At 47.6% G+C, this 494,965-nt stretch overlaps 5 protein-coding genes and 1 pseudogene across 20 annotated transcripts; 3 read left to right on the top strand and 3 right to left on the bottom strand.

The window, feature by feature from the left end:
- Window positions 1-129,046: 129,046 nt before the first annotated feature.
- On the bottom strand, window positions 129,047-230,357 carry ZZEF1 (zinc finger ZZ-type and EF-hand domain containing 1). Of its 4 annotated transcripts, none has more exons than XM_025461944.3 (55): window positions 229,881-230,357; window positions 213,595-213,739; window positions 210,030-210,224; window positions 208,392-208,563; window positions 207,027-207,226; window positions 205,479-205,689; window positions 201,675-201,791; window positions 200,381-200,559; window positions 198,853-198,951; window positions 194,338-194,429; window positions 193,823-193,971; window positions 190,314-190,425; window positions 189,057-189,272; window positions 187,723-187,823; window positions 187,044-187,213; window positions 186,372-186,505; window positions 183,262-183,329; window positions 182,250-182,364; window positions 179,802-179,961; window positions 178,633-178,754; window positions 178,408-178,530; window positions 177,513-177,679; window positions 177,351-177,432; window positions 176,350-176,551; window positions 175,229-175,377; window positions 173,467-173,707; window positions 171,137-171,216; window positions 168,782-168,875; window positions 166,822-167,290; window positions 166,101-166,265; window positions 163,442-163,561; window positions 162,669-162,830; window positions 161,236-161,365; window positions 159,551-159,689; window positions 158,028-158,193; window positions 157,187-157,449; window positions 156,145-156,305; window positions 153,981-154,134; window positions 152,657-152,796; window positions 152,062-152,339; window positions 151,037-151,211; window positions 150,372-150,504; window positions 146,337-146,530; window positions 144,690-144,809; window positions 143,185-143,376; window positions 142,120-142,220; window positions 140,557-140,692; window positions 140,109-140,468; window positions 138,703-138,846; window positions 138,125-138,293; window positions 137,865-137,963; window positions 137,103-137,268; window positions 133,022-133,175; window positions 132,472-132,543; window positions 129,047-131,164 (listed from the first exon to the last, which is right to left on the bottom strand). In XM_025461944.3, exons 1-55 carry the CDS (start codon window positions 230,232-230,234, stop codon window positions 131,084-131,086), a joined length of 8,892 nt encoding a protein of 2,963 aa, XP_025317729.1. In that variant the 5' UTR covers window positions 230,235-230,357; the 3' UTR covers window positions 129,047-131,083. The 4 variants fall into 4 exon arrangements, with proteins under 4 accessions (XP_025317729.1, XP_025317728.1, XP_048966014.1 ...); XM_025461943.3 differs by having other exon boundaries at window positions 183,262-183,332; XM_049110057.1 differs by lacking the exon at window positions 229,881-230,357 and adding an exon at window positions 229,684-229,701 and having other exon boundaries at window positions 183,262-183,332.
- A 48-nt stretch (window positions 230,358-230,405) lies between these two features.
- LOC112669110 (neuferricin) lies at window positions 230,406-240,904 on the top strand. Its single transcript, XM_025461954.3, has 4 exons — window positions 230,406-231,013; window positions 234,278-234,418; window positions 237,250-237,436; window positions 238,691-240,904. The coding sequence occupies exons 1-4, from the start codon at window positions 230,767-230,769 to the stop codon at window positions 238,905-238,907; spliced, it is 792 nt and encodes a 263-aa protein (XP_025317739.1). The 5' UTR covers window positions 230,406-230,766; the 3' UTR covers window positions 238,908-240,904.
- Window positions 240,809-323,128, bottom strand: ANKFY1 (ankyrin repeat and FYVE domain containing 1). 9 transcript variants are annotated; one of them, XM_049110058.1, is made up of 26 exons: window positions 323,031-323,066; window positions 319,426-319,454; window positions 307,315-307,507; window positions 302,356-302,474; window positions 281,440-281,575; window positions 276,564-276,687; window positions 275,537-275,686; window positions 274,101-274,266; window positions 267,346-267,550; window positions 266,110-266,178; window positions 265,703-265,902; window positions 260,567-260,664; window positions 257,583-257,811; window positions 256,556-256,654; window positions 256,129-256,282; window positions 255,377-255,545; window positions 254,553-254,671; window positions 253,776-253,932; window positions 253,322-253,522; window positions 251,760-251,936; window positions 247,532-247,679; window positions 247,030-247,120; window positions 246,612-246,736; window positions 245,378-245,524; window positions 244,579-244,669; window positions 240,809-244,227 (listed from the first exon to the last, which is right to left on the bottom strand). In XM_049110058.1, the coding sequence occupies exons 3-26, from the start codon at window positions 307,476-307,478 to the stop codon at window positions 244,095-244,097; spliced, it is 3,471 nt and encodes a 1,156-aa protein (XP_048966015.1). In that variant the 5' UTR covers window positions 307,479-307,507; window positions 319,426-319,454; window positions 323,031-323,066; the 3' UTR covers window positions 240,809-244,094. The 9 variants fall into 9 exon arrangements, with proteins under 9 accessions (XP_048966015.1, XP_025317732.3, XP_035572153.2 ...); XM_025461947.3 differs by lacking the exon at window positions 319,426-319,454 and having other exon boundaries at window positions 323,031-323,128; XM_035716260.2 differs by lacking the exons at window positions 319,426-319,454; window positions 323,031-323,066 and adding an exon at window positions 322,337-322,466.
- Window positions 323,129-326,763: 3,635 nt separating this feature from the next.
- On the bottom strand, window positions 326,764-428,423 carry UBE2G1 (ubiquitin conjugating enzyme E2 G1). Its single transcript, XM_035716268.2, has 7 exons — window positions 428,301-428,423; window positions 427,884-428,109; window positions 357,563-357,665; window positions 348,207-348,304; window positions 343,063-343,241; window positions 337,992-338,113; window positions 326,764-329,799 (listed from the first exon to the last, which is right to left on the bottom strand). Exons 1-6 carry the CDS (start codon window positions 428,421-428,423, stop codon window positions 338,027-338,029), a joined length of 816 nt encoding a protein of 271 aa, XP_035572161.2. The 3' UTR covers window positions 326,764-329,799; window positions 337,992-338,026.
- LOC112669151 (U4 spliceosomal RNA) lies at window positions 364,470-364,639 on the top strand (annotated as a pseudogene).
- Window positions 428,424-460,253: 31,830 nt separating the features above from the next.
- SPNS3 (sphingolipid transporter 3 (putative)) lies at window positions 460,254-489,501 on the top strand. 5 transcript variants are annotated; one of them, XM_025461956.3, is made up of 13 exons: window positions 460,254-460,544; window positions 460,668-460,881; window positions 463,425-463,490; window positions 468,171-468,307; window positions 468,802-468,953; window positions 469,533-469,599; window positions 470,175-470,323; window positions 471,051-471,203; window positions 474,820-475,009; window positions 485,261-485,326; window positions 488,081-488,179; window positions 488,264-488,435; window positions 489,225-489,501. In XM_025461956.3, the coding sequence occupies exons 1-13, from the start codon at window positions 460,422-460,424 to the stop codon at window positions 489,296-489,298; spliced, it is 1,662 nt and encodes a 553-aa protein (XP_025317741.3). In that variant the 5' UTR covers window positions 460,254-460,421; the 3' UTR covers window positions 489,299-489,501. The 5 variants fall into 5 exon arrangements, with proteins under 5 accessions (XP_025317741.3, XP_035572163.2, XP_035572165.2 ...); XM_035716270.2 differs by having other exon boundaries at window positions 470,175-470,308; XM_025461958.3 differs by lacking the exon at window positions 460,668-460,881 and having other exon boundaries at window positions 460,274-460,667.
- The last annotated feature ends 5,464 nt before the right edge of the window (window positions 489,502-494,965 follow it).

Consider the following 494,965-nt stretch of genomic DNA (forward strand, 5'->3'; position numbering starts at 1 on the left):
AAGAATCGAATAGAATAGAATAAAAAACAATATAGAAAAGAATTGAAACGAATCAAATCATATAGAAAGAATATAGTAGAAAAGAATCTAATTGAATCGAATAGAATCAAATAGAAAAGAATCGAATTGAAAGGAAGAGAATAGAAAAGAATCGAATCGAATTGGGTAGAATAGAATAGAATGCAATAGAATCGAATAGAAGTGAATAGAAAAGAATCGAATAGAAAAGAATAGAATAGAATAAAATAGAATAGAAAAGAATCGAATCAAATTGAAAAGAATAGAATTGAATTGAAATGAATCAAATCGAAGCTTATCGAATGTAGTCGAATCGAAGAGAATTGAAAAGAATAGAATAGAAAATAGAATTGTAATGAATCGAATAGTATAGAATCTAATCGAAATGAATAGAATACAATAGAAAAGATTAGAATCGAATAGAATACAATAAATAGATTCAAAACGAATCTAACAGAATAGGATCGAATAGAAAAAATCGAGTCGAAACGAATCAAATAGAAAAAATAGAATAGAATAGAATAGAGAAAAATTGAATCGAATCAAATAGAATAGAATGTAATACAATAGAATAAAATAGAAAACAATCGAATAGAAACGAATCGAATAGAAATGAATCGAGTAGAATAGAATACAATACAATACAATACAATAGAATCGAATTGAATGTAATCGAATAGAATAGAATAGAATAGAATAGAAAAGAATCGGATTCCATTCCAAGAAAAGAATAGATTAGAAAGATTACTAGAAAATAATCAAATCGAATCGAATCGATTGAATAGAAAAAAATAGAAGAGAATAGAAAAGAATACAATAGAATAGAAAAGAATTGAATTGAATAGAATCGAATAGAATATAAAATAATAGAATAGAATAGAACCGAATTGAATAGAATAGAAAGATATCGAATCAAATAGAATACAATAGAATTGAATCGAATCGAATTAAATAAAATAAAAAAGAAAAGAATTTAAATGGATTGTATAGAATAGAATAGATAGTAGATGAGAATCGAAATGAAGAAAATAGAAAAGAATAAAATAGAATAGAATAGATTAGAATAGGACAGAGGAGAATAGAATAGAATCGAAAAGAATAGAATAGAAAAGAATAGAATTGAATAGAATGGAATAGAAATGAATCAAATCGAATCGAATCGAATCGAATCGAATAGAATAGAATAGAATAGAAAATAAATGAATCAAATAGAATAAAACAGAATAGAATAGAAAAGAATAGTATAGAATACAATAGAATTGAAAAGAATCGAATAGAATAGAATAGAAAATAATCAAATAGAAAAAGATAGAATAGAAAAGAATCGAATTAAAATGAATCAAATAAAACAGAAAAGAAAGGAATTGAATAGAAGAATAGAATAGAATAGAATAGAATCGATTCGAATCGAATAGATAGAATAGAATAGAAAAGAATTGAATAGAATCAAACTGAATCGAATCAAATAGAATAGAAGAATAGAATAGATTAGAATAGAATAGAATAGAATAGAATAGAAAAGATCCAATGAAATCGAATAGATAGAATAGAAGAGAATAGAAAAGAAACGAATAGAATCGAATAGAATAGAATAGAAAAGAAACTAATCGATTCGAATCGAATCGAATTGAATAGAATAGAATACAATAGAAAAGAATCTAATCGAATCAAATCAATTAGAAGGGAAAAGAAAACAATCGAATCGACTAGAATTGTATTGAATAGAATCGAATAGAAGAGAATAAAAGAATCGAATCGAATAGAAAAGAATAGAATAGAATAGAAAATAATCGAATCAAATCGAATAAAAAATAATAGAATAGAAAAGAATCGAATAGAATAGAGTAGAAAGGAATAGAATAGAATAGAATAGAATAGAATAGAATAGAATAGAATAGGAAAATCGAGTAGAATCAAATAAAATAGAAAAGAATAGAATAGAATAGAAAAGAATCGAACTGAATCGAAATGAATAGAATAGAATAGAACAGAATAAAATAGAATCGAATAAAATAGAATAGAATAGAATAGAAAATAAAAGAATTGAACCGAATCGAATAGAATAGAATAGAAAAGAATCGAAATGAATCGAATCGGATACAATAGCATAGAAAATAATCGAAAGGAATCAAATGAATAGAATAGAATCTCACAGAATAGAATAGAATAGAATCTAATAGAATAGACTAGAATAGAATACAATAGAATAGAATAGAATAAAAAAGGATCGAATAGAATAGAATAGAATAGAAACGAATAGAATTGAATCCATGCGAATAGAAAAGAATAGAATTGAATTGAATTGAATATAATAGAAAATAATCAAATAGAATCGAATTGAATAGAAAAGAATAGAATAGAATAGAATAGAATAGAATAGAATAGAATAGAATAGAAAAGAATAGAATTGAATCGAATCAAATCTAATATAATAGAATAGAATAGAAATGAATTGAATCGAATAGAACAGAATAGAATAAAAAGGAATCAAATAGAATCAAATCGAAGAAGAGAACAGAATAGAATTTAAAGAGTCGAATCGAATCAAATCGAAGAGAATAGAAGAGAAAAGAAAAGAATTGAATAAAATAGAATAGAATAGAATAGAATAGAATAGAATAGAATAGAATGGAATAGATGAGAATGGAATACAAAAAATCGAATCGAATCGAATCGAATAAAATAGAAAAGAATCAAATCGAAAAGAACAGAAAGAATAGAAAAGAATAGAATAGAATCAACTAGAAGAGAATAGAATACAAGAGTCGAATCAAACCAAATTGAATACAAAAGAAAAGAATAGAATAGAATAGAATAGAAAAAAATCGAATAGAATAGAATACAAAAGAATCGAATCAAATAGAATAGAAAGGAATAGAATACAAAAGAATAGAATAGAATTGAATCGAATCGAATAGAATAGAATAGAATAGAATCAAATCAAAGAGAATAGAATAGAAAAGAATTGAATAAAAAAGATAGAAAAGAATCGAATACAATAGAATAGAATAAAATAAAATGGAATAGATGAGAATAGAATACAAAAAATCGAATCGAATCGAATCGAATAAAATAGAAAAGAATCGAATCGAATAGAATAGAAAAGAATAGAATCGAATCGACTAGAAGAGAATAGAATACAAAAGAGTCGAATCAAATCAAATCGAATACAAAAGAAAAGAAAAGAATAGAATAGAATTGAATAGAATAGAATACAAAAGAATCAAATCAGAATAGAAAGGAATAGATTACAAAAGAATCGAATAGTTTAGAATAGAAAAAGAAAAGAATAGAATAGAATAGAATAGAATAGAATAGAATAGAATTGAAAAGAATTGAATCGAATAAAATAGAAAAGAATCGAATCAAATCGAATTGAATTGAATCAAATCGAATAGAATAGAAAAGAATCGAATCAAATAAACAGAAAAGAAAAGAAAGAATAGAATAGATAGAATAGAATATTAAAGAATAGAATAGAATAGAATAGAATAGAATAGAATAGAATAGAAAAAAATTGAAAAATAGAATAGAATAGAAAAGAATCGAATTGAATAGAAAGAATAGAATTGAATAAATAGAATAGTAAAGAATCGAAAGAAATAGAATTGAATAGAAACGAATAGAATCGAATCAAAACGAATTGAGTAGAAGAGAAAAAAAGAATAGAATAGAAAAGAATCGAATCGAATTGAATAGAATAGAATAGTAAAGAATCGAATAGAAGAGAAGAGAATCAATTAGAGTAGAATAGAAAAGAAGAATAGAATAGAATAGAATAGAATAGAATAGAATAGAATAGAATAGAAAAGAATTGAATGGAATAGAATCAAATCGAATAGAATACAATAGAAAAGAATTAAATCGAATAGAACAGAATAGAAAAGAATCAAATACATTAGAATAGAATAGAAAAGAATCGAATGGATCGAATAGAATAGAAAAGAATAGAATTGAGAAGAAATGAATCGAATCAAATAGAATAGAATAGAAAAGAATAGAATCGAATCTAATTGAATATAATAGAGAATAAGCGAATCGAATCGAATCGAATCGAATAGATTAGAATAGAAGAGAATAGAAAAGAATCGAATAGAATCGAAATGAATAGAATAAAATAGAAAACAGTCGAATCGAAACGAATCGAATAGAATAGAAAGAATATAATAGAATCAATTTGAATATAATAGAAATTAATCATATCCAATTGAATCGAATAGATTAGAAGAGAATCGAAGAAAATAGAGTAGAATAGAATAGAAAAGTATCAAACCGAATCGAATACAATAGAGTAGAATAGAAAACAAAAGAATCGAATCGAATCGAATCGAATAGAATAGAATAGAATAGAAATGAATAGAATAGAATAGAAAAGAATCGAATCGAATAGAATAGAATAGAAAAGAATCGAAAAGAATCGAATCGAATCAAATAGAATACAATCGAATCGATTCGAATAGAATAGAAAGGAAAAGAATTGAATCGAATAAATAGAATAGAAAAGAATAGAACAGAATAGGATCGAATCGAATTGAATAGAATAGATTGGAAAAAATACAATAGAATTGAATAGAATAGAAAAGAATCAAATCGTATCCAATAAAATCGAATCGTAGAGAATAGAATAAAAAAGAATAGAATAGAATACAAAATATTCGAATACAATAGAATAGAATAGAATAAAAAAGAATCAAATAGAATAGAATAGAATAGAATAGAATAGAATAGAATAGAATAGAATAGAATACAAAGGATCGTATCGATTCGAATAGAATAGCATAGAATAGAATAGAATAGAATAGAATAGAATAGAATAGAATAGAATAGAATAGAATAGAATAAACGATCTATTTGAATCAAATCGAATGGAATAGAATACAATCGAATCGATTCGAATAGAATAGAAAAGAATCGAATCGAATTTAGTAGAATAGAATAGAACATCCACATGCAGAAGAATGAAACTAAACCACACTCTTGCACCATACACAAAGATAAACTCAAAATGGATGAAAGATCTAAATGTGAGGCAAGATTCCATCAAATCCTAGAGGAGAACACAGGCAACACCCTTTTTGAACTCGGCCACAGTAACTTCTTGCAAGATACATCCACGAAGGCAAAAGAAACAAAAGCAAAAATGAACTTTTGGGACTTCAAGATGAGAAATTTTTGCACAGCAAAGGATACAGTCAACAAAACTAAAAGACAACCTACAGAATGGGAGAAGATATTTGCAAATGATATATCAGATAAAGGGCTAGTTTCCAAGATTTATAAAGAACTTATTAAACTCAGCAGCAAAGAAACAAACAATCCAAACAGGAAATGGGCAAAAGACATGAACAGAAATCTCATAGAGGAAGACATAGACATGGCCAACAAGCGCATGAGAAAATGCTCCGCATCCCTGGCCAAAAGGGAAATACAAATCAAAATCACAATGAGATACCACCTCACACATGTGAGAATGGGGAAAATTAACAAGGCAGGAAACCACAAATGTTGGAGAGGATGTGGAGAAAGGGGAACCATCCTGCACTGTTGGTGGGAATGTGAACTGGTGCAGCCACTCTGGAAAACTGTGTGGAGGTTCCTCAAAGAATTAAAAATAGACCTGCCCTACAACCCAGCAATTGCACTGCTGGCAATTTACCCCAAAGATACAGATGCAATGAAATGCCAGGACACCTGCACCCCGATGTTTCTAGCAGCAATGTCCACAATAGCCACACTGTGGAAGGAGCCTCGGTGTCCATCGAAAGATGAATGGATAAGGAAGATGTGGTTTATGTATACAATGGAATACTACTCAGCCATTAAAAACAACAAATGCCCACCAATTCCTTCGATGTGGATGGAATTGGAGGGTGTTATGCCGAGTGAGTAAGGCAATCGGAGAAGGCAGACATTATATGGTCTCCTTCATTTGGGGAATAGAAAAAATAGTGAAAGGGAATGCTCTGTTGGATCCTACTGGCTAGAATCTTGTTGAGAATTTTTACATCCATTTTCATGAGGGATATTGGTCTGTAATTCTCCTTTTTGGTGGGGTCTTTGGTTTTGGAATTTAAGTGATGTTGGCCTCATAGAAGGAGTTTGCAAGTACTACATCTCGTTTTATCTTTCAGAACAGCTTTAGTAGAAGTATGGTTTCTTCTTTAAACGTTTGATAGAATTCCCCTGGGAAGGCATCTTGTCCTGGATTTTGTGTCTTGGTAGGATTTGGGGACTGCTTCAATTTCTTCCCTGGTTATCAGCCTGTTCAGTTTTCTATTTCTTCCAGTTTTGGTTGTTTGTGGTTTTCCAGAAATGTGTCCATTTCTCCAAGATTGCCTAATTTATTGGCATATAGCTGCTCATAATAACCTTTAAAAATCGTTTGTATTTTTTGGTGTTGGTGGTGTTCTCTCATTTATCATTCATTATTAATTTGAGTCCTTTCCCTCTTCTTTTTAATAAGACTGCCTAATGATTTATCTACGTTATTAATTCTTTCAAAAACCAACTCCTGGATTTGTTCATCCATTCCACATTTCTTCTGGTCTCTCTTTCATTGAGTTCTGCCCGAATCTTTCTTAACTCTCTTCTTCTGCTGTGTGTAGGATCTATTTGCTGTTTTTTTCCTCCAGCTCCTTTATATGCAATGTTTGCTTTTGTATTTGAGTTCTTTCCAGTTTTTTGATGGATGCTCATATTGCGATAAATTTCCCCTTCAGGACTGCTTTTGTTGTATCCCAAAGATTTTTAATGGTTGTATCTTTATTTTCATTAGTTTCCATGAATGTTTTCATTCTTCTCTAATTTCCTGCTTTACGCTTTCATCTTTTTTTAATTAATTATTTATTTATGATAGTCACACAGAGAGAGAGAGAGAGAGAGGCAGAGACATAGGCAGAGGGAGAAGCAGGCTCCATGCACCGGGAGCCCAACGTGGGATTCGATCCCGGGTGTCCAGGATCGTGTCCTGGGCCAAAGGCAGGTGCTAAACCGCTGCGCCACCCAGGGATCCCCGCTTTCATCTTTTAGCAGGATGGCCCTTAAGCTCTATATATTTGAAATCCTTCCAAACTTCTTGTGATTTAGTTCTAATTTCAAAGCATTATGGTGTGAAAAGATGCAGGGGACGATCCTGATCTTTTGGTATCAGTTAAGTCCTGTTTTTTGCCCCAGTATGTGGTCTACTCTGGAGAAAGGTCCATGTGCACTTTAGAAGAATGTGTATTCAATTGTATTTGGATGGAAAGATCTGTAAATATCTGTGAAATCCATCTGGTCTAGTGTACCACTTAAAACTCTTGTTTTTAGAGATGTGTTTAGAAAACCTGTTGATTGTAGAAAGTGCTTCATTCAAGGCACCAAGTATAAGTGTATTATTATCTAAGTAGGCCTTAACTTTGGTTATTAATTGATTGATATACTTGGCAGCTCCCAAATTGCGGGCATAAATTCTGGGCATAAATATTGGTGACTGTTAGGTCTTCTTGTTGGATGGATCCTTTAAGTATGATATAGTGTCCCTCTTCATCACTTACTACAGTCTTTGGGATAAACTTTAGTTTATCTGATCTGAGGATGGCTACCCCTGCTTTCTTTTGAGGACCTTTGGAATGATACATTGCTTTCCAACCTTTCATTTACAGGCTGTAGGTGTCCTTATGTCGAAAATGGGTCTCTTGTACACAGCAAAGAGATGGGTTTTGCTTATTCATCCAGTCTGAATCGGCAGCTGCGCCTTTTGCTGAGGTCACTAAACCCATTCATGTCCAGAGTTACTATTGAAAGATATGTATTCAGTGTCATCATGATACCTATTCAGTCCCTGTTTTTGTGGATTGTTCCCTTGGACTTCCTCTATTACAGATTCCCCCTTAGTATTTGTTGCAGAGCTGGCTTCATGATCACATATTCTTTCAGTTTCTGCCTATCTTGGAAACTCTTTATCTCTCCTTCTATTATGAATGAGAGCCTTGCTGGATACAGTATTCTTGGCTGTATGTTCTTCTCATTTAAGACCCTGACTATATCCTGCCAGCCCTCTCTGGCCTGCCAAGTCTCTGTGGAAGGGTCTGCTGTTATGCTAATCCTTCTCCCCATGAAATTTAGAGATTATTTTTCTCTTGCTTCTTTAAGGATTTTCTCTTTATCTTTGGAATTTGCAAGTTTCACTATTAAATGTCCAGGTGTAGAGTGGTTTTTATTGATTTCAGGGGGGGAATCTATCCATTTCCTGATCTGAATGCCTGTTTCCCACCACAAATTAGGGAAGTTTTCAGCTCTGATTTGTTCAAATACATATTCTGGGCCTGTGTCCCTTTGGCACCCTCGGGACCCCAGGTAAACGTAGATTTTCCTTCTGAGGTTGTCATTTATTTCCATTAGCCTATCCTCATGATCTTTTAGTCATTTTTCTCTTTGTTTCCTCAGTTTCCCTCCTTGACATCAACTTGTCTTCTATGTCACTCGCTCATTCTACAACATTAACTCTCATCATTTGGACCTCTACTTTGGATTGCATCTCATTTAATTGATTTTCAATTTTGTCCTGATTAGATCTAAATTCTGCAGTCATGAAGTGTCTTGAATCCTTTAGGGTTTTTTCTAGATCCACCAGTAGCTTTATAATTATGCTTGTGATTCGGCTTTCTAATCCTGAGTTGTAATACAAATTTTGTAAGTCTTTGGGAGAGAGAGCTGTTTCTGATTCTTTGTTTTGAGGAGAGTTTTTCCTACTAGTCATTTTGCTCAGTGCAGAGTGGTCAAAAAGAAGTTGTATTTCATAGAAGTGTGAACTCTTCTCTCACTGTAGCATTACAGCTGTTCTCTCCTTAAATCTCAGGCCGAATTCCTAGGTTTTCAAGATGATATAAAAGTTATGTAGGTAATTGGGTAGGGACAGATGAGTTGGAGACCCTACTCTTCTACCATCTTGCCCCCACCTCCTCTGTTTTCCATTTAAACATGGTTTCTAGGCAACGATATCAGGAGAGTCACTGAGAAAGACGTCTGACATTGGCCACCTAAGCTCTATGGTGATTGGCCACCTGAATCAGGCCACACTGAGAGCCTGCCTGATTGGCCGTGGCATGGCGGTGACATCACAGAAGGGCACTCTGATGCACCTGGGATGATATAAAAGCATGGCAATCATGCAGGCTCCCGTGACGACAGATATGGCACTTCATCCACAGATCCCTGCTCACCCTCTAGTTTGCTTCCCTGTTTTCTGCCCCTGCCCATGGCAAGCCCCCTGTCCCATCACCTGCCCCTGGCCTCTCGTCAAAACTTTGGGCTCCACCTGCATGTTTGCACCTCTCTTCATCCCCCTCTGTGGTCCTGAGAGTCCTCGAACCCACAGCAGGCAACTCCTGTTCCCTTCTCCCACTGTGAGTTTGTCCTGGCTGCTCACGGACATATTCCATGTGGCCTGTGGGAGTGGGACACTGGGAATCGGTACCATGGATACTCAAGCAGATGAGAAAAGCCTCTCCCACACCTCTGGGGACAACACCGGGATCATCACAGGAAAGCTGTGAGTCTATGTCCTGAAGGAGCCCAGGGCACTAACTGCTTCTCTTGGGCTCTCCAACCCAGATCAGCACAGGGCTCATGAATGCCCTAATATTCCAGTCCACTCCCATGTGTACAATGTCTGAAGTGCCTCCAGGCACCTGGCAGAGAAGGGTATTATGAAACAAGTAAGTCCTGGGACAAAGAGTCACCACATCACTGGACACAGTGGGGGTCATTGGAACATGGGCCCTCAGACCACGAGCTGCCTGCCCAGCTCAGTAGTGGACAAACGGATCGTCCAGATCCCTGGCTGACCAGGAGCCCGCAAACGACAAATCCTCGAACACAGCAGGACATGGAGAAATGCAGTCCCCAGAACAGAGCACCTACCAGGAGCCCTCAGATTGGGAACCCGCTGAACCCAGGTGCCCCAGGGCATGTGGGTCACCCAAACACTGAAGGAACCAGGAACCCTCATACCACCAGTCTCCAGCTGAGCCCAGAAGAAGGCAAGGGGGTCCAGGGAACACTGGGTTTGCAGAGTGTCTCCAAATCATGAGCCCTGCATCCCAGCTCATCATTGGGAAAACGAGGCACCTGCACAGTGGTGTCAGCATGTTGCTTGGACCTGGAGACCAACATCACAGCTCAGCTGTACTCACTTAGGCCACTGGTAAGTGGGCTCACCTTGTGATTTTGGACTTGCGGTTACACAACCCAGACATGGCTAGGCCAAGCAGGCCCCTGGATAGCAGGCTCACCATGTGCCATTGGACCCCTAGACTCACAGCATATCTCAGCACTAGGGCAAGCTGGCCTCTACTTAGGAAGAATTCATGAGATTGAGAAAGCTCTCAAAGGACTTATCAAAGAAAAGATAAAGAATCCAAACAAATAAAATCATAAATGAAATTGGTGGATCACAACCAACTCCAAATAAATACAAACAATTATAAAGGCATTAAAACTGGCAAGGAAGAAGTCAACATCTCACTTTTCTCAGATGACATGATACTTTATTTGGAAAACACAAGAGTTTGCAACTCTGCTAGGACTCATGTTGTATTTCAGCAATGTGGCAGGATAAAAAAAATCAATGTAGAGAAATCTGCTTTATTTCTAGATGCAAAAATGATATAGAAGAAAGAGAAATTAAGGGCTGATCCTATTTACAATTGCACCAGAAACCATAAAATACCTAGGAATAAACGTAATGAAAGAGGTAAAGGATCTGTAACTAAAAACTACAGAACACCTAAAAAGAAATTGTGGAAGGGCAAAGAGATTCATTAACATTCCATATTCATGGATTTGAAGTATCAATATTGTGAAAATGTCTATGCAACCCAGGGCAATGTACACTTTCGAAGTAGTCCCTATCAAAATACCATCGACATTTTTCACAGATCAGAAACAAATATTTCTAAGTTTTGCATGGATCCAGAAAAGACCCCAATTTGCCATAGGAATGTCGAAAAAAATCAAAAGCTGGTTATATCACAATGTCTGGACTTCAGGCTGTATTTTGCCTAAGGATTTTTCTGCATGTCATAGACAAAGGTGTCATCATCAAAATGTTATTGTACTGGCACAAAAACAGACATATTGATCAAGGAACGGAATAGAGAACCCAGAAATGGACCCTCAACTCTATGGTCAAGTAATCTTCGACAAAGCAGAAAAGAATATCTGCTGGAAAAAGGATAGTGTCTTCAACAAATTGGACAGCCACATGCAGAAGAGTGCAACTGGACCATTCTCTTACACCACACACAAAGATAAACTCAAAATGGATGAAAGACCTAAAGGTGAAATAGAAATCCATCACAATCCTAGAGGAAAACCCAGGCAACAACCTCTTTGACCTTGGCCATAGCAACTTATGCAAGACATGTCTGTAAAGGCAAGGGAAACAAAAGCAAAACTGAACTATTGGGACTTCATCAAGATAAAAAGCAAAGGAAACAGTCCATAAAACTAAGAAGCAACCTACAAAATGGGAGAAGACATTTGCAAATGACATAGGAGATAAAAGGCTAATATCCAAGATCTATAAAACACTTATGGAACTCAACACTCAAAACAAGTAATCCAGTGAAGAAATGGGCAGAAGAGACAAACAGACATTTCTCCAAAGAAGACAACACGTGGCCAACAGACACATGAAAAAAATGCTCCACATCACTCATTATCAGGAAATTACAAAACAAAACAAAACAAAACCTACAATGAGATACCACCTCACATCTGGCAGAATGGCTAAAATGAACAAGACAGAAAAACAACAAACTTTGGCCGGGTTGTGGAGAAAAGGGTACCGTCTTGCACTGTTGGTGAGAATGCAAAGTGGAGCAGCCACTCTGGAAAAGGGTGCAGGATCCTCAAGAACTTAAAAACAGAGCTACCCTATGACCTAGCAAATGTGCTACCACGTATTTAGCACAAAGATACAGAGGTAGTGAAAAGAAGGGGCACCTGCACCCCAATGTTCACAGCAGCAATGTCCACAATGATCAAAATGTGGAACAAGTCCACATATCCATCGCCAGATGAATGGATAAAGAAGATGTGGGCTATAGTTACAATGGGATATTACTCAGCCTTTAGAAAGAACGAATCTTTGCCACTTCTATTGACATGGGTGGAACTGGAGGATATTAGTCAGAGAATGAAATAAGTCAGTCAGTGAAAGACAATTATCATACCATTTCATTCATATGTGAAATATAAGAAACATTGCATAGAATCATAGGGGAAGGGAGGGAAAACTGAATGGGAGGTCATCAGAGAGAGAGAAAAACCATGACAGACTCTAACTCTGTGAAATAAACTGAGGGTCGCTAGAGGGGAGGTAGGTGGGGGATCAGGACCTGGGTAAGGGCATCAAGGAGGGCACGTGGTGTGAGGAGCATTGGATGTTACACACAAATGATAATTTATGGATTGCTACATCTGAAACTAATGGTTTATGATATGCTGGCAAATTGAATTCAAATTTTTAACAAGTAAAACAAAAATAAGATAAAATAACATATTTGTGTAAATAGAATGGGAAAATAGGAAATCAAGATAATGAGAGCCAAGGCTGTCAGCAAGATGGCGGAAGAGTAGGACTCCAAAATCCCCTATCCCCAACAAATTACTTAGATAACTTTCAAATCATCCTGAAAACCTACTAATTTGGCCTGGGATTTAAAGAGAGAACAGCTGGCAGGTTACAGTGAGAAGAGTTTGGCTTCTATCAAGGTAGGAAGACGAAAAAATAAATGACAAGACTCCAGAGTGGGAGGGGAGAACCGCCACGAAGAGCCGGGCTAAGGCCAGGCAGGAGACACTCCAGGACAGGGAAGCCCAGACCGGGAGAATCAGGAACTTTACCAATCTTCCTGGATGGAAAGGCGCTCACAGGGAACTCGGGCAGGATCCCAGGAGGGGCAGTGGAGCCCCCAGGGTCCCGGGTCACTAACAGAGGAAGTGGGGACAGCGCGCCACACACCATGGGCCGAGCTCTGAAAAGGTCTGGAGCGCGCACCCATCGGATCCTGGGAGCAGCTCAGGTGGTGGCTCTGGCAGCGGCTCAGCGAGGAGGGGAATGCGCAGCCCTGGGAGAGCGATTCCAGCGGCCCAGGCCCCGGAGCCCAGGGCCCTGGGTGACAAAACCCAGGATCGGGTGATCCCCTTGGGCAATCGGGGGCGGGAGGACACAGGACAGCGAGGACGCTCCTGCCACCGGGCACACCCGAGCTGTGCAGGTCAGTGCCGCCGACACCCGGGGCTGCAGGCTCCCGCGGACTGGGAGCTGCAGGACTTAATGTGGGAGCTGACTTTCGGGCTGGAGAGCTGGCCGCCACCAGTGTTGCTGTTCCTCCCTATGTCACCTTGCGCCTGGGTCGGAGTGGGGCGGCCAAGGAACATGGGCCTCACAGGATAAACAGCTCCCAGGGAGCGGGGCAGCTCCCCTGGTGCTCACACCTGGCTATCAGCAGAGCAGGACCCTCCCTTACAAGACCAGTTGGAAGGAAAGGGGAAGAGCAAATTCTTGACCAAGCGGCGCTGGAAAGCTCCAGGGGAAGTTGAGGGACTTACAGTATATAGAATCAGAGGAGACCCCTCCTTATTATATTTTTTAAACTTTGAAACTTTTCTTGTTTTTTTTTTGTTGGTTTGTTTGTTTTTGTTTTCCTTTCCCCCCTTTTTTCTTTATTTCCTTCCTTTTTCCAGTACAACTTGTTTTTAGCCACACTGCACTGAGCAAAATGACTAGAAGGAAGAACTCACCACAAAAGAAACAATCACTAACAGTCCTCTCTCCCACAGAGTTACAGAATTTGGGTGACAATTCGATGTCAGAATGCCAATACAGAAGCACAATTACAAAGCTACTGATGAGGGATCCCTAGGTGGTGCAGCGGTTTGGCGCCTGCCTTTGGCCCAGGGTGCGATCCTGGAGACCCGGGATCGAATCCCATATCGGGCTCCTGGTGCATGGAGCCTGCTTCTCCCTCTGCCTATGTCTCTACGCCTCTGTGTGTGTGTGTGTGTGTGTGTGTGTGTGTGACTATCATAAATAAATAAAAATTTTAAAAAAAAGAGGTCTATTCCATATGTTTAAAAAAAAAACAAAGCTACTGATGGCTCTGGAAAAAAGAATGAAGGATTCAAGAGACGTCATGACTGCAGAATTTAGATCTAATCAAGCCAAAATTAAAATCAATTAAATGAGATGCAATCCACACTGGAGGTCCTAACGATGAGATTAATGAGGTAGAAGAACGAAGAGTGACATAGAAGACATGTTGATGGCAAGGAAGGATGCTGAGGAAAAAAGAGAAATAAAAAGACCATGAAGAAACGTTAAGGGAAATAAATGACAGCCTCAGAAGGAAAAATCTACGTTGAAAGGGGGTTCCAGAGGCTGCCGAAAGGAACAGAGGACCAGAAATTGTATTTGAACAAATCTTAGCCGAGAACTTCCCTAACTTGGGGAAGGAAAAAGGCATGCGCATCCTCGAGATAGAGAGATCCCCACACACACAAAATCAATAAAAAACGTTCAACACGGTGAAACTTGCAAATTCCAAAGATAATGAGAAGATCCTCAAAAAGCACTAAGAGACAAGTGATCCCTAACATTTATGGGGAGAAGTATTAGGTTAACAGCAGATCTCTCCACAGAGCCCTGGAAGACCAGAAAGGGCTGGAAGGATATATTCAGGGTCCTAAATGAGAAGAGTTCAATTTGCCAACATATAGCATATCACCCAGGTCTCATCCCTTCACGTGCCCCCCTCAGTGCCCATCATCCAGTCACCCCAATGCCCCAAGCACCTCCCTTCCCACTACCCATTGTTCCTTTCCCAGAGTTAGGAGTCTCTCAGATTCTGTCATCCTCAATCTTTTCACTCATTTTCTCTCCTTTTCCTTTTATTCCCTTTCACTATTTTTTTATACTCCCCAAATGATTGAGACCATATAATGATTGCCTGTCTCAGATTGACTTATTTCCCTCAGCATAATACCCTACAGTCCAATCCATGTCGAAGCAAATGGTGGGTATTTGTTGTTTCTAATGGATGAATACAATATTCTATTGTATACATAAACCACATCTTCTTTACCTCATCTTTTTTTCCATCTCTTCGATGGACACCAAGACTCCTTCCACAGTTTCGCTGTTGTGCACTTTGCTGCTACAAACATCAGTGTGCAGGTGTCTCAGCGTGTCATTGCATCTGTATCTTTGGGGTAAAACCCAAGCAGTGCAATTGCTGGGTCATAGGGCAGGTCTATTTTTAACTCTTTGAGGTACCTCCACACAGTTATCCACAGTGGCTGCACCAGTTCACATTCCACCAGCAGTTTAGGATTGTTCCCCTTTATCCACATCCTCTCCAACATTTGTGGTTTCCTGCTTTGCTAATTTTCCCCATTCTCACTGGTGTGAGGTGGTATCTCATTGTGGTTTTGATTTGTATTTCCCTGATGGCAAGTGATGCTGAGCATTTCCTCATTTGCTTGTTGGCCATGTCTATGTATTCCTCTGTGAGATTTCTGTTCATGTCTTTTCTCCATTTCATGATTGTATTGTTTATTTCTTTGCTGTTGAGTTGAAAAAGTTCTTTATAGATCTTGGATAATAGCCCTTTATCTGATACGTCATTTGCAAATATCTTCTCCCATTCTGTAGGTTGTCTTTGAGTTTTGTTGACGGAATCTTTTGCTTTGCAAAAGCTTCTTATCTTGATGAAGACACAATAGTTCATTCTTGCTTTGGTTTCTCTTGCTTTCATGGATGAATCTTGCAAGACATTACTGTGGCCAGGTTGAAAAAGGGTGTTGCCTGTGTTCTCCTCTAAGACTTTGATGGAATCTTGTCTCACTTAAGATCTTTCATCCATTTTCAGGTATCTTTGTGTATGGTACAGGAGAGTGGTCTACTTTCATTCTTCTGAATCTGGATGTCCAATTTTCCCAGCATCATTTATTGAAGAGACTATCTTTTTTCCAGTGGATAGTCTTTCATCCTTTGTCGAATATTCGTTGACCATAAAGTTGAGGGTCCACTTATGGATTCTCTATTCGGTTCCATTAATCCATGTGTCTGTTTTTGTGCCAGTACCACACTGTCTTGATGACCACAGCTTTGTAGTACAACCTGAAATCTGGCATTGTGATGCCCCCCGCTATGGTTTTCTTTTTTAAAATTCCCCTGGCTATTCAGGGTCTTTTCTGATCCTACAGAAATCTTAAAATAATTTGTTCCAAGTCTCTAAAGAAAGTCCATCATATTTTGATCAGGGTTGCATTAAACATAAATTGCCCTGGGTATCATTGATATGTTCACAAAATGAATTCTTCCAATCCATGAGCATGAAATATTTTTCCATCTCTTTGTGTCTTCCTCAATTGCCGTCAGAAGTGTTCTGTAGTTTTTAGGGTATAGATCCTTTACCTCTTTGGTTAGGTTTATTCCTAGGTATCTTATGCTTTTGGATGCAATGGTAAATGGATTGACTCCTTAATTTCTCTTTCCTCAGTCTCATTGTTAGTGTATAGAAATGCCAGTGACTTCTGGGCATTGATTTTGTATCCTGCCATGAGACCAAATTGCTGTATGAGTTCTAGCAATCTTGGGGTGGAGTCTTTGGGTTTTCTACCTAGAGTATCATGTCATCGGCAAAGAGAGAGAGTTTGATTTCTTCTTTGCCAATTTGAATACATTTATTTATTTTTGTTGTCTGACTGGGGAGGCTAGGACTTCTGGTACGATGTTGAATAGCTGTGGTGAGAGTGGACATCCCTGTCTTGTTCCTGATCTTAGGGGAAAGGCTCCCAGTATTTCCCCATTGAGAATGATATTTGCTGTGGGCTTTTCGTAGATGGCTTTTAAGATGTTGAGGAATGATCCCTCTATCCCTACACTCTGGAGAGTTTTGATCAGGAATGGATGCTGCCTTTTGTCAAATGCTTTCTCTGTATCTATTGAGAGGATCATATGGTTCTTGTTTTTCTCTTGCTTATGTGATGAATGACATTGATTATTTTACGAGTGTTGAACCAGCCTTGCATCCCAGGGATAAATCCTACTTGGTCATGGTGAATAATCTTCTTAATGTATTTTAGTACCCTATTGGATAATATCTTGTTAAGAATTTTTGCATCCATGTTCATCAGGGATATTGGTCTATAATTCTCCTTTTTGGTGGGGTCTTTGTCTGGTTTTGGAATTAAGGTGATGCTGGCCTCATAGAACGGGTTTGAAATTACTCCGTCTCTTTCTATCCTTCCAAACAGCTTTAGTTGAATAGGAATGGTTTCTACTTTAAACGTTTGATAGAATTCCCCAGGGAAGCCATCTGGCCCTGGACTTTTGTGCCTTTGGAGGTTTTTGATGACTGCTTCAATTTATTTTCTGGTTATTGGCCTGTTCAGGTTTTGTATTTCTTCCAGTTCCAGTTTTGATAGTTTGTGGCTTTCTAGAAATGAGTCAATTTCTTCTAGATTGCCTAATTTATTGACATTTAGCTGTTCGTAATATGTTTTTAAAATCGTTTGTATTTCCTTGTTGTTGGTAGTGATCTCTCCTTTCTCATTCATGATTTTATTAATTTGAGTCTACTGTGTTTTCTTTTGAATAAGGCCGGCTAATGGTTTATCTATCTTATTAATTCTTTCAAAGAATCAACTCCTGGCTTTGTTCATCTGTTCCACATTTCTTCTGGTCTCTATTTCATTGAGTTCTGCTTGAATCTTTATTAACTCTCTTCTTATGCTGTGTTTAGGATCTATTTGCTGTTTTTTCTCCAGCTCCTTTAGGTGCAAGGTTCGCTTTTGTATTTGAGTCCTTTCCAGTATTTGGATGGATCCTCATAATGCGATGTATTTCTCCCTCAGGACTGCTTGTGCTGTATCCCAAAGATTTTGAACCATTGTATATTCATTCTCATTAGTGCCCATGAAACTTTATAATTCTTCTCTAATTTCCTACTTGACCCTTTCATCTTTTAGCAGGATGTTCCATAACCTCCATGTGTTTGAAATCCTTCCAAACTTCTTGTGATTTAGTTCTTATTTCAAAGCATCATGGTCTGAAAATATGCAGGGGACGATCCCAATCTTTGGGTGTCTTTTAAGACCTGATTTGTGACCCAGTATGTTGTCTAATCTGGAGAAAGTTCCATGTACACTTGAGAAGAATGTGGATTCAATTGTGTTTGGATGGAAAGTTCTGTAAATGTCTGTTAAATCCATCTGGTTCAGTGTATCATTTAAAGCTCTTGTTTCTTTGGAGATGTTGTGCTTAAAAAACTTGTCGATTGTAGGAAGCGCTACATTAAAGTCACCAGGTATAAGTGTAATATTATCTAAGAATGTCTTAACTTTGGTTATTAATTGATTGATATACTTGGCAGCTCCCACATTCGGGGCATAAAAATTGATGCTTATTAGGTCCTGTTGTTGGATAGATCCTTTAAGTAGGTTATAGTGTCCCTCTTCATCTCTTACTACAGAGTTTGGGATAAAGTTTAGTTTATCTGACCTAAGGATGGCTACCCCTGTTTCTTTTGAGGACCGTTGGAATGGTACATGGTTCTCCAACCGTTTATTTTCAGGCTGTAGGTGTCCTTATGTCTAAAATGAGTCTCTTGGAGACAGAAAATAGATGGGTTTTGCTCTTTTATCCAGTCTGAAACTGCAGCTGCGCCTTTTGCTGAGGTCGTTAAGCCCATTCACGTGCAGAGCTACAATTTAAAGATATGGATTTTGTGTCATCATGATACCTATTCAGTCCCTGGTTTTGTGGATTGTTCCCCTGGACTTCCTCTATTACAGAATCCCCCTTTGTATTTCTTGCAAAGCTGGCTTCGTGGTCACATATTCTTTCGGTTTCTGTCTATCTTGGAAGCTCTTTATCTCTCCTTCTGTTCTGAATGAGAGCATTGCTGGATACAGTATTCTTGGCTGCATGTTATTCTCATTTAGTACCCTGAATATATCCTGCCAGCCGTTCATAGCCTGCCAGGTCTCTGTGGAGAGGTCTGCTGTTGTGCTAATACTTCTCCCCATAAAAGTTACAGGTTTCTTGTCTCTTGCTGCTTTAAGGATCTTCTCTTTATCTTTGGAATTTGCAAGTTTCACTATTAAAAGTCGAGGTGTTGAGTGGTTTTTATTGATTTTAAGGGGTGTCTCTCTATTTCCGGATCTGAATTCCTGTTTCCCTCCCCAAATTAGGGATGTTTTCAGCTCTGATTTGTTGAAATACGTATTCTGGATCTCTGTCCCTTTCGTCACCCTCGGGAACCCCAGGTAAATGTAGATTTTTCCTTCTGAGCCTGTCATTTATTTCCCTTAGCCTATGCTCAGGATCTTTCAGTCGTCTTTTCTCTTTTTTCCTAAGTTTCCCCCTTTGCCATCAACTTGTCTTCTTATTTCACTCACTCGTTCTTCCACCTCCTTAACCATTGTCGTTAGGACCTCTAGTTTGGATTGCATCTCATTTAATTGATTTTTAATTTCTGCCTGATTGTATCTAAATTTTGCACTCATGAAGTCTCTTGAGTCCTTCATGCTTTTTTCTAGAGCCACTAGTAGCTTTGTAATAGTGCTTCTGAATTGGCTTTCTAACATTAAATTGTAATCCAGATTTTGTAAGCTCTGTGGGTGAGCAGAGTATTTCTGATTCTTTCTTTTCAGGTGAGGTTTTCCTTCTAGTCATTTTGCTCATTGCTGAGTGGCCAAAAAATGTTGTATTGGGAAAAGGAGAAAAAGATAGAAGAAAGAAGAAAGAAAATAGAAAAATGATAAAAAAGAAAGGAGAAAAAGAGGAATAAGAAGAAAGAAAAAATGGGGGAAGCAAACAGAAAACAAACAAAAAAAAGAAAAACAAGGGGGAGTAACCTCTGATTCTGATTCTGTAAATTATAAAGCCCTCGAATTCCCCTGGAACTTTCCAGTGCTTCTTGGTCAATAATTTGTTTTTCCTCTGTCAGTCTAGCTGGTCTTCTGGGAGAGGGGCCTGCTGTGCTGATTTTCAGGTGTTAGAACTTGGGAGAGCTGTTCAGCCCTCTGCCTGGTGCTGGGATCAGTGAAAGATGTTTAAACTGTTTATCTGTTGAGGCCACTGTGAGGCTCAGTGGCGGTTGTTTATCCTGTGAGGCCCCAGGAGGAACAACCACAGTGGCGGCGGCCAGTCTGGAGCCCTGGGGTAAGCGCCCGCAGTAGCTATGGAGCTCTCAGTCTACAAAAGCCTGGATGCTCCAGGGGCAGGGGCCGTTGATCTGATCAGCTCGAGGCTGCCTGGTGGCAGGAGTGCCCTTGCTGTCCTGGGCCCTCCCGGCCTCTGCCTGTCCCGGGGGGAGCGCCAGATCTTGGGCTGTGTCCCCAGCGGCCTGCACTCCCGGGCCTGTGCTGTTGGAATAGCGCTCCCGTCCGCGCAGCTCCCTCTGCACGCAGCCTCTGCCCAAGCCGCGTCCAAGTGCTCCCGGGGACCTACAGCCCCCTCTGTGCCGAGCCAATGCCTGAGCCGCCTCCGAACTGCTCCCGTGGCCACGGAGCCCCCTCTGCGAAGAGCCCCCACCTGAGCCGCTTCCAAGCTGCTCCCCCCGGTCCAGCCGTGGGTGCGCTTCAGCCCTTTAGGGAGCTTGCCCGCGGGGTATGGCATGCTTTCCCTGGGGCACAGGTGCTCTGATAGTGCCCTAGGAGCCTGAGGGCATCCCCGCCCCTCCTGGGATCCCACTCTAATTCCCTAGGAGTGCCTTTCTGTCCGGGAAGATTGGTGAAACTCCTACTTCTCCAGGACGGGGCTTTCATGTCCTGGAGATACTCGCGCTGGGCTTAGCCCAGCCCCTTGTGGGGCCCCTCCCCCCTTAGATGCCTTTTGTTTCTTTATTTCTTTTGTCCCCATCTTCCTGCCTTGATAGAAGCATGAACTCTTCTCACTGTAGCATTCCAGCTGTTCTCTCTTTAAATCTCAGGCCAAATTCGTAGGTTTTTAGGATGATTTGAAGGTTATCTAGGTAGTTTGGTGGGGACAGGTGACTTGGGGAACCTACTCTTCTGCCATCTTGTCCCACCTCAGATATGTATTACTTCTTATTCAAATGTTTGGTTGAATTCTCTGGGAGGCATTCAGCTCTGGACTGTTGTTTTCTGGGAAGTTATTGATGAGTACTTCAATTACTTTACTAGTTATGGATCTGTTCCGGTTTTCAATTTCTTCCTGTTTCAGTTCTCATAGTTTATAAACTTCCAGAAAAGCATCTATTCTTTTTCCAGATTCCTAATTTGGGGGCATATAATTGCTCATAATATTCTTTATAATTAATTGCATTTATTTGGAGTTGGTTGTGATCCGCCTCTTTCATTTATGATTTTATTTGTTGGGATTCTTTATCTTTTCTTTGATAAGTCCTATGAGAGTTTTCTCAATCTCATGAATTCTTCCTAAGCAGAGGCTGGCTTGCCCTAGTGCTGACATATGCTGTTAGTCTAGGGGTCCAATGGCACATGGTGATCCTGCATTCCAGGGGTCTGCTTGGCCTAGCCATGTCCGGGATGTGTAACCCCAAGTCCAAATCACAAGGGGAGCACACTTACCAGGGGCCTAAGTGAGTACAGCTGAGCTGTGATGTTGGTCTCCAGGTCCAAGGCACATGCTGATCCCACTATGCAGGTGCCTCATTTTCCCAATGATGAGCTGGGATGCAGGGCTCATGATTTTCAGGCACTCAGCAAACCCAGTGTTTCCTGGCCCCACTTGCCTTATTCTGGGCTCAGCTGGAGTGCTGGTGCTATGAGGGTTCCTGGTCCATCCAGTGTCTGGGTGACTCACATACCCAGGGGCACATGGGTTCAGAGGGTTCCCAGTCTGTGGTCTCCTACTAGGTGCTCTGTTCTGAGGACTGAATTTCTCAGTGTCCTGCTGTGTTCGAGGGTTTGTGGTCTGTGGGCTCCTGGTCAGCCAGGTATCTGGAGGATCCGTTTTTCTGCTATTGAGCTAAGGCAGGCAGCTCGTGCCTGAGGGCCTGTGTTCCAATGACCCCCACCGTGTCCAGTGATGTGTTGATTCTTTCACCCAGGACTTACTTGTTTCATACAGTCCCCTCTCTTCCGGGTGCCTGGAGGTACTGCAGGCATTGTACACATACTGGTGGACTGCAGGTTTAAGGCATTCATGTGCCCTGTGCTGAGCTGGGTTGGAGAGCTCCAGAGAAACAGTGAGTGCCCTGGGCTCCCTCAGGACGTGGACTCACAGCTTTCCCGTGTTGAGGACGGTGGTGAGCCCAGAGGTGTGGGAAAGGTTTTCCCTCTGCTTGAGAAAACATGGTACCGATTCCCAGGGTCCTGCTCTCAGAGGCCACATGGGAATATATCTGTGAGCAGCCAGGCCAACCTCAATGTGGGAAATGGGACCAGGAGTCACCTGCTGTGGGTTCTTGGACTCTCAGGAAGACAGAAGATGATGAAAGGAGGTGCAAACATGCTGGTGGAGCCCAAAGTGTTTGCCAGAGGCCTGGGAGAGGAGAGGGTGACAGTGGGCTTGCCATGGACAGGGGCAGAAAACAGGGCTTTTATATCAGCCCAGGTGCATCAGAATGCCTTTCTGTGATGTCACCGCCATGTACTGGCCAATCATGCAGGCTCTCAGGGTGGCCTGTTTCACGTGGCCAATCACCATGCAGCTCAGGTTGCCAATGTCAGAGGGCATTCTGAGTGAGCGTCCTGATATCGTTGCCTAGAAACCATGTTTAAATGGAAAACAGGAGGAGGGGGCAAGATGGCAGAAGAGTAGCAACCCCAAGTCACCTGTCCCCGCCAAATTACCTAGATAACTTTCAAATCATCCTGAAAACATAGGTATTTGGCCTGATATTTAAAGAGAGATCAGCTGGAATTCTACAGTGTGAGATGAGTTCACGCTTCTATCCAGTACACCTTGTTTTTGGCCACATTGCACTGAGCAAAATGACTAGAAGGAAAACCTCACCTCAAAAGAAAGAATCAGAAACAGTCCTCTCTCCCACACATTGACAAAATTTGGATTACAATTCAATGTCAGAAAGCCAAGTCAGAAGCACAATGTTAAAGCTACTGGTGGCTCTCAAAAAAAGCATGAAGGATTCAAGAGACTTCATGACTGCAAATTTAGATCTAATCAGGCCGAAATTAAAAATCAATTAAATGAGATGCAATCCATATTAGAGGTCCTAACGATGAGTGTTAACGAGGTAGAAGAACGAGTGAGTGACTCAGAAGACAAGTTGTTGGCAAGGAGAGAAACTGAGGAAAAGAGAAAAACGACTTAAAGCTCATGAGGCAAGTTTAAAGGAAACAAATGACAGCCTCAGAAGGAAAAACCTACATTTTCTGGGGTTTCCCAAGGGTGCCGAATGGGACAGAGGCCCAGAATATGTATTTGAACAAATCATAGCTGAAAACTTCCCTAATTTGGGGAGGGAAACGGGCATTCAGATCCAGGAAATAGAGAGATTGTCCCCCCTAAAATCAATAAAAAATGCTCAACACCTCGACATTTAATAGTGTAACTTGAAAATTCCAAAGATAAAGAGAAGATCCTTAAAGTAGCAAGAGACAAGAAATATCTAACTTTTATGGGGAGAAGGATTAGCATAACAGCACAACTGTGCACAGAGCCTTGGCAGGCCAGAAAGGGCTGGTAGGATAGACTCGGGATCCTAAATGAGAAGAACATGCAGCCAAGAATACTGTATCCAGCAAGGCTCTCATTCAGAAATAAAGGAGAGAAAAGGAGCTTCCAAGATAAGCAGGAAATGAAAGAATATGTGATCACCAAAGCAGCTCTGCAAGAAATACTAAGGGGAATTCTGTCTAGAGGAAGTCCAGCGAACAATCCACATAAACAGTGACTGAATAGGTATCAAGATGACACTAAGTACATATCTTTCATTAGTAACTCTGAACATGAATGGTCTTAATGACCCCATCAAAAGGCGCAGCTGCGGTTTGAGACTGGATAAAAAATCACCCCATCTATTTGCTGTCTACAAGAGTCTCAACTTAGACATAAGGACACCTACAGCCTGAAAATAAAAAATGGGAGAATCACGTACCATTCCAATGGTCCTCAAAAGAAAGCAGTAATACCCATCTTTAGATCAGATAAACTAAAGTTTATCCCAAAGACTGTAGTAAGAGATGAAGAGGGAAACTATATCGTACTTAAAGATCTATCCAACAAGAGGCCCTAACAATCATCAATATTCATACCCCGAATGTGGGAGTTGTCAAGTGTATCAATCAATTAATAACCAAAGTTAAGACATGCTTAGATAATTATACACTTATATGTGGTGACTTGAATGTAGCGCTTTCTACAATTGACAGGATTTCTAAACACAACATCTCCAAAGAAACAAGAGCTTTAAAGGATACACTGGACCAGAGGGATTTCACAGATATCTGCAGAACTTTCCATCCAAACACAATTGAATACACATTCTAGTCAAGTGCACATGGATCTTTCTCCAGATTAGAGAACATACTGGGTCACTAATCAAGTCTCAAATTATACCAAAAGATTGGGATCGTCCTCTGCATATTTTCAGACCATAATGCTTTGAAATTAGAACTAAATAACAGGAACAAGTTTGGAAGGATCTCAAACACGTGGAGCTTAAGAACCATCCAGCGAAAAGATGAAAGAGTCAAGAAGGAAATTAGAGAATATTTAAAAAGATTCATGGAAACTAATGAGAATGAAGATAAAACCGTTCAAAATCCTTGAGATACAGGAAAAGCACTCCTGAGGGGGAAATACATCGCAACACGAGCATCCATCCAAAAACAGGAAAAAACTCAAACTCAAAAGCTAACCTTACACCTAAAGAGCTAGAGAAAAATCAGCAAACAGATCCTACACCCAGCAGAAGAAGAGAGTTAATAAAGATTCAGGCAGAACTCAATGAAATAGAGACCAGAAGAAATGTGGAACAGATGAACAAAGCCAGGAGTTGGTTCTTTGAAAGAATTAATAAGATAGATAAATCATTAGCCAGCCTTATTACAATGAAGAGGGAAAAGATTCAAATTAACAAAATTATGAATGAGAAAGGAGTGATCATCATCAACACCAAAAAATACAAATGATTTAAAAACTTATTAGGAGCAGGTATATATCAATAAATTAGGCAATCTAGAAGAAATGGACACATTTCTGGAAAACCACAAACTACCAAAACTGGAACAGGAAGAAACAGAAAACCTGAACAGGCCGATAACCAGGGAGGAAATTGAAGCAGTCCTCAAAAACTTCCGATGCACAAAAGTCCAGGGCCAAAAGCTTCCCAGGGGAATGCTATCAAACGTTTCAAGGAGAAACCATACCTATTCTACTAAAGCTGCTCCAAAAGATAAACAGAGAAGGAGTACTTCCAAAATTCTTCTATGAGGCCAACATCACTTTACTTCCAAAACCAAACCGAGACCCCACCAAAAAGTAGAATAACAGACCAACATCCCTGATGAACATGGATGTAAAAATTCTCAACACGATACGAGCCAGTACGAACCAACAGTGCATTAAGAAGATTATTCACATGACCACGTGGGATTTATCCACAGAATGGAAAGCTGGTTCAACACTCATAAAGCAATCAATGTAATTGATCATATCATCAAGAGAAAAAACGAGAACCATAGGATCCTCTCAATAGTTGCAGAGAAAGCATTAGACAAAATACAGCATCCATTCCTGATCAAAACCCTTGAGAGTGTAGGGATAGAGGGAACATGCCTCAGCATCTTAAAAGCCATCATGAAAAGCCCACAGCAAATATCATTCAGAATGGGGAAACACTGGGAGCCTTTCCCCGAAGATCAGGAACAAGAGAGAGATGACCACCATCACCACTGCTATTCAACACAGTACTAGAAGTCCTAGCCACAGCAATCAGGCAACATAAAGAAATAAATGGCATTCAAATTGGCAAAGAAGAAGTCAAACTCTCCCTCTTGGCAGATGACATGATACTGTACCTAAAAAACCCAAAAGATTCCTGCCCAAGATGCAAGAACTAATGCAGCCAATCGGCAGTGTGGCATGATATAAAATCAATGCCCAGAAATCAGTTGTATTTCTATACCCTAACAGTGAGACTGAAGAAAGGGAAATTAAGGAGTCAATCCCATTTACAATTGCACCCAAAATCATGAGACAGATAGGAATAAACCTAACCAAAGAGGTAAAGGATCTACAACCTAAAAACTACAGGACACTTCTGAAAGAAATTGAGGAAGACACAAAGAGATGGAAAATATTCCATGCTCACGGATTGGAACAATTAATATTGTGAAAATGTCAATGCTACCCAGGGAAATTTACAAATTTAATGCAATCCTTACCTAAATACCATGGACTTTCTTCAGAGACTTGGCACAAAGCATCTTACGATTTGTGTGGAATCAGAAAAGACTCCGAATAGCCAGGGGAATATTACAAAAGAAAACCAGAGCCAGGGGCATCACAACGCCAGATATCACATTGTACTACAAAGCTGTCATCATCAAGACAGTATGGTATCGGCACAAAAACAGACACATAGATTAATGGAGCAGAACAGAGAATCCAGAAATGGACCCTCAACTCTATGTTCAACTAATATTTGACAAAGCAGTAAAGGCTATCCACTGGAAAAAAGACAGTGTTTTAAAAAAAATAGTGCTGGGAAAATTGGACAGCCACATAAAGACAAAGGAAATTAGAACCTTGTCTTACACCATACATAAAGAAAAACTCAAAATTGATGAAAGATCTAAATGTGAGACAAGATTCCATCAAAATCCTAGAGGAGAACACAGGCAACACCTTTGTGAACTTGGCCACAGTAACTTCTTGCAAGATTCATCCACCAAGGGAAGAGAAACAAAAGCAAAAATGAACTATTGGGACTTCCTCAAGATAAGGAGCTTTTACAAAGCAAAAGATACCATCAACAAAACTCAAAGACAACCTACAGAATGGGAGAATATATTTGAGAATGACGTATTAGATAAGGGGCTAGTTTCCAAGATCCATAAGGAACTTATTAAACTCAAAAGCAAAGAAAGAAACAACTCAATCATGAAATGGGCAAAAACATGAACAGAAATCTCACAGAGGAAGACATAGACATGACCAACAAGCATATGAGCAAATGCTCCCCATCACTTGTCATCATGGAAATACAAATCAAAACCACAATGAGACACCACCTCACATCAGTGAGAATGGGGAAAATTAACAAAGCAGGAAACCACAAATGTTGGAGAGGATGTGGAAAAGGCAAACCCTCCTGCACTGTTGGTGGGAATGTGAACTGGTGGAGCCACTCTGGAAAACTGTGTGGAGGTTCCTCAAAGAGTTAAAAAAATAGACCTGCCCTACGACCCAGCAATTGCACTGCTGGGGATTTACCCCAAAGATACAGATGCTCAAGGGCTGCAGCGTACCTGGCTGGACTCGGGAGCAGCTCAGAGGCGGCTCGGGTGGAGGCTCCGGGGGGAGGACGCTGCACGGCCACGGGAGCAGCAGGGAGGCAGCTCGGGCGTCTGCAGCCCACGGAGGGTCTGAGCGGCCCCGGGAGCAGCTCAGAAGTGGCTCAGGCAGAGACTCCGAGCAGAAGGGGCTGCATAGCCCGGAGCGCGAATCCGACAGCGCAGGCCCGGGAACACAGGGCGCCGCGGATCCAGCGGAGGATACGGCACTCCCCTAGGCACAGGCAGAGGCCGGGAGGGCACAGGACAGCAAGGACATTCCTGCCCCAAGTTGAGCAGATCAGCGGCCCACCCCCAGGGCATCCAGACCTCTGGAGACTGAGAGCTCCGTTGTTACTGCAGGAGCTGATTCCAGGGCTCCAGAGCTGGCCGCCGCCACTGTTGTTCCGCCTGGGGCCTCATAGGATAAACAACCCCCAATGAGCCTCACAGTGGCCTTACTGTATAAACAGCTTAAACATCTTTCACTGAGCCCTGAACCAGGCCCCCAAGTGCTAATAACTGAAAATCAGCACAGCAGGCCCCTCCCTCAAAAGACCAGCTAGACAGACAGGGGAAAAACAAATTATTGACCAACCAGCACTAGAAAGTCCCAAGGGAAGTCAAGGGATTTACCATTTACAGAATCAGAGGATACTCCCCCTTCCCTTTTTTTTTTTTTTTTTGTCTTTTGGTTTTTGATTTCTGTTTGCTCCTCCGCCCCATTTTTTTCTTTTTTTCTTTTCTTCTCTTTTTTTTCTTTTTTCTCTTCTTTGTTTTTTATTTTTTTCTTTTTATTTCCTTCTTTCTCTTCTCTCTTTTTCTCCTTTTCCCAATACAAATTGTTTTTGGCACTGCACTGAGCAAAATGACTAGAAGGAAAACCTCACCTCAAAAGAAAGAACCAGAAACAGTCCTCACTCCCACAGAGTTACAAAATTTAGATTATAATTCAATGTCAAAAAGGCAATTCAGAAGCACTATTATAAAGCTACTGGTGGCTCCAGAAAAAAGCATAAGGACTCAAGAGACTTCAGGACTGCAGCATATCGATCTAATCAGGCCGAAATGAAAAATCAGTTGAATAAGATGCAATCCAAACTGGAGGTCCTAACGATGAGATTAATGAGGTAGAAGAACAAGTGAGTGACATAGAAGACAGGTTGATGGCAAGGAAGGAAGCAGAGGAAAGGAGAGAAAAACAAAAGACCATGAGAAAAGGTTAGGGGAAATAAATGATAACCTCAGAAGGAAAAATCTATGTTTAAAGGGGGTTCCAAAAAAAAAAAAAAAAAAAATAAAGGGGGTTCCAGAGGGTCCCGAAAGGAACAGAGGACCAGAAAGTGTATTTGAAGAAATCATAGCTGAGAACTTCCCTAACTTGGGGAAGGAACCAGGCCTGCAAATCCTGGAGACAGAGGGATCCACCCCTATACTCAGTGAAAACCTTTCAACACCCTGATGTTTCATGGTGAAACTTCCAAATTCCGAAGATAAAGAGAAGATCCTCAAAGCAGCAAGATACAAGGGATCCCTAAACTTTATGGGAGAAGTATTAGGTTAACAGCAGACCTCTCCCCAGCGACCTGGAAGGCCAGAAAGGGCTGGCACAATACATTCAGGGTCCTAAATGAGAAGAGTTCAATTTGCCAACATATAGCATATCACCCATGGCTCATCACGTCAAGTGCCCCCCTGAGCACACATCATCCAGTCACTCCAACCAACCTGGCAACAACCTTTCCAGTACCCCTTCTTTGTTTCCCAGAGTTAGGAGTCTCTCATATTCTGTCATCGTCAACTGATATTTTCACTCATTTTCTCTCCGTTTCCCTTTATTCCCTTTCACTATTTTTTATTATCCCAAATGAATGAGACCATATAATCATTGCCCTTCTGCGATTCAGTATTTTCCCTCAGCATTACACCGTCCGGTTCCATCCACAACGAAGCATGCAGTAGGTCTTTGTTGTTTCTATTCTTTTCTTTTCTTTTTTTTTTTTGTACTTAACAAATATATTCAGAACATTTCATCCTAAAACAGCAGAAGACACAATCCTTTTTTTTTTTTTTTTTATTGGTGTTCAATTTACTAACATACAGAATAACACCCAGTGCCCGTCACCCATTCACTCCCACCCCCCGCCCTCCTCCCCTTCTACCACCCCTAGTTCGTTTCCCAGAGTTAGCAGTCTTTACGTTCTGTCTCCCTTTCTGATATTTCCCACACATTTCTTCTCCCTTCCCTTATTTTCCCTTTCACTATTATTTATATTCCCCAAATGAATGAGAACGTATAATGTTTGTCCTTCTCCGACTGACTTACTTCACTCAGCATAATACCCTCCAGTTCCATCCACGTTGAAGCAAATGGTGGGTATTTGTCATTTCTAATAGCTGAGTAATATTCCATTGTATACATAAACCACATCTTCTTTATCCATTCATCTTTCGTTGGACACCGAGGCTCCTTCCACAGTTTGGCTATAGTGGCCATTGCTGCTAGAAACATCGGGGTGCAGGTGTCCCGGCGTTTCATTGCATTTGTATCTTTGGGGTAAATCCCCAACAGTGCAATTGCTGGGTCGTAGGGCAGGTATATTTTTAACTCTTTGAGGAACCTCCACACAGTTTTCCAGAGTGGCTGCACCAGTTCACATTCCCACCAAAAGTGTATTCCCTTTTCTCCGCATCCTCTCCAACATTTGTTGTTTCCTGCCTTGTTAATTTTCCCCATTCTCACTGGTGTGAGGTGGTATCTCATTGTAGTTTTGATTTGTATTTCCCTGATGGCAAGTGATGCAGAGCATTTTCTCATATGCATGTTGGCCATGTCTATGTCTTCCTCTGTGAGATTTCTGTTCATGTCTTTTGCCCATTTCATGATTGGATTGTTTGTTTCTTTGGTGTTGAGTTTAATAAGTTCTTTATAGATCTTGGAAACTAGCCCTTTATCTGATATGTCATTTGCAAATATCTTCTCCCATTCTGTAGGTTGTCTTTGAGTTTTGTTGACTGTATCCTTTGCTGTGCAAAAGCTTCTTATCTTGATGAAGTCCCAATAGTTCATTTTTGCTTTTGTTTCTTTTGCCTTTGTGGATGTATCTTGCAAGAAGTTACTATGGCCGAGTTCAAAAAGGGTGTTGCCTGTGTTCTTCTCTAGGATTTTGATGGAATCTTGTCTCACATTTAGATCTTTCATCCATTTTGAGTTTATCTTTGTGTATGGTGAAAGAGAGTGGTCTAGTTTCATTCTTCTGCATGTGGATGTCCAATTTTCCCAGCACCATTTATTGAAGAGACTGTCTTTCTTCCAATGGATAGTCTTTCCTCCTTTATCGAATATTAGTTGCCCATAAAGTTCAGGGTCCACTTCTGGATTCTCTATTCTGTTCCACTGATCTATGTGTCTGTTTTTGTGCCAGTACCACACTGTCTTGATGACCACAGCTTTGTAGTACAACCTGAAATCTGGCATTGTGATGCCCCCAGATATGGTTTTCTTTTTTAAAATTCCCCTGGCTATTCGGGGTCTTTTCTGATTCCACACAAATCTTAAAATAATTTGTTCTAACTCTCTGAAGAAAGTCCATGGTATTTTGATAGGGATTGCATTAAACGTGTATATTGCCCTGGGTAACATTGACATTTTCACAATATTAATTCTGCCAATCCATGAGCATGGAATATTTTTCCATCTCTTTGTGTCTTCCTCAATTTCTTTCAGAAGTGTTCTATAGTTTTGAGGGTATAGATCCTTTACATCTTTGGTGAGGTTTATTCCTAGGTATCTTATGCTTTTGGGTGCAATTGTAAATGGGATTGACTCCTTAATTTCTCTTTCTTCAGTCTCATTGTTAGTGTATAGAAATGCCACTGACTTCTGGGCATTGATTTTGTATCCTGCCACGCTACCGAATTGCTGTATGAGTTCTAGCAATCTTGGGGTGGAGACTTTTGGGTTTTCTATGTAGAGTATCATGTCATCGGCGAAGAGAGAGAGTTTGACTTCTTCTTTGCCAATTTGAATGCCTTTAATGTCTTTTTGTTGTCTGATTGCTGAGGCTAGGACTTCCAGTACTATGTTGAATAGCAGTGGTGAGAGTGGACATCCCTGTCTTGTTCCTGATCTTAGGGGAAAGGCTCCCAGTGCTTCCCCATTGAGAATGATATTTGCTGTGGGCTTTTCATAGATGGCTTTTAAGATGTCGAGGAATGTTCCCTCTATCCCTACACTCTGAAGAGTTTTAATCAGGAATGGATGCTGTATTTTGTCAAATGCTTTCTCTGCATCCAATGAGAGGATCATATGGTTCTTGGTTTTTCTCTTGCTGATATGATGAATCACATTGATTGTTTTACGGGTGTTGAACCAGCCTTGTGTCCCAGGGATAAATCCTACTTGGTCATGGTGAATAATTTTCTTAATGTACTGTTGGATCCTATTGGCCAGTATCTTGTTGAGAATTTTTGCATCCATGTTCATCAGGGATATTGGTCTGTAATTCTCCTTTTTGGCGGGGTCTTTGTCTGGCTTTGGAATTAAGGTGATGCTGGCTTCATAGAACGAATTTGGAAGTACTCCATCTCTTTCTATCTTTCCAAACAGCTTTAGGAGAATAGGTATGATTTCTTCTTTAAACGTTTGATAAAATTCTCCTGGGAAGCCATCTGGCCCTGGACTCTTGTGTCTTGGGAGGTTTTTGATGACTGCTTCAATTTCCTCCCTGGTTATTGGCCTGTTCAGGTTTTCTATTTCTTCCTGTTCCAGTTTTGGTAGTTTGTGGCTTTCCAGGAATGCGTCCATTTCTTCTAGATTGCCTAATTTATTGGCATATAGCTGTTCATAATATGTTTTTAAAATCGTTTGTATTTCCTTGGTGTTGGTAGTGATCTCTCCTTTCTCATTCATGATTTTATTAATTTGAGTCTTCTCTCTCTTCTTTTTAATAAGGCTGGCTAATGGTTTATCTATCTTATTAATTCTTTCAAAGAACCAACTCCTGGTTCTGTTGATCTGTTCCACAGTTCTTCTGGTCTCGATTTCGTTGAGTTCTGCTCGAATCTTTATTAACTCCCTTCTTCTCTTGGGTGTAGGATCTATTTGCTGTTTTTTCTCTAGCTCCTTTATGTGTAAGGTTAGCTTTTGTATTTGAGTTCTTTCCAGTTTTTGAATGGATGCTTGTATTGCGATGTATTTCCCCCTTAGGACTGCTTTTGCTGCATCCCAAAGATTTTGAACGGTTGTATCTTCATTCTCATTAGTTTCCATGAATCTTTTTAATTCTTCCTTAATTTCCTGGTTGACCCTTTTATCTTTTAGCAGGATGGTCCTTAACCTCCATGTGTTTGAGGTCCTTCCAAACTTCTTGTTGTGATTTAGTTCTAATTTCAAGGCATTATGGTCCGAGAATATGCAGGGGACAATCCCAATCTTTTGGTATCGGTTCAGACCCGATTTGTGACCCAATATGTGGTCTATTCTGGAGAAAGTTCCATGTGCGCTTGAGAAGAATGTGTATTCAGTTGAGTTTGGATGTAAAGTTCTGTAGATATCTGTGAAATCCATCTGGTCCAGTGTATTATTTAAAGCTCTCGTTTCTTTGGAGATGTTTTGCTTAGAAGACCTATCGAGTATAGAAAGAGCTAGATTGAAGTCACCAAGTATAAGTGTATTATTATCTAAGTATTTCTTCACTTTGGTTAATAATTGATTTATATATTTGGCAGCTCCCACATTCGGAGCATATATATTGAGGATTGTTAAGTCCTCTTGTTGAATAGATCCTTTAAGTATGATATAGTGTCCCTCTTCATCTCTCACTACAGTCTTTGGGGTAAATTTTAGTTTATCTGATACAAGGATGGCTACCCCTGCTTTCTTTTGAGGACCATTCGAATGGTAAATGGTTCTCCAACCTTTTATTTTCAGGCTGTAGGTGTCCTTCTGTCTAAAATGAGTCTCTTGTAGACAGCAAATAGATGGGTCCTGCTTTTTTATCCAGTCAGACACCCTGCGCCTTTTGATGGGGTCATTAAGCCCGTTCACATTCAGAGTTACTATTGAGAGATATGAGTTTAGTGTCATCATGATATCTATTCAGTCTTTGTTTTTGTGGACTGTTCCACTGAACTTCTTCTTAAAGGGGAATTTTAAGAGGCCCCCTTAAAATTTCTTGCAGAGCTGGTTTGGAGGTCACATATTCTTTTAGTTGCTGCCTGTCTTGGAAGCTCTTTATCTCTCCTTCCATTTTGAATGAGAGCCTTGCTGGATAAAGTATTCTTGGTTGCATGTTCTTCTCATTTAGGACCCTGAATATATCCTGCCAGCCCTTTCTGGCCTGCCAGGTCTCTGTGGAGAGGTCTGCTGTTACCCTAATACTCCTCCCCATAAAAGTCAGGGATTTCTTGTCTCTTGCTGCTTTAAGGATCTTCTCCTTATCTTTGGAATTTGCAAGCTTCACAATTAAATGTCGAGGTGTTGAACGGTTTTTATTGATTTTAGGGGGGGATCTCTCTATTTCCTGGATCTGAATGCCTGTTTCCCTTCCCAGATTAGGAAAGTTTTCAGCTAGAATTTGTTCAAATACATATTCTGGCCCTCTGTCCCTTTCGGCGCCCTCGGGAACCCCAATTAAACGTAGGTTTTTCTTCCTCAGGCTGTCGTTTATTTCCCTTAATCTATCTTCATGGTCTTTTAATTGTTTGTCTCTTTTTTCCTCAGTTTCCCTCTTTGCTATCAACTTGTCTTCTAGGTCACTCACTCGTTCTTCCACCTCGTTAACCCTCGTCGTTAGGACTTCTAGTTTGGATTGCATCTCATTCAATTGATTTTTAATTTCTGCCTGATTAGCTCTAAATTCTGCAGTCATGAAGTCTCTTGAGTCCTTTATACTTTTTTCTAGAGCCACCAGTAGCTGTATAATAGTGCTTCTGAACTGGCTTTCTGACATTGAATTGTAATCCAGATTTTGTAACTCTGTGGGAGAGAGGACTGTTTCTGATTCTTTCTTTTGAGGTGAGGTTTTCCTTCTAGTCATTTTGCTCAGTGCAGAGTGGCCAAAAGCAAGTTGTATTGGGAAAAAGAGAAAAAGAGAGGAGAGAAAGAAGGAAAGAAAAGAGAAAGAGAAAAAAAAAGGGAAGAAAAAGAAAAAAAAAAACGAAAAAAAAAAAGAGAGAAAAAGAGAAAGAAAAAGAAAGGAGAAAAAAAGGGGGTGGGGGAAGGAAACAAATCAAAAAGCAAAACAAAATAAAAACAAAAACAAAAACAAAAACAAACAAACAAAAAAGAACCACCGGGGAGTATCTTCTGATTCTGTGTACTTTAAGTCCCTTGGCTTCTCCTGGAAGTTGTCCGTCTAGCTGGTGTTCTGGGGGAGGGGCCTGTTGTGCTGATTTTCAGGTGTTAGCAGTTGGGGGAGCTGCTGTGCCCCTGCCTGGTGCAGGGCTCGGTGGGGGTTGTTTACCCCGTCAGGCCGCAGGAGGAACAGCCCCAGTGGCGGGGCAGCTCTGGAAACCTGGATTCAGCTCCGGCAGGAACTCCGTCTGCAGGGCCTGGAGGCTCCGGGGCGGGGCCGCTGATCTGCTCAACTCGGGGCAGGAGCGTCCTTGCTGTCCTGGGCCCTCCCGGCCTCTGCCTGTCCCAGGGGAGGCGGGATCCTGGGCTGTGTCCCGGCGCCCTGTGCTCCGGAGCCTGCGCTGTTGGATTCGCGCTCCCGGGCCGCGCAGCCCCCTCCGCGGAGCTGCCGCCCGAGCCCCTCCGAGCTGCTCCTGGAACCGCGCAGCCCCCTCCGCACGGAGCCTCTTCCTCTGCCCGAGCCCCTCCGAGCTGCTCCTGGGGCCGCGCAGCCCCCTCCGCGGAGCCGCCGCCCGAGCCCCCCCGAGCTGCTCCGGTCCCGCCGGGTCCCGCCGTGCGCGCTGCAGCCCTTAGGGAGCTCGGCGCACTCTCCTGGGCGCGCAGTTGCTGTTACTGTCCCGGGGAGCCCGAGGGCATCCCCGCCCTCCTGGGTCCTGCTCCAACTCCCCGAGAGCCCCTTTCCGCCCGGGAAGGTCGGTGCAGCTCCTGCTCCTCCGGGACGGGGCTCTCCTGTCCTGGGGACACTCGCCCCGGCCTCAGCCCGGCTCCTCGCGGGGGCCCCTCCCCCTTGGAGGCCTTTGTTTCTTTATTTCTTTTTCCCCCGTCTTCCTACCTTGATAGAAGCGCGAACTCTTCTCACTGTAGCATTCCAGCTGGTCTCTCTTTAAATCTCAGGCCGAATTCATAGATTTTCAGGATAATTTGAAGGTTTTCTAGGTAGTTTGGTGGAGACAGGTGATTTGGAGACCCTACTCTTCCGCCATCTTGCTCCCTACCCAAGACACAATCTTTTTGAATGCATATGAAACATTCTCCAGAATACATCACATGCCAGGTCACAAATCAGACCTTAACAAGTACAAGAAGATGAAGACTATACCATGCATATTTTCCAACCACAATGACATGAAACTTAAGGTCAACCACAGAAAAAAATTGGAAATACCACTAATACCTGGGGGTTAAAAAATATCCTACTGCTCATAATGAATGGGTTAGTCAGGAAATTAAAGTGTAAATTAAAAAAATACATTGAAGGAAATGAAAATGAAAACATGAAGGTAATATTAAAAGATGTCTTTAGTGATCCTCTGATTTTCACATATGCTCTTCTTAACCTCCATTATGTAGTTCATCCAATTTCTCCCAGGTATTTGGGATTAATTACCCAGCCAGCATAATAACTTCTTTCCTTGCCTATTGATTCAGAGGCATGAAGAGCTCAAAGTGTCCATGCACGAGTTTCAATTTCCAGTTCAGTGGGATTGTTTTTGTGTCTCTCTTTGAACCTGAGACCTCTAGTCCAGCAGAATATAAAATAGTGAGAACAGAAAGTAAACATTTTGCAAGTAGATCATGACGGGTTATTGTGAGTAATACCACTCCCAGTTCTATTCCTCGATTCCTGCACCTGTGAATGTGAGCTATGGGAGAAACGACGTCATACATTAGAAGCTGATTTGGAACATATATGGCCCTCTGGAGGACCTTGTCCTACCCTGCAAGGAATTGCCTCCTAGATGGCACTACAGCTGAATCTTTTATTTTTAATTTTTTCTTAAATTTATTTTTTATTGGTGTTCAATTTGCCAACACATAGAGTAACACTCAGTGCTCATCTCATCAAGTGCCCTCTCAGTGCCCATCACTCAGTGACCCCCACCCCATGTCCACCTCACTTTCTACCACCCCTAGTTTGTTTCCCAGTGTTTGGAGTCTCTCATGTTCTGTTTCCCTTTCTGATTTTCCTAACTGACTTTTTCTCATTTCCCCTTTATTCCCTTTTACTATGTTTTATATTCCCCAAATGAAGGAGACCATATAATGTTGGTCCTCCTCTGATTGACTTAATTCACTCAGCATAATACCCTCCAGTTACATCCACATCGAAGCAAACGCTTCTTTCCTGGTGCAGGGCTCAGTGAAAGATATTTAACCTCTTTATCCGTTGAGGGCACTGTGAGGTTCAGTGGGGGCTGTTTATCCTGTGAGGCCCCAGGAGGAACAACAACAGTAGAGGTGGCCCACTCTGGAGCCCTGGAGTAAGCTCCCACAGTAGGTATGGAGCTCTCAGTCTGCAGAAGCCTGGATGCTCTGGGGGCAGGGGCCGCTGATCTGCACAGCCTGGGGCCACCCAGTGACAAGAGTGTCCTTGCGGTCCTGTGCCTTCCTGGCTTCTGCCTGTCCCGGGGGAGGTGCCGGATCTTGGGTTGAGTCCCAGGCGCACTGTGCTCCCAGGCCTGAGCTGTTGGAATCGTGCTCCTGGCAACCCAGCCCCCTCCATGTGGAGCCTCTGCCTGAGCGCATTCTGAGCAATTCCCAGGGCCAGGCAGCCTTCTGCACAGAGCCTCTACCTGAGGCACTTCCAAGCTGTGTCCAGGGCCACGCAGCTCCCTCCCAGTGGAGCCACTGCATGAGGGGCCTCGAAGCTGCTCCAGGGCCCCGCCAAATGCACGCTGCAGCCCTTTAGGGAGCTTGGCCATGAGTGGGGTGCGCTCTCCCTGGGGGCTGGTGCTCTCTTAGTGGTCAGGGAGGCTGAGGGCATCCCCACCCCTCCTGGGATCCTACTCCAACTCCCGGGAAGATTGGTGAAAGCCCTGCTTCTCCAGGATGGGGCTTTCCTGTCCTGGGGACACTCGCCATAGCCTTAGCCAAGGTACTCGCGGGACCCCTCCCACTTGGATGCCTTTTGTTTCATTCTTTCTTCCCCCGCCCCGTCTTCTTACCATGACTCAAACCTGAACTCTTCTCACTGTAGCATTCCAACAGTTCTCTCTTTAAATCTCAGGCCGAATTCGTAGGTTTTCAGGTGGATTTGAAACTTAGGTAATTTTGTAGGGACAGATGACTTGGGGACCCTACTCTTCCGCCATCTTGTCCCCTCCTACACTGCTTTCCATTTAAAATTGTTTCTAGGCAACGGTATCAGGAGGGTCAAGGAGAAAGCCATCTGACATTGCCAACCTGAGCTGCATGGTGATTGGCCACCTGAACCAGGCCCCTCCGAGAGCGTGCATGATTGGCCGGGGAATGGCGTGACATCACAGAGGGGCACTCTGATGCACCTGGGTTGATATAAAAGCATGACAACCACACAGGTGCCCTTAATGACAGAGATGGGACTTCAGCCACAGATCTCCCTGCTCTCCCTCAGGTTGTCTGCCCTCTTTTCTGCCCATGCCCATGGCAAGAACCCGGACCACCCTTCTGCCCCAGTCCTCTCGCCAAGACTTTGGGCTCCACCTGCATGTTTGCACATCCATTCATCCCCCTCTGTGGTCCTGAGAGTCCACGAACCCACAGCAGGCCACTCCTGCTCCCATTTCCCACTGAGAGGTTGGCCTGGCTGCTCACGGACATATTCCCATGTGGACTGTGGGAGTGGGACACCGGGAATCGGTACCATGGATACTCAGGCAGAGAGGAAATGCCTCTCCAACACCCCGGGGGTCAACCCAGGGATCAACAAAGGAAAGCTGTGAGTCCCCATCCTGAGGAAACCCAGGGCACTCACTGCTTCTCTGGAGCTCTCCAAACCAGCTCAGTACAGGGCACATGAATGCCCTAAACCTCCACTCCACTCCCATGTGTGCAGTGTCTGCAGTGCCTCCAGGCACCCGGCAGAGAAGGCATTGTATGAAACAAGTAAGTCCTGGGACAAGGAGTCACCACATCACTGGACATGGTGGGGGTCATTGGAACACGTGCCCTCAGACCATGAGCTGTCTGCCCCAGCTCAGTAGTGGACAAATGGATGCTCCAGATCCCTGGCTGACCAGGCGCCCATACACCACAAACCCTTGAACACAGCAAGACATGGAGAAATTCAGTCCCCAGAACAGAGCACCTACCAGGATCCCTCAGACTGGGAACCCTCTTAACCCTCGTGCCCCAGGGCATGTGAGTCACCCAGACACTGGATCCCTATCAAAATTCCATGGACTTTCTTCAGAGAGTTGGAACTATTTTAAGATTTGTGTGGAAAAAAAAAAGATTTGTGTGGAATCAGAGAAGACTCCGAATAGCCAAGGGAATATTAAAAAGATATCCATAGCTGGAGGCATCACAATGCCAGATTTCAGGTTGTATTACAAAGCTGTGGTCATCAAGACAGTGTGGTACTGGCACAAAAACAGACACATAGATCAATGGAACAGAATAGAGAATCCAGAAGTGGACCCTCAACTTTATGGTCAACTAATAATATTCGATAAAGGAGGAAAAACTATCCACTGAAAAAAAACAGTCTCTTCAATAAATGGTGCTGGGAAAATTGGACATCCACACGCAGAAGAATGAAACTAGACCATTCTCTTGCACCATACACAAAGATAAAATCAAAATGGATGAAAGCTCTCAATGGGAGACAAGAGTCCCTCAAAATCCTAGAGGAGAACACAGGCAACACCCTTTTTGAACTTGACCACAGTAACTTCTTGCAAGATACATCCATGAAGGCAAGAGAAAGAAAAACAAAAATGATCTATCAGGACTTCATCAAGATAGGAATCTTTTGCACAGCAAAAGATACAGTCAACAAAACGAAAAGATAACCTACAGAATGGAAGAAGACATTTGCAAATGATGTATCACATAAAGGGCTAATATCCAAGATCTATAAAGAACTTATTAAACTCAACAGCAAAGAAACAAACAATCCAAACAGGAAATGGGCAAAAGACGAACAGAAATCTCACAGAGGAAGACATAGACATGACCAACAAGCACATGAGAATATGCTCCGCATCCCTGGCCATGAGGGAAGTACAAATCGAAATCACAATGAGATACCACCTCACACGTGTGAGAATAGGGAAAATAACAAGGCAGGAAACCAAAAATGTTGGAGAGGAAGGGGAACCCTCCTGCACTGTTGGTGGGAATGTGAACTGGTGCAGCCACTCTTGACAACTGTGTGGAGGTTCCTCAAAGAATTAAAAATAGATCTGCCCTATGACCCAGCAATTGCACTGCTGGCGATTTACCCCAAAGATACAGATGCAGAAATGCCGGGACGCGTGCACCCTGATGTTTATAGCAGCAATGTCCACAATAGCTAAGCTGTGGAAGGAGCCTCGGTGTCCATCGAAAGATGAATGGATAAAAAGATGTGGTCTATGTATACAATGGAATATTACTCAGCCATTAGAAACGACAAATACTCACCGTTTCCTTTGACGTGGATGAAATGGAGGGTGTTTTTCGAGTGAAATAAGTCAATAGGAGAAGGACAAACATTAATGGTCTCATTCATTTGGGGAATAGAAAAAATAGTGACAGAGAATAAAGGGGAAAGGAGAAAAAAATGAGTGGGAAATACCAGAAAAGGAGACAGAACATGAGAGACTCCTAACTCTGGGAAAGTAACTAAGGGTGGGGGATGGGGAGGTGGGCGGGGGGGGGTGGACAGTGAGACGGGCACGTAGGGGTGCGCATGAAGGGATGAGCAATGGAGGTTATTCTATATGTTGGCAAGTTGAACACCAATAAAAAATACATTTAAAAAAATTTTATGAGACTGATATAAATAATAGTGAAATATAAATAATAGTGAAAGGGAATATAAAGGAAGGGAGAAGAAATGTGTGGGAAATATCAGAAAGGGAGACAGAACATAAAGACTCCTAACTCTGGGAAACGAACTAGGGGTGGTGGAGGGGTGGAGGGCAGGGGGTGGGGGTGAATGGGTGACGGGCACTGTGGGGGGGACTTGACAGGATGAGCACTGGGTGTTATTCTGTATGTTGGTAAATTGAACACTAATAAAAAATAAATTTATTTAAAAAAATAATTTAAAAAATAAAAAATAAATTTTTTTAAAAAATAAAATGCACATGTTGTGCCAGCTGGGTGGCAATTCCTTGCAGGCTGGGACAAGGTTCTCCAGAGGGCTATATATGTTTCAAATCTGCTTGTAACATATGATGCTGTTACTCCCATAGCACACATTCACAAGGTGCAGAAATAAGGCCTGGAACTGGAAGTGGTACCACTTACTATAACTCTTCATGATCTACTTGCAAAATGTTTAATTTCTGTTTCCACGATTTTAATTTCTGCTGGCCTAGAGGCCTCAGTTACAAAGAGAGACACAAAAACAATCCCACTGATCTGGCAATTCAAACTGCTGCCTGGCCACTTTGAGCTCTTCGTGCCTCTGAATCAATAGGCAAGGAAGGAAGTTACTATGCTGGCTGGGTGATTAATCCCAAATTCCTGGGAGAAATTGGATGAGCTCCACAATAGAGGTTAAGAAGAGCATGTGTGAAAATCAGAGGATCACTTAAGACATCTTTTAGTATTACCTTCATGTTTTCATTTTCATTTCCTTCCATGTATTTTTAAGTTTATACTTTAATTTCCTGGTTAACCCATGTGTTATTAGCAGGAGGATATTCTTTCACCCCCATGTATTTGTGGTATTTCCAATGTTTTTCTTGTGGTTGACTTTAAGATTTAAGTCATTGTGGTTGGAAAGTATGCATGGTATAATCTTAATCTTTTTGTACTTGTTAAGGGCTGATTTGTGACGGGGTATGTGGTCTATTCTGGAGAATGTTCGATATGCACTCAAAAGACGGTGCATTCTGCTGTTTTAGGAAGAAATGTTCTAAATATATTTGTTAAGTTAAAAAAGAAAAAAGAAAAGAACAGAAATGACAAATACCCCCCATTTGCTTCGATGTGGATGGAATCCCTTTTGGTTTTGATTTCTATCTCCCTGGTGGCCAGGGATGCGGAGCATTTTCTCATGTGCTTGTTGGCCATGTCTATATCTTCCTCTGTGAGATTTCTGTTCATATCTTTTGCCCAGTTCATGATCGGATTGTTTGTTTCTTTGCTGTTGAGTTTAATATGTTCTTTATAGATCTTGGAAACTAGCCCTTTATCTCATACATCATTTGCAAATATATAGTCTCCCATTCTGAAGTTTGTCTTTGAATTTTGTTGACTGTATCTTTTGCTGTGCAAATGCTTCTTATCTTTTTTTTTTAAATGCTTCTTATCTTGATGAAGTCCCAGTAGTTCATTTTTGCTTTTGTTTCTCTTGCCTTCATGGATGTATCTTGCAAGAAGGTACTGTGGCTAGGATCAAAATGGGTTTTTCTTGTATTCTCCTCTTGGATTTGGATGGAATCTTGTCTCCCATTAAGATCTTTCATCCAATTTGGGTTGATCTTTGTGTTTGTTGCAAGAGAGTGGTCTAGCTTCATTCTTCTGCATGTGGATGTCCAATTTTCCCAGCACCATTTATTGAAGAGACTGTCTTTTTGCCAGTGGATAGTCTTTCCTATTTGTGGAATATTAGTTGACCATCAAGTTGTGGGTCCATTTATGCATTCTCAGTTCTGTCCCATTGATCTATGTGTCTGTTTTTGTGCCAGTACCACACTGTCTTGATGACAACATCTTTGAAGTACAGCCTGAAACCTGGCATTGTGATACTCCCAGCTATAGTTTTCTTTTTTAATATTCCCCTGGGTATTCGGCGTCTTTTCTGATTCCACACAAATCTTAAAATAATTTGTTCCACCTATCTGGAGAAAGTCCATAGTATTCTGATAGGGGTTGCATTAAACGTGTAAATTGCCCTGTGTAACATTGACATTTTCACAATATTAATTCTTCCAATCCAAGAGCATCGAGTATTTTTCCATCTCGTTGTGTCTTCCACATTGTCTTTCAGAATTTGTTCTGTCATTTTTATGGTATAGATCCTTTACTGCTTTGGTTAGGTTTAGTCCTAGATATCTTATGCTTTTGGGTGCAATTGAAATGGGATTGACTCCTTAATTCCTTGCTTTCAGGCTCACTGTTCATGTATAGAAATGCCACTGACTTCTGGGCATTGATTTTGTATCCTGCCACACTGCCAAATGGCTGTATGAGTTCTAGCAATCTTGGGGTGGAGTCTTTGGGGTTTTCTAGGTACAGTATAATGTCATCTGCCAAGAGGGAGAGTTTGACTTCTACTTTGCCAGTTTGAATGCCCTTTATTTCTTTTTGTTGCCTGATTGCTGAGGCAAGGACTTCTACTACTCTGTAGAATAGCAGTAGTGAGAGTGCTCATCCCTGTCCTGTTCCCGATCTTCGGGGAAAGGCTCCCATGTTTCCCCACTCAGATTGATATTTGCTGTGGGCTTTTCGTAGATGGCTTTTAAGATGCTGCGGATTGTTCCCTCTATATCTACACTCTGAAGAGTTTTGATCAGGAATGGATGCTGTATTTTGTCAAATGGTTTCTCTGCATCTATTGAGAGGATCCGATGGTTCTCGTTTTTTCTCTTGCTGATATGATCAACCACATTGATTGCTTCACAAGTGTTGGACCAGCTTTGCGTCCGCGGATAAATCCCACTTGGTCATGGTGAATAATCTTCTTAATGTTCTGTTGGATCCTCTTGGCTAGTCTCCTGTTGAGAATTTTTGCATCCATGTTCATCGGGGATATTGTTCTGTAATTCTCCTTTTTGGTGGATTCTTTGTTTGGTTTTAGAAATAAAGTGACGTTGGGTTCATAGAATGAGTTTGGAACTACTCCATCTCTTTTTACCATTTGGAACAGCTTTAGTAGAATAGGTTGATAGAATTCCCCTGGGAAGCCATCTGGCCCTGGACTTATGTGCCTTGGGATGTTTTGAGGACTGCTTCAATTTCCACCCTCGTAAGTGGCTTGTTCAGGTTTTCTATTTCTCCTTGTTCCAGTTTTGGTAGTTTGTGGTGTTCCAGAAATGTGCCCATTTCTTCTAGATTGCCTAATTTATTGGCATACAGCTGCTCTTAATAAGTTTTTAAAATTGTTTGTATTTTTTGGTGTTGGTGGTCATCTCTCCTTTCTCATTCATGCTTTTATCAATTTGAGTCCTTTCCCTCTTCTTTTTAGTAATGCTGGCTAATGATTTACCTATCTTATTAATTGTTTCAAAGAACCAACTCCTGGCTTTGTTCATCTTTTCCACATTTCTTCTGGTCTGCATTTCATGGAGTTTTGCCCGAATCTTTATTAACTCTCTTTCCTCTGCTGTGTTTAGGATCTATTTGCTGTTTTGTTCTCCAGCTGCCTTAGGTGCAAGTTTCGCTTTTGTATTTGAGTTCTTTCCACTTTTTGGATGGATGCTCGTATTGCGATATATTTCCCCTCAGGATTGCTTTTGCTGTTTCTCAAAGATTTCCAATGGTTGTATCTGCATTCTCATTAGTTTCCATGAATCTTCTTAATTCTTCTCTAATTTCCTGCTTGATCCTTTCATCTTTTAGCGGAATGGTCCTTAAGCTCCACGTGTTTGAAATCCTTCTAAGAGTTGTTCTTGTGATTTAGTTCTAATTTCAAAGCATTATGGTCTGAAAATATGCAGGGGACGATCCCAATGTTTTGCTATCAGTTAAGACCTGATTTGTGACCCAGTATGTTGTCTAATCCGGAGAAAGTTCCATGTGCACTTGAGTAGAATGTGTATTCAATTGTGTTTGCATGGAAAGTTCTGTCAATATCTGCGAAATCCATCTAGTCCAGTGTATCATTTAAAGATCTTGTTTCTTTCCAGATGTTGAGATGTTGTGCTTAGAAAACCTGTCAATTGCAGAAAGCGCTACATTCAAGTCACCACGTATAAGTGTATCATTATCTAAGTATCTTTTAACTTTGGTGACTAATTGATTGATATAATTGGCAGCTCCCACATTTGGGACATAAAGATTGATGATTGTTAGGTCTTCTTGTTGGATAGATCCTTTAAGTATGATATAGTGTCCCTCTTGATAACTTAATACAGTCTTTGTGAAGAAATGTAGTTTATCTGATCTAAGGATGGCTACCCCTGCTTTCTTTGGAGGACCATTGGAATGGCTTGTTTTTCTGCCACCTTTTATTTCCAGGCTGTAGGTGTCCTTATATCTAAAAATGAGTCTCTTGTAGACAGAAAATAGATGGGTTTTGCATTTTTATCCAGTCTGAAACCGCAGCTGGCCTTTAATCGGTTCATGACGCCCATTCACATCCAGAGTTACTATTGAAAGATCTGTATTTCGTGTCATCATGATCCCTATTTAGTTCCTGTTTTTGTGGATTGTTCCCTTGAACTTCCTTTATTACAGAATCCCCCTTAGTATTTCTTGCACAGCAGGCTTCGTGGTCACATATTCTTTCGGTTTCTGCCTATCTTGGAAGGTCTTTATCTCTCCTATTCTGAATGAGAGGCTTGCTAGATACAGTATTCTTGGCTGCATGTTCTTCTCATGTAGGACCCTGAATATATCCTGCCAGCCCTTTCTGGCCTGCCAGGTCTCTGTGGAGGGGTCCGCTGTTATGCTAATACTTCTCCCCATAAAATTTAGGGAACACTTGTCTCTTGCTGCTTTAAGGAAATTCTCTTTATCTTTCGAATTTGCAAGTTTCACTATTAAATATCCAGGTGTAGAGCGGTTTTTATTGATATTGGGGTGGGATCTATCTATTTCCTGAATCTGAATGCCTGTTTCCCTCCCCCAATTTAGGGAAGTTTTCAGCTATGATTTGTTCGAACACATATTCTAGACCTCTGTCCCTTTTGGTACCCTCAGTAACACCAGATAAATGTAGATTTTTGTTTCTGAGGCTGCTATTTTCCCCCCAGAACCTATCCTCATGATCTTTCAGTCGTTTTCTCTTTGTTCCTCAGTCTCCCTCCTTGCCATCAACTTGTCTTCTATGTCGTCACTCACTCGTTTAATTGATTTTTAATTTTGGCCGAATTAGATCTAAATTCTGCAGTCATGAAATTTAGTGCAGTCATGCACTAAATTCTGCAGTGAATTCGAGATCCACCAGTAGCTTTATAGTTGTGCTTCAGAATTGGCTTTGTGCCATTAAATTGTAATTCAAATTTTGTAACTCTGTGGGAGAGAGCTGTTTCTGATTCTTTTTGTGAGGTGAGTTTTTCCTTCTAGTTATTTTACTCAGTACAAAATGGCCAAAAACAAGAAGCACTGGGAAAATGAGAAAAAGAGAGAAGAGAAAGAAGAAAAGAAAAAGAAAGAAGAAAAAAGACTTAAAAGCAAAAAGCAAGTGAGGGAAAAAGGAGAATAGAATAAAAGAAGGGGGGGGGAGAAGCAAACCGAAATCAAAAAACAAAAAACAAGGGGGAGCATTCTCTCATTTTGTATATTGTAATCCCTCGGCTTCCCCTGGAACTTTCCAGTGCTTCTTGGTCAATAATTTCTTTTTGCCCTGTCCCTCTAGCTGGTCTTCTGTGGGAGGGGCCTGCTGTGCTGATTTTCGGGTTATACCACTTGGGGGAGCAGATCAACCCCCTCCCTGGTGCAGTGCTCAGTGAAAGATGTTTAACCTCTTTATCCGTTGAGGCCACTGTGAGGTTCAGTGGGGGTTGTTTAACCTGTGAGGCCCCAGGAGGAACAACAACAGTAGATGTGGCCAGCTCTGGAGCCCTGGACTAAGCTCCCGCAGTAGCTATGGAGCTCTCAGTCTGCAGAAGCCTGGATGCTCTGGGGTCAGGGGCCACTGATCTGCACAGTTCGGGGCCAACGGGGGCAAAAGTGTCTTTACTGTCCTGCGCCTTCCTGGCTTCTGCCTGTCCCGGGGGAGGCACCGGATCTTGGGCTGAGTCCCGGGCGCACTGTGCTTCCAGACCTGAGCTGTTGGAATCATGCTCCTGGCCGCCCAGCCCCCTTCATGTGGAGCCTCTGCCCGACCGCATTGTGAGCGGTTCCCAGGGCCGCACAGCCCCCTGGACAGAGCCTCTGCGTGAGCCGCCTCCAAGCTGCCCCGGGGCCCCACCGAATGCACGCCGCAGCCCTTTAGGGAGCTCGGCCTGGGTGTGGTGCCCGCTCTCCCTGGGGGCTGGTGCTCTCTTAGTGTCCCAGGGAGGCTGAGGGCATCCCCGCCCCTCCTGGGATCCTGCTCCAAATCCCAGGAAGATTGGGGAAACCCCTGCGTCTCCAGGATGGGGCTTTGCTTTCCTGGGGACACTCGCCATGGCCTTAGCCCGGGACCTCGCGGGACCCCTCCCACTTGGATGCCTTTTGTTTCATTCTTTCTTCCCCCGCCCCGTCTTCTTACCATGACTCAAACCTGAACTCTTCTCACCGTAGATTTCCAACAGTTCTCTCTTTAAATCTCAGGCTGAATTCGTAGGTTTTCAGGAGGATTTGAAACTTAGGTAACTTTGTAAGGACAGATGACTTGGGGACCCTACTCTTCCGCCATCTTGTCCCCTCCTACACTGCTTTCCATTTAAAATTATTTCTAGGCAACAGTATCAGGAGGGTCAAGGAGAAAGCCATCTGACATTGCCGACCTGAGCTGCATGGTGATTGGCCACCTGAACCAGGCCCCTCCGAGAGCATGCGTGATTGGCTGGGGAATGGCATGACATCACAGAGGGGCACTCTGATGCACCTGGGTTGATATAAAAGCATGACAACCACACAGGTGCCCTTAATGACAGAGATGGGACTTCAGCCACAGATCTCCCTGCTCTCCCTCAGGTTGTCTGCCCTCTTTTCTGCCCATGCCCATGGCAAGCCCCCGGACCACCCTCCTGCCCCAGTCCTCTCGCCAAGACTTTGGGCTCCACCTGCATGTTTGCACATCCATTCATCCCCCTCTGTGGTCCTGAGAGTCCACGAACCCACAGCAGGCCACTCCTGCTCCCATTTCCCACTGAGAGGTTGGCCTGGCTGCTCACGGACATATTCCCATGTGAACTGTGGGAGTGGGACACCGGGAATCGGTACCATGGGTACTCAGGCAGAGGGGAAATGCCTCTCCAACACCCCGGGGGTCAACCCAGGGATCAACAAAGGAAAGCTGTGAGTCCCCATCCTGAGGGAACCCAGGGCACTCGCTGCTTCTCTGGAGCTCTCCAAACCAGCTCAGTACAGGGCACACGAATGCCTTAAACCTCCACTCCACCCCCATGTGTACAGTGTCTGCAGTGCCTCCAGGCACCCGGCAGAGAAGGCATTGTATGAAACAAGTAAGTCCTGAACAAGGAATCATCACATCACTGGACACGATGGGGTTCATGGAACACGTGCCCTCAGACCACGAGCTGCCTGCCCCAGCTCAGTAGTGGACAAATGGATGCTCCAGATCCCTGGCTGACCAGGCGCCCATACACCACAAACCCTCGAACACAGCAGGACATGGAGAAATTCAGTCCCCAGAACAGAGCACCTACCAGGATCCCTCAGACTGGGAACCCTCTTAACTCTTGTCCCCCTGGGTATGTGAGTCACCCAGACACTGGATCCCTATCAAAATACCATGTACATTCTTCAGAGAGTTGGAACTAATTATTTTAAGATTTGTGTGGAATCAGAAAGACCCTGAATAGCCAGAGAAATATTGAAAAGCAAAACCACAGCTGGGGGCATCAAAATGCCAGATTTCAGGCTTTACTACAAAGCTGTGGTCATAAAGACACTGTGGTCCTGGCCCAAAAATAGACACATAGATCAATGGAACAGAATAGAAAATCCAGAAGTGGACCCTCAATTTATGGTCAACTAATATTTGATAAAGGAGGAAAAACTATCCACTGGACAAAACAGTCTCTTCAATAAATGGTGCTGGGAAAATTTGACATACACATGCAGAAGAATGAAACTAGACCACTCTCTTGCACCATACACAAAGATCAAGTCAAAATGGATGAAAGATCTAAATGTGAGGTGAGAGTCCATCAATATCCTAGAGGAGAATACAGGCAACACCCTTTTTGAACTTGGCCACGGTAACTTCTTGCAAGATACATCCATGAAGGCAAGAAAAACAAGAGCAAAAATGATCTATTGGGACTTTGTCAATATAAGAAGCTTTGCACAACAAAAGATACAGTCAACAGGATGGGAGAAGAGATTTGCAAATGACATATCATGTAAAGGGCTAGTATCCAAGATCTATAAAGACTTATTAAACTCAACAGCAAAGAAACAAACAATCCAAACAGGAAATGGGCTAAAGACAGGAACAGAAATCTCACAGAGGAAGACATAGACATGGCCAACAAGCACATGAGAAAATGCTCCGCATCACTGTCAATGAGGAAAATATAAATCAAAATCACAATGAGATACCATCTCCTACAAGTGAGAATGGGGAAAATTAACAAGGCAGGAAACCACAAATGTTGGAGATTTTGTGGAGAATGTGGAACCCTCCTGCACTGTTGGTGGGAATGTGAACTGATGCAGCCACTCTGGAAAACTGTGTGAAGGTTCCTCAAAGAAGTAAAAATAGATATGCCCTACGACCCAGCAATTGCACTTCTGGAGATTTACTCCAAAGATACAGATGCAATGAAATGCCGGGACACCTACACCCCGATGTTTCTAGCAGCAATGTCCACAATAGCCAAACTGTGGAAGGAGCCTCGGTGTCCTTCGAAAGATGAATGGATAAAGAGATGTGGTTTATGTATACAATGGAATATTCCTCAGCCATTAGAAACGACAAATGCCCACCATTTCCTTCAATATGGATGGAACTGGAGGGTGTTATGCTGAGTGAATAAGGTAATCAGAGAAGGATAGACATTATATGGTCCATCATTTGGGGAATAGAAAAAATAGTGAAAGGGAATAAAGGGGAAAGGAGAAGAAATGAGTGGGAAATATCAGAAAGGGAGACAGAACATTAGAGACTCCTAACTCTGGGAAACGAACTGGGGGTGGGGCATGGTGAGTTGGGAGGGGGGTGGTGGTGACTGGGTGACAGGCACTGTGTGGGGCACTTGATGGGATGAGCACTGGGTGTTTTTCTATATGTTGGCAAATTGAACTCCAATAGAAAATAAATTTAAAAATCCCCAGCAGTGCAATTGCTGGGTCACGGGGCAGTTCCATTTTTAATTGTTTGACAAACCTCCACACAGTTTTCCAGAGTGGCTGTACCAGTTCACATTCCCTCCCACAGTGCAAGAGGGTTCCCCTTTCTCCACATCCTCTGCAACATTTGTTTCCTGTCTTGTTAATTTTCACCATTCTCACTGGGGTGAAGAGGTATCTCACTGTGGTTTTGATGTGTAAATCCCTACACATAGCAATCATATAGCATATCACCCAGAGCTCATCCCGTCAAGTGCCCCCCTCAGAGCCCACCATCCAGTCACTGCAACCGCCAAAGTACCTCCCATTCCACTACACCTTGATCCTTTCCGAGTTAGGCATCTCTCATATTCTGTCATCGTCAACTGATATTTTCACTCATTTTCTCTCCTTTTTCATTTATTCCTTTTCACTATTTTTTATATTCTTCAAATGAATGAGACCATATAATGATTGCCCTTCTCCAATTGACTTATTTCCTCAGCATAATACCCTCCAGTTCCATCCACATTGAAGCAAATGGAGGGTTTTTTCGGTTTCTTTTCTTTTTCTTTTTTGATCTTAACAAATATATTCAGAACATTTCTTCCTAAAACAGCAGGATACACAGTCTTTTTGAGTGCATATCGAACATTCTCCAGAATAGACCACATACCCCGTCACAAAACAGCCCTTAACATGTACAGAAAGATGAAGATTATACCATGCATATTTTCCAACCACAATGATATGAATCTTAAGGTCAACCACAAGAAAAAAATTGGAAATACCACAAATGCATGGGGGTTAAAGAATTTCCTCCTGCTAATAATGCATGTGTTAAAGAGGAAATAAAAGTATAAACTTAAAATACATGGAGGGAAATGAAAATGAAAACATGAAGGTAATATTAAAAGATGTTTTAAGTGATCCTCTGATTTTCACACATACTCTTCTTAGCCTCCATTGTGGAGTTCATCCAATTTCTCCCAGGTATTTGGGATTAATCCCCCAGTCAGCATAGCAACTTCCTTCCTTGCCTATTGATTCAGAGGCATGAAGAGCTCAAAGTGGCCAGGCAGCAGTTTCAATTTCCAGAGTAGTGGGATTGTTTTTGCGTCTCTCTTTGAAACTAGACCTCTAGGCCAGCAGAATATAAAGTCGTGGGAACAGAAAATAAACATTTTGCAAGTAGATCATGAAGGGTTATAGTGAGTAGTACCACGCCTTGATTTCTGCACCTGTGAATGTGCACTATGGAAGAAACAGCATCATATATTAAAAGCAGATTTGAAACATATATAGCCCTCTGGAGAACCTTGTCCTAGCCTGCAAGAAATAGGCAGCGAGGTGGCACTGCAAGTGCATCTTCTTTTTTTAAAATGTGCCAACATATAAAATAACATCCAGTGCTCATCCCATCCTGTGCACCCCTATGTGCCTGTCTCCCTGTCACCTCCCCTGCCCACCTCCCTCTCTACCACCCCTAGTTCGATTCCCAGAGTTAGGAGTCTCTCATGTCTGTCTCCCTTACTGATATTTCCCACTCATTTTTTCTCCTTTCCTCTTTATTCCCTTTCACTATTTTTATTTTCCCCAAATGAATTAGACCATATAATGTTTGTCCTTCTCCCATTGACCTATTTCCCTCCGCATACTACCCTCCAGTTTCATCCACGTCGAAGCAAATGGTGGGTATTTTTCAGCAGATAAAGGGCTAGTTTCCAAGATCTATAAAGAACTTATTTAACTCAACAGCAAGGAAATAAACAATCCAATCCTGAAATGGGCATAAGACATGAACAGAAATCTCACAGAAGAAGACATAGACATGGCCAACAACATATGAGAAAATATTCCACATCAATTGCCATCAGGGAAATACAAATCAAAACCACAATGAGAAACCGTCTCACACCAGTGAGAATGGGGAAAACATTGGCCAACCTGAGCTGCATGGTGATTGGCCACCTGAACCAGGCCCCTCCGAGAGCGTGCATGATTGGCCGGGAATGGCGTGACATCACAGAGGGCACTCTGATGCACCTGGGTTGATATAAAAGCATGACAACCACACAGGTGCCCTTAATGACAGAGATGACTTCAGCCACAGATCTCCCTGCTCTCCCTCAGGTTGTCTGCCCTCTTTTCTGCCCATGCCCATGGCAAGAACCCGACCACCCTTCTGCCCCCAGTCCTCTCGCCAAGACTTTGGGCTCCACCTGCATGTTTGCACATCCATTCATCCCCTCTGTGGTCCTGAGAGTCCACGAACCCACAGCACCACTCCTGCTCCCTTCCCACTGAGAGGTTGGCCTGGCTGCTCACGGACATATTCCCATGTGAACTGTGGGAGTGGGACACCGGGAATGGTACCATGGTACTCAGGCAGAGGGAAATGCCTCTCCAACACCCCGGGGGTCAACCCGGGTCAACAAAGAAAGCTGTGAGTCCCCATCCTGAGGAACCCGGGCACTCACTGCTTCTCTGGAGCTCTCCAAACCACTCAGTACAGGGCACACGAATGCCTTAAACCTCCACTCCACCCCCTTGTTCATGTCTGCAGTGCCTCCAGGCACCCGCAGAGAAGGCATTGTATGAAACAAGTAAGTCCTGAACAAGGAATCATCACATCACTGGACACGATGGGGTTCATGGAACACGGGCCCTCAGACCACGAGCTGCCTGCCCCAGCTCAGTAGTGGACAAATGGATGCTCCAATCCCTGGCTGACCAGGCGCCCATACACCACAAAACCTCGAACACAGCAGGACATGGAGAATTCAGTCCCCAGAACAGAGCACCTACCAGGATCCCTCAACGGGAACCCTCTTAACTCTTGTCCCCCTGGTATGTGAGTCACCCAGACACTGATCCCTATCAAAATACCATGTACATTCTTCAGAGAGTTGGAACTAATTATTTTAAAATTTGTGTGGATCAGAAAACCCTGAATAGCCAGAGAAATATGAAAAGCAAAACCACAGCTGGGGCATCAAAATGCCAGATTTCAGGCTTTACTACAAAGCTGTGGTCATAAAGACACTGTGTCCTGGCCCAAAAATAGACACATAATAATGGAACAGAATAGAAAATCCAGAAGTGGACCCTCAACTTTATGGTCAACTAATATTCGATAAAGGAGGAAAAACTATCCACTGGACAAAACAGTCTCTTCAATAAATGGTGCTGGGAAAATTTGACATACACATGCAGAAGAATGAAACTAGACCACTCTCTTGCACCATACACAAAGATCAAATCAAAATGGATGAAGTCTATAATTGAGGTGAGAGTCCATCAATATCCTAGAGGAGAACACAGGCAACACCCTTTTTGAACTTGGCCACGGTAACTTCTTGCAAGATACATCTATGAAGGCAAGAAAAACAAGAGCAAAATGATCTATTGGGACTTCGTCAATATAAGAAGCTTTGCACAACAAAAGATACAGTCACAGGATGGGAGAAGAGATTTGCAAATGACATATCATGTAAAGGGCTAGTATCCAAATCTATAAAGACTTTATAAACTCAACACAAAGAAACAAACAATCCAAACAGGAAATGGGCTAAAGACAGGAACAGAAATCTCACAGAGGAAGACATAGACATGGCCAACAAGCACATGAAAATGCTCCGCATCACTGTCAATGAGGAAAATATAAATCAAAATCACAATGAGATACCATCTCCTACAAGTGAGAATGGGGAAAATTAACAAGGCAGGAACCCACAAATGTTGGAGATTTTGTGGAGAATGTGGAACCCTCCTGCACTGTTGGTGGAATGTGAACTGTGCAGCCACTCTGGAAAACTGTTGTGAAGGTTCCCTTTATCTGATCTAAGGATGGCTACCCCTGCTTTCTTTGGAGGACCATTGGAATGGCTTGTTTTTCTCTCACCTTTTATTTCCAGGCTGTAGGTGTCCTTATATCTAAAAATGAGTCTCTTGTAGACAGAAAATAGATGGGTTTTGCATTTTTATCCAGTCTGAAACCGCAGCTGGCCTTTAATCAGTTCATGACGCCCATTCACATCCAGAGTTACTATTGAAAGATCTGTATTTCGTGTCATCATGATCCCTATTTAGTTCCTGTTTTTGTGGATTGTTCCCTTGAACTTCCTTTATTACAGAATCCCCCTTAGTATTTCTTGCACAGCAGCCTTCGTGGTCACATATTCTTTCGGTTTCTGCCTATCTTGGAAGGTCTTTATCTCTCCTATTCTGAATGAGAGCCTTGCTAGATACAGTATTCTTGGCTGCATGTTCTTCTCATGTAGGACCCTGAATATATCCTGCCAGCCCTTTCTGGCCTGCCAGGTCTCTGTGGAGGGGTCTGCTGTTATGCTAATACTTCTCCCCATAAAATTTAGAGAACACTTGTCTCTTGCTGCTTTAAGGAAATTCTCTTTATCTTTCGAATTTGCAAGTTTCACTATTAAATATCCAGGTGTAGAGCGGTTTTTATTGATATTGGGGTGGGATCTATCTATTTCCTGAATCTGAATGCCTGTTTCCCTCCCCCAATTTAGGGAAGTTTTCAGCTATGATTTGTTCGAACACATATTCTAGACCTCTGTCCCTTTTGGTACCCTCAGTAACACCAGATAAATGTAGATTTTTGTTTCTGAGGCTGCTATTTTCCCCCCAGAACCTATCCTCATGATCTTTCAGTCGTTTTCTCTTTGTTCCTCAGTCTCCCTCCTTGCCATCAACTTGTCTTCTATGTCGTCACTCACTCATTTAATTGATTTTTAATTTTGGCCTGATTAGATCTAAATTCTGCAGTCATGAAATTTAGTGCAGTCATGCACTAAATTCTGCAGTGAATTCGAGATCCACCAGTAGCTTTATAGTTGTGCTTCAGAATTGGCTTTGTGCCATTAAATTGTAATTCAAATTTTGTAACTCTGTGGGAGAGAGAGCTGTTTCTGATTCTTTTTGTGAGGTGAGTTTTTCCTTCTAGTTATTTTACTCAGTACAAAATGGCCAGAAACAAGAAGCACTGGGAAAATGAGAAAAAGAGAGAAGAGAAAGAAGAAAAGAAAAAGAAAGAAGAAAAAAGACTTAAAAGCAAAAAGCAAGTGAGGGAAAAAGGAGAATAGAATAAAAGAAAGGGGGGGGAGAAGCAAACCGAAATCAAAAAACAAAAAACAAGGGGGAGCATTCTCTCATTTTGTATATTGTAATCCCTCGGCTTCCCCTGGAACTTTCCAGTGCTTCTTGGTCAATAATTTCTTTTTGCCCTGTCCCTCTAGCTGGTCTTCTGTGGGAGGGGCCTGCTGTGCTGATTTTCGGGTTATACCACTTGGGGGAGCAGATCAACCCCCTCCCTGGTGCAGTGCTCAGTGAAAGATGTTTAACCTCTTTATCCATTGAGGCCACTGTGAGGTTCAGTGGGGGTTGTTTAACCTGTGAGGCCCCAGGAGGAACAACAACAGTAGAGGTGGCCAGCTCTGGAGCCCTGGACTAAGCTCCCGCAGTAGCTATGGAGCTCTCAGTCTGCAGAAGCCTGGATGCTCTGGGGTCAGGGGCCACTGATCTGCACAGTTCGGGGCCAACGGGGGCAAAAGTGTCTTTACTGTACTGCGCCTTCCTGGCTTCTGCCTGTCCCGGGGGAGGCACCGGATCTTGGGCTGAGTCCCAGGCGCACTGTGCTTCCAGACCTGAGCTGTTGGAATCGTGCTCCTGGCCGCCCAGCCCCCTTCATGTGGAGCCTCTGCCCGACCGAATTGTGAGCGGTTCCCAGAGCCGCACAGCCCCCTGGACAGAGCCTCTGCGTGAGCCACCTCCAAGCTGCCCCGGGGCCCCACTGAATGCACGCCGCAGCCCTTTAGGGAGCTCGGCCCCGGTGTGGTGCGCGCTCTCCCTGGGGGCTGGTGCTCTCTTAGTGTCCCAGGGAGGCTGAGGGCATCCCCGCCCCTCCTGGGATCCTGCTCCAAATCCCAGGAAGATTGGGGAAACCCCTGCGTCTCCAGGATGGGGCTTTGCTTTCCTGGGGACACTCGCCATGGCCTTTGCCCGGGACCTCGCGGGACCCCTCCCACTTGGATGCCTTTTGTTTCATTCTTTCTTCCCCTGCCCCGTCTTCTTACCATGACTCAAACCTGAACTCTTCTCACTGTAGCATTTCCAACAGTTCTCTCTTTAAATCTCAGGCCGAATTCGTAGGTTTTCAGGAGGATTTGAAACTTAGGTAACTTTGTAAGGACAGGTGACTTGGGGACCCTACTCTTCCGCCATCTTGTCCCCTCCTACACTGCTTTCCATTTAAAATTGTTTCTAGGCAACGGTATCAGGAGGGTCAAGGAGAAAGCCATCTGACATTGCCAACCTGAGCTGCATGGTGATTGGCCACCTGAACCAGGCCCCTCCGAGAGCGTGCAGTGATTGGCCGGGGAATGGCGTGACATCACAGAGGGGCACTCTGATGCACCTGGGTTGATATAAAAGCATGACAACCACACAGGTGCCCTTAATGACAGAGATGGGACTTCAGCCACAGATCTCCCTGCTCTCCCTCAGGTTGTCTGCCCTCTTTTCTGCCCATGCCCATGGCAAGAACCCGGACCACCCTTCTGCCCCAGTCCTCTCGCCAAGACTTTGGGCTCCACCTGCATGTTTGCACATCCATTCATCCCCCTCTGTGGTCCTGAGAGTCCACGAACCCACAGCAGGCCACTCCTGCTCCCATTTCCCACTGAGAGGTTGGCCTGGCTGCTCACGGACATATTCCCATGTGAACTGTGGGAGTGGGACACCGGGAATTGGTACCATGGGTACTCAGGCAGAGGGGAAATGCCTCTCCAACACCCCGGGGGTCAACCCGGGGCTCAACAAAGGAAAGCTGTGAGTCCCCATCCTGAGGGAACCCAGGGCACTCACTGCTTCTCTGGAGCTCTCCAAACCAGCTCAGTACAGGGCACACGAATGCCTTAAACCTCCACTCCACCCCCTTGTGTACAGTGTCTGCAGTGCCTCCAGGCACCCGGCAGAGAAGGCATTGTATGAAACAAGTAAGTCCTGAACAAGGAATCATCACATCACTGGACACGATGGGGTTCATGGAACACGGGCCCTCAGACCACGAGCTGCCTGCCCCAGCTCAGTAGTGGACAAATGGATGCTCCAGATCCCTGGCTGACCAGGCGCCCATACACCACAAAACCTCGAACACAGCAGGACATGGAGAAATTCAGTCCCCAGAACAGAGCACCTACCAGGATCCCTCAGACTGGGAACCCTCTTAACTCTTGTCCCCCTGGGTATGTGAGTCACCCAGACACTGGATCCCTATCAAAATACCATGTACATTCTTCAGAGAGTTGGAACTAATTATTTTAAAATTTGTGTGGAATCAGAAATACCCTGAATAGCCAGAGAAATATTGAAAAGCAAAACCACAGCTGGGGGCATCAAAATGCCAGATTTCAGGCTTTACTACAAAGCTGTGGTCATAAAGACACTGTGGTCCTGGCCCAAAAATAGACACATAGATTAATGGAACAGAATAGAAAATCCAGAAGTGGACCCTCAACTTTATGGTCAACTAATATTCGATAAAGGAGGAAAAACTATCCACTGGACAAAACAGTCTCTTCAATAAATGGTGCTGGGAAAATTTGACATACACATGCAGAAGAATGAAACTAGACCACTCTCTTGCACCATACACAAAGATCAAATCAAAATGGATGAAAGATGTAAATGTGAGGTGAGAGTCCATCAATATCCTAGAGGAGAACACAGGCAACACCCTTTTTGAACTTGGCCACGGTAACTTCTTGCAAGATACATCTATGAAGGCAAGAGAAACAAGAGCAAAAATGATCTATTGGGACTTCGTCAATATAAGAAGCTTTGCACAACAAAAGATACAGTCAACAGGATGGGAGAAGAGATTTGCAAATGACATATCATGTAAAGGGCTAGTATCCAAGATCTATAAAGACTTATTAAACTCAACAGCAAAGAAACAAACAATCCAAACAGGAAATGGGCTAAAGACAGGAACAGAAATCTCACAGAGGAAGACATAGACATGGCCAACAAGCACATGAGAAAATGCTCCGCATCACTGTCAATGAGGAAAATATAAATCAAAATCACAATGAGATACCATCTCCTACAAGTGAGAATGGGGAAAATTAACAAGGCAGGAAACCACAAATGTTGGAGATTTTGTGGAGAATGTGGAACCCTCCTGCACTGTTGGTGGGAATGTGAACTGGTGCAGCCACTCTGGAAAACTGTTGAAGGTTCCTCAAAGAAGTAAAAATAGATATGCCCTACGACCCAGCAATTGCACTTCTGGAGATTTACTCCAAAGATACAGATGCAATGAAATGCCGGGACACCTACACCCCGATGTTTCTAGCAGCAATGTCCACAATAGCCAAACTGTGGAAGGAGCCTCGGTGTCCTTCGAAAGATGAATGGATAAAGAGATGTGGTTTATGTATACAATGGAATATTCCTCAGCCATTAGAAACGACAAATGCCCACCATTTCCTTCAATATGGATGGAACTGGAGGGTGTTATGCTGAGTGAATAAGGTAATCAGAGAAGGATAGACATTATATGGTCCATCATTTGGGGAATAGAAAAAATAGTGAAAGGGAATAAAGGGAAAGGAGAAGAAATGAGTGGGAAATATCAGAAAGGGAGACAGAACATTAGAGACTCCTAACTCTGGGAAACGAACTGGGGGTGGGGCATGGTGAGTTGGGAGGGTGGGTGGTGGTGACTGGGTGACAGGCACTGTGTGGGGCACTTGATGGGATGAGCACTGGGTGTTTTTCTATATGTTGGCAAATTGAACACCAATAGAAAATAAATTTAAAAATCCCCAGCAGTGCAATTGCTGGGTCACGGGGCAGTTCCATTTTTAATTGTTTGACAAACCTCCACACAGTTTTCCAGAGTGGCTGTACCAGTTCACATTCCCTCCCACAGTGCAAGAGGGTTCCCCTTTCTCCACATCCTCTGCAACATTTGTTTCCTGTCTTGTTAATTTTCACCATTCTCACTGGGGTGAAGAGGTATCTCACTGTGGTTTTGATGTGTAAATCCCTACACATAGCAATCATATAGCATATCACCCAGAGCTCATCCCGTCAAGTGCCCCCCTCAGAGCCCACCATCCAGTCACTGCAACCGCCAAAGTACCTCCCATTCCACTACACCTTGATCCTTTCCGAGTTAGGCATCTCTCATATTCTGTCATCGTCAACTGATATTTTCACTCATTTTCTCTCCTTTTTCATTTATTCCTTTTCACTATTTTTTATATTCTTCAAATGAATGAGACCATATAATGATTGCCCTTCTCCAATTGACTTATTCCTTAGCATAATACCCTCCAGTTCCATCCACATTGAAGCAAATGGAGGGTTTTTTCGGTTTCTTTTCTTTTTCTTTTTTGATCTTAACAAATATTTTCAGAACATTTCTTCCTAAAACAGCAGGATACACAGTCTTTTTGAGTGCATATCGAACATTCTCCAGAATAGACCACATACCCCGTCACAAAACAGCCCTTAACATGTACAGAAAGATGAAGATTATACCATGCATATTTTCCAACCACAATGATATGAATCTTAAGGTCAACCACAAGAAAAAAATTGGAAATACCACAAATGCATGGGGGTTAAAGAATTTCCTCCTGCTAATAATGCATGTGTTAAAGAGGAAATAAAAGTATAAACTTAAAAATACATGGAGGGAAATGAAAATGAAAACATGTAGGTAATATTAAAAGATGTCTTAAGTGATCCTCTGATTTTCACACATGCTCTTCTTAGCCTCCATTGTGGAGTTCATCCAATTTCTCCCAGGTATTTGGGATTAATCCCCCAGTCAGCATAGCAACTTCCTTCCTTGCCTATTGATTCAGAGGCATGAAGAGCTCAAAGTGGCCAGGCAGCAGTTTCAATTTCCAGAGTAGTGGGATTGTTTTTGCGTCTCTCTTTGAAACTAGACCTCTAGGCCAGCAGAATATAAAGTCGTGGGAACAGAAAATAAACATTTTGCAAGTAGATCATGAAGGGTTATAGTGAGTAGTACCACGCCTTGATTTCTGCACCTGTGAATGTGCACTATGGAAGAAACAGCATCATATATTAAAAGCAGATTTGAAACATATATAGCCCTCTGGAGAACCTTGTCGTAGCCTGCAAGAAATAGGCAGCGAGGTGGCACTGCAAGTGCATCTTCTTTTTTTAAAATGTGCCAACATATAAAATAACATCCAGTGCTCATCCCATCCTGTGCACCCCTATGTGCCTGTCTCCCTGTCACCTCCCCTGCCCACCTCCCTCTCTACCACCCCTAGTTCGATTCCCAGAGTTAGGAGTCTCTCATGTTCTGTCTCCCTTACTGATATTTCCCACTCATTTTTTCTCCTTTCCTCTTTATTCCCTTTCACTATTTTTATTTTCCCCAAATGAATTAGACCATATAATGTTTGTCCTTCTCCCATTGACCTATTTCCCTCCGCATACTACCCTCCAGTTTCATCCACGTTGAAGCAAATGGTGGGTATTTTTCAGCAGATAAAGGGCTAGTTTCCAAGATCTATAAAGAACTTATTTAACTCAACAGCAAGGAAATAAACAATCCAATCCTGAAATGGGCATAAGACATGAACAGAAATCTCACAGAAGAAGACATAGACATGGCCAACAACACATGAGAAAATATTCCACATCAATTGCCATCAGGGAAATACAAATCAAAACCACAATGAGAAACCGTCTCACACCAGTGAGAATGGGGAAAATTAACAAATCAGGAAACCACAAATGTTGGAGAGGATGTGGAGAAAGGGGAACCCTCCTGCACTGTTGGTGGGAATGTGAACTGGTGCAGCCACTCTGGAAAACAGTGTGGAGGTTCCTCAAAGAATTAAAAATAGATCTGCCCTATGACCCAGTAATTGCACTACTGGCGACATAACCCAAAGATACCGATGCAATGAAATGCCAGGACACCTGCACCCTGATGTTTTTAGCAGCAATGTCCACAATAGATAAGCTGTGGAAGGAGCCTCGGTGTCCATCGAAAGATGAATGGATAAAGAAGATGTGGTTTATGTATACAATGGAATATTACTCAGCCATTAAGAATGACAAATACCCACCATTTGCTCCAACGTGGAAGGAACTGGAAGGTATTATGCTGAGTGAAATAAGTCAATCAGAAAAGGACAAACATTGTATGTTCTCATTTATTTGGGGAATATAAATAATAGTGAAAGAGAATAGAAGGGAAGGGAGAAGAAATGGGTAGGAAATATCAGAAAAGGAGACAGAATATAAAGACTCCTACCTCTGGGAAACGACTAGGGGTGGTGGAAGGGGGGAGGGCGGGGTGTGTGGGTGAATGGGTGACTTGCACTGAGGTGGGCACTTGACGGGATGAGCACTGGGTGTTATTCTGTAAGTTGGCAAATGGAACACCAATAAAAAATAAATGTATGACTTAAAAAAAAGAAAACTGTGTGGAGGTTCCTCAAAGAGTTAAAAATAGATCTGCCCTATGACCCAGCAATTGCAGTGTTGAGTATTTACCCCAAAATTACAGATTCAATGAAACGCCAGGACACCTGCACCCCGATGTTGATAACAGCAATGTCCACAAAAGCGAAACTGTGGAAGGAGCCTCAGTGTCCATTGAAAGATGAATGGATAAAGATGTGGTTTATGTATACAATGGAATATTACTCAGCCATACGAAACGACAAATACCCACCATTTGCTTCGACATGGATGAAATGGAGGGTATTATGCTGAGTGAAATAAGTCAATCGGAGGAGGACAAACATATGGTCTCATTCATTTGGGGAATATAAATAATAGTGGAAGGGAATGAAGGGGAAAGGGGAAAAATAAGTGGGAAACATAAGAAATGGAGACAGAATATGGAAGACTCTTAATGCTGGGAAACAAACTAGGGGTGGTGGAAGGGGAGGTGGGCAGGGGGTGGGGGTAACTGGGTGGCAGGCACTGAAATGGGCACTTGACGGGATGAGCACTGGGTGTATTCTGTATGTTGGCCAATTGAACACCAATAAAAAATAAATTTATTAATAAAAAAAAATTTTTAAGTAAAAAAAATTAGATAAAATAAAATATTTGTATAAATAGAATGGGAAAATGGGAAACCAAAATAATGAGACACAAGGCTGTCAGCAAGATGGTGGAAGAGTACGAACCCGAAATCACCTGTCCCCACCAACCTACCTAGATAACTTTCAAACCATCCTGAAAACCTACGAATTTGCCCTGATATTTAAATGGAGAACAGCTGGAAGGCTACAGTGAGAAGAGTTTGTGCTTCTATCAAGGTAGGAACAGGGAAAAATAAATAAATACACTCCAGTGGGGGAGAGCCCACATGGGCACCTGGGCTAAGGCCGGGCAGGAGAGACTCCAGGACAGAAAAGCACAGAGCAGGAGAATCAGGAACTTTACCAACATTTCCGGATGAAAAGGCGCTCACAGGGAACTCGGGCAGGATCCCACGAGGGGCAGTGGAGACCCCAGGTTTCCGGGGTCACTAATGGAGGAAGTGGGGACAGCGCGCCACACACCATTGGCTGAGCTCTGAGAAGGGCTGGATCGCATGCCCAGTGGGCTCCGGGAGTAGCTCAGGTGGCAGCTCCGGCAGGTGCATGGAGAGGAGGGGGATGCTTGGCCCTGGGAGAGCGATTCCAGTGGCGCAGGCCCCAGACCCCAGGGCGCCGGGGGCACAGCCCAGGATCTCACAATCCCCTTGGGACATGCGGGTGCCAGGAGGACACAGGGCAGTGAGGACACTCCGGTCCCCGGCACCCCCGAACTGTGCAGGTCAGTGCCCCCCACATCCGTAGGATTTAGTCTCTGGTGGACTGGGATATGCAGTAGTTACTGCTTGAGCTGACTCCAGGGGTTAAGAGCTGCCCGCTGCCAGTGTTGTTGTTCCCCCCCTAAGTCACATTGCACATGGGACAGAGCCGGGCCGCCAGGGAGCGTGGGTCTCACACGATAAACAACTCCCACTGAGCCGAGCCCCTGACAGGGAGCGGGGTAGCACCCCCGGGGCACACACCTGACAATATGAAAAGAAGGCCCGTCCCCCAGAAGATCACCTGGAAGGAAACTAGAAGAGCAAGTTCTTGACCAACAGTGCTGGAAAACTCCAGGGGAAGTCAAGGGACTTACAGTATATAGAATCAGAGGATACCCCTCCTTGTTATTTTTTTTTTTTAATTTTGAAATGTTTTTTTATTTTTTTCCTTCCTTTTTCAAGTACAACTTGTTTTAGCCACTCTGCACTGAGCATAGTTACTTGAAGGAAGAAAAAATCAGAAATAGTCCTGTCTCCCACAGAATTACAGAAATTGGATTACATTCAATGTCAGAAAGCCAATTCAGAAGCACTATTATAAAGCTACTGGTGGCTCTAGAAAAAAGCATAAAGGATGCAAGAGACTTCATGACTGCAGAATATAGATCTAATCAGGCCAAAATTAAAAATCAATTGAATGAGATGCAATCCAAACCCGAGGTCCTAACGATGAGGTTAATGAGGTAGAAGAACAAGTGAGTGACATAGAAGACAGGTTGATGGGAAGGAAGGAAGCAGAGGAAATAAAGAAAATCAAAAGACCCTGAGGAAAGGTTAAGGGAAATAAATGATAAACTCCGAAGGAAAAATCTATGTTTAAGGGGGTTCCAGAGGGTGCCAAAAGGAACAGAGGACCAGAAAGTGTATTTGAACAAATCATAGCTGAGAACTTCCCTAACTTGGGGAAGGAATCAGGCATGCATATCCTGGAGATAGATGGATCCCCCCCTATAATCAACGAAAACCATTCAACACCCTGATGTTTCATGGTGAAACTTCCAAATTCCGAAGATAAAGAGAAGATCCTCAAAGCAGCAAGATAGAAGAGATCCCTAAACTTTATGGGGAGAAGTAGTAGGTAAAGAGCAGACCTCTGCACAGGGACCTGGATGGCCAGAAAGGGTTGGCAGGATATATTCAGGGTCCTAAATGAGAAGAGTTCAATTTGCCAACATATAGCATATCACCCATGGCTCATCCCATCGAGTGCCCCCCTCAGCCCATGTCATCCAGTCACCCAACCAGCCAACCAACTCCCTTTCCAGTACCCCTTGTTCGTTTCCCAGAGTTAGGAGTCTCTCATATTCTGTCATCGTCAACTGATATTTTCACTCATTTTCTCTCCGTTTCCCTTTATTTCCTTTCACTATTTTTTTATTAACCCAAATGAATGAGACCATATAATGATTGCCCTTCTCCGATTGACTATTTTCCCTCAGCATTATACCCTCCGGTTCCATCCACATCGAAGCAAGTAGTAGGTCTTTGTCGTTTCTATTCTTTTCTCCTTTTTTGTAGTTAACAAATATATTCAGAACATTTCATCCTAAAACGGCAGAAGACACAATCTTTTTATGTGCACATGAAACATTCTCCAGAATAGATCACATACCAGGTCACAAATCAGACCTTAACAAGTACAAAAAGATGAAGACTGTACCATGCAGTTTCCAACCACAATGCCATGAAACTTAAGGTCAAGCACAAGAAAAAAATTGGAAAATCCAGAATTACGTGGGGGTTAAAGAATATCCTCCTGTTCATAATGAATGGGTGAACAGGGAAATTAAAGTATAAATTTAAAAATACATGGAAGGAAATGAAAATGAAAATATGAAGTTAATAATAAAAGATGTCTTAAGTGATCCTATGATTTTCACACATGCTCTTCCTAACCTTCATTGTGGAGTTCAACCAATTTCTTTGAGGTATTTGAGATTAATCACCCAGCCAGGTGGTAACTTCCTTCCTTGCCTATTGACTCAGAGGCATGAAGAGCTCAAAGTGGCCAGGCACCAGTTTCAATTTCCAGTTCAGAAGGATTGTTTTTGTGCCTCTCTTTGAAAATGAGACCTCTAGGCCAGCAGAGTTTAAAATCGTGGAAACACAAATTAAACACTTTGCAAGTAGACCTTGAAGGGATATAGTGAGCAGTACCCCTCCCTGTTCCAATCCTTGATTCCTGCACCTGTGAATGTGAGCTATGGGAGAAACAGCATCATATATTAGATGCGGATTTGGAACATATATAGCCGTCTGGAGAACCTTGTCCTAGCCTGCAAGGAATTGCCACCGAGCTGGCACTACAGCTGCAGCTTCATTTTTTTTAATTTATTTTTTATTGGTGTTCAATTTGCCAACATATCGAGTAACCGCCAGTGCTCATCCCAGCAAGTGCCGCCCTCAGAGCCCATCTCCCATTCCCCCCCACTTCCCGCCCACCTCCGTTTCTACCACCCCTAATTCATTTCCCAGAGTAAGGAGTCTCTCATGTTCTGTCTCCCTTTCTGATATTTCCCTCTCATTTCTCTCCTTTCCCCTTTATTCCCTTTCACCATCTTTTATATTCCCCAAATGAATGAGACCATATAAGGTTTGACTTCTCCAATTGAGTTATTTCACTCAGCATAATACCCTCCGGTTCCTATCCACGTCGAAGCAAATAATGGGTATTTGTCGTTTCTAATGGCTGAGGAATATTCCATTGTGTACATAGACCACAGCCTCTTTATCCATTTATCCTTCGATGGACACCGAGGCTCCTTCCACAGTTTGGCAACTGTGGACATTGCTGCTATAAACATTGGGGTGCAGGTGTTCCGGTGTTTCACTGCATCTGTATCTTTGGGGTAAATCCCCAGCAGTGCAATTGATGCGTCATAGGGCAGTTCTATTTTTACCTTCCTTTGACAAACCTCCACACGGTTTTCCAGAGTGGCTGCACCAGTTCACATTCCCACCAACAGTGTAAGAGGGTTCCCCTTTCTCCGCATCCTCTCCAACATTTGTGGTTTCCTGCCTTGTTAATGTTCCCCATTCTCACGGGGGTGAGGTGGTATCTCATTGTGGTTTTGATTTGTATTTCCCTGATGGCAAGTGATGCAGAGCATTTTCTCATGTTCTTGTTGGCCATGTCTATGTCTTCCTCTGTGAGATTTCTCTTCATGTCTTATGCCCATTTCATGATTGGATTGTTTGTTTCTTTGGTGTTGAGTTTAAGAAGTTCTTTATAGATCTTGGAAACTAGCCCTTTATCTGATACATCATTTGCAAATATCTTCTCTCATTCTGTAGACTCATTCAAAACTGAGTTTTGTTGACTGTATCCTTTACTGTGCAAAAGCTTCTTATCTTGATGAAGTCCCAATAGTTCATTTTTGCTTTTGTTTCTTTAGCCTTCGTGGATGTATCTTGCAAGAAGCTACTGTGGCCAAGTTCAAAAAGGGTGTTGCCTGTGTTCTCTAGGATTTGGATGGAATCTTGCCTCAAATTTAGATCTTTCATCCATTTTGAGTTTATCTTTGTGTATGGTGAGAGAGTGGTCTAGTTTCATTTTTCTGCACGTGGCTGTCCAATATTCCCAGCACCATTTATTGAAGAGACTGTCTTTCTTCCAGTGGATAGTCTTTCCTCCTTTATCGAAAATTAGTCGATCATAAAGTTGAGGGTCCACTTCTGGATTCTCTATTCTGTTCCATTGATCTATGTGTCTGTTTTTGTCTGGTTTCTCTTCAGATCGTATAAATCTTTCACCTTTAACTTATCCTTCATTACAAATAAAACTCATAAGCCATTATACAGGTTAAAGAAAAACTCAAAGTATAAACAGTGAAACGACAGAGGAGGGCAAGCCTCCATTGGGCTACAGCCATCACGAGCCCCGCGGTAGGAGCTGGGGCAGACTCTTGAGGTCATTCACGGTGTTGCTCAGAGGTCAAAGCCAGTTGCTCCGGAGGCAGGTGGTGGCTCTGGCACTTTGGAGACACCGATTGTAGGCACTGGGGCCGCCTACTCCTGCAGGGTGGCCGAGGGTGCAGGTGGTTTCTCCAGGGTGGAGCAGTGAACTAGACCAGTGACCACTATGTGCAGGGGCTTCGACTCAGCAGCCAGTATCTCAGTTCGGGCCAAGCCCTCAGCTCCAGCAGCCAGGATGGACTCGATCACCTCAGGCCCTGAAGGTGCAGCAGGCCCCACAGTTGCAGCTGGGGCGGGCTCTTGAGGTGGTTCAGGGTGTTGTTCTTGGGCCGAAGCTGTAGCTCCAAGAAGACAAAGTATCATCACCAGGATGGACTTTCCACGTCCCTCACTAATCAAGGACACTCTTCCCTCCGCTCAACGTGTGTGAGTGCAAGAGCCCTGGGAGGTCTCCCCAGACTGCAGCCCATGGGAATGGGGATATGAGCCTACCCACTGCTCCCGGCCCAGCTGCATGGAGGCTTGATCTGTGGGGCTCACCCTGCCCCCAACTTGGCCGCCCCCAGTCCTCCTCACCCCCAGCCTCTGGCTCCGCTGCATGGAGGCGTCTGAATTGTTTGAGGTAATGCCAGGCATGGTGTTCCAGGTCTGAGCCTGGCATACGCTGCCTCATGAATTCCAGCAGCTTTGTCAGGGAGGGAAATTCTGGGAGCTGACGAAAATCCTCCCGATTGTAGTCCAACCAAATGTCCAGGATACAGGAGATGGCCCTGGGGAGGGACAGGTGGGCATAGGCGTCAGAAGACAGGGCTCCCTCACACACAGGTGTCCCGGGGAAGCCATGCAGGAACCAGGGCCCCCGGCCTCCTGCTCAGGTCTGTCAGAGGCCAGTCCTGCTCTTTGTCCACCTGCCACCTGGCAGTCCTGCCTGCCACAGGCCTGCTCACTGAGGAGGGACTGGCACGAAGCTTCTGTGCATGGGAGCCCATGACCAGCAGTGTGACTATCACTGTCTTTCCTGGGGAAGTGGGACTCCCTCCTCAGCCTGGCCCCCTGCTCACTTGCCCCTTGAATCCACCTGCAGGTGTCCAGGGAGGGGGGCTCAGGCCTGTCATTGTCCTCACTGCACACACTGTCACTCTGGGAATATCCAAGTGAGGAGGGCTTGGGTTCTGTGTCTTGCCAGGCCTTGCCAGGAGCCGCCTGGTACCGCCACCTTTCCTCCTGTTGCTCTGCACTGCCTCACTCACGAGGGGCCTCAGGGGGTGTCTTTCCACTGACTCTAATCTCCCATCTCCCATGGGGTGAAGGCTGTCTGGTCCGTGAGCCCTCACTGGCCCTCCTGAGCATCTGCTGTGCACCCAGGTCCAGGTGCCACCAGATTGGTGAGTGCGATGCTCCCCACACCCTCTTCTCTGGGCCCCAGGTGTGGTAGACAGAGGGTTGGGAGGGAGCGGGCATGGAGAAGGTCTCCCTTATGGGTCCCAGTGGTCTCCCACAAAGCCCTCACTCCATCCACGGCTCTCCTTTGCTCTTTTCCTGAAGGGCCCTTAGACGTTTACCCTGTCACAGGAATTGCAGATGTGTGGGGTGAGGGTCCAGCAACCCCTCTGACCCACAGCCCCCTCGCTGCCCTCCTGGAGAGGGAAGGCCCTCCTGCAGGAGCCAGAGCTCATTCACATTTTCCACCACTGCAGGACAGCGTCGTTGTCACCATAGGCAGCTACAATGCATCTATATCTAGAAGAGGGTGGGGGGCATCACATGAATTGTCCTGTGGACGCGACCTCTCATCATGGGGACTGTCACCCTCTGACCCCTGACTAGTCCGGAGCCCTGGGAGGCCATCAGCTCTGTGCTTGGGGCCACGGGCAGCTCCCAGAGAAGTGCCTGCACCTGCTGGGGCTTCCTGAATGCTTGAGGAATGAAAGGGCTCCAGCCAGGCCCATGGCCAATATCCGAGTGGGCCTGGGGCACCCCGGCATCCCCAGATTCCCCCAGTCTGGTTGCCCCATGACACAGACCCCCATGGACTCTCAAACCTCCCTTTCAATGGGAAAACAGGCCAGCTCAAGACCCTGGTGATTGTGGGGGAGGAGGCACAGGCTTCGTCATGGGGAGAGAACGACGGCTGATGAGCACAAGCATAGCCCCTCTAGCCGACCTGGCACAGGCCAGGCCCTGGGGGCGTCCCTAGAGGACCCCACTAGGCCCTGTGTGACTCTATTCCAGTCAGAGGAGCAGCCCAAGGGGCCGGGAAGCTCAGAAACATTCCCCAGACTCCCAACCAAGAGGTGACCCATCCCACTGGGCTGTGGAGGGTCAGGGTGCTCACTTGGTAAACAGCAGGTCCAGCACCTCTTCGGTGCTGGCAAATTCATTTTAGTTTTCTCAGAAACTGAAAATAGAGATGATGTCCCTGCGCAGCAAGGCGGGAAGCAGTTGTACTTCGTGCTCCAGCAGCTCTGTCCAGCTGGGCTTCATTGGGGAGATCAGATTCCACTTCACGGCTGAGACCCTTTCACCCTGAGGTGGGACAGAGGGGACGTGCAGCCTGCACTGTAGCTGCCAGGAGCCCTGGGAGTTGGAGCGCAGACCAAAGCCCGAGCTCAGTGGCTGCGGGGGCGGGGGGCAGGAGTCCCCACAGCAGGAACACGGGGCTTGACGCCTGCAGCTCATTCACTTAGCATCTGACTCTTGGTTGTGGCTCAGGTCATGGCCTCAGCATCCTGAGATCCCGCCCCCGGCAGTCTCTGTGCTTGGGGCAAAGTCAGCTTCAGGAGCCTGTGTGTCTCTCTCTCCTACTCCCTGCTCTCTGCCTGTCTCTTAAATAACACAAACTATCCAATAAAGAAATAATCTTAGAGGATAAATGTTCAAAAAAAATTTGGATCAATACAAGGACCTCAAGTGGGAGAGGTTGGTATCCCAGGTCCGATTGTCAGCTGAGTTTTGACAGCACCTCCCTGCATTAATGGCTTCACCCATTGAATTTGACCATACGTCCCTCTCGAGGTGCCAACACGGAGACCTTTCCTTGGGTGTGAGGCTCAGGGTGTGAGGGCTGCAGGATGTTCAGCGCCGCCCTGTGATTTGGCAACAGAAGGGAATTGCATCGAATCCTGCATCAGTGAAGGGCTCAGTGGCTGTGGGAACCAACTGGCCTTCTGACATGTTGTGCAGCACATGAGGCCCCTGTGCCTGATCCCGGAAGGGGGGGGCAGGGATGCGCTCCTTCAAAACCTAACTGCAGAGCAATAGACATAGTAGAGTGAGCCCCGTGTCCCTTTGGGAAAAAGTCTCCCAACTCACCAGGACCATGCTCAAGCCTTGAAGAAGGTGGGGACGGACCTCAGGCCAATGAGGTCTCCTGGGAGCACCAGTTAGGAGAAAGCATAGCACAGTGCAAACTACTGGAGACCCCGTGTGATGAGACATGGTATCTCTTTTTTAAATGTTTTTATTATTTATTCATGAGAGACAGAGACAGAGGCAGACACACAGACAGAGGTAGAAGCAGCCCCCATGCAGAGAGCTGAGGCGGGACTCAATCCCGGGACTCCAGGATCAGGGCCTGGGCAGAAGGCAGGTGCTAAACCACAGGGCGACCAGGCATCCCCTGAAGGCTCTATTCTGATATTCCCACAAATCTGTGCACAGGGACTCTGCATCTGGCCCAGGCAGGGGCAGGGCCATGGGGGCAAGTTTGGGGAGAAGGGGAATCCAGACTCATGTGGGAGCAGGAGTCTAGGGGAGTAGAAGGATGGCTTCTGGGACCCGGGGCCCTTCGTGCCGCATCGGGGCCCTGGGTGTCGGGTGGCCCCAGCCCCTGCACTCACCTTGAGCCTGCGCTGGCCTCTGTTAGCTGTGCAGGGCAATTCCTAGTTCCTTGACACTTTGGGGCAGACAACCTCTTCCTCCCGCTCCCGCCCCCAGTCCTGTGTGGAGCTCTGTAAAGACAGTGCCCAGCAGCCAGGCAGGAGGTCTCAGCACCTGGTCTGGCTGCCTCGGCTGGGCCGCACACCCAGCTGACTCCATTCCAGACACACCACAGCACAGTCAGCACACACCTCCCCCAAGGAGAGAAAAGGGATGCAGCTGCAGAGCCTTGGGCTAACTCTAGGTCGGGTAAGAGGCACCTCAGGGAAAAAAAATAAAAAAGAGGCACCTCAGGAATCTTCTTTCCACCCTGCCCACCATGACATCAGGGTGACCCTGAAGGGATCACTGGGGAACCTGCTGCCCTGCAATGTCCTCCAGCCTGGATGCGACCTGCCCACACATCCCTGTTTCCCTGAACCTGAAGAGGAGGGGATGGGGCTGCCCAGGATGGCTGGCACAGGTGGGCTGGCCTGGCTTGCTCTGCTATTACCTTATGGCACCTCCTGATAAACGCCCTGAGGCGTTGGCTTTTATAGTGGAGCCAAAGCCTACAGCATTTGAACAAGTGGCATCCCTGGGGTTCCTGGAAGCCAGAGTCCCCAGAGGTGGGCAAGCAGCAAGAGAACATCTTCCAGTAGCGGATGTCTCCAGCCAAGTGAGCCTGAGGTGGGACTGCACTAGAATGCGGGTGCCTGGTTACAGGGGTTCCAAGTTCTGTTGGGTTCTGCTGTCAAGGAAGTGACCTCACTGCCTGGGACCCCCTACCTGAGTCCACTCCTGGAGGAAGCTTCAGGAGCAGCGCTCGGGGCTGCTGACAGTTCCCCCTCCCTGCAGGCAATGGCCTGTGCACACAGTGACACAACCACACCCCTCTCCACAGGCCCCAGGGAAGGACTGTGTGCAGCAGGGCCCCAGCCTGGAAACACACCTGGGTTCTGATACAACTTTCCATTCTTCCCTGGTTTTGACCTTGGAGAAGCCATTGTGCCTGTTGGGAATGGTCTGCATCTTGCCTGTGGGATAGGGATTTTCCTAGTGAGTGTTTCCTCCAGACATCCCCAGGCCACTGTGGCATCATATCTATGACATTAGAGGCAGGTGTCACATGCAGGAAATACCTCCAACCACATGTTCTTCCTTGGTGTGTACATGCATCCAGGCCCACAAGGTCCTGTGTGCAAACACGTGGGCACCAGTACTCTCATTCTGGAGGCCCAGAAGATGACAGTCCCACTGGGGCAGGGATGGGCAATAGCTGCCCACAATCCTAAGCTCCTGAATATAAGGCAAACACTACTGAAGGTGTCAGAGTCTTGGCCTCGAAGGTGTGAGGCTGTCCTTATCCTGAAACCCTGCCTGTCATGTGATAAGGGCCATTCCCTGGTTTCCACTGGGTGAGCTGTGGACACCCAGTGAGTCGCCCTGACCTGGGCTCTAGGAAACCTGCTGTCAGTCACAGAACTGTAAGTAGACAGTAGGCACTGAATCTCCAGCTTGACCACCAACTGAACTGATATCATGTTCTGTATCCATGCACACTGACAGAGAAACAAAGAAACGGATATAAATGTAGACACATATGCAGAACTAGGGAGTTAGCAGAGGAGAAGTAACATCATTGAAGATCATTAAATTAAAAAAAAGAAATACAGCTGAATCTTGAATGGAGAAAATGGAGTAATTAAAATAGAACCATGAAAAATAATTCATCAAACCAAAAAGCAGAAAGAGGGATAAAGAAGCAGGAGCAGATTGGTGACACAAAGAAAGCTGCAAGCCTCGAATGTAAGTATGATCGTGCCTCACGGATTCCATGGAACAGAAGTCGAGCAACAAGCAGCACCTTCCAGCAAAGGCCTAAGAGAATTATTTTGTTTTGTTTGTTTTTATTTAAAGATTTTTATTTCTTTATTCATGAAAGTGACAGAGAGTGAGAGAGGCAGAGACATAGGCAGAAGGAGAAGCAGGCTCCATGCAGGGAGCCCGATGGGGGACTCGATCCCGGATCCCAGGATCAGGCCCTGGGCCGAAGGTGGATGCTCAATCCCGGAGTCATCTGGGGGTCTTAGACTAAGCTAACTATTGAATAGACCTTTTTTCCAGTGGTATACTGCTGTTTTTGTTTCTTTATCATTTATTTTTGCTCAATCATGATTATTTCTCTCCTTCTTATGCCTTTAGGCATTAATTACTGTTCCTTTCCTAGCTTCCTTAGTGGTAAGGCTAGGTTGTGTATTTGCACCTCTTCTTGCATCTTGAGGTAGGCCTGTATTGCAGTATACTTTCCTCTTAGGACCACTTATAGACAAGTAGAACTTTTCCTCCAAGGTCAGCAAAAGTTTGATACTGTCCTGTTTTCATTTTCATTTGCTTCCATGTATTTTTTATTTCACTTTTAATTTTCTTATTAACCCTTTTATTCTTTAGTATGGTATTCTCTTTTTTAATTTTTCATTACTTTTATTTTTATTTTTTTAGTATACTTCATAATTAACATTTATTTTTTTAATAATAAATTTATTTTTTATTGGTGTTCAATTTGCCAACATACATAATAACACCCAGTGCTCATCCCATCAGGTGCCCCCCTCAGTGCCCATCACCCATTCACCCCCACCCCCTGCCCTCCTCCCCTTCCACCACCCCTAGTTCATTTCCCAGAGTTAGGAGTCTTTATGTTCTGTCTCCCTTTCTGATATTTCCTACACATTTCTTCTCCCTTCCCTTCTATTGCCTTTCACTATTATTTATATTCCCCAAATGAATGAAAACATACACTGTTTGTCCTTCTCCAATTGACTTATTCACTCAGCTAATACCCTCCAGTTCCATCCATGTCGAAGCAAATGGTGGGTATTTGTCATTTCTTTTTTTTTTTTGATTTTTAAAAGTTTTTATTAAAAGTCCAGTTAGTTAACATACAGTGTAAAATTAATTTTAGGTATACAGTATAGCGATTCACCACTTCCATACATCACCCAGTGGGTATTTGTCATTTCTAATGGCTGAGGAATATTCCATTGTATACATAAACCACATCTTCTTTATCCATTCATCTTTCGGTGGACAGCAATGTCCACAATAGCCAAACTGTGGAAGGAGCCTCGGTGTCCATCTATAGTATGGTATTCTTTAACCTCCATGCATTTGTGGTTTTTCCAACTTTTTCCTTGTGATTGACTTTAGTTTTCATAGCATTGTGGTGAGACATTATGCATTATATGATCTCAGTCTTTTTGTATTTGTTGTGGCCCAATATGCGACCCGATGTGTGATCAATTCTGGAGAATATTCCATGTGCGTTCAAGATGAACGTGTATTCTGGTGCTTTCAGACACAATGTTCTGAATATATCTGTTAAGACCACCTGGTCCAGTTTGTTATTTAAACAATTTTTTCCTTGTTGATTTTCAGGTAGATGATCTGCCTGTTGCTCTAATTGGGGTGTTAAAGTCTCCTAATATTGTTTTATTTCAGTGACTAAGTATTAGTTGATTTTTTAGGTTTGGGTGCTCTAGTTTGGGGGGCATAAATATGTACAACTGTTAGATGTTCTTGTTGGATAGATCCCTTTATTATATTATAGTGCCCCTTTTCATCTCTTTTTACAGTCTTTAGTTTAAAATCTAGTTTGTCTGATATAAGTGTGGCTGCTGACTTTCTCTTAATGTCCATTTGCATGGTACATGGTTCTCCATCCACTCACTTTGAATCTCTAAGTGTCTTTAAGTCTAAAATGAGTTTCTTGTAGGCAGCATAGAGTTGAGTCTTGTTTTTTATCCACTCTGATATCCTATGTCTGTTGGTGGGAGCAGTTAGTCTGTTTCCCTTCAGAATGAGTGTTGATAGATATGAATTTAGTGCCATTGTGTTACTTGTGAGGTTGCTGTTCCTGTAGATTTTCTCTCCTCCTTTGTAGTCTTTGTGGCTTGTGATCTATCCATCTTTCCCTCTTGAAAAGTTCCCTTTAATATTTCTTGCAGGGGTAATGTAGTGGTCATGAACTCCTATTGTTTTGTCTGTCTGGGAAACTCTTTTTCTCCCCTTCTATTCTGAATGACAGCCTTGCTGGAAAAGGATCTTTGGCTGCATATTACTCCCATTCAGCACGTTGAGTATATCATGCTTCTCCCTTCTGATCTATTAGGTTTCTGTGGAGAAATCTGCTGCTAACCTTATTTCTCTTCTACTATAATACCCAATCTTTTGGTATTGGTTAAGACCTGATTTGTGACCCAGTAATTTAATTTAGGGATTTCTTTTCCATTGCTGCTCTCAGGATGTTTTCCTCATCTCTATATTTTGCAAATTCTACTTTGATATGCCTTGGTGTTGGCCTGCTTTTGTTGATTCTGGCCAGAGATCTCTGTGCCCCCTGGATTTGGATGTCACTTTCCTTCAGCAGATTAGGTAGGTCTTCAGTATAACTTCCTAGGGTAAGCTGTCTGCCCCATTTCCCTGGGACACCTATGCTCTGCCTGTTATTATTCTTTATGAGGTCACCAGTTCTTTAAGTCTATATTTGTGATTTTTTTCTTTCCTTTGACTTTTCAGCTTCATTATTCCCCATAATTTAATTTTTTAAATCACTTATTCATTCTTCTGCTTCTTCTATCATTGTGCTCATTGTATCTGGTGGATTTTGCATCTCGATTACAGGATTTTTTTTTTCAGACTGACAAATATTTAGATCTTTTATCTCTGTGGTAAGGGACTTTCTGGTGTCTCTATGCTTTTCTTAAGCCCATAGAGTATCCTTAGATGCTGTTTTAAATTCTGGGTCAGGCATATTATTTATATCTGTTGGAACAGATCCCTGGCTATGACCTTTTTTTGTTCTTTCTTTTGAGATGAAGTCTTCCCTCTTGGCATTTTGCCCAAGTCTCTGTCTTCTAGGTGTTAGGAAAGCCTTTATGTTTCCTTGTCATGGGGGTGATGACTGTATTAAGGAGAGGTTGTATGCTGACCAGGCAGGGCCTGGGCTTCAGGAAGTGTCTGGAGGATGCTGTGTACTCTGCTGCTGTGTTTTGGCAGCTCTTTCCCTCAGGTCACCTGTGCAGTGTTTCCACAGTGAGGCCCTTATCCAGTGTGTGGTGAGTTTTACCTAGGTGTGCTGTGGTCATCTTGGTAGAAAGGCTAGATCCAGTATCCTTTAGAGCTGGTGTTCTATCACTCCATGGTCTATAGACTTAGGTGTGGGGAGTGGGTGCTGGTTGTCTGGCGGGGAGAGGCCCAGCTGCCATTCTGGGTCTCAGGTACACTTGCCCTCATAAGAAAGCACCTGTAGAGCATAAGGGGATGGGGATTGGTGTAAGTTTCTCAAGCTCCCACTATGTTCTCTATACTGCTGCCTGAAGTCCTCAGTGTTGACTAGGAGCAGAAAAAAAAATGGCATCATGCGTTCAGTGTTCACACCCACAGCTATTCAGGAAGCCATCATAGAAGAGGGAACCATGTCACCTCATTGGCCCCAGGCTTCCCTCAGATTCCTGGCTTCCCCTTGTCTGTGGCTCAGTGCTCCTATTTTATCTCATGCATGCAGGCTGGGTTTCAAAACTCCAAATATTAGGGACCCAGTGTGGCATGGAGCCACACTAATCCTCTGGGGGAGGGTCTGGCCCATTGTGGCCTGTGCCACTATGTCCCTAAAGGGCAGTCATGCGAACACACTGGGGCTTGGAGTTTATGGTGAAGCACAGCGAAAAAAAGTGTCCAGGTTAGCTGCCCTCAGCAGCTGCCTCTGTTCCTATGGTAATGCGTGGGGCAGTTCAGTGCTGTCTGCTGCCTGTTTAGTCCCTGAGCGGCAGTGCCACCTCTCCCAGATGCACTGCAGTGGGCCCCAAGGGGATCCTCAGACATGCTGTCTGCTGCTGGACCTCTGCCCCCACTCCACCAGGAGCACTTCAGAGCTGGCCAGGCTCCACTCATGGAGACAGCGTGGAGTTCTGAGACTCCAGACTCTGAGCTCCACTGCTTCCAAGAACTTTCTATAATCAGCCCCTTTCGCTTTCTCCACTCGATGGCTTTGGAGAAATGTTTCTCTTGTGCAGTGCCCTGCGCATGTCCTCTCCCACACGCACTCTCCTCTCCATGATTTTTACTATGTTTTTTATACTTTTGTATATTTAAAATTTTTTCTTTGAGAATTTATTTCATTTTAATTAGTGAAAACATTATTAATGATATAAAACTAATGTATTACTTGTGGAGGAAGCACGGAGCTCTCTAGAACCCCCATCCTGTATAAGCAAAACTCTCCCTCCATCTTAAGCCTCTTGCAGGCTCACTCCATTTTCTGTCTGTCACTGGAACCTTGAGCTGACCTTGAGTTCCTATGTACAAGGGGACTAAGGCCACTCCAGACCATCACTGTCCCCTCCCTGAGACTCATGGCGGCTGTTGGCATTACTCTCTCCTCCACTGTTTGCTGTCATTAGCAAAGCTGGTCTCTTTCCCTCGTGTGTCTTCCCCCTATCCTCGGTCCTCATCATCTTTCTTGACAGCTTCAATATCTACATGGATGACCCGCCGAATGCCCTGGCTCCTCGCTTCCTTGGCTTCCTATGGCCAAAGAATGACCTTTACTTCCACTCCAGTACTGTCATCCTCTCCCATTTTGTATACACATCACCAAAACTTGTATCACCTTCAAAATATTACACACACTAACCCCAACTCATCTTCTATGACACTTCCACCATATTTTACATTTATCATGACATAAAATCCATTGACTTCTCCATTTCCATCTGCCTTTTCCTTTGTTCACATTTCTTCTCCTCATTAGGCTCCATGGCCCATCACTGTGATGACCTAGCACCTCTCTCTCTCTCCACCACCTGTCTGAACCGGGATGCCTACAGCCCCAAGTCTGCACCTAGATGTTGAACTTTGCCAGATACACACAACAGGGCAAGTCGGCTTTACAATTCGTGATCCCACAGTCAGATGACCCCTCATTGTAACCTACCACCCCAGTGTTTTTATTGCTGGTAAGATTACTGTCCCTGTTTCCAGGAGAAACATTTTTTTCTCTCCTCTTATACCTTCTACTCTTCCCAGGTGCTCACTCCAATCTTTCATCACCTTAGCTTATACTTGGTTGAGAAAACAGGAGCTATCAGATGCTTACTTCCTTACTTTCCACCACCAGATTTACAAACTTACTTGCATCCATTCTGTTGTTTATCTTTCCCTTTCCTCATCAACTGAGGGAATGCTTCCTTTCTTATCAAAGTCTAATCCTTCCACATGTTTTCTGGCTCCCATCCCATCTCAAGGAATTTGCTCCTTAGTAATCTCTTCTTTTTTCTGCAATAACTATTTTTCCTTAGCTCATTTCCTATGTCATACTAACACAGGATCTTCCATCTTTTAGCATTTCAGCATGTGCTAGGCAAGGCCAAGAGTTAAGGCTCTAGTTATGTCATTGGGTAGACATCCCATAAAACCAACACACTCACATGCACATATATGTGAACCCAACATCTAACAAGTAATTTTCTGAGTTTCAACTAACTTGTCTTTTCACCCACCCTTAAAAACCTGTATCCCAGATTTAGATTCAGCATCCTTTCTGAGGTTATTATAAGCTGTGGTAAACTTAACTTATGGAATAAACCTTTTTAAATGGATTTTTTTCCTCATTCAATTATTTAGGTTCAATGTTTATGTGACAGTATTTTAAATAAGTTTAAGTGTAATTAATGGCTGCTAACATTGCACAGTTTGTCAAGTTTGCCACATGGGATGCCACGGAAGAAATATTACATATTCTGGTTTTAAGGCATTAAAAATTAAATGTTACTTGGTTCTGTTTGAATATTTTCTTTTTTTAAGATTTTATTTATTCATTAATGAGAGAGACAGCGAGAGAGGCAAAGACACAGGCAGAGAGAGAGGCAGAGAGAGAAAAGCAGACTCCATGCAGGGAGGCCAACGTGGGACTAAATCCCATGTCTCCAGGATCACACCCTGGGCCAAAGGCAGGCGCCAAACTACTGAGCCACCTGGGCATCCCTGTGTTTGAATATTTTCAAACAAATCACTAGTGTACATGGGAGTATGTTGAAATATTTAAATGCTGTGAAGTTTCTTTTTCAAGATTAAATTTTATTAACAGACATGAGCTAATGTTTATAAATTATAGAAATGTTTTTCAGTAATTTTGACACGGTAACTTTTGAGAGTTGGTCAGTTTTTTCATTGTTCCTAAATTTTAAATTTGTCTCAAAAGGTCTTTCTTCTATACAGAGTCAAATCTTTGATGATGATTTCTGTATATGTTTGGGCAGCAATTATAAGAAAAGGATGTGAAGTCTTTTGATACTGAAGACATCATTATTTGAGTATATCCTTCTTACCATCAAAAATTATACAGGACAGATTCATTGTGAAATCAGCTGATGTATCATTGTTGCATTTTATTGATTAAAAACCATTAAACACAACTAAAGAATTTTCTGCTTAAAATAGTTCAAACTGATACAAAGAAGAGTTTGATTGCACTTCAGTTTTTATCCCTTTTTACTTGAAAAGCAAAAGAAGAAAAATTGTCCCTATGGCTTTCAATCTATAGAAGATGAAAAGAATTTTAATTTTGTGGCAGCAATTGTAAAAAATACCTGAGGTTTCCTCTAATAACATGTACCATTAACACCTTCCTTATGGCTGTATCCTAGGGTCTTTACAGCACGGGGAGGGCACGGAGCAGAGGCCGGGCTCCAGGCCTGGGCTCTGTGACTTCAGGCGTGCAGTGAAGCTGGAGGTGAGCTGGGTGCACAGGCCCTGCTCTGTTTGGGGCACACGCTCCGCGTCCCCCTCCAGGCGGCAGGTGGCAGCACCCTGGGCCTAAGTCCCACTCCCAGCCTGGTGGGGCGACCTGGGAGGCCTCAGCCATGCGGCAGTGCTGCCCCAAGGCCGTGGCATCCCCCTGGGGACCTCAGGGGGCACCAGGCCCTGTCTGTGCTGGGTGCCCGGTCAGGAGGGAGAGGGCGTCCTGCCTCCACCACCGGCGTCTGCGGCCCGGGCCGGGGGTCCTCCAAGCAGGGCGCGGGGCCCAGTGGGCTGCAAATGAGGCCTGGGGCCGCTTCTGTCTGCGCGGGGGTCCTGGCCCAGGGCCCATGGGTGGGCACCGCGACGAGTGCTCTGGAAGGGCCCGCCCTGGGACAGTTGGTCATCCCAGACGCTGGTCCCTTCCTCAGACCGTCAGAGTGTTCCGAAGTGGCTTCCCCGGAGGACCCAGGGTGAGCAGCAGCCATTGGGGAAGCGGGGAGACTGAGAGACAGGGAGGGAAAGACTGAGAGACAGAGAGGCAGAGACCAAGAGACAGGGAGGGAGAGATCCAGAGATAGGGTGGGAGAGACTGAGATACAGGGAAAGACAGAGACAGGGAGGGAGAGACCGAGACAAGGAGGGGAAAACAGGGAGGGAGACACCCAGAGACAGGGAGAATGACACCCTCATGTTTTTCCTCACTATCTCTCTCTCGTTCTCACAAATAAATAAATTCTTTGGATGCCTGGGTGGCTCAGTGGTTGAGCTCTGCCTTCAGCTCAGGGCGTGACTCAGGGTCCTGGGATCAAGTCCTTCATTGGGCTCCCCTCACAGGGAGCCTGCTTCTCCCTCCGCCTGTGTCTCTCCCTCTCTCTGTGTGTCTCTCATGAAGAAATAAATAAAGTCACTCAGCATAATACCTTCCAGTTCCATCCACGTTGAAGCAAATGGTGGGTGAAATAAGTCAATCAGAGAAGGACAAACATTATATGTTCTCATTCATTTGGGGAATATAAATAATAGTGAAGGGGAATGTAAGGGAAGGGAGAAGAGGTGTGTGGGAAATGTCAGAAAGGGAGACAGAACATGAAGACTCCTAACTCTGGGAAACGAAATGGGGGTGGTGGGGGGGGAGGGGGCGGGGGGTGAGGGTGAATTGGTGACGGGCGCTGAAGGGGGCACTTGATGGGATGAGCACTGGGTGTTGTTCTGTATGTTGGCAAATTGAACACCAATAAAAAATAAATTTATTATAAAAAAAGAAATAAAGTCTTTAAAAATAAAAATGAATAAAAGAGAGAGAAAGAGAAACCAAGTGCAATCCAGGATGTGTGGTATGCAAACCCCCAGATAATTGCGTGGAGTTGCAGGAATTCACTCATGTGTTTGTTTGAGGAGGTTACAGAAGGTCCATGAGAAACTGACAACAGGGCAGCCTAGGGCCCGGGGTGCTCTGAATATTGTCATGTAATTACACACCCCAAAACTTAGTGGCTTAAAGCAACCACCATTTGGTTTGCTCACAATCCTGTGAGACAGAAATCTGGGCGACTTGTCTGTGCTCCAGTGCTGGCTGCTGGCTGGAGGGTTCACGGCTTTAACTCTCATGTGTCACACCTTGGCCGGGATGGCCCAGGTGGCTGCTGGCTGGCTGGAGCCTAAGTCATCCAGTATAGTCCTCGGGGCCTCGGTTCATCATTCTGTACTTTTTTCCTCCCCATGCGGTCTTCCCAGCACTGTCACCACACCGCTTACACAGCAGCTGGCTGCTCCCAGAGCACCAAAATGAAAGATGCTAGGCCTCCTTTTGGCCTAAATCCAAAACTGGAACCACCATTCCTGTCACATCCTGTTGGTGGGACTACACAGAGGCATGCTTGCACCAGGAGGCAGGTTCACTGGGAGCTGCTTGCATTAAATCTTCCAGAGGAAGAGGGCTGGGGGCTGAGGTGGGGAAGACCTACGTTTTCTTTTACTAACTTTAAAACATTGACAATGGCTATGTGTTACCTTATCATTTGTTTGAGTTTTAGAAATTCATACATTGCATGGGCCTGCCTCCACAACTTTACCCTTGCTGTTCCCTTGGTCTCAACGCACTTCCCTTCCATCTGCAGCTGACACATGCCTGGAGAAACTTTCCCTGTGTGCCCAAGTCAAATGACTCCCTGTGTCCTCTACAACTCCCCACTGTTTGTGCATCTCTGATCTTATTCTTCCCCTACTGGAGTTAGTTAGGCAGTGGGAAAGACAAGGAAGGCCGGCACGAGCCACGCTCAGCATCTGCCAGCCCCACAGCCACCTCTATCCAGGTCCGGGCCCTCCTCCCTGGGGCCAGGGTTCAGGTCCCCTCATTCCATGCACAGATCACAGCGCAAGAGGTGGTGGGCAGCGATGGGCAGCTTGCCAGGCAGACGCTGGTGCCCTGAAGGTGCAGGCTTCACGAGCAGCGGGGCCGGGTTTCAACTAGGATTTATACCTTGGATGCAAGGGGTTTGAACACTTGTAAAATAATCAAGGTGATCACATCAACAAGAGAAAAAACAAGAACCATAGGATCCTCTCAATAGATGCAGGAAAGCATTTGACAAAGTACAGCATCCATTCCTGATCAGTACTCTTCAGAGTTATGCACAGGGAACATTCCTCAATATCTGTAAAGCCATCTCTGAAAAGCCCACAGCAAACATCATTGTCAATGGGGAAAATGGGAGAGCCTTTCCCCTAAGATCAGGAACACGACAGGGATGTCCACTCTCACCACTGCTATTCAACACATTATCATAAGTCCTAGCCAAAAGGCATTCAAATTGGAAAAGGAGTCAAACTCTCCCTTTTCGCAGATGACAAGATACTGTACTTTGAAAACCCAAAGAATCCACCCCAAGATTGCTAGAACTCATCCAGCAATTCAGCAATGTGGCAGGATACAAAAATCAATGCCCAGAAATCAGTGGCATTTCTCTACACTGACAATGAGTGTGAAGAAAGAGAAATACCCTAAAAACTACAGAACCCTTCTGAAAGAAATTGAGGAAGAGTCAAAGAGATGGAAAAACTTTCCATGCTCATGTATTGGAAGAATAAATATTATGAAAATGTCTATGCTACCCAGGGCCTTTTACAGGTTCAATGAAATCCCTTTCAAAATACCATGGACTTTCTTCACAGACTTGGAATAAATAATCTTAAGTTTTGTGTGGAATCAGAAAAGACCCTGAATTGCCAAGGGAATTTTAAAAACGAAAACCATAGTAGGGCATCACAATGCCAGATTTCAGGTTGTACTACGAAGCTGTGGTCATCAAGACAGTGTGGTACTGGCACAGAAACAGACACATAGATCAATGGAACAGAATAGAGAACCCAGAAGTGGACCCTGAACTTTATGGTCAACTAATATTCAATAAAGGAGGAAAGACTATCCACTGGAAGAAAAACAGTCTCTTCAATAAATGGTGCTGGGAAAATTGGACATCCACATGCAGAAGAATGAAACTAGACCACTCTCTTGCACCAGACACAAAGATCAACTCAAAATGGATGAAAGATCTAAATGTGAGACAAGATTCCATCAAAATCCTAGAGGAGAACACAGGCAACACCCTTTTTGAACTCGGCCACAGTAACTTCTTGCAAGATACATCCACGAAGGCAAAAGAAACAAAAGCAAAAATGAACTATTGGGACTTCATCAAGATGAGAAGCTTTTGCACAACAAAGGATACAGTCAACAAAACTAAAAGACAACCTACAGAATGGGAGAAGATATTTGCAAATGACTTATCAGATAAAGGTATCGGTTCCAAGATCTATAAAGAACTTCTTAAACTCAACACCAAAGAAACAAACAACCCAATCATGAACTGGGCAAAAGACATGAACAGAAATCTCACAGAGGAAGACATAGACATGGCCAACACGCACATGAGAAAATGCTCTGCATCACTTGCCATCAGGGAAATACAAATCAAAACCACAATGAGATACCACCTCACACCAGTGAGAATGGGGAACATTAACAAGGCAGGAAACCACAAATGTTGGAGAGGATGCGGAGAAAAGGGAACCCTCTTACACTGGTGGTGGGAATGTGAACTGGTGCAGCCACTCTGGAAAATTGTGTGGAGGTTCCTGAAAGTGTTAAAAATAGACCTGCCCTACGACCCAGCAATTGCACTGCTGGGGATTTACCCCAAAGATACAGATGCAGTGAAACGCCGGGACACCTGCACCCCGATGTTTCTAGCAGCAATGTCCACAATAGCCAAACTGTGGAAGGAGCCTCAGTGTCCATCGAAAGATGAATGGATAAAGATGATGTGGTTTATGTATACAATGGAATATTCCTCAGCCATTAGAAACGACAAATACCCACCATTTGCTTCAACGTGGATGGAACTGGAGGGTATTATGCTGAGTGAAGTAAGTCAATCGGAGAAGGACAGTGTATGTTCTCATTCATTTGGGGATATAAATAATAGTGAAAGGCAATAAAAGGGAAGGGAGAAGAAATGTGTGGGAAATATCAGAAAGGGAGACAGAACATAAAGACTCCTAACTCTGGGAAATGAACTAGGGGTGATGGAAGGGGAGGAGGGTGGGCGGTGGGGGTGAATGGGTGCTGGGCACTGAAGGGGGCACTTGACGGGATGAGCACTGGGTGTTGTTCTGTATGTTGGCAAATTGAACACCAATAAAAAATAAATTTATTATATATATTAAAAAAAAAGAAAACCCAAAAGCCTCCACCCCAAGATTGCTAGAACTCATACAGCAATTTGGTAGCATGGCAGGATACAAAATCAATGCTCAGAAATCAATGGCATTTCTATACACTAACAATGAGACTGAAGAAAGAGAAATTAAGGAGTCAATCCCATTTACAATTGCACCCAAAAGCATAGGATACCTAGGAATAAACCTAACCAAAGAGGTGAAGGATCTATTTCCTAAAAACTACAGAACACTTCTGAAAGAAATTGAGGAAGACACAAAGAGATGGAAAAAAATCCATGCTCTTGGATTGGAAGAATTAATATTATGAAAATGTCAATGTTACCAAGGGCAATTTACACGTTTAATGCAATCCTTATCAAAATACCATGGACTTTCTTTGGAGAGTTGTAACAAATTATCTTAAGATTTGTGTGGAATCAGAAAAGACTCCGAATAGCCAGGGGAATTTTAAAAAAGAAAACCTTATCTGGGGGCATCACAATGCCAGATTTCAGGTTGTACTACAAAGCTGTGGTCATCAAGACAGTGTGGTGCTGGCACAGAAACAGACACATAGATCAATGGAACAGAATAGAGAACCCAGAAGTGGACCCTGAACTTTATGGTCAACTAATATTCAATAAAGGAGGAAAGACTATCCACTGGAAGAAAAACAGTCTCTTCAATAAATGGTGCTGGGAAAATTGGACATCCACATGCAGAAGAATGAAACTAGACCACTCTCTTGCACCAGACACAAAGATCAACTCAAAATGGATGAAAGATCTAAATGTGAGACAAGATTCCATCAAAATCCTAGAGGAGAACACAGGCAACACCCTTTTTGAACTCGGCCACAGTAACTTCTTGCAAGATACATCCACGAAGGCAAAAGAAACAAGCAAAAATGAACTATTGGGACTTCATCAAGATGAGAAGCTTTTGCACAACAAAGGATACAGTCAACAAAACTAAAAGACAACCTACAGAATGGGGAGAAGATATTTGCAAATGACTTATCAGATAAAGGTATCGGTTCCAAGATCTATAAAGAACTTCTTAAACTCAACACCAAAGAAACAAACAACCCAATCATGAAATGGGCAAAAGACATGGACAGAAATCTCACAGAGGAAGACATAGACATGGCCAACACGCACATGAGAAAATGCTCTGCATCACTTGCCATCAGGGAAATACAAATCAAAACCACAATGAGATATCACCTCACACCAGTGAGAATGGGGAACATTAACAAGGCAGGAAACCACAAATGTTGGAGAGGATGCGGAGAAAAGGGAACCCTCTTACACTGGTGGTGGGAATGTGAACTGGTGCAGCCACTCTGGAAAATTGTGTGGAGGTTCCTGAAAGTGTTAAAAATAGACCTGCCCTACGACCCAGTAATTGCACTGCTGGGGATTTACCCCAAAGATACAGATGCAATGAAACACCGGGACACCTGCACCCCGATGTTTCTAGCAGCAATGTCCACAATGGCTAAGCTGTGGAAGGAGCCTCAGTGTCCATCGAGAGATAAATGGATAAAGAAGTTGTGGTCTATGTATACAATGGAATATTGCTCAGCCGTTAGAAATGACAAATTTGCTTCGACATGGATGGAACTGGAGGGTATTATGCTGAGTGAAATAAGTCAATCGGAGAAGGACAAACATTATGTGGTCTCCTTCATTTGGGAAATATAAAAAATCGTGAAAAGGGAATGAAGGGAAAAGGAGAAAAAAATGAGTGGGAAATATCAGAAAGGGAGACAGAAAATGAGAGACTCCTAACTCTTGGTAATGAATAAGGGGTGGTAGAAAGGGAGGTGAGTAGCAGATGGGGGTGACTGGGTGATGGGCACTGAGAGGGGCACTTGATGTGATGAACACTCGGTTTTATTCTATATGTTAGCACATTGAACACCAATAAAAAATTAAAAGGAAAGAAAAAAAAAGGAAAAGAAGAAAAAGAATGTGGAACACAGCCTTCCTGGTCTTCAGCCTGCCACTTGCCCCCACACGGCTCCTGACAAGCATCTATCATAAGGGAATTAGATGCCATTTCCACAGGCAGGGTGAAGCCTCAAGGGATAGGCCTTTTGCTCAACTCTCAGAAATAAGTATGCTTTGTAGCCACGTTCCAACTAGTGTCTGACATATGAAAATTTGAAGAATTTCCAAAGTAGGTAAGGAGATTCCATGGAAAGCACTGTATTGTACCTGGAGACAGAAGCTTTCTTGGTCTGCAGCATGCCAATCACCCCTTACACAAATTCTGACAAGTATCAACATAAAGAGTTAGAAGCTAAGTGCACAGGCAGTGTGGAGCTTCGAGTGACTGGCCTTTTGCTCAACTCTCAGAAAAAATATGCCTAGTAGCCAGCTTTCAATTAGCCATTCTCCTAAAGGAGTGAGAAGCTGTTCCACTCTAGTTGAGGAGGTTCCATGCAAAGTGCACTATTCAAATCAGAAACCCCAGCCTTCCTGGTGTGCAGCTTGCCACTTACCCTTCACACAGCTTCTAACGAGCACCTAACATAAGGAGTTAGAAGCTAAGTCACAGAGAGTATGGAACCTCAAGGGACAGGCTGTTTTCTCAACTCTCAGAAATAAGTATCCATTGTAGACAGCTTACAACACCCCTCTCTTATATGGAAGTTAGAAACTAACTGCACTCTAGGTGAGGATATTCTATGGAAAGCACTGTGTTGTACTCAGAGACACAAGCCTTTTTGGACTATAGCTTACCCCTGACTCCCACAGAGATTCTGACAAGCACCAAAAATATGGGAGTTAGAAACTACATACACGGGCACTGTGGAGCCCATAAAGACAGGACCTTAGCTCAACTCTCACAAAAAAATTCTGCTTGAAACCATCTTTCAACTAGCCTCACTCCTAGAGGATTTAGAAGTTAGCTCTCCTCCAGGTGAGGAGTTTGCATGGAAAGTGCTATATTGAACTCAGAGACGAGATTTCCTACCCTGCAGCTTGCAACTTGCCTCTCACACAGCTTCTGTCTAGAGGCTAACATATGGGAGTTAGAGCTAAATAAACAGAAAATGTGAAGCTGTGAGGGACAGGCCATTTGCTCAAAAATCAGAAATAAGCATCCCTTGAAGCCACTTTCAGCTACACTATCTTTTATGGGATTTAGAAGCTAGCTCCAATCTGGTGAGAAGGTTACATGGAAAGCACTGTATTAAATTTGGAGACACAAGCCTCCTGGCCTGCAGCTTGCCAGTAGCCTCTCACAAAGCTTCTGACAAGCATCTAACATAAGGGAGTTAGAAGCTAAGTCCACAGGCAGTGTGTAGGTTTGAGGGACAGGTCTTTTGCTCAACTCTCAGAAATCAGTATGTCTTGTTGTCAGCTTTCTTTTTTTAAGATTTATTTATTTGTTCATGATAGATAGAAAGAGAGAGGCAGAGACACAGGCAGAGGGAGAAGCAGGGTCCATGCTGGGAGCTCCATGCGGGACTCGATCCTGGAACTCCAGGATTGCACCCTGGGCCAAAGGCAGGCGCTAAACCGCTGAGCCACCCAGGGATTCCCTTGTTGTCAGCTTTCAACTAGCCTCTCTACTATGGGAGTGAGAAGCTAGCTCCGATCTAGGTGAGGAGGTTTCAAGGAAAGCACTGAATTGAATGTGGAGACACAAGACTTCCTGGTCTGCAGCTTGCCACTTCCCCTCACACAGCTTCTGAGAAGCATCAAACATAGGGTGTTGGAAGCTAAGTCACTCCACAGGCACTGTGGAGCTTCGAGGGACAGGCCTTTTGCTAAAGTCTCAGAAAAAAGTATGCCTTGTAGCCAGGTTCCAGCTAGCATCTCTCCTATGGGAGTTAGAAGCTAGCTGCTCTCTAGGTGAGGAGGTTTCATGGAATTCACTATATTCAACTCAGAGACACAAGCTTTCCTGGTCTGCACATTGGCACTTGCCCCTCACACACCTTCTGACAAGCATCTAATATAAGGAGTTTGAAGATGAGTCCACAGGCATTTTGGAGCTTCGAGGGACAGGTCTTTTGCTCAACTCTCAGAAATAAGTAGGCCTTGTAGCCAGCTTTCATTTAGTCTCTCTCCTATGGGAGTTAGAAACTAGCTCAACTCTAGGTGAGGAGGTTCCATGGAAAGCCCTAATTGTACCCAGAGACACAAGCATTCTTGGTCTGCACCCTGTCACTTGCCCCTCACACAGCTACGGACAATCATCTAACATAAGGGGGTTAAACGCTAAGTCCACAGGCAGTGTGGAGCTTCAAAGGATAGTCCTTTTGCTTAACCTTCAGAAATAAGTACCCCTTGTATCCAGTTTTCAATTAGCCTCGCTCCTATGGGTGTTAGCAGCTAGGACCATTTTAGGTGAGGAGGTTCCATGGAAAAGCTGTATTAAACTCAGATATACAAGCCTTCCTGGCCTACAACTTGCTTATTCCCCAACACCCCCCCCCCCCCCCCGCCCACACACACACAGCTTCTGAAAAGCATCTAACATAGAGAGTTAGAAGATAATTCCACAGGCAGTGTGAAGCTTCGAGGGACAGGCCTTTTGCTCAGCTCTCATAAAGAAGTATGCTTGTAGCCAGGTTCCAATTAGCCTTTCTCTTATAGGACTGAGAAGCTAGTTCCACTCTTGTTGAGGAGGTTCCATAGAAAATGTTTTATTCAACTCAAAGACACAAGGCTTCTTTGTCTGCAGCTTGCCACTTACCTCTCACAGTCCTTCTGACAACCATCTAACATGTGGGTGTTAGAAGCTAATTCTACTCACAGTGGGTCATTGAGGGAAGGCCTTTTGCTCAACTATCAGAAATAAATAAGCCTTGTAGCCAGCTTTCTTTTTTTCCTGTTTTTATTTTTTTAATAATAAATTTTTTATTGGTGTTCAATTTGCCAACATACAGAATAACACCCAGTGCTCATCCCGTCAAGTGCCCCCCTCAGTGCCCGTCACCCATTCACCCCCACCCCCCGCCCTCCTCCCCTTCCACCACCCCTAGTTCGTTTCCCAGAGTTAGGAGTCTTTATGTTCTGTCTCCCTTTCTGATATTTCCTACCCATTTCTTCTCCCTTCCCTTCTATTCCCTTTCACTATTATTTATATTCCCCAAATGAATGAGAACATATAATGTTTGTCCTTCTCCGACTGACTTACTTCACTCAGCATAATGCCCTCCAGTTCCATCCACGTTGAAGCAAATGGTGGGTATTTGTCGTTTCTAATGTGTAGCCGGCTTTCAATTAGCCTCTTTTCTATGGGAGTTAGAAGCTAGATCCATTCCAGGTGAGGAGGTTCCATGGAAAGCACTGTGTTGAACTCGGAGACCCAGCGTTTCTGGCCTGCAGCTTGCCACGTGCCTCTCAGACAGCCTCTGACAAGCATCTAACATAAGGGAGTTAGACACTAAGTCCATAGGCAGTGTGGAGTCTCGAGGAACAAGTCCCTTGCTCCTCTTTCAGAAATAAGTATGCCTTCTAGCCAACTTTCAAATAGCCTCTCTCCTATGGGAGTGAGAATCTAGTCCACTCCAGCTGAGGAGAATCCAAGGAAAGTGCTGTATTAAACGCAGAAACACAATCCAGGCTGGTCTGCACCTTGCCACTTGCCCCTCATACTGCTTCTGACAAGTAACTAACATAAGGGAAATATAAGCTAAGTCCACAGAGTGGAGCCTCAAGGGACAGACCATCTCTTAACTCCCAGAAAGAAGTATGCCTTGTAGCCAGCTTTCAATTAGCTTCTCCCCTATGAGGATTGGAAACTAGATCCACTCCAGGTGAGGAGGAACCATGGAAAGCCCTGAATTGAAATTGCAGACACAAAGCCTTCCTGGTCTGCAGCTTGCCACTTGCCTCTCAAACAGCTTCTGACAAGAATTGACATGGGGAGTTAGAAGCTAAGTCCATAAGGCAGTGTGTAGTCTTGAGGGACAGGCTGATGGCTCAATTTCAGAAATAAGTATGTGTTATAGCCAGCATACAACTACCCCCTATATTATGGAAGTTAGAAGCTAGCTCTACTCTAGGTGACAAGATTCCATGGAAAGTGCTGTGTTGAACTCAGAGACACAAGCCTTTCTGGCGTGCAGCATACAACTTGCCACTCACACAAATTCTAACATATGGGAAGATATATACACAGACTGTCTGGAGCAGTGATGGACAGGCCCTTTGCTCAAATCTAAGATAAGTACACCTTGAAGCCATCTTTGAACTAGTCTCACTCCTATAGGAATTAGAATATAGCTGCTCTAGGTGAGGACTTTGCATGAAAACCACTGTTTTGTGCCCAGAGACACAAGCCTTCCTGGCCTGCATATTGCCACGGGCCTCTCACACAGCTTCTGACAAGCACATAACATAAGGGAGTTGGAAGCTAGGTCCACAGGCAGTGTGGAGCTGTGAGGGACATGCCCTTTGCTCAACTCTCAGAAATAAGTATGCCTTGAAACCAGCTTTCAACTACACTCTCTTTTAACAGAGTTTTAAATTAGCTCCACTCTAGGCGAGGAACTTCCATGGAAAGCACCATATTAAATTCAGAGACACAAGCCTCCTGGCCTGCAGCTTGTCATTTTCCTCTCACACAGCTTCTGACAACCATCTAACATAAGGAAAATAGGAGCGAAGTCCATAGGCAGTGTGGAGCTTCGAGGAACAAGCCTTTTGATCATCTCTCAGAAATAAGTTGCCTTGTTAGCCAGCTTTCAACTGGCCTCTCTCCTATGGGAGTGAGAAGCTAGCCCTATGTAGGTGAGGAGGTTCCATGGAAAGCGGAGTATTCAACTCAGAAACACAATCCTTCCTGGTCTGCAGCTTGCCACTTGCCTCTCACACAGATAAGGAGTTAGAAGATATGTCCACAGGCAGTGTGGTGCCTCAGGACAAACCATTTCTCATCTCTCAGAAAGAAGTATGACTTGTAGCCAGCTTTCACTTAGCCTCTCTCCTGTTTTTTTTTTTCTTTTTAAAATTTTTTATTGGAATTCAATTTGCCAACATGTAGCATAACACCCAGTCGTCATCCCACCACCTGCCCACCTCCCCTACAACTACTCCTTGTTTCTTTTCCAGAGTTAGGTGTGTCTCATGTTTTGTCACCCTCACTGACATTTTCTCTCCTTTCCCTTTATTACCTTTCACTAATTTTTATATTCCCCAAATGAATGAGACTATATAATGTTTGTCCTTTTCCGGTTGACTTACTTCACTCAGCATAATACCCTTCAGTTCCATCCACGTCGAAGCAAATGGTGGGTATTTGTCGTTTCTAATGGCTGAGGAATATTCTATTGTATATATACCACATCTTCTTTATCCATTCATCTTTTGTTTTGTTTTGTTTTTTAATAAATTTATTGTTTATTGCTGTTCAATTTGTCAATACAGAATAACAGCCAGTGCTCATCCGGTCAAGTGCCCACCTCAATGCCGTCACCCAGTCACCCCCAGAAATGTGTGGGAAATATCAGAAAGGGAGACAGAACATAAAGACTCCTAACTCTGGGTAATGAATAAGGGGTGGTGGAAGGGGAGGAGGGCGGGGGGTGGGGATGAATGGTGACGGGCTCTGAGAGGGGCACTTGATGGGATGAGCACTGGGTGTTATTCTGTAAGTTGGCAAATTGAACACCAATAAAAAATAAATTTATTATTTAAAAAAAAAAAGCTGCAGAAATACACTAAGCAAAGACCAGAGTATCTCTCCAAGGGGACCAAGCATCGGTTCCTCCCCATAAGTAAGGGCATTCGTGAGAGAACCCTGTGTCAGAGGCTAGTTGAAAGCTGCATTCAAGGAATGTTTGTATCTGAGAGTTAAGCACGGTGCATTTCCTTTGCGTCCCCATACCTACTCTTCAGATAGGTATGTAACGAGTATGTGAGAGGCTAGTGGAAATCGCATATAAGGAAGGACCCATTCTCAGAGTTAAGACAGGGCCTTTCCATTGTGCCTCCTGGTAAGATACTTCTTAGCTCCCTTATGAGAGAACCTAGTTGAAAGCTCCATTCAGAGTATTCCTCAGCCATTAGAAACGACAAATACCCACCATTTGCGATGTGGATGGACCTGGAGGCTATTATGCTGAGTGAAATAAGTCAATAGGAAAAGGACAAACATTTTATGGTCTCATTCATTTGGGGAATATAAAAAGTAGTGAAAGGGAATAAAGGGAAAGGAGAGAAAATGAGTGAAAATATCAGTGAGGGAGACAAAACATGAGAGACTCCTAACTGAGAAATGAACAAGGGGTGGTAGAAGGGGAGGTGGGCGGGGGGGTGGGGTGACTGGATGATGGGCACTGAGGAGGGCACTTGACGGGATGAGCACTGGGTGCTCATGCTATATGTTGGCAAACTGAACTCCAATAAAAAAAATTTTTTAAAAAAGAAAGCTCCATTCAGAAAACACTACTTTCTCAGACTTAAGTACAGATCACTTCTAGTGCTCCTGCGCCTTCTACTGTCAAGATAGAGTTAGGCTTCTTTTTATTTTCTCAGGGTTTTTTATACATTTTTTAAGATTTATTTTTTTATTTATGAGAGCCAGAGAGAGAGAGAGAGAGAGAGAGAGAGAGAGAGAGGCATAGACGTAGGCAGAGAGAGAAGCAGGCTTTTCATGGGAGCCAGATGCAGGACTCGATCCCACGTCCAAGGATCACAAGCTTAGCTGAAATTAGCCGCCCAACGGTTGAACCACCCAGGCATCCCCAGGCTTCTTTTTCTTAGAGGCAAGTTGACAGCTGCATTCAAGGAACCCTTGTTTCTTGGAGTTATGTACAGTGCATTTCCACTGGCCTCCACACCAACTGTTGACATAGATCCTAACTCTCTTATGTTAAAGGCTTGTCAGAAGCTGCCTGCAAGGAATGCTTGTTTCTCAGAGTGCAGTAGGCTGCATTTCTGGCCAGCCTCTACACATGCTTTTGATCCAGCTAATAAGGCCAGTAGGTGAGAGGGTAGTGCAAAGCTGCTCTCCAGGAACGCTGATTGTTCACAGTTCAGTACATAGCATTTCCATGGGCCCTCCACTCCTCTGCAGCTAGCTTGTACCTCCCGTGGGTAAGAGGCTAGTGGCAAGCTGCAGGCCCAGAATGCTTTGTCTCTGCGTTCAGTACAGCGTCTTTCCCAAGCACCCCTTCACTTAGTGTGGAACTAGCTTCTAATTCCCATAGGAGAGATGCTAGTTGAAAACTGGGATCAAGGAATGCTTCTTTCTGGGATCCCTGGGTGGCGCAGCGGTTTAGCGCCTGCCTTTGGCCCAGGGCGCGATCTTGGAGACCCGGGATCGAATCCCACGTCGGGCTCCCGGTGCATGGAGCCTGCTTCTCCCTCTGCCTGTGTCTCTGCCTCTCTCTCTCTCTCTCTCTGTGTGTGTGACTATCATAAATAAAGAAAAAAAATTTAAAAAAAAAAAAAAAAAGGAATGCTTCTTTCTGAGAGTTCAGCAGAGGGACTGTCCCTTTCCGGAAATGCAGCCTACTACATTGTGTTCCTGGAGAGCAGCTTTGCACTACCTTGTCACCTACCATTCTTAGAACCTAGATCAAAAGCACGTGTGGAGGCTCTCGGGAAATGCAGCCTACTATGAGAACAAGCATTCCTTCCAGGTAGCTTCTGGCAGCCTCTAACATAAGGGAGTTAGAAGCTAAGTCCACAGTAGTTGTGGAGCTGTGAGGGATAGTCCCAGTGCTCCACTCTCAGAAAGCAGCATTCCTTGATCCATGGAGGTTCCATGGAAGGTGCTTTATTGAACTGGGAGATGCAAGCCTTCGGGGCCAGCAGCTTGCCACCTGCCACTCACCCACAGGCGGTACAAGCTAGCTGTACAGGAGTGGAGGGCCCGTGGAAATGCTATGTACTCGAACGGTGAGCACCCAGCGTTCCTGGGGAGCGGCTTTGCACTACCCTCTCACTTAGCAGCCTTAGAACCCAAATCAAAAGCAAATGTGGTGGCTCACGGGAATTGCGGCCTTTTGCACTCTGCAGGACGTCAGAGCCGAACCCAACCGGGGTCCCGGGAGTGGTAGGAAGGTCGTGGCTATCACCGCCTGGGGTCCCTGAGAAGGAAGGAACGTCGCGGCCGACACCACCCGGGGGCCAGGAAGGGGACCAGACTTCGCGGCTGACCTCGACTGAGGTCCTGGTAGGGGACGGTTCGTTTCATTGCGGCCGACCCAGACCTGGGTCCTGTAAGTTGTGGGGACATCGCATCAGACTTCAACCAGGGTCCCGATAGGGGACGGGTTGTCAGGGCCAACCCCACCTTGGGTCCCCCGGGAGGAGAGGAAATCACAGCCGATGAAAACGGGGGTCCTGGGAGGGGATAGTCGTGGCCGTCCCCACCCGGGATCCCTCTGGAGGAGGGTACTTCGTGGCCAAACCTGACCAAGATCCCAGGAGGGGACGGGATGTTGTGAATGACCCCGACCTGGGTCCCAGGAGGGGATGGGACGTCACAGCCTACCCTGACCTGGGTCCCAGGAGGGGACGGTATGTCCCAACCGAACCCAGTCAGGGTCCCAGGAGGGGACAGTATGTCCCCAGGCGACCCAGACCAGGGTCCTGGGAGGGGACAGGACATTGCGGTCGACCTGCCCAGGGTCCCCAGAGGTGTCGGGATGGCACAGCCGACACCAAGCCAGGTCCCAGGATGGGTAGGAAGGTCGTGGCCGACTGTGCCTGGGGTCCTGGGGTGGAGGGGACATCACTGCAACTCCGACTGGGGTCCTGGGAGGGGATGGGATGGGATGTTGCGGCTGACCCAGATAGGGGTCTCTGGTGGGTTTGGGGTGTCATGGCTGACCCCTTCCAGGGTTCCTGGAGGTGAAGAGACGTCGCATCCAACACCAGCCGTGATCCCCAGAGGGTCGGGATGTCACAGCCAACTGTGACCAGGGTCCCAGGAGGGGACAGAACATTGTGTCTGACCCCAATCGCAGGTCCCAGAGAGAAGGGGAAGACATAGCTGACCCTGACCAGGGTCCCAGGAGGACATAGTACATCATGTCTGACCCAACCCAGGTCCCCAGGGAAGAGGGGACGATGAGGCCAACCCCGACCAGTGCCCAGGGAGGTGTTGGGACATCGTAGCTGACCCCACCAGGTTCCCAGGAGGGAACCATACGTCGCAGCCAACCTCGACCAGGGTCCCTGGAGAGGAGGGGATGTCGTGGCCAACCACCACCAGGGTCCCGGGAGGGGAAGTGACGTCACATCTGACACTGACTGGGGACCCAGGAGGGGAAGGCACATTGTGGCCGACCTTGACTAAGGTCCTGTGAGGGGTCGAGTCATCGTGGCCGACCCCACCAGGGGTCCTGGGAATGGACGGGACATCCTGGCTGACCCAGATCAGGGTCCCAGAAGGGGACAGAACCTCGTGCCTGACCCTCCCCAGGGTCCCCAGAGGGGTTGGGACATTGTGGTCGACCCTGCCCAGGGTGCCCAGGGAAGAAGGTATGTCATGGCTGACCCCCGACTGGGAACCCAGGATGGATCGTGATGTTGTGGTCGACCCTGTCCCGTATCACGGAAAGGGACTGGATGTTGCAGCCAACCACGACCAGGGTCACAGGAGGGGATGGGACATCACGTCCGACCCAGACTGGGGACCTGAGAGGGGACAGGACATCTCGGCTGACCCTGCATGTGGCCCCCAGAGATGAGGGGACATCGCGGCTGACCCCTCCCGGTGTCCCCAGAGAGGATAGGATGTCATAGCTGACCCCGACTGGGGTCCTGGGAGGGGATGGGACATCGTGTCTGACCCGGACAGATGATGCAGGAGGGGACGGGGTGACATGGTTGACCCTGAAGAGTGACCTGGGAGGGACAAGATGTCACATCCAATCCTGACTGGGGCCGCGGGAGGGGATGGGATGTCATGACCAACACTGTCCGTGGTCAGCCGAGAGGAGGGACATCACTGCCGAACCTGACCGGGGTCCCGGGTGGGATCGATCCCACGGGGGGACATTACATTGTGGCTGATCCCCACTGAAGTCCCAGGAGAAGACGGGACATCACATCTGACCCTGACCGGGCACGCGGGAGGGGAGGGAACATCATGGCTGACCCCAACCAGGATCCCAGGAGGGGATGGGAGGTCATGTCCAACCCCAGCCAGGGACCAGGGAGGAGACAGGACATCGCAGACACCTCCCCAACATGGTCCCCAGAGAGGAGGGGGCATCCCAGCCAACCCCACACATGGGGTCCGGTGACATCCTGGTACTCGGTGGGCGGGGACGCAACATCATGCCGACCCCTCACATGGTCCCTGGAGATGAGAGGACATCATGCCGAACCTACCAGGGGTACCCAGAGAGGAAAGGACATCATGGCCAACCCCGACTGGGGACTCGGAATGGGTTGTGACGTCGCGGCTGACACTGACCAGGGTCCCGTGAGTGGATGGGAGGTTGTGTCCAACCCCAACCAGGGACCAGGAGAGGAGAGAACATCGTTGCCCACCCCACATGTGGCCCACGGAGAGGAGGGGACATCATGGCTGTACCTGGATGTGGTCCCAGGTGTGGTGGGTACGTCACGGCTGACTTTGACCAGGGTACCAGGTGGGGTCAGGATGTCACAGCTGACACTGACTGGGGACCCAGGAGGGGACGGGTAGTCGCATCTGACCCCAACCGGGTACTGGGGCTGGACGAGATGTCGTGGCCAACCCCGCACATGGTCCCCGGAGAGGAGGGGATGTCACAGCTAACCCTACCTAGGTTCGACGGAGAGCAGGCGACGTTGTGGCCAACCCTGACAGGGGTCCTGGGTGAGATCGATGTCACAGCCGACCCCGACTTGGGTCCTGTGGGGGACATGATGTCATGGCCAACCCTGATCGGTGCCCCAGGAGGGGATGGGAGGTCACGTTCGATCCCAACCAGTGTTCCGGGAGGGGATGGGACATCGCGGCTGATCCCGCATGTGTTTCCCGGAGAGGAGGGGATGTACAGGCCAACTCTGCCTGGGATCCCCGGAAAGGAGGGGACATCACAGCTGACCCGGACCCAGGTCCCAGGAGCAGACGGGACGTCACGGCTGACCCCGACTGGGGACCCAGGAGGAGACAGGACAATGTGGGCGACCCTGACCGGTAACCTGGTAGGGGTGGGATGTCACATCTGACAGCATCTGTGGTCCCCCGAGTGGAGTGACGCCGCAGCCAACTCTGACGGGGTCCCAGTTGGGGTCGGGTCCTCATGTCTGACTCCGACCGGGGACCTGCAAGGGGACAGGACTTCACATATGACCTAGAATGAGGACCCGGGGGTGGACGGGACGTTGTGTCCGACCCCGACCAGTGACACATGAGAGAACAGGAAATCACTGACCGGGGACCTGGGAAGGGTCATGACAACGACATTGACCCTGACTAGGGACCCAGGAGGGGATGGGACATCGCGGTGAACCTGCATGTGGTCCATTAAAGGAGGGGATGTCATGGCTGATCCCACTCGTGGTCCCCGGAGAAGAGGCAATGTCACGGCCGACCCCACACGTGGTTCCCAGAGAAGGGCACATCCCCGCAGAACCCACCCAGGGTCCCCAGAGAGGAGGAGACGTAGTAGCAGACCCGTCTGGTGTCCCTGGAGAGGAGGGTACATCACGGCAGACCCAGATCGGAGTCCCGGGGTGTGGGAAGAAACGTTGCATCCGACCCCGATCGGGGACACAGGAGGGGATGGGCTGTCACGTCTAACACCAACCAGGGACCAGGAACAGATGTGATGTCGCAGCCCACCCCACAAGTGGCTCCCCAGGAAGAGGGAACATCATGGCCGATCCCACCTGGGGTCAACAGAGAGGAGGGGATGTCCAGGCCAACCCGGACTGGGGTCCAGGTGGGGTCGGGACCTCATGGCCGACCCCGACCTGAGTCCAGATGGGGGACATGACGTCACAGCCTGCCCTGATCGGGGACATGGGATCGGTCATGACTTTGTGGCTGACCCCAAAAGGGGTCCCAGGAGAGGATGGCATGTCATGGCCGACCCCAACAGGGGACCAGGGAAGGGATGGGACATCACAGGTGACCCCAGACGTGGTCCCCAGAGAGGAGGCAACATTGCGGCCGTCCCCACCTGGGGTCCCAGAGAGGAGGGGATATTGCAGCCAACCCTGCAGGGGACCTGGGAGAGGTCATGACATTGCAGCTGACCCCAACCAGGGTCCCAGGAGGGGATGGGACTTCAAATCTGACTCCGACTGGAGCCCAAGGAGGGGACAGGATGCTGCGGCCAACAACCTCCATGGTTCCCCAAGAGGAGAGGACTTTGTGGCCGACCCTAACCAGTGTCCCTGGAGAGGAGGGGAGGTCGCAGCCGACCCCAAGCGGGGACCCGAGAGGGGATGCGACATCTCGGCTGACACCGACCAGTGACCCAGGAGGATACAGGGATGTCGTGGCCGACCATGACCAGTATCCCGGGAGGCGACAGGACGTCGTGGCCAAATCCACCTGGGGTCCCTGGAGAGGAGGTGACATCATGGCCAAACCCAATGGAGAACAAGGGGGAGTTCAGGACAGAGTGACCGACCCTGTACATGGTTCCCGGAGAGAAGGGCACATCTTGCACAACCTGCCCAGGATCCCCGGAGAGGAGGACACATCGCAGCAGACCCCACCTGGTGTCCCACAGTCTCTGGTCCCCAGAGAGGAGGGGACCTGGCAGCAGAGCCCAACTGGGTCCTAGGAGTTGATGTCACATCACAGCCTACCCTGACCAGTGACCTGGGAGGGGACAGGACGTTGCATCTGACAGTGACCAGTGTCCCAAGAGAGGAGGGAACATCGTATCCGATCCCAACTGGGAACCAGGGAGGGAATGGGACATCGTGGCTGACTCCACACATGTTCTCAAGAGGGTAGGAGACAGTGTGTCCAACCCCAACTGGAGACCCAGGAGGACGTCGCGCTGACACTGCCCATGGTCCCCCCAAGAGGAGGGGATGGCGTATGCAAACCCAACCAGGGCCCCAGGAGGGGATGGATGTTGAGGCTGTCCCCACACGTGGTCCCTAGAGAGAAGAGCACATCACCACTGAACCCAGCTGGGGTCCCCGGAGAGGAGGGGACATCACATCTGACCCTGGCTGGGGACCTGGGGGGGAGGTGATATCATGGCCGACTCCTGGAGAGAAGGGCACATTGCCGCAGAATCCATCCAGGGTCCCCGGAGAGAAGATTTCACCACAGACCCCACCTGGTGTCCCCAGATAGGAGAGGATGTTGCAGCAGACCTCAACCAGGGACCTGGGAGGGGTCATGACATCATGGCCAACCCGATCTATAGTCATGGGAGAGGACGGGACATCACATTTGACCCGACTGGTTACTCGGGAGGGGACCAGATATCATGTCCAATCTCGACCCGGGCCCCGGGAGGGGACGGAACATCACGGCTGACCCTGACTGGGGACCCAAGAGGGGACAGGACGTTGTGGCTGACACCACCCATGGTCCCCCGAGAGGAGGGAACAGCATTTCTGACCATGACTGGGGACCCAGGAGAGGATAGGATGTTGCAGTGAACCTGCATATGGTCCCCAGAGAGGAGGGGATGTCGTGGCCGACTCTGCCCGAGGTCCCCAGAGAGGAGGGGACGTTGTGGCAGACCCCACATGGTGTCCCCAGAGAAGAGGGGAACATTGCCGTTGAACCTAAATGGGGACCCAGGGGGAATGGGACATCATGGCTGAACCTGCACAAGGTCCCCAAAGAGGAGGAAACATCATGGCAGATCCTACCTGGTGTCCCCAGAGAGGAGGGGATGTCACAGCCAACCCTGAAGGGGTCCCAATCCGGCTCGCAGTCCTGGGTTAGATTGAGACGTTGCATCCAAACCCAACTGGGGACCCAGGAGGGGACGGGACATTGCAGCCAACCCAAACCAAGGGCTGGGAGGGAACGGGACGTCACAGCCTATCCCACATGTAGTCCCCAGACAGGAGGGGACATCACAGCAGATCCTACCTGGGGTCACCAGAGAGGTAGGGATGTCGTGGCCGACCATGACTGGGGATCCCAGGAGTGGATGGAACATCTTGTCTGACCCCGCACATGGTCCCCAGAGAGGAGAGGACATCACCACCAACCCTGCCCAGGGTCCCAGGACAGGATGTTGTGGCTGGCTCCAATTGGGGACCAAGGAAGGGACAGAACATCGCGGCCGACCCCACCCCAGGTCCCCAGAGAGGAGGAGAGGTTGCAGGTGACCCTGATCTGTGTCCCAGAGGTGGGGTGTGACATCATGGCAGACGATAACCGAGGGTCCCAGTTGGGGTTGGGACATGGCGGCCAAACTGACCATGGTCCTGGGTGGGATTGGGACAATGCGGATGACCCCAACTGTGAACCTGGGAGGAGATGGGACATCATGGCCGACCCTGCATGTAGTCCCCAGAGAGAAGGGCACGTAGCCGCCAAATCCACCTAGGGTCCCCAGAGAGGAGGGGACATCACAGCTGACCCTGACTGGGGTCCCAGGAAAGGAGGGGATGTCATGGGCAACCAAGCCCAGGGTCCCCGGAGAGGAGGGGATGTCACATCCTACCCCGACTGGGGTATGGGAAGGGGATGGGACGTCATGGCCAACCCCAATTGAGGACCCAGGAGGGGATGGGATTTCGTGGATGACCTCGCACATGGTCCCCAGAAAGGAGGGCACATCGCTGCCAACCTTACCATGGTCTCTGGAGAGGAGGGGACATCGCGGCCGACCCCACCCGGGATCCCCAGAGAGGAAGGGATTTCACATCCGACCCTGTCTGGAGTCCCCGATGATGAGGGGACATCGTGACCAACCCTGACCAGGGTCCCAGGAGGGGACGGGATGTCACGTCTGACCTTAACCAGGGTCTCCGAGAGGAGTAGATGTCGTGGCTGACACCGACTGGGGTCCCAGGGGAGGAGGGGAAATTGTGCCCGACCCCGACCAGGTTCTTGGGAAAGCAGGGGACTTCACAGATGATCCCAACTGGGGAACCAGGAGAGGAGGGGATGGTGCGGCCTACACTGACCACAGTCCCTGGAGGGGACTGGATGGTGCAGCCAACCCCGACCGGGGTTACAGGAAGGGAAGGGAAGGCCTTTTCATGGCATCACCTCACCTAGAGTAGAGTTAGCTACCAACTAGCATAGGTGAATGGCTAGTTGAAAGCTGCATTCAAGGAATGCTTCTTTCTGAGAGTGGAGCACAGGGCCTGTCCCTTGCGACTCCACATCTACTGTGGACTTAGCTTCTAACTCCCTTATGCTAGAGGCTTGTCAGAAGCTGTCTGCAACATTAAAGGCATTCAAATTGGCAAAGAAGAAGTCAAACTCTCCCTCTTCGCCGATGACATGATACTCTACATAGAAAACCCAAAAGTCTCCACCCCAAGATTGCTAGAACTCATACAGCAATTTGGCAGCGTGGCAGGATACAAAATCAATGCCCAGAAGCCAGTGGCATTTCTATACACTAACAATGAGACTGAAGAAAGAGAAATTAAGGAGTCAATCCCATTTACAATTGCACCCAAAAGCATAAGATACCTAGGAATAAACCTAACCAAAGAGGTAAAGGATCTATTTCTAAAAACTATAGAACACTTCTGAAAGAAATTGAGGAAGACACAAAGAGATGGAAAAATATTCCATGCTCATGGATTGGCAGAATTAATATTGTGAAAATGTCAATGTTACCCAGGGCAATTTACACATTTAATGCAATCCCTGTCAAAATACCATGGACTTTCTTCAGAGAGTTGGAACAAATTATTTTAAGATTTGTGTGGAATCAGAAAAGACCCCGAATAGCCAGGGGAATTTTAAAAAAGAAAACCATAGCTGGGGGCATCACAATGCCAGATTTCAGGTTGTACTACAAAGCTGTAGTCATCAAGACAGTGTGGTGCTGGCACAAAAACAGACACATAGATCAATGGAACAGAATAGAGAACCCAGAAGTGGACCCTGAACTTTATGGTCAACTAATATTCGATAAAGGAGGAAAGACTATCCACTGGAAGAAAGACAGTCTCTTCAATAAATGGTGCTGGGAAAATTGGACATCCACATGCAGAAGAATGAAACTAGACCACTCTCTTGCACCAGACACAAAGATAAACTCAAAATGGATGAAAGATCTAAATGTGAGACAGGATTCCATCAAAATCCTAGAGGAGAACACAGGCAACACCCTTTTTGAACTTGGCCACAGTAACTTCTTGCAAGATACATCCACGAAGGCAAAAGAAACAAAAGCAAAAATGAACTATTGGGACTTCATCAAGATGAGAAGCTTTTGCACAGCAAAGGATACAGTCAACAAAACTAAGACAACCTACAGAATGGGAGAAGATATTTGCAAACGACATATCAGATAAAGGGCTAGTTTCCAAGATCTATAAAGAACTTCTTAAACTCAACACCAAAGAAACAAACAATCCAATCACGAAATGGGCAAAAGACATGAAGAGAAATCTCACAGAGGAAGACATAGACATGGCCAACACGCACATGAGAAAATGCTCTGCATCACTTGCCATCAGGGAAATACAAATCAAAACCACAATGAGATACCACCTCACACCAGTGAGAATGGGGAAAATTAACAAGGCAGGAAACCACAAATGTTGGAGAGGATCTGGAGAAAAGGGAACCCTCTTGCACTGTTGGTGGGAATGTGAACTGGTGCAGCCACTCTGGAAAACTGTGTGGAGGTTCCTCAAAGAGTTAAAAATAGGCCTGCCCTATGACCCAGCAATTGCACTGCTGGGGATTTACCCCAAAGATGCAGATGCAATGAAACGCCGGGACACCTGCACCCCGATGTTTCTAGCAGCAATGTCCACAATAGCCAAACTGTGGAAGGAGCCTCGGTGTCCATCGAAAGATGAATGGATAAAGAAGATGTGGTCTATGTATACAATGGAATATTCCTCAGCCATTAGAAACGACAAATACCCACCATTTGCTTCAACGTGGATGGAACTGGAAGGTATTATGCTGAGTGAAGTAAGTCAATCGGAGAAGGACAGTGTATGTTCTCATTCATTTGGGGAATATAAATAATAGTGAAAGGGAATATAAGGGAAGGGAGAATAAATGTGTGGGAAATATCAGAAAGGGAGACAGAACATAAAGACTCCTAACCCTGGGAAATGAACTAGAGGTGATGGAAGGGGAGGAGGGTGGGGGGTGGGGGTGAGTGGGTGACGGGCACTGAGGGGGACACTTGACGGGATGAGCACTGGGTGTTATTCTGTATGTTGGTAAATTGAACACCAATAAAAAATTAATTTATTAAATAAAGAAACTGTCTGCAAGGAACGCTTGCTTCTCGGAGTGCAGTAAGCCACATTTCCCGGGAGGCCACCATGTGTGCTCTTGATTTCCAAGGGCAGTACTAAGATCGGTAGGTGAGAGGGTAGTGCAAAGCTGCTCTCCAGGAATGCTGGGTGCTCACAGTTCACTGCATAGCATTTTCATGAACCCTCCACTCCTGTGTAGCTAGCTTGTATGTCCCGTGAGTCAGTGGCATGTGGCAAGCTACAGGCCCAAAAGGCTTCGTCTCTGAGATCAATACAGCGCTTTCTCAGGGCACTGCAACACCCAGAGTGGAGCAAGCTTCTAACTCTAACCCTAACCCTAACCCCTAACCCCAACCCTAACTCTAAACCCCAAACCCCTAACTCCTAACCCTAACCCTAAACCCTAACCCCCAGCCCCTAACCCCTAAGCCTAACCCTAACCCTAGACCCTAAACCCTAACCCTAAACCCTAATCCCTAACCCCAACCCTAACCCTAACCCCTATACCCAAACCCTAAACCTTAACCCTAACCCTTACCATAACCATAACTCATAACTATAACCTGTAATCCTAATCCTAAACAGTAACCCTACCCATACCAGTAACCTCTATTCTAAACTCTAACCCCCTGAGCAAGCTCCATTTCAGTGTCCCCCTGTACACGAATCATGAGCCTGACCTTCACTCTAACCCTCACCAAACCTGCCCTATACTGTAATCCTATCCTCTAACTCCTATGTCCTAAACCACACCCTAACTACATTAGAAAATTGGATCAGAATGGTCAGACACTTTAGATAGTGAGCAGGTAGACACAGTTGAAAAGTACTTCAGGTCGAATGTGTCATCTGTGATATTTCCTCGCACAGGGTTATGTGGTTCGTCCTTGGGAGAGGGTCCTTGGTTTGGCTGAAACACGCTGAATTTTTCCTTGTGCAGGGGCAGATGAGGTAAAGAGCTGATGGCTGGGGAATCTGAGGATTGGGATACAGGGTGTTTGTGCTGCTGGGACAGGTTTACTGCAGGTCTGAAATTTCCGCAGAGTAAGTGACTCCTCCACCCACATCAGCACCTCACCAGAGAACCAGAGAGGACATCCAGCTCTGTGACAGGGGCCAAGCCCTACCCAGGCCCAGCTCACCCACAGTGGAAAGGCCACTCACCCCCCGGGAGGCCGCATGTGAGCCAGAGGCATGTGGGAGGCTTACAACGGAGGTCCCTGTGTCTGGGGTGCAGAGGCAGGGGGATTTGGAATTCGAATTTTCTACAAAACTCCACCAAAACATGGTCAGAAGTGTGACAATGAATGAAGGGAACCCTCAGTAAGTGCACTGAGGAGTCTAGGAGGGAGGTTGGAAGGGGGAGCCCAGCACCTGGTGTCAAGTACAGGCTCCAACATGAGGACCCGCCCACAGGAGAGATGCCCCAGGGACAGACCCCAACAGGGGATCTCCTACAAGATCCTGCCCCCCTGCAGCCTGGCTAGTGAGGAACCTCCATCACCAAACCTGCTTTTCTCCAGGGGACGTTCCTTCAAAACAACAGCCCAACTTCCTCCTTCCCCATGAAATAATGTCCCTGTCCTTTGTTTGTTGCACCTGCCTGTGGCTTTGCCGGAGCATGCTTCTCCTGGATTGCAAGTCTCCACTATTCCTGAACAACCCACTTTTTTGCTGGTAAAATAACTGATAGTGTTATTTGTAAGGTTAACAGAAATAATAAATTCAGTAAACTCATAAGATATGAAATCGATACACAGAAATCAATTGCATTTCCACACACTGATCATGAGCCATCAGAGAGAGAAACTTGGAGAACAGTCTCATTTACAACTGCATCCAGAAGAACAAAGTACCTCCGAGTAACTTCAAGCAAGCAGGTGACAGGCCTGTCCTCTCAAACCTGCAGACACTGATGATATAAATCCAGGGAGACGCACAGACATGGAAGATCCTCTGTGCTCAACGACTGGAAGAACCGATGCTGTGAAAATACCCACTCTCCCCGGAGCTGTCTACCCAGTGCATTCCTTCCAAACTCTCAGCGGAGTTTCCACACATACAGAACCAACAACCCCAAAGCTGGTGTGGACTCGAGAAGAACCCCACAGGGTGGAGGCGGCAAGAGCTCCATGATTGCAGACTGCCTGAGGAGCTGCATGAAAGAATCCATGTGACGCATAAACAGGGACACACAGACCTGCTCAGTGGATCCTCAGCCCAGAAAGGGGAGACCCCGCAGCCCCATGCGCAGCCCCATGCACAACCCCACGCAGGACACCACGTCACCAGACATGCAGTCATGGACCCCAGCGTCGACGCAGCACACCTTCCTCCACGGGGTCGTGTGAGCACGAAGCCCCCAACAGCCCCTGCTCAGGCAGCTTCTCCTCACCTGCTACTCCCACGGTGGGTCCTGAGGGGGCTCCTCTTCGCGTGTATGCAGACCCACGTCCTCCACAGCGGGTCCTGAGAAGGCTGGGTCCTGTCGCCATGGACATGGCATCACCTCCTCCACAGCAGGTATGGAGGCCGGTCTGACGTCTGCATGGATGCAGACCCACGTTCTCCACTGCAGGTCCTGAGGAGGTGTGGTCACTGTCAGTGTGGATGTGGACCCATGTGCTCCACAACCATTCCTGTGGAGGCCAGGCTGTCGGCAGGTACATGGCATTACCTTCTCCACAGTGGGTCCTGAGGAGGCAAGATCATGTCTGCGTGGACACAGACCCACATCCTCCACAGCTGGTTCTGAGGAGGCTCCACAGAGAGTCCGAGGAGGCCAGGATCCTGTCAGTTAGGACACCCTGCAAGTCCTCTAGAAGCCTCCACAGCAGGTCCTCAGGAAGCCAGGCTCCTATCAATGTAGACACTACCCCACCTCCTTCTGAAGTCTCCACAGAAGGTCTGAAGAGGGTGGGCTCTTGTCAGTATGGACACAGGCCCATGTTCTCAACGGCAAGAGCTGAGGAGGCTCCACAGAAAGCCCTAGGAGGCCACGCTCCTGTCAGATAGGACATCCCCCAACTCCTCTAGAGCCTCCACAGCAGGTTCTCAGGAGGACAGGCTCCTGTAAATGTGAACACCACCCCACTTCCTTCTGAAGTCTCCACAGCAGGTCTTAGGAGACTAGGCTCTTGTCAGTGAGGACACCGCCCCATGTCACCTGCAAACCTCATAAAGTGGACCCTGAGGAGGCCAGGCTCTTGTCGGTGTGGACACAGACCCTCCTCAGAAGCACCAATGCCTTGTCCAGAAGAAACAAGGCTCCTGTCAGTAAGGATACCACTCCACGTCCTCTACAAGTATCCACTGCATGTTCTGAGGAGGCCAGGATCCTGTCAGTGTGGACACAGCCACATGTCCTTCTGAAGCCTCCACAGGCAGGTCCTGATGAGGGCCGGCTCCTGTAAGTGGGGACCCAGCCTCACCTCCTCCACAGTGGGTACTGTGAGGAGGTGGAGGGTCTGTCAGTGTGAATGTGTCCTCACTTCCTCTACAGAGGGGTCTGAGGAGCTGGGCTCCTCTCAATGTAAACACCACCCCTCCTCCTTCTGAATTCTCCACAGCAGGTCTGAGGAGGCTGGGCTCTTGTCAGTGAGGACACAAGCAATGTCTTCCGAAAACCTCCATGGTGGACCCTGAGGAGGCCAGGCTCCTGTTGGTGTGGCCATGGACCCTCCTCAGAAGTCACGATGGCCAGTCCAGAAGACACAGGGCTCCTGTCAGTGAGAATACCACTGCATGTCCTCTAGAAGTCTCCACTGTGTTCCCTGAGGAGGCCAGGATTCTGTCAGTGTGGACACTGCCCCACATCCTTCTGAAGCCTACACAGCAGGTTCTGAAGAGGCCTGGCTCCTGTCGGTGAGAACATGGCCTCACTTCTCCCTTAATGGGTTCTGAGGAGACAGGGGTCCTGTCGGCATGGACGTGTTCTCACCTCAACAGTGGATGCAGAGGCTGGGCTCCTGTCAGCCTGGATGTGGCCTCGCCTCTTCCACAGCAGGACCTGAGGAGCCAGGCTCCTCTCAATGTAGACACCACCCCACCTCCTTCTGAGGTCTCCATAGCAGGTATGATAAGGCTGGGCTCTTGTCGGTGTGGAGAGAGACCCTCATCTTCAGAAGCCACCATGGCCAGTCAGGAAGACACAGAGATCCTGTCAGTGAGGATGCCACCCCATGTTCTCCAGAAGTCTCCACTGCCTGTCCTGAGGAGGCCAGGATCCTATCAGCGTGGACACTGCTACACGTCCTGCTGAAGCGTCTACAGCAGGTCCTGAGGAGGCCTAGATCCTATAGGTAAGTACGCGGCCTCACCTCCTGCTCAAAAAGTCCTGAGAAGTCAGGGATCTGGTCGGCATAGTCGTGGTCTCACCTCCTCCACAGTGGGCATGTATGTGGCCTCGCCTCCTCCACAGCAGGTCCTAAGGAACCAGGCTCCTTGGTGTGGACACAGGCCATGTCCTCCACAGCAGGAGATGAGGCTCCACAGAAAGTCCGAGGAGGCCAGGCTCCTAGCAGGTAGGACAAACCACAAGTCCTCTAGAAGCCTCCACAGTAAGCCTGAGGAGGCTGGGCTCTTGTCAGTGATGACACCACCCCATGTCCTTTAAAAGTCCCCATGGTGGATCCTGAGGAGGCCAGGATCCTGTCGGTGTGGACAGACCCTTGTCTCTGGAAGCCACCATGGCCTGCCCAGAAGAGACAGGGCTCCTGTCAGTGAGGATACCACCCCATGTCCTCTATAAGTATCCATTGCATGTTCTGAGGAGGCCAAGATCCTGTCAGTGTGGACACTGTCACACGTCCTTCTGAAGCCTCCACAGTAGGTCCTGAGGAGGCCTGGCTCTTGTCTGGGAGGATGCGGCCTCACCTTACCCTCAGCGGGTCTGAGGAGACGGGAATCCTGTCGGCATGGATATGTCCTCACCTCTTCCACAATGGGTGCGGAGGCCGGACTCCTGTCAGTGTGGATGTGGCCTCACCTCCTCTACAGCGAGTCCTGAAGAGCCAGGCTCCTCTCAATGTAGACACTACCTCACCTCCTACTAAAGTCTCCACAGCAGATCTGAGGAGGCTGGACTTTTGTCAGTGTGGACACAGGCTCATGATCTCCACAACAGGAGCTGAGGAGACTCCACAGAGAGTCCTAGGAGGCCAGGCTCCTGTCAGGTAGGACACCACCCCCCAAGTCCTCTAGAAGCCTCCTCTGCAGGTGCTCAGGAGGACAGGCTCCTATCAATGTAGACACCACCTCATCTCTTTTTTTTTTTTTTTAATTATTTTTTTTTTATTGGTGTTCAATTTACTAACATACAGAATAACACCCAGTGCCCGTCACCCATTCACTCCCACCCCCCGCCCTCCTCCCCTTCTACCACCCCTAGTTCGTTTCCCAGAGTTAGCAGTCTTTACGTTCTGTCTCCCTTTCTGATATTTCCCACACATTTCTTCTCCCTTCCCTTATTTTCCCTTTCACTATTATTTATATTCCCCAAATGAATGAGAACATATAATGTTTGTCCTTCTCCGACTGACTTACTTCACTCAGCATAATACCCTCCAGTTCCATCCACGTTGAAGCAAATGGTGGGTATTTGTCATTTCTAATAGCTGAGTAATATTCCATTGTATACATAAACCACATCTTCTTTATCCATTCATCTTTCGTTGGACACCGAGGCTCCTTCCACAGTTTGGCTATAGTGGCCATTGCTGCTAGAAACATCGGGGTGCAGGTGTCCCGGCGTTTCATTGCATTTGTATCTTTGGGGTAAATCCCCAACAGTGCAATTGCTGGGTCATAGGGCAGGTATATTTTTAACTGTTTGAGGAACCTCCACACAGTTTTCCAGAGTGGCTGCACCAGTTCACATTCCCACCAACAGTGTAGGAGGGTTCCCTTTTCTCCGCATCCTCTCCAACATTTGTTGTTTCCTGCCTTGTTAATTTTCCCCATTCTCACTGGACACCACCTCATCTCATTCTGAAGTCTCCACAGCAGGTCTGAGGAGGCCAGGCTCCTGTTGGTGTGGACAGACCCTTGTCTCTGAAAACCACCATGATCCACCCAGAAGAGACAGGGCTCCTATCAGTAAGGATACTACCCCTTGTCCTCTAGAAGTCTCCACAGCAAGTCCTGAGGGGTCCCGGCTCCTGTAAGTGAGGACATGGCCTCACCTCCCCCTCAGTAGGTCCTGAGGAGACAGGAGTCCTGTCCACGTGGACATGTCCTCACCTCCTCCACAGCGGGTGCAGAGGCCAGACTCCTGTCAGCATGGATGTGGCCTCACCTCCTCCACAGGGTCCTGAGAAGCCAGGTTCCTCTCAATGTAGACACCACCCCACCTCCCTCTGAAGTCTCCATAGCAAGTCTGAGGAGGCTGTGGTCTTGCCAGTGTGGAGACAGACCCTCATCTCTGGAGCCCACCATGGCCAGTCAGATAGACACAAGGCTCCTGTCCATGAGGATACCACCCCAAGTCCTCCAGAAGCTTCCAGTGCCTGTTCTGAGGAGTCCAGGATCCTGTCAGTGTGGACACTGCTACACATCCTGCTGAAGTCTCCACATCAGGTCCTGAGGTGGCCCAGCTCCTGTCAGTGTGGACACGGACACCCTTGTCTCTGGAAACCACCATGGCCTATCCAGAAGAGACAGGGCTCCTGTCAGTGAGGATAAAACCACATGCCCTCTAGAAGTCTCCACTGTGTGCCCTGAGGAGGCCAGGATCCTGTGTGTGGACACTGCCACATGTCCTGCCGAAGTCTCCACAGCAGGTCCTGAGGAGGCCTGGCTCCTGTCGGTGAGGACACGGTCTCACCTCCCCCTAACCAGGTCCTGAGGAGACAGGGGTTCTATTGGCATGGACATGTCCTCACCTCCTCCACAGTGGGTGTGGAGGCCAGACTCCTGCAGTAGGGATGTGGCCTGACCTCCTCCAAAGCAGGTTCTGGTGAGGTGGGGGTCCTGTCAGTGTGGACACAGGCCCATGTTCTCAACAGCAAGAGCTGAGGAGGCTCCACAGAGAGCCCTAGGAGGCCCGGCTACTGTCAGGTAGGACACCCCCCAAGTCCTCTAGAGCTTCCACAGCAGATCCTCAGGAGGACAGGCTCCCATCAATGTAGACACCACCTCACCACCTTCTGAAGTCTTCACAGCACATCTGAGGAGGCTGGGCTCTTGTCAGTGAAGACAATACTCTTGTCTCCAGAAGCCCCCATGATGGATCCTGAGGAGGCTGGGCTCCTGTTGGTATTGATACGGACCCTCATCTCTGGAAGCCACCATGGCCAGTCCAGAAGACACAGGGGTCCTGTCACTGAGGATACCACTGCCTGTCTTCCAGAAGTCTCCACTGTGTGTCCTGAGGAGGCCGAATCCTGTCAAGACATGGACACTGCCCCATGTCCCTCTGAAGTCTCCACATCAGGTCCTGAGGAAGTCCAGCTCCAGTCAGCAGGAACATGGCCTCAGCTCCTCCATAGAGGGTCCTGAAGAGGACAGGCTCCTGTCCACATAAATGCAGGCCACTGGCACAGGTCCTTCTGAAGTCTCCACTGCAGGTCCTGAAGAAGCGGGGCTCCTGTGGGCATGGACACAGCCTCACCTTCTCCACAGTGGATCCTGTAGAGGCCAGGCTCCTGTCAGCAGTGGACACCAACCCACATCCTCCACAGTGGATCCTGAGATGTCATGGCTCCTGTCAGTGTGGACATGGGCCTACATCATCCACAGTGGGTCCTGAGAAGGCATGAATTATGTTGGCGTGCATATGGACCCACATCCTCCATAGTGGGTCCTGAGATGCCCGGCTTCCCCTCAGAGCAGACATGGACACATGTCTTCCACAGAAGGTGCTAAGGAGGCCGAGCTCCTGTCAGTGTGTCTGCAGACTCATCTCCTCCATAGCGGGTCCTGAGGAGGCAAGCTCCTGTCAATGTGGACAAGGGTCCTCCACAGTGGGTCCTGAAGAGGCTGGGTGCCTGTGGTCATGGTAACTGACCCTTATCCTCCACAAAGAGTCCTAGGAGGCCAAGATTCTGTCAGGTAGGACACCACCACACCTCCTTCTGCAGTCTCCACAGTGAGTCCTGAGGAGGCTAGGGCACCTTTCAATGTGGATGAGGACTCACGTCCTCCACAGCAAGTCTGAGGAGGCTGGGCTCTCATCAGTGAGGACACTGCCCCTTTTTCTACAACCCACTACATGGTTCCTGAGGAAGCTGAGCTCCTGTCCCCATGGACACAGACTCCCCTCTTCCACATGGATCCAGAGGACCCAGGGGTCCTATTGGCATGGACACAGACCCATGTCCTCCACAATCTGAAGAGGCCAGGACTCTTGTCAGCAAGTACACTAGCCCGCATCTTCCTAGTGGGTCCTGAGGAGGTCAGGCTTCCTTTTGGTGAGGATGCAGGACCATGTTCTCCACAGTGGGTCCTGAGGAGGCCAGGGTGGGGGGTGCTCTTGTTGGTGTGGATGTGGGCCCATGACCTCCACAGAGGGTCCTGTGGAGGCTCTGGCTCCTGTCAGTGTGGACACAGACCCACCTTCTCCACAGTGAGTTCTGAGGAGGCCGGGTTCCTGTCAGCATGCACAAACACAACATCCTCTGGAAACCCCCGCAGCAGGTCATGAGGAGACCAGACTTCTCTCAGGAAGGACAATACCCCATGTGCTCTAGAAGCCTCCACAGTGGGTCCTGAGGAGCCATGCTCCTGTAGGCATGGATGTGGACCCACATTCTCCACAGTGGGTCCTGAAGAGGCCAAGACTCCTGTTGACGGGGATGTAGGCCTTCGTCTTCCACAACAGATCCTGAGGAGGCAGGGGCTCCTGATGTTTAGGACCAGACTCTCATCCTCCAGAGTGGGTCCTGAGGAGGCAGAGGCTCCTGCTTGTATAGACACAGACCCATGTCCTCCTCAGCAGGTCCTGAGGAGACCAAGCTCCTGTCAGTGAGGGCACCACTCCATGTCCTTTAGAAGCCCCCAGAGTGGGTCCTAAGGAGACCAGGGATCCTATTGGTGGGGATGAGGACCCACATTGTCCACAGAAGGTCCTGAGGAGAGCAGGCTCCTGTCAGGTAAGACACTGTCCCATGTCCTCTAGAAGCCTCCACAACAGATCCTGAGGAGGACAGGTTCCTGTCAGTATAAACAACACCCCACCTCCTTCTGAAGTCTCCACAGTGGGTCCTGAGGAGGCCAGGGCACCTTTTGATGTGGGCACACAGATTCATCCTCCATAGAAGGTCCTGAGAAGGCTGGGCTCTTGTCAGTGAAGACACTGCCCCATGTCCTCTACATTCCCCCACAGTGGATCTTGAGGATGCTGGGCTCCTATCAGTGTAGACACAGCTCCTGTTAGTGATGGCACTGCCCCATGTCCTCTAGAAGTCCCCATAGCAGTTCCTAAGGGTATTGGGCTCCTGTCAGCATGGATATGGACCCAGGTCCTCCACAGCAGCTCTTAAAGAGGCTGGGGCTCCTGCCTGTGTAGACATGGACCCACCTCTTTCACCACAGGTCCTGAGGAGGCTGGGGCTCTTGCCTATGTGGTTGGGGACCCACATCTTCCACAGCAAGTTCTGAGAGGCCGGGCTCCTGTCAGCGTGGATATAGACACACATCCTCCACTGTAGTCCTGAGGAGGGAGGCTCTTGTTGGTGTGGACACAGACCCATGTCCCTGGAATCCCCCAAGGCTGGTCCAGAAGAGACAGGGCTCCTGGCAGTGGGGATACCACCCTATATCTCCCAGAAGTCACTATAGAAAGTCCTGAGGAGGAGAGGCTCCTGTAAGTATGGACGTAGACCCATACGCTCCAAATTGGATCCTGAGGAGGCCAGGCTCCTATCAGTGTAGACATGGACTCACATTCTTCTGAACCCTCCACAGTGGGTCCTGAAGAAGCTGGGCTCCTGTTGGCATGGATGCAGACCCTCATCCTCCACAGACCCCCCTCCTGAGGACTTAGGGCTTCTGTCCGTGTGGATGCAGATCCACGTCCTCCATAGCAGGTCTGAGGAGGCGGACTCTTATCAGTAAGGACACTACCCCATGTCCTCCACAAACCCCCACAGAGAGTCCTGAGGAGTCCAGGCTCCTGTTTGTGTGGACACACAAACCCATGTCTCCATAGCCCCCATGGCCTGTCCTGAAGAGACAGGGCTCTTGTTAGTGAAGATACCATCCCATGCCCCTCCTGAAGTCTCCATAGTGAGTCTTAAGGAGGCCAGGACCTATCAGGATGGACACATACTGGGGCCTAAAGAGGCCAGGTTCCTGTCAGTGTGGACACTGCCCCACATCCTTCTGAAGTCTCCACAGCAGGTCCTGAGGAAGCCGGGCTCCTGTCAGTGTGGACACAGACCCACAGACCACATCCTCCACAGTGGATTCTGAGAATGCAGAGCTTCTGTTGTCGTGGATGTGGACCCTTGTCCTCTACAGCATGTCCTGAGGAGGCTGTGCTCCTGTCCATGAGGACACCTCCCCATGTCCTCTAGAAGCCTTCACAGTGAGTCTTGAAGATGCCAGGCTTTGTCAGTGTGGATGCAGATCCATGTTCTCCCAATTTGGTCCTAAGGAGATGGGGCTCTTGTCATCATGGACACTGCCCTACATCCTTCTGAAGTCTCCACAGCACTTCCTGAGGAGGCAGGGCTCCTGTCACAGGAGCTGCTCATGCCTAGCTCTGGAGGGGAGCTGGGGTCCTGCCCCCTCTGCAGGTGATGGAGGCAGTGCTGGACAAGGTGAGCTCACCGTTCAATGGAAGCACCTGCTCCCTCCCTGGTTCCAGTTGAATTCATTTAATTTTGGAACTTCAAGCTGAATGGAGCCCAATATCCCCCAACTTCTCCAGAAATAGCTAAGGAACAATTAATCAGAAACAATATGGAATGACAACAGTCCTTGACCCAAACCTTGGCACCAAAAATAACCATGACCCTGATCCTGACTCTGACACAGACCCACACTCTGACCTGAACTTTATCTCAAGCCTGGTCCTGACCCCAGTCCAAAATCCTAACCCAGACCCCCAACCCTGACACCATCTACAAAATCAAAAGTAGAAACTATACAAATGTCCATCAATAGGGAATGCATAAACAAATTGTGGTTAAGGGTTTGGGTTTGGGTTCAGTTTCAGGTTTGGGTCAGGGTTCTAGATCAAGGTTTGGGTTTAAAATCAGGGGGAGGGATTAGGTAGGGGGGAGGGGACTGATTACAGTTAGGGTTTAGGGCTTTAGGCTTATAATTTAGGGTTTAGGATTTAGGAGGGCTTAGAGGATAAAGTTCTGGGTCACATTTGAGGTTTGGGTTTTGACAGGGGTTGGGGTTCAGGGCTCATGACTCAGAGTTCTGGTTCAGAGTTTGGGTTCATGGTTCAGGGTTTGGTTCAGGGCTCAGGTTCAGAACTCTGGCTTAGGGTTCAATTTAAGGTTTGGGTTTGGGGTTCCAGTTTGGGGCTTACGGGTAAGTTAGGTTTTAAGGTTAAATTTAGGGGTTAGGGTGAAGGATTACACATTTTCTTCAGTTGTCATCATGGACACAAAATTTCTATCTGAAATCTAGTCTGGGTGTCAAGAGCTGATTCAGAATTTAGGGTCACAGTAACTACTTCTGACAACATTCTCATCCCAGAGTCTTCCAGTGACCCAGAAGCTGATTTTTTCTTGGCTCAAAATACCCCTTGCAGAGAAGGGTGAGCTGGTGCTAAATTTAGGATGATTTCACAACAGAAGTGTGAAACCAAATATTGTGGAAATATTCATGGAAAATGAAACAGGCGACAAATAATTTGTTGACTCCTGATTCTTCCACAATAACAAAGACCAAGTTCCCAATAGAATCTGATAATGCTCCCTAGGAAGAACTATGGGCCCTGGTTTAAACTGAGAATCACAGGAACATAATTCCTATTTTGTTGTCAAAAATAAAATTTTATTAATAATTTTTTGATGTGCCAGTATACAATTTGTGGGGGCATTACCAACACTTTCCATTCTCAAATCCTAATCAATACAAGGATAAAATGCAGGCAACATAGTAATGCACTGATCATTGGAATACCAAGTACAAGGAGGGTTACTAGAAGTAATAAAAATATATCTACTATTAAAATCAGAAGAATCACTCTTTATGAGCACTTAATGAGGATATCTAGCCATAAGATCTAATATCTCATCATATGGAATCTCCGTAAAAATCATCAATCACAATAGCCTCCTGACCACTGTAACCACCCCACCACTAACCAATAGGCTTGTAATACACACTCCAGCAGCTGGAGACACTCTTCTCAGCAGCAGAACGGGACTTGCCCACTCCCGGGACACCAACTATTACAGTGACATAAAAATCCCACTCCTTGGAAATTCCAGGCATTAGGACAAAGTCACAGAAACCACACTCACAACTTAATACAAAGGACAAGCATCTCATCAGCCACAGGCTGCAGATCACCACCAGTCTCACGAAGAACTCCACAGTGGACTCCAGATTTGTCCCCTTCCCCAGATTACAGGCACACCACATTCTTCCTATTCTCCATCCTTAGAACAGTATCTTTAATTGTCCTCATCAGTCTACGTGCAGGCTCAAAGTGAGCCCTGCGAAAGCCAGACACGTTCTTGAGAGCACTCATCCTCTCGCATCTATCCTAGCAGATGGAGGGTGTCACTCTCTCAGACTTCGGTACCAAATAGAAAATATTTGCAAGTCTTGCCAGACTCCATGCAGAAGGCATATTCTTCACCTGCAATATTATTGGCGGTGACCTTCTTGAACCTAGGCAAATGGGAGACACAGGTTGGCCCGGGCTATTATCCCCAATTCCCATACCGCCTGCCCCCTCCGCCCCACTCCCCACACACACCCTTATGGTGTACAGTCCAGACCAGCTTCCATCAGCTTTGCTCATTCTCGGCCATTGTCTCCGGTAGTACAGTAATGCCGAGGTGCCAGGACTGAGGCGCTAGGTACTAAGCCAGTACCTTGGACCCACTCACTGCCAGAAATTAACATTCGTTTTATCAACAAATGTTTCACAGAAGACGTTGCCACCATGACGTGTGGGAAAGTCACTATGAACAGAGGACCTAACCACCTGTGCCAGTCTCCACAGCCCCACTCCCTGGCTCCAGGGATTGCTCTTCCACAGGCATTTGACCTGGTCCCAGCCAACAAGGTGGCAGGAACCTCAGGTCTCTGCCTGCAGAACAAACCCTGGGGAGGACCTCTGAGGCCAGGAGCCTTTCCATCACTGCAGAAATGGCCTAGGTCAGGCCAGTGCCACAGAGGGTCCTGGAAATGAGGTGCTCGATAACATTGCTGAGGGCTGAATCAAACTCGTCCTGAAACCCACACATGCTAGGTCCTCTCCCTAACTCACGAGAACCATAAATGTCCTCTGGGTCTTGTCCCAAACAAGATGACCATCTGTGTGGCATATAACCCATCAGATATGCCTGCCAGTCAGTGGGCACATAATCAGCAAAACAATACCTGTAATTCAACCACAGACGAACATCTCATGGGAAGCTCGAGGCATATAGATAAATTCCTAAGGCCTTAATTGTTGGCCAATATCTCTATCATCCCTTTTTCCTTCAAGTTTAAGGGCCGGGGTCAGGCAGGATAGATCCCGGTGCACACTCACTCTGCCATTTTAAAATAAAAGCCCTCTCACCCATCGTCCATTGTGTTGCAAAGCTGGGGTGTGGGAAACTACCACCCCTGGGCCAAATGTAACCTCCCTCTGTTTCAGGTAAATAAAGTGCAGTTGGAACAGAGCCACACGTATTAGTTACATACGATCTGTGCTGCTGTCACTGTCAGAGAGACCACGTGGATTGCAACATGTAACAGAAAGACTTTACAGAAAGTCTGTGCAGATCCCTGTCCTAAAAGATAATATTATCATGCCACTCCTTTGAGTACAACATAGCGCCTTCTGGGTAAAATCTAATTTCTTTACCCTCAGAGCAAGGACTTCCATCGTTTTAGCCAGAACCCCATATCCATCCTCCTCTATTTATACTTTTAGTGACCTGTCTACATGTCTGCAACTCAAAGGGAATTCACTGAAGTTTGCATGGTGGTGATGCTCAGAAATGGAGGTCTAAGTGTGAACGTGTGAGTGCAAACACATGTTTACTCTTTGTTAGCCACAGTGTGCAAGTAGAATACAACACAGTAGCATGCTTCCTGTCCCACAGTAGCGGCCACGTTGTATGGTTATGACATCAGAAGGAATCCACCTTCATAGAACAAACTTCATCTGGGAGGACTCCCAAATCTCTGGTGCTGGGCGCCATGCTCCACCGAGGCTGGTGGCACACAGAGGGGCAGAGACTCACCCTGCCCATCAGGGTTTTGATGGATGCCTGCAGTTCCAGGACAAAAGGTCCAGAATCCATTCATCTACCTGTCATCCAGCCAGGCAGCTGTGGGAGAAATCTCTCCTAGCAGAAAGGACAGACCGAGAGACAACAAATGACAGCATGGTGTGCCAAGTGCTACTACAGGAGATGATCAGACGGCCTGGGGGTGTGCAGCGTTGGCCAGACCAGGGGGGTAAGGGGACTGGGAATGCCCCAGAAGGATGACCACAGCTGTGTCCTTGTGTGGCCACTGTGGAGGCCGAGAAAATTAAGGCCATTCCACTTTAAGTTCAGCGTTAGCACACGTCCAGCCATCCCAGGCCCCTGTGAATAAGAGCTGAACTTTACCTTACTTCAGTTACAGGAAGAAAATAGCTTGCAGCTTAACGTCCTAGAAAGCCCCATATTAGAATAAAAACAGAGCCCAAGCCAGTGGCAGGAAGCCCCTATTAGAATAAGAACAGAGCTCAATGCCCTTGAAGGCCCCATATCAAAATGTAGACAGAACTTGAGGAATTGCTCCAGCCCTTCTGGAGGTCCCGGAGACCAGCCCATAAAACTAAGCTGAAACCCACCTCGGGGTCCAAGTCCCTGCTCCGCTGTGTCGGGTGCACTTGGACCCAAGCTCGAGCTTGTAAATAAACCCTCGTGTGTTTGCATCCGTGTCGGCTCCTTGGTGGTTTCTCGGATTTGCGATCTTGGGCACAACAGCCACATGTGTCACTGTGACCAGGCATTGGCCAGAACAGAAAATGACAGGGCTAGGGTCGGTGGGGGGAAGTTGACTCTGAACAGTTAACAGGCACCAGGTAAAAGCAACTGCAGTCCTGCCCAAGACATTCAACCAGCACCTCCGGATCACCCAGGTCTGCTCTGGCCCTCTGTTCCCTGTGTGCCACTATCTACCATGACAGCTCTGGGCAAAACTGTGTCACCAACCTCCCCACCACCCCTATTCTCTGCCTCACCCACCTCAGGCGTTGGCAGACCCAGGCCACCAGGGAGGCCCACTATCCTTGCATTGATAGCCTATAAGTCCCTTCCAGCTGGCCAGGCCTCTGGTGATGCACACCCCCTGATGGTAGTGATGGAAATGCAGCTGGAATCTGAGCGATCTGCTCATCTCACCTCCACTGAGAAGTACAGGATTCCACCCAGAACAGGTACCTTACATTTACATTTACACTCTCTTAAAAACAAATTTTCTTTTTTTTTTTTAATTTTTATTTATTTATGATAGTCACAGAGAGAGAGAGAGAGAGAGGCAGAGACACAGGCAGAGGGAGAAGCAGGCTCCATGCACCGGGAGCCTGACGTGGGATTCGATCCCGGGTCTCCAGGATCGCGCCCTGGGCCAAAGGCAGGCGCTAAACCACTGCGCCACCCAGGGATCCCAAAAACAAATTTTCTTAGGGAATTTTACACCAACTGTCCTCTGCAAGGTAGAGGTTCAGTAATGAGATTTCTTCCAGTACGATTTTGTGGAGGCCGAGAAAATTAAGGCCATTCCACCTTAAGTTCAGCGTTAGCACACGTCCAGCCATCCCAGGCCCCTGTGAATAAGAGCTGAACTTTACCTTACTTCAGTTACAGGAAGAAAACAAAAGTTTACAGCTTAACGTCCTAGAAAGCCCCATATTAGAATAAAAACTGAGCCCAAGCCAAGGGCAGGAAGCCCCTAATAGAATGAGAACAGAGCTCAATGCCCTTGAAGGCCCATATCAAAATGTAAACAGAACTTGAGGAATTACAATAGCCAAACTGTGGAAGGAGCCTCGGTGTCCATCGAAAGATGAATGGATAAAGAAGCTGTGGTCTATGTATACAATGGAATATTCCTCAGCCATTAGAAACGACAAATACCCACCATTTGCTTCGACATGGATGGAACTGGAGGGTATTAGCTGAGTGAAGTAAGTCAATCGGAGAAGGACAAACATTATGTGTTCTCATTCATTTGGGGAATATAAATAATAGTGAAAGGGAATAGAAGGGAAGGGAGAAGAAATGGGTAGGAAATATCAGAAAGGGAGACAGAACATGGAAAACTCCTAACTCTGGGAAACGAACTAGGGGTGGTGGAAGGGGAGGAGGGCGGGGGGTGGGGGTGAATGGGTGACGGGCACTGAGGGGGACACTTGACGGGATGAGCACTGGGTGTTATTCCTGTATGTTGGTAAATTGAACACCAATAAAAGATTATTTTATTAAAAAAAAAAAAAAAAAGAACTTGAGGAATTGCTCCAGCCCTTCTGGAGGTCCCCGAGACCAGCCCTTAAAACTAAGCTAAAACCCACCTCGGGGTCCAAGTCCCTGCTCCGCAGTGTCGGTAAACTTGGACCCAGCTCGAGCTTGTAAATAAACCCTCGTGTGTTTGCACTGGTGTCGGCTCCTCAGTGGTTTCTTGGATTCACGATCTTGGGCACAACAGATTTCGCTTTACGAACTTCAATGAGTCCCTGAAGCTTTGTGTATAACATGAGGTGTGTAGTTTGCGTACCTTTCAAGTCTGAGGTACCAAGGGAAGAGCACACTGGATATTTATTTTTGTTGCCTTTACAGTAAGATGACTTGTCCCACCTTTATCTCCAGACCCAAGGACACAGAACAAAGGAATCACAGATCCACACACTCTGCAATGTCAACAGGAATCTGCCACTCTGGTTCTCACAGGAGCTAAAGGTTAAGGGCCAGGGTGACAGAAAGTGGAGGCACACAGCAAGTAACCAATATAAAATGTCATGTGTCTGTGAAGCCACCTTCTCTACCTGTCAGACCAAGCTGCGGCTAGTCTTCACCTAGACCAGGCCCCTCTGCCTGGGGTGTCCTTGAGCATAGCAGAGGAGGTGCTGAGCTGGGTGTGCGTGCAGGGGGAGATGGGCAACCGAGCCGGGTGTGGGCGCCGGGTGGAGATGGGCAGCTGATCTGGGTGTGGATGCCAGAGGGAGATGGGCAGCTAGCTGGGTGTGGATGCAGGGGGCTGATGGCCAGCTGAGCTGGGTGTGGATGCAGGGGGCTGATGGCCAGCTGAGCTGGGTATGGGTGCCGGAGGGAGATGGGCAGCTAGCTGGGTGTGGTTGTCAGGGGCTGATGGGCAGTAGGCCATCGAGGCTACTCGCCAAGTACCTGTAAGACCAGCTCCCAGTCCTCAGCAGGGGTTAAACAAGATTTATGTTTATTTACATATTTACTGTGACAGGTAAGGTGCTCAGTGCTTTGAGTGACTATATTCCCTCCTATTTTAAGTTTTTATTTATTTTTATTTTAAAGATTTTATTTATTTATTGAAGAGAGATACACAGAGAGAGAGAGGCAGAGACACAGGCAGAGGGAGAAGCAGCCTCCATGCAGGACCCGATGCGGGACTCAATCCCAAACCCCAGGTTCATGACCTGAGCCGAAGGCAGATGCCCAATGGCTGAGCCTCCTAGGCATCCCGTATATTATATTTTTAAAACACTTTATGGAGGTATGTTTGACATACAGAAAGCTGTACGTGATTAATGTATGCAAGTTGACCCTGGTCCTAACCTGAATATCTAGTTAAGGTATTCTCTGATGTCGAATATGGCTCATGGAGGCACCTGGGTGCCTCTTACAGATTATTAAAAGTGTGACTTTGTTGAATTTTTTAAGAACCAAATTAATTCTTTGAAACTGTTAAAAGTATAATGTTTTCTAAAATTCTCAGAGTTGGTCCTGGGGTGAGCAGATGAAGATGCAGGGGCCCGGGAAAAACAGTCATTGTTGAATAGGTAACAAGTATGATTTATATTCCATTTGTTTTAGAAAGAGTAAGTGTCAACCAACACCATTGAGCCCAAACACAACAGTGCAGTTCGGAGGAAAACAAAAGAAGAATCCACAGCTTCCAGAAGCTGAGAAAAGCCACACCCAGGAAGGAAGAGCGCATCCCCAGAGGCTGCGCTCAGGCCAGTGTGCCGTCTGAAGGTCCTTTGTGGCCAGAACGCCCCGGGGGCCGGACAGAGCTGGAACCCTGATGCTGCCTGTTGTGACCAGCAGTGAGTCTCTTGGTCCTTCCTCCATTAGGCACCACCGCCCCTGATTCCTCCAGCCTGCACCTCGGAACCCCCATTCCTCTGTTTGGCCCCATCGTTTACGTCTCCCTTCACTTACATAGTGTACATGTATGTTTAATTACATACTACTCTGTCATTTAAATGTTTTTGTCATCTTCTCGGTGAAACTATGCTTTGCATCATCCATCCTGATTTACAACCTCTGGTTGCATTGCATGACCTGACTGGGGGCTCGGAACACCCTCAGAGGATCCTGGCAAGGTCCTCGCTAAGTGGCCATCCTGCAGCTAATGCAGTGAAGGCCTAATCCAGGCACGGCTATTTTTGTGCAAATAAGATAGCACTAGGCAAATTAGCCAAAATCTTGGGGTTTGGGTCAGAATTGCTCATGGCCCCTCATCAAATGGCGTGTAGACTCACCCTGAAGACACTTGCTAGTCCAATGTTTCCCTAGGGAATGTCCTTGCAACAGCCACTGTGTCAAATGGGAACTCACTATGAGAGGGGCGGATGAGAGTCAGAATTCCTGAGAGAGAATCCATCTTGGAGACTGCCTAGAACTTCATAGGAGTTCATCACATCGTTCTTGAATGAATAAATTCAAGAAATTTATTCATTTCTAAAAATGAACATTTCCTAATTTTTTAAATGATGAGCCTGAAGTTCAGATTGACTCACCTAAGTCGTAATGGAAATCAGTGACAGAGCCAGACCAAGATCGAATATCACCTCCAGTGTGATCCCCCAGAGTGGCTTTCACCAGAGCCACAGTCATCCACTTAACTTTTCTGGACTGACAGTTTCTCATGTGACTCTTTGTGTGATATATTCTGGACACAAAGGCCATGTCAGTGTCACAGAAACCTCTTACACTGGTTATAACGAGACTTTATAATGTCAATGGAGTCCCAAGCCATAGTCCATCTCAGAGTTTGTCTGCAAAGATATGGTTGGTGGGAAACCCCCATGCTGACAGAGGGTGGAAGGAAGACAGAAAACGCAGAGTGAAAGACGTGGGTGCTCACTTTGCTTCTAGCCCCAGACGACATGGTGGTGTCCAGTAGGACAAGCACTCCTAGTGCCCCCTAGAACCTCCACAGAACTCACCCCTAAGCTTTGAAGCTGGGCTCCATACATGGGTCATGAGCACTCCTGGCGGCTCAGGTAGGATGACACAAGACATAACAAAGCCACAGCATTGACAGATGTGTATTTATAGAGCAATGGATTTCTCAAAATATTTTCTGAAAAAGGTAAAAAATTCACTGATACATCATTGATATACCTTTTAAAGATTTTATTTGTTCATTCATGAGAGACACAGAGAGAGGCAGAGACACAGGCAGAGGGAGAAGCAGGCTCCCTGCGGGGAGCCTGCGATGCAGGACTCAATCCCAGGATGCCGGGGTCACGCCCTAAGCTGAAGGCAGACACTAAACCACTAAGCCATCCAGGTGTCCCCCAACATTGATATTTTTAATTAAAAAGAAAGCCATACATATCACAGAGTATAACTCGTTCAATTAATAAATATTTAGTGAGTAACTACTTTGTGCAAATGTATAGACAGCTCTAGTCCTACCTGGGAGCTTGCAGACAGGAGGGACATAATAACTGGATCAATGGTAGGAAGGAATGCTGGCTAAAAAGAGAACCGTGAGGGCTAAGGGGGCCATCGTATTCAGAGAGGCCCATGAGAAGCCCCTCTGAGAAGGTGGTATTTGAGCCAAGACCAGAATGAAAGGGGGAGCAAATCCATCTGTGAGAAGAGAAACAGAGCAAGTACATTTTTTATTCACTTTAAAGATAAAACATAAATGTCAAGAGATTTTGACTTAGGTGTTGCTTTGGGACCTTTGGTTCTTCTCCCTAACATTTTTGGGATATGTGCTTACCTTTCTTCACTGTAAAATGCTCTAAAACCCATGTCTTATTTAAGCATTGACATCTTTTCTTAAAAGCCAAATAAATTAACCCTAGCTTATGATAGTCTTCAGAGAAGGTACGTGGGACAGTTAAACTTTAATGGTTAAGGAAGTCTGGTCCTAAAAGGCAGGATACATGGGAGCCTCGGGTGCCAGGAATCTCCTCGTTCCCCTGAGTGGGAGCAAGACACCCTAAAGCAGAGGCCTCTCTGGGGAGGTGTGTGCTGTGTATTTGCTTAGAATGCTGCCTTCCCACCCCTACCACCCATTTCCAGGACTCCTTGCCCAGTTATTCCAGCCTGTCTTGATGCTTTCTTGCCTGAACTTTCAGATCTGAGAGTTTCAGCATGTAGTGATTCTCCAGGTATTTCATATTCATTTCCTTGGCATTCCCAAAGGCGGGGGAAGTCACCCATACTACTTACACATGTATTTTTTGCTTGTTGTGAAAAAAGGAGGAAGTGTTGATGACCACACAGGAAGAATTCCAATGACAGGCCCAAACCAGGGCAGGGGACAAGGATGGTAAAGGGGAATAGGGAGAGACTGGAAAGCTGCTGGGCACTAGTTTCAGAAAGAGTGGGACGGTAAGTCTTAAGACCCTTGGGGCTCAGATCCAAAATGTGGGACATCTTGATGCCATATGCACAACCATTTCTACCTTTCAGTCCAAGTCAGGAAATGCAAATAGTAGAGCAAATGTTGGTGAGGAGCAGCTTATGGGAGACTCCATCTCTGGTTAATAGCTTCAAAAAAAAAAATTGGGGCCTGCCAAAGGGAGGAAACCAAAAAAGTCACATTACAGGTGAAGAGGCAGTGTTGTGCAATCTTTGGCTAGTATAGACACAACTGAGACAGAGGGTTTCAGTAAAGGGAGCACGCTTTGTGCTTTTTTTTTTTAATTTAAAGATTTATTTATTATTATTTATTTATTTATTTATTTATTTATTTATTTATTTATTTATGATAGACACAGAGAGAGAGAGAGAGAGAGAGGAGGAGGAGGAGGAGGAGGAGGAGGAGGGAGAAGCAGGCTCCATGCCGGGAGCCGGACGTGAGACTTGATCCCGGGACTCCAGGATCGCACCCTGGGCCAAAGGCAGGCGCCAAACCGCTGAGCCACCCAGGGATCCCCTCAACGTGTGCTACTTAATCACAGGAAGAGAGTGAGTGATGTCCAGCACAAACTCCACATTTTAGTCTTTTACTGCATATAGGATAGTAATATTCAGATACAAAGACCCAGCTCTAAAATCTTCTGATCCTGGGTGTCATATAAATTCAATATTTGAGATATACTTTTTCTTACCTATATTGTAAATTCCTTGAGATGAGGCACTTCTTTAAGTCAATCGGAGAAGGACAATCATCACATAGGTTTCATTCATATGGGGAATATAAAAAGTAGTGAAAGGGAATAAAGGGGAAAGGAGAGAAAATGAGTGGGAAATATCAGTGAGCGTGACAGAACATGAGAAACCCCTAACTCTGGGAAAAGAACAAGGGGTGGTGGAAGGGGAGGAGGGCGGAGGGGTGGGGGTGACTGGGTGACGGGCACTGAGGACGGCACTTGATGGGATGAGCACTGGGTGTTATGCTATATGTTGGCAAATCGAACTCCAATAAAAAAATATACGAAAAAATAAAGAGATTGGGCACTTCTTTTTTATTGGGTGTGTAGCAAAAGATTGGAGATGATCATTCCACATTCTTAAAATGTCATTATAGGCTGAGGAGTCTTTGATCTTTTCTCTAAGGGAGGTGAAAAGGAGGGAAAATGGCTTAACTTTCTTAAAATCATGTTTTTTTTTTTTCCTGTTGAATGTAGATGATAAAATATACCAAAACAAGTCAGACAAATCATGAGCACAAGTTTAATAAGATAGTCTTTTAAAAAAAAACCATTTTGGAGGTCGTTATCTTCTTCTGCTTGTATTTATTACGAAGCTCCAGGCTTCCCCATTGCAATTTCATGCTTCCTGGAATATGTAATATTTCTTCCCCATCAGCTGACACAAGCATTACATGAGCTACAGAAAAGTGACTTCCTGAGAAGCTGTGTATCCAAGGTATAAGAGCTGGAGTGGGTGACTCTATTGCTGTAGCTTGAGGAGCGATGCATTCCCTCTGTCTCCTCAGAGGAGCAGCCACTCATCTTGACCAAAGAGCTCTGGAGAAGTTTCTTGGCACCTTCTCAGCTGCCTCCATATCTAGATGACATGTTCATCAGCTACACTCTGGACTTGTATGACTCAGATTCCACAAGGCCAGTTATAGTGGCAGAGTTTCACCTTGGCCTGCCTCCCAGTCCCTAGTAGAGTAGAAAGTGTAGACCAGTAGTCCAAAAATGGGCATGCTCATCAGAATCCCATGGGAGGCTGAATCACAATCTCTGGGGTGCAGCCTAGAAATCTGGATTTTAATAAACTCCATAGCTTATTCTCATGGGGTCAAAGAGACAGTTCCCACATCAGGATTGGGACTATTGGTGTATACTATGCAATATCCAAGACAGGTCTTAGTCTTCACAACTACATTTGAAAAGAAACAATCCAGACAAAAGGTGTCATCCCATAAATAATAGACCGAATATAAAGTTATATTTAGAAATAGGGGGGAGTAGATCTTTTTGGCCAATAATTTCCAGCAATCTGTTTCAAGGCATTGTCTGCATTTTGAATGGTGTTTTTTGTCTATGCAAGTCATGATGCGCTGAACTGCTGGCAGCTCTCATAAACGTCCTGCCCACAAAAATTCCTTACATATTCCATGGTAAATGAAGATTCCCGGTCTGGATTTTTTTTTAAACCTAATGTTAACCTATTATTGTCATATCCAGAGATTGGAGATGGAAATAGCTGTGCTCAGAATCATTTTGAAGAGGCAAGATTTACCAAAAAATTATTTTCCTTGGGAAATTCTTCAAAACTGATTTAAATTCTTGCCTATGGTTACTTTTAATGTACCCCTGGGACCAGGACCCACTTAAGAACCTTTTTTTTTTTTTTAATTGTCACAGCACCTACCCCAGTGACTCTAAAAAAGAATTGTATTTTAATGATAATAACTGTTATTAAACTAAGATTATGGTAATATTTCTATGAAAGAAAAACAGAACGATTAAGAAAACATAGGGAAATAGGTTGAGAGGCAGCCTCATCAGATTAGACAAATCCTTTTTGTGTGGGATAGAAACATTGTAAACTGATTTTTTTTTGTCTCTTTATATTCAGACTACTTGATACATTTAATCTTGATTTTTCAAGTTTCTTTCTTTTTTTTTTTTTAAAGATTTTATTTATTCATGAGAGACCCTGAAAGAGAGGCAGAGACACAGGCAGAGGGAGAAGCAGGCTCCATGCAGGGAACCTGATGTGGGACTTGATCCTGGGTCTCCAGGATCACATCCTGGGCTGAACCGCTGAGCCACCAGGGCTGCCCTCAAATTTATTTTTTATTGATCCCATGATCCAGACGTTTTCAAAAGATGGTGCTGTTGAAATACTAGTACTGAGGGTGTTCTTCAAACACTGGAATAATTCAAAAGCAACATAAGTTCTAAACAGAAATAACTTGACCTGGAATGTTTTCTTTCATTTATTCAAAAGTGTTATTTACAATATTCCAGATGTTTGATGGGTCCTGGATATTATCTATCCTTTAACAGGAACCGGATGAGTCTTTGCTGCAGTTGCTCAAGTTCAGGCAAGGTAATCAGGTAATACAAATGCTTTTCCTCAGGAAAGACCTTAGAAGCTGACCAAGTGCCAGGTGTGGAGTGTGAATCCCCCCACTGCTAGGCGGGACCACTCCGGTCCCATGGATGATCAAGCCTTGGAGCGCCCGGCAGCATGGACAAGGCTGACCTGAAATGGCTTCTTTGAAAAATATCCTGGGAACTGGTTTTGCTGATGACTAATGACAAACACAATCTAAACCGTGGTTGAGGAGTTAGCTTCTTGAGACCACTTGCTCTGGATACTCTGAGATGGTAGAAACCTTGGGCTTTATGCTCAGGAAAATAACAAAGATAACACAACTTGCTACCGAATTCCTAGGTTTTGTTCTGGAGGATTTTTTTTTTAAAGATTTATTTATTTACGATAGAGGAGAGAGAGAGAGAGAGACAGGCAGAGGGAGAAGCAGGCTCCATGCCAGGAGCCCTATGGGGGACTTGATCCTGGGACTCGAAGATTGCGCCCTGGGCCAAAGGCAGGCGCTAAACCCCTGAGCCACCCAGGGATCCCCTGTTCTGGAGGATTTCAAGTGTAGAGTCACGCGAGCTGCCTCCCCCCACCCCAACGCTGGTCCAGCACATATGAGTCCCTACTTAGACCTGAGGGGGGCCGGGCGGGGAACACGTCCTCCGCTCCCCAAGTCCTCCCGCTCTCCGTGTCCTCCTGCTCTGTGCTCCCGCTCCCTGTATCCTCCCTCTCCGTGTCCCCCTCCTCGAGTCCTCTCACTCCCGCTCCCCGTATCCTCCGTGTCCTCCTGCTCTCTAGTCCTCCCACTCCCCGAGTCCTCTCGCTCCCGTGTGCTCCTGCTCTCGATGTTCCCACTCCCCGAGTCCTCCCGCTCTCCATGTCTTCATGCTCCCTGAGTCCTCCTGCTCCCTGTTCTCTGCTCTCCGTCCCCCACAGCGCATGGCTCAGATGGCCTCTGGTCCGAGTACTCAGGGCAGAGGGACTCGGTGAGTAAGAAGCGTGCAGAGGGATGCCACGGAGACTCATCCTGGCCTGAGAGATGGTGAGGGTGGAGTCTGGGTCTCAGCCGCTGCCCCCAGTCCCTGGAAGGCTGTCCCGGGCTCCGGGGTGATGTGTTGGATGCTCCCAGCTGGAGGCAAGGTGTCTTGATGGTCAGATGGCCAGCCAGAAGGATGAGGAAGCCAAGACCCAAAGACAGGCAGATGTTAGTCCCGCACTGAGAGGCAGGAGCACCGCAGCCCTGAGAGCTGTGCGAGGCACTGGGGGGGGGAGGCGTGTCTGGCTGGAGGGGCTGACCCGCGGACACCAGGACACCAGCGTGGGTGCAAACCTCCAAGCAGCCGCTGTGCAGGCATGACGCGGAGGTGAGCATGGACTTTGACTGCCGTGCGGCACCAGTCCTGGCTCAGCCTTGTAGAGTAGCTGCCGCCTGGAGCTAAGACCCTTCTGGTCCCGCCTACCCCGAGGCCCAGAGATTCCAGCAATTCCATCCTTCTGGGCCTTGCAGATGCTCCAAGCAGGGTCCTCATAGAGGCAGAGGAACAGGACAGGAAAGGAGGGGGAAAAAACACACACGCAGTTGTATTTTTATATATAGAATTTGTACAATATATTTCTCTTCATTTGTATATTTTACCCACAACTTAACATCTTTTTTACAGGCTGAACGTGCTCAGCTTGATATAATCAAAATTCTTTCTTTCAAACAAATAAGAAAAATTCAAAATCGTAAACCCGTAAGAAAACAAATTAAAAACGATGATGAAAATAAGTCACCCCTCCCACTGGGAGCAGTGTCCATGTTACAATATACAGGATTGGGGTCAGAATCGCTTTATCAGGCACATGTTTCCACGACACCGCTGTCTCCTACCTGGCGGCTTGGCCTCGACCAGTCTTGGCGTCCACTGCTCTAGACACTGTGGGCCCGCGGATGCGGGGAGCAGAGGTGGGGGCGGGGTGCAGGGTAGAGCAGCAGCTGAGCAAAGTGGATGCTGGGGGGCTCTGAGCAAAGTGGGGCCAGAGTGGCCAGAAGGACAGGGGTGAGAGCAGAGAGCAGCTCTGCGGAGGCCGGCCTCTCTGTAATTCAGCCTCCTGATGGGAAGACAGTGGGCAAAGGCGGTAGTGACAGCCCCAAGAGCTGTGACCCTGCCGCCCGCCTGTCCTGGCTCAGTCAGCCAGCCTGGTCATGAGCGCGGACGGCAGGAGGCCAGGTGGGGAATGTACTGTCTTGTCTCCCAGGCCCCCTGTGTTGGAGCCGGGGCCCCCAGAGGACATGGGGTTTCCCCAGGGGTACAGCAGGGTGAAAGCACCCAACACCACAGGCCCAGGCCTCGGGCCTCTGCACAGCGTTTCAGGGCCTGCCCTCTGCTCCTCCCCTGGGCCCCTCACAGGACAGGTGGGCTGGGAGCCAAACTCCAGGGCTAGGGGACCGCCCCTCAGACTCCTGACCCAGAAAGCACTTCTGCAGGGAAGCCTTCCCACCCAGACCCTGCAAAGGGAGTTTTGGAGGCCACGGTGGTGCTAACCTGCTCAGCGTGGCCCTGGCTACAAGAGGCCTTCCCCGGGGCCCAGACGCCATCCTGCACTGGCTGCTGGCTCAGGTGCTATCCACGCCAAGTGCCACTAAGGCGCGGCCATGGCCCACCTTGCTCCCCAAAACACGGCTTTGGAAAGAGAGTCATCATTCTGCGATCATTAGGAGAACGGGAAACAGCATTCACTAGAACTAATGCAGTTACTGCCTCGTCACAGCCAATCAAGCAAGCGCTCCCAGAGGCGATGCGGTGTGTGACTATGACCATGGAGAAGAAATAAAATCATATATTTTTTGTGTGTTTTTTGTTTTTTTTCACTTCTAAAATAAGTTCTCATCGGATAACACTTCAAGTCTTTACGTATAGAAGCTTTCACATGAACAGTGTGTCCTCTGAATGACCATTCCTTTGGGCACCCCTTGAGGCCTCGCAAGGCAGTTGTACAGTTGTTCTAAAAACATCAGGTGGAAATTGAAATATGTTAAAACAGCTAAATGCAGGCATGCTGGGAGCCGGTGTGTGAGCAATGCACGTGGGCGGCCTGCTGGCCTGTCCACGGGTTCTCGATCTCACCGAGGACATTGCGCGACAGCCAGGTGCATGCTTGGGGACCAGGGGGAGGCCAGGACAAGCTCGCAGCAGCTTTGGTCTGGACGCCCAGTCTCAAGAAAGCGCAGAAGAGCTCCCAGGCCAAGCAGGGGCCACTGGGGTCCTGGCGAGAAGGCAGCTCTGGGCAGACTGTGCTGACGTGAGGGCAGGGCCAGCAGCTCCAGCTCATGGATGTACAACCCCATCCACACAGGCTTCTTTCAGATCCTTCTGGGCTGTGGCTTCCACTGGAACCAACTCTGGCGAAGGTTGGTCTCCTTTCTCAAGGGCTCTGGCTGGCTGGCCGTCCTCACGCGCTGTGCCGTATGCAGGAGGCTAGCTCATGATGCGGTGCATTCTTGGAGGTGGAGTGCAAGTGGGAACTGAGGGGAAGCCGGGCACGGACGCCACAGCCTCTTCCTGAAGGAGTTCAGATGTCTGCTCTCAAGTCCTGGGGCTGAGCAGCTACTTGCATGTGCACCGTTCCAGGGCTAACACTCAACGTTCCAGAGGCGGGTTGCCTTGTTTGGGTAGTTGATGGCCAGGCTGATAGCAGCGACATTCTGCAGGGCCTGTGGAGGGACAAAGGGTCACTGCCAACGTCAAGAACCACGTGTCTGCTCACTCATGAGGTGTGGCCTGGACAGGACCCTCAGCGGAGCACTCATGTCTGGGGAGCAAGGCAAACACGAGCCCCAAGTGGTTCCCCTCACCCAGAGCAGCAGCCCAGAGACAGAGACAAATTCTCTCTCTGTGAACATAGGGTGGAAATATTATCACTGCTCCGAGGGGGGAGGGCAACGCTGGGGCCTCAGTGGGCCTGAAGGACCAGCCCAGCACGGCAGGAGCAGAGGGCGGCAGGGAGACAGGCAGAGCACGTCCAGCACCGCGGACAGGCTGGGGGTTAGAGTGAGGGCCGGAGGCCAGCCAGGGGCCAGGTGGGTGGGAGGGGCCCACAGGCTTGTGTGGCACAGGCTCCCCGTGCCATATGGTTGAACCTCAAACTCTGGCTGCGCATCCTGAGCCCTGAAACGAGGGGTCGGGGGCACTGTGGGGAGGAGGGAGACCTTCCTCTGCCCACGGGGCTCAGGACCTCCTAGTTGATGCGGATTCCTGCTTCCAAGCAGGCACCCAGAGCCTCCCCCAGATGGGTCTGCTCCCGCGTGACCCTGGGCAAACTCCTGTTGGAGCCTCAGTGTCCCCACAGGTGCCCAGGAGAGTGGGACCACAGGCTCTCTGACAGTCAAGGGGTGTCTGTGTGGTGGCAACCGTCACAGCGATGCTGAGACCTGATTCTGCCCTTGCCACCTGCACGCTCTCAAGCATGTGGGGACATTCCCAGAGGCCTGTGCACGCCGGGACAACGGCAAGGCACCAGTTGGAGGCCTTCTGCCAGGACGGATGGAACAACCACTACCCTCCTCAGGAACGATTTTATTTTGAAAAATATAGCTGTTTTCTCACAGAATGTTACTATTAACATGGAATGAGTACACTATTTCTTACAATGAACTAATGAATGTTTCAGTTTTAATTTCTAAACTTAAAGTCTAGTTTAATGTCTAGCGGCATGTGATCAATACGTAAAACACACATAAGCAAAAGCTTTTTAGGATGCTCAGTAATTCAGCAGAGAGGGGAACCTGACCCCGAACCCTGAGGGAACCTCAGCACGCTGTTAATTTAAGGCACTGGTTGTTTCGGTTTCAAAGACACCAATCCTTGCTAGCATCCTCCAAGCCACGACCCCACATGAACAATGCTGATAAATGGGCCAAGTGCTCTCGGACACCAGGAGGCAACCGGGTGGGGACAGAGCCCCATGCAGACCCCGGGGGATGTGGTGATGGGGTGGCCAGCTCTGGCGGAGAGACAGTACCTGTGCCGCGCAGCGGAGAAGGTGGTCGTCCGTGGTCAAGGCCAGCAGATACTCCTGCAGCAAGCCGAGCTCCTGGGGAGGGGCACAGGGGCAGAGGCAGCGAGCAGCACCCAGGGGACACCAACCCAAAAGCACACAGTCTCGCCTGGTGATGCCAGGCACCTCACTCGAGGGCTGCAGAAGGGGCTGGACCAAGAGGAGCCCGAGGCCTGGTTCTGGGGACTCTGCCCTGACTCACGCACGGGAGGACCAGGTAGGGGCTCCTTCCTCATGTGGACACCGGGGGGTAAGCCAGAGAACTCTGAAAGGCCTCTCGTGTCTCACATTTAGTGAGCCGCCTATGATCGGGGAGGGAGAACCAGGAGAGCCCCTCATTTCATTTTCTAGAACACACTCCTGGTAAGGACTGAGCCAAGGCAGTTCTTCCCCCATGGGCTTTAGGCCTGACCAAGCAGGCAGCGTTCCTGGGGGTCGGGCAGAGTGGGGATCTGGGGCTGCAGGCGACACCTGCCCAGCCGGGTGGCGGAGGTGGCACCCGCGGAACCCTCACCTGGGCGCGGTTCTCGGTGACGAAGAAGAGCTCAGTGAGGGCACGGTGCAGGGGGAGGAGGATGCCGGGTGAGGTCACATCCTCGAACAGGCTATACTCCATGTGAGTGAAGAGCTGCCACAGGGGCTTTAGCAGCGCAAGGTCACAGAGGTCGCTGTGGGGAGCGGGGCCAGACGTGAGACAGACGCCAGGGATGGGCTCCCCCCACATCTAGTAAAGTCATGACCTTCCCCCAAAATGGCTAAAAATATTCACTAGCAGCAGAGAGGAAAGGAGCAGAACCCCCACGGGGGCTCCAGGAAGCAGGGACCCTGCAGTAGGCACAGAAACCATCTCAACGGTTGCTGTGAAGAGCTTCCACTGATGGTGGGAAAATCCTGAGAATAATGTTAATGGGGAAAAAAGCAACACATAAAACTACACATACAAAATAACACTAAAAAATGAAAACCCAGCTGTACACACAGTGCTGTGACCGTGATAAATGCAATCCACCCAATACATTCTCCACGCTTGTCCCAGTCGATTTCCTAGACTTTCTGCAATGCTCACTGCCTCAACAATCAGACCACAAGACATTCACATGGCAGTGACAACCGTTATCACAATCTTAGGCTCACAAACTCAAGAAATGTGCTAAAGAGGTTGCCTGGGCCAGAGCCCTTCACCATTCCCTGGGTCTCTGCTGAGACTCGCTGACACGTTCGGCTCAGAACGTGCTTTTAATTCCACTTCAACACCCTTCAGAGAAGAAAAGTTATGATGCAAATAATACCCTGGGCCTCGCTACATGACTTTACGCATATATCACCTTAAATTTTGCCTTTTCTGTGGTGTGTGACCTTTTGTACACCTACTCTCGGAGCCAATCCCTTCCTCCTGGAGAAGCCAGTCTTCCAAAAGCAGAGCAATGGGAAAACCTGGCCTGATGCAAAGGGACAGCTCAACAGCTGTAGGAAAGTGCTCAGGGAGCAAGGTCGATGCAACTGTGCAGCCCACCCCGCTTCCATCCGTCCATCCGTCCGTCCGTCTGTCTATCCGCCCACCTCAGGGGCTGAGGAAGGTCTGCATGTAGCAGGAGTGCACCTACAATGCAGCCAGGAAGGGCCCAGCGCCTGATGACAGTTTCCAATCCATCACTCAACCAGACAGTTCTCACTGCAGGACATGGCAGCACCAACAGCCACCCCGCTGGCTCTCTCCCTCCCCCTGCCAGCCTGCACACACACAGACAGCGCCTCCTGACTTGCTTATGGCCCCATCCTATCCCTAAAGACGACCTGTTACTCAGACATCACTCCACTGACTGGCACCCTGTGTCTGTGTGTCTTAAAAATGCTGGGGGGAGAGCGCCTGGGGGGGCCCAGTCATTTAAGCATCTGACTCTTGATTTCGGCTCAGTTCATGATCTTGAGGTCGTGAAGTCAAGGCCCCCCCCCCCACACACACACACATTGGACTCTGTGCTGGGCATCTGCTTAACACTCTCTCTCCTCTGCTCCCCACCTCACCCCACATTCTCTATTAAGAAAAGAAATGCTCACATTCTCTATTAAGAAAAGAAATGCTAGAGAGAAAGACTGACCCCTGACAGGCCAGGATGCGAGTGTGGACAACGCATGTGGCACAGCTGCCAACACCGCTGTCTGCAATGAAGAACAATGTCTTTAATACCCACATCTACACAACACTCTATGGGAGACCCTAGCTGGTGCAAACAGGCCAAAAAAAAAAAAAAAAAAAAAAAGGTTTCCAAGGACCAAGAGGAAAACCTAAAACCCGTTATGATTTGTGGGGTCTGAGACAACAGGATTGTGCTCTGAACATTCTATACAAACCCTCTTAGAGTCAACAAACAGAGCATGGTCATTGCACACAAAGGAAATACACAAAATTATATATAGCAAAAACAAAAATAAGAATTCTAAAAAAAAAAGAAAAAGAATTCTAAAACACTAACTGCAATGGCATCAAAACCATTAACTACCTAGAAATAACTCTCACGGAATGTTGTGTGGGCCTCTCCACAGAAACCTGTGGAACATCATCAGACCCGAGCAGTGGAGGCCTGCAGAGGAGCTGACACATAATGGCTGTGGAGCAGGGGACTCAGTCTTCTCAAGAATCAAACAAAATCCCATCAGGTGAAGAGGTGTGTGCGTATGTCATGCACAGACAACAACACATGCATTAGGAACAATACAAAGTCCCAGAGGCTCTAACCAGAGCAATCGAGCCAGAAAGAGAAACAAAAGGTATCTACATTGGAAAGAAGATGTGCAACTGTCTGTTTGCAGACGACATTCTATACAGAAAACACCAAAGATGCCACAGAAACACTGTTAAAACTACTAAACTCAGTAAAGTTACAGGACAAAAAAATCAATACAGAACATCAGTTGCATTTCTATACACTAACGAGCCATCAGAAAGAGAAAGCAAGGAAACAAACCAACTTACAGTAAGATAAAAAAGAATAAAATACTTAGAAATAAATTTTAACACAGATGGTAAACAATCTGTACAATGAACACTGTAAACATTGATGAAAGAAACTGAAGACACAAATAAGTGTAGGGGACAATTTGTATTCCAGGACCCCAGGAATACTGTTAAAATGTTCATGCTAGCCCAAAGCAATGTACAGATTCCATGCAGTCCCTATCAAAATCTCAATGGCACTTCCACAAAAATAGGAAAAACAATCCTAAATTCATATCAAACTACAGAAGACCTTGAATAAACAAATCAAAATTGAAAAAGAACAAAGCTGGAGGCATTGCACTTACCGATCTTAAACCATAATACAGAGCAATAGTAATGAGAATAGGATGGTATTGGAATAAAAACAGGCATAAAGACTGATGTACAGGACAGAGAGCTAAGAAATAACCCAAGCATATACAATTAATATTTGACAAAAGTGCCAAAAATGTGCAATGGGGAAAGGACAGTCTCGTCAACAAATGTGTTGGAAACATGGGACTGGCCACATGCACAAGCACGAGGCTGGCCCCGTCTCTTACACCACACACAAAACCAACTCAAAGCAGACTAAAGAGTTGAATGTGAGAACTCCAGCTGTACAACACCTACAAGAAAACATAAGGAGTAAGCTCCTTGATGTTGGTCTTGGCAATGATTTTCTGAATTTGACACCGAAAGCAGTAATAAAAAAGTGGGACCATATCAAACAAAAAAGCTGCCCAGCAAAGGAGACCAGCGACACATGAAAAGGCAGCCTATGGAATGGAGGAGCTACATAAACCACAAACCAGGCGAGGGGTTAATATCCAAAATATACAAGGAATTTGTACAACTCAATTTCAAAAGAACCCAAATAACCTAATTGGAAAATGGCCACACAGGACCTGAGCAGACATCTTGTCACAGAAGACATGTAGATGACCAACAGACTCACGGAAAGACAGATGCTGTACATGTCTCATCAAGGATATGCAAATCAAAACCCCGAGATCTCGCTGTGCCCATGGGAGCACAAGTAACTCTCCTTCCGTGGGTATGTACATGCACCACATTTGTGTTCTCCACTCTTGCACCGATGGGCACTCCGTCTGTTTCCACACATCGGCTACTGTGAACATCTGAGTGTAGGAGACCCTGCCATTTGTGATACCGATGGACCATGAGGGCATTGTGCCCAGTGGAATAAACCAGAGAAAGACAAACCCTGTGACCTCACATATATGTGGAAACCAGAACCAACCAGATAAACAAACCCATAGACACGGGTGGTTGGTAGGGGCTGGGGGCGAGGAGAGGAGGAGGGGCTGGGGTGAGGAACAGATGGGGAGGGGCAGGGATGTGAAAGAAAAAGCAATTACGCTTCAAGAACTCAGGAAATATCTTCATGACCCCAAGATGGAAAACGGCAAAAATTTCCTAAGCACAACACAACAAAAGCACTACGATGTAAGAGAAAAGACTGATGAACTGCAAGATATTAAAATTAGAAATGTCTTTTCATCAGACTCCACTGAGAGAGAAATGCAAGTCCCGGTGTGGGAGGAGGGGCTTACGGTGCAAACTCCCCGCAAAGGACCCATGCACATCGGCTCACCTGTGGGTGCAGCATTGCACAATCCTCAGAAGCAGGTGGATGGCTTTCAATCGCTGATGACCAGTCTGGCGACAAGCCACCCCCACCAGCCACTCCCAAATTTTGGCCAGTGGGAGGTGTGGCACAACTCTTTCTTCTGACAACATCTGCTTCAAAATCTCGAAGCCTGGCCCACACCCACAAAACACAGTTATTTTTAAAATATTAGCTGCTTAAGTTTTAATAAATATAAAAATATAATAAAACCATGATCATTTAAATTTTGCCTAAAATTATGCCTTTTATAAAAGCAACACAGGAACACCATTTTCAGTTTTCCCTTTTTGCAAAATGCCCTGCAAATTCTTTTTCTTTTTTTTTTTTTTAAAGATTTTATTTATTTATTCATGATAGACACACAGAGAGAAAGAGAGAGAGAGGCAGAGACACAGGCAGAGGGAGAAGCAGGCTCCATGCCAGAAGCCCGACGTGGGACTTGATCCCAGGACTCCAGGATTGCGCCCTGGGCCAAAGGCAGGCGGCTAAACCACTGAGCCACCCAGGGATCCCTGTGCCCTGCGAATTCTAAGAGAAAAAGCATGTCTGTAGGACCCCGGGAACAGGTGGCTCTTGTATCCATTTATGTTTATGAGTGCAGGACATGTGTGCAAGTCTCGGAGGAAAGCACCTGCTGTGACACTAAGACCAGGGACATTGCAGCACCTGCACACATGGAGGGTCCCTGGCGCGAAGGCCACACAAAGGAGAGAACAGAGCACACACCTGTCTGGAATCGGCCCAGGTGTCCAGCTGTCACAGTGAACTTGTAACCCCACTCCGTGTTGCTCATGTCAGAGGTGAAGCGGTAGTATAGAGTATCCCCTGGGTCACAAAGAAACAGAAACAGCTCAGGACACTGCAGCAACAGGGAATGCAAGTGACGTGCTCCTGATGAAAAGGGCTGACCCTGTGTGACCCCCCACAACACCCCTCTCCTTGGTACTGATACTAAGAGCCCAGAAGACCGAGTGCTCCTTTACTACCTGGAAGCTCAAAATCCTTCCATTTCTGCTGAGACCCACTGAAAGTGTGTCGATCCTGCTGGAAGTCGCTACTGCTGGACATGGCTAGCTCGTCACAGCCCTCCTCTGTGCTACACTGCGAGTCAAATTTGATCGAGAGGTAGATTGCACCAGGGATGTGGACTTTATCCTGGGGAGGGGACACAAGAACACTGTCAATCCTGACGGCCTGTCTCCGGCCGCATCCTGTAACTGTAAGTGAAGGGGGACGGGGAATGCACTGGCCATGAGACGGAGGGCAAGGGACCCCGAGGTGCAGCCAGCCAGGTTCCCAGGCCCACACTCAGTCTCCCTGTTGAAGGTGCCAAGGGTTCCCTGCAAGGACACTGCTGCAGGAAAAGTGACCTCCCCCAGGCCCAGAGGCCCTTGTTTCCTATGAAAACAGGGTCGGAAGACCGGGCTGGGGAGGCAGACTGCAGCTCACACTATGGGAGCCCCTTCTCGGCCAGGGCTGCCCAAGGGGAACGGCCACTGTGGACGATGATGAATCCCTGGCGACCCTCACGGTCGGGCCTGCCAGCCACGTGTGCAGGCCATACCTCAAAGCTGGTGTTGTTGTTATACGGGTGCTTTGACTCTCTCACTTGCACCTCCATCCCCGGCTCCTCCATGAACTGGCAGGCGGCCAGAGCCATGGTCCCCAGCATGCTCCCTCGGCAGCCCTGAAGCACCTTCCGCAGGATCTGGGGGACAGGAGGCAGGAAGGAAGAGGCGTCCATTTCAACCCAAGGCCCATCCAGAGGGGCTGGCTTCACCCTGGGCCCTGGTCCCACCCCTGGGCCAGCTCCCTCAGTTGCCCCTCACTGGGGACCAGGACACTCCGTGCCTCCTGGAAACACTCTGTGGGATCTCTGAGGGAACCAACAGGGCCGCTCAGAAGGGGTCCCGGGTCTGTAAGAGTCCTGAGCCAAGCACGGGGATGCACGGAGAAATAATCACAGTCCAAGGGCACACATGCTGCAGCATGTGGAAGTGGGGACTCCGGGGGGAGGCCATGCTGCTCTCCGGCACCTCCAATGAGAGACGCTGCTGCCAGGACCCCAGGGACTGCGATCTCCGCTCAGAGACTGAGACACTGAGTCTCTGGGTTCTGAGATGGGCAAGTCAGGGAAGACAAGGAACGCTCACTTCCTGAGGAACCTTCCCATAGGCCATGCTTGAGCCCGTGTGAGACAGGGGGAGGGCGTGTGGCATGTGCGGATGCCACGACGAGGGGGATGATGGGGTGGCAGTGATGTGATACAGGTTTTCTGTGCTCAGAAGCTGGGAAGGTGCTGACAAAACTTCCCAGCTCAGCTGGAGGTGGTGCCCACGGAGTCCCCTGTCCAGACCAGGCCATGTGGTTCTACGTGGCCCCTCTGGGTGTTCACCCCAGGAAGCCTCGCTAGCCCTGGGACTGCTCTCAAAGACGACACTGAAGATTTGACGTTAAGAACGAGACCAGAACCAGAGGCCTAGATGCTGAGACCTGGAGTGTGGGGTTAGACTACGGACCACACTTGCCTTCCAGAGGCTGGGGGCCTCTGACAGCTTACAGTACAACAGGTGAAAGTGCCCTGGGGCAGACGGCCCTGGTGGCTTCCTGGACCATGGGAATAGGCCCTCAGCCATAACTCACCCCGTGGCCTGGGCTTGGCATGGTATGACAAGAGATGGGCTAGGAAGGGTGCAAAGCCAGGCTCCATGGGACCGCGATGGAAGGTTCTCTCCACACACCTAGTCTGCATCAGGCTGTGAACTCAGCTCTGGGCCAGGACTTGCAAGAGCCCAGCCATGAGCCCCCTGCCCCCGACCCCGCATCTGCTGCACCACAGCTGTCACACAGCCACACAGGTCACCTTCCTCCAGGAGGGTCCTCACCAGGGGGACCTGTTCAAGTGTGGGGAGTGGGGGCAGAGGGTGAGCGGAGAGGGCAAGGGCCTAGCCCAGCCTGCTTCACAATCACCTTCTCCCACTGGTGCTTCTCCTCCAGCTGCATGAACATGTCCAAGATGTAGGTCATGTGGGCAGGGCCGCTGAGGTCCAGGGTGTCCTCGCTCACTGGTACGTGCCCCGGCCACTCGGCGAGCAAGGATGCCAGCACATGGCGGGCATACAGGACAGCTGTTGCTTCGTTCACGCGGAACAGGTACTCCCGGATGGCCCGCTTGCTCTTGCCATTCAGCTCCTTGTGCAGGAGGGCGGTGCTCTTGCTGCGCCGCTGTTTGGCGTAGCTATGCTGCAATTCACTCTCAGTGCTGGAGATCAGCTTCTGGGTCACGGGGTTGGATTCGGCCGTGGCCTGGTCACAGCGGGCAGGCCGGGACTGCAAACCCAAAGACCCCCGTTACCATGGCCTGCACCCTCACCACCAGGCAAGGCAGGGGCAGACACCAAAGGCAGAGGCAACGTACCAAACACGGTAAGATGATCATGTCTGTATCCACGGCTTTGGTGCTCTGTTCCTCCAGTCTCAGGCCCCTACTGGGCTGCCATCTCTGAGCCAGGGTGCGAATCCTCTCATCTGTGGTGAGTTCATCCCCATCAAACCTGGAGAGAAGGGGGCGGGGGGTGGGAGTGAATGGGTGACGGGCACTGGGTATTATTCTGTACGTTAGTAAACTGAACGCCAATAAAAAAAAAAAAAAAAAAAAAAAAAAAAAAAAGTCTGCTTTGCTAAAATGTTTTCTTAGAAAAATTTTATATGGCTTGGTGCTAGGGAAAATGTAGAATCTATATGTGAAATATATTCAAGGAAAAAATGTGGAGAATTGAAGTGGATAATTTGATAGAAAAAAATAAAACTTATTGAAGGTAATAAAAGTTTAAAAAAAAAAAAAAAAAAAACCTGGAGAGAAGGGCACAGGGCTGGGTTCATACACACAGGACACCAGGAGTTCAGGCCGCAGCAGTCAGAGCTGCTCTCCTGGTATTCTGCAATCACAGCACTGTCCCCACGTTCTGCCATCTAGATTCAGGCACTCACTGCCTCTCACATGCAGACGTCCTTATACATCTTGCTGGCAGGAGACATGAACCATCCCTCAGGATCCATGCTCCCTTATCTTGGAAACAAAGTCCCCAGAACTTTTAGCAAGACACACAACCGCCCAGCTGTGACAGGGTCCTCAGCCCCTCTTCAACTACCCAGGGTAATGCCAGTAGGTTCTTGCCACAAGAGGAGCCTACCCTCAAGCAGCTGGGTGGGGGGTGCACCCTTCTACCTGCCCTCCTTCCTCTGGGCTGGAATGCAGGTGGGTATACGTGAGCCATGTGATGACGCACAGGAGAGCAACACCCCTGGGGCACAGGGCCACTGCACGGGGCACATCCGCCTACCCACCCTGGATGCCACGAGAGGGAAAACCAGTTCTATCTTCCCGGACCCCATATCTGTGGGTTGCTTAGTTACAGCAGCTTAGACTGGACCCTGTCTCATTTTGTAGGGGACTTGAGGCAACATTTAAGAAATACAAGAAAATAGAAATATAAAATAAAACAAAAGAAAAACTAAATTGGAATTGAATGTAAGAATAAGAAGTCAAAAGTAGGATGTGACAGGACAGAGGGGGAAATTGTTGCAGACAGGTAAAGTTCCACACACATTTGGGAGCAGAGCCCAAGCAGCAGTTCCAAGCTTCCTGACCAAGAGAAAGGCAGCATTACTAACTTTACAATAAGCCTTAGGGAAAACCCACGGAAACACCGTGCAGGGGTAAACACACAGCACCCTGCCCGGGGCAACAATGCAGGGAGCCTGGCATCAGCCTGCACCCAGGAGGGACACACAGCATAGCACAGAGAGAACGCAGCCAACACGGCGGGATGGGCTTCCACGGCACTTCATGAAGCCATGAACCAGTTCCACGTGTTGGCCTCGCAGGGGATGTGGCCCAGAGCTTGCTGGCAGGAAGCCATCACGGCCCTGCCCTCTGTGTCCTTCCATCCCTGTGTCAGCTGCACCGCGGCTCCCTCACCTCTTCTGAACCTCCAGGAAGAAAGAATCCGTCCTTTTCATCTGCAGCTCGTAGATGGCCCGGAGGATGTGCAGAGGAGCATTGAGCGCATCGTGCGCCATCTGAAGGCCATGGGAGGAAGCACAAGAGATGATTTAAAACTGCTTCAGGTGGGACACCTGGGTGGCTCAGCGGTTTGGCACCTGTCTTCGGCCCAGGGCATGATCCTGGAGTCCCGGGATCGAGTCCCACATCGGGCTCCCTGCATGGGGCCTGCCTCTCCCTCTGCCTGTGTCTCTGCCTCTCTCTCTCTCTCTCTCTCTCTCTGTGTCTCTCATGGATAAATAAAAAATCTTTAAAAAAAAAAACAAAAAACTGCTTCAGGGCATCCTTATCCTCTGAACTCAAAACGGATAAAACGGTTTTCCAAAGTTACCACGGGCTATAATTACTGAGTATCATGTGGTCACTTAAAGCAAATAAAATTATAAGCTCTAAAACTTGGACTGTAGGATCTGCTCTGCTACTAGAAATTCACAGGAAAACGTAAAGCATGGAAATACGAGGCCATCACGTGCAACAGCTGCCACCCACCGCAATGGGCCCACTGCTCGCTGCTTCGCAATTGCCACGTACTGAACTTTGACAACTGGCACCTGAGTCCAAAGAGGTGCTTCCTTCTGGTTTCTGAGTAACTATACTTGCTTTTCCCATCGCCACCCCACACTCTCTGACTCTCCCGGCAGTCACTGAATGTGCAGGGAAGAGTGTATCCCCAGGGAACATAAATAAGAAAATGCAATTCAGAAGCCACGAGGGGACGCCATGCCTGGAAGGGCTGCAAAGTATGAGCAAAACTGCATGTGCTTATTTCATGGGACAGATATTTAAAGCTTTTAGACCCATAAAGCCCAAAAACTACTGTTGCAAGAGCTTCTTTCTTCTGGATCAATTCTGCAAAATTCAGACTGAGTCTTCAGGAAGTGACCTCTCAGCACATCAGACTGAGGCATTTTCACACAAAGGGAGCAAAGAATCCATCCCTCGGAGTCCCCTCTCCGTCCACACCTCAGCCCCAGAACTCACCAAGAAACATATTCTGGTAGGCTCGTCCAGGCTCTCCAGAGGGTCTAGCTTCTTTTGGTCTGGCTCACCAGGGCTGCTGACTGTGCCATCCACCTCCTCCTCTTGGTCTCCTCTCTCATCTCGCTCCAGGGCTGTGTGCTCAGCCGAGGTATGGCTCTCCTTCTTGGAGGAGTACAGCATGATGGACAGGATCTGCAGATGGGAAACGGGTAGGGCAGGGGTGTGGTGGTGCCATGAGTGAGGAGGTCATGCAGATCTCTAACCCTCAGATGGTACAAAATATTTGCCCTAACTTTGTAAAAGATACAGCAATTCCCAAGACAATGTAAAATTAATAAAACAAAACAAAACAAAACATGTTCAATTTACCTGAAATCAAAAAAATACCTACTGAAACCACGAAGGATCGTTTACTAACTTTGCTGCTGACAACGTCAATTGGGCTCACTTTTAGAACGCACTTTGTTAATGAAATATAAGGAACTATGACAATGTCTCCTGCCTCTGACCTAGCCAGTAACTCACCTTTTAGGAATTACGTAAAACGTGCTATGGTCGATGAAGCTGAAATCCACCTTCATGTATCACTTGCAGCCATTACCCTGGTGATTCAGGGAAGTGGCCACCACACGCGCTCACTGCGTCTCAATGCCATGCACTGTTTAACCTGAGTCTATGCGTGTGACAGGGACGCAGATGGAAACAACCAGAATAAGGCAATACATAAAATATTAACAAAGGCTGTGTTTGTGGGGCAGAATTTGAAATTTTCCTTTCTTTTCCAGATTTCAAATTTTCTGCACTGTAGTTCTATTACTTGAGTCATAAAAAAATTTCGTTTTAAAATGTTTCCTCTGATGCTCTCCAGGTTTTGCATTATAACACTTCAGCAGTTTCCTGAGACCTAAGCAAACCTTCTCGTGGCGCCAGAGTGCAGGCTCTTGGCACTCAGCCTGTGTGTGATGGAGCGTGGCTGGTGGACCTCTGCCCGCACAGCAGCCATTCTTGGACCTGCGGCTGCCCCGCAGTGCACAGAACCACACAGAACCTCAGTAATGCCACAGAGAAAAATCTGAGGCCCAGGAGGAACTGTGAGAAGGTAAAAATTATTGACTTAAATCCTTCATAAAATAAACATGACCAAGGACAAATTCAGAGTTAGGGACAAAGGGAAATGATAATTCAAGGACACATTTCATCACTGTAGCGCCATGAGTGGCCGTGCGCTTCCGTAACATACTTCCCCTCCGGTGCTCTCTCTTTTTTTTTTTTTTCCCTCCGGTGCTCTCTAAACAAACATCAGATTCATTCTCCCCCGACAGGGAGGGCAGGGGTCGGAATCCCTGTTTCCAAGAGGGGACACAAATCTAGGCTCGGCTCTGGGACTGCACAGCATGGCATGCACAGGGCAGTGCTGGCCATGGCCACCCCCCTACTCAGTCCACACAGGGACCTACCCGCCAGCAGCAGGCAGTGCAGCAGCAGGACCCACACCCACTGCTTACCTCCAGATCCCGGAGGAGCCACGTTTTACTGAAACCAGTCCCTTTGCTGCACTTTTTCACCAGCAGCTTCAGCAAATCCGTCTGAAGGAAGGTGGTGTGGGTCTCTTCAAAACTGTGAGCCTGCCAAACACAAGGGACACACCTGCCGCTGCCTCAAGGGAAGTAGCACGAGCCAGATGGGAGGAGCCCAGTCCCATTGAGTGGCCCAGGTCAAGGCATGCAGAAATCCCAGAGTTGGCAGGAGGATGAAACGGCGAGCCTCAGCCCTCACCTGAGTCCATCTGCTCGGTACGTCCCCGTCAGCAAGCCGAGGATACCCTGGGCTTGAGCCACGTCCTGCACCAGCGGCCCCCTCCGGGCTCTGCCTTCCCAAAGGCTTCCCTGTGTTCTTTGGACCAAAGCCTAAATTCTGACTCATGGCAGATGGGGTGCTGCAGACCCCCTGCCTGCTCCCCTGCTCTCTGTCCTGAAGGCCTGGGGGTATCCTCCTGCTGCTGACAACCGCTCTCCCTGCACATGTCGCTCTGCCCAGATTCCTCATCCACCACTTCACGTGTCACCACCTTGCAGGGCCCGTGCTGTGTCCCTGGCAGGTTAGACTGTCAGCCCACCTTCTCTTGAGGTCAGTGCCACACAGCTCCACTTGGCTCTTGTTGCTCAACAAATATGTATCAAAACAGATTCAAAGAAATAGTTTGTGCCCTCAGGGCATTTATTTTCTCTTTCCTACCATAATCAAACAACTAAAACAAGGGGTGCCTGGGTGGCTCAATCGGTTGAGCATCTGCCTTCAGCTCAGGTCATGATCTCACGGTCCTGGGATCGAGACCCGCATTGGGCTCCCTGCTCAGTGGGGAGTCTGCTTCTCCCTCTGCCTCTCCCTCTCTCTAATAAATAAGATCTTAAACAAACTAACTAAAACAAAGCAGGTTGTGATAAATGCCGTGTAGGCAACAAATAGCAGCTGCAGAGCCTCAGAGCCCTCAACACGTGCTCAGAGCTGGGCCAGAGCCAGACCCCATCCATGCTGACTTTGTGTTGCCAAGCCCTTCTGTGGCCTCCTGGGCAGTTCTGCCCAAGTCCAGGGACCCACAGGCTGTTAAAATGAAACTCTTCTCTCACGGCAACTTCTGAGGGGAAGATCCTCCTAAAGGTGATCCCTTCCTTTGTCAGGCCCCTCAGGTACCAGAAGACCCACGTTCCCACAAGCAGGGGCTTCTTGTCTGACACCAGCTACCCCCCACCCCTGGCTCCTGACATATCTGCTCCTTCCACCCCAACCACCAAGCCTATGGCTACGGGTTCCACGGGAGGCTGGTCCCCTGGTTCTCTTCTCCTTGCCCTATGATGGCCCCAAGGGAAGTGGGAAACTATTCTCTCCGGTTTCTGCCCATCTGCCATGGTGCCATGCCCATCAGGCAAATACTTGGTTCCATGAAACAGTACTAAAAAAATATAAAGAACTGATACTGGGAAAATTATGTTTCTTCCCTAAAATTATCCTTGTGCAAGACCCCAAGCATTCCCAAAAATAATCATGATTCTTTGGCTAACCACCCACCAAAATTAGATGGCACTTCCTTGCAGTAAATGCCCCACAGACACTAAATCACAGCAATTCACTAGCAACTGGAAAGTCACCATTACCTTTAGTGTTTTATACAGTCCTTTCAGGGCCAGAGACAGGACCCATGTTGCTTCTACTGCCTCAGGACATTGGCTGTCCATACTGGTCTGTAGAAGGTGACTGGCGATAAAGGCAAAGTGCCGGGAGTACTGGCTCAGCTGGGCCTGAGAGCTGCTGCATTCCTGTCCTTTCTGGACCAGCTGGTAGTCCTTCACTGGAGGATGATGTCAGGCAGGAAGAGAAAGGCATGAAAGTACAGTGAATGCTTCCTGCAGCTAAGGCTCTTCCCCAGTAACGTGCCTTACCAAAGCAAGAACTGCAGGTCCCAAAATACAAATTACCCTGGCTGGCTTGCAGGTGAGCAAAGAAATGGCACTGGGCCACCAAGAGAGACAATTTACATGCCTATTGTGCACAAACAGGCTGTCTCCAAGTGTTAAAGGGACTTCTTAATAGAGCATGGAGGTGGAACTTCTACTTCCAAACAAAACTAAGACAGACTGGATGGACTCTCCTATCCTAAACAAACAGAGCATTAAAAAATATATAAGAAACAATGGTTTGCAGACATGAGGCAAAAAGTAGTACAGGACTATGATCCCTGATAGAAGAGACATAAACCAGAGTAGCTCTCCCACCACCTGGCTTTCAGGAGACAATTTCCAGGCTCTAGAACAGGGACCAGAAAGCTAAGCAGAGTCCTATAGGTCTCAGTGAACTGATGATAAAGAGGTGAGCTTTCAGGGAAGTCAAGGCAGCAAGAATTTATGGGGCAGATGATCACAAAGAAGGGAGATGCACAGATACAGAGAGGGTTTGGGAGACCTCTGTGCAAAGCCACAGAAGCTTCCTCTTGGCTGAGTATGACCCGCACAAACATGTGGCAAGAAACCACCTAGTTCTAGGAAAGCAGTAGGATGAACGATTCTTGGAGCTCACAGAGCTGGGACTATTGTCTCTCCCCCCGTGAGAGTAGATGTTTCTTTGAGGGGGAGAGGGAGGACAAAACTATTTGAAGACAGGGACGCCTGGGTGGCTCAGCGGTTGAGCTTCTGCCTTTGGCTCAGGGCCTGATCCCAGATTCCCTGGATGGAGTCCCACACCGGGCTCCCCAGAGGGAGCCTGCTTCTCCCTCTGCCTGTGTCTCTGCCTCTCTTTCTGTGTCTCTCAGTAATAAATATATAAAATCTTAAAAAAAAAAAAAAAAACTATTTTGAAGACATAATAGCTCAAAATTTTCTGAATTTAATAGAAACTGTAAATCTACAGATCAATAAGCCCCCAAGAAGAAACAAATAAAATCACGTCCAGGTATATCCTAATTAAAATGCTAAAAAACAATGACTAAGAAAAAAAATCTTTAAAGTAGCCAAAGGAAAAGAGACACATTTGAAGAGTAATAGAGAATGAGAGCAAACCTCGTGGTAGAAACTAGGTATGCCATAAGTAAATGGATCAAAACCTTTTAAGTATTCAAAGAAAAACTCTTGGCCTAGAATTTCATATGCAACAAAATTATCTTTTGAAGATAAAATCAAAATAAATATAAATATTTGGTAGGACAAATCAAAACAAAAGCTCTGTAGCAGCAGACCTGTGATACAAGAAATGTTAAGGGAGGTTTTTCAGCTTGAAGAATGATACCAGGTAGATACCTGAGTTTACCCAAAGGAATGAAATGTACCAGAAATGATAAATATGTCAGTAAGTAAATATAAAATATACTGTTTTTTCATTTTAAAATCTTTCTTAAAGTACCTTTTATTTTTTTTATTCATTTAAATGAGAACTCTTTTTCTAAAAGATATATTTATTTACTTGAGAGAAAATGTGTGTGCATGTGAACAAGCTGGGGGCAGGGCACAGAGGAAGATGGAGAGAGAGAGAATCTTAAGCAGACTCATCCCAGTGTGGGGCTCAATCCCACTACCTGAGCTGAAACCAAGACTGGATGTTTTACTAACTGTGCCACCCAGGTGCTCCAAAACATCTGACTTTTTTTAAAGAAAAATAATGTTTTATTCTGAGGTTTATAATGTATAGAAGTAAAATGTGTGACAATTAGAGCACCAAGGAATGGGGGTTAGAAATACAAAATCCATGCTTCCTCACTACATGTTAAGAGGTAGAATATTATTTGAAGGTAGTCCCAGCCCACCCGGCTGGAAGGCAAGCGCTCCATCAGGTGGCAGGGCACGGCTCAAAACTCCACTCAGCAGAGCTCACTCACTATGCCCTGAGGCACACGCAGGAGCGTGCCCAAGAAATCCACTTTAAATGGAAAGACAGGGCAGCCTGGGTGGCTCAGCGGTTTAGCACCACCTTCAGGGCATGATCCCGGAGACCCGAGATCGAGTCCTGCGTTGGGCTCCCTGCATGGAGCCTGCTTCTCCCTCTCTCTCTGTGTGTCTCTCATGGATAAATAAATAAAACCTTTTAAATAGATAGATAGATAGACAGACAGACAGACACAGATAGGTCACAGTGAGCATACACACCACATGAATGTCAGTAATAAAACAAACGCTAGAGAAGCTACATAAATAGTAAAGTCAATTTCAGCCAAGGAATATTATCAGACATAAAAAGGATATATTTTGTACTGAGTTTAGAAACAGTTATGGTTAGAGTCCTCAACACTCCTCTCTCAGTAATCATTAGGACAGACAGAAAACCAGTAAGAGCATGGAAGACTTAACACTATCCACTGATTTGACCTGAATGACATCTACAGCCAACAACCCAATATATGAATCTTTTTTTTTTATTAAGGATTTTTTATTTATTCATGAGAGACACAGAGAGAGAGAGAGAGAGAGAGGCAGAGACACAGGCAGAGGGAGAAGCAGGATCCATGCAGGGAGCCCGACGTGGGACTCTATCCCGGGTCTCCAGGATCACACCCTGGGCTGCAGGCGGTGCTAAACCGCTGAGCCACCCCGGCTGCCATATGAATCTCTTCAAGTGCATATGGAACCTTACTCAAAACAGATCAAATTCTGGACCATAAAACAAGTTTCAATAATTGTAACAGGACTAAAATAATTCAAAGTATGTTCTTTGACCCCAAGGGAATTAAACTTGAAATCAGTAATACAAAGATATCTGGAATATCCCCCAAATATTTGTAAATTAAACAATAAACTCAGGTGCCCGGGGGGCTGAGTCGGTTAGGCATCTGCCTTCAGCTCAAGTTGTAATCCTGGGGTCCTGAGATCAAGTCCCGCATTGGGTTCCCCTCAGGTAGCCTGCTTCTCCCCTTGCCTGTATCTCTGCCTCTGTGTGTCTGTCGTGAATAAATAAATAAAATCTTAAAAAAAAAAAAAAAGATTTAGTATAAATATACAACAGTTGAGAGAATGCAGTATTTGAGATAATGGTGTGTAACAGAACCCTAAATAGACACACACCCATGGCGGTCAACTAATCTCCAACAGAGATGCCAGGATAATTCAGTGGAGAACTAGTTTGTTCAACAAGTGGTCCTGAAACAACTGGAAGTTAATATGCAAAAAAGAAAAAGGAAAAGGAAAAGAACAAGAACCCTGGTCTTTATCTCACACCACACACAAAAGTAGCACAGACAATGCTAATGCTGAAGCTGAATGTTTCAGAAGCAAAACTACACACATATACTGACATACTCCAAGGTGTTTCATGTTCGGCAAATTAAGTCAAAGGTCTTATATTTTCACTGTTCTACTGATCAAGCAAAATGGAAAGGGATACAAACGTCAACACAATTATTCAGTTATTTTACATTCATGTAGCTTCTGATTCCACGATATGCTTAAATTACCCTAGAAAACAAATCATCAGCCAATGACAGTATTAGACGTTCAGACCCTAAACCAGAACCCCAAAGCTGTGTGTACAAAATGATGGCATGGCAAGACCTTTCCAATCTACCCTCATTTAACCACATCACTTCACAGATGAGGAAAAAGCAGCTCAGGGAGTTATAACTTAAGCAAGAACCACAGTATCTTCACTGACTTCAGGGTATGCAGTCATTTGACAGCTCCCTTCTAAGAAAAAATAATTAGGCTTGGGACCTGTTTTCCTTTTCCGGGTTTTGACATCAACGATCACAGCCCTGTTCTTCTCCGTGAAGTGCTTCAAGATGATGACATTATGTGGCTCATTGGCATGATCCACATACACACAGCGGGTCCCCACGCAGAGGACCTAGAATGTGACAGAGACCAAGAAGGCAACTCAGAAGGCAGCAGACACAGGGACCGACCCATAACGGGACACGGGACACAAGCCCATCCTCTGTTTGTGCCACAGCTTCTACAAGGGCTCCAGGATGGGCTCTCCTGAGTCCAGCACCCCACCCCCCCATACAGATGTGGTTTACATGCCCACAGGATGAAGCCATGTTTTCACAGCCCTCTCTGTTCCAACCAATTGTGAGACATGAGGACTAAAATGAGATCAAGATGAATGCCAAGTGAGAAACAACCATACTCAGAAGTTCTCTGTAATTTAATAGATTAGTTACCTATTATTCAAAGTACTGGCTAATAAAATGAGTCAAATAGCTAAAATGTTAAAAATGCAGTTGAACAAACCATCCCATAATCCTGAAAGTATACCAATACCGTAAATGCAAATCATGTAACTGAAGGAAAGAAACTCCCAAAAATATATGCTATAGAGAGCCTGCTGTATGCAACAAGGACAGGAAGGTACGCTGGGCCTTGCAGTGCTATACCTGTGGGAAGCCGACCAGCACGAGCAGGGTGAAGATGTTGGTGTGCTTCAGCTGGAAAGGCAGCTGCCTGATACAGTGGTCTGTGAAGGCGGCGATGACGTCACGCCACAGTGGGGCACTGTTGAGGGACCGCAGGATCTCTGCCATGGAGCATGCCCAGTCCAAGCCCACCCGGCTGGAAGGCAAGCACTCCGTTAGGTGGCAGGGCACGGCTCAAAACTCCACTCACAGCATGCCCAACAGCCACTCACCCAATGGTTCAAGAACTTCAGAACAAAGCCTCTGTCACCTATACACTCAGTATACGGTTAGATTTTTTTAAAAAAATCTGTAAAAAGTCACACACCCACGTGCACTTGTGCACAATCACGTTTACACACAGATAAAACCTAAGGAGGAAATATATTAACACAGCACCAGGTGCATTAAGATGGCACTTGTGGGGGATGCCTGGCAGATGCCTGGTGGGCTGAACATCTGACTCTTGATTTTGGCTCAGGTTATGATCTTGGGATCATGGGATCAAGCCCTAGGACAGGCTCTGTGCTCAGTGGGACATCTGATGTCACTTTGCCACCCTACTCCCTATTCGAACACTCTTGCTCTCTCAAATAATAAAATCATAAAAAAAAAAAAAAAGAAAAAAGAAAGAAAGAAAAGAAAAGAAAAGAAAAGAAAAAAAAAAGAAAAAAAGATGGTGCAGCTGGGTGATTTTTTCCTCCATTTTTATTTTCCATATTTGATATTGTGATTATGTTGCTTTATAACAAAGATAGACCTATTTTCTTGAACCCCAAAGCCTGTACTTCTTGCTGCCAGGAAAAAAACCCACCAGAATATATACCATCAGAAAGTTTAACCAGCAGATAGCGCCCAGATGTGAGTTTTAAGTACAATTTTAACGTCAGTTGACACCTTTTCTACTAAATCTCATCCTAATCTCACCAGAGATGCCTAGACACCAGCACACTGGATTCAATCCACAGCCAAATCATGGACCTAAAGGGCGGAGTGTGGGGGGCTACCTGTCCAGACACACGGCTCCCAGGCTAAAGAGCAGGTGGGTGGTCTTCCAGCCATCTGGCACCACAGAACTGTCCCCTGTTGCAAACAAGGTATGCTTGGCGGAGAGGACTTTCACCACCGCAGCATCTACCTCCGCTGGTAAGAGGCGGGTGATGAGCTGGCCGAGAAGACCCAGCGTGAGGTGGTAGGTCTCATTCAGGTGGCCTACGTTTGAGATGACAACCTGAAACATGAGTGGGAGGACGTGCTCCAGGTCTATCACGGGGACTGTGGGGTCCTGCCGAGAGAGGGAGAGATGCCTGTTTACCATGGAATCCACGTTAATCACAAATGAACCCTGAGCCTGTTCACATCTTATTCATAGCTGGCCAGCTGCCGAAGGGACTATGCGGTGTCTTCACCAACAGCTGCATACGATCACGTGTGAACATTCTCCGGCATCATCCTGTGACACTACATCTAACTATACAGCTCTCAGGGACACACAGATGGTTCTTAACAGGTGGTTTCAGTACACGGCTTTCCAAAAAAATGTATTTTTCCACATATACCACCACCCCTCTTCCAGAGAGGAAAATACCATTTGTCTCTTACCAACTTTAAGGGAGGTAACATGGCTGCTAGTAATCCTAAAATCCTCTTCTGGGAGCACTCAGCAAACACCTGCTCAGGACTTGGAGTAACCGCCTTTTCCTCGATGGACTCCTGAGACAACATGACTGTATTCTCAGCATCTGAGTTATAAAACATCAAATGTTCAGATTTTGCCAGGTTGTGAACACGTACAAATAGGCAAACAAACATGCTGCTAGACCACAGAGACCGTCCTGCTCCAGGAGGCCTTCCCTGACCACCCCACGAAAACGCAGAGCGCCCCCAAGTCTGCTCTCTGGGGCTCAGGCCACTTTCACCTGTAACGCATCAAACCACTGATATGGGTTATCTGTCTGTCTCCCCTGAGGTGTATGCTCACCACAAGCACCCAGAGCTGGACCTGGAGCACAGCAGGTGCCCGGTGAGCACCTGAGGAAGGAGTGAACCACATGTGGACCAGGACTGACCAGGAGAGCTGGCCTGTTATCTGGAAGGTGGAATTACGTGCACTGCACAGATGAGCACACCCCACAGATGGGGCAGGATGCCAGGAGCTCACCTCTGCCTCCGTCAGGAAGCAGGCAGGTGAACAGATGCTGCTGCCGTGGTTGCCCCAAGAGGAGGCTCTTCAACCCATGGCACCTCCATTGACCTTGAAATGCAGCTCTGAGTTTGCCGCAGCCGTCCCCAGGCAGGCAGCTCAGGCCCCCACAGTGGAGCGACACTATCCCTCCAGGGCTCCAGCTCCATGCACCTGTCCATGGGACTCCCCGTGTATTAGCCTGGGGGCTTCCCACTCTGGGGTTTTTGCTCCTGTTGCCCAGAAACCCCTTCCCCACAGGGGAGGGTAGCACAGCTAAAGTTCCTCACAGCCCAACCTTTACGAGGCTTCCTGTGGATACTGTCTATTCCAGTTAAACACCAGTAGGTGCCAGCACCCACTCATCACTCTCTCCTGGACAGAGTCGCATTCCTACTCAGATTACACTGACCTTAGTCTCCACCTTCCCAGACTGCAAGCTCCATGAGAGCAGGAGCTATATGTGTGTGTGTGTGTGTGTCTGCCTGCCTGTTTTCTCTGCTGTACCCCCCACACTCTAGCAGACTGCTTGGCACACAGAAGACACAGTAAATTCGGGAATCACAAGGGAGGAAAGCAGACAAAGTGAAGGGAAGTGGACTTTCAAAGTGTTATCAGTACCACCGATGCAAAACTGAGAAACCAGGAGCCCCTGGTCACTAGCCAGTGCAATACATCACTCAGGGATAGGTCTGTGAGCATTTAAGATAGAAGAGATGAAGGTAACGATCACAGAGCCTTTACCTGGAAGCCTTGCAGGGGTGCTACCATCTGCAGGTGTGTCTGAGATTGGAGTCTGGCATGAAGGACCATTCATTAAGGATGCACCTTCTTCATCTGCCTTACTTCTCTGCCTGCTATCTAAAGGTCTGACTTCCTTAGGACCATCTTCCTTTCCCTGAAAACAAAATGTAAAGGAGTTTGTTCATTAATGCTGTCATACAATTTTTAAAATCATTAGCCAGTCTTTAGAGACTGAATTACTTTTGAATTCCATAAGAAAATGTCCCTCATTCCTGATGACAAATCTATGCTCTAATTAAGACAGTAATCACTGCACTCCATCCCCCAAACATCTCCCATATGCCCCTGTGCCAGCTGCAGTCTCACAAGCAATGACTCCACTATAAACCTCTAATACGTTCTACTGAGCTTTGAGAAGCCATGTATGGAAGGTTCTTCCCTTGGGAAGAAGAAAAAAACAAAGACATTATCTTTGGAGTTCCTTCTACCACACAGAGCTGGTCTATACCTCTGGGAATTCTACTTTAGCAAGGAAGTAACAAGGAGCCTTGTTACAGGGGCTCTCACTGGAGTGGGAGGGTTTCCTGGGTTCAAGAGTCGGGCAGTGAGCCGCTCAGACTGGCAAGAGGACAGCTCTTGGCTTGCATTTCCTGAGACCTTTTTCCTTGAACTAGGGAAAGCCTCTGTGGATGAGCCTGAAACATCTTTCTGCAACAAAAATTAAGGAAGCACTCAAAGACAAGGGCATGGACAGACTCAGAGGCCAGTTGGAAGGAGCTTCCACTCACTCACTAAACATGGGACAATTTCAGCATCAAAATATGTAATGAAAAATAGATTTTAAAGATTTTGGTTTTAAGTAAGCTTTCTGCCCAACGTGGGGCTGAACTTACAACCCTGAGATTAAGAGTTGCACACTTTAAGGACTGAGCCAGCCAAGTGCCCCGAACAGTCATCGATTTTAATCTATGGAATAAAAAGAAATCCATCCAGGTCATTCTGACAGATTAATGGACAAGAGGAAACACAGGGAGCGGAGTGCTCATGGGTGGCATGTGTTAAGATGCTAGAGGCTCAAAGGAAGACACAACTATTTCCAGGCTCAGAAGTGAAGACTGTTGCTACTGACAACGTCCTCTCTGCCTCATCACCATCTCTGGGTGGTTAAAATGCTGCCTGGAGAAGCTGTTTTGTGGTCAAAAGTATTGACCACTCTGAAGCTCAGACCGCCTGTCTTATGCTGTCTCTCTGCCGAATGAAGGGGATGGTTTTCACCAGCCATCATCGTTTCTGTGTTCCTCTAAAGGACAATGGGATCAAATCCCACCAAACGGGGGATCCCTGAACCAGGAAACACCAGCTGCTCCTCAGGTAAAGTCAGGGGGACTCACAGCACCAGCTCAAGTTTCAGAGGCAGCATTGCAGAACATATGCTGTGCTCTTCCACAAAACGAACCTTAGGATTGCGATCACAGGCTCCACCTGGATCCAAAAGGCTTTCCTTCTACTCACACAGGAACACGCAAACCACTATATCCATTCAGAAAGCAGAGCGCTTAGTATTACTGGTCTACTGGCTCACTATAAAAATAGCTTCAAGGGCCGCTGGGCGGCTCAGCTGGTTAAGCATCTGGTTCTTGGTTTCTGCTCAGGTCATGATCTCAGAGTCGGGAGATGAAGTGTGGGTATGGAGTCTGAGATCCTGTCTCCCTCTCCCTCTGCCCCACAGCCACGCACGTACCCTATCTCTCTCTAAAATACTAACAGCTTCACATATGAGGTGTTCACCATGGGCCAGGAACTCACCTCCTTAGATGCATAGTCTTCCTTCCTTATACTCCCACCAGAAGGCAGGTAACAGGTAGCACTGACATGGAATTTACTACAGACACTGTTTTAAGCATTGTACACACATTAGCTGGCGATGTGATATGTGTAAATCCTCAGAATAACCCTATGGGATGGGTACTACTATTCTCACCCCATTTCGCAGACAGGAAAGTGAAGCAGATTGTGGTAATGTGCCCAGGACCTGGAAGAGCAGTGGCTGGAACCCAGGGTCTGGGTCAAGAGTCTGTGCCTCAACCTCTCTGCTCTGCCCCCACCCCTAAGTGGCTCCTCGTTTCGGCCTGAGATTTCTGTGTAGTAATACACTGTGACGTACACTGTAGCACATAGAAAGGCCTGTATGTGGCAGGTCCTCAGGGCCCCAGACAGCTCTCTCCTCCTCTGCCGTGTGGGTGGGCACAGTGACGGGTGGGGCCCGACTTTCTGGACTAGGTTCACCATCTGGCAATATACCAAGGAGAGCTAGAGCTTTCAGACCTGCATGGGGAGCAAATGAGGGAATGGTTAGAAGTTTTACAGTGAGGTCATTTCCTGCAAATGCCATACATCATTCTACACTGCATGGAGAAAGATGGCTGGGTTCCCCACAAACCAAATCGAAGCGCACCAACACCAACCTCCCTGGCTATCCACATCTAATTGGCTCCTGACATCAAGCACCTAAAGCCTGAGGAGGCATGCCTAGACTTGATTAACAGCAGAAGACCAAAACAAGACAGGACTGCCTTCACAGAAGTCATTAACATGACAATGCACAGTAGCCCCACACAATCAGATGTCTACACTCCCACTGACAAGCTCTGAAGCACTGTGCACGTGCTGCCCAACCAGGTGTCCCTACCTCACACCAGAACAGGGAACCTCGAACTCCCAACACCTCAGAAGTGGAACACGCACATTAGGTTCTCCTCAATGCCCCTCAGTAAAGTCAAAGTCAGCCAGGTATTTTACTAATCAAGCAACTATAACTACAAACGGCCCTCATCCAGAATGCAGTTACGTGGAGATCTGCACACCTGGGTCAAAACAATACTCCTTTGGCAAAGCTAAGCCAAGCAGGCTCAAACACCAAATGTTTCATCCACAGACATTAAGAGTCTTAATTACTACTTTTTTTTACATCTTCACATGAATATTTTAGAGAAATTAAATGCATTTTTAATGTCATTTTTCTCAAATGCACATAGGAATGTGGACTGAACTCAGAAGCAGGTGAACTCGGAACTGCTTTCTCCCTTGCCTGGGGTAGAAAGTGGGTCGGGCTGCCTCTCACCAAGCACAGAATTCCACTTCTGCAAAGGCTCTTCCCACCCAAGCAGCTGAGAGTTGTCCTGGTCCTATGCACGAGGAACAATTACCTTTTCCCTGGTGAGCCTTCATCAGACAGTCCCCGACAAGCTGCATGCACTGGCTCCGCAGCAGGCTGGCACTGCCACGGTCCTGGGGATTCAGCTTCTCACCATCCACGTCCTCTGCACTGGCCAGGTGGGCGCTGTAGAGAGCCAGGGCAGCAAAGAGCAGCCAGGCGTAGTTGTGGATGTACGGCTGGATAAGCCTCTGCCGGTCGCTGATCCGGATGGTCACCATCGGGTGGGCTGTGACGCCGTGGGTGGGCAAGTGGCTGCAAAGGCAAGACATGCTCATGGCGTACAAGCCTTTGTAAGGGCTCGAAAAGAAGGCAGCGCTCAGGGTCAGCACTGGGCACTGTGACCTCTAAGGCTGTGGTAACTGAAGTTTAAATACCCTTTGCCTAGAACAACGAAGCAACACAAACACTGTACAAGCCACTTCAGGATCTCATGCCCCCTTCCCTACCCAGGCAAAACAATGGAGAGCAGGAGCCAAGGAGCCCTCACTGTGAAATGCTTAGAATGTGATAATATCATTTTGGTAATGTGAGAAAACACTCATAATTTTCAGAGATGGATATGGAATGGAATGCATATGAAGGAAATGATCTAATGTCTGTGAATTGCTTTAAAATACTGTAATAAAGGAAAAAAGGAATAGGCTAAGCACATACAGCAAGCTCTGCCTAGCTGTGGAATCTGCGTAGGGGATTCAGAGTACAAGCATCTTTACTTGTGGGTGTGTTTTAAATCTGTTATAGTAAAAAGGTTTTTATCACTGAGGAAAAAAAAAAAGGCGAAGGAGTACACAAAGAAGGCACTCTGTGGCCAGAGGTCATCGCAGGCATACCCGTAAGAGTATCTCTTTGCCGCGTAGCACCCGTAGCAAAGATCGAAGTCATCACACACGTTGCAGTTCATCCTCCGGCCGATGATCAAACCCTGGCAGTGGTCACAGGTAAACTCCATGCTGACCATCTCATGATCATCTCCATGGCCCTCGGGCTTCACCCCACCTGAGGAAAGAACATCAGCATGAGGTCATCGGGCTAAGGGCTTCCAGAAGTGCTAGTTTCCAAACACTAACTATCCAGAAGCAGGACTCTGCCAAGTTCCTGCTCAGGATGTGAGGGGCCACAGGCATGTTCTGGATCCGGGCTGTCCTGCCCAGGGCTCCCAGGACGGAACTTCTCAGCCATGTACCAGGGATAGACTCCTAACAGCCCCACACAGCCCCACCAGTTCCCATCATGACCACCACCTGACAGAGAATACCTGTGTACCCACCGTGAGCCGTCTCCTGTGTGACCCCTCCTCTGACAAATACGAAGTGTCTGCTGTGTATTCCTGTTAACAAGCACTGAGGAGTGACCAGGTTTTTGCTCTCACTTTTTCATTCCAGAACCACAGACTCCACAACCTCAAACCCAGTGAGTGAGAAACTGTCCATGTCCTGTGTGGTCCAAGCAAGCTCCACCACATCCTGCTCACCACTCCGGGCAGCTAACCCACTTCTGCTCCTACTGCCGAGGACCTGGTCCAGGCACTAAGTCCCTTGTCGCTGCTGTGACTGCCTCCCTAAAGGACACTCCCATAAGGCCAGAGCACCTTCCTCCAGCAGAAGTCTGCTGATGTCAACACCCCACTGCCCCAGGGTCCAGGTCTGGGAGCCCCCGTCTCAGCCCATCACTCAGCCGGAAAGACACTGACACACCACAGATGCTCACTCCTGGGCCTGGACTCACGCTGTGTCTTCACATCACACAGCTCTGACTTTCTTCAGAGACCGAGTCACATTGTACCTCCCGCTGCCTCCCGAGCCGTCCCTGCAACAGGGATTGTGGCTACTTCTGAACTTGTGTGGCCTGAACTCTGTACCCCCCACCTGTACCCCAGCATGCACACCCTTGTCCTGGGACGTACACTGTGCGAGGACATCCAGGCCCCTGCTAAGACTGTAAGTGCTCCCAGGACAGGGCGGTAGCTTGCACAATGGGGCTAGGCACACGGCTGCTCAGACTGTCAATTTGCTGTACATCAGGTATAGTCAAGAATTTCTGAGAGCTGCTTTCGTGTGTATATCTACTTGTAAACCCTGCATGATTCAGAGAGAAAAACTGTTCCGGAAACTTAGCTGAATGTACATTCAGTGGTGCTGTGTGTTCACCGAGTACCTACACCCAGCAGGAGGGAAGACAGAAGCACCTCAGGTAATAGCTATGGAGCTTCTCGTTCACTCAGGGAGATAAGGCTCCTATCTGCCCATGGGTCAGGTTATACCACCAGCAGTATTTCTATCTCGCACAAGAGGTGTTACACAAATGATAAGGTCACAGAAAATAGAGCAATGACTGGCTCGGGGGTGGCACATACCTAGGAAGCAAGTTTTGCAGAGATCCATGTCACTGCACTGCAGACACCGGTAGCGGTGCCAGGGGGCAATCTCATCACAGCCATCACAGGAGATGTCCACGTTTAGCAGGTCGCAGTAGCGAGCAATGAACATGTGCATCTGTAGGGAGAGATACACACAATTAGCCCACAGACTTTCCGATGGGGCCAAGACTCATCAATCAAGCCGTCCTCCAACAGGTACTTAAGATCCACCACGCAGCCAGGGGCGAGGGTGAGGAGAGGGAGGAGCCTGGAGTCTACTGGGGAATCCCTTTGAGGACCGCACAGGGTGACAACAGCTCTGATGTATGAAGTCAGGGGCCAAGGAAACCCTGCAGAGGGCACCAGAGACTGTCAGGAAAGGTCATGGGGCAAGACCTGGTTGAGACCCGAGAGATAGACAGGTATCTGCTGCGGGGAGGCAGGTGGCAGGCATGCCAAACAAAATTTGAGTTCTACAGGAAGCATCAAGAGGCCAGATAGCAGTTCCAAAGACTGGCCGCCTCTCAGCACCGGGCTGCAGAATGCAGGAGACCAAGAGACAGGTGTGGTACATGATCACTCGGAGTGTTCTCAAAGTTCCTCTGCTGAGTGGAGGATGGACTGAAGGAGTCCAGGCCACAGCCCCGGAGACCGGTCACGGGAGCAGCTGTCAGAGTACCCTGTGACGGGGCAGGGGCCGCACGGCGCCAGGGGAGACACAGCGGTGCAGGGGGCAGGCCCAAATGGTGTGGCACCTCGGGCACGGACCAGACGCAGGGTCAAGAAAGGTGAGGTCAAGAACATCCAGACTTCTGGCTTGGGGACTGGGTGGGACAGAGCAGTGTTCGGAGAGCAAGCAAGCTGTTTGTACTGGAGAGTGGCCATAGGCCTCGGTACAATTTCTCTTTACAGCCCAGAGTGATGGGACATTAGTCACTAAGTCATAGAGGCCACATCAGCGTGCCCCATGCAAGCCCCAGAAAGGTGCTACGTGAGCCCCGTAATGGCACACAGCAGGCATGCACCACCACAAACACGAAGGACTCTGAGGCAGGAGCCACTTGGTATCACATATTCTGACACACCAACATCTCACATGAAGATAGATGCGGCAGGTTGGTGCACATCAGAACAACAGAATTCCAATTCCGAGTGCACATGGCTGCTTCTGCGCCCGGCAGTCAGCCCGTGATGAAGATCTGGCTCCCGCTCCTACGCCCGCAGGAAGGGAGCATGCTACCCGAGGACGCAAGAACCCAGACCCTTGGGCAATCCTCTCTCTCATTGTAAATTAATAAGCTGGTACTTTATGTCATGCTCAGGCTGCACAAGCCCACGCTCTGAGTCCAGTTCTATCGGAAGGAGCTGTGCTCTGAATGTGGTCAACCCCAGGCCACAGAGCAGAGTTGTCTCCCTAGGATCCACTCAATCCAGGGTTCAGGGACCCCCTCCCTCCCCTCCCAGGCCACAGAGCAGAGTCGTCTCCCTAGGATCTGGTCAATCCAGGGTTGGGAACCCCTCTCACCCCCAGGCCACAGAGCAGAGTCAGTGACAGCATCTCCTGAGGGTGTGAACTAACACTGGGAGCCCTCTGGGACATGGTCTGCTGACATTCCCCTGGGCAGTCTCCTCTCCAAACTCCCAGCCAATCACTTCAGAAAACTCTGGTGAAGAGGTCTTACTTTCCTCTGCTTCTCTGGATCTTCCTGGGCTATTTTTTCATACCAGGCCTCAAACATGCCATCCTGACACTCATCCATCCATTCTGAATTCTGCTTGGCATCCGCGAGCTCATCTTCTTCACTGCACTGGCTGAAAGGACACAAGCAGTAAACAGGATGCCTCTCCCAATAACCCACAGGTGCTGGGTGGCACACTGTCCCACAGGTCTAATGACGGAGCATTTTCAGACTTCCGAGCGAAAGGCACGCACCTCTGGTTTTTAAAAGCCCCCTGATGTCCAGGCTGCTGACGGCCCAGGGCAGTAAGGGAAATGCCCTTTCCGGAGCAGACGACCCTGAATGAGGACTCAGACCCTGCCAGCCTCATGTGGTGAAGCTACCATGTGCTGGCGCTGCAGCCCAAGTGGCTCTGGTGGATCAGCAGGAGAGAGGCAGGCACCCCAGGGAATGGCGCTCCTATCAGCTGCCTGGCCCTCACATGGCACTCAGCCCTGGTTCAGGGCTCCTCATTGCAAACAAGGAGTTTCATACAGGTAATCTCACAGGCTCCTTTTAGATGCAAAGTCATGAATTTCTGTAATTTCGGTTTCTAGTTTGTTTTAGCAACCAGAACCTCAAATATAAAAGGATCTGCTGAACCACAAATGCAAACCATTTACCAACAGACACATTGCTGATTCTGGTGTGTGAACAGACTGCGGTCAGGCCTGCTCACACTCCAGCTGGGTGCTGGGGGACCAGGGCGCAGGGGGTGGGCAGGACTCTGGGCACACCCGTGGGCTCATATGCCACCCCAGCTACGTCCACTCACAGAGGGCGATGCCAGTCTCTGGGACAAGGAATCAGGGTAGTTCTGGCTCCTCTTCCCAGAATGTCTGAGAAAGTGGAGCCTGTACCAAGGCTGACTCACTAACTTCCCCTCCCCATGCTGTCCTTCTCCTGTTCTGTTCTCACTTCTATGTACACGAGTGGCTGATGGGAAGTAGACTCAGGCAGGGTGGAGAGACACAAAGAGTGGGAAGGAAAGAAAATCCGCATACTGTTGTTTCTCACATCCTAAGTCCTTACGATGTGCAAGAGGTTACAAAGGATAAAATCCCACATGCATGTAATCAAAAAATAAAAAGATTCTCCAATTCAATAAGCTCCAAAACCACAGAGGGTCCAGGTCCTCTTGACCCACCTCCACCAGCTTCCAGACCCTTCCATGCAGCTGACACTGCTGTCAACTGAGAAGCATCGCCATCTACCCTCCACCATCACCTCCAGGTGTAAGGAGAGGGAACTGAGGCACAGCGGGGTCAAACGAGTGGCCCAGGGCTACCCAACTCGGTGTCAGCAGAGCCAGGACATGCTCCGGGGAGTATCACGCCAGCAGCTACACTCTGAGCCCTCTGCCTCAGGAACTGCAGGCTGCAGTTCTGGCTTCTTACCTGATCACGCTGTCGTGGACGCTTATATTCTCTTGTGACAGTTTCATGAGGAGGTGTGGTAACCCAATGTCCACAAAGAAAGCGAGATCGCCGGGTTCCCAGCCCATATCCAGAAGGTGGAGCAGGGCTGTCTGCACACAGGACAAGGCAGGCAGCAGCGACCTAGGGGACCCATGAAACAGGGCATTACCCAGGCTGCCCATCACAGGACGCCAGTCAGAACCTGGGGTGTCTGTGAGCAGAGAGCACAGGGGCCAGCCGTCCTTTCAAATTCCCGCATCCCACACAAGCCCCCTTCAAAGGACAGTTTGGCAAGGGTCCTGCAAGTGCGCTGTGAGGCTTCCGCCCAGCCACGCCTGTCTCAGGGTACCCTTTGGACAAGGCCGGGGAGGAAGAATCACATCCTGACAAGGAGCCAGCCCCAAACGAGCACAGGTCATTCATTCAGTGCAGATTGATGAGGGACGAGACTGGGGGATGGCTTCACATTCCTGTCTTAAAACTGCACTGAAACATGAGCAACTACACAGGTCAGGCCACACATTCTCACGGAAACCAAGGGCTGGCCCCTTGAAAAACAACACAGCACATGGGAAAGGCTCGAACAAATGTACCAGTGCCTCCAAGCGACCAACTGGCTCTAGACGGTAACACCAGGGGGTGTCTTTTTTACTTTGTATTTTCCACATTTTCAACACCGAACGTGTATTTCTTTTAAAGTCAGCAAGAATAGAAATGATGTTTTCTGTAGAAATGATAAAGTTATACCATACCTGTCGTTCATGCTGCTAAATTCTTTAACTGCTTTAACCAAAAACAGAACAAACTGGTAGTAAGTGTCTCGAATCTCTTTGCGCAGACGTGCACCACAGCCCTCCATGTGTGCGAAATAACTGGAAGCAGAGGGAAGCACCGATCACTCCGGGGCCGTCACTGAGCTGACGATCATTACTCCTTACGTGAAGCCAGACCGAGCAGCAGCGAGCTGACCATGCGGCGCAGAGGCAGGAGCACAAGGACCAAACTTCAGGGAGTGATAGCTCGAGGCCACCAGTAGTATGGGAAGGCAAGGATTCCTGTTACTCTACGCCCACCCACCCCGTTGGCTCACTCAGCCAGGCCCCTCAGGCCTGCCACTCTCCCCTCACCTGTGACCTTGGCACCCGGGAGACTTAGACATCCATGGTTACCTCCAGGGACCTCCTCCATTCCAAAGGCTGTCCCATCCTTGACCTTGTCCCCACAGTGATGGCAGGACTTCTGAAATCCCAACTTGAGTGTAGCCAGTGGAGGTCTCCTGGCCCTAACAGGTGCCCACTCCCCACTGCTTCTTCCCTCCAAGGCTGGCCTGAGAAACCCTGCCGTTGTATGCAACGTCATGCTGCTGGAGGAGGCCGAGAGGCTGACGGGCACCGCTATACACCACGGGGCGCAGGGCAGCACTCAAACTGCCAGGCCCATGGGCTGGCTTTCCCGCTGTGCATCCCTGTTGGCAGCCTTCCTGCCTCTCCATAAACCGCCACTACTTTTCCCAACCCTTCCTTTTTAACTGACGACTATGTTATTTTATTTTTAAAAAACAGAAGGACCACACAGGCCCCATCTCTGCGCCATTGAACCCACCAACCGGCCTGCTTCTCCGTGCGCCGCACCGCTCCTGCCACCAGATGGTCGCCCTGGCCCTGTCCACACTGACCCTCTGCATCTGCAACCAGCCGTGTCCTCTTCCTGCACTCTGTGAGTCTGGGACTTTCCCACCAGTGTGTGGACACGTGCTAACACCTCTCAAAAACCCTCAGCGGCGCCCCTGCAATTCTGCCTTTCCCTCTGCTTCCACCTAAGGCCAGAGTCCTTGAAGTGGTTGTTTGCCCCTCCACCCCCCCCCCAACCCATCTTCCACTCAAGCCAGTCCAGCTGGGCTCTCGGCCCTGTGGCTCCCAGAGGACCGCAGACAAACCCAGTGTGCCCTTATCTGGCACAAGCTCCTACATCAGCATTTGATACGCTGGCATGTCCTTGTCTTGGCCTTGGCCCCACCTCCAGCCCCTGGTTTTGGATCTTGATGGCCTCTTCCTCTGCCTGAGCTCTGCACACAGAAGTGTCCCTCAGCTCAGTCCTGGGCCCATTCCTGGCCACCTCTGTGCTCTGTCCTGATCATCCAGTCTCGTGGCTGCAAAGACCAGCTACACGCAGACAGTGTGCAAACTCTATCCCTACCCTGGCTTCTCTCCAGAACCTCAGACCCTTAACTCTGTCCTCTGGAACCTTGATTTGGATGTGAAAGAAGCAGCTCAAACTTAACACGCCAAGCTGTTCCTTCCATTCTCTTGCCCTCAGTAAGATGCATCACCATCCAACAACCACTGCAGCCAAGACCCAGCTGCTCCTTTGTCCCGGTTCCTTCCATCTCCACTCTATGCCCAACCCTTCGTGCATCCTGGCAACTCTACCTCCAAAGCAGATCCTGCGTGCCCCTGTTTCTCTCCATCTCCAGGACTATTACAGGGTCCAGAGCCCCCCCACCTCCTGCCTGGCCGGCTGAGCCATTTCCCGACTGTGTGCTTCCATCCACACTTTCCCAGAGTAGCCAGAAACATCTTTCATAAACGTAAAATGCAGCGTGTTCCTTGTGAGCTTAGGATTCCCCAGGGATCTCCCATCTACAACTCAGGACAAAATCCAAACACCTAAAATCCTGTCCTACAAAGACTTACATCATCTGAGCCCCAACTCATTTCCTGAGCTGGTCTCCTGCTGTCCCCCCTCACACAGGCACACTGGCTTTAGTTCACTTCCTGGGGACAAGCCCCCACCTTGGGGGCACGGTTCCTTCTGCCTCCAGTGCTCTACCCTCTAAGCTCATTGGTCATTCATCTCTTTGTTCACAGGGGGACTTCCCAGCCTGCTCCCTGACCACCCAGACTAAGTCACCACATGTCTGGGATGGGCACATTATATGGATGGATGGATTTCTTTGACCATCTGTCTCTCCTCAACAGAACAAGCCCCTTAGAAAAAGAATTTCGTCTGCCTTGTCCACCGCTGCACCTGCATCACCTAGAACAGTGCCGGGCAGTCAATGCTCAGGAAATAGAGTTGCTATTAGAACAATCTTGTGAGGTACTCAGATTAATATCCTTACTGTAAAAGAAAATTCTACATAGCTCACGGCTTTCAGAAGTGTGGGCACCCAGGGAACACAATCCTTGCTGTCTGGTAAAATAAAGCTGAAAAACTCACCAGGAGAAATAAACAGATTTCTGGTATTTATTTACTAAAAGGATAGAACCCATTTCTCCTTAGGATGAAAGAATTGGCCAAAAACATAAATTTGTATCCTATGTGGAAATAATAGTCACTAATTAAAGACAATCGTCAGGATTTCTCTGAAATGAGCCCTGTTTTCCTGGCAGATCTGTAATTGATCCTTACTTGGTAAACTCTTTCTGGCAGGTGAGAAGCTCCATCAGGAAAAGTATACACGGCGGGTGGAAGCAATGAGGCCGTCCCAGAGACTCCGTGCAGTACTGAATGATCCTCAGGACCTCCAGGATGCTCTGAGCTTGAGCTTTCCTCAAGGCAAGAACCTTTACGACACTGAAGACAGAAGACAGTCAGGGCCTCCGAGAGAACCCACGATTGCAGCACGGAAACGCGGAGCTGCTCCTGGGAGGGCGGTCCAGCACCCGTCTGTTACGTTCAGCGCTCAGCAGCAACAGGGACAGCTCATATCAACAGCCCAAACTAATTCATTAGTTAAAAAAGAACTGTGATATTTTTACTGCCCCACAGAGACAAAGTTTTAATTCTTAAGGCAGGAAATTAAAACATGCAATACTTCTGGAGATGCAAGCCCGCTGACAGATATTTTGTCAGAAAATCTCAAATCCTAAATTTATCCCAGGATTAAAATAAGACACATTTGTAAATGGCATCCTCCAAAACAAAATTTTTTTTTTATCCTAGTAGTACCTTACTGAGATACAATTTACGTACAGTATAAGGTACAAACCTTCAGTGAAAAAATACTTCTTTACAAGAAAGAATCACCCAACTTCATCTTGAAGGTTCTAAAACAAATCCTGACCCCTCCCTCAGCATGAACGTGAAGCCCCTGACTGGCCCAGGGAGGGGAGGGCACTGCCCGGCTCACCTCTCATGAGAGAGGGACTGGTCCTTAATGAAGTCCAGGACATCCTTCAGCACGGGGTATTTCTCCTTCACGGTGGGCACGGGTCTGGCCTCCTCCACTGACCGGAAGGAGAGCAGTCGAAGTCGCCCTCGGGTGAAGGGAGGCCGCCGGGCAGGAGCGGAAGGTGAAGAGGGCTCTTCAGCAGTGGCAAAGGACACCTCAGTGGCAGGGGGGCCACCGCTGGGCAGCAGCTTCAGCGGCACATCTGAGCTAGGACCCCCACTGCTTGCGGCAAGGGTGCCTGTGTCCATGGGAGACTCCGAGGCCTGGAAATGCTCCTCCACCACAGAGCTCGTCCTTGGGCACCTGTCGCAGGGCTGCAGGTGATCTGTTTCTACTGCAGCCACCAGCTTGTCACAGCTTTCTTTTGAACTTACTCCCATGGGCAAAAATCGTAGTAACAGAAGACTCTTCTGAATACACTCTTTTGCTAAATGCAGAAAGCAAAGAAAGCATGGAAAAAAGTCAAAATTCAACTTACTTTTTTTTTTTTAAGACCTTATTATTTATTTATCCATGAGAGACACAGAGAGAGGCAGAGACCCAGACAGAGGGAGAAGCAGGCTCCCTGCGGGGAGCCTGATGCGGGACTTGATCCCAGGACCTGGGGATCATGCCCTGAGCCGAAGGCAGATGCTCAACCACTGAGCTGCCCAGATGTCCCAAAACTCTACAATTTAGGACAAGAAATACTTCCATTAAAAAAGTGGCATATGCATCTTCTGAGGAAAACAAACTTCTATGTCATATACAAATCAAAACTTTCCCAGCTCTGTTTTCTTCCCTTTTTTAAAAAAATATTTTATTTATTTATTTGAGAGAAAAGGAAGGAGAGAGTATACGTGAGTGAGGGGAGGAGTGGGGGGTGGGGGGTGGTATGAGAATCTCCAGACTTCCTGCTGAGCAGCGAGCCCAACACAGGGTTTGGTCCTATGACCCTGGGATCACGACCTGAGCTAAAATCAAGAGTTGGCTGCTCAACTGACTGAGCTACCCAGGTGCCTCTGTTGTGGACATTTTCTAACATACAGAGAGAAAAGACTATAAGGACCCATCATGCACACCTGACCCTGTCTCCTTTCACCAGCCACCCTCTCCCTGGTTTATTGCCATGCAGATTGCAGGCACCATACTTTCATCTAAAAACTTTAGCATTTTTCTAAAATAGTAATAGTTTCTAACAGAACTATGATATCACTAAGACATTAACCGTAATTCCTTAATCTCACTGAATATTCAGTGAGAGCACACTTTAAAAACGTAACAAGAGGGGTTCCTGGGTGGTTCAGTCGGTGAAGCGTCTGCCTTTGGCTCAGGTCATCATCCCAGGGTCCTGGGATCAAGTCCCTCATTGGGCTGCCTGCTGAGCAGGGAGCCTGCTTCTCCCTCTCCTTCTGCCTGCCACTCCCCCTGCTTGTGGTTGAGCACTTTCTCTGTCAAATAAAATCTTTTTATTTTTTTATTTTAGTTTTTTTTAAAGATTTTATTTATTTATTCATGAAAGACACAGAGAGAAAGAGAGGCAGAGACACAGGCAGAGGGAGAAGCAGGCTCCATGCAGGGAGCCTGACGTGGGACTCGATCCCGGGTCTCTAGGATCATGCCCCGAGCCAAAGGCAGCGCTAAACTGCTAAGCCACTGGGGCTTCCCTTTAAAAACAATTTTTAAAATATAAAAAACAAAAACACAATAAGATGTAGGTCAAAAGCACTTGATGCCTCTCACTTGTGAGACAAGTGCTCTGTCTGGATCATGTTAGAAAACAGTGACTCTCTGGCATTTTCTATTTGTGACCCATCCGTAGAAACCACATCTAGCTCCTGCAGTACTTTCCATAGGTCAACACACCTTCAACTAAAATCACCCCCAAGACAGGCCTCCGGTTTCCCAGGACATGTAACAGAAGGCTCAGCACACTCACCCAGGCTCTCAGGGTTTGCCTCGGCAGCTTCCGGGCCATGCTTTTCTTCTGCCTCATTCCCCAGGTTCATCAATGACTTCTGCTTCATCTCCAGCTGGGGGGCAAAGTTGGAGCCACACGATTACACTGTGGAGGGCGGACTGCATGAGCAGCCACACAAGGACTTCAAAGCACAGAAAACTGTACAATTACTATCCCGCTGCTGAGGACATGGGGTGGAGCTGTGTGGTTTTTCCTAGAAGGAATCCAGGCTTTGAAGCAGTCTTCTTTTCAACTATGCATTGTCGGAGGCGGGGGGTGGGGGTACCCCAGATCCTATTACTTAAAAAATCATGGGGCATCTGGGAGGCTTAGTCGGTTATGCGATCAACTCTTGATTTCAACTCCGGTCATGATCTCAGGGTCGTGAGATTAAGTACCCCATCAGGCTCCGGGCTCAGCAGGGAGTTTGCTTCCTCACCCTGCTCATACTCTCCCACTCTCTCAAATAAATAAATAAATAAAATCTTAAAAAAAAAAAAAAAAAAAGTAGAACACTGGGGCTGGAGGGGCCCTTATCTAAAGCCGACCTGGTACAGACAGAGCAGAGGAGCTCTAGAGCAGTGCAGGGACTGACTGGGGTTCCCCACCCAGGTTGGTACACACTGGACCACAATCTGATCTCCATTCTACCCTGTGTGAGGGGACCTGTGTAAGTGAGGCTGGGCCTGCCGGGCAGTGAGCAGTGCTCCTGGTAGCAGCACAGGTGATGGTCATGCTGTGCGCCACAGTGCTCATAGCCCAAGCACAAGCCATGTGTGACGTCTGGGAGGCCAAGGTCTGAGAGAGAAGGCTGGCATCGCATTTAGCCATCAGCAGTCTGTCCTACCCTAAAGCAGAGGCACAATCTATGCTGTGCCTCGTCAACTGCCAAATTCTTCTGCTTCAAGCATCTGTGGTAGGCGGCTTTATCAGAATCTCTTTTTCTTAAACTGCTACTATTACCTTAGTGTCTCATCAACACTGCCCTGACCCTCCTTTTACCATTCTGACAACACCTTTTAGTTTCTCTCGGGAGACTCTGTCCATCTCAGGTCTCCACCTACCTATCCTGTACATACTGAGCACCAACTACGTTCTCATCATTGTGGTCCCTGGTCAAGCCTCTCTGGTTCCTGGGTAAACTCATACATTAAGAAACCCCACTGCCAGTGATCTGAAGCTACCTGTACCTCTGTTTTGACATTTCTGTGAAGCACCAGCCAGTTAGATTCTTCCAGGTTCACTGACTTCTCCAGCCTGGTGTCTCAGATCACCTGTGTGGCCCCAGAACAAATTCACCCCACTCTACTCCCAGATCAAAGGCCATTTCCCCAGTCTGGTCAACGCTTCCACCAAATGGGACAAGTCACCAAACCGGGAATATGGGAAGGGTCTTGGGACACACCACCGTGCACGACTCACTCCAGCCACAGAATCTGACCATCCTACACCCAGGAGCAGCCGCTGTGCTCATCTAAGAACTGCAGCTGGTCTCCTGCTCTCAAGTTCATTGCCCATCCTCTCCATTACTTCATGACTCCTCCCCATTCCTACACAGCACTCAAGATGATTGTGAATACCGGGACCATAATGAAAATACGTAGGGATTCTTCTCCACGCTCAAGAAAAAAAATGATTCTCCTGAGTTTGATGTTCATCATTTCCATGACTTTGTACACTTTTACTACCTACTTATATACCTAACATGACACAGATTTGGGCTGTGTGTAAACTTCACACAAGATAAAACGTATTCATGGGTTCCTCTAAGACTGGCTTCTGCTCATCTTGTGTGAGCTGACACACACACTTCACCTCTTTCACTCTCACTACAGGACAGCATCATACAAATCACCTCACATGGTAGAGTCGTATTGCACAGTAACACAACTTACTGTTTCTCTGCTCATCCTACTCATGGACATGTTCCTCCATGGCATGGCTGCCATAAGCAACGCTACAGAACTACATTTCTACAATGTAGGAAGGCCTCTCCTTGGAGACCAGCCTCACACCCGCCTAAAGCCATCAGCGCCTGCCCAGTACCTACAGCAAAATTTTCCCTCCCGATTGAAGAGGTCCCGCAGAGTGGCCTTGGGGTTGCTAACGGGTGTTAGGGGGCTCCAGGCATGCGCCCTGTTTTCTCTGAACATTCTCAGCACTCATACCACGATTTCAAGCATCCTAAGTTATTTTAGAGCTTTTCATGTCACTGAACTTTAGTTAAAAAAAATTCCTAAAGTTATATTCTTGAGAAGAGAGCTACTTACCTTAACTGCATGAAACCATGGTGGGACAACTCAAAAAACATAAAAATCGCAAAGCACATCTTACCATCCATACTCGGATCCCATCTGCCAAGCAATACACCTGTGCAAAGTCCTCGCTCAGGGCTGTGTTGCCTCCACTGTTTACTGGGGAAAGGAGAGACGATGAGATCATACTCAGTTAATTCGGTTCAGTAGTGCAACCTACACACAAAGTAGCTTCTAAATCTCCCAACACAGAGAAATAGTCTTTCCCCTGAGGCTCATACACCACGGGTGGTACGAGGCTTGGGGGGGGGGGGCGGGGGGGGGATCAATTAAGTCACAAGTACCTGGCACAGGTTCTTTGTGTCACTGCAAACTAACTCTTTTCAAGTGAACATCTGAAATGGACATACTATTAAATGGAGTAAAATATTTAAAGTAAAAATATGAAAGTGAAAAATATTAAAAGTAAAACAGATTATGTGCAGGTAAAAAATAATTACTGACATGAAGAAAGTTCATAGTATAAAGTAAAAAAGACTGTTTTTGAAACCATATAAACACAAAGTTACCTATTTAAAAAGAACATACATATTAAAAACATGATGTGTGTGTGTAAATATATGTATATGTATATACACACACATCTACGATGCATATACAGCTATATATACCACACAAATATGCCCAGGTAAAAAGGCCAGGTAGATACACAGAAAAATGTTAACAGATGCACCCTTCAAATGGTCAGATTATAACTGATAATTATATTAAGCTTTCCTATACTTTATAAGTTTCTACATGAATGGGTAATTTTTTCATGATCAGAAAAATAACAAAGTTGTCTGTTTAATAGAAAGACCTCTGAGGCCCACTCCTTACTTGGCTTGTAAAAACCAGAGGATGATACACCAGAAAAGCGTGAAGCTCTCTGCAGACCCAAGGCACAGTGCGAGGGCTGCTTTCTGTGCAGGTGTGAGGTGCGGGGCTGCACCCCAGGCACTCAAACATAGCACTGAGAAGCTCAAGCAGCTCCGCCCGGCAGGACTCACAAACAGCCCTGGAACACGCAGACCAGCTGTGCTTCCAAAGCCCCAGTGGCAGGTTATTCTGGAAACAACCTGTATTCAGCCAAGTGTTTCTAGTTTCCACATCAGACTGTGAGTTTCGCCCCTGAAATTAGGGATGTGATACAGGAACATAATCTGAAAAGAAGCTGGGAGCTCGCCACCAGCCAGAAACTTTCTCAGCTTTAACTCACAAGGTTTTCATCTATCTCCTGAGAGTTCCCACAGGTAAACAACAAAGACTGCACAGGTCTCTTGCTATAATTTGATCATGAAAACATATATTGGATTTCTTTAAAAACCTGGCAGGTCAAAAAACAAAACAAAACAAAAAACCTGGCAGATCCTCCACTCCCTGGCAGAGACACACTCTTCCATAGAACACTTGTTTTCATAAACCACTCATGCCTCAATATAGGTTTTATCTGAGCAGCTTCTTCAAGGAAATAGTAAAGCTTGGGAAGCAGGATTAATGGAGATGTTTTAGAAATCAGGAAATAAACTCTGCAATGTGAGACCTAAAGACCTCAGTGGCACAGGGCAGCAATGGTCGTCACTGTAATAATTACCATCTGCTCCTCACATCTGCATCATGGAAAGAACACACACCCCGCCAAAGTGCTTGGGAAAAGCCCTATCTCATCCCTAAGTAGGGTCTATAATGTTTCCCCATGAGAGATGATGAAGAGAGAGAGGCCATCCCTCCTGTGGTTCCTGCAGCCTGCTGGCGACACACACACACACGCGCAGCGCGCGCGCGCGCGCGCGCGCGCACGTGAGTAGCAGAAGCATCTCTCTGGGGGGGATGGGAGGAACAGATGGTGGGGAGCTGGCTACCAACCAGGAAGCCTATAAAAGCTACAAGGCTTTAAAGCTAAGAGTGAAGATGTTTCCTTCCTTGGCTATCAGCATACTGAATCACCTAAACAACTCAGAGTTTAACCGGCATCTGTGAGAAGGGTAGAGCTTCCAACTCCCAAGTTTACAGACATAGGTACGAAGGTGCAGAGAGCTCGTTTGATCAACCCGAAGCTGCACAACTTCTAGTTTTTGCCTGAGACTATAACCCAAGTTACAGTCTCCTTCTGTTAAACTTCTGGGCAGTTTTCCACATGAATTTTGGAGAAAGAAGTGACCTGGTTAGGAAACTCAAGGCTACTTGCCATAGAGGACGATCCACTAACTATAAACTAGTCACGAATCTTCTGACTGGCAGAGTAGGACTTAACCAGATGAGGTCTACAGTTGTAGAAATGTTTGTTTTAAAATGTTCACAAAAGATAGGCTTTCTTAAAACTTAGCAACTGGCCTTCAGATCAGAAATATTCCCTGTAGTATAAGTTACCATATTTTTGCAGCTTCTCATATAAGCCTGGAGTACGACACACCAGAGCAGCAAAGGTGGCGTTCACAGCTTGATCAATAGTGGAACCAGCAACTATATCTGTCTTTGGGGCCTGTTTTCTACATGCCTGTATGAATCCTTTGAAAAGTTCTGAAAATGGCCCACAGAAGTTCTGGGCAGGGTCTGACTGTGCAAACTCAAGAAGAAAGTGGTGGCAGGGATCATCGGGGATGTTCTTGACCTGGAAAAAAACAACACATACGTTTAACACAGTCATTCTAACAACAAAGCTCATGGGACACCGACTAAGCCTAAGCAGAAGGACAGTAACCAGACAGATACGTGGGTTTAAAGACAAGGCAAACCTAAATAAAGCACCTAAGAGCATGAACAATAGCGCCACTGCGGAACAGAAGGTACCCGAGGGCCAAGTGCCAGGAGGCATCGGCCCGTGCTGGGAGCTGGTGGGAGAGAGCTCCTAACAGGCTCTGGTGGTAAAGAGAAGCCTCCTGGAGGGTGTGGGCTTTGGGCTGGACCCTGAACACTGAGCAGCTCTGCCCACTGAGGAACAAAATCGTGAGCAGAAATTAGGATTTGGTGGAGATGCTGACCCAGCCTGAGGTGTAGCTGGGGAGTGGTGGGAACTAGAGGCAGAGAGGTAAGGCGAAAGGACACTGGACAGAGCTCAGCCACCACCCTGAGGAGCCCAGACTTCACCCTGTGGGCAACGGGAGCCATGAATGGTTCTTGGCGGCAGGTTAACAAGGTATTCGGTGGTTAAAAACCCCTAGTAGGTCCCAAGGTAACCTTGCACACTGCAAGTGCAGGAAGAGGGCCTGGAGGAAGATGCAGTCAGGGGAGACGGGAGGAGCTGGATGCACCCTGGGAAAGTCCATGGAGTGGCGGCCAACTGGGCAGGAGAAATGAGAACAAGATGGGGAGCCATGGTTCAGCACCAAGGAACACAGGATGCACAGTGACAGCAGCGAGTGGCCAGGGAAGGGACACGTCCTGGCTTGCCACTCCTGACACAGACTACCTAATGGGAGGACAGAGGCACGGGAGTGGAGCCCAAGAAGCACCGGGGCTCCAGACAGAGGTGCAGGGAGGTTCTACACAGGTGTAACAGCACAAGAGAAGGGACAGGATAAAGTGTCGGCAGCTGTGGGACAGGGGAGAGAGCCCGAGGAAAGCCTACTTTCCAGGGAGGAAGGGGATGAGGCCCAGCAAGGAGGCCAGGGTGCAGCTGGAGAAGACAGCGGGCCACAGGGAGCCAGAGCAAGGCAGGGTGTGAGGGAGCCAAACATAACAGAGCCCATGGAAGAGCCCCTGATTCTTGGCTGCCCGAGTGACGTGGCCAAGGGAAGGAGCCAGATCAGAGTGCAGGGCAGAGACGGAGACAGGGGGTACGGAACAGAGACCATAGGCAGACCTGTCCAGCCCAGGCAGGGTGCTGCTGTTCCATGGGGAACAGAAGGTGCAGCATGAACCGTTAACTCAGCAGGTGCTGGGAACACACTCACTGGACCCATCCAGCGACCTAGCCAGATTTCCTGAGCACTTACTGCTCGCTGGGTCTGAACACCACTGCCAACCGGAACGTGCCACATGTGATGCAGATACCACATGAACAAGGGATGGCATGTGCCATCAGAGCACCAACAGCTGAGGGGGGTGAAGATGACGCAAACACAAGGGTTCGTCACTGGGAGCAGGAGCCATCAGCAAACAGACTGCGCTCCAAGGAGAAAGACATAAATACCTCCTTACTATCCTGGTGCAGGTGCGTGGGCCAGCTCACTGCTAATCCCAACTCTGGACTCAACTGATGCCTGAAAACAGGTTTCCACAGCGGAGAGTTCAGGACCAACGCCATTTTTGCTGGAGCCACTGCCATGTCGCCTCCAAACTCTGGAAAGAGAAGGCGGCTGGTGAGAGCCCCATGCTTTCCCTGGGACACTAAGGTTGGTGGGCCAACCAAAAGAAGGTCTCGACTATGTGGGCATCCTGCGGACGTGCAGGGTATCCACCCCCACCTGCCAGCACAGAGCTAGCTGTGCTGCTTCATGGACATGCACCCCAAACGCACCCCCACCAAGAGGGTGCCCGGAAGCGCGGCCCTACTGTGGGACAGCCTGTCACAGGCACCCCTGCAATCCCGGTCAGGTAGATGAAGGGATGTGAGGGCCACCACCAGGGAGTAACTGCAGGCTGGGCACACGTGCTCAATGATGGAGAAGTTTTTGCAATTCATAAACTTACATTTGTTCAAAAAAAAAAAAAAAGAAGAAGAATTAAACACCCACCCACACGTGTTTATGACTAGATAGCAAAGACTATATGGGAATATGTGAAAATGTTAAGTGTTAGCACCAGGAATGGCTCTTCTCCTTGATCTTTCTCCATTATGCAATTTCTGTATTTTCCTTTTACAGACAAAAAATCTCCAGAAATGAAATAAAACATACTAGAAAGTTTCATTCTATAGTTCTTGCTTCTTGGATGTACTTAATAACTAAGTTGAAAAAAATCACTTTAAGACAAAATCCAAAAAAAAACCAAAAAAGACAAAATCCACGTTTCCGTATTTAACATAAGTATTCATGTGATTAAAGGATATACGGTTTATTCTATTTCTGCCTTCTAAATGTCACTAACAAAAAGAGATGACCGTGCTGCTAAAAACCAGCCCCTGCCCAGGCTGCGCTCCAGACAGGGGAGCCTAAGCACCCTCAGGGGTACGTGCCCAAGTGTGCGTCAAGACGCTTCAGGGCAACAGCGCTGAGCAGACGCAGTGCAGGGTCTGGTGCACAGGGCCTGCAAGGGCGCCCTGTACACGCCTCCACCCTGCCCTTGTGTGGAGCCAACGCGCCTGAGACTCACGGTGCGCAGACTTGAGCGCCATGCACTGGGCAGCGAGGCGTCCCATCAGCCGGCAAACGAGCAGCTGTAAATCCAGGGCCCAGGACACGGCCACATCGGGCAGGCCATAGGCGGTGACGGTGAATTTGTAACCCCACTCATTGTTACTGCTGTCAGAGTGAAAGAGGAACTGCAGCCGGGGGCCAGCCTTGAAGATCACTTTCTAGAGACAAGCACAAAAGCCATGAAGTGGAACGCACCGGAGAGGCGCACCCGCAGCAGCAAGCACATCCTTCAAGATTCAATCATTCTATGTTTACACCCGGTCTGCCTTCCAGCCGCACTGTCTCAGCTTGCCCACCCTGCTGAGAGAAGGAGGGATGGACGAAGGAGCAGCTGAAACAGTCCACGATGGCACCGCGTGAAGCAGCAGTTGTGGCAGTTCTGTCACCTGTGGACACCCACCTGTCCACTCCCGCTCATCCAGGAACAGGGCTTGTGTCCCCCTGCTGCTCCCCGCCAAGATCACCAATGGCAGAGTGCACCAACAGCAGGGAGTGGCACTTGGCTCCGTGTCCTGGAGACCTGGCAGGCCTCAAGTGGGCACTGCTGGCCCCCCCACATACTGGGGGCCCCCTGGGCCCGGCCCTTCCACACTAAGGGCCACTACTCCCCCATTCACACTGGGCACTGCAACACAAACCAGGGATTGGTCAATGTTCCTGTAAACAACCAGACAGGAAGTCATTAGACCCCTGGGGCCATCTGGTCTCTGCAGTGACCATTCAAGTTGGCCCCAGAGTGCCCGAGCAGCGAGATGACACATCAAGGGAATGGAGATAAGTAACTGTATCTACGAGACAAGTGGCCGGCAGTCCTGTACGAACCGACATCAGCTCTTCCTTTTACCAAAGTGCGACAGAAATGGTTCCCTCGTGGACCATGCCCCACCCCCGGGGACCAACGGCGAGGAGAGCCAGTGCAGAGGGGCAGGCATCACTGGTGCTGGGCGCACCACTCACCCTGGGCCACTTCTCAGTGCCAACTTTGGTGTCATAGCGTGTTTTCCCGCCTCTAGCGTCAGTGAACTCCAAATAATCGTACCTGGGGAGGCATAATGTCTGTCACTGTCCTCCTCTCGCTTTCACCCACTGTGGCTCAGGGAGAGAACACGTGAGTCTTACCTCTTCTCAGTCTCACAGCGCTCATCAAATTCTACCTCAAAGTAGGTTGCCCCAGGGCTGATGAAGACAGACACCTCATGGCAATTGTTCTCATAGTTGTGGGCAGACTCCTTGGTCCAGGTGTGTAATACCACAGGACACTCCTGCTGCCAAGTGTCTTCATCGAGCTACACACACAAATGAGTCAAGAAGGCAAGCTCCCGTCACTCTGTGTGGGCCACAGAGAAAACCGTGCTTGCATCAGCACTATGGACAGGCAGCCCAGACATGGGACGCAGACGGTCACACGGGCTAGCAGCCGCCCCACTGCTCCGTCTGCATACACAGCTCAATGCACACTGAACCCTTGGCAGGGGACACTGGGCTCCGCAGCACACGACAGGATCCCCAGAGTGAGCTCCTGGTTCTGGCCATGACTGAGCTATTTCTTTAAATCACCACAGTCATGAATTTCCAAATTTCAGTGGAAAAAACACTGAATTTTGGACCCTGGCAAATCTGACCCCATCATCTCCCCTGTCCACTTTGAGTCCTTGCTCTTATACCTTTACAACAACAGGCTTTACAGCTTATGCCCTTTCTATTCCCACACAGTTGTCTGAGACTCAAAGATAGCAAAGAATCTCTGTACCCTGGATCCTTTTAGTTTGTCTTTCGCCATATATTCTCTTTTCTGGACTTCAATCTGGTCATTCGCTACATGGTTTCACACACATTCATGCACCGTAAGAGAAGACAGACCTCCACATGGCTTCCATCCTAACGCTGACCACGCCGGTCAGCTCGGGCTGTCGCTGCCCGGTGCCAGCAAACCCCTGCTAGAACTCGGGGGCTCCCAAGCCAACCTCTCTGGGTCTGCACTGCGCTGTACAGGTCACTCAGACACCCGGGTTACCTTGTCTGGCGCTCCTGTGGGGTCCGCGCAGATCTGCTTTAACAGTTCTGTCAGTGTACTGAACTCTCTCAGGAGTGCACAGTGTGAAATGTCTAAAGTGCAAAAGTCCAGCAGGAAGATCACCTGGGGGGAGATTGACAAGGCACTCAGCATCTGCCTCAGGCTCTGCCTGGGGCCAGAGGTCACCACTTCTCCTCCCGCACAAAGGCTGTCGCCGCATCTTACCAGTTGACGAGCTGCCATCGAAAACACTGAATTACACAGTTTCTCTACAATGGTTTGTCCACTATACTGTGACAAAAGGGATTCCAGAATCACTCTCGTGCTTGCCACAAACTGTCCCACATCTATCAAGACATAAAGACAGTAATTAACATGATAGGTGGTGAAAAACACCACTGGCTTGGTCATCCTCGAGGACAAAACTGGAGAGGGTCCCAGACCAAGGACCATGTGAGAAAGACCTTGGGACCACGAAGGGTCACAGATCGGTTTTCCTCTGGGAGGAAAGGAGTGCAAATCTCTTGGTCTTTGCTACTTTGGGATGAGGCAGAGAGCACAGCCCTTGTGTAGGTGAAGCTGTCGGCTGAGCGGCCCGGTGGCCAGGCTGGGGGCTCCCTGTGCTCACAGGGGCCCGTGTTCAGCGGGCAGCCCACAGGCCGAGCCACAGGAGCCAGGGCTCGGCGCCGTCAGCCGGTGTCACACTACTGAGACTAAATGTGATGGGATTTCCCACCTGTGCAGCTCTCAGAACCTGAGAAAGGTCACAGAACTTTCTGTGGCTTTACCGGACATGAGTATGAGGATTTTCCGGCTCTGAAAAGACCAAAGCAGTGCTCACCTATACTTTAGATTTTATTTTTTTATTTTTTTAAAGATTTTATTTCTTTATTCATAAAAGATACAGAAGAAGAGACAGAAAAGCAGAGACACAGGCAGAGAAGATAAGCAGGCTCCATGCAGGGAGCCCGACATGGGACTCGATCCCGGGTCTCCAGGATTACACCCTGGGCTGAAGGCAGCACTAAACCGCTAAGCCACCTGGGCTGCCCTACCTTAGATTTTAAAAGAAAAGACTTTCTTTTTTTGGATAAGTCGATAGAGCTGGGATGACAGGCTCTAGTGAAGAGTGTGGCATTCCCCTCCACGTGCTGCATCCCCTCGGGCTATGAAGTGACCCGACCTCATGATGAAACTCCTAGGCTGATCACAGTCAGCAGAACACTCTGGGCAAAAACACATGTACAGCTTCCCATTTTAGGAAGAAAAAACATCCCAGAGACATAGAAAAGCAAACCCCATGTGCACCGCATGCACGAGGCATTAAAGGAGAAAGCCACGCCCATACACCTCTCTGTGCTGGTGGGTTCATGACGCCAGGTGCTGACACTCACACTGGTCAATGAGGTGGGCGGCGAGACCCCGGGCTCCCGCGTCGGTGCTCTTCAGCTGCAGGTAGCACCAGGAGAGCAGGCTGCCCTGGACGGCCCAGAACAGGGAGAAGAGCACGGAGCCGGGCTGTCCCTGGGCCCTGGTAAGCAGCAGGAGCTCACACTACGAGGAAGGAGACAGAGAGAGAGCATTTACAGCAAGGCCTTCACAGGATGCAGGCACGGGCTCCTGACCCACAGCCATCCAAGGGAGCGGGGATGGGACGAAGGGATGGAGAGGGCGTGCAGGAGCCCTGTCACCCCCCATGCCCTGGAGGCCTCCCAGATGGCCTGCGCTGCCTGCGTCCTCCTCTTCCACCCCTTGGGGGCTCGTCCCACAGTTACCTCCTCCCTCTTCCACCTGCAAGCCCCCTTTCTCTCTGGCTCCAGCCACAACCACCCCACCTTTAAAGTCCTTCCACATCCTCCGTGACTCTCCCACTATCAGCTTCTCTCTCCTGAAGCTCTCTCCAGAGCCACCTGACCTCGGTGGGAAATTCTTACACAAAAGAACCACGGAATACGTTCCTACCACAATTTCCGCTTAACCGCCCCCACCTGGAAACAATCTAATTACCCCTCCAAAGTAAACCAGGTTCGCCATGGCAGGTGTAGGGAGCCCTGAGTGCCAGCGACAGGTCAGCACGAACAAGCCTCAAAAAGCACCGTGGAGTGCAAACAGCACGTCCCCAAAGACTGTGTACCCTGTGACCCCGTGGACCTGACACCAGGCAAAATCAGCCTGCAATGCAGGAAACACTCGAGAGAACAGGTCCAGATAAATTGGAGGGGTGGCTGCCGCCGGGAGGAAGGAGGGTGAGCTGCAGGCAGGCATGTAGCTAGCCAGGTGGTTCCCTGCACCGTCTGTAGGTCCTACTCTCCTGTACATGAGCTCCATCCCACCAAGACACCTGCGGCTGCTGTGCATTAGCCCTTCCCTCCTGGCCACCCCCCTGCTGCCAGCTTGCTGACCGGTTCCCCAAGGCCACCGCTCCCACCCAGAGCACACAACCTCAGTACCTGACCATGAGATCAGTGGCTCTCCCATCACTGTGCTTCCCGAAACTCCTTTTTCCTGAGACTTGCGGCTCCCAGGAAGCCTTGCTGCCCTCCTGCCTTTCCAGTGAGATGGTCCTCGGATGCCCACAGGTGAGGAGGGGCCCCAGCTGTGGCTTCGAATCTTAGCCGGTGGTCAGTAGCTGCCAGACGCGTAGCACTGAGTCCACTCTTGAGCACCCAGAGCTCCCGCCACCTGGAGGCCCCCAGAGCCGCCAAGTCAGCCTATCTCAAGTTGGCCCACAGTCATCCTCCTCTGCAAACACCCGGCTCTCCCCGTCTTGTCACTGGCCTTATGCACACGTGCAAGTACGGGAGGTGGCCTAAATACAGATGGGGCTAATGGGACATAGAGTTTCAAAGAAGATAGAGATGGAACAGTATGGAGACAAGACCGGATGCAAAGTCACTAGAGCCCTGAGTGACAGCAGCCATAGAGCACTCCGCACAAGTGAAGCTGATGCAGCACGGCACCCTAAAGGACGCGGGTGTTACGGTGGGACAGAGACCACCCTGGACTGAAAGCCATATGAAGTGGCCAGCCTGTAGGGTGACCCTGGCAAACGACACGCTGGTGCACTCAAAGATGTCTCTCCAAGAGCAAAGTAGCCAGAATGAATGAAACTGTGTCTCTGGTGGCACCTGAAAGCAGGAAAGCACTAAAACCAAGACCAAGACTCAAATAAAGTTCAGCCACAGGAAAAGTTCTGTCCTCCAAAGCCTCAAGGGTGTCGTCTGTCCCCATGTCACACATCCCCTGGCCACGGGGGTCCTGTCCTGTCAGAGTCCCGGGCATGTGCGCTAGAACACAGACCCCTAATCCCATCTCCAGAAGTTCTACACCAGGAGCCCGGGCCGGGCCCTTGAAACCCAAATTTCTGTCCAAATACACCAGCTGATTTGGATCCAGATGACACATGGACTACATCTTGAGAAACAATCCTTCATGTTAAAAAGAATAAAGTAACAATTTGGAAATCTCATTACCACAGAAGAAAAGACACCATCTCTCCAGACTTGATTTACCTGAGGATTTACTAAGCAATCTTACACTTTCCTCAGAACTCATACCACAGACACACGCCCAAACGTCGGGCTCCGTAGCCATACCACAGACCCCCTCGTCTTCCGCACAGAAGTCTCCACGAGCGTCCACACATCTACTGCTCACTGGTGACCACAGAACAGGCCAGCGTGCCTCACTCGCCACCAGAGCGGGAGAGGAGCCGCGGTAGGCTGAGGAGCATCAGTGCCCATCCGTCACGGCTGTGGGGACAAAGCTACATCCACACTGTGACTGATCACCAGACCACGAGGTGAAGGAGGAAGGACGGAAGCAGAGCTGCCCCCAGTTACCTCTCGAGCAGCAACGGACAGGAGGGTGCTCATGACGGCCAGAACTTCGCTGCTGTTCATGTCAGCCAGGTCACCTTTCTCAGGCAAGAGCAGAAGACCACCTGGATCCTTGTCACTGCAAGTACACACATCTGTCAGGACACCTTGTTCAGGGAGGCGTTTTCACACTTTTACCTCAAAAAAAGTTATTTTTTATTCCAAAAAAGAACCTAGAGCAGGATTTCAGTGCCAGTTCTCAGGAAGGTGAGGGGTCTGGGTCAGGAAAAGGCCACATCCCAGCAGGGTCTATGCCACCCTCTGTCCCCATGTCCCTAATAAGCAAAGCCCGTAAACCCTCAAGTCCTAGGAGGAGATTCTGAGAAGTCAATCTGATGAACCTTGACTGCCAGCAAGACGTCATGCTGGCTAACATGACAACCCAGGCTGAACCTCCTCTGTCTCCAAACGCCCTCCACAAGAGCTCCGCAGCTCTCTCTCAGCCGTCAACCCACAAGTCCAAGCACCCTTCAACAGCCCTCACATGGCCCTCCAGTCTGCTCTTGCACCAGCTACAGGCAGAGGTGCAGACAGTAGCCTGGGCAATTAGTTCCCTCCTTCTTCAAGAACCTATTCCTGCGGTACCACAGCCTACATGCCCATTGGCTGCTTTGCTAGCCAGAGCTCGTACAAATCTCCAAGTCAGCCCCTTTCCTTCCTTTGCTCGACTACCCTTCTGTGCATCTGGGTTTTCAGACCTGGGTAGAGGACTGCAACTCCTCTGGCTTCAGTTTGTGTCTTCAGACATCACTTAGAATCTGAAGTGCTCAGAGATCCTCAGCGAGTTCTATTCCAAACGGTCTCATGAGGACTGGGACTTGAATTAAACTCCTGACAAGATTATTTTAGTTCTAGTCATCGCTGTGACTGGTGGTAGCTCACTCTAGAAACCTGGCTGAGCAAACAGGAGGGACAGCTAAAGAAAACTCTGCAAAGATCTGAGCTATTACACAACCTAAAACAACGATGAACTTACCTAAAATAGGTGCATAGTGACTGGAAAGTGAGCTGCTGGGACTGCTTGTGTTCCTGCTCGGTGACATTCTTCTAGAAAACAAGGAAGAGCATGATCAGGGGATCTGCTCCACAACACTCCAGAGAGTGGGGCAGCACGCACTGGCCACTGTTCCCAAGTGAGAGGAAAGCTGGAGTGGGCACATGCTTCATGGCGCTAGCTAAGAGCAGCCTGGTGCTCGGTGGGAGCACCCGTCTAAACAAGGCATCAGGTTGACTTCTGTTCACTGCCAAAGCTAACATTTCCAAGCTTTCCTGCTGGAAATCTTGATGCCAACGCTAAGATGTGTGCTTTCCGTCACTGGGTATGGTGTCGCAAGAGGAAAGGGCAGGGGTGTTTCTTGTGAGTTTTCTCTTGGTTTTTAAATAGATCAAAGCTTTCCCTCCACAAGCCAGAGCAGCCTGTGAGGACAGTTAACAGGAATCACATTCTGACAAGGCTACTGGGCTACTAGAGGGCACTTTCTGAATTCCATGAATGCACTGAACATGAACTGTTAGGTAAGGTGGTGGATTTCCAGAGACCTGAGCCCCGGGGCCCATCTGCATAGCTGTTCAGTCATCAGCATGAATCGGGAGGACCCTGACCACTGCCATCAGCAGGGAGAGGCCAGGGAAAGTGACAGGGCTTCTCCACTAACAGAAGCGTCACATGAGAGGCTATATGTCCATTCCTTTTCTGTGTGGAACACATGCTAGCCAAACCTATCATAGCTCAGCAGCCTGGTAAACAAGTCCGATGGAGTCCCACCCATAGTCCAGGGCACGGGCAGGCCACTGATGCTGTCCAACATCATGGCTCCATGTGAAAACTGATCCTCCAGGCTGATGTACAAACCCTGCAGAGCACTGAAAACCCCCCAAGATCCTTCCTCCTCTCAGGAACCACCTGCAATCACTTGCCCCATCATGATTCTCCTCTAAAAGTGGAATGCATCTTGGGCAGCCCTGGTGGCTCAGCAGTTTAGTGCTGCCTTCAGCCCTGGAGACCTGGGATCGAGTCCCACGTTGGGCTCCCTGCTCAGTGAGGAGTCTGCTTCTCCCTCTGCCTGTGTCTCTGCCTGTCTCTCTCTCTCTGTGTGTGTCTCTCATGAATAAATAAAATCTTAAAAAAAAAAAAAGTGGAACACATCTGCGTTTTTTTCCTTGTGGCAGGTGTCCCCAGCTGGGCTGTAGGCCTCGGGCACCAGAGGCCACATTTTATGCTATTGATCCCTCCTTTATTTCTTTCTACACATCCCACAGATCACTTTATTACACTTGTTAATTAGCTGTTGCATTTAGAAATGATTTTTCTTTTTTTTTTAGAAATGCTTTTTAAAAATGCTGTATCTAGTTTTCTTCATCAAACTCTTACCAGTAATTCAACTGCTGGCTTGTCTACAGACAATAAAAAATAATCTATAACTGTATCACCTATAAAGAATTATTTCTTTTATCATTTCCAACTGGTATGTTTAAAATTTCTCTTCCTTGAGGCGCCTGGGTAGCCCAGTTGGTTGAGCCTGCTTTCAACTCAGGTTCATGATCTCAGGGTCCTGGGCAGCCCTGGTGGCTCAGCAGTTTAGTGCCGCCTTCAGCCCAGGGTCTGGTCCTAGAGAACCGGGATCAAGTCCCACGTCAGGCTCCCTGCTCAGTGGGGAGTCTGCTTCTCCCTCTCCTCCCCACTTGTGCTTTCTCCTACCATCTGTTTTTTTAAAAATTTCTTTTCCTTGTCCTACCGCACTGGCCAGACCCTCTAATATGACATCATGGAGAAGCAGCGGCCAGTAAAAATCCTGTCTGCTTCCTCATTTTGAAAGAGATGCTTCTAGTGGCCCACTCACCCAGTATATAATTTATTAAAGTTCTGGGGTTCATGTCCTCTACCGGTTGAGGGAGTCCCTTTCTTTCTGTTTTGGGTTTGCTAATGGTTTTACAGTTCTAATCACCCACAGAATTTAATCTTATTTAAATGTTTTATTTACTGACATAACTTCTTCCTCTGACTTCATTTACTAATTTTTAACCTTAAACCACCCTTGTGTTCCTAGGGTAAATTCAACTCTGTCAGGACTTTGTATTTTACTGAAGTGGTTTACTAATATTTTGTTAGTTTTTTCTAACTATGTTTACAAGTAAGACTGGCCTGTAATTCTGCTTCCTTGCTACTCTTTATGTTTCCCTGTGTTGCACCATCACTGGAACGCCGGGAACTCTGAATCTCCCTGACCTAGAAGTTTTCAGTGTGGTTTAGTGAGAGAAATTTTTAAGTTTTTATTTTTATTTTATTTTTTTAAATAATTTGAGAGATAAAGAGAAACAGAGAACACACGTACCCAAATGCATGGAGGGGGAGGGCAGGGAGAGGCACAACCAGACTCCAGGCTGAGCACAGAGCCCAACCGCAGAGAAAATTCTCCTTGTCTTACATTATCATTAATTATCTTTTTCCATGTATCCCACTCATTTTTCACACAGAAATACTGCCTTCCGAATGAAAACCCTGGATCTTTGTTCAGGCTAATCCACTTGGTAACATAATGCTTATAAATACTGAAAGCATATTTTACCGCCACTACTAATGTCTGAGTGATGAGGAGACGGTGTCTGCAAGGGCTGCATTTCATGACAGATATAATCTGAAATATTTATGAAAAGGTCAGGGATGGACTCTGAAATAATATTGGGGGAAGGGCAGGGAGAGCGTGGAAGACCCAGATCACAGATGAACAAGATTAGCCCAAGTTTACAATCTAAGTGATGGGTACACATAGGGCAGGAGGTATTGTATTTACTCTAGTTTTGTATTTTAGATTTCCCCACAATAAAAGATGAAAATGTTAAAAAGAATGCTTGTTGCAGGCAAATCACTAAAAGGGTGGAGACTGCACCCCGCTGTGGGAGCACAGGCTCTGACCTGCCGTCCCCTCCTGCAGGGTGGTACTAGGTCCTCAGGGGTCTGTGTCCCACACTGCTCCACACATAGTGAGTATTACATACACACTGGAAAACTGAAACTGAGGAGATACTTAGAGAAAATGAAGATGACTAATACATGTCATCCCCCAGACTTGTGATGCAAATGGTTACCATCATGGTGAAGAGATGGCTCCTCCGGCTCTGTCGATCAGGAAAAAAGACGGCAGCCCCACTGAGAAGGGTGTTCCTGACTTCTTGTTTTAATGTTTCCATGGGCACAGAGTCTCCGTCCACCCTATCCACCACTGAGGAAAATGAATAATGGACTCAGCTTTAATATTTCCCATCTACTCACTTTCAACACACACACGTGCTTTAAGTTGCCCACAAACTCCCTACTCCCTGTCGTGCAGAGAATGGTACCTCTGCACGGCAAGGCGGTATCAGGAAACCACACTCAACTAACACAGCAACCACACGTGCCAGGTTTCCTCTCATTATTTCCCTGTCCCTTTGAGACATGACCCAGCACAGCCCTGAAAGTGCTGTCACGTGGCCAGGTGTGTGATCCCTGCTCATCCTTACCCTCTGCCCTCCACCCAGCCCAGTGTCTTCACAACAGTCAATACTCTCTGGGTGACACACCCGTGTGTCAGAACCCAGGAGATAGAGTCATTAACGAGTGAATTCTCGGACAACTCAAAACAAGATTCAAAAAGACACTCATTTCCCAAACCAGGGATCCCTCTCCTGGGTCTGTGTGATCACAGGACCTCTGTTCTCACAGCAAGAGGCCTGGAAGGCTGCCAGCACACAGTCTCATTCAAGAAGCCCAGTCCCTACCGTCGCATAAGTGTGCGTGGAGTTCCTTGGCAGCCCCCGCCCCTCCAGGGCTCTGCCGGGGAGCCTTGGCCTCCTCGGGGGTGGCTGGCCCGTCTCTCTGCAGCACTGACAAGCAGCTCTGCAGGAGCCGCAGAAGCAGGGTCTGGGCACAGATGCATTCTTCCCTCGGGCTACAAAGACAAAGGGTATCAGAGGGCAAAGAGGCAGGCTGCTTTTACCCTCCCAAGCCAGCAGCTAAGAGGGCTCTCCTCCACATGTCAGCACCGTACAAACAATGCCAACAAGAGGAAGAGAGGCAGGATGCAAAAAAGGACATCTTGGTAGGTAGAGTCTGAACACACAGACCTGACGGCCTCTGTCCACAGTGGGGCAGAGACACGCATTTCTGACCCTATGTCCTCATCTATAAAATGAGGGTACTATCACAATCCCTGACCTGCTTTCCCCACCAGGTTGTGATGGGAATCAGATGACAAAATGTTTGCAGAAACACTGCCCAAAGTACATTACAGAAACGTGAGCTGTTACCTTTAATAATAACCAATTCTTTCAAATGAAAACAATATAAACTAGTGAGAAGTCTAAAAATCTTGGAAGAAAAAACTACCTATGTAGAATGTAAAACAGTATTTTCACTTTTGTTTATATGATTATCACCTTATAACAAATTCTGACCTACTTTTGCTTTAATTTACTATAAAAATTCCAGAAGATCTGCAAATCAAGACCCGCGAAGTCCAGAAAAGATTTATATTTTAAGCCACTTTCCTTCTGCTGCACCTAAAAAATTAGAAAAAACAGAAAAAATACAATGAAAAATGCACTCAGAGAAATACTGTAATGGCTCATCTACTCCTCGATGTGACCGGGTGAGGCAGCGCCACACATGCAGAATTCCCATTAGCCAGTACTAACGCTTCCCAACTCAGGAGCACCTGAACAACTACTCCTGGTGTGAAACTTTCCACAAGACCTGTGTGTGTGTGTGTGCACGCGCGCACGCACGCGCACACATATATGTAAGAACACATGTGTAAATGTATGCACACACACACATACCCAGGAAGGCTCCCTGACCACCATACCCAGAGTGCCAGTGAGATTACACAGCATGCACTCTGACCCCTGGCTGCATGAGTCCTGCTCCAGCGTACCCGCAGCTCCAAACATCCCCACCACTAGCTCATTTATGTGTTCTGCTGCCACCGGAGAACTTGAATAACCGACCAAGCACACCAAAGGTAAACTGAGTCACAGCCCCCAAACACACCCTGACGAGTGCCAGAGGTTAAGTCGTGTTCTTCACGGTGACAATGGCAAGAAGCTTCCCTGGAGCAATTGATCACTGTGTTTTCATGAGTGACTCTACAAGTCAGCATCAGAAACAACTGGTTTTAAATCCTGACATTTTGGTACCTTTATTGAACAAACCATTCACCTGCATTTCAGAAATAATTCTCCTAGTACTTAAAGGAGACAGGAATCCCATAAACTTGCTTTGTGGGATCCCTGGGTGGCGCAGCGGTTTGGCGCCTGCCTTTGGCCCAGGGCGCAATCCTGGAGACCCGGGATCGAATCCCACATCGGGCTCCCGGGGCATGGAGCCTGCTTTTCCCTCTGCCTGTGTCTCTGCCTCTCTCTCTCTCTGTAACTATCATAAATAAATAAAAATTAAAAAAAAATAAAAATAAAAAAATAAACTTGCTTTGTGTCCCTAGTCTACCTCTGGCAATCACAGCTGGGGTCTCTATGGTTGTCTGTAGTCTATTGTAGGAAGCCTCCCAGGGACACCATATGCCTTCATTGGTCCTTGATTCACTGACCCCCTTGGTGGCCAGCACCTCACTCCCCTGCTCTTCCAACATCATCACAGCAGCACGACGTTCACACCGCATGCTTCAAAAGGCCAGCTTTCACCGGTGGCTGTTTATTCCCTCAATGCCACCATTAGTTTTCCCCAAAGAACAAGGTTCAATAACTGAGGAAAAAAATAAATAACTGAGGAAACACTACCAGGTCATGGGCAAGCTGCTGAGTGAACTGAAGCGTCCTGAGGAGTAGCGTGGTCCCGCAGACACTCTCCTCCCCATCCTTTCTGCAGTGGGCACAGACAATGTGCTGCTCCGCTTCCACTCGCATTGGCCGGACATACCCGCTGATGCTGAGACCTTGCACTCCCAAGCGCTCTGCCGACTCCTGACGGGTGCAGAGGAACTTCACCATCAAATACTAGGGAGGACAGAGAGATTTAAGGAGGACTCAGAAGCTGGAATACGAATGGAAGAGAGATAAACGCCCTCTGGGAAGGTCCCCTGAGGACTTTAATAATTAGGTTCCACTCTCCCTAGCAGGGGGCACAAAACAGAAACCCAACATCTCAACAAACAGAAAAAAAAAGTCGTGCTGAATCATGTCAGGCTTTGGGAAAGATCACAACAGGAAAAACAGCATTACTCCCTCTTCACGGCATAGGGTAAGACAGGATGAATCAGAGACATACATCTGCTCTGTGGCCCAGTCATTTTGAAACAGAAACCAGGTATGTGGTAAAAACAGTCGACAAATGCCCTAAGGAAGCCCCCAACTAATATACAATACAACAATACAGTAATACAACCATAGCCCAGGACACAGACTTGTCCGCTCAAAGCCAAAACCATTTTAAAGCCCGACTTCCGTGCAAACTCTCTGCGTCTTGCAGTAGAAGCTCCTTTGTCAAGAGCCATTCAGACTCCACTACTCGAAGGTATAAATATTTACTGAACACCTACTACATATGAGCCCTAAAGATAGTTCTTATTTCTCTTATACTGAAGCTTCTAAGATTTACACTAAGGGTTAAAAAAATGAAGTAGCCGGATAATCACTGCTCCTTTCACAACCATGGAGACAATCTCTCGTGCGCTTAGGCCAGTGTGCTTTCTGCTTCCCAGCTGCAGACACCCTACCCCACACTCTCAGCCTGGCTGTGGGTGGGGACTTCATCGACTTTCAACACTTGGGAGCACACCACCTTTCCCAGGAAGCCTCCCCTAGTAAGCTCTGGGTGCAGTAAGACTCTCCTCCTCTGGGCCGTGACAGCCCCGTACATCCCTGTATGTGGCGTCTCATCCATCTGTGTCCCCGTGAGGGGCACAGTCATGGCCAATTTGGCTCTAGGGCTCTGGGGCTGGCACGGGGCTGGCACATGCTAACCACTCCATAAACACGGACAGAAATAAAAGCAGGGAGTGGGCAAATGAGTGAAGGCCAAAACTCACTAATGCTTACTTTGGCAACTCTGCACTGCTGCAACTTGACATCTGCTTCATCCCATTCTTCTTCTAGCTCAAACCAGCCAATAGGGTCATCCTCGCCAAGGTCATCAGCTGAGCAACCAACCCTGTAAACACAATGGTAATCACAAAACATTTTCCTATTTCTATACTTCTCAAGGGTTTAACAAATAAAGCAGCATCTGAGTGGCACTGAACTGTATGTGTGGCCTACAGTTAACAACCAGGGACGGGTTGTGGCACCTGGTGCCTCTAAGTGTGTGAAGTAGTTGGTGGTGATCCCCTCCCCATCCCTCAGCCTCCTTATCCGTGACATGGGAACCAGCACCAGTGCCAAATATAATCTAGGAACTAAAGAGGAAGTCTGTTTCTCTAGATAGCTGGCATATTTGAAGAATGAGACACGAAACCAAGGTATCGGAGATGAGCAACTCAGGAGGAAGGAACAATGCAACAACCACTGTGTGCTTCTAGAAGTATCCAAAGGAGAGGCAGGTTCTGTCGTTTTCTTTCCCTAGGTCTGGCTACTATATGGACAATGAGCCTGAGGTTCGGTACACTTGCAACAACTGGAGGGTAAAAGCCAGGGAGCGTTCAGATCCTATAACTCCAAAAAAGGAAACTGTCAGCCTCCAATTTTTTTCCTGTTCCTTAAAAGGTCCTTCCAGGGAAGCTAAAGGGAGCACAACTCCAGCCACTTCTGTTTACAAACCAGACATTTGAATTGTACTCCCTTTTCAGGAATTAAGTAACCAAAGGAGAAAAAGGCAGTCTTTTCAAGTCACATCTCTAAAACTTTCCAGTACTTAGCCTGTAATATAGCTAGCAAGCTAGCTACACGTGTGTGTTCTGTGAGGACGAGCTAACACGGGCATGAATGGCAAGAAGAGGTAAAGATTAAGGTCCTGAGTAGGTTCTGTAGCAGGGAGAAAAAAATGTTCTCCTCTTACCATAAAAATTTCATGACATAATTAATCCTAAAAACCAATAGCACAGGTAGTATTCTGTTCTAACCCAAAACCATTTCATCAATATCACATTGGAAGATTTTTAAATTTGCTCTGTGGCAGCCATTAAGAAACTCTTTCAGAGAGAGAGACAGCTGGCTAGAGTCAGAGAGCACAGAGAAGCATCCTTGTTCACTACACCACACAGCAGGCAGAGGGCAGAAAAGAGAACTTCACCCTCCTAAGTATGCACATTGCCAGTGGGCACAGGGGCAAGCTGACTTACCCACATCTGGCCAGAAGAACAGAAAAGAAAAGAAAAAGGAAGAAGATAGGTACATGTACATTAACATTTTGATCTGCAAACTGGAGAGAGATTGATACCATGCAGGCCAACCAGACTAAGATTTCAGAGCAGTGCAGGCTGGAGCCAGAAGCTAAAATCAGCAAGGGAGTAGTGAATAGGCCTACATCTAGGGTAAAAGAAAGACCTACATAAGGGGTGAAAGATCTTATTTAACAGCAGGTTTAGGGAAAAAAAAAACTTATTTTAATATGTTCCAAGAATAGGACAGAGCTGCTTAAAAACAAGTGTAATTTCTAGTTATCATCATCAAAAAAAGGGGGGGTACCTTTTGAAAAATCATATACATATATGGTGGGGAGGAAGATTTTAGGAGGAAGGGGACTTGTTCAAGTTCAGTTAGAGGCCTAGAATTAACAGTAGTGATCAACTGAACATAATGTAACCGCTGAAGGGCAGTGAGTTCTCCAGCAGGAAGGGGATTCCAGAGGCTGAGCAACCATCTGTCAGGAATGCCACCAAACCAAGTCCAGCAGACAGAGAGAGTTGTTCTAGATCCATGCTATTCAAAGTGTGGTCCACGGGTGGGGAACGCCATCACCCAAGAGCTTCTTACCAGAGTCTCCACCCAGAACTACCAATCAGGATCCATGTTGAACACAGTCCTTGGGGACGCGTACACACACCCAAGCTTGGCAACACAGTTCTGGATGACAGTTAAGGGCCTCTGGTAGTTTAGCACCCCATCACCCAAGACAAGTCTAGGGCTCAGCTCTGTTAACTCACTGCTAGGAATGAGGGGGGCAAGGCTGCCCGAGGCTCACCAATGACCTCTGGGCTGAACTGGGCAGGTCCACTTGCAGACTTTATCCACCTGAGCCTGGGTAGCATGTGATACTGCTGCCCACTCTCTTCCTTTAGCATCACTGCCCTTGGCTTTGCGATGACACACAGGGGCCTCCCTGCTGCCTGTCAGCATGCTGAGCTATAGGGTCTCTCTTCTCTCCCAGGCCACATACTCTTCCAGAATCATCTAACTCACTTAAATCATCCTTTAAATGTCTCTCCTGTTGGTACCTTTCATACCTCTTCCCAGCTCCAACGCACATGTCCAATGAGCTGCCAAGTACCTCAAAGTCTGCTGAGACCTCAAGTTCAACAGAACCAACACAGAGCTCATCAGCTTCCCCAAAGACTGTTTTCCCAAGTCATTTTCTATAGAGAAGAACACTCCCAGTGGCCTCACCTGCCTAGTCCTAAGTCCCTGGCTCTCCCGGTGCCTGCGGCATCCTTACTCCTCTGCTCTACACTCAGTCACCTTCTGGTGGTCTCTCACTGGGCCACCACCTCCCCATCACTGACAGTGCTGCTCTGGTGAGGTGACCCCTGCCTCTGGCTGCCCCCTCCTACTCCATCCAGCTTCCATGCTGGCTCTCCCCTGGCCACACACTACATGCAGTGTGACCCAGAACAGTACTGGTAAGGCACACATCTGGTCTCCTTATTCTTCCCCCCATGCTAGCCCCCTATCCTTGCTTAGAGGATCAAGCCCAAGCCTTGACCCAGGCTGCCTTCTGGCCCTCTAGCTCCTGTCCCGCCACTCTCCACCTCACAGTACACTTCTGATATTTGCAAGTCCCTGAGCTCACCGTACTTCACCCGAGTTCTCAAGTCTGCTCTGCTCTTTGCTCAGGATCTCTCCTTTCACTTCTTCCTGTGGCGGTTCCACGGTACATCGTCCTTTGTAGCTCTTTCTACAAACAACACTCCCTCCAGGGTCTTTCCTCCCAGAGCCCCCACCCCTCCTGCCCAGTGCTGACACTGTGAGCTGACAGTGAGCAACACAGAGCAGGGACTGTGCCGACGTGTTCACTGCATCTCTTTTGCACCCAGCATCAGGCTCAGGGCAGAGTCGGTGATTAAAAGTATCTCCAATAAAAGCATGATTAGGAGGGGGATGGTTGGAGTATCAGTAAGCTTCCCAGTGACTAGGTAACACTCATGACAGTGTAGGCACGCATCAGTACCCAGCCATTCTGGAGATGCATATGCCTGGTTATAGAAGGGACCAAGTTAAGAATCTACAAGCAAATTACAACATGTTTTCACAGATACTGCTAGAAAGCAATGAATGTTCATGACCACTGGGGATATCCAGGAGCAGCTCTTCCACAAAGACATGAAAGCATATTTTGCCAATAAGAAAACACATATGGCCTTATTAACTACAAAGATTTTTATTCTGTTCCTTACCTGCTCTTTACAAATTGCCTGAATTCCTGAAGCTTCCACTTGTCATATTTTTCAAACCTTTTGAAGTGTTCTTCGGCATGAAATTTTTCAGAAGATGAGTTATAGGCAAACACCAACCCACATTGGGCACCGATGCCACCACGTCGAACCTAGAAACAGAGATCTAGCTCAAATACATGGAAGGTACAAAAATCCTGTGGCTGTTTGTTTCCAAATAACATGGTTAAATTCAAATGGCTTAAAGGGAAACTCAAAATGATATTTTGAATACATTAAGTCCTGGAAAAAATTAAAAAGCTGCTTCCTAAGAAGAGAGCCCTTATCTTTCTCAATCCTCATACTCACACATTCCCAGACAAAAATCTACTCATCTCTGTGCCCGGTGCTCCGCTACAGTCCTGGCACGGGATAATCACTCAGTGAGAGGTGAAAATCCAGTGACAGGGACTTGGAAACGTGACTCTATGTTTAAAAATAGCAGTAACATTGCTTAAAAAGGATAGCGTGAGAATTACCATAATCCTGATCTGTGTAACTTGGAAGGCAGATTCAGTTCCTGCAGAAAAAATGGTACTTGCTCTGGTCTTTCCCGTCTCTGTAAGAAACCCTGCAAAAGGAAGACACTGAAGTGAGGACGACTGACTCGCTTGTCATGACCCTAAGAACTAACGGGAGAATACACACCGGGGGGTAGTGGGTGGGGGGTAAAACTAGTCTACCTGGTATTTTCATAAAACTCAGGAAGAGAGCTCCCCTCTATATAGGTGCGAGCTCACTGCCAACCCCACCTAACAGCCTGTGGCCAGGCACGGCCTCCTCAGCACACAAGCTTCCCAACCACACTGGCAGCCCTGCTCTGAGGTAGCAATAAAGAGATATCAACTTTATACAGATTGTGACTTGAATTCAAACACGCAAAAGATAGGACCACCAGTCGTCTTTCCATGCCATTCCTAAACCTGCCTGATGCTTGACCAGGTTAAAGGCACGTGGGTCTAGAGGACAACGCAGGGATGACGGAACTTCAGGAACACTCTGGCAAGGAAAGACTGTGCAAGACTTTGACACAGGCAGAAACGCTGGCCAGGGGTTCTGTTGAGCACACTCTTTGCACTCCCTCCACCGTTCATGGTTTGTGAGCTACTCAACTCCATAAACCGTAGAATAAAGACAGTTGTGCTGACGGTTCTGTCTGCAGAAATAAAGACGATGTTCTGTGGAAAGGTACCTGCTGCTGCTTCATGAAGACTGATCAATGCTGCACCTACTTGCAGGTCCCTGTGGCTTCTTACTGTCTGTACGTGTTTTACGAATTCTCCTTTGAACTGTGCATAACACCTCCCTGGTCTCTCACTCATTAATGAGATAAACAGTGTAACCATCCACTTTAGATTTGTATGAGTCATGGTTTACCTCTTTTGTTGCTATTATCCTTTAATAATCCACAAAAAGGTCTGTTACCAGACCCAAGGCTGTCTTTCTCTTTCAAACATCTGTAAATGATAAAATGCACACACATGCCCACATCAGCACCAACCACTCAATCAGGAACCATGAACTCACCGTCAACCACTCTGCCTGCTCAAGACCCAAAGATTAAACCCACCTCATGCTGCTTCCTTCATTACACTAAATTCAATAGACAAAAATGTTTGAAGTTGAATCGCCATGAGACAATATGCAAAAGTGTCACCAAAACTAAGAAAGTTAAACCCAAAGGAGCACAGTCTCATTCAGAGAGAGAAGCAGCTAGGGCAGGACCTAGTTCTGTGGAACAGTAACTACGTGGTAAGTGAGGAAGCCACACAGTAAGAAACCCACACAACTCACTTCCAGTAACCCTAATCTGTGAGCTGCTCTGCTGTGTGTTCAAAGCCTCCATTAACTGACCACCCGCACTGGCCATCTGTCTCAAAGGAGCTGAAGCGGTAACTACATTGAAAGAATCAGACACTTTTTAAATGGCATTGCCACCAAACACACATCGAAAGGTTTCTTCCAAAGCCTAAAACAAATACATCAGTAAAGCCTAAAAGGTGAATAAATAAAACTTTGTTCTTCCTTTCCTTGGTTAAAAAAAAACAAAACAAAACAAAAAAAAAACAGCTCATGTGATGTCCTACGGCTCCGTTTTTTTAAAAGACTTTATTATTTATTCATGGGAGACACAGAGAGAGGCAGAGAACACAGGCAGAGGGAGAAGCAGGTTCCCTGTGGGGAGCCTAATGTGGGACTCAATCCCAGGACCCCGAGATCACGCCCTGAGCTGAAGGCAGATGCTCAATCCCTGAGACAGCTCCCTCTGTTTTGATACCATTCCCCTACTCACCCAATTTCTTTTCTTAAAATGACAGTAAATAAATAACAAATCACAGATTTAAAATATTTCACAAATCTACCCCTTCGTTCCGTCGATAACACCTGGTAGTCCTTTAGAATACGGGACAGGAAAGTAGGCCGTTCGGAGGGTCAGTGTGGGGGTTCTGGCACTCTGGGCGGCAAAAGGCACTTGTCCAGAGTGGCACTTTGTGTATTTGGGAAGCCTAAAGTGTACCAGGGAAAAGAGCCTCTTTCCCCATAAAGGAAGAAAGAAATCACTCAAGACTCAGCTGTTCTGGCCGCAAGGACCTTCCCCTACCTGACCTATCTCCCCAGACTCACTTTCTGTAGTAAGCAACAGAGACCCAAACCTAGAGTTACAAGACACAGACCGTGATGGCATGGAGTGAGCGACCAGGGGAAACCAAGGCTCACACACATCCCACCTGTGTACTTGTAAGAAACATAACCAAAATTACCAGCCCACCAACTACAACTATTTTACAAGATCCATCCACAGGAGGGAAGTGGAAAGGAGGGAGGGGTGGTGGGCAGAAGAGTCACAGGGAGAGTAACACAGTACTCAACTCTCATTCTACAAAAAAACGTGCAGTCCTTTTGGACTTTGACTAGTGTTATAAATCCATATACCGTTTTTTAAGATGCTGAAAATACTGTGTGGTATTATAATGATGGCTACATGTCACTATACATTTGTTTAACCTCCCAGAACATACAACATCAAGAGTGGACCCTAAAGGGGGTGCCTGGTGGGCACAATCATTTGGGCATCGACCTTGGATTTGGCTCAAGTCGTGATCTCAGGGTTGTGAGATCAAGCCCTGAGTCAGGCTCTCTGCTCAGTGCAGAGTTGGCTTCTCCCTCTCTGCCCCTCCACCTAACATCCTCTCTCTCAAATACATAAATAAATAAATCTTAAAAAAAAGAATAAAAAGAAAAAGAAAGAAAAGTGGATCCTAAGGTTACCTATGGACTTTGAGTGATTATAACATGTTGACATAAGCCCATCCTCAGTAAGAAAATGCCTCCCTCTGGAGTGACGCTCCTCATGGGGGAGGCGGTGCATGGGGGAAGGGGTTATACAGGAATGCTATGTGCCTTCCTCCAATTTTGCTATAAACTAAAACTGCTCTAAAGAAAAGTCTTAAATAAAAGAAGAATAGATGGGACATGATTTGAAATGGTAATAAAAGGGACGCCTGGGTGGCTCAGTGGTTGAGCACCTGCCCCTGGCTCAGGGTGTGATCCATGGTCTCAGGGTCAAGTCCCACATCGGGCTCCCTGCCTGGAGCCTGCTTCTCCCTCTGCCTACATCTCTGCCTTTCTCTCTCTGTGTCTTTCATGAATAAGTAAATAAAATCTTTTAAAAAAAGAAAAAAAATAGTAATAAAAGTAAAATAAAAAGATAAAATAAAACAGAGACTTTTCAGTGGATAATGATGAGAGTACAAGACAAATCCACCTATAGGTTATGAGAAGGTTCTGTCTTCTATGCTCTGGAGACAAAACTCCTGACTCTCCAGAGAGTGAAGAAAAATGCAGAGCCTTTGGCAGAGTGGTCTTGCCTGTCCTGGGTCGGGGAGGGAGGACAAGAGCCCACTGTGGTGGTGGGAGAGTGAGCAGCCTGTGTGGCCCTTAGCAAGTGAAGGAAATGTCCTTGCAGAGGCTGCGCAGCACAGAGAGGACCGCAGCAAGGGTCTGTGGCCTGTAAAGTCCACCAGGGAGAGGAGGTGCCTTAGCAGAAGCACACAGGGGACAGGACAGAGGAGAGGTGACCGCCAAGAATGCAGGTGGCCATGAGGAAGGCTCAGGAGAAAGCAAATTCAAAGCAGGAGGGCAATTCGTGCCAGTGTTTGATGGCTGCCAGCACATTCCCCTTCCTGGGCTGAATTAGCCATGTTCCCAACAATCCACTGACTCTACGGGGGCTCACGCAGGAAGTGAGCCAGTTGGCCAACAAGACGGATGAGGAGAGCCTCACCGACACCCTGGGACAAGGCAAAGGGCCCACACCACGTGAGAGAGAGCCTCCGCAGCTCTGTGTTGGTACCAAGTGAGGACGGAGGCTTTCTTCCAGACATTCCAGATCCAGGTGAGCCATACTGAGATAGACCCTTCCCCTTAACTATCTTTTCAGCAATATGCTTCGGACCTGCTGAGGTTTTTAATGCTTTAGGACAACACAATATAAAAATCATCTGAATTTAAAAATGGTGACTTTGGGATGTCTGGGGGGCTCAGCAGTTGAGCGTCTGCCTTCAGCTCAGGGCATGACCCTGAGGTCCTGGGATCAAGTCCCTCACTGGGCTCCCCACAGGGAGCCTGCTTCTCCCTCTGCCTGTGTCTCTGCCCCTCTCTCTGTGCCTCTCATGAATAAAAAAAATAAAATCTTTAAAAACAATCAATTTTTAAAAATGGTGACTTTTTAGATTCCAAAAGGAAGAGTCCTCGCTTTTCAAAAACGGAGGGCTCAAGTATATGCAAGCCATTACAAGTGACTGACACCAAGCGGGATAGCCGGCTGCCCTACAGAAGGCACAGATGGTTATAGAACCACTGCCTCATGAAGGCCAACCTGGTGCGCAGCCTACATGTCTTGAGCAGCCCAAGGCCCAGCCCACGGTCCCCACAGCCAGAGGACACACTGCGGCCTCTCCTGCTCACCAAACATGGACAGACCCACCACTCACCATCTCTTGTCCACGGCTCGACAAGGAGGTTTTCGGGCCCTGATTTCTCTTCTTTCCCTTTAACATCACAGGCCTGAAGGGTCAGCTGAAGAGGTTTACCTGATCGAAGAAAATAGAGGTTGAAACGAGAGGTTGAAGGTGGTGCTAGTTTGTAAAAAAATAAAAGCTAGCAGGCATGCCAGTGGAAGTGGAGCACAGGTGGCCCCCACACTGCTGACTGCAAATGCACTCATGTAACAGCTAAAACAGAGAAGCTATACTAGACAAAAGCTGGCACCGTTTTTCCATGCCTTCCTCAAACAGACCACGCAGAGCTCTACATCCCTATGTAATTCCAAGAAGAGGTCTCTAGAATAACTACTATTCTGAAACAAAGCACATCATAAGATACAGATTCATACCACAGATTCACAGTTTGGGAGAGGGATTCCTAAAATGGTGTTTTGGAGACAATAATTAATTTTATTATAATTGCATTTAAATATATAAATAATATCTTAGGGTCTTGGGTGTTGTTCCTTTAATATACCTGCAGGCAAATTTTGAAAGTTTTAAGAATTTTTAAAAGTACCATTTGCTACGATGACCTGAAAGCTTTTCTTCCTTTCCCTTTTGTGTTAAGACTATGATGAATACCCATTAACCTAGAACCCAATCCAGAACTAGGACACTGCCAATAACAAACATTCCTGCATGCATCACTCCCCTATCCAGTGCTCCCAGCCCAAGTAACTGCTCATCTGAATCGATAACTTTCCTGGAGAGTATTTTCCAAACACTACATACCCTTGCCATCCAGCTGTGCTTGCTACAGGCCCCTTAACCCCACAATAAAATGACCTCTTCAAATTTAGGGGGAAAATTGGATTTACCAGACATCAACAGTATGACCGTAATTATTAAACATAAAATAAATTATTAAGTTGTACTAAGGCAAAGGTACAAATATCATGGCAGAGACAGCACTGTCTGCCGCTCTAACTGAACAGGATGGGATCCGATACTGGACTTTGTGGACAGAATCTTTAGCACTAGAGGCCGAGACAGTGAATAAGCTGTTCCTCCCACATTCACTGAGAAAGGTTAGGAAGGCCCATCCTGGTCAGCAGGAAAGCACTAAGGTGGACTCTTTGCTGAGCCCTGGTGGGCAAAGCGGTGGCAGGCAGGCAGCTCTCAGAGGGATGGCAGAGGGGTGCAAGTCTAAGACCAGGATCCCTCCCTCCCTGAGATGGAAGGTACTCCAGCTTCCCAAACCTATTGGTCTACACAGAGACACACCTGCACCTCCTCCAGGATGGCTGTGATCAAACGGCCACTAAGCCTAAGTGATCAGGCCAGTAAATCCCAAGAGTACAACCCCGGGGACACTCAGGCCCTCTTCTGATGCTGCCATCAATGAGCCCATACCCTCTTCTTCTTGCCCTCCCCATGTAGGAGAGGCTATGTCATCCCGGAATCATGGAGGATATAAGAGGATGCCAGGTTAGTGATGGGTTTGCAGCTGGTCCAGCACGCCTTACTCGTTTACCGTATTTAAGGAGCAGGGTCTGCCTGACTGATGCCATGGAGGAGATGAGGGACGAGGCATCATAGCGTGTGTCCAGGTGGTCAGCAATGGTACACAGACAGCTCAGCACTTTGGCAACACTTCCTCTTGCTAGTGCAAAGGCCAGAAGAGTCAGCTCCACCTCTGGAGTTGAACAGCAGCTATAAACAAAGAGCAAAAAACTTTTCACTTCTTAAAATCATGAGAAAATCCAGGCAGCCCAAATCCCACATCACTGACCAGCATCAGTAAAATCACATAAGACATGCTTTCTCTGTGTTCATCAGACATACTTTCTCAAAATCCACAAGATAACCTAAAGAAAAACTAAATCAACCCATAGGACAAGGAAATTCAATCCTTACCTCTGTGCCCTTACTCTATAACTATTAAATAATACTAACAATATCAATTTTAACAAGTCAGACTGTATCAACCAAACAACAAATAAACCACAATAAAAAAGCTGCTACAGGGATCCCTGGGTGGCGCAGCGGTTTGGCACCTGCCTTTGGCCCAGGGCGTGATCCTGGAGACCCGGGATCGAATCCCACGTCAGGCTGCCGGTGCATGGAGCCTGCTTCTCCCTCTGCCTATGTCTCTGCCTCTCTCTCTCTCTCTCTATGTGACTATCATAAATAAATAAAATAAATTAAAAAAAAAAAAAGCTGCTACATAAAAAGCCTCTGCTACAAAGAACGATTACTAGCCAGACTACTAGCCAGATGTCAAGAGCTCATTCCCCCAAGTACCAACAACTTACCTCAGGTGTGCTCCAACACATGCCTGTCTTTTTAAACCCGTTACACTGCAACTTTTCAAACTGTCGGCACTCTGACACAGTTTCCTCAGGGCCAGGTGGAAACAGGACAGAGGACAGCAAGCACTGCCTGTCAAGCCACTAAGGAGCCTTGCCTGGGCCCACAGATGAGCGGTGTGAGCACCTACGCAGAGGCAGCAGGTGCCGGGTGAGGCCATGGGCTGGGGCTCCAAGCAGGTGGAGAGCCTCTGCTCTGGGGACTCTGAGACACCTGTTCTGGCTGCATCAGAGGCACCCCCACCTCCATCCCCACCCCCTGAGATCAGGTGGTGTCGCTAGATCATGGAGCTTAGAGGGCTAAACTATGATTTCACTTTCTCTTCAGTCACTAAAAATGAGCCATTTTTAGCATTGATATTTAAAGCACTAAAAAATAAAAAAAAATAAAAAAAAGACTTAACAAGCATACAGACCATCTACCCTTATAAGCCTCAGTCCCATCTACCTGGACTTTACCTAGTTATCCTTATGAGGAAGCTGTCCACCTCTTCTAGAACGTTGGGAGACAGGAAAGTTGAGACATCTGTAGATCCTGGTGAGAGGGAAAGTGGAGGCATGTGCTGTAGTGCCTTCCTGCAATTGTGAGATGGAAAATCAGAACAAATCCAGGCAAAAAGGTAATTTCATAATATTTGATGAAAACCAAATTGTTAGGCACCTGTTGGGATTAATCCCTCACAAAGTGTTCCCACAGAGAACTTGGCACACAACATCAAGCCAGCTTTTCCCCTAGGAGTCATGGTGCCAAGTAACTTCATGGAGCTTCCTTCTTTCTTATTTATTCTTTCTTTTAAGAGTTCCATTTCCCTCCACGAAGACTCATCCCACTCTTTGAGAACAAGTCCTCATTTCATGTAGGGTGGGCAAAGACACACAAACTCTACAGAAAACCCCAAAGTTCTTCAGATATGTGACCCCGCAGGGGCAGAGCAGGTTGTGGCCCAGTAAGAAGATTATTTATACATAAGATTGTAAGATCGATAGCATCTAAAGACATGCCAGGAATTTTCTTTCCCCCTAAACATATGAGCACCTGTCACAGTTTCTATTCTTGCCTGTGTTTCTTGGCCTTTCTGCCTTTTTTTTTTTTTTTTAAGATTTTATTTATTTATTCACAACACAGAGAGAGAGAAAGAGACAGAGAGACAGAGACACAGACAGAGGGAGAAGCAGGCTCCATGCAGGAAGCCTGATGTGGAACTCGATCCTGGGTCTCCAGGATCACACCCCAGGCTGAAGGCGGCGCTAAACTGCTGGGCCACCGGGGCTGCCCACCTTTCTGCTTTAATGTCTGCTTCAGTGTTTCTCTTCTTTCGTCTCCTCTTACGTTAATCTTTCTGAAGTTTTACCTCCTCCAGACTAGCAGCCATCAAACAGATTTATGCAACCAAAAATCACAGGGTCCTCCTTTATGCCAGCAAGTGTGCTGGGTGAGTGAGTCCACTGTGAACAACTTAAAGGCATACAAAAAATAACTCAAAGTTCTACAACTGACAGTCAATTATATGGTAACAATAATGAGAATCCCTCGAACAATTTATTTCTATTTCAAGACAGAGACACTAAGATAAAGCCAATACTGTGTCAGCCTCCCTCTGCTCTCATTCTTCCCTTGCCCTACAAGGAGCCATGCAGGACAGCAGCCACACCAAATGCAGCTGCTCTGCGAGTTCAGCACTGCACATGAGCATGCAGTGATTGACCAGATCTATTTCTACTAAGACAAGTAAACAATTTTGTTTCATAATTTTTTTATTTTTCCTCACTGAAAATTTTTCAAAAAATTCTACAGTAGCTTTAGATCACCGATACTTAAACATGAGGAGTAAAAACATAATTGCAGATTAACAATTACAACTGTTTAGATATACAAACTTTATATATATCCATTCCTCAACAACCTATCTTCACAAAAATAAGGTAGAGAGCTCTCCTTCTTCCCCTTCCTGAAAGCTCAGTCCATAAGGCAGGCACTTGTGTGTTTGGGTGGGAGGGCATGGCAGCATGGTGGCCCCTGATGGGGTGCTGAGCACCGTGAGAGAGGATCTGCACACGGGATGGCCCACCAGGGCCACTGCAAACCCAGAAGAGCGGCCTGGTGCCAGGCCAGGGGATCCAGGGGATTCAGCAGAGCATGTGCACAAGGACAGCCCTGCAGAAGCCCTGCCAATGGTGCTGGAGCAGGAGTCGGGTGAGGAGAGTGTCCAGGTGAGGGCATGGGAGATGGAACACTGCTTACGTTGATTAGGACTAATTAAATAAGTAAATGTGGTAAGGGGGGTGGGCAGCAGTTTTCTCATCATCAGAGAAGGGAGGTGCAATTACAGAGAGAAAACTAGAATGAACACTGGTGCTGGATCAGGACCGAGTATCGCTGCAAACTCCAGCACCAAAGACACAGAAATGAATATGGCTGTAAATGTATGTAACGTACACAATGTGCATATTACACACATGTGCATATTACGTATGTACAACACGTACTTCCTCATGGGGTCCACTGAGAGGGCCTGAGATATGCAATACCCCACCTGCAATGAGCTCCATGTGTTTCATTCCTAAATATCATTCTCCACTAAAAGGGATAATGACTCCTCAGAAACAATGGTTGATTCCGGGACTAACACAGGGAGCATTCAAGACAGGCCTGCGATACTCTATTGTTGTAGAAAGTAAGGAAGCGTTCCAAGCTGCTGAGGACATGTCAAAAGGACACGTGAACCAGGCTAATGGGGTTCCCACTGGCCAAATCTGGGCCACTCTAGACATCAACACTGTGATGTAACCCACAGGAAACCATGAGTCCACACCCATATAAAGTTTGAGGAAGAATGGGACATTTACAGTCTCAAAGCACATCCTCACAAAATACTTACTATACCAAGACAAAAAAAAATCCCTTTACAATGGAAAAATCTGGCAGACTCCACTTCCTTCAAGGTGTCAAAGTTAATATGAGCAGAACTAGCAGAGGACACTCTAACGTTGTGGGTCACCTGACGGGACATGCAATGAGAACACATCCTCTTTCTGTGATACTCCTGCTAATGACATAAAACCTAAATTTAATCATTATGAAACATCAGATAAACCAAAACTGAACAACACTCCTAGAAATAATTTTCATTAACCTCAAAGTCTTAACATAGAGGAAAGACTGAGGAACTGGTCCACACGGAAGGAGACTAAGGAGACATGACAACGAAACACAAAGTGTGGCCTGGGTCCTTTTGCTACACAGGTCATTCCTGGGACAATGTGAGAGACCCAAAGGGGACCTGAGGCCTAGATGACAGCACTGTGCATCCCATGAACTTCCTGAGCTAGACAGGGGCAGAGAACATTCCCTGCTGGCAGGAAACACACACTTGTATACTCAGGGACGACTGGGCACCAGGTTTGCAGACCATTCTCAAGTGGCTCAGAAGGAAATAAAAGCTGTTTGTACTGTACTGGCAATATTTCTCCAAGTTTCTAATCGATGTGTTTAAAACAATTTTAAACAGGAAGCATGACAGAGGAGTATGGACAAATATGGGTCTCCATATGTGGCCTGCCCACAGGAAAAGGTTCACTTAACAGCAACCACAAACATTCTCACAGGACATCCAGGGAACCCTATCAGCAATCTCTCTCTCAGGGACTGAACTTAAATATAACACGAGTACTTCCTTGCTTTTAAGGTTACATGTCACTACTTTTTGTCTTGGCTGTTACCACTGTGGCTTTTTGCCCTAAAAGGTTTTGGGGGGTTTCTTTAGATTTTTAATGTTTAATTTTTTTAAATTTAAATTTAATGAAGTTTTAATTTTTTACTTCATTTTAACTTACTTTTACTTTCTTAATTTTTATTTTCAAAAGTGCTCTCTACATTTAAAAATAAATTGTTTAGTATCTTTGAGAAGATCTCCCTCATTAGTGAAAAGATTCTCACTCAACCTTGAGTTCCAAGGCGTGATTCCCAGGAGTGCAACCCTGCCCGGTGACACGCCTTGGGGAGCGTCACAGGACCCTCATCGGTGACACAGGAGTAAGTTTTACATGTTTCACAATGTGAGTAGGTAAATAATGCACAGCATCTGAAGGTGCTGTATCTGATACAAAGTGCTCCATGAATGTGAGCAACCTGCCCCATGGGTGAGGAACAGAACGGCGCCTGTGACCCCCATCCCAAAACGGGAGCTGAAAGCAGACAAGACACACCCAGGTGCCCAGGGCTAAGCCACAGAGTCTCAGGGTCAGGCGCAGAGGGGGACTTACTGCGTGTTGTGCAGCACTGTCTGGACGAAGGCAGGGTTGGTCTCCATGGACGCCGTCACCAGAGAGGTCAGCAGAGACCAGTACCAGATTGCAGAAGCATCTGACACGGAGACCCCAGACTTCTTAACTCTCTGAAAGCCAACAGCCCTCAGACCATGAATTCTAGTGTCACATCCATCGCTAAGACAACGTTTTATGTTAATCTGGACATCTGTCAAGCGCAAACGACAAATTCAGTGTTGGATTAACTTCTTCAGTTCAGCAAAGGCTAGGCTCCCAACTAAAAGCAAAATAGTAATTCACATTTTGAAAAGAAAATTCTGAAATATACTTTGAAGCAAGAAATAAATAATGTGTACAATGGAGCTAGCATATAAGTTTGTCAGATAAGCATCACCAAAATTAGGAGTCCTAAGAATAACATGTAAGTGTAAGGGTGGCTTAAACCTTTCCATCACAAAGTTTCTTAGGAATTGATGCATCTTGAAAATTAACACAAAGATCACTTTTTAAATCCCAATTAAATACACAGGAAGAAAATGTCTAGAATTTTTGATAGTGTTCTGAAATTTTGATTTAAACAATAGCTGGCTCACAGCAGTTGTGAGAATTTATTTTTAATAATCAAGTCCAAATAGATGACACAGGCATGACTCACTTTTAAGAGCTGTCACAATTTCTTATTTGGGTTGGAGAGGAGGAGGTGACAAGTTCAAAAGCACACAACTGAGAGAAGGGAGCAGCACAGTGTGAGACAGCAAGCGTCTACTCCAGGAGTTTAACTACTGCTTTGCCCAGGGATGAGACACAAAGACTCTACCTCCCTAGGCCTCAGTTCCTCTGAGCAAAGTAAGAACACTTCTTTTGGCCCAGGAAAGCTTAGGAGAAATGAGACAAAACATGAAGCATCCCGGCTCCCTGAATGCAAAAAGCCTGGAAAGAAATCACAGAATTGTGATTATTTCCAAAATGCCAGGTGTGAAGCAAAGTTATAATTGTATAAAAATGGAAACAAACTGAATGTCCCAGAATAAAGGGCTGGTTAAAATAAAGACAAATTCTTACATCACTAAATAAAGGTGTGCAAGAACACATGGTCTGACAATGTGCTAAAAAAATTAAACGACAGCACAGAAAGAATATCACCATTCTTGTAAATTCATGTACTTAACCCTATGTTTTATCCTAAAACATGTGCATGTGTGTAAACCACACACACATAAGAAAGGTTCTGGAAGGATCCATACTAACATATTCACAGTGACAATCCCTAGGTAATGAGATTTTGAATAATTTCTGTTAATCCATATTTTTTTAATAAGGAAACAAGAATAAAATACTTTTAATTAAAAAAGGCTTCTATAACCCTCTACAACACCATAAAAGTGAAATAATGGCTACTCCCATGTGCATCACGAGAAGCAAATCAACCTCCCAAGGAAATCTGACGGTTTCTCCACTTTAGAGGTCTTCCCACTGATCAACCTCCTCCCCACCACCTGCCATCCAGTCCCCTTAATAGAAGGACAAGCATCTGGGCTGACTCACACAGCTGACTAATGTTGGCGTTCTCCAGAAGTGTCACATAGCCAGTGACATTGCTGGGAATGTGCACATCGCGGACATCCTGAAGATCGCTGGCACTTCTGCCCACAGCGACCGTCACCTGCTGCGGCATGTAGCTCTGGTCAGTGGCAGCCACAGCAATGGACAAGTGCCTAAGCACAACATCTGGCTTCATCTTTAAGCTGGAAAACATAGGGAGCACAGACTACAAATGTTTATACAGGTTGTCATGGGCCACATTCACAGGTCCCATCTCCATGATCCTAAAACCAACCAACCTGAAATGTTATGAGTTTCAAAGTCCTTATGAGCTTCTGCTTATGTCATGTCTGTAAAATTTCTTTCCATTCAAGATTAACCTCACATTCCCTTTTAAGCTATCAGTACAGGCAAGCAAGTACAATATGAACATCCTAAAAAAATCACTTTACCTGGCAAAAAGTAAATTCTAAACCTCGAGAACTGAATATATTCCCTCATCTATAAATTAGATGGCCAAAGGTCATATATACTCTCTATGAGAAAACAAGATAATTATTTCTATTTTCACCAACCGAAATTAGCCCATTCTCCGAAGAGACAGGTGACAATTTAGATGGCAGCTTCAAAACTTCTATAAATACCAGTTTACTGCCATCAATTCTACCCCAGGGTTCCTGGTCATCCCATTCCCTACTCATCTGCCAAACTGGCCAAGACAGCTGCATACAGATTTTTTAAAAGCATGGAAAGGATCTTAAAAGGTAAAATCACATCTGAGATAAGAAAAGTATTTGCCCCTTGTGATATTAATTTTTCTGAAAAAGTAGTGAAAAAGATTTGAAATCAGTATTATAAAATACTAGTCAAACACTATTTTCTACCTTAAAATACCAAGTAGAGGAATTATCCATGTTTATGAATACATGAACCAGGTAGCATGATTTCATATAATTCCCTTTATTCTTGTTTTTTTTTTAAGATTTTATTTATTTATTCATAAGAGACACAGAGAGAGAGAGAGAGAGAGAGGCAGAGACACAGGCAGAGGGAGAAGCAGACTCCCCACAAGGAGCCTGATGTGGGACTCCATCCTGGACCCTGGGTCACGCCCTGAGCCAAAGGCAGATGCTCAACCACCGGTCCGGCAGTGCTCAGACTGTTGAGCCATCCAGGCGTCTCTCCCTTTATTTTTTTTTCCTTTACTTTATTCTTAATGCATTTTCACAAATAGTCACAATAAGAAAAAAATCAAGCAGTTAAGTAGAAAGTATTCTAAAATTTAGAAAATAATTTAATGCATTAATGAGACAAGAGAAAGCAAGAGGGTAATTTTCTTGGACTCTCAACTGGTGTTACACCACCCACCGAATCCAGTGTGAGCGAGCACTGCCATCTGATTGCCAGTATGATGATGTTTCTCCATTTGTCATCTTGTCGATGTCTGCAGGGTTGGAGGATGTTTCTATGTAAGCGTAGCACTTTGCTACTGACTTGAGTTTATCCATCTCTGGGCTTCTGGTTAGATCTCCAGGACTTTCTACAGGGAAAATCAAATTCTATCACATGACATCTCTTTCACAAAGGGGAAAAAAAGGATCATTTAAAATATCTAACATAAATATGCTTGGTATTTTGGCCCTGGAAAAATAAGTATTCCTTAAAAATCGCCTTCCCAAGAACCCATATAAAGCAGATATTGGCCAAGGGTTGCTCCAGGACCTCTGTGGTAAAATACTTAATGATGTATTTGCAAAACCACAACAGGGAAGAAAATGGTATCTTTCAGTTTAAATTTATATTTCTTTAATTACGTGTGAGATTTTATAAACCTTTTGTGTTTCTGAGAGCAGTTCAGTCCTATCCTCATCTACATTCTGCTGGGTCACAAGCTTTCTTACCAGTTTGTATGCTATAGGACGCATATACACATGTACATACAGGGGATGTTTACTGTGAGCCAGGCACTTTTCCATATTTTTTCTAGGTACTAATTCAGTTCAGAGATGAGGAAACGAAGGCACAGAGAGTTAAGTAAGTGTCCAAGATCAGAGTTAGTAAAAAATCCAGGCTGTTGCAACATGTTACAAAATGTATTTTTGTTCCCTAGAATATCATTCAGCTTTTGACTCTGCTTATGATATTTTCTGCTGTACTTTCAGTTGCATCAAGTCTTAGTCTCCTGTAGTTTCCGGCTCTCTAAGTCTTGCTTACCAAGGTCTCCCATCAAGAGTTGTGCACTAGGACTACTCTCTTCTGGTACTTTACAGTTTCTTTGCCGTTGAACATTTTAATCCACCTGAAATTGGTTTCAGTGAATGGAACTGAGGTAAAGAATCTGTTTTATTTTTTTCTCCAAAGGCTGGCCAGTTACTCTAATTCCACTCGCTGACTAATTTGCCTTTCCATCCATTTGCAAAGCTGACTATATCTGGTCCTGTATTCCACGGGTCTGTTTCTGGACTCTATTATGTTCCATGGACCTGTCTATCCACACTATCAACTTCTGAGTGAGTCCAGACTGAGTGTAGTGGCTTTCCTCATTGATTCTACTACCACTTACAGAGTACCTTCTACGTGGCATGTACAGTTCTGGGTGCTAAGGATAATAACATGAACAAGGCAGACAAAATGCAAAGAAATAATAATGTCACAACTTCAAATAATAAGTGCCACTGAGACCATGAAACCTACAAAGGTGATAGTGACCAGAAGATGAGAAATGGTGGGGTAGGGGCGTTAATTAGATAGGGTAATGAGGTAGGGTAATGAGAGGTAGGGTAATGAGGAAGACCTCCCTGAAGTCACATCTGAGCAAAATGTGAAGGGGGGAGGGGGGCAGGGGGAGAGACGAAAACAAGTAAGCAGATCACATTCTTAAGCTACAAACTGGTTACTGTTCCAGTTTTCAGAAAGGAAGGCAGGGAGAAGACCTCATTTATACTGCATTTGGAAGAAACAATGACAGAACATGTGCAGGAGCCCCCAGCACACACTTACACTTACCCTTTTCTCTCTGTACCAGCTGGTCCAAAGACTCCTTCAGAACAGAAGCCCTCATGGAGCACATGTTACTGCAGTGGTCCAGCATGGGGCAGGGGATGGCCATGCCGGAGAGCCGATTGCGGTGCAGGAAACGCAGGATCAAGGATGCGTGCACACCCAGACCCTCCTTGGACTCTGAGAATATGTCTATGAAACCTGGGCAGACAAAACCCATATTTGGTGTTTTTAGGAACCCACCACAATAGTATTCCCACACTCTCTGCCTAGTGGCCTATCAGAATTGGCTGAATTAAAAGCAACCATTAAGAATCTTCATTGATATTCTCAGCTTTCATCATGTAAAAATCTAAACAAGTTTTAAGAAATGAACCAGTGGCGGGGGCACCTGGGTGACTCAGTCAGTTAAGTGTCCAACTCTTAGCAATCTCAGCTCAGGTCTTGACTTCAGGGTCATGAGTTCAAGCCCCACACTGGGCTCCAGGCTGGGCATGGAGCCTACTTTAAAAAAAAGAAAAGAAATGAAATGAAATGAACCAGTGGTAATCTCAATTTAAAAATTAATTTTGTGGCGGCTGGCTTAGTCATGGAACGTGAGGCTCTTGATCTCAGGGCTGTGGGTTTGAGCCCCACATTGGCCTGGTGAGATTACTTCAAAATAAAATCTGTAAAAATTTTAATTTCATAGAATTTTAGAAGACTTACAATAAATTATTTCAATCCAAGCTTTAAAATGTATAAGCTCTGAAATACTGACTAGAAGGGTTTTTTTGTTTTTGTTTTTAAAGATTTCATTTATTCATGAGAGACAGACATAGGCAGAGAGAAAAGCAGGCTCCCTGCGGGAAGCCCGATGTGGGACTCGATCCCTGGGGTCAAGACGTGAGCCAAAGGCAGATGCTCACCCACTGAGCCATCCGGGTGTCCCTCAACTAGAAGTTTTTAAACAAGCTTTGCATATAGCATGTCGACTAGGATACAGTTTATCGCATTAGAGAGTTTTTACACTACACTATGTAAGATGTGATTATGATAACGCAGCCACTGCCTTGCCCAGGATTCCTGGTGGCAATGCATAGCAGATAAGGCTCTGCCCTCAAGTGCTCCTCCACTATCCCACCTTCCCCTCCAGCATGGCTCTGTGGAGTCAGCCGGTTCTGTGTGTCTCTCTGGCCTCAACATCACCTGTTCATACTGACTGCCCCCGACATCCTGAGTGGCCCTCCTGGCTCCCCTTTGTCTGGCATTAACATGAGTAATCTTATGGAGACACAAAACACAGGATGTCTACCCTGGGCTAAAACCCTTTCACAGTCCATCATAACGTACCATGTATATACAGGAACCATAGTGCCTGTAACCCCATGTGAAGGGAGAAGAGGATAAACCCAGCAGCTTCTCCTGGGGCTTAGATATACTTGCAGATTTGGGGGGAATTTCTTTTCTGTTGCTAGAACTTCTAATGATCATATCAGACATAACAAAAAGTGCCTACATTATAAGTGTATGGCTCAATGAACTTTCACAAAATGAACACCCCATGTAAGCAGCACCTCAAGCAAGACTCCAGAAGCCTCAGGAGAAATTATTTTAAGTGTAAAACAAACAGGTTATATCCAAGACTAAAATTTCACATTGATTTTTTTTTTTTAAGATTTTTATTTAAAAAAAAAAAAAAGATTTTTATTTATTTATTCACAAGAGACACACAGAGAGAAGCAGAGACACAGGCAGAGGGAGAAGCAGGCTCCACGCAGGGAGCCTGATGTGGGACTCAATCTCAGGACTCCAGGATCAGGCCCTGGGCCGAAGGCAGGCACTCAACCGCTGAGCCACCCAGGCATCCTTTCACATTGATTTTTAAGATAGAACACAAGGATGAGGAGAACTGTGCGCTGGAAGCACCCCATCACCCCATCCTGATGACACCCCCCAGACAAACCCTGGAGACACAAGTTTGATTCCCCAGGACTCAAAAATGCGTGCCACCTGTTGCCATCCGTGTATAAGTTTTCCTCCATGGCAGACCCCATGGCAGCAGTGAGGTGATGACACTGCTGATGGCACACCCATGTGCTCAGGACCCAGGTGGAAGCACAGACTTTTCTAACGGAAACATTTCTTTATAGGCTGACGCGAGCAGCAAGTCTGGCAAACACTACGCACCAGAGCGATGATGTAAGAAAGGGACAAGCTCTGATCTTGCTTAGGAAGAGGGACAAGGAAACAATCCCAGGAGACAGGCCAGCCCAGCTCACCAAGGTTCAAGCTAAGACCATGATAAAGCAATTTCTTTAAGCTGAGTGATGAAAGAAAATGTTGACTAGATGGTCCTAGTCACAACTCTGGTATACAACCATTCGGGATCCAAACCCCGAGTTCTTCTAACCTAACTCACCTCCCCCAGCCACCCAGAGCAGCCGTGCAGTAAGTATTCTCTCAGGTGGGTCCCCTGGTCTCCCTGCTTCCTCTCCTTCCAAACATGAGTCTGAAGTGTCCACATAAAGCTCCAGAAGCTACCCATGTGCTGGTAACACAAAAGTGGGAGTAATACATAAATGCCAAGATGTAATTTAGCTAACATAATTCAAAGCATAATTTTAACTGCCATGAGAGTAGGAAAAAAGTTCACATGTATGGACCACCTACAATGCTCTATAAAGATTACATAATTAAAGACATTTTGAGGAAGGATGGAAATCTGCATTCTTCATTAATATACAAACGTCATCCTTCCCTAGCTCAGCATGGCCTCCGCAGCAAGCCACAGCGGTCAAGGGCAAACACGTACATTTATGCATCTAGCAAGTCTACCTGCCTCCACTGCTGCTTTGCCAGGCTCTGCGCTAAGCATTACAACACCAACTGCGGAGTAGGAAAAGTTCTGAGATAAGCTGAGGCTAAAAGGATGATATGCAAAGTTTTTCCTTTCAAAAACTCAACTGTTTTCTCACTGGAAAAAAAAGAGAGTAATTTAATTTCGATTCTGTCTTCTGAGTCCCCAGAAGAAACCATTACATAAACACAAAGTTTTTTCATAGGTACCATGTAAAAGAAGTATTACTTAATTTTATATTACTTTTATTATGACTTAAATTTCAGAGTGATAGCTTTCTAATAAACAAAAAACCCACTGGATGTCTACCACATACCAAAAATGTGTTAAATGTGAGGACACAGCAGAAATAAAAGCTCACTACCCTCATGGAGTTCACAGTGTTAAGACTAAAGACAAACACAGAGAAGAGGATAATTAATGACAGTGGTGACATGAGGCAAAAGACAAATGCAGGATGCTGAGAGAACATACGGTTCAGGCCAGGACCAGCTTCCTGAGAGGGTGAAATTAAGAGGTCCACTGAGGAAGGTAGAGCTGTTCAAGCGTCACTCTACTGGGAACACAAGAAGGTGACTACCTGGAACAATGACTCAGTTTGTGTGCTTTATGGAGACTCGTGGAGAAGCACATCTATTTCCCGCTGGCCTCGCCTCACCTGTGGGATAGCAGCATTCACGTCGGCCCTATGAGAGCACTCTGTGGTCCTCGACACTCAGATGAGAGCCTTACCTGGGACAAGAGAACAGGCCTGCAGCTGTCTGATGATGTGGCTCAGCTCCCCCTGGAGATTGGCTCCACTGGAATTCTTCAGGGTCTCCAGCATGTTCTCAGCATCAACAGTACCATCGCCCTCAGCATCAAACTGGGCAAAGGCCTACAACATAAGTGATATAATAAAATCACGTCTGTTCCAAATCCAGATACTTTGTTGCTGCCAGTGCCCTGGTGGTGGTTGGGGAAGGAGTCCATTTACATCACTCAGAGAATAAACAAGCTCAGGACAGTAAGTCACTGCACTCTACAGAGAATATATATAAGTGTCACTACAGAGACACACAGTGTTATAACCTCCCTTTCCAGAGATTAATCTCCTTCTCCAAATAATTACAGAAAGCAACCAGGGCAACATTTTCCAGCCAGTTACAAAGTGTCATACATAAAGCTACCACCAGAGACTTGACTTAAAGTAGCACCTCAGGTTCCTGGGGCTTTTCCTTTCAAACCCACCTTGGACACAAGACCGAACTGGGTATTCACAGAGCTCTTTCCACTAACCTTTATAATTGAACTTGCTCCCTGCAGGTATCGGGCAGTCTGGGGAACTGGGTATAGTATGGGATTCAGTTTGAAGCCTGCTCTGTCACTAATAGGCTCTGTGACTTCCCACACATTCTGTTACCTCCCAAAGCCCAAGTTCCTTGATCTGAAAGACGGAACAAATATTATCAGCCCCCGATGCTGTCTGGATGAGGACACATCTGAAGAGAGCCCAATACAGTGAAAGCACATCAGAGCACAAAGTGCCCTGTCTCCTGTCTAACCTGCACTGCTACCCTCTCTTGTGTCCCTGGCACCAGCCCCTCCCACATTCAGGAGATTTTCCTTGCCTGGCAACAGCCTGATCTCCCTGGATCGCAATCCCTCCCCGATCAGTGGCTTCTTTCTCCCTGCTGATCCAATCACTCACAGACATCCCCCACCATGAAGTACCTCAGGAGTCTCCCACCTTCTTTTTTAAGTAATCCTCACTCTTCATTAAAACTCCTGCCTTGGGACACCTGGGTGGCTCAGTGGTTGGGCACCTGCCTTCAGCTCAGGTTGTGATCCTGGGATTTGGGATTGGGTCTGGCATTGGCCTCCCCACAGGGAGCCTGCTTCTCCCTCGGCCTATGTCTCTGCCTCTCTCTCTCAGTCTGTGTCTCTCATGAATAAATAAAAAATAAATAAATAAATAAATAAATAAATAAATAAATAAATAAATAAATACTGCTGTCTTTTCCTTATTTCTCTCCCTCATGGAATATGGGGAGGTCCCACTGAGGTTTCAGGACCGACCCTATTTCCACCACAGACCTCCAAACACGATGTTGAATAGGAACAGAGCAAATTCCTACACTCGGCTCCAAAAACCATGGGCATGAACACAGGATGGGGGGCAGAGTTCAGGCAACGGAAAGACGCAGCATTCTATTTGCCCTTCCTTAACCTGACAAGATTATCGAAAAATTAATAGGATCCAAGGCTACACCGCTCAAAGAACAATGTTCAGAAGGAGAGAGAATTGATCAGCCTGTTCTTTTCTGATTAGACCCAGTCTGGAAGCTCCACACCTAAAGGAAATGAAATGGAAGGGATCAGAGGAAAGAGATGGTGGTGGCAAGAAGACCCTGCCTGTGAGAACGGATCCTGGGGTGCAGGCATTCAGGGTGAGGAGCAGGTGCCTGCGATGGGCTGTCACGAGAAGGAAGCTGGACAAGCAGCCACAAAGAGTGTGCAAACCAATGCATATACCTCTACTTCCTCAAGTCCCCCTAAGACAGTATTAGGAAGGGATCTTTTTCTAAGAGCCAAGACAAAGACAACATTGTATCACGCAACAGCAACAATAGTTTGAAAGTTGGAGAACAGATGGAGGAACAGTGCAGGTCACTCACCCACAAGAGAGTGGGACATTGGGCTGGCACTGGGCACAGCAAAGACACAGGCTGCTCTGAGTGCAGGACCCCAACAGCTTTCACAGGACGTGGCAGCCACAGGTGCCATGGAGAGGGGACATAATCAGTGAGCGGCCTATTTTAAAAAGCAGTTAAAATTGGCTGTAATGATGATCTTTAGGAATCACTGGGGTTTGTGTTCTTGTTTTGAAGGGAAAGGGTAGTAGCGGGATTGTGTATTTTTTTAAAAGAGTTCTTGTCTATTAAAGATATTTAAGGAAACATTTATAAATGAAATAAAATACTTCTGGATGGAAAAGATTTGCTTCAAAATAATTTGGAGGAGAAAACAGGTGGGGTTTAGATGAAATAAAATTGGCCTTGAGTTGGTGGCTGTTGGAAAATGGCAAACAAGAACATTCTATGCTTATCTTTACTTTCTTATGTTTATTTTTTTTAAGATTTTATTTATTTATTCATAAAAGATACAGAGAGATAGGCAGAGACACAAGCAGAGGGAGAAGCAGGCTCCCTGCAGGGAGCCTGATGTGGGACTCAATCCCGAGACCCCAGGATCACGCCCTGAGCTAAGGCAGACGCTCAACTGCTGAGCCACCCAGGCGTCTCTCTATTTTCTTATATTTAAAAATTTCCATTAAAATAAACAAATATAGACAACCCCCAGATCTCTCTCTAATCAGAAGCCTGAGGGGTTGACTCCCTTGAGAGGGTGGTAGAGTCTCTGGACGATAAGTACCAAGCACGAGTGCTTACAGGGTAAAGGTTTATGAGACTCATCCTTCTGCTAGGGCTCCTAGAATGCTAGCAGCCAGTCTCACCCTCCAGGCAGGAGATAGGAGAGGTCTCCTCTGGGGAACCAGACAAGCCACAAGGACAGGCCTGGAGACACTAGTACTGGAGGGCTCCCCATCAAAGGGACCAACAAGTTCACCTTTCAGGGAGGCTCAGCCATCACCAAGCAGAGGCACAAGAGCATCCACCTCTTGAGTCCCCCAGTCTTTAGTATGAGTGGCTAGCCCAGGACCACTGGACATTTAAGGAAAGGCTTCATGTGAAACAGAAAAAGCAAGGAAAGGAGAAGAAAATGTCAAAAAGATTATTGTTAATATCTTCAGAGAAATACTTTAAAAGACATTTTTAATACCGGCCTTACTGAAGTGTAATTCACATACCATAAAATTCACCCTTTTAAAGTGTATGACCTAGTGTTTTAGTACATTTGGAGTAGAGGAGTCGGCAGCACTGCCACCTAATAAAAAAGGACCCTGAGATGTCATGAAAAACCAGGGGCCTAAAAACAATCTCTTCAGATGCTTTTATAAGCTCTTGAAAGTTAAAAATATCACAGCAAAATGAAAATCTCAACAGATCTGGGAAGATAAATCTCAAAAGGTTGGAAGGTAAATTGACTAAAGTGCCCAGATAGTAGAGCAAAAAGACACACTGATGGACACAAGAGGAAAACATCCAGAAGACCACCAGTCCAGGAGCCTGAGATCCAGACACGGTGAGCTCCAGAGAAGGAAACAGAAAAGGGAGGGAGAGAAATGACAATTCTTAGGATCCAAGATAATGAAGGATGTGAGCCTTGAAACTGAAGATGCTGAATACCATCGACGGTGGACAAAAGCCCATCATAATGAGATTTCATCACAGCTAGAGGCAAGAGAGGGCAAGAGAGGTTTCTACTCCCAGGAAGAAGATAGTGTCCATGTCGGAGGTCAGGAGGCAGGGCCTGTTCGGCAGCTACACAGGAGCTGGAATAGCAGCGGGCCTCCCACATTCATGGGGACTCTCTCTAACTCGGAGGTTAATACACACTCACAACACCACCAACTGCAACAGAGGCGGAGAGGCATTCTCATATACACAGGGCTCTATGAACCAGTTAGTGTTCTCTTAATCAGAAAGCTCCTAGAGGGTGCAGTCATCGGGATAGAGAACAGGCCAAGAAAGGGGAAGAATTTGGTCAAAGCAAGATAGAAAATGCATCCCCCATGGCTGCAGATTCCAAGGCAGCATGTGCACAGCACACCTCAAGAACTCCCAAGCGCAGAGGGCAGTGGATCAGAGGCTCTTGAGGAGACGAGTGAGGGACTGTGTGCCTGAACACAGTGCATGTGTTAGAAGAGATTCAGGCAAGTGGCACAGAGTCTGGGGTTAAACTAATGCTAGAAGACCAGAAAATTAAGCACAAGAAAAGTACCAATTCCATCGTTAACCTCAGAAAAAATAAAAAGATGCATAGAAAGGGAACGCAGTCCTGGAGTACTGCACGGCTCAGCTGTGTACATCCCCACAAGAACATACGCACCAGGGGGGTCTAAACAACTGTGACACAAATCTGCCAGTATAGGACACGTATGGATGTGGAAAGGACAAGAAGGTGTCAGACCACAATGGACTCTTTCTGCAGTGGGAACAGCATGGATAAAGTCTAAAGCTGAAAACTAAGAGTAAGGTAAGCACGCTGTCTGGTGACACGCAGGTACACCATGAATGAGCCGGCTGCAGGAGGTGATCAGTGAGGGCTCCTGTAGAGCACGACCCTGGGTGGGACTGCAGATGACCAGGGCCTTTAGCACCAGCAGCCTCGTGGGCTTGGTACCATGTGAGAAACAAATATATGAAAATAAACAATTCTGAGTGTCCACTTCAAGCATGGGATATACTGGATGGGTAGCTTTACAACTTTTGTAAGTAGCCTAATACTTCCTCCTCTCTAAGTAAACATTTCACACAGTGAATACATCAACCATAAAAGATTTCTGGGACAACTGGAAAAATATGAACATGGACTGGGTATTAGATGACACAGAAGGGAACCGACAGAAAGGGGAGGACCACGGACTGAGAAAAGTAGGCTGCAAAAGGGTACCTTTTGCAGAGAGGCTGGTCTCACGTAGCTTTGTGCTGGTTTTTTAAGATCTATTTATTTTAGGGGGGCCTGGGTGGCTCAGTCTGTGAAGCATTTACCTTTGGCTCAGGTTGATCTCAGGGTCCTAGGATCAAGTCCTGCATCGGGCTCCCTGCTCATTGGGGAGTATGCTTCTTCCTCTGCCCCTCCCCCTGCTGGTGCTCTCTCAATCTCTCTCTCTCTCTCTCAAATATGTAAAATCTCCTAAAAAAGAAGTTTATTTATTTTATTTGAGAGAGGGAGAGAGGGCAACAAGAGGAAGAGAGAGGGAGCATCCCAAGGAGACTCCCCATGGCGCAGGGAGCCCAATGCAAGGCTCAATCCCACTATCCAAGCCAAAACCCAAGAGTCTGATACCCAACCAACTGAGCCACCCAGGTGCCCCTCATGTCAGTTTTAAACAAAGCAAATATGCAGTTCCCACATTAGTACAAAACATCTCAGGCACAGAAACGTGAAAATATTATATGAATGTAGACAAAATAAGACTTGAAAGAAGAAACACCTGTTTAACAGTGCTTAACATGTCAATCTGCACATTGCTTTTGTAATAACGAAGGGGAATCTTAAAGATGAAGAAATCTTAAGCACAAGCTTCATATAAAAGTGGAGGCAGGGATGCCTGGGTGGCTCGGCGGTTGAGCATCTGCCTTTGGCTCAGGACGTGATCCCGGGATCCGGGACAAAGTCCCACATCGGGCTCCCTGCATGGAGCCTGCTTCTCCCTCTGCCTGTGTCTCTGTCTCTGTCTCTCTCTCTCCATGTCTCTCATAAATAAATAAAATAAAATCTTAAAAAAAAAAAGTGGAAGCAGTGGGAGGAGACAGAAGGGAAGCAGAGCCTCTGTCTGCCCGTCTGTCTGTCTCAAGGCGTGAGTACCACAGGACGAGAAAACAGCCCCTTCCCCCATTTGTCCACAGGCCAGCTCAGTAAGTGATGTATGTACAGCCCCAGGTCTGAGGGGAGGGGGGCAGCTGTCGCCCACTGAGCTGGGATGACACATGGTGTGGGAAGCTCTGAACTAATATTCGAGCCCTGCGCAAAATACCATTTATCCTTCCTCACAGCAGTAGTACTTCCTACCGACCTCCCCATTTTCTAGAAGCACAGAGGGCTCAGGTAACTTGTCTGAAGTCACACAGCTAGGACTGGAATCCAAGGCTCCAGAGCTAATAAGCTCTTCACAACTCCTCTGTGTGCTCCGAGAAGCCCCAGGGCTCCGAGCGATCTGGAGACCCCCGGCACAGAATCTGTCTCCAAGCTCCTCATTCTCTAACAGCACCTCCTGCCCATGTTCCCACAGAACTAGCCTTACACCTGAGACTCAGTTTCTCTAAACCTCAAGGTGGCCCTCAAGTCCTGTGTCCACCAAAACTCCTGCAAACTTCCTACTTGCTTCCCGAGTTTTCAGAGCTCTCTGCTTCCCAACTCCTGCATTGACTGCTGATAAAAATTCCATAGAAACAAGGCTATAAAAATAGTGACGTTTCTGCTATTATAAAAAGATTCCAAGGGCACCTGGGTGGCTCACTGGGTTAAGCACCCAACTCTTGATTTTGGCTCAGGTCATGATCTCAGTGTTTTTAGACTAAGCCTCACACTGGGCTTTGTGCTCACCATGGAGTCTGCTGGAGAATCTCTCTCTCCTTCTACCTCTGCTCCTTCCCTCCCCTCACCACACTCATATTGTCTCTCTCAAAAAAATTTAATTTAATTTAGGGGGTGCCTGGGGGGCAGAGTCGGTTGGGCATCTGACTTTGCCTTGGGTCATGATCTCAGGGTCCTGGAATTGAGGCCCTTAGGCTCCCTAAGTGGGGGAGTCTTAGGGAGAGGGAGTCTGCTTCTCCCTCTGCCCCTCCTCCCACTCATACTCTCTCAAATAAATTGGTAAAATCTTTATGAAGTAAAAATTATATTAAAAATTACTTTTAAAAAGATTCTGTTCATTTGTCAATAGTTAATGAATACAATAAAAAGAATTTTCCAACAAACAAAAACAAAGACATTTTAGGTGGAAAAAAAAAATCAGCATTGCTAACAGCTTCACTAAATAAATATGTAACCTCCCAACACTTGGAAATTGTCCTTAAAGAAATGTACAGATTTTTACAGTAACACTTAACACATAGTTTGTTTCATAGGACTTCATGGAATCCAGTTTGCTCGTGCACTCACTCAACACTCTCTAATAAGCAGCCACTATATACCTGAACCCAAGCTTGGCTCTGCGCGTATTAAAATAAACAGGGCGGGGTAGCCCGGGTAGCTCAGTGGTTTAGCGCCGCCTTCAGCCCAGGGCCTGATCCTGGAGACCTGGGATTGAGTCCCACGTTGGGCTCCCTGCATGGAGCCTGCTTTTGTGTGTGTGTGTGTGTGTGTGTGTGTGTGTGTGTGTCTAATGAATAAATAAAATCTTTAAAAAAATAAAATAAAATAAACAGGGCATGGTCCTTACCCTCCCAAATCCTCACCGCCTGGGAGAAGACAGATCTGTAAACAAACAGCACCAATGTGATACATCATAATTATAACAACAGAACTACAGCATAAACAACTACAGTACCTAACGTTTTCTGAGTATTTACTAAGTTCCAGGCAGAGCTCAAGGACCTCACTTGACCGACTCCTAGCTTCCACAGCAACCCTAAAGGAGGGTACTACTGCCCTTTTACTAGTGAGGTGCAGAGAGGTCAAGTATTTTGTTCAAGGTCACAAGATTCATACCAGTAAATAACGGTGCTTGGATTTGAATCCTGGTATGATGCGGGATCCTGCACTACGTGCCAGCATGCTTCGAGCTAACAAACTCCAGATGCCAGAAGCCCAAAGGGACTGGGACGGACGTTCAGCGAACCCGGGCCTGACAAAACAACCCTCATGCTAAGCTTTAATGAATAACCAGGAATTCATGGGCAAAGGAAGATGGGACAGCCATCCTCAGGAGGGGCCAGAACGCAGGTATAGACACGAGTGTGTGAAAGACCACATGGACGCCTACTGGCTCAGCGTGGCGGGCGCGGGGGCAGAACAGTCAATGGAGAGACAGACATCAGGATAGAAAGCCTGGCCCATCAGGCTGAGGAGCTCCTTCGCACAGTAACAGCACCACAGGCCCACTGGAGAATATCAAGGGTGGAGAAGGCTGATTTTTTCATATCTACATAAACCTTGAAACTGGAATGGACCTACCAGTCTCTTAACATACGTGCCTTCCCGTAGCTTTGAACCCCTTCTGCAGTGTCTCTGTGACACTGTAGTGATGGGAAGCTCATGTCTTCTGGCCAGTTCTGACAGCAACAACTCTCTTCTCTGTATGATGAATGGCAATGTACCTCCCTAATGTCATCACTGTGGGCCATTCAGAACACATCCAGACCCCTCTGCCCCAAGACAGCCCCCCAATCACTGACACCAGTGATCACCAGGCCCTGGTCTCCCTCAACCAGATCTCTAATGGCAATGGCTCTAGTCTCATTCCCATGCTGGCTGCCCTCTCTGGGACCCTCCAGACACAACCTCAGAGCAGTGCCTCTCAAGTCTCACTGGCTGAGCCACTATAAGAAATACATTTCCAGGGAATCCCTGGGTGGCTCAGCAGTTTGGCACCTGCCTTTGGCCCAGGGCGTGATCCTGGAGACCCGGAATCAAGTCCCGCGTTGGGCTCCCTGCACGGAGCCTGCTTCTCCCTCTGCCTGTGTCTCTGCCTCTCTCTTTCTCTCCCCCTCTCTCTCTCTATCATGAATGAATAAAATCTTAAAAAAAAAAAACACACATTTCCATGATGCCTGTGTAATGCTGATATAAAAGTTTCAAGAAATAATACTTTCTTTCATCAGATACAATATATCCTGATATTTTCTATTCCACTCTATTCTGCTTCATGTTTTACATGCAAGTTAACACTCACTAAATAGATCCCCAACAGTTTAAAACTCTACAGCCTGGAATGTGGGGCCCTAAACCCAACTGAATACAGTGGGTCTGGCTCTAACTGTGCAAAATGAAGGAAGTCGATCTTCCTCTCTAAAAATAGAGCAATGCCCCCTATGTCCATGGAGCTAACGTCCATTTCCATGCAGACAGTAACATGGCCTACTGTATCTTCCTCCTCCTCTCCTGATTCAGGCTTCTTCCTACCTCACCCACTCATGTGCTCTGCCATCCACGCCCTAACTCTTCGAGTGAGTGCAGGCCCTCTGCCGTGCAGCATGGGAGAGAAAAAGTGTCACCCAGTCAGGCTGACGGGAAGTCTGGATTCAAGGATGGTGCCAGATTCACCACTTCCCTGTGAAGCCTGGAACAAGACCCTGGGCCCTTAAGTCTCAACCCCTCTTCCTGCACAAACCCCCTCTCCTGGCTTGTTGTGAAGATCCAAAGGTCTCGCGAACAAGAATGTACCTAGTAAACTTGCAAAGAACTGTTACTATAATCTCATTAGAGGCTGTTATGGTCCACCCTGCAGACAAGAGGCAGAGAAGTGGACTGGCTGACTCCAGACTTCCACCCATTTGCTCCAGCCCAAGGGCAATACATGACAGCACTCAGACCATTCCTGCTTAACCTCCTTAGTCACCAGTGAGATCAAGACCATGGTACACACGAGAATGTACCAAAATCATCACACGCCAGAACAGGGGCACAAACCAGCAGAACACACACATCAGGCTTCACACGAAGGCTGTACACTGGTTCAACCTGGGAGAAACAAGATGCATATGAGATCTGGATCTGGTCCCAGTTCTGCCACTTGCTGGCTGAGAGACTCATCTCTCCACTTAACGCCTCAGTTTACTTGTTTGTGAGACTGTGTTGCATTTATGTCTACGTGAAGTACTGAAAGGGCTGTGACACAGAAGATGACATAAACCATCCTAGTGCAGAGCTCAAACAGAGAGAATAGGGTGTGCCAGGTACTGCTCTAAATGCTCAACATGAACTAATTCATTTACTCCTCATGCTAACTATAAAAGGTAGACACCACTATCATGCTCATCTTTTAGGAGACAGGGAGACACACAGAGGGGTTGTGTGAGTTAATCACATGGCTTGAGGATGGTGGAACCATGATTTTCCCACATGCAGTTTGACCCCACGGCCCAGGTCTTAAGCTCAGGCTAAAGAAGAACAGTGGAACAGGAAGACTTACAAAACAACAAGCTCACAGATACCATTAACAGACTCACTACACAGCTGTCCAGGATATTACAAGAGGGACTCCTTTTTGGGGCAAGGGGCAGGGACAGATTGCATGCAATGGTTACTAAGGTCCCTCCAATTCAGACTCTAGACTGACAAAGGAGTACCATTCTCAAACTGTGACACTCTTTCACCCCAACTTGCACATGCTGTATCTTTTTCTTAGAGAGAGTGAGCGAGCGAGAGAGAACACACACGTGTGTGCATGCAGGGGGGGAGGTGAGGCAGAGGTAAAGAGTCCCAAGCAGGCTGCACATGGAGCACGGAGCCCCACACAGGGCATAATCTCACGACCCTGCTGCAATCATGACCTGAGTCAAAATCAAGAGTTGGATGCTCAACCAGCTGAGCCATCGAGGCGCCCCCATGCTACACCTTTCAGCTGTATCCCTTCTTTCCTTCGCCTGGCAATTCTTCTAATCTCTCAAGCCTTGGTCTGGTGAAGCTTTTCCCAAATTCCACGCTACTATGAAATGCTCCTCTGTGGTCCCTGAAAGTGAAGAGGGGTTAGGATGGAGCAAAGAGCCACAGGGGGGTAAGGAAGCCAAGGACAAAATCCCCATGCGTATGAGAAACTGTGCATGGGCTTGGCTGGCTAAAAAGCACCAGGAGGTAAGAATGGAAAGGTATGAAGACTTAAAGGTTAGTCTAACATTTGATTCTAAAAGCAATGGGGAGCCACTGAAGCTTCTACAGTAAGACAGTACATGATGAAGTAGTGTTCAGGAAATCAAGGAAATGTAAAACGGAGCTGTGGCCTTTCCTCTACAGCTCTTCATCTCCAGAAGCCAGTACCATCATCCCCGACATAGCAAAGCACACAGGGTCAAAATAACCTCCAATTCTCCCAGCATCTTTCTCTCCTATGCTGTCTCATCACCACTAACGGCCATCACTTACTGAATGCTTCTTTGTGCTGGGCCAGTGCAGGCAGGTGGGTGGGGGCCTCAAAGCCTACCTGCAGAACAAGAGCAGACAGTGCACTCTAAATGCCAAATAATGGGTACAGAACAGGAAACAAGAACCTCAAGTGTGGGGCTGAAACAGAATTATACAGAAGACACCTGAATCATGTCACAAGAAAGGTGTGGTCCTGCCCAAGCGATGGTGCTAAGGTGGGCAACGCTGAAAAGCTGAGAGAAACAAGGTCCACGTGTGGGACCAGGCAGGTGTCCCACTGGCTAGGGAGCAGGGCTTGAGCAGAGGAGTGGAGGTCGATGAGGTCAGGCAGGGAGACAGGCCAGCCTGCGGGCTCTAGCCCATTCTGAGGAATACATAGGGAGTCTCTGCAGGCTCCAAGTAGAGGGCAAGTGATGCTGGTGGCCTGCTTGGTCTTTCCAGCACAGACACGAGTCTCTCATACTCTGTCTTCAAAGAGTAGAAAACACTTATGCAGAATTCTATTTGCATAGTTCTTGGACTCAGAGCTATTCTAAACTAGCTAATTAATACTTTTGACATAAAGACAAATCTTATTTTTCTCTAAATTTCCTCTAAACCACACACTGACCAAGAACCTTTTTAAAGTTTTCTCTAAACTATTTTTAACTATTTCCTCAAACATCAAAAAATACCTTACTATATGACAAGGTTACAGACTGAATATCAAGTACAAAGCTGGAGAAGGAGGCCAACACCATAATCAATCTGCTAACTCAACCTGAGAGGCCCTGTGGGGAAGAACCTTAGTGAGCACTGGCTGTGAGCCACAACTGTGCCCAAACAGTAAGCAAATACATAATAATGTCCTGCCATCAGGCTTTACAAACCCCATGAATTTCACAAAGCAAGACCCAGAGCTAGTATGGCAAATTAATAAAGTAAGACCTGTTCCTCTCCAATTCTCTCCTGAAAGCCATCTCCATCATCCTCTGTTCAGCACCTTTTCCTGCCTGAGATTCTACATAATTTTCTAGAAGCATGTTGTACTATGAGCACAAACACGGAATCTCTAATCTCTGATATCAAAAAGGGATTTAAATCTATTCCTCTTCTGCATAAAAGTCAATTAGATATCGCTCCCTAGGACCAAATCAGAGTCCATCCGCATGGACCACACCTACCACAAGAAAAGGTATACCACACTATAAAATAATAAATCTTCAGACTTTGATCAATATTACGATTCCAGCAACTTCTTTAGGATACCATCTCAAGCAACTAAGGTCACGGGAATGTGAAGGCAAGACACCTGGGTGGACAGACGGAAATGCACAGCTGGAGCGCAAGGGCAAGAACACGAAGCCCAGAACCATTTAGCGTTTTGATGATAACGGTAAGTAACCTGCTTTACTGTGCTACGTCTCATCAAATGAAGGAAGGGAATTAACTCATCATTTTAGTGGCTACTATAAAGACATTTTATTATCACTTCACAAAAACCCTTAAACTTGAAGAATCATGATACATCTTCACAAGCTTACATGTAAAATTAACTAAGACCACAAAAGTGTCTACTTACTCATATCAAAGGACAGACTTACCTTAGAGCACGGAGACACATACTGGGCTAATTTTTATCTTCTTGGCCACTTCACTGTATAATGACTCCATGCTTATGGACAGGACAACCACTATGCGCTTATCCCCATCAGCTGTTTAAACCCTAGCTAAGCTTTCACATAGAGACAGGCCTGCTCTCTTCAACTAACCAGTGCTAAACAAGCAGGAAGGGCAAGTCACCAGATTTTAGCACGACACCGAGCACCAACTGTCCCCGCACCAAATCCAATAAAGGTGAAAGGCTTCAAGAAAAATACATGATGCTTTTTCTCAAATTTGAATTATTCTTGCCAGGCCTCCCTTAGTATGTAGGGGAAAATTAAAGAATTAAAACTAAAAAAAAAAAGATGAGACTAAAGAGAAATAATCCCAAAGAACCAACCAGGTCCTTAAACCAGGAAGGGTCCAGAACGTGGAGTCAGAAGACACACTGCAGTGTTAACACCAGAACTCACTTCCCCATCTTACTGAAGTTGAGTCCCTAAACCTTACAGGGTCTTCAGTGTCATCCTCGGTGTGGTGGCTGGCGTCACCCATCGGCCTAAATCACTAGACGCTCAGTATTTGAACACACCCTAGAGAGTGAGGGGAGATAGTTATACAGATGTGAAAGAAGACTTCCATGTGTGTATCCATGAGTTTGGTGCATGGATACTTCACACCCTATGGCACAGCTCTACATGGCCCCGGGATTTTTGCAAAAATAAAACACAAACTTGAAACATTTTACAAGTCACCAGTTCTTACTGCTGCTCTTACAGTTCCTAAATATTTATTTTTGCCACATGTGTGACCACTGTGATCTTGTGATACCAGGAAGGTACAACCACTCAGGTTTTTCTCCCCATATATTTCCTCAGTTACAGTGGCTGAATGACCTGAATGACTATGCTCAACAGTCTACAAACACCCTGCAAGGGATTTAAGTTCTCACAGAGCATGTGTGCACATGCACGCACACACACACACATCGTAGTAGGAAGAAACAATGTGGATATTTCTCAGGAAACCCCAATGAACAAACAGACCACTGTTATCTCAAGCAGTCTTCTCTCCTAGGATTCTACAGGCCCATACACCCGACAGTCTGAGAGATCCCTTCACTTAGCTGCCCCATGGACACCTTAGGCTCAGCATGGCCAAACCAAACTCATCTTCCCTCTCCAGATCATCACTTCCTGAAAGGGTTTCTGTTCTCAATAAACAGCCCTGTCATCTTTCCAATTGCTTAAGACAGTAATGCTGGAGTCATCCTTCATCCCTTTCTGCTTCTAATCCTCTACTCACATGTTAGTCTCAAGGACTGCTTATTCTACATCCTAAATAGCTCTCACAACTATTCATGCCATTTTGGCTGCGACCACCGCAGCACAAGCCACCTAGTGTCTTACCTGAACTGTCATAATTGCTTCCTAACCGATCTGCTTGGATCCACTGTAGCCTCCTACCACCAGTTCCCCATAAGGTAGCCAGAGCATTTGTACCTTGCTTAAAACTCCAGTTTAAGAGTTTTAAGCAAGGTAGACTCCTACATAACAGAGGCTGCAAAGGACTCCTCATGACCTGATTCCTGCCGACTTCTCTAGCTTGCTCTCCTCCTTCTGCATTCGGGGACCTAGCCATGTGTTTCACACTAACTGTAACCCGGTATCTATTCTCCTCTTTCTCAGTAATCATATCCTGATTTTTCAGCTAAATACATGGCCGTGGAATAAAAATCTTTCCTAGCCCCCCTTGCAGCTAAGTGTCACCATGTCCCTGGGCTTGAGCCAATGGGAGGTGAGCCTGGCCCTTTCCTTCCCTTTGCCCTTTCCTACTGTTGTAATGCACAAAGTGAAAGCTGAAGAAATCATCTGGGTCACTAGGTAGAAGGTGTCTGTAGAGGATGACAGCACAAGATGGATGGAGCCAGGTCCCCAATGACTGAAACTGCCATGTCAACCTAGATCACCCACCTGGACTTTTCCCTAAGAAGCTTGTTTACTATTTAACCACTGATGCACTGGCCTCTCTGTCCCTTGAAGCAGTTTTGCCTAACCCTAACACAACACACTGTTCTTACAGATTCTCCACTCTCTGAACTCCGACTTGTGCATGTGATTCCTTCTCCCCGAAACACTGCTAACTCTTCTGCTCCTTATGTGTTATCCCTCTTTGAGCTGAAATGTTACTTGACTTCCTAGGTGAGGTTAGATATTGGCATATTTTTCCTTACACTTTCCTTAGGGTAATACATCTATAACCGCTGAGTTCACTTGAGTCTCCTTCAGTGCTACACACTCTTTAAGAGCAAGTATCTACTTTGTTTACTGTCATCCAAGTGCCTGGCACTCAGTATATGTCCAACAAATATTTGCTCAATGAACAATATCACAGCCCTTGAGTGATTTCTGGGCCACACCTTAAGGACTTCTTGGCCTTACATTATAGGACTCCATCAACTCTGCCTGTAGCTCTTTTCCTGTCAGACACTCTCAAGTTAAATACTGTTTCTCTCCATTCCCTTCTGGACAATTTTGAAATGTCCCAACTCCTTCAACGGATCGACACAGCTCTTTCTGGAACCACTTCATTTTCTCTTAATACACCTAGACCTAAAGACTAAAGTATTATGTGGACTCTTGGAATTAAGAAAAAATATATATGGAGACCCTTCACTGTGTCGTACAACCACATTTTCAAGAACTGGGATGTCTTACAGGTATTTTTTTAAGGAAAATGTAAGAAACATACAAACCATATTATCTGAATTCTGACCACATACAGGGAAACATTCTTAAGAAATTTTAAAAGCCTTCTCTGGTTGTGAAGTGGACATCACTTTTTAATGGCATTACAAGCATCTGTCAGTTTACTGCTTTATATACTCATCCTTCACTGACAGTGAGGATTCTACATGGCTTACTCATTTTCAAAAACGAAGTATCTTTTTTATTATAACTCTGTGGAGTTAAAGAAATAGGGTCCCAAGAAGCAGGCAGTGGGACATTAAGACAAATAAATCAAAAAGATCTGAGTACTAGGTCTTAGGTTGCCAACGAGCCATCGGGAACCCTGGATCAGGCCTCTATTTAACTGTAAAGTGAAACGTACAATTCCTAACAACCCTTCTGAGAAAAAGAAAAAAATATATGTTGTTGAGGTATCAACTTGCTGTTCATGATTCAATAATACGATGTTGGGGACTATGCCAAAAGCTGTATAAGTGCAAGTACTGGCAGGAAACCTGACATATGCCTATCAGTCCCAGGTTACACGCAGATTTCCACGAGTCTAAAACATGGGCCTTCAACTAACTGAAAACAAATGTGTATTTGGAAAAGATAATGTTTGTGTGATGAGAATGGCTGCTAGAATGGAAGCTCTTCCGGGACGTGCCATCTCCCGCCACATCTGTCAGGCGCCCACACTGGATCCAGAAGGGCATCCATAAAATCCCTCCAGTCGGTGAAACAGGATGGCTTTCGCTGCCACCACCCCACCCCCACCCCCACCCCCCCATCCCTAGGCCTGCGGGCCGCCGCCGACCTGGCGTCAGGCAGCAGCACAGACGCCGGTACTCCAGCAGGATGCGAACACAGCAGAGCCTGCCAAGGTCCTCCAACCAAGGGCGGCCGAGGCCGGGCTTTCCATACGGTCCCAGGAGCGCTCTGCGCTGCCCTCCCCCTCCCGGACCTGCGAGCCGGTCTGCAGCCCTCGCCCCGCCCCCGCCAGCCCGGCCTGACCTCCTCGAACTGCTCGCCCGAGCAGCCGGCGCCGCGAGCCTCCAGCAGCTCGCGGAACTGCTCCAGGGTGACGGCCTCTTCGCCGCGGCCCAGCCGCTCCTCCAGCCAGCGCAACAGCGCGCCGTGGTGCCGGGACACCAGAGACTCGCAAGGCGGCGCGGGCCGCAGCGCCGCCGCCGCCTCTCGCAGTCGGGCCGGCTCCAGCAGCGCGGCGGCGGGGGGCAGCGCTGGGGCCGCGGGGCCCGAGCCGGGGATGGCGCTCGCGTCCGCAGCCCAGTCCTGGTGCGGGCCCCAGCCCTCTCCCCCGGCGGCACCCGCTTCGTCTTCACTGCTGTGACTCGGAGCGTTCCCCATGGGGTCTCCGTGTCGGGCGTCCGGCTGTGCCGCCGCCGCCTCCCCGCCTCGACCTGTCAACCTCCGGCGGCGCCCGGCGGGCGGGACGGGGAGGGTACGACGGCGGCGGCGGCTTCCGGCTTCCTCGCCGTCAAGCGAGAACTGCCGTCGCAAAGACGCCGTCAAGCGGACCCAAGCGAAAGCTGTGAGACAGCAAGCGGAGGACGGCTTCCGGAGAGGATGGAAGCCTCGATTTCCCAGAAGGTCCCGCCGTCTACGTCATCCCGCAGCCTCCTTTGCCGCCATCTTTGTGGGGGGCGGGCGCCGGCGCGGCGGAGCCTTCGCCGCTGACACTGGCAGTATCGCTCCACGTTCGCCAGCTACGCTGAAAAACGGCGAAGCCAGGGAGGGGTCTCTCGCAAGCCTTTTTCCCTTCAGTCCTCCGCTGTCCCCGTGGTGACGGGGGCGGGGGCGAGAGGGCGTCGCGCCGGTGACGTCACGCGTGCGCCACCGCCTTTGGCCGTGGGTGGCGGGGCGGCCGCCTGTGGGCTGAATGCGGCGGCTCGGCGGCCGCGGACTCCTGCTGGGCCTGGCGGCGGCGGCGGCGGCGGCGGCGGCACGGTGGCTGGGCTGGTGGAGCGACCGCGCTGGGCTTCGCCTGTTCGTGCCCGAGGAGCTGGCCCGCTACCGCGGCGGCCCCGGGGCCCCGGGTCTCTACTTGGCGTTGCTTGGCCGCGTGTACGATGTGTCCCCCGGCCGGAGGCATTACGAGCCCGGGGCCCACTATAGCGGCTTCGCAGGTACTGGCGAGGCGTCCGTCTGTCCGTCCGTCCGCGCGCGCGCTCTTTCACTCACTCACGCCCCCGCTCGTCCGTGCGTCCCTCGGCCCTTCTCCCGCAGGCCCCGGCTGGTGGGCGGCCGTCCCCCGCCCTCAGGACGACGGCCGTCCCCCGCGACGTGGGCCCGAGAAGCAGGCCCGGTCACCCGCCAGGTGTGTCCTTTCCACGCCCCCCGGCGGAGCGCGTGTGCGGGGTCCCTGGTCCGCGGCGGCCGTCCTACAGCTGGGGGGATGGGCCGACCGGCTTCGGGCCAGGACCCTCCCCCTCAGAGATGGGCTCACCAGCCCCAGGGGAAAGAGGAACAAGCCGACGGCGAGAGGAAAGAGGCGTTTTCTATTTGCCACGGCCGTAGCATTGGGAAGCTGCCCCTGGTACCTCAACACGAGTCCCCTCCCCTCCTTGTCTTTAGGGAGGGCTGCAGAAGCGGGAGGATTGACGGGGGGAGTGGGGGCGGTAGTTGCCGAGCTCCTCAGTCAGCCCAGCAAGGGAAGGAACCTGCCCGGAGCACTTGGCGATGCAGAAGCCGAGCTGGGACCGCAGTCAGGGTTCCTGGGTGCCCAGCCCGCCGCTCCCTGCTGTGGCTGCCGCGGCAGGATACACACGCTTCGACATAAAGCCTCTGACATAAAGTCTCTGGGTCGTTGTTGTTGGGCTCTGGCTTCAGCTGAGTTCCTCTGTGCCTGCTGTTGATTGAGCGTCCAGTCACTGACCACTGCTCTGCAGCGGCCTTGAGCCAGGGGCTGCGCACCCCCACGCACACAGCCTAGCAGGGGAAGCAGAGACGAGCACTCATTCAATATCAGTAGTATTGTCAATTAAGGTATAATCACGTGGTATAAAATCCTGACCTTTTTAAAGCATACAGTTCAGTAGTTTTTAACATTCAGAAAGCCCGCAAGCATCACCACTGGCTAACTCCAGGCATTTTTATCACCCCCAAAAGAAACCCCACATCTGTTAGGAGTCCTGTCACTCCCCAGTCCCTCCATCTCCAGCCGGTGGCAGCCACTGTTCACTTTCGCCTGAGGATTTGCCTATTTGGACTTTTCCTGGAAGCGGAATCATGCATGTGGCTGGCCTTTTGTGCCTGGTTTCTTTTACTTAGCACAGTGTTTTCAAAGTTCATCCAGACTCTATCTTCACGTATCAGTACCATGTTCCTCTTTGTGGAGTAGTAGTATTCCGTTGAGTGTGTATACTAGATTTTGTGTATTTAATCATTATTTGTCGGATGTCTGTGTTTCCGTATTTTGCCTGTTCCGAAAACACTATGAACACACACATGCATGTTTTTGTTTGGACATATGTTTTCTGTTCCCTAGGGTGAATGTCTGAGCATGAGATTGCTGAGTCATGTAGTTACTCTTGTGTTTTGCTTTTTGAGAAGCTGCCAGATTATTTTCTAAAGTGGGTGCACCCCTGGGGATGCCTGGGTGGCTCGTGGTTGAGTGTCTGCCTTTGGCTCACAGTGTGACCCCCAGGTCCCAGGATCAAGTCCCACAATGGGCTCCCCGCAGGGAGCCTGCCTCTCCCTCTGCCTGTGTCTCTGCCTCTGTCTGTCTCTCATGAATAAATAAATACAGTCTTTAAACAAATAAAGTGGCTGTACTCCACCATCAACGAAGAGTTCCAGTTTCTCCAGATTCTTGCCAAACTGGTCTTTTTCATCATAGTCATTTTAGCAGGTTTGATTTTTTGCATATCCCTAATAACTACTGATGTTGAGCATCTTCTCCTGTGCTCGTTGATCATTTGTATATCTTCTGTGAAGAAATGCCTGCTCAAATCCTTTGTCCCTTTTTTTAATTGAGTTGTCTTTTTATTATTGAGTTGTGAGAGTTCTTTGTATACTCTGGATACTAGACTCTCATCAGATCCATGATTCGCAAATTTTCCCCCCATGCCATAGGTTGTCTTCATTTTCTTAATAGTGTGCTTTAATGCACAAAATTTTTAAAATTTGATCAAGTCCAGTTTATTTTTTCATTTTACCTTGTGCTTTGGGTGTCCTAAGAAACCATCACCTAATCCAAGGGCATGAACGTTTACACCTATGTTTTCTTTTAAGACTTATACAGTTTGAGTTCATACACTCATGTCATTGATCTTTTTTGAGTTAATTTTATATGTGAGGTAGGGGTCCATTTTCATTGCTTTGCGTGTTGCTATCCACTTGTCCAAGCACCATTTGTTGAAAAGACTATTCTTTCCCCCTTTGAATTATTGAAACATGACTCACTGAAAATTGACCGTAAATCCATGGGGTTCATTCAGCCAATACTGGTCATCACTAAAAGATTAGGCACGACCAGATACTGAGGAACCAATACTGGGTTTGGTGTGTTCTCTGCCCCGATAAAACTTGCAAACTAGTAAAAAAGATAGACGTGAAGTAGGTCTTATGTCAACAATTAGTGAACTATTTTTGTGACGAGTGTTAAAGGCATACTTGTGTTACCAGAGGTCCTAAGCTCGTTGGGGAGGAGAGCGAAGGAGCAGAGGGACAAGGTGAAGTTGGTGGCCACTCTGTAGGGCCCTGAGAAGCATGTTAAGGAAATCTGGACAGTATTCTAGCACAAAGGGAAGGCACTGAAGATTTTTAAGCAAGAGAATGACATCAATTAATGTTTAAAATACCAGTCTATGTTTTATGGAAAGAATTTAGGTAGAGCTGCTGGGGGTTTACTGTAGTGGTTAGGATGAGAGACAATGGCAGCCTGGGCCTGCTTTGTGGCAGATGGAGAAAGGCAGACAGATGGGAAGACGGAGGAGGAAATGGGAGGACTTGGTTGAGCAGCTGGTTGCTACTTGGTGAGCTAGGAAGTACTAGGTTAGATGCAGGTGTCCTAGGGCAGGGGTGCTGATTTGTGTCCTGTGGACCTTTTGACCTTGTGATATTTGTAAAACATCTAAGTGATGTTGAGTCGACAACTGGATATACGGGTCTGGAGTTTGGGTTGAGGGTGCAGATAGAGCAGAGGGGGTGGGCACGAATAGTGCCTGAGGGCTGGTGGAAAATAAACTGGCAACGGAGGGGGGAAGGCCAGGAACATGGTGTCGGGGAGCTACAGGGCACAGAATGCCACACCCTGTGTCCCAGGTCCAGGAGCATGTGTCAGGAGATGGGGGAAGGGGTTTCCAGATGTTTGTCAGACCACAGGTTCTTGAGTCAGTGCAGCGCCGGAGGGGCACAAGTTAATCTCCTTGGACCTCTGTCTCCTGCAGGCCGAGATGCGTCCCGGGCATTTGTGACTGGGGACTACTCTGAAGCAGGCCTGGTGGACGATGTGTCTGATTTGTCATTTTCGGAGGTGCTGACACTTCAGAATTGGCTTTCATTCTATGAGAAGAATTATGAATTGGTTGGTAGGTATTCCACAGGTCTCTTCCATAGATTCCATTCGGTTGTCTTGCAGGTTTTTTAAAGGGTTAGAGTTCTTTGGGGATTGGACTCAGTGTTAAAAATCTGTAAAGTACCCATGGAGTGTTTCCGTCACGCTCGGGCTGGGCCTTGTCTCCCTCACTCTTCATCTTGGGAGAAGATTGCCCAGGTGTTGGGCTTCCACACCCAATCAGGTGGGCTTGAGGCTGAGGTGTGTGGGGGGGGGGCCCTTTAAGGAGACAAACAGTAGTTGGCATCCATCCTGAGGGAGCCATCTCCCAGGGGGAAGTCCGTGAATCAGACATGTGGAAAAGTGGGTTGTGCAGGGCACGGCACTTGGTACTTCCTGGTGACACAGGAGGGAATCACCTTTTACACAGAAAGACGCTAATGGTGTCCTAAGGAAATGTTAGACTCTAAACGCTGAAGTGCTCTGTAAACACAGAATCGGGGTGGTTGGGGCCTGTGCTGTCTCCTGGACATGGCTGGCTTCCTGGGGAACACTGGTGCCTCTCACCCCCGGAACAGGTCTCACTTGGAAGCGTTCTCTCTCTGCCCCTAATGCCCCCGACTGTCGGCTCCATCTTGACCACTTGGGTTGCCTTCTCTGGGAACCTTGGCATGCGTATGAACCCCTTTGCTCCCCTCACATCCAATTGACCAGGGCTTTTTTCATAACATCTGAAGCTCTCTCTGTGTCCAGCGCCCAATGCACACCTTGGCTCCTGTACTTCCAGCCTGTGCAACCCCTCCTTGGTTTTCATCTGGTCTGTCCGGGGTCATTCCTGACAACACAATCGTGTCTGCGACTGGAGCGGCCAAGGGGTCTCTGCAGGGTGTTGGTTGAAATATTACCAGATTAATAAGGAAAAGAAATCCTTACATGAAAGAATAAGAATGGAGCCCTGAGAGTGGGCAGGGGGTGCCAGAGCACACACATCCTCCTGACCACTGGGGAACACACTGAGGTGTCTGCGGGGACGCGTGAGCCAGCCTTGGTTGGACAGTGTTGGTGTGTGCACATCAGGGTTGCAGAGGCCTATAGTCAGCAACACTGCAGACAGATTTTATAGTCGCATGTACTTGAATTCCCACGACGGGTAAGTCACAGCTCTGGTGGTGATGGGGGACACGAGCGGGGATGCATCAGGTGCAATTCCTGCCCTCTGCAAGCTCATTCTCCAGGGGCTGGGCTGTGTCACTTTCTGGGCTTGTTGGGCACCAGAAGGGCCACACTGGGGAGGAAGGCTTATTACAGGTACACACAGAAGTGAAGACGGGAAGCCATCTCAGCAGCCAATGGCCAAGGCTCCAGTGAATGAGAGGCCTTCTCTTTGTGCTGGTGGGGACCTGCGTTCTCTGTTGTCTCCTACTCCTGCCCTCTCTCTGGGTCTCATGTGCAGAGCCCACACGACAGGCTTGTCACAACGCACACGGAGACACGTAGGAGGAAGTGTTCTGCAAGACTGGCTCAGAGGCCGCAGGCCTGGGACTAGCAGCCTGATCCCTTCATTTAGTCTAATGAGCATGTAAAACAGATGCTCTGTCCTCAGCTGTTCTGGGTGCCAGGGCCTCACCGGTGGGGCAGAAAGACCATCAGCAATAAACTGACCACATGCTGTGGGGCATGTGTGCACATAGATGGGGGTGGGTGTCACCACAGGGCAAGTGCTGGGGTGGCCTGGAGAGGACAATAGGTAAGCCAGTTGGGCTGAGGGGATGGTATCAGCGTGGGACACGGGTGGCAGATAGGAAGGAAGGAATGCTGCGGAAGGATGCGAAGAAGCAAAGCGGTCAGATGGTGAGTCTTGGAGGCCTTGACAGGAAGTCTTTTATCCATAAGCTTTCAGAGGCTGCGGGAGGTTAGAGCAGGCGCGGAGGTGATACCCGGTGGCTTGTGTCTTCCAAAAGTCGCTCAGCTGCTTTGTGCAGAAAGAATAGTAGGGAGGCTAGGTTGTTGGGAGGCCGCAGCCGCAGGCCCGAGTTGGGTTAGGGCTGGAGTGGCAGAAAATAGAAAAGATGGGCAGAACCGTGGTGTCTTCAGAGACGGGACTGGCGACATTTGCTGTTGGGTGATACACACACACAGGGAAGCATATGTTATGTGTAACGGAAGTGGTGGCTCCTAATCCCCATCACAAAAGTGACACAAACAGAATTGGAAAGTCTGGAGGGCCCAAGTCCTGAACACACGGGACTCAACTGTCCCTGGTGTCCAGGCAGGGCTCAGGCTCATGGTTGCATGGCTGCTGGCTCCTGTCGCCCAGCCCCTGGAGGACATGCCACTCCGGGACCGCTTGCTGGCAGTGCTAGAAGAATTAAAAGTTTGTCGTCAGTCCCTGCACGGAAGGATGGAGCAAGAAGACAGCGGTGGGAGGAGCGAGCTCTGGTCCCAGAGGCCCCCAACTATTCCCCTCCCCGTCTCTCCCCTTGGGCGCCCTGAGGACTTGCAGGATGTGGGTCAAGTGCACCTGTAGTGCCTGACCTTGAGTAAATGCTCCATAAGTTACTTCCTTGTAGTTATACAAGACAAAATCATTTAACTTGGGGAAGAATTGAACCACAGAAACGTTACCAGATACGCCAGTTCTTGGTACGTTCATGGAACATTCCTGGTGCCTCGGGCGCATGGGGCAGCTCTGCTCTTTGGGAAGGCCCGTGGGCTCCACACTGGAGGCCTCCACAGCCAGAGCTGGGCGGCTGCCTCAGGAGTCTTCAGGTGTACCCGGGGGCGGCACCCTGGGAACCTGGACCTCACCACAGAGGTCTGTAAGTCCCCTGCCCCGGGACCCTGACGGCTCTCCTGTCACCACAGGCAGGGTGATAGGAAGGTTCTATGGAGAGGACGGCCTCCCGACCCCAACCCTGACCCGGGTGGAAGCCGTGATGGCCCGGGGCGCAGAGGCAGGCCAGCGGGCGCTGCAGGAGAAGCAAAAGTTCCCCCCGTGCAACGCGGAGTGGAGCTCGGGCAGGGGCAGCCGGCTCTGGTGCTCCACGGAGAGGTAAACAGGCTCCCCTCGTCCCGGGTCACAGTTGGGGCAGCTGCGTGCTCTGGTAGCCCCGGGTTCAAGTCCCGGGCCGGATCTGGTGGGTGGTGTCTGCTTGAACTCCCGGGAGGCCTGGCCTGGGGATGAGATGTGGCAGGACACCCTGCGACGCCGGCTCAGAGGTCCACACGCTTGAGGCTCCTGGGAAGAACCGGCTGGTCCCAGGAGCCTTTCCCATAGAAACCAAGAGAGGTGAACCCAGTTGGGTGGACGCCCAGGGATGATCCTAGGGTGCTTGGGGGATGCTGGGCCCCCACACCCACCCAGACCCAGCTCCCCCGAGAACAGGAAGACTCCTTCCTGAGCGCGAAACAGGGGTGATCCACCTTCCTCTGTGTCCCCGTCGCTCTCTTTGAGGTGGATCTCGTGCGAGGAGAGAGCCAGGGCTCAAAGCCGTCCACCTCTGTGTCCATGTCTCCTCCACCTCAATTCTGGGCATGGGGCAGGAAGAGACGGGGCTTCTCCAGGGTGACCAGGTCTTCAGAAGGAGGGGCCCCAGGAGCCAGGACCCGGCCCATGATGCTGCCCACTCTGGCTTCACAGCTTCCCCGACCCCAATGGGGCCTGAGATCAGAGAGGGCCTGGGTGTGGACGGAAGGGGGGCAAAGGTTCCCACCCCTGCAGCTGTGCTGGTATCTGGGGGGCAGAGCTGCTCCGACAGGCAGGGGACACCCATGGGCACCGGTCTACAGGCACTCTGCCCCTCGGTGGGAGGAGGGACAGGACAGTCCTTCCCCTGGGTGGGAGGACTGACGCGGATGCCCCGCCCCTCGGTGGGAGGAAGGACGTGGACACCCTGCCCCCTCGCTGGGAGGCCCCTCTGCCTGGGGACAGAGGTTGCTCTGGCAGTGTTAGGAGGGAGACCCATCCTCCGCCTCTGGAGCTCAGGGACAGCGAGGACGGGCCCTGACGAGGGGCAGGACCGCCTGCAGCTGTGCTCTGTGCCGGGGCCTCACGGGTGACCACTGCCTCGCTTGAGCGCCCGCACCTTAGGGCCTCCAACCCTAAGATGAAGACCCAGCTGGGCAGCACTCCTGTGGAGCTCACGGGGAGCCCAGGGAGTGGGTGGCGGGCTCCACCCTCGCGGGGGGGCTGGAAGGATCAGGGAAGCAATGCTGCAGACCGGAGCCTGGGGAAGCCAGGCGGCCTCCCCGCGGCCTTCCCCCGACTCAGTTCCCGTTGGTAAGAAGCCCTCTCCTCTGTCCCCAGCGGAGGCGTGAGCAGAGATTGGGTCGGTGTTCCCAGGAAGCTGTACAGGCCAGGTGCCAAGGAGCCGCACTGTGTGTGCGTAAGAACAACTGGACCTCCGAGTGACCAGGCGCCGGGCCTCACTGCACACGCAAATCGTGGGGACCTGGACAACCCTGGCCTGGGGGAGTATGCAGGCTGCCCACCCCTGGCCGTCGCATGCTCCTTCCCGCTGTGAGCCGGTGTCCTGGGGGTGATCCCTCCCAGAGAGCCCAGCCTGAGCCCCTAGTCCTGTTGGTGCCCCTGTACCCGGACCCGCTCATGTCTGACCCTGTAGACCCATGGGACTGACTCCCGGGTATCAGGCTTGGGCTCCAACCACGTCTTTCCCACAGGCAGGTGGTGGGCCAGCCCGCCCCCCCATACCTCCCAGGCCGGTGGAGGCCCTGGAGGCACCAGCAAACCCATCCCCTTTCAGCTCAGACTGAGGCAGACACGTCGACCTAAGTTAACCGCGTCCGGGTCCCCCCTCCAGGTTCTGAACGCTTGCAACCCTGACATCCAGCACCTTCCTGACAACTGAGTCCTGCCTGAGCCGGACCCAGGCCCGTACCATGAGCGCAGATGGTAAAACATGGAAGCTTCTGCTTACGGAGGCAGCCAGTGTAGATGCCTCTGAACAAAGCAGCAGTTGGAAGCGAGGCTGTTTCGTTTGCAAACACGCAGAATGAAGTGCGGGAGTGTCTGTGTCTGATGAAGCGGTGGTTCTGGTGCTGCAACACCTCTGCGGGGGTGTGTCCAGAGGGCCCCCCCCCCCCCCCCCGATGAAAACTCCCGGAGCACTACACACAAACACACTTTCTCGCTCTCTCCCCCCTCAGCCTAGTTCCCTGTGCCCCCACACCTGTCCCCTGGAGCACCTCCTGGGCACCTGGACTGCACGTTGCACGTCTCCCTGCGAGGTCCCCACGGCCAGGGCTCCTCACCCACCCCACCTCAGGCCCCCAGTTTTCCCCACCCATTCCCACAGCCACTTTAGAGATGTCTCGCTTGTCCCAACCCCCCCACCACAGCCACCAAGCCCTGCACGCTGCTGTGCACGGTCACCCAGGATGACCAGGTCACGGGATCTGTGACGTCTCGTGTCCATGCACCAGTGTGAATGCTTTTGCCCCCCAGCTGCTGGAGCCGTCCAGCCCCCTCCCTGCTGCCCCCATGCCTGCCCCCAGGGCCTCCTCCAGGCTGTCCCTGCCTGCACCAACCCAGAAATCCCGGGCACCTCTCCCTGAGCAGGGGCCAAGGGCTCCCCAACCGGGGGCAAGTGCGTGGACTTGGCTCTTAGCTGGCAGGTGAGGAGCCCAGGCCTCGGCGGCAGGGCTGAGCCTTGGGTACCAGGCTCCTCCCCATCCGGCTCCCCTGCGCCCCTCCCCGGCTCTACACACCATGCCAGGGGTAGATAGGAGCCCCAGGTATCCCTCTGTGGTCACATGGGGAACGGTGGAAGGAGGGCAGTACAGGCGAGGCCGACCCACAGGTCACAGAGGGGACGGTGTGGGGCCAGGTGCAGACGTCAGGCTCTGCCCAGACTGAAAACAGGAAGGACACCCTGCTGTCTCCCGGCCAAGCGTCCCCTGGGCACGCACTTCCTCGTCAACACCTGCCTCATACCTTGGCAAGAGGAGCTGACAGAGCCGGGGAGGCCCCCCAGGACGGACATAGGATTTGCTGAGATAGAACCAGTGTTGGGCGTGGCCGCCTCAACAGCATCCAAAAGGGGCACCCGAACAAGCTGCAGCCCACCCCCACCCCAGTGTGGAGAGCCTGCAGCCAGAGGGAGCCCCCCGGACCGCAGCCACACCCCTGCTTGTTTGGCTCTTGGACAGCTGTTGTGAAGGACCCCACGCACGGGGTGCGGCTGCATCCAGAAATCCAGAGTCCCCTCAAGGATGCCCCCCCCATGACCGCAGACCTGGCTCCCGTCAGCCCTCATTGGAGGGGCCTCACTATGTATTGCACACACCCCGTCTTTCCTGAGAGGAGGTCACAGTGAGCGGGCGTTACAGGCACAGCATATACTGGCAGGTGAAGCCTTCGGGAATTCAAACGGAGGGCGGGCGATTACAGAAAGGGACTCACATGTCAGGAGTTAAAAATCTGTTTTTAATGTGTCTTGGTGCTTCTGCGTTAAAAAGTAACTACAAAGGTCTTATTAAAGTTTCCACTTTAAGTGCACAATGTTACCTCATTGTATCATAAGGAGTTGTTACAGAAAATGGAGAAATACATTCCAGACATGGACTCCCCATGTCCTGGGCCCACCCACGAGGCCGCTGCCCATCCTGCGGGCCCAGGGGTAGTCCTAGTTGTGGCCTCCAAGTCCTGCCTCACCACCGCCCTCCCCCACTCACAAAGCTGTCACGGGGACAGCCAGCGGCACACCTCAGCCAAAACAGGATGTGTTTTGATGTCCAGGGGCCACCTGGAGACTCGTCACTACAGAAAAGCAATGCTGTCGTGTGTGACAGGTGAGCATGTCACTTAGCCACAAAGGGAACTGCGCAAGCGGGGATGGTTCCTCCGAAGAGTCCTTAAGGCATCTCTGCCGGCTCCCAGGGCTTCAGTGTTGTTTGTATCCCATCAAGCGCTACTCACTGGCTCCTCCTGAGTTCCCGCATTAAACTACACTGAGCCTGTGGCTTCCTGCGCCTCCTCTCCACCGCTGGGGTGCCTCAGGTTAGGGCCGGGGCTTGTCCTGAGGCAGCCATCCCAGTTCCAGACAGACGCTCGTGTCAGGAGCTCCTTCAGCAGCTGTCGTGACCGCATCACACTCGGCTGTGCGCGCTCCTGTCCAGGGGTCAGGGTGCCCGGAGGTCTAAGCACTGCATGGTCCTCCAGGCCTCCCTGCACTTCAGCCCGCAGACAAGGTCAGCTCAGGATAAGGTCAGTGGGATAGGCGGGGGGCAGAGGGCTCCACGCGGGGGCGGCCACAGTGACCTGGGGCTGAGGTAGACGGTAAGTGGCACGGGGACCCCACTCTGGAGAGTGGGTGGCAAGCAAGCTATGCGGTCCAGTCTGGCCTGGACCACGTGGCGGCTGGATGGGCGGCGCACAGGCAGCAAACGCCCCGTGCAACGCTCCGTCTGACACATTGCTCAACGAGACAGCACTAAAAATCAGAACTAAAAAGTCCTAGTGTAGGCACTTAAGTTGGGTGGGAATTCCCGCATTAGAGGATCGAAGCAGGGGTGGTCAGCCACCTGACATGCACGGGTGTGTGGAAGAGGCCACAGGAGCGCGCTGTGCAGTCAGCCTGGCGATGAGCAGGAGGCAGTGAGCACAGACTTGGCGTCAGCGGCATTCTTCCCACTGGACTCACAACTGGCAACTTTGAATCAAACTGAGATTCTGCTCCTTGGACTCAAGCTACGATTCACCTGTCTCAAGAACAGCGGCAGTTCTCTAGTGTCAGGTCCCAGCAGGGCAGTGATGGGGGCCACGGCGATGGCCACAGAACCTGCTGCATGCACGTATGCAGACACACCTGACGCTGGCACAGAACTCACATAAGGCGCTCCCCGCCCCGCGGCTACTCGGCTCCACAGCCGCCTGGACTCTGAGGAAACAGAAGCTGGACTCGACTATCAGAAGCAGGACCATAGACGTGAAGGGCAGGGAGGCATGACTGTTACTTAACAACGGTAACGGCAAGGTGGACAGCACAATCAGCCTCGTCCCCGACTGACCCGCCATCCTCTGCTCTCCACCACAAACGTGACAAGAGCAAGTACAAAAGTACTGGCTGCCTTGAACCTCATCTGGAACATAATGACTGTCCTTTCCAACTGAAGAAGAGCCCGACTACCTCCCTGTGGCCCTGCTCGGCACCAGAGGCCTTGCCTGGGCAACCGCCAAGACTGGTCATTTCTCTATAAAAATTCTATAGAAACATATCACAGATTTAGGGGACGGGAACAGTTCTAATTTTTCTTTTAAACACTGTGCACAAGTTCATATTAACATAGAAAGCATATATATCTCATAGATCACAGAAATATTAAAAAGTAGCACTCTGGTTTATCAGCTCATCTTACACACATTTAAGCAGCAGGATTATAAATCTACGGCAACAGAGGGGACACACCGCTACCCAGAAAAAAAAAAACCTAAAAACAGGCTGTTGCACAAAAATATTGAGTCCCTTGACAGATACCCACACCGATTAATGCAAAACAATGAATGTAGTGGTTGTTAAAGGTTTGCATGGTTGACTTTGTTAGGCTCTGAGAACACACGTCAACGCAAATGCTCGTCTCAGAGTTCTTTCCTTAAAGCAGTGGTACGAGTTTCTCTGTAATGTACACTTGTAAAAAACTGGCCAAACCTTCGGAAGAGGTTTGGTGCCACAGGGTGAGCATACGCAGTAGCAGTGACGAAGGCCCAGGAAGCTCTGCAGCCACATTCCGCCATGAGCCTGCGTGTTCCAGGCAGGCTGCGCACGACTGGGGGGACCTGCACCTGCCAGCCTGAGGCCGGGCGACGCCATCCCCGCTGTGGGGCCCAGGTCACCCTCTTGGTCACAGGGACGCCTGCAGGACGGTTTCCCACAGACTCTGTGTGCACTAAGGTCGGATCAGCGCTGATCGTTAGTCCCTAATGCGTGGATGTGCAAGGCTATTTCTGAACATGGATTTGTAAATTGTAATCACCCACAACGCGGCTACATAAAAAGTGCAGCGCGATCAAAGTGCATCCCGGCCAGCACACCTCGTGACCAAGGCCTCAGCGGACAGGACACGACCAGACGAGAGAACGAGACCACGCTCCCAACACCCAAGAGCGTGAGTACTGGTAAAGCTTTCGGTTGTTAAGGCCACGATTTTTCAGCTCTCATCTTTGAACCCTGTTTAGAAAGATTTCACCGTTTTTAAAGGGATAACTCACTAAAAATATCAGCTTAGGTTTAAAAAAAAGACTTCGGGTAAGAGGATCCTGTATTGTTTATGAAAACACTGTGCACGCAAGTCCAGAGCCACTTACCCTAGAGTGACGGCAGCTCTTACCCTGTGGGGGCCCTGCCAGCCCACTGTCCATGCAGGAGGTGCAGGGGTGCTCCACATGGACACTAAGCTACTGGGAGGGAATGGTTTTCCGAGTGTCTTCGTATGTTCCAAACAGAATGGGGTACAATTCCTGTGACAGGTGCCACTGGGGCCACTCGGCCTGGTCCTCGGCGTCATCCAGTGACCTCGATCACGGACACATGGACAACCCAACAGAATCCTCGAAATGGGGTCGATGACAGCTGGGTCCTTCATTGTGCAGTCTGTTCTGCAGGAAGACCAGAAGGCCAGGCCCTGCTCTGGGTGGTCAGGCTGGTGAGCAGAGCAGCTGCCAGGGAGGTGAGCGGGTATGGCCTGGGGTCTCCCTAGGAGACACCCCCCAGAGTCAGGACATCAAAGCAAATGTTGCAGACGCGCACAGGCTTGTTGAGATCAAACTTTATGATAGGAATCTCCTTGGTTGAGCATTTATGGCACAGGAGGCGTCCACAGTGGCGGCTGTGGAAATAAGCAGGGGGCGTGAGGAAGGGGCCAGAGAAGCGTGGCTGGTGGTGCCCACCCCCCACCAGCACCACACACCCTAGGGAGTCCATGCAAACACGGCCCTAGCCCATGGGGACCATACATGCTGGCGGACGAGCCTCTTTAAGGTCAAGGGCGGCTCAGCCGCAGCCAGAGAACAGGTTCTCCCGCCCACTCCCCCACCCTACTCCTGCCCTTCTCCAGGTGCACCCCCCCAGCGCCCCCATCCCTGCTCAGGGCCTGGCTTCCTGGCGTCAGGGTGTAAGGCAGAAGCGGGGACATGGGCAGAAGAGCTGTTGCCCCGTGGCCACAACCTCGCAGGCTTACCAGTGATGTTTGCGAGTTGTGACTCCAAACTTGGCGGCGCACTCGTAGCAGGTAGACCCGTCGCACCACGGAGGCTCCTTGGACAGCATATCTGCAAGGACCCACCCCTGTCAGAGCCATGGAGCCAATGGAGGGATGGCTTCTCAGTGACCCAGGGGTGAAGGAGTAAGGCGCTCTGGATGGTCGGGGGAGTGCCCTGGGGCAGCACTTGCAGGTGGCCTGGGGCAGAAGGGGCCAGGCCCCAGGTGGTGAGACAGCGTGGCATGGGCGGGGGGGGGGGGGGGGGGGGCACAGTGGGCAAGCCAGCGAAGGAGGGGCAGATCTGTGAGCCCTGGTGGCTGTACGGAGTGGGCAAAGCTGGCTGGGTGGTGGTGGCGCGGGCACCAGAGGAGGTGGCAGGAGAGGCAGAGTGAGGGGGCAAGGCCTGGTGTGAGCTGTGGAAGCTGCGACCAGAGCTCACAGGGAAGGCACAGCATGAGGAGTCAGCGCCTGGCACCTTCAGCAGGGTGGCAGCTCCCAGGGTTCCTGGCAGTCGGTGAGCTCAAGCCTCTGCCCCTCACCGCAAAGAGGCAGGGCAGGGGTGAGTGGGGGCTGGAGGAGGCGGTGGCCCGTGTCAGCGAGGGGACAAGGGGTATGTAGAGAAGCTGCCGGGGCCATGCAAGGGAGTCCTGCCCACAGGATGGGGTCGGGGAGCGCAGGACTGCTGGGACCCTCACGGAGATCCACACGGCATTTGGGTTCAGAGGTCACCAGAACAGGGTCTGCGTCCACCCTGCAGGGGCAGGAAAGGGCCACTCACCTAACAATCTAAACAGAAGCTGCTTGGTGGCCACCTGGTAGTTGAAAATGTTGACTCCTTGGTTATTGTTGACCCCGAGGCGAGCCCCAGCGCGGACGACGGCGCGGCACAAGTTGGCGTTCCCTTTCATGTAGGCCAATAGCAGCACTGGAAAACAGACCCACAGGCCGGGCTCCTTCTAGTCTGGCCCAGCCTAGTGGCAGGGCACAGAGCGCAGTCCCCACAGACACCCTGGGGAGGCCTCTAGGGGATGCAGCCTTGTCTGGTCACAGAGCTGCCCTGGAGCCCGCCAGGCATGCAGCTCCGGACAAGTAAGCAAAGCCCCACCAAGGGACATGTGGTCTCAGCTGCCCACTGCTGCCATGGCCCCACCCAGCCCCGTCACGCACCTGCCCCACACCCTTCATTGACATTTTCACCTAATTCTCTACACGGTACAATCCAACGGGAGAAGCCCAGAGAGGCTACAATGACCCACATCACCACCCAGAACAGGACCGAGCCAGTCCTGGGAACCAGGCCTATGTCACTGGGAGCCCAGACATGAAGTGCCTGCCTGCCCATTTCCCGGGTCCTGGACAGTGGCACCGGCTGCGGGGTGTGTGGGTCCCTCAGCCTCAGGCCCATCACCGCCGGCCTCATAGGACAGAGGCCAAGAGCTGATGAGAAAATATTTGGTCCCATGCTAAGGTTTGGGACACCCCTTGGTGACACTTCTGCTGAAGGCCAACGATGTCAGTGTGGTGGGATGGAGGGTGAATGGGAACATGGCAGAAGTGAGGCTCGGCAAGGAGGATCTGGGTTCCAGCTGTTTCCCTATTTGGAAAATGGGGACACTCTCCCTGTGCTACTTAACATACGTGGGGTAGCGGGTTTTCCACGAGAATATAAATACAAGACTACGTCAAAAACGTGGTGACAGCTACACAAATGAGCAGGGACTGCAGCAGCGAGAGCAGCATGGGGGGGCCCAGGGAGGGTGAGCACACCGTGGCACAAGGGGCAGATGGGGACAATGACAGCAGGCGGGCAGGCTGTCTGGACACGAGGATGCTCTGGGGCTGCAGACACTGCAGACGTGCATGTGCCCATGTCAGACACTGCCTACCCCAGCGGGCATCAGTGACAGATGCTCCAGGAGCCCAGCCCAAACACACCAGGCAGAGGGTCCTTCGGGAATGGCACGTGTGCCTGGGCTCCCATTCTTCCACGAAGCAGGAGCCTCCCAACATACCTGTGTTTCCTTCTGCATCCGGTTTGTCCAGAGGGTACTCAGGCATGCACTCCAGGAACAGCTCGAAGATGGTGGCCGCGTTCTCTTTGCCATACTGTCCAAGGATGTGCAGCGGCGACTGGCCTCTGATAAAGCAAGATGGGAAAGTTGGGTACAGATGAGCCATGGTCATCGTACACAAAAGATGTCATTTTCTGAACTCTGTGACACCGGATAAATTTAAGGACACACAGGAGGTCATGAAAGTTTTTCTACAAAATATTTTTCGAAAAGAAACTTCCAAGGTACCAATGTTGGTCAAGTGCCCCAAGGGCCAGTTCTACAGTGCACTGAGGCTCCAGCAGGACAGTGACTGCCAGCTGGGAGGGGCAGGCAGGGTGGGGAGCCCAGGCCTCCTCCCAGGAGCCCACACACTCACCGCAGGTTGAAGGCCTCAGCGTCCACGGTGCACTCAGTCAGGAGGACCCTGATGTTGCTGAGCCGACCATGCATGACAGCAAGATGAAGAGCTGGAGAGCAAACCTTTTACCGTGAGCGCCCGGGTGCCATGCAGAAAACCCCCTCTACAGGGGACACACCAGAGTACCCATGCCCACTCACAGCCCCTCCAGGCTCCACCACCCCATGCCAGAGTCACTCCTGCAGCCTCCTAAGACTGTGCTATCTGCTTCCACCACAGCCCAGAGGCAAGACTAAATGGTTTTGTGGGAAACCACGTTAGGGGCCCAGGGTTACCATGCCAATGGGAAGCTGCCCAGGGATGAGCCTCGCAGCCCAGAGCCTCGCTGTCCCAACTCTGCTGCTATAAAACCAGCCTCCCTGGAGGGTAGCACACGGGGCACGGGGGCACCTCCACCTCCAGACCAGGGGGACCGCTCGGGGCACTGAGCATGGGGCACAGGGGAATGACTGGCAACTACCATTATTTCCATTCTCATCCAGAGCAGCAAAGTCCACTGCATTCTCCAGGAGGACAGAGCAGATGGTGGGCAGGTCCTGCTGGGCGGCGAGATGGAGGGCGGTTTGGCGATGCTTGGTTAATTCGTTCACTTTGGCTCCTGCAAGAAGCTGTTGAAGCTGATTACATGAACAGTCTCTACACCACAGCCAGCGAAGGTCCCCCTGACGGGGACCAAGCCCACCTGTCTCCTGACACCCGCGGAAGGCCTGGCCGGCAAAGCTGGGAGCACGGGGGCTTCACACCCACTCCCCAGCAGGCATAAGCCAGCAGGATGCATCCTAGGCAACTCTCAGGGTATGAGAAAGCCATTCCTTAGGACACAGAAACTCTACTTCGGACTTGCTGATCTAACCATGCAGGACTGCAGGGATGTCCGCTGTTCTACATAAGGACGTGCACTGCTTATGGGAGCAAAACCATGTCACAGAAAGGATTCAGTCAGGAAAATTACAGTACATTCAAATGATATAATGAATAGTCAATAAGACAATAAAGATTTGGGACATAACATGAAAAGAGGTCTAGGATATTCTAGTCAAAAAGGGCCAGTTAGAAGACAGTACGACCCTATCTGCAGTGAGAGAGAGACGGGGGAAGGGAGGGAGGATGCGTGCACACACACCATGAGGGTTTGTAAAAGCAGAGACACCAAACTCAGAGAAATGGGGGGCAAAAGGGAGACAAGACCTGCTTCCTATCCTCACATGCTTCATGTTTTCCCACAATAAGCATGTACTATTTTTACACTATTTTTTGTTGTTATTGTTAAGATTTTATCTTTAAGTAACTTCCATGCCAAACATGGGGCTTGAACTCACGACAGTGAGATCAAGCATCACCTGTACCACCTACTAAGCCAGCCAGGTTTCCCTCCTACATTAATTTTTAAAAGAAAGAAATAAACACAAAAAATTATAGAATCAAAAGCAGGAAGGACCCTTTGACAATACCTGTCCACATGTTCCTTTTGTGACAGGGTTCCGGGCTGCAACCACAGCCCACCATGCCCACCCTGCAGCCTGAGGCCACCCTGGCCTCTCCCCCATGCAGCACTCTGCCTCTGGGAGACCAAGGCCCTGCTCAGCTCTGCTGCAGACCCCGACTTCCAAGTCCCAGCCTGTCCAGAGCTCCGGGCGCCCAGTGAAAGCACCCACGGGTCCAGGAGGACATCGGCTGCAAGTACTGTGTGCACTGGGAGTCATAGCTAACCCAGAGGAGCTTAGCCGGGAGACGGGAAGAGGTTTGGGCAAAAACATTCTTCCAACGTGAACAGGCTCCAGCATCAGCTGTGAGGTCAGGCCTTACAGAGGCAGTGGTGCAACCCTGGTGAAGGGGCCCATGACTTTCTCACCTCCCGAGTCTCTCTGATCGATGGACACATGGCCGGACTCTGAGGCCCACCTCTGCCTCCCTGGCCAGTCCCCACACCCACCAGATCCCCCACCAATCGCTCTCCAGCCCACTCCCAGGAACTGGTTCCCCTTGGGCTCTTCACACGTGACCCTGCCCCACACCCTCACACCCCACCACAGAGGTCAAAACTCTCTCAGCTCTAACATGTAATAAGGCACGAAGGTTTTCAAAAAAGTATCTTTCAAAAACAAAAATGGGACATGGGCACCCAGCTGGTGCAGCTGGTAGAGCTCATTTAGGGCTGTGAGCTCAAGCCCCACTTTGGGCATACAGATTATTTAATTTTAAAAAAAGAAGAAAAAGAAGGCAGGACACCACCCAAGGGTCAAGTGCCCACTGGCTACTCATGCACCAGGTGCTGGGGCTGGTGGGACACAGCAGCAACCACAGCATCCAGGGTCGGGGAATGGATATGCCCCGGGCTCACCTGCTTGGCTTCTCCACCCAACAGATAAAGGCTGCTTGCGGTTCTTGGTGTGAAGTGTCACATGCATAATTTGGTCCCTACCCGCCCCTCCTCTCCACCTCTCCCTCCCCCAAATTTCAACCACACCTTTCTAGGGAAAGCACATAGACTTCCCAGTCTCTGCTTCCTTGCTCAGACTGCTCCATGGCGGGTGGCACTCTGTGGTACTGGAAAAGGCAGCCTTCGGAGCCAAACAGAAAAGGCTAAAATCCCAGCCACACTCCTGACTACCCCATTATCTTGGGGGAAAGTTGTTCCTGAGCTTACATTCTCTCCTTTGTAAGAGGTAAAACCTTCCCTACACCTCTCTGGGTAGCTTTGAGAATGAGGAGGTGGTAAGCTCCTTGACAAACAGTGCTCTGAAAAGCTGTCTGCACCCTGTGCTTGCTGCAGCATGATTTACAAGTAAAACCAAGACACGGAAGCAGCCCAAGCGTCCGCTGACTGATGAACGGACGGAATGTACATGACGGAACATTACCCAGCCATCAAAAGAAAGAAATCAGTGGTAAAATCAGTCTTGGTGCTGATTTTTCGATCTGACTCCCAAAAGCAAAAATAAACAAGTCAGGCCAGAAACTAAAAAACTTCTGCACAGAAAAGGAAATTGAAGTCGTCAACAAAGTGAAAAGGCACAACCTACTGAACCAATGAAAATATCTGCAAATCCTACATAGGATAAGCAACTGATATCCAAAGTGCACACAGAACTCAGTACCACTCAATAGCAAATTAAAAAAAAAAAATTTTACAACAGGCAGAAGAACTGCATAGATGTTTCTCCAAAGGAGACATCAAGATGGCCAACAGGCACATGAAAAGATGTTCAATACTACTTGGCATCAGGGAAGTGCAGATCAAAACCACCTTGAGGTATCCCCTCACACTTGTCAGGATGGCTAAAATCAACAACATAGAAAACAACATGTTGGCAAGGATGTGGAGAAGGGGAGCCTTGTGCACTGCTGGTGGGAGTGCAAGCTGGTGCAGCCACTCTGGAGAACAGTGTGGAGGCTCCTCAAAATATTAGACTAAAAATACCATATGATCCAGTAATTCCACTACTGGGTATTTATCCAAAGGAAAAACACTTTTTTTTTAATACATAAAGAAGTACGTTTATTGCACACATTGTAAGAAAGCTTTAAAATGCCTTTACTATCACACAAACCCAATGAACCAGCACAACCAGCACCTCAACTCTGATAATCTAGACCGGCTTCTGGCCTCCCGAGAGTTAGTTCTCCACAAAGGAGAGGGAGCCCTCTCCCGAGTCTGGGACACCACCTTCCCTAACACATACTGCACGTTGCACAGCGCGGTGAAGACCCTCACAGACACACAGGCACCCATCCCTTGGGAGGGCTCCAGGCTTGTACAGATCCTGCATCACTGGACAAACACTGCTCTGAAAAGCTGTCTGCACCCTGTGTTCGCTGCAGCATGATTTACAAGTAAAGCCAAGACACTGAAGCAGCCCAAGCGTACACTGACTGATGAACGAACAGAAGGTACACAACGGAATATTACCCAGCCATCAAAAAGAATGAAACCTTGCCATTGTAACAAAATGGATGGAACTTGAGGGTGTTACAGTAAGTCAGAAAAAGACATATACCATATGATCTCACTTACAGAATCTAAAACATAAACAAAAAACCATAACTTGTAGATACAGAAAACAGATTAATGGTTTCTAGAGGTGGGGTGGGGGTTGGGAGTTGAAATGGCTGAAGGGGGTCAAAGGCACAAACGTCCAGTTGCAGAACACAGAAGTCCCAGGGCTATAACGTGGGAACCCACTTAATAATACCATATTACGTATCTGAAGGTTGCTAAGAGTGCATCTTAGAAGTCCTTATCACAAGAAAAAAACTTGTATAATTGTGTGAGAGGCATTTACTAAACATATTGTAGGGATGACTCTGCACTACATACAAACACTGAACCACTATGATGTACAAAAAAACTAACATAACGTTATACAGTGGTTACACCCCAATTTAAAAAAGACTATTAAAAAAGAGGTAGCGAGTGCGTGTGCACACAGGCGAGCCGAGCCGCCCTGAGCAAGCCGCCTGCTGCATGCCTCCCTCCCTTGCACCTGGCCCGCCTTACCCCCCAAATCCTGCTTCTTCGCAAGGCCTCACTGGGGCACCTACCTGCACAAGCTGCCCATCTGTTGGGCTCTCAGGACTCTCTGCACCCCCAGCACTGGCTTACTTCCCCAGATTCACACCAGGCACTCACAAACCCCAGCAAACACCCGGGTGAGAGCTTCTGCATGCAACATTTCAGTGACACTTACCAAGTTGCGGACAATGATCTCTGAGCCCGCCTGGACGGCAAGGTGCAAAGGGGTCAGCTTGGAGGCATCTTGGACTCTGGAATTCACGTTAGCCTGGACGCTAATCAGGAACAGGACACTCTCGATATCAGAGTTCTGAACCGCCACGTGAAGGAAATTTCGGCCCTTGTTATCCACCTACAGCAACAGGAGAAGCCAAAACATCTGTGGTCCCCCTTCCAAGAGTGCCCCCTGAGCACTGGCCAGCCGTGCTGGCCACAAGAGAGCATATGATGGGGCAGCCAAGGCCCTCGGTCCAGGGGGCCCCTCCCAAGAACCCAATCTGCACGTGCCTCCTGCCACGCACACCACAGACCCTCCCTGCACATGCACAGAGCCACAGAGCACACCCTCCCACAGCAGACGTTGGGTTAGGACGCTAACAGATAGTCTGCAGGATGGGAAAAGGCAGAGGCAGTGCTTAGCCACGTGCATCCCCATGGGTATCCCCTCCTCTGGCTCCCTCACGCCACAGCTGCTGTGACCGCCAGACCCTGCATGGTGTTGGGAAGTCTGCTCTCTCATCAAGCTATAGCATAACACCACCCTCCAGGCAAGCAGCCCCCACGTGCCACAGACTGCTCTGCTGACACAGAGCAGGTGAAAGCTCACTTGGACCAAAGCACAAACTGTCCTTATGAGGGCGGTCATGTCGGTGAGAAGTAGGCACAGCAACATGCCACAATCACAGCCCCCACGCGCATGAGCACAGACACACTGCTGTTTCTGCAAAGGACTCTGGTCCACTGTGCCCACGTCACACTGCATGTGAGGACAGGTGAGGGGCTCCCCTTCATGAACACACAACAGCAGCTGAGTGGGGCAGAGGCCAGCACCCACACCGCTCGCTCACGCACAAACACTGAAACACCAAGTGACAGTCCCCAACTGTGTCAGGATGGCACTGTGTTCAGATGCCAAGTCTCCAGGTCACAGTCATCAGTGGCTACTCCTGGACCTTGACAGGGCTCTAGGGGTGGGAAGGGGACCCCAGTCCCCCTGGGAGTGGCTGTGGCTGGTACTTCCCACCCCCTCTGTCCCACAGGGCAGTGCCTCCCAGCCATGCTGAGCAACTGCTCAAGATCCAGAGGACAGGCCTGAGCCTGCTACACTGGATGATGACAGCTCCTCACAAACTGTCCCCCAGAGAGCGGCTCCAACATCACACCACAAGCCCCTCCAGCTCAAATCACATCTCTTCAGGACCCTCATAACCAGGGCAGTTAGACCAAGCAAAAGCACACAGAGACACCAGTGATACCACGTATGCAGGCCACAGGATTCCTCCTCAAAGGGCCCCCCGGTTGGCACCACTGTGGGCTGATGCAGGACAGGGGAGCCAGATCTCAGCTGGTACCCACAGTTCACCTGAATGGCCAGACTTCAAGAAAGGGGAGTCTAATTTCCACAAAGACATCATCATGTCCAAGAGATCTGTTTGGTGATGGCCACCTTTTTAATCTCCACATAATGGGCTCCACCAAGCATGGGCAGGTGCAGGAAGCTGGGTGCGGGTCCCTCACCTGCTCAGCAGCCCCAGACTCCCGCTGGAGGATGGCCTCCGCTGCTCGGTTGTTCTTGTATGTCATGGCACAGGCAAAAGGGGTCAGGCCCTGTCTGTCGCGGACACTCAAGTGGATTCCAGGGTGGGAGATCAACAACTGAATGATGACGCTGTGCTGGTTGCTGATGGCCACGTGGACCGGTGCTCTTCCTTCTGCATCCTGCAGGGACAAGACATGATTTCCATGTCCAGATGAAAGAACAAACTCAGGAAAAATATGAAGGGGATCGCTTTCAAACCAAATTTGGTTCTGAGAACCAGTATTGCCACCCTGTGTTTGAAATCAGCTCTTAAAGAGGCCAAGCCCAGAGAAGAAAAGAGCAGCTGCCATCACCCCAAGCTCCAGTGACCCCGAAACACAAACACACCTGGTTTATTACCATCTCTCTCCTGGAAAGAGAAACTCTCCGTACCTGCGTGTTGACATTGGCACCAAATTCCAGAAGACACTGTACCGTCTCTTCCAGCCCCCAGGAGGCTGCCAAATGCAAGGGGGTCTGCCCATCTCTGGCCTCCTCCTCCCCTTCTCCATTAGCACCAGGTTGCCTGGGACTGTTCACGTCGCAGCCACTGAAATCAAGGGGGAAACGAAAGGTGTGCTCTAAGAGCCAGGCTTCCAACCCAGCCAGAGGCATGCAGATGAACGCATAGTAGCAGTCTCATCCAACACAGAAACTGCTGCCACCTTGGTGTCAAATACTGATGTCTGGGCCCCACTCCCATTGCTTCTTCTTGGTCTTGGGGGCGACCTGGGCATCAGAACTCTTCAAGGTCCCCCAAGGGATCTGTATGCATTTATCACTTGAGAACCACTGCTCTAAAGGCTCCTCCCATGTATCTGTCCCTGAGTGTGACGTGGGCCTGCTGGGGAGACGGTGGGGGGCGGGGGGGGACCCGCACAGGGACCACCTGGCTTCCTCCACCACAACCTCCTGGCTGCACGGGGTGAACTGGTCTGACTGGACTACCGGAGCCTCTACGGCCCCCAGGGCAGGAAACTGGCTCAGCTTCTGGACTCTGACGTTTGGGCACCCAAGCCTTTCTCCTCAGAATTGGGTGAAGTGCCTTAAGTGGTGACTTCATAGAACAGTGACCCTCCAACAACTGTAACTGGGGACCCCTCTGACCAGCCGAGCCATGCCAGGCCTATCGCTGAAGAAGACACGAAGAGACACGTAGGGTTCTCAGACCTGCGAATAAGAAAGCAGGCGGTAGACTCATTGTTTTCATCAATGGCCCTGTGCAGGAGCGTCTGCAGACACCCACTGGGCCCTGGGCCCCAGAACGTGGCATCACAACCATGTCGGACCTGTGGAAAACAGGTTACTCACAACACTGCACAGCAAAGTCACACATTTTATTACCACCTCTGAGCTCTACGTGACACCATTAGGTTCATTCTTTCAGGTGAGATACAGTTGATAATCAACTGCTAATTCCTGTGATTGGTACATACACTGATTAGAATGTGCTCTGTGCCAGATGCTGTGGGGTTGCTTTGAGAAATACAAGAATACGCTAATCATCACCCTGGGAGCCGTGTTCCAGGAGGGACAGAAAACACACACACTCCTCTGGCCTCAGCGACACACCTGAAACTCACAGTTCATCTCAATGCCCCCTGGGTAAGACCCCCAGCTGCATAGCACTTCTCGTCCCATTCCAGGCATTTCAGAAAGCTGAATGAGGACCCCCTGGGTAAGAAAGACAAACCAGGGATCGGGGGACTTATCACCATGTTAATGGTGAGGGCAGCCTTTACCCGAGCACACCCTCAGGAGAGGACTCCCGAGGAGGTACCTTGGCTCTTCCGCTTCTTGACAGTGTTGATAAAAACAGCCTAAAACAAAGTGTTGGCCAAGGTTATGTTGAACTGCAAGTTTCTTGAACAAGACTTTCAACAGCTCATCCTGGCCCCAACTTGCTGCTCAGTGGATCTCTTGTCCTGGTGGTTACTCTGTAGGTGACAATCTATCCCCACGTGTAAACAGAGGCTGAGGCTGAGCTTGCTCACCAGGGTGGATGCAATGTCCTCCAGGTTGTTTGCCAAGGCGAGCCACAGCGGGGGGTTCCCCTTCTCATCCGGCACAGACATGTCTGCTCCTCGGGTGCATATGGCATCTACTACGAGCGGAAGCTGGTTCCTGATGGCCAGCTGAAGAGCTGTCTCCCCATCCTGAGTCCTGTGAGGACATTCACCCCAAAACCAACATTTGTAACTGGAGCCAAATGGTAATGCGTCCACCCCAGGCATTCAAGGCCAGAACCCACTGTATCCTTCAAACACACTTCACGCACACTGATCAATATTCTTTCGGAGCAGTTTAACCTGTCAGTAGAATCTATCCCTTCTGCCTTTTTGGGAACTATCGCCGAGCCATCCTACTGCACCCAGAAGATAATGGACCAACACCCCAGCGTGTGGGAACCCCTCAGGCACAACTGCTTCCGACAGCACCTCAATAAAGGCCATCACGCTGCCTCCTTGACCAAACACTCCTCCTCCTCTCACTCCCCAGTCATTCAGGGTCACCTGACGATGCAGATAAATTCCTTGAAAATACAGAAACAATAGAAACTTAACCCTATATTTTTCCCCCAAGAATGTTCTTCATTATGTACGAAATCCTTTTCTAAACAAGTGCTTCTGGACAGGTCCTGCACTGACCTCCGTGCAGTACTGAGCCCGGGTCCTGAGGATTCCCTTTCACCATCCCACAAGTCCACCATCATGCTTTCCATCAGATGGGAGCTGCTCCCGCCTACCTCACATTGATATCTGCCTGGTGCTCCAGGAGGAAGAGCGCGCTCTTGCTGTCCTGCCGCTGCATGGCCATGTGCAGCAGGGTCTGCCCGTCCGACATGGTGTCGTTGATGCAAGCCCCAGAGCCCAGCAGCTGTGCTGCGATTGTGTGCATGCCTGGGACACAAACAGGCCCTGACCAACGCATGCTCCATATTTCCCCCGTTGTTCAACATCTCACTGCAACAAACACACCCCCTCGACTTCTCAAAGCCAGCAGTTTTCCACCAGGTATCACAGGCTTAACCCAAACCCAACGATGAGCCCCGCCCCTGCACGCTTCCCTCCCTCTCTGCTCCCCTACCCTCTGGACGGAGGCGGGTCTGCAGACCCCAGCAGCCTCTGGACAACACCTTCCCTGCCCCCCGGCAGCCTCTGGCACCACCTCACCAGTCCATAATGCCAGGCCCAGCACGGTCTGATCTCGGGAGTCCTTGAGGCTGAAGTCCGGAATGATTTGCAAGTTGTTGGTGGCATGAAGAGCATTAGCTAAAATTTTTAAAGGAAACAAACACTTGATTTCCCCACCCCCTGGACCACATTTAAAGGACTCCAGAGCTAAGAGCTAGTTGGTTTCCAACTCACTGACTGGCTACAATACAATCCCCTCTGTACAGAGAGAGTTCATAAATCTTCTCATGCAGAGTGGAAGCCCAGAAACCTGGCATTTTGGAGCACAGCTTATGGGAATAATAAAAGTTTTTAAAGCTTAAAATACTGAGTCTTCACAAAAGGAAAACAAACCCACTATGGAAACACATAATAATTATCTGAGTGCAGACAAACGGAGTCAAAACCATGGCCTGGCAGGGCTCTCCTAATATGTAATTCCTACCTTATCTCTCCAGGAAGGACCCAGAGAAAGATGCATTCTACCTGAAATCCTGCTTCCTTCCGTAAGAACAGGGAGGAAATATGCTGGCATTCCTCAGGACAGAGGCAAGAGGAGGACAGGTTCCAAGACAGGCAAGAGAAGAACCTGGGGAGGACTCTCTGAGGGAAGTGGGCCTCCCCATGGCAGGGGCTCCCTGGGCCCCCCTGCTCCTCCCACGGTTCCCCAGCCACCAGCGTGCCAGGGAGACTGAGGCTGCTGAGAGAACCGCCCACTCAAGTGGGGTCTGAGGCTGCAGGGTCCTTGGGTACTGTTCACGCTGAGGCAGAGCTTTGGGAAACACCCAACATGAGAGAGAAGTCGTCTACGGTTCTAACCCCATCACCTGACAGGTGCGGTAGGCAGGCTTTGCCCTCAGCATGTACACAGGGAATAGTGGTCAGGAGCCAGACTACATGCTGACCTAGTATGACCTGAAAGGATCTGGGGGCAAGATAACTCATCAATGGAAGGAACGTGAACTCTGTAACTAACTCCTCAGAATGACCGTTCACAGGTCAGGGTGGGGAGGCCCCAGCTACCCACCTTTCTGCTCCAAGATGACAGACACCACATCTGGGTGATCATAGGCGATGGCCATGTGCAGCGGCGTCTGTAGGTAGACACCATCCACTGAGCTGGCAGAGGATACGGCCTCCCGTGGCAAAGGCGGGGCCTCCTCGGTCTGCAGGTTCGGGTTGGCGCCTTGCTGCAGGAGCTCTGCACTGAGGTTGGCCAGGCCGTGCCGACAGGCTGTGTGCAACGGGGTTTCTCCCTAAACGGAAGCAAACAGCCCACCTCAGAGCACCGTCAGGATGGGAGTGCCCGTCACAGAGGGCTGACGCCTGTATTCTCAAGCCCGGGTCTCCAGGGGCAGTCACGGCCCTCAGCCCATCCTGTCACCAGCTGACCACGACTTGTCCAACTCCTGCAAGTCCATTCCTGCCTTCCCTATGCTATCAGCCCGGTTTCTTCAATGTTGGCCCAAGTGCCCTCCCAGCACCCTGGCTCCTCATCTACATGTCCCATCATCTTCTTAAACATCTTCAACGATTAAACCGCAGACAACCTCCAAGTGCCACAGAAATATGCCCCGGGGAGGCTGGCAGAGCCTGGACCGTGGCCCCGTGGGGATGGGGCTACGAGTTGGCCCCCACCCCCACGGGTCTCTCTGCCTGGCCCACATCAACCTCATCAGGGTCTCTGATCAAGTCCTCTTTCCTCCACTCTCAAAATTAAAAACATTTTAAACTGGTACTCTACATATTTGATTCAATGTTCAAAAGGCACAAGAACAGACAATGACAATGTCCTCTCCTGCTCCCCCACCCGAGGAAACCCCAGTGCCAGCTTCCTGCATCCTTCCAAGGGCGGAACAGTCAGAAGAGGACATGGACACAGATGCACACACAGCATCTTTCCACCCAAACAGATGGAAACAGAACACACTGCTCTGCTCCTTATTCTTATGGAAGCTAGACCTCATCCATTTAAAGAGTCAAAGACCCTACAAGGCTCCTTGTGAAACTCAGCAAGATCCCACGTCCTTTTCCCTAAAAAAAAAATTTCCCTTTCCTGGAGGGAACCTTGAACTGTCTCAGCTGGGTTCTAACTAACATGTTTACATTGTCACCTCTCAGTTTTCTGGGCTCAGGTACTGTATGTCTGTGGACGCCTCACGGCTAGTCACCATGTCACAGGACTCAGACTCCCACTGACCCCCCACTGCACCCTTCCCCACCAACACATGTCATGCTGTGGAGGGCTGAGAGTGTCCTCCTCTGTGGGATCATCTTCTGCTCCAGACCCCCACACCCACATTCACACAAAGCATGCTCCCCGGCCCCCATGGCCCGCACCAGAGCCTACAAGTATGCGACTATCTCAGCTGACGTCCCCGCCACCTGTTCCTGCTCAACAGTCACAAACTCGAATTCACTGCCCAGCAGTTCTTCCTGCAGGCAATTCTCTTTCTCTTCATGGGTGCACCCAACAGCCTCACACTCCCTCCTGCCCCTGCTTCTAAGAGCCTAAGCTGCTGCAAGTATAATTCTGCAAACCCTTTGAAGCCTGTCCCCATGGGTCCACGTTCAGTAACAGGTCAGCACAGCTTCTGCCGACCTAGAGAACACCCACCAGCTCCAGGCTCCACCCCAACAGTGCACCCATATGGCAGCTTCCCGGTATGCTTTCTCAATTCAGAAGGTCATACCACCTGTCTACTCAAAACCCTTCACACAGATCTTCTCTTGCCATAGGAGAAGTCCAAAGAACTCAACCAGCACTCCAGACCCTTCTCCAAAATCAACCACTTGCCTTCAAAATTGGTCTCTTCTCACACATCTCAGAGTCCTCCCAGTTTTGCTATAAAGGGCATCAGAGAAGGAACAGCTGGTAAACAACATGAGCTCCATGAAGGGTACTTTATTTATTTGAGAGAGAGACAGAGAGAGAACAAGTGGAGGGAGGGGCAGAGGGAGAAGCAGGCTCTCCTGAGCAGGAAGCCCAACATGAGGCTCAATCCCAGGACCCTGAGATCATGACCAGAGCTGAAAGCAGAGGCTTCACTGGCTGACTCCCCCACCCCCAGGCGCCCTCCATGAAGGATTTTTCTAAAGTTGGAGACAAGGTGTGTCTGTATAGTATCAGAAACGAACAGTGGGCAAAACTGGCAACGCAAGAGACAGACAGACACAGAGACACAAAACGATCAAAGTCAAGAAAGCCAGCAGTGCATTTAGGGACACGCCGTTGTTTGGTGGGAGAGCAGGCTGCATCCCTGGCGAGCCACCTCACCTCTCGGAGCCTCAACGTTCTGTGCCCCGAAAGGCAGGATCTGGAGATGTCAAGAATGCCCCTTCCAGGCCCACTCTGAGAATTAAGAGCCAACATCCTCAAAGCTCTTAGCACAAAGGCTCAAAGTAAACATGACCTTAAAGACACGCACAGCCTCTCTCCATGAAAACAGCGGTAAGACAACTTCACACGGCACCAGACGGCCTGGCCATACATATGTTCACAAGCACTCACACGTGCCCTTTCCTTTTCCTGAAGCCACACCCTGTGAACCCCATCTTGCAAAGAAGGAAACTGAAGCTCACAAAGGATCAGTAACTTGCTTACAATCACAAAGGGCAGATGAGAATGAGAAGCCTCGCCCCAAGGCCACACTTCGACCTGAACACTGCAGCGACCTTGAGGCTGAACAAGCACTCACACAGGAAAGATTCAGCAAACACCAAGCGTCATAGAAGATGGAGATCCTAGTGCAGTAAGTTCTGTGTACGAGACTGGCAGACCCCAGCATCTAGGTGAGGAGCCGATATGCCATACATGTTTAGGGAACGCTTGCTGAATCAACCAACCAACCAGTATTTGGGAACAAAACATCCATTTCAGCCTGGTTTTTTAACCAAGTACATGCATCATCCGGACAAAAATTGAAAACAGAAGCTATTTTTTCCTACATATGCACCATTGCCTTTCCCCATAGAGCTACTCCGCTTCCTCAGCCGCCCTGGCACACTTACCCACTTGTTCCTGTGATTGACGTGGGCACCGCTGGTTGCCAGGAAAAGAGCAGCTGCCTCGTTCCCCGCCTCAGCTGCCCGCTGCAGTAGGCAATTCCCTGGAGACAGTGAGCACACTCGGTTCCCACGTGCACAACGACAAACCTCCTTGCCCACCTATCCCAACAGACAGCCCACACCCCACACCGAGTCCTGTGTGTGGACGCAGACACTGGACAGGCCCAGGTGGAACAAGAGATTTGGTCTGGGAGTCAGAGGACATTCGTTCTCCTAGAGTTCACCACTGGATGCCACCCGAGACTGGAGGTGAGTTCTGTCTGCTGCCGAGGATGGGTCAGAGCGTGCTTTCTCAGCAGCGGTGCTCCTGACCTTCCGGGCCAAGTGACTCTGTTGTGAGGGGGCTGTTCTGCACCCTGTAAAACAACTAGATGCAAACAGCACCCCAGCCTTGCTGTAACAAATATGTATACAGATGCTGCCAAAAGTCCGGGGGACAGGACAACTGTCTGAGAACCTCTGGACCTAGAAGGGATGTTCGACCAGCAAATGCCCTTTACATTTTATCCCTAAGACCCTAAATGTTTGTTCTTGGTGCAGAAATGTTTTGCTTACCACTATTTTCTAAATAAAAAGCTTAGGAAAAAAACATTTCTTCTTTCCCTCATGGAATGGTTTTAGCCCCAAAGCAGTGTTTCCCTTCCTATTAACATCCATTTCCTGTTTGGATCAACACAAAATCTCATGTGCTGCAGCTATGCTATTTGAAAACTCACATTAAATACCAGGACTAAAAATAGGTGAAGAAATGGGACATGGTTAAAACCAACAGTACAGGAAACAGCAGGTGTTGGCGAGGACATGGAGAAAGGGGAGACCTTGTGAGCTGTTGGTGGGAATGAAAGGCGGTGCAGCCACTGTGGAGAACAGTGTGCAGGTTCCTCAGAAAGTTACAAATAGAACTACCCTACGACCCAGCCATTGCACTTTTGGGAATTTACCCCAAAGGCACAGATGTAGTGAAACGCTGGGACACCTGCACCTCAATGTTCACAGCAACAATGTCCACAGTAGCCAGACTGTGGGAGGAGCCTCAATGTCCTTCGACAGATGAATGACTAAGAAGATGTGGGATACACACACACACACACACACACACACACACACACACACACACAATGTAATATTACTCAGCCATTAGAAAGGATGAAGTCTTATCATTTGCAATGACTTGGATGGGCTACAGTGTATTGTGCTGAGTGAGGTAAGTCAGTTAGAGGAAGACAAATACCATAAGACTTCACTCATATGGAATTAAGAAAACATGAACACAGAGGAAGGAGGGGAAAAAGGAGAGAGGGAAACAAACCATTTAAGACTCTTAACAGCACATTGAGGGTGGCTGGAGGGAGATGCGTGGGAGATGGGCGAGGTAGGGGATGAGCATGAAGCGGGCACTTGTGATGAGCACTGGGTGCTGCATGTAAGTGATGAATCCCTGAATTCTACTCTAGAAACCGATACTGCACAGTATGGTAACACCCTAAAATTTAGATTTAAAAAAAAAAAGAAAAAAAGAAATGGGACAAATGCTTTATTTTCATGCTGTTTTTCCTTTTCCCTCAAAGACCAGGATTCCACCTGGGGCCGAGAGCCACCATAACTTAGAAACCCCTAATGAGGGTCCCATCTTCACTCCTGCAGTCCTCCTGGGACACACAAGACGTGCACATGGGCCTCCGAATCAAACAAAGGTAACCTTCAACTGCTAAGACGTGACAGAAAGGCTGAGACAGTGGACAAAGGCCATTCCATGTAAAAGGAGAATTGGAACAAGGAAAAAATAATAATCCTGAACTTGTACCTAATCTCAAAGTATATAAAGGAAAACTGACAGAACTAGCAAGACAGTGGACAAATCTTCAGACTCACAATGAAAAATGTTAATATACGCCCCCAAATTGACAAATCAAGCAGTCCAGACATTAGTAAGTTACCTTATAAGATGTATACAGCATGACGAATACACCTGATGCATGGACGTAAGCAGAGAATAGTGGTGCATGCTGGGGATTTACCCCAAAGATACAGATGCAATGAAATGCCAGGACACCTGCACCCCGATGTTTCTAGCAGCAGTGTCCACAATAGCCAAACTGTGGAAGGAGCCTCGGTGTCCATTGAAAGATGAATGGATAAAGAAGACGTGGTTTACGTATACAATGGAATATTCCTCAGCCATTAGAAACGACAAATACCCACCATTTGCTTCGACGTGGATGGAACTGGAGGGTATTATACTGAGTGAAGTCAGTCAATCGGAGAAGGACAAACATTATATGGTCTCATTCATTCGGGGAATACAAAAAATAGTGAAAGGGAATAAAGGGGAAAGGAGAAAAAATAAGTAGAAAATATCAGAAAGGGAGACAGAACATGAAAGACTCCTAACTCTGGGAAAAGAACTAGGGGTGGTGGAAGGGGAGGTGGGCGGGGGGTGGGAGTGACTGGGTGACGGGCACTGAGGGGGGCACTTGATGGGATGAGCACTGGGTGTTATTCTATATGTTGGCAAATTGAACACCAATAAAAAATAAATTTAGAAAAAAAAAAGAGAATAGTGGTGCAGCCCACAGTGAAAGGATGCATATGCTTGTCAGGTACCCGTCAAACTTTCTTAAGAATGGGTCTGAAGGTAGCTAGCATCCAAGTCCTAAATATCAAAGAACCAAGTTCTTATATATTGCAGCCCTCGTATAGTATGATTATATTCGAAATGAATAAATTATGGCCAATGACCAGTATACCTTTGTAAATTCAGAGCAATTTAGGACCAATCTCATTTCCAGAAGGTCTTCCCAACCCCCCTGGTGTGGAGTGCCCTGACTCTAGCATTCAAGTCACCAGAGGGGTGACTGAATTTGTTCTTTACTTAAATCATTAACTTCTTTCAAGGAAAGGGCTATTTAATATCCACCTCCTTCTGGCCCATCCCCATCATCTGTGGCACCCACCCACACTTTATATGTATTATCCTGAGTTCTTCCTTAAAATACCTCTGTATTTTATTTAGTCAGAACAAGGAAATACCCATGTGAAAACAGGGTTCTCAAAGTGTGGTCAGTAGATTCCTGGGGGTTTCTGAGTGTCTTTCAGGGGGTCCATGAGGTCAAAACTATCCTCCTGATGCTCACTTGTCCCGCTATGATGACTGTGGCACTTATGTCAGATCAAACTGGGGCCCCAGAGCATACCAGGAGTTACCGCGTTCCTCTGCACCACATTGCACCAGCCAAAAAGGCACAGTCCTTAATAGAGCAGTAAAAATTACTACATTTCCTAAATTTCAATGGGTACCTATCCTTCCAGAATTCTGTGTGACATTTCACTTGTAACGGGGAAAATCCAATAAAAAGGATATTCACTTAGAAAACAGCTAAGGCTTTGGGACGCCTGGGTGGCTCAGCAGTTAAGCAACTGCCTTCAGCTCAGGGCATGATCCTGCAGTCCCAGGATCAAGTGCCACATCAGGCTCCCTGCCTGGAGTCTCCTTCTCCCTCTGCCTATGTCTCTGCCTCTCTGTGTCTATGTGTCTCTCATGAATAAATAAATAAAATCTTAAAAAAAAAAAAAATAGCTAATGTATACAATGGAATATTACTCAGCCATTAAAAATGACAAATACTCACCATTTCCTTCGACGTGGATGGAACTGGAGGGTATTATGCTGAGTGAAATAAGTCAATCGGAGAAGGACAAACATTATATGGTCTCATTCATTTGGGGAATATAAAAAATAGTGAAAGGGAATAAAGGGGAAGGGAGAAAAAATGAGTGGGAAATATCAGAAAGGGAGACAGAACATGAGAGACTCCAAACTCTGGGAAACGAACAAGGGGTGGTAGAAAGGGAGGTGGGTGGGGGTGACTGGGTGATGGGCACTGAGGGGGGCACTTGATGGGATGAGCACTGGGTGTTATGCTATATGTTGGCAAATTGAACACCAATAAAAAATAAGTTAAAAAAAAAAACACTACAAGTTTGGCAGCTTATCAACAGATTTCTCTGATAAGATCAATGGTGACATTAGTAAACAAGATTCTAAAATACACAAATATCTGGAAGATCTGCATAACTCGGTGAACCAGTATTTTTCAAATAATCAAGTTGTGATGTTATAGAATCATGTATGGAGAAAAGATCCATTCAAAGCACAAATGAATCCTGGATTTCAATATAAGAGTATGAAAAGTTCTTTGGTACAGTTTCAGATTCCATATTGCAACTAACTTTATTTTTTTTTTTTTTTTTTTAACATTTTTTTTTTTAATTTTTATTTATTTATGATAGTCACAGAGATTGAGAGAGAGAGAGAGAGGCAGAGACACAGGCAGAGGGAGAAGCAGGCTCCATGCACCGGGAGCCCGACGTGGGACTCGATCCCGGGTCTCCAGGATCGCGCCCTAGGCCAAAGGCAGGCGCCAAACCGCTGCGCCACCCAGGGATCCCTGCAACTAACTTTAAACTATCACTTGGTCAACTCTGCTTGCTGTGGAATCAGAGAAACACATCCACAATTATCTGAGAAGGCTCTGAAATGTGCCCCCCTTTGCCGGCTACATAGGTGTGAGAGTATGTTTTCCTCACATACTTTAACCAAAACAACATATCTCAAAAGGCTGAATACAGATGCAGATACCAGAAACCAGTCACTCTTCCAACTAATTTTGTTTGAATATTATCCTTCATAATAAATGATATATGCTAAACATGTAATGGTTTGTTATTTAATACATCTTTTAAAAATTTCTCAGTTTTAATTTCTAATAATATTAGTTAAATACCTCAGCTATACTATCGAAACCAAAATCTTTGAGATATCATTTTAAGAGTGTAAAAGGAGTTCTGGACCTCACTGCCCCCAAATAAGTGTTCCTGCTTAACAGACTCAGAGTCTGGCTAAACTTCATAAAGCATAATCTTGGAAATTTACTATACTGAAAAGCACAAACTAATTCTCAAAACAATATGCCATTCAATTTCTAACCCTTTTGGTAAAAAGGCAGACGTGATGTTTCACGGCCCTCCAGACCTACCCTCCAGACCTAAGCACCAGCTCTGGGGGGTACCACACTTTACCTGTTACGGTGTCAGGGGCATTGGTGTTGCTGCCCCGCTGGATAAGTCTGGCTGCAAAGCTGTTTTCATCAAATGAAGTCCCGTTCACCACCGGGAGGTCTTCAAAGGGGTTCACTGAGTGGTCAGGAGACATGGTGACATACTGCACTGCAAGCCACAGAGCAGTGCTACCCTCGTGGTCTTTCAACTCTAAATCTAGCCTGAAATAAGGAAGCAGCAGGAACAGCAAATAGAACCCTCTTCAGACACTGTACTGCCAACAGCCTCTTTATGCACATTTTGAATGACAGTTTTTTAGTTTACTTTTACTTATTAAAATTTATGACACTAAAAGACATTTTAAAGGAATTATTTTTCACTCACAATCCCACCCTCCCAACTGTTTTTTCACTGCTCCACGTGCGTACCGTTTGCACTGCAGCAATTGACTGAACACATATTCATTCCTGGCCATGATGCACAGGTGTAAGGGAGTCCTACAGATGGAAGAGAAGAGGGACAGGACATGTGACATCGGTCAGAACTCCTCAGGGCAGGAGGCAGGGTCGTCACCCACAAGAAAACCCCATCTCTGCAGCAGTGTCTCTGCGTGCTCTGGCCAACAGCTTTCCAAAATCATGTCACTGTTTACTCAGTGGTCCAAAGGACAAGATCCACCAAAAGGAAGAGATAATAAAACGCTCTCCAGTTGAATACTGACTTGCACCAGGTCTCCATATTCTTAAACAGCAGTTTGTTTTCCCCACATATCCCCCACCATTGTGAAAACATATGTTTCTCTTCCTACAGCTCTCATGTACACTCAAACAGCCTGGCGACAGGCAGGGACTGCTGGAAGCAGCATCTGAGCGCTTTTCACTGTGTGTATCCAGCCCCCACACACCCTGAAGGGGGCCCCCCACCCTGCACCAGCACCCATCACAGGGGCAAGCATCTGCTGCAGCAGGAGAAAGTCAAAGATCCAACAGAAGATAAAAAGGATGCAATTACTTAGGGAAATAAAGTAATTATCACATGATAATGAGAGTTCAGAGACACATCTCACTCAATTGCAGATCCTTCCACACACATCCATGTCCCTATCCTGACAACTGCACAGAGCTCTGTTCTTAGTTTGATAGGTTTCTCTAGGGTGTAAAACACTGAGCTGGTCCCCCTTGCTGGTGGTCCCCTTCTGTGCCTCCCACACCGCTGCTCCAAAGATACACAGCCTTTTCATGGGCTCTAAACCACAAGGAATCCTTAACAAGGTACTTCTGGGAAGAGGCAAAGGCTGCAGAGATGCCGTGGGGAGAGCCAATCGGGAACACAGCAGATGGCCCGAGACGGTGTGCACCCCTTCACAGCACCCCACCAGCTCTGACCAAGATGCTGAGACAAAGTTCCCTTGCAGAAGGTGGACCAGTAACCACCTGAACAAGACAGAAACTGCGTACAAACCCATGGACCTCAGTTCCCAGCACGGAAATGATTTCCCCAAATGTCTCTGGGCTTAGTCACTCCTCTCATCGGTCTGACAAACCTTTATCTGTGACCTCAGGGAAAATCAGACTGAATAACAAGCCCCAATCTACTAGTTATGTGCCACCCTAAAATACCATTCTGGAAACAGCACTGAGAGCAAGCCATCTAACCCCACTTACCTGCCCTTGCTGTCCTGCATGTTGGGATTGGCGCCGGCCTGCAGAAGAGCCTCTGCGATCTGTGCCATCTCAGACATCACATCTGCTGAGTGTTTCTTCGAACTGTACAATGCCACAAGGTGCAATGGTGTCTCCTGGGCACCCAATGTAGCAGCATTGACAAGTGCCCCATTCTTAATGAGGAAGGTGGCAGCAAAGAGATCTCCTTGAAAAGAAATGACAGAAAAATGGTCACCCACAACAACACCAGGGCAAGCTCTTCTGGCCAATGCTTCCTGGGAAAGTCAGTAACTATGGACAAAGAAGAGGGAGAATCGGGCATGTCTTCGCAGAACATCTAGGACACCTGGAAGTGGAAACTCATCATCAAGATAACAAAGTCACATACTTGAATCTCAAAGGCCTCATTCAGTTTCTGATCACCCGTTGTCACATGTCCTGTCCTGCGCCTCAACATCACTATTTAAGTAAACCAGGCTTCTCCACTTAGAGGCCTCTCCTGGTCATCAGCCCTCAAAGGCAGTTTCAAGATTCTTCTCCAACACAACTGATGTCCCTCTGTCATTTCCAGACCACCAATCTGCCACACCTGCATACAGGTTCCTATTCAGGGGACAATTCTGTCTGATTTATCGTGATTCACAGATTTTTTTAATGTTCTATTACGTACAAACAAAACAGTCTCAACAAGAAGTCTGCAACTGATGGGACACCTGAGTAGTTCAGCGGTTGAGCGTCTGCCTTCAGCTCAGAGCGTGACCCCGAGGTCCTGGGATCGAGTCCCACATCGGGCTCCCCGCAGGGAGCCTGCTTCTCCCTCTGCCTGTGTCTCTGCCTCTCTCTCAGTGTCTCTCATGAATAAACGAATGAAATCTTTAAAAAAACAAGAAGTTTGCAACTGAATATTTAAATAAAGAATCTGTACACGCTACTCTTTATAAAAACTTCACATGGTGCATTAAGTGGTTGTCAAAACAAAGCTTTTTCCTAAGTCCCCTCCATTGCCCTAACTCTTGGAGCACTTAGAGGTGCAAGAGTCTCCCTGGGGCTACCTACAAATACCAAATTAATTCTGAATAACTTACATAAAATCCAGTAAATTGAACAGGTGAGACTGCTGTCCTCGACTACTCAGTGCTCTATATGAGGAAACACAAACTACCTTGACATCCTGACAAAAGGCCAAGAATTAAGTTTACATAAAGATACCAAAGGGATACAATTCTGAAAATACATGGCTAAATTCAGAACCAAGCAATCTGACAATTTCACATCAAAAATACTTGTGGAAAGCAGTTCAAGTAGGCTTGTCAAGTCAACCTGGAAGATGATAGAAATTAAGCAATCAAATTTATGATGATTCCTTAAAGTTTAATCCTCCTTGGATTTAATTCCATTTATAACTTTTTAAAAAGATTTCATTTATTTATTCCTGAGAGACACACAGAGAGAGGCAGACACACAGTCAGAGGGAGAAGCAGGCTCCCTGCGGAGAGCTCAATGCAGGACTCAATCCCAGGACCCAGGGATCACGACCTAAGTTAAGGCAGACGCTCAACCACTGAGCTACCCAGGCAACTCTTCCATTTGGGGTCCTGGGATCAAGTTCCACGTTGGGTCCCCTGCTCAGTGGGGAGTCTGCTTCTCCCTCTACCCCTGTCCCTGCTCTGCTTTCTCTCTAATAAATTAAGAAAATATTAAAAAAAAGAAAAGAAGGCAAAAATAGCAATGCATCGTAAGATAATGAACTATCAACAGAGCAATCACCCAGTTACTAATCCATGATGCTTGTTTTGAGGCATTCTGTCTAGCCGGAGCGGGGAAGCAAAAGTTTCTTCTGGGGACCTCCAGGTAGTACTGACAAGCTCACTGCAGGGAAGTCTTCCAAAGCAAACCTCCCCTTGTCCGGCCAAGTGTAACCCTAGCAGGCATGACACAGCACTTTGCTAAGTTGTCCCAAGGGTTCAGCTGAAACTCAGAGGTACTTTCTGTAAATTGTCTCCACTTCACCAAGGTTTACAAAATAAATTTCTTACAAATCACATCCTTCTTCAGCTGGAAGATCCCCCAAATGCAGCGCAACTGTTGCTCTGCTGGTTTCACGACCGTCGACTTTCTACATGTCTTAAGCCTGCTGGCAGTGTTAGGATGGATGGAGGCCAGGTTGCCGAAAGTGCCATAGAACTTCTTTGCTATGCAGATCATAGGCAACAGTGTTGCTTCTGTAGTTGATCTGTTTTTGTCTTTGCATCCAGACACATTCACCTGCCCCTAATTGTTAGTGCCATAGATGTACACTCCTTTGATTCCCAATCTCCACATGACAATTTTCTCCTTTCAGAGACACCTACAACAAGTTTTCTTTTATAATCTTGCAATATTGTTCATCTTCAACAATAGTTCTGCAATCTGAACATCCAGAATAGGGCTTAGGATTTCAGGAATGGCAAAGTTCTCAAGTCTATTATCTGTATTCCTATGCTCATTTTTTTCTAAGATTTTACTTACTTGAGAGAGAGTGCGCACATGCACACGAGAGCAAGGGGAGAGAAAGTGGGAGAGAGAGAGAGAATCCTCATACAGACACCCCACTGAGTGTGAAGCCTGACACGGGGCTCAATCCCACAGCCCCAAGATCATGACCTGAGCCAAAATCAAGAGTTGGATGCTCAACTGCCTGAGCCACCCAAGTCCCCCTGTATTCCTGTGCTCATTTTCATTTGACTATATGGGTTGCATCTGGTCTTCAGTGGACATAGAATTTCAAAATCCTCTGGTTTTCAATACCTCCTATCTGCTCTGTACTTTCTTCTAAGGGACCATCTTGCCAGAGAATGCCAGCTTGGGCAAGGAAATGCTCAGGTTGCCACAAGCCCCTCAGATGCTGATTGATCCATGTCTGATATACCTATCTACCTGCCACTGTCTAATATAAAACAGGCACCAGGGAAATGTTTGGGAAGAAAACAGATCAGCTGCTCAAGGCTATGAGATCCCATTTCAAAAGACTGGCTCTAATTCCAATCAATTATGATTTTAGGCAACTTCAAATTTCTCTAACCAGCCCCCAATTCTTTTCTGAGGTCTGGGGGAAAGTGTGATCTTTACCAACATCACATGCAAAAGATCAAAAATTAGCTTTCTGTACACCAGAATATTGGTAGAGCTCTGAAAACAACAACATGCATATTGGGGGCTAGGTTGGGTCAGGCCTTTGCTATTCATATATACATAGTGAGTTTCTCCATAGGCCCTGATGTGTTGTAGGAACAACACCCACAGATATTCAACCTAAGAGAGAATATGTACAAACATTAGCAACAGAATAAAATATCCCAGAGAAAGCCACCTACATTCTGGAAGTGGAAAGGAAATCCAGGACTGTTGGGACAGAGGGCCTTAAAATGAAAAAGCCTGCTGTATATGATGGAGAGCTAGGATATGGTTTCATACCTTTAAGGTCAGCCCATGCTCCAAACTAAGAGAACACAGTAAACCTAAAATAAGACTACATTATGAAAAACTTATAATACACTATACCTATGGAAGATGAACCAGACAAAAATATACATTACTTGCATATATATATATGCACACAAATACATGCACCCCACACAGAAAGTTATTTAGGAATTACTGGAAGTTGAAAATCGGGGTGTTTTACGTTAAAAGAAAGTTAGCCCATGGGTACACAATCTAGAGGGAAAAGACAGTGGACATCAAAGAGCAGAACAAAGGGAGAGAATGGAAAATACCAAGCACCATTTATAAAGTTTCTGTCACTAAGAAAACTTCTAATACATCCTGGAGAGATTTCCATCAAACACAGCTACAATAACAACTGTTTGGGGACGCCTAGGTGGCTCAGTGGTTGAGCATCTGCCTTCGGCTCAGGGTGTGATCCTGGGGTCCTGACATCGAGTCCTGCAATGGGCTCCCTGCAAGGTGCCTGCTTCTCCCTCTGTCTGGGTCTCTCTGCCTCTCTCTGTCTCTCTCATGAATAGAGGAAAGGGAAAGGGAGAAAAGAAGAAAGAAAAGAAAGAGAACGAATGAACAAACGAACGAACGATTTGGTGCTTCAAAGTTGGCTACTTCATCAACCCCATCCACTGGCACCACCAGGTAAACAAGATATCACTGTAATGGCTTGTCCACATCAACATAACCCTAACACCACCAACATCAAAACAAGTCCACACATGACCTCTCCTCTAGTGCAGCTTCCTGAGCAGGGCTGTATTCAGGGAACCCAGTAACATTCACCATGAACATAGCCGGCCTCACGCTGCGCCAGGTGCTGGCACCATCTGTGCACAGACTGCAAGGAATGAGACAGGAGCACCTGCTTATGAGACCCGTCAACCACCAATGATTATTAGAAGGTCAATGCTGATCACCAGATATTTGTAAACAGCAAGGAGTCACCTTCTTGCCCTGACTAGCTAGTTGGAGGTGGCCACCCTCTGGCCACTGTATGCCTCCTGTAAGAAGAGGATTCGTCCAGAGACACTGGCTGCCCATGTCATTCTTCACAGAACTGCCCAGCACAGATTCTAGTGGGCATCCAGAACTGGACCCACATCTCAGATAGCAAAGATCTTTGCTCAAATTATCAAGAACTTAAAAGCACGGTTGACAGTTAAAATTAAGTACATTACTCATTTAGGAAGGGCCACAGAGTGACGGCTCAACCTAAAGAAGGAAACGTGAAAGCAGCCCCCTGGGAACTGAAGCTAGTTACGGCACAGCAGCCTGGAGCTGACCCTACCACCTGGCAGTCCCAGTGCTGGGAACACTGGAAAGCAGGAAGGATTCTTACTCTGCACATAAGGAAAAGGAGACCCAGCAGTAACTGACTGACTTGTTCAAGGCCCCTGACTCCGTGGTGAGCCAGGGTTCAAACCCCAGCCCACCCAAGCTCTGACCCCAGTGCTTAGTCTACCATGCCATGGGCTACTCTCCAGAGCTGGCAGCAATCAGGACGATGATACCAGTGCCAGAATGCACAGGCTTGCAGGCAACTGATCAATTCCGAGTGGAAGATTAAGTCGCCTGAAAATAAGCATCAAAGATGCACTGCCAATTCTTGGCAATTCTCGTAACTAAGCAATCACCAAAATATTTAATATCACGTCAAGGATGCTTTTTCATCACACATAAGAATTTAAACTCCCTAAGAGGAAAGAAATAGAATTCTGAGATATTTTTTTTTTTTTTTTAGTAACAGTGTATTTGTTTCCAAAATAAACATCCCAGACACCACAGAGTATGGGAAAAATAATTCCCCATGTGGTGGGAACCTTCCCTACTGCACACACACCCAGTGCGCTAAGTACCCAACAGCTCTGCACAGTGCAGAGTGGCGCCTGGGAAATGCATCTGCTCTCAACGCTGACACACTCCAAGGAATTCCTTCCCGATGATGAGCAACATTTTCCCCTGTGTCAGCCAGCAAGCTTCACACTCTAACACATGGCTTTGAAAGATATATGTATTAAAACCTTTGCCCAAAAAGAGCAAAGCCACAGCTGCAACAGGACCATATTTGAAGTAACTACATTCCACCAACTAGGAGAAACTTGTGAATGATAAAATATAAATGATGCCAGTATAATAATGACAGTAAATGTAAGAGTGATAGTGCAATAGCACAGTAACAACAGCACAGTACCAGAGCAGAGTAATGATAGCTACACAATTGGAAAGGTGAATATACAGGATTCAGATGGGCAGAAATCAGTACACTGTCTTTGTGGTCCACATGTGAACAAAATGCGGCCATGGCTAAGTCTTTCAATCAGGTCATCTAACCCTCTACAGAATTAAGATTTGGCCTTTTTGAAAGCTGTCATTTCATGCTGGAACTCTGCCTCTGGACAGCTTCTCACTCTGTCAGAAATGATGACTGCAAAGCAGAGGCAAGCAGGATCCATTTAGGACTTACCAATTAATAAGGCCACAGGAAAAACCAAACAGAAAAGATTAGTATTTTTCCACTTGAAAAGTTAATTAACATTAAAATTCTTTTTTAAAAAAAAAGATTTTATTTATTTATTCCTGAGAGACTCCCAGAGAGAAAGAGAGAGAGAGAGAGAGAGAGAGAGAGAGGCAGAGACACAGGCACAGGCAGAGGGCAAAGCAAGCTCCATGCAGGGAGCCTGACGTGGGACTCGATCCCTGGTCTCCAGGATCATGCCCTGGGCTAAAGGCAGCGCTAGACTGCTGAGCCACCCCGACTACCCTAAAGTGTTTTGATTTTATCACTTCTATATTCTTCCCACTACTAACAGCAACATAATCAAAACATAGCTACAGTTTCAAATAATCTTTCTAGAACAAAATGAAACTATCACTTTGCCATGACAGAAGTCTAACCTGTACAAGTGAAAATTCTGAATCTGAGAATGTGTTTAAACGTGCATGGTTTTGATACTTTCCCTCTCTTACAGTCCCCAAACATGTAAAGTCCTTCTGGCACAATTCCTCAAGAAAGTGATACACATCCACTGCTTACAAGTCACAGCTTACACCTCCCTCTGGTCTTTCCTCTGGGGGCACTGCTGACCCCAGAAGAGCCAAAGAAACCAGGCACAGGCACTAGCCCATCCTAGATCAGATTCTACATCATGCGCAGACAGAAAAAGCTTTACAGAATGTAGAATGTGTACAACAGGGTCAGAGAATCTTCAAAAATTACTTGGATTAAAGTAAAATTGCCAGCAGAGAAAAATACAAAACATACTGCTTCTTCCTACCTCTTTGGATTCCTTTATGGAGTAAGCTCCAGCCATTCTTGTCTACCATGTCCACATCAGCCTTGTGGCTAACCAGCGTGGTGGCAATACTCTCTAGTCGTCGTGACAGGGCTAGATCTAAAGCAAGGTCTCCATTATGGTCCACTTCATTCAGCTTCCCAGGGAGCTGCAGAGATATATCTGTAAATTAGCACCCAGCCAATAGATAATACAACTTATTTTAATCTCTCCCAGCTGGACTCTTATATATATCATCTTTTTATAAAAATACAAAATTACAGTGCTAGAACATTGTATACTCTCCAAATGCCACTGGATTCACAAACTTCTCTCAGGCCTCCTTGAACACATGTCTTTCAGGGAACACAGAATTAATGGGGATCACAGAGCAGACACCAACACCGTGGAAGACAATGAGGGCCACAAGGGAAATGCAGATAGTGCTATAGGAACACAAAGGCCAGGTTAGAGGGTCAGAGCCCAAAGGGAGACAGCTAACGTTTTCATAAAAGACTATGGCTTAATATCTAATTCCCGACACAACGTGATGTCTCCCTGGGTACTGGACACCCAGTCTAAAGCACATTGTGTTCCCATATGTCAAGAGCAACTGTATTTCTTCACTGGGCAGTGCAGTCAGCAGAATAATAGCCCTTAAAGATGTCCATGTCCTAACTTACAGAACATGTGCCACCATCCACAACATAAGGGACTTTGCTGGTGTCATTAAGGTTAAGGACCTTGAGGGAACACATCCTGGATTATCTGGGAGGGACCCATCTGTCTAATCATATGTGTCCTTAAAAGTAAAAGAGGGAAGCAGACGGAAGCAGAAGAGCAGAGAGATGTGACACAAGGATTTGAGACGCCATCCTTGGCTCAGAAGAGGGAAGAAGTGGTGGCCTCCAGAAGCCAAAAAGGGCCCCCAGCCTAGAGTCAGCAAGAAAATGGGGTTACTAGGCCTATAACCACAAAGAGGTAAATTCTGCCTGCACACCAAATGGAACAGTAAACAGATTCTCTCCTACAACCTCCAGAAAAGAACACAGCCTGCCGACACCTGAACTGTGGACAGGTGATGGCTGCACTGGACTTCCAACCTACAACACTGTACGGTAATACATGTGCTTTTAGCCACTAGGTTTGTGACAATTTTTTATAGCAGCAAAAGAAAACTAAAGCAGAATTTGGTACCTGGCAGCTGGGTACTACTCCAACAATGACCTAAACACATGGAAGTGGCTTTGGAAATGGCCAACAGGCAGAAGCTGGAAGGATTTTGAGGAGCATAATGGAAACAGCTCAGACAGCCCTGAACAAACAACGCGTAGACAGATGTGCCTTAGAAGACCGTGCTGGTGACAGCTTAGGGGCAGTGAGGACATTTTAGAGAAAAACAAGCCATGTATGGTTTTGGGAAAAAGCAGTTACAGTACCTGTGAGTCCATCTCAATTAGATAGAGGAAGACCACATCCTCTCTCTCTACTTTGATCGCCTTATGTAATGGGTACTCAGTCTTGGACTTGATCATTTTGTACAACAGCTGAGCACTCATGCTACTGAAGTCCTCCTTGCGCAGGTCATCCTGAGGACAGAAGGACAGTGAAAAGGGAGCAGATCCGACACACCAACAGTAACGAGAGATGTTCATGAAGAAGCCCCTGAGAACGTGTCTGGCCCTACTAGGCAGGGCTCAGCACAAAGAAGGTGAAGCAGGAAGGGGGAAGTAACCTGCTCAGGTTTGCACAGGAAGGAACACAAAGCCAGGAACCAAGCCTGTGCTGTCCACAACAGCCCTGCTGTGCCTTCGGAGGCAGTAAAGCACCACTGACACCCAGCAAGGACGCCACTAGGAGCCCTCTGTCGGGCGATGGGGTCATTAGCCCCACAAAGATGGCAGCTGCAGAGCTAATCATAACTTTCAGGGGTGAGGCCCCCCCAGTCAGAGGGTCTTCACTACCGCAAATCTCTATCTATCCTAAAGCACCACACCTGTTTTGATTCTTTACAATCCAATTCTTCTGGACATCTTTTCTCACAATGTTGTTAAGTACCAAAGTTTGCTATAAAACTCGGCTATAAAACACAGCACTAGGTATGATTTTTTTTTTAAATGCAAATACTGTTCTTTAAGACAAACAATTCCGCAGAACAGCAAATCGAGACTTAATGGTCTCCACCATTTGTGGAGTGTGGTCTCCACACACCGCAGAGAACGTGGAAAGACCCGGGCTTGCGGGCAGCTTCTGTGGATGGAGCATACAGGCAGCTGTTTCTTGACCTGAGCTACCTCTACCTCTCTATTCTGAAATCAGAATGAGACGTTTAGAGCCTCAGCAATCTCAAATGTCATCTAATGCAAGTAAGAGCCGAGAGGTAACTTTCCAAAGAAGCAGGCCTCAGCTCAGGTCTCTGGCTAGCCGTGAGGGTGCTTTGCTCACACCCCTCAATCTCTCACTCACCCAGTGACTGGCAATAATTTCTGCACAATAGTTCATGAGAGTGCTGGCACTCAGTTCCTCTGCGGTCTGATAGAAGCGAATACAGTTCCTGACGTTCACCAGAGACATAACACTCTTCTCACATCTGCAAGAGAATATTAATGATGAATGGTGTCATTAGGACAAATAGATTCGTAAGTGAACAAACCAAAGCTGTAATCTGTGTACTGGCTGTCTATGTCCAATAACACTAACATACAAGGTTACACAGATACACAGAGGAGTTAGGGATAAGTACAGCTGACCTACCATATTTTAAAAGTACAAGAATTGCATTATATAGCACATTGACCATTCTGGTCAGAATCAAAATGACCTCTAAATAAACACATTAAGCATAACCCCCCATTGCCTTATAAGTAATTCCATGAAACTCACAGGTTTATTATACATAGGTGCTGGCAAAATCAAACACACAATAGGTCAAATTCACTCCTTTTATATTTAACTGTACAGGACATATGTACAATTCCTATCAGCACAGTTCTGTAATGCCACCAGTGAGGCCTCAAATTAGCTTCAAGCAGGAGGCTCTGTGTATGCTTCAATAAATTAGTTTGTCTGAAACATTCTCCCAAAGCTGAACCGTACGGTATGTGCATTATCACTCAATAAAACTGACTTTTGAAAGTCCACCTAGAAAATGTATAGAGCCAAATGAATTTCACACAGTAAACCCATAGCATGTACACGGTATACACACAGTACACCCACAGTATACACACAGTACACCCGCAGTATACACACAGTACACCCACGGTATACACACAGTACATCCCCACTACACCTGAAGCACACTAACAGTACACCTACAGTGTACAATGCACATGTCCCTAACTTATTATAGAGTATACTAACACAGAAAAATCAGCTCCATGGATGTCCAAAAAGTCTGCTTACAAGCATCACCACAAGACTCTCCCATGCACTGGTAAGAAGGCACTCATTATGTCAGACAGGCAACCAGGTCCCTGCTAGCACAAAGCCAACCCTAGCCTAGGAGATGCAGCACTGGGACTGGGGGAAAGGAGGCAAGTGGCACAGTCCTTCCACTCCCGTGTCTGCACATCTCCATACAAATGAGGCTCACCTCTAAAGCATCACAGAAACCTGGCAGCCTACTATTGCTTCATCTGTCCTGCAACACCCACAGAAACCCTTTTCTGATCCTAAGGGCAGAATCAGCACTGACAACACTGAGCTGTGAGGTAAAAAAGACCTGAATGGAGATCCACTGAACTGTCTGTGCCCTGTCTCCTGTTCCATGTAGTAAACACAGTGCTCTTGTTCAGAGGGCCAGAGTATCTGTGTGCATTTTCCCAGGTAAAGGAAAGCTAAGTGAACTGCACACAGTATTTGGTACATACCTGATATGCTCACCAGTTTGAGGGCCTTCTCAAGGCAGCAGCCTCGTTTATAACCAAAATGGACTGGTTTCAGTACTACAGTAAGAATAAATGATCATCTAGCAGATAATTCTGAGTTTTTACAGGTGAGGGGTAGCTCACAGAGTTGGAGAGAGGCCACTGACGCAGGAGAGAGAAGGGGAAGAAGGACGGAAGTGTTAACAAAGACCAGAGAAGAACAAAAGAACAAACCTCCCAAGCCTCACCAATGAGACCTTGGCAGGGGCGGGGGGAGGGGGACAGCAACAGCTTTGCCATCCTTTCTCCATCCAGCAATAAACGCTGGCACCTATTTTATTCCAAGACTGATGCTTAAGTTCTTTGTTTCTAAGTAACAGAGGTGAGGTGGTGTGAAGAAGCATCTCCTACAGGGCACTTAAAATCAAAGTGTTATAGTATCACAGTGAGTTACTGTACTGAGCAACACCATCTGAGCAACCTTCCCCCAAGTGATTGTGACCTGCTATGAAATCAGAATGTTTGGGAGAAGAGTCTTCTGCTTAAATGCGTGGAAATTCTCAATTTTACAATGACAGATACCCATGAACAGCTGTCCTAACGTCCTACCTAAGGGACTACTGATTCACGTCTGCGGAGAAGCTTTGCTAAGCACTCTTACAGACAAATCCCCTTCTTTCTACTGCCAAATGACATCTGTACAAAGATCCTCAAATGTGTTTCATGAAAACAGATGTCTTGTTACAACTGGCAGACACTTCATTTTCACCTACCTCTGGGGTTCCCAGAATGCCATTTATTATTTCAAAATGGTTTGTATAACATAAAATTAAACTTACCTTTACATAAAAGACCATGTCATCTCATTTAAAAATTCAGATTCTCAGTTCTTATCTTCTCTTTCAAAAGTAGCAGGACAGACTAACTTTCTTTTGGAGGAATTTTGGTTTTGCTTTTTTGAAAGATTTTTATTTATTTATTCATGAGAGATACAGAGAGAGGCACAGACATAGGCAGAGGGAGAAGCAAGCTCCATGCAGGGAGCCTGATGTTGGACTCGATCCTAGGACCCAGGAATCACGCCCTGAGCTGAAGGCAGATGCCCAACCACTGAGACACCCAGGTATCCTAGGAATTTTGCTTTTACATGTTTTAATTTTAGAGCACTAAAAGGATATAGATGGACAAAACAATTTTCAAAGTATAAAATCCAGAATATATTAAGCATCTCACAAATTTCTGTCTAGTTTCAATATTACTCTGATGTGCATGAATAGGAGGTGTGGAAAAGATACTTGACAGGAGAAACAATAAAACATTAGCAGTGGCTGAATTACAAATGACCCAGGGCCTTTTCTTTGTATTATTCTATATTTTCTAAATGCTATATGCTGAGCTTGTAATTTCTACAATCAGGAAAACAACTACTATATTAATTGTCAATTTTTAGCATATACTATTAATTCTCTTTAAAAAAAAAAAAATCAAGGCTCCTGGGTGGATCAGTTGGTGAAGCTTCTTTCTGCCTTTGGCTCAGGTCATGATCTCAGCTTCCTGGGCTGGAGCCCCCACCTCAGACTCCCAGCTCGGCAGGGAGTCTGCCTCTGCACCCCGGCTTGTGTTCTCTTTCTCTGTGCCAAATAAATAAATAAAATATTTTTTTAAATCATCTTTCTGATAATACTTACCAAAAAAACCTTCCTTTTCATCAAAGTGGTGATAGCATTCCCAAACCTCTGAGATCCCGACATTACAAACATGAGCAAAACCTGCTTCATACTGACCTGCACACATTTATGACAGCTTACTACCTCAGACATGTGATTCTTCCTGCACACAGCAGTGGGCACTCTGTGACCCTTTAAAAGTTGACATTTGGGGGATTCCTGGGTGGCTCAACAGTTTAGTGCCTGCCTTTGGCCCAGGGTGTGATCCTGGAGTCCTGGGATCGAGTCCCACATTGGGCTCCCTGCAGGGAGCCTGCTTCTCCCACTGCCTGTGTCTCTGCCTCTCTTTCTCTGTGTCTCTCATGAATAAATAAATAAAATATGAATGAATGAATGAATGAATGAATGAATAAATAAATAAATAAATAAATAAAAAGTTGACATTTGACCCCACCCCCACCCGGACTCCTGGGTATCTCCCAGCCCTGCTCTCACCAAAGCCGCAACAGAGACAGATAACAACTTAATGTTGACATCCAACAATAAAAAATTGAGCACCTGGTAATGTTGATGGTTAAGGGCCTACCCAGTCAATAAGCAAACATTTTAATTAAAGAATCCATTACACAGATTACAATTACCTATACTACTCTGACCCCAGGGCATTTTTATCAAAGCAATTTAATTTACAAGCAAGTCTGTCAAGGCCAATGGAAAAAAGCTCAGGAAATCTGGGGAAAAAAGATACATATCATATTCAATCTAATTAAAATCATTCTCAATTCACTCTCAGATGGCTCAAATACTCACCCAAACAAACCAGAGTTCACTTCAAGGCCTCCACAGTCAAGTCCGCTTTGCTAACCAACTACTAGATATGCCTACATATCTCAGACCTGTTGGGGTTTTTTGAGTTTTTGGTTTTAGATATTAAAAATACATTCAAGCTGATGTTAACCCTAGAGCATTAAGAGGAACCTGTGTGCTCATTCATGTGGTGCATGGCAGGCTCAGTGAACAGCAGCCCCACAGTGATGGCAGCAAGCAGCTCTGGGCTCTAAGGGCAACACAACAGCAGGTGGAGCACTGCTTGAAGGCCATTCCTGTAGCACCCAAGGTGATACGAAAGATAACTAAATGATGTACATCCCACCAACCAATCTGACTACCAAAGGCCACAAGCCAAACAGAAATCAAAGGCATGACATCATCTCGATGACATTTTGTTCTCTGTTGCTCTGGAAGGCCAACTTGGAAAAGCAAAAGAGAAAATGCAATATAAAAAAAGCAGAGCAGACTATCTCCTTCAGAACCTAAAAAGCAGTAACAAATGAAGCAAAAGCTCAGAAACACTGTCTATGAAACCTACTGAGCCATACTCTTGTGTATTAATTCAAGCATTATTGAGTTTCTAGCAAAAACAATATGACCAAGGACTTCACCCAAGTACATATATCACATAAGTACAATAAATGTCACAGGAAGTGGTACTGGAGGGAAAGCTGAGAGTTTGGACACTATAATCTGCTGTATTAGCTCATATTCAGTTTATCAGCTCACACTATTATGTAATCTCAGGTTAAAAAAAAAATCAGTGAAAGAAAAGAGAATACCTAAAAACTGTGGCAAAATTTAGCTTACAAAATAACAAAGCAAGGGAGATAAAATGATCTCCCCACTGCCTTTAAAAGAACACCTTGCAAAAGTTATTTACATTAGCAGAAGCAGCTGTTTTCCCAGAGCTTGGCATAATTAAAGCTCAGCCACCACCATGTGAGGTGCTTGAATAGATGTGCTGTGACTTGCCTCTCCCTGAGGAGCTGGAGCTGAAACCGATTAGCCAGCTTCATCAGCTCAGTCAGGAATACGTCATCTTCTCTGAACTCCAGTTCATCTGTGTAGATCCAGCGAAGCATCGTCCTGGTCACCTCAGGGTTAGCATCTGCTTATGAAAAGAGAGACACTGAAAACAAAGCACCAATAATACACTTACGCCTGTTTGAGGATTCCTAAAACTTCAGACTAATAAATTCTGGTACCCTCAACTCAAATATCATGCAGCCATTAAAAATGGCAATTAAGGCTTTTCTGGGCAGCATCTGACTTCAGAAAAATGTTAAAGTTTTGCAAAGGGTGGTAAGTAAGAGAAGCAAACTACTCAAGACGTAAGTCAAGGAGCACCTGGGTGCTCAGTAGGTCGAGTGTCTGACTTTTTATTTCAGCTCAAGTCATAATCTCAGAGTCATGAGATTAAACCCCACATCAGGGATCCCTGGGTGGCGCAGAGGTTTGGCGCCTGCCTTTGGCCCAGGGCGCGATCCTAGAGACCCGGGATCGAATCCCACGTCGGGCTCCCTGGTGCGTGGAGCCTGCTTCTCCCTCTGCCTGTGTCTCTGCCTCTCTCTCTCTCTCTCTGTGACTATCATAAATAAATAAAAAAAAATTAAAAAAAAAAATCTTTAAACCCCACATCAGCATGTAGCCTGCTTAAGATTCTCACTCTCCCTCTCCCACATCCCCTTCCCTCCTTACCTTTCTCTCTTAAAAAGAAAAAAGATGTAAATCAAATAAATTGGGGGGAAACATTCTAAATATATGACAGAGTTTATATTCCAATAAAAAGATCTTACAAACACACATGAAAACATGGATAACCAATGGGCAACAGATATAAATGGTAATTCCCAAGGATAAATAAAAAGGTTCTGTAAACCTTACCAGTAACTACAAACACAAATTTAAACTAGAATACATTTTTTGTCTGAAAGATTCCTAAAATGAACAATTATATGTGTAGAATATTAGTCTAATAACTGAGCAAATACAGAGAAACATATGTATTAAGACAGTCAACACAGTATTATTTTTAAAAATTAAAAACTGGAACAAAAATCTTGAGAGTACAATACTGGTAAGCTAATAATTATAGTATATACTCACACTGGAAAGTTTTGTATCAATTAAAGTTATTTAGATCTCAATAATCAACCTAAAAAGATATGCACTACATATCAGGTTCTTAAAAAGGCTAAAAATACATGTATTAAATGATCTCGTTTTTTGGAGATGTATATGTGTGTATACACATGTGTATCAGTATGTACACACACACACACACGCGTGCGCGCGCGCGCGCGCACATGCGCACACCTTTGTGTCTGTCTCCTGTCGAAGTACTAACGAGGCCCAACCCTGCTTAGCCCAACCCTGCTTAGCTAAGCTTCTGATCTGTCCTATCAGATAAGACTGAGGACATTCAGGGTGCTATGGCCGTAAGATTATCAGTTTTTGGTTTTTTTTTTTAAAGTAATCTCTACACTCTACATCCAGTCATGAGTTTGAGCCCCAAACAAAGTCAAGAGTCAAGAGTCATATGCTCCATGGAATAAGCCAACCAGGTGCACCTGACTATCTACTGAGACACTGGAAGAATAAACCCTAAAATTAACCCTAGTAGGATCTATAACTAACTTTTCTTTGGGCTAATTTTTTATTTCCCTGATTTTGCTTGCTTTTCTTCTTCTTCTTTTTTTTTTTTTTTTTTTTTTGAAAGGAGGAGGAGGAGGGCAGATGCTGAAGGAAAGAGAGAATCTTAAGCAGGCTCCACATCCAGTGTGGAGCCTGATCTGGGGCTGAATCTCAGGACCCCGGGATCATGACATGAGCTGAAACTAAGAGTGGGATGCCTGACTGATTGAGCCACCCGGGCGCCCCTGATTCTGTTTTAAAATTTGGCTGCTTTCCTTTAAAAACCCTCCCTCAATTGTCCAAATCAATAAACCTGACAACTGATAAACTAAAACCTAAATAATTTTCTTAACCACAATTAGCAGGGATTTTCTGGGAGCCCTCAAAATTTCAAATGAAGTTCAACTGATCTCCAAGCATTCCACTCATGCCTTGACTCTTCCCTTAATCTACAAAATACACTGAAAATAAATTCATTTTGAGAGTCCGACCAAGCAGCCATGGTACAAGGTGGGCAGAGCACTAAGCCAGCAGGAGGGGGTGTGGTTCCAACTGCGCACTTTTAAGTGAATCATGCAGTCTCTATTGCATCCCATCTACTTACACAAGTGGCTGTTCAAGTCAAAGGAGCCTGTAAAAGCAGGAGGAGACGCAGAGGAGCAGACTCTGAGAAGTGAAAGCAGTGGCCTCCACGACCTGTATGGCATACCTGCTTCTAGAGGCAGTCACCCTTCACCAGGGCCGGCACACAAGCTGATCAAAGTCTGTGACTGTAGGGACCACAAGAGAAAGAACACCCCAACTTCTGATGTCACCACAGTCTAGGTGCCCACAGCCACACTTGGTAGAGAACTTGAGATCTTTTATGTACCCAGTTTTGTTGTTGTTTTGATTTTAAATAAAGGTTTTATAAGCCATTTGGAAAGAATGGGAATAAACTTAGTAGGCAATTAGCCATTAAATGTAGCATACTGAGGAAATTAATTTCCTTACTTAAATCCTGTACTTAATCAGTAAAACACTGAGAAAAGTGTTCTGAATATCTTACTATGACTCTGGATAGAATTATCTGCAATTTTCCAACAATTTTTTCTTCATTTATTTTAGTTTTTGATTCATAAAATTAAAAAACTGTGATAAATAGCATCTTTCAAAACTAAAAGCAGAGTACTTGGGCCAGAAGATGGCAGAAGAGTAGGGTCCCCAAGTCACCTGTCCCCACCAAATTACCTTACCTAGATAACCTTCAAATCATCCTGAAAATCTATGAATTCAGCCTGAGATTTAAAGAGAGAACAGCTGGAATGCTACAGTGAGAAGAGTTCACGCTTCTATCAAGGTAGGAAGACGGGGCGGGGTGGGCGGGTAAAGAAACAAAAGGCATCCAAAGGGGAGGGGCCCGCAAGGAGCCAGGCTAAGGCCCAGGCGAGTGCCCCCAGGACAGGAAAGCACCATCCCCAAGAACCAGGAGCTTCACCAACCTTCCCCGGCAGAAAGGCGCTCCCAGAGAGTTAGAGCAGGACCCCAGGAGAGCGGGGATGCCCTCAGGCTCCCTGGAACACTAACAGACACCTGCGCCCCGGGAAGAGTGAGCCAAGCTCCCTAAAGGGCTGGAGCACGCCCATGGCTGGACCCTGGACCAGGGAGCAGCTCAGAGGGGGAGGGGCTCTGGTGGAGGCTCCACGCAGAGGGGGCTGCGCGGCCCAGAGCACGAATGCAACAGCACAGGCCCGGGAGCACAAGGTGCTGGGACACAGCCCAGGATCCGACCTCCCCTGCCCCCGAGACAGGCAGAGTCCGGGAGGGCAGAGAACAGCAAGGACACTCCTGCCCCAAGCTGAGCAGATCAGCGGCCCTGCCCCCGGAGCATCCAGGCCCCTGCAGACTGAGAGCTCCATAGTTACTGCGGGAGCTGAATCCAGGGCTCCAAAGCTGGCCACCACCACTGCGGTTGTTCCTCCTGGGGCCTCACAGGGTAAACAACCCACTGAGCCTCACGGTGGCCTCACCGCATAAACAGGATAAACATGACTCACTGAGCACTACGCCAGGCAGGGGGACAGAGCAGCTCCCCCAAATGCTAACACCTGAAAATCAGCACAACAGGCCCCTCCCCCAGAAGACCAGCTAGACAGGGGAAAAACAAATTATTGACCAAGTAGCGCTGGAAAGTTCCAGAGGAAGTCAAGGGACTTACAGTATACAGAATCAGAGGATACTCCCCCGTGTTTTTTGTTTTCTTGGGTTTTTTTTTTTTTTTTTGCTTTTTGATTTCTGCTTGCTTACCCCACCCCTTTTTTCCTTTCTTTTTCTTTCTCTTTTTCTTCTTTTTTTCTTCCTTTTTTCTTTTTTTTCTCTTTTCTTTCCTTCTTTCTCTCCTCTCTTTTTCTCCTTTTCCCAATACAACTTGTTTTTGGCCACTCTGCACTGAGCAAAATGACTAGAAGGAAAACCTCACCTCAAAAGAAAGAATCAGAAACAGTCCTCTCTCCCACAGAGTTACAAAATTTGGATTACAATTCAATGTCAGAAAGCCAATTCTGAAGCACTATTATAAAGCTACTGGTGGCTCTAGAAAAAAGCATAAAGGACTCAGGAGACTTCATGACTGCAGAATTTAGATCTAATCAGGCAGAAATTAAAAATCAATTTAATGAGATGCAATCCAAACTAGAAGTCCTAACGACGACGGTTAACAAGGTGGAAGAACGAGTGACATAAAAGACAAGTTGATGGCAAAGAGGGAAACTGAGGAAAAATGAGACAATTAAGAGACCATAAGGATAGATTAAGGGAAATAAACGACAGCCTGAGGAAGAAAAACCTACGTTTAATTGGGGTTCCCGAGGGCGCCGAAAGGGACAGAGGGCCAGAATATGTATTGGAACAAATCAGAGCTGAAAAGTTTCCTAATCTGGGAAGGGAAACAGGCATTCAGATCCAGGAAATAGAGAGATCCCCCCCTAAAATCAATAAAAACATTCAACACTTCGACATTTAATAGTTAAGCTTGCAAATTCCAAAGATAAAGAGAAGATCCTTAAAGCAGCAAGAGACAAGAAATCCCTGACTTTTATGGGGAGGAGTATTAGGGTAACAGCAGACCTCTCCACAGAGACCTGGCAGGCCAGAAAGGGCTGGCAGGATATATTCAGGGTCCTAAATGAGAAAAACATGCAACCAAGAATACTTTATCCAGCAAGGCTCTCATTCAGAATGGAAGGAGAGATAAAGAGCTTCCAAGACAGGCAGGAACTGAAAGAATATGTGACCTCCAAACCAGCTCTGCAAGAAATTTTAAGGGGGACTCTTAAAATTCCCCTTTAAGAAGAAGTCCAATGGAAGAATCCACAAAAACAGGGACTGAATAGATATCATGATGACACTAAACTCGTATCTTTCAATACTAACCCTGAACGTGAACAGGCTTAATGACCCCATCAAAAGGCTCAGGGGGTCAGACTGGATAAAAAAGCAGGACCCATCTATCTGCTGTCTACAAGAGACTCATTTTAGACAGAAGGACACCTACAGCCTGAAAACAAAAGGTTGGAGAACCATTTACCATTCAAATGGTCCTCAAAAGAAAGCAGGGGTAGCCATCCTTAGATCAGATAAACTAAAATTTACCCCGAAGACTGTAGTGAGAGATGAAGAGGGACACTATCTCATACTTAAAGGATCTATCCAACAAGAGGACTTAACAATCCTCAATATATATGCCCCGAATGTGGGAGCTGCCAAATATATCAATTAATAACCAAACTTAAGACATACTTAGATAATAATACACTTATACTTGGTGACTTCAATCTAGCACTTTCTACACTTGATAGGTCTTCTAAACACCACATCTCCAAAGAAACGAGAGCTTTAAATGATACACTGGACCAGATGGATTTCACAGATATCTACAGAACTTTACATCCAAACTCAACTGAATACACATTCTTCTCAAGTGCACATGGAGCTTTCTCCAGAATAGACCACATACTGGGTCACAAATCGGGTCTGAACCGACACTAAAAGATTGGGATCATCCCCTGCATATTCTCAGACCATAATGCCTTGAAATTAGAACTAAATCACAACAAGAAGTTTGGAAGGACTTCAAACACATGGAGGTTAAGGACCATCTTGCTAAAAGATGAAAGGGTCAACCAGGAAATTAAGGAAGAATTAAAAAGATTCATGGAAACTAATGAGAATGAAGATACAACCGTTCAAAATCTTTGGCATACAGCAAAAGCAGTCCTGAGGGGGAAATACATCGCAATACAAGCATCCATCCAAAAACTGGAAAGAACTCAAATACAAAAGCTGACCTTACATCTAAAGGAGCTAGAGAAAAAACAGCAAATAGATCCTACACACCCAGCAGAAGAAGAGAGTTAATAAAGATTCGAGCAGAACTCAACGAAATCGAGACCAGAAGAACTGTGGAACAGATCAACAGAACCAGGAGTTGGTTCTTTGAAACAATTAAGAAGACAGATAAACCAATAGCCAGCCTTATTAAAAAGAAGAGAGAGAAGACTCAAATTCATAAAATCATGAATGAGAAAGGAGAGATCACTACCAACACCAAGGAAATATAAACGATTTTAAAAACAGATTATGAACAGCTGTACACCAATAAATTAGGCAATCTAGAAGAAATGGACACATTTCTGGAAAGCCACAAACTACCAAAACTGGATCAGGAAGAAACAGAAAACCTGAACAGGCCAATAACCAGGGAGGAAATTGAAGCAGTCATCAAAAACCTCCCAAGACACAAAAGTCCAGGGCCAGATGGCTTCCCTGGGGAATTCTATCAAACGTTTAAAGAAGAAACCATACCTATTCTACTAAAGCTGTTTGGAAAGATAGAAAGAGATGGAGTACTTCCAATTTCATTCTATGAAGCCAGCATCACCTTAATTCCAAAACCAGACAAGACCCCACCAAAAAGGAGAATTACAGACCAATATCCCTGATGAACATGGATGCAAAAATTCTCAACAAGATACTAGCCAACTGGATCCAATAGTACATTAAGAAAATATTCACCATGACCAAGTAGGATTTATTCCCTGGACACAAGGCTGGTTCAACACCCGTAAAACAATCAATGTGATTCATCATATCAGCAAGAGAAAAACCAAAAACCATATGATCCTCTCATTAGATGCAGAGAAAGCATTTGACAAAATACAGCATCCATGCCTGATCAAAACTCTTCAGAGTGTAGGGATAGAGGGAACATTGCTCGACATCTTAAAAGCCATCTACCAAAAGCCCACAACAAAGATCATTCTCAATGGGGAAGCACTGGGAGCCTTTCCCCTAAGATCAGGAACAAGACAGGGATGTCCACTCTCACCACTGCTATTCAACATAGTACTGGAAGTCCTGCCTCAGCAATCAGACAACAAAAAGACATTAAAGGCATCCAAATCGGCAAAGAAGAAGTCAAACTCTCCCTCTTTGCCGATGACATGATACTCTACGTAGAAAACCCATAAGAGGGATCCCTGGGTGGCGCAGCGGTTTGGCGCCTGCCTTTGGCCCAGGGCGCGATCCTGGAGACCCAGGATCGAATCCCACGTCAGGCTCCCGGTGCATGGAGCCTGCTTCTCCCTCTGCCTATGTCTCTGCCTCTCTCTCTCTCTCTCTGTATGACTATCATAAATAAAATAAAATTAAAAAAAAAAAAAAAAAAAAAAGAAAACCCAAAAGACTCCATCCCAAGATTGCTAGAACTCATACAGCAATTTGGCAGCGTGGCAGGATACAAAATCAATGCCCAGAAATCAATGGCATTTCTATACACTAACAATGAGACTGAAGAAAGAGAAATTAAGGAGTCAATCCCATTTACAATTGTACCCAAAAGCATAAGATACCTAGGACTAAGCCTAACCAAAGAGGTAAAGGATCTATACCCTAAAAACTATAGAACACCTCTGAAAGAAATTGAGGAAGATACAAAGAGATGGAAAAACATTCCATGATCATGGATTGGAAGAATTAATATTGTGAAAATGTCAGTGTTACCCAGGGCAATTTACACGTTTAATGCAATCCCTATCAAAATACCATGGACTTTCTTCAGAGAGTTAGAACAAATTATTTTAAGATTTGTGTGGAATCAGAAAAGACCCTGAATAGCCAGAGTAATTTTAAAAAAGAAAACCATACTTGGGGGCATCACAATGCCAGATTTCAGGTTGTACTACAAAGCTGTGGTCATCAAGACACTGTGGTACTGGCACAAAAACAGACACATAGATCAATGGAACAGAATAGAGAACCCAGAAGTGGACCCTGAACTTTATGGTCAACTAATATTCGATAAAGGAGGAAAGACTATCCATTGGAAGAAAGACAGTCTCTTCAATAAATGGTGCTAGGAAAATTGGACATCCACATGCAGAAGAATGAAACTAGACCACTCTCTTGCACCATACACAAAGATAAACTCAAAATAGATGAAAGATCTAAATGTGAGACAAGAGTCCATCAAAATCCTACAGAACACAGGCAACACCCTTTTTGAACTTGGCCACAGTAACTTCTTGCAAGATACATCCATGATGGCAAAAGAAACAAAAGCAAAAATGAACTATTGGGAATTCATCAAGATCAGAAGCTTTTGCACAACAAAAGAAACAGTCAACAAAACTCAAAGACAACCTACAGAATGTAAGAAGATATTTGCAAATGACGTATCAGATAAAGGGCTAGTTTCCAAGATCTATAAAGAACTTCTTAAACTCAACACCAAAGAAACAAACAACCCAATCATGAACTGGGCAAAAGACATGAAGAGAAATCTCACAGAGGAAGACATAGACTTGGCCACACGCACATGAGAAAATGCTCTGCATCATTTGCCATCAGGGAAATACAAATCAAAACCACAATGAGATACCACCTCACACCAGTGAGAATGGGGAACATTAACAAGGCAGGAAACCACAAATGTTGGAGAGGATGCAGAGAAAAGGGAACCCTCTTACACTGTTGGTGAGAATGTGAAATGGTGCAGCCACTCTGGGAAACTGTGTGGAGGTTCCTCAAAGAGTTAAAAATAGACCTGCCCTACGACCCAGCAATTGCACTGCTGGGGATTTACCCCAAAGATGCAGATGCAATGAAACGCCGGGACACCTGCACCCCGATGTTTCTAGCAGCAATGTCCACAATAGCCAAACTGTGGAAGGAGCCTCGGTGTCCATAGAAAGATGAATGGATAAAGAAGATGTGGTCTATGTATACAATGGAATATTCCTCAGCCATTAGAAATGACAAATACCCACCATTTGCTTCGACATGGATGGGCCTGGAGGGTACTATGCTGAGTGAAATAAGTCAAGTGGAGAAGGACCAACATTATATGGTCTCATTCATTTGGTCTCATCTCATTCATTCATCTCATATGGTCTCACTATAAATAATAGTGAAAGGCAATAGAAGGGAAGGGAGAAGAAATGGGTAGGAAATATCAGAAAGGGAGACAGAACATGTAAGACTCCTAACTCTGGGAAACGAACTAGGGATGATGAAAGGGGAGGAGGGCGGGGGTGGGGGTGAAAGGATGACGGGCACTGAGGGGGGCACTTGACGGGATGAGCACTGGGTGTTATTCTGTATGTTGGCAAATTGAACACCAATAAAAAATAAATTTATTATTAAAAAAAAGTAAAAGCATCCTCTTTATTCATTTTAAGGATGCACCCTAACTTCTTGGAAATAAAAATAAACCCCAACTCATACTTCTAAATAATCCCTAAAGAAATTATAAAGGAATAAAATTTATTCCTTTATATAGGAATAAAAGGACAGACATTGTAGTTCTATCATGGCAGGGTAACAACCCATCCTATTTTAACTGATTATAGCTAAAAACTTTTGACAGAGCACCAAAAACAACTACCTAAGGATTCTGAAAAGTACACAAATGTAGCTGAATTATAGGGGGAGGGAAACTTGAAGAAGCAACCATACCCATTTTTGTTTCCCTATAGCTTTACCCTGAAGACAGACTCCAGTCAGGGATTCACACTGGTATGGTGACCATGCGGATGCCTAACCTCCTAGTAAAAACTCCATCTTCCTAGTCAGGTACACCAGGAAAATGAGTCCGTTTTGTGTATGAACCACACAGGCCTCAGGCTCACCTCGGAGCTACTCATGCATGGCAGAGTCTCCAGTCCAGCTTCAACAACTGAAGTGATGTTTGAACCACCACCTACAGAAGGTGAATCAACTTCAGTCTGAACCTAAAGTTAGATCCAATGTTTTCCAGAGAATGATGATATAGGACCCAGAGTCTACAAAACACAATCAGAATATCCAGAATACAATCCAAAATCATTTGACATAGGGAAAAAAAAAAATCAGGAAAATATGACCATTTCTCAAGGCACAAGACAACATACTCTAACCCCAAGATGACCCACATATTGAATTTATCAAAGACATGGAAGCATCTGGTGTAACTATGCTCCAGAAAGTAAGGGAAAACACAGTTAAAATTTAAAAGACAGGGATACCTGGTGGCTCAGTGTGGTTGAGCATCTGCCTCGGCTCAGGTCATGATCTGGGGGTCCTGGGATCAAGTCCCACATCAGGCTCCCTCCAGGGAGCCTGCTTCTCCCTCTCTCTCTCTCTCTCTCTCTCTGTTTCTCATGAATAAAATCTTTAAAAATTTTTAAAAGATAGAAATTTTCAGCATATAAAACGGAAAAGGAGGGATCCCTGGGTGGCGCAGCGGTTTGGCGCCTGTCTTTGGCCCAGGGCGCGATCCTGGAGACCCGGGATTGAATCCCACGTCGGGCTCCCAGTGCATGGAGCCTGCTTCTCCATCTGCCTGTGTCTCTACCTCTCTCTCTCTCTCTGTGACTATCATAATTAAAAAAAAAATAAAATCTTAAAAAATAAATAAAATAAAACGGAAAAGGAACAAATGGAAGTACAGAATGAAAAATACAATATATGTAATTTGTTTTTCTATCAAAACAAATAGAAAATCGCAAATATTGGTAAGGAAGTGAAGAAACTGGAACCCTGTGTACAGTTGGTGGAAATGTAAAATGACATAGTTCCTATGGAAAACAGTATGAGAGTTCCTCAAAAAATTAAAAATGGAATTATTATATGATCTAGCAATTCCACTTCTGGGTATGTATCCAAAAAACTGAAAGCAGGATCTTAAAGAAATACATGTACATGTACTCATGTTCACAATAGCATTATTCACAATAGCCAAGAGGCAGAAACAACCCAAGTGTCCCTCAGTAGATGAATGGACAAATAGGATGTGGTATATACAGACAGTGGAATATTACTCAGCCTTAAAAAAGAAGGAAATTCTGGGCACCTGGGTGGCACAGTTGGCTAAGCATCTATCTGACTCTTGATTTTGACTCCAGTCATGACCTCAGGTCCTGGGATCAAGCCCCACAGGCTCTGAGCACAGGGCCCAGTCTGCTTGAGAAATGCCTTCTCTCCCTCTAGCTCTCCCCATCCTCAAATTAATAAGCAAATCTTAAAAAAAAAAAAAGGGGGGGGAAAGGACATTCTGACACTTGTTACAACACGAATGAACCCTGAAGATGCTGTGTTAGGTGAAATAAGCCAAACACAAAAAGGCAAATCCTGTATGATTCCACTTATATGAGGTAATTAAAGTTATCAAATTCATAGAAACAGGAAGTAGAATTGTAGTTGTCAGGAACTAGACACAGGGAGAAATGTGGAGTTATTTAATGGGTATGGAGTTTCAGTTTTGCAAAATTAGAAAGTTCTGGAGATAGGCTGACAGTAATGTGAATATACTTAACACTACTAAACACTTAGAAATGTTTAAAATTGTAAATTTTAAATTTTAAGTATCTTTTACTATGATTAAAAAATTTTAAATAAAAATAAAAGTCTCGAAAGCAACTAGAGAAAAATGACCACTACATACAGGCAAGATTCCCATGACTGCAGATTTCTCATCAGAAACCACAGAGGCGGGATCCCTGGGTGGCGCAGCGGTTTAGCGCCTGCCTTTGGCCCAGGGCGCGATCCTGGAGACCCGGGATCAAATCCCACGTCAGGCTCCCGGTGCATGGAGCCTGCCTCTCCCTCTGCCTGTGTCTCTGCCTCTCCTTCTGCCTGTGTCTCTGCCTCTCTCTCTCTCTGTGTGACTATCATAAATAAATAAAAATTAAAAAAAAAAAATAAAGAAACCACAGAGGCCAGAACAAAGTGGAACAACATTTTTAAAGTTCATTTAGAAAAGGGAGCTGTCAACTCAGTGTCTATATCCAGGGAAAATATCCTTTAGACACAAGGAAAAAAAAAAGACACCCTCAGATGAGGGAAAAGAATCTCACTAACAGACTTTGTCTGTAAGAACTACAAAAGGAAGTTCTTCAGGATGAAAAGAAATGATACCAGAGGGAAACATGGATCTTGACAAATGAAGGGACAACACAAGAAAAAGAATTATCTGAGTAAATATAAATGACTTCTTAATCCTGCTGAGTTTAAGTATGTACAACTGTGAAGAATGGGATTTTCAATGTATGTACTTGGAACATGTGTGACAGCTATATCATAAAGGTCTGTGGTAGAAGTGTGAACAGGCCTACATGGTTGCAAAGGTTTTTACATTTTACATGATGTAGTACAAATAGACCACAGACTACAAATAGACTATAACTACTCTATCAAAAGTGAGTGGCATATATATATATTGCAGTCCCTAAAGTAGTTCTCAACCAGGGCCAGTTTTGCCCCCAAGGGACCTCTCAATGTCCAGTAATACTTCTGGTTGTCAAAACTGGGGGAGTGCTATTGGCATTTAAAGGGTAAACGCCCTGCAATGCACAGCTCCCATAACAAAGAATTAAAGAGTCCAAAATATCAACAATGCTGAAGTGGACGAACTTTACCCTAGATAAATCAAACACGAAGCAATAATATAAACAGAAGTAGTCAAGAAGTCAGTAAATCTAAATGGAATACTTGCTCTCTCATGTTCTCTAAAAATAAATAAATCTTAAAAAGGGGGGAGGGGGCAGCCCAGGTGGCTCAGTGGTTTAGCGCCGCCTTCAGCTCAGGGTGTGATCCTGGAGACCCCAGATCCAGTCCCACATCAGGCGTCAGGCTCCCTGCACTGAGCCTGCTTCTCCCTCTGCCTGTGTCTGTTCTCCTCTCTCTCTTTCTCTCTCTCTCTTTTTTGTGTGTCTCTCATGAATAAATAAATGAAATCTCTAAAAAAAAAAAAGTGTGGGGAGGTCCCCGATTGGCACAGTTAGGCCATTAATTCTTGATTTTGGCTCGGGTTGTGATCTCAGGGTAGAGAGATCAATTCCCACGTGGAAGTCTGAGTTCAGCATGGAGTCTGCTAGAGACTCCCTCTCCTTCTCCCCCTGCCCCTTTCCCCTGTGCACATTCAATCTCTCACTCTAAAAATAAATAAATCTTTTTTAAAAAGACTTTATTTATTTGACAGGGAGAGAGAGCATAAGCAAGGGGAGTGGCAGAGGGAGACAGAGAAGCAGACTCCTCACCGAGCAGGGAGCCTGACACAGAGCTCAGTTCCAGGACCCTGAGATTATGACCTGAACCGAAGGCATTTGCTCAACCAATTGAGCCACCCAGGTGCCCCTAAAAATAAATAAATCTTTTTAAAAATTCTAAATGGAATGCTAAATATCCAAATTATCCAAAAGAAGGCAAGAAAATGAGAACTCCAGAAAAAAGCTGGGACAAACAAATAAGATGATAGGCTTCATCGTAAAAATAATCACATTAAATACTGGTGGTCTAAGCACTCCACCTAAAAAGAAGAGATAGAACTGCAGGACCTCATTATGTGCTGCCAACAAGGGACATGTTTAAAAAAATACAGGTAAGATAAATGTAAACAAATACAAAAAATATATATACCCTGCAAATATTAAGGAGACCAGAGTAACTACCTCATGTCAGACACAGGCTTCAAGACACAGAATATTACCAGAAATATTATCATTTCAAAATGATAAAAGCCACACTTCATCAGGAAGTCATAATAAACATATAAGTGCATAATGACAAGGCCCAAAATATATGAAGCAAACATGAACAGAAGAAGGGAGATATTGACAATCCTGAAACCAGAGGCAACGTTCACACCCATCTTCAAGGCACTAACAGAACTGGACAGAAAAGAAAAAGAAACTATACAAAAAGTCTGAACAATAGTATCAAACACCTAAAAAGGACTATCTCCAAAAATCGTAGAACACACTTTCTTCTCATGGGCGCTTACGTTCGCCAAGATAGACCATATGCTGAGCCACAGAACAAACCTCAATAAATTTAAAAGGATCAAAACCATATAAAGTATGTTACTTGACAATAACAGAATTAAATTACAAATCAGGGACACCTGGGGGGTTCAGTGGTTGAATGTCTGCCTTCGGCTCAGGGCATGATCCCAGGGTCCCAGGATTGAGTCCCACATTGGGCTCCCCATAGGGAGCCTGCTTCTCCCTCTGCCTGTGTCTCTGCTTCTCTCTCTGTGTTTCTCATGAATAAATAAATAAAATCTTAAAAAAAAATTAGAAATTACTCCTGGGCCCCTGGGTGGCTCTGCTGGTTAGGTGTTAGACTCTGGGTTTTGGCTCAGGTCATGATCTCAGGGCGGAGAGATGGAGACCTGTGTCAGGCTCTGCGCTGGGTGGCATCTTGTTTTAGATGCTCTCTCTCTCCTTCCCTCTCTCCCTCTGTCCCTCCCACCCTCCATTCTGTGCATGCCTGCACTCTCCATCCAAAAAAAAAAAAAAAAAAAGGAAAGAAGGAAAGAAATTAGTCATGCTAAAATATTTAGGAAAACTCCAAGTATCTGGAAACTAAGCAACATACTTCCAAATAATTCATGGGTTAAAGAAATGACAAAGAAAATTAGAACATTCCTTGAACCAAAAGACAACATATCAGAATCTACAAGATGCAGCTACAGTGGTGCTTAGAAGGAAATGGGAAGTTTAAATCCTTGTATTAGAACAGAAGATCAAAAATAAATAACCTAAGGTTCCACTTTAAGAAACTAGGGGAAAAAAGAGTAAAGTATATCTAGAGAATGTAGAAGGAAGAAAAAGGCAGAAATTATTAAAACAGGAACTAGACAATAGAGAAAATTAACAAAGGCAAAGTTGATTCTTTGAAAAGATCAATAAAATCAACAAACTTCTAAGTAGATTGATCAAGTTATAAAAGGGAGAGAACATAAAACACCAACACTGGCAATGAAAAAAGTCATTAGAGAATAATAAGAGAAAACTGCAAAGTCTACAACTTAGATAACACATAGTGACCACATGGCATTTAGACCAGGAATGCAAAGCTAGTTTTAACACTGAAAAAAAAAAAAAATCAATGTAATCCTCTATATTAACAGCATAAATGGGAAACACTATAGAGTCATTTCAGTAGATAGAAAAATAAAGGGTTTGACAAAATTCAAAACCACGTCCTAAATATCTCAAACACTAAGAATCCTCAAATTGACAAAGGGCACATCTACAAAAACCCTACAATCAACAGTTATATGTAGTGTTTAAAGATCACACTCCTTCCCTCTGAGATCAGGAACAAGGCAGGAATGCTTGCTTTCAGACAAATAACTTGTATCCAGATTATATACAGAATGCTTACAATTCAAAACTTGAAACCCAATTTTTAAAAGGGCAAAAGAGGGGATCCCTGGGTGGCTCAGCGGTTTAGCGCCTGCCTTTGGCCCGGGGTGTGATCCTGGAGTCCCAGGATTGAGTCCCACGTCGGGCTCCCTGCATGGAGCCTGCTTCTCCCTCTGCCTGTCTCTATCTCTCTCTATGTCTATCTTGAATAAATAAAATTTTAAAAAATAAATAACACTTCCCCAAAGAAGACACACAAATGGTCAGTAACACACGAGGTACTCTCAACATTACTGGTCCTCAGAGAAATGGGAAATGAAACCACCGTGCACTCCATATCCCTTCGTATGGTGAACCTGCCCACGGTGTCAGTAAGGATCTGGAAGCCAGGGGGCTCTGACACACACTGCGGATGGGGTGTGACTGCTGCATCCATTTCAGAAACGGGTGGTAGTTCCCTAACAGTAAACTGAGTCACCCTAAGTATTTACCCAAGAGAAACACAGACACGATCGAGCACACAAATTTTATTTGTACCATCCAAACGTCCACCAGCAGGTCACCAAAAGAACACACAGCACGGTACATGCACACATGGAATACTACTCAGGGGTGACAAGGAATGAACAACTGAAACCACAGCATACAGAGATTTTGGACAAATCTCAGTTTGTATGCTGAGTGAATGAAGCTGGGAGAAAGATATTATAAACTCCAGGATTCTGTTTTTACAAAAGTTTAGAATATGCAAGTTAATCTAACAATAATGAAAGCCAATCAGTGGATGCCTGGGGATGTGGATGGAAGAGAGATGGATTACAAAGACATGGGAGGAAATTTTAGGGAGGTGAAAGTGTTTGTCATTCTGTGGATGGTTTCACAATTATGTCAAGTGAGCAGACTATACACTTTCAATAAGGGCAATTTATTACACTTTCTTTACATCTCAATGAAGTTGGAAGCGAAGAAATCAAAGGTGAGAGGCAGCACAACACTGTGGTTAATGGCGAGGATTCTGTAGCCAAACTGGCTGGGTTCAAACTCCAGCTTGCATACTTCCTACTGCTGACTGGGGTGAGTCGTTCAATATTACCATCCCTCACAGTTCCCTCATCTATGAAATAGAAGCAAACAATACTCATCTCAAAACACCATTCTAAAGATGAGTAAGTGAATACAGGTGAAGTATACACAGAGCTCTACCAGGACGCAGTAATAACCATGTGAACATGACTGTTACTACTAGTATTAAAAGACTATTTTATCTTTTTTAAAGATTTTATTTACTTATTTGACAGAGAGAGTTGAGAGAGAGAGCAGAAGTAGGGGGAGCAGCAGAGGGAGAAGCCGAGTCCTTGCTGAGCAGGGAGCCCGATGTGGGACTCGATCCCAGGACCCTGGGATCATGATCTGAGCTGAAGGCAGATGCCTAGCCGACTGAGCCACCCGGGTGCTGCTGTAAGACTATTTTACACAATAACACAAAGTTAACATAAACAATAATTAGAAAAACACAACAGCAACACCAGGATGGAGTAAGGGAGTTTCACCACCGATGATACAGAGTCTGCCAGAGAATGTCAGGCAAGGGGCATGAGCATTCAGCAGGAGCCCACAAGGCTGTGTGACATCCTCAGCACAGAGCAGCTAGCTCTCCAGAGTAGTCCAAAAGACAGACCAACGAGGAAATCACAGTGCCTTCCACGACTGCCTCAAAAGGAACCTGCCATCACTTCCACCCCCATCTCTCGGGTAGAGCTCAGTCGGCCTGTACTGAAGGAAGGGGTTTAGGGTCCCACCTCTGAAGGGAGGAGGATCAAATTATTTATGGACATACTTTAAGTCTACCATGGATATCATCCAAAGGAACACAGCATGATCTAACCCTAACTGAACCACGTTCAGCTAGCAGTTCACACGGTATCCAACAGACATCAAGTATTCAAGTATTGCTGTGTTTCTCTTAAAAACAAAAACACCTTGCGGATGCCGGGGTTGGGGGGGAGGGGTTGTGAGCTGCAGCAAAGTGCTCCTCCTGCTTCTCTGGGGTGCTCTCCACTGTACAGGGCAGCCTCTAGGGGGTGCTTCAGGGCACAGCTTGCCCTAGCAGACTCAACAGGAGGGAGAAGGATGCTCTCCGGTATTTGGACAGGCTTGACAGAACGCAGGACACATTCCAGGAAAGCTGAAGGACTCACCACAAACAGTTATGCCAGGAAAGCATCAGACCTTTGCTGGAGAAAGCACACCAGAAACTCTATCTTCAAAGCAAGTAGTCTAATGCTGGGAGCCGTTCTTGCTAAAGTGTTATAGGGATACTATAAACAAGTCGTTTTGCCTGAAGCAAGCAGTTTTACTTCACAGAGAAGCTCTCCTTCCAGTCTGGAAATACTCTGTTGAGCTAGTAGTTAAATTCTTTCTCCTCCCAGTTGATCACTCAGTATCTTAACAAATGTATCTTTATAATTCAAACAATAAAGAAATAAAAAGCAAATTTCTATCTCTTTATCTTTGTGTTTTGAAATAATTTCAGACTTACAGAAAAGTTACAGAGTTCCCAGATACCCCTTACCCATCTTCCCCTTATATTAACATCTAACTAATCACAGGACAATAATCAAAACTAGGTAATTAGGACTGACACAGAACTGTTACCTAATTATGGACCTTTACAAATCTTGTCAATTTTTCCTTGTTATGGTACAGAAACCATACTGCATTTCACTGTCTCCCTGTTCTCCTGTCTGTAATATTGGTACCTTGTCTTTCATGACCCTGACAGACTTCAGTGACACTGGCCTGTTACTTTGTGAAATGTTCCTCAATTTGGGTTTGTCTGATACTTTCTCACAATTAGACTGAGGTTATGTGCTTACTGCAAATCCTACAGAAATAACTGCACTTTTGTCAATGCATCATACCAGACACTACAGTGTATGTACTCTTTGGAACAACGTATGGGTTAAGAAAACTCTCATATATTCGGACACGTTTTAAATACTTGGCATTCAATGCCTTACTGTATCCTCACCAACACATGCTAAAACCCTTACAATGACTAACACAAAGTTGTACTTATTTTGAGTTTTAAGAAATACCAATTACACAAAAACTTCAAAAGAAAATGTGGAACTCAGAGAGTCAGTCTAAGAATGTAAGTTCCATGCAAACAGGAATTTAATTCTGTTCACTGCTCTGTGTCCTAGTGCCTTGAGGTGTCCATCATCTGTGATATGGAGGGAATAATTCTGAAGAAACAAAACACCAATAAATTCGTGAAATGATTTTATCAACTCCATTAGTGTGGAAAAGTTCAACCACTTAAAACATAGCTGCTGTACTATTTATACACTTGTTTACAAGAGCTTATTCTCAATCTCCCTCAAACTGCTGGCCAGCCCTGCAGGGTCAGTGCTTCCAGGTATCACATAACCTACAGGATTGGGAGGCACTCCCAGCTGCTACAACCCAAACTGGGCGATGGCACCCACAACCCCCAGGCAATGCAGCAGGGCTGCGACTGAACACACAAGGGAATAAAGGCTAACAGGCCCACCTCTAGCACCACCTCCTTCGAACTCACCCCAGGACAAATTTCATGGATAAACTGTATGAAAAAAAGAACCACCACAGGCTGGGCTGTCAGCTAACAAGGAGGTGTCTAATCTACCCAAGACACAAAACCTTGCTCTGCTGTGGCTCCCTCCTGTGATCCCACAGGGATCAAACCAGGCTTAGTATTTACAACACGAAGGAGCCCAAGGACATTTAAAGGCATGAACACTACACTTTCCCACACTTAACATTTTTTAATCTCCGGATTCACAGTGATGCAGTCTTGCGCTCAGTCACTGACTTAAAGCTACTCTTCAGTGTTAGGATGTACTAAAAAAGTAAAAGCAAAATGGTAATGTTTGAATTAGGCTTTTTACATTTTAATGCAATTTTCTGTATCCTTACAAAGTTTGGTTTGTTCTCCACTCTTATTCATTTTGATTGCATTCAACATAATCTACTCTAGTCTTTGTAAACTACCTGGTCATGTAGTTAAATTAAGATCCTATCATGCATCTTGTGAAGAATACCTCATGATCTAATGGGCTTTAAAAGTTATCCACAGGGATGCCTGGGTGGCTCAGAGGTTTAGGACCACCTTCAGCCCAGGGTATGATCCTGGAGTCCTGGGATTGAGTTCCACATGCAGCAGCTCCGTACGAGGAGCCTGCTTCTCCTTTTGCCTATGTCTCTGCCTTCTCTCTCTCTGTGTCTCTCATGAATAAATAAATAAAATCTTTAAAAATAAATAAATAAACGTTATCCACAGTTCTGTTACATAGGGAGTCAAAGACATATGGCCTCAGGGAAAGCTCTGCTCAGAGATTTTCGTCGTACAGCAGCAAAGACTGTCTCCCAAACAGATGTGTAGTCACAGGTATAGGCGCCTATGTATAGACACATATGTGTATCCATGCATAGATATTGTATTTGCAATTCTGAATTACGGGTCTCAGGCTAAACCCCAGAAATGATCCTAAAGAAACAAGAGTTCACTCCAGTAAAGATGCATTAGCCATCTGCTCCCCTAAACTCTTAATATAAACGCCCACTTAACCTTGGAACACTGCTCAGATCAGCCCATGCTGATCTTCTGTGCCTTAGACATAAAACAATTATAATACTGTATGCAGAACCCTGGCCTGAAATGATCTGTTATTACCTCATTTCTGTACGGCGAGGACTTTGTTGTAATCATTTCAGTGTTCCCAGCACTGCACATAGAAAATAGTACCTTCCGAACTGGCAAACCTTTTGAAGAAAGATCTAATTCAGCAGCATTTTCACACAGCCAATCACTTCTGCCAAGTAACTTATTAACCTATTACCTGAGTATCTCCTTACCATATGTTCTAATTGTCATGACTATTAATAAGAGAATTAAATTTTAAATTTGCTTTTTTAAAAAAGTAGGTAATAAATGATAATGCAATTCTAAAGTAAACTTTTGAAAATGAATTTTAGAAGTCTACTTACTACCGCATTCACCCAAATTCTATACAACATAATGTGGCATAAAACAAGTTTAAGTCATACATTAAACAGCTCAATGCACCCGCTCAAATTCTGAAGCCTAATGGTCATCCTTTAACGCTAAAGAAAGACAACTCCTCGTCTCTAGAGTAACTCTTACTTCTGAGTTCAGTTCCTGTAAATCAGGAATAGTACTTGGGCAACTATGATTAAATTTTAAACAAATGAACACCAGACTTTTTAGGTGAAGAAAAACGTTTTTCTATCCTTGCTCCCATATTTGTAATATTATATGAAAAGAGTTTCTGGACATATACTTTAAATTTATAAATTTTAAGAATATTGAATATATCCAAATATTTACAATTTATTAGTCAGATATCAAACAAGTGTTTGAGTTCAACCCACCGATTCACTAATTATTTAACTAGTTTATGGTCACCATTGACTGATACGTTTTCTACTTTCATTAAACCACTAATATTTCAAAATGACACACAGAACTTTCTGCCAAGAGTTCTTGCGCTAGCAGTTCTGAACCCTCACCAGGTCAGAGGCTCACCTGAAAGGTCCAGCTCCTCGGTGGAAGACAAAGCAGCCAGACTCCAGCTATCACTGCGGGCTGCCAGGACAAACTTGTGTGCGTGGATGTGCTGGCCTCCAACCTTTATCTTCAGGTCGCTGATAAAGAAAAATGTCATAATTAGGTATGGCTAGGATTCACAAATGATAAATAGAGGGGTTGATCAACATATATCTGCAAAAGAAAAAAAATCACAGCAAACCTCTCTCTCTGTGCTAGCATTGAACTGTACTGGGCCATGTGTATAATATACATTGCTAGACATGTTTGTATTTCTACATTCAAGCTTCAGTTCACATAGGATGTTCTGCTTTTCCCTTAGTGGGATTCTTAAGGTGGTGAATCTACTAGTTAAATAGGATTAATATTCATATAAAATCAAGATGAGGTTTCATGCAGAATAAATCAGGATAAATCATCAGGGAGAGAAAAACAGGAAGGGTAAACAGCAGGACACTAGCTCTGTACTGTCCTGGCGCTTAAACAAGGGTATGCGGAAAAACTAAAAATTGGCTTTGACAAAGCTGGCAAGAACATGAAACCCAATATCCAGATTCCTGATCTCAAAAGAAACATTAAGACCTATTATTGGACATATTTTACTCAACCATTTATAAGGAAATGGAGTAGGAGAAATCTTTTTTTCAAACATGTTTTAGGGGCACCTGGGTGGCTCAGTTGGTTAGGCAATCTGCCTTTGGCTCAGGTCCTGATCTCAGGGTCCTGGGATTGAGTCTTGTGTCAGGTTCTCCACTCAGTGAGGAGTCTGCTTTTCCCCCGACTTGTGTTCTCTCACTTTCTCTCTCTCCCTCAAGTAAATAAAAATCTTTAAAAAAAAAAAAAAATTTCCATATTTATGACAAACCATTATGTGAAAAAAGCTTTCCAAATAGTTATTTATGTTTGACTCTGAAATGTCAAATGCTGAGGGAGGAAAGCGTCTGGACATTTAACAAAAACTTAAGGATGACCCACTGGGCTGACACAAGCATGTGCCAGATGGCTTTGTTGGCAGCAATCCAAAGTCATTAATTATAATCATTCTGTGTATTTACATGTTCTTTTATTTTCATACTCCCCTTCAAAACATGTTAGGGTGGAAACCTTTACAAACTAAATACACAAAAGTCACTACAATAAAAGGAAAAAAAAACCTATTGATGAATTAACTCATCCACTTAAGAGACCCGAGCAGAACACTGTTTCTATATAATGCTTGATACAGATGCAGTTTATCCCACAAACACACCATCCAGAATGTACTATATGATGATGTAAGCATGTCAGCAATTCCAGCTGCAATGAAGACCAGGCTGCAACTAATCACAGTTGATCAGAAGAGCAACAGGATACTCAGTATTTCAAATTATTACCAACTAATTACTGTTAACATAGTAAAATATTATTAATCAACAAATAAAAAGAAATAATTGATATTTTATTAGATAGAATAATAGAACAAATCATATCCATTGACAAAATTTCTAAAATTCATGAAAACAAGCTGTTTATAAAGCACAAATTTTTAAACTGTATTTATGTATAAAGTATTAAATTCTGATAATTTAAAAAATAAATAAATAAATTCTGATAATTTAAATGAACACTCGTTTCCAATTTCAGCCACTGACTGACTTCTAGCCACAAAATCATAAAAATGAATATTTCTGTATATTCATGACTGTCAGGCCAAATTGTTTTCTCTTTTGTAGTCTAACATACCAAAGGGAAATACAGACAAGGACTTTGCTAATATTTTCTAACAATAACAATTTCTATAAATGCAATTCAAAAATGGAAGACTAGGGCAGCCTGGGTGGCTCAGTGTTTTAGTGCCGCCTTCGGCCCAGGGCGTGATCCTGAAGACCTGGGATCGAGTCCCACGTCGGGCTCCCTGCATGGAGCCTGCTTCTTCCTCTGCCTGTGTCTCTGCCCACCGCCCCCTCTCTCTCTGGGTCTCTCATGAATAAATAAAATCTTTAAAAAAAAAAAAAAGGAAGACTGGGTAAGTTTCTGAGAACACTAAGCAGAAACAAATAGGAGGCTAATAATTTTTAAAAATTTTCATTCTAGGGACACTTGGGTGGCTCAGTCAGTTGAGCATCTGCCTTCAGCTCAGGTCATGATCTCAGAGTCCTGGGATCGAGTCCCGTATTGGGCTCCCTGCTCAGTGGGGAGTCGGCTCTCCCTCTCCCTCTGCACCTCCCCCCTGCTGGTTTTCTCTCTCTCTCTCTCTCTCTCTCTCTCCCTCTCTCCTCTCTCTCTCTCAAATAAATAATTTCTTTTTTTTAATTTTCACTCCAGTCAAAGAGCATTTCCTTGTAAAATACAGATACTAGGATATTGTTACTGGAGAGGAAGCCTAAGTAAGACCTTCTTCTTGGTAGTTTCTCAAACACTTTAACAGGAAAACTGTAAGCTTGATTACTGGAAGAATGATGTATTACCGTCACTTTTAACTATCATAAGGAACAAAAACCTTCTTCTGAACTTAAGTAAAAATAAAGGGACCAATTTTTTCCACATTTCTCAACTTAAAACCCTTTGAATACCTATTCTTTAATTACTCCAGTTAACGAGATGCACATATAAATAGTGGGGGTTTTTTAAAGATTTTTTTATTTATTTATTCATAGAGACAGAGAGAGAGAGAGAGGCAGAGACACAGGCAGAGGGAGAAGCAGGCTCCACGCAGGGGGGCCTGATGTGGGACTCGATCTCGGGTCTCCAGGATCACACCCCGGGCTGAAGGTGGTGCTAAACCACTGCGCCACCAGGGCTGCCCTATAAATACTGTTTAAAGTCTTCAACAGGGATCCCTGGTGGCTCAGCGGTTTGGCGCCTGCCTTTGACCCAGGGCGTGATCCTGGAGTCCCGGGATCAAGTCCTGCATTGGGCTCCTTGCAGGGAGCCTGCTTCTCCCTCTGCCTGTGTCTCTGCCCCTCTCTCTATCAAGAATAAATAAATAAAATCTTAAAAATAAATAAATAAATAAATAAAATAAATAAAGTCTTCAACAACATGCATATTATGGGACAAAGGTTTGTGGATTTTTTTTTTCTTATTCTAGTAAAAGACCATCTGCTTTAGAAACCATCTGCTTTCCAGCTTCAGGTACTCCATCTACAAAGCCCCAGTCACCTCTGAAGGCCCCATTCACCATGGGATCTCCAACCTGCATTGGGTGAGGGGACAGGCTTAAGCTTAAGCAGCTCAGCAGGTGCATGCTGAAGCTATGGGACCACACTACAGTGAGCGGGCCCAGTCCGTGGCCTCCCACAGGGGCCGCAGTATAATGGATGCACAAGGCGGAGAAGTAACAGAAAGTAAACAATGGGAGTTCTTTTTTTTTTTAATTGGAGTTTAATTTCCCAACATATAGCATATCACCCAGTGCTCATCCCATCAAATGCCCCCCTCAGTGCCCATCGCCCAGTTACCCCCACCCCCCGCCCACCTCCCTTTCGACCACCCCTTGTTCGTTTCCCAGAGTTAGGAGTCTCTCATGTTCTGTAACCTTCTCTGATATTTCCCACTCATTTTCTCTCCTTTCCCCTTTATTCCCTTTCACTATTTTTTATATTCCAACAATGGGAGTTCTAAGGGAGAAGATCCTTGGAGTACAAGCAAGGCGCCCACAACAGTGCAGGGTCAGGCTTCCCCACACCGGGGGAAACAGTTTTCACTTGTCCATGGAAAAAAGAAGAAAAAAAAAGAGACAATGAACTATATTTTACAAGTAGCTATATCTGTTCATTTTTAAAGGCTATCCTTACTCAGAGTATATACTTCCTATGTTTTTGGTATTAAATTTTTCTTTCTTTTACAAATGATTAAGTTGGAAGATGGCAGTTCTGGACGTTATCTATTTTAAATGTCCTGATTTATTGTAGAATTTTACTAAGTCTTAGCTAGTCTGATCGTCCATCTCCTCAGTAGCCGAACTCTCCCTCGTATGTACATTCACACCCATGTCTTCTCCACAGCCACTGCCATCATCCTGATTTGACCCTTCTTCATCTCTGGTCTAGACTATGCACAACATTCCAGCCACTCCTCCACCCTATCCTCTGCACGGTGCTACCTACACGATGATACTAGGTTCGTCTTCCTGTAACACCACTTTGACGATGACAGTCCGACAAGTCAAAGTGCTGTCCCACAATGCCTAGAGGATCAAGTCCAAATTTCCCATCTTGGTCTCCCAATGCAAACCACCCTACCTTGCCCACCTCTTCCAGTGCCCCCCACATGGACACATACCCCATGACAGCCCCTCCTGTCCTCTGAATCCTCTGCATGATGCTATGTCTCAGCCTAACCTCAGGCTCCCCTACTAGAACCTCGTGGTCTTTAGATAAAGACCTGAACCCTGCCCCATCTAAAACATTTACCTCAAAACTCACTTAGTAACAACAGCTACTATGTGCCAGACACTGATCTAAGTGATTCAAACATGTACTTATTAACTTAATCCTCACAACATAATGGTAAGCAGCAGCATCCTCATTTTATAGATTAGGAGTCTGTAGCATGTCACACAACTTCAGGTCACACAGCCATAAGTGCCCGTTGAGCCTCTACCACAGGCTGTGTGACTGCAGATCCTCCCCAATCACCCTGCTACCCTCCCCACTCATTCCAAGACTCTTTCCTTTATTATCCCAAGAGAAAGTAACCTTTCCCTCTGAATCCCTGGACATGTAAGCTAATTCCAGTCTACATCACTAATGCTATCACCACAACTCCCAAACTCTGTGCTGAAAATAAACAGGAAATAAAAGAAACTAAATCTTGCCCCAAAGGGGTTATATTCCAGGTTTACTAAAGGTTTGCTAGTATCCTGGTTAGAGAAAAATTAACTTGGAAGGGAGTCAGTAAGAGAGGAGTGACATCCAAAGGGAATCCATCCAAAGAGTCCTGCGTCCACAGGCTCACCTATACTGCTCCTGCTCATACAGGTCAGCCACGATGGTCAGCAGGCGGCTGATGAAGGACTCATTGCTGTTCTCCTTGTTTGCCTGCGCAGCCAAGAGAGTGCATCTCTTCTCCGTCTCTGCCAGTTTCTTCTGCAGCTTGACATACTCCTGTCGGAGAAGCATCAAGTGCTTCTCCAACTTGGCCACCTCCTCTGTGAGGGAAACAAAGAATCATGTTTATTGTGGCACATGTGAAGCAGACAGCATTCACCAATTCCTCACCCCACAGACAGGACCGCTAGCAAAATATCTACTTCTTAGCAATACTGACTGAGGACCCATAATGGCTTTGTTTACAGGTGCCACCGCATTAGTGGGCCAGAAAGACCCTATGGTTCAGGGATTTCTCTACTCAGTTTCTCTGAAGCTCAATATTCAATAAATGACAAGAAACAAACACACTTAAGATGCTAACAGGTACCTGCCCTGCAAATCCTTTATCATCAAGCCAGGAGTCTCAAAGAAAGATTATCAAAATCACCTAGGACTTTTTTTTTCCCAATCACTAGTAGTGAAAATTGATTCTTATATGTCATATGTGAACTCTTTCAGGCAAGCTTCAAAACAACCCCATGTAGTTGGCACAATCACCAGCCACTCCACAGGTGAGGATGCTATAGTCCTGTGGCTGCTGAGACATGGGGCTGGGCTAAAAGCCCATACATTCTCACACCAGGGCCTGTGGTTTATTACTCACTATTCCACGCCACCTGACCTCCCCTCCTTCAGGAAAGAAGCAGAGCAGTCAATAATGGTTCAGATGAAAGCAGGTCACATCCACAGGCATGCTGAGGCGGATTAAAAAGGTTGAGAACTACTATATTTGATTCTTAAACTCAACAAACATTTACTGAGCACCTACTAGGTCCCAGACACTGCACATTGGTAAGCAAATTCAGATGTATTTGTCCTCAGAGCTTTCAGTTTGCTGAGGAAACTTTTATGATTACAATAACACTGCTAACAATCAAACGCAGAAATACAACTCTAGGAGCACTAGAAGGAAAGCACAGAAGTAGAGAACTAGTAATAAATTTAACTTAGGACACCAGGGAAGACTTCCCTGAGGAAGTACACGGTGAAGAAACTCCCCTTCTCCTTCTCCGTTACCTGGGATCCAAAGTCTTGATGGACTCAGGGCACGATGTTAATCAGTACCTCTACAGATCCAGACCTCTAACCATGGAAATAGAGAGCTCCGGGCCTTGGCCCCTCCCCCTTCTACCCCTCACAAGACACTGCCGTCAAGCCCATCTTGCATGCAACCTGCCTCATTCTCAGTGTCTTGAGCAAAGTGAGCTACTGCTAACAACTCTGGCCACAATTCCTCCCGCCCACCCTGTGCTCCCTCAGGGTAAGCATCTTCCACCTACCCAAGTGTGCAATCCCTCCACCTAGGCCCCAATCCCATCACTCTGCGCAGGTCCTCTGCTTTAGCATCAACCACCCTTCTAGCAGCTTCAATCTCTTTCAACTGGGTTGAAAAGAGCACACATAAACCTGTTCAGGACTCTAGCAAAACAAAACCCTCCTTCCACAGCACATCTGCCCACCACTACCCTTCCATACACCACCTCCTGACCCCTACTCCCCAGCCACTCCCCCCTCTGTCCCCGCCATTCCCTTGAAACTCCTCAACAATGACCTAATAGCCAAATCCAACAGACACTTGCCATGGTTCTTCTCCTGGACCTACCAAGCAGCATATGACAATTTTATTCCCTTCTTTCAGCAACCACAATGTTACCCTCTTTCCAATTCCGATTCTGTCTTTCCCATGCTTCTCTGCATCCCTCTCACCACTGACCACTGATACTCTCCAGGGTTATACCCCTGGCCCTCTTCTCAACTGTAGGTATTCCCAAGGGAGCTCCACCAGGTCAGGTTCTGCAGCTGATGCCACAATCTAAGTGCCAATGATCCACGGACCCATTTCTGTAGTCCAGACTTTTCTTAGCCTCATCTATCTGCCTAAAAGACACTGCTGTCCAGTGGCCCACAGGCACCTCAAGTTCACTACACCCAGGACAGAAGTTTAGGCAAATTTGCTCCACCTTTGTATGGTCCCTATACTAATAAATGACACCACTGTCCACCCCAGTTATGTAAAGGGGCAATGTGGGAATAATCTTAAAATATCTCCCTCTCACTCGCATGGCCCCAACCCTACAGAAATCAACTTTCCCACTTAAACATCTCTGGGAATCCTTCCTGTCTGCTGTATCCCCATCTCCACTATGACTTAATTCAGGCCCTCAGTCATTGTATCTGATCCCCAATGTGAAAGGATTCACATCTACATCTCAGAGCCTACCACAGGGCCTGACACACAAAGGTTCACTAAATATTTGTACAATCCAGTTTCATAAAAGAGGATTCCTTTCCCCTCCTCATCTTCATCCCTCCCCTACCTGCAACCCAATTGCTGTTCTTTATAAATATGCAAACAATCAAAAATTGGTTCAAAACCACAAGAATTATTAAATAAACTAAGTGTGGTACTTGATTGTGAAGTTATGCAACAAATGTTTTCAAAGAAATATGTAACACTATACATGCATATTCAAAGATAAATATTAACAGAAAAAAGCAGGCACTGAAACTATACTCTATAATTCCAATTTTATTATAAATATTCACATGTCTGAGAAATAAAAAGACAAATCAGACAAAATATTAGCAGGTCTCATGGGGGAATTATTACTGCACTTCTCTGCACATTTCAGGTACTCTAAACAAATGTTCTGCTTTCATAATTAGAAAGCAGTATTTTTTCAGACAGGAAAAAAGAAAACAAGATTTAAGAGAAATACTAATAGACTGTTTTGGGGTTTTTTAAGTTTGTTTGTTTGTTTGTTTATTCGTTTATTCATTTATTCATTTATGTATTTGACAGGGAGAAAAAGCATGAGTGGGGGCAGGGGGCAGAGGGAGAAGCAGACTCCCCACTGAGCAGGGAGCCCGATGTGGGGCTCGATTCCAGGACCCTGAGATCATGACCTGAGCCGAAGGTAGACACTGAACTGACTGAGCCACCCAGATGCCCCGATATTTAAATTTAAATCTATGTGCACTTTTAAAGCAAATATATTGTTTTATACACATTTTAAAGATTATGGAAAACAAAGACAAATAATTTTCTAATACCCAAGTAGAAGGGTTTTCAGAGGTCACAAAACTTTCTCAAGGGAGGAACCTAGGACCACATTTTTTAGTTCAACTCCCAGATAATGCCAAACCCGTGACCACCCCTGGCCTCTCAGGCTCTGCAGGATGATGTTACCCCCAGGCTGTGCTGCATAAGAATCACTCAGGCTGTTGAGGAGATCTGGGGTGGGGTTGGGGAAAGTGTACTTTTAAAACAGCTCCCCCCCTGGGGGGGGGGGCACCTGGGTGGCTCAGCAGTTGAGCATCTTGCCTTTGGCTCAGGGAGTGGTCCCAGGGTCCTGGGATCAAGTCCCACATTGGGCTCCCTGCAGGGAGCCTGCTTCTCCCTCTGCAGTGTCTCTGCCTCTCTGTCTCTCATGAATAAATAAATCAAATGTTTTAAAAAATAAAAACGGCTGACAGCCCTGGAGGAAGAGTTCAGCAGCCAGCACACACCTCCTCAAATCACGAGCAGGGAAATGGCTCTGGGAACTTATGTGAAGACAGAAGACCCACTGAATTGCATTTTTGGTTCATTCGCTGATTTGTTGGAAGATTTCCACTCTGAAGAAGACAAGTGCATAATCCAGTCACATTCATTAAGAATGTAGAGCCAATGACAAAGATGACCATCACGGCACACGGGTTTGTTTATAAAGCTACAGGGGAATGGAAAAGACAGCACTCTGCCGGGGATACAACCAGACCCTGAAGCCACGTGGCTTACACGAGAACAAGGGAAAACGTCCCAAGAGAGGGGTGTTTTACTTCAAATGATTTAAATAAAGCCTGGTAAGAATCTGTAGCATACTGAGTCCAGAAAATATAAGTAACAGGCTTCAGTATTTTACTTTCTTGGTCAGATTCTCCCTTTAAACTAGTATCAGTCAACAGGTCTGTAGAAAACATAGTACTCAGAATATGAGAAATACAAATAATTAGCAGGCAAGGCCCAGCCTCATTATCAAGAGCTCACTGACAAACACGCCTGCCACTCCTGCCTCTGCCTAAGCCAAATGAAAAGGATGGCCAGAGGACACCTCAACTTGCTAGTTCTATCTGCTGGTTATACTTACATCCCACTTGCCTGAGAGACAGGGCCAGCCTGCAGCTACAGACCGCTGATGCTTCTTCCACAAAGCAAACTGAACCCTTTCTCCTCGGTTCCCATCACACCACATTCTAGCCAACCTAAGTATTATGCTCCTCAAGAGCTCCAACCCACAACTGTGCATTTCCATTTCACTTAAACTATGCATCTTCAAGTATTTATGAAGCACCTACCATGGACTAAGCATTACAGATTAGGAATTGCCTCTTGGAGAGGTTTTTAAAAAGATGGTCTAGCTCACACCTCTTGCAAACACTGGCACCAATGTAGTACCTACAAGGCGCTCACAAACAAGAAGGGTGAAACAAAACTAACAGGCACAAGGTATCTGGATACTGAGTTATGAAGACATTTGCCTTGGAGAATAGAAAGTCACTGATTCCTTTAACCCTTAAAATTAGGAGGGCATAAAAGTTGTTTCAAGGAATCCCAGTAAATGTCTTTGGCTATCAGTTATCCACACATAATTCCAAAATCTACAGCAACAGCCCTAATCTCTCTCCAGAATTGCTGACACAAAATTCTAGCTGCCTGGACCTATAAAGATTATCATCAGAGAAGAGGCAAGATAAAAGAAGGCTTCAGGGTGACTTAGGGCTCTTATCGCAAAATCACAGATGCTCCCCTGCCCAGCATCCTTGCCGAACAGTGATACCACCATCATCACACCATTTCTTATATCATGGAGAAAGCAAGTCTGCTTGCAAACAACAAAAGAGTGTCCTTGAAGTGCGATCAAACTGTTAAGAGTTTATATAGGAAAAAAGCATACAGTTACCATTCTGAGCAGTAGCGGAGAGAGGACCTACAGCACAGAGCAGGGGGAAAGGCACAGACTCTGGACCAAGACTAAGTGGGATCAGACCCTGGCCCCACACTTTCTATTGGGGACACCTAAGCCAAATGCCTCATTCTTATCTGTAAATGTGTTGTGACCTTAGAAGACCTGCCCTGCGATGTATGGTCAGTGAATGTTTGCTACTACCACAACCCTTAGAAAGGCAACACAGTCTCATTCCCAGTGGCATTAATCTGGAGCCTCACTAGACTGAGCTGGAACCCAACCTGCCCACTAACTAGCCATGGGACCTCAGGCAGTCACTGCTCTCTGTGAGGAAATGGGAATAAAAGCCGTATCTCAGAGTTTTGTCAAGGACGAATTAAGTCACGTTAAATCATTTAGAGCAGTGTCTGGTTTAAAGGGTTACTATCTACTTCTTCATTAAGTGGCTCGTTTCTTTTTTTTTTTTTTTTTTTTTTTTATGATAGGCACACAGTGAGAGAGAGAGAGGCAGAGACACAGGCAGAGGGAGAAGCAGGCTCCATGCACCGGGAGCTTGACGTGGGACTCGATCCCGGGTCTCCAGGATCGCGCCCTGGGCCAAAGGCAGGCGCCAAACCGCTGCGCTACCCAGGGATCCCAAGTGGCTCGTTTCAACTGATGTTCCCTCCTCTTCCTCCAATTTTCCTTTAGAAAAATAAGCATGGAAATTTACATAACATAGAAAACCTATCATTTCCCCAAAAGGGCTGATAAATATCAGTGAGGACTGTCAGCAGCCTGCATTATAATTTTACCATGTTTCTGCCCAGATAGTAAACACCCACATGCTCTTCACCAACAGCAATCTGAGGTCAGACATCATCGTGAGGAGCTTTCTGACAGTTCATGAGTCTTGACTTAACCAAAAATGCTTAAGACTCAAATATCTGCATTCGCAATGAATAGCCTAACATAATTCTACATATATTTAATCAGCAAGTCATGGGACAGTCAGAGAAGGAACCAGCAGTGGTCTGTACAAGATTCTTCCTTCTAAGTCAGGACTGGGCAAACTAACTCGGTGAAGGGCCAGACTGGACTATTTCAGGCTCTGTGGGCCACACAGTCTATGGCAACTACTCAACTCTGCCACTGTAATGCAAAAGCACAAATGAATAAGCAGGGCTGTTCTCCCCCAAAATTTGTTTACAGACACTGAAAACTGAATTTCATCCACTTTTCACATACCATGAGATATAGTCTTCTTTTGATTTTTTTCTTCAATCATTAAAAAAAATAAAACATATTTACTTATTTATTCTTAGTTCAAGGGCTGTACAAAAGTAAGTCTCAGGTCAGATTTGGCAAACAGGCCAGAGTTACCAACCCCCGCTCTAGGTGATTTTTAAAGAATTAGTCTATCAAAATAATGCCCAGAGCCAATTATGAAAAGAAAAGAAAGCATCTAGTCTGACTACCTACAAGGTTGAGACTTACAACTCACGTTGCTCTAAACTTTGTTTCCTGATGCCTCATGCACACTCATACTTGACTGTAACTTCCCTGTAAATGGCTCCAAATCTTAAAAGCCTCTCATGGAGGATAACCTACAAGTACCACAAACTCATCAAGCCCCAAATCAAAGTTCTTCAAATCAAACTCCTCTTGCTACTTCCATTTCAACTGTTACCCAGATTTAAAAGCCCTATGAATAAATTATGATAATCCACTTACAAGAATATAGTATATAAACTACTTAGGAATGAATACATTTAACAAAAAATATGCAAGACCTGCACACTGAAAACCATAAAACATTGCTGACAGAAATTTTAAAAACTCAGGGACGCCTGAGTGGCTCAGTGGTTAAGCATCTGCATTCGGCTCAGGGCGCGACCCAGGGGTCCTGGGATCGAGTCCCGTATCAGGCTCCCCACATGGAGCCTTGCTTCTCCCTCTGTCTGTGTCTCTGCCTCTCTCTCATGAATAAATAAAATCTTTAAAAATATAAAAAATAAAAAATGAATAAAAACGTAAATAAATGGAGAGTTATCCTATGGTCTTGTAACAGAAGGCTCAGTGTTATTAAGATGTCAATTCTGGGGGAGGGGGGGCAATCTGGGTGGCTGAGCATCTGACTCTCGATTTCAGCTCAGATCATGATCTCAGGCTCCTAGGATCAGCACTCAGTAGGGAATCTGCTTGAGATCCTCCCTCTCCCTCTGCCTCACCCCCATGCAAGCACTCTCTCAAATGAATAAATTTATCTTTTAAAAAAAATGTCAATTTTCCCCAAATTGATCCATGATTCAACATCATCCCAATAAAATTTCAGCAGATTTTTTTTTTTTTTGGTATAACTTAACAAGACCATTCTACAACTTCTATGGAAATGAAAAGTACCTAGAACAGCCAAAACAACTGAGGGGAGGAGTGGGTAAGAAACATGCAGCACTTCCATGACTTGATTTCAAAACTTCAATAACCAGGACAATGTCATATCAGCATCAGGATAGACATTGAGAGCAGCAGATGGCCTGGAACCCAGACGCGGACCTGCACATATACAGCCAGGTGAGGTGGTTTGACAACCATGCCAAGGCACTTCAATGAGGACCGGACAATGGGACTGGAACAACTGAGTATCCATATAGAGCAAGAAAACCCCAACTCACACACCACTCTATGGAAAAGTTGACTCATCTAAACATAAAGATTAAAACTATAAAACTTCTAGACTAAAAAATAGGAAAAAAAAGAGATGAGGCACAGATTTCTTAAATGGATAAAAAGAATCAATTAGAGAAAAAATTGGATAAACTAGACATTATAAATTTCAAAAGTTGTTCTTTAAACACATAAGAAAATGAACAGGCAAGCCACAGACAAGGAAAAACTATCTGATAAGAGTATTTCCAACAAAGGACATGTTATTAGACTATATTAAGAACTCTTAAAACTCACGATAATAAGACAACTCAATAAAAAGTGGCCACAAATTTGAACACTTCACCAAAGAAGATAAATGCATGACAAGTATACAAGTAAAAAGATGCGTATCATTAGTTATTAAAGAAATACAAATTAAAACCACACTGATGGCCACTGCACACCTACTAGATGGCTAAAAGGAAAGTGCTGGCAAAGATGTAGAGGTGAGAATACAGAACAGCACAGCCACTTTGGAGAGAGTCCGACAGTTTCTCCAGAAGTTAATCATACACTTGCCTTGTGACCCAGCAGTTCTACCACCAGGTATTGAGGTAAGAAAAATGAAAACATGTCTGTACAAACAGGAAACAACTCAAAGGTCTAGCTGGTGAATGGACACAAATGGTAGTAATGTAATGAAACACTACTCCCAGGTAAAAAAAAAAATAGACTACTGATACATGAACATACTCCCTCAAAAGTAACATGCTGAGTTCAAGAAGCCAGACACAAAAGACTACACACTACATAATTCCATTTGAAAAAGGGAAATCGGGATCCCTGGGTGGCGCAGTGGTTTAGCGCCTGCCTCTGGCCCAGGGCACGATCCTGGAGACCCGGGATCGAATCCCACGTCGGGCTCCTGGTGCATGGAGCCTGCTTCTCCCTCTGCCTGTGTTTCTGCCTCTCTCTCTCTCTCTGTGTGTGACTATCATAAATAAATAAAAAATTAAAAAAAAAGAAAACAGCTTTAAAAAAAAAAAAAAGAAAAAGGGAAATCACATCACAGAAAGCAGATCAATGGTTGTAGAGGCCCAGAAATGGAACTGATGCAGAGGCCCAGAAATGGAGTTCCCCTGAACTCCTTAAGATTATAGAAATGTTCTAGATCATGACTGCAGTGTACCTACACTACTGTAAATGTCAACTGACAAGTTAAAAACGGTGAATTTTACTGTTCGTCAATTATGCCTCGATAAAACTAACAACACAGTCCCTCTGGGATGCACCTTGACATCTTTCTCTTTCTGAACACCATCACACCAACATTTTCTCAAAGCTATACATCATTCATTCACATGCTCCTATCATCCTTCTCTCATACTTCCCTTGTCGTTGTACTCCACACACACATCCCTGATTGATTTTTTTAAAACACAGCTTCACTGAGCCACTTTCAGCTGGTTCTCCACTGTCTACAAAAGTACAAGCTTCCTACTGAGGTGTTGTGGCTCGTCTAAGAAGTTTGTTGAGGGCCGGAAACGTCTTAATTATCTTTGTAGTCCACTGACAGTACTTTGAACTGTGTGGCATGTTCTCTGAGCATTCAGAAACTGCACATAAACAGAAGAATTTTAGAAATCTTACGACTTAGTAGATCAAATTTCATGACGCTGCCTACTATGGTAGGTGGAAAACCGTCTCCATCGATGTCCATGCCCTAATCCTGGCACCTGTGAATGTTACCTTTCTATGGCAATGGCAAGGGGCGGGTGGTCTGCAGACCTGACTGATGAAATTGAAGAGCTGAGATGGGCAGGCCCCACGAATAATTACATATGTCCTTACGAGGAGGAGCAGAAGAAGCTCTGACAGAGGAAAGGCCATATGAAGACAAAAGAGAGAAATGGAGATGCTAGCCTTGACGATTGACAAGCTAAGGAATGCCAGCAGCCCTGGAAGCGGAAGGAAGAAAGAAAGGAACACATTCTCTCCCAGAGGGAGAGTATGGCCTGGGTGACACTCTCCTTTCAGCCTAGTGACACTGATTTTAGACTTCTGGCCTCCAGAACCATGAGGAATACAATTGTTGTTTTAAGTCCCCCCCCCCCCCCCAGTTTGGGGAAACGTGTTACATCAGCCCTAGGAAACTAATACATTTACCCTTACCAAAAAAAAAGATTATGCACAGTAAAAAATTCTAAAGCCCTAGCAGCTTCTTGCTGGATTAGGGTCAACAGCAAAGTTTTACACAGTACATAAAATGTACAGTTTTGTAACACTTTGCAATAGAAAGAGGAATTAATATTTATGTTTCCTATAGCAGTTAATTCTCTCATATTCTAACCAGTGTATTCCAAACAGTACAAACAAAATTCACTTCAATTCAACGGATTGTCTAAAATTATACAATTAGCAGGAGACTAACCTAAGATTCAAGATCTCAAGCCAAAGCCCTTGCTCATCCCACTGTACCACGCTGCCTAATTTCAGCTCCAATATCAGGACAGCAAAAAACATGTATTGTTAATTCATTAACCAGGAATTAAATGTGTTCTTCCCATTCCCCATCCTAAATGCAATTTCTACGTCCCTCTGCTTACTCTGATTCTAACCCAAACTGTACTCATCAAGTCTTTTTAGATTAACAATATCTTGCTGTTTCCTTTCTTCACAATTCTCTAGTCCTAATTCCAGTGCCAATTTTACCAGTGAGTTAGGGTTATTTGTACAATTCTTTACTGACTAAATGACATTATTCCTACTCTGCTTTAACCATGTCCATGAGATAAAAGAAAAAATAATTGTAAAAGCTATGATAACATTCTATTTTGAGAGACGCCAGGGTGGCTCAGCAGTTGAGCGTCTGCCTTTGACTTGGGGTGTGGTCCTGGGGTCGAGTCCCACATTGGGCTTCCTGCATAGGGCCTGTTTCTCCCTCTGCCTGGGTCTCTGCCTCTCTCTGGGTCTCTCATGAATAAATAAATAAAATATATTTTTTTAAATCCTATTTTGAGGGATCCCTGGGTGGCGCAGAGGCTTGGCACCTGCCTTTGGCCCAGGGCGCGATCCTGGAGACCCGGGATCGAATCCCACGTCGGGCTCCCTGCATGGAGCCTGCTTCTGTCTCTGCCTCTCTCTCTCTCTCTCTCTCTCTCTGTGACTATCGTAAATAAATAAATAAAAGTTTAAAAAAAAATCCTATTTTGGGGATCCCTGGGTGGCGCAGCGGTTTGGCGCCTGCCTTTGGCCCAGGGCTGATCCTGGAGACCCGGGATCGAATCCCACATCGGGCTCCCGGCATGTAGCCTGCTTCTCCCTCTGCCTGTGTCTCTGCCTCTCTCTCTCTCTCTGTGACTATTATAAATAATAAATAAAAATTTAAAAAAAAAAAATCCTATTTTGAAAAAAAAAAATCCTATGTTGAGAGCTATAAGAATACCTGTTGTTTCAGGCATATATTAGGGTCTTCCACAATAACAGTATTTCATTAAAATATCAACTTCTCAGAACCTATCTTCCTTACCAGCAACAGAACAGATAAAAGCTCCTCCCCAGTGATGAATTACTACCACTATGATTTTTCTAAACCCCTCCCAGGGCAGAAGGAAATTTTCCTTCACAGGGGTTCATATCTATTCATTAATCAAGAGTGCTAACTGTAGAACAATCATGCAACAGAGAATATGAAGTAAGAATTACAAAGTAATTTACTTTTGAGAACTCAGGTTAACAACATGGCCTCCTGGAAAGGAAAAGGGGAAGAGGCAGTTAGTACCATCTGGAACACGCAAAGGATCAGTCAGGGCCACAGGACCCTGCCAGTCTGCACCCGCCTGCTTCTCTCTCTCACACACACCATTTGGATATTACTAAAAATATGATGGTGCTAAGAAATAATTCATATCTTGACTTTATACACTTTTTAAAAATTCTAGCAATTGTAACTGTCTTGATGCTTTCACAAAGTACAAAAGCCATCGTTTAACCAACGCCTGCTTTAAAAAATCCTTTTACTTTAGTTACAGATAAAACTTAACTACCCAGGACTCCTTTGTTAGATAAGAAATAGTACCTTATTTCATGTATATCTATATAAACATAGATACACATATATACATAAACATATCTGTTTAAAAAACTGATTCAGTAAAACCATGTTTTATTCAATAATTACTCAGTTTGAAGAAAATGTTTTATGGGCTATGTTGCTCTTCCCTGAGGTGAGTGATGCATAAATCCAGGTTTTTAAAAGTTCCCCAGATGATTCCAATGTGCAGGGTTCTCTGTGTGAAGAGCCGCTCGTCTGAATCAATGGAAAGGCAGCAGACAGAAAGGAACGCGTGTGAGAGCTTCACGGGACCCACAGGTTTGGCGATGGAATGTAGGTCACCTACTTCAGAGTGTGGCTGGACAATATCCGTGACTATAAAACACAATACGCATGCTTTTCTGAGAAACTGTGACTCCCCGTCTGTCCACAGACCCGTCAAGTCTAAGACTGTGTCTTGCTCACTCTGTCACGCCTGGCACAGCAGCTTGCACCTAACAGAAATGAAATACACCTTCCTGAATGTAACCCAGCTCTGTGAAATATCATCTACACATCATGCAGTCTCATCTACTTGTCAGTGGCATGACACACAGCCTTCAAAACCTCACTCTGTGGAGCCCTGGTCATGGGGTGGCTTCATAAGAGATATGCAATAAATATTAGTTACCTAGCTAATTTTCACCCAAATGCCAGTCGGACCGGAAATGCTTCTCATTGCCTGCTAAGAGACAAGCATTGGACACGGCAAAGTATGTCCAAAACAGAGGTCAAGATATTTGCTCCCGAATCTGTTCCTCCTCCTAACAGCCGTTCTCTGAGTCATCCAGACCCAGAAGCCTTGAATCATCTTTGATATCTCTCTTGTCAACATAAAAACAGGCTTCGAAAGTCGTGTCTTTTATACCTTCTGTAAGTCTCACTCGTATCAGCCCCAATGCTCCTTACCAAAGAACTCCTCACCAACTGTGACGGCCTCATCCCAGATCCATCGTCTACCCTGTAGACATGCCCACGTGCCTCCAACGACTCTAGTCATGTCACTACCTTGGCTGATATCACTCAGGAGCCTCACTCCATGGCCTACAGAGTAAAATCCAAATGCTTAACCCATCCTTCATAATCTGCCTCATATCCCACTACTCCTTCCACCAAGAAGAGTGACCTCTTCCCACTCCCATTTCTCCATGTCCAAAAGAGGTCTATTTTCCACATTACATCTCAAACACTATCTCCTGCAGCAAAGGCCTTCCCTCACCACCCAAAACAAACCCCCTTACCACTTTCCTACAAAGCCTCTTCCCATCTGAATTTTCAGTTAACTCCTAGCATCTTCACCTTCTCCTTTACAATACAGTTTCTTACACACATGCATTTCACCTCCCCTCACAGACTGCAGAGTTCTCTGTGAAGAAGCTCTAGGTCTGGCTACTCTGCTTTAACTACCACTGCTTCTCCCTCCTCCTACTCCATGCTCATCCCATCCTCTACCCACAGGGCCTTACGAGGTAGAATTCAAAAAATACCCCAGATCCTTGGCCTACTCCAATTCAACAAGAGAAAGACTGACACAGGAATTTCTCATTTTGTTGGGCATGATGTAAATAAATCATGATGACGTCTCAACCAGAGCCAACTTGCCTTGCAGGAACCCTGCATCTCTCTTCCACACATCCATAGCCACTGCAGTCAATGGATAAGCTTTCTTTCTTTGTGGGGGCGGAAAAATCCTCAAGGAGAAAGTGAACAGGTACTGCTGGTGACAGAAGTGAACCAAATAAGTCAGTGAGCTGTATGCAGAAACCAAGACTGTTCCAGGCCAAGAGAGCTGCAAGGACAAAGATGGAGAGGTACAAGCACTGGGAATGTACAAAGAACAAGGAAGTTAGTGGTGAGAGCATGGCAATGAGAAGTAGGAAATAGTGTTGCAGGGCCAGACCCTGTTGGGAGTTGCAGGGCACTGGAAGGCTTTGTAATATATTTTAAGATCACGGAGAGCCATGAGTGGAGAGTGGGGTATGCAGGGGTAGGCATACTGAGAAGAGTGAAAGAGACATGATCTGATTTTATGTTTTATTTATTTATTTATTTAAGATTTTATTTATTTGTTCATGAGAGATATACACAGAGAGAGAGAGGCAGAGACACAGGCAGAGGGAGAAGCAGGCTCCATGCAGGGAACCCAATGTGGGATTCGATCCCGGGTCTCCAGGATCACGCCCTGGGCTGCAGGCAGCGCTAAACAGCTAGCCACCAGGGCTGCCCTGATTTTATGTTTTAAAGGGAACACTGGAAACTGTAAGAGTAGGCTGTGAGGAAGCAAGATCAAGGAGAAAAAGTAAAACCAGGAAGTCCAAATAGGAAGGACTTTTTTTGACTGATGAAGCAAGTTTATATTAGTAGGATAGCTGCACATGTAGAGTGAAAAGGGAAACTAATATTAGGACAGATTTTAGCTAAATACATCGGTCAAACCAATACCCATGGATGCACAGAAGGGGGAAAAAGGCTGATTACTAGAAGAGTCACAGCGGAATGGAACTGTCCACTCAGCGTCCTCGGGTTCTATTTATACTCCTAGGCACTACTTCCCACAGCTCACACACTCCACCCCCAGACAAACCATTATCAGAAGTTCCCACAGGACAGGCTCACAGATAATCTCATTCTTCCATGACACAGATTTCTATTTGTTTATATTTAAATGAGTATTTCAAAACAAGGGTAGCCAGCTCTGACAAATTCTGACTAAGGCACAAGCAGGACTAAACAGCGCCAAGACTTTCTCCCAACTCTCGCCTTCCTTCCTTCGCGTAACACCTTCGATGCCCTACGCAGATCTTCCTCGTCAAAGTTCTGCAACACTGTTTGCCAAAATCTTAAATCACAACACAGGCCGGAAAACTCAAACACAAATTAAGGTAATAAAAGAGAAGCTGTCAAGTCAGAATCTCAGGCCTGCACTCCCCTCTCCATCATCCCGGGCCAACTTAACCGCGTGGGGACGAAGGACGTTTTGCGGCCTCCCAGGGCTCCCCGGAGGCTCGTGTCGAGGCCCCCGCAGGAACACTCCACTCATCTGTGTGCCCAGCCTGCAGCAGGTCCGCGAGGCGGGAGCCTGACGCCAGGTGGGGCAGTGCGGCCATCCGTACCCCGCAGGACACCCGCAGGCCCCGCTGCACCCCCCTCCCTGCCTCACACACCCCGTCCTGCCCTTCCCGCTGTGCCCAACCACCAGCCATCAACGTCGATGTGACCTGCGATTTATCCCGAGCTGGCTTCGCGCTAGCTTCGCCGCACACCCTCGCCGTCCCTCGTTCCTTTCACTCCTCCCCTGCTTCCCGCCACGCTCAGCCGCGACCCCCGCCCTGACCCCTGCACAAGCCTGCTCCCAAGTCCGGTGCCGACGGGAAAGGCCTGCGAGAGACCCTGGCCGCCCGCGGGGGGCCCGAGGGGGACGGCTCGGTGCAGGCGGAGCTCCCGGCCCACAACACGGCTGGTGAGCAGCCACCGCGCTCGCTGGGCGGGCGAGAGTCCCGGGAGGAGCCCGGCCCGAGCGCGCCACCGCGGGGCGACGGCGACAGCAGCGGGCGCCCCCGGCTCCGGGCCCCCACCCGGACGCCACCTCGCCGCCCGCACACACACGGAGACACGGCCCCGGCTGCGCCCTTCGGCTGCCCGCGGGGCTGCGGCCCCCGCCCGCCCGGGATCCCGCCCGCGGCCGCCGCGGCCCGCGGGGTCACTGGCGCCAGAGGGGCGTCGCCTCAGCACCGCGCCAGGGCTGCCGGCCCGCGCCGCCCGCACGGCCTGGGCAGGACGGCCCGCGAGCCCCGCCGCGCCCCCGCGAGCCCCCCGCCCGGCCGGCCCCCGACGCCCGCGTCGCCCCGCCGGCCCGCCCGCTCCGCCCCGCCCCGCCCGGCGCCTCTCCGCGCGGCCCCGCACACACCCTACCTTCCGCCATGTCGGGCCGGCCCTGCCGCAGTCTCGCGAGAAGTGCGCCGCGCCGCCCGCGCCGCCGGGACGCTGACAGGAGCCCGCGAGTCTCGCGAGAGTCTCGGGGGCGGGCGGGGAGCGAGGCGGTCTCTCCTCCCCTCGCGCCTTCGAGGCCGGACGAGCGGCCCCGGACCCTGTCCGAGCGGGATGCACGCGGCGGCCGCGCAACTGCCAGCACACACCCGGCCGGGGACGGTCCGGAGGGGGTGGAGGTCTCCAGGCGCGTTTGTGACCAGCAGGAAGGGGCTGGGCAGCGGGAGAGGCCACAGGAACTCAGCCGGGGACTCACGGCGCACCCCACGGTGCACCCCACTGCGGAAACCCCCCACAGACCCCACGATGCATCCCACCGGGGACCCCAGCAGGGAGAAGAGGCCATGGCTTAGCCCTTTAAAGCCCACGCAAGTGGATGTGAAGGGCAGAGAGGCATCACATCCCCTGATGACGTCAGCTCGGGGGTTGGGGTCAGGCGGAGCCGGGAGACCTGGGAAGGGACGCTGGGCGCTGGGCGGGGCAGCGGGGCAGCCCCCCCCCCCCCCCAGGGTGTTCTGTGCACCTGCGCACGGCGACCTCTGAGCAGAAACCCAGCCTAGCTGACAGTGCTGGCCTGGCTTGGGGCCTTCCCGCCACCCCAGCAGCTGAGAGTGCGGGGGCAGACCGCTCAAGCGCAGACCTGGGAGAGGCAGGTGTAAGGCCGTGAGACCCAGGTCCCAGGGAGGTCGAGGGCCGGTGTGGGCCCTGCGTCAGGAGGACACAGCAAAGCCCCTAAGTCCAGGGCAGGGAGTGAAACACACCAGCTGCAGGGGATGAAAAGCCTGAAGTCAGGGATTGGGGTTGAGGTCAGGAAGGAGGGAGACCTGCAAGGCAGCCACATGTGGGAAGCCTCAGGTGCTACTTGGGGTCACTCCTAGGAGCATTACTAGGTGCGTGGAGAAGGAATGTGGGGTTTGGATCATGGAAACAAAGGGTCATGGGGTTCAAGTTCTGAGGAAGAGGGAGGGACTGTGGCAGAGGGGCTCCAGGGAGATGGAAGAAGGGGCGTCACGATGTGTCCACGATGGGACCACGTCTGCGCAGCAGTGGGACAGACAGGGAGAAGGCAGGGCGGCCTGGCACCGGCTGGGCACAGCAGGTGGTCTAGGCTGCATGGGCGGTGCAGATCTCACCGCTGCTGCCTGGCAAGCATGGTGGGAGGTGCGCCCGACAGTGGGCCCCCAGGGTCCTCAGGCCCGCCTTCAACAGCCACAAGTGGCCTGCCTACCTAAGAGTGCCCTACAAACACTTTCTGGTGATGTGCAAGTGTTTAGGAGGAATCATCAGAGCTAATGTCCCCAGCAGCGGGGGGTGCCTGCATACAGCAGGAGCTCGTGGTTGATGAGCCCTGAGCTCTGTGGGCTGGGACCCACAGTCGGGAGGACCAGGATCACGTCTGGCTCAGCAGGTGATGTCCCTGCCAGCTCATGCTGCCCTCTTAGGCTCTGCAGCGGGTTCAGTGTGGAGCGAGATTAGAACCCACGGTGCACCCGAGAGAAGATGGTAGACACCACGGAGCAGCACAGTGCGGGGAGAGACCAACACGTGCCCTTCCCGCGGCCTAGGTGCCCACAGCCAAATGGAAACTCATCGAGGGCTAGAGGGCTCCTGCTCATAGCCTCCGTCAGCAGCAAGCGCACCCCTCTGAGAGGCACCTAACAACCTGACCCTGGGCCTTGTCTTCCCAGTAGACTTACTGGCTCGAAACCCCCGAGCTACGGAGGGGCCTTCTGAGTCCAGCCTGGGACACAGGGCATCTCTCGCACTTGGTGACCTAACTCAACACCCCATGGGCTTCAGGAGTGCTCCCAACCTTAGACGCAACCCGAAATATAGACGTTCGGAAAAACCTGAGCACTAGAACAGAGTTCACTGGAGACCTGGCCCAGGTCTTGCTAGGAGGAAGAGGAGCCTCGCGTGGGGTGGTCCCCACTGGGAACACGAGGTGCAGGAACATAAATGCTGGCTGCCTCTGGGGCACCAGGGAGCAGACTCTTTCTGGGGGAAGAGCGCCACGTCACGGTAAAAAGGGGAGGAGGATCATTGGGCTGGTCCTCCCATGAACAGGGTAGCAGCACCTATATGTGGGCAGGGTTGTGGAGCTAGGTCCCCACCCAAACGTGCTCGCTCTACACTTGCTCTGGAGGATCCCTGTGAGAACAGGACTGTGTCTGTCACAGAGCACACAGGGCATGAGCCTGCCACAAAGCAGAAGCTCAAACAACAGGAGTCTGACTTCTGGGCCACGAGGGATAAAGGAGATGTGAACACATAGCGCCATCACGCTCACTCCTCCCGGGAAGGGAGAAAACTTAAGCACCTTGCTGGAACCTTCTGTGCAGCTCCTGCATCTAGGACGTGTCTGCTTCTTGATTTAGTGGACAGGACTCCAAGCGTTCCCATCATTTTACCACTGCTCTGTGGGGCACGCGGATTCAGAGACAAAACCACAACGGAAACCCTGGCGCTACCCTGGCTGCTATGTCACACACATCTGAGACCAAGCAACTGGTAAGTACCTTCTCCTGGAAGTAATTTGCTCACAAAGTGAATTCCTGTTAGAAAGGCCTGTGTTTGGGCAGCCCCGGCGGCGCAGCAGTTTAGCACCGCCTGCAGCCCGGGGTGTGATCCTGGAGACCTGGGATCAAGTCCCACGTCGGGCTTCCTGCATGGAGCCTGCTTCTTCCTCTGCCCCTCTCTCTCTGAATAAATGTTTTTTTAAAAAAAGAAAGGCCTGTGTTTATGAGGGGGAACAGGGAAAATCAGCGGGTCCTTCCCCAGGAAGGTCCTTCCCCCTAGGACCGTAGACCTACCTAGGCAAACACCCGTTTCTCTGCAATTGAAGCAGCTTGTTTGCTCTAACCTTGGGCAGAGGATTGTGCATAAAACTGGCATCTGAGGTGCAGGGACATCATCTGGACTCTTCTATAATTTATTTCAAATGTATATATCAGGAAAATTAAATTTTGGTAATGATCTCCAATCTGCTCTCAAGGATTTTCTTCTGGTCTCTAACTCAGCTCTGATTAGGGATCTGGCTTTTCATCCCTTTCTCTGGGAGGAGGAGGCCATGCAGCCACGGGTAGTGTGCGTCCCAACAGACACACCCTCGGGAACTGTACGTGAGGGTGCAGGGTGAAGGCCAGACTGTGACACCCTAGTAAGAAAAGAAAGAAAGAAAAAGTATTCAGTCTTGTTCCTTTGTGCCACTAACTTGCTAAGTGATCCTGGGCAGGTATTTGGGCCACATGTGCCCATCCATGTAGAGGACGAAGATGGCATCGTGGAGGGCGCCGGCAGTCTCTTCCGGCTCACGCTCCAGTCTAGGTTCTTCACTGTCTAGCTTATGTCTCTGTAGAGCTGGTTCAGGCTACAGACAAAATCCCCCAAACACGCGCTAACCCGTGCTCATTTCACCTAAGGCCCCATGTTAGCAGGCATACCACGTGGTGAAGAGTAGGGCTTGGCCCTGCTGGAAATTTTTAAACTGTCACATCAGGTTGGAAGTCCACCTCCCGCCCTCTGGTTCCTTCTTTGAATGAAGTTTTAAGAATTCTTTATCAAGATTCCCATGGACCTTTTGGTATCATGTGCTGTTTGGAAATAATCCCACAATTTGCTTTCGAGACCTGCATCCTAAAACCAAAATAGCTCGTGATACAGCCTCTAAGTCATCATTTATTGATTTACAGAGCACCCCCCCGCAACATGTTGGAGGTGCTTTACAATACAGCAAACATCACAACAGAACTCACATAGTTAAATACAATCAACAAGTTACAGAACTAAAAAAAAAAAAAAAAAAGGAAAGGGGAAAAAAAGCTGGAATGAAGCAACATTATGTCAAATTTCAAAGATGCTGAGAAGTGGCAGGTACAGGGAAGGTAATTTCACCAACTGGAGACCAGACGGGCAAAAATAGATAACAGGTACCACAGCCCAAAATGTGCAGATCTGTGGAGGGTGAGCACACAGAATAAAATTTCACGACCGAGAATGAAGGCCATTAATGTTACCAGGACAGCCAAGTGGTCAGAGAACGAATGGAACAGCCTCACGGAGAGACCGCCCCGTAATGACAAGGGAACCAATCTCACGTGGATTTTAAACTCACAGAAATGAGGCCAGAAAAGCCACGGAGATCATCCATCCCGTGATGAGCACAGACTGAAATCTCTAAGCCTTTACAGGAACTCGGGAGTCAATTTGGGAAACCGCCAACAGCTCCAAAACCCTGGGGACGGTGTGGATGTTGACAGTTGGGCACAGAGCTGGGGAGAAGATGCCTTCTCCTAAAGCGGAGAGGACTCGCCTCACACTAGTGATGAGGCGCTAGTGGCACCAAGGCCACCTAATTGGTGTCACCTGAGAGTGGGTCACGATCGAACGTGGAGGCGTGAGGTTTGCACTGTCAGATGAACACGGGGAAAGGCACAGGTGACGCCCCTGGGGGAGGAGGGCAAGTCACACCACCTCCCGAGGCCTGTGTGTCCACGTGCAGCATGCCAGGGCGCCAGGCAGGAAGGGGTATGAAGGGAGGGGCGCGCGTTCCTGGCTCTCCCTTCAACCCCTTTGTCTAGCCCCAAAACACACACGGTTACGCCAAGGTACCTGTGTTACGGTGGCACTTGGAGTTCAGTAAGAGTTGTCCCTGAGTTAGTCGGTCACTTGCTACCCCCTGAAAAGTCAAGCCCCGGGTTTTAACTCGACAGATCACTAACAGAATCACAGCAAGAGGAGAGCGAAATGCAGACTCCCTTCTGCCACCGGCAACCACGCAAAGCTTCTGATGTAAGAGTAAGAGGGACTGCGTTCAAATCCCAGGCGGGTGTGCAGTACCAGCACTTTGGGGCAACACGTTTTACAGTCTTTGGAGGGAAAAAAAAGTCACAAATGAAGTTCTGGAGGAAAATCTGCTGCAATGAGTCAAAACAAACCATTTTCACATTCAATCATTAACACATTTATGGGTTTTTATGCCTCAAAGTGAAGAACAGACAGGGACTTAGAAAAAAATCACTCTGCTGTGTCTACATCCGCAACCATCTTACTTCTGCTCCAGAAGGACATGCAGGTCCACAGAGGACAGGCCACTCGCAGGGACCCCTCCACTCTGCCCAAGCATCGCTCCAAGCCCCACGGAGCAGAGACGCACCAATTTGCACGGAATCATGTCCCCTCTAGTACCGTCTCACGTCCTGTCCTTTCCAGGCCAAAGAGTACTTCCCAAACCCAACCTCACACCCAACACAGGGGAACCTGGGCCTGCCGCTCACGCTGCACACTCGCCTCATCATTTCCTGAAGCTACTTTATAAAACATGACATGAAGTATATACTTCTGCTCAAACAGTAATGAAATCCAAGCACACTATGTCAGCGACAGAATCTATGTGTCAAACAGCAAAGCATTCACACCCTGCAGTGCTCTGAGCCACAGAAGAACCTAGGTGGAGCCCGATGCACACACTGCCATGGCCATGGGATTTTCAAGTATTAAGTCTGTTTGCATAAGGAATCAACCTGAGATTTTTCTAAACTGCACTTCTCTGGCATTCAGTATCATAACCTTCATTCAATACAATAAAAGCCAACAACTTGACAATTATTGGAAAACAAATTATATTTTGGAAGAACTCACTACATAAGGTGACAGAATTCCAAAATCAAATTACATGAAAATATACATCGCAATTTCTTTGTACAATACATGAGAAAAATCTGCAGTATCGAAGAATAGAGGCAGAGAAACACAAGGGGCCTTGGAGAGGGGCTGGGCGGGGGTCACAGCGTCTGTAAGAGCAAACCCACAGGTGAAGCAGAAAGCCTGCAGCTGCACACTCTAGTCCATCCACCCTGAACACCCAGCGGGGGGCACAACAAAACCAGACCAGAATTTTGTACTGTCCGGGACGAATTTCAGCACGTTGAATTCTGAACCAACTCGTTTTAGTTCTCAGGGATAATGAGTGAGTCCAAGAGCTCTCAACAGCCAAAATGTGGTATTGCTACACCCGATCCAAGAGACGGTGCAACCAGAGTACAAAAGGACCAGCACCTAGTGATGACCACTCCTCTGAAGTCATCACTAAAAATCAAGTAGTTGCTTAGTAAGTATTTCAGTATTTGAACTAAATGATTTGAAAACTTTCTGGCAGAGGGAAGAGAGAAAAGCAAAGGGGGGTATGTCAAAACAAGAAGATACAAAAGTTTAGTAAGTGAAAAGAGTTTAATGAAGCCTCAATGGTTTAAAGGAAATTAAATGGAAACTTTTAATCCTAATTGTTTTTCATCTGACATGCTTTAAGGAGTCTTTTTAAACTGATAAGAAACAATGAATAGGGAAAGAAAACCTGCTAAAATCTTTTAGAATTTACACGATTCTTATTCTACTACAAGAAAGCATTATTTGGTACAAGGTGTATTTGTGGATGTACATGTATATATATTATCCGGATCATGTTGTGCTATGTACAGGTCTTTACAATTCTTCCTGAAGGTTAAAACAGTTCATTAGAATTCAAAATGCGTAATCCTCTGTAAGTTGGCACTTGTTAGGCTCTTGTCAGCACTGGTACTGGCGTGTTCTATTGCAGCCCAGCTCCAGCCAGTGTCCGCCAACTTGTTACAACAGAAGTCCAGCAATAGGTGGGTAGAGTGCAGGAAAAACAGTGCCATGTTTCTCAGTTGGAGACCTACAATGAAACAAACAGCATGACATGACTTCACAAACGACAAAGGAATTCATTCATTAGAAATTTTTACCTGTATTTCTTTGGAGACAAATTCTTAATTTCATTTTAAGCTCACTCTTGTGCTCGTCCAACATGGTAATCACATACAGCCATTTTATTTCAAATTTAAATCACAGTGAATACAACTTAAAATCGCCTTCACGTGCTCACTGTGAGTGGCGACCACCACACGGGACAGCACAGACGTGCAGCATTTCCACCTGATATTGTTTTCAACATTCCGAATGTCCTTCGAATTCTGCTGCGTCTGGAGTCAAACACAGAAGTACTTGCAAGTCAAGGGATGTGGGAACTTGTAAGGCAGATTCAGAGAAACAAGATCACCACACATCTCAACATGGTGAGTTTTAGCCAACCCTGTAGGTTCCGAGCCCAGGACAGCCCTCTGATCCAACCACGGTCTCCAATACATTGCATACAGTGCTCTCACGCCCTCAGCCCACATGCGAGATCCCTATGCCCAGCCCACAGCCTTACCTCATGCTACGTTCCTCAGCCCCACACAAAGATGCATCCCCCTACATCACAGAGAAGTGTGAGACACATGGCACGGCTAGTACGGGGCAGGGTTTCCTGCTCCACAAGTTAGAAAAACACAAGGTTCCAGTTCAAAAGTTAAAAACAGAAGCCAGTGTAGGTCAAAGATGGCTGGGCGTCAGAGCCACTGCTGTGCCGCTGTGAGCCCCAAACACCCTGCACATGCTCCCACACCTGCCCTGCCTGCTGCGATGGCGCCAGGGACACAGAAGCCAAGCGCGAGATGACCGGAGGCCCAGGGGGCACAATGTCCAGCTCCTAACCTAAGCAGGCAGCCAGGTTAGGACAACGACGTCAGCCACAGCACAGCAAGCCTTCTAAACCCCGAAGGGATTTGCTAACCTCACCGTCACCCAAATTCAAGTGCACCAAAGCATACAGTGGGCCTGCCCCCAGGTGCCCTGCACGAGGACCACCTCCCCAAAACAGTGCCTGAGGCAGAACCTCGGCTCCGCTCCCCCCAGCGAGCGCAGCCTCTGGCACAGCAGGTGCACACTAGGCGCGAGCTCCTCCGTGGCCCAGACACACAAAACACACACACGTATTTTGCTGGAAAATCCAAAGAGTTTAAACAGACACCTCGTGATACAACAGGCAGTGTGACTCTCAGGTGATGTGACTTGAAGGTTTTTCCAAAGACCAAACCACACCCGAGTTAGGCCCTGTCCACTTCATCTGTCAGGGCTCAAAAAAAGAGATTCTAGAATCATCCCCCGAGGAAGTGAACGAGAAATTTCAGGGCCATGAAAAAAATCAGTTAAAAACTGTCTCTCCATTTTTTTTATTTTTTTTTAAGATTTTTATTTATTTATTCATGAAATACACAGAGAGAGAGAGAGAGAGAGAGAGAGGCGCAGAGACACAGGCAGAGTTGGAGAAGCAGGCTCCATGCAGGAAGCCTGACGTGGGACTTGATCCTGGGACTCCAGGATCAGGCCCTGGGCCGAAGGCAGGCGCTAAACCGCTGAGCCACCTGGGCTGCCCCTCCGTAAAGTTTTAAAAAGAAAAGTGCTCCAGAGGGGCTGATGCTCAAAGTCATTAAAAGCCTAACATTTTTTTTCTAACATTTATTTCTAAAACTGGAATCAAATCCATTTCCTATGTGACTACACAAGTTAAATCTTTTTAAAAAGTCTAAAAAAAAAAAACACAGATCAGGCAGGTGGGCCTCCAAACAAAAGCACAGCTGATGAGAAGAGTACTAGTGAAAGTACCTCTTCAGCAGAGTCAGCGTTCAGTGATGTCCACCGCTCCTCATTGAGAGCTGCCCTCACACAAACGCCCCTGAAGGCTCCACGTCCCCCCTACCCACGGGGATCCTGCGACACATGGCGGCCAAGAGGGGTGGTCCCTAGCCCTCATAAGTGGCACCTGCACTGACTCTGGAGACTCCGGTCCCGGCAGGAGCCCCAGGCCAGCACTGTGTGCCCTGCCAGGCTTGGTGACACTCTCCCAAAACGACAGCGCCGACGCCAACGGCAGGAGACTCACATATCCGCAGGCACGAGAACCGAAGCGACTCAGAGTCACCTGCTCTGGGCGTCACCTCCCACTTTCTCCAGGTTACACGGCTGTCAAAGCACATCTGCATCACACCAAGACACACAGACCATAGGGAACAAGCATGGTATCCAGAGGCCACATGACATTCCTAAGACATGCTCTGGGACACAGGCACGGCATGTGTACACCTATGAGGGGAGGAGTCGGAGTTCTGAAGATGAAGCTACGGTCCATGGTGACCCCTGGGGACAGAACCGGGGCACAATGAGAGCCGTTTTCTCATGGACAGGCTTCCATGTTGCCATGCTGTCGTGTCTGCGCCAGCCCTGCAACAGGACTGGTGAGCATAGGAGGGGCCATGACAGGCCGGTCGGGCTCGCAGGGTGAGGTCCTGGAAGGGTGACCTTGTGTGAGAAGCACAGGAAGAGGGCGGGCAGGTGTCCAGCGTGCCCGACACAGACACCTGTGTGCCACACTCTTGCTCCCCAGGTACCACTGCAAGTTCTAGGAACTGTGTGTATTTCTTCAAGTTCCCGTGTTAACAGAACCTCTCTGTCACCATGGCCGGGAAGGACACCACCCGCGCGAGTCCCTCCCATGGACCGTGTCCTACTCGCTGCTATTTGTTCTTATTGGCAAACTGGCTTCTCCTGCTCGACTGCTGTTTGAGGTCTAACCACCCGCAAGCATGTGTGACTTGCCTACGGCACACCCTGCACTGATAGACAACAACCGACAGTGCCACCTGAACCAGCCTATTGTACTGTGGGGCCTCTGAGACCTCGGCCAGCACCGCAGGCAGTGAATGCACATCTGCAGAGCCGAGCCACTTGTCTCCAACCACACCCCATACCAACAACAACCTGCTCCCCAGCACTGACGCACCACCTCTACTCGCGCTGCATTCCAAGCACATTTCCCCAAATCCTCACTAGTGCCCGGGTTTCTGGGACATTCTGACCTTTGACAACCCAGCAGCTCTGATGTCACCTCCTCGCGAGCAGCTTCCCATTTCTGATGACAAATGTGTGACAATCAGCCTTTCCAGTTCCTCTCATTACCTTGCAGATCACCCTCCTCTGTACTACCTGTTTCCTCATTGATTTGCCCACGCTGCTGTAGAGCTAGAGACAAGTCCTGAACACCCAACAGTTATCTGTTCCAGGTCTCCTATTTGTTTTTGTTCACGGTCTTGTAATATTTAAGTTTTTGGTTCGGGTGTAGTCAAAGTTATGATTTTTCTCTTCTCTGGGTATTTCCGAGCCTGATGAGTCCTTCTCTACCTTGATATTCTCCCTTATTTTGTTCTAGAATAGTTGGGTTTGGGGACTTCCTGCAGATGGCTAACAGGGCCGCGGCCCAACAGCCCGTGCAGCGGGCCAGCCACGAGTTTCCTTCACAATCCCACTCATTTACTAGGGGGAGAGGACCAGGGGCCTGCGCGCACACACCAGCAGCTGCGCTGGGCCTCCTTCTGCTGGGCCACACCAGGCCTAGCTGTAGCTCAGGGCCCCTGGGAAACAGGTGGTGAGATGCATTTGTGCAAAGTTCCTAGAAGTGCTTCCCAACACAAGAGAGCGGGACCCAGATCCAGCAGGAGAAATGACTGGGGGTCAGGGGGCACAGGTACATCAAGGCCGTCCTTGGTCCCACACAGCAGCGGGTTTCGCACTGACCTGCCGGTGGATGCAGGCAACCCCAGGAAAAGGACCAGCCTGAACAAGCCATCTGTGTGTCTGCACCGAGCACGGTGGGTAGCCCGGTACGGTGCTCCCTTTTGGATGGGAGGCCACCCCACTCTGCATCCCCTCACCTGTTACCGCTGAGGAAGCCGACTGTGAGGGGGCCAGAGCCAGAGGACCCCACGGCCTCACACCTGGAGCCCTGGCCTCTGGAAACAGCAACACTGCAGTACATATAAGAACTGACAATGGGGCAAACCTACATGCTTTCACCATAGTTTTTTAAAAAATAAAGCCTGAATCAAGTTCTTGAACAGTAATACCTTGTTTTTTAGAAAACACAAGTCATGGATTTGGATGTAGATTTTGTAAAACAATTTTAAATCTATTTTTGTTTGACCTCAGGGGTTTTACTTCACATGCACCTCCTACAGCACGACTCTCCTAGGACATGCAGAAGCTGACAAGGCATGGAGAGAACCAGCCTTTACGAAGAGTTCTAGTGACAGGCCAGTGTGTCTATGCTGGTGGTAAGACCTGGCTTCTGCGAACAGCCTCATACAGGACGGTTAGGTAAGGACAAGCACATGTGAAAATCACGCAGCACCTCAACCCCACAGCTGCGCACACTGCTCCGTGGTCAGTGATGAGTACAACACAGACCTGCTTTCAGAAGACATTAGTTAACTCATGGACTTTGATGTGAATTCTTCAAAGTCCAATCTTCAAGTGATTTCTCTTAGTTAACCCAGAGAGATGTCTGGCTCAGCTATGTATCGTGGCCTTTATTTCCCAGCTGCAACACACTGTGGCCGACAAGAATAAGCAAACACCCTCTGTGGCTGAGTTAAGGCTCGGAGCACATCACACCTTGGAGGGGGATGCCCTGTCAGGGGAGCAGCTGCTGCACCACAGGAGCGCGGCTGGGATGAGGCCCAACCAGGAGGAGCCACTGTATGGGGGCCCGGAAACGCACTCCCTCCCTCAGGGCTGGCACCTAAACACCTGCTGAGTGAGGGCAGGAGCATCCCATGCACACATGGATGGACACGAGCAATTACCAGCGTGGCTCCAGTGGGCCTGGGAACGTGCGCCACCTCCAGCAAGTCGGCCAGTGTTTCCCAAGGACACTCCGCCTCCGCCCAGAGGCCACACAGGCCTCCTGATGGGCTTCAAAATGACAACAAAGTACCAATTCCTTTATTCGGTTCTTATCAACGCAAGACACACACACACACACACACACACACACACACACACTTCAAGGATGATCATGTTTACACAAAATCCTGAGTTTAAACAGTCCCAACCAGATTAGAATTAGTAACTACCACTAATCACTCCCACAATCACTGTATTAATTTTATTTAAAACTCTGCTCTGTCAAGGACTCTGGCTGCCATGGCCTGGGCAGCAGCATAAGCCATCACGGCGTGTCTGGCGGACAAGGACCTGTGACAGGGAAGCCCGTGTACAGGGCTGACCTGAGCGGGCCCAGACATCCACTTACTGCCTCCTCACTCCCTACCTGCAAGTCATCTGATCCGTGTCATCATTCACAGTACATCACGCTGTTTTACAGTTACCCGGTTCTGAACAGTGAGGTGACCTGAATCAACACTTCTCTGCCTCCATCTTCTCGAGTGAACTTTAACCTGGATAAGTACACTTTATGCACAGGTGAATGTTGTGATCTAACATCAACCCTCATCCACTAGCGAAGGAGAGAATGTACAATACCTAACAATGTGTGTTCATGGCCCCTCATTAGTATTTATTTATTTACTTAACTAAATTTCCAATATACTACCATGATAAATATAAAATTGTTGGTTATTTCTTAAATTTACAAAGTACTGTTTTTGAGGCTTCAGTATATGCAAATCTCTGTCGTCCTCCAACTCCTCTCTGACTGGGAAATCCTGTGGGGAAGAAATGGCTAAGATATTGGCACATCCACGCAAGACCCAGTGCACTGAGCGCACTGAGCTGAGGGGAAGACAGCAGGGCAGGCAGAGGCATCCAGGCCCAGCAGCGAGGGAAAGCTGCTCAGGCCTAGCAGACCCAGACAGCGATCTATGAAGAACAACTTGATGGAAGGTGGTGGGAAGCAGGGGCCAAACGGGGGAAGAGAGAGACCCCTGAGCAGAGGGGAGGGAAAGGGGAGGTGCAGTGGTAATGAATTAGGGACTGGATTTTAACCAAACATAAGCAGGTTAGACACAAACAAGCTGGTGGAAACCAGGAATACTGTGAAGACTGGTCAGCATTTCAGGTTGTTATAAGGAGACCTAAAGGTAGATCAGAGTCTCGAGAAACGAGGGATATTAAACATGGAAACAGAACAAGGGGTGGGTAGACTCAGCCTTATTTCTGATTTGCACCTTTGCATTTGATACAGTTCATCATAAAAATAATAAAAAGTAAAAACAATGTGATGCTAGTTTCGGGACAGGAAAAGCCAACTAATAAAACAGTAAGGTCAGACATAGACCAACACATCCGTAAACACGATTTCCTAGTACAATTGCCCCTGAACATCCATGGTGACCACCTGCCAACAGTCGATGAGGCCACGGTCTAACCCAGGAGCACCAGGGCCCAACTCCTGCCTCACACCACACACCAATCAACTGCAGTGGCTTCAACACATGTACCAAAAGCAAAACCACAAAACTTTCACAAAACAGGAAAAACCAGAACACAAAGTCAACTCCATACCAAGATGTCTAATCCAGCTGCACTAAGGTCACAAATCTCTGTCATCAGGGTGCCTGGTGGCTCAGGGGGTTGAGTGCCCAACTCTTAACTTCGGCTCAGGTCATGATGTCAGGGTTGTGAGGCTGAGCCCCGTGCTGGGCTCCCCACTCAGCGCAGCATCTGCTTGACACTCTTTCCCTCCCCCCAGCTCATGTGCACGCATGCTCACTCTCTCTTAAAAAAAAAAAAAAAAAAAGACAAAGACTCTGTTTATCCAGAAATACCACAAAGAAAGGGAACCGACCAGGATACAAATCCAGAAGCTAACAGAAGAATAGGAATTTCCCAGAAGAAACGACTTAACAAGTGACCCGGCCCTCAGCTGGGCCGGCCACGCACGTCAGAGGGCTCACTCCACACCCTTACAAGTGGAAACGGACACAGAGGTCTGCTGATAGCAAGTGGAGAAGATCCAGACTCGGAGTATAAATAGACATACAAACAAGACGCAGCGTTCTGGAAAAAATGTGGCATTATTCAGCCAACGTGATGTGCACAGACCCTTACCTCAGTGATTCCACCCACATGTTCACCCCGACAGCTTTCCCCACGAACACAATCAACAAACAGGGCAGCCACACTCACTCTGACAGCAAACACGCAGACAAGAAATCTCTCCCCACATGGGAGATAACAGCAGTCAGCATCACGAGGGACAGTGATGCATCTGATGAGGGCCCAACGTGACCGTGACGACAGACGCAGACAACTAGACACGACACAGACCACTTTCAAGACTATACCATGAAGCAACATGAGCCACGGAAGAATGCACACAGTGTACCCCACTAACGCACAGTTCAAAGTCACACAGCACACCGCCTGGATACCAGCTTGATGAAACAGTAAAGGAAACCAGTGGTAAGCACAGAATAGGGTGCGTGAGAAATGAGAGAGGCCCGGGGGGGGATGGGGGGGGGGGGGCACAGGGTGTAAACCAGGTGGCAGGTACAGGGATGCATCAGGAATGGTGATTCTTTACATGTTACATGTTGTAAATAATTTTATCAAACCAATATTAAAAAAAAAAAAAAAGGAAAAGAAAGAAACTGAATAACTGAAGTGTTACACATCTGGTCCACACTGTGTCCCCTTCTATCCTGGACTCCCTCCTGGATGTAAGAAAGGCCTGCGGGCAGCGTACAACAAGAGGGAGACAACTCCTACTGGCCCTATCAGTAGTGAACAGGAATGAAGACCAATGAAAACACAGAAGGTAGATGTTTAATGGTCCTGCCAGTTTATTTTACAATACAATCTTTCTTTAAAAAAAAGAAATGAAAAAAATAATCAGAAAATGAAATCTCATCTCACCCTTTACTGTAAACTTCAATGCCCAGCAGGCGGTGAAGACGGAAGAAACAACCTTGAAACCAAAGCCTCATCTCACATGGTCAAGGGGCAGAGACAACGACCCCACGTGACCCGTGAAACTCAACCGTCTGGCTGAAGACTCAGAATCTATCTGAGCAAAACGCACGTGGGCTACATAGTCTCTGCTAAGAAAACAACAGATCACTGGACACTCCCATTCATTAAAAAATGAGGCCAGTGAAATCAGGCTGTTCAAATACCCAAATCACACAATTTCCAAAAATCTTTATGCCATTTACCACAAGGCAAAAGAGTAGGATTTAAAAATGAACTCACCCTGAAATAATGAAGTTACAGCTGTTGAACAAATGTCACTCAAAAGCAGTCTCTTGGCTTTTTCTTACACAGCGGGCAACTTTCCTTTTGAATTCTCCATTTCTGTCTTCCCTCCATTCCTTCTGTAAATACAAAAGTTAACATGCAGTGACCTGATGCAAGTTCTTCTTATAATCTCAGACACTAGTTTTTTATTTTGAATGCAACGCTTTGGCAATGTGCACACTTTAAACGTTGAATAGCTGATTAAGTCAGAAAAGTAGGGGATTCCTGGGTGGCTCAGCGGTTTAGCTCCTGCCTTTGGCCCAGGGCACGATCCTGGAGTCCCGGGATCGAGTCCCACGTCGGGCTCCCAGCATGGAGCCTGCTTCTCTCCCTCTGCCTGTGTCTCTGCCTCTTTCTCTCTCTCTCTACGTCTGTCATAAATAAATAAATAAATAAATAAATAAATAAATAAATAAATAAATAAATAAATAAATCTTAAAAAAAAAAGTCAGAAAAGTAGTCAAAACATACTTTGCCAGGCACTGTGTGCTGGGACTCGAGAGCAGAAATCCCTTACACAAATTTCCTCTACAGGCAAAATCCTCAGAGAAACAAGAATGCATGGTGAACAATGACAGTTGTACATTACTGGGAAGGGCAGTGACACCTGCAGGTTAGCTCTCAGGCCACAGGAGGCTCCAGAAACTATAGCCGACGCTAAGGTCCTCCCTAAGTAGAGCTGCAGTGCATGCGCCACACCGAGGGGACACGGGGGCATGAGAACGGGACCCAAGGCAGCACCAGCAGAGTTTATGAAAACTGGGCTGATTTTCTCGAACCTGAGAGCAGCAGAAAATTCTCACCAACGCATCCAGCCCTTTTCTGTTTTGAAAAACATCGTTCAGGGACACCTGGGTGGCTCAGTTAGTTAAACGTCCGACTTGGTTTTGGCTTAGGTGGTGACCTCAGGGTCGTGAGGTGGAGGCCTGTGCTGGGATCAGCACCCAGGTGGAGCCTGCCACAGATCCCTCCCTAGGCCTCGGCTCCTCCCCAACCTCTAAAAAAAATCTTTCATTTAGCGACAGAAAAGGCTAGAAATCTTCACTCCTCGCCCCTGCAGAGGAAGAGATTTGAACTTTCTGCCCTCAAAAGCAGGGCAGCCCAGGAAGCCAACTACCATGATAAACCCTAGGACACGCTGTGACGCCGACACAGAGACTTGGAGATGTCCGCTCAAGTATTTGTAGATAAAATCTTACAAGATCTGTAAATACTTCATCATCACTTTTTAAGTAAAAGGAAGAAAAGAACGATCCCAGGCACAGAGAAGGTCAGTCTCAAGGAACAGAGTCTCCTCAAGCAGAGCATAAAGCACAGGCACCGGGCCCAGGCAGGAAGGCTGATCCCCACATACAGGGCAGTGGAGAAAGGCATTCAGACTCCGCAGCACGAGGCACCCCAGCCAGAGGGGGCCCAGGGCAGACACCTGCCAGGACCGCCAGCACGGCGGGGGCCACTGTGGCACACACCGCCCAGGACCAGCCCTGTGGTGCTGTTACCTGAAGTTTCAAGCCAAAGGCACAGGGTCCATCCATGTCTGCTCTCCTGAGACCCCATTACTACAATCATACTGAAATGGTTTCTTGAGGTTATAAACCCTTGCTGCCAAGGACAGTCATCTAAATGGGGCAAGAGTTTCCTCTGGAAGACTACATGCAGGCGGCAGGAACCAGAGAAAAGGGGGGACCAGGCCAACCCCACAGAAGGCATAGCTCACACAGAGCCACTCAGACTTGGGCTGAACAGACACAGCTCAACAGTATGGCATTTCCTCCCACCCATGGCCCAGGCCCAAGGTCTACCATGTTCCTGAGATGCTAACAGACAACAAGGATGCACGATCCCACTAGCGTGGGCTAGCACCAGGAGGGCCTGCCCCTCCAGGCTGAACTTTGTGTCTGGCTCACAGCCCACACCCAAGCGGGGTCAACCCCGTGCGTGCACCTGTGCCATCCTCGCTCTGTACACCCTAGCAGCTCCATCAGCGACCCATGGAGCAGAAAGCCCACAGGGCTCTGGCCCAGACTTCAAATATAAGAGAAAAAACTTGCCTCAGAGAATGACCAGATTTAACTTTAAAAAATTTAATTAGAACTCCCACAAGATGGAAGAACCATTTAATTAAACAGTGACATGATTTTATGAAAAAGGATAAAAACGCAGAAAAGAACAAGCTTCTTATTAAAAATTTAAGAGTAATGCCACCCAAAGGAGAATTCCACAGGACTCGGAATCAGTGCAGGTTTAGATGGGACAGAGCACGAGGCCATCTGGGCAAAAGCTACAGGTCCAAAGCAGGAAGGAGCATGTGCTCAAATACAAAAATCAATAAAGACAAGGAGGAAAGAATACCATACATGAGGAAAACTTCCCGGAGCTCAAGTCCCACAAGGACATGCTGACCACAGGCATCCCCCCACAGCCACGTGATGCGCTCTGTGGGCTCAGCTGCCCATGGCCAAGCCCGGTCAGCCCAGGAGCAGACAGTCCCCTCTGAGTGACACCAGAAGGGTCACCCATTGCCTCAGACAGCGTCATTGTGTCGTGAGGGCACATGATCACCTCACAGCCTGGCAAGGAGGGCAAGCCCCATAGTCCCACGACCTGTCTTACAGGGAGGGTACCATTACAGCTGCTGTTTTGTTATCAGTCGTCGCTGTAAATCTCTCACTAGGCCCAACTCACAAACTGGACTTTATCGTGTGTGTACAAATAGGAAATAACCTCACGTGGGGTGGTGCCTGAGTGGCTTGGCTGGTTAGGTGGTCTGCCTTCCCAGGGTCCTGGGAACCAGTTGGGCATTAGGCTCCCTCTCCCGCTGCCCCTCCCCCTGCTTGTGTGCTCTCTCACTCACTCTGTCAAATAAATAATAAATGAGACCTTCAACAACAAAAAAACATCAAATGTACATAGGCTGGGTACTGATCCCCGATTTCAGGCATCTCCTGGGGGGCGGGGGTCTCAGAACATCCTCGTCACCAAGAAGAGGGACTACCGCACAGAAATGAAAAATCGTAAATGCCACACAACATGAAATTCTGAAGGTCAAGAACCTGAAGGGAACAGGGAAAACAGAAAAAGAAAGAAAAGGTCACCCACAAAAGCAAGAAAGTCAGCCATGCATCAGCTTCCTCAGCAGCAGCAATAACACGAAAAGTCCAAATCTGTATAAAGCTGCACTGCACCCCTCCCCAGAATTCTACAAACGCTCCCTTAAATACAACGCAGGATAAAAACCTGTCCAGGGATCCCTGGGTGGCGCAGTGGTTTGGCGCCTGCCTTTGGCCCAGGGCGCGATCCTGGAGACCTGGGATCGAATCCCACATCAGGCTCCTGGTGCATGGAGCCTGCTTCTCCCTCTGCCTATGTCTCTGCCTCTCTCTCTCTCTCTGTGACTATCATAAATAAAAAATTAAAAAAAAAAAAAAAAAAAAAACCTGTCCAGACAAGTAAGGACCCAGGTCTTAGTTCCCACAGAGCCTTTCTGAAATGTGTGGGGCAACAGGACGACGGCCACCAAGGAGGACAAGCCGGACCCAGGAAACAGCAGAGCAGGTAGCAGAAGTCCCAGGACGGCAGCCACGCCCTGTCAGAGCCCAAGGGTGGAGGGGCCAGGAGAGGGTCTCCAGAGAGGATGCGGGTTTCCCGGAACAGGCACCACTGACCAGGAAGTCAGAAGAGCAAACAATAGAACCACAGGAACACACGATGAGGTGTCCAACCAAGAGGGAAAAGCCAACATAAGAGGTAAACGAAACCATGTGCAAGCCAGGACCATCTGTACAGGAGGCAACTAACTGATGAAGTCAGAAGAAGCAGGACAGATGTCGCACAGCCTGTGGTGCACAGATCAGAGTCTCATCTGCAATAGTTCAGCTTTGCACAAAGCTACTCCCATCTTCATGGAAACGTCCATCATCAGGCAAGGATAGCCCCTTCTCAGGAGGCCCCATGGTTCCAGACTCTGCTCTCCTGGGGAGTTTCTAACTTTTCCATTTTCATACTTTCAGGTATTTGCTCTTATTTTATCCTTAATTTTAACCTTTATGAAGATTAAGATACAGCTTGTCAGTTCTGATCTGATTACAGAAAACCAAGCATGCATCAAAGTAAACAAGAATTAGTTCTCTCTCAAAATGACTCCACAGGATTTCTTCTCCCTTCCCACTGCTTCCAGTGCTCGGACTGGCGCTCAGCTAAGTAAAAAGCTAGGAGGCTTTTCTGCCAGTTTTCATTTCAATTTGTTCACTAAGTTCAAAAATTCAAAGGCATAATTTGAAAAGGGTTCATCGATGTAGTTCTTCTACATATAATACAGGCGATCTCACCCAGGTTATTCTATCAGTTTGAAGTAACCCAAGAAGAAAGGCGAATTTAACCTCCTGGCTTTGACAGATGCTCATAAAAGTCCTAAGAATAAGAATTAGAATGAAAGGCTTTTCAAAGGAGAACAGAAGGCTGAGGAAAGAGACTATCCCAGAGCACAAGAGACTAATAAAACATGAACACAAAGAAAATGTAGATTCCCAGGTTCTGGATTTAAAAAAGGCAGGTATGAAGAACAACATTGGAGAAGTGTGACTATGGACCATGTGTGCGTGAGCAGGACTGTACGCTGACAGACCTGTGCTGTGGGAACGAGGAGGTTGCCTCTGTTCTCAGGAGAGGCTGGTGATGTGTTACCAGTGGAGAGTCACGACATCTGTAAAGACTTCTCAAACACTTTAGGGAAAAAAAATGTAAAATCTCCACAATTGGTGAATCTAGGTGAAGAGTGTTTACAGCTATGAAAGATAGTGCCCTTATTCTTAAAAGATGCAGGTTCAAGTATTTAGGGGTAAAGCTTACTTAACGTCTATAACCTATTTTTGTACAGATTCCAGAGAGACATACATGTGTGTGAATAGATCTGCGCGCATGCGCGCGCGCGCGCGCGCACACACACACACACACACACTCACACAGATACTGCAGCCCTCATTGAGGGTGGTTAAAGGGAAGGGAACATTGTGCATGACCAGCTTACCGCAGCATCAACATTAGCAGGTGAGTCTCCGTTAGGGTCTGCCAGCATCGAAATGACACTAATCATGATGGTTTCCACAGTGTGAATTGGGAGCCAGCGTTCCTCTGGCTTTTCATAACCATATTTGTCTTCCCCAGGCTCATGAAGAATGGAAATGCATACATCACCATTTTTATCAACTGCAAAATTAAAGTGTGAGAGTCTGTTTAAAGTATTTACAATACCGTGGTTAAACATAGAAGCAGCTATTTTAGACAGGGCCCTGGCTCCCACAGGTCTGTACAAAACATTCAATATATACAGAAGATGATTTCCAAGATGGAACCTGTTCACCTTTAGGAAGACCACAGATTGTACCCAGCAGGCCCCACTTGTCAGAGCCAACACACACACAAGCAATCTCTTCCGTGTGCAGAGCCCCAAGGTGCCTATACATGCATGGATTTACACACAGGAAATACAAAATGACTCTGCTCTTCGTATCAAGTACAGATCCAAATGCCAGAGCTGAGTCTCTATGTGAGGATTTCCCAGATTCCCCACCAACTTACTGATCTAAAGTGGTGACAGTCAACCATCCAGAGACTTCCCTAAAGAAAATATGAGAAGTAACCTCATCATGTAGTTTTTAAATCACATAAAGGCAAAATCACATTTTCAGGGACAGGAGCATACTCAAATTCAGAAAAGGAACATGTCACATTGCCGATGAAAATTCATCAACGTGAATGACATTCACGAAGCATCTTTTCTGTAAAACTAGGATTTAAAATCCAAGTCACAAACTAATTGTTGATCACAACAAAGGTGAACTTCGAACCCACCAGCTCATTTATATCACACAAATATACCAAAAATTCATGACTAATCTTTTATGGTGAAGTTTTCTCCACTGCAAAATAAAAAAGAAGAAGACGAAAATAAAGTATACTCATTTGGAAAATGTTAGAAAAGACAGGAAAGTTTAAGAATTTTTGGTGTAAGAAGCTTTTCAATCAAATGTCCAAATCCCATAAATAATCAGTGGCAATATGTCTAATTCATCCCTGTTTTTGCACCTGAGGTCTAACAGACTTGTGACAGGTACCACCCTAACAGTTACATTCCATGTCCTGACTTGGGCCCCTGCCTTATTGGTAGAAACTTGGGGGAAGCTGAGCCCGAGTCTGTTCATACCGCTTGTGCCCCAACAAATGCTTCCCCAATGCTTGCTTGCACACGGGCGTACGAGCACAGCCATGACAGGCCCGCAACTCGGGCCTCATCTGGGCTGCTCTTCAGGCCCCAACCTCCCAGTACAATTGGCAGAGTGCAGACACTAGACCAGAGGCAGGAAAAGTAATGACAAACTGTAAGCGCACTGCGAAATGTGACACAAAATGCTTGTGCCGCGTTCTTTAATTTCATCGTGTACCACATAATGAGGGTTTTTTCCAAGTCATTTTCTTTGAAAACATGGTGTTAAATGTTTCTATAGAACTCTATCAGACAGAATCAATTTAAGATTCATTTTCCTGGGGATCCCTAGGTGGCTCAGTGGTTTGGCTCCTGCCTTCGGCCCAGGGTGTGATTCTGAAGTCCCGGGATTGAGTCCCGCCATCGGGCTCCCTGCATGGAGCCTGCTTCTCCCTCTGCCTGTGTCTCTGCCTCTCTCTCTCTCTCTCTCTCTCTGTGTGTGTCTCATGAATAAATAAATAAAATCTTAAAAAAATAAAACTCATTTTCCTTTTTTGGGAACTACTGTTATCATCTAAGATCTTTAAATCTTTAACCTGAGTCCTTTCATTTTAAACATAATTTAACTTTTTTAAGTGAAAGGTTTTTATAGGCTCCATACCTACTACCAAATTACAGTCTAAAATATAAATCCAAGTGGGCCGCCTGGGTGGTTCAGTGGGGTGAGCATCTGACTCCAGGCCTTGGCTCAGGTTATGACCTTAGGGTCATGGATGGAGCCCCTGCATCAGGCTCTGTGTTCAGTGGGGAGTCTGCTTGAGATTCTCTCTTTCTCTCTGCCCCTCCCCCATCTCTCTCTCTCTTTATCTCCCAAATAAATAAATCTTTAAATTAGAAAAGTGAAAAATAGGGCAGCCCCGGTGGCTCAGCGGTTTAGCGCCACCTTCAGTCCAGGGTGTGATCCTGGAGTCGCAGGATCGAATCCCATATCAGGCTCCCTGCATGGAGCCTCCTTCTCCCTCTGCCTGTGTCTCTGCCTCCCTCTCTCTGGGTCTCTCCTGAATAAATAAATAAAATCTTAAAAAAAAAAAGAAAGAAAATACATTTCCTCTGGTGAAATGTCCGTTTTTAACCTTTACCCATTTACAGACTCAAATGTCTAGTTTTTTCTTGCCAAACTGCTTCCTTCCCATCTTCCTGTCACCTTCACACCCCAACAGGGATCCTCACTGCTCTTGCTGACACAGGTTCATTTACAAGCCTGATTCTCCATTCAGTGGCCACTCATCTCACTGTTTAGCCTTTCAGGATGTGAAACTAGGAAATTCTTGCCCTAACACCCAACAAATAACTTATTTTTTTAAGCTACTTGAAATTGTTCACTCCATTTGGAGTTTTAATCCACTGCCTATACACAGCCAGCCCTCAGCCCTCGACAAGGGACCCAGGTGAGGATGGCTGCCCCAACCCCTGTAGCACACCTGTCATGCGAGCTCGAGCCCATGGGATCCCTCACCGTCCAGGCCTCTCAGCCTGACTTCTGACAGTTGTTTCTAGTGCTTCACCATGACAAATCCTGGGACAGTAACATTCAAGTGCAAGTGTTGTGTGGACATGTCTTCCAACGTTCCTGGTTCTCCACCCAGTAGGAATGGAGTGAGTTAGAAATAGTTGTGAGGTAACCATGTTCAACCCTTGAAGAACCGCCAGACTCTCCCCCCACAGTGGCTGCACCGCTGCGATCTTTCTAGTGTGGACAAAGGTTCCCACTCCTGTGTGCGCTCGCCAATACTCGTTTGTCATCTTCCTTTTGGACGGGAGCCACCTGGTGGGTGTAACGTATTTCGATGTGGCTTTGACTCCACAGACCTTCTGTGAATGGCCCATCACTTCCAAATCCTTCCCTCACTACCACCACCCACAGCTGCTAGTCAGCGAGTGAAAGGAACTAAACCTCCCTTCCTGCTTCGACTCTCCACTCAAGCTTTCATCCTCCACATGTCTCCCAGCCCTTGGTCTGGCTCACTCTTCAGTCCTTCCTCCATGGGTGTCCTCTTTCCAGAAGGAGACACACTCAAATGAATCTGCCACACAGTTTTAAAGCACCAGATTTTGGGGATCCCTGAGTAGCTCAGCAGTTTAGCACCTGCCTTTGGCCCAGGGCATAATCCTGGAGTCCGGGGATCGAGTCCCACATCAGGCTCAATGCATGGAGCTTACTTCTCCCTCTGCCTGTGTCTCTGCCTCTCTCTCTCTCTCTCTCTTTCTCTCTCTATCTGCATCTCTCATAAATAAATAACATCTTCTAAAAAATAAAAAAATAAATAAAGCACCAGAATTTAATGAGAACCCACAGCCCAAGGAACAAAGTTAAAGCCAGGTGTTCACACGTCAAAATTCCGCTTAAGAATCACATTCTCTAGAAAGCACTCTCCAAGCCTCTCATCCGTGTGGCCCAACGCCCATGTGGCAACAACACTGTCCTCCCAATGTCACGTCTGCATGTCCACTCCTCCCCTGAGACTCAGGAACCGTCTTCCCCTCAGGGCCCAGCTCATGGCTGCCTTCTTCTCCCTTGGAATGACCTCTCTTGCCTCCAGGCCTGCCCCCCTCTCCGCCCCACCACCTCCTCAGGTGCCCTTTCTTCACGAAGCATCTCTGCTCTCCAGTCAAGTGTTGGTGATTTCACCACTGCCTCTCCCCTCGTGGCCTGCAAAATGAAGTCTCTCCAACCTACAACAAGCCCTCATTTCATCAGCTGTCCTCGTAAACTACCAGGCCACTGCTCTCCTGCCTCCCAAAGGAAGAGACTCTCACGCGGGGCTCTCAGAGAAACTGAGGCTCATGGAGGCTTTGCCTATAGCCACGCAGCCAACAGGAGGTGGAGCCAACACCCGGAAGCTTTGTTCCATCTTCCTCCGGGATGGGTGCAAGACGACTGCCTGTGACACGTCAAATCCCACAAGGGAAGGTAAGAGCAGCCGCCAGAGCCGAGGAGAGGGGGTCAGGGCGGACGTGCAATGATGCTGGCTCCCCACGGGGCTCCTAAGGGCTTTCCGCTCCCCAGTTTGGGTCTCCCGACACCCATCTGCTTCGGAAGCCACTGGGCTCTCCTATATTCTCCATACCCTTGTAACAAAGCCTTCACTCACTCACTCACTCACTCCCTCCCTCTCACGGATTTTTGCTCCCTGGCAACGCAGCGCCGATGCTGAGAAGCAGAACGCAGATCAGTGCAGGAGCCAGAAATGACAACTCTGGTGACAAAACATTGACACTCAAGAAAGAAACACTCATGAGCCCCACCCCACAAACCAAGGGCAAAGGCTCAGGGAGACTGTGTACAAACACACTTTACCTAGCCCAACCTTTGGTCCACAAAGTGAATTTTAAATGGTAATACATCTTTGGGTAGAAGAGTCAGTGTCACCGCGTTCCAGGAACAGCAGGACTGGATGCTTTCCAAAGGGACAGCTCATTTGACCCTGGCGGTCACCTCCCAAGGCCAGCAAGATGCTTCCCTTAACAGCTTAATATAGGTAAAAAGTTAACAGTTGCCCACAGTCTAAGAATAAAGATGAGAAATATAAATTTAAAATCCAGGTTTAATTAGTCCTGTGCTCTCCACAGTAGCTTGAGTCACCTCATACCTTGGAAATTGTCTCCTCAATTGTAAGCACTCCATTCATGGCAAGTATTATACCCAGTGATAACCTTGCCTCTCATGAAACCCTGAGTCTCAAAGAGTTGAAAACTAAGTAAATAAATAAATATTTTTATATGAGGTCTATTCCTCCTGCTGTTCTAGACAAATGAACACAAGGCCATGCGCATAATGAACACAGTGACCTGGGCACAGAAATCCCACTGTGATTTCACTGACAACCACCTCTTTCTCACTGACCTTGAAAACCTCAGTGATGGGTCATCATATTTGCACATGTCAGAGTAAAACCAGATAAACTTACCATTTGGGTGCCAGATCTCTGTAATGAATTTCATTTTAGGAGGCCGGAGGGGATAATCTTTTGGGAAAGTGAGATGAGCCTTAAAAACACCACCTTCGCTGGAAGAAAAACAAAGACATGTTCTTGCCATGAGTTCTGTGTATCAACAAACAATAAAGACAACAAACATGAGACAAGGATGCTGGCTGCCAACTGTAAGTGAAGGGAATCAAGGCTCTGGGTCTCCCTCACTCACACAGTCAGTTAACAGACCGCTGCTGCACCTACACTTTACCAAACTCTCACAGAGCTTGGAAAATGGAAGGAACAGGCATCCGTACCAGGGTCACGTCACTGTTGTGCCAGCAACTCTAACATGTCAGAGGCCGGGGGTGTAACTTTGTCCGTGGGGCCAAGGCCAATTCCTCCATCCTGACCTCCAACTACCACCTTCCCTCCACTCCAGGCCGTCTTCTGTCCCTTCATCAGCTCACATCAGCTCTTTCTCACTCAGAATTCACACACGTACTGGCTGTTCCCCATGGGGACACATGTGCTGAACTTCCATTCATCCATTCATTTATTCATCTCATCATTTAACAAATACTTCTTCACCCTTTACCTGTCAGACACTAGGAGCATAAAGTCTCTCAAGGAGTTTACATTCCAGTGACTTCCCAAGTGGTGTCATGCTCTATAGTCACGCTATCCAAGATGGTAGCCCATAACCCTTGAAATATGGCCCATGCAACTGAGGAGTTGAATTTTTAATTTTATCTCATTTTAATAGAACATACAGCCAGTGACGGCTATCTTAGTGCTGTCTTAGATCTGTTCTGGAAGGGCTGTCAACCAGTACAATGAGTATTATGTTAACAGCAAAAACCAAGGACATCAAGGCAGCCTTGTGCGGCATATGACTGGGTTCCTGCCATATGTCATTGGTATGAGCTATTTCCTGTGCTTGAAATACCCTTCTCCCCTTGTCATCAATTAGAACTCAGCTTCGAGGTTCCTGGGGGGCTCAGTTGATGAAGCATCTGCCTTCACCTCAGGTCATGAACTCAGGGTCCCGGGATCGAGTCCTGAGTCGGGCTCCCCACATGGCAAGGAGTCTGCTTCTCCCTCTCCCTCTGCCCTACCCCCACACATGCTCACACACTCACTCACTCTTCTTATATAAATAAAATTCTTTTTTTAAGATTTAACTTATTTATTCATGAGAAACACAGAGAGAGGCAGATACACAGGCAGAGGGAGAAGCAGGCTCCCTGCAGGGAGCCCGATGCAAGACTCGATCCCAGGACCCCAGGATCTGACCTGAGCCAAAGGCAGACACTCAACCACTGAGACCCCCAGGGACCCCAATAAATAAGATCTAAAAAAAAAAAAAAGAACTCAGCTTCAACATTACCTCTTGAGACCTTACTTGACTCCCCACTCTTAACTATCCACTGTGTCCCTTTATCACACTGCCTTCATTTTTTAATTCCAACATCTATTTGCACATCTGATTCTTTATGGTTTGGTGTACGCTCCATCAGAGCAGGGTCATGTGATTATATTTGTTTCAGATCAATGAGAAATGGGATTCTCAGGTCATTAAATGGTTTTCATTAATTGAACTAATATACACTGATTACCTGCTTGTGTGAGGCCCTCTTCTATGTAAAATAATAAAACAGAGAAGCAGACATTAGAGACCACTAGTTTCACAGAACTTACCATTGTAGTGGCAGAAGGAAAGTATCAAGCAAAATACCAGTAATAACTACTGGAATGATGAGAGCAATCTAATATTAAATTTTTTTAAAAATTTATATATAGGATAAGCCCATTTGTCCCTCATAAGGAAAAACAGGGATTCTTCTGTATAGATAGAAAACCATCAGCAAACACAATCCTACTACAGACAGAGCACAAGAGGATGGGATCTTTTCTTCTCTGCTTTGTATATTTCAATATAGATCGAATTTTTAACCACAAGCATTAATTTTTATTGCCTTTTCTGAGCACAAAGGTTCTGGGGAACGACTTTAAAACAGACAGCAGATCATTAAAACCAAATACTTCTGAACACCCATGGAAGGCCGATGGGCTCCCACCATGCAGAGTAATCATGGTGACACCATCATGGTAAAATCAACAGGATAGGGCTACAAGAGGGTCAGAGGGAGAATGGGGTGGTCAACGACAAGCATGATGTGCAGGACAATTTGAAAAGTTTGGCACTTAAAGAACAGGATAACTGGACGGGGAAACACCACAAATACCAGGCTTCAAAAAAAGAGGGAAAAAATGGAATTTGTTTGCAAGGACATGGGGAAGGAAGATGAGTGACACTCGAACTAAGCCACTGGAAGAAAAGCTCCTCAGGAAAAAGAAAGAACATCTTTTCCTTTTGTTTTGTTTTAAATATTTATTTATTTATTTCTATTTATGATAGACACACACAAAGAGAGAGAGGCAGAGACACACAGGAGGAGTGAGAAGCAGGCTCCATGCCGGGAGCCCGACGCGGGACTCGATCCCAAGACTCCAGGATCACAACCTGGGCCAAAGGCAGGCACCAAACCACTGAGTCACCCAGGGATCCCCCATCCTTTCCTTTTGTGCTGGAAGAACAGACTGAATGCGGTCCAGATATCCGGGGTAAAAAGTCAGAACGAGGGGCAGCCTGGGTGGCTCAGTGGTTTAGCGCCATCTTTGGCCCAGGGTGTGATCCTGGAGTCCCGGGATCGAGCCCCACATCAGGCTCCCTGCATGGAGCCTGCTTCTCCCTCTGCCTGTGTCTCTGCCTCTCTCTCTCTCTTCTCTCTCTCTCTCTCTGTGTCTTTCATAAATAAATAAAATAAAATCTTAAAAAAAAAAAAAGTTAGAACGATGACCAAGTGTATGCCTGGCACATAGCCTCCAGTCCTAACATACGGACAACGGACTGAAGGGGAAGCAGGGCTCTGGTGGGAAGGGCCTGTGCAATGTTGGTGGCAGGGCTGCACACAGCTCCCATCCCTGTGCGGACTTAGTGCCAGACTGACCCTGGGACCTGCGAACGTATGGACGCGCTTTTCAAACCGCGGCTACAAAGCCAACTAAATGAGTCACTAATCAGTTTTCCTAATAAAACTCAAGTAGAAAACACTGGCGCTAATCCCAGATAGCCCATTTTTACTACGGTAATCTACATTCACGCATTGGGTCATGATGTAAAACACTTCTGATGATGGCAGGAAAAAAAGGCCAGTTTGAAAGCTACCAACAGAAAACAGCTAAAAGTCTACGTTAAAAGGACATCAGAAGAGCTGCCACAAAGCCTTCGTGCTTCGGTCCAAGGACCCAGCCATGCATGTCTCTGTATTGAGGAAGCATCCCTAGGGGTCTTCATTTTGACTGATTAGATTCACTTTCTATTAGCTGATTGAAATCCCAGTCATGAAAAACTGCCTCCCTCTCTTAAATTTTTAATCTTTAAAATATCAAATTTTATTAAAAGAATTATCTCAAAAGGTTTAAAGCACATAATTTTCACTCTGTCTACAAAGTCCTCCCCACTCTGAACCAACCATATTATTCTTGATAGTTTTCCTCCTATCAGTGGATTCCTATCTGTTTCTCTAAAACCCAAGCTCAGTGGTCTCGGCTTGTGGGTGCAAACTCCCGGTGAACAGCCAGACTGGGAAGAGGAGCACCACCCCTGGGGCATGAAATATTATAAACTAAACGTTCATATGTCACATATTTACTACTTTCCAAATCTGCAAAAATGTTACTAGGTTGAGTCACATGACAGTTCAGTAAAAAGCATCTATGAATTAAAAATATCTTCTGTTACATCACAGATACTAATAGTGCAATTGTCAGCATGATGTTAAAAAGGGGTGAGAAACCAAGAGAGTTTCACATTTGAAAAGGTTGAGAAACCTAAATAAGCCTTCTTGAACCCTCTTCCATGAGCCTCACTTACTGTTTCTGTATTAAATTACAGAAATCTTACAGAGACCAGACTCTATCATTCTGCCATATTTACTTTATTTAAACAACATCCTGAATGCTGCCATCTGAAATTTTGCTCAACACTGTTCTTTTAAAATTATTCCTGGTCATACCTGTTTCTTGTCCATTCATTTTATCTGCCACATTTTACAATTTATTCATACAGATAAGATACTTGATTACTTACAAATTTTTTGCTACTACATGCAACAGAACAGTGAGTATCCCAAACATTCCTGGGCATGAGGTTTTTACCCTAGACACAAAACTGCTAAGACAAAGTTGAAGTAACTTCGAAGTCACCACGGCAAACAGAATTGGCAGGGTCGGGGAGCTAAGTGGTAAGGGACGTGGCGTTCCCACTGACACACCAGTTGGTAAGTAATGCGGGTACAAGGTTCATTCCTTCCAAATTCTCGTTACAGAACATATGGCTTGTGCTTCCAAGTCTTAAGCAGAACCGTAAAAGGATGTTGTTACTATAGAATAACATTAACCAGAGTTTGGTTAATCGACTCTACATTTCCTATACCCACTCAAGGAAACGCAGTACAATAAAATGCAATATAATCTTATTATTTTCCATATTTTCCACACCCGTGCCAGGAGTAATAAAATAAAGCATACTTCTTGAACAGACTAGCCATTGATGATGAAAGAATAAGAGATAAGAGAAGGTACACACTCACCATTCACTGGTACAAATTTATAAAATTCGTAATTATGTAGTGATATCCGAGTCTCCTGAGCTTCCTTTAAAAACCATGCTGCCGCTCTTGCCTAAAATGTCTGTTTCTGTGGACACTACCTGACACGGGCAGGCTGCACACAGAGGTGCACACACCTTTCAGCTGTCACAGAAACACAGCTTAGAGAGCCTGTTCTCAGCACCAGGAAGCGGTAACAGACACATAATACCATGGAAGGAGAACTACAACAGCTACATTAGCTACATTATCACACTCGTGATAACTCTCAGGCTTCGGGAAACGCGGGGATGACTAGTTATTGATCACCCAACTGAACGGTGTAGAGTGCCCTCTAGTGACTACATGACGGCCAATGACACATCACTAACTCCTGCTGTCACTACATACATCATCTTGCTAGGTGGTGAAGTGATCAGTCCACGTTAACTTTTACTGACTTCTAACCCTAGCCCCCTGTGTGCGCTGAGAGCAGTGGTTTACACTGAAAGTCTGCACCCCACAGACCCCTCCAACAACTGCAATGCGGCCTTGACTCTCTGTACACCACTCAGGCAACTACAAGCATACCGGGAATTTCCTTACTGTTACATCAACACACACTATGAAATACTGGATTCTTGACACTTTTCGAGAGCTTACTTCTCCACACGCTTTCCTCTCTTTACCCCCTTAGGGCTCATCTGCCCCCAAGCGCTCCCACTCTATCTTCTGAGCAAAGGCTGTATATCTCCCTCCCGGGGATTGCTATGGTTAGCGCCCAACTCCCAGCCCATCTTGCCCACCACGAAGAAACTTTTAGAATAACAGTGTTAAAAACAAATTTTTCTTGCAGAAATAAAATGCAAGTAAGCTGAAGGAAAATGAAACCCATAATCCCAAAGTTGTGATACTCAGGAATTCGATGCACACTGTACCCTATAAACCTAACTGGTGGCTCATGGGGTAAAATTCTCCAGTGGTTGTGCTTTGTCCTCAGGACCAAATACAAATCCAAGCCCTTTAACAGCATTGATAAACTTCCAGTAGCCCTCCACTCCCTGTCCAACCTTGTATCTGGACCTTCCGTGTGCTCACCTCTCTCCGCAGCCACACCGTGGAGCATCCCACCTTCCATGCCCATGACACACAGCTCCCCTAGGAAACACGGTGGCTCCGTCATTACCACCCCTCTCCCCGCCTCTGCCAGAACACTTGTCCAGTTGATCCCTACTCAGTTGCTAACAGTTCCAATCTCTTCCATTCCAGAATAGCTATCTAAACCACTGTGGCCATCTCGTCCGTCTTACCAGCTACTGGGTAAAAATGAGCAGGTGACTCAACTCTGACAGCTGGAGAGCTCCCGGGGGAAAGTCTCTAGATTGTGCCTAAAACACATAAAACTAAGAAAAACCTAGCCTCTCTTCTTCCTTCAGGTGATGTTCTGAAATGCTCACATGTCTCAAAACTGCTCTAACCATTTTGCTACCAGTGCAGGACAACAAATTCTTATTCTCTAACCCAGTTATGGTCAGATTTCGGTTGCCTGTAGCCAAAAAAGCCTACTAACTCACTCTTCAGTTCCCACTTGAGATACAGCTTCCTCTGGGGAAAGTTCTGGTGCCCCAAACCGGCCACACCCTCAGTGAGCTGCCCTAACACCGTGGCCGTTACCCAGTGTGGTAAGTGACCATGTGGTGATCTATTCTGCCGACTATACGGTAACCGCTCTACAAGAAGGGATGCTGCATTTAACCAAGGTCGTGTTCCCAGAATCTAACATAAGAGTGCTCGAAAACATCTGAGGACTAGATGAAGGAGCAATGTAAACACCAGTGTAATGCTTTATTTTTGCAACTGTTCTAAATAGGAAATTGCCAAAGGGATGGCCTAGGCTCAGTAAACCTTTTTTTTTTGAGAGCCTTAAAAAAACAATACCATAACTTTCAGCACATGAATCTTAGAAAAGATTTTTAATAAGAAGGAATTCTATCCAGGTTATTCAGGATGGTTATTATGATGTCTGTCAAAGGCCATAATGCCTCATTACTCACGGGATGCTCATCATGCGTGTGTGGCATAGCTGTCCCATCAGGAAGGACTGTGCACAGAGGCCTCCAGCGGTCTCCTCAGGACGTCTACACTCCAGAGGAGCTGCCACAAAGGCTTCTGCTACCCATATCTCAGACCAGCAGCTAGCACTTTTTAAACGTATACTGAAGACTGAAATAAGTTTTTAATTGATGGAAAGAATGGGCTATTAATCAGTACAATGATTATTAAAAAGTGGTTCTCTCTGGTGAAGCCGAAGGTACATGTTATACATAAGAAGCAGCTAATAGTCTTTAGAGACACGTGCCAGCACTGCACAAGGAAGTGTGAGACCTCTACGAGGTCCCGAGAAATGGAGCTCATGCCTGGAAGCCTAACTAATCTTCTCTACAGACACCAGTTTAGAAGAATCCTTCCTGTTACCTCCCATCAACTGGAAGAGTAACAAGACTCTGCCACTGGAACGTCACTGTGTTTCCCAAGTAAAGCTTCATGTCATGTGTTTAGCTTGAAAACCTGGACTTCATCAGGCTTATAAACCAGGTTATATGTATGGTTTTTACATGCAAAATTTAATAAGAAATTTGCTTTTAAATAATATGAAGGTGGGGGAGTAACCTCAAAGATGGTTTTCAACAGCTACTGTTACCTACCCAAACTAACACCATGGAACGACCATTCCATGTTTGCATGGAATTTGCAGCAATCACCAATACACACACAGCACTGAGAAATAACGTGAGCAAAAATTCTGATTGGAAACAATCGTGACAAAACATGAATCACTTTTCCAAACGACAGAAAACCCAAAGCCCACACCACAGCTCACCCTGTATGTCCCATGCCAGCCTGCCCTGGTAACTAGTAGCCTGAATTTTCTTCTCCATCAGGTATTTTACTGGGGGAGAGGGGGGCATCTTTTAACACCTAAAATGAAACCACTGTATCCAAATCCTTGCCTGCATAGCGTCAAGGACCACAGCTGAGCAAGGAAGTGTAGTCCCCAAGAAAGTCAAGATACAGGTCTGCCCTCTGTCCCTTGGGTGTTTGGCTCTAAGAAGGTCACTGCGTTTTGTTCCAAAACCTCAACTTATATAAACAGTACGGAACTTACATTCATCACTAACAATCCATCCTACAGAACACAGACTATTAGTAAGTTTAAGATAGTCTGCAAACATTCAGAGCAGAAAATAAGACTGTGGTCTTTGAATCTAAAAGGTAGGACAAAATATTTAAGAAATCCCATCTCTCTTTTTCTCTTGCTCTTTGATACCACTACATTCTGCTGCCTAACTTCACATCAGTTAACAACGATTAATTGATTAGCTGTAACAATCACTTTTATGACCTGGGAAAAGGTAAACATTAGCTCACTATTAGTTCAAGGATCAGAACACCTTGGTTCTGGGCAGTGTTCTGTGGGGACCCAATTAAAGCAGCACTAACACTCATGATCTTGGCAAGTTCTCTCCAGCCTGAAGACACTGCCATGTAAACTGTTCTGCGTGAACATCTGCCAGATGTAATACTATGCTTTAAGTAAACTGATAACGTGCTAAGAAAGGTAAAGACTTATCTTTGAAATCACAATGTTCCCTTTGGGGGTGAAGGCACACTACAGTACAAGTGTAGGGAAGAGGGAGAAACATTTCAATCAAGAATTTTCTTCTCCCCCCGATCCTGCCAAAATGAATCCAATATCCAAGGAACAAGTAACAAATACATTATTTATATATATATAAATACATAGAGTATATATATAAATTATATATATTTCACCTTAAAAATAGCTTTCCATGGTACTTACTAAAGTGTGTCAGGAGGACCTATATATATTTTTTTTCATATAAAGTATATATATTTCACCTTAAAAATAGCTTTTCTGTAATAAATTTATTCCAGGTATTAAGAATATCGGAATTTCTGAAACTATTATATATTTAAGAAAGCAACAGTTTTTTTTTAATTTTTTATTGGAGTTCATTTGCCAACATATAGCATAACACCCAGTGCTCATCCTGCCAAGTGCCCCCCTCATTGCCCATCACCCAGTCACCCCAACCCCCGCCCACTTCCCCTTCCACTACCCCTTGTTCATTTCCGAGTTAGGTGTCTCTCATGTTTTGTCACCCTCACTGATATTTTCACTCATTTTCTCTCCTTTCCCTTTATTCCCTTTCACTAATTTTTATATTCCCCAAATGAATGAGACAATATAATATTTGTCCGTTTCTGACTGACTTATTTCACTCAGCATAATACCCTCCAGGTCCCTCCACGTCAAAGCAAATAGTGGGTATTTGTCGTTTCTAATGACTAAGTAATATTCCATTGTATACATAAACCACATCTTCTTTATCCATTCATCTTTCGATGGACACCGAGGCTCCTTCCACAATTTGGCTATTGTGGACATTGCTGCTATAAACATTGGGGTGCAGGTGTCTCAGCGCAACAGGTTTTAGACACTAGAATTTCAAGCGGAACACAAAAACCCTAGACATGATCATTTAGTACAAACAATTTCACCTAAACAAAGCCATTTCAACTGCTTTAAAAGATAATTTCACTTCAGTTTGCCAAAGCAGTTTAGATTTCAATTAATGATGAGAGCCACTGTAGTATCAGTTCCATGGTACTTACTAAAGTGTGTCAGGAGGACCAATGATGAGGACTTCCCACCGGTAAAGATCATTGTCATCTATCAAACCTGCTGAAAAGCCTTCCACAGGATTTTTGTTGAGTTCTGTGGGGGGGAAAAATTAAAACTTTTAGGCATAAAATTTTCACCCAACAGATAAATTACAGAATATGAATATACGTAGTATAAATTCCAAACCTTTCAGCAGATACACTGGGGTCCATTAGCAAAATGCTACCAGACGGCTAAATACTTGCATTTCTGTAAAGAGGGTCACCTGGCCCCTCATACGTCCACCGTGGTTTCCAGCAGGCTCTCAGCATTCTGGGGGGACCTCCGTGGTGGACACATCCTGACACACGGCTATCAGGCCCAGCCCCTTAGAGCCTGTGGCCCCACAGGTGAGGGAAGCCAGCACGCCCAGGCATTCTTAATTCTTAAGACTGTGCTCTGGGGGACACTTTCAAAAGCACCACGAGAGGACCTAATACCTTCTGTTGGAGTTTGTGGAGCTCACCCACCTTCACTGATACTAATGTGTGTCTATCTGCCAAGCCCTCCGTAGCCCCAGGGGGACACATCCACAGCCGGTGTTCATGCATGATTCCTCAGACTCAGCACAGAGGGAGTAAAGACTCCTCGCGTCTCGCCCACCCATGTGTGTTGACCCCTTTGCCAGGCACGCTTCCGGCATATGGGATGGCTTAAGAATAACAGCCAGATGGGCACCTGGCTGGCTCAATCAGGAGAGTGTAACTATTGATCCCAGGGTCTTGAGTTCCAGCCCCACATGGGGTGTAGAGATTACTTAAGTCAATCAATATATTTTAAAAAGAAGAATAGCTGGAGCCTACAGCAATGGCAGTGGCATCATTAGCTTCCCCCCTTCCAGAGAGACCGTGCTATGGAGTGGACAGAGGATGATGGAAGCAAAGTACTAGTGAGGTGGGGGCGCACAGGCCAACAAGGCTTAAGAATGACCCACTGGGGATCCCTGGGTGGCTCAGCGTTTTAGTGCCTGCCTTTGGCCCAGGGCACGATCCTAGAGTCCCGGGATCGAGTCCCGTGTCGGGCTCCCTGTGTGGAGCCTGCTTCTCCCTCTGCCTGTGTCTCTGCCTCTCTCTCTCTGTGTCTATCATGAATAAATAAAATCTTTAAAAAAAAAAAAAAAAGAATGACCTACTGATAGTGGGTATTATGAACAGATTTTTTTAAACAGTTGTTTAATGAAGTATAATTGACCTTCAGTGAATCGCACATATTTAAATAAAACTTGATATATATTAATATACATACACACCTGTAAAGCCATCAACACTATGATAGAAAATATATATACACCCTGTATATTAAAAAAAAACACAACAAGGAGCTCAAACAGTAGCACCAACTGGCCCCAAGTGAGAAGTGGGGACCGCACACTTGGGGCCTGAACAAGGGTGTGAGTCTCACGCTTCTGCAATCAGGCTCAAAGAGCTCAGTCTAAGGACACAAGTGAGTGTAATACAACCCAGAGTGCTTTTACAGAGGACTGAACAGAGTGTGTTACCAACCCAGAAGATCTTAATTTTTGAGGAGTAAGAAGGTGGTGCTATTTCAACAACTAGGATTTAACACCCGACATGCCAGTGAAACAAACACTGAGCCTAAAGTTAAATTTTATTTATATTTAAATACGAATGTCTTTTCTCAATATTTGAGAGATTTTTTTTAAAGTCTGAGTTTTCAAAAAATAAATAAATAAATAAATAAATAAACAAACAAACAAACAAACAAAAGTCTAAGTTTTCGCCTAAAAGGCATAGTAGACTTATCTAACGTTTTAAATCAGGACTGTATTTCAAAGGGCAAGAAATGTATTTTTACTGTTAAATAGCGAGTCAGGGATACCTGGGGGCTCAGTGGTTGGGTATCTGCCTTTGGCTCAGGTTGTGACCTTGGGGTCCTGGGATCAAGTTCCACATCGCCCCCCACCCCACCCCCTGGGATAGCCTGCTTCTCTCTCTGTGTCTCTGCCTCTCTCTGTGTCTCTCATGAATAAATAAAATCTTTCAAATAAATGGCGAGTCTAAGATTTTTAAGAGGATACTGAGGATGGAAAGACATGAAGCTAGGAACTGCATTTGCTTCTGCATGTGAATGCTCATGCCAGCTCCGGGGGTGGGAGGGCACCCTACGACCCATGTCACGGTCCACAGGGTAGGGCACAGCACAGACCATACACTAAGGGCACTCATGCTCTTTATCTAGATGAACATGATCATATTTCTCAGACCATTTTATTCAACATTGTATTCAAGACCTGTGGAAGATTCTATCATTTATCCAGAAATCATCTTCCCGCTGCATTTTCCATCAGAAGTCCAGTGGAGTTTTATAAATGGAGGTGGGTTAGCCCTGAAAGTAGCACATATGGTCAAAATTACCCTTGGAAACTTCCTCACATGTCCCATAAAATACATGACTGCTTCTCACTCTTGTCAATGCATCATAATTCCCAAAATTCTTCTGCACATTCCCTCCATGCTTTTCTTCTACAGGAGTGATCACATCTACTGCTTGTAAGTAATGCAAAGGCAACACTGAAGATATCCAATATCTCACTTTGGTTGTGACTTCTGCCCCCAGCAGGAGATCCCAAGGCCTAGACTCACAGGTATTCAGCAGGTTCCACCCACCTGTGGTGGCAGAGTGATACCACACCTTCACAAACGCTTCTTGTTTTCATGAGGTCTTACCTAAATAATTTACCAAATAATCATCTTTTGACTTCAGCTAAGCTCCCAGTAATTATACTTCTGCTAAGTTCCCAATAATTATACTTCTGCTAAGTTCCCAATTATACTTCTGCACGACACCCCGATTCCCATGGAAGTACCCAGTGCAGTGATTTGGAGGGGCACATGAGCATCCTCAAGAGACAGGAAAGGATAAAGGATCTGGGTGGTTGCTGCAAGGCTTAGACAGAGGAGCCTATACAGAAACCTGAAACAGGGATCAGAGCTGGCTGGAACAAAGGAGGGTATGCAGCCCAGGGCAGACAGAAGGTCAGAAGCCCTGTATCCATGGGACAATGACAAGCCTCTGAAGGGTTGGTGTTTTGTTTTTAAAACAATGAGGTGACCACGAGATTTACATTTCCAAAAACAAATCTTGCAGAGCATAAAAGATGACAGAGAATACAGCTGTAATGATGACAAAAAAAACAAAAAAAAAGGAAGCCTTAAAGGTAATCCTGGAAAGTGTACCTTACCTTTAGTAGATGCCAGTGGGAATAATGGCAAGGAACAGGGACATTTAGGATAAAAAAAAATCAACCAACTAAACTTGGTGATGTGCAGGTTAAAATAACAAGTCTAAAATGACACAGAATTCCTCCAAAAGTTAAACACAAAGTTACCAAATACCCACTAGTTCACTCTTAAGTTATCTACCCATGAGGAACAAAGACATCTGTCCACATACGAGTTTCACAAAAATGTTTATGTGTCACCATTATTCATGATAGTCACAGGTGGAAAAACCCAAACGTCCATGGAAGAACTAATTCTGGTGTGTGTACAATGGAATACTTGACAACTAAAAGGAATGAAATACTGACATATACTACAACCTAGATGAACCTCAGAATCACCAGGCTCAGTGAAAGAAACCAGACACCTAAGGTCATATATTGTAGGACTCCATTTATAGGACACGTCCAGAAAAGGTGAGTCCATGGAGATGGAAAGCAGAGCAGAGTTGCCAATGGATGGGGGAAGGGGAGACGGACACAGTGGGTGTCTGTGGGGTGATGGAAAATGGTTAGGAACTGAAAAGACAGTGGTTTACACAAAACTGTGAATACACTCAATACAACTGAACTGTCCACCTGAAAACAGCTTAGATGTCATTTTAATTTTATATCAATTTTCAAAAATAAACAGGTTTCTCTGCAGAGCAACAGAGTAGAAGTCTGTTCCTTCTCAGAAATGAGACTTACGGGCATGAAATAGGGAACTGAGGACCCCATGCAACTCTGCTTTCTGCTCCTTTTCCTGCTTCTATTCTTGCTGGGACCTGCACTCCCACTTCACACAGGCCTCAGAAAACAGCGTGTGTCCTCCTTGCAAGGGACAAGGAGTCAGACCACGTCTAAGGAATGACCAGGTAAGAATGACTGGACGAAGCCATCATATGCATGTTCCTGACCGCAGGCACGAGACTACTGAACACCAAGCTCCCTGGCTCCAAGGAGTAACACCTGGGCCCTCCTCTTTGTCAAGCCTGTTACTGGATGCCTGAGGTCATATACACTGGACCACAATCCTCAATAAAAAACCCTAGGCCCAGAGGACGGGACTCTCCTTTCCTCTCTAAGTCTCCCAGACACTGTCCACACCTGTACTCTCTCTAGCCCTTCAATAAACTCCGCTTTTACCTCCTGCTGGCTCACATTTTATTTCTATCCTGTGCAGCCGGGGATCCGGCCCACCAGCATCAGGAAGATGTGTTCATTTGAGGGGTGAGAAAAAGAAACGATGATGGGTCTAATCGTTTTGTTTTTGTTTTTTTTTAAGATTTTATTTATTCATGAGAGAAACGAGAGGAGAACGGCAGAGATATAGGCAGTGGGAGAAGCAGGCCTCATGCAGGAAGCCTGATGCAGGACTCAATCCTGGACCCCAGGATCACATCCTGAGCCAAAGGCAGACGCATTGTCAACCACTGAGCCACCCAAGCGTCCCGTTTGTTTTTTTAAGAGAGAGAGAATATGAACAGGAATGGAGAGGAGGGACAGAGGGAAGGCAAGAGAGAGCATCTAAAGCAAGATGCACGCTTCAGCACAGAGCCTGACGTGGGGCTCCATCTCACCACCCTGAGATCATGACCTGAGCAGAAATCACAGGTCAGATGCTTAACCGACTGAGCCACCCAGGCATTCCTGATGATAGTCTTAGTTTTAAAAACCTATGGGCATAAATACGCTGTGTTTTTTTGTTAATTCTTAAAGAGAGAAACTTGGGAGGGGGATAATTAGAATATTGTTGGAACTGAAGTATCAAGATTGATAGCATCATCAAGGATGAGCCATAAGTGTGAAGCCTATATAGAAGATCTAACTGAATGAATTCTAGAGATACCAATATTTGAGGATTAAAAAAAAAAAAGAGAGGCCATAAAAGTGACTAAGAATGGGAAGACAGAGAAGTAGGAGGAAACCCAAGAGAGAATTATATTAAAGAAGCCAATGGAGAAAGTTGCCAACAATAATAAACACACTACTCAAGAAAGAGGAGGTCTAAAATCAATCCACTGGGTTCAGTAAAGGAAAGCCAAGAAGGCCCCAGGGCATAACCAGTGTCAGAATAATGGAAAGGCAGGAGCCATTTAGGCAACACAGAGGTGACAAAAAGAAGGTAAGGGGAAAAAAATAAAAAATAAAAAAAATAAAAATAAAAAAAAAAAAAAGAAGGTAAGGGGAAAAAATGTAAGTGGAAACTTTTTCTAAGGCCTGTAAATGGAAAAGCATAGTAGCCACACATAGATAAAATTCCCACGGGTAGGGGATTCCCAGGTGGCTCAGCAGTTTAACACCTGCCTTTGACCCAGGGCGTGATCCTGGAGTCCTGGTATCGAGTCCCACATCGAGCTCCCTGTGTGGAGCCTGCTTCTCCCTCTGCCTCTCTCTCTCTCTCTCTCTCTCATGAATAAATAAATAAAATCTTTAAAAAAAAAAAAAAATTCCAGGCAGCCCTGGTGGCTCAGCAGTTTAGCGCCGCCTTCAGCCCAGGGTGTCATCCTGGAGACCCGGGATCGAGTCCCACATGGGGCTCCCAGCATGGAGCCTGTTTCTCCCTCAGCCTGTGTCTCTGCCTCTCTCTCTCTCTCTCTCTCTCTCTGGTGAATAAATAAATAAAACTTAAAAAAAAAAATTCCCATGGGTGTTTAATGAGAAAGGCCAAAGAAAAAGGTTTCAACATCCTACCAACATTCAAATGTTAACAGGGATACCTCCCAATACATTCAAATCTGGATGGACTACAAGACAAAACTAACCAATAAATTTAATGAAAAGAAAATATAGGATTGTTTTTCTTACATAATTTTGGGTTGGAGGCAGCCCTCCTAAGCTACCTCCAACAGGCAAAGCTCGACAGACTGTACTGCACCAAATATTTTAAACCCAGCACAACAGTAAAGCTTCGTACAAAGGAGACACTTTTTGCAACCTAACAGGTAAGTCTACAAAAAATGAACAAAAAACAAACCAAGGACAAGGAAATGTCCTTGAGAATAACAATAGGTACAGGTACAAGGATGACAACAGGGAGAGGTATAAGTGATGGACAATAATGCATGAGCAGACTTTTATGATAGGTCATTACTGAGAGGTAAGAGTAAAAGAGAATGGGAACAGGGGCTGCATATGAAAAATAAGAACTATACTTCTGAATTTGAATCCAAGTTTCCGTATGAATTCATGATAAAGCTTTAAAAAATCTAAGCTCTGGGGATGCCTGGGTGGCTCAGGAGTTGAGCATCTACCTTTGGCTCAGGGTGGGATCTCAGGGTCCTGGGATCGAGTCCCACCATTGGGCTCCCCACAGGGAACTTGCTACTCCCTCTACCTATGTCTCTGCTTCTGTGTGTCTCTCATGAACAAATAAATAAAATCTTAAAAAAAAAAATTCTGTGCACTGTCCACAGAAAGATCTAGGAACAATGACCAGCCCTGTAGAAACAAGCATCACAAGTGCCCAGAATATGGCTCCAGATAGGATTTACTACTTACGGGGACCAGGGAATACTCATAGAAATGGCTAAGTACAGGTCTCTGAAAGCACATGCCCTAGGCTCATGTCATACACGCCAAATCAAAAGGAAGCTATCAAATAATACTATGGTCTTCTTAAAAGGACTCATCCAAGCTTTGTGCAGTGGCAGTATCATAGGCCAATGAGGTTTATCTGAGGTGTGATTATTGCTAATTGAAAAGGATTCATCCAACTTAGAGAGGTTCCCACTGGCCACATATGAGACAATATGAGTATCAATGATGCTAATAAACCATTTTGTTGTTTTAAAAACCAATTAAAAACGGCATAAGATTCCGGCATAAGATTCAAGATTTATTCTTCCTTTTCTATACAAAATTATACTACCAAGTAATCAAATAGTAATTACAATTTGATCAAATGAGGTATCTCTCCATAGAAATAATCCAGTTAAAAAATGAAAAATGGACACATTGTCATACTGTCATTTTGGTCCAGGCATTTTAAAAAGGAAGACAGGGCAGCCCCGGTGGTGCAGTGGTTTAGCACTGCCTGCAGCCCGGGGTGTGATCCTGGAGACCTGGGATCAAGACCCATGTCTGGCTCCCTGCATGGAGCCTGCTTCTCCCTCTGCCTGTGTCTCTGTCTCTCATGAATAAATAAATAAAATCCTTAAAAAAAATAAAAATAAAAATAAATAAAAAGGAAGACAACCAGTCATTATGTATCTCCTGATAAACCACCATTCAGGAAGTGATCTCACCTTGCTCACAAACCTGAGCCTGTCCATGCCCCCAGACACAATTACCAATTTCAGAAACACAGAGAAATGTGGTTACGCACAGCACGGGACACACACCATCAGCAAAGACCCCACTGCAGGGAAATTTTAAAAGGCAGGACCTGGAAAAGCTTCAATAAACATACCACATGGGGAACGGAAGAGAGAACTAAACTCAAGAGTTTTAAAAAAACATATGACACATGCAAAAAACTGAAGGCAAAGTAGATATTAGATAATATTAAGTTATTAATATAACATTTATGATATTAACCAATTATTAGCTTTTAAAAATGTGGTGATGGTAACAGGCTGGTCTTTTATCCCCATTTTTTAGAGACATATACTGAAATGTTTACAGGCAAATGAGGAATGATACATGATTCTGTGATGGGCTTCAAAATCATATGGGATGGATAAAACTGCTCATAACCTACTAATTCCTGAGGCTAGGTGAGTACATGGAGAGTCAGGTACCAATCAGTCTACTCTGGTGTTACTATATGCCTAAATTTTTTCTCAAATAGTTAGAAAAATGCTTAAAAGGCACTCTAATGTCTCTAAAAATAATGCTTTTTTTTTTTTTTTAATTTATTCATGAGAGACACACAGAGCGAGGCAGAGACACAGGCAGAGGGAGAAGCAGGCTCCATGCATCGGGATGCCCAATGTGGGATTCGATCCCGGGTCTCCAGGATCGTGCCCTGGGCCAAAGGCAGGCGCCAAACCGCTGCGCCACCCAGGGATCCCTCTAAAAATAATGCTTTACAATTTTTTATCAATCACATGAAAACACGCTATCATTGAGCCTCAGCAAAAATATGAGGTCTTAGAACAACAACATTCAAAGACCTAACTATGTATCATTGTATACTTTACTCTTAAGGAAATAAGCTACTTTAACTATAAATACACGTTGCCAAAACCAATGGTTGGTTAAGTCTAACTGCTACAAAGCCAAATACAAACTGATATTTATAGCCAAGCAGTGATCTTCCTTTGTGTCTGGGTGGCTGTGGCCTCCTGGTCCAGGGAATGTGCATTCCTGTCCAGTCTGTTTCTATAACACATAACTGGCTCAAAGGTGCAATTCTGTAAGTGATTATTTTTACACTGGCTTATTTTTGAACTTTTGAAATAACAAACAGATATCCATTTTATCCAGATACCATCTAATGACTTTTATCCAGATACCATCTAATGACTCCTCCTAAGTATCGAGGTGGTTTATTAAAATAACTTTGACCTTATTGTAAGAATTACCATATTAATTTAAAACATTTAAGTCACCACAAACCAAGTCACCCAAATAAATAGAGAAAACATTTGTTTCCTCCAAGCTTCTATTAGTTCATCAATATGATACAGTATTATGTCAGTCAGACCTGGGTGTGAATGCCAACTCGCTCCCTGGCCTTGTAATGATGAACGAGTTGTTTCTTGCTCCTTTCTTTCTCTCTCTCTCTCTCTCATATTCATTCCTTCTGAGTCTCATCCCCCTCGTTGGTAAAGTATGGTAAAACCTACAACAGCTCTTCCTTTAAAACTGCTCACTGGGCTACAGGTTACCAAAAGAATAATCAATGTTCTTTAGAATTCTAAGGTCTGGGGAAATACTACCTACCCTACATCTAACACATCACACTCAACTATTTAGTTCCAGTAGGAGCTGTCCAACAAAGACCCACATGCAGGGCCATAAGAATGAGTGAATAAATACAGACTCAAGCCAGAAGAATGAGATCTTCTGGATGATTTTTCAAACTGGCATTAAAGAAAGGAAGTCCCAACTCCATGGGGAAGCTGTGCCATGAAGCATGGCAGATGTTCAAATCTCAAGGAGAACGGTGGTATGAGAAAATGAAGCCAAAATTGAGATAAATGAAAAAAGTAAGCAACAGCAAGAGAGGTTCTAACAGAACTCTAGCTCCTGACACCTGGTACACTCTTGCCCTTCCATAAATCTGGAGGAGCCGAATGTCCTTTGTTTTTGGTTTTTTTTTTTTTTTTAAGATTTTATTTATTCGAGAGGGGGGAGGGGGGGAGGGAGAGAGAGAGGGGGGGGGGCAGAGATACAGGCAGAGGGAGAAGCAGGCTCCACACAGGGACTCAATCCCGGGACTCCAGGATCACGCCCTGGGCGAAAGGCGGTGCTAAACTGCTGAGCCACACCCAGGGATCCCCCAAATGTCCTTTTGTATCCATACTTCATTCTAGCTCAACTCCTATCTCTTCCAACTAAGGGTACTTATTTCTCCTTTCGAAGAGTTGTATTTTCTAAGCTCACATCCAGTTGGACTCTGCCAGCTTCTGCCCCCTCCCCTCCCTGAATAGGGCACAGCCAAGGTCCTCAACTTTCCTTCCAGCTTCAACCACATCACTGGGAATACAGAGGTTAAAGGCTGTTCGCAGCAACTGCAGCAGTGGCAGTGGTAGCGCACAATCCCAGCCACCCATCCCCCCAGGGCAGGTGAACAGGGAAAGTCTGTTCCTACTGCCAGGAATGCAGGTGAGAGTCAATCACTTTACTACATCCTACATCCTGATTTTCTTAAGTATTGCTCAAATTAAGGTTTCTGGGTATAAAATTCTCAAAACCAGGTTCTGTTTTACTCAGTATCTAGCAGACCAGACCTTATCTCCTTATCTACCTTTTTTTGTACAATGAAACTAGGTTAAATTACTCTAATTTATCAATGCCTGGAATTTGCTTTCTTTTGTATTCACCTACACCTGTAGTCTCAACAACCTCCAAGTGAAGCTGACCGCTCCCTACCATCCCTGTTACTGTCAACAGGAGACTCACAGTAAAAAAAATCTCACAGCACAATAATGAGGGTTTTGAATCTCTGTGCCAATTCAGTTCAAGTGGACTTAAGCCATCTAATAACACATATAAAAATCCAGGAAGACTCAGATAAAGAGTCTCAAAGAAAATACTGCAATATATCTTTAAAAAAAAAAAAGACCTGAGGGGCACCAGGGTGGCATAGTCGGTGAAGTGTTTGCCTTCAGCTGGAATCATCATCTCAGGGTCCTGGGATCGAGTCCTACAACGGGCACCCTGCTCAGTGGGGAGTCTGCTTCTGCCCTCCACTTGTGTGCTCACTCGTGCTCTCTCAAATAAAAATAAAATTTTAAAAATTTTCAACGATTTGAAAGAAGGCATTATTTATAAAGCAACAGACACCTTCGAGGCAAGCAAGAAAAACTTAGAAAAGAAACAAAATGAGAAATAACAGACAGGGATTACTGTCATATTAGAAAGGACAAATGTTTCTTAGCATCTCTAGTAAATAAAACAAATCACGGTCCTAATGTTAAGGAGGTAAACGATTATACACTTGAACGGAGTGAAGACAATAAAGGGAGATCTGGTATTCGCAAACGGATGAGAATATAAAAAGGCCACAAATAAATAAAACTCTCCCATACTAACTAAATACACAGCCTGATAACACACCACACAGGCCAGGAAAACCATGGCACCAAACGCAGGCCACCAGAGCACGTGTGCGGTGACCGAGAAGCAGTGGGGTGGGCAAGGCAGGGGCAGGGGCAGGGGCAGGGCAAGGGCAGGGGCAGGGGCAGGGGCAGGGCAGGCCCAGTCATCTCTGCAGCACTCCCTTCAGGAGGGAGCAACCACAAGTCTGAGGGACAGGGGAGCACCACAGATAAGGAACCAGAAGAGGTGGCCAGGGAACGAGGGCAGTAAGTGTTCCCCAACACCAAGAGCTAAGGACTCCAGAAGTACATGGCACTGCCTGGAGTAACTGCTGGGAAATGAATCAAAATAAAGAATTATGCAACAGAAAAGCCAGACTAAAAAGACCAGCGTACTCACTGACCCCATGTAAATACGTAACTCAAACTAAAGCACCATGACTGGTTCTAAACTTTTAAAATTAGGTTATAAACCCTGATCATGTAAAAATAAAACTTACACCCCCCCCCCCAAAAAAAAAATCAGGAAAGGGAAGACAGGGAAGGAGGAGAACATGTGCATATTTGTTCCTGGGCCAGGTGACCAAGAAATGAATGCCTTCTCTCACAACCACCCAGAGGCCTTCATAATCTCTCCTATCCACTCTCCGGCTCTTTCAGGAATCTCTCTATGGTTCAATCAGGTTTCCAATAACACCTTTTAGCTTGTTGTGTTTTGTTTCAGTCGAATGCAATCTAGTTAAGATTTTTAACTGGCATGCATATGGTAACTCTGTGTTTCCACCTGCACATATGCATTCAACATTCAAAGTGACTGGAATGCTGTTTGTCAAATGTCAGTGATGGTTATTACTATGTGCGTGGTAGGGTTCTTTCAACTTTATTCTTTTTTTAAGATTTTATTTATTTATTCATGAGAAACACACAGAGAGGCAGAGACATAGGCAGAGGGAGAAGCAGGCTCCCATGGGGAGTCTGATGAGCCAAAGGCAGATGCTCAACCACTGAACCACCCAGGCATTCCTCAACTTTATTTTTACTTCTATTTTCTTAATTATAAAAAAGGCCATTCTTTCTAAAATAGCACAGGAAAATAAAATGTAAGCAGTTAATCACTCTACCTTCTCATCCTCCAAAAATAAACACTGTTAACAGTTTGCTATACACATTCTGGTTTTGAACACCCCTTATGTACAGAAAATGGAATCACTTTATACCATGTGGTCATGTAGGTATGGCATATACATTAGATACTTGGTTCCTATTTTTTTTTCCAGGTATAGATAATACTGCCATAGAGCATTCTTGTGCTGTCCTAGTACCTATGAGGAAGTATACCCCAAATCTAAACTCCTGTTAGTTGGGGCAGCCCAGGTGGCTCAGCAGTTTAGCACTGTCTTCAGCCCAGGGCCTGATCCTGGAAACCTGAGATCGAGTCCCACGTCAGGCTCTCTGCATGGAGCCTGCTTCTCCCTCCGCCTGTGTGTCTCTGCCTCTCTTTTTCTCTGTGTTTCTCGTGAATAAATAAAATCTTTTAAAAAATTAACTAAATTAAATAAATTCTATTAGTTGAACTATGATGGTCAAAGGAACATTCACCTCAATCATAAAAAGTTTATTTCAACTTATATCCCTAAAAACACTGTAGGTACCTATTTCCCCTACAGCACTGCTAACACTGGGTATTATCCTTTTCCCACTGAGCACTAATAATTTATATTTTTTACATGCATTACCTATTTATATTTTTTGCCCCCTTTTTTTTATATTAAGTGATTCAGCTTCTTACTGATTTGAGCCTTTTAAACATTATGGCTCTAGATAACTGCCATTTTGTTTTAAAATACTTTTTATCTGCTTTAGCTTTGCAAATTTTAGTGTTTTGCTAAGCAGAAGTTCAAGCAATGTAACTTAAAAAAAGTCAATATTCTTCATGGATCCTTCGTTCATCATGCTTAGAAATACCCCCTTCCCTCTGCTCCAGACTAAAAAATACTTGATTATTTTCTTCTAATGGTCTTTTTATCTTTTGTTTTATTTCAATTATTGGCTAATAGTTTGTCTACAGTCAGGTTCCAAATCTGTTAAAGGAGGATAACAGTGTCTACTTCATGTCTGAAGAATATACTCACACGTGTACAGTGTCTAACCTACTGCTCAGCACGTTGGAAACACTAATAACTATCATGATCCTTTTATAATATATGTAAACATAAAGATACGAATCCAGTTCCCATCTACCTATCTCAAATAGGACTAGTCAGGTGTTCTGGGGAATTTTATTAAATAATCCATCTTTTCCCCAGGATCTGGAAAGCCAATTATTAGTGGACCCTGGACGGGAAGGCGATCAAGCCCTAACTCACTACTTGGCTTCAGACTCGTCTGTAACAGTATTTCCTTATAAAGTTTTTCACTCCCCCTGAGTATCTACCCAGAAGCTGAAATAATCCAAACTGAGAGTCTTATTGTCATTTGTTATATGCATACATAAACTCCTAAGTTGGCTACAGAGCACCTAGAAAAGAGTCCAAATAAACTATTAAAAATTACACCCCTAAACTTCCCTAAATTCTCTATAATACTTGTTTTTTATGACTGGGAAAAGCATATTTTAGGCAAAGTGGGAAAAGGAAGAACTTAATGGTAGTGAATCTTTTCAAAAATATGCAGGAGATAAAAGCAGACAGTGTGAGCGCACACGTGTGCTTTAAAATCTCTACTAGCTTTTCTGGGCACCTGTAACGATCTAAGACAAGCATTCCACAAAGCCCAGATAAAATGTCTACGGAGAGTCGGACATGTAAACTATTTCCAATTGGGGAAAACAGCAGATCCCTAAAGAAAAAAAGGAATTCAACTATACTATAAAAATAAAAAGAAGTAAAAAGAAATGAATGAATGAATGAATGAATGAATGAAAGAGAGAGAGAGGAAGGAAGGAAGGAAGGAAGGAAGGAAGGAAGGAAGGAAGGAAGGAAGGAAGGAAGGAAGGAAGGAAGGAGTACTAAGTCTCGAGGCAGGTGGCGCAGACCATCTGCAACAGAGCAGGTAGTTCTGAAGGCAACCAGGAAGGGGCTGGAACCAGAGTAAAGGAAGCGGTGTTTCCTCTGCTAACCAGTGTTTGGCTGAACTGCATTCCACTGCCTGTAAAAGGAAGAATGATGGGCAGCCCAGGTGGCTCAGCGATTTAGTGCCGCCTTCCACCCAGGGCCTGATCCTGGAGACCTGGAATCGAGTCCCACCCCACATCGGGCTCCCTGCATGGAGCCTGCTTCTCCCTCTGCCTGTGGCTCTGCGCCTCTTTCTCTCTCTCTCTCTCTCTCTCTGTGTGTAATGAATAAATAAATCTTAAAAAAAAAAAAAAGGACGAATGAAACAATTTCACACAAAAAAATGAGATGCAGTAACACATCATCAGGTGAAGACTCAGTGAACACGTAACAGCCCCCACCTTGCCTCGCTCAACATTACAGAATGCTGTGGGATTCAGAGCCAAGGCCCAGATGGCTACAGCACCCAAACTTCATCACTTAAGTTGGAAGTCAACCTCTACGCACACATCTGAGACACCAGCACGCAAGAGAAGGCAACTCCCTTGCTGCATCCCTATCACTCCCTACGTGTTACTCCATTAACAATCTGAATGACCAGCATGGTCAAATTTAGTTTTCAGTCATCAATGAAACCTTTGCACAAAACCCACCCAGTGCTCAGAGGTACGCTGAAGCAGAATGTCCTCTCATGATCTTCCTTATAAATGAAGAACTCGGAAGCAGGTATTTTTTAAACCAATGGTTTATACAGATGCAGAATGCATCTCAGAGTTAAAATATGTCAGTGTGGATATGTGTTAAATTCTACTTAGTAAAGTCCTTCCTTAAAGCTGTTTTAAATTCACTACAGCTAAAAAAAAAAAAAAAAAAAAAATTCACTACAGTTCCAAACAATATTTTGCATTTTGATTTGGTAGGCAAAAAATATAACTTACTGTCAAATTATTAGTGAGGTAAGCTTTATTTTATACACAAATTACAAATAAATAACATGTTCTTGTCATTTATCTTTTTAAAAAAGATGCTCGTTTTTCTTAACTCATTTATTAAGTAAAATTTCCAGGGGCATCTGGGTGGCTCAGTGGTTGAGCACCTGCCTTTGGCTCAGGTCATGATCCTGGGGTCCTGGGATTGAGTCCTGCATGGGGCTCCCCACAGGGAGCCTGCTTCTCCCTCTGCCTGTGTCTCTGCCTCTGTGTGTCTCTCATGAATAAATAAAATATTTTTAAAAATAATAAAATTTTCAATTTTAAGTATTATATTCAAATAATCCATCTTAGTCCTCGTTTCTAACTTTCAGTTGATTTTCCTGGAATTTTAAAGGAGATCTGTCTTTGATAACGTATCATTTGGTTTTACTTTGTTTCCATTATTTCTCTATTGCTTTTTGTCTCATTTTCCTATATCAGCTAGAACATTATTAAAAATACAAATAGTAGCGATGTACACCTTTTTATTATTCCTGATTTTTAAATATCACATATTAATTACTGCTGATTTTCAACAACTATTATTTACACATTAAAGCAGTTTCATTCTTTTCCTATGGCTCTAAATTGCTTTTTTTGTTGTTGCTGTTTGGTTTTTAAAATGTAGAGAATGAAAGTTGAATTTTTTCAAACTATTTTTCATTCATTCATTCATTCATTCGTTTGTTTATTTATTTATTTATGATAGACACACACAGAAAGAGAGAGAGAGAGGCAGAGACACAGGCGGAGGGAAAGGCAGGCTCCATGCCGGGAGCCCGACACAGGACTCGATCCCAGGACTCCAGGATCACGCCCTGGGCCAAAGGCAGGTGCCAAACCACTGAGCCACCCAGGGATCCCCTCAAACTATTTTTCAAACATATTTTCAAACAAAATATGCCTTTTGAAATATAATATATAATATATATAATATATACATTATGTTATTACTGACCCACAATCACATGGGACTGTTTCTCCTTTAATGTACTAATGTACAGTACCAGCAGGAACAGTAATGCATCACCTTCGCATCCCTAAGTGGAATCCCACTGGTCATTTACTATTCTGCAGGCTTCAACTTGCTAAGATCTTACTGAGGATCTGGCATCTATACTGGGATTGGTCCAGAGTGCTTTTCTTTTTTAATAAATGTTTTTATTTGAGCGCAGTTGACACGCAATGTTACATTAGTTTCAGTGTACAACACAATGATCCGGCCTCTCTATACCTCATTCTATGCTCACCACAGTGTAGCCAGCACCTGTCACCCTAAAGGCCGCTACAGTATCACTGACTATCTTCCTTGCACTGTGCCTTTTACTTTTGAGGCTTATTCCTTCTGTATCTGGATGCCTGGACCCCCCATGCCCCACCCATTCTGCCCACCCCTCCTCCACCCTCTGGTCCAGAGTGTTTCCACGCTGTCAGATTTTGATACCATGGTTATAATAGGCTCAAATGAAACAGGAAGCTTTATAATCTTCATAATAGTTATAATTCATGTCACATGAATAAGTGACATGAATATCAGAATAAACAGATCAATACAACATGCTAGACAAAAACAGGCTCTTTGAGAATTTATAGAATTGTCCATTGGGGAAGAGAGGAATAAGTCTAAGACTTATATCACATTATACATTTATATATAAGCTATAATAATTTTTAAATTATTTTAAAGTTTTTAATAATTTTCAAACTAAAATAATTTAGTTTTGATTTTTTTATTCACTAGCGGGACTAAGCAAGACATGAAACTCAAAAGTCACACCAGTCAATTAACTGCTTTGTCTACACAGAAATGAATGATAGGAAAAAATTACTAGGGGCGCCTGGCTGACTCAGTGGAGCACTGCAACGCCTGATCTCAAGGTTGAGAGTTCAAGCCCCATGTTGGGGGTAGAGCTTACTCAAAAAAAAAAAAAAAAAAAAAGATTACTAACACATGATCGAGTTTTAACGTACTTCTGCCGCACGTGTTAGTGGATTCACGTAACAAACACCAAAAAAAGGCAACACACAAAGTAAAATCTAGGATGGGTGATACAAATCAAGATGCTGCATCACAAATGCATACTAAACACAATGCTGATTCCTGGTTCTACCACAATGTCCTCCCTTGCCGCAGGGAGAAACAGGCAGGGCCAAGATTTCTTCCCAAGAGGAGAATCATAGGTGTGACAGGGTGGAGACAGCAGTAACATATCACTATGTTAACATATTACTTATGTGTTTTTTTTTTTTTTACTTCTATGTATTAATTCATTATGGCACGCCTCCCCCATCATCTTAAACTCCTCTTCAAACCTTTCCCTCAGTGGTACTGATAGATGATGTTCTTCTAATTACCATTCATTTTATTTGTAGGTGCTTTTTTTTTTCTCATTATCATCACATCAACAAAAGGAGAGAACCCTGCTGCATGGCCAGAAATGGAGTGAGAGCAACACAACCTTTACCAGCAAGCACACAGTACAGTGATCTCCACATGAAGCCAAAGCGGCTTCTCAGAAAGCAGGATGTCCTGTGAAAACACAGGTAAACATGAGCAAGGGGCCCAGAGGAGCACAGGCCCAAACAAAACCAAAGACAGGAGTCTGACTGTGATCACACTTCCCACGACCACACATAAGACTGTTTCTATGCAAGAGAAATAAAAATGCAGGAGGTACAGATGGCTGTTCTGGAGAAGAGAGAAGCCCTCCGTACAACAGATTTATAACCAGTCAGCACGGATGCCGCCAAGCACCATGTGGACACAGCAACAGGCATTTGGTGTTGTGCAAGGTGGGAGGAGGTGAGAGGACAGGATTCAGTAGGAAAGTCAGGTTGCTGAGCAAGTCCTGGATGGTCTTGGAGACAGCGGACATTACATATCACTGGAAAACAGCCACTGCTGACAGTGAGGCTACTACACATCTTTTTAGTAAAGAGGATAATACTGGAAAGCAGCTCTGTAATCTCTAAAGCAGGCCCTTTCTTAGAAATGAAAGCCATCTTATATTTTCATTTCACAGAACAAGAAAAAAATGCCAGGCTAACTGCTCACACAGAAAAGCCGACAGGCTACCCTAAAGCCTCTGCTGCTGTGCTCAAAACACCACCCCTGAGGGGCGCCTGGGGGCTCCGTCACTTGAGCCACCGCCTCTTGATCTCTTGATTTCGGCTCAGATGACAGTCTCAGGGTCCTGACTCTTGATCTCTTGATCTCGGCTCAGGTCGCAGTCTTAGGGTCCTGGGATGGGTACCTCGATGCCCCCCACCCCACTCTGTGCAGAGTCTGCTTGTCCCTCTCCCCTTACCCCTCCACCCGGATGCACATGCTCTCTAATAAATATATAGAATCTTAACAAAAAATACAGTACTTGAGAAAACATTGCAAAATGGTTTTCTCTATATATAGCTTTTTAGTATTTTTGAAAAAAATGGGAGGGGCACTTTAAAAAGCAATATTAATATTTTTATAATCAGAAAATAAAGCTACTTTCATGGCAGGATGAGTACTGAGTCTACTTTCATCCTACTCGTTCTTTCTCTTCACAACCTCCCCCATTTCCTGAACCATGCAGGGTCAAGACTTACTCTCTGACCCCCCTTCCATGTACGACCAGTCCCTTCAACATAACTAAAGATCCTCTGGGGGCTCCATCAGGGAAGCACCTGCCTTCGGCTCTGGTCAAGATCTCTGGGTCCTGGGATCGAGTTGTTCGCGGGCGTCGGGCTCCCTGCTCAGCCAGGGGTCTGTTTCTCCTTCTCCCCCAGCCCCTCCTCCTGCTTCTGTGCTCTCTCCCAAATAAATAAATAAAATCTTTAAAAAAAAAAAAAAAAAAGAGGAGCCTCTAGTTACCCTTGCTAGATGTTCCTTCCTTCCAAAATATCTCCACCATCTCTCTTCTTTCAGCATAGCCTAGGTTTGTTTATTTATTTATTTATTTATTTAGGATTTTATTTATTTATTCATGAGAGACAGAGAGGCAGAGACACAGGCAGAGGGAGAAGCAGGTTCCATGTGGGGAGCCTGATGTGGGACTCCATCCCGGGACTCCAGGAACACGCCCTGGGCCGAAGGCAGGCACCAAACCACTAAGCCACCCAGGGATACCGATAGCCTAGGTTTAATCCTAAAATACGATAAAACTATCCCAACTGTTTTTCACCCATACTAAAGGCTGTCTTCTGTATTTACTGGAAAGATGGCTGAGGGTGTTATTTATTATACTCAAATAGTGTGTACCTTCCTTATGAGGGAAGGCATTAAAGAGAAATAATTTTCTGACCTCAGCAATGCATAGGCTTCTTCAGGATATGTGGCTTATGTTTTTATCTTATCTATTCCATGAACTCATCACTCATCCAATCTGCCTCTAAATTTTGGCTGCGAGAATACTGAACAGGCAGTTTATACCAGCAGTAAGTACACAGAATTGTTTGGTATGTATTTTTATTAAAAGATAATTCTAGTGAATATTTTATGCCTGTATCCATTTTCCCCTTTTGTTCTCTCTTCTAATAGTTGATGTCAATAGTTACCTAAAGGTATTCATTTATTCAAATTTTTACTTGAGTTATGTGCCAGACACTGGAGATAGATACAGCAATGAGCAAAACAATCTTTGCTCCCTTTGACAGTCTGCAGATCATTTATTCTGGTTGGAAAAGACAAACAAATATAAGGTATACCAGGAAGTGATGCTTTCTGTGAAGAAAAATAAAACTGTGGAGAAGAAAACAGGATGAGGCATAGTAGTGGGCATAGTTTATAAAACCTTCAAGTGGGAGCACTTGTACACATCTGGGCATTTTAAGAATCCCCATAAGCCACCACAAAGCCCTTTTTGAATGAGAAAGAGAAAAAATGATAGTCCAACTCATCAAACCAAAAAATATTTAAACAGCACTTTATCTCCAATCTCTCCCACTCAAACACGTTTCTGGTGATGGTGAAGGTTGCACAATGTGAATGGATGTAATGCCACTAAATCGTACCCTTCAAAATGCCTCAGCCCTCGCCTCTCCCCTGGTAGATCGCCAACTCCCTTAGACAGAGCCTCCCTCTGGAATCTAGCTCCATCGTACTCCCCGCCTGCCCTGTGGCTCCCCTAACCACCAAGGCTGGACACACCCCGCACCTCCCCTCCAGACTTCCATCCCTCAGGCTTCAGTGACTCTCTCCTTCATCCCGCCACTGCTCATTGCATTAATGGCTCTTTTTTTTTTTAATTTTAATCCAATTTACCAACATATACTACATCATTAGTTTCAGATATAACGTTCAATAATTCATCAGTTCCATGTAACACCCAGTGCTCATCCCATCATGTGCCCTTCTTAATGCCCATCACCCAGTTACCCTGTCCCCCAACCCACTCCCCTCCAACAACCCTCTCTCAGTGTGTTTCCGAAATGGAAGTAAGGGTCTCTCATGGTTGGTCTCTGTCTCTGATGACTTCCCATTCAGTCTTCATTCCATTCCCCTATGAACCTCTGCACTGTTTCTTATATTCCTCCTATCAGTGAAACCATATGACAATGGTCTTTCTCTGATCAACATATTTCACACAACATAATAGCCTCTAGTTCCATGCACGTCAATATAAATGGTAGGTATTCATCTTTCCTGATAGCTGATATTCCAGTGTATATCTACACCACATCTTCTTTATCCATTCATCTGTTGAAGGACATATCAGCTCCTCCCACAATGTGGCTACTGTGGACACTGCTGCTGTGAACACTGGGGTGCAGGTGCACCTTCAGATCACTACATCTGTATCTTTGGGCTCTTTAATGGCTTGTTTCCCTCCATCTCCCCTCCAACATCTCGTCATCTGTCCTCTTCCTCTGGGCATTTGCACACAACAAAGGCTTCAAGTTCTACCTTCTGTAGAGGATTACTTCCAAATTTACCTTTCTCAAGCTTCTAGCTTCAGAAAATCTTTTTTTTTTTAATTTTTTTTTATTTATTTATTTATGATAGTCACAGAGAGAGAGAGAGAGGCAGAGACACAGGCAGAGGGAGAAGCAGGCTCCATGCACCCACCGGGAGCCCGATGTGGGACTCGATCCCGGGTCTCCAGGATCACGCCCCGGGCCAAAGGCAGGCGCCAAACCGCTGCGCCACCCAGGGATCCCCTAGCTTCAGAAAATCTTACCAGAGCTCAACCTGAACCCACGCTCTGTCCTAAACCATTCTTCCATTTGACTTTATGTCAGTCCCCTCCCCTGTCGCCCAGCCTTGCAGCAGGCTCCTGATGGCTAACCTCTCTCCAACCTGCTTCCACTGTCCTTCCAAGCAATCCAACCTGCAAACTGCCACCAGACTATTCTTCCTCAGACATAATTCTCGTCCTCTGTGATTCAACTTCAAAATAAAGTTTTCCATCATTTTATCTCTTCCTATACATCCTCTGCATCCCTGAACACCCTTACAGAGGTGCTCATACTGACAACTGCCGACTTCCTCCTAAACCATATCTGGCCCCCTCTCCTCATGCCAAACCAGGAATATAAGTTACCTTTCTCATTTGTGCTCCCTGCCACTTTGTATTACTGAGTTTGCCACATTCTGGCCATATTAATTAATTTAGGTTTATTTTAATAATTCAATTATATTGTAAAATGCTCAAGGAGAGCCATTAATTTAGGGGAGAGGATATGCAAAAACTCACCTGATAGCTATAACACACAAACCCGTCGGTATAAACCCTACACTTATCAGAACCATGCTAAGCACAGATTCCGTATAGCATTTGTTGATTTACAGAAAATGTATATTAAGTTCCTACCATTATTACAGTTTGCCAAAATCACACTGAAATCTAGGCAATTCAAATGGATGCACAATCACACTTGACTATAATTATGCATAGTGTGGGGTTTGAGAGCAGTAATCAGCAACAACCAGATCAGCTTATTCTGGGTTCAAACTAGCTTTAACTCTTTTCACAATATGACTCTGCTTTAACAGGTGTGCTTTCTAGCTCCTTTACTCTTAATCCTGGCAAAACAGACTACAGATTTAGACTCCTAGCTGACGTCCAGAGCAATGTTCCCGACACAAGCACTCACGCTGTCTACTCTAGATGCAGCACCAGGCTATAAGCAATGCTGGCCTCCTGTCCCCAGCTCACGAGACACCCCCTAATACAGCATTCTTCCCTACCACATCCTGAGGAGCATGCTTCTGTTTTCTGACTTCAGCTGCAATCACAACCACCTGATTATCCATACTCTTACACGCTGCCTTACATACCTCTTTAAACCACATGGATCACATACACATACTATCTATGTAAATATACAGCATAAGAGTAAAAAAGACAAACACTTGAAAGAAACCGAAAAAAATATTTTTAAAATGAGACCCTTAAACTGAATTTTTTCCTCAAATATGCAAAAAGTCCACCCAAAGAGATGTACAGATTCAACAAAAGCCTTATAAAAATCTTGAAAACAAACAAAAAAGCCCATCCTAATATTCATATAGAATGTCAAGGGACTCCAAAATAGCCAAAACAGTCTTGAAAAGAAACCAAGATGCAAGACTCAGATTTTCTGATTTCAAAGCCTCCTACAAAGCTACAACAATCAAAACAGTATAGTGGCATAAAAAGATCTATAGATCAGTGGATCAGAATAAAAGCCCAGAAATAAGCTCTCATGTATATGGTCACATGATTTTCATCACAGAAACCGAGATCACTCAAAACCAGGAAAGGACCACGTCTTCAACAAAAGGTGCTGGGGAAGCTGGTTGTCCACATGCCAAAGAAGGGAGCGGACTCCTACACCATATTATAAAGTCACTCACAATGAGTCAAAGACCTAAACATAAGAGCTACATCTATAAAATTCTTCAAAGAAAACAAAGGGGAAAGTCTTCAAGACATTAGATTTGGTAATGATTTTTTTTTTAAAATATATGATACCGAAAGCACAGGCAGCATAGGGGAAAAAGGTAAGTTTGACTTCATCAAAATGAAAAAACCCTATGCATCAAAGGCTACCCATTGAATGGGAGAGATCTTCAAATCACCCAACACAAGAAGAACACCCAAACATGAAGTCTACACACGCTCACACGCAAACACCCAAGTCAAAAATGGGCCGTGGACCCGAACAGGAACTTCTCCAAAGACATACAGCCAGTGAGCACTTGACAAGATGCTCAACATCACACACCATTAGGGAAAAGCAAATCCAAATTACAGGAAGATACCACTTCACACCGATTAGGATGGCTATTATCTTTTTAAAAATAAAAACAAAACAAATATTGACAAGGATATAGGGAAATTAGAAGCCCTTGTACAGTGCTGATGGGAATGTTAAATGGTGCAGCCATTGTAAAGACAGTACAGAAGGGGCTCAGTGGTTGGAGTGTTTGCCTTTGGCTCAGGGCGTGACCCCGGAGTCCTGGGATCAAGTCCTGCTTCAGGTGCTTCAAGGGCCTGCTTCTCCCTCTGCCTGTGTCTCTGCCTCTCTCTCTGTGTCTCTCATGAATAAATAAATAAAATCTTTTTTTTTTGAAATAAATAAAATCTTAAAAAAAAAAAAAAAAAACAGTACAGGAGCTCCTGAAAATATTTAAAGTGGAATTACTGTATGGCCCAGCAAATATACTTCTGGTTATCTACCCACAAGATTAAAAGCAGGGACTCAAACAGACACTGATTCACCAAGTTCACAGCAGCAGCATTCACAAAGGCCAAACCACCTGCAGTCTATACACACAGTGGAGTATTATGCTGCCTCTGAAAAGGAACTGATACACACTATAATATGCACAAACCCTGAAAACATATTACAGTAAGTGAAACATGGCAGACACAAAGAACAGATATTGTGATTCTGACAGGAGGTACCTGGAGTCGCCCAATTCACTGAGCCAGGAAACAGAATGGTAGCTACACGGGCTGGGGGAGGAGAGGATGGGCAGGACTGTGCCACAGGTAGAGAATTCAGTTTGAGATGAAGAGAATGCTCTCAATACACACAGTGGTGGAATGTGCTTAATGCCAGTGAACTACAAACTCAGGGTTAACAGGATCAGTTATGTGTATCGTATCACAACAAAAAATGCCCAAAATACAAATCAGATCAATGTGGAGCCTGCCAAAGGGAAGCCAAGCACCTTCCTGCCTCCCGGTGGACACAGCGAGGCACAGACTGCAGGAGCCAAGGCTCTCACTCACTCTTCTCAAGGCCGTGATGTGGGCCACACCACAGGAAGGCACCACTGATCACCAGCCACACTACTCCAGGCCTCCCAACGCCATACACTCAGCAGCCACTCCAACCAAACACACAAGTGCCAGCACGTCTGCCACCCTTGCCTTCACACATGCAACCCAAGACACACCTATATTTCTCCTCCTGCAGGACCATGTTCTCTCCTGTTCTCTGCAGGTGACAGGTACACTGGAGTCCCTACCAGAGTCCCCGTAGTACCAGGAAGCCAGCAGTCTCACCAGCACTGCTCAACACCCAGAGGGCAGAAGCAACCCCAGCTGGACCCACAGACAGCTCGGGCTCACAGGAGACAGCAAACCCCAGCAGGCTGAGGCCTGGCGCCCTCCCAGAGTGGGACATCACAGCCAAGACTAGCACACAGTGGTCAGTCTACTTCTCCCAGCTGAAAACTAGATGGTAAAGATGAGCCAGTGTTGGTTTTTAAAAAACACGAGAAATACTTTCCACATACTAACATGCTTAGGAACATGCATAAGCTGCTACTATTTTCTGCTCTTCAAAGCACAAACACACCAAGGTGTTTGATACCTGATGCAAACCAACAGCTCTCACTTGTACCAGGTGGTTTCATGGGCAGAATAAATGTTCAATGAACTAACAAACATTTCAGTAAAGCCCAAGGTTTCCATCTGAATTCACGGCCTTGTACCCTGACTACCAGAGAGGGAAGGTGATTGGGCACAACAAAGGGCATGTGGGGCTGCTGGGCCGCCAGCATCACCAAGGGACGTGTGCCAGAACCCATGGGACAACTCTGACAGTCTCTACTGGAACAAACACACGAAATCTAACCACCGAAATGAAACATTGGAATTAAGACTTTTACAGAATGGTCTAAATGAGAAATGATGTGAAGGGCTCTTGTGCCACATCCACACTAACACCGAACACAGCCGCAAACACACTGTTCACTACCGAGGGCAACATGCTCACGTGATTATAAAATATACAAACAAATGCATACTAAAAAGGCTAAAGAACGTTAGAAACAACAAATACCCACCATTTGCTTCGATATGGATGGAACGGGAGGGTATTATGCTGAGTGAAATAAGTCAATCGGAAAAGGACAAACATTATATGGTCTCATTCATTTGGGGAATATAAAAATTAGTGAAAGGAAATAAAAGGAAAGGAGAGAAAATGAGTGAAAATATCAGTGAGGGTGACGGAACATGAGAGACACCTAACTCTGGGAAATGAACAAGGGGTAGTGGAAAAGGGAGGTGGGCGGGGGGTTGGGGCGACTAGGTGATGGGCACTGAGGGGGGTACTTGTTGGGATAAGCACTGGGTGTTATGCTATATGTTGGCAAATTGAACTCCAATAAAAAAAATTTTTAAATAATAAAATAAATAAAAAGTCTAGAGAAAAAAATACACCAAAACCATAGTAATTGTGCAAGTGAAATGAGACAGATTGTTCACTCTCTATAATTTCTCAGACCTCAGAAAACAGGGATCCCTCCAAAATAATTCTTCTCTGTCTCCTGTAGGCAATTCATAAGCCAATTTCTCCCTTCCCAGTAATACCTTGTTTACGTTGCTGCATGGCCCACTGCCATGTAGGCTTTTTAAATGGTAATTTTTAAACATTTTTATAACACACTGCTACTTATAAATACCTTAAAATGTCAGTAAAAGTTCTCTTAGTCTAAAATAAGTTAATTTTTTCCCAAAAAGAACTATAAACTATCACCAGAAGATCCTAATAAAATTATGCCAAACAGTGACAAATTCCCTGGTGACATCCCATGACTCTAGAGACAGCTGAAGTATCATGCCCTGTGAGTGGACTCATTTAGCCCAATTACCCAGAGCTCCAAGCTGCTAGGACTAGTAAATCCTCATAGATCTACAAAGCTTGACACGTTATAAAGTATTTTCATGGAAGCATCTAATAATTTAACACCTCTACAGTACAAGGCAAGACGACAACAACATACCACAATTAAATTACCAGGATGGATTTTTCTCATTACAAGCCAAAGGCCAGCTGTGTTTAAAGGAAGGGATGTCAAGTCCCCCCGCACCGCCCCCCCATGCCCGTTTCCAAGAGACTTTCAAATTTTCCGTAGCCTTATCTCATCTTAGAAATAGGAAACATTCTAAGTGTGTGTGTGTGGGGGGGGGGGGGGGGGGAAGAAAACACAGGAAAGCCTAATTAATTGGACAAGTAAAAAAAAAATTTTCCATGTAAAATAACCATAAAAAATTCAAGGCAAACAACTGCTCTTACAAACCTTTATTTAAAACAACCAACACATACATACATAAAATTCAAAACTGTCAAGAAGTGTTCCAACATTCTTGGCAACTATTAAAATAAAATTATTTCTTTTTACCTGGCAGAATCAAACATTTTCAGAAGTCCCTGATAGTATTAAGAACATAGTAAAAAGTGAATTTTCAATACAACAATGAGAATATAAATTAGCACAAGCTTCCTAGCAGGCAGCTGGTGATAATTATGAACAACCTCAGAAAAGACAAACTTCCATTCCTAAGATAACACACACATCATGGCTATGGCTAACAACCAGAGGCACACCTGGAAGTTCCCAGGACAGGAAATCCTAAAAGCTCTCATGGTGGGGGAGGGATGGAAGACAGATGGGGAACAATTTTTTTTTCATTTTAACTATGTAAAGCAATGATGCTGCACATCTTAAATTTATGCCATACTGTATGTCAGCTGCATCTGAATAAAATGGTAAGAAAAAATGTTCTTCTTTGATATAATGGTGACCACTCCATTTATCCTAAGAGAAAGTAATCCAAGATAACATGTAAATATTGTTCATAAGGAAAATCCAGAGAAGCATTAGCTATAACAGAAATATTTATCCTAAGAGAAAGTAATCCAAGATAACATGTAAATATTGTTCATAAGGAAAATCCAGAGAAGCATTAGCTATAACAAATAATTTTTAATAATTTGTAAATCAAAAACAACCTAAAAGTCAAAATTCGAGGAATATTATGGTTAACAGAATATGGAAAATTGCTATGGATCTGTTTAAAGTACTTTGAGGGGCACATGGGTGGCTCAGTGGTTGAACTCTGCCTTCAGCTCAGGGTGTGATCCCAGGGTCCTGGGATCAAGTCCCGCATCAGGCTCCCAGCAGGGAGCCTGCTTCTCCCTCTGCCTGACTTGTCTCTGCCTCTCTCTGTGTGTCTCTCATGAATAAATGAATATTTTTAAAAACTACTAATAATAATATAAAGTACTTTGAAAGAGCATTTAATGACATGAGGAAATGTTTAAAATTTGTTTTAAAAAGATAAAATACTGTAAATTTATCTCTCTTAACAGATACACACTGTGCATACTAAACAAAAAAAAAAGGCTGTGGCCAACCTCCAATCTATCTTCAGTTTACAATGCCAGTGTGATCCCATGTGTTCATTTCCTCTTCTTCCTAATAATTAAATTTACCTAAACAAATTTTAAAATAACCGTTTAGCTAAAAATATTTTGTTTAAAGACAAAGTAGATTTGTCCATGGCTCTTAAAGATGGAAAATGGATGGGAGACAGTGATTGCATCAGAGTACAGGGTACTCCCAGAGGGTACTCCCCCACCACTGGGGGGAGGGGAGGGAGGGGCAAGATGAAGGGGTAGGGATGGAGGGAGAGGAGTGGAAAGGAGGGATGGAGGGGACAAGATGGAGGGGGAGGAGGAGAAGGGCAGGAGGCAGCGGGGGTTGGTCTTCCAAGCAGAACGACAGAGACTGCTCTGTGAGCAGTGTCTGGGAATAGGATCAGCAGTGAGACGTGGACACTGAAAATGTGTCACAGCAAGCATCTAAGGTTGGTAAACAATAAACATGATAAACACATTATTTAGAAACATGGAGCCCCATGAAATTTTCACGGAAAAGGTGTTTTAAAAGCAGCTGCCCCTGGGGAGCGGGGCTCTTCAGCATTAGGCCTCTTGTAGGCCTCACAGTTAATTATTCTTGAGACTAAATGTACATATAATGTTGATGTGAATTTTTAATTCTTTTTCCTTTTTACACTTTCCCCCTTTCTCCCTAATACACATAGCCATCTGTCTCCCTCCCTTCCCATCACAGCACAGCCCACATGGCATTTAGCAGGTGTCTCTCCACCCCAAGTCATGGGGTCATGACACAGATCTAGGGGGGGCACCAGCAGGATCTCTTGTTCCTAAGAAAAGGAAACAATGAGATAGAGATGCTGTTGATGAAGCTTTCACTTTGGTCATGGACGTTCACTTATATGGGGGGGGGGGGGGGGACACACAGTGACCGTGTCCAGAGTTCACAGCCAGCAGGATCAGAGTCTGCATGGTGGCCTTGGCCACAGGGCCCTTGAGGTTCCACCAGCAGATCCCATCAACCTTCCAGCTGGCCCTCACCTAACTCACCTCTGTAGTGTCACCACCCTCATTCAAAGTAGGACCCCTGCACACGTGCACACTCCTCCTACTTCATCCGCCTTCCTGTTCTGTATCCCCCACAACCCTCTACACTGTACTCTTAGCCCTGTGTCCTCCCCCAGCCCCAGGAGAACACAGCTCTAAAAGGCATGGGTGTCTTTTTTTATTCATGGAGCCACAGCAATCATGGGTTAAATCCATGCCCATTTAAAACAAATTTGTATAAATAAATAAATAAATAAATAAATAAATAAATAAATAAATAAATAAATAAATAAATAATAAATACAAATTTGTGCCCAATCCATGCCATGCTACAGCCCCCAGCACGGAGCAGGCCTTTGTCAACTACCTGCTAAATTAATGCAGTAGTTACATAGCTCTCAGGCACCTGTGTGGCTCAGTCGGTAAAGCAGACCCTTCAGGTTGGGTCATGATCCCAGGATCCTGGGACTGAGCCCTACGTTGGGCTCCCTGCTCAACCCAATCTGCTTCTGCTTCTCCCTCTCCCTCTATCCCCTTCCTCTGCTCACTCTCTCTCTCTCTCTCTCTGTCTCAAATAAATAAATAAAGTCTTTAAAATAGATAGGTAGGGATCCCTGGGTAGCTCAGTGGTTTAGCACCTGCCTTCAGCCCAGGGTGTGATCCTGGAGTCCCGGGATAGAGTCCCCCATCAGGCTCCCTGCATGGAGCCTGCTTCTCCCTCTTGTCCTGTGTCTCTGCCTCTGTGTGTGTGTGTGTCTCTCATAAATAAATAAATAAAATCTTTTAAAAAATAAAAATAAAATGAAATAGGTAGATCTTAGGAAGATGCTGTTATTACTGGCAACTAAACACAGCTTAAGTGTGTGTTTAAGTTTTAAGTTTGGAACCATTAAGATAGTGATCATTTTAATTATAAAGATAAGTGATGATTTAGACTCTGGAGTAGTAAATTCAGGCTTTTCACAACACTGAACATGTTGCTGGCATACACCACGTGCCACAGTGAAGAGGCAAGTCTACAAAATAAGACAACCACTGTTAACACACTAACAGAAAGAATGCCTGTGTGTTGGCCATGGTTAAAAACAAACCAACCAAACCATGGAAGAACCTATTCCCTAAACAGCTAAGAAACTTCCAAGTACACAAGTCTGGTGTCTTTTTTTGAAGCCACAGCCAAAGTCTCATTCTCAGGAACCACAGTTTGCACACGTTCACAGTTTTGCTATGTCCTTCAACTTGGCAGGAAGGACAAATTCACACACCAGGTCTGTTCTGGCCCACATGGACAACAGTGCCCCTGTTGGTCACAATTTCAATGAGTTTCTTTCCTCATCTACAATTCACTGAATGGAAAAAAAAAAAAAAAATCAATAGATTTAATGATTAATAGAAACAAAAGAAAAAAGTCTTTGAACACTTCTTCCTCATCCACAAAAGCACACATGATAGAAAAACATTTCTACCATGTACAAAAGAAGGCTACCCAAGTGCAAAAAGAAGCATCTCTAAGCCTGCACATGAATAATGGCTCTTCCGTATTTCGTGTCATTAAAATCTACCTAACAGCAGGACTTGATAAAACAATCTATTAAATACTTGTTTTAGGGACGCCTGGGTGGCTCAGTGGTTGAGCATCTGCCTTCAGCTCAGGGCGTGATCCCAGGATCCGGGATCAAGTCCTGCATCGGGCTCCCTGGGGAGCCTACTTCTCCTTCGGCCTGTGTCTCTGCCTGTCTCTCATGAATAAATAAATCTTAAATAAGTAAATAAACAAACACTTGTTTTGTGCTCTTGGAAAATAAATTTTGGTATTAGCTGCTTTGCAAATGGTTTTCCCCATCTTCTCAAAAACAATGTGGTTTTACCTGTTTTTAGCACAAAAAGTAATAAAGGCTTTTTTAAGAATAGGGAGATTAACGAGACAAATTCAAAGGGCTGCTCGCAGACGTAAATAAACGCACTTGGATGGTGTGCTGAAGCCACCGGCAACATGAGAACTGTATCATACAGAGGAAGACGCAGACCTCATATTGATGAAAACAATGCTATGAAAGATAATCTACAGAGAACAAAGCAGAAAAGGACAAAGGAAGCACTCAGAAAAATAATAAAATGAAAGCTAAGACATAGAGATGAACAAGCATAAACCTGGTATTTCCCAAGGAAAGAAGATAAGAAGGAAAGCACAGTAAAAGATGCATCAGAAACTACTCCAGATCAGTGTGAAGGAGACTACCACAAGACAGGGAATCGCCTTGCAGAAAGGATGTTCTGGACGACGAGACCAGAGAAAGAACCCCACCAACACCCAGGCACAAGGAGGTCACCAACAAAGGGGGAAAGAGTCACCCCAGAACCAGAAGACAACAGAAAAATGTTTACTGGGTGTTAAGGGAAAGGTAACATAGCTCAAAAACTCTATAATCAGCCAAAATATCATTGCACCTGTGAAAGCCACTGATGGACATTTCTAAACACACAAGCCGTCCTCAAACAAAAATGTACCTGATAAACATAAAAGACAGTATATGTTAAACCTACAACTTTATAATAACTACAAATAAAGCACCTTATCTCATCTTTTCTAAGATGCACTTTTTTTCACTTTTGAGCGTATCAGAAAATACATGTACCACAACTGATAGCACATCCAGGTTCTTAGGCAGCACTTGACCACTATCATGGCTACCAGAATAATGAGGCCTCTTACTCAAGGGTACCTTAGACATAATGACATAGGATATTTAACTTACAAAATGAGATGGGAATAGCAAATAAGAAAATAAACATCATACTTCACAGAGGAAAAAAGAAGAGTGCCTGGGTGGTTCAGCGAGTTAAACGTTTGAGTCTTGATCTTGACTCCAGTCATGATCTCAGGGTCAAGGGATCAAGCCCAGGCTCCATGCTCTGTAGGGAGTCTGCTGGAGATTCTCTCCCTCCCTCTGCCCCTCCCCCTGCTCATGCTTACGCCAGCTTTCTCTAAAATAAGTTAATATTTTTACAACCAAATAAATAAGTAAATAAAACGCCCTTATTTTTAAAAATAATAGAGAAAAAAGAAAACCAAGCAAAAAGATAGTCAATGAAGAAAACCATATCACAGAAGCAAAACCAAACATACAATATTGATGTAAATGCATATAAAGTGTCTCACACGGGGTCCACCCCCAACCTTAAAGTAGGGGGTCTCAATGAGACATACATAAAAGAACAGACTCTGGGAGGTTACAAATGAAAGTGAGATGAAAGTCCACCAGGCAAGTATCAACATGTTCCTAAAACTAGTGCAATTCAAAGAATGTGAAAGGTGGCAGAAAAGGATCGCTTTTTACAATGATCAAGATCACTGTCTAAGGAAGATATGTTTATAAAGTGATATACAAAAAAACCATGGGCAGCCCAGGTGGCTCAGCGGTTTAGCGCCACCTTCAGCCCAGGGTGTGATCCTGGAGACCTAGGATCGAGTCCCACGTTGGGATCCCGCATGGAGCCTGCTTCTCCCTCTGCCTGTGTCTCTGCCTCTCTCTCTGTGTCTCTCATGAACAAATAAAATCTTTAAAAAATAAAAACCCTTCAAAGTATATATTTCAAGCCAAAACTTCAAATACAAGGAAACTGGGTGAAATAAACATAGAAAGCAATCACCATTTCAGTCCTGAAAGATCAAAAGACAAAAATAATAAAACATCTAAACACAAGACAGGATGAGAGCAGATCGCTAATTTAGGCTACAACACCTCAAAAATTATCAGTCACGCTACTCCACCACTTAGGGGAGGAGACGTGACCATCAATGAGCTATCTCTCCCTGAATTATTCCATTCAAAGATGGAACCCAGGGGCACCTGAGGCTCAGTCAGAAGACCACCCAACTCTTGATTTCTGGGTGCTGAGTTCAAGCCCCACCCTGGGCATATAGCTTACTTAAAAGATGGAAATCAAAATGAATACAGATTAGCTAGTAAGTAATAATTATAAAGACTATCTAGACAAAAGCTTTTGGTACACACAAAAAAAAAAAGCTATCCTCAGAATAAGATCCAAGCCTAAATACTATCAACTAGTTAAGAATTAAAATTAAATGTATTAAGCTTTCAATTCAAGGATAGAAAATACAATTACATAAAAATCATAATAAAGGTATTAAAGAAACACAGAAGTTACTCAGAAAACAGAAGCTAATAAATGTAATTCTAAAATCTAAGAGCTGCTATCAGCGGGGAGCCTGCTTCTCCTTCTGCCTGTGTCTCTGCCTCTCTGTCTCTCTCATGAATAAATAAAATCTTTAAAAAATAAATAATAAATAAAATCTAAGAGCTGCATTTTGAAAAAAAGAAAAATTAATAAATAAAAACATATTAGCAGGACTAAAAAAACAATTATGTAAAATTAGGGCTAAAAAAGAAACAAGATGAAACAGAAGCAACCAAACTAAGTATGACCTAAGTTTCCAGTAGGGGGCACCCAGGGGGCTCAGTGGTTGAGCGTCTGCCTTCAGCTCCCTGTCGTGATCCTGGGGTCCTGGGATCAAGTCCCGAATCGGGCTCCCTGCTCCTCCCTCTTCCTCTCATTCTGCTGCTCCCCCTGCTTGTGCGCACATGCTGCTCTCTGTGTCAAATAAATAAATAAAATCTTTAAAAAAAAAAAGTTTCCACTAAATTTTAAGGTACTAAATGTTGTGATGTAGATGAAGTAGGTGGTTTTCAAGGAAAATCCAGAGTGTTCTCCAGTTCCACTGATTGACTAGACAAACACCATGCTGACCACCACAGGGTTTAGTAGTTCAGAAACTACTCCAGGTCAGTGTGAAGGAGACTACCACAAGACAGGGAATCGCCTTGCAGAAAGGATGTTCTGGACGACGAGACCAGAGAAAAAACCCCACCAACACCCAGGCACAAGTGTCAGTTATCTCCCCAACCATTCTAGAAACCTTTCACAGTAAATTCAAAAGGTAATTCCTTTATTAAACTTTATTAAACCATATCCAAAAAACAAAGTTTCCTATCTCAGGAAGCCAGTTGTGCACAAACAACACAGAGAATACACTTGGCAAAAATTCGAAATACTAACGGCAAGCACTACCAAGTAGTAGTTACTGAACTCCAGACACCAGTCTAGGTAGCAATGTATATAATGAGTTGTTTGCAAACAATGAGCCCAGCTGGAGGGTGGCAGGCACAAGAGACTCACCACTACTACCAGCAGGGTGCCAGAGCTTGGCTCTGCTGGAGCAGAGTCCGGAAAGCCCTGTTTGTGCCAGGTATGACCGCTTTCCCAGCCAGTCACAAGAAAGCAGCCAGTACATCACGTTAGTACTACTTCCAGAGGGCTGACGGCCACACCCTGTTGAAGAGCTGCAAACTGGTTCTCTGCACCGTTGAGGAGGCTAACCCCAGAGAGCTGTGCTAACAGAGAGGCTAGTTTGAACATACACAACGACACCTCAGAGATTAGCACTTGCTGTTTTTCTAAAATAAAAGTCAACAAATTTTAAAAGTCTCAATCTTCCACAAATTCAAGAGAGGCTCAATCTGTTTCGCAGACATCACATCAAGGTCCAAGAGAAAGGACATTCATCTCCACTGCTGAAAATCTTTCATAAAATGTAATATAGATGTATATAGATTATCTATTTTATGATACTAAATAGAAAGAGAATCCCCCAAAAATAGAGATAGTACCAGTATCTTTAGCAAAGACATACCACATAACATACATTAAGCTGCAAATATGTGTATATTCATTAAGGATCTTGTATACACACATTAACACATCATGCCACAAAGATGGAAATCACAAGTATATCCATTAAAGTCAATAACAAGACAAAAACCAGGTCACCTGCCATGATAACTACCACAGAAGACAAGAAATGAAGTAATAAAATGGATGTTCCTTGAAGAAAGAAAAACAAAAACAGAAGCATATAATATGGTTAATAAACTATTAATAAAAAATAATGAAAATAAATATTTAACACTATTTCAGAACCGGGCAATGTACACTGATGAAGAAAATAATTAGAGATCTGAATATAATTATTACACAGCTAGGAAACTGACCAAACCAAATAAAAACTATTAACAAAGTAGCCACTTACAAAATTAACAGGTTTCTTATACATAAATACTAAGTAATCAAAAAATACACTGAAAAATGACTGTCCCCAGCAGAAACTGAAATCTGGTGGAAAATGTAGAACACGCTCTAAAAATAAATTAAAATGCCCACTGAAAGACATGGTTATGTAGCAAGTCAGATTTTGTTCTTGGAAAAATAACTTGATATTGCAAAAATGTCAAATACCTCCTTAATTAATCTATAAATTCAGTGCCACTCACTCCATCAAAATGCTGGGTTGGGTTTGGAGGAAGAGGGACGGCATGGTGGTGAATCGAATGTGACAAGGTGATGTCAGGGTGTGCAATCCTGGAGCAAACAGATGCCAGTATGCCTTCCCTTGGTATCTGAATACCAGTAGTAACATTTGCATTTTAAATAGTGTTCAGTATCCTTAACAGTTTTTAAATTTGTAAAAATAATCTCAATGCAAAAGAAAAGGTTAATTACAACAAAATGTAAACTTACTAAAATAAATGTTAAACATGCAGCCCAGTATTAGCTGCTAACAAACCATTCAAGGATAAAATACTGCACTAATAATTTACACACACAGATATTTTAAGTCTGATCTAATAGGGCAGCCCCGGTGGCGCAGCGGTTTAGCGCCGCCTGCAGCCTGGGGAGTGATCCTGGAGACCCAGGATCAAGTCCCACATCAGGCTTCCTGCATGGAGCCTGCTTCTCCCTCTGCCTGAGTCTCTGCCTCTCTCTCGCTCTCTCTGAATGAATAAATAAATAAATCTTAAAAAAAAAAAAAAAAGTCTGATCTAACAAAAAGTGCAGCTATTATACCATTTGAATTTTTAAGTATTTGGGGGCTTGTTTTTCTAGCTGCTGAAATAGCACATTCTGACTTCTATTTAAGCACATTTTCCGTGGCACTTGGAGGTTCGGGTTGTGTCAGAAGGAAAGGATTACAGTAGAATCAGACGACACCTGCTGAGACACCCCCCTCCACCCCCCCCATCCCTACCCCTGGCCAAGCCCAGCCCTTACAAGGGGCCCACAAGGCCCAACAGGACCACGCACGTGCTGCCTCTTTGGCTGTCCATCTTCCTCTTCCACTGCTCTCCTGTTTAAACTCCCCACAGTGACCCAACACATCTGACATTATGAATAGAAGTTCCAGAAAGAGGTCATGCAGAAAACAGAAAAGGGGGAGGAGGAACCCAAAAGACTCGCTGAGGGGGAAACATGCATGAATCCCTAAACAAGTAAGGAGCACGAATAAAGCACAGAGGAGTAAATACAAATGTCTAATAAAGGCATATTCAAACTTCACTAATTTAAATACAAGGAGGGGGATCCCTGGGTAGCTCAGTGGTTTAGCACCTGCCTTTGGCCCAGGGCGTGATCCTGGGGACCCTGGATCGAGTCCTGCATTGGACTCCCTGCGTGGAGCCTGCTTCTCCCTCTGCCGGTGTCTCAGCCTCTTTCTCTCTCTGTGTCTCTCATGAATAAATATATAAAATCTTTAAAAAAAAAAATAAAAAATAAAAATAAAAATACAAGGAAATCACTTGTGTCTGAAGATTGGGAAGCACTTCTCAATCGTAACAAGAGTTGGCAAAGACATGGGCCAACAAGCAGTAGTGAAAATGCCCACTGATACATTTTCATATACATCAAGGTGGCATTAATAGACTTCACTTTTTTACTTTTGTTTACATTCAATTTTTAGGTTATTTTACTTTTTAAAAATATTTATTTGAGAGTGAGAGTCTAAGCAGGTTTCCTAAGTATCCACAGGTCCCACCCACCCACTTCACAACTGACCCTAAAGCTGCAAATACAATTTTCACCTGGATACATGTGGATTTCTATGCTACTTCTAACCAAAGTATAAAAAGAACTCTTTTCTATCACACAATGTTACAGTTTTGTGGAAGGAACTTTCACTCATATATACAAAAACAAACACCTTCAAAACCATCAACATAAAACTACAATGTTTCTGATTCAGAAATCCTGTTTTTCTGGATGTGCTCTAAATTGCTAATTGTATGAGCAGCACCTCTGGTGACCTGCATCTTTGCAAGAAACCACTGCATAACCAGAAATTACAGACTGATCCATATGGCTCAAGGGAAAACGACAGTATTTCCAGAGTGTCACACAGATTTAAGGAAACTGGCTATTTAAATAACTCTTTAACTTTATAAATAAATATTACAACATTAACAGTCTCAGACACCAAATCGTTTAGTTACCTCTACAAGAGATGAAGATGGTAGTCAATACTAACTGAACACTCAGTATGTTCCATCATGATCCCTTTATAAGTATTAACCTATTTAATCCTCACAAAAATCCTGTGAAGTGACTACTTAAATTTACACACACTACACAGATCCACCCTCTCCCCTGAATCTCTGCCCATATACTTTATTCCTCTACTTTCTCTGTGTAATTCTGGATCAACTGTTCTTGTTCCCAGCTCAGGCTTTGAAACGGGGCAGTAATCAGATCCCATTTTATTTCCCCAACTCAAAGACACTCTGTTCCAGAAATTCCTGCCTCCCCTACTGAATTCAATCCCCTCAACAAACATGTTATAATTTCTCCAACTTTTACAATAAGAAATAGGAAGAAGCCCAAGCTCATTCCAGTTACTGTCCCATTTCTCTGATTTCATTTTATAGTCTAACTTTTGAGGCGGGGTATTTTAAGAGGGCTCCTCCATATCCATGCCTCCAATTCCCGCACCCATTCTCTCAAGCTCCCACTGATCTGGCGTTTGCCCCAACCACACCCCCTGAAACTCCTTCTCAAGGTCACCATTCACCTCTAGTGACCCCTATCCCTTATCTTACCTGAGACTTCTCATCTGATACAGGTGATCTCCCTCCCTCCTTGAAATGTTCTTTGGTGGGCTTACAGACTACCATATTCTGGTTTTCCACTTACCTCCCTGACTCCTCCTCCTACCCCTTCACTCGTTTCTGCTAACTTCTAACTGCTTAACGCTGGTGTGCCTCCAACGGTTACTCCTTAACCCTCTTCTCTCACTCATCCCATTCAGCCTCAGTTTATATATACAATCTTTTTTTAAAGATTTTTTTAAAAATCTTTAAAAAAAGACACACAGAGAGAGAAAGAGAAAGAGAGAGAGAGAGAGAGGCAGAGACACAGGCAGAGGGAGAAGCAGGCTCCTTGCAGGGAGCCCGACGTGGGACTCCATCCCGGGACTCCAGGATCACACCCTGGGCTAAAGGCGGCGCTAAACCGCTGAGCTATCCAGGCTGCCCTATATATACAATCTATATACCAATTCCTAGTTACAGCTCTGAACCAAGTCTCTTCACTGAATTCCTGATCATGTATGATAAGCTGCCTACATTACATGACTCCTCTACATCAATGTCTAACAGGCAATTCAAAATTTGTCTATTTAACACTGAGCCTCTGGTAATGTTCTGGTCCTGCAGTCCTTCCACCTCACTGCCACATCCATCCTTTCAGCTGCTCAGGCCAAAAACCCCAAAAGCATCCTGAAACATTCTCACACATGCACCCCTCCAAAAAACATCTGATCCACCAGAGTATCCTGAGAGCTCTGTTCAGAAAACAAAAGTAAGAATTCAACCATTTATCATCTCCACTGCCACCATCCTGGACCAAGCCAATATGGCATCCCATCTGACCTACTGCTAAAGCCTCATACCCAGTCTACATATTTGTCTCTGCCTCTGTCCCCCTGCAGTCCATTCTCACCCTGCGAGTCAAGACTGATCAAACAGGAGTCAGATCATGTCATTCTTTTTAAGATTTATGTATTTGAGAGACAGCAAGCAAGCACGCACATACACAAGAGCAAGGGCAGAGGGAGACATTTCTTAAGCATATTCCCCAATGAGCATGGAGCCCCGACATGGGACTTGAGTCCCAGGACCTTGAGATCATGACCTGAGCAGAAATCGAGTTGGCCACTTAAAAAATGCCTGAGCCACCCTAGGCACCCCAGATCATATCACTCATGCTGAAGAACTTCTAATGGCTTATCTAACCTCAGAGTAAGAACCAAAGTCCTTACCTATGAAGACGATGCCACTACTTCCCACTGAGCTCCTCATCAGACTTTCCTCCCATCTTGGAGCAGAGCCTGGCTATTAGTCCAAAGGCCTGGAAAGCACTCCAGACATCAATACACCACCCCCAACTGTTCATTCTCTCTCTCCCTTATTTTCTCTCTGGGGCACTTATCACAATCTAACACACCATATTTTAAATTTAATTATCTAGTTTATTATCGGTCTTCACACACTAAAAGTAAATGCTATGCCAGCAAGATTTTTACGCTGTTATTTTAAGTATCATTCTTAGAGAACTAGGAACCCAAAATATTTGTTAAGTGGCTACAGAATTAAATTTGAAGATTAAATTTGGTATGTCAGTGCTTTAAGTGTTATATTAAAATAGTTTTTACATGATCCTGTGGCTTAAAAGCTATGATTTTCAAACAAGGTCAAGCCCTCTGTTCCTGTATAAGGGTTAAGAGATTTTACTACATTCTTCTTCAAACCGTTTTTCCAGAAAGGAAAAAAAAACCATACTACCAGTAAATGTCTTTTCAGTTGCAGCAGATATAAACCTTGGAAACTAAAGCTCCAGGGACATCTCCGGAAAAAAGTAGCAAAGACTTTTAGCTAAAAGAAAAAAAATTGAGGCTAACAAGTATGTTGGTACCTCAGCAAGTTTCTAAAACAAAACCAAGTCCTCCATATAGTGAAGGCAGAGTCAAGGTTTTATGCTCAACATTAAGGCAAGTTAGTAGGAGGAAAAAATAGTATAACAAAGAAACAATAAAGAATAGCTAGCTACTGCTATTAAGGATGAGCATACAACATAACATGTTGTACCTCAAAGACTTTACAACCAAGAAGCCCAATCAAAAATATGGAAAAATGGGGATCCCTGGGTGGCTCAGAAGTTTAGCGCCTGTCTTTGGCCCAGGGCGCGATCCTGGAGTCCCAGGATCGAGTCCCATGTCAGGCTCCCGGCATGGAGCCTGCTTCTCCCTCTGCCTGTGTCTCTGCCTCTCTATGCCTATCATAAATAAATAAATAAATTTTTTAAAAATGCGGAAAAAGGGTTCTTACCACTCGCCCTAGTACTCAAACAGAAGTCTAATTAAAAGGAATGGGTCTCAGTATACCTGGGTGGCTCAGCAGTTACGCATGCCTTCATTCGGCTCAAGGTGTGATCCCAGGGTTCCGGGATAAAGTCCCATTTTGGGCTCCCTGCGAGGAGCCTGCCTCCCCTCTGCCTATGTCTCTGTGTCTCTCATGAATAGATAAAATCTTAAAAATAAACAAACAAATAAATAAAATGGGTCTCAGACGTTATTTTAATCTTAATATTAAAAAAAAAAAAAAAAATCCGTAGCCTAACCAGGAGACCTATGAATAAACTAAGAGCTGACAGAAGTAAAAAAAGAAAAAACTCTAACTGCAGAGAACATAAATATCTTCAAATATAAATTTCCTTCAAATCTCATTTTTACTTTAAATGTTAGGGCAATTTTTCATTTTAACTTTGTAATACATCCATGTTTAATTTAATACTCATGGTTTTTCTTGAATTGTCAGTAAATCGATAGCTCAGGAATATTTACACCATGTTTTTTTACTATAGTTTTAGGTATACCCTAGTGAAAAGTATACCATTAGGCAAGCAGGAATTGATGATAAATTAGAGTAACCTTACACTTGAAAAAATAACGCATGAATTCAAGTTTCACAGAGAACTCAAATTATAAATACCATTACCAAAAAGTTCTAGTGTTCTTTGAGTAAACAGCTAAAGAAAAAAATTTAACAATTGAGAAAACAAATTTTCCTCATACGTAACTGAATTTTATGCAATTCAGATAGGATCAAAGCATCAACATGTAAGACTTTTAAAACTTAGCAGATTTTTAGAAGAAAAGTAGAATAGTTACATGATGTACCATGTATGCACCACACAGGTTCAAATCAGCACATGACCATTCTCATTTACCTATATCTGCAACCCTATCTCCTCAACCTAGATTTCAAAGTAAACTCCAATGGGTGACGGGCACTGGGGTTATTCTGTATGTTAGTATATTGAACACCAATAAAAAATAAATTAAAAAAATAATAAAAAATAAAATACATGTGATTTAAAAAAAAAAAGAAAAAGTAAACTCCAGCTGTCATACTTTATGGGAGGTGGGGGGTTGATAAAGATTTGTTTTATTGAATAACTGATCTGAGGCCACTACATACAGAGGAGTGGGAGTTCTACTTCTTGTTCTCCTGCTCTTGGACAAAGTCTTAACGATCTCCCCTCTGGCCTGGAGCCGCTCTTTGCAGCACTGACAGGCATTCTTGGTCTTAGACTTGTGGGCCTCAGCCTGGTCAGCCAGAAGCTTCTTTTTTTTTTTTTTTTTTTTTTAATTTTTTTTTTTATTGGTGATCAATTTACCAACATACAGAATAACCCCCAGTGCCCTTCACCCAATCACTCCCACCACCCCCCTTTTACCACCCCTAGTTCGTTTCCCAGAGTTAGCAGTCTTTACGTTATGTCTCCCTTTCTGATATTTCCCACACATTTCTTCTCCCTTCCCTTATATTCCCTTTCACTATTATTTATATTCCCCACATGAATGAGAACATATGTTTGTCCTTCTCCGACTGACTTACTTCACTCAGCATAATACCCTCCAGTTCCATCCACGTTGAAGCAAATGGTGGGTATTTGTCATTTCTAATAGCTGAGTAATATTCCATTCTTGCCAACCTTGTCTGCCTGCAGCTTGTGGATGTGTTCCAGGAGAATCCGCTCATTTTGAACATGTTACTCTTCACTTTGAGATACAGGCTGTGACACATGTGGTGGCCTATCTTCTCAGATTGACGGTATCTTCTGAGCAGCCAGAGCAGAGCTCTCATTCCTCATCCAGGCCACCCTCTCAGGCATTTGAGCACTGTCAGAAAATACCATTTCACTTACCGATGCCCAAAGTGGTTTCCGGGACAGAGCTGGGAATGGACAGTCACAGGCTTCTGGATGATCAGCTCATTTCTGATCAATTTCTGGATCTCCTGGCAGGAGCTGGCATTGGCAATTTCATTGGTCTCATGAGGTCCAACCCGACCTTTCTGCCACGGCGCAGGGCACTGGAGGCAAGCCTATTCTGAAGCCTGAGCACACTCATGGCTGCAGCCTCCGCGCAAAAGGAACTCCAGATGTCTTACTTCCATCTATTAATATTTTTTTTAATTTTTATTTATTTATGATAGTCACACAGAGAGAAAGAGAGAGGCAGAGACACAGGCAGAGGGAGAAGCAGGCTCCATGCACCGGGAGCCCGATGTGGGATTCGATCCTGGGTCTCCAGGATCGCGCCCTGGGCCAAAGGCAGGCGCTAAACCGCTGCGCCACCCAGGGATCCCCCTATTAATATTTTAATATAAGTTCTGGGATCCCCGGGTGGCTCAGTGGTTTAGCACCTGCCTTTGGCCCAGGATGTGATCCTGGGGACCCAGGATCGAGTCCCGTGTCGGGCTCCCTGCATGGGGCCTGCTTCTCCCTCTGCCTGTGTCTCTGCCTCTATCTATCATGAATAAATAAATAAAATCTTTAAAAAATATATTTTAAGATAGGTTCTAAAACATAACCACAATATTATTATATCCTAAGAAAGGTTTACAATTTGCTAGCATCACTTATCTAGCACTTAGATTTTCCCTTTTGCTCCATAAGACTAATTTACAATTACTTGGTGAGAACCAGAATTCATCCAAACAAGATCCCCACACTATATTTGGTCAATATGGCTCTTTAATTTCTAGGTTCCCTGAGCTGTTTTCTTTTCTTGTCACTTATTTGTTGAAGCCAAGACACCTTTCCTATATAGAATTTACTTCTGGATTTTACAATTTACTTCTGGATTTTACAAAAACAAAAAACGTGGGATCCCTGGGTGGCGCAGCGGTTTCGCGCCTGCCTTTGGCCCAGGGCACGATCCTGGAGTCCCAGGATCAAGTCCCGCCTCAGGCTCCTGGCATGGAGCCTGCTTCTCCCTCTGCTCTCTCTCTCTCGCTCGCTCTCTAGGTCTATCATAAATAAATAAAAATAAATCTTTAAAAAAAAAAGAACCAAGCACTAAGAGTTCAACTGTGGGAAAACCTACCTTTAGAAATTCCCTCCAGTTCAAACAAGTTTTGCTTTACCATATGCATTCATGTGCACAAGAAATAAAAATCAAACTTCACCTTGAAAACAAAATAATCTGAAAATTTTAGATCAGTTCTGCAAAGTAAATTGACTCATAATTAAAATCTGATATGATGTCCTGTTAGGCCAGACACCCATAAGGAATCAGATAGGCAGATATGCAAGAAAGCCCCAATCTCCCAATAAGCAACTTAATGTCCATCACTTTGAGGGGAAAAACAGTGTCATTAGGTCTTCTCTGCAATGTTTAGCAAAAGTGATCTAACAACCAAATAATTTTTTTAACCCCAGCCCCAAGCAGATTCTAATGCCCTACAAAGAATAAATGTTGCACAATTTGATTTTAAACAACAGTGCTGGGCAGCCCAGGTGGCTCAGCGGTTTAGCGCCACCTTCAGCCCAGGGCATGATCCTGGAGACCCAGGATAGAGTCTCACGTGAGGCTCCCTGCATGGAGCCTGCCTCTCCCTCTGTCTGTGTGTGTCTCTGCCTCTCTGTGTCTCTCATGAATAAATAAATAAAATTTTTTAAAAATAGATTAAATAAATAAATAAACAAACAAACAAACAGTGTTTGGGACGCCTGCGTGGTTCAGCAGTTGGGCGTCTGCCTTTGGCCCAGGGTGTGATCCTGGGATGCTGGATCTTTAAAAAAATAAATATATAAATAAATAAACAAACAACAGTGTTTTACTTTCATTAATGAACACTTTTTTTTAAGATTTTATTTATTTATTCATGAGAGACACAGACTGAGAGAGAGAGAGGCAGAGACACAGGCAGAGGGAGAAGCAGGCTCCCTGTGGGAAGCCCGATGCAGGACTTGATCCCAGGACCCCAGGATCATGCCCTGAGCCAAAGCCAAACGCTCAACCAGTATGTCACCCAGGCGTCCCAAATGAAGACTTTTTAAAATTCAACAGTCCTGGCTTATTTCTGACAATTGTAAATATTTCATAAATATTACTTTCAGTGATCCCTTAAAAAATAGCTTAAAAAAATTAAACACATAGAAAATAGAGCTTCAACAATACTACAAAAAATCACTTCTAGCAGTCACAGCAAAAAGCCAACTACTGCATTCATTCTGGAATTATTTTTAGTCATAGTACCAACAGACATTTGGTAAAGAACTGCTGTTACCAAAAACATTTCACTCAATAAATGTTTACTAACTTACTAAGAACTGTTTACTCCCCTAATAGTCACCTATTACCCAATTCTCATCTTACAAGAGATCTCTTGTTGATCTGCAGAGCATGAAATCAGAGACTGCTTCAGTATGCAGGATCCACAAGTAAAAATAGAACAGACTCCAGAGACTCAAATTGAGAATGGGGAGGAAAAACACAGCACACCATACTTAAGAAAATAACCTAGGGTACTATTCAAAAATCCAAAAAAGGATGGTGTTTCTCATAATTTAAACACAAATAATTCAAGACTGCACTTTTCAAACTAGTTTTACATCAGGACTGCTAAGAGGACAGTAACAATATAGTATTCAGAATTACTATGCAACTTATGATCTATCCTCTTTGTAGAAATGACCATACTTGCCCTAAAATACAAATCATCTACTGTCATTAATGTGAAGACCAATAGTAATTCTCATCTTAAGGTATATTTTCTAGCTAATGAAAGAAGGCTTTATATGTAGATCACACTTTATACTGACCCAACAAACAGAAAATATTAATGCTAATCAAGAATAAGTATAAGCTAAAATAATCCTAAATATATAGATCGGATACTCAAACAGTTTTCATGGTCCCTCAAAGTAGATAAGACACTGCACTCTCATCTACACAGCTTACACTTTCAGGAGGAGTCAAGAAAAGAGGAATGAACGGAAAAAAGGAATAAAGATGCCTGAGAAAGGGTACTAATGAAGAAGCAACCACAACTACAGAAATTCAATAAAGCCTGCGAGGGGTGCCTGGGTGGCTCCAGCGTTGGTTGAGCATCGTTGGGCGTGAGCATTGGACTCTTGGTTTCAGCTCAGGTCATGAGTCAGCTAAGGTCATGATCTCCAGGTCAGGAGATTGATCTCCGTGATGAGCCCCTGCTGGGCGTGGAAGTCTGCTTAAGATTCTCTCTCTCTCCCCTTCTGTCCCTCCTCCATCTCTCCCTCTCTTAAAATAAATAAATAAATAAAGACTGCCTAGTTCTAATATAATCTGCAAAGGAGGTTCCCTTTAAAACCATCTTTACAGAGATTTAAATTTAGCAGCAACTTGAACAATGTCATCCATTTAACCTAGGTTTACTGAGTGCTCAATATATGTCAAGCAGTGACTACACAGTGCACTAGGAACAGAATGGAGTTGTCAGCGACACTGTCAGACACCAAGGGAAGAATACATTTCTTGGCCCCCTTGTGGTTAGAGAGGCACCATGTGATGAGATCTAGTCCGTGACTTGTAAGTGAAAGTGCCTCCATTCACTTCTGGCCAGAGCTTTTATTGGTTGAACAGAGCCTCCAGATAAACAGTGCTTTTCTCTGGCAATGTTTGAGATGGTGGCTGCACTGTCACAGAGCAACCTCAGTGAGCAGAGACCTCTGGGGTCTTCAGGGGTATGTCTGTGTGTGTGTGCGCATACGTGTTTAACCACAACATAACCTAGCCCATTCTAACATAAAGAGTGATCAATATAGATCTCCTTTTCAGAAGTTGCCTACTGCCAAGCTAGGTCTCCCTGACCTCATACTGGAAATGGTTTTAAAAACAAATAGGGATCCCTGGGTGGCGCAGTGGTTTGGCGCCTGCCTTTGGCCCAGGGCGCGATCCTGGAGACCCGGGATCGAATCCCACGTCGGGCTCCCGGTGCATGGAGCCTGCTTCTCCCTCGGCCTATGTCTCTGCCTCTCTCTCTCTCTGACTATCATAAATAAATAAAAATTGAAAAAAAATATTAAAAAAAAACAAATAATTACTATCTGCTATTTTAGCAAATTTTCTGCACAACTGTAGAAAGCTTTCTAAATCCTGATTTTATCAACTAACCTAATGGTCATTCGATTTCTGTGATTCCTATAAACTTAGTATATACAGTCATGTCTTCACCCAGTGATTATTTCTTGGAACTTGATCGATCAAGTTCAGGAACCCTGACACAAACCAGTAGACTGTCCATCAAGACTAATATGAACCAATCAACCACCACTACAGTTATAACTGTTCAAATGTACATGCATCCAGTCTTCCACTGGCTACCAGGAACTATTCTGTCAAGTCTTAATAGAATCTAGCAGCTTATACGAAAAAGGAAGTATGATCCGAAAGTCACTACTAGGGCAGCCCAGGTGGCTCGGCAGTTTAGTGCCACCTTCAGCCCAGGGTGTGATCCTGGAGACCCAGGATCGAGTCCCACATCTAGCTCCTTGCAGGGAGCCTGCTTCTCCCTCTGCCTGTGTCTCTGCCCCTCTCTCTTTCTCTCTGTGTCTTTCATGAAAAAATAAACATTTTTTAAAAAAGTCACAACTAAACGCCACTAAGTTTAAAAAATATATTTTTTTAGGGATCTCTGGGTGGCGCAGTGGTTTGGCGCCTGCCTTTGGCCCAGGGCGCGATCCTGGAGACCCAGGATCGAGTCCCACATCAGGCTCCTGGTGCATGGAGCCTGCTTCTCCCTCTGCCTGTGTCTCTGCCTCTCTCTCTCTCTCTCTCTGTGACTATCATAAATAAATAAAAATTAAAAAAATATTTTTTTAATGATTAAAGAGTTATTTGCATTGCTAACAGAAAGAATTAATTTCTCCTCCAGGTCCCCTTAAAAAAGACACTGAAATGCAACATCTTCATTAACAGCCAGATGAGTGTCACTGGAGGGCTGCTGACAGCATTCCTCCCCTGGTTGGGGACAGCAGGGACAGCATCCAAAGTACAGTTCAGTCAAGACCTCTCTATACAGGTAGGTGCACAGCTTTCTGCAGTCTGAAGGAGCACATCAAAGTACCTGGGGGATGAAACCGGGGTAGCAGGTAGGTGGTTTCAAAACCCTATGAGAATCTAATTAAAGGGAGCAATCCTCCCTTCCCTTCACCAAATGCACAATTTTGAATACAATTTCAAGGGATTCCAGACTACAATGTCCATCCAAGACCTCCAGAAGGGATGGACTGCAGAGCCTTCGATCAATCCTCAAAAAATTTAATACCGGCAGAGGTGAATACGGTAGCAACAGACCTCTGACTGCATCATTGGCCAAATACCTAGAGTGCGGTTACTTACACTCAACGTGGGCTCCTCAGAATAACCCTGGTGTGGAGCAAAATGTCCTCTCTGACCAAGAAGATGGTCCCAGCAGTCACTTACAATGGCTTAACGCTTCCCCAACAGCCATCATCATCCCCAACCACTCGGGACCTCTTTTAGTGTCCCCAAATGTCCAGACCTTTTCAAATGTCTAGCTAGTACCTAATAATTATTCTTTAGTCTTAACTTAGTTATCACTTCCATAATGATGTTCCCCCCAACTCCTCCTGCTGTATGATCCCCACATTTCATGGCAATTACAAATGTGACTGTCCTCCCTGCCCCGGGGGAGGGACATTTCTCCAGGGTCTTCCAAGCCCAATAGCATAGCTGACCCTAAACAACATAGGTTTAAACTGTGCAGGTCCACTTATGCATGGATTTTTTTTCCAATAAATATATTTGGGGAGTTTTTTGGAAATTTGGAGAAATACAGTTCTGTACATGTATTTTCTCTTATGACTTTTCTTAGTAACATTTTCTTTAGCTTACTCTGTTGTCAGGATATAGTATGTAACACACATAACATACAAAATATGTGTTAATCGACTGTTTACAGTACTGGTAAGGCTTCCAGTTAACAATAGGCTATTACTAGTTAAGTTTTGAGGAAGTCAAAGTCACACACAGATTTTCAACTGTGCAGGGGTGTGCAGGGGGTGGACACCCCTAACCCCTACATTGTTCAAGGGTCAACATTCAAAAATTTACCTGAAGAACAAGACTACCTCTGGTGAAAAGCAAATTCACCTAAGAAATTTTATAATCTCCTATCTGATACACAACTGAGCACATTTCTATTCAATATACTATGGCTCAGGTACCTGGTTGAGAACACGGTCGAAGCAATTAAATCTAAATGCCACCTCAAACATTTCAAAATAATAAAGCATTCAGACAATGTCTGGCTTTGAGCAGTTACTTTCTGCCATACTCTCCAACCTACACTATTTGTAGAACATGCACCCAGGGACTGAAAGAAACAACTGGTAATTAAGTGGCATGGCCAGCTAGTCAGTCAGTTATTTAGTTACTTATACCACTCTTAGATAATATATCTTCATCATGAGGCTGCCTTCCCATTCTCCATAGCAAAAATGTTTCCATGTATTTCACTCAAAAGTGGTATCAGATCATGAGGAATCATCAGATCCTGGAGGACCCATCAAAAAGGGACACTGGGCAGACATTCATTTCTTTCTACTCCAATGTTAATTATTATTTGACCCATGGAGAAGTAGTCTCCCAAGGGCCCTAAGAATGACCAACATGGTAAATTAAAGTGTATCAGTCAAAGCTCAGGGCAGAAAACAGAAAATGGATCATATGTTTTAAGGAGAAAGAATTCAGCAAGGAACTGGGTGCTTACAACATTACTAGAAAGGCTAAAAGAATGAGTTAAGAGAAAAAGCTCCAGGAAGACCACCAGAGAAATGCAAAACTGACCTACCCCCAGCCCTGGAGCTAAGAGTTCAAGAAGAGAGTACAGCAACTGCTACCTGGATTCCGAAAAATGAATCAAGGAGAAATTACCACAATACTTACATGCAACACTGTACTGCAGATCACAGCCAGTGTGATAAGAAAAATAAATAAAAGACACACAAATCAGACAAGTAAAAATGTGTTGATTTGCAAACAACTGTATATGCAGAAACACCTACAGAAAATATAAAAACAGTAACTCAATTTAGGATGGCTGCACAAGGCAAGGTCAAAATACAAAAGCCTTTTTTTTCTTTTTTTGAGAGAGCAAGAGATCCTGTGATAGGGATAGGGGAAGGGAGGTGCAACGCAGAGAAGGAAAGAGAATCTTAGGTAGACTCCACGCCCAGCACAGAGCCCGAGGCAAGGCTCTAGCTCAGACCCCCTGAGATCATGACCTGAGCCTAAATCAAGAGTCGCATGCTTCACCAACTGAGCCACTCAGATGTCCCTGTTTTATTTCTATATATAAGCAATGAATAATTGAAAAATAAAACTGTAGATGAGGGATGCCTAGGTGGCTCAGCAGTCTAGCACCTGCCTTCGGCCCAGGGCGTGATCCCGGGGTCCGGGGAACCAGCCCTGTGTCGGGCTCCCCGCAGGGAGCCTGCTTCTCCCTCTGCCAGTGTCTCTGCCTCTCTCTGTGTCTCTCATGAATAAATAAATAAATCTTAAAAAAGAAAAAAACTGTAGATGATATAATTTACGGCAACATTAAAAAAAACATGAAATACTGATTGATACATTCAATAAAGCAGGTATAAGATCTACACACGGAAAACAACAAACTTTGCTAAAATATAAAAGACCTAAATAAATGGCCAGGTATGTCATGTTCACAGGAAGGAAGACTCAAACTGTTACGATGTTAGTTCTCCTCAAATTAATCTAGATGTTTGCTTTAATTCCACTTAAAATCACAGCAGGCTTCTTTTTTTTTTAATTTTATTTATTTAAGAGGAGAGAGAGAGAGAGCGCACACGCGCACAAGTGGGGGAGGGGTGGAGGGAGAAGCAGGGAGCCTTAGGTGGGGCTGGATCCTGGGACCCTGAGATCATGACCTGAGCCACAGGCAGACGCTTCACCAACTGAGCCACTCAGGCGTCTCTTTGTGAAAATCATTAAGCTGACCTGAAAAGACCTCAACATGCCAAAATAATCTTTAAAAAGAAAAGCAAAGTTGGAAGACTTCCACCACATAATTTCAAAACTTACTATACAACAATATTCAAGAAACTATGGTAGCGCCGAAGGACAGGCACACAGATCCACGTAACAGAATACCGAGTCCCCAAAGAGACCTGCACCAGAGTCCCGTCAAGAGATTTTCAACAAAAGTTCGAAGATAATTCAGAGCAAAAGGATAGTGTTTTCAACAAATGATGCTGGAACAACAGATGTAATACGCTACAGCAGAGATCAACCTTAACAAAAATATGCTAAGTGAAAGAAGCCATGCATAGGTCTCATTTACACAAAATGTCCAGAAAAGGAAAGTTCACAGGGACAAGAAGCAAATCAGTAGTTGACTGGGGCTGGGAAGCTGACCACTCACGGGCACAAGGTTTCTTTCTGTGGTGGTGGAAAGGTCCTAAAATTATACTGTGACGATGGTTGCAACTCTAAATGTACTAAAAGTACAGAATTATACTTACACCAAGAAGATTTTATGGCATACAAAATATACCTCAATAAATCTGTTTAAAAAATAAACTTCTAGGGGGAAAAAGAAGTTGTTCTTGAAAATTAGACTATTGCCAAATGAAAAACTAAGTGTTTTTACTTAATTTACTTTAAATACTATTGCCAAACTAAATGACAAAACCATATCAGTAACATGGAGGACAGAGTAGAGAAAATCTCCAAAATATTTTAACTAAATAAAGACAAAAAATGGACAATATGAAAATAAAAAGGCAAAGAGATTAGGGACCTCCAACACCTGACTAGCAGAAGTTCCAAAGTTCTGCTGGAGGACAGGAAAGATGTCCATGAGCTCTCAATTCCCTTCTGAAGAATGGAGAAAGGAGGGGCAGATGACAGACTTGCTTTTCATTCTATTCTCTTTGATAAAACTCACATTTTATGCCATGATATGCAATACCTTTATAATTTAAAGAATTGTTTCACTAACAACTGAGTTATGTTTTAGCCATACAGTGGAATACTGTGTCGTTCTCTATGTGCAAATACATAAAGATGACTACACTAGGGATGCCTGGGTGGCTCACTTGGGTAAGTGCCTGACTCTCAATTTTGGCTCCATTGATGATCTCAGGGTTGCCAGCTCAAGCCCTGGGTCCAACTCTGCACTGGGCAGTAAGTCTGGATGGGATTCTCTCTCCCTCTACCCCCCATCCCACCACACTCTCCCACACATATGCCCTCTCTCTAAAATAAACCAATCTTCAAAAAAAAGTCTTCTTCTTCCCCTCCCCTCTCTTCCCTCTCTCAAAAAACAAAAACCCCAACAATAAAAAAAGATGGCTATACTATATTAAGTGAAACACCAAGATTAAGAACAATGCATTAAGATGGTATTGTTTCCAAAATAAAATGTGAGGTAGAGCAACTTTAGAAGACAATCTGGCAGATTTTTTTTTTCTTTTTGAACTTGTGTTTTATTTTTCTTTAATCCTTTTTTCTTTTTTTTTGTATATTTTTCACTGGAGTTCGACTTGCCAACATAGCATAACAACCCGTGCTCATCCCATCAAGTGCCCCCCTCAGTGCCCGTCACCCAGTCACCTCCTCCCCTTCCACTACCCCTTGTTCATCTCCCAGAGTTAGGAGTCTCTCATGTTCTGTCTCCCTCTCTGATTTTTCCCACTCATTTTCTCTCCTTTCCCCTATAATCCCTTTCACTACTTTTTACATTCCCCATATGAATGAAACCATGTGATGATTGTCCTTCTCTGATTGACTTACTTCACTCAGCATAATACCCTCCAGTTAACTTGGCAGTTTCTTATCAAGTTAAACTGTCTTTCCATACAATCAGCAATCATACTCCTAGGCATCTATACAAGTGAACTGAAAACGTGGGTTCACACAAAAACCTGTAGACAAATGCTTGCAGCAGCTTTATTCATAGTCACTAAAACTGGAAAACACCAAGATGCCAAGACAGCCCTCAACATGAGAATGGATACGCAAACCACGGTCCAGTGGAATGTACAAAGTAGAAGGGTATATATATATATACAAGGGAATGCGACTCTGTGATGAAAAGGAATAGGCTACAGATCCATGCAGCAACGTGGATGAAACTTAAATACATACTGCTCAGTGAAAGAAGGCAGACCCTAAAGCCACATATGATATTCCGGAAAAGGCAAAACCACCAAGGATGAAACAGATCTGCGGTTGCCAAGACTAGTGGAGGGCAGTGACCAACCATAGCGGGCACATACAGGGGAACTCTAGGTCATACAACTATTTCCAGGGTCCTGAAGTGGTGGATATGTGACTTTATGCACTTGTCAAACCCACTCAAACAATGAACTATGAGGTATGCAGAATAAATTTCAAAAATCAACAAGGATCCTCTGACAAATGACTATCAGAAATGCTGACAAAACCCCACTGAAGGGACGGCTGGGAAAAGGAGCAGACCTAAATAACACTGGACATCAATGTCCTGACTACAAACTGGAACGATGAGAAGAAAAAGAATGTGCATAAGCCTATACTCTAGTTGTCAATCTGTTTCCCACAAGGGTACGGTTAGCAATTCTGGAACTGCTTTCAAATGAGTGGTGGGAGCTGCATTTCTCAGGGTCAGGAAAACAAGGGACCCCTGGCCCTTTATCAGAGTGAGCCACATCAGTAGGAAACCAGGTGTAGATACAGAGGACCACAGAAACACTGTAGATACACACAGGGTGACCGCTCGCACACAGTGCCCACCTCCTCCTAATGCAATGATGCTCCAGGAGCAACAAGCACTGCCAACGCCCAGACCTTGCTTTCTAGAGACCACATCTCACATTCTTGGAAAAACAGCAGATTCTAGGGCTGGGTGAGAGAAAATACAAGACAATTCTGATACATTCTACAGTCATCAGAAAAGAAGGAAGTGCTCAAAAATTAAAAGGACAAGCACATGTCAGAGGAATACCAGACAACCTGAAAGAACTCTCAATGACCAAAGCTGGAACAATCTGAGAACAAAATAAATGACATAAGAAATAAAACATGTGACAGCTTATTATACGTGTCAGTGTGAGCAAGCCACAGTACCCAGGTATTTGATCAAACATTATTCCAGGTGTTTCTATGAAGGTTGTTTTCAGACAAGACCACAATTTAAATCAGTAAACTCTGAGTAAAGCTGATTATCCTCCATAATGTGAATTGGCCTCATCCAATCAGCTGAAGGTCCTAATTTTTCAAAAGACTAACCTCGCTCTAAGAGAAAATTCTGCCAGCACACTGCGTCTGGAGTTGAACTGCAACATCCTCTCTCCCCTAGAATGCCAGGCTACCCTGCAGATATTGGACTTGCCAGCCTCTACAATGATACACCATGATATATATATGTATTTACCTCCATCCTATCAGTTGTGTTTCTCTGGAGAACCCTACTAATATAGATTGCAACCCAAAGTATACAATAAAATATCCAAGTCTGTAGGGTGCCTGGCTGGCTCAGTCAGTAGAGCCTGCCAACTCTTCATCTCAGGGTCATGAGTTCAAGCCCCACATTGGCCGCGAAGCCGACTTAAAATTTAAAAAAATACACACCAGTCTATACACAATACAACACTGAATTAACAAACAGGGGAGAAGTGAAAAGTCCTCCTTACAGAAAAATTCCAAATAATGTTAAGTAAATATTCTCCCCAACAGGAGGTGGGAGGCCTACTCCCTCCTTCCCATGAGTGTGGGCTGGCCTTAGTAGTTTACAATGAAAATGGTAGGAAAGGGGGAAACGAAGTTACAGTGGAAAACCCAACCAACACTGCCTTACCCAAGTGACCAAGGATCATGCAAGCAATGCTGTCATGTGGTTATCGCAAGTAACGAGTCCAATGTAATAACAAGGACACTTCACCTCTGCAGTATTCTTTCTGAAAACCTGTAACCCCAGTCTAATCATGAGAAAAACATTAGACAAACCCAATTTGAGGAACATTCTACAATGTACCTAACCAGTATTCTCAAAACTGTAAAAGCCATGAAAAACAAGAAAACTCTGAGAACAGAAGCCTAGGAAGCCATGCCAACCAGACACGACGTGAGGTCCTGGATGGACTCCTGGAACAGAGACGGACAGCAGGTAGAAACTGTGAAAATCTGAGGTAAGAACTTGAGTTAATAATAATGTGTAAGTACTGATTCATTAACTGTAAAAAACATACCATACTAATATAAGATGTTAGCGAGAAACCCGGTACATATATAGGAACTCTCCATACTATCTTTGCAATTTTTCTACAAATCTAAAACTCTTCCTAAAATTAACGGTTTAAAACAAGAGAAAAGAAGCTTATAACAGTGTTGTAGCTTCCCCAGCAGCCACACGCCAGATGCCTTAGACCCCGAAGAGAGCAGCAGGAAGCAGAGCTCTCACTCAGGCCACTGCTGCACCTGTGAGAGTTAAATATAAACCAAGTTGGATGACAGTTTTGTTCTGTTTCCACCAAGCAAATGCTAAGGGAGAAGCAGCAGCAAGGGTATAACCCTAAGGGAGAGATGTATAAACAACCAGAGAAGACGCTGAAAAATACAGTGTTTCTCAGGGGAACTAGCACGCCATAAATGTTCACAGCATTTTGAAAAATGATGTTAGCACATCCTAAAGTCCTAGACTTCTAATGATGACAATATAAACCGCCCTATGCACTGCTAAATAAAAATATATGTTCTCCTCTACTTACTGGGGGGGGGGGGGTCAAAGAATATTAAAGCAAAGTCTCAGAATAACACCCCTCTCTATATAAGCCTTTAAAGGATATTTTAGTTTTAGAATCCTCTAATGAAGAAGATGACAAAAAAACAAACCCAAACATCAGGTGAGGCCATGAGCAATAGTAATGCGCCTTTTGAAAGATACAAAGTTTAACACACAGCGTGCTATCATATAAAAAAGCAGCAGTCTTATTAAAAAGGTGACCTGGGTTTGAAACCTACTGCAGCATTTACTTGCTAAATGAATTTGTAAAATCAACTTCTTGATCTTGGGCTCATTTTCTTAAACAGTATCAAGTATGTAAAAGGAACTTCAAAGAACTTAACTCCAAAGAGTATGATTTCCACTAAAATTCTTAACACTAAAGGTCCTTCCTTCCAGAATTTCAGTTTACTAAAAAGGCAAAATATAACAAAAAGAAAAATTACATTAACAGAAACTTCAAAGGGATGGCTGATATTTCTATCACAAGTTTTCTTTTCCAAATCTACAATAATCATGTTCATTTGTCATTACTAAAGTTCTTTTAAAACATGCATATGACATCTTCCTGTAGAATCTTGATTTAGGTTGCCTAAGATTTAAATACATCTGACTCACCATCAAAAAAAAAAGTAAGAAAATGAAAGAAACATATGACCCTCAAAGACATCCTAGGACTTAAGTAGTAAAGGGATAATTCAATTAACTCATTTTATATTCTCTACATACATCTAATTTAAATACTGCTAAAGACACTCTCAGAGATTAATGAAGTCAGGGGATCCCTGTGTGGCTCAGTGGTTTAGCGCCTGCCTTCAGCCCAGGGCCTGATCCTGGAGTCCCGGGATCGAGTTCCATGTTGGGCTCCCTGCAAGGAGCCTGCTTCTCCTTCTGCCTGTGTCTCTGCCTCTCTCTCTCTCATGAATAAATAAAAATCTTAAAAAAAAAAAAGAGAGAGATTAATGAAGTCTAGTTGTCTTTGTTTTGCTATTGTGAATAAGTCAAACCTAGTTTCCTCTTCTGGAAAAATGTGGTCAGCCACCTGGGTAGAAAGTCTAAGGTAGCTAAGGTAGAGGACCAGAGAGAATCTTTGAAGACATTTAAAAAAAAAAAAAAAAGGAAAGAAAAGACAAAAGCTGGGGGGGAACCTTTAATTTTTGTGGCAATTTATAAATTAATAAGAGTTGAGAAAACTATAGCCATAATAGATAGAACTGTCCATTAAAGAAATTGCTCTGAGATAAAAAATTAGAGCCCTGTTGAGAAACAAAGCATTCCAATGAGAGTCATCTGGTCAAAGCTATACTTGTAAAAAGGCCAACAATGTCTATTCTGTGGTGAAAGACCTACCTCTGATTATTAACCAATATTTGTCTATAAAACTTTGCCTTCCACACTAGAAAGGGAAGCCAGGGATCGTATCACGTATCCCTAGGACCAAGCATGGAGAAGAAACTAATGTTTATTAAGTGGGAAGTATTCTGTTTTACTTTCTAACTTAAAAGATTCAGTTCACATGTCCTTAAGTCCTCAGGGGGAAAAAAAAATCGAGTACATTAGTTCTAATGCATTCAATACCCATTTAATGGCTGCCTGCTAAATTTCAGTCACCCTCCTAGGCTTCTGGGATGTCAGTTAACAGGCAAAAATAAGAGTCTCTGTACCCAGTGGGGGAAGGAGGATGAAGAGCACACTTCTGATGGGCACAGAGAAATGTACAGGACTGCTGGGTCACCATATTGTGCACCTGAAACTAATACGACACTCATGTTAATCACACTTGACTAGAAGTCTCCGTCCTCATGGAGAGAGCATGCAGTTTAAATGTCACTCTGCACCCTGCCCAGAGCAGTGATACTCAAAATATGCTCCATTAACAGGTGCACATCTACCAAACCACTACTGCTCAGTGACACATGAACCCAAGGCAAGCATTTAGAAACTCATACAGCAATTTGATAAGTCACTTTATAGGGGCTTAATATCATAAATTATGGGCTGAAATGTATGTCTTTTCAATTTAATTTCTCTAACAGTTCATTTCTATTGTTTTTCTTCTAAGTATTATTACAAAATTAATTAGATTTTTCTTTAAAGCTGGTCTTTCATCACATAAGGACAACACTGTACTCACTTGCCATCCCCACAGCACACAAAACAACAGGTCATCAAATTTGAAGGAATCATGTTACGACATAGCATTGTGTATACACAAATGAACTTCACTCAAGAGATCAGAATATGCTGAAATTATACCCAAATTTGTGTATGAACACTTCTCTCAAGAGAAGGTCTTTAATTCATTAAATTGTCAACTCATTTATAAAAGCACATTCAGGGAAGGAATCAGGCTCCATCAGCAGACAGACCTATTTTTGCCACCCAGCTCCATCAGGGTTAGCTTGGGGAAATTACCAGATGTAATATAAACCTCAACTTCCTTATCTCAAGAAGGTGGTAACATTGACTTCAAAGATTTGCTGTGAGGACTGAATGTGACCACAAGTGGAAAGTCCTGGGATCAGGAAGAGTATTGTGACAAGCACTCAACAATCTGTTTCCTTCCCATCGCCTCTCTTTTAAATACGTTTATTTATATAACTGTGAGGTGAGGAGGCTTAGGCCCTTTAAAGCATTTTTTTTTTTTAAGATTTTATTTATTCATGAGAGACACACACACAGAGAGGCAGAGAGACAGAGTGAGAAGCAGGCTCCACGCAGGGAGCCCGACATGGGACTCGATCCCAGGACTCCAGGATCACGTCCTGGGCCAAAGGCAGATGCCCAACCTCTGAGCCACCCAGGTGTCCCTCCCTCCCCTTTTTATTTTTTAAGATTTTATTTATTCATGAGAGATACACACAGAGAGAGGCAGAGACACAGATAGAGGGTAAAGCGTTTTTAAATTACAAATTGCTGCCATCCCTTGAAAGTTGTGTTCAGACTCTTCATGGAAATCTTCAACAGGCTTATTGGTTGTCTCTCAGAAACACCTATCTGTTGTAATTCTACACCATGTTAATTATTTCGGCCCACCATGTTAATTATTTCTAGTTACTATTTTCTTTACATAATAAACGCAAAAACTTATTTAAAGTATATAACCTAGTAGGGGATCCCTGGGTGGCGCAGCGGTTTGGCGCCTGCCTTTGGCCCAGGGCGCGATCCTGGAGACCGGGATCGAATCCCACGTCGGGCTCCCGGTGCATGGAGCCTGCTTCTCCCTCCTCCTGTGTCTCTGCCTCTCTCTCTCTCTCTCTCTCTCTCTCTCTCTCTGTGACTATCATAAAATAAATAAAAATTTTAAAAATAAATAAATAAATAAAGTATATAACCTAGTATATAACCTTAAAGAGACCAGACATGCTGGTTCTGATGTATCCAGGAAGCCTTCCCAACCCCACTGTCCTACCCACCCCCAAAGCTAATCACTCCTTCCTTCCACATGCTCACGTGCATACAGCATTAACCTTTTGTTTGCATGTCCATTGACCTCTCTCTACTATGCGCAGCACCTCAAGGTAGAATACCACACCCCCTCTGCATCCCCCAGCATTTCCCAGTGCAACTCCACACAAGACCTCAATAAATCAACTTTTCTTCTGATCCTCTCTTCCATTTTCCAAATGGCAGCACAAGAAGTTTAGATAAGGATTACTTAAAATTAAGATGGAATTTCTATCTTAAACTATAGATTTCTCTCTCAACTTCCTTTTCCTTGAAAGTGTTAATATGGCAGTTGTATCATTGCTTAAAACTATGAATAGTAAAAATGGGAGTTCTCTACATGAAAAAAGACTGATAAAAACGCTTTGGCTACCAGTGACATTTTAAAACCTTTTTATTTTTAAGTACAGATCTATAATGGAAAAAATAGTACAGAAAGGCCTCATATACCTAACATCCTGCTATAGTAGATCAAACCAAAGATATTGACATCAATACAATCCACACACTTTATATAGATTTCATCACTCAGTGTGCCTACAGCTCAATGCAATTTTACCACATCTGCATATTTGCAAAGATACAAAACTGTCCCATGGCCACAAAGATCCTTCATGCTACCACCACCCTATATAGCCACACACCACTATCATCCCTAATCCCTGAAAACCACTAGTCCATTCTATATCTCCATAATTGCATCATTTCGAGAATTCTATACATATATCAAGACCATTCAGTGTGGGAAAGGGCAGTCTCTTCAACAAGTGGTGATGGGAAACCTGGATATCCATGTGCGAAAGACCGAAGTTGAATCCTTATCTTACATCATGTACAAAAATTAATTCAAAATGGATAAAAGATCTAAACATGAGACCTGGAACTATAAAACTATTAGAAGAGCACAAAGGAGAAATGCCTGATGACACCAGATTTGGCGATGGTTTCCTGGGTATGACACCAAAAGGACAGGCCACAAAAGCAAAAACAGAGAGCACCAAACTTGAAAATTTTTGTATGCCAAAGGACACGATCAACAGAGTGAAAAGGTAACCTATGGAATGGGAGAATACTTGCAAATAGTATTTATTACCTAATAAAGGGCTAATATCCAGAGTACATAAAGAACTCAAACAACTTAAAAAATAATAAAATAAAAATAAAAATAAAATAAAATAAAAAATAAAATAAAATAGAACTCATACAACTTAACAACAAAAAAAATCAAATAACCTGGTTAAAAATGGGTAAAGGACTTGAATAGACATTTCTCCAAAGATGATGATTCAAGGTCCAATGAGCACATGAAAAGTTGCTCAACATCAGGAATCATCAGAGAAATACAAATCAAAATTATAAGATATCATCTAATGCCTATCAGGATGGCTACAGTCCAGAACAAACAAACATCATGATCCCAGGTTCCTGGGATTGAGTCCTGAATCCAGCTCCCTACTTAGTGGGGAGCAAGCTTCTCCCTCTCTCTCACCCCCACTCATGCCCTCTCAAATAAATAAAATATTTAAAACAAAAACAAAAAGGTAATAATAAGTGTTGGTGAGGATGTGGACAATTTGGAACCCTTGTACCCTTTTGGTGGGAATGTAAAATAATGCTACCACTAGGGAGAATATGGAGGTTCCCCAAAAACATTAAAAACAGAACTCATAGTAGGCTCATCAACTGTGACACAGGGGCAGCCCTGGTAGCTCAGCGGTTTAGCGCCGCCTTCAGTCCAAGGCCTGATCATGGAGACCCAGGATCGAGTCCCACATCGGGCTCCCTGCATGGAGCCTGCTTCTCCCTATGCCTGTGTCTGTGTCTCTGCCTCTTTCTCTCATGCATAAATAAATAAAAAGAAAAATCTAAAAAATAAAATTAAAAAACTGTGACACAAGCACTACTCATGGGGGGTGCAGATAACAGGCAGTGTAGGAGAAATCTCTGTAGTGTTTGCTCAATTTTGCTGTGACCCTAAAACTGCTCTAAAAATAGTCTATTTTTAAAAACAGAACTACCATATGATCCAGCAATCCTACTTCTGAATTTATAGCCAAACTGAAAGCATGATCTTGAAGAGATATTTGCACACCCATTTTCAAAGCAGCAATAATCACAAGAGCCAAGAGGTGGAAGTGACCCAGATGTATGGATGAGTGGATAAACACCACGTGGCACACACATACAAAGGAATGTTATTTAGCTTTAAAAGAGAAGGAACTGGGGCACCTGGGTGGCTCAAGGGTTGAGCATCTGCCTTTGGTTCAGGGCATGATCCTGGAGTCCTGGGGTCGAGTCCTGCATCGGGGTCCCCACAGGGAATCTGCTTCTCCCTTTGCCTGTGTCTCTGCCTCTCTCTTTCTCTGTCTCTCTCATGAATAAGTAAAATCTTAAAAATAAATAAATAAAAATAAAAGGGAATGAACGTCTGTCACAAGCTACTGCATGGATGACCTTTAGGACATATGCTAGTGAATAAGCCAGTCAAGTCAGAAAAAGACAAATACTGTATGATTTCATTTATAGGAAGTAAAGTTATTAAATTCACAGAAACAGAAAGTAAAACGACGGTTATGAGCAAGAGGCAAGAGGAAAGGGGAAAGGGACAGTTGTGGTTTGATGGATAAACAGTTTCAGTTTTAAAGGTAAAGTTCTAGAGGTCTGTTCACAATGTGAATGTATTTAACACTACTGAACTATACACTTAAAAATAGTTAAGAAGGGGGCAGCCCCGGTGGCACAGCGGTTTAGCACCGCCTGCAGCCCAGGGTATGATCCTGGAGACCCGGGATTGAGTTCCACGTGGGGCTCCCTGCATGGAGCCTGTTTCTCCCTCTGCCAGTGTCTCTGTGTCTCTGTCTCTCTCTCTCTCTGAATAAATAAATAAATAAATCTTAAAAAATAGTTAAGGTCAATTTTGTGTGTTTTTTACCACAATAAAAATAATTTTATGTAAAGGGAATCATACAGCATGTAAACTTTTGAGATTAGCTTTTCTTCATTCAGCAGGAACTCCCTTGAGCTCATCCAAGTGGTCATGTGTATCAGCGGTGTTCATTCGTACACATCCAGTTCATCCATGATACCGATGTACCACCGTTTATTCACCCACGGAGAGTGTCTGGGTCGTCTGCCTGTTTTCAGCTCTCACTAATAAAGCTACTATGACCATTCAGGTTTTCACAAGGACATAATTTTCATTTCTCTAAAATAAATGCCTGAATGTGCCCTTGATAGTCTATAGGCTTTTACAAGAAACCACGAACTTTTCCACAGTGGCTGCACCATCTCACACTCCCACCAACAACGTAGGAGAGCTCACGTTCCTCTACACCAATGCACAGCATGGTTTAAATGTGCATTTTCCTAATGTCCAATAATGTGGACCATCTTTTCATTTGCTCACGTGCCGCCTGAAGTGTCTGTTCACATTTTTGCTCACTTTCTACAAGGACTGTTTTCTTTTCCTGCTGAGTTTGAGAGTTCTTTATATAGTCTACAACTATTCTTTGCCAGATATTTAGTTTACAAATACATTCTTCCAGTTTGTAGCTTGCCTTTTCATTTGTCTCTCACAAACGTAAGTTTTTAATGTTGGTGATGCCCAATTTACCAATATTCCTCTTATGGATTGTGCTTTCGATGCTGTGCACAAAAACCCTTCACCTAGCAACCCATTGTCTTTGAAACTGAAACTCCAATGTAATGTACATTCTTATGTAATGGACATAAGAATAAGAAAATGACAATACACAGTTAAAATGTGGGCACATTCAAAAGCAAATCCAAACAGTGCTTCCTAACATAAAGGACATCTAGGAAAAAATCCTAAATGTGATTAATTGTTCTTTAAAAGCAATCCTTACAAGATTAAAGCAAAACAACTTTAAAAATTTCTACTGCCAGGTAAAAATATAAATAAGTTATTTATTGTTTACACTTTTCACAGACCCTTAACCACTGGGGACATGGACAAGAAAGGTGGAGAAAAGTCAAAAGGAGCAGTAGCAGCTTTTCTAAGTTATCAGACGTTGACAGAAAGCATAAATAAAAGGAAATTTTCCTCTTACAAAAATTAACTCTCCACATATTTTCTAGAATTTCACATCATAAAGAGAGGTATACATCGCTATGCCAACAACAAAAAATTACTGTATTTTTCCCAGCATTTTCTAGGAGTGCCAGAATCCAACACTGGAACAGCACCAATAAAAATTTCTGACATCCTTGAATAAGGCTAATACTACCCTACACTGGGGGAAAAAAAATATAATGCTGTATTTTAACATGCACATATCTTGGGGATCCCTGGGTGGCTCAGCAGTTTAGCACCTGACTACGGCCCGGGGCGTGATACTGGAATCCCAGGATCGAGTCCCACCACTGGGCTCCTGCATGGAGCCTGCTTCTCCCTCTGCCTGTGTCTCTGCCTGTCATGAATAAATAAATAAAATCTTTAAAAAAGATGCACGTATCTTATTTCCAAAAAAAAGGCCTTTTATTCTTACTCTTATCTGTTCATTATCATAATTTGCAAAATATTTGCTTTTTCTGATCTGTATTTGTCTGTAGCTGAACAATGCCATCAACCAAATGTAAGCAGCTATGTTTACCTCGTCAGACTGCTTCTGTATGATGTATTTCTATGCCTATTTCTCTGAGAAGTTACTTCCCACAAACCAATCAAAGATGCATTAAACAAAACCTTGGAGATCACTTCATGTTTCAAATTCTAACAAAAATATTTCTTAATAATTAAGAAAGGCAAAATTTTTCATCCTGAATGGAACAGAGTCCATTAAAACAAAAGAACACTTAGCATTTACTTGCTTAAAGCAAGAACACATCCACACTACAGTTAACCATAAAATTAGTAGGGGGATCCCTGGGTGGCTCAGTGGTTTGGCACCTGCCTTTGGCCCAGGGCGTGATTCTGGGGTCCCAGGATCGGGTCCTGCGTCGGGCTCCCAGCGTGGAGCCTGCTTCTCCCTCTGCCTGTGTCTCTGCCTCTCTCTCTCTCTCTCTTTCTATCATGAATAAATAAATTAAATGTTTAAAAAAAAAATTAGTATTTCCCCCTAAAAAAAAAAAAAAACTGCACTGAAGCATCCAAAAGCAAATAATCCAAGGGTTGAAACCTTCTTGATAATATAAACAAATACTCCACCTGAGAAAAGGAAATCAAAAGCAGCAATACAGTGACAGTCTCCTATACCATGTGCCATACACAACCAAAGCTTCTTAATTATGTATAAAAGTATCACCAAATACAAAGTGTATTAGCATAAAAACTACATAGTAAAACTATATATTCTGGTAGTACATCACAGCAAATGCAGATTATACAAAATACTAGTATCTACAGATTGTAGAATTTAATTTACTTCAACCTTTTAACATGCTCAGCAGCATCTCAGAAAGTGAGGTCATCTGTTACAAAAGACTAAAGTAGTATGTTTCATTCAGTAGTTTATAGAAAATCAAACTACTGTTGCTTATAAAAGAGTTTCACTGCATTATCAAAAATATTCACTGAACAACAGAAATTATTACTCAAAACTCATGTATTCCCTAATGTTAAGAAAATTCACTTATTCACTGAAATACTAAGACTTTCCCCCAGCTTCGGGGCAACTGGGTGGCTCAGTTGATTAAGTGTCTTCCTTCGGCTCAGGTCATGATCCTGGGATCCAGCCCTGTGTTGGACTCCCTGCTCAGTGAGGAGTCTGCTTCTCCCTCTCCCTCTACCCCCTTGATCGCTCTCTCTCTCTCTCAAATAAATAAAATTTTTAAAAAATTATTAAAGACTTCCCCCAGTTTCACGGAGATACAATTGACATATAACATTATGTACTTTTAAGGCCCACAACATAATGATTTGACATGTATACACTGCAAAATGAGGCTGCTTTAGATTCTGTGACAACACAGGTCAGATATCCAATTCCTCCACTGCAAGGCACGTAACTTATCCAACACCCCCACCCCATCACAGTATGTTTCACTTACGTTTTTCTTGACAGCATATTCAGTAAAACATGCAGCAGTTCCACTATTTCTATCATAAAGGAATTATTTCTGGATATAAAAATTCCCAGACTGTTAAACAATTAGTAGTATGATAGAATATAAACTTACTTGTAGACTTCCCTGCCATTTCCATATTTTTAAACATTTTCTTCTATATGAGTTAACAACTATTAAAAATGTTAATAATGGGATCCCTGGGTGGCGCAGCGGTTTGGCGCCTGCCTTTGGCCCAGGGCGTGATCCTGGAGACCCGGGATCAAATCCCACATCGGGCTCCCGGTGCATGCAGCCTGCTTCTCCCTCTGCCTGTGTCTCTGCCCCTCTCTCTCTCTCTCTCTCTCACTCTCTCTGTGACTATCATAAATTAAAAAAAAAAAAATGTTAATAGTTAAGAGGCACCTTGTTGGCTGAGTTGGTAGAGGCTGAGATTCTTGATCTCAGGATTGTCAGTTTGAGTCTTTTACCTTAAAAAAAAAAAAAAAAAAAGATTAACATCTATTAAGCGGGGGGAGGTGCTGAGTGGCTCAGTTGGTTAAGCAACCAACTCTTAATTTTGGCTCAAGTCATGATCTCATAGGCCTGAGATCCACGTATCAACCTCCGCTTCGAGTGGTGAGGAGAGTCCGTTTCTCTCCTCCTCTCTCCCTGTTCCTCCCAAAACTCGTGTGTGTGCTGGAGCTCTCTCTCTGAAATAAATAAATAAAATCTTAAAAAATACATCTATTAAGGAGCACCTGGGTGGCTCAGTCAGTTAAATGTCTGACTCCTGATTTCAGCTCAGGTCTTGATCTTGGGGTTGAGTTCAAGCCCTGTGCTGAGCTCTACACTGGGCATGGAGCCTACTTAAAAAATATATTTGTGTGTATATATGTGTGTGTATAGATATATATGTGTGTATATACATAAGTATACATACATAAGCATCTATGTGTATATGTATACACAGAGAGAGAAAATTACGTTTATCACCCAGAATCTTCTGACACTAGGGTAATTCCTGTCAATAATTATTCAATTTCCGTTTGTTTAACATTGTAATGGAACTGTATGTCAAAGTGCCAATATATTCTAGAAAGGTCAAAAATATCAAATCTTTCTGACTCCTCCTGAGAGTATTCTCTGAATATCTTAGGAACACCCTGCTAAAGAAACAGCACATGACAAAACCAGGAACTGTAGGGAGCCCTCTGGAGGAAAGAGCTCAGGGCACCCACTGCAGTTATGGCTAGGAACCCCTGGCTTCACAGCCACCCATAGAACTCCTTTAAAAAGTCGATTTTCTTCATCATGATATGTAGACTCTTTGGGCATGATATCAAGAATCTGTATTTCCCCAAGTGGTTCCACTGCACATTCTAAATCTAAGAAACACATATAACTAACTCATCACAACAACCTACTTATATGGGTAGCCAAGGAGATGGAAGATTTGGGAAACATCCAGATAACTTTTAAATACACAATGAAAATTTCTACAGTAAAAGCAGCTCAATTATTTCATTGTTACTGTATAAAAGAATTCTTCCTAATTCTGGAATGACAGGTGCCTGTGAGACCTTAACTTTTGAAAACCTATGGTACCAATCTTTAAAAAACTTCAAGTGATCTTAAAAAAACAAAAACTTTCCCTTATTCCTTATAAATGCTCATCACATCACAAAATTTAGTTCAGTAAGAGTAGAGAGTAAGTCCAACTAGTCCAAGGGGGCACCTGGGTAGCTCAGTGGGTTAAGCATCCAGGTCCTGATCTCAGGGTCAGGAGTTCAAGCCCTGCAATGGGCTCCATGCTGAGTGTGGAGCCTACTTTAAATAAGTAAATAAATAAATAAATAAATGAAATTTCCAAATCCAATAACTTCAAAATTTTTCTCATAGTTATCCACCAACACCACAAAGCTTACTAGTACTCCCGATTCTGCAGAATGTTGGCCTTAAGCTCACAATGGCAAAAATCTTTTTATGATTATCTTAAGAACACCACTTTGATTTTAAAGTATAGCACTTTGTACAAAACACTTTACTAAGAACATTTCCACAATCATTTTGGTAGTTACTGGATAAATTAACTCTGACTATTTAAATTTATAAATACTATTTCATGTTTGTGGTTATTATTGCTCCCTGGGAGGCAATATAGCCAATTAAAAACAATAGAGTAAAAAATAAAATAAACAGCAAGAAAATAAATAAAAACAAAGTCTCCAAAATAAGAAGCCCTTCAATTTGAACACAGCAGCACCACTCACTTACCACCGCTTGACTTTGGGCAAGTAACTCAATCTCTCCAAGCCACTATTTCTTTATCAGGAGGATGAAACAAGATAATACACATAACCTGCGCATTGCCCAGTACGTGCCAGTCCTCAGTAAATATATATACACATAAACACAGATACAAGAATCTCTCTGAAAAGGCACACAGAAATTATCAATGATGACTGTTTCCAAGAAAAGCACCTGGTATTCTTTGGGGTACTGGAAAGACTATATACCATTTTGCGTTGTATATCTTAAACCAGTGCTTATATTACCTTCTCAAAAAATAAAACAATTCTGAAGTATCTCTGGTGTGTCAGATTTCTGTGTTTAGTATTACAAACTCCTGCTAAACCCGCCAAGGGGTAAGTCAGAGTCTAATAATACAAAGAAACACAGAGCCTATCTGATTTCACGAGTCTGTTAGGTGTTCTTACTTGCTTCACAATAGCTACAATGGTCTTAACCAAAACAATCTTAAACCAGTGATTTTTCAGCCTGGGTTGGTTTGAATCCCCCAGGGAAAATGGCAATGAGACGGGTCTGGTTGTCACAGCAGAGGGGGTGTACTACCACCGGCATCTGGCGTGTAGAGGCCAAGAGTGCTGCTAAACATTCTCTAAGGCACAGTACAGGCCCCCACAATAGTATGCCCAAAATGTCAGTAGTTCTGAGTCTGAGGAACTCTGCAACCAAATGCACCCCACTCTTCAGTTACCAACAAAACAGACACAAATACAGGAAATTCTCACCAGGATTAATGATGTAAAACCTGTAAAGGCCAGTCTCAATAAACCCGACCACTGTGGACCACTGTTTCTGATATTCTAGCAGCTACAATGGCATACAAGTTTCTCTACTCAAATCTACACTTCAAGACTTTTAAAGCATTTATTATTAAGCCTTTCAATATTCACTCTAAATGATTTCAAGAGATTACAGTTTACCATGCTTTCCTGTTTTCAAATGATATCTGAAGAACCACAAAGCTCAATGTACTACTTACATACAACAGGGCCTTTATTTTAGGAAGTAATTATCAAGTCTCTTGATATTTTTAGATTTCACTTAAAACACTCCCTTTGGGCAGCCCGGGTGGCTCAGCGGTTTAGCGCCGCCTTCAGCCCAGGGTCGGATCCTGGGGACCCAGGATCGAGTCCCACGCTGGGCTCCCTGAGTGGAGCCTGGAGCCTGCTTCTCCCTCTGCCTGTGTCTCTGCCTCTCTCCCTCTCTGTGTGTCTGTCATGAATAAATAAAATCTTAAAAAAAAAAAAAAAAAACTCCATCTCCTGTTTTGTTCATGTTATTTAAAATCGTCCAAATCTTTAAGAAATTAAGAACAGGGGATCCCTGGGTGGCGCAGTGGTTTAGCGCCTGCCTTTGGCCCAGGGCGCGATCCTGGAGACCTGGGATCGAATCCCACGTCAGGCTCCCGGTGCATGGAGCCTGCTTCTCCCTCTGCCTGTGTCTCTGCCTCTCTCTCTCTCTCTCTCTCTCTCTCTCTGTGACTATCATAAATAAATAAAAATTAAAAAAAAAAAATTTTTAAATAAAAAAAAAAAAAAAAAAAAAAAAAAAAAAAAAAAAAAAAAAAGAAATTAAGAACAGTCCACTGCTTCTGATCAAAAATGCAAGAAAAAAATGGGGATCCCTGGGTGGCTCAGCGGTTAGGCATCTGCCTTTGGCCCAGGGCTGATCCTGGAGTCCCGGGATCGAGCCCCGCATCAGGCTCCCCACATGGAGCCTGCTCCTCCCTCTGCCTGTCTCTGCCTCTCTCTGTTTCTCATGAATAAATAAAATCTTAAAAAAAAAAAAAAAAATTTTTTTTAATGCAAGAAAACTTAATCAGCAATTAACTAACTTTATAATGAAGCTTGAAAAATGACACAGCAATACAGTCTCTCCTCCAACTTCAAAGTGAGTATCAATGGCCTTAGCTAACAGTCAAGCAGTGGGGCACCGGCAAGCTCAGCAGGTGGAGGGTGCAGAGCTCACCATTCCGGGTTGTGGGTTTGAGTCCCACACTGGGTGCAAACAGCACTTACACATAAAATCCTTTAAAAGAGTAAGCCAGGGAGGATCCCAGGGTGGCTCACCGGTTTAGCGCCTGCGGATGGCGCAGGGCGCGATCCTGGAGACCCGGGATCGAATCCCACATCAGGCTCCCGGTGCATGGAGCCTGCTTCTCCCTCTGCCTGTGTCTCTGCCTCTCTCTCTCTCTCTCTCTCTCTCTCTGACTATCATTAATTAATTAATTGATTGATTAAAAGACTAAGCCAAAAATGAAGACCTCTGGAAAATGTTTTATCAACATTGGGATTAATCTTGACAAAAAAGGGAAAACTGAACCAAGAGGCCATCAAAACCTAGAGCGGAGTAGGAAAGTACTTCTCAAGAACTGCTACCACTGTTTTTAGTCATACTTTACTTTCTTAGTAACTGCCTAACTTCCTTCACACCTTTAAAAATGTGTATCTTTCCTGCCATGTTAAGAGCTGAAGACTGTTTTACTACTGACTTCTTATTCTAACGCTGTTCAATAGTTCAGCACACAATAAAAACTTATTAGAGAATTCTTCACGAGACAAAAGGACATCCTAACTCCTTCCTCCAAAACAAAATAAACCAAAAAAAAAAAAAAAGACAAAAAACAAGATGCAATAAGGTCATTGTTTCATCGCTTTTCCGATACATTCTCCGTGATGGATTATCAACTATCGCCAGAACTTCTCCATCCACTTCAAGTCACTGCCCTGAGCATCCAGAAGTTGAATGTGTCCAAACCTGCTTGCTCATGGTCTAATAATAACGCTAATTATACAACCTCCAGCAGTCCCTGACAACCTTTTTCTCAAGAAGCCATCGAGGTGATTGAAGCAGCAGCTCGAGGAGTGTGGACGAGCTGGAGTTCTGCAGGCCCGGGCTCCGAGCGCCGAGCGCAGGACCCGGGGCCCAGGGCCCGGGGCGGCGAGGACCCCGCGGGGAGCAGCAGCGGCGACGGCGGCAGGCGCGCCGGGCCGGGGGTGCACATTTCTCTTTAAATCTGGCAGCACGTGGGGCGGCATTGTGAAGCCACCGGCCCCCCCGCCCTCGGCGCACGTCCGCCCCCAGTGCGCATGCCCCGCTCGCACCGTCCTAGCGGAGCAGGAGCCAACCCCCTAAAAAGTCAACCTGGAAGCCGCAAACGGCCGGAGGCCGGGACAATGGGGGAGGGGGCCGCCGGCGGCCCCGGGGGACCGCCCCGGCCGCCGCCCCGGCCCGGCCCCGCGGCTCGGGGGCTCAGCGAGCCCGTGCGGGGGCCCTCGGGGCACAAAGCCCGGGGCGGCCGCGAGCGGCTCCCGGCCCGCTCCCACCCTCCGCGGCGGGCGAGGCGAGGCGGGCGGGCCAGGCGGGGCCCGTGCCAGGCGGAGGCGGCCCGGCGGCGGCCGGCGGCGGCCCGCACTGCCCGCTCCGCCAACCCCGCGCGCCGCGGCCGCCCAGGCCGGCGCTTTGTTGTCCGCCCCAACTCCGCGGCGCCGCGCGGCCGGCCAGAAGTTTTGCGCGCCTCCCCTCCGCGGCCGGGGGCCGCCTCCCCCAGCCCGCCCGCCCGCCCGCCCGCGCCCCGCCCGCCGGCCCGGCCCGGCCCCCCGCAGCCAGCCAGCCCGGACGCCCCCCGGCCCCCGGCCCCCGGCCCCGGCCCCCGGCCCCGCGGCCGCCCCTCCCCCCGCGGCCGCACCTGAGCCCCGGGGCCCGCCCCTCCGGGGCCCCGCAGCCCCTCCCCCGCAACGTCCCACCGCGCGGTGGGGGAGGGGAGCGGAGGGGAGGGCGCGGGCGCCGGCCCGGTCCCCGCGGCGGGCCGCGTCCCCGCCCCCGACGGCCTCCCGACGCCGGCCGAGTGCGGGCCCGGCCGGACGGACTCCCCGACCTCGCCCCGGCCGCCCGCCCGGAGGAGGAGGGCCCGGGCCGGCCGGCGCTCACCTGCCAGCTGTCTCCGCAGTAGCAGCGCCGACTGCAGCTCCGTCATCCTCCCGCCGAGGGCCCGGGCCGGCGCCGGGGCTTCCGAGGGGCCGGGAGCAGGCTGTGGGGGCGCCCGGAGCCGGGAGTGCTGAGGAACGCGGGCCTCCGCGACGGGAGAGCCGGGGCCGGGGCCGGGGCCGGGGCCGGGGCCGGGGCAGGCCGGGCTGGCGGCGGGAGCGGCGCCTCGCTACCGGCGCGGGTCAGCGCGGGGGGCTCCACACGGCGCCTCACGCCCGGAACGGGAGGGCGCCCGGGCGGCCGCGGCGCGTACTGGGACTCCGCTTGCCCGCTCCCCTCCTTCGAGCCGCCCGTCGGCCCCGCCGGTGCCTTCCCCCCGCCACTGCCTTTCCCCCCTGCCTTCCCCCGCCACTGCCTCACTGCGCGCAGGGCCGCTCCGCGCAGGCGCGCTGGGGCTGCCCACCTCGCCTCGGCCCGCCCGCCGGCCCCGCCCCCGCCGGCGGAATCCCGCCCCCTGCGCGCCGCGGCGCCCGCCGCCGCCATTTTGGGAAGGTCGCGCGAGGCGCAGGGGACGCCGGGGCGGGTATGGGGAGAGGAGCCGCTGGCCGACGCCGCATGGACACCATGACGAGGAGGTCGCCGCTTGCCCGGACTTAGCCCCGGGGCTGGAGCAGGTGGTCCCGGAGTGCGGGGCCAGCTTGCGGGCGACTGCGAACGAGCCGTGGCTGGAGCCGAACTTCGTGCTGGTGTGTCCCGTTTTACGTAAACCCCCGAAGCTGACGTCAGGTGCTCTAACTCCCTTTACAGGAAGAAGGGTGAAGATTCCTGGCGCACCTCTTACTGCGGACTGACCTTAGAGCATCACCTGGGACCCCGCGGACGGCGCTCGGGCCCTCAGTCCTCCAGCACTTGCCCGGTGCGCCTGCACAGCTGTGAGGGCCGCGGAGGCCGCGGAGGGAACCTGGGCCTTCCCGTCCCTCGAGCACCTGCACGGCCCCGGGGGCTGCGCGACCCCGTGGAGCGCGCTCCGGCCCCTCGGTCCCTCCAGCACCTGCCCGGTGCACCTGCACGCCTCTGTAGCGGGGGCCGCGGGGAAGGACCGCCCTGCCCTTGCCCGCAGGAGGCTGGCTGCGTCCTGGCTCAGACCGCTCTCCAGATCAGGAATGTCTCCGAGAATCGCCCTGGGCGCCCCCAGAGCAGGTACACGTGGAGAGGGGCGCCCTGCTCCCTCGGGGTCACAAGCTCCGCAGGCAAGGCCTCAGGTGTGCTCAGTGCGGGGTCACTAAGGAGGAGAGCGAGACAGGAAGGCCCCAAACGTGTTTCTTTATAACGAGAAAAGAAGTCATACTTAACGGTCCGCTCTCCTCAGGGCCTCCCTGCCGCAGCCTAGCTTGTCCCCGCGCTGGAGCTTTCTGGCTGCTCCATAAAAACCAGTGTCCGAAAACACCCTAACTTTCTGGACTAGAAACCATTCTTTTTAGTTTTTTTTTTTTTTTTTCTAATATTTTATTTATTCCTAAGAGGCACAGAGAGAGGCAGAGACACAGGCAGAGGCACAGGCTCCCCTGCCGGAAGCCCCATGCAGTACTCCATCCCGCGACCCCGGTGTCATGCTCTGAGCCGAAGGCAGACGCTAAATCCTTAAGCCCCCCAGGGGCTCCTAGAAACTGTTCTCTTTTTTTTTTTTTTTAAGATTTATTTATTTATTTATGAGAGAGAGAGGCAGAGACATAGGAGGAGGGAGAAGCAGGCTCCATGCACCGGGAGCCCGATGTGGGACTCGATCCCGGGGCTCCAGGATCGTGTCCTGGGCCAAAGGCAGGCGCCAAACCGCTGAGCCACCCAGGGATCCCCAAAACCGTTCTTTTTAAATAAATTTTTAAATTTATCAAAGTAATAAATACACATAAGTCATAATTAGCATATTAGGGCTTATATTGAAACACACATTCTTCGGTTAGCCTTCCCCACTCTGAAATCCTGCAACCCCGGGGCAGGTCCCTGTTACTGCCCTTAGCACTTTCCACTGGTACTTACCTCCTCCATTGGTTTAAATAATGTACTTTAATACTTTTTCTTGACTTATCCATTTAAAGAGATTTTTTTTTTTTAATTTATTTATGAGAGTCACACAGAGAGAGAGAGAGAGAGAGGGAGAGGCAGAGACACAGGCAGAGGGAGAAGCAGGCTCCATGCACCGGGAGCCTGACGTGGGATTCGATCCTGGGTCTCCAGGATCACGCCCTGGGCCAAAGGCAGGCGCTAAACCGCTGTGCCACCCAGGGTTCCCTTGACTTATCCATTTAAGACCTTATATATTTATTCTTGCTATAACCAATGAGGATTTAGCTATTTTACGCTACCTTCCACCTTTTATTCTCCTAATGTCATTAAATCATCACATATCAATCAATAGGTTTTTTGTTTTTGTTTTTTTTTAAGATTTTATGTATTGGGGGATCCCTGGGTGGCTCAGCGGTTTAGCGCCAGCCTGTAGCCCAGGGTATGATCCTGTAGTCCCGGGATCAAGTCCCACATCAGGCTCCCTGCGTGGAGCCTGCTAATCCCTCTGCCTGAGCCTCTCTGCCTCTCTGTCTCTCTCATGAATAAATACATTTATGTATTTTAGGTACTTATTCATGAGAGACACAGAGAGAGGGAGGCAGAGACATAGGCTGAGGGGGGAGCATGCTCTATGAGGGAAGCCGATGCAGGAAGCTGATGCGAGACTCACTCCCAGGTCACGCCCTGAGCCAAAGGCAGATGCCCAACCACTGAGCCACCTGGGCATCTCTCAATCAATAGCTTTTAAATCAGTAGGTGTTATAAGTTTTTACACTATTGTGACTTCATACTTGTTGACTGTAGTGGATTATATAATTGGGCCACCTGGGTGGCTCAGTAGGTTGAGCATCTGCCTTGGGCTCAGGTCATGATCTCTGGATCCTGAGATCCAGTGCCACCGGCTCCCTGCTTAGCAGAGAGAATGCTTCTCACTCTCCATCTGCCATTACCTTCATTCATGCCCTCTTTCACTATGTCTCTTTCTCAAATAAATAAAATCTTTAAAAAAAATGTTGACTCTAATGGATTATAATTATATGTGTTCCTTACACAGACACTTTTTGGCCTAGAGTTTCTGATCATACCTTTTTTTCTTGCAGTATCTCAATTATAATCAATATCCTTCCCTTCTCCATCCCACCCCCTTGTTACTGTATTCTATCAAGCTCTGTTTCTTAGAAATCTCCCTTGCTGAAACTGTATATTACCCCTCTCATCTGAGCTGGTGCACTGAGCAATGCCTGATGTCCAGAAGCCTTCCCTAGGTTCTCCTTGGCCATGCTTCTGGGCTCCATCTATGTCATCCCTGATCTCAAGCAAAATTCTTCTTTGTGTACTTCTTTTTAATGCCAGAGCACATTCTCAGATACTTCTGAGGAATATATGTAGGGAAAATGTTCTAAGTCCTTCTATGTCCAAAAATGCCAAAGTCTTAAAAATCTATAACTTAATGCCAGTTTAGCTGGGTATAGAATTTTATGTTTAAAATCAAATATTTTTTCTTCAGGAATATGAAAGTATTGATTCATTGTCTTCTAGCATGCAGCGATGCTGTTGATTCTTGTTCCAGTTTAGGTGGCCTCTCTGGTATTTTCAGATACCATGATAACACCTGTTGGTATGTCTGTAGCATGCTCTCTTTTTGTAACTCATCATACTCAGTGAGTTTTGTGGTGAGACAATGGTTGTTTACATTTACATATAGAGATGAGCATAAGATTGTGAGATAGTCTGCATTTTCCTGGTATATAAAAATACATTTTTAAAGATTTTATTCATTTATTCATGAGAAACACAGAGAGAGAGGCAGAGACACAGGCATAGGGAGAAGCAGACTCCATTTGGAGAGCCCAATGCGGGACTCAATCCCAGGACCCCGGGGTCACAACCTGAGCCAAAGGCAGATGTTCAACCACTGAGCCACCCAGGTGCCCTAAAAATATTTTTCAAAGCAATTGAGAGGCTCCTGGGTGGCTCAGTCGGTTAAGCATCTGCCTTTGACTGAGGTCATGATCCTGGGGTCCAGGGGTCGAGTCCTACATTGGGCTCCCTGCATGGAGCCTGCTTCTCCTTCTGCCTGTATCTCTGCCTCTCTCTCTCTCTGTCTCTTATGAATAAGTAAATAAAATCTTTTTTTAAAATCTTTTAAAAAATAATAAATAATAAAGGTGATTTTCAGGACAAAGTGAACTAGGCAAATCAGGTCCAGTCCCTACTCTCATGGCAATGATACCAGTCAGAGAGGATAGTCGGTAAAAAATCTAAACAAATATTAAACAATTTGGCATTGGATTATAATAATAAGTGGCATGACAAATAAATTGGGTGAGTGAAAAACTCAAGAGAAAGGTTCCATACTAGATAAGGTCTGGGAAGTCCCCTATCAAGAGAAGGTATTTGGGGGCACCTGGGTGGTTCAGTGGTTGAGCATCTACCTTCAGCTTAGGGTATGACCCCGGGGTCCTAGGATCAAGTCCCATATCGGGCTCTCCACAAGAAGCCTGCTTCTCTCTCTCCCTGTGTCTCTGCCTCTCTCTGTCTCTCATGAATAAATCAATAAAATCTTTTTTTTTAATTTACTTAAAACAGTGGCTCAACTATTTAAGGATGAAATCTAAACTCCCAGGGGCTCCAGCTTCACCCTGGGCCTCTTGCTGACTGCATTTCTCTCCTTCCTCCAAAAGGTCAATGGGGGATCGCTGGGGGGCTCAGTGGTTTAGCGCCTGCCTTTGGCCCAGGGTATGATCCCGGAGACCCAGGATCCAGTCCCGTATCAGGCTACCTGCATGGAGCCTGCTTCTCCTTCTGCCTGTGTCTCTGCGTCTATCTCTCTCTCTCTCTCTCTCTCTCTCTCCCTCTCTCTCTCTCTCGTCTCTCATGAATAAATGAAAAAAAAAAAAAAAAAAAAGGTCAAGCCTTGTTTTTCTTATACCTCTGTCTTCCCCTTTGCTGTTCCAGTGGCCCAGAACATTCTTTACTGCCAGGCACTTGGAGAACTCCTGCTAACCCAACTTTCAGGTCTTTGAAGGAAGCAATATCCCCTAGAAAACCTTTCTCATCTCCAAAGTAATCTTACTTCCCTGTTTCCTATTTCCAGTGTGTATTATATCTCCTTTCCCACCAGTTATCATGCAGCATCGCATTGTTTTTTTCTTTGCAATTGTCTGTAAGCTGTGCAATGGCAGTGCTGTATATTTCTTCTCTGTTCTCAGAACTTACTGTAATGGTACTACACAGTAGGCACTCAATAAGTAGGTGTTGAATTAATAAGTCGACTCTATTAAATTAATAATAGGATAATCTTTCAAAAGTACTAGAGAGTGAGGCTTATTAAATTTGGATTTGTATACCTTGCAGAAGGTGGTACAGAGTGGTGTGCCAAGGTGTTCTTAAAGCTACAGAATAAGTCTCTCTTGGGTTGCCAATTTGGCTCTTTTTTTTTTTTTTGAGATTAGAAAATAAAAAGTACTTAAATCTATAACTTCATATGCTTATATTAGAAAAGAAAGATTGAACACTTAATAAGCTAAGCACTTATTGTAAAAAGTTAGAAAAACCAAATAGCCACAAAGAATGGTCCTGAGGAGGGAGTTGGACAGCCATGTACAAAAAAAAGTGGAGTCAGACCCCTACCTCACATCATATATGCAAATTAACTGAAAATGAATTTGGGCACGTAAAGATAAGGGCTGAAACTGTAAAATACCTAGAAGAAAACACTGAAAGAAATATTTGTGATCTTAGATCAGGTGGTGGTTTCCTAGACAAGACACCACAAGTAGAAGTAACAAAAGATAAAGTAGATAAATTGGACTCATCCAAATGAAAACCTTTGTGCTTACAGGACACCAGCAAGAAAGTAAGAAGAAAACCCCAAACATGGGAGAAATGTTTTACAAATCACGTATCTGCTAAAGGACTCATAGCTAGAATATATAAAGAACTCCTACAACTCAATAAAAAGACAAATAACCCAATTTCAAAATGAACAAAAGATCTGAAGAGATATCTCTCCAAAGGAGACACATGAATGGCCAATAAGGCCATGAAAAGGAGTTCAACATTATTAGCCTTCAGGGAAACAAGATTCAGAACCACAATGAGATAGCGTTTCACATTCACTGGATAGAAAAGCCAGATATTAATGAGCGTTACCATGGATGGAACCCTCATACGTGGTTGGCAGAGTGTGAAATGGTGCAGCTACTGTGGAAAACAGTCTGGCAGTTTCTCAGAGAGTTCAATGTATAATTTCTATATGACTCAGCTGTTCTACTTCTAGGTGTGTCCCCAACAGAACTGAAAGTACATGTTCACACAAAAACGTGTACAGGTGGGACGCCTGGGTGACTCGGGTTGAGCGTCTGCCTTCAGCTCAGGGTATGACCCCAGGGTCCTAGGATCAAGTCCTGCATCCAGCTCCCTGCAGGGAGCCTGCTTCTCCCTCTGCCTGTGTCTCTGCCCCTCTCTCTGTATCTCTCATGAATACCTGAATAAATCTTTAAAACAAAATAAAATCGTAAGAAAAGAAATTAAAAAACAAAAACAAAAACAAAAAACGTGGGATCCCTGGGTGGCGCAGCGGTTTGGCGCCTGCCTTTGGCCCAGGGCACGATCCTGGAGACCCGGGATCAAGTCCCACATCAGGCTCCCGGTGCATGGAGCCTGCTTCTCCCTCTGCCTGTGTCTCTGCCTCTCTCTCTCTGTGACTATCATAAATAAATAAAAAAAAAACTTAAAAAAAATAAATTAAAAAAAAAACGTGTACAGGAATGTTCACAGCATCGTTACTCATAACAGTGAAAAGGTGGAAACAACTCAAATGTCCATCAACTAAGGAAAGGATAAATACACGTAGTGGAATATTATGCAGCCATAAAAAGAACAAAGCACTGACACATGATAAAACATCAATGAACCTTGCAAACATTATTCTAACTAAAAGAATTATGACATAAAAGGCCACACTTTATATGATTCCATTTATATGAAATGCCCAGAATATGCAAATCCATAGAGACAGAGAGTAAATGGGTTGCTGCCTGGGCATGGAGTTGAAGGGTGGGCAGGGAGAGGAACAGCTAATGGGCACAGAATTCTCTTTAGAAAGATGACAATGCCTTAATATTAATTGTGTTGATAACTGTACAACTCTATGAGTATCTTAACAACCACTGGATTATGTGTACTTTACATGGGTAAATTGTACAGTGTATAAATTATATCTTAATAAAGCTGTTATTAAAAAATATACCCCAAAAAAGTAAAATAACAGGGACACCTGGGTGGCTCAGCGCTTGAGCACCTGCCTTCGGCCCAGGGTGTGATCCTGGAGTTCCAGGATCAAGTCCCACATCCAGCTCCTTGCATGGAGCCTGCTTCTCCCTCTGCCTATGTCTCTGCCTCTCTCTGTGTCTCTCATGAATAAATAAATAAAATCTTAATAAAATAAAATAACAGAAACAAAAGTACGAGACAGAGAATGGAAACAATAGGAAAACCAGTAAAGAGAAATAAGAAGGCCGAAAAAACGGTGCTGACAACGTCAACAAGACTCTGGCAAGTGCAGCCTGGGTGGCTCAGCAGTTTAGCGCTGCCTTCAGCCCAGGGCATGATCCTGGAGACCCAGGATCGAGTCCCACATCAGGCTCCCTGCATGGAGCCTGCTTCTTCTGCCTGTGTCTCTGCCTCCCTTCCCCTCTCTCTCTCTCCCTCTCTCAAATAAATAAATAAATAAATAAATAAATAAATAAATAAAATCTTTAAAAAAAAATGACTGGCAAACTTGATCAAGAAGAGAAAGCACAGGGCCTGGGTGGTGCCATCAGTTGAGCGTCCAACTCTTCATTTCAGCTCAGGTCATGATCTGAGGGGACCAAGCCCTGCATCAGGCTCTGCACTTGGCAGGGTTCTGCTTGGGATTCTCTCTCTCCCTTTCCCTCTGCACCCCCCTCCACTCTCTTTCTCAAATCTTTTTTTAAAAAAGAAAGAAAACAGAAAACACAGATGAAATTAAGGCTGAAAAGAAGCAAAACCACATGAACTAAAAAGATAGCAAGAGAATTATGGACCAGTCTATCAAAAATTTGAAAACATAGATGGAATGGATAACTTCCTAGAAAAATATAACTTACCAAAGTGACTCAAGAAGTAACAGACAGCCTCAGTAATCCCGTTGCTATTTTTTTTTAAGATTATTTATTCATGAGAGACACAGAGAGAGAGGCAGAGACACAGGCAGAGGAAGAAGCAGGCTCCATGCAGAGAGCTTGACGTGGGACCCCATCCCAGGTCTCCGGGATCATGCCCCGGGCTGAAGGTGGTGCTGAACCGCTGAGCCACCCGGTCTGCTCCATTGCTATTTTAAACATGAGGAATTGGAAGTTAAATATCTTCCTATAGTGAAAACCATAGGCCCAGATGGCTTTACTGGTGTTTAGCCAAATTTTGATGATCAACTGAATCTAATCTTTGCAATCTGGAGTCAGGGACCAAGGGTACATGATAGAAAACCAGCATAATCAAAATACCGAGACCCAAAAAGGTCAGTCTGAGAAGTGACAAGTTCAGACCAGTGTAAATCATGAACCAAAATGCAAAACTTAAAAAAAAAAGTTAGTGAACTGAATACAGCCAGACGTAAAAACAGTGCATCATGTCCGAGATGGATGTGTCCAGGGGCTAGCGGTTGGGTTCCCACCCAGGAAGTCAGTGACCAAATTTGCCACACCAGCAGATCAGAGGCAGGAGAAGCCTGTAGGCACCGAACAGACCAACAGGAATTACCCTCACCCATCAAGGGGCCACCCCAGAAAACCCTCCCGCAGGTGCAGGAACCAGGGTCTGGGTGGCCCAGAGAATTCAGCACTCGACTCTTGATTTCCACTCAGGTTACGATGCCAGGATATCAGGGTCGTGGGGTTGTGCCCCCAGTCGGGCTCCGCACTGAGCAGGGAGTCTCCTTGAGATCCTCTCTCCCTCTCCCTCCAGCCCTAAAACATGCAGGAACAAGCAGGGAATGTCCCCGAGACCCCACAGGAAGGCGAGAAGAAAAGCATGTGTCCAATGAAAGGAATGTGGATGGTATGGAAACAGTCGGAGCAGAGAAGCAGGGCTTCCAGGATAGCTGGGGCATCCCCAGAAAGATGCCCTGGGAAGGGCGGTAGAGGGAAGGGGCTCGAGAAGCTCCAGTCTAGAGGCCTGAGGGCAGATAGACTAGTGGGGAGTTGGGGGGGGCCCCAAAGGGCAGGAGGTCCTCAGGGCAGAGAAGAGATGGGTTATCCTTTGGTGACACAGGAATAGGGCCATCATTGAGAGCAGAGTCAGGGCCAGGGTGGGCGGAGCACAGGCAGAGGGCAAAGGGCCATGGGGATCCTCATGGGCACCCTGATGGTCCCCTCACATGGGGGAAGGGGTCCCAGGCCCCCAGGAGGCAGGAGGAAACCCAGCGAGGGGAGTCAGGCTCCGTGGACCTTCACCGCTGTCCTCGCCAGAAATGCGCGCCTGCATCACAGACCTGTCACCTGCTGACATCTGGCTTCCTGACCCCTCACCTGTCTCAGGTAATTGCCATCCCTCGCAGCAGGGAGGATCCTGATCCGATCCTGACCCGGCAGGCACGTTGCCCATGGGGCTGCCCACGGGCCTGGGGGTGGTGAAGGCCAGCACACAGTGACAGCCCACAGCTGACCTCAAGAAACACAGCTATCCAGGGGCTGAAAGGTGACTGGCGGGGACAGAGAAGCTCTTGTTGCTGGTTTTGGGTGGTGCTATCATTTAGGACAAGGGTGTTAAGGGTGAGCTGGAGAGAACAAGAGGGTGCCCGGGGAGGGGGGACGTGTGACCACAGCCCAGGTGGAGGAGGCCCCAAGCGGGAAGGAGGCCACTTCTTCCCTTGGAAACAGGCGGGAGGGGGGAAGTGAAGCAGGTGGTTGGTCAGTGTGGAGCAGGAGGCAGGGTCTGGCTGTGGTTGGATGGGGTGGGGCAGGAGGGTTAGGAAACCAGGAACAGTAGAGACAGATGACCAGCAAAGCTGGAGGATGGATGGCCAGGCAGCCCAGGGCATGCTGATCTTTTAAAATTTTTTTTATATTTTTATTTTATTTATGATAGGCACACAGTGAGAGAGAAGAGGCAGAGACACAGGCAGAGGGAGAAGCAGGCTCCATGCACTGGAAGTCCGACGTGGGATTCGATCCCGGGTCTCCAGGATCGGGCCCTGGGCCAAAGGCAGGCGCTAAACCGCTGCGCCACCCAGGGATCCCGCATGTTGATCTTGAACACGTGCGCAGCGGTGCCGGCAAGCCCAGAACAGAGACGTTCCTCGGCACTGCTCACTTGCCCTGACATAGACCCAGAGAGCACGGGAACTTGGGGAGGCTGGGGGCCACGTGCCAGATGCCAGGACAGGAGAGTGGAGGACACCCGTCCGAGCGTGGGAGTAACTCCCCAAATGCCCCTGGTACCGAAGGCACAAGCAGCCCCTACAGGAGAAGAGGCTGTTCTGTTGGCACTGTTCTTCCAGGTTGATGCTAAAGCTCACAACAGTTTTATTTATTTCCAGTCAGCTCCGTGCCCAACATGGAGCCCAGTGCGATGCTCAAACTGACCACCTTGAGATGGAGGCCTGGGCTGAGCCCAAGAGCTGGATGCTCCACCAACTGAGCCACCCAGGCGGCCCTCAGAACCAGGTCCTTTCAATGTGTGTGCACATTCCATGATTGGGGACCTCACGACCAGTGACCTGCACACTGCAGAGGCTGCTTCAGAAAGCTCACTGGTGCGTGTGATGGGATTTGTTGTCTGGGTAGCTGGGTAGCCACCCAGCATCTTTTGAACCCACTTCTATGCTGGTGCTTTCCCAGCCTCCAGAGGTAGGTGCTGGGACTTGCCTATCTGACCTCCTTGGAAGCCAGGACCCCAAAGGCTGGACCTGGCCACCCCCAGACCTGAATTCAGGAAACAGAGCCACAGGGAAGATGGCATTGGCCTGGCAGGATCCCTTCTGTTGGCAGGGCTGGCAAGGCTCTTGGAGGCAGTAGGGCCACAGGTCCTCGGTCAGAAATGGCCTGTGAGCTGCTGTGCACTTAGGTGTCCAGGGCCGGAGGGGAGCCACCTCCTTCCTGTCAGCAGCCCAGCCCTGGGATCCGCAGATCATCCCTAGTCCTAGAGGACTGCTGCCAGCAGAAATGTAGGGCGAGCCACATAAGTAATTTTAAGTTGCTTACATTTTTTTTTAAGATTTAATTTATTTATTCATGAGAGACACAGAGAGTGGCAGAGACACAGGCAGAGGGAGAAGCAGGTTTCTTGTGGGGAACCCAAGGTGGGACTCAATCCCAGGACCCTGGGATCATGCCCTGAGCCGAAGGCAGACTCTCAACCACTGAGCCCCCCAGGCGCCCCCCAAAGGTGAGATCATTTTAACAGCATATTATTTGACTTAACCCAACATATCCTAAATATTATTTCAACATGTAATCAATATAAGAAAGTACCCGTGGAATGATTTATATTCTTCTTTATACTAAATCTTTTTTTAAATATTTAATTTATTTATTCATGAGAGACACACAGAGAGAGGCAGAGACACAGGCAGAGGGAGAAGCAGGCTCCCTGCATGGAGCCTGACGCGAGACTTGATCCTGGGTCTCCAGGATCACGCCCTGGGCCAAAGGCAGCGCTAAACCACTGAGCCATCTGGGCTGCCCTTTTATTTTTTTATTTACTTATTTTTTAAAAGATTTTATTCATTCATGAGAGACAGAGAGAGAGAGAGAGAAAGAGAGAGAGTGAGGCAGAGACACAGGCAGAGGGAGAAGCAGGCTCCATGCAGGGAGCTTGACATGGGACTCAGTCCGGGGTCTCCAGGATCATGCCCTGGGCTGAAGGCAGCGCTAAACCGCTGAGCTACCTGGGCTGCCCTATACTAAATCTTTGAAAGTCAGTGTGTATTTATCGCATAAAGTGCACCCCAATGCAGACTGGCCATGGTTGGGATACCCATGCGGCCAATGGCTGCTGTATACAGCAGGTGCGGTGCCAATCTGCAGCTTCCCAGACACCCAGCAAGCTACTAAATCACTGTCAATCAAGTCCTCTTCTGTTCAAGTGCATTACAAGACATGCCATTATTTAAAACTATGATCATTTCGGGATGTCAACTGCAAGACAGAGTAAGGGCTCCCCGGGCTCCCCCATTCACTGCCTGTCCCCAAGACCCGGAACAATACCTTGTTCTCGGTCCTTAAATCTGAGTCACCTGAATGAATGAATGAATGAATGAATGCAAGAAATGTTCCTCCCTCAGTAAGTTTCCCAACATGAGTTCTTTGTTTTTTAAGATTTTATTTATTTATTTGAGAGAGAGAGACAGAGATGGCGAGAGGATGAGTGGGGAGGAGACAGGGAAGCAGGCTCCTCGCTGAGCAGGACGCCCGATGTGGACTCTATCCCAAGACCCTGAGATCATGACCTGAGCTGAAGGCAGATGCTTCACCCACAGAGTCCCCCCAGGTGCCCCTCCCAACATGAATTCTTGACCAAAGCTTCATTTGACAAGTCGCCTGGTGGTCACTATATACCTTCGTGCCTTCTCATGACCAGAACTGAGTCCAGGGCCCCAGCTCCTGCTGGGGGAACCCGGCAGGGGAGCACCTCCTTCCCGGAAGGACGACTGCTGCCCAGGCTCACACAGGGCTTGGGTTCTGATCCTGGGGTGGGGCAGGGGACTGCAACGGGGCCGTGGCTCAGGGTGCTGGTTACATGAGAGCACCTGTCAGGCCCACAGACAGGCTGTGGACACTGCCGCCAGCAGGGAAGTCCATTCTATGCGAACTAGAGAAGTCAGCCCGACTGCTGGGGCCTGCATGGACAGCGGAAACCCAGGAGCCATGCATCCGCCCACCCTGGGCACAGAGGGTCCCTCTGGGGCTCCAGGCTTCCTCTGCCTGTCTATCCACTGCTCACCGATCCACTGCTCGACCCTCACTCCCTGCCTACCAGTTGCGTTTTCTCATCTCAGTAGAGGGAACGCAAGCTCTCAGGATCACTGGGAGACTAAGTGTGAAGGCTCCGCCGGGGCTGAGCTCCCCCAGGCACTCTGAGTAGCCCCCGCAGACCAGGCACCAGGCCAGCTGTGTGTAAGCTCCCTCGGGCGCCTCCCCCACAGCCCCACACAAACCAACGCTTCTCCGCAGTCCCCAGGCCCCTTGCCTGGCCTCCACAGCCACAAACACACCTGGATGACAGGGAGCACCTGTGAGTTGGTTCCTTCCACGACGTTCAAACCCTGAAGGCTGCGGCCACTGGTCTTCGTGTCCAGCCGGTTTTTTTTTTTTTTTTTTTTTTTTTCCAGCCGGTTTTTAAGACTCGTTTGCTCCGAGGGCCTGGGAGAAGCTGATAGATGACTGTTATATTCCCAACACAAGTAACTGTTCTCTCCACCTTTCAGACCAGCGTGTTCATTCATTCATTCACTTCCTTCTCATGCATTCGTTCAGGGTGTGCCAGAGACCAGGGCAAGGTGAGGGGCCTTCACGCCTGCCCCACTGGACAGAGCCCATCACCCCTGAGGAAAACCAGGCTGCCGCAAGGATCCTGCCCCATGCGCGATTTCCCTTGGGTCCTGCAGGACTGGTCCTGGTGGGTGACCCCGCACACTGCAGCCCTGTGGTGGGTGCGACCAGAATCCCAGACTAACAAGCCCAGGCTGTGATCACTGGACACTGGACACCAGGGTGTCGCTCTCCAGAACCACCTGACTGCCTAGCTCGGCTTTACTTCCTCAACTGTCTGTCAGAACACTGGCAGGAAGTGATCTCCCAAAAGGAAGTGCCACAGACAGGGGCGCCTGGGGGGCTCTACGGCCAAGCATCTGCCTCTGGCTCAGGGCATGACCAATGATCGAGTCCCGCATCGGGCTCTCCACAGGGAGCCTGCTTCTCCTTCTGCCTGTGTCTCAGCTTCTCTCTCTGTGTCTCTCATGAATAAATATATAAAATCTTAAAAAAAAGAAAAAAAAAAAGGAAGTGCCGCAGAGGCTCCCAATCTATGCTGGGCTCTTGGGGGAGTTACCGTATCCCTAGCCCTGCATCTCCTCCTCCCCTGCTGGGCTGGGCCTCACCAGTTCAGCTCCGCAGAGTAAAGTTACAGGGCACCAATGGGCACTCTCCGGCCCCAGCCCTCCTCCATCCACAGACAGGAGTCACCTCCCAGGCAGGAGGACTCTGGGGGTGGGGCATGTTCCATAGCAGCCCCGGATGCCCTGGGATTGAGCCCCTGCCTGATGCAGTTTTACTGGCCTGTGCTCACTCCTCGCTGTGAGTCCCCTTCCTCTACAGGTAACCCCGGGTCACCTGACACGGAAATCTTGGCCTGGGGGTCCTCCCGGGCAGATGCAAACTGACGTGGGGCACCTGTCAGGTATCAGAAATCCAACTGATGCTCATTATCAGAAATAGTCTGCCTCTCACCCTGTAAAACAGTCTAGCCTCACAGCGAACTCTGAGGCTTCTTTCCTCCCACTCTTCGTGAACCTCATGGAAACTTGGTGTACCCCTCATCACTTTAGTTTTGACTCTTTTAGGTAGAGACAGGGTTTCACATCTCCAGCTGGGGTGAGGATTGAGAGCTCACCGTGAGGTGAGGTTCGCTGCGGGTCTGTAACTTCTTACTGTGGAAAATCCCAAACATGCACAAAAGTAAACAGAGTAGAATAATGAGCCCCTACGTGCCCGTCAGCAGGTTTGACGACTACCGGCTCACCGCCAGCTTCCAGCGTTGTTTCATCCCAGCCACCTCCCTGCCTCAACCTCAAATTACCATAGAGCAAAACCCAAATATATTATTTCACCTGTTGTATTCAACATCTCTAACACATAAGGATTCTTTTTTTTATAAGCATGACTGTAACATTACTATCACATCTAAAAAATTGTAATTCCATGGTACGCCTGGGTGGCTCCGTGGTTGAGCATCTGCCTTTGGCTCAGGGCATGACCGGGGTCCTGGGATGGAGTCGTGCATCAGGCTTCCTGCTCAGCGAGGTGTCTGCTTTTCCCTCCGCCCGCTGCTACACCTGCTTGTGCTCTCTCTCGCTCTCTCTGTCAAATAAATAAATAAAATATTTAATAAATAAATAAAATCTTAAAAATATTTATTTATTTATTTATATTATTTTTTTAAATCTATGATAGTCACACACACACACACAGAGAGAGAGAGAGAGGCAGAGACATAGGCAGAGGGAGAAGCAGGCTCCATGCACCAGAAGCCCAACGTGGGATTCGATCCCGGATCTCCAGGATCGCGCCCTGGGCCAAAGGCAGGCGCCAAACCACTGCGCCACCCAGGGATCCCAAAATCTTAAAAAATAAAACTGTAAACTACTAGTTTACGGTTTGTTGAGTTATAATCTAAATAACATCCATACATTTTGATCAGTTCCATGCCTCTCAAGTCTTCTTTAGTTGATGGGCTCCCCTCCCTCTTTTTTGGTCTTTCCTTGCAATTTATTTATTGAAGACATTTGATCATTTCTTCCTAGGAAGCTTCCCGAGGTCTGGGTCTCGCTGATCGTGTCATCATAGTATCACCTCACACATCCTCCCGTTCTCTCTATGTTCTGTAATGTCGTGGTCGGATCTAGAGGTTTGATCCGATTTGGATTCGAGTTTGTTCTGAGACCCCTTCATATGTGGTTTTGGTGACTTCCACCAGGAGGCATACCAGGTGGATTTTCTGGATTTTCTAGTTTCTGTTTTGACAAAGCTGTGGTAGTCCCATTGTTGTGCAGAGGGCCAAGGGGCGAGGGCCTGAGAAATGTGACTCACCTCTTGTGACCTCTGTGGCTGACCTGGCAGGCTCCTCTGCTCCTTGCACCAGCCGGTCCCTGACTATGACAAGGTGCTCCCGCGGGGTCAAAGAGAGGGCAATGTCTGGCCAGGGCATGGGCTGGTTGGGGGGGGCACCACTTCCCCATCCCTGTCACCGCCTCCGCTCCCAGACCATTCCAACCGCAGGGTGAGGCCCAGCTGCCCAACCATGGGAAGTGGCTCAGTGTCTGTGAGCCCCATCTCTCCCTTGGGACCACTCGACAAGGAGGTCCACCTCCGCCTGTGTCAGGTCCCACCAGGACCCGCCAGGACCCCTGGGGCTCCGGGACCTGCCGTCCACGCCCCTGCTCCTGCAGGTAGACTTGGGAGCCCACCAAGCAACTTCGTCAGGAAGCCAGGGCTGACTTGCGACGGAAACGCAGGGCCTCCAGTTCTGACACCAGGCAGAAAGGAGAGAGAATGCTGGGCAGGAATGGATCCATCCATCAAAATAAAGCAAAGCTCTGGGCTGACCCTGGCAGGAGCCTCCTAAGAAAATGGGGCCTGTGAGCTCGGGTTTCTTCCTCTTACCTCCCCGGGAGGCTCAGTGGGGCGGGTGCCTCAGGCCTCCCTGTCCCCACAGGCAACCTCCGTAGGAGGAAAGAGCTGGGGGGTCAGGTCAGGAGAGTGGCCTCCTCCTCAGGGCTCAGGGCAGAGTGAGGAGAGCATGGGAGGTGGCAGGGAGGGGGGCAGAGCCTGGTAGTCCTGGAGGGAGGTGGCCACAGGGAAGCTGGGACCTGAGTCAGAGGAAGCCAGTGCCTCCCGCCCCACAGAACCTGTTAGGCTGCTGTCCTAGCTCCTCCCTGGCGGTCCTGGGCCTCTCCTGAGGCAGGTGGGCAGAGGGGAGGGGAGCTGAGAGGCCGCCCAGCCCTGGCACAGGGGCACCCACATCTGCAGGGAGGGCAGCTCCCCCCAGCCAGGGAGCAGGGCCAGCTCTGCCCACGGTCACCTGCTTAGCCGCCCTGTCCCGGGGTAACCCTGTCCCGCAGCTGATAGGGGCTGCATCTGGGTTTCCCTGATGCCATTCCACCCCGTCCCCAGTGCTTACACAGTGGCTTCGCCACCAGATTTAGGAAAGGTGCAGGACCCAGACCCCCACCTACAGATGGGACATGGCCTACTGCCCCCCACAGCCACCCAGTATTTTACATGCTCATCACCTTCTCTCGTGGAACATTGTGGTAGAAAAGTGACCTACTTTCTAAATTATTTTATATTATTTAATATATATAATACCCAATACATAATAAATAATAATATAAATATATAGTAAACATTTAATAAATTATCTTATACACTCCTACATGACAGAGATCTATGAAATACGAATCTCATAATATTTTGGTTAATTTGATAGTATTTCGCAAAATTCAAAAGGCACACACACACCCAAAAATCTCTCTCTTACTGCTATCTCTCCACAACACTGGCCTAGACCACTGGATCCGTAGCAGTTTTGTTTGTTTGTTTGACCGACTCTGACGGTTAGTTTATTCTAAAGCACAAACTGTGTGTGCGGCTGCAACTGCTACACAGAACAAATCTTAATCTTATCATTCAATTTTAGCACATCCCTGCCTCATTTTTCTTAATAAAACATAGTATTTAACTGTATGACCTGAACACAATCTACTTAACTAGCCTTCTATTTAGCTTCCAAAATCAAGAGCAATGGTTCTGTGAAGGTCCTGGTGCATACTGTGTGGGCACCCGTTCACCTGTGGGGTAAGTTTCTGGAATTTGGAGTTGGAATTGGACAGAGTTGGTTATTTATTTATTTATTTATTTATTTATTTTAGAGTTGGTTTATTTAACTGTTTGGTCGATATTGCCAATTTGCCCTCCAAACAGATTGTTGTACCAATAACTTCCCCAGTGATAACATGAAGTGGTGCCTGTTCCCAGACCCCTGTACCAGGACAGGTTGTCTTTGTCGTTTTGTCAAGCTCACGGCCGACGTTCCAACAGCCACTGAGGCAGGAGCGGGAGGTGAGCCCTCTGAGGCCCTGCGCAGACCACATAGCCACTGTGCTGGGGCGTTAAAGATGGTTTGGAAAGTCAGCACCTCTGGGTAGTAACCCGGTCCCTCACAGCCCCCCACCGTGACCGAGGGAGTCCTGGGCTTGGTGAGAATAACCAGGGAAGTAGTGGGGGAGCGTCTACCTCAGGGTACAGACCTGCACCCCCTTCCTACCCCCATCTGAGCCCCCAGGGTACAGACCTATGCCCCCAGCCCTCCAAACACTCCCTGTGTGGAGACTTCAGCTGTGCCCCAACCCCCCTTCCCTGCTCTTGGGAGTCGAGGATCCCAACTCCTGCAGAGGGTGGCCTCCTGGCTGCACCTGTGACTCTCCAGTGGGTATTCCCCCAGTTGGTGACACTAACTAGGTGTTAGGGATATGGGGGGAAGGCCCGAGAAATCCGGTCAGATTGAGACTTAAGTCAATCGAACCTTATTTTCAGATCCTTTACCTCAGTGTCTCACCTGCAGCGGTGGAAGCTGCTAAGTAGTTGAGTTTTGAGTTTTGTTTCTTCTTTTAGCGGCCGTGGGCAGCTGGGGTGCCGTGGGGTGTGTGAAGCACACAGGCCCGGGAGCCAGGAAACCCGACTGAGAAGCTCTCGATGACCAGAGATGAGCGACAAGCTTGCGAAGCCTCGCAGCTGTGGGTGACCTTCTGGCACCACCTGTGTTTGCTAACTCGGCCTTTTTCTTACTGGGTTCTGGCCTCTTGTGGCCCCAAGGGAGGGCACAGCCGCGGTGAAATGAGAAAACACTGGTATGACCACCAGCTACTGTTTTATTTCACAGCTGCTGCAAAGAGAGGTGCTTTGGAAAGTTTTCGTGGAAAGACTGCCTGAATAGACACTTTTCATGTGAAAAAAAATTAGATAATCATCATCAGACTGGCATTTTGAACATCATTAGCCTGTTTGGCAGGAGGGAGCTAGTTTTGTCCATGAATCTAACTTCCAGAGAAAGTCCGCATGTCGACAAAGTCCACTAATAGCTCCTCAGGTGCTGTGGTCAGGAGAGCTGGTGCAGGAGGCCGGGGCTCCCTCCTCAGTGCCTGACCTAGGAGAGGAGGCACTGACCTTCGCCCCTCTGGGTCTCCTCCATCACAGGCACCTGGAGGCCCTTGGAGGCTGTGGCCTGCTGTCCAGCAGGGTGGGTGAGGGTGTGGGGACCCACACGCCACATTGGGAAGCATCTACAACGCTGCAGGCAGCCCGCTCCTTAATCCACAGCTGTGCCCCTCAGCAACCACCCAGAGGGCATGGGGCCCCATGCCCCCCAACACAGGGCCACGCACAGCACTATCGCCAACCCTCCAGGCAATGCACCCATCCATGCCCTTGCCACCCCGCCCTGCACAGCATACCAGCCTCCTGAGCAGAGAGGCAGGCAGCCAGGTGGCAAGCGTCCAGAGCTGCGGTCACCTCCTGCATCCAGAGCTGTGGGCCAGAGCAGCAGCCTGGCCAAGCTCACAACTCTGCACTTGTTCCTGCAGCTTTGGGTGGTCAAACAGGCTTCTCCTCTCCTGGGGTGAGGGCTGGGAGTCTGCAAGGGCCCTACCTGCCTACCCGACACGCCTGCATCTTTTCAGTTTGTGGGCCTAGCACTCAGCAGTTCCCACTGCTGGAGCACAGATGGGGTCAGCCCTGGGTGTCCCCAGGGAGGGCCTGCGACTGGTGAGGCAGGGCTTGGCCTCAGGTGGTACCAACTGAAGAGGACACAAGTAGCTTCAGGAGGCAGCCAGCTACCACCCCGGGGACTTGACCACAGAGGCAAGAGCCTCTCCAGAGATCCTGTGGAGGAAACTCAGTACTGACGCAGCCTGTAGCATCCTCACCTGGAAACCTCCGGCCCCAGCTCCGTGACATGTTGGAAGCACGTGAGGGCACGTATGGTCGCTACAACAACATGGGGTGCTGCTAACATTTTGTGCCTGCGGGACTTTTGGGACTGGGGACACTAGAGACTAATGCCGTGGGTTGGGTGTTGGTCCCATCGAGGAAGAATTGTCTCTTCCCATACACAATGATGACCTCGGAGAAGACCAGTAGGATTGACTGAAATGCCTTCTAAGGGAATCTTCCATGTGGTGATACTTGGAATAGTGGCACAGTAATGCCTGGAAAGGAGGATCCAAGGTGGAGGCACACCCAGGTGTGTTTCTGCACATCCAGATACACACGAGTGTGCACAGGCAGAGACAGGTACACCCGGGGCAGATGCACACGAACACTCAGTTACACACACACACACACACACACACACACACACAGGAACCTAGATGCCAACAACTCTCTGGGAGAACTTTGACCAGTGATGGATGTAGTGAGCTGGGCAGGGAAACAGGGTGCGGGGGGGTGGCGGGCAGAGAGGTAAGAGGAGGGAGTCGCAGGGACAAGGCAAATGGACAGACGGGGCTGCATCTGGGGACACCAAGAGGCCCGGCATCCCCACTTCCTTTTCTGGGAACTCAGCCTCCCCTGGTAACTAGGATCAAGCCTCTCTCTGGGGCTCTGTCCATCAACAAACATATTTGGAGCCAAGGAAGTGCCATTTGTTTTGACTGATGGCAGCAGCTGGTTGCTGGCAGAGACTGGTCCCTCTGTGAAGACTTGGACAGGTGTCCATCCACTGCCTCCCACAAGCCTGTGCAGGAGAGCTAAGGAGGCTGCAGGGGTGAAGTGGTTCCGCTCCCCGAACCACTAGCACTGCCACTGATGTTCTGACCTGACCTGACCTGACCTACCTCCTGCTGACAGCCTGCCCCCGCCCTCTGGCTTCCTCCCACCGGCTGCCCTCCTTGACCATGACTCCCACCCGAACACCCCCCACCCCGGAGGATTCAGCTGCAGCCAGGATTCACCTGACACAGCACATACCCCTCCCCTGCGGGATTCTAGGTATGTCTAGGTTCCATATGTGGGGCCCATGCTGGACAAAGTTCCCATGCTCATGGGGACAGAAGTGGGAGGGGCTCAGAAGACCTGAGGCAGAGAAGCTGTTCGTAATTAACAGCCTAGGACACAATTGTGGGAATAATTAACACACGGGTATTTTTTTTTAAGGCATCACATTTGAATATTCCTTAGCCATTAGAAACGACAAATACCCACCATTTGCTTCGACATGGATGGAACTGGAGGGTATTATGCTGAGTGAATAAGTCAATCGGAAAAGGACAAATATTATATGGTCTCATTCATTTGGGGAATATAAAAATTAGTGAAAGGGAATAAAGAGAAAGGAGAGAAAATGAGTGAAAATATCAGTGAGGGTGACAAAACATGAGAGACACCTAACTCTGGGAAATGAACAAGGGGTAGTGGAAAGGGAGGTGGGTGGGGGTATGAGGTGACTGGGTGATGGGCACTGAGGGGGGCACTTGGCGGGATGAGCACTGGGTGTTATGCTAAATGTTGGCAAATTGAACTCCAATAAAAAAATTAAATAAATAAATAACAATGTAAAAATAAATAAAACATCACATTTGAAAAATCAGCACTTACAGGTCTTCTGTGTTCTGTTTCAACCACAAGAATGGCCCCAAACGCATGGGTGTGTTCATGCATATCTAGACTCAGATCTGTGTGCCCAGGTATGGACAGGATATGGGGGGGGCAGGTGAAAGGAGGGGGGAATGTGTGGGCATCACAGGTAGAGGTGATGTGGGGGGCTGTGCAGGTATCACGGGTGCAGATGATGGGGGGCACTGTATGGGCCTCATGGGTGCAAGTGATAAGGGGGGGATGTGCGGGTATCACAGGTGATAAGAACACTTGACATATGAACACTCACAGGTGGTGTTGGGTGTACTCACTGGGCAGGTTCTCTTTAGGCCTCACTCTCTCTACCTCTGAACCTCCCTATCTACACACCTGTACCTGAAGGGCCTTCCCTCCTTTGTGCCTGGAGGAGGATGGGGGGGGGGAGGAGGAGCATGATCTATCTATACCCCATGGGGAAGGCACAGTGGCCAGTGTCAGTGCCCACTCTGTTAGGCAGAGTTGTCTGGGAGGAGGTCAGCAGGGTGATGGCTGGAGTGGGCGGCTCCTGGCTCGTGAGAGCGCCTTGGGTGCATATCTTCCCAAGTCCATGTGTTTGGTGACGTTGGTGTTGGGAGTGGTGGGAGTAGTCATCGCACAGCCACACCACCAGTCCCACTCTATGGGGCATTAAACACCTCCTGCTGTGCACCAGTGGCTCAGGAACATGATCACCATATTCCCCAGACTTGTGTCAAAGCTCTCAGGTGAACCTCCTGGGCAGGGGGCAGGGAATGGACATTGCTGCACCTGCAGGCGGACTGGGTTAAGTGGAACAGGGCCTCACCCTTCTGACCTTCATGCACCTTGGCGTCTGTTGTGATTTTTCCCTTTGCCTGGAAACCTATCTCCTCTGAGACAGCCTGACCTTCCAGGCCTCGTTGGATTCCCACCCACCCTGGGAGGGTCCCTGGCTGCCCCTTCAGGATAGGGGGAATGGGGTCTGAGCCCAGGGAGAGCCCCAACCCTGCTGCCTACCAGGTCCTGTGCCTGAGCAGAGCCTCGGCCTCTCTCGGTGAAACAGGAGTGATGATATTTATGTCGGCGCAGTGTGAACGTAGAGCAAGGCCACCTGTGGGATGCACACAGCACAGGCTGGCACAAAACTCACAGCTGATAAACGGCCGTTTCTCGCCCCTCCTCCCGTCCAGCGTGACAGATGGCCAGCACCTCTGATTAGCCTGAGTCACCGTGATGGTGACTGCACTCACTTGGCCAGGTTGACTGTCGGATTGCATTTAGAAAGAGTCCAGATCCATGTTGTTTGCAAGAGAAACATCTAAAGCTAGGATACGGCAGGCTGAAAGTAAGTAGAAAACAAGAGCCCCAAGAAGGCTGGTGTGCCTTTATAAGGAGCATACAAGATGGGGGCACCCGGGGGGGCTCAGGGGTTGAGTGTCTACCTTTGGCTCAGGGTGTGACCCTGGGGTCTTGGGATCAAATCCCACATCGGGCTCCCCGCAGGGAGCCTGCTTCTCCCTTTGCTTGTGTCTCTGCCTCTCTCTCTGTCTCTCATGAATAAAGTCTTAAAAAAAAAAAAAGGTAAAAGGAACACACTAGATGTTATTTAAGACAAAAAACATTTATGAGGGAAAAACAGGAGGGCCAACCTCATGATTACAGACAGGAATGGGCCTGAAGATGAAAGTATTCTCAGGTTGCATCACCTGATGACGTATCCTTGCAAGGTAAGGCAGAGATCCAAAGTGGACTCACCGCCCATGCCACCGAGACAAAGTGATTACAAATCATGTGCCTCATCAGGGATTTTTTTTTCTTTTTGAGATTTTATTTATTTGTTTGAGAGAAAGCACAAGCAGGGGGAGCAACAGAGGGAGAGGGTGAAGCAGACACCCCGGGGAGCAGGGAGCCCAACGTGGGACTGGATCCTAGGACCCTGAGATGGTGACCAAGCTGAAGGCAGACGCTTCACCCACTGAGGTGCCCTGATTAGGGAGTTCTATCTACACTGTATGAAGGACTCATAAAACGATAAAAACAATCCCATTTAAAAATGGGGCAAGGGGCACCTGGGCGGATCAGTGGGTGAAGTCTTTCTTCAGCTCAGGCGGTGATCTTGGGGTCCTGGGGTAGAGCCCCACGTGCGGGCCCCTGCGCAGGGGGGTCTGCTTCTCCCTCTGCCCCCCACCCCCGCTCCGCTTGTGCTCTCTCTCTTTCTCTCTCGAGTAAATAAATAAAATCTTTAAGTGTTTTCAACGCAGTGAAAGTGCGCGGCTCGTGGGCCACGGTTCCCGCCGCCAACTCTGCGGGCCGAGTCTGCGGGAGGGCCCCTCGCCCTCGCCCTCGCCCTCGCCCTCGCCCTCGGTGTTGCGCCGGACCCGAGGCCGTCCCCGCCTCTGCGAGCCTGGGTCCAGTGTGCCCCTGGAGGAGCGCCCGGCTGCGTGAGGCCGGGGTCCTGGGGGCCCGCGGGGTCCTGGGGGCCGCAGCCGCCGACGCACCAGCGCGGCCGCGACGCGGAGGGCCTGCGGGACTCGTTCTTCGCGGAGATCCCGGTCGGGCGTGGCCCCCACACGCCCCGCCCCGCCCCGGCTCACGCCCGCCCGCCCCACGCCCCGCCCCGCCCCGGCTCACGCCCGCCCGCCCCACGCCCCGCCCCGCCCCGCCCCGCCCCGGCTCACGCCCGCCCGCCCCACGCCCCGCCCCGCCCCGCCCCGCCCCACGCCCCGCCCCGCCCCGGCCCGGCTCACGCCCGCCCGCCCCACGCCCCGCCCCGCCCCACGCCCCGCCCCGCCCCGCCCCGCCCCGGCTCACGCCCCGCCCGCCCCGCCCCGCCCCGGCTCACGCCCGCCCGCCCCACGCCCCGCCCCGCCCCGCCCCGCCCCGGCTCACGCCCCGCCCGCCCCGCCCCGCCCCGGCTCACGCCCGCCCGCCCCACGCCCCGCCCCGCCCCGCCCCGCCCCGGCTCACGCCCGCCCGCCCCACGCCCCGCCCCGCCCCGCCCCGCCCCGGCTCACGCCCCGCCCGCCCCGTCCCCCCGGACCCGCGCCCAGCCGCCCGTGCGTGGGCCGACGCGGACCGAGCGGCCGCTAAGCCGGGAGCCTGCAAACCGCGGCGGGCGGGCGCGTCCTGGTCCTGGGGCCCTGCGCGGCCTCCCTGGGCTTGCCTCAGGGCCCGGGCTCCCCTCCCCGCCGGGCCGCCCGCGGCGCCCGCAGCAGACTTCCCCGGCCACGGCCACGCTGACCCGCCGCAGCCGGGGAGGGACGCAGCCCTGCCCCATGACAGCAGGGTTGCGGGGACCCTTCTCCCCTCCTGCCTGCCGCTGCCGCAGGGGAGGGGTCTGACCCGTCCCCGCCCAACGGGCAGATGGGAAGACCGAGGCCCTTAGCCAGCCGGCCGCTGTGCCCTTGGGGACCGGCTCAGGGGTGAGCTGACCGCGGGGACGCTTGGGCCCCCCAGGGAACGACGGGGCGCGAACTCGGGTCTCCTCCCGGTGCTTGGCGACACCTGGTGGCCCCGTGGCCACCCCGCGCCAATGTCCCGTAGATACTGATTGATTCTCAGAAGCAAAGAGCTTATCCAGCAGGTGACTCCGTGTCACAGAGACCAGCCCCGACCAGCCCACCCGAAGCCACGCAGCGGTTCATTCCTCCCTCCACGGCTGCGTGCCGCACCAGGTACTGCGGCTCCCACCACAGACACTGGAGGAAAAGAAATGAAGAAATAAACAGGAAAAACATCAGTGATGTGGACAGAACGGGACTGGGTCACCTCCTCAAAAGGAGTGCTCAGGGAGGGCTTCCGAGAGGAGGCCACATGGAAGCTGCTATCAATCAGAAGAAGCTTGCAGCGCAGAGATGTCTGCAGAGATGTTGAGGAGCAGCATTCCAGGGGCAGGGGGTGGAGAAGCAGCGGAGGGGCGATGAGATGTGGGACAAGATAGCAGGTCAGGGACAGGGATGTGATAAGGGGCCTGCAGGCCAGGGAAGGGACCTTCCTGCCCCAAGAGGATGGCCTGGGAAAGGGTGCCCTAAGCTGGGCAGTGACTTTACAAAGGTCATGGGCTGTGGGCAGGGGAGGGGGGAGGCCAGCGAGCAACAAGGGGGCCCAGGACCAGGCAGGTTGCCATGGACAATAGAATGGGTTGGGGGAGGCAGAGGCTCACTGTGCGGGGGCATCCCCCATGAATGACAGTGCCGTGGGGGGGATTCGAGAGAAGGAAGCAGGACGTCTGTTGGGTGCATGTGCCAGGCCTGGAGGGCTTGGGGGCTGGTCAGGAGATGCTTGGAGATGTGCTGGGGGTGGTAACCAGGGTCACAGAAGCCGTGGGGAGGAAGCGCTTCTCCATTCCTGGACATGGAAGCTCGGAGAGCTCATTATCGACATTTTAATGACTTTGTCGAAATATCACTCACTTGATATTCAATTCACTTATTTAAATGTACCATTGGGGCACCTGGGGGCTCGCCGGGTGAGCGTCTGCCTTTGGCTCAGGGTGTGACCCCCGGGTCCTGGGATTGAGTCCACGTCGGGCTCCCCACAGGGAGCCTGCTTTTCCCTCTGCCTGTGTCTCTGCCTCTCTCTCGGTGTCTCATGCATAAATAAAATCTTTTTTAAAAATTACCAAATAAAACAGAACCTGAGAGCTGTAGGTAAAGGCTAGAGTAACAGAAACACCTCTGCTGAAACGGAGCAGGGCCTAGTCATACTCCAGCTGGTGACCTGCTGGCCTGAGAAGCCAGGTTCATTCAGTCATTCAGAACGTCTGTGTGCCCGCTCTGCTCTGTCCAAAGCCACCACCACCACCACCACCACCACCCCTCACCACCCCCCCACCCCACCCCACCCCCCCAGCAGGAAGGGCTTACACGTTGTTGCCTCTCCCTTAAAGGGCTCCCTGACCTCTGCAGGATGCCGGATGCAGAAAACCCCAGGACCCAGCAGTACTTATCAGGATAAAATAAACACTCAGTCAAGCCTGCAGGCTTCCCCGGGGTGGAGGGAGAGGGGCGTCTGCAGGCACCACGTCCTGGCTTTGCTGCTGGGGCTTCGTCCCCGCGAACCCCAGCAGCCCCGACACCGGCACCCATGGGTGGGGCACAGGGTCCCGCTGGGCTGGGAGACCAGCCCCTCCGAGAGGCCTACATGGTCGTCCAGCCCCATCCACCCCACACCTGCCACGGCAGAGCTGGCTTTGCTGGGATTTGCCGCCGCGATGACAGGACAGGGCAGAGGGAGAAAGAAAGAGCGGGTAGGAAACCGTCGCCTGTCGTCATCCGTACAGGACGGTCGGTGCGTGGTCCGCTCTGCCTGGTGTGGACACGAGGTGCATGAGCAGGTGCACATGGAGACGCAGCCACAGAGCTTACTCCCCCATGGTGGCCCTTGCTGGTTCGTGTCCCCTCCTGTTAGCCTGATGACCCATGTGCCCCTGGCTCTGAGGGCCCCCGGCCCGATCCCAGGCCTTGGGGAAGAACGCTCTTGGGCTTTTCTGAAACTAGCGACACTGGGCGGGGCCCCCTGGGGGAGACCCCAAGCTTGCAGCTATCTGTGTTCAGCAGCTGCCCCTTCCGGGACCCTCCTGCTGGTGGGGGAGACTTGAGCTTTCGGAGCTGCAGCGGGAGGCAGTTTGTGGCACTTGTCACGCCTGAAACGGGGTGGTCTTTCCTCCATGGGGATCCGCGTGAGGCCTGGCGGGCCGACCACTCACACCCCCTCCCTGGCTCCCTGTCGTGGGGCCGGGCTTGGCGGGCGGTGGAAGGTGCTGGCTCACCCCCGGCCCCCACTTCTGCCCTCAGGCACCAACGCTGCAGTCAGTGGGTCCTGAGGGCGAGCCCACCGGGCATCTGTGGGAAGGACGCCCCACCAATACACACCCGGTCCAGTCTCAGGAGACATCCTCCTCCTGGTGCAGGGCGCCTGCAGCCTGGTCACCGCCCTAGTGCGGCCCCCTCCCCCACCACCAGGGGGTGATTGGGCCCCAGGTCATTCCTACCAGGCCCGTCAGGGTGGCTGCAGCCCCTGGTGGATGGCTCAGTCTGCAGGAAGCTACCTCCCCATGGCCAGGATGTTCAGTTTGCCACTTCAGAAGGGGACCCTCCTGTGGCTGAGTTCAAAAAGGGTGTTGCCTGTGTTCTCCTCTAGGATTTTGATGGACTCCTGTCTCACATTTAGATCTTTCATCCATTTTGAGTTTATATTTGTGTCTGGTGCAAGAGAGTGGTCTAGTTTCATTCTTCTGCATGTGGATGTCCAATTTTCCCAGCACCATTTATTGAAGAGACTGTCTTTCTTCCAATGGATAGTCTTTCCTGCTTTGTCGAATATTAGTTGACCACAATAGCCAAACTGTGGAAGGAGCCTCGGTGTCCATCGAAAGATGAATGGATAAAGAAGCTGTGGTCTATGTATACAATGGAATATTCCTCAGCCATTAGAAACGACAAATACCCACCATTTGCTTCAACGTGGATGGAACTGGAGGGTATTAGCTGAGTGAAGTAAGTCAATCGGAGAAGGACAAAGATTATATGATCTCATTCATTTGGGGAATATAAATAATAGTGAAAGGGAATAGAAGGGAAGGGAGAAGAAATGTGTGGGAAATATCAGAAAGGGAGACAGAATGTAAAAACTCTTAACTCTGGGAAACGAACTAGGAGGGTGGAAGGGGAGGAGGGTGGGGGATGGGGGTGAATAGGTGACGGACGCTGAGGGGGGCCCTTGATGGGATGAGCACTGGGTGTTATTCTGTATGTTGGTAAATTGAACACCAATAAAAAATAAATTTATTTAAAAAAAAGAAGGGGACCCTCCTGCCCCAGGCAAGCCATGGTCGTGTGCAGCCCCTGACGGCTGAGCCCTCACCATGGCCACACGACGACACTGAGCGGGACCCCCTTAAACAGCCCCCGAACCCTGGGCCCACCAAAACCAGGAGAGACAATGACAAATAAATGACTTTGTGATTTAAAGCAGTGTTTTGGGGGTGATTCATTGTGCAGCCAGAGGGAGGTAACCAAAGCCAGCATTGTGGGGGCCTCAGAGGGGAAGGACTGCACAGTGATGCTGCAGGGCTGGTGACCTGGAACCTCCTGCCTCCCGACCCGCCTGGGATGTGGTCCCTGCCCTGGGTCAGGGGCTTATGGCTAGGAGCACCCTTCCTGGCCTATTCTCAGGGCTCACATGAACTGGGCGTTTCCATGGATGGATTCCTGTGTGACTGTCTGTCACCTTGGGGTCTGTGAGGCTGGAAATTACTTTTGTTTCTAAAAAGAGACACGGATTTATTTAAAATTTTAAAAAAGATTTTATTTATTTATTCCTGAGACACAGAGAGAGGCAGAGCCACAGGCAGAGGGAGAAGGAGGCTCCATGCAGGGAGCCCGATGCAGGACCCAATCCTGGATCTCAGGGTCACGACCTGAGCCCAAGGCAGACACTTAACCCCTGAGCCCCCCCAGGTGCTCCCATGTTCACTCCTTTTAATTGTGGTAAAACACGCATCACCTGAGATGGGACAGCTGCACCGCCTGTAAGTGTTCAGTCCTGGGGCACTGAGCCCATGGGCCGTGGGGCCTGCACCAGAGTCTGGGTCCAGGACTGTCCATCTTGCCAGCCTGACACTCCGGCCCCTGTTCCACATCCCCTCCAACAACCCTGCACCTGTGTCTCTCTGTGTCTATGTTCAGTCGCTCTGGGTTCCTCATCTAAGTGGGGTCAAAAGGTGTTTGTCTGAGCCACGTGTGTCCCACAGGCTCATCCACCCTGTGGCAGATGTCACAACACCCTGTCTTTATAGGGTGAGTGAGACGCCACCGTCCGGATGGGCTGCATTGATCAGTTCATCGGTTGGTGGACGTTTGGCTGTTTCTGCCTCTCCACTATTGTGCACGGTGCTGCTGAGAATGCGATCGTGCACACATGTGCCTGAGGCCCTGCTTTTAAGACTTCTGGGTTCACGCCCTGAAGTGCACGCTTACTTCTCTGGCAAAGTGACTTCGCACATGTTACACCTCAATCTGTAAAAAGTGCGAGCTGTGCAGGGCCAGATAGCCTGGAGGGGGCTGCCCCGCAGCACGGGGTGGTCAAAGGTACGCAGCCAGCATGTGCCAATGCAGCCCCTCCCTGGGACTGGGGGCTGCAGGTCAGGCACACAGTTCTCTCCCATACATCGAACAGCGGTGTTTCCTGTCAGTGGGCGCGTGGAAATGCCTCTGTTCTTGAGAAGCAGGACTTTTGGGTCCTGGCTCCTGCATGGTAGGCCTGAAGGTGATAGTACCTGCCTGGTGGCCACTGGGAAATGACTGGGGTCAGCTCTGGGACTCCGGAAGGAGTCTGCAGTGCAGCCAAGAGACAGACTTGCACACTGACTGGGTAGCTAGGTGGACCTTCTAGGGCTTTCCAATCGCCCTCCACCGTGACCTCCAATCGCCCACCACCGTGACCACTCATGTTCCAACAAGGGAGGCTGAGGCCCAGGGAGGGATGTGTGGTGCTGGTGCCTATGCAGCATTGGTGCCCAACTGCTTACCCAAACATCCCTGATGGTATTGCCCTCCTGGGCTCCGGCTTTGTTCCCATTGGCCCGGAGGAAACCCCAACCATGGGGTTTCCTGCTCCCTCCAGCCCCTGGTGACCACGCATCTGCGTCCTGTTTCTACGGACTTAACCATTGGAGATATTCTGTATAAGTGGAACCATACAGAGTGTGTGGCGTCTGTCATGTAGCATGATGTTTTGAGGGTCAGCAGGTATAGCATGGACCCCAACCCATTCTGTGCCTGAATGATATCCTGTGGCATGCACACCCTGCATTTGCTTTGCCGGGTTTTTGTTGTTGTTGTTTTGTTTTGTTTTGCTTTTGGTGGGCAGCAAAGCACAGTTTATTGAGCGATAATAGAGTTTATAGGATGATAGAGTACAAAAGTCCTGAAGAGCAAGGGGACCCAAGTTTGCCCTGTTTTGCCTATTTACCAGTTGATGGCTTTCAAGTTGTTTCCACCGCTGGGCAATGGCCAATGTGCTTCTATTGACATCCACACACAAGTATTTGCTGACTCCCGGTTTTCGGCCGTTCTGGGTATACACCTCTGAGAGGAATTGCTGGTGGGGGTGTAATTCTGAGTTTGACCTCTCGGGGGACACCTGCCCTGTTCTGCATGGAGGCTGAAACATTGTGTCCCCACCAGCATGTATGAGGGTGTCAATGTCTCCCCACATCCTCACCAAACTTGTTATCTGTGTTTTGTTTTGTTTTGTTTTAATTTAAAAAGTTTTTAATTCTAGTCATCTTAGTGCAGATGAACTGGTTTCTCGTGTTATTTTTTTCGGGAGGCAAAGCATCTCTTCTTGTTCTAGTCCAGGAAGAATGTGTGGAAAGTCACCACTGAGCCTGTCTTTGCTGTGGTTTTGATCTGCGTTCCCTTAGTGACCAGTGATGGTGAGCAGCCCTTCAAGCACATGGTGGCCATTTGCACATCTTCGCAGAAACATCTACTCAAGGCCGCTGCCTATTTTTAATTGGGTGGTTTGTCGTTTTGTGCTTTGTCTTTTTATTTTGAAATAATTTCCAACTTACAGAAAAATGACAATATGGTAGAGGGACACCCACACAGTCTTTACCTGAAGACTTTCTCCTCCACTCTTCATGTCTTGCCCCATTTGCTCTTGTACTGTCTCTAGTTTTTTCTCCCCTGAACTACTTGAGGGTCAGATGCAAATACGGTGACCCGTGACCCTTATATATTTCAGTATGAGGGCTTCATCTACGCAGCCGCGTTACTGTCGTCAACCTCAGTCTTCCAGGTCTACCGTCCGCATTCCAACCTTACCAGTTGATCTAGTAACACGTGTTTCCCTCTAGCTTGCGATCCAGTCTGCGGCCCACATTGAGCTAAAGAATCACAGCTCTTCCATCTCTGAAACAATCCCTGGGTCTTCCTTAGTCTTTTAGGACTTTGATATTTCTGGGATCCCTGGGTGGCGCAGCGGTTTAGCGCCTGCCTTTGGCCCAGGGCGCGATCCTGGAGACCCAGGATCGAATCCCACATCGGGCTCCCGGTGCATGGAGCCTGCTTCTCCCTCTGCCTATGTCTCTCTCTCTCTCTCTCTCTCTCTGTGACTATCATAAATAAATAAAAATTAAAAAAAAAATTAAAAAAAAGATTTAAAAAAAGGACTTTGATATTTCTGAATAATACAGTTTCTTGAAGGGGTATCTGGGTGGTTTTAGTAGGTGAAGCGTCCGACTCTTGATTTCAGCTCAGGTCATGATCTCAGGGTCTTGGGATCAAGCTCTGCTCAGTGTAGAGATCCCCTCCACCCCCTGCTGGTGCTCTCCACCTCCCCACCCCCACCAAATAAATACATAAAATCTTAAAAAAAAAATAGCATCTCTCAATTTGGGTGTGTCTGATGCTTTCTATCAGATCTGGGTGGTGCATCTCTGACTGGAACCCTGCCTAGGTGACATGTGGCCAGCTCAGAGCCTCCGGAGGACGCACAACACCTGCTGCCCTTGCTGGTTTATTTTAATCCTTGGTCTAGACGTTGCCCGATTGCTCTACTGTGTGGTTACTGCCCCCAATGCCACTGCCAGTAAGCATTCTGTCAGCAGATGCTTTGAGACCAGGCCAGTATCTTGCCCCTCACCAAGATCAGCCCCTGGATTTTGGATCCGAGTCCTCCTGTGCGCAACCCTTCCACTTCCGCAGCTCCCCAGGTGGGGCGCCAGACCGAGCAGGTGCTGCCCTTGCTGCTGGCACCCAGCCTTCCTGATCTGACTGGCCTCACGTCCTGCACCCACAGCCTGCCTCTTGTGTGGGTGGCCAGACCCTCTCTTGGAGACACTCAGCTCATTTCCTGTCCCCCGAAGCTTCTCTTCCTCACAGCAGCCACTGAGGAAGCCGCAGACGAGGTCCAGGGCCCCTTGTGTCTGGTCACCCAGAGAGGGCCCCCCGTGGGCTCCAGAGCCTGGGGTGGTGCAACCTCGGCAGCCAGCCTGCAGTGGGCGCAGAGGAACCTGCAAGAAGACGCTCAGCAGTTAGGGCCGCCACTGTGAGGTCGGGAGGTGGAGATCCCACAGGAAATGACTCGGTGCAGAGCCGATGTGCCTCTGTCCCAGGACAGGAGCTTGGGCTGCGAGGCTGGGGCATGTCAACAGAGTGCGGGGAGCCAGGGCCGGGTGGGCCCTTGGGGGGCTCAGGGCCAGGTCAGTGTCCCCCTCCCACCGCATCCACCCCCTGGAGCCTGCCCCGCTGGAGGGCGTGCGTGGCTGCTGCTGTGCTCTGCTACATCAACCTGCTGAACTACATGAACTGGTTCATCGTTGCAGGTGAGGAGGGGATGCACCGGGGAAGCACCTGCTCCCTTCACGGGCCGTCCTGCTGCCACCAGCCCCGTCCTGCTGCACACAGCATACCCTGGATGGCGGCCTCTGTCCTGCAAACCATCTTCTCACCCCTGGGGGAGTTCCAGCCAAGCCCCGCAGAGGGAGGTGGAGTTCTCCAGCCAGCCCCCGGGGGGCCCCCAGCCGCAGGAGCAGGCAGGTGTGGGCACTTGGTGTGTGTGGGGGGGCGGCTGGAGCTCTGCGAGCCCGGCTGTCTGAGGCATGGCGTGCAGGGGCCTGGCCCAGAAATAGCTCGCCGGGTGCTTCTGGGGCAGTGCTGTGTGCAAACCTTGCACATTCCGACTTCCTTCCTGGAGGCCCAGGGCTCAACGTGCCCCATTCTTGTTACTCACACATTCACTAACTCATTCATTCATTCTTTCATTCAAGATTTAACTCTCCCCTCTCTTCATTGCTGATTCATTCGGGGTCGACTGAACAAACGTGACCTGTGGGCCTGGAGACAGGGGTGGGGGGGTGGGGACGTGTTTGTCGGTCTGCAGTTTCCTGAGCTCGGGAATGCCTGGCTGGTGGGGCAGAGGGGAGCGCAGGCTGGCCTGGGGGGGTCTGCAGGCATGTGCAGCAGCCCTGGGGCAGGACCCCCGTGATTTAGAGCTGTGGCCTCGAGTCCAACCTGGTGGCTCGCGGGGACCCAGGAACATTCTGCCACAGGATGGAGTGGGCTGGATGCAAGCCGGGCAGCCCCAGGACGGTGGCTGAGGTTCTGGAGGAACTCGGAACAGGGGTGCAGGGGTTGGGTGTGGAAGGTGGGAGGCGGAGTGAGGGGAGGGCTCAGGGTGAGGGCTCCGTGCAGGCCCAGGGGCACGGGTGGAAGTGTGGGCTCCGGGCAGAGGTGACCAGCGGGTAGAGAGCAGGGGTCTCTGGGGTGGACCCCAGGCTTTGTGGCTGCTGGGCTGAGGCCTGGGCTCTCTGTTGAGACAACGGGAGCCACACACAGTGTTTCTGGGGTGGGGACCACAGTCAGTATAAGCAGGATGAGACAGCGAACCAGGCCTGGGCCCAGGGAAAAGCAGTACAGAGGCCGGGCAAAGCAGGCCCAGGAGGCCCTCTCCTGTTGGGACTTCCTCGCCCCGGGGGAAAGCCAGGCCAAGGGTGCTCTCTTGGATGAACAAGGCTAGAGAGGTGCGAGCACCTGGGGCTGCAAGAGGCAGGCGGTTTGCAGAGCGGCTAGAGTGCTCTGGGGAGAAGGGGGCCAGAGGAGGCCGGAGGAGGCCGGCTCCAGGGGCAAGGGGAAGCCCGGGCACAGGGAGCACCCGACCAGTCCTCCCTCCCAAGGAGGGAAGATGCCTGTGAGCCTACAGGATTTCTGTGGAGCTCTTTACTTTGCTTATGTTTATTTCTTTTCTCTACAGCAAATGGGTCTTATTCGTGTCATTAGAAACGTGAAAAGGGAAGGAAAGCCCCACAGGCTGCTGGATGCTGTGCATTCAGGCCCAAACCAAACACCTGAACAAAAATCTCTTACTTTGCCTCTCAGATTCCCTGGCCAATCCTGGCCTGCAGGCGGGTCTCTGAGGTGTGGCTGTGGGGGCTTCTTCCCCTCTGTGATGTCCCCAGGTCCCCTGTGCTGGGGGAGGGGGGCGCTGCCTCAAGCTGGGACCCCCGTCCTGTTTCCCCAATCCCAGCAGCACGCCTGTGGGTATGGCTGGAGCCTCTGCTTCCTCATCTGTGTTGGGGAATGCAGACAGTCCCTGCCACCCAGGGGGACAACCCTAGGGCCCAGCTCAGAGGCCCTCTGCTCGCTCATAATTGAACAGTTGCTTCTGCTCTTCTGCTCTTAATGACAGGGTCTGAGCCCCACAGTTCAGATAAGCAGGTGCCTCACTCTGACTAACCCTTTCTGAAGTGCTGCCAGGGGCTGGGGGGACTTTGGGGAGCAGAGTCAGGTGTCCAGGCCTGTGTCCTCTGTGTGTTAGGCTGAGTGCCTGCTGCCTTGGCCTATGGCCTGGGAAGATCCTGGGGGGACTTTGGAGGCCCAGCTGGTGTGGAGCAAGAGCCTGCCACCCTCAGGGAGGCGAGGCTGGGGCTGGACCCCAGGGGACCTGTCTCTGCAGCCCCTGTGGGCACCATGGTGTCTGTGTGCTGAAGACCCTGGAAGAGCACACCTGTGTGCACATGTGCAGCCCAGGGCACGTACATCTTTGTGAGTCCATGAACATCCACCCATGAATGTCTGGAGTGTGTCTCTGAGCTGTGCTGCAGAGTTGCATTGTCCCAGGGACCTCCACTAACACCGTAGTCTGAGTGAGCTGCACACTATGCAGCTCTGCAGACTATATTGCTCTAGTGATGGTGTGAGCAGGAGCCTGGCTTGTGTGCATATGCAGGCAAGGCTGTGGTGTGGGGGCTCTCGCAAGAGGGTGTATTTGTGCCTCCATGAGGCTACTTCCCTGGGCAGGCCCATCTGTGTGCATGTCTGTGGATCCGTAGGTCCTGGGGTGATGCCTGTCCAGGACGGTGGGCACATGTTTGGGCCTCTGGGGTCTGTGTGTCTGTGTGTGTTGATGTGTCCCAATGTCTGTGTGCAGGCTCCCCGTGCGAGAGTAGGGGGGGCAGAGAATGTGGGCCCCAGAGGCACACCCTGTGCTGGTCAGCGGGACCCTGTCCCAAATGGGGGGCAGCTGCTCTTAGAGCCCCAGGAGGCTACCTCCCATCTCCTGAGTGCTGTCCGTCTGTCCGCAGGCGTGCTGCTGGATGTACAGAACTTTTTTCACATCAGTGATAGCAATGCCGGTTTGCTTCAAACGGGTAAGGAGAGACTCCTCACCCTGGAGCTGGGGCCCAGGCTCATGCTGGGGTCCCGCTCCATGTCCAGTTGGGGCTGCTGGGGCTGGGGGCCAGGTGCATCCCCTGGCATGGAGGAGGGGCACAGAGGGCATGTGCTGTCGGGGGTGAGGGCCGCTGGGTGTCAGAGGAGGGGAGAGCTCGGCCCTGGGCAGGCCCTTCGGGTTGGAGTGTAGATGCTGTGGCAGGAGCAGGGCCATGGGACTGGGAGAGGCTTCTGAGCCCCAGATCATGGCGGCGGGGCTGGCGGGGGCCACTCGTCCCTGCTCAGCTCCGCTGGCACCTGTGGCTGACAGGGGCCAAGAAGCCCTGACCTGAAAAACCTGGCCCCCGGAACACAGACAGACCTGTACTTCCCACACGGGTTCACACGGGGTTGGGACCCATGGGGCCTACAGTCCAGCGGGGTGGAGATCAGCCATCCCTCCTGCCCCGAGGTCATGCACGCACCTGTGCACACCCACGTGTACTGAGCATGTGGGCGGGTCCTCTGTGCGGGTCTCCCCAACAGTCTGCTACCCCCAGCACCTTGGAAGGAGCCTCTTATCCTGGGGGGGGGGGGCGGGGCCTGGGGAAACAAACAACATTCTAGAAGCCACTTGAGCAGAGTTCTGAGGGAATCCACTTACACACACTCCAGCCTGTGTTTTCTTTCTTATTTTTTTAAAGATTTTATTTATTTATTCATAAGAGACACAGAGAAAGAGAGAGGGGCAGAGAGGCAGAGGGAGAAGCAGGCTCCATGCAGGGAACCCAATGTGGGACTAGATCCTGGGACTCCAGGATCATGCCCTGGTCCGAAGGCAGCCGCTAAACCGCTGAGCCACCCAGGGATCCCCTGCATTTTCTTTCTTAAAAGGGACCTGCCTGGGAAAAAGCCTTTAGTTCTTCCCACCTCCTCTTCTTTGCTGCCCTGCCCTGGGGTGTGCAAGCCCAGGCTCCAGACAGAGGGGATCCCTCGCGGATGCTTGGCATCTGCGGGGGAGCCAGGCAGAGACAGTCCATAGAAACCCAAGGGGTGTTTCCTCCAGGCCGCAAACCCTCCGCAACGGGCCAGGCCTTATCGGGCTGTCCTGCTGCTGTGACAGTCCACTATTTATCTATGAGTTAGAATTCAGAAATGAGATGTTGTCTCAGGGGTGGGTGTCAAGAGGTTTATTTCAAGTAAAAACAAAACAAAACAAAACAAACAACAACAACAACAAAAAACAGATGTCAGCTTTGTAACATCTTTCTTCCCGGCGATCGGTCTGATTTGTTGGATTGATTTGGCAAATAAGAACTGGTTTTACTCATTAGAGACATTTCCATAAATGGAGTGAATGTGATCTGCAGCCCCAAGGATGTGGATGAAACTATAGTTAGAAAAAATACAATAATGATGGAAATTGCATCCTTTGCAACTATTTAAACTTAGGATAAAACTTCTTAAAAATTTTTTTCTTTAAATATTTTATTTATTCATGAGAGACACAGAGAGAGAGAGAGGCAGAGACACAGGCAGAGAGAGAAGTAGGCTCCCTGTGGGGAGCCTGATGCGGGACTCAATCCCAGGACCCCAGGATCACGATGTGAGGCAGAGGCAGGCACTAAACCACTGAGCTACCCAGGGATCCCCAAGATGAAAACCTTTTAAATGTCAACTGAAAACACGGGAAGGGTGACATAGTTCCATAATCTTCGTTCTTGAAGTACCAAATGACCACAGGTCTTTCCCAACTGCTCTTGTCTCAGAGCTGAGGCCCCCAGTGGGTGCTGACCATCCAATCTCCACCAACAGATAACGGTGGTTGAGTCATGGTCCCCGTTCCCCAGTTTCCACCTCAGCTGCATCATTGCTGCAAGGCCCCCGGAAATGAAATGCCGTGGAGGGAGCAGCGTGTGCGTGTGTGTGGCTGGGTGTAGAGTGGGCGAAGGGAGAATGGATGCTGTGAAGCTGCCCAGAGGGTAGTGTGGACAGTGTGGGGGTGTTGGAGACCTGGTGACCCGGCTCTGCCCGGTGTCGATGACCTCGGGAGAGGCTTCACCTTCCTGGGTCACTGTGCCATGGTCCTAAGACCCAGCAGTTTATCCACAGGGAAGGGCTTGGCTAAGTTTAGAGTGGGGCAGAGGGCAGGGTTAGCTGTGGTCAGAACCCTCCTTCCAATGGGACAGGGAGGTGCCACAGTCGGTCCGTTAATGGATAATATTTAAAACCAACACTGAAAAAATAAAAAATAAAACCAACACTGATGTGGCCTTTACCATGTGCCAGACACTGTCTCAGGTGCTCTGTAATCACTCCTTTACCCTTCACAACAACCTCTCGGGGCAGGGATCACTCTTGTTCCGGTTTAACCCATGACACACTTGAGGCACAGAGAGGCTCTGGGCTTGCTGAAGGTCACACAGCTATCTGTAGAGTCCTCTCTGCACCTGCTGCTCCTTCCTTCCTCCCACTGTGTCACAGATGTCCTCTGAATCTGGAGCTGCCGGGAGCAAAGGAGTGCATGTGGGTGTGTGTGCCTTCCCCTTGGGGGTAGGTTTCTCCATCTCAGGGCGTCTGAGGGCTAAGTTGTTTCATCCTATAAAGAATCCCTGCCCCAAATCTCATAAAAGTATTAGAAGATTTAGGGAAATATTTTTATGACCTTTGGGTGTAGAGGATATGTGTTAAGAAGATAAGACAGGGCGCCTGGGTGGCTCAGTGGTCAAGCGTCTGCCTTCGGCTCAGGTCGTGACCCTGGGGTCCTGAGATCGAGTCCAACATCGGGCTCCCTGCTGGGAGCCTGCTTCTCCCTCTCCCTTTGTCTCTGCCTCTCTCTGTGTCTCTCATGAATAAATAAATAAAATCTTAAAAAAAAAAAAAAAAAGACAAGAAACAGTCCCCTACCAGAGGAAGATTGATACATTTAGAGCACATTTTGTATGACCGTGCTTGAAACTCTAAATGCAGTTAGTAACAACTATGGATTACATTTAAGCATTTACATAAAGCTAGTCCCTGCCTTTTATATGCTTTATTTAATTTGTCTTCTCCATAACCTTCTGTGGGAAACACAGTTACTATCTTATGATATCATCGATTTAAGGGGAACAGAAGAGTTAAGGAATTTGCCCCAGGGTCACGCAGCCAGGCAGTCTTTGGGTCAGGATGTGAGCCCAGGGAGTTCAGTTCCAGGATTTACATTTTTAAATCCTTAAAACAAATATAAGGGACCGTGAGAAACGATTTGCAAACAAGGGGCCCCACAGAAAATGGGCAGAGGATGTGAGAACAGGAACTTCTGCTCAGCCTCGCTGGACATAAGGGCGATGCAGATTAAAACATCAGCGAGACACCGTCTGCTGTCCAGCCGTTAAGTGAACAAAAATAATATGATTGATCATATCAAATGTCAGCAAGGCAGCTGGCACGTACCTCTGCGCAAGTGTAAATGGGCACAGCCTTCTCGAGGCCTACTTAGGCGGTAGCTATTAAAATTCTAAATGCCGCTGACACCAAAGACCATTCTCTGCGGAGTATTAGGTCGAACCATATTAAATTGCCAGTGTTTTGTAGGTCAAAACTGGCCTAATTTCTGCCACCGCCTGTGGCTCAGCCCAATACTGGAGGGGGCGAGGAGGGGCGGGGCTGGGGCCCGAGATGGGAGGAGTCTGGGCGCCCATAGGCTCAGGCAGTGTCCATCATCGGCGCCCAGCGAATGGACACTGGCGTGGGGCGGGGTCTCTGCTGGAGGCGGGTCCGGGCCGCCTCCCTCCACCTGCCGCGGGCGTGGACGCTCTCCGGGGAGGAACCGGAGCCGCGGGCCTGGTGCGGGGGGCAGAGTCGCGCACTAACATGCAGCTCTGTTGTCCCTACGGGGTCGCGGACGTTTTCCTTAATCCAGCCGCCACTTCCGAGGGCTCACTGTACAAACGGGAGACACATCTGACAGCGCCGGAGGAAGGTTCTACCTACTTGGAAGAACCAATCCCCTCTCTCTAAATCCTGCTGGGCCGCGTCCCACCTCCCTCTGCCCCCAGCAGGGACGTGACGGCAAAACCAGACCAGCCCGGGCCGGGCGTGGGGAGGGACACGTTCTGTGAAGACAGGGCCCCTGCGCGGCCGCCTGTGCAACCCCACGGGCTGCCCCTCACTCTGCCCCAGGCCCTGCCCTATGCCCAGCCTCATGCGCGGCCCCATGGGCTGCCATGCTCTACTCCATGCTCTGCCCCATGAGCCGGCCCACGCTCGGCCCCACACTTTGCTCCACGCATGGCTCCATGCACGACCCCATGGCCTGCCCCATGCTCTACCACATGTTTTGCCCCACTGTCAGCGCCACACTCTACCCCACGCACAGCCCCAAGCTGGGCTCCACCTTCACTTCTGCATCACAGCCTCCCAGACAAGCCAGGGGAGGCTCAGAGGGGTGGAGTTCGCAGGTCCAGGGGGCACATGAGCAAGCCCAGCCCCCCGTCCCCTCCCCAGTCCCCCTGATTCTGGGTATTGGGTTATGTGTTAGGGGCATGGGGGGGGTCACCTTACCTGATCTCCCCCTGGCTTCCACCCACCGCCGGGTGCCAGCCTATGGCCTTGGAGCCCATCCTGTGTGTGGGCTGCGGGCTGCCTGCCCACCCACCTGGGCAGAGAATGCATGTGGTCTTGCCTGATCCCTCCAGTCTTCATCTGCTGCCTGCTGCTGTCCGCACCTGTGTTTGGCTATCTGGGTGACCGGCACAGCCGCAAAGCCACGCTGAGTTTTGGGATCCTGCTCTGGTCAGGTGCGGGCCTCTCCGGCTCCTTCATCTCCCCCCAGGTAGGTGCCCTCACCCCTGCAAGGCCTCCAGGGACCTGCCCCCACCCCCTGCCCTGCTGGCTCCCTGGGGAAGGTGCATGGCCTGCCTCCATCCCCTCGGGGCTCCAGGCAGGCTGCAGGGGTGCCTTCCAGGGCCCCGAGAGGACCCCCTAAATGCTCTCATCGGGAACCTTCCTCTCCTGAACCCCTGTGGCTGCCTGGGGGGCTTGGGGGTGACCTCCACTCTCTGGAGGAGCTGGCCTGGCTGGCAGAGGTGAGAGGCCCAGGAAGAGGGCTCCCCTGGGCCTGGGGCTGGCGGTGGCTGTGGCACCAGCAGGGGGCACCCTTGTGATGTCAGGGACCTGGCCTGGGGGACGGCCAGGGGTCCTTAGTCCTGACCCCACCTCGTCCCCTGGGGGCATGTGTCATCCGGAGCTCAGCCTCTGACACAACCTCCTGTCCTTGCCCCCTGGGTGACCTCGGTACTCACTGGGGTCATGTGCCTGTGTACCCAGCATTCCTGGCTCTTCTTCCTGTCCCGGGGAGTGGTGGGCATGGGCTCCGCCAGCTACTCCACCATCGCGCCCACCGTCCTGGGAGACCTCTTTGTGAGGGACCAGCGGACCCGGGTGCTGGCCATCTTCTACATCTTTATCCCTGTTGGAAGGTTGGTATCCCCAGAACCCATGTCCTCAGCTGGTAGACCTGAGGGCCAAAGGAGCCAGGGGATAGGACTTGAATCCCAGCCCTCCTCTTTCCTCAGCAACCCCCTTGGGCTCTCTGGGCCTCAGTTTCCTTCTCTGTAAGGGTGGGGGAGGACACCAGCCAATGGCTGTGTCAGGGTGCTCCCTCTACCTGAGGACCCTTGAGAAGGGCTGTGCGGTGACATGTGTGTGGAGGGCCAGGCGGCCAGGGGGCAGGTGGGTGGATCAGCGTGGGGTTTAGAGCCTGGCCCCTGACTCTGATCCAGGCTTCCTGGAACCGCCTGACTCAGGCCCGGGGCCCTGGGTCCTCACAGAGGGCGGCAGCGGGCAGTGCTGGTGGGCCCACAGCCAAAGGTCACCAGTGACTTGACCAAGGGCAGTGGACATCTGGGCCTCACGTGGCTCACTTTTCCCGTGATGGGACTGTGAGCAGCAAAGAGTCGGGTCCTGGGGGGGGAGTGTACCGGCATGGGCTGGGCCCCATAACCTTGGGCCTACCCCCCCCCCCCACACTGACTGTGCCCCATGCCCCTCTGTCGCAGTGGCCTGGGCTATGTGCTGGGGTCGGCCGTGTTGCAGCTGACTGGGGACTGGCGTTGGACCTTCCGAGTGAGTCCAGCCTCCCACCCCCCCATCGCCGGGGCCAGCAGGGGCTTTCCAGCCTCCGGTGACCTTAGCCACTTGGCAGGGGAGCTGGCGCCACGGGGGTGGTCAGGCATTGGCAGCTTCAGAAACCCGGCAGAACATGAGCCGTGGAGGTCGCGTCCCTGGTCAGAGGCTGGCCTCGGGGCTCCCGAGCCTGGGGAGCTCCAGAAAGTGGCTTGTAACGTGGGGCGGGGGAACACGTGCTTCCTCTGGAATCTAGGGGGGTGGCTGGGGCTGAGAACATCCCAGGGCAGAACTGGTCCCACGGGTGGATGTGCTGAGTGGCTGCTCAGGCTCCGGTCCTTAGCTGCCAGCCTGCGGGCCCCAAGGAGTAGTGCCCACGGGACATGTTAACGGAAGTCCCCAGGGGACCCTGCTCCTCAGAGGAGCTGAACCCCCTGGGTGAGGCTAGGTCAAGCTCTCTGTTATCTGCAGCCCAGAAAGGAGCCCCCTGCCCCACCCCAGGCCCGCAGGTCTCCCCAGTCACAGGCCTGCAGTGTGGCCTGAGCCTCCCCCATCCTCCCACCCCCTATGCCCAGGTCATGCCGTGCCTGGAAGTCACAGGCTTGATCCTGCTCCTGACACTGGTTCCAGACCCGCCCAGGGGAGCTGCTGACAAGCAGGAGGAGGCAGCCATGGGGGCCGGGAGGAGCAGCTGGTGTGAAGATGTCAGGTACCTGGGGACAAAGTGAGTGTCCTCCCCCCCCCAAGAACCCCGTGAGCCCCAGCACCACTGACCTGCCTCCCCCACCTCCAAGGAACCCCTCCTGACTGCCCCAGTGTTCAGGGTCTTCCTCCCCTGAGCTCCCCCTCATCTGCATAGGTGCTCTGCCCTCACCCTGTGACAGCACAGGGGCTGCAGGGGAGGGAGGGGGAGGCAGTGCGGCACTGATTCTGCCTTATCCCCGAGTGACCTGAGACTTGGAACCTTGTTCCCCTCATGTATTCAATGGATGTAATCCTCTCAGGGCTGCCGGGAGGATGCTGGGAGTTAATCAGTCACCTCTGCCAGCCTCAGGGAGCGTATCCATCCTGTTCCAGGCATGGGCTGGGGGGTGGTCCATGCACTCCCAGACCTCATGATTAATGGGAACATGGGGCGCGGGCAGGACCCAGCACGATGTGACACGGAGCCATGCGACCCTGGAGGGTGCCTGGAGGAAGCAGGGCAGCGGGGCAGCTTCCCGGAGCCTGTGCTGCTGGTGTCAGGCCCTCTGGGATGGGGAGAGCTGGCCCTGCAGTGAGGAGGGGGGAGGCCCAGTGGGGGGGGGGCGTCGGGGAGGATTGGGACCTGAGCCTACCAAGCACCTGAGCACCAGAGTGGCCAGGGTCCAGCAGTGGGGGTGGGGGGGAGCCCATGGGCCTGCAGCCCCAGCTCTTTGCCGGGGGTCTCAGCTGGGCGCCTTCTCTTGCAGCTGGAGTTTCGTGTGGTCCACCCTGGGGGTGACTGCCATGGCCTTTGTGACTGGAGCTCTCAGCTTCTGGGTTCCCAAGTTCTTGTTTGAAGCCCGTGTGGTGCATGGACTGCAGCTCCCCTGCATAACGGACCCGTGCAGCAACCAGGACAGGTGAGGGGCCTGCGGGTGCCTGGGCCCTGGGCCCAGGTCAGGTCCTAGGTGGCTCTGAGCCCCACAGCTCCGTGTCTCTGAAGAACCCAGGACTGGGGTTCCAGCTCTGGCTGAGCTCCTGGGATCTGGGTGGCCATAGGCGAGCATCCTCCTGCCGCTGGGCCCCAGGCCTCCTGCACCTGGGCTACTGTGGGGGTCCAGAAGGTGCTCAGGAGAGGAGCGAGGCCTCGTGGGGCCTGTGGGGTGATGGGACCTGCAGTGTGAGGTCAGCCCATTCTACATTTTATATCGAGGCTCTGGGATGTTTCTTCCTTCCAGGGCTCAGCCTTTCGCACGTGCCCTCACATGTTCTCTGCCTCCTGTGGGGCCAGGAGCCCTGGGGAAGCTGCCAAGATGTTGGGGAGGGAGAGAGAGCCTCACAGAAGGCGACATGCTCCTATTCCCACCTCTTCCTGCACTGTGCTCAGGCCCCACACCCTTGCACCCCGACCCTGTCACACCCTCCAGCCTCCTTATCTCCACCTCACTCCTCGGTCTCCCGGGGCTCCTGCCCTGCCCTGTGGCTCAGCGTCATGATCTGTGCCGCCACAGGTGCCTGTGTCCACCTGCATCCATCTGCTTCCACCTGCATTCACTTGCATCTACCTACATCCACCTTTGTCCACCTGCATTCACCTGTGTCCACCTGCATCCGTGTCCACCTGCACCTACCTGTGTCCACCTACTTCCACCTGCATCCACCTGCATTCATGCATCCACCTTTGTCCACCTGGATCCACCTTCACCCACCTGCACCCATGGATCCACGTGTGTCCACCTGCATCTACCTGCATCTGTACATCCACCTGTGTCCACCTGTGTCCACCTGCATCCACCTGTGTCCACCTGCTTCCACCAGCATTCACCTGCATCCATGCGTCCACCTGAGTCCATCTACATCCACCGGTGTCCACCTCCTTCTCCCTGGCCCAGAGAGAGCCTTCATGTGATTTCCGGAGTGGCCCATGGCCTCTCACTCATCTGTGCCTTGGCCTGAGCTGGGCCTTCTGCCTGCAGCCTCTTCCCTCTTCCCATCATCACTTCTGAAACATTAATGCGAGTTCAGGCCCCTCAAAGAGCGTTTGACCTGAACGCCCCTCTGAGGTTTTAGGATAACAAACTCCATTATTCCTGCATTACCCACGAGGAGAGGGAGGATGAGCAAGGGTCCCTGAGCTGTCCCAGTGGCAGAGCCAGACTCAAACCCATCTGACTCCTGACACCACGTCCTGGTGTGTCCAGGGCCACCTACAATGGCTGGTGCATGTGGACACCCCGAGGAGAGCTGGGAGCAGCCTCTGGTATATAGCAGGTGCTCAGGGGAGGTGCCGGGAAGGCGTGAAGGAGTGCCTCTGATGGGGCTGTGCTGCTGGCCAGGGCTCCCAGTGAGACAGAGCCCTGGAGGCCCTGCAGAACCGCAGCAGCCTGGAAGCTCCACTCAGCTCCTCCACGGAACCCGGGTGGCAGGCAGCACAGACGTGGAGCTCACAGCGACACAAGTATTCTCAGGGGCCCGGAGGCTGCGCGCCCATCCAGGCTCTGGGGACCGTCTCTCCTGCCCCTTCCCCTCAGGGCTGCCACTGCTCCTTGGCTTGTGGCTGTGTCCACGGTCAGCTGCCTCGTTCTCTGGTGCCTCTTTCTGTTTCCCTCTTCCCGGGACATGGTGGTCACAAGTGGGGCCTCTCCAGCCTCAGGACCCTGAACGCAGTCATGTGTACAAAGTCTGCTATCCCTGTGTGTGTGTGTGTGTCTCATGAATAAATAAATAAAATCTTTTAAAGAAAAAAAAAAAAAGGGCAGCCCGAATGGCTCAGCGGTTTAGCGCCACCTTCAGCCCAGGGCCTGATCCTGGAGACCCAGGATGGAGTCCCATGTCGGGCTCCCTGCATGGAGCCTGCTTCTTCCTCTGCCTGTGTCTCTGCCTCTCTCTCTCTCTCTGTCTCTCTCCTGAATAAATAAATAAAATCTTAAAAAAAAAAAAGTCTGCCATCCAGGGAGCAGTCGCAGGTGCTGGAGATTAGGATATGCACATCCTGGCGGGGGGGCGGTTGTTCAGCCTGCCACAGGGTAGGAGGGAGGTCCTGGCATTGGTGTTATATACCCACCTTGGCTATTAACACACCCTCCATGGTTGGGGTGAGCCCCAGGGCGAGGATGCGGCAAGGGAAGGAAGCTCTAGGACCCAGGATCCCAGCACAGCCCCTGGGAGAACCTCTGACACCAGAGCTGGCCCACACAGAAGGGGCTACGCAGGCAGTAGTGAGCTTCCCACCCCTTGGGGCACGTAAGTAGGAGGTGGACAGATGCCTGCCAGGTCTGGTGTGCAGAGGATCAGCATAGATCTTCTTGGCTCTGAGAGTCGGATTCTGGGAAGGCCTTGCAGGCTGGGTGGCTGGGTGACCGGATCCATCCTCTGGCCACATCTCCTGCTCAGGGGCCAGTGCAGTGGCCCTGTCTGAACAACCAGCCCTAAGGGTCACAGGGGTCTCGGGGCCTGCCAGGGCTCCAGGGCAGGAAGCATTCATCCAGGACCTGGAGACCCATGGTAGGCTGAGCCGGAGCCTTGCACAGTCTGCAACGCTGTGTGTGGGGGCGGTTCCTGGAGTACCCAGGTAGGCAGGGGCTAGGAGGCCGGGCTGTGCCAGTGAGGTGCTGCAGGACCTGCAGCAGGTTCCTGCCCTCTCTGGGCCTACGTTCTGCCCTATAAACTGGGGGGGGGGGGGGATTGGACGTCACGGGGGTGGCAGGTTTGGTCCTCGGTGCTGGCAGGGGGCTTGCCTGAATCATGCAGGGGCTGCCGGGGTGGGCGAGGCCCTGGCTACTTGGGGCTTCATGCTGGCTGCCGTCAGTGTCCCTCTGAGCCCTTTAGACGGATGCCGAAGTGGGGGCCCAAGGGCTGCTGCAGCGTCCAGGTGGGGGTTGGGCAGTGGCATGCTCGGGTCTGTACTGGAGAACGCAGCCTCTGGGGGCCTGTCTAGGTCTTGTTCTGGACAGATAGCCTTCCCTGGGGGCGGAGGTAGGGGTAGGGATGGAGCAGGGGCAAGGGCAAGGGCAGGGCAAGGCCAGGGCAGGGGCAGGGTGCAGGGGCAGGGGCAGGGGCAGGGGCTGGGTCAGGAGCAGAGTCAGGGGCAGGAGCAGGGGCAGGGGCAGGGTAGGGCAGGGGCAGGGGCAGGAGGGAAAAGCAGCATGAGGATGGGGCACCTGAGGGGCGTGCAGGGCCGAGGGGAACCACAGGGCCAGGTGGCCAGGTGATGGCCAGGTGTGGGGTGGGGGTTCAGTGACCTGAGGTTCACTTGCCCACAATCCTGTGAGTGAGGGGGACGAGGAGGTGAGCAGGTCTGGGTGCAGTGCGATGGTTAAGATTTCTGTGGGGCTGTGGGACACTGAGTGTGGGGATAGTCCCTGGAGCTGAGGCTAGCTGGGCTGGTCACCCCCACAGCCAGGGCCATCCCCACAGTGGGCAAGACGGGGTGGCAAGCAGGGGGTTCCGGGGCCCTGAGGACCCAGGAGTGAGGTCACGAGGAAGACAGAGCTGAGCCCTGCACTGACCGCTGCACCCTCTTGTCTCCCACATCAGCCTGATTTTCGGGAGCCTCACCGTAGTGACCGGCATCATTGGGGTGGTCCTGGGGGCAGAGGCCTCGAGGCGGTTCAAGAGAGTGAACCCGCGGGCGGAGCCCCTCGTGTGTGCCTGCAGCCTGCTGGCAGCCGCCCCCTGCCTCTACCTGGCTCTCCTCCTGGCCCGGACCACCTTCACCGTCTCCTACGTAAGTGCGAGGTCCCTACGGGGGACGGGCGGGCGGGCGGCCCTGTCTATGCGGGCTGACGCCGCACCTATCCCCACGTTATGTCCACCACTCCTTCCAGGTGGACTTTGCCGTCCCCGTTTTACAGACGGGTAAACTGAGGCTTACCCAGAGTAGCACAGCTGGGAAGGAACACAACGGGGTTTTGAGCCCGAGCCTCTGCGACCTTGAAGTGCGTCCTCCGCGCGGCCAGTTAGCACTTGTGGGGGAGACCGAGGGACCGGGTGTTCCTGGAGGCGCCGGGGGCTCAGGGGGCCGAGGGTGGTTCTTTCCGGCTTAGAGGCGAGGGCTGGGGCCCGGGCTGGTCCCGGGCGGTGCGGGCGCCGCGGTAAGGGTGACGGCCCAGGAGAGGCAGGCGTCCCAGGCCGGGCCGGGGTCACACGCGCCTCCCGCGCTCTGCGGGGCCCCTTCCGCCCCGCATCCCTAATCCTCGTCTGTGGCCAGGTTCCAAGGCTACGGCTCCTCCAGCCTTTCTGGAACACTCCACGCTCCCGCGGGACGTCACGGTACTGGCCTGGGCTCTGCGCACCGTGGGGTCGCGCGGCCACTGGGGTGGGTGGGGCTTCTCGGGCGCCTGTGCTTTGGCCTTAGGGCGCCCCTCTAGCAGCGGGGATTGGGGCGCTCAGGACACCGCAGGTCTCCTTCAGGCCCGAGGGCAGGGCTGGCGCGGGGGCTCCTCCCGGGTGTTTGGCCTGCGTAGGGGCGTCTACAGAGACCCCAGCGAACAGATGGCTCCTGAGGCCTCACGGTGCCCCGGGGTGGGGAGGGGCGCATCTCACCCTGCACACAGATTGGAAGACTGAGGCCTGGAGGGGGCCACATGGACCGTGGGGCGTACGAAACCGACACGAGTCTGTGTCCTTCATGCTGTCCTGACCCTGTCGTCCCCGTGGCATACAGTAGGCGCTAATAAAGGCCTGGATGCACATTGACATCCTGGCTGGGGGAGCTGAGGACGGTGGGAGCAGTATCCAGGCTGCAGGGCAACATCGACCTGACCTTGCAGCGGCGGGTGCTCCTGGAGGCCTGTCCCTCCATGTCTGGGCACCGACCCCCGCCAGCTCTGCGTCTGCCACACTCTCTGCGGGCTCCAGGCAGAGGCTCCTTGGCTGCGCGCTGGGCACACAGCTGTCCCCCCTCTGCCACCTGGCCCATCTCCAGGGCCGGATGCCTCATCTGGAAAGGACATTGCGCCCCGGCCGGCAAAGCAGCCAGAGAAACCCTTCTGGGGGCCTGCAACGGGGTGAGGGGCAAGGGGTGACATGGTGAGGGGGCGATGGCGAGGGGCAGGTCGGGGCAAGGGGCAAGGGGCAGGATGGTGGGCAGGCCTGGGATGCGTCCCTCCTCTGCTGCTGGGAAGCGGCTCCCTCCAGGCCGAGGTCAGGCTGTACTGACCCCCCAGGCCCCGCCTTCCAGGCTTCTGGAGCTCGCAGGTCCAACCAACATTCCATCTTGAGGTCCAGGCTGCAGCTCTGTCCGTCCTGTGGGCACTGGGCACAGATCTCCCAGTGCCCCAGGCCTGGACTCACCCGCGTCTCCCCTTCCTCCAGGACCGGTGCCAGGATGTGTCCCCGCGGGCGCCTGGCTCTGCCCTCACCCACTGCAGTGTCTCCCACGCAGAGGGGGCTCCCTGTGCTTCTGGGGCCAGTCTAGCTCCTCCTGCAGGCAGCCGAAGCCCCTGCTGGACCTCCCCAGGGCCTTTGCAGCTGTTTGCCCCCCCCATCCTGACACACACCCCGGCTTCTCCCCCCACCCCTCCTGTTCCCCCCAGTCCCTCCTCGGGGCCCTTCTTGACTGCGGTGCTCTGGGGCTGAGGGTCCACCGCCTGTGCCCTTACTTGTGCTCTGACCCCTCTGACCCAGATGGGGCCCGGGGTGGGGCCCATCTTGCTTGGCTCTTGGCCTGAGACACACTGCCAGACACGTGGGGTCACGGCATGCAGAGTGGACAGCCGTGTGAAAAGCCACACCGTTCAGTCACTCAGCAAACACCCGCACCCATAGGGTGGGGGCTGGTTCGAACTTCAGGGATACAGCGGTGGGTGAGGGAGGCTACAGTGTCTGCAGCCCGGTGGAGGGAGACAGCGGGTGGGCAGGACACACTTCACGGTATCTCAGGTGATGTGGAGCTCAGGACGGGGGTGCCAGGGATCAGGGGTGTGTGGGGCAGATTTACGGGCCATGGGGTCCCCAGGAGGAGGTGTTGGTGAACAGCTGGAGGCCGTCCCGGAGCCCGTGGAGGAGGGCTGGTATGGGTCCTGGGGCAGCAGCAGGCACACCGCGCTGGAGAGCCACCAGGACCCCACGGAGGGATGGACAGGGGGACAAGGTGGTGGGACCGGGGCACATGGGGACTGGTTTTACTGAGAGAGGGGTTTGTTTGCCCCGGACGGGGGTCTGTCCAGGTGACAGTGTGCTCGTCGTTCGCTGGCCTCACGTTCTCGCGGGTGCGTGTGGGACGTGGCACCTGTGTCCATGGGGAATCGTGGCTGCGGTTTCCTTGCAGTTGTTGGCCTTGGCGCCCGGGCCACGCCCCCTGGCTCACTCTGACGAGTCTGTCTTCCTATCCCACGCTGGGGAAAGACGTGCGTTAAGTCCCCTACAGAGGCAGCAGGATCCGCAGTGGCGCCGTCTGGGTCTGGACTCCTCTGCGGGAATGCCCATGGTTCCGACCGGTCACTACTTGTCATGCATCCATGAAGACTTCTCGTTTCTTCCTCTGGCATTTGCGGTGGTTGGCAGCTTCCTAAGGATTTGGGCTTCGTTGGGGAATCTGGTCGGGGTGTGCGGTGCTAGTGTCCCCATGAGGCCTCCTCCATCCTGGCTTCAGGGACGAGGGTCCTGTCCTGTCCTCCTGGTCAGTGTCGCCAAGGAGTTGTCCATTTTGCTACCAACTTTGATTTTATTGAGTTTCTCTATTCTTCTGATACTGCCCCCATTTAGGGCAGTCAGGCTGGCTTCTGTGGACATGGGCGTCCTTATCCTGGCAGGGAGGTCCGGGCGGTGAGGTGGGCCAGCGCCACAGCATGGATGCCGGAGAGTGGATCACAGGTGTGTCTTGGAGGAATTTCCAGATAATTCCACATGGGGTGTGAGAGAAAGAGGAGGCACAGGAACACGGAGACACCAGCCTGGGCAGGAGGGACCATCATCAGGCTTGGGGGCGTCTGGGTCAGTGTCAGAAAGAGTGAGAAACTGAATGGTGTTCACAGTAGGAAGCGTCGGTCGCGTCCCTTCCGTCTGTCTGTCCATCTATATCTCTGTGCATTCTCAGGTTCCAGGGACTTGCTCTTCCTGCCCCGTGTCTCACTGCTTGGGGGAGGTAGATGTGACTTCCAGGAAGGGTGCATGGACCCACAGGCATGTGAGCTCGTGTGAGCATGCATTCAGGGGTGAATGGGGTCCAGTCCAGAGACACTAGCGTGCACATGTGAGTGCCAGTGCGTACTCACGTCTGTATCCCCATGTGGTCTCGCCGAGCGTGGATTGTAGGCATGTGCGAGTTCATTCCATAAGTGCCTGGAGTGTAGCAGTGTGTCTGTGTGTGCTGCTCTGCACGCGGGACTGTGTACATGCGTGTGTCAGGGCAACGGGTAGGTGTGTGGGATGTGCATGCACACACGTGTCTGCTGCTGAGCCTGGCGTCTCGTGGCTGTGGGCATGCTGCTCAGGGAGGAGGGGCCGCCCCCACATTTCTTGGAGAAGCCAAGCTGTGTGGCATGTTTCCCGGCAGTGGGTTCCTGGGCCGTGCAGTGGGGTCTGGGGAGCCCTCTGGGGCACTGTGCCTGAGACCCACCTGCCGGCACCCAGCCCTCCGTCTCCCCCCTCCTTTTGGGCTCCTTGGCAGGCGCAGTGGGCTTCTCGGCTGTTAATTAGGCTCCAGACACACACAGCAGGCCTTGGCTCGCACTCGGGTCCTTGGCCTCCTTCCCGGAGCCTCCGCCCTTCAGAGAAGAAGGCTCTAGGCTCTGAGGGCTGAGCCCCAGGCACGGAGGCCGGAGGATGGGCTGAGCCCCTGGGAGGGGGGCTTTGGGGCCATCGGAGGGGCATATCAGGCCGTGCTCCTGCTCTGAGTCCCGGCCGGGGGTGCTGCCACGGGTGTGAGGCCCCAGGGTGCTATAAAACAGCAGAAGTATTTGCTTTGCTCCTGAGTCCCTTATCTCTTTTCTGCCTGAGCTCAATGGGGCAGCATGGGGTGGGGCCCATCAAAGGCAGGGGTGGGGTGGGGTGGGGGGCTGGGTCCTTGGCTGAGCTGCCTGTGGCTTCTGCCCGTGACCCAGCCCTTGTCCTAGCGCAATACCCAGCCCCCAGGGACTAGAGTCCCAAGAGCGCCAGGTGATACCCTCGAACATCACATGCCATCCCTCTGCCGTTGTCTGTCTCTCGATTGAGCCGCAGCTGCCTGCTCAGAATTGAGGGGAGACCCAGGCTCTTGAAGGAGCAGGTGGAGATGTTCAGTGGCTGGGCGGGAACATAAAATCTGGGCTCCAGCACAGGGAGGAGTTGGGACGTGGCCGTGAAGCCCCACAGCTATGGGCCACCCCAGGGGTTGCTAGCCCCACCTGCGCCTCTGGCCTCACAAGCGGGGAACTAGCGGGGGGTCTTCACCCTCAAACCTCCACTGTGTCCTGAGGGTCCTGGGAGTGATGAGCAGAAACATTCACACCCATATCGGATGCTTCCTGAGCGTGTCCCGTGCACCAGGCACTGTTTCAGGCTCTGGGGATCTAACACTGAACAAAATAGGTGAAAATATGTATGTGATCAATCAAACATGTAGTGGAGAGTCTGCCTGGGGCTGAGGGGCTGAGGTCAGGGCGCAGTGGGGAGGGAGCAGCCAACGGGGAGGCCCTAGGGGAAAGCATGGCCTGTCTTCTCTGTGGCTCTTCCCTTGAAAGATATCTGATGTGGTCTAATTTTCTTTACCTTGCTTTGCATTTGTTCTGGTGTCTGTTGGCATCAAACATGCCTTAGACGGTAAAGTTAGCCTAATGTTTGTTTTTTTTATTTTTTAAAAATTTTTAAAGATTTTATTTATTTATTCATAGAAACACATACAGAGAGAGAGAGAGAAAGAGAGAGAGAGAGAGAGAGAGAGAGGGGGGGCAGAGACACAGGTAGAGGGAGAAGCAGGCTCCATGCAGGGAACCCGATGCGAGATTCGATCCTGGGTCTCCAGGATCACGCCCTGGACTGAAGGCGGTGCTAAACTGCTGAGCCACCTGGGCTGCCCTGTTTGTTTGTTTGTTCATTTGTTTTTAAATATTTTATTTATTTATTCATGAGAGACACACAAAGAGAGAGAGAGAGAGAGGCAGAGACACAGCCAGAGGGAGAAGCAGGCTCCATGCAGGGAGCCTGATGTGGTGGGACTCAAACCCTCGTCTCTAGGATCAGGCCCTGGGCCGAAGGCCGTGCTAAACCACTGAGCCACCCGGGCTGCCCCTTGTTTGTTTTTTAAAGATTTTATTTATTTGAGGAAGAGAGTGTACGTGCACGAGTGTGAGTGGGGGAGGAGCAGAGGCCGACTCTGCAGGAGCCCGGAGCCCCATGTGGGACTCGATCCCATGACCCTGAGATCACGACCTGAAACAACAGCAAGAGTGAGACACTTACCCACTGGAGCCACCCAGACACCCCACGTTGGCCTAATATTTTAAAAAATCCTTACCGTTGACTCATTTTTTTCCATCTGGATACCTACAGATTTTGTTATTAGTCTTGAAATTTGATGGCGTGGCCCAGGCATGAGTTATCTCATGACAAGTCATCCCCAAACTTAGCAGTTTAAGGCAACACACGACCGTCTCACCCTCTGGGGTCAGGAGCTGGGCCGGGCCTGGGTGGACCTTCCACTTCACAGCCTCTCCGGGCCGTGGTCAGTGTTGGTTCAGGGTCTGTGGTGTTATCTGAAGGCCCAATGAGGTGGGACGACTTCTGAGCTCACTGGTAGCCATGGGTGTCACGCAGACTGTGTGTGTGGCTGGTTCCTCGCTGCTGGAGCTCGCCATGTGGGGCTCTGCCTGTGGGCAGCTCAGGCCTCCAATCCAGTGGGTGGGGAAGGCAACAGCTGGGCCTGTGGATAGGGGAGTCCCGGCGATCTCTGCCCTTCTCATTCCTGCTCTGTTCTCTGAGCTGGGCCTGAGCGTGCAGTGTGGGCCACTCTGGTCCGGTGCTGAATTGGGTTTGACACCGTGGGGTGGCTCTGCCCTTGATGATGCTGCACACTGGGGCTGGGGTCTCACTGGGGCCGGGTCAGGTTGGGGTCGGGGTCAGGGTTGGCTGGGGTTGGGGTCAGGTAAGAGGAGTGCTGGTTGGAGCCCTGGGCCCTGTGGTCCCCTGGGGCAGGAAAGGCTCTGCACACACAGGGCCCTGTCTACTTGGATCCAGGGTGAACCCCTCTGGCCCCAAGCGGCCCCAGTGATGAGGTCACTGCTCAGCGTGTCCGCTTTCCCCCATCTCTACAAAGCAGCCATCCCACTGGATCTCCATTCCAATGGGGCTCACCCAGCTTATGTCCCTCTGGCTGTGGGGCTGTGGGGAGGGCAAGCCGAGGTCTGTACTGAATTGTTTGGCCCTTCCCTTGGCTGCCAAACATAATGTTCATCTCATTAGGTTTTGTTCTGTTCTTTGCTGAAAAAACGTTTTTTCTGACTTACTATTTTTTACTTTTGGGGAGAAGGGAAGTCTGCAATGCGATCGCCCTCTGTCTTCACACAGCAGTCACCCTGGATGACCTGTGAGGCCCCCTCCAGCCCAAACTAGACCCTAGCTCTGCGTCTCTGTCCACCCCTGCCCCGGCCTCCAAGATAGCCAGCTCAGCCATCATCAGAGCCTTTGTCTCTGGGGGTAGATGCTTCTCTCCTCAGCTCAGAGGTCCCCTGAGCCCATGGGGGACTTGTGAGGAAGCCAGAGGTTGGCCAGGACATGTGCCCACCATGGCTGTGGTCAGGGCCAGCGAAGGATCCCGGGGTGGCCGTGGCACCTGCTCTCTGACCCCTGGGGTAGCCTAGATGGTTGGGCTGCGCAGGCACTCTGGCTCTGGGGGGGCCTTCTCCTACCACTTGGTCCTAGGGGGCTTCTTCAACTCGTACATCTTGGGGTGATCAGCTTTGCCAGGGGCTGCCTCAGAGGGACCCAGGGAGGCCCACCCGCCCTTCCTGAGGGCTGTACCTCCCTGCCAGGATCTAGCAGGTGTCTCTGCTCAGATGGGCAGGAAGGCCCACCCAGGAGGCCGCAGTCTGCTGAGTTTTCCAGGCAGACGCCAGAACCAGCCACCTCACTGCCTCGCTCCCCACCTGCCTGCCTACCAGGCCGCCACCGCGCTGCCAGCCCCAGGGAGTGGAGTGGTACCTCACGCCCTAAAGCCAGTCCCTGAAATTACCGGTTGGCAGGCCGAGGGGCCGAGTGTGCCAGCCGGCATGGCAGCTTGCTGGCGGCCAGTCTGTGCCAGAGCCTGTCCTGACTGGCTCAGCCACCCTGGGCATGGGGTTGATCCCAGGAAGGGAGGATGGGGCCTGAGTTCTGTCCGGGGCTCCCCCGGCCCAGGGGGGATGTTTGCCAAGCCAGGGGGTCAGAGATGAGTTCCTGCTGGCTGGTGCCTGGGCCCCTCCCACCACCCATCACTGGGGCTGAGCCTTCTCTGGGGAGGGTGCTCCGTGCTCCCTCCCGCCCACCTGTGTGTGCAGGTGCACCTGAGGAGAGGTGTGTGCGAGGTGAGTGTGTGCATGAGCACGAGGGTGTGACCCATGAGAGCACACGCATACACACCCATTCACTCTGCAGGCTCCTACAGTGTGTGTGCCGCTGGCTGTCTGGCATCTGCCACACGTGGTCAGGTTGAGGGGCACCCCTGTTGGCTGCACATGCATATACTTGTGTGCAAGGGGTGTGTATCCAGGTTATGAGGTGCTGTGTGAACCTGCACATGTGGGGGGCCCACATGCTTGTGCAGCATATGTGAGTATGATGGCATGAGTCACAGTCCGACTGTTCGTGGCTGGAGTGACTAAGGCCAGGAATATTCCTCGTGGCCGCCCTGGCTCCAGGGGGACATCCTCTAGATCTGAGGCATGGGGGCCAGGGGCTGAGGGGCTCCATGTTTCTCAGGCTCCCGCCCAGCGTTCCCAGGCCCTCTCATCCATGGAGCAGGGATGAGGGGACAGAGACAGAGTTCCCCGCTGGAAGTCCCCCCGGGGGGTGCCGGGAGGGGCCTGGGAGCCTGCTGCTGAGGGAAGGGAGGCACCCACAGGCTGGACAGGAGGAGGGGGCCATCTGAGCAGAGTTAGGCTGCGGGATAGATGGCAGCAGGGGGGACCCCTGCCCGTGTGGGGGTCACCCTGGGTGAGCACAGTGGTCCAGCCCACAAGAGAGGGGCTGGGGGCCTGGCTGGGCATGGGAGGGCATCCAGGAGTGCCCGGCTGCCCCAGCTCTGAACAGCCCAGCCTGCTCCTCCTGGAGACGCGGCCCCAAACCAAGGCCCTTTCGGGTGGGGTCTCGGGGAAGGGTGGGGGCAGAAGCACAGGCCGTGGGAGGCACCTGGCTCTCAGCCATGCAGTTCAGGGAAGCCAGGCCCAGAGGGGTGACCCAGCCAGGGCCACGGGGCAGCGCGGGGCAGGGCGGGGGTGGGGGGCGCCGTCCTGGGCCGTGGCGCCTTGGGAGCCAGTGTAATTACAGGGCCGTCACCCTGCCGCCGCCGAGGATGCCTGCGCTGGTCTCCAGGTGCTCTCGGGCCTCAGCATCCCCCGGCCTGCGGGCTCTATTTCGGGTTGGGATCCACCCTCTGCAGCTGGAGGAAGGAAGAGGTGTATTCCGGTCTGTCTGCTGGACGTGGGGGGCAGGGGACGCAGAACTGCGACTGACCGCCGCCCCTGGCCCGGGTGTGAGGGAGGGGCTGTGGGCCAGGTGGAGGCGGAAGTGGTGGGGTGGGGAAGGGGGAGAAGGGGGGCAGGGAGGGGAGGGAGAGGGGTGCAGGGGGCGGGGAGGAGGCAGGCCCGCCCCCCCCCCCGCCCCGCCCCCCAGGCGGCTTGTCAGACCCGGTGGGGTTGGAATGCAGGCCTGTGTGGACCGAGCTGAGGTGGCGGGGACTTCCTGATCCCGCCTGGTGCTGCCCGCACAGCGCCTCCCTCCGTGTGCCCCGAGGGCCTGGGGGGGCAGGTCCGTGGGGGGAGCTCACGGCTGCCCCCAGCCTAGCGCCTGCGCCTGCAGTCCAGCTCCCTGCCTCCTGAGGGCCCCTCCCCAGGCTCAGCTCAGCGCCCTCCAGGCCCTCCCTGACGGGGGTCCAGGGCTCTCCTCTGACCTCCCTCCGGGCCTCACTCGGTGCGCAGGGTGGGCTGCAGGCTGAGGGCTCCCGGGATGGGACATGGCTGGTGTGAGGGCCTGGCCCGTGGCGCACAGGGGAGACCGGAGGGAGTGGACAGCGCCCCCCCATCCCCCCTGCCCCCCCATGTCCGCAGGCCTTGGGGAACCACCATGGGCTGTGGCATGGTCCCGTGACTGTGGGAATGATTAATTCCTCTCCAGCAATAAGCTCCTGGAAGCTCTGAGAAGTGACTCTTTCCCCTTCTTGCTACTCCATAAACTCTTCCTGAGTGAGTGGAATGAGGATTGTCCTAATCCCCTGGCATGAGGCAGGGGGTTCTGGGCACAAGGGGTCCACAGTGGCCTTGAGTGCCCAGCGGATACTGGGGCAGCACAGGGGGCTGGTGCTGGACGGGACCTGGAAGTCCTGGGCAGGGCTGGTGATCTCAGGCAAACATGTCTGGGAGGGACAGGGCCCAAGCCAGGCAGGTGGCTGGACAGAGCGGGTGCTGCATTCGCGTGCACAGGCCTGGAGGGAACACGGAGGGTTTTTTGGGGGGGCTCTGCAGCCCCTGGGCCTTTGTCCCTTGGAGCCTGTCTCCCCAGCTTCCCAGTGGCCTGGACGTCAGGCCGCCTCCTCCTGGGCCCCCAAGAGCTCTCAAGGCCTGGGCCTGGGGCAGTCCATCGGGGAGGGGGCCATTCCCGGGTCAGGCCTGGCACTGTCTTTCAGGTCACGGCTGCCAGCCCGCCCTCCCGCCCCCGCCGCCCTGGCGGGGATGTCTGCGCAGCTGGGGCGCTGCTGGAACTGAGGTGACCTGAGGGTCTCACCCCCACACAGTCACGCTGCCCTTGCCTCTCTGCAGGCAGGACAGCAGGTCGCAGGAAGGAGGGTGACGCTTGCCCTTGTCCACAGGTGTTCCTGGCCCTTGGGGAGCTGCTTCTGTCCTGCAACTGGGCCGTGGTTGCCGAAATCCTGCTGGTAGGTGTGTGGGGCTGGTTCCCCTGGAGCAGAGGGAGCCCAAGTATATCCAGGTCAGGGCTAGGGGGCGCTTCAGAGACCAGGGGGCAGGAGGCCAGGCTCGCTCAACAGTTACCTGGGACCAGACCTTCCTGATGCGCTCCAACATCCCCTGCCGGCCTACAGTCTGCAGCTCAGAGAGGGCAGATGCCTGCCCCGAGGTCACACAACACCTACAGACCCAAGCACTGTGACTCCAGGGCTCCCACTTCCAGCCCGCCCCCTCTCTCACTTGCATTTCCCTTTGGCCTGTGCTCTGGGTGTGTGGACGGGCTGGGGGACCCATGAGCCCTCCTCCTGCCTCCTGGGAGGCTGGCGTTGCCAGTGCTGCGCAGGGGACCTGGGGAGCCTGGGGCCTGTGCAGAGTGGGAGGCTCACATGGGCTTCCACCACCTGCCAGCTGCGCAGGACATGGGCAAATCACTCTGTGTCCCTGGGCCTTGGTCTCCCCGTGTGGACGACAGGGTGACATACCTGAGGGTTATCGTGAGTGTGGAATGAGTGGCACGAGGGTTTGGTCGGGGCGCCTTGCAGGGCTCTCCTCGGTCCTGTCCTCTGGCTCCTGGGGGAGGTGTCCTCATCTCAGCCATCAAGGGCAGCTTGAATACTGTCATTGATGAGGGGCTCACTCCCTGTGTAGACCGCCCAGGCTCAGTGGGTGTGGACAAGCTGCCCTTTGATGCCCAGGGAGTGGGTAAGCAGCAGGGCAGGTGGGTCTTCCTTGCTCTTTCCTACAGACATGAGACCCCGGCTCCAGCCCAGACTGGGTCCCACACCAATGAAGGGCCTCAGTCCTTTTTCCTGGTCGGTAGGGAGGAGGGATCCCACCTGGCCCGGCAGGGTGCACGGCTAGCAGGCAGGGGAGCCCCAGGGCACAGGAGGTCAACCCCAGGGGTTGCCACGTTGAGGCCCGGGGATCCTGGCTACCCTGTACCCCCACATCTCCGGGGCCTCGGTGGAGTGGAGAGCCACCCCTGTAGTCCCTGCACCCTCATGGCCTGGGCCTTCAACACGTGGTCACCCCGCAGATGTGTGAGGACTGCGTGTGCAAGAATGATGAACCCGCAGAAGCTGGCTCTAGGCAGAGCCGTGTGCTGAGGGTCAGGCAGGGCAAGGGGGGAGGGACGGGCCTGCTGGCTGTGCTTGGACATACCTGGCTGTGTGGGGCAGCTGTCCAGAACCACACAGCAGGTGCTCCCTGCGGTCCTGCCCCTGCTCACAGGTCTCCAGCAGCAAAGCTTAGTGAGCCTGCCCTCCCAAGAGGACATCTGCCCCCCCTTCCCCCAGCTTCCCACCTTCCAGAAGCCTCTTGGTGAGATGTGGCCTCCTAGACACATTGGTCCAGGGCAGCCAGCTCCCCAGGACTTTGACTTGACCCAACATGCCCCTGATGGGGAGCTTGCTCCCTGAGCCCTGAGAAGCACCTGCCTCCTGACATCCCAGGCCCCCCTCGCACACACCTCCCTGCCCGGAGGGTCCTGGAGGGTCCTGCTCCCCAGTAGGCTGGGCTGGAGTCCCCCCAGGCTGAGTTCCCTGTGCCCCCCAGGAACAGCGCAGAAATGGGTTTATCCTGTGGGGTCCCAGCATCCAGCCACCTGGCTCCCCCCACCTCCTCTGCAGGCGCCCCTGCCCTGGTCTCCGGGGCCCTGCTCTGCCCACCCCCGCGTGTGGGATGTGAGGGCCACATAGGGAGGCCTGTGCACCTGCCATTGCTGCCCCACACACTGCAGGCCCTTAGGTGGTGCCGCTCATGCTCCCCACTGTAAATGGAGCAGCTCTTGTGAGGAAGGAGAGTCAGGAACGGAGGTGTTTTGTCCCAGAATAGAGCCCAGAGCCTCTCCCCTCTAAACTTACCTGCTGGGCCGCCCCCGTCCCTGCCTCCACCCCGGGGCTCTGTGAGGCCACAGGATGAGCAGGTTGGGGATGCACTTCCTGCCCTGGCCGTAAGGGCTGCTCTGGGCCCCCAGGTCCCAGGGACTTGACTCCGAGGGTCTTAGCTGCAGCCCAGCCTCTTCAGCCCTTGGAGGGTCCACCTGTCCCCGCACCGCAGAGTCCTGGGGAGCCGGCTGCCCTGGACCCTCACAGCAGAGTCATAGCACCGGGGACAGTACGAAGCCACAATCAGCTCCTGCTCTGGCCTGGTGGCCGGTCCAGCTCCTCTAGCTAGAGTGGCTCCGTGTCCTTGAGCAGCCACAGGACTGAGGCCTGTCCCTAGGCCCTGCGGCCTGCCCCGTGACTCCCCAGCCTCCACGGCTCTGCTCACTGGGTCCCCGCCCAAAGTGCCCTTCGGCTCCCTGTGCATCAGTGACCCAGGGGCGGGGTGGAGCGAGGGTGGCCTTCTGGTCCTTCTCGGTCTCCCAAGTGTTCAGGAGCAGACACAAGGGAACCACCAGGCAGCCCCCCACACACATACCCCGGGCAGGTAACACATGGTGGCAGGGGTTGTCGGTCAATCCTGGAGCGGCAGGCCCAGGGTGGGATCCCAGCCTTTCTGTTTCCTGGCAAGTGACCCCAGGCCAGTTATGTGGCCTCCCATAGAGAGTTTCCTCATCTGTGACATGGGCATGATAACCATACCTCCCTGGGAGTGGTTGAGTGAGTGCACGATGTGTACGCGTGAGATCTACAGAATGCATACAGGAGGCATCGCGGGTGGATCCCCAGGGAGGGGGCATGAAGGGGCACCCTCCTGCCCTGTGCTCCTGTGTTTTGCAGTCTGTGGTGCTGCCCCGGTGCCGGGGGACGGCAGAGGCGCTTCAGATCACGGCGGGCCACATCCTGGGGGATGCCGGCAGCCCCTATCTCACTGGACTTGTAAGGGACGCGCTCGTCTGCGGGGACACAGGGATGCGGGGATGGGTGTGAGGTCAGCGGGGGCACAACAGTCTCTCTGCGCAGGTGTCCAGTGCCCTTAGGGCCCGACGCCCCGACTCCTACCTGCAGCGCTTCCTCAGCCTGCAACATAGCTTCCTGTGCTGCGCCTTCGTCATCGCCCTGGGTGGTGGCTGCTTCCTGCTGACCGCACTGCACCTGGAGAGGGACCAGACTCAGGCCCGGAGGCCCAGCCCAGGTACTCCGCCCCCACCTGGACCAGGCCCCATGCCCAGGCTCATGGGAGCAGCACATGCACCCCCAGCCGCTCGGTTTGGAGGTCTGCTCCTGTGTTGGTTCCTTGGAAGCCATCATTGCACCCCCACTCTGCGCCAGGTGTCGGGACAGGGTTCCCGGTCCAAGCCCTCATGGGGTGCGTGCTCCAGAGCAGGGATGGGACAAGCAAGAGACGGGAGTCCACAGGGACCAGGGTCTTGGAGAGGCGTGATGTAGGGGAAAGGAATGCATGGGAGCAGCTTGTGGCATTCGAAAGGTCCTCACCGTGCAGGTGACCGACTGTGGGGCTGTAAAGGTTGGGAGGAGGTGAGGCAGGGGCTCCCAGCAGACAAACAGCGAATGCAAAGGCCCTGAGGTGATGGCGTGGCAGGGAGGCCGGTGGATTGAGGGGCCAGAGGGAGGGGCGAGGGCAGTGGTGATGGGGCCACAGCAGGGAGTCTGGGGGGCCTTATAGGGACTGTGGCCTTGCTTGGAGACAGAGCCCATGTGTCGTGTCTGCAGACGGTCCGGGCATTTTATCTAGTATGTGACTGCTGTGTGGAGAGCAGACTGGGGCTGGGAGGGCGGCGGGGCCACAGCAGGCTTGGCATCACCGGGAGGTAGGGGGTGGACCTGGGTGCTGGCCAGCGAGGTGCAGGGAGGTGGTCGGTCCTAGAGTCTGTCTTGAGAGTGGAGGTGAGGACTGTGCGGGCCTGGGGCCAGGGTACCATATGCATTGCCTGCGGCTGGCCGAGTGTCTTTCCTTCCACAGGGACCCCCGATAGCACCAAGGAGGAGAGCCAAGCCCTGCTTTCCCACCCACGGGCCGTCCCAGAGGCACCCTGAGACCCCGGCCCCTGCGCAGGCCTGTGCTCACCAGGCCGCACCCCTCCCTTTGGCTGCACCTGCTGCCCCCTGGGGGAGCCAGCAGTGCCGAGGCTGGGTTGGGGCTGAAGCTGTCCCCTCTGTCCCTGCCATCCCTTCTGTCCGCTGCCTGGGGTCCTTGGCCCACTGGCCCCTGGGTCTGATTAAAGTGTGGTCAGTGCAAAGTGCAAGGGTGTCGGCCTTTCACCACCTGTTATCTGCCCCTCAAGACGTCTTTGCTGGGAGTGGGGGCAGGTGGGGAAGCGGTGGGCAGCCCCGGGGGGTACAGGGTGGCTCCTCCGCAAGGGTCTCTGGGAGGCCCTGCCCTGGGCCCCTCCGTCCCTCCTCCTGCAGGTCAGGAGGCCGCAGGATGCCCTTTGGCCTGAGCCACTCAGAGGTGGGGCAGGTGGGGGCCACCCAGCAGTCTCTGACAGAGGTTTCCACACGGGCTCCTGGAGGAGGTGGTACTCGCTCCCCGCCGCCCCCCACCACCGCTGCTTACACCCGATCCCACTGGGCGCACGGGGACAGCTGGCTCTGTGGGACTCACACTTGCCACCTGCTGGGTTCAGAGCAGCCGGCCTGCAGGGCCCCAGCAGCGTCCAGGCGGGCAGCAGTGGGGAAACGTGTTCTCTCTATGCCGTGAGCACAAGTGTCCCCCCACCCCCACCCCGGGGCCTCCCTGCAGCTGTGGGCTGAGCGGCCACCAGGCTCACGCTTACCTCTGGATCCCTATCTGCTTCATCCCTCCTCCCTGCCCTGACTGCGAATGGCCAAGCTCCCAGAGCTGGACTCTCCCGCCCAGCACCCCCTTCTCCCTAACCCTGTTTCAGCCCTTCTTCAGGAGTGGCTGCCCCAGGAGGACCAGCCCCCCACCTGGTCCTGAAACTAGAAGGAAAGGCCTGCTTGGTAAGGGACCTGTGCCCTGTAACCATGACCACGGGGTTCCCACCCACCCCCAGCAGGCCTCTGGCACCAGCCAGCTCTCCAGCCCTCAACTGTGTCCGTGGAGGTAGAGTCAGAGTCCACAGGGTAAGGGCTCCATCCTACAGGCCGCCTCCACCCCTGCGTCTGACCCCAGGAGCAAGTCAGCTGTTCCCCATTCTTCTGACCAAATGGCTCCGAATCGGAGGTTCCCATGACCGCATCCCCAGGTTGATGCGTCAGTGGGAGCGGATCACAGGCCTCATCCTCGGGTTATGATAAGAGGACATGACTCGGGAGCAGTGGGTGGAGAGATGCCCAGGACGAGGTGTAGGGAAGAGGCAGCGCCGCCACACCCTCCCCAGGGCCCGGCCAGCACCCGCCGGGCTCACTCTGTCCTTCTTGGCTCCTACTGAGGCTTCATTACTCAGACACGATTGATTAAACCATCGGTTGCAGGTGATTGATTGGCCCTCCTGCCCCCTGTCGGTACCCAGAGGTCAGGAGGCAGACCCGGAGTGGTTCTCCTGCCACCAGCCCCCTTACTGGGGTCCCAGTGCCACCTTGCTAACAAACAAAAGATACTTTTGGGGTCTCTGTACCAGGATTTAGGACATTCTGGGGGTTCAGGAGCTTGGTACAAAAACCAAGGATGATGAAACACACGTGTAGATCCCAGGACCACACTTGCTCCTCCTGGGGGGACACCTGGTCTGTGCAGGGTGCCAGAATGCCTTGTCCCACTCAGCACCACTGGCTGTGTGTCAGGGGTGATGAGTGTGGCCTTCCCAACCCTCGCTGTGGGGTTTTCGAAGCCTGGATCCAGCCCTCAGAAAAACTGCCCCAGGGTCCCTGGACCCCTGACAGGCTCAGTTCCTAGGAAATGGGCGAGGGTTCCCAGAACTCAGAACAGCCACTCCCCCTGCCACCCCAGAGCCCAGCAGCGGGCGGGGGGCGGGGGGGAGCGCGAAAGGTCAGAAACCCCATACGTGCAGGTTCCAGAATCAGGTGCTGAGCCGCGACTCTGATTCCGATCCTGGCCTTGGACCTCGCAGCCCAACACAAGGCAGAGAGCAGCAGGCTGAGTGAGGCACAGCTGTGGGCAGACGGAGGGGTTCTGGCCCCCAGAGCCCCTCCACTACCCCCCAGGAGCCCCCTCCGTGCCTCCAACAAGCCCCCAGGAGCCCCCACTGTCTCCCAGGAGCCCCCTGCCCCCCATGGCCCCAGGAGCTCCCTCCATGCCTCCAATAAGCCCCTGCTGCCCCCAAGAGTCCCTGCTACCTCCCAGGAGCCGTTGCTGCCCCCCAGGAGCCCCCTCTGAGCAGGTGTGGGGGGAGCCAGCAAAGAGCAGGTGTGGGGGGCAGAAGGTGTCCCTGCCCCTGGAGGGGAGTGTGCTCTGGGGCAGGAGAGACTGGCGGGGACCAGGGGCTTGAGCGGCTGAGGAGCTGCGGCTGGAATCCGGAACCAGGGTGGTTTCTCCTGAGTCACAGCCTCCTGGTGTTTGGGTCGCTGGGCGGGCCGGGTGGGGCTCACTGGACCCGGCTGGACACAGTGTACACCCAGGAACTCCCAGGGCACTTCCCCCAGGGCAGGGCCTGTGGACTGTGGGAGGGAGAGACCAGGTCTGCTGTGTGAGTGGTGCTCCCCGCCTCTGCTCATGCTCCCAGCACCCCTGCCTCACTGGGCGGCCCCTTGAGCCCCTGCCCTTGGCGGCAGGTGTGCATCCTGTAGGGCCCAGCACGCAGGCCCCTGTGGCGGGGGGAGGCTGGTCCACGCATCACACCTGGCGGCCGACGATCCCAGGTCTGATGCTCTTAGTGGGTCCGCATGTCAGGCGCACGGCTCAGCAGGACAGGCCCTCACGCCCACCCCACCCATTCAGTATGTTTACTGCTCTTCCCCAATGGACATCACGTGCATTCCAGCTCCCAGCATTCATCCCAGCATGCAGGTGTGCCTGAGTGTGCTTGCTTCTGAGTCCGCGTGTGAGGGTGTGCGGCCGTGGTTACAGCTGGGCTCTCCTCCAACCCCAGGCCTGGAAGGTGGAGCGCACTCGTGGGGGAGGGGTCACTCTAGCCCTGGCTCATCCCCCCACAGCACCAGATGCGGCTCACTCCCTGGAGCGTCTGTCCATCTGTCCTCCACTGCACAGTGGGAATGTGAAGTTTTGGGTTTAACGCAACCTTTAGGGACTGAGTGGGCAGGAGGCCGTGGTGCCAAGCTCAGCCCATGCAGGAAGCTGCCCGGCCCCATGTACTCCTCCTGTGTGACTCTGTGGGGTTGTGGGGTTGCATGCACAAGACACCGAGTAGCCACCTCGGGCAACAGAGGGACTTGTTGGAAGCATGTTAGGAGCTCACAGAATTGCTGGGGATGATGCCGATTTGGGGCCAGACCCAGGGCTGTCTTACTGGGGACCTTCACCAAAGTGCCAGGTGATTCTCCGTATCTTCTTGCCGCCCTCCTCAAGATTTAAACCCTGGGACAAGAGGGTCCCGTTGGACCCGATGGCCGTTCCTGGATTTTTAGCACCTTCAGGCCCAGGAAGCCAGGGTGCTACTGGGAAGGGGGTGGACTCTGAATATCCAAACAAAACAGCAATGGAAGAAAAACAGACAAAAACAAAGACGGTGACCACTGCAAGAGCTGGGGCGGGCGGCTTGTCCCGGCGGCATGACCAGGAAGAACCGGGCTCAGTTTCCTTGAAGGGAGCCTTTGTTTCCATCAGTCTGAGTCCACCATCAGAGGAGACTGACACTTCTCTAATTCAGAAAGCGTTAAAAATGTTCGAATGACAGAACAGGAACTTCTGTGTTCGCGGGGTCCCAGAGCCATCTGTTCTGAGCAGGAGGGAGAGGCAGGGACGGAGCACTTGGAGCAGAACTGACACAGCGCGCCCAGGCTCAGGGGATGCTTGGTGAGCACAGGAGCCGAGGAGGGCGCTGTCTCCCTAGGGCCAGCAGCCACTGACCTGCTGACCCATGGGGAAGGTAAGCAACGTGGGGAGGCAGTCGGGGACAAAACGCCTTTTCCAGAGGGGCCAGGAGACGAATCTGGCTGGCTTCTGAGTCACTGGGGCAACAGGGACGTGATGCAAATCTGCACACACTTCCTGAGCACCTGCTAAATGTCATTTACTCATTCAATCAACAAACACTCTCTGAGCACCTCCCCTGCACTGGGCTGTGCAGATGGATCAGCCCCCCGAGACTCACGGATGGTGGGTGGGGAGGGTGGGTGGGGGTGCTGATGTACAAATATGATCAATGCAATGAGTTTGGCACGAAGGAGGCGTGCCCAGGTCACTCAAGTGGCCGGAGGAGGAAATGAAAATTTTTCAGGTGGATCAAGGAGGGCTGCGTTGTGTGTTTGAGGGGCAGTGGGAGGTGAGAGCCAGGCCAACCCCCTCCCCTGGACACAGGTGGCCAAGCGCAGGGGAGGGGGCTCCTGGGTGCTGCTCTCCGTGGTCCTGAACAGCACTGCGTTGCGGGGAGAGCAGGGTCTCTAGACATGCACCCCAATTCCCATCACCCTCCCCCCGGCTCCAGAAAGTGTGATCCCTGTGGTTCAGGGAGCTCTGTTTTCAGGGGCGTGGATCTGAGGCTGCAGACTGGCGTGGGTCGGGCTATGATGGGTCCTGCAGACAGCGTTAAGAGGTTTAGGTATTTTTACCCCGTGGGCACTGGGAGGCCGTAGGAAGGTTGTGTGCAAGGTATTGATGTGGTCATGGGTGGGATTTAGGAAGTTATTGGCCAGAAATATGGAGAAAAGACGGGGAGGGGGATGTTGGGGCAGCTGGTGTTGAGTTTTACAAAGGTTAAGACCTGCAGAGGTTTGAGCCGAGTCAGTGAATGACGGGGACCCTGGGATTCTAAAGCGAAAAAGTGGACAAGCCCTGGATGGGGTCGTTGGGGGAGGAATCTCAGGTGGCCTCATGTTCAGTGACCATGTGGGTGATAGTGCTGTTTGCCAAGAGATAAATGATGCAGGGTGGAGCAGGCCTTAGTTCCGACTGAGCTAAGTTTAGGGAGCTGTGGGAGAACCCACGGGGGAGACATGCACATGGGCCTTGGGGGGGCACGTCTAGAGGTAGACGTCGGGGCATCCAGGGCCCGGGTATGGTTGCTGAGAGCTGCGTGCCCCAGAAGGACAGAAAGTCGGAGGCCTGAGCTCCCAGTCTGCAGCCTGGGGACGCTGGTGTTCCTGAGGGGGTCGCAACACTCCAGACACCTCACAGGATGTGCTGCAGTCAGGTTCACACAGGGACACAGCAGCCTGTGCCTCCTCCCAGGACGCTCCATGTATGCCCTCAGGCCCAAGGCTCCAAAAGGCCTAGTCTTCTGTGCTTGTCCCATCACTTCCTAAATACACTTGCCTTTGGAATACCGGCCAGTAATGTCCGGTGCCCACTGTCCAGGCGCCACAAGTGAACACTGAAGGCCTTTAGCCATCACTGAGGTCAGAGCCACCTGGATGGGGCTGCTGAGAAGCTGAGTCCCAGCAGAGCCCAGGGCAGTGTCGTGGGGTGGCACGGGACACGCCGCGTCAGGGGCAGGCGCACCAGGGTTCTGTGTGAGTCCTGCCATTGACCAGATCTGTGACCTTTTCTGCCCCAGGCCTTGGCTTCTTCCCCAGTGAGATGGACATAAGGACCCTACAAGTCTTAGGGCTGATGGTCCCATGACACTGCCAGAAACTCTTGGGGGACCACAGTGACTTGCCCAG

Source organism: Canis lupus, chromosome 5, assembly GCF_003254725.2.
Source record: "Canis lupus dingo isolate Sandy chromosome 5, ASM325472v2, whole genome shotgun sequence".
NCBI classification, from domain to species: Eukaryota; Metazoa; Chordata; class Mammalia; order Carnivora; family Canidae; genus Canis; species Canis lupus.

What these genes read in the sequence shown, in the direction of transcription:
- SPNS3 (XM_025461956.3), top strand. Translation starts at nt 460,422, where the DNA reads ATGACTCGGTGCAGAGCCGATGTGCCTCTGTCCCAGGACAGGAGCTTG. An exon ending in CCAGCCGCAGGAGCAGGCAG is followed by an intron (nt 460,882 to 463,424) that starts GTGTGGGCACTT and finishes GTCTGTCCGCAG; the next exon opens with GCGTGCTGCTGGATGTACAG. An exon ending in CCACCTTCACCGTCTCCTAC is followed by an intron (nt 475,010 to 485,260) that starts GTAAGTGCGAGG and finishes CCTTGTCCACAG; the next exon opens with GTGTTCCTGGCCCTTGGGGA.
- LOC112669110 (XM_025461954.3), top strand. Translation starts at nt 230,767, where the DNA reads ATGCGGCGGCTCGGCGGCCGCGGACTCCTGCTGGGCCTGGCGGCGGCG. An exon ending in CCACTATAGCGGCTTCGCAG is followed by an intron (nt 231,014 to 234,277) that starts GTACTGGCGAGG and finishes TGTCTCCTGCAG; the next exon opens with GCCGAGATGCGTCCCGGGCA. An exon ending in CTCTGGTGCTCCACGGAGAG is followed by an intron (nt 237,437 to 238,690) that starts GTAAACAGGCTC and finishes CTCTGTCCCCAG; the next exon opens with CGGAGGCGTGAGCAGAGATT.
- ZZEF1 (XM_025461943.3), bottom strand. Translation starts at nt 230,234, where the DNA reads ATGGGGAACGCTCCGAGTCACAGCAGTGAAGACGAAGCGGGTGCCGCC. An exon ending in GGCGCTCAAGTCTGCGCACC is followed by an intron (nt 175,378 to 176,349) that starts GTGAGTCTCAGG and finishes TTCTCTTTCCAG; the next exon opens with AGTTTGGAGGCGACATGGCA. An exon ending in CCTGGGCCGATTCCAGACAG is followed by an intron (nt 137,269 to 137,864) that starts GTGTGTGCTCTG and finishes GGTGTGGGCCAG; the next exon opens with GCTTCGAGATTTTGAAGCAG.
- UBE2G1 (XM_035716268.2), bottom strand. Translation starts at nt 428,423, where the DNA reads ATGGCGGCGGCGGGCGCCGCGGCGCGCAGGGGGCGGGATTCCGCCGGC. An exon ending in ACTGCGGAGACAGCTGGCAG is followed by an intron (nt 357,666 to 427,883) that starts GTGAGCGCCGGC and finishes TCCCCCCCACAG; the next exon opens with AACTCAACAAAAATCCTGTG. An exon ending in GGTCCTCCTGACACACTTTA is followed by an intron (nt 348,305 to 357,562) that starts GTAAGTACCATG and finishes TTTTTCTTCCAG; the next exon opens with CGAAGGTGGTGTTTTTAAGG.
- ANKFY1 (XM_025461947.3), bottom strand. An exon ending in TATGAGCAGGAGCAGTATAG is followed by an intron (nt 302,475 to 307,314) that starts GTGAGCCTGTGG and finishes TTTCTTTATCAG; the next exon opens with CGACCTGAAGATAAAGGTTG. An exon ending in GGATGCAGAAGGAAACACAG is followed by an intron (nt 245,525 to 246,611) that starts GTATGTTGGGAG and finishes TCTGTTTTCCAG; the next exon opens with TGCTGCTATTGGCCTACATG.